This window comes from Artemia sp. Qi Xiang Cuo, chromosome 11, assembly GCF_049724085.1.
Source record: "Artemia sp. Qi Xiang Cuo chromosome 11, ASM4972408v1, whole genome shotgun sequence".
NCBI classification, from domain to species: Eukaryota; Metazoa; Arthropoda; class Branchiopoda; order Anostraca; family Artemiidae; genus Artemia; species Artemia sp. Qi Xiang Cuo.
Window position 1 is genome coordinate 67,589,254 of NC_142804.1, and position 576,716 is coordinate 68,165,969.

Below are 576,716 nucleotides of genomic sequence, written 5' to 3' on the forward strand. Positions count from 1 at the left end.
TTTGTGTTATACCTCATCTAGTTGACCTAAAAAATAAAACAATACCATTCGCAAAAAAAATCCATCTATGCTCTTTAATAGCTTGGATACACGTACACCCTTCTGATTTAGTTAAATCTTAAGAGCAGAAGTAGTACCAGAAGTAGCCTCAAGGTTTGAAGATAATATCCTCAGTCGTTCATAGGATCCTGCTGAGATGTCTTATTGGCAATAAGCATAATCACAGTGCTTTTTTATTTAATTTTAAGGCAACATTTAGTTTTTAAAGATTATGGGAAAATTGCACAGCTTTGGGGGTTTGACCTACACAATAGCCTTTGAGTTTAGTTACCAGACCGTTTAGCTATGCTAAACAAAATGGCTATCTTAAATTTTTGTTTGCAGTGTCTGGAAAATTATGAGTTAAAGAGGAGGGCTGATTGCCCTCTAATCACTTTTGATTCTTAAAAAGGGTACTTGAAATTTGAATTTCAATCAAATTAGCTCCTTTAAAATAGCAATGATATTACTAGCTATGATAGAGTTACGTTGCTTATGATATTGCTTATACGCCTTTTTAATACTTGCATGTCATATATTTTTATGTCATCATTTTACTTATGAATGGAAAGGCCATGCAGTCTAAAATATTATGTACATCACAGAGTTTATGTCTGGAGGTACCAAAATATTTTGATTTAATCTTCAGCAGTCTTATCTGGTTTAATGAAGTTTCTGCAAATGCATTTTTTGAATTGTGAGCAAAGACCCACTCAGGATTCCCACTAGAATAATGCCTTATTTTTTTATTAAAATAATAAATAATAAAATGGAGATCTTTATTACACAACTAATACATACCAAAAAAGCACAAAACCCAGTACTCTATATGATACATATGCATCGGGTTACCACACCTACCAACTACCAACATATTTAACACAGCTTTATAATTCTGCTCGAGAAAAAAAAAAGAAAATCAAAACTCATACTCATACAGGCAATGACGTCTCACCTAGCAACGGAAATCAGTCTTATCTAACTCAATTTTCAACAAAGACGGCAACCCATTCCACAGCGCTAGAAGAGCATGGCGACTGGAAAATACCAACCTTGTCGAGACCCTCAGTGGTCTCCTATACTGGCTTACCTTTTTAGTTCTATAGCTGTGAAAATCCGCAGCAGTGGAAAACATATTCCAAAAGCAAACCGGAACAATACGATCAATAATATCAAACATAAAAAAAACCTTATAAAACTTAATTAATCCAGAGAACGGCAGTATTTGGACGCGAGGATAAATGGATCTTACAGAAGTTTGGCCCTCAACCGCATATATCACTCTCATCGCTTGGTTTTGTAGTGACCGCAACTGCTTAAGATGGGTCGAAAATGTATTAGACCATATCGAACAATAATACAATAAATATGGATGGATTAGTGAGCGGCCGTAACACTTTTTGAAGAAACTGGTATTTCAGTTTTCTTAACAATCCTACATTTCTTACAATCTTCGAGGATATGCACTGAATCTGTTCTGAAAAACCCATTATTTCACCATTCAGAACACCTAAATATTTAACAGCTTTTCTTTGTGATATGAACGATTCACCAATATCAAGTTCTTTCCGCCACGGGTAATAGTTTGCAGATCTCCCAAAAAAATAAATGTAGACTTGTTGTAATGAATTTTGACATTGTTAAGTCTCATCCATCTCTCTATGCAGATCAGATCTTTCTTCATTAAAAACAAAAGTTGACTCTCAGTGAGTGCCATAACTGAATGGTTGGTGTCGTCAGCAAAAAATAAAAAAAACAAGTGATTTTCATATTTTCAAATTTGCAGTTTCTTCACTCAAATCCATCACCAACTCAGAGAGTGTGCAATGAAGATCATTTATATAAATCGCGTAGAGCAAGGGGCCAAGAGGGGAGCTTGGGCTACTCCGCAATTTAATGGAAAATCTCCCGACTCAGCCTCATTCACTCGTACATATAGTGATCGTCTCCACAAAACGAAGCAAGAATCTTCAGGGTGTTTCCTCTGATTCCAGAATTTTCCAGTTTCTTCAACGGATCACATGGTCTACGGAATCAAATGCCTTGAGGATATCCAAAAAATAGTTGCGGCTTTAAGCTTGTCATCAAGTGCATCATCTATTGTAGTTGCCAGAAACTGTATAGCCTGCTCTGTTGAAAAACCCTCTCCTAAATCCAAATTGGTTCTTGTAAAAAGAAATATTTTTCTCAGGAAATTCCTTTATTCGTATATTATCCTTTCAAAAACCCAAGATAAAATTGGTAGGAGTGAAATCGGTCTAAAGTTATTAATTGCACAAAATCTGGAAGAATCACAGGTAAGATAAGGGTTATTGCTTTTATTGATAGGAAATCTGCTCCCGCTGCTCCATTTCGCATGTCACTAACTATTTCATTCACCTCATTCATAGAAGTCGGCCAAAGGCGAAGACTGGTATCACTTGGCGGGGGTAGATTTTGCTCAAAAGTCCCATCACTGGGGTTGCTTTTTTTGGACGACTTCACTCTCTCACCTACTTCCGAAAAATGTTGGGACGAATCGCTTACCAAATCTGTTGCTTCGCGTTTTCTATTGTCTGCAGGCAGAACAACTTTTTTTTTCCTCCAATTACTGACCTTACGGCGTCCCAAGTTTTAGCAGGATTTCTTTGAATTTCTTGCAACTTATTTTTGAAATACTCAATTTTTGTTTTCCGCGGCAACTTATTTAATGCGACATTATAATTCTAATAAATTGATCGATCTATTTCACAGTCACTAAGAATACTGACCATATAGAGGCTGTGCTTTTTTGTCACAGATTTCAGAAGTGCTTTTTTCATCCAAGGTTTCCTAGGAGTGGTGGTTTTATGTTGCATAGAAGACACTTTTACACACGTCCTTTCGAGCAAAAAAAAATCTTTTCATATCATTTGCTCATTTTTTCACTGTAAGATTTACACTCATCTAGGAAACTCCAATCTATTTTCTCCAGTTCATTCTTAAACTTAGACAAACACCGTTGATTAAAATAAGTACGATCTTTGTTGGATCCAGAACCATGAGGACGGAGTCCTTTTACTTCACAAGTAACCATAGCCCCGAAGTGGTCGGATGTACCGTTTATCATCATTTGCGGTCGACAATACTTTACATATTGCTTTACATTCAGGAAAATTTTTTCAATTAATGTCGCACTATTACCAGTTACCCTCGTGGAAATATTAATTACAGGGAAAAGGCTATAACTAAACATCATGTTAATAATTTTTGAAGACAAATCCATATACCCTCCCCCCCTTGGTGTTTTGAATGATAAATTTCAGATTTATTTTGTAATATAGGTGATCCCCCACAAAGCCGTTCTTAAAAGTTAAGAAATATGCCAGCCGCGAATTATACAAAGCTGGATTATACAACTGTCCAGTTAAAACTGTAAGAAATATGTTACGTGCTTATAAATATGCGAGGATATCAAATTGTTATTCAATTCATGAAAATAGATTTACAAACTAAAGAAAATAGGAGAAGATATTGGATGTCTTAAAGCCCCTTGGGGAAAATTTGGTGCTATGAACCATTAGTCAGAAAAATAATCCACCAATGGCCTGGATTCCCTTTCCAAGTCTAGCTTATTCTTTTAAGCTTACGAATACATGGCTAAGTTCTGCAAGCCATGGATATCATTGAAATGCGGATCCAATTTAGCTAGCCAGCTTGTAATCTTCGCCTTTTAAATGCACAAAATTCATTTTATATTTCGAGCTTTGTGCAACAGTCCCGGGAACTCATTTTGAAGAAACAGTTCCGAAAACTTGTTTGAAAATACCAAAGATATAACAAATTCTCTTTACTGGCTAACCTTCATGACATTCAGGGAATTGTTTACTTTTTAAGAAGTTGTACATAAGAATAAAAGAAAGGATGAAGTTTTGCTGGTGTTTGAATATGTCATTGAATTTTAATCAGTTTTCTCTATAGAGAGGAGGTTTGTATTTGCCTCCAAGATACTATTTTTTTTCAATGAAGTTTAAATTTACCTTTTTTGCAAAGATTTTTTCATCTCAGTCCAATTTTAAAATTAACGATCAGATTATGGAGCTATAATTCAGGGTAATAAATTGCTTTTAATTGATTTAGGGAGTTAAAAAACCTTATTTAGGATTTAAACTAACGCTATTGTAAGGATTACAATAATCCATTTTTTGTATAAGGTTTTAGATAAGATTCTAAAAGATACTTTAGAATCATATCTGGAGTTAAACAGGGATGCGTGTTGTCACCACTGCTCTTTATAATAGCTATTGCCTATACCCTTCGCAACACAACAACAGATGGCATTGAATTATCATCCGGTGTAACAGTCAGCGATTTAGATTTTGCTGACGACATAACATTAGTTCAGGGTTGCAAACAACATTTGCAGTATTTCATTTACAGGGTCAGTGTGAAAGCCAGCCAGCTTGGTCTTAAAATAAATGCAGGGAAAACAAAAACCGTGGCAACATCCAATTCCCCCTACATATCACATGGGCTGGTGAGGAAATTGAACAAGTTATTGAATTTAAGTATTTGGGCAGCATAATAGAGAATACTGGATCTATCACAAAAGAAGTCATAACTAGAATAGGTCAAGCTAACGCAGCCTTCAATCAACTGAAAAGAATCTGGAAATCTAGGAATTATTCAAATCGCTTGAAGCTGCGCTTACTCAACAGTAACGTTTTACCAGTCCTCCTGTATGCCGCTGAGATTTGGCACTTAGACTTTCCACAAGAGAAGAAGATTCTTGCTTTTGAGAACAGTTGCCTCAGGAGGATTCTGAATATACATTGGTCGGAAAGAGTCTCAAACAATACCATTCGGCGAATCACCAATCAAACAACAATAAACAACACCATCAGATCCTGTAGATGGAGGTATCTCGGACACATTTGAAGGAGGGAAAGCCATCGAATCTCGAAGTCTGCTCTTGAGTGGCAGCCAGTTGGAAGCCGGAAGCGAGGGAGGCCTCGAAACACATTGAGGCAAACCTACAACGGTGAACTATGCCACCTGAATGCCTCTCTCCAACCAGATTGTGAAGATGTATACGCAGTGACTCATCTCAGACCCGATTGGCGAATATTCACTGATGCCCTAGGCATCCCTGGCGGCGCAGGAGGGTCTAAGATAAAGGGTAAGGAATTGTATGGATTAAATAGATCCAGGGTATTCAATAGTTTTCATTTTATAAAGGAAATTTTAGCTTCGTCTGAATTAAAGCAGGAATGTAATTTAGGGTGTTTTAATAACCTCAAGAGCACAGGAAATTGTAATTTCACCTGAATTTCACCTTTAATAGTAACGTCATTCAGGGCATTAAAAAACACCAGGGCATTAATCAGGTTGTTAGTCGTTTTTCTTTTGCAAAAGAAATTTCAATGTCACCTGAATTTTGCTTTGTACAATAGCGTCATTTAGGGTCAGGGCCATATCCAGGTTTTCTTTGTGTGTGTGGGGGGGGGGGTTAAGAAGGATTTTCTGGGGGTTTTATAAAACAATTCAAAAAATACATAGAAAATGTGTTTATATTCGTTTTTCTACGTTTTTACGAGTCGGACAAACATTTTAGGAGGGGGGGGGGTTAAAACCCCTAACCCCCTGCCTGAATACAGTCTTGTTTAAGGTATTAAGTAGTTCTAGGTTGTCAACTAGTTTGTTGATAATTTGCGTTTTATAAAGGAGAGGGTAGATTCATCCAAATTTTATAATAGCCTTTTATAATAGCGTCATCTAGGGTATTAAATAACCCCAAGGTATTAATAGTTCGTTACTAGTATTTCGTTTACAAAATAAAGCGTAGATTCAACTCAAGTTTGTCTGTATCATTAGGTCTTTCTCTGCTTAATCGGAGTTCAGAATTAGAATTCGGATAAAGGAATTCGCTTTTGCGTGAAGAATCCATCTCAATCCAACTCAACCGAGGGTAAATCTAGAGTTACGCCTTAAAACCAGAGAATTCACCAAAGGCAAGCCAGTAGAGAAACTTAATGCACAGAAGCAACCTCATGAGATCTTCTTTAGGGAGCCTAAAACAAAGTACATCTCTTTCAAGTTTGAAGAACTGAGTTGATTGAGTTCCAAGTTTAATGTTGATTATCCATCAACATTTCGTTGTAATTTTTAATGCTTCTTCGCTTGATTAACTATGGCAGAACTATAGGATTTATATATGATTTAGAACTATAGAATTGTCAAATTATCAAATTGGGTGTATCTATCAACGACATAGTTGATAGATACACCCAAAACCTTGATTAATAGACTTTCAAGATATTTAGGCCTTCTATCCCTAATCCCATTGTTAAAGTACCCAATACTAAACAAAAAGAAACAACAGTTGTGAAAATGCTCCTTTTCTAGTCATGGATAAAGGAATTCAAATTTGCAGGAAAAATCCATCGGGAGTATTAGATTTTTATTGACTTCTCTGTGATTGGCAAGTTAAACCGTCATTCCTAGATGTTTTTTTAAATACCGTTACGACGATTTTAAAACCCAACGACGATTTTAAGCATTTTTATCCGAAGTTTTTTCAAGAAAAGAAAAATTGAATCGAACCAAAAAATAAAGTAAAAAAATTGCTTTGTGTCCGTTCTTTTTGAAAATAATTTGATGCCCTGAAATACATTGTCTATTTTATTCCACAATTATATGGTTTCTTAATTTGTCGACCTCAATAAACTGTTCATGCAAATGTATCCTTCCAGATATCTGTAAGATATGGGTAGGGGAAAAACGAAGTATCCTGCCAGTTCTTATTTCTAGTTCCGTCACCTTTTAGATTTTCACCAAGGCTTGTTCTTGCTGCCGTTTTGTGTCATTTAGTAATTTTCAGGAAGGTTTACTCCTCTCAAATCGTTATCCATAGGCTGAGATCTAACTGATTTCAGATGTAGACTACTAGAGGTATAAAGTCAAAGCCGAATATGTGAGATTTAGGTGAAGACGCAGTCTAAAGACTGATCTCATGTCATACTTTTATTAAACCTATACGTAGCCAATTGGTTTAAAGCACCGATTAAAAAGACAGACTTATGTTCTGTTTTATAAACGACAAATAAGCAGCGGATTCTTAAATGCTCTAGTATCTATTAAGAAGCATCTCTAGTATCAGAATCACCGTGAGTTTGTGATTAAAAAGACAGACTTATGTTCTGTTTTATGAACGACAAATAAGCAGTGGATTCTTAAATGCTCTAGTATCTGTTAAGAATCACCTCTAGTATCAGGATCACCGTGAGTTTGTGATTTCTGCCATTTAAAATTTTTGCATTTATGTAGTCATTCATTTCTACTAGGGAAAAGGCTTTTTAAGGTCTTCATCTATAGGGTAAACTTTAAGTGACTTTGGATACACTAGAGGAGGTAAAATCATAGCTGAATATATTGAGAGGCAGTCTAGTGGTTGATCTCATGCCATAATTTTGTAGAATCTATACCAAACAGTATGCAGTCACATTGTTGAAATGATCATAGGCAGCGCGCTAGCGCTGCCTATGTAAAAAACGATGTGGGCACAATGTGATGTTTTTTGGTTCTCCATACCCGGGCACTTCGTATCGAAGGAGTTGCCGCAGGGACTTCTAAAAGGGCTCATTCGATTGGAAATTTGAGTGTCTAGTGCCCTTTTTAATAGTCAAACGTGATTGGAGGGTAACTACCACCCTCCCACCCCGCCCCCATAATTCCCCCAAACACATCCAATAAAAATTTTGATATGGCCATTTTGTTCAGCATAGTTGATTTCAAGATAGAAAATATGTTTTTGAGGAGGACACTCCCCCATAACCCTCAGGGCAAGGGTTTTAAGTTATGCCCTGGGGGCATATAAGGTTTTTATAGAAGGTGTTGTCGCATATACATCAAGAAAAGCTTACTAAATTAGAAATTAAAATAGTTAGTACCGCTTTTAATTATCAAAAATGTTTAAAGGACATATAGCCCCCCCACGTCCAGTAGTACCCCCAATACAGTTACTCAAAAGCGGGAGCGTGCAAGATTGTTCAGAGGAGTTGTAATTCCAATATAAAATATGTTTTGTGAAGGACACTCCCCCAAAACCCTCAGGGCAAGGGTTTTAAGTTATGCCCTGGGGCCATATAAGGTTTTTACAGAAGTCGTTGTCGTAGAAACTTCAAAACAGGCTCATTCGATTCGAAATTCAAAGGGCTAGTTTCCTTTTTAATAGTCGAAAGTGATTGGAGGGCAACTAGCCCCCCCCCACGCCCATCATTCCCCAAAACACATCCAATAAAAATTTTGAGATAGTCATTTTGTTCAGCGTAATTGATTTCCAGATAGAAAATATGTTTTTGAGGAGAACACTCCCTCACAACCCTCGGGGCAAGGGCTGTAAGCTATACCCTGGGGGCATATAAGGTTTTTATGGAAGGCGTTGTCATAGAAACTTTAAAAAAGGCTCATTCGATTGGAAATTCAAAGGGCTAGTGCCCATTTTAATAGTTGGAAGTGATTGGACGGTAACTAACCCCCTCCCACGCCCATCTTTTCCCCAAACACATCCAATAAAAGTTTTGAGTTAGCCCTTTTGTTCAGCGTAGTTTAAAGTTTTGGAAATTAGGTCTTTGAGGATTACAACCACCTCACAGCCTTTCCAGATAAAAAAATATCTTTTTGGGGAGGACACTTCCCCACAACCCTTGGGGCAAGGGTTTTAAGGTATGTCCTGGGGGCATATAATGTTTTTATAGAAGGTGTTGTCGTAGAAACTTCAAAACAGACTCATTCGATTGGAAATTCAAAGGGCGAGTGCCCTTTTTAATAGTCGAAAACGATTGGAGGGCAACTACCCCCCCCCACTCCCACCATTCCCCCAAACACATCCAATCAAAATTTTGAGATATCAATTTTGTTCAGCGTAGTTGATTTCCAGATAAAAAAATATCTTTTTGGGGAGGACACTTCCCCACAACCCTCTGGGCAAAGGTTTTAAGGTATGTCCTGGGGGCATATAATGTTTTTATAGAAGGTTTTATCTTATAAAATAAAAAACAGGCTCATTCTATTGGATATTAAAAGTGGTTGTTCCTTTTTTTATTTTCTAAATTTTTTTGTTGGCCACTAGCCCCCCCCCCCACGCCCATCATTCCCCCAAACACATCCAATCGAAATTTTGAGATAGTCATTTTGTTCAGCGTAGTTGATTTCCAGATAGAAAATATGTTTTTGACAAGGACACTCCCCCACAACCCTTGGGGCAAGGGTTTTAAGTTATGCCCTGGGGCAGTTAATGTTTTTTATAGAAGGCGTTGTCGTAGAAACTTCAAAAAAGGCTCATTCGATTGGAAATTCAAAGAGCTAGTGCCCGTTTTAATAGTCTAATGTGATTGGAGTGCACCTAGCCCCCCCCCCGGCCCCATCATTTCCCCAAACATATCCAATCAAAATTTTGAGATAGCCATTTTGTTCAGCGTAGGTGATTTCAAGATAGAAAATATGTTTTTGAGGAGGACACTCCCCTAAAACCCTTTGTAGGGGATTTTACAACCTTTTGTAGGGGATTTTACAACCCTTTGATTGGAGGGCAACTCCCCTAAAACCCTCCCCTAAAACCCTCGGGGCATGGGTTTTAAGTTATGCCCTGGGGGCATATAAGGGTTTTATAGAAGGCGTTGTCGTAGAAACTTCAAGAAAGGCTCATTCGATGCGAAATTCAAAGGGCTAGTGCCCTTTTTAATAGTTGAAAGTGATTGGAGGGCAACTAGCCCCCCCCCCCACGCCCTTCATTCCCCAAAACACATCCAATAAAAATTTTGAGATAGCCATTTTGTTCAGCGTAGTTGATTTCCAGATAGAAAATATTTTTTTGAGGAGGACACTCCCTCACAACCCTCGGGGCAAGGCCTGTAAACTATACCCTGGGGGCATATAAGGTTTTTATAGGAGGCGTTGTCATAGAAACTTCAAAAAAGGCTCATTCGATTGGAAATTCAAAGGGCTAGTGCCCTTTGTAATGGTTGGAAATGATTGGACGGTAACTAACCCCCTCCCACGCCCATCTTTTCCCCAAACACATCCAATAAAAGTTTTGAGTTAGCCCTTTTGTTCAACGTAGTTTAATGTTTTGGAAATTAGGTCTTTGAGGATTACAACCACCTCACAGCCCTCAGGACAAGGATTGTAAGGTATGCCCTGGGGGCATATAAAGTTTTCATAGAAAGTGTTGTCATAGAAACTTCAAAAAGGGCTCATTCGATTAGGAATTGAAATGGCTTGTGCCCTTTTTAATAGTCGAAAGTAATTGGAAGGCAGCTAACACCCCTTCCACTCCCACCATTTCTCCTAACACATCCAATTAAAATTTTGAAATAGCCATTTTGTCCCACGCAGTTAAAGTTCAGGAAATTATACCTTTGAGCACGACACTCTCCTCACGGTCTTCAGAGCAAGGGTAATAAGTTATGTCCTGGGGGTATATAAGTTTTTATTGAAATCTTTGTCCTAGAAACTTGAAAAAGGGCTCATTCGATTGGAAAATCAAACTTCTAGTGCCCTGTTTAATAGTCGGAGGTGATTTGAGGGCAACTAGCCCGTCTCTCTCGACCACCTTTTCCTCAAACACATCCAATCAAAATCTTTAGATAGCCATTTTGTTCAGTGTTGTGGATTTCTAGATATAAATTATTTTTTTGAGGAGGACATTCCCCCAAAGAAATTTCAAAAGGGACTCATTTGATTGGAAATTGAAATTATTCTTTTTAATAGTTGAAAGTGAGTGGAGAGTAATTAACCCTCCTCTCACACCCGCTATGTCCTCAAACACATTCAATCAAAGTTTAGAGATAACCATATTGATCAATGTAGTTGAAAGTTCTGGAACTTATATATTTAAGGATGACAAACTCCCCGAGTCCCCAGGGCAAAGGTTGTAAGTTATGCCCTGGGGGATATAAGGTTCTTAATGATAGAGTTGTCGTAAAAACTTCAAAAGGGAATCATTCAATTGAAAATTGAGAGGGCTAGTGCCTTTTTTAATAGTTGAAAGTAATTAGATGGTAACTAACCCCTCTCTCGCGCCCAGCATTCCCCCAAACACATTCAATCAAAAATTTCGGATAGCTATTTTGTTCAACGTAATAGAAAGTTTTGGAAATCAGGTATGTAAGAATGACAACCCTACCCCCATCCCTCAGGATCGGGGTTGCGAGCTATGCCCCAGGGCCATATAAGGTTTTTGTTGAAAGTATTGCCGTAGAAATTTTATAAGGGATCATTCGATTGGAAATTGAAAGGGCTAGTGCCTTTTGTAATAGTTGTAAGTGATTGGAGAAAGACTAACGCCCCTCTGACGCCCACCATTTTACCAGACCCATCCAATCAAAATTTTGAGATAGTTATTTTGTTTAACGTAGTTGAAAGTTCTAGAAATTAGGTCTTAGAGGATGACAACCACCCTCACAGCCCTGAGGGTAAGAGTGTTAATTTATGCCCTGGGCGCATATAAGGTGTTTATGTGTTGTCGTGTTGTTGTCGTAGTGTTGTCGTAGAAACTCAAAAACGGCTCATTCGATTGAAAAAGGCCTAGTGCCCTTTTTAATAGTCGAATGTGATTGGAAGGCATGGCATTCTTATGGTAAAGACCGATGAGGGTAAAATTTATTATTTTGTTGTTGTTGTTTTTGTTTAGACCAGGGCGCTTTGTATCGAAGGATTTGTTGTATGAACTTTAAAAAGAGCTTATCTCATTGAAAATATAAAGGGTTGATGCCTTTTTCACAGTCAAAAGGTACTGGAAGGAGACTAATCACCCAACCCACCCCCCCCAACCCTATGAAATTAATGTTTAAAACTAAAATTTTGCCAAAGATTAAATCCAAATGCACTGTGTTAATTGGGCTGCTTCTGCTATTAAAATTTAGCCAAATCAAAATAGCGTAAGTGTTTCCAAGCTATCAAAGAAAGTAAACAGATTTTCTTGCGAATGGTATCAATTTTTCTATTTCATGTCAACTAGACGAGTTATGAAACTAAATTGAACGCTTAAACTGACAATGCACATTCATTTTTTTTTTCAGTAAAGTGCAAATTATGTTCTGGCCTTGGGAAGGCATAGGGATTTTGAGCCCAAGCTATGTTAATTTCTGCTCGTTTTGAGTTTGACTCGGTTATTTATTGTAATTTCTGTTCGTTTTGAGTTTTATTTATTTATCGATGCTGATTTGTGGTATTTTCACGCTTGGTAGATTATTTGATTTTATTATTGATCATTTTTTGTTTAATGAAGTTCTTTACTTTTCTTTGAAAAACTTATTTTGTGGAGAAAGTTTTTTTAATTAATCGATTAAAAAGACTCACTTTTCTTTTGTTTTCTGCTCGGTAAAGAATCAGTTGAAACTAAGATGTCACAGCATCTGTTCAAAATGAAACAGAGTGAGAGACTGTAAATATTAACTATTTGTTTTTTTATACAAACTGAGACTTCAGTGTTAAAAATCAACTTTATCTAAAGCATTAAAAATCAATTTTATCTAAAGTGGACTTCCACCAATCGAAAGGATTAAAATAAGAAGAAATTGTTTAGAACACAACAAAATCAAAAGTAATTAATTGGAAATATTTTTTTCCAAAATTAGGAGTTTCAACTGAGTTCTATTAATTTGATGATAAGACATGACAGCATCAAACAGTCGCAAAGGACAAATAAAACGCTCCCATCTTCGTATCCTGTGGCACAAAAAACCATACATAAGAGGTGTTTGTTTACCACAAAAACACCACAACACAATAATATTTATATTGCACACGTGCCTGAGGCAGAATTGACCACAAAACTAGTTGAAAGTAGTAATCAAAACGCATATACACAAAAATTAATACAGAAGTTTCAATTTCCAAAAATTTCTTTCAAAATCATGCTTTTTGAAAAATTAAGTTCAAAATAAAGCCTGATATGTTCCAGACATTTGAGCGAGTGAGCTAGACACTGAAATCTACTATCGTTATTTTAAACAAGCAAACTACAGGCTACTCACCTCTGGAGTAATATCACGGTACTGGGAAAAGAAGAGACATTGAGGCTCCTCGCCTAGTCTCAAGTAGGACTACTTTTTTAGTTACATATAGAGGGGCTAAGCTCTAGAATAAGCTTAGCCCAAGTATTAAGGAATTAACTAGTCAATTCGGGGATTTATTCAACGTGTGGGGTTGCTTGGTAAGTACACCTTAGAAACAGATTGAGAGTGAAGGCATAAAAATTAATAATAATGTCCTGGCGAAAAGAGAAATTATTTATTTATTGAATTTTTTGTAATTATAATTAAATTTTTTTGCTTCGCAATCATGATATTATGTAGTTATATTCTGTATTAAGTATTTCTGTAATTTTTTTTTTTTGGTATATGGTTTCAGCTTCAAACTTCTTATACCGCATATTTGTTGTTATTTTTTTTCATTTTATTAGTAGAGCACCCTCGCAGGCTATCTTTTGGTGTGCCACTGATTTATTTTCTGTCATGTTTTTGAAAATAAATTAATATTATTATTGCTACTACTACTACTACTACTACTAGAAATAGAAGCAGGGTTACTGAGAATCGTAAGCAAACCATTGTTGTTAGCTAACACTTCAAGTTAAGCCCCGTTTCTACGGGTTAGCAGGATATTTTGTAGCTAACACATTGCTAGGTAACCCAATTGAACGGCGATGATAGCCTATACATCTTCCTGCTTTTTAATTTTCTCCTCTTTATATATGTTTTTCCGTGCACTGTTCTTTGACCGTGCTTAAGACATATCATATTACATAAATAATAATATAAAAAGTAAAATATGTTTAATAGCCCCTGCTTTCAATAAAAAAATAAGTTTCGTGTTGTTCATTCTATTCCCAGAGTTACTATAGATTGTAATGTCGAGTTCTATTATACAACCATTATTCGCCATTATTTTGTTTTTTTAATTTCAAATCACAAGAATGGCGAACGTTGTTTACCTGGCGTTAATTGGTAAAGAATTGTTGAGAGTCATCGAAAGCAGCTGATCTCAATATCACAGTTGATCGTCAAGTATATCTCATGAATTCTAAAAAGGATCGCAGTGTTTACTTTATGAAATAAGGCCCTTTTTTCGTTCATGTTGAGCAGATTTGATGGAAAAGGCTTCTGGAACCATGCGTCTTACATGCCTGGAAAAGTAAAGTGTTGAATCCAATCAGTCATGATCTATATCTCTTTAAGTAACGGTTAAGCTCAAAAGGTAAGATTTAGAGTATTGCAAAAATAATTTTCATATTTCTATTTATAATTATGTATTATAATTGATATTTTATTATAATACATAATTGTGATACATATTATATACGCAAATATTATGATATTGCTTACACAATTATTGAGTATGATTACAATCACACACAATATACAATTACTTTGTTATTACAATATTCACTTATAGTTATAATCATTATATTTTAACTGTCACATTATGTCTTTGGATATCGGATGCAGCAATTCAGAAGCTATGATGCTTTTTGGGAAAGCAAAGCCTTGTTTTGTTCTTGAAATATGTTCTTAGAATACGTTTTACTGTGTTTTTGTAAGTAAAAATAATTAGGAAATGAAGCTTATGATATCAAAACTGACTTGAATGTGATTCGAGGGCTAGAAAAAATCATTCTTGTTTAAGCAACTGATAAATATTAATATTAAGAAAAGAATAAAGTACCGCATTAATAAGGCACGTATTCTGCGCAAAAGAAGATGGATCCTTGGGCCTTATGAGCCTCCATTAGTCATAATTTGTCTCCCCCCTACCACCAAGAAAAATCTAGATTTCTCACGACAATTTTCTGTGTTTTTCGTAAAAAAGTGCTTTAAAGACCAAAACATGTAAATTCCTTTAATAAAACCTTTCTTGAAAATTTTTTCTAGTTTCATCCTTAAAACGACCATCAATCAGTAAAATAATTTCTTTTTCTTCGGCTTTTAGCCTCCTATAAAATACAGGCCTCGAAACATAAACCCTTTCGATTTGCCAGATCTTTTCAGCGCTAAACAGTACACTTAAAATACTTGTAACGTATATCAAGGCATAAAATAAAGCACAGCCACCGTCCCTAATAGACAACAGAGAGTCCATCAGAACAGATGCTTTAAAGAAGGGGGTGGATTCTATCAACTAGTTGTCTATGATTTAATTAATGTTATAATTAATTTAATTTTGTAATTTGAATATATTTAAGGATAGTTTCAGGTAATCGTTTGTTTAAGTGTATATCAAACAATAAGCAAAATGAAGATTTTTGATCGATATCACTTTCTTGGAGTATGATGAAAGATAGGTTAAGAGGGCTATGCCACGTTTCATGAGGCACAACGATTTTTAGCACAACGAAAAGCATGTCATGCGCTAAATTGTTATGAGACGGAGTAAAGTTATGTTAGTAATTGAGTAGTAATTGGAGTAATTGTTATCTTACTTCTTGAGACGGAGTAAAGAGTGAAGCTTTGAATACACTCGGGAGGAGAAGGGTATACATAGCTGTGTTGGCCTTAAACGGGTTATTATTAATGGTGTGCTCGCCAAACTGAGTCATGTCTCAGGCCTCAGGCGTTTCAGTCTTGCATTTGCTAGCAATATTAGTGGTAGATCAATATTTATGCCGACTGAACAGACACAGCATTGAGTTGAGGCTCCCCAATTTACAGCAACTCTGCTTTGCCGGGCCTTAAAAAGGAGGAATTGATAGCAGTTTAGGTTATTCTAATACTGGAACCGACTCTAAGGGTGGAATTTTAAGAGCATTTTTGTAAACGTCTTTCAAGGAATCCATGTAATTAATAAAATTTTTAGTTTTTTCTTTAGCGGTAAAATTTAGAAAAGATTTGTCAGAGTAATCTATTAACTAAACCTGATGCTAATGGACTGCCATTACTCTTGATGAAAGTTTAGTGTTTAAATTTTTCATTTTCCTTATTTATTTTCTTGTTTATGTTTGAAAGTCGATCTCTCTATTTTGCTGCGTGTTAATAGTGGCTGAATCCACTTTCTATTTTGACTGAAATATGTATTAATTATTAAATTTAGAGTTACTAATCAAAAGCTGCTAGTGTAAAATACTTTCATATTTTTTTCTTGTGATAAAAAGGAAAATACTCCCTGAATATGGAGTAAACATTTTTAAAAAATTAAGATTAATTATAGTGTATCTGATAGCCTATTATAAGGATGTCAGCCCTCTTTCTACGAATATAACAAATTTAATGTTTTTCGTTAAGGAGAATAATTACGGATGGGAATTTGGTATATTTTATTATTATGTTTATATAAATATTATATTAATATTTTTTATATATTGTATTCTTATATATTTTATCTTTATATTTTTATTGTTATATATAACATAAGCGAGAAATATATGTATATTAAGTATACATTTCTACATCAAAGTTAGTTTCCCAAATTATGTACTACTCTTGGAACTAGGACGTCAACCGACTCTACATGAGGTGTTCCTTAATTGTTTACCCAGGATTTAGCAGCTTAAAATATATTTGAAAAATTTCTGTGAGGGGGTCAAGGCTAGAGCTACCCCTAAAAATATCGTTGGAGACACAGTTCACACAAAAAGCATAATGAAATCCGTAAGTATTCGCTTCTGGCACTTTGGTATGCCCCAGCCGCCCTAAGACAAAAAAATATGTGAAAACACTGCATCCATGGACAATAAGAAATATATAGTCAGAATTACTGATTTATCGGACGCTCTTACTTTGTTTGATAGGTTTTCACAGGTTTTCATAAATGGGATCAAAACTCGAAAAGAAAAAAGAGATTTTTAGGCAGATGGAGGTGGTTTGTCCCATCAATCTTAACAGTGGAACCTCCATCTTTTATTTAATCCATCCTGTGTAAAAACATGACTAAATGAGCCTCCAGCCATACCCTGAATCTCACAGAAAATCCATTTTTTATATTCCAAATAAAAATAAATATTAAATCCATTGTCGTTCAGGCCACAAAGTTCTTATTTTTTCTTAAAAGGATGAACTCCTCCACATTAGAGCTTATTATAGAATTAGCTCTTTTGTCGGAGTCTATTGGCAAAGATTAGAGTTTGTTGTAGAATTAACTCTTTTGTCGGAGTCTATTGGCAGCAGCGAATTTCATTATCCACATTTTGTTTATAGTTTCATTTAAACTTCATCGGTAGCATAAACAGAGACATGATGTACTTATGTTTATAGACTAAATGAAATTGTGTTTGTATATCTTTCAGAAATTCATTAATACATTTAAGCAGAAATTTCAAACAATCTGTCAGCTTTATTAATTTCTTTCCGCTTTAATAGCTAAAGGTTATTTTTTTTTTCTCCGTCTTGATATTATAATTCTTATTTGCGTTTTTAGGAGCCAAGACTACTAAATTACTTTGGGGTAATTATTTTTTAATATTTCTTGCTATTTGGAATTCGACAGATTTTATTTCTAGTGAAAATGTCACCAATGCTCACATAATTAATAATTATGTTGAAAATAGGTGATTTTCACAACTGTTCATGCCAGTAAATATGCAAACACAAACACTAAAATAAAGACAACACACAGAAAAAAAAAAAAAATTTCAACTAAAATCATCTTAGCGGACTGTTTTGAAAAATTTGAGTTCCATGGCTTATTGGAGAAAAAGCCAAGACAGATAGCCTGAGTGAGAGACAAAGCTGGCAAAACCCTCTTTCAGAATTGTTTAAAAATGGTGTCATTTAACTTATCGATAGATAGTCTATCCTCCATCGTTCCTAGGGTGAAACTAAAGTAGAAAGGAATGGAATGAGGGCCATTCAAATAGTGTATCGGTTCTATGAGCCATTTGAAGGCAATTGGAAACTCCAAATAAAATGTTTGCTAAGATTTATGACTGAAAACGTCCACAGGACTAGCAGGCAATTAAGGAACTGAGATTTTTAATATTATATGAGCTTTGCCTACTGGGGAAGCCCTTTGGAATTGCAATGGGAATCAATGAGATTTTTGGGCTGACTCATGACGGATAATGCCCACTAGGCTTGTTAGCAAAAGGGGGGAGGGACTGAATCTGCTTGGACTCGCAAGTGAACAAGCGACCTGAGCCTAATAGGGCCAGGCCCCCTAGATTCTCAAGGGGGTTATGAAATTTAGATGGTAAAATCAACACGTAGATCCTGCTTCAGATAATAAGATTTCAAGAATGGAAAGTCCAACTCTGCTTCTGCTATGGAGATATCTTCTAGAGGTTCTTGACTTTTTTTTCACTTTTTTAGAATAAAATGTTTTCATTATTAAAGAAAATCTTTTTTTTATAATTAATTGAACTTTGTTGAAACTTAGTGCCATCGTTGTTTATATAGTCACATTTTAATAGAAATAAATCCTCTCACCTAGGATAATTATAGTCAAAATTTCTGAAATAAAAATCGTTGGTATTCATTTTTATGTATACAAAATAAGCACGAAAATCGTATGGAATAGAATGTTGAAGATCGGTTATTCATTTCAGCGTTAATTATAATATTTTATTATTTGTTATTGTTACTTTATCATTCTAAAACCACACTGTCTTTCCATCCGGCGCGAATTAATCACATTCAGATAAAACCGGGACTTTTCTCTCCGGACAGTGATAAATATCATACAATATAAAATGTTATTCCTTGGACTATTTTTTTTTTTTTTTAGTATTTTAGCTGATAAGGGCTAACTTACTTGATTCCTATGTGAATCTCCATGGTTTATTGTCAACTTTTTTTTTCTGTTTTCGTTTTTTATTGTTCTCAGAACAGCTTCCCAGAACAGCATTTCCCCTTTTTTCATACCCTGAAATTCTTGGTTTGTTATTATTCCTGGCTAGTTTGTTGCAATGTTTGAAATCGGTTGACCAATAAAATCAGTTCAATAAATATTTCAGTTATTAATTGAAAATGCAAGAAAACAGTGATAAACAGGGTGGATCGAAGGTCAAATAGTAATTCTGATATGAGATGAGATGGGTTTTATTTTCAAATAATAATTACATCATAATGTAACTGGCACTTGCCACATTTTTAAATAACATTATCAACCAAATGTAGAAAATGGTAAGAACGTGTGACGCTTTATTACGCCACTATTGTGGCTTGAGCAGCGTCACACAATCTTTCATCATAAAACAAACTCATTCACTCTTCCTAGTCTTTTTTTAGATTTAGATTAGACTTAAAATGAACAGAAACTACCACAAACTGGAGTCGGGCTAACGCCCCCAATGCCTTGTAAAGACCAGAACGTCAATTGCGATTTAATGGAAACAATACTTGTTTCGAGTTGTGGGTTTTAGAAGTGATAATATCAACAAAAAATGTAAGAAAATCATCATATTGACCAAGATTACTGCAAAAGATTTAATCAAATGCAGATTGTCAGTTTAATATATATTGATATTCTTTCCTGAAAGCCTGAGCAACTTTGTGTTTGTTAACGTTACAAACGAGACAATTTTTAAAAAGTACTTTGTTTAAAATTGTGATCGGGTGCTTTCGAGGGTAGGGTAGCAAAAAGGGGCGTGGAAGGGGCCTTCCAATCACTTGAATCTAAAAAAGGGCACTAGAACTTTTAATTCTCAATCCATTTCCAAAGTTTCTATTACCATTGGTTTGATGCAATCACCCATAAGAAATTAAACAAACAAATAGTAATGCATAGAGCCCACACCATTCTTTACTTGGACAGCGCTGTTGCACTACCTATGAGGTTCTAAGAGCGTTTGCGGAAGGCCTGTGGCAAATGTCAAAGCAACTAGAGCCGTGTTTTCAGGCTCAGCGGGTTTGAACACAGGTTGTTCTCGTCTAGTTTCAAGTTTCTAGTTTTTCGTCTAGTTTCGTCTATATTCAGCGGCTTTGAGTTTTCAACCCCGTGTTTGATGCACTAGACGCACTGATGCACAATGCTTGATGCACTAGACGAGAACAACCCGCGTTCGAAGACGGGTGGTTCACGGATCAGTGTGTTCGAACACGGGTTGTTCTCGTCTAGTGCATCAATCGTTGTTCATCAGTGCATCTAGTGTATCAAACACGGGGATGAAACTTTGAACCCACTGAAACTAGAGGAAACTAGACGGGAACAACCCGTGTTCGAACCCGCTAAGGCTGAAAACGCGGCTTAGGAAACTTTTAAATGTAGGATACTCTGTGGTTTGACACAGGAGGACGGGCATTCGAATTAATAGTGCCACTAAAAATTTAGCAATTGGCGACTTAACAAAAAAGTAGAAAACTTCATAGAAAATTAGATAACTAATGTAACTAATCTGTATTATTATAGAATTAAAACTAAAATATCTCTATAAGTTACATTTAATTAACATTTTTGGTTGTCAAGAATCATCTTAAGCCAAAATATAGTCTTCACAAAGTACGCTAGGGCTAGTTTAGGAAGCTAGTTCAAAATTTCGGGAGTTTAAAAAGGCCAGTGAAAGATCTAATTCCGAACTGGCAAACCATAACAAAAAAAATCGGTTTATGACATTCTTCTTAAAAGTTCACCTCTAGCTGTTAATGTTAGTTGTGCAAAATTACCAGGGGACCAGGTTAAATATAAGACCAGGGAGAACTGCAGCAGTGGAAGCTAACAAAAGGATTCTGGAGGCCTTCTGGTAACGGAATTTTCCTTCCTTAACACTCTCTTACATTTTGAAATGCATAAAAGGATACGTCATTGTCTTTCTTATATAATATTATATCTACCAAAAATCGGAATTCGAATTTATTTTTTACATTGAATGAACCAAATATTTTTTTTTAAACCATTTAGACGTTTTTGGAATCCTTGGAATTCTTCTCAGAGTCCTGATTCATAATTCTGAGAATCTAGAAACATCGAAATGACTTTTAATTGGATTTTTGGTTAGTTCAAAGTTAAGAAATGCGAAATTTAGTTTTTGGCAGATGTCGTTGCCAAGATTGACAACGAATTATGCAGCCATTTAGAGTCAAACAAAACACCAAATCCTAGTTGTTATCTGTGATTTTTCTTTTGGTAACTATCTCCAATCTCCCCTTTGATAATTCTCCCATACTCTTAGGCACATATGATCAGTAAGACCCTTCTGAAATTCTCAGCGGTTCTCATGCAGAAATGTTTTGAATTGGTATAATGTTCGATTAGAATTATAGTCTAGTTTCTTTTACGGAGGAATTTAACACCATTTTAGAAATATTCATCCAGATTGAGAGGACTTGGAATTGGAATATAGTGGCATGCTCTATGTTGTAGAGCATACAGCCAAGTTAAAGATACTACTAAAATGTTTGCATGTTCAACTTGCTCTGTGACCGCACAATGTTAAGATTTGGACCAAGCAACAACAAAAACGTTGTTAACAATAACATTTTCACAGAAGTCCTGTTCCTCCCACGTTTTAATTTTACGCTATTTTTTTTATATAATATTAAATTTTTACAGACCGTTTCTAGGGGGGGGTGTGGAGTTTGAACCCCTCACCCCTGAAATGTTTGTCTGACTCGTAAAAATGTAACAAAAATGGATATAACAAATTTTGGCACTTAGGCATTATAAATAACCCACCGCTATGCATGAAAGAAGTCAAGTTTGGTTAATGCCAATGAAATAAAATAAAATAGGATGAAAATATAATAGTTTAGGAACAAATTTGGGCTATATATTTGTACATTAGGGGAGGGGTGTAAAGCATAGCATATATTAAATACGTAACATAACCTAACCTAATTTAATGTTGGGGTTTAGGGGGGGTACCTCTCGCCCCCTAAGACCCCAAAAAACAACAGTTTAAATGTCGTAAACACATAAGAAATCACGCGTTGCAATCCATTTATCTAACAAATACCCGTTTGTCTCGTTTCCTGTCTGGTTTCCTTGTACAGTCTATAGCGGCGGATTATTTATAATGCACAAGTACCAAATTTTTTTTTTTTTTTTTTTTTTAGTTTTTTTTTGTGTAATCCCCTCCCCTTAGAAAAAATTATCGTGTAAAACCCCCCTTGAAAAAAAAATCATGGATACGGATCTGATCAAAATTAAATAAAAAAAACAAGTTTTTTTTTTAACTGAAAGTAAGGAACGACGTTAAAACTTAAAACGAACAGAAATTATTCCTTATATGAAAGGGGCTGTCCCCTCCTCAACGCCTCGCTCTTTACGCTAAAGTTTTTTATTGTTAAAAAAATATAGTTGTGAGAAAGTCAAACTTTAAAGGGTGAGGCGTTGAGGAGGGGACATCCCCTCTCATATAAGGAATAATTTCTGTTCGTTTTAAGTTTTAGCGTCGTTCTTTACTTTCAGTTAAAAAAAGCTTGTTTTTTTTATTTTATTTTTGAACGTTTTTGAATAAATGCAGGTTTTGATCTTGGCTCACCGTACATGAATAATTATAAAAAAAATTTGCATATTAATTTACTTTTATTTGGTTAAATGGCTTTCTCGAAACTTGTTTAATTTTATTTACGAACGTTTTTATTAGTAATAAATATACTTAAAAAACGAATTAACTTACGTAACGAACTTCTATATTCATATATTTTTAATACGTATATTAGGGGGTTCGCCTCCTAGTCAATACCTTGCTCTTTAAGCTAAAGCTTGAATTTTGTTCCAATTCTTTAAAAATGACCGCGTAATCACAAAGCCCGTTAATTAGAATAAATAGCTCTTCTGAAAGTACTAAACAATCCTTGGCTTAAAGAGCGAGGTATTGACTAGGGGGTGAACCCAATCATATATGTAATATTTTCTGTTCGTTTAAAGTTTGATATTGCTGATGTTGCAGTTGAAAAACTTGTTTTTTTTATTTTTAATTTCTGATCTTTTTTTAAATAATGCTGGGAAGTCCGGCGTCCCCTTCATAGCAATGTCCCTTCCCCCATGAAAAACTTCCTTCATGGAAATATATTCCCAAATAACCCCCGACACCCCCACTACCAGGAAAAATCTCCCCTGAAAACGTCTGTATACTTCCCAATAACCAATGCTATATGTTAACATTTGGTAAAGTTCATAACTTTAAGCCCTCCCCCCGGAACTTCGGGAGATTAAGTCATCCTAAAAGATATACCTATAATATTTTCGAATATGCTGAACAAAATGGCTATCTCAAAATTTTGATTGGGTGACTTCGGGAAAAAATGAGCGTGGGAGGGGGCCTAGTTACCCTTAATTTTTTTTTCACTCAAAAAGGGAACTATAACTTTTAATTTCCATTCCAATGAGCCCTCCCACGATATTCTAGGACCACTGGGTTGATACGATCACCCCTGGGGAAAAAAAGCAAATAAACACGCACCCGTGATCTTTCTTCTGGCAAAAAATACAATATTCCACATTTTTTTAATGGGAGATTGAAAACTCTACAGTAGGGATTTCTGATACGCTGAATCTGATGGTGCGATTTTCATTAAGGTTCTATAATTTTTAGGGGGTGTTTCCCTCTTTTTTCGAAAATCAGGCAAATTTTCTTGGGCAAGGAAATTTTGATGGGTAGGACTAAGTTTGATGAAACTTATATATTTGAAATCATCATTAAAATTTGATTCTTTTTATGTATCTGTTTGTAACAATAAACCGTTTTCTAGAGTTTCGGTTACCATTGAGCCGGGTCGCTCCTTACTTACAGTTCGTTACCACGAACTGTTTGATCATAGCTTAGTGGGCACTATTATCAATCACAAACAGCGAGCTTGTGGCATGTAAGAGAAGGAAGAGTTTCCTGAAATTCTCAACAGTTCCCGTCTTAAAAATGGCAAATAATAAGCTTAGTTGTATGCTCTGTGTTATTCGTCCGCAAAAAAACTATAATTTGTAGGAAGAAACAATAAAAATTACGCAAAAAACTATATTTTTTACAAAAGTCTCGTGTGAAAATTTTGCAGTATTTTTCAAAACTAACGAACAAATCAGAGCTTAGCGTATGCAATTTTGGTGTCAAAAGTAGAAATAGATCTGGGTTCTTGATGAAACGCTTAGGTGCTAGCGTGTAAAATGCATTCCATGTGAGAATTAGGGCGGCAGAATCCCTAAACCAATTAAGACTAGATTTTAAAAGTATCTTTCAAATGATAATTATTTTGTTGTTGTTTATTTCGGGAGGGGGGGGAGTCTTTCTTTTTTTTTTGGGGGGGGGGTTAATTTCTGTTTTTTGGGGGTGGAGTGAATTTTAAGGAGGAGTGGTTTACGTGTATCTATATTATTTTTGTATAGTTTTGATTTTGTTTTTATGCTTTCTCTCTTGTTATTATCTTTTAAATTTATTTTCCTTATGTGTTCAATCTCGAATACTATTTTTTTCTCTTGCTTTATGTAATTGTTTAGTGTAAAGTAAAGGCTAGAGTGCTAGTTACTACGCACCAGCAAGGCTCCAGTAGTTTTTCTCGAACGTAGTCAAATGTTTGGTATATTAGAATTTATTGTGATAAAAGTAAAAATAACACTAAAATTTATATCAACAAGGATTTATTTTTGCAGATGGACAGTATCCTAGACGCCGAGCAAGTTTATTATGAGAATTGCAGCAACTATTCTGCTGTACCTCAAATTATATGTACGGCAGATCCTTACTCTATGCTTAAGCCATGGAATGTCAATCCAGACTTCATTCAGATCATTGGTATCTACTCTGTAACGTTCATAATTGGTGTGCTTGGCAACCTTGTTGCCATAATCGGTATGGCAACTGATACCAAATCAAACTCTGCAACAACGTTATTTCTTCTGTCGCTGGCTGTAGTTGACCTAGCACTGTTAGCTCTGTGCATCCCTATGGAAACAGCAACCTATTTTGTGACACACTGGGATGAAAGTGGAACAATTTGCAGACTCTCGTATTATCTCCAATCAACAATTTTTGCAATTTCTGTCCTCAACTTATCTGCTGTCTCCATTGAAAGGTAATTTTAATTATGATGGTGATTTGAATTGTGGTAATAGGTAATATAAATAGGAACAAATCGTTATAGGAGTAAGGAATAGGAGTAAAAGGTAATGATAATAGGAGTTGTTATGATCGTTTGAGATGTTTCCACTTCATTGGCTTTGTTTAATCACATAAAGGTGCCTCTCCCCACCCATCGTCTAGGTCAGTATGACAAGAAGAAAATATTACTGATGAAGAACATGATTGACTTTCAACTTTGAATTTGCATAATGAAATCTCCTGAGAATAAGCGTTTAAGCATAGAGATGGAAATAGATTTAGAGGGCCGATTCAGGGCTTCAATAGGGGGGGGGGAGGCAGGATATTGGCCTGGATTTTTTCCCTCCTAGATTTTGAAAAAAAAAATTATGGGTATTTTCATTCAAAAACAATTTTTTCCCCTGCGAATAAGGGAGTAACCATAGACATAGAAAGAGAAATAGAGGGTAGATTCGCTGGTGTCCATCCGAGAGGGGTAGGGGTGTAGGGTGCAGTGTGGTACTGCAAGAGGAGCAGGAAGCAGGAGGAGCAGGGGAGTCTTGAAATCGCCCAACTAGATTACTCTCCAGTAGATTTTGGAAAATATTTTTTTTTATATTTTAGTTAAAACAAATAGCTTTTGGAATATTTTCATTGAAAAAAAATCAAAAAACCGTGAAATCACACCCGTAGATTTTGAAAAAGTACACTTTGTTCCTCCTACCTACATTTTAGTGAATTGACGCTCCGGTCAGATTTTCGCTAGTTTGCGTTTATCTATTCAATTCCTTCATTTCAAAAGTTACATATTGAAATGTGACTTGGCGCAGGTTTAATGGTCTGGCCGTCAAATTCTGCTGAAGCTGGCTTATGTTCTTTTTTCTATCTCTATAGATGAACTTCTGAGAAATATAACAAATTTGGGGCCATTGAACGACATGTGGTTTTTTAGATGCCAGTTTCACAAAGTATACTTGCGCTATTTTATCTCAATGTTCTTAATTATTCCTAATGTTCCTAATTTATACTCAAATTCATATGTAAATATTAAATAATGTTTATGTAATTTTTTACCAGGATGGTTGATAGAATAAAGTTGAGACAAAAAAAATGTGTTTTTTTGTCAATGTTCTCCATTTAGCTTATTCTAGTGGTTTAACTCATTAAAAAAAAAATTTGTCAATGTTCTCCATCAATAATTGTGGTTGCTGCTTACTACTATGTCATGGTATTAGATTATAGTACCGATTAAGTAGAATATGGTAAAATTGCTTTCCATTAAACTTTCTTTAATATTTTAAGAATATACAGTTGATCTAGGCAAAACGAAATTTCAGAGATATCAGGGTATGTTACTTGGCCTTTTTCCTGAAGGTTTCATAAATCTGGATCCACTGCTTTCTTTAAAGCACAAATTATATCAAAATCAAAACATACTACGTCTTTGAGCTCATATTGGGTCTATTTATATCTGGAAATGGAAAATTATTAAAAAAAATTTCTTTTGGTTGTTTCAAAATTATTAAGTTTTTAGGGCAGTATTAAATTTTCTCAGTGTTGCCATGATGAACTGTGAAAATAAATGAGCAAATTAAACTAAATAAATTTTACAACGATCTTCATCCATAAAATTCACACGTTAACCAGCTGCTAATCTCCAAAGACAACTATACTTTCAAAGGGTATCTGCGCCTTCTTAAGCTGTTTGGTGTCACATTTTTTAAAGAAACCTGTGCATTAAAACTAAAAACATTTTTTGTTCCTTGGACTCATCTTAGGTCTATTTATATCTGAAAATCACAATTTTGTAAGATTTATTGTACCATTGCATAGGATTTAGCTTTTTTTTTGCTGATTTTCACCCCTTTTTCTTTTCTTTAATTTGGCACCCACTAGAAGATTGTTTTCAATGAAAATTAAATTCCCACCTTTTCCTGTTTCTTAAGATGTATATTCTTTCGTAACTTTCCACTTTATCAGTTCAAACAGCCAGAATTCAGTAGTTTCAACAGACAACACCATATAGGTACACATAGTAAATGACTGTAAGGCTTCAATGTATTATATTTTTCTCCCAGAAGCACTCCATATGGAAGGGGTGGCCGTGTAAACTTTGGAGGGGGCTCATTCAATGGAAAATCAGAAGTTGTAGTCCATTTTTAAGAGTCAAATGGGATCAGTGGGCAGACAGCCCCCCTCTCTCCACGCCTCTTTTCCCCAAATGCGTTAAGTCAAAATTTTGAGACAGCCATTTTGTTCAAAATAGTCGTAAGGGAAATAACTTTCCAGGGTTAGCAAAAACTCCTACAGCCCTCGGGGCAAGGGCTGTAAGTTATGCAAGTTTCCCATTGTTACCATATAAGGTTTATTTACGGAAGGGGTGGTTTTATAAACATTGAACGGGGCTCATTCGATTAGAAATTAAAAATAAGAGGGCATTTTTTAAAAGTCAAAATCAATCTGAGGGCAACCAGTCCTCCACGCCTTTTTTTACCCAAATGTAGTCAATCAAAATATTGGAATTGCGATTTTGTTCAAAATGGTCCAAAGGACAAATAACTCCGCGGTGGACAATCATTTCCAGTTCCCTAGTTAAGGGCTGTAAGTAATAAAAGTTTCCCACTGCTAAAATATAAGGTTTTTTTACTGGAAAAGAGGACATGTTTGATGGGTCTCCAAAAAGGCTTAAGGAATTAAGGTAAAACTTTAAGAAAATGTTGAGAGGGATACCAAACACAATCAAAACACAAATATGCTTGCTGATTGTGAACAGGGTATATCAGCAATATCTAAGGAACAGCTGAGGGCATTAAATTAAAACTCTCAAGGTATGTTGAGGAGATGTTGAAGAAAGATTGGAGGATAGCAAGCCTTCCTCCTTTCCCTTTTTGGTACCCCCTTTGCTCAACACTGAACAAAATTTTGAAATTTGAATATGCATTCAGATGATTGCAGATTTAGCCTCAGGCTTCGCTTCATTAGGAAGAATATACACATGGAAGACAATAGTTAGAAGGTGCAGTACGGGGGCTGAAGGGAGAAAATCCCCTATTAGGATGAATACGATACTTTATTTAGGAAAACTAATCATTATTCCGAAAGTTAAATACGCTAAATGAGCTTTTTGTCTTGAAGTATTGTTCTGCAAAAGTTGAACTTTAAGGTAAAGAGTTAGGTTCAATTGAAGGTGTTTTATTCGATCGTCTTTTAAAAAAATTGAAGCAACTTCCTTTTGTTTAAAGCAAATGCGCATCAATAGCTCTTCCATTCTTGAGGTTTTATGAATACATACGTTTTATCGTATTACAATTGCCCTTTGCTGGTACATTTGTTCCTAAGACCTTGAGGACAAAAAGACAAAATTTAGTGTAAAGAGCGTGGAGTTGAGGAGGCGAGCAGCTGTTCATATGTGGAATTATTTCTGCTTATTGTAAGTTTTATTGTAGGTCTTTACTTTCTTTTGACAAAACTTTTTTTTTTTTGTTAATAGAAAGACGGACCATAATTTACATTTATTTACTGTGTACAAAGTTCCTAAAACCTTGAGGACAAAAAGACAACATTTAGTGTAAAGAGTGAGCAGCTTTTCATATATGGAAATATTTCTACTCACTGCAAGTTTTATTGTAGGTCTTTATTTTTATTTGACAATTTTTTTTATTAATAGAGAAACGGGCTATAGTTTATACTTATTTACTGTTTTTGTTGCAACACTTTCAGTTCAAATAAATTAGCAGCTATCAAACCGTATAGTAAAAAGGGGGGTGTCAAAAGTTACTATTATTTTATAAGAAGTATAAAAGATTTTAAAATATGCTAATTTCACGGAAAATCATAAAACTTATAGTGATATTTATAAATAATTAGAATTATAATAATAATTATATGGAAAGGCTATTTAGCTATTTACAAATGTCTGACGATAACAGAATACCAAGGTTAAGCAAGATCAGATTGAACAAACAAGAGAAAAAAATCCCAATTTAAAATTTTTGCCAATTTAAAAGTTTTTTGCCAAATTTTGTTATTATTTTGCAAAACAAGAAAAAACAAAGTGAGAAAAATAATCTCAGAAAACAAACAGGACTACAGCCAGTAGAGGGAAAAGACACACTAAAACGACGCGGATTGTTGTTTTGTTGTGCCGTTTGTTGTGTCGTTGCTTGTTGGTTTGTATTTGCCCGTTTTGTCTAGGTCCTTGTTGGCTTTTGAACAAACTAGCTAGAATTGCCATTATTATTAGGATACTGTGGTTGTTTAATAGAACAACTACACAATATAAAAGATGAAGGAAAAGAGCCTCAACGAAAAGTGGCAGCCTCAACGAAAGACAAACAAAAAAGCACTAATTTTTTGCAGAACACACTGTGTCAACTATCCTGTTATACTAAATCTATAACCACATTTCATAACCACATTGACAGACGGACAGCCTCTTTTGGTCATATGGGAATAACCAAGAACTTCCAGAATTCGAGAACGACTAAGGAACGACTAAGGTTATTTAACTCCTTAAAGCCTCTCTATAGAAAGCTAAACTGTAAAGTCAAATAAAATTAAGGTCCTGTGAATTGTATTTTGCCTGCGTAAACAAGGCGTCTTCAATGCTAAGAACAAAGATAAAATACAAAATAATCTAGAAAAACTAAAATTAAATCCGATCTAAAACTAAGAAATAAAAAAAAAACAATATCTATATGTATAATTGATACTACTATGATTGAACACCACAGATCTTAGTCAGAGTTAGTTCAATGAGAATGTTTCTCTTTATTTTTGTCATGGCTGGCCAATTCGGCTTTAGATCTTTTATAAATAAGTAAAGTTTTGTGGATTTATTCCGGTCGTTGTGCCACTTTCTAGACCATTGTCTAGGGCATTATTTAGATCTTTCATAAGGAAGTAAAGTTTCACGGATTTATTCCTGTCATTTTGCCACTTTCTAGGCCACTGTCTAGGGCCATCTTTAGATCTTTCATAAATAAGTAAGGTTTCACGGATTTATTCCTGTTATTTTGCCACTTTCTAGACCACTGTCTAGGGCATCCTTAGATCTTTCATAAATAAGTAAAGTTTCACTGATTTATTCCTGTCATTTTGCCACTTTCTAGACCACTGTCTAGGGCATCCTTTAGATCTTCCATAAATAATAAAAGTTTCACGGATTTATTCCTGTCATTTTGCCACTCTCTAGACCACTGCCTAGGGCATCCTTTAGATCTTTCATAAATAAGTAAAGTGTCACGAATTTATTCCTGTCATTTTGCGCACCTTCTAGACCACTGTCTAGGGCATCCTTTAGATCTTTCATAAATAAGTAAGGTTTCACTGAATTATTCCTGTCATTTTGCAACTTTCTAGGCCATTGTCTAGGGCATCCTTAGATCTTACATAAATAAGTAAAGTTTCACGGATCCATTCCTGTCATTTCGCCACTTTCTAGACCACTGTCTAGGGCTTCATTTAGATCTTTCATAAATAAGTAAAGTTTCACTTATTTATTCCTGTCATTTTACCACTTTCTAGACCACTGTCTAGGGCATCATTTAGATCTTTCATAACTAAGTAAAATTTCATGGATTTATTCCCGTCATTTTGCCACTTTCTAGACAACTGTCTAGGGCCATCTTTAGATCTTTCATAAATAAGTAAGGTTTCACGGATTTATTCCTGTTGTTTTGCCACTTTCTAGACCACTGTCTAGGGCATCCTTTGATAAGTAAAGTTTCACTGATTTAGTCCTGTCATTTTGCCACTTTCTAGACCACTGTCTAGGGCATCCTTTAGATCTTCCATAAATAATTAAAGTTTCACGGATTTATTCCTGTCATTTTGCCACTGTCTAGACCACTGTCTAGGGCATCCTTTAGATCTTTCATAAATAAGTAAAGTTTCACGGAATTATTCCTGCCATTTTGCCACTTTCTTTACCACTGTCTAGGGCACCCTTTAGACCTTTCATAAATAAGTAAAGTTTCACAGAATTATTCCGGCCATTATGCCACTTTCTAGGCCACTGTCTAGGGCATCCTTAGATCTTACATAAATAAGTAAAGTTTCACGAATCTATTCCTGTCATTTTGCCACTTTCTAGACCACTGTCTAGGGCATCGTTTAGATCTTTCATAAATAAGTAAAGTTTCACGGATTTATTCCTGTCATTTTGCCACTTTCTAGACAACTGTCTAGGGGCTTCTTTAGATCTTCCATAAATAAGTAAGGTTTTACGGATTTATTCCGGCTATTGTGCCACTTTCTAGACCACTGTTTAAGGCCTCTTTTAGATCTTCCATAAATAAGTAAAGTTTTGCGGATTTATTTCGGTTATTGTGGCACTTCCTAGGCCACTATTTAGGGCTTCCTTTAAATATTTCATAAATAAGTAAAGTTTCACCGATTTATTCCGATCATTGTGCCACTTTCTGGGCCACCGTCTAGGGCCTCTTTAAATCTTTCATAAAAATGAAATTTTGCAGATTTATTCCAGTCAATGCTCTACTTCCGAGTGCGCCATACCATGCTTCTAATCACTATTTAAGCTGGTTGACAGATTTTTCACTTTTTTTTGTCACAATATAACAAAATGTCAGTATAATTGCCGTAAGTCAATAGTAATAATTAATTACTTATTACTATTTGTGTTCAAAAACACCAGATAATAAAATAAATTGGTGGATTATTTGTATTGTAAGTTCGAAAAAGACAAAGATGTTGATACCTTTCGCTAATTTTTAAGAGGTAGGATTCTTGGTTATGTTATGAGCCATTTTTGGATGAACATAAAAAAAAAAATTAAAGTAAAATTTTTAATTGAAAAGAAACCTTGAGAAATAGACCTATTGCTTAAATGAAGCACAAAATTTTTTTTGAAAACTTTGCTTAATCCTTATTTTTAGGGTTCTAGAAATGTATAATATGGCTGAAATTGTTGCTGAAATAACAGGAATTGTATTTTTGAAAATAAGAGCCAGTGAAAAAAAGATCGAAAACTCGAAATTAAAATAAAACCTTTTCTTAGCAGAATTTAGATAAGTATAGACCTGTCATATGTGCAACCTTTGTGGTAAAGTAAGATTTGTGGTAGTATGTATAATGGGTTGTTAACCATGCCATGGGAGGGGTTATGGGTACGGTCCTAAAAGTGATTAAAACTAAGGTAGCGTTTCCTTTGTGTTGGCCTGACTAATTATCTGAGGCGGCCGACTGGAGAAATCGTGAAGCCTAAATAACGTTATATATACATATAGAGGGTTGGTATAATATAATAATTTTATTGACGCAACACACAACGATGCAGGGTCTGGCTGCATATATGCCACTAGGACTAGTTGTCCCGCAGAAAAAAAAACAAATAAAATAAGTCTTCTATCAACTACAAGACATTAAGACACTTACGATTTTCAAGCTATTCCCAAAATATGGACCAGAGGTCTGCCCGATATAAAAATAAATCAGTAAAAGTTACTCTATCCCATAAAATGTATCTTTTATACCATAGATCAACCACATCAATCCGGCCAATTGACGTACCTAGCAAAGGAAGCGGTTATTTCTCAATTTATTTTCCAGGCCTCACATCCAAGAATGTTTGCTTTTATCTAAATAAAAGGTGGTGCTTCAAAACTTTGCATTGTGTATTTTGCGTCGTAAATATTTTATTTCATATGAAATTATTTCTGCTTAATTGGACAGGTTACCATACCTTCTAAGCCCTGAAAATAAGAAAAGGAATGACATAGTAGATTGGTGATATCTACCCGGGGTGTATTTTAAGGCCCTGGATTCATTCATGAAAGTTTCATTCATCTAACTCAGATACTTTTTGAAATAGCAAGAACCCCCTCTACTAGAATTTTACCTTCGCATGATTTTAAATAACGAGGAAATATTTTCCCTTGAGAAAAACATTTCTAAATATGTATTCTCTCCCAAGCGCTCAAATGGCAAGCTGAAGATTTTATTCAATAGCGCCAAATCCGGCGCCTTATATTGCTTTCGAGGGAAAATAGACAATGGTCACTGCCCTCAGAAGGCAAGAGAGTGAGTATTTAACTAGAGGAGTGTAATTGGCTACGGGTCAGGGGGAGGGAGAACTGACCCCTCAGACCCCAATTTGTCAACCCCCCGACCTCCAGTCTCCCCCCACCCATCTGAAACTTTAGTGTCTGCAAAAATCTTGTCAAAACTAAGATAAGCCTGTATAGTTCAAGCAACCAAGTAAACGGGTCAGTTTTCTTTAGTATAGCTTTGCCTTTATGGTACTATATCTCTCATTTTTTTTTTCACTTTCAATTTCATTTGATTTTGTAAAATTGGCTACAACTCTGCCCCCCCCCCCCCCGCAGGATTTTGACGAGGCCCGAAGATCCACTTAAGGCATTGCAAGTGAATAGTCTCCATGCAAGCCACAGGATTAGTACCCCAGAACTTGCAGTCGAAATTAAGAGTTGGCCGTTGCTGCTTCGCATCAGTTTGCTAAAGTTAATATATGCTTCTTCCATTTATCGTTATTGATGACGTCAGTGCCGAGGTATTTGATTTCTGTTGAAGTGGAAAGTTTCAGATCTTTGTATAAAAAGTTTCGCTCCATAGCACGTGAACATCGAAGACGAATTTTATCTACTAAGACAAAATAAAAATCTTTAATGGTCTTAGCCAACCTTTGAATTCTTATGGTTAAAGACATAACTACTGTGGAACAAAAAGAATAAGAAAATGGTTCAAGGTTCAAAAGAATAGATATTTAGACATAAAACATACTATCAGAATTAACTAACAAGAGTAAAATTAAACAGCTAGAAGTTACGAAGTATATTCAGTAAGCCACCTAACGAAAGCTGGAACAAAACTACCCAAATAGCAAGAGTCTAATAAGGATTAGGATAAAGATAAAAAGGATTAAGTTCCTCAAGAACCACTGATGGTTAGTAGGACGTCAAATCGGTGTTTTCAGTTGCGGCAGTTGCCAACCTTGCGGCAGCTGGAATCGAACCCCATGCCCTGTATTGCCAAGAGAGCATCAATCCACTTTGCTATCACAGGGTTAGTTGGACTTCTACCTGAAAACTTTAACCCGCTTTTTGTTCAGATATTGACCCAGCTGGCTCTACTCAGTAGAAACATGCTACTAAATATTGAGTGATAAGGGAGTTTGCTTAAAAAATAGACAAGGGAGACGAAACTCGTTAAAGGGAGGAGTTTCTCCGTAATCAACACTTTTGGGAGCTTGAACACAATGAAGAAGGCTCTATATTAGAATGGCTCCAACAAATGCTAGCTCAACTGGTTTGTAGGTCCAAAACGTCATAATGTCCAACAAGTTTCAACATATTGGCGAATGTGTGATAAATTAATTTTACTCAAATGGTGCGAACTAATTCTATGTCAAGAAAAAATTAAAAAGGATGTATTTCAGGGAGTAGACGCCATCTGCAAATATAATCAGTGCCGCCATAATTAAGCCATGCAAGCAAAAATGCACCGAAGAAACCATTTTTCGAGCGAAATTACGTCGAGGATGCAATTCTTTGGAAATAATATTTTTCGATCATTTGCTGATTGGTCAAATTTCACCAATTGAATCAAGTTTTTTAGGGTTGTTTGCTGTTTTTACCCTTACAGCGGTCAACCATTACCTGTGTTGCAATAATTTAATACATAACCACCTCAAAACCTGACCATAGACATAAAAAATCCGGATCTGGCAGCACTTATATAAAGCCCTAGCTAAGATAAACAGGAACCACTGATCAGTAGTGCTTGAGAAAACTTGGGTTTTTACAAGGTCATAAGCGTGTAAGACGTTTGAGGAATAAAAGAAGGAATATACTTGATAAATTCAGTCAGAACCTGAGAAATTTAGCAATGCCCCTATTTTATAACGAATTTTTTGCATTTTTCACGATTTTAAATTACGTACCATCTACATTAAGGCCTCCACTGAATGAATTGGTGAAATCCATGAGTCGGTTAGCTTTGGTTTAACCTTATATCATGAGCATTATGTACACCCTGACGTATAATCTTGAAAAGTTTTTAAAAATTACAATTTGAAGCTACCATGATACGCAGCGCCAGTCTAAATATGTGCATACGATTTTCCTAGCCTTATTTCTCGGGAATATGAAATCAAGTCAAATGAGGGACGAATACATGAATATAGAAGCTGGAGTTTGTGTCTTTTGATTTTGTGTAGGATTATATTACATCAGGTTTTTCAGTATGAACTATAATGGTTTACTGATACATCTATAGAGGAAATTATTAAACTTAAAAATGTAACTGAATCTGCAGTTATAAGTGAATAAATATTAAAAAAGAGAAACAAGAAACAAAGCTCTAAAGGGAAATAAAATATGCTTAAGCTCATTAATTAAAATGTAAAGAAGAACTTATGACGCAAGTGAGATATTTGTTTCAGGAAAAGCGTTTTATTTTAAATGCCCATTAGACATTTATGTTGGTTTGGATATTCAAGCTTAAATAGTTCCGATTTTTTTTTTTTTGATTGTTAATAGGATAAAAAAAAATACACTTGAAGATGAAATTGTTTAAGCTTAAAACATAAAAAAATTCTTAGCTCCTACTCTTTCTGAAAAAACGAGGTTAACCTCCAGGTCTAGAAACCGTCTCCCTGGCTAAGGTAGAACTGGCTAACCGACTAACAACTATCCTTATATTGAGTATATTCATTCTTAGAAATTTCTAAGGAGGAAAAATAAGCACAGCTCACTCTAATTCCTTGAAGTAACCTAGGAAGTTCTGAAAATAGTATTCAATGTCCTTATTTTATTAATTATTATTAATCAAAGGAAGTAGTTCCTATCTATTTTAGCTTTCATTTCAATTACCCTTGTTTGATTAATTCTCTTAAAAATTTTAAGATTTTTATATAGCACATTTGTATTTGTAAGGTAACTGGCTGCTCAACATCTGCAGAACAGACTTTAAACAAACTTGTCAATGGCTTTGACAAACCTTTGTACATGAAAGAGGCGAACATAATCAATGCTGAACCTGCTGATAGTCATCTCAAGGCAGCAGTTTCAATGATCGGTGGTCTCCATTGCCGTATGAGCTTTCTTTGGGCTATTGGGTACTTGATGACAGAAACAGGAATAAAAGAAATGCTTGAATGTCTATATGTCGGTAACACCATCAAGCATATCCTTAGCGGTATGGCTGTTTCAAGAGCCATGAGAGCGCACAAGCTTATAGATTCAGCATTGCAAATCACTCTCATTCGCAAATCGTATGGTTTCAACTGCACAGCTGACATACGTGCGAGTCATCAATACTTTGCAGAAGCTTCGGCAATATGTATAGCTCTACTGAATGGGGAAGCAACACTTGAAGACGCATCCAACGCAGACGTACTGCGTCGAATCCAAACGTGAGTGATAGAGTTTCAAGACACGCTGAAGAACAACAGGACAGTGTTTTTTTTTTAATTTTATGATTATTTAATTTAAAGTTAATTAACCATAATTTATTAGGCTCTTAAATTTTTAAATTAAAACTAAGCCAACAACATGTGCTGTAATAAAATTTTGCGACAGCTCTTCTTCAAAAAATGACTAGGCTTTTTTCAACAATTTTAAATATTAAATTTCAATGTGAGTTGTATTTCTCCAAGTATTTGCCTAAAATTTATGATTATTCTTGTTAACAGCGGTAAAATTTAAAATTTATCGAATAGTCATTAGGTAATATTCCAGTAAATCTATTGAAAAAATCGACGATCTGGGACAAAATTGCAATATAAATGATTTTTACACCATTTTCTAGACATACCAAAAGTCCCTAAGAATCCCCACGGCGAAACAGGGTGAGAAAGGGGGGGAAAGGGAAAAATTCAGGGGAAAATGCCAAAATCTATGATAATGAGAATGGTATTCCTGATACTCTTGGGTCCAAGAAGATCGAATATGCGTTTGTTCATTGCTGTGTAATAAGTCGTTTCACCATTGCCCCACTTACAAGGGGAAAAGAGGGGGTAAATAAAGATCCAGTACAGCAGTCTGCAAGAATTGTTTTCTGGGGTTTCCGAGTGCCAGAAGAATGAATATGTTACTTTGATTGCTCTGTGGTTAGTTTTTCCCCCCGTTTCCCAGTCACTAGGGAAAAAGAGGGGGAAATCGAGATATCCTCTAAAGGGAAAAGATAGTCAGACGGCTCTACAGAATTTGGAGAGGAGACAAAGGTCTATCAGCTCTGTTTTAAGACCCTATAACACCGTTTTTGCGAGAGTTTAATATCGTATTCCCTGGTGCTTCTCTTTTCCAGTTCGCTGGAGATTCACTACCTACTGGTAGGTTCAATTGGTCAAGCAATAACGCACGCTTGCCGTCCCCAATCTTTTCCCGCTCCTTTACAAGTACACCTTAGAGTCCAGCTAAACCAGCAATTTGGTTCACGTTTTCTCAACGACCAGCTGAACAGGCTAGGTTTTTCTACTTCTTAATCTGAAGTGCTTCGATTCGAGCGTTCTGCTGCAGTAAGCCATGGTACAGAATTTCCAGGGATGAATTATAAGACTTCCATCTAGTTCATTGGCGACAATGTTGACCACAACATTTGCACTATCGACGCAAAAGGTACTTTCCATTGGATGGGCATGCTTGCTGCTGCCACACCAAGGCAAACCAAATTCCCAATCATAATCTCAAGAGAGGTTGTAAACCTTGAAGTACTCTATCAGGCTGGACAAGTGCCTTTCTTTATCTACAACAGAAGCCAACAGGAGAACAGTCTCGCGTACAAACCCATCCCGATCATCACCTTTGACGAGACGATCGATGGCATTGACCTACTATGGCATGCAAGCAGTATACATGACACAAAACGGGTCGGATGGAGTGGATTTATGCAAGCAATTTACCATGGGTCATACAAAGACTCTTCGTCGATTGTTTTTATGCCTATGATCTTTCTTGAGGATACACGACCTTACCTCTTACCTCCTCTAAAGCACGCCAGTACGGACTGGTACCAGTTGTTACTTTCGACAAACCTTTGTACATGAAAGAGGCGAACATAATCAATGCTAAACCTGCTGATAGTCATCTCAAGGCAGCAGTTTCAATGATCGGTGGTCTCCATTGCCGTATGAGCTTTCTTTGGGCTATTGGGTACTTGATGACGGAAACAGGAATAAAAGAAGTACTTGAATGTCTATATGTCGGTAACACCATCAAGCATATCCTTAGCGGTATGGCTGTTTCAAGAGCCATGAGAGCGCACAAGCTTATAGATTCAGCATTGCAAATCACTCTCATTCGCAAATCGTATGGTTTCAACTGCACAGCTGACATACGTGCGAGTCATCAATACTTTGCAGAAGCTTCGGCAATATGTATAGCTCTACTGAATGGGGATGCAACACTTGAAGACGCATCCAACGCAGACGTACTGCGTCAAATCCAAACGTGAGTGATAGAGTTTCAAGACACGCTGAAGAACAACAGGACAGTGTGTTTTTTTTAATTTTATGATTATTTAATTTAAAGTTAATTAACCATAATTTATTAGGCTCTTAAATTTTTAAATTAAAACTAAGCCAACAACATGTGCTATAATAAAACTTTGTGACAGCTCTTCTTCAAAAAATGACTAGGCTTTTTTCAACAATTTTAAATATTAAATTTCAATGTGAGTTGGATTTCTCCAAGTATTCGCCTAAAATTTATGATTCTTCTTGTTAACAGCAGTAAAATTTAAAATTTATCGAATAGTCATTAGTTAATAGTCCAGTAAATCTATTTAAAAAATCGACGATCTGGGACAAAATTGCAATATAAATGATTTTTACACCATTTTGTAGACATACCAAAAGTCCCTAAGAATCCCCACGGCGAAACAGGGTGAGAAAGGGGGGGAAAGGGAAAAATTCAGGGGAAAATGCCAAAATCTATGATAATGAGAATGGTATTCCTGATACTCTTGGGTCCAAGAAGATCGAATATGCGTTTGTTCATTGCTGTGTAATAAGTCGTTTCACCATTTTCCCACTTACAAGGGGAAAAGAGGGGGTAAATAAAGATCCAGTACAGCAGTCTGCAAGAATTGTTTTCTGGGGTTTCCGAGTGCCAGAAGAATGAATATGTTACTTTGATTGCTCTGTGGTTAGTTTTTCCCCCCGTTTCCCAGTCACTAGGGAAAAAGAGGGGGAAATCGAGATATCCTCTAAAGGGAAAAGATAGTCAGACGGCTCTACAGAATTTGGAGAGGAGACAAAGGTCTATCAGCTCTGTTTTAAGACCCTATAACACCATTTTTGCGAGAGTTTAATACCGTATTCCCTGGTGCTTCTCTTTTCCAGTTCGCTGGAGATTCACTACCTACTGGTAGGTTCAATTGGTCAAGCAATAACGCACGCTTGCCGTCCCCAATCTTTTCCCGCTCCTTTACAAGTACACCTTAGAGTCCAGCTAAACCAGCAATTTGGTTCACGTTTTCTCAACGACCAGCTGAACAGGCTAGGTTTTTCTACTTCTTAATCTGAAGTGCTTCGATTCGAGCGTTCTGCTGCAGTAAGCCATGGTACAGAATTTCCAGGGATGAATTATAAGACTTCCATCTAGTTCATTGGCGACAATGTTGACCACAACATTTGCACTATCGACGCAAAAGGTACTTTCCATTGGATGGGCATGCTTGCTGCTGCCACACCAAGGCAAACCAAATTCCCAATCATAATCTCAAGAGAGGTTGTAAACCTTGAAGTACTCTATCAGGCTGGACAAGTGCCTTTCTTTATCTACAACAGAAGCCAACAGGAGAACAGTCTCGCGTACAAACCCATCCCGATCATCACCTTCGATGACACGATCGATGGCATTGACCTACTATGGCATGCAAGCAGTATACATGACACAAAACGGGTCGGATGGAGTGGATTTATGCAAGCAATTTACCATGGGTCATACAAAGACTCTTCGTCGATTGTTTTTATGCCTATGATCTTTCTTGAGGATACACGACCTTACCTCTTACCTCCTCTAAAGCACGCCAGTACGGAATGGTACCAGTTGTTACTTTCGACAAACCTTTGTACATGAAAGAGGCGAACATAATCAATGCTAAACCTGCTGATAGTCATCTCAAGGCAGCAGTTTCAATGATCGGTGGTCTCCATTGCCGTATGAGCTTTCTTTGGGCTATTGGGTACTTGATGACGGAAACAGGAATAAAAGAAGTGCTTGAATGTCTATATGTCGGTAACACCATTAAGCATATCCTTAGCGGTATGGCTGTTTCAAGAGCCATGAGAGCGCACAAGCTTATAGATTCAGCATTGCAAATCACTCTCATTCGCAAATCGTATGGTTTCAACTGCACAGCTGACATACGTGCGAGTCATCAATACTTTGCAGAAGCTTCGGCAATATGTATAGCTCTACTGAATGGGGATGCAACACTTGAAGACGCATCCAACGCAGACGTACTGCGTCAAATCCAAACGTGAGTGATAGAGTTTCAAGACACGCTGAAGAACAACAGGACAGTGTGTTTTTTTTAATTTTATGATTATTTAATTTAAAGTTAATTAACCATAATTTATTAGGCTCTTAAATTTTTAAATTAAAACTAAGCCAACAACATGTGCTGTAATAAAACTTTGTGACAGCTCTTCTTCAAAAAATGACTAGGCTTTTTTCAACAATTTTAAATATTAAATTTCAATGTGAGTTGGATTTCTCCAAGTATTCGCATAAAATTTATGATTCTTCTTGTTAACAGCGGTCAAATTTAAAATTTATCGAATAGTCATTAGGTAATAGTCCAGTAAATATATTGAAAAAATCGACGATCTGGGACAAAATTGCAATATAAATGATTTTTACACCATTTTGTAGACATACCAAAAGTCCCTAAGAATCCCCACGGCGAAACAGGGTGAGAAAGGGGGGGAAAGGGAAAAATTCAGGGGAAAATGCCAAAATCTATGATAATGAGAATGGTATTCCTGATACTCTTGGGTCCAAGAAGATCGAATATGCGTTTGTTCATTGCTGTGTAATAAGTCGTTTCACCATTTTCCCACTTACAAGGGGAAAAGAGGGGGTAAATAAAGATCCAGTACAGCAGTCTGCAAGAATTGTTTTCTGGGGTTTCCGAGTGCCAGAAGAATGAATATGTTACTTTGATTGCTCTGTGGTTAGTTTTCCCCCCCGTTTTCCAGTCACTAGGGAAAAAGAGGGGGAAATCGAGATATCCTCTAAAGGGAAAAGATAGTCAGACGGCTCTACAGAATTTGGAGAGGAGACAAAGGTCTATCAGCTCTGTTTTAAGACCCTATAACACCGTTTTTGCGAGAGTTTAATATCGTATTCCCTGGTGCTTCTCTTTTCCAGTTCGCTGGAGATTCACTACCTACTGGAAGGTTCAATCGGTCAAGCAATAACGCACGCTTGCCGTCCCCAATCTTTGCCCGTTCCTTTACAAGTATACCTTAGAGTCCAGCTACACCAGCAATTTGGTTCACGTTTTCTCAACGACCAGCTGAACAGGCTAGGTTTTTCTACTTCTTAATCTGAAGTGCTTCGATTCGAGCGTTCTGCTGCAGTAACCCACGGTACAGAATTTCCAGGGATGTATTATAAAACTTCCATCTAGTTCATTGGCGACAATGTTGACCACAACATTTGCACTATCGATGGAAAAGGTACTTTCCATGGGATGGGCATGCTTGCTGCTGCCACACCAAGGCAAACCAAATTCCCAATCATAATCTCAAGAGAGGTTGTAAACCTTGAAGTACTCTATCAGGCTGGACAAGTGCCTTTCTTTATCTACAACAGAAGCCAACAGGAGAACAGTCTCGCGTACAAACCCATCCCGATCATCACCTTCGATGACACGATCGATGGCATTGACCTACTATGGCATGCAAGCTGTATACATGACACAAAACGGGTCGGATGGAGTGGATTTATGGAAGCAATTTACCATGGGTCATACAAAGACTCTTCGTCGATTGTTTTTATGCCTATGATCTTTCTTGTGTATACACGACCTTACATCTTACCTCCTATAAAGCACGCCAGTACGGAATGGTACCAGTTGTTACTTTCGACAAACCTTTGTACCTGAAAGAGGCGAACATAATCAATGCTGAACCTGCTGATAGTCATCTCAAGGCAGCAGTTTCAATGATTGGTGGTCTCCATTGCCGTATGAGCTTTCTTTGGGCTATTGGGTACTTGATGACGGAAACAGGAATAAAAGAAGTGCTTGAATGTCTATATGTCGGTAACACCATTAAGCATATCCTTAGCGGTATGGCTGTTTCATGAGCCATGAGAGCGCACAAGCTTATAGATTCAGCATTGCAAATCACTATCATTCGCAAATCGTATGGTTTCAACTGCACAGATGACATACGGGCGAGTCATCAATACTTTGCAGAAGCTTCGGCAATATGTATAGCTCTACTGAATGGGGAAGCAACACTTGAAGACGCATCCAACGCAGACGTACTGCGTCGAATCCAAACGTGAGTGATAGAGTTTCAAGACACGCTGAAGAACAACAGGACAGTGTGTTTTTTTTAATTTTATGATTATTTAATTTAAAGTTAATTAACCATAATTTATTAGGCTCTTAAATTTTTAAATTAAAACTAAGCCAACAACATGTGCTATAATAAAACTTTGTGACAGCTCTTCTTCAAAAAATGACTAGGCTTTTTTCAACAACTTTAAATATTAAATTTCAATGTGAGTTGGATTTCTCCAAGTATTTGCCTAAAATTTATGATTCTTCTTGTTAACAGCGGTCAAATTTAAAATATATCGAATAGTCATTAGGTAATATTCCAGTAAATCTATTGAAAAAATCGACGATCTGGGACAAAATTGCAATATAAATGATTTTTACACCATTTTCTAGACATACCAAAAGTCCCTAAGAATCCCCACGGCGAAACAGGGTGAGAAAGGGGGGGAAAGGGAAAAATTCAGGGGAAAACGCCAAAATCTATGATAATGAGAATGGTATTCCTGATACTCTTGGGTCCAAGAAGATCAAATATGCGTTTGTTTATTGCTCTGTAATAAGTCGTTTCACCATTTCCCCACTTACAAGGGGAAAAGAGGGGGTAAAAAAAGATCCAGTACAGCAGTCTGCAAGAATTGTTTTCTGGGGTTTCCGAGTGCCAGAAGAATGAATATGTTACTTTCTTTGCTCTGTGGTTAGTTTTTCCCCCCGTTTTCCAGTCACTAGGGAAAAAGAGGGGGAAATCGAGATATCCTCTAAAGGGAAAAGATAGTCAGACGGCTCTACAGAATTTGGAAGGGAGACAAAGGTCTATCAGCTCTGTTTTAAGACCCTATAACACCGTTTTTGCGAGAGTTTAATATCGTATTCCCTGGTGCTTCTCTTTTCCAGTTTGCTGGAGATTCACTACCTACTGGTAGGTTCAATCGGTCAAGCAATAACGCACGCTTGCCGTCCCCAATCTTTGCCCGCTCCTTTACAAGTATACCTTAGAGTCCAGCTACACCAGCAATTTGGTTCACGTTTTCTCAACGACCAGCTGAACAGGATAGGTTTTTCTACTTCTTAATCTCAAGTGCTTCGATTCGAGCGTTCTGCTGCAGTAACCCATGGTACAGAATTTCCAGGGATGAATTATAAAACTTCCATCTAGTTCATTGGCGACAATGTTGACCACAACATTTGCACTATCGACGGAAAAGGTACTTTCCATGGAATGGGCATGCTTACTGCTGCCACACCAAGGCAAACCAAATTTCCAATCATAATCTCAAGAGAGGTTGTAAACCTTGAAGTACTCTAAAATGCTGGACAAGTGCCTTTCTTTATCTACAACAGAAGCCAACAGGAGAACAGTCTCGCGTACAAACCCATCCCGATCATCACCTTCGATGACACGATCGATGGCATTGACCTACTATGGCATGCAAGCTGTATACATGACACGAAACGGGTCGGATGGAGTGGATTTATGCAAGCAATGGGTCATACAAAGACTCTTCGTCGATTGTTTTTATGCCTATGATCTTTCTTGTGTATACACGACCTTACATCTTACCTCCTATAAAGCAGGCCAGTACGGAATGGCACCAGTTGTTACTTTTGACAAACCTTTGTACATGAAAGAGGCGAACATAATCAATGCTGAACCTGCTGATAGTCATCTCAAGGCAGCAGTTTCAATGATCGGTGGTCTCCATTGCCGTATGAGCTTTCTTTGGGCTATTGGGTACTTGATGACGGAAACAGGAATAAAAGAAGTGCTTGAATGTCTATATGTCGGTAACACCATTAAGCATATCCTTAGCGGTATGACTGTTTCAAGAGCCATGCGAGCGCACAAGCTTATAGATTCAGCATTGCAGATCACTCTCATTCGCAACTCGTATGATTTCAACTGCACAGATGACATACGTGCGAGTCATCAATACTTTGCAGAAGCTTCGGAAATATGTACAGCTCTACTGAATTGGGAAGCAACACTTGAAGACGCATCCAACGCAGACGTATTGCCTCGAATCTAAACGTGAGTGATAGAGTTTCAAGACACGCTGAAGAACAACAGGACTGAAAAATTATGGCTTCAGTATTCAGAAACATTCGGAGTGCTTAAGAAGGCCATCAGGACAGAACTGACTGGAAACTGGCTTCAGTATTTTCAAGCACTCTCTGAGATGCTCCCTTACTTTGCAGCTACTGGCCGCAACATGTATACGAAATTAGTGACAATATTTCTTCAGCAATGGGAAGAGCTGAAAGAAAGTAACTAGAAGCTGTATAAATACGTCGCGGATAGGATGTTTGTCATTCGAAGAAGCGATAGATTTTGGGCTGGGCTCCCTCCCAACTTAGTAATCGAGCAAGTACTGATGAGGTCGCTGAAAACAAGAATTTGGACTCACGAGTGGAAATGGAAAGAGCGAGACGCAAAGGTTGATCTGGACAATGTCAATGCCAGTGCGAGCTGAAATGAGTGAGCTTATACACTCACTCACCGGCTTTGAGTACTTGTCATCTGACGAACACGTTTCCGCAAAACCAGCTCGGATAGAAAGAGATAGAAAGCACGTAAATGCTTTATTAGCTTTTTTGCGCAGTCCTGTCCGTGCGACAATTGCACTCAATTCCGAAATATATTGAATGGTATGACGGCAGCAAGGCATGTCAACGCGGATGCAGCAAAGATGATTAGAAAAGAAATTCTGAAGTCAATGGACGACGCCGATGCCCATCGCTACATCTTCAAGCGCAAAAACAAAGTGATTACGATGGCCTATCAAGGCAAAATTTCTGAAGTTGACGGTGAAGACATACAAAGTGACGCAAGGGTTCTGTTCCAACGTCTTGCAGAAACGGCAACTACAGCCGGAGGGGACATGGAAGGAACTCTCAGATTTGAACTCTCCAACTATCCTACTGCCCTTTCCGAATCTTCAATCCTGCCGTGACAGCCAGATAAAGCGGAGCTAGCAAAAGCTATTTGTAAATTAGCAAAGGCAGTACCTGTGAACGTCCTATCAAAAGAGCCGGAAAAATACGTTATCGATGGTGAATGGCAACTCCAGTATATTCCATGGAAAACAGGAAACACTTTCGAACAGATTTGTTACGTTCCATTCGTGACACAGAAGTATTCAAATGCTTTCGTCGTCTTTGATGGTTACACTTCAGGTCCGTCTACCAAAAATGTCACCTAAGTTCGACGAACAAAAGGTATCCAGTGTCTGACCGTCGATTTCACACTAAATATGAAGCTGCAAAGGAAGAAGGAGAACTTCTTGCGGAATCCCAACAATAAGCTTAACATTATTCGAGCTATTGGTAAGAAGCTTGTCCTAGCCGGACTCACTGTCCTTCATACAGAGAGAGATGTTGAAGTTCTGATTGCATTAACAGGTTTTAATGCGGCCAAGACAAGGGTAACCGCAGTAGTCGGAAACGACAATGATTTATTGATCCTTCTCCTCCATCACCTACCTCCGGAAGCCAGGGATCTCGACTTCAAAACCAGTACCAAGGCAAGAGCGCTGACAACTAAATACTGGCACATCAACTTTATCAAAAGATCACTTTAACAGGTTTATCACTCTATTCTTGTTGACCACGAATTTCTTGGTTGTGACACGACGTCCCATTTGTTTAGGATAGGAAATTAAGCTGTCCTGCCATTCCTGAAAAGGCTTGAAGAATTTAGGAATAACTGTGAAGTATTCCTTAATCCACGCTCTGCGAAGGAAGAAGTTCAGCAAGCCGGTAAAAGTATTTTGCTGTGTTTCTTCAAGGCTAGGAAAGGGGAGGGTCTCAGTCAAGCTAGGTACAGGGTTTTTCTTAAAAAGACTGAACCGTTCCTGAACCGAAAGACATCAACTTTTGGAACCCAGACAGACTTCCACCAACTCCATCGGCTGTGAAATTTTATTCTTGTAGAGTCTTCTATCAGGTAATGGAATGGCGTAATGCTGCGTTAGAAGTCGACTCGAAAGACTGGGGTTGGCGATTACGTGACGGACGCTTCACTCCGATCATGACACACATCGAACCTACGCCCCCTCATGTGCTAAATTTGATTCGTTACAGCTGCACGCATTCCAACTGTGACAGCTCAGGCTCTGGTTGCCAAAAAAATGGATTGCCTTGCACACTTTCTTGCAAAGACTGCCAAAGAATTGCGTGTTCCAATAAAGATGTTTTTGTTGATAACGATGAAAAAGACGATATTTATTACAAATCCTTGAGTTTATCCTTTTTAGTTCAATCCAAACCGTAATTATCTTTCGCTGCGATTACCGAAGTTACCTGATTTGTTTCAATTTTTACATTTAGTTTTGTCTTATGTTTCTATTATATAGTCGAAGTAAATCTGCATACTCCGAAGTCTCCCCTACGGTGAAAATACTGAAGAAAAGCAAGATACGAATCTAATACCATGTTTTTTTTAAAATCATCGAGTCAAAAAACCTTGGGGGCATTATTTTGACCAGCCATAATCTCGAGAATACTGATTTCCCCCTCCCCATTCCCCCACTAAAGGGGAAATCAAACCAAGTCCAGCGGTAAAACAATATAAATTTCTTTTTTCGAGTTCTCCATGCAGAAAAAGAGCAAACGTGAAATTCGAGCGCACAATAAATCTGGCCCTGAATTTTTCCAATTTCCCACCTCCCCCCTGTTTTTTTTACCCTGTTCCACCAAGGGGATTTTTGGTGACTTTTGATATGTTGTACAGAATTTTTGTCTCTAAAAGACGGCGTAAAAATCTTTTATATTGCAATTTTGCCCCACAGTTTCTTAGATTTACTGGACAATAATGGCCTATCGCCAAAAGTATTATTTTTGCCAACGTTCTGGAGAAAAGAACAATAACGTTAAGCGCAAAATATAACACTCAAGTGAAATTTGAAAGGATTTAAGCTGATTATTACTCTTACCATTGGTGTCTGACACAGTATTGTAGTGTTACTAGGCAAAGAGCCATGTGCCTTTAACATATTTTTATTTCTTTTTCCTTTTTTTACCACTTCATATAAAAGAAATAGCTGTAGAAACTTCCGAGGGAGTTCATTTGATCAGAAAAGCTTTAGTGCGCCCTTCAAAATATAAAGTGATAAAAGGGTAATTAGTCTGCCTCCTTACCCTTTTCCTACCTGGCCCTCTATAATCCCCCAAGAAACCCCACCGAAATACTTATTTTTCAAAATAGTCTAAATATCCAATAAGTGTGACTCCAGAGAAAACAAGAACCCCACTGTCGACGGGGCAAGGGCAGTAAAAAATTGCCTACTGTTTACACATAGGCTTTATAATGGGAAACGAGGGCTTGTTTAATCTTGGGTGTACGAATGGCTCGAAACTTTCAAGGATCATTTCCGGGTCAAAAATATCTAAAATGTTCTCTTGAGAAGGGAGGATAGAGGCGCAGAAGCGGGTCAAACAAAAGTTGTCAATGATCAGTTTGAAACTCTTTCCGCAAGTCTTTGAGCCAAGAGGAATATGATGTACCCAAACATTTTCAACTCTTTATTTGGGGTCCACTCAAGAAAAAACTAAGGGCGAAGCAGCCCGAAAACCTTTTTCTCAGTAGGCTCAAAACCTCTATTTTCAAGTTCTTGGGCTTAGCCAATACAGAAAGAACAATAGAAAAAAAATTGTTCCTCCAAAACAAGGCCTGAAAAAGGGCCAGGAAAAGAAAAAGAAAACTTTTATTCTCGACCTAACTCATAGGGAAGGAGTGGTTGTAGAAACTTCAAAGAAGATGATTCGATTGAAAATCTAGAATCCTAGTTCTCTCGTTGTTCACACATTAGTTTTAATAGAAAAACAATCATGTTCGGTCTTGGTTGTCCGAGCACCTAGAGTTCTTAGAAGTCATTTTCTAAGCCAAGATTCCCAGAGTTTCTCAAGGGTATGCTGATTTAAAAAAAAGGGTATGCTCTCATATGTTATTATTTACCTTAATATAATTATCTGTAATATTTGAAGAATAGCTTGAAAATTTAGGTAGTTTTGGGGGAAAAGGGAAGGGAGAATTTTGTATTGGGAAAGAGAGGGATTAAATACATGTTGTCTCTGGTCATCTTCATGTTTTTACGCATGAAACTGCTATGTGACTTAGAATCTAATCACGGTTAAGTAACGAGGTAATTCAAAAGAATCTAAGTACTGTCAGGTCATCAAATAGCATATACACTTTATATTGGTAGTGGTTGGGAGATCAAGTTGGAACTTTCAGGAAGCTTTATCAAGGGATTGACCTATGTGGACTCCAAATTTTTACTTGGGGAGAGGAGCAAAGAAGTTCTAAACACACTTTGTCTGAAATCAGCTGAAAACTAGGCTCTTTTGACCCTTTTGGGACTATAGTCAGTTGGGTCAATTGGAGGGAGAAATTTGCCCCTTCTGGATGGTTTTGCTCGGTCCAAAGGTTATGATAAATACCTTTTTGCCTTGGTTTTGTTTTGGTTTTGTTAACAAAATGAAATATCTGCAATATCTCAGGAATAACTTGGGAAGTCAAGTTAAAACTTAAGGGGGTGTTGAGGGTTGTGGGCGGGGATAGAGGTAAATATAAAAATGCTCTATATTTCCAGGCTATTTGTCAGAAACATTTTCCAGAATTGCGGTATTTCTGGAACGACTTGGGGGAACGGTACGGTAAACGATAACGATAAATGGGCATTATCAACGGTTATTTACCGGCCTGGAACGGTAAATGGGCATTGGGTTCCAAATTTTGTATTTTCGTCTGAAGACGGACTTACTGTATCTTTCTAAATAATTAAGACTTTTAACCTTAGGTTACTGGGTTAAGGTGACCCTTATGCACGGGAAAAACGAGAAAAAAAAATGTTTTTGCCTGGAAATAGGTCTAAAGTTATATTTCCAATCGACTAGAAGATTCGGGACGCATGAAAGAACGGACTTAAACTTCTTTTCTCCGATCAGCTTGAAAAACGTTCAAAAGTTTCTTGTGTGTTTGACCCGTAAGTAGGAACACCATAAGCAACATCTCAGGACCGGTTTAGGATGTTATTTTGAAACTTTCAAGGCATATTAAGCGGAAAGCTGACCTAGCCAACATGCACTATATGCATACTGCTACTACTACAACTACAATTGCTACTACTACTGCTACTACTACTACCGCTGCTTCGGCTACAAATACTAATGAGGCTAAGGGTACCAAGGGAAACTTTCAAAGAATTTTGAGAGGGATGTGAAATAAATCAAAACAGAATATTCGGATACAGGTTATCAAAAGGGCGCATCAGCTATATCCGATGAACAGTTTGGGATATTAAGTTGAAGCTTTCAGTACATGTTGAGGGGGATGTTGAACCAACCCAATGGTACTATATGCATACTACTACTACTACTTCTGCTGCTACTACGGCTTCTGCTAACACTAATTCTGCTACTATTACTACTACTACTAAGGCTATAAGTATTAAGATAAAAGTTTCAGAAAATATTTAGAGGGCTGTTGAACTCAATTGAAACACGATATGTGTATGCAGGCTCTCAGAAGGGTGAATCGGCAATATCTTAGAAACAGCCTAGAGTATTAAGATGGAACTTGCAAGGCATATTGAGGAGGAGGTTGAACTAATAAAAAAGGTGCTATGTGCATACTACTACTACTGCTACTAGTACTAAGGGTCTAATGGTGAAGCTTTCAGGGATTTTTGAGGATGGTATTGAACTGAATCCTGACACACTATGTGCATGCAGGTTGTTAAAATGGCGTATCATGAATATCCCAGGAACAGCTTTCGGGATAAAGTTGAAAATTTACGGGCATATTGATGGGGGCATTTAACTAAAGGAAAGGCCTTATGTGCATGTTACTACTGGTTATACTACTACTTCTAGTACTATTTTTCAGGGAACTGTGGGGGGATGTTGAATACTAACAGCATTTGGTGAGACTTTAGCTAATGTTAGGGGTATATCAAAATAAATCAAAATACACTAAGCTCATGTAGTCTATTAAAATGGCGTATCATCAATAGCTCAGGAATGGCTTAGAGCGTTAAGTTGAAACTATCAGGGCATGTTGAGGAGATGTTGAACCAAATAGGGACTATGTGAATACTACTATTGCTACTATTACTAATACTAATACTGCTATCACTAATACTACTCTCACTGCTACTAAGACTACTGCTTTTTCTAAGGCTAAGGGTATTAAGGTAAAAATTTCAGAGAATGGTGCGGGTGGTTTTGAATTAAACCAAAAAGGTGCATCAGGGATTTCTCAAGAGCGGCTTAGAGTATTGAGTAGAAACTTTTAGGTGATTTTGAGTGAGATGTGGAACTATATAAAAATATACTATGTACAAGCGGGTTACCAAAAAGTGTATCAGCAATATCTCAGCAATGCCTTAGGGCATTAAAAACCTTTCATTGCTACTAAAATTACTACCACTGCTGCTACTACTTCTACTACTATTACTACTGCTAGTATTGAATTAAATTAAGATAGTTTCGATACATCCAGGTTTTTTAAAATGACATAGGCGAGATATCTTAGGACTGGAGTACGGTATTAAGATGGAACTGTCAGGAAAAGCTGATGGAAATGTAAAACTAAATAAAAATACACCATGTGTGTGCAGGGTGTCAAAAGGGTGTACCAGAAATACCATAATGACTACTGAGGTTGTATATGGTAGTTGAAACTCTCAAGACTAGCCTACTACCATTCCCACTACTACTGCTATTACGACTATAGAACCAAATCAAAAGAGTTTAAATGCTCTCAGGCAGTGATAATATTTTACCATAAAATAAGTTTTTCAAAGAAAAGTAAAGAACTCCATTAAACAAAATGAGCCAAAATAAAATCAAATAATCTACCAAGTGTGAAACTACGACAAATCAGCATCGATAAATAAATGAAACCCAAAACGAACAAAAATTGCAATAAATAACTGAGTCAAACTCAAAACGAGCAGAAATGAACACAAGTTGGGCTAAAAACCCCTATGCTTTCCCAAGGCCAGAACATAATTTGCACTTTACTGAAAAAAATATAAATGTTTTTATTTTTATAACTTTAATAAATCAAATAATATTAACATTTCGATTACTAAATATCAGTAAATGTATATTAAACTGACAATGCATATTCAATTATATTTTTTTCAGTAAAGTGCAAATTATGTTCTGGCCTTGGGAAGGCATAGGGGTTTTGAGCCCAACTTATGTTAATTTCTGCTCGTTTTGAGTTTGACTCGGTTATTTATTGTAATTTCTGTTCATTTTGGGTTTAATTTATTTATCGATGCTGATTTGTGATACTTTCACCCTTGGTAGATTATTTTATATTATTTTTGCTCATTTTTTGTTAAATGGAGTTCTTTACTTTTCTTTGAAAAGCTTATTTTGTAGAATTTTTTTTTAAATTTATTTCTCTTCGTCTTATATTGACATAGTCTTTTCAGGGAAAAAGAAAATAATACTTTAAATCTTTTCGTTTTTTTAAGAATTAATAGTTTGGCCTGCTATTTGTAAACTGGAGAAAAATTTTCAGCAATTTTTAACAGCACACACCCTTTTAAAAATCTTGACACAAATAGTAATGTTTAATTTAGTTTCATACCTCCTCTAGTTGACCCGAAATAAAAACTTAATACCATTCGCAAAAAAATCTGTTTATTTTCTTTGATAGCTTGGATACACATACAATATTTTGGTTTGGTTCAATTTTAAGAGCACAAGTAGCCCCGAAAGTGTGAACATAATGTCCTCAGCCGTTCTTGAGTTACTGCTGAGATGCCTTATTGGGAATTATCATTAACACAGTGCATTTTGATTTAATCTTAAGGCAACATTTAGTTTTTAAACATTAAGGCAAATAGAAGGATGGGCGTGGGAGGGGGATTAGTTGCCCTCCAATAACTTTCGACTATTAAAAAGGACATCAGCCCTTTCTATTTTGATCGAATGAGCCCTTTTCGAAGTTCCTACGACAACTCCTTCGATACGAAGGGCCTGGTCTAAACAACAACAAGAACAAAAAAAAATAATAAATTATACCCACATCGATCTTCCTTCCTTCCATTCACTTTCCAATCACTTCCTCAAAAATGTTAATCCTTCCAATCACTTTCGACTATTAAAAAGGGCACTAGCCCTTTCAATTTCCAATGAAATTAGCCCTTTTGAAGTTTCTACGACAAAACTTTCTATAAAAGCCTTATATGCCCCCAGGGCACAACTTACAATCTTTGCCCTGAGGGTTGTGGAGGGGGGGAGGGTTGTCTTCCTCAAAGATCTAATTTACAGAACTTTCAACTACGTTAAACAAAATGGCTATCTCAAAATTTTGATTGGATGTGTTTGGGGAAATGGTAGGCTTGAGAGGGTCCTTAGTCGCTTTCCAATCACTTTCAACTATTAAAAAAAGCACTAGCCATTTCAATTGCCAATCAAATGAGCCCTTTTGAAGTTTCTATGACAACACTTTCAACAAAACCCTTATATGCCCCCAGGGCTAAACTTACAACCCTTGCCTTGCGGGCAGTGGGGGGGGGTGTCATCCTCAAAGACCTAATTTCCGGAATTTTCATCTACGTTGAACAAAATGGATATCTCAAAATTTCGACTGGATGTGTTTGGGGACATGGTGAGCATGATGGAGGGGTTAGTTGCCCACCAATCATTTCCGATTATTAAAAGGAGCGCTAGCCCTTTCAATTTCCAATCGAATCAACTCTTTTAGAAGTTTCTAAGACAAAGCTTTCTATTAAAACCTTTCATGTTCCAGGGCATAGCTTACAACCCTTGACCTGAGGGCTGTGAAGGCGTTGTCATCCTCAGAGACATAATTTCCGGACCTTTGAACTACGTTGAACAAAATGGCTATCTCAAAATTGATTAGAGTGTTTGGGGAAATGGTGAGCGTAAGAGGGGGGTTACTTACCATCCAATCACTTTCGACAATTAAAAAGGGCACTAGCCGTTTCAATTTCCTATCGAATGATTTTTTTGAAGTTTCTAGGACAACGCTTTCTCTGAAAAAACCTTATATGCCCCCAGAACCTAACTTATAACCCTTGCCCTGAGGGCTGTGGGGGAGTGTCATCCTTAAAAACATAATTCCCAGACTTCTTAACTACGTCGAACAAAATCTCAAAATTTTGATTGGTTGTGTTTGGGGAAATGGAGGGTGTCAGAAGGGTGTTAGTTATCCTCCAATCACTTTCGACTATTAAAAAGGACACAAGCCCTTCTAATTTCCAATCGAATGAGCTTTTTTTAAGTTTCTACAACTACACTACAACTACAACTAACAACTAGGTTTCTACAACTAATGTTCTATAAGAACCTTATATGCCCCCAGGGCATAACTTACAACTCTTGCCCCGAGGACTCTGAGGGGGTTATCATCCTCAAAGACCTAATTTCTAAAACTTTTAACTCCCTTGAAAAAAGGCTATCAAGAAATTTTTATTGGATGTGTTTGGATAAATGGTGGGCGTGGAAGGGGTGTTAGTTGACTTCCAATCACTTTCGACTAATAAAAAGGGCATTAGCCATTTCAATTTCTAATCAGATGAGCCCTTTTGTAGTTTCTACGACAACCCTTTCTATGAAAACCTTATTTGCCTTGAGGGCTCTTGGGGGGTTGTCACCCTCAAAAGACCTAGTTTCCAGAACTTTCAGCTACGTTGAACAAATTGGCAGTCTCAAAATTTTGATTGGATGTGTTTGGGGTAAAGGTGGGCCTGAGAGGGGGATTAGTTGCTCTCCAATCACTTTAGACTATTAAAAAGGGCACTAGCCCTTTTTTCCAATCGAAAGAGCCTTTTTTGAAGTTTCTGCGACAACGCTTCTATAAAAACCTTATATGCCCCCAGGGCATAACTTAAAACCCTTGCCCTGAGGGCTGTGGGGGAGTGTCCTCAAAAACATAATTTCAATCTGGAAATCAACTACGCTGAACAAAAGAGCTATCTCAACATTTTGATTGGATGTGTTTGGGGAAATTGTGGGCGTGGAAGGGTTGTTAGTTGCCTTCCAATCACTTTCGACTATGAAAAAGGGCACTAGATATTCCAATTTCCAATCGAACGAGCTCTTTTTAAAGTTTCTACGACAACTCCTTCGATACAAAGTGCCCTGGTATGGAAAAGAAAAATTAATACATTGTGCCAACATCGTTCTTTACTTAGGCACCGCGATTGCGCTGCCTATGAAAAAGGACAGTTTCGATTTCCAAACAAATGAGCACCTTTTTGAAATTTCTACAACAACTTTCTCTATAAACCTTATATGCGCCCAGGGTTGTATAATTTACAACCCTTGCACTGAGGGCTCTGATGCAGTTATCCTCCTAAAAGACCTAATTTCAAGAACTTTCAAGTAAATTGAACAAAATAGATATCTCAAAATTTTGATTGGATGAGTTTTGAACATTGATGGGCGTAAGAGGGGTTTATGTAATTCTCTATTTACTTCCCACTATTAAAAAATGCAACAACCCTTTGAATATCCAATTGACTGAGCCCTTTTGAAGTTTTTATGACAACGCTTTCAATACAAACTTTATATGCCCTCAGGGAATAACTTACAACCCTTTCCCTGAGGGCTCTGGGGGTGGGGTTGTCATCCTTAAAGACCTAATTTCCAAAACTTTCAACTACGTTGAATAAAATGGCTACCTAAAAATTTTGATTGGATTTGTTTGGGGAAAAGATGGGCGTGAGAGGGGGGATGGTATTAAGTACCAGAATGGTATTAAGTATTTATTTCGGGTCAACTAGAGGAGGTATGAAACTAAATTAAACATTACTATTTGTGTCAAGATTTTTAAAAGGGTGTGTGCTGTTAAAAATTGCTGAAAATTTTTCTCCAGTATACAAATAGCAGGCCAAACTATTAATTCTTAAAAAAACGAAAAGATTTAAAGTATTATTTTCTTTTTCCCTGAAAAGACTATGTCAATATAAGACGAAGAGAAATAAATTTAAAAAAAAATTCTACAAAATAAGTTTTTCAAAGAAAAGTAAAGAACTCCATCTAACAAAAAATGAGCAAAAATAATATAAAATAATCTACCAAGGGTGAAAGTATCACAAATCAGCATCGATAAATAAATTAAACCCAAAATGAACAGAAATTACAATAAGTAACCGAGTCAAACTCAAAACGAGCAGAAATTAACATAAGTTGGGCTCAAAACCCCTATGCCTTACCAAGGCCAGAACACAATTTGCACTTTACTGTAAAAAATACAAATGAAAGTGTATTGTCGGTTTAATACACATATACTGATGTTTAGTAATCGAAATGTTAATATTGCTTGATTTATTAAAGTTATAAAAATAAAAACATTTATATTTTTTTCAGTAAAGTGAAAATTATATTCTAGCCTTGGGAAGGCATAGGGATTTTTAGCCCAACTTGTGTTCATTTCTGCTAGTTTTGAGTTTGACTCAGTTATTTTTTGTAATTTTTGTTCGTTTTGGGTTTCATTTATTTATCGATGCTGATTTGTCGTAGTTTCACACTTGGTAGATTATTTGATTTTATTTTGGCTCATTTTGTTTAATGGAGTTCTTTACTTTTCTTTGAAAAACTTATTTTATGGTAAAATATTATCACTGCCTGAGAGCATTTAAACTATTTTGATTTGGTTCTATAGTCGTAATAGCAGTAGTAGTGGGAATGGTAGTAGGCTAGTCTTGAGAGTTTCAACTACCATATACAACCTCAGTAGTCATTATGGTATTTCTGGTACACCCTTTTGACACCCTGCACACACATGGTGTATTTTTATTTAGTTTTACATTTCCATCAGCTTTTCCTGACAGTTCCATCTTAATACCGTACTCCAGTCCTAAGATATCTCGCCTTTGTCATTTTAAAAAACCTGGATGTATCGAAACTATCTTAATTTAATTCAATACTAGCAGTAGTAATAGTAGTAGAAGTAGTAGCAGCAGTGGTAGTAATTTTAGTAGCAATGAAAGGTTTTTAATGCCCTAAGGCATTGCTGAGATATTGCTGATACACTTTTTGGTAACCCGCTTGTACATAGTATATTTTTATATAGTTCCACATCTCACTCAAAATCACCTAAAAGTTTCTACTCAATACTCTAGGCCGCTCTTGAGAAATCCCTGATGCACCTTTTTGGTTTAATTCAAAACCACCCGCACCATTCTCTGAAATTTTTACCTTAATACCCTTAGCCTTAGAAAAAGCAGTAGTCTTAGTAGCAGTGAGAGTAGTATTAGTGATAGCAGTATTAGTATTAGTAGTAGTAGCAATAGTAGTATTCACATAGTCCCTATTTGGTTCAACATCTCCTCAACATGCCCTGATAGTTTCAACTTAACGCTCTAAGCCATTCCTGAGCTATTGATGATACGCCATTTTAATAGACTACATGAGCTTAGTGTATTTTGATTTATTTTGATATACCCCTAACATTAGCTAAAGTCTCACCAAATGCTGTTAGTATTCAACATCCCCCCCACAGTTCCCTGAAAAATAGTACTAGAAGTAGTAGTATAACCAGTAGTAACATGCACATAAGGCCTTTCCTTTAGTTAAATGCCCCCATCAATATGCCCGTAAATTTTCAACTTTATCCCGAAAGCTGTTCCTGGGATATTCATGATACGCCATTTTAACAACCTGCATGCACATAGTGTGTCATGATTCAGTTCAATACCATCCTCAAAAATCCCTGAAAGCTTCACCATTAGACCCTTAGTACTAGTAGCAGTAGTAGTAGTATGCACATAGCACCTTTTTTATTAGTTCAACCTCCTCCTCAATATGCCTTGCAAGTTCCATCTTAATACTCTAGGCTGTTTCTAAGATATTGCCGATTCACCCTTCTGAGAGCCTGCATACACATATCGTGTTTCAATTGAGTTCAACAGCCCTCTAAATATTTCCTGAAACTTTTATCTTAATACTTATAGCCTTAGTAGTAGTAGTAATAGTAGCAGAATTAGTGTTAGCAGAAGCCGTAGTAGCAGCAGAAGTAGTAGTAGTAGTATGCATATAGTACCATTGGGTTGGTTCAACATCCCCCTCAACATGTACTGAAAGCTTCAACTTAATATCCCAAACTGTTCATCGGATATAGCTGATGCGCCCTTTTGATAACCTGTATCCGAATATTCTGTTTTGATTTATTTCAACATCCCTCTCAAAATTCTTTGAAAGTTTCCCTTGGTACCCTTAGCCTCATTAGTATTTGTAGCCAAATAAAAAACGCAGTTTACTGCAGTCCGTATTTGAATTTAACTTGTTATCACTAGACAAATTATGATCATTCTTTTTTTTCAGATTTTTATAACTGATTTTCGCATTTTAAACGTATATACCAACATATTCAAAATAAAGTATGTGGAAGAATTCAAAAATTGTCAGTCATTATTTTATTTTTGCAAAGCCTTTTGTGAAGAGGAGGGGGGATTTGGTCGGAGTTAGTACCTGGTTATCAGAATTTACAGAATTTACATGAATTAAGTTGCTAGAGGCGTTTAAATTGCTGAATTAACGGTAATAATGTGGCTCAACGCGAACGATGATGGTAAAAAATATTCTTAGAGAGAAAACTGTGGAATATAGAAGAATCTTCAGCTATTTTAAGTAAATTGAAAAAATGATGAAGAGAAACCTTATGAGAAATCAAATATACAAAAGTGGATAAACTAAGATACAGAAAGGTTTCACGCCAACATTTTCAAAATGAATGATAATGATTACGAATAGTTTAAAAGAAAGTTGTTATCTTGTTTAAAAACTGCTTGGGAATTGTGAATATACTAAAGAGAAAGCTATGTTGTGTGCGCATAAGTTCGAATTGCTGTTTCAGCATCATATTTACAATTAGTGGCTTCAGTAGCACCTGTGTTAAACACCATTTGTGAATTATGTAAACTGCTTACTTTCTTTTGTTTTACACTTCGAAATCAAACCGTTCCTGGTAACGAGATTTAAGTAAGGAGTGTTTTGTGCTAGCAGTACCAAATCCAAAAAACGGAATTTTGATGACTATATATTCATCAACGCTTTTTACGGTGATTTCAAACATATAAAATTCATCAAGTTCAAGGCTACCAGCCAAAAGTTACGTGTCTTAGAAAATTTGTTAATTTTCGAAAAGGGGGGACTGCCACCACAGTTTATATAATTATTCAGTATGATCTTTCCCTATCTCACCCATTATAAAAACCCGGACCAAGGTGCGAGTGCTCCAGAGAACGTTTTTGCAGATAGAAACATAGGCGGCATCAGGTCTTTTCACGGGTAGACAAGTCAGACTGTGATCTAATCGGAAACAAGTGGAAACCCGCTATTACGAATAATGCACTTTCTTGGAAACAATCGGAAACAGACTAACCCGCTAATGCAGAAAGAAGTGGGAGGAGCTTTTTGTTCGCACCGAGAACGAAGACCAGAAATGATCTGCGATAAGCTTACTGGATAATTATATGAACTGTGACTGCCACTAAAAAGGGGCGCGATCTCGATGAAAATTAAACCACCAAATTCAATATATCAGAGAACCCTATTACAGAGGTTTCAAGTCCTATTTTACCAAAATGGGAAATTTTGAGCTTCTTCCGAGAAGGATGACCAAAGACGTGTTGTACGAAAAAACGGTTAATATAGACATATATTTTAAAGCTTTAGTTAACTAAGTTAATTCGTTCGATACTTGTTAAAATCAAATACAGCGGTTTATTATTGCGTTGTTGTGGAGGAAGGCGGAGCTTTGTGTAGGGGGGGGGGGATTGTCCCTGAAGCAACAATAAGTGCGTATTTATGTCCGAATTTTATGTTTCTCCTTGAACCAATAAATAGATATAGAAGGAGACGTGTGGGGAGGGTTAGTATCTAATCTACACTTCTACTTCATTTCTAGGAATATTTTTGGACAAAGCCTTTAACATGGGTACTGCAGGATGATAGCTCCCCTCTCATTGCTAAATTTGTTTCTTTCTGACGTAAAATATTATATTCATATCCTTAAAAGCATGGAAGATGGAGAGATGGGGCGCTGAGCACTCATGAGCACTTCTAGGAAATTTCCTGTGGAAGGGCAAGTATGGCCTAGAGTTTTACTTTCGTCAAGAATATTATTAGAATATTTCTCATTTTAATATCTTTTGCTTGCAAAATGACATTGTCACCCTGTTGGTGTCCATGGGACATTCTTATAAAAAGGACTTGTTCAAACAAACCACCTTGAAAACCACGGAATATTTCAGACCACATTGAAAACCATGTATTGTTTGTGATATTTCAGACCTAATTTTTTTCCTAATAAATATTTAGAGGGCTACACATTTTCAGGGATGATAATCATTTTCAAAGCAATGCTATAAGAATATTAAACTTGACTGTAGGAAAATGCGGTTAAAGGATGAAGTAGCTACCTCCCTTACGTTTAAAAGAGGCTCCAAGAATTCGGATCAAAGAATTCGTATTATTAAAATGCAAGTAAAGAGTGACCCTTATCAATATAAACTGAAACTCTAAAGACCGACTTTTTAACAATAACGTGTGAAATAGCAAAATCTATGTGATCCCCGTCCTGCAATGGTATCCGGGATCATTGCTTTTCCTGAGGCCAAAATAATTTCAATGATTTATAGAACATGAAAATTGGAACTTGGAATGTTGCCACGTTAAAAAACGACCATCGTATCAACATTTTGACAGACAAATTCAGACGATTCGAACTGGACTTATTAGGAGTTTCAGGAACTCATATCCCAGGGGTAGGAAGCCTGAAATTAGGTGATATAGAAGTTGTTTACTCAGGCAGGAAGGGGATGGGGTACATAGACAGGTAGTAGGGCTCATGATGAATAAGGAAGCTGCTAAGTCTTTTTTTATGCTGGGAAGGTATTAATAATAGAATACTCATTACATTATGACTAAAAAGTTCAGGGTATCAGTTATAGTGGTATATGCCCCTGTAGAACTGACTGATGGAGATACTAGTGACTCAGATGAATTTTACTTACAGTTACAGGAGCAAATAGAGAGGGTCCCAGGCAGAAATATGATGTTTTTACTAGGAGATTTTAACGTTTTCATAGTTTCTTTTGATTAAGTTCAACATCCCAAATAACCGTCTCTGAAAGCTCCAACGTAACTCCCCTTGCTGTTTCTAGCATATTGCCCATACTCCCTTTTGACAACATGTATATACATAGTACTATTTGATTTATTTTTACATACTTCCTCCCCTCAACTTTCCCTGAAAATAAAACTTTATACCCTATCCTCTTTTGAGACATTCTATCAATGCTATTTTGACAACCGGAATGCACTTAAACCCTTTTGATTTAGCTAAATAGTCGTAGCGGTAGCAGTAGTAGTACCAGTACTAATAGTTATATCCCGGAGAGTTTCAACTTAATACCATCAGCCATTCCTGGGACATTGCCGATACGTACTTTTGACAACCGGCATACATGTAGTAGGCTACCTTTTGATTTAGTTTTCTCCCAACATAAACTTCCCCAGACTTTCATAGGCAGCGCAATCGCGCTGCCTAAGTAAAGACCGATGTTGGCACAAAGTATTATTATTATTTTTTTTTCCATACCAGGGAACTTCGTATCGAAAGAGTTGTCGTAGAAACTTCGAAAAGCACCCATTCGATTAGAAATTGGAGTGGCTAGTGCCCTTTTTAGTAGTCAAAAGTGATTAGAGGGCAACTAGACCCCCCCCACGCCCATCATTCCCCCAAAGACATCCAATCAAAATTTTGGGATAGCCATTTTGTTCAGCCTAATTGATTTCCAGATAGAAAATATATTTCTGAGGAGGACACTCCCCCACAACCCTCAGGGAAAGGGTTTCAAGTTATTCCCTGGGGGCATATAAGAACGATGTTGGCACAATGTATTATTTTTTTTCCTTTAGAGCAGGGCACTTCGCAACGAAGAAGTTATCGTAGGAACTTCGAAAAGGGCTCGTTCAATTGGAAATTGGAGTGGCTTGTGCCCTTTTTGATAGTCGAAAGTGATTGGAAGGCGACTAACACCTCTTCCACGCCCACCGTTTCCAGAAACAAATCCTATCAACATTTTGAGATAGCCATTTTGTTCAGCGCAGTTGATTTCCAAATAAAAATTATAATTTTGAAGAGGACACTCCCCAACAGCCCTCAGGGCAAGGGTTGTAAGTTATGCCCTGGGGGCATATAAGGTTTATATAGAAATTGTTGTCATAGAAACTTCAAAAAAGGCTCATTCGATTGGAAATTGAAAGGGCTAGTGCCCATTTTAACAGTCGAAAGTGTTTGGAGGGCAACTAACCACCCTCTCATGCCCACCTTTTTCCCAACCATATCCAATCAAAATTTTGAAATAGCCAGTTTGTTCAACGTAGTTTAAAGTACTAGAAATTAGGTCTTTGAGGATGACAACCCCCCCCACCAGTCGTCAGGGCAAGGGTTGTAAGTTATGCCCTGGGGGCATATAAGGTTTTTATAAAACGCGTTGTCGTAGAAACTTCAAAGAAGGCTCATTCAATTGGAAATTGAAATGGCTAATGTCCTTTTAATAGTCGAAGTGATTGGAAGGCAACTAACATCCCTTCTACGCCCACCATTTCCCCAAACACATCCAATAAAAATTTGAGATAGCGATTTTGTCCCACGCAGTTCAAAGTTCAGAAAATTATACCTTTGAGGGGGACACTCCCCCCACAGTCTTCAGGGCAAGGGTTATAAAATATGCCCTGGGGGTATATAAGGGTTTTTATTTAAATCTTTGTCGTAGAAACTTGAAAAAGGTCTCATTCGATTTGAAATTCAAAGGGCTGGGGCCTTTTGAAAGTAATCGCGCTGCCTATGAAAGTCTGGGGAAGTTTATGTTGGGGGGGGTCTAGTTGCCCTCTAATCACTTTTGACTACTAAAAAGGGCACTAGCCACTCCAATTTCTAATCGAATGGGTGCTTTTCGAAGTTTCTACGACAACTCTTTCGATACGAAGTTCCTTGGTCGATGGAAAAAAAATACTAATAATACATTGTGCCAACATCGTTCTTTACTTAGGCAGCGCTATTGCGCTGCCTATGAAAGTCTGGGGAAGTTTATGTTGGGAGAAAACTAAATCAAAAGGTAGCCTACTACATGTATGCCGGTTGTCAAAAGTACGTATCGGCAATGTCCCAGGAATGGCTGATGGTATTAAGTTGAAACTCTCCGGGATATAACTATTAGTACTGGTACTACTACTGCTACCGCTACGACTATTTAGCTAAATCAAAAGGGTTTAAGTGCATTCCGGTTGTCAAAATAGCATTGATAGAATGTCTCAAAAGAGGATAGGGTATAAAGTTTTATTTTCAGGGAAAGTTGAGGGGAGGAAGTATGTAAAAATAAATCAAATAGTACTATGTATATACATGTTGTCAAAAGGGAGTATGGGCAATATGCTAGAAACAGCAAGGGGAGTTACGTTGGAGCTTTCAGAGACGGTTATTTGGGATGTTGAACTTAATCAAAAGAAACTATGAAAACGTTAAAATCTCCTAGTAAAAACATCATATTTCTGCCTGGGACCCTCTCTATTTGCTCCTGTAACTGTAAGTAAAATTCATCTGAGTCACTAGTATCTCCATCAGTCAGTTCTACAGGGGCATATACCACTATAACTGATACCCTGAACTTTTTAGTCATAATGTAATGAGTATTCTATTATTAATACCTTCCCAGCATAAAAAAAGACTTAGCAGCTTCCTTATTCATCATGAGCCCTACTACCTGTCTATGTACCCCATCCCCTTCCTGCCTGAGTAAACAACTTCTATATCACCTAATTTCAGGCTTCCTACCCCTGGGATATGAGTTCCTGAAACTCCTAATAAGTCCAGTTCGAATCGTCTGAATTTGTCTGTCAAAATGTTGATACGATGGTCGTTTTTTAACGTGGCAACATTCCAAGTTCCAATTTTCATGTTCTATAAATCATTGAAATTATTTTGGCCTCAGGAAAAGCAATGATCCCGGATACCATTGCAGGACGGGGATCACATAGATTTTGCTATTTCACACGTTATTGTTAAAAAGTCGGTCTTTAGAGTTTCAGTTTATATTGATAAGGGTCACTCTTTACTTGCATTTTAATAATACGAATTCTTTGATCCGAATTCTTGGAGCCTCTTTTAAACGTAAGGGAGGTAGCTACTTCATCCTTTAACCGCATTTTCCTACAGTCAAGTTTAATATTCTTATAGCATTGCTTTGAAAATGATTATCATCCCTGAAAATGTGTAGCCCTCTAAATATTTATTAGGAAAAAAAATTAGGTCTGAAATATCACAAACAATACATGGTTTTCAATGTGGTCTGAAATATTCCGTGGTTTTCAAGGTGGTTTGTTTGAACAAGTCCTTTTTATAAGAATGTCCCATGGACACCAACAGGGTGACAATGTCATTTTGCAAGCAAAAGATATTAAAATGAGAAATATTCTAATAATATTCTTGACGAAAGTAAAACTCTAGGCCATACTTGCCCTTCCACAGGAAATTTCCTAGAAGTGCTCATGAGTGCTCAGCGCCCCATCTCTCCATCTTCCATGCTTTTAAGGATATGAATATAATATTTTACGTCAGAAAGAAACAAATTTAGCAATAAGAGGGGAGCTATCATCCTGCAGTACCCATGTTAAAGGCTTTGTCCAAAAATATTCCTAGAAATGAAGTAGAAGTGTAGATTAGATACTAACCCTCCCCACAAGTCTCCTTCTATATCTATTTATTGGTTCAAGGAGAAACATAAAATTCGGACATAAATACGCACTTATTGTTGCTTCAGGGACAATCCCCCCCCTACACAAAGCTCCGCCTTCCTCCACAACAACGCAATAATAAACCGCTGTATTTGATTTTAACAAGTATCGAACGAATTAACTTAGTTAACTAAAGCTTTAAAATATATGTCTATATTAACCGTTTTTTCGTACAACACGTCTTTGGTCATCCTTCTCGGAAGAAGCTCAAAATTTCCCATTTTGGTAAAATAGGACTTGAAACCTCTGTAATAGGGTTCTCTGATATATTGAATTTGGTGGTTTAATTTTCATCGAGATCGCGCCCCTTTTTAGTGGCAGTCACAGTTCATATAATTATCCAGTAAGCTTATCGCAGATCATTTCTGGTCTTCGTTCTCGGTGCGAACAAAAAGCTCCTCCCACTTCTTTCTGCATTAGCGGGTTAGTCTGTTTCCGATTGTTTCCAAGAAAGTGCATTATTCGTAATAGCGGGTTTCCACTTGTTTCCGATTAGATCACAGTCTGACTTGTCTACCCGTGAAAAGACCTGATGCCGCCTATGTTTCTATCTGCAAAAACGTTCTCTGGAGCACTCGCACCGTGGTCCGGGTTTTTATAATGGGTGAGATGGGAAAGATCATACTGGATAATTATATAAACTGTGGTGGCAGTTCCCCCCTTTTCGAAAATTAACAAATTTTCTAAGACACGTAACTTTTGGCTGGTAGCCTTGAACTTGATGAATTTTATATGTTTGAAATCACCGTAAAAAGCGTTGATGAATATATAGTCATCAAAATTCCGTTTTTGGATTTGGTACTGCTAGCACAAAACACTCCTTACTTAAATCTCGTTACCAGGAACGGTTTGATTTCGAAGTGTAAAACAAAAGAAAGTAAGCAGTTTACATAATTCACAAATGGTGTTTAACACAGGTGCTACTGAAGCCACTAATTGTAAATATGATGCTGAAACAGCAATTCGAACTTATGCGCACACAACATAGCTTTCTCTTTAGTATATTCACAATTCCCAAGCAGTTTTTAAACAAGATAACAACTTTCTTTTAAACTATTCGTAATCATTATCATTCATTTTGAAAATGTTGGCGTGAAACCTTTCTGTATCTTAGTTTATCCACTTTTGTATATTTGATTTCTCATAAGGTTTCTCTTCATCATTTTTTCAATTTACTTAAAATAGCTGAAGATTCTTCTATATTCCACAGTTTTCTCTCTAAGAATATTTTTTACCATCATCGTTCGCGTTGAGCCACATTATTACCGTTAATTCAGCAATTTAAACGCCTCTAGCAACTTAATTCATGTAAATTCTGTAAATTCTGATAACCAGGTACTAACTCCGACCAAATCCCCCCTCCTCTTCACAAAAGGCTTTGCAAAAATAAAATAATGACTGACAATTTTTGAATTCTTCCACATACTTTATTTTGAATATGTTGGTATATACGTTTAAAATGCGAAAATCAGTTATAAAAATCTGAAAAAAAAGAATGATCATAATTTGTCTAGTGATAAGTTAAATTCAAATACGGACTGCAGTAAACTGTGTTTTTTATTTCCAGCTCTTAGTAACAAGGTTATAGCAACAAAAACCATGAATAAAAGGTAACATCTTTGTATTATAGGTAATTCTCAATCATGCATTTAGTCCTCGTATACAGGGGCACTAATTGGGATTATCTTAGTTTTCCTGTTTTCATTATTTTTACTTAAACTTCCATAAACTTCGAATTTATGTCGAATTCGAATTCGCGGATCGAATTTAGATGCTCCTTTTTTCCTTCTGGAAATCAACCCCTTCCTGGTGGATCCTATTTTAGGCACACTTATTTTATTTTTATTGCCTATTTTTATCGTGCTGGCTTCTGTTTCTTCCTTATACAAATCGTTCTTGTTTAGTTTCATCGAAACGCAATTTTAATTTGAATTTTCTGTCTTCCTAGTGCCGCCACTACCTGGAATTTTTCTCGTAAATCTAATCAATTGTGGGTATTATGGCTTTTAATTCGGCATTTTAGTTCTATTGATAACCATCACCGGGTACTTTTTTTGTGGGGGAGGAGGCTGCGGAAATGTGAGTACCATATATTTGATTTCCCATAGGGTCATTATTTTTCCAATTTACTTATAATAATTGCAGATTCTTCTATATTCCAGAATTTAAGAGTTTTTTCTCTAAGAATATCTTTTACCATCTTCGTTCGCGTTGAACAATCCGTCATAAAGCGATTAACCACGAGTCACATTATTACCATTAATTCAGCAATTTAAACGTCTCTAGCAACTTAATTCTGCTACGGAAATGAACTCAAGCAATTTCCAAAGAAACTTAAGAGTGATTCTAAGCTTTTAAGTGAGCAAAAATAGTTTATAAGAAGTCAAACAATAAAAGCGAAATAAATTGTGAATGAAGAATTGAAACCTCAGTCAAATTTCAGTGCACAATAAAGTCCAATTTAAAACGAAAATAAATTATAACAAGCAAGCGGCAAGTATCCCCTCCCTGAAAACCCCCCAAAAGGGAAGAGTATCATTTCTACTTTACCAAAACTAAAATCAATATTTAAATTCCAAGTTATGTTTATTTAAATGATGCTAATACGGAAAAATTCTGAACGTTAGAATAGCTGTAATTTTCTTAGAACATATCTAACAGAAACGAAAAATTTCCAAGATTTTTCTTTTGGTTGTTTCAAATTATGTATCTTTCAAGTTAGTACCATATTCTCGTCAGTGTTGCAACATAGACCCGTGAAACGAATAAGCAAAACTAGTTATCTAATTTTTTCGCCAATAAGATAAAATGTAATCCGATTAGATGTTTTGAGAATAGCTGCGCTAAGGTTGTTCTTGTTGTCTGGCTTCTATAGGCTTATTTTTATTAGCTTCAAGCCAAAGAGAATGGGAGTTACCAAGGACAGTAAAAATTAGATCAGTTTATTCAAATTGATTAAGTAGAAACTTACACAACTGTATACATCTTAAAAACTAGGAAAAAAGGGAATTAATTTCTTACGAAAAAAAACTCTATAACTTTTATATTTAAACCTCTTTATATATTTGATTTCCCATAGGTACAACACGCGAATTCCAATCTGACCTGCAAACATAAGGGTGAAAATTTCTCCTTTCCCAAAAGAATTAAAGTGATGAGCTTTTATATTCCAACCTTCCATTCTGACATCTAATCTTTCGCATTGGTTTCGTGAAAACTTTGAAGCTCAATTTTTAATAGAAGGCCCCAATATGGTGTTGTGCACTTTTTGGTTTTTAGCAGGTTCCTAATTTTTGGCTTTACATTCCATTCCAGCTTTTTGCCCCTGGACCCATCGTTAGTCTATTTATGCCCAAAAACGCGATTTTTTTAACTTTTTCTTTTGATTGTTTCAAAACTTTGAAGCTATTAGAACAGTACCTATGTCGCTCACTATTATCTTCATAGCGCTTACCTTCCAGTCATTATTATTTTTTTTTTATTATCTTTATATCTAGTCGTAAACCTCTTAATTTACTTTTTGGCAGTAGTAAAAGTCAAATTTAAAAAAAGAAACGTGGATGAAAAGTCAGCAAAAAATAAGCTCAAAACGTGCAGTAGCAAACAGCTTAAGCAGATATAGCTTTCCTTTGAAGGTGTAGTTACCTTGGAATTTTTATTGACTAAAAACGTTGTCAAAGCAAGCTAATTAGTTTTGCTTATTTATTTACATTGTTATATGTTGCAACACTGACAAAAATGTGGTACTGGCCTAAAACAACATAATTTTGAAATTATTAAAAGTCGAAAGTGATTGGAGGGCAACAAACCCCCATCTCTTGCCCACCTTTTCCCCAAACACATTTAATCAAAATTTTGAGATAGCCATTTTGTTCAACGTGGTTGACAATTCTGGAAATTAGGTCATTGAGGATGACACCCCCCCCCCCACACACACACAGCCCTCTTGGAAAAAGTTGTAAGTTATGCCCTCGGGGCATAAGGTTTTTATAGAAAGAGTTGTCGCGGAAACTTCAAAAGGGCTCATTCGATTGGAAATTTAAATGGCTAGTGCCCTTTTTAATAGTCGAAAGTGATTGGAAGACAACCTAGCCCCGCCCCCCTTCCCACACACACCCTTTTTTCCCCAAGCCTATCCGATAAAAAGTTTAAAATAGCTATTTCTTTAAAAGTAATTCAAAGGTCGGATAAGAAAAACTCCTGTGTTAACGCAGCCTCCCATGGCCCGGAGGCAGGCGTTGTAGGTAATGCTCTGGGGGTATATATCGTTTTTATGGAAGGGATGCTTGTGTAAACTTCGGAGAGGGTTCATTTGATTGAAAAGTGAAAGTTATCGTTCACTTTTTAAGAGTCAAAAGAGGAGGGCAACTAGCCGTCCCCTCTCCACGCCCTAAATGCATCAGATACACATTTTTAGGTAGACATTTTGTTAAAAATAGTTCAAAGATTATATAACAAAAACTCCGGTGTCGGCACAGCCCCCCAAGACTCAAGGATAGGCGTTGTAAGTTCTGCCCTGGGGCATGTATGGTTTTTATGGAAGGGATGCTCTTATAAACTTCATAGAGGGCTCATTTGATTGGAAATTGCAAGTTGTAATCCACTTTTTAAGAGTCAAAATTGATCGGAGGGCAGCTAGCCTCCCCTCACACTCCATTTAATTTTTCCCAGTCGTATAAGCTCCAAATTGGGCTCATTTCAAAGGGGGCAAACGTTTTTTACTTTGATATTCTTACTTTGATACAAGTTTTGATACTTTGATGAAGATTTGATTTTTTTTTAAGTTTGATTTTGAAATAATCAATTAATTTTTGCTCGTTTTAAGTTTTAATGTTGCTCCTTACTTTCAGTTGAAAAAACTTGTTTTTTCATTTAATTTCTGATCGTTTTTATAATACCAGGAAATTACTGAAAGTTTTCTTTGACTATCGCCCTCCCCCCCTCCTCATGAAAAGTCTCCACTGGGAAGATTTTTCGGACGATTCTGACTGAAAGATGCTTCTTAGCACAGTTTGATTTGAAGAAGACTTTAATTTCTGGACCTTTTCTTATAATCATGCCTGAAATCCCTTCCTTCTTGGGAATATTTCCCAGAAATCCGGGATGCTTGCCCCCCAATCATTTGGTCACTTTAAAAGGGCACTAAAACTTTTAATTGCCATTTGAATGAGCCCTTTCTTGGTATTCTAGAACCATTAGCTCGATCCAATCACCCCTGAGAAAAACAAAATGTAAACAGACAAAAAAAAATAAAATAAACACGCATCCGTGATCGTTCTTCTGGCAAAATATGCAAAATTCCACATCTTTGCAGAAGTGAGCTTGAAACCTTTACAGTAGGGTTTTCTGGGATGGGGGTTATCTGGGATGCTCAGATTGTCATTAAGATCTCTTGACTTTTGGGTTGTTTTCCTTCTTTTTAGAAAATCAGTCAACATTCCTCAGCTTTTGATGGGTAACATTAAACTGAATTAATTTTATGTATTTTGAATTAACATAACAAAAGGATTCTTTTGTTGTACTAATTGTTATCAAAACTTGCAGTTTGAGTGTCCGCACCTTGTAGCTTAAAACCATCAAAAGTTACTATTTTTCCCAAAGAGTAAAATATTTTAAACATTTATTAAAATATTTATTTTCCCTGGAATATCCAAAAATATCCACTCTATCATTAAACTGCACTAAAACACAGTAGTTTAACAGTTCATCTTAATCAGAGCCTGTATTTTAAGGTGTATTACTGATGTCTTAGAATCTAATATTCTTGAAAGAAAAGATGATCCCGCTTAAAGCTTAAACACTTTAAGGGTTAGGCAAAGCTACTGAAAAGTCTCAAACTCAAAAGCCAATCTAGAAAACACTCAAAGTGTGCGGTTGCCGAAATCCTAGTTCAAAAGAGGCTGTAAAATGACCTCAAATCGAATAAATATGGCCGTTTTTGACGTAAAAAATACTATCTTGTCCTTTTATCTTGCCCTTTATTTTCACTATCCTACAAAATTATGATAAAGTGAGTTACGATTGTCGTTATAGGCAGGAAGGTAATAATGTAGACTAAAGGCCTGCTGAAATATCGACGCTTGTGTGCATGGTTTAGCAGTAGGAAATTATCAGGGATTACGAAGCTATCATAGCTAATAATTGCATTTGTGAATAACTTTAGTAAAAAAAGAAAAACAAACGACTAAAAAATAAAGAAAACTAAAATAACTTTTTTTCATCCCTTGTCACACAACACATGCTTGCTTATCACATGTCGCATAATACAAGATCTTAGATGAAACACATATCCCTGTATTTATTTCTTCCTATATAGGTTTGAAAACAAGGGTTCAGTGGGGAAGGCTGGCTCCTTTCTTTTCTACATAGGTTTGAAAACAAGGGTTCAGTGGGGAAGGCTGGCTCCTTTCTTTTCTACATAGGTTTGAAAACAAGGGTTCAGTGGGGAAGGCTGGCTCCTTTCTTTTCCGTATACGTTTTCAATACGTTTCTACAAGATTGAATATTTTCATAGCTTTTATTAATTGTTTCTATCAGAAAATGTTCACAAGAATCTGTTTATTTTTGTATTTTTGCATCACTGCCTAAACAAAATTTCTATCCAAGCCAGAGATTTTAATCCCAGCAATGGTTAATGAACATTGGGTACTTGTCGGTTATTGGAAACACATTCAAGAATTACGCTTAAGTTATAGCTCAGAAAACCGGTCTCATAAATACAAACAAATGACGGATGATACAATGTGTTGGACTTGGACAGAACGTATTGGACTTGAATCATTTGGGCGATATATTTGCAAATTAGGGAGGGGGAGGGGTTTAGGGTAGGTTTCCATAATTTTGATTCTAAAGTATTATCTTATCACCATGTTTTGTTATATATCATTAGATTAACCTAACTTCACTTCTTGTGTGCGTTTCCAATAAACTACAAGTACCGAACATCGCATTTTGCTCAAAGGATTGAGTTGATGAAATTAAACAATAAATAATACGGGGTTTAGAAACAATAGGACAACCAAAATTTTTAAATATATTTGTCTTTCCATCTCATTCCTCAACATGTGGCGATGCAGGTTTGTTTTGGTCAAACTAGCCTCTCCATCACTTGCCCTCCCTCCCTCCATTTCTCTCCCCACCCGTCAATCTATGTCATTAATTGAGCACACAGCACCGATCTGTAGATGCTTATATACTGATTTGCAAATAATATAATGAAAGCTCTGCTTACAAAAACATGTTTTGAGGTATATAGTTATATACCTCATAACTTATATACCTCATAGGTATATACCTCATAGTTATAGTTACCAGTCCTACTTTATCGATTGGTGGAATCTACAATATGGCTAGATGTCTCTTTTTTAGTTCATTCTCCTTCACAATAAACAATATTCACTCCAATAGCACATCTTCAAGCTAAAATTACCAAAAACTAGCTTTTTTCCCAATACATAGAGTATATTCTTTTCTTGGCAAGAAATCCCCTTTATATTGTGATCGGTATCTTGTTTTTCTAAGTTAGTTAAGCTTCTTTATTTGATAGACAGTTAATGACTTGGCTGGGGATCCTGTGTTCTTAATCACAAAGTCTTAGTTTCCGGTAAATGTCATATGTTGATTTCTCCAAGGGAAACAGGCTTTTGCTCTTTCATTGGTCTGCACTCCAGCTAATATAAGTTTTTCGATAGCTATTGACACGGTTTATGGGTTTTGACCGGACCAAATTCATTAAACAAATCGTATAGTTTTTGCCTGGATCTCGTTTCTCACAGTAAAGCATGCTTAATTTTAATGTTTTGGTTTTCGTTACCATTCATTTACTTTATTTTTGCTTCTCTCTTTCTTTCTCTCCAGTAAAAGAGTTTGAATATTTTTGGATTTTCAAAGTGCTTAAGAAAAGGGTATTGAAGAAAAACAGCAAAAAGCCGGAAAAGTACGCTGGGTATTTCTTTCACCTTGTGCCTTCCTCAGGGGCGATAGAGTCATATTCTTGAGCCCTCAAAGATGGAGTAAGGATTGTCTGCGATTTTCTCAATTTGTTTTGTCTTTTTAATGGTCTAAAAAAAATCGATCTATATTTGCATGTTTTTAATGTAAATTTTTTCTATTTTAACAATCCCTTCTCTTCTCCACTCCCTGAAATAGTAATCTTTTTCACTAAAATTCACAGTACCAGGGGACTGACCTTTGCTTGGTGAAAAGAAAGGCAGTTTTTTAATCACTTTCGAAAACCAGCTTTAATTTCATTGTATTTTATTCGCTCTAGAAAGTTAAACCATTGGTGTAATAATAATAATAATAATTTTTATTATAAGCCAAAAAACAGGCCATACAGAACATTATTCTTAATTACACTCCACAAGAAAAATAACATAAATATCAAGTTTCACTCATTGATGTCAACGCTTCATTTACATATTTACATAACTGCCTGATTGTCCTTTTTACAGTCGTTTTAAGGATCCCCGGGCACTCCCAGTTACCACCCGCAAAATAATTTTACCTTAATAGAGAAAGTTGCTGGCATTCGGTGAGAATATGGGCCACATCCTCAATACCTAGGTTACATCTGGGGCAAGAGTAATCCGCATTTGTATCTGGGGCCACCCTATTTCTTTAAAATACTCTTTTTACATTTTTCAGTGGCAGGCAATTCGCTCGGATCTGAAACCAAGTCCTCAATGTCTCCCCCAGTAATCATAGTTTAAAATAATATTCGAATCAAAATATCTATTTTACTTGGTAATAAAACTTCAATGTTTCAGATGTTTTAACTGCCTGGGTCCACATTTGGACTTCCTGGTCTTTTATTCTTTCTACAATCAGCGCAAAACACGACTCACCCTTATTTGAGGTTCCTGGCCCCTCATTTCAAATATATGATCATCCTAATCCATCTAAAACATTTTTTATTTGACACGGCCACAATGTTTTACGTTTCGACCGTAGCATCTCCACATAAGCTGCTTTTGCTAACCAATCTTCTGACAGACTTAGAACCTTTAGCCAATACCGGATCATCTGTGCTAATCTACTCATTCTCAGCGAAAATATACCTAGGTCACCTTTTATTGCCTGATTGTGGGTCGTTACGTGAAGACCAATCAATCTTTTAAAGTGTTGAAACTGAATTGATTCCGATTGTGCTGCCGGGTCATGCCCCCAAAGTTCAGCTCCGTAATGGATAGTAGGCAAAACCTTAGAATTAAAAACATATTTATGCATTTTTAGATCTTTTATACTTGAAAGCCTTGAATTACGTAAAATGGCAGCTGAAACTGCTTTCCCTCTCTTAATCATCTGTTTTGCATGCTCTTTCCATCCTCCATTTGCTGAAGGTGTTACCTCCCAAATATTCGAATTTTTTGTTCCCTTTTACTTTTTCTCGTTTATGATAAAATTATACTTTCTGATCATCATTATTCACACAAGCTCCTCTAAAAACCCCAATCTCGATCTTTTTAATGTTCAACACTAGGTTGTTTCTATCTAAATATTCTTCTAATATACTCAATAAGATTTGGAGCTCCTCTGGTGACTTGCCTATCAACACCGCATCATCAGCAAAAAGCAGCAGAGATAGCGTCAGGTTCCCTAGTGACACTGTAGGGGCCCTTACCTTTTTAAAATGGTCAACAATATCATTTATATACAACGTGAACAACCTAAGCGAAATACTACTACCCTGTTTTACTCCTTTTCTGATTTCAAACGGCGACGATAAACCCTTCCCTAAAACTTTAACTATACCAAATGTCTTTCTATACATATCAGCTAGTATCCTAGCGAAAAGTCTTGGTAAGCCTACCTTTAACAGTTCAGAGCACAGAAAAATCCTATCAATACTGTCGAAGGCCTTTTCTAGATCTAAAAATGCAACGTACAACCTATTCTTCCCTTTTGCATATTTCTCTACAAGCACCTGTAGGACTAAGACCCTATCAATAGCATTATATCCATCCCAAAATCCTGCCTGCTCCTCCTTCAAAATCCTATATTTTTCTAACCAATGAGCTAATCTAGCATCTAGTATTCTTTCTAATATTTTGCTAAGACTAGGTACTAAAGATATCGGTCGATAATTACTGTGATCCGCTGGGTGTCTCTTTTTGAATAGCGGCAAAATCAAGGATGTTTTCCACGGCGATGGCCATTCTCCGGAAGCCAGAACTGAGGTGAAGATAGCCAAGAAGATGGGCATAAATAAAAGTTGGAATTGTTTCAAGATCTTTGCTGGGACTCCATCGCTACCAGGTACTGATCCACCTTCCATGGCGCTTATGCATTCTTCGATTTCTTCTTCCGATACGGGTTTTATCAGATCATAATCGTGTTCTTTCAGTGGGAAACTGGTCTCATTCTCTGTATTCGATAATTCGTCGCTGAACCAGCAGTCAAACGAATAGTCTTCATGAACCGCGTCCTTGTAGTATGTAGGCCATATTTTCGGGTCAGGTACTTTTGGCTGAGCTATGGAGGCCCCTTTTCTTATCTTTCTCCAGAAAGACCGCATATCACTCTTTTCATAAAACTGGATCAGCTCCTCCTTACCTTTTTGAATAGCCAGTCTCTTCTTCTGTTTTAAAAGGCGTTTATACTCCCGGCGAACATTTTTAAACCTTCTTACTAGTCGAAGCCTATTTTCCTCTATTTCCTCTTCCCTCAAAATCTCCATTTCATTAATCAATTCTAATTCATTTTATTCTATATTCCTCATCAAAAAATTTTATATCCTTACAACCTCCTTTATTTCCTAGAACTGGGCCTGCTAATTCATGTAAAAGCTTTGTGAACTCTTCTATCAATCTATCATGGTTATTTATCTTCTCTAAATCACTTAGCCTTATAGCTTTACCATCCTCTGAAAACACTTCACTTAATTTAACATTTTCTTCTGTAGACCAGTCCCTAGGTATCTGACGTCTAATATTTTTATTATAAATACGACTTTCACTTGAAATATCCCTCCTTTGGGGAGCACTCCTTGGTCTAATTTCTAAAAATACCGGTAGATGGTCCGATCCTACTAGCTTAAGCACATCCACATTAAGGTAATTCGGATCCCAGCGAATATCCACCAAAACATTGGTGTATTGGACATTTGAGTATTTGTGACGTCATTCATATTAAAAATTTATTCCGAAATTAAGCTCATAAACGAATTTTCCAGAGGTCCAGACCTATCTAAATCGTTTTGTTTCACACCGGAAAACGAACAATTATATTATTAGGAACAGTCTTATTAAAGGAACAATAATTGTATATATGTATATTTGGTACCCTGGTATTAAATATTGACGAAGACCACACTGCCTTTCCATATCAAACAAACAGAACTTAAAATCCCTGGTATCAGCATCATTACTGTAATTTTTCTGCCGCAATACTTTGCATTTACTGCGAAGCAATCCAAAACTGACTTCACAGCAATCAAGTGGGAATGTCTATCTCTATAAGTTCGGAAAAACCTGACTGTCAACAAAAAAAATATTTTTTGAAACTCCTTCTGCTTGTACTCAAGGCTTTCAACCTTCAGGGGTCTCTAATTTCAGTCAGTAGATGATTTATGAAAAACCTTAAGGGAGATGGGACGGGGAAAACTAATTTTCCCAAGTTCGTGACTTATATAGACCGTTTTTTTACACCAAAAACTAGTATTATGCCAATTCTGAGGAAAACTTACTGTTCTGTTTTCCAAAAAAGAATTATATATATAGCCTACAACTATCGCTCGTTTAATATGTTAAGATTAACTTTATTGTCACCTACACTAATTTTTATTTAAATTTTTGTTTTATATTTGCGCGGCCCAACATAATTGATCACAAAAAGGTCTTCTACTACAAAAAAATAAGCCATAAAAAATACCCTTCCGAGTTTTTCAGGGTGTCCTCCCACCATATGGCAGCCCTTCCACCGTGGAAATACTTCAATAATATACGTAGAAACTAATTTTCTTAAAACCTTGTTCTCGATCAACCAAACAACATCAATCTTGGCCCTAACCTTCTCACAGCCTTTATCAACAATAAGAGAAGTAGAATAATTTGCCTTTACAACCTCCTTCAACACTCCATTCTAATCCTAATTTAGATTACCTACAGTTTACATTACTGAATTCTTTATAATACTGTTTTGGCTACTCAAATTTCAAGCAATAAACAAAAATGTAATTTAAAATTAGGTTTGTCCACAATTACAATTTGACCCAATGCACACTTAAATATCATTTCGAAAGTTTTGGCCCTGCCACAACAATGTTAGTAACACAGAAAATAAGTTTTTTCAAAAAGAATCCTTTACTTTTGAGAGGATGGAAATATTCGTCTCTTCAGAAACTAAGTTCCCTTGTCAGTTTAGACTTGTGGCTCAAAATTAGTTAACATTAGCTAATCCAGTTTTGAAAAGGCGGTATTATTTGTCTCAGCTGAAATAAGGAGCGCTGTTATAAAGTATATCCCAAATTATCCCAAAAGTAAGTCAATGAAAATGAATCTCACCTTTTAGGACGGTGGTTTCTCTTTTTCTCTTTTGCCTAAAGTTAAGTTATGAAATGATAATAAAATTTAATATTATCGGAAGCATAAACTCAATCTAGATATAATATTTAAAATTATATATATTTAAAATACATAAATGTATTTTTCATAGGCATTACAATAGAAACAAAATACATTTTAAATGTTTTCTCTTGTTTAATTTCAATAAATACAATATTAGTAAGACTTTCAGCAATGGATATTAGCATATTATATTAAGCTATCAATCTCCATTCATTTGTTTGTTTGTTCAGTAATCTTGGTTATGATGGTGCTATATTCTATTTTTCGATATTATGAGAAGTAGAAATACAGCGTAAAATAAGGATTGTTTTTGGTAAAGTGCAAATTATATTCTGGAATTTAGAAGAAACGAGGGCATAAGCCCTACTCCTTATAGCTTCTGCTCGTTTTGAGTTTAACTATAGTTAAACTCAATTTAACAATCAAAACTCAATTTTGAGTTTAACTATAGTTAAACTCAATTTAACAATCAAAACTCAATTTTGAGTTTAACTATAGTTAACTCAGTTTAACAATAGTTATCTATTGTACTTTTTGTCCGTTTTGGTTTTCCTTTATTTATTTATGGTAATTAATTGCAGTTTTACGCCTGGAAAATTATTTGACTTTATTTCTGCACAATTTCAGCTTGCATATCTGTGATGTTTCCCACTCCCAAATTAGATCGTAAATTCGTATTCAGGATTGTAAATATGTAGTTCCAATGACATTCGGATTGTAGAGTTCGTAATATAAATTGTGAAATCGATAACTCCGCTCAACTGAAAGATTTTCGATTTAGACTGTAGATGTTGCTGGGTGTTTGGGTCTTGATTTGTGGGTCCATATTTTTTCTGTTCCACAATTTGCGATTCAACGTTTTATAAACGCCTTTTTTCCATTGACAATTCTTAATCTTTTTTCAAGGATTTAATTGTTTACTGGAAAAAGACTCTGATTGACGCTGAAATACTCTTTATCTTCCTATAAAATTTCTAAAAAAAACCTTGATTGACTCTTTTTTGCAAAAAAGAGCCAAAAAAGGCACCAATAGTATAGATTTACCAGAGCAAAAACAGGAAGCTTTATTCATTTTCAGCAAGATTCGGCCGACTGGTGAACAGAATTTTCGACTATTATCTGGAACAGAAGCAAGTCGATTATTTGGCATTAGTCAAATGTTTTTTGTCATTGCCTAACGTTAAATTTGGCCGCAGAAGTGAAATTCGACTTTGGTCAGGATCTAGATAAAATTGCAGACTGGAAATCCCGACATTCGACTTAAATTGAGGGATTTTTAAACGAAAAGAAAATATCACAATTCAAATTGCAGAAATTTCCGTAATCAGATAATCTAAAGGATCAAATTTTGGAGCGAAATTTGAACAGCTTCAAAGGTTAAATGAATTCCAAGTTTATTTAGGATATTACACATACTGATATTTCTACTCAGAACTTCCCCCCCCCCAACATACACAAAAGATTAAACATCAGATGTTCTTCGGGTCTGTCATGGAAAATGACTTCAAACATTAAAGACGAAACTAGAAAAAAAGAAACTAGCTGTAGGCTATAATTTCTTTAAAAAATTTCTTTTTTCTAAAGCAGCACAAAATGCGCAAATGTAGTATGCTTTTGGATTTCTCTGAAAATCTAACAATCTAACAATCTGACAATCTGACAATCTCTTACAATCTGACAATCTAAAATCGAGAATATTCTATTGAAATACGCATCTGGATTTTTGAATCCAAGCGAAAATTTGATTGTCGGATTCTGAATCAAAATCCACTATTGGGATATGAAACAGAAGTTCAGTTTTATGAACGAATTCCCAATTTCAATCCAGATTGTTTAGCGATAAGGTCTTGAGTGATTAGTCTTTTAGAGTTTAGTCTGTTCGCGCACAGTACAAAAGCATCGCATCCAATAAAGCCTGCTGTCGCCGTTAAATTAGAGCCATTTCTATTTATACTTTTTCTAAGGAAAGTTCTTAGCAGCAATGAAAAATATTTTTCATTGTCATTTGTACAAAGCTTTAGACGAAAAAGTCGTATTCCACTTTGTATTTCCAGTAAAATTGCTCAGGAGATTGTTAGAGAGTTGAAACACAGTAAGTCTTATTTTTAGCATTGAAAATGAAAGAGTTTAAAGCTTTTCAAACCCTTTTCTTTTTTTCCATTTATTTTAATGTTTTAAATATCATAATAACTTATACAAAACATTCTTGTTCATTTAGTATTCTATTAGGGCATTAGGGCAAGTGAAGGATTATATTCGATCGGCAAGAAATATAGCAATAATTTATACAAAGAATTCTTGTTCATTTACTACTTTCTCTTAATTTTATAAATTTTGCTTCCTATCTTTTTTTTACTGCAATATTCTCACTTCAAGCTTTCTTTTTCAGAAATATGTGTCATATTTTAAATGCTAATTCCACATCCCAGATTTAAAGCTTAGGAGGCAGAAATTCTATTACTTAGAAACTTCATAGAATATTTGGTGAATCTATTACAAAATGATAAAAATATGTTGTTTATTTTATTTCTCATTGTATTGCTTCGAATTAGAAGATAACCGTAGCACATAAATTAAGCTCCTTGTTTCATATTCATTAAACTTTCATGAGGCATATACAGAGGGGAAGAGCTGTGGCACCCATTTACTTCCTTAATTTACTCCCAAAAGGTCATTTACTTCTAAGTGGTCAAAATCATTATGGTTTTCATCACATTGACCCTCGTGTGATGAGGGTCAGAGTCCTCAATATAACCTGACAATTCCCCTTTCTGATTTTACATCGTGCCTTCGTGGCCAGGAGATTCAGGTTTGGCTAACACTGGCTTACTGGTGAAGAGAAATCTATCAACCTGCGTTTCTACAACCAAATTAAAGTAGTGTATGATGTGGAGCTTTTTTTGAAATTAATTAAAAAAAAAACTTTCCGAAAAATAAGTTTTTCAAAGAAAAGTAAAGGTCATTTTAAACTTAAGCTCAGGAGATACAAATACCTGTTAAAATTCACAATCAAGAGGACCAGAAATTACTATTAAAGAATAAATGAAACCCAAAACGAACAGAAATTAAATGAACAATCATAGCAAAAAACATACAGCAAGTAATAATATAAATGAATAGATAGATCTTAAAGCGAGTAATGCTTGGATTGAATATGAAAATCAAACTTAAAACGAAAACAAATATTTTGCTATTAAAGTATAAATGAAACTTAAAACGAACAGAAATTAAATAAACAATCAATGCGAACAAACATACGATATATATTAATGTAAATGAATAAATAAATTTTAAAACGAGTGAAACTTAAATTTAATATGCAAATCAAGTTTGAATCGAATAAAAGTAACTACAAACAAGAGTTTGGATATCGTCTCACTGCAGAAGCCTAAAACCTACTGCGTCATTGGCGCTTTACTGAAAACAATTCTTTATAATATTTTCGCTTTTGTAACTTTAAGAAATCAAAAATTAATTAAGATTTTAGGGAATAATTATCAGCATATGTATATTAAATTGACAATGCACATTTTTTTCAGTGAACTCATTTGAATTTTTTTTTTTCGGTAAAGGAAAATAATAAAATTGTAATATACGAGTAATTCGTTTTCAGTGAAGCACCAATGACGCAGAAGGCTTTAGGTTTTTACAGTTAAAGAAGGGGGCAGTATCCAAATTTTGCTTGTGGTGAAACTATATTTGTCTTGACCAATCTTGAAAAAAACTAATGAATTTAACTAAATATTTGATGTATAATGATATTAATTGCTAAAAGCTCATCAGTTCAAAATTTTAATGTAATTTTAATATTTATTTTCAATATTAAGTACAAAAGAAAACATTTGTAATATAATTCGCTTTCAGTAAAGCTCCAATGACGCAGTAGGTTTTAGGCTTCTGCAGTGAGACGATACCCAAACTCTTGTTTGTAGTTATTTTTATTCGATTCAAACTTGATTTGCATATTCAATTTAAGTTTCACTCGTTTTAAGATTTATTTATTCATTTACATTAATATATATTGTATGTTTATTCACATTGATTGTTTATTTAATTTTTGTTCGTTTTAAGTTTCATTTAAACTTTAATAGGAAAATATTTGTTTTCGTTTTAAGCTTGATTTTCATATGCAATCTAAGCATTACTCGCTTTAAGATCTATTTATTCATTTATATTATTACTTGTTGTATGCTTTTTGCTATGATTGTTTATTTAATTTCTGTTCGTTTTGGGTTTCATTTATTCTTTAATAGTAATTTCTGGTTGTTTTGAATTTGAATTTTAACAGGTATTTGTATCTGCTGAGCTTAAGTTTAAAATAGCCTTTACCTTTCTTTGAAAAACTTATTTTTCGGAAATTTTTATTAAAATTAATTTTTGTTCGTTTTTGATTGCAAAAATTTTCAAGTTTCTATGGCATGGGGGGGGGGGTGCTTACTGCCCGATTATTTTTGACTTTAAAAAACGGATCTAGAACTTTCAATTTAAATTGAATTAGGCTTTTTTCAAAGTATATACGATTACCTCTTTGATAAAAACCTTATATATGAACAATAGACAGCTTGCATATTTTGAGGACAGCGATTGACAACAATGAATGGATTGAAAAATAGCTCCAATAAGGGGGTTTAGACCATTTCACTTGCTGACACAAAGGGATCACGACTGTTTGGAATTGACCTTAATAGGAATTTGTGTGCCAAAGCAATTTTGCATCTAATACAGAGTATGTATTTTAACCTTTTAATTGGATAATTATAATATATTTCCTATGTGTTCTTCCCATACAAAAATCCTTCCCGTAACTTATAAGCCCCCCTCAATAAATTACGCCCCAGGGCATTACTTACAGAGCCTACCCTTGGGTCCTGGTTGGCTGTTTCGACACCGGAGTTTTTTGTTATCAGAACTTCGAACTATTTTAACAAAATGTCTATTTCAAAGTCTTTATCTTATGCATTTGATGCATTTGATGCTAGTTGTCCATCAATCTCTTTTGACTCTTAAAAAGTTAACAAGAACTTCCAATTTTCAATCAAATGAGCCCTCTCTAAAGTCCATACGAGCATCCCTTCCATAAGAAATAATATGAAGGATTTGGAGAATCCTTAAATTATTACCATTGCCCTGAGGGCTTTGGGGGAGTTTTAATCCTCAAAACCTAATTTCCAGAACTTAAAACTACGTTTAATAAAATGGCTGTCTTAATATTTTGATTGGATGTGTTTGGGGAAAAGGTGGGCGTGAGTGGGGGGTTAGTTGCCCTCAAATCACTTTCGACTATTACAAAGGACACTAGACCTCGGAATTTCCAATTGAATGAGCCTTTTTTGAAGTTTCTATGACACCGCCTTCTATAAAAACCTTATATGCCCCCAGGGCATAACTTAAAACCCTTGCCCTGAGTGTTGTGGGGGATTGTCCTCCTCAAAAACATATTTTCTATCTGGAAATCAACTAAACTGAACAAAATGCATATCTCAAAATTTTGATTGGATGTGTTTGGGGGAGTGATGGGCGGGGGGGGGGGCTAGTTACCCTCCAATCACTTTTGACTATTAAAAAGACTATTAAATCACTTTTGACCTTTGAATTTCCAATTGAATGTGCCTGTTTTGAAGTTTCTACGACAACGCCTTCTATAAAAACCTTATATGCCCCCAGGGCATAACTTAAAACACTTGCCCTGAGGGTTGTGGGGGAGTGTCCTCCTCAAAATATATTTTCAATCTGGAAATCAGCTACGCTGAACAAAATGGCTATCTCAAAATTTTGATTGGATGTGTTTGGGGGAATGATGGGCGTAGGGGGGGGGGGGGTAGTTGCCCTCCAATCATTTTCGACTATTAAAAAGGGCACTAGCCCTTTAATTTCCAATCGAATGAGCCTGTTTTGAAGTTTCTACGACAACGCCTTCTATAAAAACCTTATATGCCCCCGGGGCATAACTTAAAACCCTTGCCCTGAGGGTTGTGGGGGAGTGTCCTCCTCAAAAATATATTTTATGTCTGGAAATCAACTACACTGAACAAAATGGCTGTCTCAAAAGTTTGATTGGAGGTGTTTGGGGGAATGATGGGCGGCGGGGGGGGGGGCTAGTTTCCCTCCAATCACGTTCGGATATTAAAAAGGGCACGAGCCCTTTAATTTCCAATCGAATGAGCCTGTTTTGAAGTTTCTAAGACCACACCTTCTATAAAAACCTTATATGCCCCCAGGGCATAACTTAAAACCCTTGCCCTGGGGGTTGTGGGGGAGTCTCCTCCTCAAAAACATATTTTCAATCAGGAAATCAACTACGCTGAACAAAAATGGCTATCTCAAAATTTTGATTGGATGTGTTTGGGGGAATGATGGGCGTAGGGGGGGGGGCTAGTTGCCCACCAGTCACTGTCCACAAATAAAAAGGGCACAATCCCTTTGAATTTCCAATCGAATGAGCCTGTTTTGAAGTTTCTACAACAACGCCTTCTATAAAAACCTTATATGCCCCAGGGCATAACTTAAAACCCTTGCCCTAAGAATTGTGGGGGAGAGTCTTCCTCAAAAACATATTTTCTATCTGGAAATCAAATACACTGAACAAAATGGCTATCTGAAAATTTTGATTGGATGTGTTTGGGAAAATGATAGGCGTTGGGGGGGGTGGTGGTGGTAGGGGGCTAGTTAAACTCCAATCACTTTCGACTATTAAAAAGGGCACTAGCTCTTTAATTTCCAATCGAATGAGCCTGTTTTGAAGTTTCTACGACAACGCCTTCTGTAAAAACCTATATGCCCCCAGGGCATAACTTAAAACCCTTGCCCTGAGGTTTTTGGGGGAGTATCCTCCTCAAAAATATATTTTCTATGTGAAAATCAACTACGCTGAAAAAAATGGCTATCTCAAAATTTCGATTGGATTTGTTTGGGGGATTGATGGGCATGGGGGGGCTAGTTGCTCTCCAATCATTTTTGAATATTGAGAAGGGCACTAACCCTTTAATTTCCAATTGAATGAGCCTGTTTTGAAGTTTCTACGACAACTCCTTCAATAAAAACCTTATATGCCCCCAGGGCATAACTTAAAACCCTTGCCCTGAGGGTTGTTGGGGAGTGTTCTCCTCAACAATATATTTCCTATCTGGAAATCAACTACGCTGAACAAAATGGCTATCTGAAAATTTTGATTGGATGTGTTTGGGGAAATGATGGGTGGCGGGGGGGGGCTAGTTGCCCTCCAATCACTTTCGACTATTAAAAAGGGCACTAGCCCTTTAATTTCCAATCGAATGAGCCTGTTTTGAAGTTTCTACGACCACTCCTTCTATAAAAACCTTATATGCCCCCAGGGCATAACTTAAAACCCTTGCCCTGGGGGTTGTGGGGGAGTGTCCTCCTCAAAAATATATTTTCAATCTGGAAATCAACTACGCTGAACAAAAATGGCTATCTCAAAATTTTGATTGGATGTGTTTGGGGGAATGATGGGCGTAGGGGGGGGGGCTAGTTGCCCTCCAATTACTTTTGACTATTAAAAAGGGCACTATCCCTTTGAATTTCCAATCAAATGAGCCTGTTTTGAAGTTTCTACAACAACGCCTTCTATAAAAAACTTATATGTCCCAGGGCATAACTTAAAATCCTTGCCCTGAGACTTGTGGGGGAGTGTCCTCCTCAAAAACATATTTTCTATCTGGAAATCAACTACGCTGAATAAAATGGCTATCTGAAAATTTTTATTGGAGGTGTTTGGGACAATGATCGGCGGGGCGTGGGGGGGCGTCGGGGGCTTGGTACACGATGATCACGTTAGTCTATTAAAAAGGACCCTAGACCTTCAACTTTCCATTGAATAAGAATGTTTTGCATTTCCTACGGCATCACCATCTACAAGAACTTGACATGCCCCCAGGGCAGAAATTTAAGCCGTTGCCTTTAAGGGTCTTTGGGAGTGTCTTCCTCAACAATATATTTCCTATCTGGAAATCAACAACGCTGAACAAAATGGCTATCTCAAAATTTTGATTGGATGTGTTTGGGGAAATGATGGGCGGCGGGGGGGGCTAGTTGCCCTCCAAACCCTTTCGACTATTAAAAAGGGCACTAGCTCTTTAATTTCAAATCGAATGAGCCTGTTTTGAAGTTTCTACAACAACGCCTTCTATAAAAACCTTATATGCCCCCAGGGCATAACTTAAAACCCTTGCCCTGAGGGTTGTGGGGGAGTATCCTCCTCAAAAATATATTTTCTTTCTGGAAATCAACGACGCTGAACAAAAAGGCTATCTCAAAATTTTGATTGGAGGTGTTTGGGGGAATGATGGGCGTCGGGGGGGAGGGTAGTTGCCCTCCAATCATTTTCGACGATTAAAAAGGGCACTAGCTCTTTAATTTCCAATCGAATGAGCCTGTTTTGAAGTTTCTACGACCACACCTTCTATAAAAACCTTATATGCCCCCGGGGCATAACTTAAAACCCTTGCCCTGAGGGTTGTGGGGGAGTGTCCTCCTCAAAAATATATTTTATATCTGGAAATCAACTACACTGAACAAAATGGCTATCTCAAAAGTTTGATTGGATGTGTTTGGGGAAATGATGGGCGGCGGGGGGGGGGGGGGGCGAAGGCCCCTCCAAACATTTTTGACTATTAAAAATGGTACTAGCCCTTTTATTTCCAATCGAATGAGCCTGTTTTGAAGTTTCTAAGACCACACCTTGTATAAAAACCTTATATGCCCCCAGGGCATAACTTAAAACCATTGCCCTGGGGGTTGTGGGGGAGTGTCCTCCTCAAAAATATATTTTCAATCTGGAAATCAACTACGCTGAACAAAAATGGCATATCTCAAAATTTTGATTGGATGTGTTTGGGGGAATGATGGGCGTAGGGGGGGAGGGTAGTTGCCCTCCAATCATTTTCGACGATTAAAAAGGGCACTAGCCCTTTAATTTCCAATCGAATGAGCCTGTTTTGAAGTTTCTACGACAACGCCTTCTATAAAAACCTTATATGCCCCCGGGGCATAACTTAAAACCCTTGCCCTGAGGGTTGTGGGGGAGTGTCCTTCTCAAAAATATATTTTCTATCTGGATATCAGCTACCCTGAACAAAATGGCTGTCTCAAAAGTTTGATTTGATGTGTGTGGGGAAATGATGGGCGGCGGGGGGGGGGGGGGGCTAGTTGCCCTACAATCACTTTCGACTATTAAAAAGGGTACGAGCCCTTTGATTTCCAATCGAATGAGCCTGTTTTGAAGTTTCTAAGACAACACCTTCTATAAAAACCTTATAGGCCCCCTGGGCATAACTTAAAACCCTTGCCCTGAGGGTTGTGGGGGAGTCTCCTCCTCAAAAATATATTTTCAATCTGTAAATCAACTACGCTGAACAAAAATGGCATATCTCAAAATGTTGAGGGGTTGGGTGGGAGAAACTGTGCGACGTAGGGGGGGGGGCGCGGTGCCCTCCCAGCACATTCGACTATGAAATAGGGAACTAGCCCATTGAATTTCCAATCGAATGAGCATGTTTTGACTTTTCTACGACAACGCCTTACGTAAAAGACTTATATGCCCCAAGGGCATAACTTAAAACCCTTGCCCTGAGGATTGTGGGGGAGTGTCCTCCTCAAAAACATATTTTCTATCTTGAAATCAACTACGCTGAACAAAATGGCTATCTGAAAATTTTGATTGGATGTGTTTGGGAAAATGATAGGCGTGGGGGTGGTGGTAGGGGGCTAGTTACACTCCACTCACTTTCGACTATTAAAAAGGGCACTAGCTCTTTAATGTCCAATCGAATGAGCCTGTTTTGAAGTTTCTACGACAACGCATTCTATAAAAACCTATAATATGCCCCCAGGGCATAACTTAAAACCCTTGCCCTGGGGGTTGTGGGGGAGTGTCCTCCTCAAAAATATATTTTCAATCTGGAAATCAACTACGCTGAACAAAAATGGCATATCTCAAAATTTTGATTGGATGTGTTTGGGAGAATGATGGGTATGGGGGGGGGGCTGGTTCCCCTCCAATCAATTTCGACTATTATAAAGGGCACTAGCCCTTTGAATTTGCAATCTAATGAGCCTTTTTTGACGTTCTTACAACAACGCCTTCTATAAAAACCTTATATGTCCCCAGGCCATAACTTACAACCATTGCCCTGAGGATAGTGGGGGAGTGTCCTCCTCAAAAAAATATTTTCAATATGGAAATCAACCACGCTGAACAAAATGGCTATCTCAAAATTTTGAGTGGATGTGTTTGGGAAAATGATAGGCGTGGGGGGGGGTGGTAGGGGGCTAGTTACACTCCAATCACTTTCGACTATTAAAAAGGGCACTAGCTCTTTAATTTCCAATCGAATGAGCCTGTTTTGAAGTTTCTACGACAACGCCTTCTGTAAAAACCTATATGCCCCCAGGGCATAACTTAAAACCCTTGCCCTGAGGGTTGTGGGGGAGTATCCTCCTCAAAAATATGTTTTCTATCTGAAAATCAACTACGCTGAACAAAATGGCTATCTCAAAATTTTGATTGGATGTGTTTGGGGTAATGATGGGCGTGGGGGGGCTAGTTGCTCTCCGATGATTTTTGACTATTAAAAAGGGCACTAGCCCTTTAATTTCCAATCGAATGAGCCTGTTTTGAAGTTTCTACGACAACGCCTTCTATAAAAACCTTATATGCCCCCAGGGCATAACTTAAAACCCTTACCCTGAGGGTTGTGGGGGAGTGTCCTCCTCAACAATATATTTCCTATCTGGAAATCAACTACGCTGAACAAAATGGCTATCTCAAAATTTTGATTGGATGTGTCTGGGGAAATGATGGACGTGGCGGGGGGGGCTAGTTGCCCTCCAATCCCTTTCGACTATTAAAAAGTGCACTAGCTTAAAAAGTCCAATGAGCCTGTTTTGACGTTTCTACGAGAACACCTTCTATAAAAACCTTATACGCCCCCAGGGCATAACTTAAAACCCTTGCTCTGAGGGCTGTGGGGGAGTGTCTTCCTCAAAAATATCTTTTCTATCTGGAAATCAACTATGCTGAACAAAAAAGACTATCTCAAAAATTTTGATTGGATGTGTTTTGGGGAATGATGTGCGTGGGGGGGGGCTATTTGCCCTCCAATTACTTTTGACTATTAAAAAGGGCACTATCCCTTTGAATTTCCAATCAAATGAGCCTGTTTTAAGTTTCTACGACAACACCTTCTATAAAAACCTTATATGTCCCAGGGCATAACTTATAACCCTTGCCCTGAGGATCGTGGGGGAGTGTCCTCCTCAAAAATATATTTTCTATCTGGAAATCAACTACGCTGAACAAAATGGCTATCTGAACATTTTGCTTGGAGGTGTTTGGAAAAATTATAGGCGTGGGGGGAGGGGTGGGAGGGGGCTCGTTACATGCCGATCCTTTTCGGCTATTAAAAAGGGCACGAGCCCTTTAGTTTACAATTAAAAGAGCTTGTTTTGAACTTTTTAGTACAACGACTATAATAAGACCCTTATATACACCCTTGGTAGAAATTAAAAACTTTTCCCTGAGGAGTGTTGGGGAGTTTTTTCCTCTAAAATACATTTTCTATTTGTAAATCCACTACGTTGAACAAAATGGCTATCTGAAAATTTTGATTGGATGTGTTTGGGGAAATGATGGGCGAAGGAGGGGGGGCTAGTTGCCCTCCAATCACTTTCGACTATTAAAAAGGGCACTAGCCCTTTAATTTCCAATCGAATGAGCCTGTTTTGAAGTTTCTACGACCACGCCTTCTATAAAAACCTTATATGCCCCCAGGGCATAACTTAAAACCCTTGCCCTGGGGGTTGTGGGGGAGTGTCCTCCTCAAAAATATATTTTCAATCTGGAAATCAACTACGCTGAACAAAAATGGCTATCTCAAAATTTTGATTGGATGTGTTTGGGGGAATGATGGGCGTAGGGGGGGGCTAGTTGCCCTCCAATTACTTTTGACTATTAAAAAGGGCACTATCCCTTTGAATTTCCAATCAAATGAGCCTGTTTTGAAGTTTATACAACCACGCCTTCCATAAAAACCTTATATGCCCCAGGGCATAACTTAAAACCCTTGCCCTGAGGATTGTGGGGGAGTGTCCTCCTCAAAAACATATTTTCTATCTGGAAATCAACTACGCTGAACAAAATGGCTATCTGAAAATTTTGATTGGATGTATTTGGAAAAATTATAGGCGTGGGGGGCGGGGTGGTAGGGGGCTAGTTACACTTCAATCACTTTCGACTATTAAAAAGGGCACTAGCTCTTTAATTTCCAATCGAATGAGCCTATTTTGAAGTTTCTACGACAATGCCGTCTGTAAAAACCTATATGCCCCCAGGGTATAACTTACAAACCTTGCCCTGAGTGTTTTGGGGGAGTGTACTACTCAAAAATATGTTTTCACTGTGAAAATCAACTACGCTGAACAAAATGGCAATCTCAAAATTTTGATTGGATTTGTTTGGGGGAATGATGGGCGTGGGGGGGGGGGGCTAGTTGCTCTCTGATGATTTTTACTATTAAAAAGGGCACTAACCCTTCAATTTCCAATCGAATGAGCCTGTTTTGAAGTTTCTACGACAACGCCTTCTATAAAAACCTTATATGCCCCCAGGGCATAACTTAAAACCCTTACCCAGAGGGTTGTGGGCGAGTTTTCTCCTCAAAAACATATTTTCTATCTGGAAATCAACTACGCTGAACAAAATGGCTATCTGAAAATTTTGTTTGGATATGTTTGGGGAATTGCTGGGCGGCGGGGGGGGGGCGAGCTGCCCTCCATTCCCTTTCGACTATTAAAAAGGGCACTAGCCCTTTAATCTCCAATCGAATGAGCCTGTTTTGAAGTTTCTGCGACAACACCTTTTATAAAGACCTTAAATGTCCCCCAGGGCATATCTTAAAACCCTTGCCCTGAGGGTTGTGGGGGAATGTCCTCCTCAAAAATATATTTTCATTCTGGAAATCAACTACCGTGAACAAAATTGGATTTCTCAAAATTTTGAGGGGATGTGTTTGAGAGACTGAGGGGCTTAGGGGGGGGGGCTAGTTGCCCTCCAATTACTTTTGACTATTAAAAAGGGTACTATCCCTTTGAATTTCCAATCAAATGAGCCTGTTTTGAAGTTTCTACGACAACACCTTCCATAGAAGCCTTATATGTCCCAGGCCATAACTTAAAACCCTTGCCCTGAGGATGGTGGAGGAGTGTCCTCCTTAAAAACATATTTTCTATCTGTAAATCAACTACGCTGAACAAAATGGCTATCTGAAAATTTTCATTGGATGTGTTTGGGAAAATGATAGGCGTGGGGGGCGGGGTGGTAGGGGGCTAGTTAAACTCTATTCATGTTCGACTATTAATTAGTGCACTATTCCTTTAAGTTCCAATCTTATGATCCTATTGAGACGGTTCTACGACACCGTCTTCTATCAAAAACATATATGCCCCAAGGGCATAACTTATCCCCCTTGCCCTGAGGGTTTTGGGGGAGTATCCTCCTCAAAAATACATTTCCTATTCGGAAATCAACTACGCTGAACAAAATGGCTATCTGAAAATTTTGATTGGAGGTGTTTGGGGAAATGATGGGCGGCGGGGGGGGGTCTAGTTGCCCTCCAATCACTTTCGACTATTAAAAAGGGCACTAGCCCTTTAATTTCCAATCGAATGAGCCTGTTTTGAAGTTTCTACGACCACGCCTAATATAAGAACCTTATATGCCCCCTGGGCATAACTTAAAACCCTTGCCCTGGGGGTTGTGGGGGAGTGTCCTCCTCAAAAATATATTTTCAATCTGGAAATCAACTACGCTGAACAAAAATGGCTATCTCAAAATTTTGATTGGATGTGTTTGAGGGAATGATGGGCTTAGGGGGGGGGGCTAGTTGCTCTCCAATTACTTTTGACTATTAAAAAGGGCACTATCCCTTTGAATTTCCAATCAATTAAGCCTTTTTTGAAGTTTCTACAACAACGCCTTCAATAAAAAACCTTATATGCTCCAGGGCATAACTTAACAGCCTTGCCCTGAGGTTTGTGGGGGAGTGTCCTCCTAAAAAACATATTTTTTATCTGGAAATCAACTCCGCTGAACAAAATGGCTATCTAAAATTTTGATTGGATGTGCTTGGGAAAATGATAGGCGTGGGGGGCGGGGTGGTAGGGGGCTAGTGACACTCCAATCACTTTCGACTCTTAAAAAGCGCACTAGCTCTTTAATTTCCAATCGAATGAGCCTGTTTTGAAGTTTCTACGACAACGCCTTCTGTAAAAACCTATATGCCCCCAGGGCATAACTTAAAACCCTTGCCCTGAGGGTTTTGGGGGAGTTCCTCCTCAAAAATATGTTTTCTATCTGAAAATCGACTACGCTGAACAAAATGGCTATCTCAAAATTTGATTGGATATGTTTGGGGGAATGATGGGCGTGGGGGGGGGCTAGTTGCTCTCCGATGATTTTTGACTATTAAAAAGGGCACTAACCCTTTAATTTCCAATCGAATGAGCCTGTTTTGAAGTTTCTACTACAACGCCTTCTATAAAGACCTTATATGTCCCCAGGGCATAACTTGAACCCCTTGCCCCGAGGGTTGTGGGGGAGTGTTCTCCTCAACAATATATTTCCTATTTGGAAATCAACTACGCTGAACAAAATGGCTATCTGAAAATTTTGATTGGATGTGTTTGGGGAAATAATGGGCGCGGGGGGGGGGGCTAGTTACACTCCAATCACTTTCGAATATTAAAAAGGGCACTAGCTCTTTAATTTCCAATCGAATGAGCCTGCTTTGAAGTCTCTACAACAACGCCTTCTATAAAAACCTTATATGCCCCCAAGGCATAAGTTAAAACCCTTGCTCTGAGTGTTGAGGGGGAGTGTCCTCCTCTAAAATATAATTCCTCTTTTGAAATTAACTACGCTGAACAAAATGGCTATCTCAAAATTTTAATTGGATGGTTTTGGGGTACTGAGGGGCGTAGGGGGGGGGTAGTTGCCCTCCAATCATTTTCGACTATTAAAAAGGGCACTAGCTCTTTAATTTCCAATCGAATGAGCCTGTTTTGAAGTTTCTACGACAACGCCTTCTATAAAAACCTTATATGCCCCCAGGGCATGACTTAAAACCCTTGCCCTGAGGGTTGTGGGGGAGTGTCCTCCTCAAAAATATATGTTCTATATGGAAATCAACTACGCTGAACAAAATGGCTATCTCAAAATTTTGATTGGATGTGTTTGGTGGAATGATGGGCGTGAGGGGAGGGGGGTTAGTTGCCCTCCAATCATTTTGATTATTAAAAAGGGCACTAGAACTCTCGATTTCTAATCGAATGAGCCCCCTCTGAAGCTTCTACGACGACCCCTTCCATATGAAGTGCCTCTGGGAAAAAAAATAATAAAACATTGGAGCCGTAACGCTACAGCGTTGCCTCTGACTGAACCTACTAGGAAGATTGTGGGCAAGTGTGCAGGTGTGGGCAAATTGTGTGCCACTATATAGGGGACACTGAGAGCCATCTTATAATTACCAAAGTCTTATAAATTCAAGAACACAAATGTTTTGAGGGAATGTATTTTGAAAACTGCTTCTAAAGACCTAACTGTTGCGGTTGAAAGTTTTGTAGAGAAAGGTGTGGATGCGCGGAAAACAGCATTTGTTTTGTCCATTTTCGTCTTTGTTGTTGGGCATACGACCACTGGCTTTTATCCCATCCCGCTCCTGCCCAAAATAATTTGTTACATATATGCCATCATGTAGAGTGTTGAAACTCCTGTTAGTATATGCAATCTGGAGTAATCCACTATGCTAAATGTATTAAGTAATAAATGGTGTAAGTAAAATCCGTTTATCAAACAATTGGTAGTAACAAACTGCAAGTAAAAAGTTGCTAAGAGCGGCACAAAAATCTGTAAAAACAACGATTGCGACGATGTTTATACCAAAATAATTTATTCTTTAGGTCGTTCCAAAATTTCAAATTCTTTAGGTTTAAAATTACTCATTCAAACAGAAATTGACAATTCTAGTGGACCATCATAAGTAGCAAGTAAGGTTGCGCAGCTGAAAATTTGTGTTTTGCCATTTTCTGCCGTAAGTAGCATCTCATTAGGCACTCCGAGCAAACAGATACCCCAATACTCCAAGCACAAAAATGTCATACTACTCCAAGCACACTCATATCCCATTACTCCCAGCTTAATGGAAGATATTAAGCCGAACCGGCCAGCCATGACAAAAAAACCATATGTACCTGGTGTGAGTGAGAAATTTTTCACGGATTTTGTGTAAATTTAACATTGATACATGTTTCCAATCGTTGAGGCCAATGGGTAGTTTCTTTAATTCTGGTAAGGATTTAACCCAGAGAAATTTAGTTAGTGGGGTGGATAATATTGTGTGTTCTTGTGGGAAGTTCTATATTGGTAGGACTCACCAACAATTTGTTGAAAGATTTATTGAACATTGAAATTCAATAGAAAAAACACTAAAATTAAGCAAGCCTCCGGAAACTTTTGTTTCAGCTTCAGCAGAACATATTTGGTTTCAACCAGATCACTTTGTAAAATTTGATGAGGCCTTAGCTATTTCAATTAGATAAGGGGTACACACAATGGGCGAGAGAAGCCATTGAAATTAAAAAACATATGTTTACTAACCTTTCAATAAATAGGGACACAGGTAGTTTAAATATTGACCCAATTTATGATAATCTTCTAAAGAGTGAATCAACTGTCAATGAGGGAGTTAAGATTTTGAATAATCACCAGGGGATTGTTTTACCTGCCAGACCAAAACAATTTGCTTCAATAATAGCCAATAAAAGGATTATTTCGCAACAGAATAATTAAAGTAACTTACAGTTTTTTTTATTTTTCCTCAGTTACTCTGGTGTTCTCACTGAAGTAACTGTATAATAGTATCTTTTCCCTACGTAGATCAGTCTGCGCCAATTGTATATTTTTTTTTGGTGGTGGTGGTTTTATTAATTTTTTAGTTTTAGCTTGTTTTTTTATCTTGTTCCTCTTCTGTCTCTTACGTGCTGAAGACGCCTTGTTTAGATACAGGCGAAATATCCGCGTTGTTTTGCATTTGTCGTTTCTTTTCTCTCCACTGGCCGCAGTCTCGTTTGTTGTTTTTTTTTCATTAAGATTATTCTCTTTCTTGGTTTTTTATTACTCCCAGCACGCACATATCCCATTAATCTGAGCAAGCACATATCCCATTACTCCGAGAACACAAATATCCCTAAACCGGTTTCCGAGAACTTCGAGAATTTCAAGAATGATGCGCTATCTGGTATTGCGTAATCATTCATGTTGTCGGTGAAATTACATAAGGAATAAAAGCTTGCCCATATAATGATTTCCGAGAATTTATGGGTATGTTCTCGAGAATTTCAAGAATGATGCGTTATCTAGTATTGTGTAATCATTTGTGTTGTCGGTGAATAATACAACGAATACAAGTGGGCCCATATTGCGTAATCATTCAAGTTGCGTAATCATCAGTCGTTCAAATAATATAACGAATAAAAGCGGGCCCATATCATGATTTTCGAGAATTTACGGGCATGTTCTCGACAATTTCAAGAATGATGCGCTGTCTGGTATTGTGTAAAAATTCGTGTTGTCGGTGAATAATACAACTAATACAAGCTATCCCATACTGCGTAATCATTCGTGTTGTCGGTGAAACAATACAATACGTTCTGTGACAGCCCTCACATCTGGTCCTTTGAGATAACAACTGAGCAAGCAACATTTTTCAGCTTCTAAGCAGTTTACTATTGATTTTAAAAAATTTATGTCTGACGTATGATTTAAACGTGCGACTCGTTATTTCCTATGGTAAAAAACGACACGTTCCTCGACTGAGCCAACAAGTCAATGATGATATCATTTTCTTAGAAATACATTCTAGGTAACCAATGCATTGTTTCTGGGATACTAACCAACTGATGTTAAGCGTCGTAATATCGTAACAAGTTAATTGCGAAATCAAATTCTCAATTGGATTTGGATTAATGGTAAATTCTATCAGTGATTTGTTTCCGGGTACCTTTTTTGGCATAACTCCATGAATTTGCATACCAGAGTGATTTGAGATACTTTCTAAACAGACATATTCTTTTGATAGTTAATGAAACTTGTTTCGATCTCCAAGAATTGTAATGACTACAACCGAGCAGGTATCCTTTACCTAATCTAATGGTCCTGAGCATACCTGTTTTCCATTATCGGGCTTGCGCATGAGTTTGGGTCCCAGAATTCCCCTCCAGGGCCTCAGTTCCCCTCTCGGACCCCATCTCCCCCTCCATGTCCCCAATGACCCTCCCACCAAAACACACCTGCACAAAAAGCACACTGAACATCGTCACTGGTGCCAACAAAAAACAATCCAGCTTTTGCAAGTTCTTTGGTATCGATGAAATTATTTGACCACTGTCCATTAAATGTCCTTTGTCTAACATCTTCTAGTTCAAGAGCACTACCTTCTTCTTGTAATAGTAAAGGTCAGGAGATAGACATTGGTGGTTGGAGATGAAAATTAATATAGTTTTAACAATAGCTTCTTGATCCCATGTATTGCTCACAAATGTCATAGCCTCTGGTTAGAGTTGGAGGTTGCACTGGAACTTTTCCCGCATCAACTCCTGGAAGAAAAGGACATGTTTCATATTGTCTTCTATATTTATCTTTAGGCAAATTGCCCTCCTCGAAGTTTCCAACTACACCTGTACAAAAAGCACACTGAACCCCCTGCATAAAAAGCAAACTGAACCTGATCACTGTTGCCAGCAATCAGAATCCAGCTTTTGCGAGTTCTTTTGTATTGATGAAATTCTTTGACTACATTCAATTAAATGTCCTTAGTCTAACACCCTCTCGTTTAAGAGCACTGTATTTTTCCTGGCCAAGATTCTTAGGATGATACATTTTACAACATGTTTATCAAGATTTATTCAACTATGTTACCGAGTCATTGAAAATGGTTTTTTATATCATTCCAGTGCACAATTAATATGATCGAGTATTTAAACACTGACTGAGTAGAACAAATCCAATAAAAGCACTTTTGAGTACAATAGACTCAACTAGTTGATAATATCTGAGTGTTTTAGCTGCTGACTGAATATCTAAAGTCTAATAAAAGATCGTTTGAGCATAACAAATTCAGCTAGTTGATAAATGCCGAGTGATTTAGTTACTCACTGAGTACCAAGTATTTAATAAAAGGATGTTTGAGTAAAACAAATTCAGCTTCTTGATAAAGTCTGTGTTTTTTAGTTGCAGGCTGAGTACCAAAAATTTAATAAAAGTAGTTTTATGTACAACAAACTCAGCTTGTTGATAAATCCCGTGTATTTTACTGGCATGCAGAGTACCAAAAAGTCGGTAAATGCAGAGTGTTTTGGCTGATGAATGAGTAACAAATATTTAATAAATGCACTTTTGAGTACACAAAATTTAGCTTATTGATAAGCTCCGTATGTTTTAGTTACAAGCTGAGTACCAACAATTTAATGAAAGCCCTTTTGAGTACAGCAAATTCAACTAGTTGGTGAATTCCGAGTATTTTAGTCCCTGACTGAATATAAAAATTTTTAGAAAGCCGTGTTGAGCACAACAAACTCAACTAGTTGATAAATTCCGTGTGTTTTCGTTGCTGACTGAATATAAAAAAATTAATAAAAGCACTTTTGTTTACGACAATCTCGACTAGTTGATGAATTCTGTGTGTTTTGCTTCCAGGCAGAATACCAAAAATTTAATGAAAGCACTTTTGAGTACAAAAAACTCAACTAGTTGATAAATTCCGATTATTTTAGTTCCTGGCTGAGTAGCAACAGATTTAATGAAAGCACGATTGAGCACAGCAAACCCAACTGGTTGGTAAACTCCGAATGTTTCAGTTGCTTAGGGAATATCAAAAATTTAATCACAGAGCGTTTGAGCACAACAAACTCAGGTTGTTGGTAAATTTCGAGTGTTTTAGTTGCTGATTGAGTACCAAGAATTTAATAAAAGCACTTTGAGTAGTACAGACTCAGCTAGTTGATAAATTCCCAATGTTTTAATTTCCAAATAGATACCAAAAACTTTAAGAAAAACACATTTGAGCACAGAAAACTCAGCTAGTTGGTACATTTCGAGTGTTTTAGTTGCTGTCTAAGTAACAGAAGTTTGATGAAAGCACTTTTGCGTACTAAATATTCAGCTAATTGATAAATGTCGTATGTGTTTTTTTTTTAATTTGGAATGAGAACTGAAAGTGGTATATGCTGGTAATTTTTTTTTATTAAAGGTGAACAGATTATTTGTGTGTGGTAGTTAATTTGTAATCAGCAGTCAATTTAAAATGAATAAAGCAAAAAAAACTTGTGAACTCTTGCTACTTTAAATCTTTTGGTTAGTTTCATTTCCATTCAGTCAATTGCTTTTACGTTAGGTACGTTTAGGTTAGGTTAGCGTTGCCGGCCAAGCAAAATTAACCTAAAGGAACCCAACTTAAAAGCAGTCAACTTAATGTAACCTAAACTAACCAAAACTTCTAAATTAGAAAGACTTGACAAGATCTTATTTCGCTTTATTCATTTTAAATTGACTATCACACTGCCGATTACAAACGAAGTAACACACAAAAATCATCTCTTCACCTTTAGAAAAGAGAAAAATTATTACCAGCACACATTTACCACTTTCATTTCTCATTCCAAAATAAAAAAAAAAAAAACGGAATTTATCAATTAGCTGAATTTTTTTACTCAAAAGTGCTTTCATTGAATTGTTGATAATTAGTCAGCAACTGAAAACTCGAAATTTACCATCTAGCTGAATTTCTTTTCGTCAAAAGTGCTTTTATTAAATTTTTGGGATCCAATCGGTAATTAAAACACTTGGAATTATCAACCAACTCAGTATGTGGTACTCGAATTTTTTTTTATCAAATTTCTGGTGCTCAATCAGCAACTAAAACAGTCGGAATTTACCAACTAGTGAGTTTCTTGTACTCGAACGTGCCTTCATTAAATCTTTGTATTCATTAAACAAATAAAACACTCTCAATTTATGAAACAGCTCAGTTTTTTGTACTCAAATGTCCTTTCATTAAATTCTTGGTACTCTGCCAGCAAATAAAACACACGAATTTATCAGCTAGCTGTGTTTCTTGTACACAAAATTGCTTTTATTAAATTTTTTATGTTCAGTCAGTGACTAATTCCCATAGAATTTATCAAGTAGCTGAGTGTGTTTTATTCAAAAGTGCTTTTATTTAATTTTCGATATTTAGTCAGCAACCAAAACACTCGAGTTTCACCAACTTGTTCCGTTTGCTGTACCGAAAAGTGTTTTCAGTAAATTTTTTGGAACTCCGCCACCAACTAAAAACACTCGGAATCTGTCGACTAGTTAAGTTTTTTGTATTCAAAAGTGCTTTCATTCAATTTTTGGTACTCAGCCTGCAGTTAAAGTATACGGAATTTATTAATTAGCTAAATTTCTTGTACTCAAAAGTGTTTTGATTAAATTTTGTTACTCATTTAGCAACCTAACCACTCTGAATTTACCAGCTAGATGGGTTTGTTGTACCCAAAAGTGTTTTTATTATTTTTTGGTAGTCAGTCAGTAGCTATAACACTCGGAATTTATCAAGTATCTGAATTTTTTATAACCAAACGCGCTTTTGTTAAATGTTTGATAATAAATTGGTAACTAAAACACTTGGAGTTTATCAACTAGTTGAGTTTCTTGTAATCAAAAGTGCTTTTATTAAATTTTTATATTCATTCTGCAACTAAAACAGTCGGAAATTGCCAACTAGTTGATTTCTTTGTACTCAAAAGTGCTTTATATTAAATATTTCATATTCAGTTAGCAAATAAAAACTCGGAATTTACCAACCAGTTGAGTTTGTTGCACTCAAAAGAGCTTTCATTAATTTTTTGGAACTGCGCCAGCAACTAAGCAGCTAAAACAAGCGGAGTTTTTTGTACTCAAAAGTGTTTTGCTTTCATTAAATTTTTGGTACTCTTCATGCCAGTAAAATACACGGAGTTTATCAACCAGCTGAGTTTGTTGTACAAAAAAGTGCATTCATTAAAGTTTTTGGTATTCAGCCAGGAACTAAAACACACGGAATATATCAACTAGCTGAGTTTATTGTGCTTAAAAGTGCTTTTATTAAATTTTTGGTACTTAGCCAGCAACTAAAACACATCTTTGGTAAACATGGTTCTTGTATTTTTTTTTATACGGCCGTCTCATTGGTACCCTAGTCTCGGTCATCGACCATAGTTTGTTTATTTTACGTTTTCTATCAATATTCATTGTGCACTGGAATGATATAAGAAACTATTTTTAATGAGTATGTATCATATAGTTACACATATCTGGATAAACAAGCTATGAAATCTATCTTCCTAAAAATCTTGGCCAGGAAAAATGCAGTGCTCTTAAACGAGAGGGTGTTGTGGTCAAAGAATTTCATTGATACTAAAGAACTCGCAAAAAGCTGGATTCTTTTTGCTGGCCACAGTGATGAGGTTCAGTGTGCTTTTTGTACAGGTGTAGTTGGAAACTGGGAAGAGAGTGATGTGCCTATTCATGAGAATAGAAGACTCTAAAAAATTTGTTTTTTTGTTTAAGGAATAGACGTTGGAAAAATTCCAGTGAAACCTTCTGATTAAACGGGAGGCTATGACATCTGTGAGCGATACATGGGATCAAGAAGCTATAGTCAAAATTATATTAATTTTCATCTGTAACCACCAAGGTATATTTCCTCACCTTTACTGTCACAAGAAGAAGGTAGTGCTCTTAACAGATAAAATAGTAGACTAAGGAGATTTAATGGAAGGTGATCAAAGAATTTAATTGATACCAAAGAACTTGCAAAAGCTAGATTCTCTTTTGTTGGTCGAAATGACCAGGCTCCGTGTGCTTTTTGTGCAGGTGAGGTTTGAAACCGGGTAGAGGGTGATTTGCCTATAGATGAAGATAGGAGACACCTTGAAACATGCCCTTTTGTTCAAGGAGTTTATATGGGGAACCTTCCAGTAATATCTCATGCTTTAACTGGAGGCTATGTTGCTTTTGAGCGATATATGGGATCAAGAAGCTGTAGTCAAAACTATATTAATTTTTTCTAGTAACCACCAAGGTATACCCCCTGACCTTTACTGTCACAAGAAGAAGGTAGTGCTCTTAAACGAGAAGATGTTAGACAAAGGACGTTTTATGGAAGGTGCTCAAAGGATTTCATTGATAACAGAGCACTTCCAAAAGTTTGAATCTTTTTTGTTGGCCACAGTGACCAGGTTGAGTGTCCTATTTGTGTAGGTGTGGTAGGAAACTGTGAAAAGGAAGATGTACCTATAAATGAAAATATGAAACTCTTCAAAACAGTGAAACATTCTGCTTCAGTGAAACCTTCTGCTTTAACTGGACGTTATGACATTGGTGAGCAATACATTTGACTGCGTTCCTTTTTGTAAAAAATATCTCCTCCTAAGAAAACTCTACGTCCCAAGAACATTCCAAAAAAAGAATCAAAAAACAACTTCACTACAAACATTAATTTTCCTAATAGAAAATATAACGACTGATATATTTATATCATCTTCGTTTCGTATTTTTAAATATTACAAGCGAATCTTTTTGTAATAAGTATATTTGATTGGATTTTTAGACATGGAAAAAAAGTTGAAAAAATTTCAGTTAAAAAATCGAAGTTAAAAAACTGGGTGGGGAAGGGGTATTTTTTTGGGGGGGGGGGGAGGGTGAGGGGGGTCATTGGGGTTCTGGAGTGAGACATGGGGACCTGGAGGGGAACTTGGGGACCTAAACTCATGTGCAAGCCCGGTAATGGAAAACCGGTGTTCTGAGGACCATTGCATAACAAAAGGGATACCTGCTCGGTTTTAGTTATTACAATTTTTGGAGATCGAAACAAGTTTCATTAACCATCAAAGAATATGTCTATCCAGCAAGCATCTCAAATTACTGTGGTAAGCAAATTCATGGAGTGATGCCAAAAAAGGTACTCGGAAACAAATCACTGATAGGATTTACCCTATATCCAACTCCAATTGAGAATCCAATTGTGCAATTAACTCATCACGATATTGTGACGCTTAATATCAGTTGGCTAGCATCCCCGAAACAATAAATTGAAACTTAGAATGGATTTCTAAGAACATAATATCATCAATGACTGGTTGGCTCAGCCGAGTAATTTGTCGTTCTTTTATCATAGGAAATAATGGATCTCACGTTCAATTTTTACATCACACATACACTTCATAAAATGAATTGCAAACTGCTTAAAAGCTAAAAAATGTTGTTGGCTCAGTTGTTATCTCAAAGGACCATATGTGAGGGCTGTCAAAGAACGTATTGCATGGTTTCACCGAAAACATAAATGATTACGTAATTCCAGATAACGTATCATTCTTGAAAATTCGGAAACATACCGAAAAATTCTTGGAAATCAGGAAATGGGCCCCCTTGCATTCGTTGCATTGTTTCACCGACAACATGAATGATCACTCAATACCAGATAGTGCATCATTCTTGAAATTCTCTAAAGTCTCGAAAAGCGGTGTCCGGTGTGCTCGGAGTAAGGGGATATGTTTGTGCTCGGGGTAATGGGATATATATGTACTTGGAGTAATGGGATATGTGTGTGTTCAGAGTGCCTAATGGGATACTACTGCCGTCAAACAAGGATTTTGGCTCTCTCAAACAGTTTGTAGCCATAAACTCGTAAAGAGCGTTCGTTATTGATAGAAACCAAAGCTTTGAAAGACTAAGATAGAATTACACTAAAGATTAGATTATAAAAAAGAACAAATTGGCATAAAATTCGAATACAGCTAACATTACATTCATATACATTCTACCAACAATTTTGGAAGATTTTGTTAAATTGATTAACTCTTGCTCTAAAGCTGGTATAATCCCTGATTGTTTTAAGACAGCAGACCCATTTCAGTTTCGCCCCTATTAAGTCGTATAATTGAAAAGTTAACTAATAATAGACCTTATGTAGATCTTGAGAAAATTAATATATTACACCCTAATCAGCTTGGTTTTAGGAAATAAATTAATACGGAACTGGCAATAACATATTTAGCTAGTTGTATATAAAGTTGTATATATCTTGATAAAGATCACCGAGTTGCAACAATTTTTTTTTAGATACCATTAAAGCTTTCGATATAGCGGATCATTCTATACTTGTTGAAAAATTACGAAGGTATGGAGTTAAAGGAAGATTTCTCAATTTGATAATTAGTTTTCTTTCTGGTCGTTTACAAAAAAAAAATATATGATTCAATTTCTCAACCATTGCTAATTAAATTCGGTGTGCCCCAAGGGTTTATTTATATTAGCAGAAAATGTTGGCATAATGTGTAAACTTAAAAACATTGTCTTCTGGAGGAAATAATCCGCATTTTATAATTTAGTTTAATTCACCCCTATATTTTTTATTGTAGTTCAATATAGTTGGGAACTTTCTCTGCAATCCTTCCTCTGGTCCGAGTTTTGCAAAATATTATTATCAAAATACTTTAAGCCCTTCTGAATCGTGTCGTGAGGCGTATGTTAGGTTGAAAATAGCTCTTCTTGACTTTTATACTGGTGATTTTCTGTATAATTGCGTCAGAGGTAAGTCCACTTCTTTTCTAAGTGTGTTCCCGTACATTTATGAAGTTCATTTCCATGGTACAAGGTCAATGAAAAAAATTTACGTCAATAATTTGGTTACGCCTATATCAGGGTTTTCTCTTATTCTTAGAGGGCTAAGCTATGGAATTCGTTAAATGAGAATATTAAATATAGTAATTTAATTGAATTTAAAAGGCTGTTGAAGAATGAATTATTTTCTAAATATGATTTAATGATTAATGTAATAGGATACGTAGTTGATAGATTAAATTGGTATTAAATCATCAAAGGTAGTGTTTTGTTTTTATTGAGGTGTGCTGAGTAAGGAGTTGAGTGTGGAGTGTTAAGCGAGTGGTAGCAGGGCTTTTGAGGTTGTAGTTGTGTTTTGTCTTTAAACCCCTTCTGAGGTTCATGTTAAGTTTATTTATTTATTTTGTTATCCCTCCTCCATATCATGCTTTGGGATTTGGAAGGGATGTGTTTATGTTAAGTTCTTTGTCAGTAATTACTATTAAATAAAATAAATTAATTAATTAGATTTGCTACTCAAAGGCCTTTAGCATGTGAAATTTGAATAATTTTGGAAAAACAAGTAAAATACCCCCAAGAAGGGTATTATGTTGGTGAAAAAATAAAGAATGGAATTAAGCATGCAAAAGAACCCAAAATCCACTGTTTTCACTTTTAGTTGAGAAGCTTGTCACCGAGTTTTATTGTAGATATCTTATTGTGAAACTGATTGCCTCTTTCTTAACAAACAAGTCGAAAGCAGTCAAATAACTGTATCATTATTGCAGTCCATTTCCTGTCCCTAATTGCGTACCCTGGGGTTCTCGCCTAGGTCCTCTCACACCATTTATCGGTCATGCAGAGCGGCCTTGCAGCTTTAAATAAATGGAAATATAGAAAAAGACAAAGGCAACTTGTTGTGTTTTGCTTAAAATATTGTACCCGTTTTCTATATTTTCATTTGTTCAAGTTTTTAAATAGAAAAGCAGTGTGGTCTAAGAAATTATTTGTATAACGGTTTCGATAAGGAATCGGCCTTGCAAAGCATTATCAACTTTAATAGCAGCCTTGCTAACAACAGCAGAAATCTCCTATAGAACCTAGTGAGCAACAGCTATGATAATCCTCAGCGACGTCGCACATTATCCCTCTAGTTTAGGCTTGAGAGTCAACTTTTCTAAATGCTAGATATTACCAGTATGTTTCATCAAGTCCTCTCCCCTTTTCCTCAAGTGATTAAGAAACAATTCTAAAAACGATGTTTTTCAAAGAAAAGTAAACAGCTACATTAAACCTAAGACGAATGGAAATAAAGTCTAATAGTAACTCAAGCGTAAAACGAATACAGATCGCTATAAATGAATAAATGAAACCCAAAATGAAGAGAAATTACAATAGATAATCAAGGCAAACTGAAAACGAACAAAAATTACCACAAACGGTAGTAGGGCTAACGCCCCTTACGCCTTCAAAAGACCAAAACGTCACTTACACAAAACTGAAAACAGTTTTTATTTTGAGCTTTATGTTTTTATTTGTCATACATCAACAAAAGAAAAACAAACATAAATTCCATAATAACTAAAATTACTAAAAATAACTAATGAATTGTAGATTGACAGTTTCATACACAATGATATTCATTCCTGAACTTTCAGCAATTTTGGTTTAATTAACGTTAAAAAGGAGAAAACACTTAAAATGTAATTTGATTTCTGTAATGATGTTCTGGTAGTTCACGTAATGACATTCACCTAGTGTATGAATTTACACCCTTCTAGCAAGTTCTCCCATATTTTCCCCTCCTTTGTCTAAACCGTAAGACAAACACGAAGGAACATAGCTTAGTTTATTCATCTTAAGAGAGAAATGCCAAAACCAAGTCCTTAAGCCATGTCTACTTTTGGCATTTTTTGAATAGTACCATTTCAATTTCCCATTCCTTGATATGGTACAAAAAGACGCCAATAAATCAGCCGGCATGGCAAAAATGGAAAGTAAAGACGGGTTGTTTCGTTTTCTGAGAGCTTTATCAAGCAATAAATTTGAAAAGGAAGCCACGGGGTTTACGAAGAAAAACAAAGAAGCTTCAAAAAACCGTCAGGAATGGTCAAATGAAGATATTTCAGACTAATTGAAATCTGAAAGGACAAATTTGATGACCTGCAGAGAATAGAACCCTGCAAAAGTGGGAGACAGGAAGAAATCTAAATTAGCTAAAATAGTTAGTGTAGACTTTTACCTGTCTCCAAGGCCGTATCCTGGGGGGGTGGGGTAGGGGTTTTGAACCCCCTCCCGAAATATTTCACAGGCTTGTAAAAACGTGACAAAGATGAATATAAACAAATTTTTGATGCGTTTTTTAAAGTTTTTTTTTGTGAATCCCCCAAAAAATCCTTTTATAAACCCTCCCCCTAAAAAGATCCTGGATACGACCCTGCCTGTCTCCCAGTTTTCCGTGCCTGTTTTTCAGAAAACGCCGAATGTAGACGCATTCCTAAGGAACAGGTTCATTCGGCTATCTTCTTCTGTTTGTGATGATCTTCTTAAGCGCATTTTACTTGGTTTTACTTGTAAACTTCTCCGGGTAGCTGAACCAAAACGAGGTACAATCAACATTTACAGTCTCAAAGTACACCAAAATAAAAGAATAGTGGTATGGTGGACACTTTTAAGCCGTTGGCGCTGCTAATTTAGGTAAGTATATAAAACTAAAAAAAAAAATTTGCTTTTTTCATTTGTATGTTCCTTTACTGACTAAATTAAATTATTTTCTTCTTTTTTAGGTTTATTGTAATAGTTTTCCCGATGAGATCCAGAAGTATTTGCACACTGAGCAACTGTCGAAAAGCTGTCGTGTGCGTTTGGGCCCTTTCGCCTCTACTAACCATTCCTGCCTATTTTGCAAAGGTATATATGATTTAAACGTTCAAGTTATACCAGTTATTTAAACTAAACAAGTAGTGCGATCCAGACGCTGAACGATTATTTATCCGAAGTAAAATTAGCCACAATAGAAATGCTCACCTTTAGATATGGAGGACAGTGTTGATAGAGCTGTTTGCTTAGGCCTCTGTCTGAGAAATGTAGAGCTAAACTTAGTTGATATTCCCTATTTTACATAGTTGTTTAAATTCTTAAATCCCAAGAAATTACAGTATGTCTCTTTGTGTTAATTTGTATCTTTTAAATCTTCAAAATGTTATTGATCTGAGCTTCCTTAAGACTCACAAAGACTCCGAGTCTGTATCTTCATTCTTGTTTTAATTTAAGGATGAAATTGGTACAATCTTGTTTATTTTGTCGTATATTAGAATGGAGTGATTGGAATCCATCACCATTCTCCATTCATTATCTCCTTCAGGTTCAATTCTTGAATAAAATTTCAACTAGTCATTATTTGGTTTTACATATTAAAGCTAAGTGGTTCAGTTTTAACTGTGGTTTAACTCCTCTTATTGCTGGAACGCTAGTTTATCAGAGGCAATGCTATGTGCTGCCTATAGTAAAGAGCCAATCACCTTCAATGTATTATTTTTCTCCCGGTCACTTCATATGAAAAGGATGACCGTGGATACCCAGATGGGAGCTCATATGATTGGAAGTTCTAGTGCCCTTTTTAAGAACTGAAAGTGATTGAAGGGTAACCAACCCCCCTCCTGTGCTTTCGTTTTGGTACTTGGTCCCCGAAAACCTCCAAAGACATATAATCAAAATTTTGAAGTAACCATTCGTTTCAAATAGTTGAAAACCCTAAGAAATATGTTTCCACGGAGAATATGACCCTCACAGCATGACCCATCGAGCAAAGGGCGTAAGGGCGAGCAAAGGGAGTCTTGATTGAGAGTTCAGAGGAGACACTTCTCCTGTGATTCCTGTAATTTCGCAACCTAACCTGTGTACAAAAACGTGATTAATTCATGTTTTTGATAAGACTTCTCTTGTGAATTATTTATAATCTGGATAACAGCAATTTTGCAACCTAACCTGTGAACAAAACGTGAACAATTCCTCTCTTGGATAAGACTTGTGGATACTTTGACTTAAGGTGACCCATTAATCTATTTAACTTTGTTAAAATAGTGAATATTTAAATTTTTGGCAACTGATTAGTAAACACTAAACCAGATTACAGGTACTTTTCTCGTTATTGTTGATTATTTTGAATTTATTGTGAAACAATTTCAAATTAGTGTTCAAATTTGTGAGTTTGAATATCTCAAATGTTTGGAAAAAAAGGAGCCTCCAAAACAACCTCCTCATAGGGATATGAGTAAGTCACCATTTCAACCATCTTCAAAAGCCCTTGCTAGAACCCTCCTAAAGCTGCGAATGTACCAGCGACCTCTCTGAAGAGTATTCATACCCTAAACATGGATACCACCCAATGTCCATCCCCCTCAACAACTGATACTGAAAAAGATGAAGAAGGCTTTAAGATAGTAAACTCGGCTAAGCGTAGAAGACAGAGAACAAAAATTCCACCAGATTCAGCAATAATACATCTAACCGATACCACGAACAACTCTTCAAGAAATCCAGCCGATTCCCCGGTAATTATTAAACTAGTTCCCCAATCTGATAATTGTTTGTTTAACAACCATGATCTACCAAAGTTGCGAGTATCCCTCTTCAAGACCATTCGTTGCAACTTTAATATGAATATAAACAGATCCGGATCCCTAGATATCCTTTTGAACGATCCCACATCAGTGAAAAAGGTAATGGAGCTAAATAGTGTTGAAAATGTTGTTGTCACAGCCCACCTGTGGTCTCCAAGCCCAATAAAAACAAAGATAGTGCTCTACAATATCCCTAAATCATTTCTAAACACGGACCTGATGGAAGCATTGATGAATGGAAAAGGTGAATGCATTCCAGTCTCTAGTGTTCATACCCTGGGTCGCAAAACCACTGAAACCTCAAACTTTAAAACTGTGTTGTTTGAGCTTCAAGGACAATTTAATATTGACAAAGTGTTCCTCTTTGGCCAACAAAAATCTTTCAAGCCTTACAAAGAAAAGCCATTACAGTGTACTAAATGTCTAAAGCTTGGTCACTCAGATAAATACTGTAGAGAGGATTCCAACATTTGTAAGATTTGCCTTGGCAAGGACCATAATGAGTCAAACTGTCAAGTTGACCCAATATATACTAATTGTAAGGGCAAACACCAGTCCCTAGATAAAGGAAGCTGTCCCAAATATAAACAAAGGGCAGGGATACTAAGAATAGCAAAAGAGCAACAACTTCCAATCCCTTTTGTAGCAATGCAAGTCCCAAGGACACCAAGAGTCCCCCGTCCCCCACCAGGCCTCAGGCAACCAACAGCCCCTGAACCACCAACAGGCCCCAGGCCACCAGCAGCCCCCAGGACACCAAGAGTTCCCAATGCTTCCCCGCGTGTTGAAAGTTTTCAGAATAGTCTCATCCGAGACAAAACTAATGCATGGTTCCCCTTGATAGCAAGTGCCCCCCCCAAAAAAACTGAAGAACCCCCTTTCGGAAAATCCTACGCAAGGAAAGACATCAAGACCGACAAAGCTACCTGGAATTACTCCCCACAGATTTCACACAGTTTCTCCAAATGCTTCGGAAGATGAATCAAACGTGTACTTTAAATTAGCCAGCTTTACAGTTACCTCTATGCTCATCTCCCAATTAGAGTTACCCAATCAGTTGAAATGCATTATTCTGAAGAATTTGGCAAAAACTCACTTTGGCGAGACCATAGTTTTCGAAGCAGAAATTCAAATTGAGAGTGTTTTAAGCCAACATAGGCTGATTGAGTCACAATCAGAACGCCTGACGACTATTTAATGTGTGACTTTTCGTTTTTAACTAATTTATCCCTTTGCAATAACAGTGTTTTTAATTATCCCGATATAGATGATAATCAGCATGCCAACCCTATAAGCAGCCCCCCTGGTACCTTAACAAATAATAGTTGTAAATACCTTGATATTTTCGACTTTTCTACCAATGTGAAGCCAAAACTAGTAAATAATAATTCCCTTAATGTTCTTTGTTTCAACATCAGAAGCATCCGGGATAAGTGGCTCAAGTTTAAAGATTTAATTTCAATTAATGGTGTCTGCCCTTTCGATGTAATAGGATTAACAGAGACATGGCTTTCCGATAATGATGACACTAGTGATTTTTTACTCCCTGGTTACCAAATAATCCATATGCCCAGGAGATTGACTAAGTGTTCTGGTGGTATCTCACTTTACATCCGTTCGAATGTAAATTTTACCAGGCTATCAGAGTGCGAATCTATTTTCTTTACACAACTAAATCTCAGATGTATTTATTCATTAATTGTAAACATAGTTATCGGCCAAAATTCCTATATACTCTCCTTATTTTATAAACCTCCTCCATTTCAGACCTCATGTTTTTGTAATCTGTTTGATGATTTTTCTAATTTTATTAACATACCCCATAAAAAGGGAATAGTTCTTTGGGACTTTAATTGCAACCTACTCAATGTTGGTAAAAATATTGAATCTGACACTTTTTTTGAATCGGTAGCCGCGAGTGGTCTTCTACCCACAATTTTTTTCCCCAGTAGAGTCGATCCTGTGAGATAAACTTAAACATTAATTTACAACATTTTTGTATCCACTTCCCTGGGAAATTACCTGTCCTCAAATATAGTATTTTTGGATCTGTCAGACCATTTTCCTATTTACTTGTCTCTACCTTCGCAACCACTACCTCTACGGTCTAGAATTAATATCCCAACACCTACTCGAAACTACAGTTCTGCAAATATAAACCATTTCATCGATTGCCTAAGAACCACTGACTGGTCCGATGTCTTAAATTGTCACGAGGTAAATTCTGCCACAAATGGTTTTGCGCAAAGGCTAAGTGAGATTATCCATTCAACTTTTCCTATTCGTAAACCTAACCGGAAAAATATCCCTATTTGCCCCTGGATGTCACATAGCCTCATTGTCTCCTCATATCGTAAAAACAAATTATATAAGTTAGCCTGTAAGACCAGTAGTGATATTGACCTATCTAATTATAAACATTATAAAAACTTATACACTAAACTCATCCGTGAAGAGAAGAAAAATTATTATTATACAAAAATTCTCAATTGCAAAGGAAATCTGAAAAAGATATGGTCCACCATTAATGATATACTTTCAAAAAATAGAAAATCAAAGTCTATACCTATTCGCCTTAAAGACACAAATGGTAGATTAATTGACCCTTTACAAGCACCTGATGCATTTAATAATTATTTTTTGAATGTTCCTCATACTGACTCCCGCTCCTCCTCACAGGCTGTATTCCCTTGCTTCAATTTTAGATCCATGTTTTTCTGCCCAACTGATAGCAATGAGGTACTTCAAATCATCGGTTCTCTCCCTAATAGTTTTACTCCTGACTGCCTTGGATTAAGTAATAAGCTCCTGAAGACCATATCTCTTTTTGTCTACGAGCCCATCAAGCATATTGCCAACCTATCTTTAACCCACGGAGTTTTCCCCGATTTACTAAAGTCAGCCATTGTTATTCCTGTTCTTAAAAAGGGCGATCCAACTGAGATAGGTAATTATCGTCCAATCTCAATTCTTCCTGTTATATCCAAAGTGCTCGAGAGAATCATCTTCAGACGTCTGTCTCCCTTTCTGTTTGACAGTCAGCATTCCGTATCCTTGATTTCTCCTCACCAATATGGCTTTAGGTCGAAAATCTCAACTTCCCATGCTCTAGTTGACGCCACACAGTTCATACGCTCACAACTCGACCTTAAAATAACTGTATTGGGCTTATTTTTGGATTTTTCTAAGGCCTTTGACATGGTCCATCATAGAATTTTAATAAGTAAATTAAATAGCTACGGTATTCGTGGTTTTCCCCTCTCTTGGTTTGATTCTTATCTATCTGGAAGGGTACAGAGTGTGAGCCTAGGTGGAGTATCCTCTCAGCCCTTACCTGTTTGGAGGGGTGTCCCGCAAGGCTCCGTTCTAGGCCCTATTTTATTTCTCCTGTATATCAATGATCTTGTTATAGACCTGGGCCCTTCAGTGTATCCTGTATTATTTGCTGATGACAGCAACTTCTTCATCACTGGCACCAATCTACCATTGTCAGTAACCTCTGCCCAAGTCCTTCTGAACAGAGTCCAGGAGTGGTGCCTTACGAATAACATGACCATTAATAGCAAAAAAAGTCAAATAGTGTTATTCAGAACCCCCTACAACAAAGATGTTATTCAACCTGCTCTTGGTCTCAGGTACTCCTCCGACATCATCCCACAAGTGGAGGTTGCCAAGTTTCTTGGTGTATTTATTGACTCATGCTTGTCATTCTCTAATCATATTTCTTACATAACAGCAATAATTTTGAGACAAGTAGCTATGATTAACCTAGTGAATTATTTTCTTCCTCCTGACATCCTAGTTACCCTCTATTATTCCTTTATTTTTCCTTACCTTTCTTATTGCGGATCAGTTTGGGGAAATACAAAACGGTCCTTCATTAAAAAACTCAAATTTGCCCAAAACCGCGCCATTAAAGCAGTTTTTCGGCTTCCCCGTCTATATCCAACTCGTGATTTGTATTCAGATTTTGGCATAGCTCGACTTGATCAAATCATACAAAAACTAAATTTATCGCTTGCTTACTCTGCTTTCCACAATAATCTTCCACCTCAACTCCTAACCTATTATAATATTAATAATTTGGAAGCCCATTGTCTCCGTTCATCCAATAGAGCCTTTAAAATTCCTAAATGCGTTTCTAGTGCTGCCCAGCAATCTCCCATTTACAAATCTATTATTCAATGGAACAAAATTCCCTCCAGTGTTGAACTAGCCACAGGTTTCTGCAAGTTGTATAAAAATGTAACAAAACTTGATTGTATAATTTAATATTTCCATTTTTAACAAATTTGCTCTAATTAGCCATGTTTTATTCTTCTATTTTTTTTTTATATTTCAGTGTTACTTTAATTTTTTTTTATCTTGGTCATTAACAAGTTATCTTCTAGGATCTTTATTGTTATTAATGTTTGTGTTATGTTTTTATTCGAATAAATTGAATTGAATTGAATTGAATTAAGTTATTAAAACTGACCATTCTTTACATATAGATATTATAATGGAAAAGGAGGGGCCAAATGGTTATAGGGGCTGGATGGTAAATGGTTAAAAATTTTCAGAAATTATACTCTTGGACAAAAAGATCGAAAATTTTGTTGTGGGAGGGGGAACTTTAGGGGGCTTTGAAATGGACAAAACATTTTTGTCTCTGATCAGGTTGAGATTGATTGCCCTAAGGCCTTGGGCAAAAAGAAAAAAAAGGTGCAAAAAATCTCCCGATGGCACAGTCCGCCGGAGAAAAGAGTCCAAAAATGGACAAAATTATTCTTTCTTTTCAATCGGTCCAAAGCTTATATCATTAAGCCCGTGGGCTCTGGGGCCCCAATGCAGACAGAAAACTAGAAAACAATTAGTTGAAAGTTCTACTATTTTTTTTTTCAGGGCCAAAAGGAGGGAAACACAACCTTCCTTTCTTGGCTTTTGTACTACCCGGCTCCCTAAACCCCATGATTTTGGATCAATATTTTGATATAGTCATTTTGTTCAGAAACATCGATAGATATAAAAAGTATAACTCCATTCAAATAATATCATGTTAGTAAATGGAAAGGTGGTCATGCTTGAACTCTGTTATCCGATTAGTTAGGAGCTCTTGGGGACAGTTCGCTAGGCCAAGATATTCCTAAGGGTACACTCTGAAAAAAGCATGCGTACCTGAGTAAATCAAAAACTACTATGTGCATACCAGTCTTAGAATTATTTGCTAAATTTCATCAATGGGCAAGGGGAATTCGGTTGAACATTTCAAGAGTATTTGAGAAGGGGTAAGTGGGCTTCAAATTTTAATCTGGGGGATGGGAAGAGGAAGATCTAAAGACGATGTGTATCCAAGTAATCGAAAAAGTATTTGTGCAATATTTCGGAAACTACTTGACGGATAAAGTTGAAATGTTCGGGTAGTGTTGGCGAAAGACAGTGAGAGACAGGGGCAGAGGGACTTAAAATTTAATATTTAGTGGACAGGGAAGGGGCTAAACAATTTTTTTTCTGATCCACTAAATTTATGGCACCTTAAGCTTCTAAAAGACTTTTAAATCTATGCACGTTTAAGTAGCCAGGAAAACCAAGAGATACTATATATTACCATGTTATCAAATGACGTGTGAGCTATATCTCGGAAAGGATTTGGGGAATCATATTGAAACTTTCAGGGAAAGCTGATGAGAGGTGGACAGGTGGACATTGAACTAAGGCTTTGGGAGAGGGTAGAACTAAATCAAAATATAGCATATGTATTCAGCTCATCAAAATACCATATCTGTAAAATATCGGGAACAGGAGAGCTATGGGGCCGAGTGGGCCTCAAGTTTTGACTCAAGGAAAGGGGTGAAGGAGGTGGCCTACAAATATTTTTTATCCGATCTACCTAAGCATTTTTGCACTCATAGGGGCTTATACTTCCTATAAGCCTTTAAGGGACCTATTAGCCATTCATGTTTTAAAGTAACGAGCGAAATTAAAAGCCACTATGTGTTTGCAGATGACTAAAACAGCTTCTGCAATATTCTGGGAACAGTTTGGTGCATTAATTTTAAGGTATCGGGGAGTATTTTGTTTGGGGGGGGGGAGACTCGAATTTTTACTTAGGTGTAAAAGAAGAGGGGAGGGATCTAAAGATTTCGTCTCTATTATATGTAATTTTTGACAATATAAACCCCTACTTGACTAGAATATATTCCGGTAAAGCTCCATTATAGACCAAATAAAACCATGTGTACCCAGGTTATCAAAATAGCATATATCTGCAATATCTTCAGAGATAAATTTGAAATTTTCAAAGGATGCTTGAGGTCCAAATTAACTTCGAATGTTAATCATAGGCAGCGCAATCGTGCTGCCTAAGTAAAGAACGATGTTGGCACGATGTATTATTTATTATTATTTTTTTTCCTTTAGACCAGGACACTTCGTATCGAAAGAGAGAAACTTCGAAAAGGGCTCTTTCGATTGGAAATTGAATTGGCTTGCGCCCTTTTTACTAGTCGAAAATGATTGGAAGGCAACTAACATCCCTTCCACGCCCACCATTTCCCCAAACACATCCAATCAAAATTTTGAGATAGACTTTTGTTCAGCGTAGTTGATTTTCAAATAGAAATAATGTTTTTGAGGAGGACACTCCCCCACAGCCCTCAGGGCAAGGGTTGTAAGCGATGTCCTGGAGGTATACAAGGTTCTTATAGAAAGCGTTGTCGTAGAAACTTCAAAAAAGGCTCATTCGATTGGAAATTCAAAGGGCTAGTAGTCTTTTTAATAGTCGAAAGCTATTGGAGGGCAACTAACCCCCCTCTCACGCCCACTTTTTCCCTAAACACATCCAATCAAAATTTTGAGACCGCCATTTTGTTCAACGTAGTTGAAAATTCCGGAAATTAGGTCTTTGAGGATGACAACCCCCCCAGCCCTCAGGGCAAGGGTTGTAAGTTATGCCCTGGGGGCATATAAGGTTCTTATAAATAGTGATGTTGTAGAAATTTCAAAAAGGGCTCATTCGATTGGAAATTTAAATGGCTTGTGCCCTTTTTAATAGTCGAAAGTGATTGGAAGATGACTAACACCCCTCTCACACCCACCATTTTCCCAACCACATCCAATCAAAATTTTCAGATAGCCATTTTGTTCAACGCAGTTAAAAAGTCTGGAAATTATGTTTTTGAGGATGAAACTCCCCCCACAGCCATCCGGGCAAGGGTTGTAAGTTGTGCCCTGGGAGCATATAAGGTTTTTTTTTTTATAGAAAGCGTTGTCGTAGAATATTCAAAAAGAAATTATTCGATCGGAAACTGAAACGGCTAGTGTCCTTTTTAATATTCGAAAGTTATTGGAGGGCAAGTAACCCCTTCTCACGCCCACCATTTCCCAAAACAATCCAATCAAAATTTTGAGACAACCATTTTGTTCAACGTAGTTGAAAGGTCAGCCAATTATGGATTTGAAGGTGAATGCCACCCCAGAGTCCTCGAGGAAGAGGTTATAATTTAATCCCTGGGGCAAAAAAGGTTTTTATAGAAAGTACTGTCGTAGAAATTCAAATAACGGCTCATTCGATTGAAAACTGAAAGGGCTAGTGCCCTTTTTAATAGTCGTAAGTGATTGGAAGGCTTAAAATTTTTTTAGTAAAGATCAACGTGGGTACAATGTATAATTATTTTTTTTTTTGTTTAGACCAGGGCACTTCGTATCGAAGGAGTTGTTTTAGGAACTTCGAAAAGGGCTCATTCGATTGAAAATAGAAAGGGTTATTGCCCTTTTTAATAGTCAAAATTGATTGGAGGGCAACGAAAGTAGAGGAGGTATGAAACTAAATTAAACACTACTATTTGTGTCCAGAACTACCAGAAATCAGCATCGATAAATAAATGAAACCCAAAACGAACAGAAATTACAATAAATAACCGAGTCAAACAAAACGAGCAGAAATTAACATGAGTAGAGCTAAAAACCCCTATGCCTTTCCAAGGCCAGAACATAATTTGCGCTTTACTGTAAACTGTCAGTTTACACATAGACTGATACTTAGTAATCAAAATGTTAATATTATTTGATTTATTAAAGTTATAAAAGTAAACACTTTTATATTTTTTCAGTAAAGTGCAACTTATGTTCTGGCCTCGAGAAGGCATAGGATTTTTGAGCCCTACTCATCTTAATTTCTGCTCGTTTTGAGTTTTGACTTGGTGAAACTTCTGTTCGTTTTTGGTTTCATTTATTTATCGATGCTGATTTTTGGTAGTTTCACGCTTGGTTTTTGGTTTAATTGAGTTCTTTACTTTTCTTTGAAAAACTTCTTTTGTGGAAAAAGTTTTTTTTTAATTAATTGGAGAAAGGAACAGGGGTAAATAGAAAGACATAATATATTCAGGTTTGAAAAAGACGCTATTAAAATTTTAATTGATGGCATGACTCCTCCAACAAATGACCCTGAAAAGGACCGAAAACTTTTTTCTGATCAGTTCAAAATTTATAGTACGAACCTATACCAAAATGAATGATGGTAATAAATTGAAAAAATAATTAAAAGGGAGCATTTCCAGAGTGATGGAGAAACAGATTCAAGATTGAAGTCTTTCTCGAATAAAAGTATGCTAAGGAGAATTTTTCAGGCTCAATCACCACAAGAAACTTTAAGAGGAAAGGGGATTTTCAGTGAGGATGGAACAGTCTGAAGGAAATTTGACGGGGGGCGTATAATAGTAGAGATGGGGGTCCGACTCGTGTCACGCACCCCTGCTGCCACCTACAACTTTTTTTGCACCCCATATAAGGGCATAGAGTCATTAGGGAGAACACGTGGTTAATGGGGTCAATGACCTCTTTTTCCAAGATCGATTTATTTGATGTTTCTATGTGTAATAACTCGGGGGACGAAGGTTGCACATGCGCATTGAATTCTAACGGGAACAATGTTATTGATCTAGGACTCGAGGGGGAAGTGAATTTCCGAGAAATTGATTGCGTAATCGAGGGGGAAGTGAATTTCCGAGAAATTGATTGCGTAATCGAAGGGGAATTTTATTGATACCGGATTCCGTGTGGTTTTTCTTTACTTGGTGGTCATTAAAAACGAAATTTTTGTGTTAAATAAGTAGTTTTTGTATCTTTTAAAAGAGCTTTACGGGGTTTGAGAGACTCAGTTGCCTGATTCCGTGTTGTTTTTCTTCACTTGGTGGTAATTAAAAACCAAATTTTTTCTGTTAAATAAGTAGTTTTTGAATCCTTTAAAATAGATTTAAGGGGAATGAGAGACTCAGTTTTAGCTTGTCACAGTTACATTTTCTTGATTTTTCAAAGTTCATTTTGAATTTCTTTCGTTGAAATGCAAGAGTTGGAATATTTCAGTAGTGTTTGGTTGTGGTTTACCTTGTCACAGTTACATTTTCTTGATTTTTCAAAGTTCATTTTGAATTTCTTTCGCTGAAATGCAAGAGTTGGAATATTTCAGTAGTGTTTGGTTGTGGTTTACCTTGTCACAGTTACATTTTCTTGATTTTTCAAAGTTCATTTTGAATTTCTTTCGTTGAAATGCAAGAGTTGGAATATTTCAGTAGTGTTTGGTTGTGGTTTACCTTGTCACAGTTACATTTTCTTGATTTTTCAAAGTTCATTTTGAATTTCTTTCGTTGAAATGCAAGAGTTGGAATATTTCAGTAGTGTTTGGTTGTGGTTTACCTTGTCACAGTTACATTTTCTTGATTTTTCAAAGTTCATTTTGAATTTCTTTCGTTGAAATGCAAGAGTTGGAATATTTCAGTAGTGTTTGGTTGTGGTTTACCTTGTCACAGTTACATTTTCTTGATTTTTCAAAGTTCATTTTGAATTTCTTTCGTTGAAATGCAAGAGTTGGAATATTTCAGTAGTGTTTGGTTGTGGTTTACCTTGTCACAGTTACATTTTCTTGATTTTTCAAAGTTCATTTTGAATTTCTTTCGTTGAAATGCAAGAGTTGGAATATTTCAGTAGTGTTTGGTTGTGGTTTACCTTGTCACAGTTACATTTTCTTGATTTTTCAAAGTTCATTTTGAATTTCTTTCGTTGAAATGCAAGAGTTGGAATATTTCAGTAGTGTTTGGTTGTGGTTTACCTTGTCACAGTTACATTTTCTTGATTTTTCAAAGTTCATTTTGAATTTCTTTCGTTGAAATGCAAGAGTTGGAATATTTCAGTAGTGTTTGGTTGTGGTTTACCTTGTCACAGTTACATTTTCTTGATTTTTCAAAGTTCATTTTGAATTTCTTTCGTTGAAATGCAAGAGTTGGAATATTTCAGTAGTGTTTGGTTGTGGTTTACCTTGTCACAGTTACATTTTCTTGATTTTTCAAAGTTCATTTTGAATTTCTTTCGTTGAAATGCAAGAGTTGGAATATTTCAGTAGTGTTTGGTTGTGGTTTACCTTGTCACAGTTACATTTTCTTGATTTTTCAAAGTTCATTTTGAATTTCTTTCGTTGAAATGCAAGAGTTGGAATATTTCAGTAGTGTTTGGTTGTGGTTTACCTTGTCACAGTTACATTTTCTTGATTTTTCAAAGTTCATTTTGAATTTCTTTCGTTGAAATGCAAGAGTTGGAATATTTCAGTAGTGTTTGGTTGTGGTTTACCTTGTCAAAGCTATAAATTCTCGATTTTTCAAATTTATTAGATATGGTTTGTCACGATTGAGGAATTGCTGGTCTATTACCGTAGCGTTTGGTTGTGGTTTAACACTTCACAGTCTTATTTTCTTGATTTTTTCATATTTTATTTGAATTTGTTTTATTTAATAGCAAGGGTTGTTTAAGTTTTGAATTGTTTGGCTATTTCTTCAATATAGTCAGCTTCTTTTTCTTTTTCGGTATCAGTTCATTTTTAATTTATGTTCTTGAAATGCAAGAGTTGGAATATTTCAGTAGTGTTTGGTTGTGGTTTACCTTGTCACAGTTACATTTTCTTGATTTTTCAAAGTTCATTTTGAATTTCTTTCGTTGAAATGCAAGAGTTGGAATATTTCAGTAGTGTTTGGTTGTGGTTTACCTTGTCACAGTTACATTTTCTTGATTTTTCAAAGTTCATTTTGAATTTCTTTCGTTGAAATGCAAGAGTTGGAATATTTCAGTAGTGTTTGGTTGTGGTTTACCTTGTCACAGTTACATTTTCTTGATTTTTCAAAGTTCATTTTGAATTTCTTTCGTTGAAATGCAAGAGTTGGAATATTTCAGTAGTGTTTGGTTGTGGTTTACCTTGTCACAGTTACATTTTCTTGATTTTTCAAAGTTCATTTTGAATTTCTTTCGTTGAAATGCAAGAGTTGGAATATTTCAGTAGTGTTTGGTTGTGGTTTACCTTGTCACAGTTACATTTTCTTGATTTTTCAAAGTTCATTTTGAATTTCTTTCGTTGAAATGCAAGAGTTGGAATATTTCAGTAGTGTTTGGTTGTGGTTTACCTTGTCACAGTTACATTTTCTTGATTTTTCAAAGTTCATTTTGAATTTCTTTCGTTGAAATGCAAGAGTTGGAATATTTCAGTAGTGTTTGGTTGTGGTTTACCTTGTCACAGTTACATTTTCTTGATTTTTCAAAGTTCATTTTGAATTTCTTTCGTTGAAATGCAAGAGTTGGAATATTTCAGTAGTGTTTGGTTGTGGTTTACCTTGTCACAGTTACATTTTCTTGATTTTTCAAAGTTCATTTTGAATTTCTTTCGTTGAAATGCAAGAGTTGGAATATTTCAGTAGTGTTTGGTTGTGGTTTACCTTGTCACAGTTACATTTTCTTGATTTTTCAAAGTTCATTTTGAATTTCTTTCGTTGAAATGCAAGAGTTGGAATATTTCAGTAGTGTTTGGTTGTGGTTTACCTTGTCACAGTTACATTTTCTTGATTTTTCAAAGTTCATTTTGAATTTCTTTCGTTGAAATGCAAGAGTTGGAATATTTCAGTAGTGTTTGGTTGTGGTTTACCTTGTCACAGTTACATTTTCTTGATTTTTCAAAGTTCATTTTGATTTTCTTTCGTTGAAATGCAAGAGTTGGAATATTTCAGTAGTGTTTGATTGTGGTTTACCTTGTCACAGTTACATTTTCTTGATTTTTCAAAGTTTATTTTGAATTTCTTTCATTGAAATGTAAGAGTTGGAATATTTCAGTAGTTTTTGGTTGTGGTTTACCTTATCAGAGTTACAATTTCTTGATTTTTCAAAGTTTATTTTGTATTTCTTTCGTTGAAATGCAAGAGTTGGAATATTTCAGTAGTGTTTGGTTGTGGTTTACCTTGTCACAGTTACATTTTCTTGATTTTTCAAAGTTCATTTTGAATTTCTTTCGTTGAAATGCAAGAGTTGGAATATTTCAGTAGTGTTTGGTTGTGGTTTACCTTGTCACAGTTACATTTTCTTGATTTTTCAAAGTTCATTTTGAATTTCTTCGTTGAAATGCAAGAGTTGGAATATTTCAGTAGTGTTTGGTTGTGGGTTACCTTGTCACAGTTACATTTTCTTGATTTTTCAAATTTCATTTGAATTGCTTTCGCTGAAAAGCAATAATTGGAATATTTCAGTAGTGTTTGGATGTGGGTTACCTTGTCAAAGTTACATTTTCTTGATTTTCAAAGTTCATTTTGAATTTCAGTAACTGAGAAGAAAGATTTGGAATATTTCAGTAGTGTTGGTTATGGTTTACCTTGTCAAAGTTACATTTTCTTGATTTTTCAATGTTCATTTTGAATTTTTTTCGTTGAAATGCAAGAGTTGGAATATTTCAGTAGTGTTTGGTTGTGGTTTACCTGTCACAGTTACATTTTCTTGATTTTTCAAAGTTCATTTTGAATTTCTTTCATTGAAATGCAAGAGTTGGAATATTTCAATAGTGTTTGATTGTGATTTACCTTATCATTGCTACATTTCTTGATTTTTCAAAGTTCATCTTGAATTTCTATCGTTGAAATGCAAGAGTTGGAATATTTCAGTAGTGTTTGCTTATGGTTTACCTTGTCACAGTTACATTTTCATAATTTTTCAAAGCTCATTTTGAATTTCTTTCGTTGAAATGCATCAGTTGGACTATTTCAGTAGTGTCTGCTCATGGTTTACATTGTCACAGTTACAGTTTCCTGATTTTTCAAAGCTCATTTCGAATATCTTTCGTTGAAATGCAAGAGTTGGAATATTTCAGTAGAGTTTGGTTGTGCTGAACCTTGTCACAGTTACATTTTCTTGATTTTTCAAAGTTCAATTTGAATTTCTTTCGTTGAAAAGCAAGAGTTAGAATATTTCAGTAGCGTTCGGTTGTGGTTTACCTTGTCACAGTTCCATTTAGTTGTTTTTTCAAAGTTCATTTTGAATTTCTTTCATTTGAAATGCAAGAGTTGGAATATTTCAGAAGTGTATTGGTTGTGGTTTATCTTGTCAGAGCTACATTTTCTTGATTTTTCAAAGTTCATTTTGAATTTCATTCGTTGAAATGCAAGAGTTGGAATATTTCAGTAGTGTTTGGCTGTGATTTACCTTGTCACAGTTACATTTTCTTGATTTTTCAAAGTTCAATTTGAATTTCTTTCGTTGAAATGCAAGAGTTGGAATATTTCAGTAGTGTTTGCTTGTGGTTTATCTGTCACAGTTACATTTTCTTGATTTTTCAAAGTTCATTTTGAATCATTCAAGAAACGTGATTAAACACGTTTTTAAACTACATGCTATTTGCATGCCTTTCCTTGGCACCTTTCCAAACGAGTGGGATTCCCTGCTGGTTCCTACACATTGCAAAAGTGAGCAGTACGAAAACTCCACATTTTCAACCAGACTGGTTTTTAGACAACACACCCACAGAGATGACACACACACATAGAGATGAGACACGCACATACACGACACACAAACAGAGTCATAGTGAGAGAGATATCCAAAAGTTGGGTTGATCTAGGTTCACTTAGAGTGGCGCGCCACTCTAAGTGAACCTAGGTCAACCCAACTTTTTGGATATCTCTCTCACTATGACTCTGTTTGTGTGTCGTGTCTGTGCGTGTCTCGTTTCTATGTGTGTGTGTCATCTCTGTGGGTGTGTTGTCTAAAAAACCAGTCTGGTTGCAAATGTGGAGTTTTCGTACTGCTCACTTTTTTGCAATGTGTAGGAACCAGCGGGGAATCCCCGCTCGTTTGGAAAGGTGCCAAGGAAAGGCATGTAAATAGCATGTAGTTTAAAACCGTGTTTAATCACGTTTTTTGAATGATTCGAACTGAAGTTTGAAATATAAAGAAGATGTAACTTTGACAAGGTGAACCACGAGCAAACTCTACTGAAATATTCCAGCTCTTGCTTTTCAACGATAGATATTCAAAATGAACCTTGAAAAATAGAGAAAGTTCAACTTTGCCAAGGTAAACCACAACCAAACACTGGTGAAATATTCCAACTCTTGCATTTCAACGAAAGAAATTCAAAATGAACTTTGAAAAATCAAGAAAATGTAACTGTGACAAGGTAAACCACAACCAAACACTACTGAAATATTCCAACTCTTGCATTTCAACGAAAGAAATTCAAAATGAACTTTGAAAAATCAAGAAAATGTAACTGTGACAAGGTAAACCACAACCAAACACTACTGAAATATTCCAACTCTTGCATTTCAACGAAAGAAATTCAAAATGAACTTTGAAAAATCAAGAAAATGTAACTGTGACAAGGTAAACCACAACCAAACACTACTGAAATATTCCAACTCTTGCATTTCAACGAAAGAAATTCAAAATGAACTTTGAAAAATCAAGAAAATGTAACTGTGACAAGGTAAACCACAACCAAACACTACTGAAATATTCCAACTCTTGCATTTCAACGAAAGAAATTCAAAATGAACTTTGAAAAATCAAGAAAATGTAACCGTGACAAGGTAAACCACAACCAAACACTACTGAGATATTCCAACTCTTGCATTTCAGCGAATGAAATTCAAAATTAACTTCGATATATATATAAAATTTACCATTGACAAGTTACATCCGCACCCCTCGCACCGGAAATAGTCCGCCTCTGCCATGTCCACGAACTTCATTCAAAATGAACTTTGAAAAATCAAGAAAATGTAACTGTGACAAGGTAAACCACAACCAAACACTACTGAAATATTCCAACTCTTGAATTTCAACGAAAGAAATTCAAAATGAACTTTGAAAAATCAAGAAATTGTAACTGTGACAAGGTAAACCACAACCAAACACTACTGAAATATTCCAACTCTTGCATTTCATCGAAAGAAATTCAAAATGAACTTTTAAAAATCAAGAAAATGTAATTGTGACAAGGTAAATCCAACCAAACACTTCTGTAATATTTCAACTCTTGCATTTCAACGAAAGAAATTCAAAATGAACATTTAAAAAATCAATTATATTAAAATGATAAAATTTAAAAATTAACCAAAAAATAAAGTACCTAAAAATCAATTGCTAAAAAACGTAATTAAATCAAATGTGCAATGAAAAATCATTAAAATCAAAGAGTGACAAGTTAGACCATGACCGGACCATTCTGAAATATTCCAGATCTTCCTATACAGCGAGTAACATACAAAATGAGAATGAACGTTAAATGAATTTATAACCTTAACACGGTAATCCACAAGCAAACACTACTGAAATATTCCAACTCTTGCATTTCAATGAAAGAAATTCAAAATGAACTTTGAAAAATCAAGAAAATGTAACTGTGACAAGGTAATCCACAAGCAAACACTACTGAAATATTCCAACTCTTGCATTTCAACGAAAGAAATTCAAAATGAACTTTGAAAAATCATGAAAAAGTAACCGTGACAATTTAAACCACAATCAAACACTGCTGAAATATTCCGCAACTTGCATTTAACCGACAGGAATACTAACGGACCTTTGAAAAATCAAGTCAATGTCCCTGTTACAAGGTCCTCACCACCCAAAAGATCAAGAAAACAAAAAACTAAAGATATTATAAGTAAGAATTTCAAATTAACATTGAAAAAAATCAATAGTATTAAACAGTGATTAGTTATAGATTGCTATAAAACCATTTAAATTGTCCGACACTTGCTAAAAAGTGTTTACCAAACAAAATGACGATTGAACAATCAAGAGAATGCATTCAATAACCATACGTAAGTTACAAGTAAAACGACGTGTTTTTCGATGAAATAAATAAAAATTAAGCGATGTCAAATCATCAAAAAGTAACTGTGACATGCTAAGGCACACTCAACCACAACTTAAAGTGTCAAAGTATTTAATGTATGCGAATGCAATTCAAAAATGAACATTGAAAAAATCAAGAAAATGCAACTTAGAAAAGTTCACCCATAGCACAACATAAGATAAATATTAAAAATCTAACATTTCAACTATAGAAATAAAAACAGAACTTTGAAAAATCATGAAAATGTAACTGTGACAAGGTAAACCACAACCAAACGCTACTGAAATATTCCAACTCTTGCATTTCAACGAAAGAAATTCAAAATGAACTTTGAAAAATCAAGAAAATGTAACTGTGACAAGGTAAACCACAACCACACGCTACTGAAATAATCAAACTATTACAATTAAACGAAAGAAATTCAAAATTAACTTTGAAATATGAAAAAACGTTAATGTGACAAGGTAAATCACAACCACACACTACTGAACTATTCCAACTGTTGCATTTCTATAATTTAAACACAAAATGAGATATGACAAATAAAGATTAAGTATCTTTGCCACGTTGACACACAACCAAACACTACAAGACAACCAAACACTACTGACATATTCCAACTCTTGCATTTCACCGAAAGAAATTCACAATGAACTTTGAAAAATCAAGAAAATGTAACTGTGACAAGGTCAAACTGAGTCTCTCAATCCCCGTACAGCTCTTTTAAAAGATACAAAAACTACTTATTTAACAAAAAAAATTTAGTTTTTAATGACCACCAAGTAAAGGAAAAACCACACGGAATCAGTCAACTGAGTCTCTCAAACCCCTTAAAGCTCTTTTAAAAGATACAAAAACTACTTATTTAACACAAAAATTTCGTTTTTAATGACCACCAAGTAAAGGAAAACCACACGGAATCCGGTATCAATAAAATTCCCCTTCGATTACGCAATCAATTTCTCGGAAATTCACTTCCCCCTCGATTACGCAATCAATTTCTCGGAAATTCACTTCCCCCTCGATTACGCAATCAATTTCTCGGAAATTCACTTCCCCCTCGATTACGCAAATCAATTTCTCGGAAATTCACTTCCCCCTCGAGTCCTAGATCAATAACATTGTTCCCGTTAGAATTCAATGCGCATGTCCAACCTTCGTCCCCCGAGTTATTACACATAGAAACATCAAATAAATCGACCTTGGAAAAAGAGGTCATTGACACCATTAACCACGTGTTCTCCCTAATGACTCTATGCCCATATATGGGGTGCAAAAAAAGTTGTAGGTGGCAGCAGGGGTGCGTGACACGAGTCGGACCCCCATCTCTACTATAATTTACGTTGGATTGAATTTCCACGGAGGAATTTTTCGTGAGGGACGTGGGTATATTTCATGAAGGATGAGCAAGGTTTACTGTCATTATTGGAAAAACGATCCGAAATTAAATAATATAAAATAAGTTTCTTTAACTGAAAGTAAGGAGCAACATTAAAACTTGAAACAAACAGACATTATTCCGTATACGAAGAGTTTCCTCCTCCTCAATACCTTGCTCTTTGCGCTGAAGCTGTTACCACCTTTGAAAACCTTCCTATTCTAATTAAACGGCTCCTGTGTTTCCGTCACCCTTCTAAAAAAAAAAATAGAACAAACAGTCAAATCTTAGCGTAAAGAGTAAGGTATTGAGGAGGGGGTAACCATAGGAAATAATTTCTGTTCATTTTGAGCTTTAATGTTGCTCCCCACTTTCAGTTAAAAAAAACTTATTTTATTTTGTTTAATTTCTGATCGTTTTTCAAAAAATGCCAGTAAATCTGAATCATCCTCCATGATATATCCCCTTCCTCATGAAAAATCCCTCCGTGTAAATTTAATCCAATGTAAAGTACATGCCCCCCGTCAAATCCCCTCCAGACAGTTCCATCCTCGCTGAAAATCCCCCTCCCCGTGAAATTCATTACGGACGATTCAGCCTGAAAAATTCTCCTTGGCCTACTTTCATTTGAAAAAGACTTTAACCTCTAATCAGTTTCTTGATCCCTCCGGAAATGCCCCCTTCCGTATAAATGTTTCCCGGAAATCCAAACACGTTGAAAATAGCCCCTTGGTAATTCTCCCGGAACATTTCCATATGCGAAATTGAGTTGGCAAAGAGAATATAAGACAATTGAAAATAACTTCACATAAGAATTCTGTCAAATCCCCTGTGTAGAATCTGTGTAAAATTTCACCTGGAAGATTTACCCCCAGAAATTTTCAACCCCAAGAAAGATTCTACCAATGGATACCTTGGTATCAATTGGTATACCCCGAGCACAAAATCCCCCACCTGAAAAGTGTCCGTATACTTCTCAACGACAAATACTATTCGTAAGCAATGGGCAAATTTCATAACTTACAGGCCGTTCCCCAAGGACTTCGGGGGTCATTTTACCCCTGAAGACATAGTTATTTGCGTTCCGTTTTCCGTTCAAATGCACCGTCTTTCAATCTTCTAGGACCATCATTTCAATAGGTTCACCCCTGGGGGAAAAAACAAACAAGCAAATAAACACGCATCCGTGATCTGTATTCTGGCAAAAATAGCAAAATCCCACATTTTTGTTTACAGGAGCTTGAAACTTCTACAGTAGTGTTCTCTGGTACACTGAATTTGATGGCGTGATTGTCATGGAGATCCCTTGAATTCTAAGGGGTGTCTTACCCCTGTTTCAAAAATCAGGCAAATTTTTACGTAAATTTTGATGGGTAACACTAAAATTCATGATTCTTAAATATTCAGAATCTGCATAATAAACTGATTCTTTTGATGTATGTATTGACATCAAGATTTCGTATTTTAGAGTTTCGGTTACTGTTGAGCCGAGTGACTCCCTTCTTAAAGTTCGTTACAAAGAATTGTTTGATCGGGGAATTCTTCTGTTTTTGGGGTTCTGTGGAAAGGCATTTTTCTCGGGTAATACTTCCAATGGAGAGCAAAGTCACTGGGAAGATTTTTCTATGGGAAATTTTACGTAGGGGGGGTGGGAGATTTCCTGGCATGATTTGAAAAACTGTAGGAAATTAAATAAAAAAAAGTTTCTCCAACTGAAAGAATGGGGCAACATTAAAACTCAAAGCGAACAGGAATTATTTTATGTATAAGGAGGGCTGCTCCTTCCTTGGCCCTTGTTCTTTACGCTAAAGTTTGACTTTTTGTGACAATTCTTTAAGAAAAACTGCACAACACAAGGACCGTTGAATGTGACTGAGAATTTTTCTTTAAGAACTTGAGAACTTTAGTGTAAAGAGCGAGGATCGAGGAAGAAACAGTCCCCATCATATACGGAATAATTTATTCTAAGTTTTAATTTTTCTCCTTATTTTTAGTTGAAAAACTTTTTTTTGAGGGCTGTAAGGGCAACTAACACCACTTCCACGCCCACCATTTCCCCAAACACCTCCAATCAATATTTTGAGATAACCATTTTGTTCAACGTAGTTGAAAGATCTGAAAATTATGTCTTTGAGGATAACACTCCCCCTCATCCCTCTTTTAAGACATAAAACTCCCCCCACATCCTCAAGGACATAATTTCCGGACCTTTTAACTACGTTGAACAAAATGGATATCTCAAAATGTTGATTGGATGTGTTTGGGGGAAGGGTGTGCCTTTGTGAAGTTAGTTGCTCTCCGATCACTTTTGACTATTAAAAGGGCACTAGCAGTTTCCATTTTCAATCGAATGATCCCTTTTAGAAGTTTTAGGACAACTCCTTTGATACAAAGTGCCCTGGTCTAAGACCAAAAAAGAAATAATACATTGTACCAACATCGTTCTTTACTTCGGCAGCGCTATTGCGCTACCTATGATATAGTCAATAAAGAGTAATGATGAATGAATTGGGATGACGGTTTCCTAAATAAACAGGCATTTACACATCTAACTCAAATATTTTTTGATTGCCTTACCTGCCTATGTTGGCCATGGCTATTCTATTCATTGTTGGGGTTTTTATAATACTTCATGTAGTTAGCCAGATACTGTTATTTCGGTTAAAATTTTTAAATTAAAGTTCAAATAGGGATAATTTCTTTTAATAGACAATGATAAATTTCACCAAATTATCACTGTTTGTTTTTGTTTGGTGGTTCTCATGTCCTAATGTCTATTGGTGTTTTTCACAAAACATATGTTGGTAACTTAAGTTCTTATGGCCAGGTTTTATCTTCTTTTCTTAAAAAAAATAAATATCCATTTTTTCGTGTTATAAATAGAATCTTAAAGAAAAAATGGAGAAAAGAAGAAAACTTGAGAGAGAGAGAGAGAGAGAGAGAGAGAGAGAGAGAGAGAGAGAGAGAGAGAGAGAGAGAGAGAGAGAGAGAAAGAGAAAGAAGAGAAAAAAGTATAGAAAAAAGAGAGAGAGAGAAAAAGAAAGGAAGAGAAAAAATTTGATAACAACAACTTAGCATTAAATCTTTAATCCTAAAATAACAAAAAATTGATGCCTGGTCAGTTCCTTGATCCTAATACAACCTTAAAATTGTATAACGAAATAACACTTTTGGTTCCTTATAATATTTTTTTTCGAATGAGTTCCTCTTCGTCTAAAAAATCTTAAAGGAAGAGACATTCTAATTTGAAAAGGAGGAGGAATCAGCCATGCATTAGTGGCTATGTAATCAACCAAAAATACTTTAAATTGATCGCATTGGAAAGTTGGGACTAGGCGAAGAAAAATGCGTTGTAAAAGAAGCGAATATGCTTTTAAGTTTTGCAACTTGTTTTGAAACAGTGTCGAAACTGTTTGGGCGTTTTTCTTCTTATATTCTAATATGTCTCTTTAATGGTATTTATTAATCTACCAAGCATACAACTACCACAAATCAGTTATTATTCTTTAGGCGAGTATTGTAAGTTATGCCCTAGGGGCCTATAAGTTTTTTTTTTAAAAAGGGCTCATTCGATTGGAAATTGATATTGTATTGTCTTTTTAATATTCGAAAGTAATCGGGGGGAGAATCACCCCCCCCCCCTCCACCCCACGGCCATCATTTCCCAAAACATTTTCGATCCACATCTTGATATGGCTATTTTGTTCAACGTAATTGAAAGGTTTGGAAATTATATCTTTTAGGATGATAACCCTCCCCCCCCCATATCCGCCAGGACAAGGGTTGTAAGTTATACCTCGGGGCACATTTTTACTTTACTGAAAAGGTTCTTTTAAATGTTTTCATTTTTAATATTCATTTTTAAGAAATCAAAATTAATTAAGATTTTAAGGAATAATTATCAGCATATGTACATTAAACTGACAATGCATAATTTTTTCAGTAAATTCATTTGAATTTGTTTCAGTAAAGTACAAATTATATTCTGGCTTTTAGAAAGCATACGGGCTTAGAACCCTATTCATATTAATTTCTGCTCATTTTGGGTTTGACTCTATTTGACTCTATTTGACTCTATTGGGTTTGACTCTATGTTATTTATTTTAATTTCTGTTTGTCTTTGTTTTTATTTATTTATTGATACTGATTTGTGGTAGTTGTATGCTTGGTAGATTAATAATAATATAATAATATAATATAATATATATTGAAAACCTGTCGTATACAATAAATGTACAATGACAGAGTATACAAAAATACGAAAAGAGGAAACAAAACGATAATAATAACAACAAAAGCAATAACTTCTTAAATAGTATACAAAATAGTACGAAAAATGGAAACTGAAAGATAGCATACTCAAAGATTACAACAGAAACAACAAATTCTTCTAAAATAGCAATAAAGACAAAAACTTTTTAAAGGATAAAAAAAAGAAAAAAAAAAAAAAAGAAAGAAATAAATAAAAAGGGAAACAAGAGGGAAAATTAAAAAAGAAAACTTGCCCACTCGTGATTTAGAATTGCTGGTTTTGTTTTTTGCCGGCTAATAAGTGTCTCAACAGCTAGATTTGGGTCCGCTAGGTTATAGCGCCTAATCAGAAAACTATTTTTTGTCCAAGGTTGCAATTTTAGTAGGTACTTTGCAAAATGGAAAAATATAGAGCGGATTTTAGACTTTTCACGGTTTGCCAATATTAGTGTTCGTAGTGCTAGCTACCGCTGGCACCACTTATTGGGGTATAAATACGGGTGTCGCCACTTATTGATGCAAAAATGGCGCAAAAAGGTTGCTATGCCACTTACTCGAAGGGGAGAACCCCTTGTTGGCCCAAATGTTAGTGAGATTCCCGCTCTTACCCCACCGGTTCTGCAAATATTAGGTTTGGTACTACCCTATTTACAGTATACCCTGTTTCAGGGTATGGTAACGCGATCGAGTGGTCAAATAGCCACTTTCTAAAGCCAAATGTACCCACCTTGGGTTACGGCTAGAAAATCTCTTAACTCTCTCCTTGGAGGTAACAAACCTCCCTGTCCATATAATAATGACAGTACCTCGTAGTTCTATTCCAACCCTGCCTGGGTTACGGAAACTAGTACACAGGTTGTAGAAAATACCTTACTTGTATTCTTCCAAAAGGATCACAAATAACAATAGAAATATCCTTCCCCAATCGGGGTCAAAACGCAGACTCTTTCCCCAAACGGGGTCAAAACATATAGACTCTTTCCCCAAACGGGGTCAGAACATAGACTAAAACATAATAATAATTTTTACAGCACTGTTCGTATGGGTGGACCTCCGCTTGGCCAAGCCAATCAGCTACCTCCCCATTCAAACCCAATTCATCCTCTTAGTTTTATCTTTCAATGACTCCCAAACCAGGAAGTAAAAATTAAACTTGGTTCACAGCTTACCTATTGCAAAACCACTATCGCTTACTAGCGGAATTTAATCTGTCTTTTGAAATTATACTATAAGCAAATGTAATTAAGAAAACAAAAACAGGTCATTTATCTGAAAGGAAAAGAAACAGGGGTGGAACCCCAACACCTCCCCCCCGTAAGATAAATGACCGCCCACGCGCGACCTTGGTCCACCCTTACAAACATAAACACTTAACTTCAACTTTACAAAATCCATTTGCCTTCTCTCTTCCACCGCTTGGCTCTGGATCGGTCGTCCTCGAAACGTCCCTACTGTAGGACCACCATGGTCTAAATCGCATAGCATCCGCACTAACTTTTGAAAGTTGAAATCTTCAAGATTTTTAGGTAATGATTGTGCGCAGCACAATTCAAAACAACAAATTTTCTCGCTCTCACGAATTTATATTTGAGAGGAGCAGAGAATCAGTTTCTGGCACATGTGATGATGCCAGCCATCGTAAAAAATTGGCTGCACTAGCCTCTTAATTTCCATCTTTGGAAACAACCCCACATCTCAATCAAAAAGTAAATTGCCCCTTGGCATAATTTCTAATAATCTAAGGCCGAAAATACAAAGGCCTGTGAAAACGATAAGGGTACTGAAAATGAAGTAAAATTTTTCGCGAACCATGAATTGCCTTTTTTCTGGGTTCCCTCCCCTGGGATAATTAACTGAAGAATATGCGTTGATGCTAATTGAAGATGAAATTTGGATACATCTCCCACTGAATACAATTTGCCGGAAATAATTGTCGGTTCCCATGAAGAATAACAACTATGAATAGGGTCACTGGACAAAGGTTTGGGTGAAGTATGAAGTGACTGAGAGAGATTATCCCCCAAGGACTCAAGATCAGAAAGGAAAAACCTCGGTAAAACGATCACAATTTGTCGACCAGATGCGCATTGAGGAAAAGGACTATTTTTCATGACGTCCCACATGAGAGCTTACCCCAGGGAGTCCTCCCCCTCATAAAGAAACAAACCCTCCTTTAAGCCGATCAGACCAATATCAGATTCCTTCCCAAATTTTTCCAATCCGACTCGAAATTCCATCTCTCCCAACTTTCCCCCAACTCGTTGTAGGTCATTCATCTCTATTTTGTAACCATCTTCTTTTATTCCCCAGGGGTCTTTGACCTCTTTTTCCCCCTTATTATTTATGTTTTCAAGGCACAGCCCATCCAACATTTTTTTATTTTTCGCCACTGCAGGCTGAATCTCCAAATGTTGTCTCTTTTCTACACTTCTCTTTTCATCTCTACTTTTCTCAATTCTATCATTCTCGCAAAATACTTAATCATCATGAAATCTGAATTGGACTCCAGTGTCCTCCTTCTTTGACTGCATAACTTCATTCTAGCTCGGTTTAATATTTATTTTCTCTCTTTTAGTCTTCTTTATTCTTACCGCCGAAACAAATAGTTCGTTATCAAATGGGAGCTGAATTCCGACATTTGGTTTTTCATATTGTACTAAAATTTCTTGATTTTTACGAGGAAAAGCGCGTACAATAAATTTCGTCTCCTTATTCTCTAGTACAATCAGCGCTTCATTTTGGCCTTTACTTGTTAGCGTCTCATATTCATTAAAAGTGTTTTCCAGTTTTCCATTTTCTGGAAATTTTCCCGAAAAATCATTCTCGCGCGTCTTATTTTCAATATTATGTTTTCTGTTTACTTCTGCATCCCATTTCTGTGGATTATCAATATTTCGAACATGCGTATCAAGTATTTCGCTTTTCCGACAGGGTGGCACAGCCACCCCATTTGTTTTATGGGCCTGTAAACCTCCCACCGTAGTTAACGGAGTATTATATTTTTCCGGGTTTCTAACCAATGCGGTTCTCTTATACGTTTGAAAATTTTTCCCTGCAATCATTTCCATTATGTATTTTCTTTCCTCTCTGTCTGCCTCCTCCTTTTTTTCTCTGGCTATCCTATCAGCCTCTTCCTTTTTTTCTCTGGCTATCCTATCAGCCTCTTCCCTTTTTTCTCTGGCTATCCTATCAGCCTCTTCCTTTTTTTCTCTGGCTATCCTATCAGCCTCTTCCTTTTTTTTCTTTGGCTACTCTATCTCTTTCTCTTTGTTCTCTATCTTCCTTCTCTTTTCGTACTTTGTTTAATCTTTCATTCTCTATGAAATTTAAAAGTTGTTGCGTCCTATCTATTTGAGTGCTTTTTCGTGAGCTCCTGCTGGACCTCGATTTAACACTGCTCCTTCTACTCGGACTACTGTGATTCCGTTTGTCATTATTTCTTCTTAATTAATTTTCTAAATATGTTAGTATACTATCAGTATCGTCTCTTTCTTTATAGGCTACTCTTTCTCTTTCGTCCTTTTTTCTCTTATCTCTTATTTCATCTTTCTCAGCCTGTATCTTTAACTTATATTATTGGTGATCTCTCTCAAAGGCCTCCATATTTGCTGCAATGTCAGGGTCACATTTTCTACAGTAGAGTGTAACTTCACTCTTGTCATATCTCTTTGTATAGTCAATGATACTATTCTCATTCATTCTATAGAATTCACATGTTTCAATTTGTTTATTTGAAGCAATTTCACAAACAGTGTCCTCAAGTGTCGAATCACATTCCGTCACAGCCAAAATAAAAATCAGTGGTCTTATAATCATAACACCCACTGTCTTCACAACGATGACGTAGAAACCATATTCATTTGTTGTTCCAACAGTTGAATCGTTGACCCGGTTCCTCCTCCCAGAACAATCTAAAACCACGACGATACCAATCTTGTAGCAATAAACTAAAATCACGGTTAGTATTCTTTCCAATCATACCTGGATATTTATTCTCCCACTCATTACATATATCGTAATGGTAGTGGGATCATAGGTGCCCTATAGGATGAGAGTCACACACCTTTTCACAATAGGAATTACAATCTCTAATTTTTACAGCATATCCTCTATACAATTTACACCAGTTGCATAATTTACTCTTTTCCTCATACTCATCAATCATTGTGCAATTCTCACATGATGACCAGCTGCCCAGTGTGTACATACATAGGGGACATGTATGGAACACTTTTTCATGTGTTGACACTCTGACTGCCACAATGAAACTGAGCTACCAACAACAAAAAATTGTCTCGGAGAGAGAGAGGAGTAAATCATCCTTGAGCACCATCTTTCTTATGAAAAAGTCCTAAATTTCTAAACTAGTGTTTAAAAGCATATCCACAAAAACATTTTGCCGTGTTTTGATCAATATATCAATAAATTGTGTAAATGCATTTGGATCACGACTTAGAAGTTACATACAATAGTTTAATGAGAGATACTCGCTTTTTATTATATCAACACGTATATACTGAGAAAACATCTTCTTTTGAACAGACAGGTCTAGAAAGTCAACAGGTAGAATAAAACGTTTGTCCATAAAAAATATCTTCCTCAAGATTTGCTTTTTTTAGAATCTATCCATTTTTTTTTTTTTTTAGTTCTAACACTCTCACAACCAACTTCAGACTAACCAGAATTTTTCTACTCTAAAAAAATATACGCTAGTCTACTATAGAAAGAAAAATACCTTTCATTTAGAAACAATTTAATTGAACATAATTACAATAATAATATTTACTGATGCATTTTGTTCTGTAATGCTGACCGAAGTTTATTTATATGGAGAATATTCACTTTTCCAGCAAAACATAGTTGCTCCTCCTGCTTAAACTTGCTTAATGATATCACGTATCTAGCATACATATTGTCCCATTCAAGGCATAGTCTACAGCCAGCGGTTATTTCCACAGCCACATTGGGTACTCGTATATCGTTGCTGCTGCTGTCGGCTCCATCTTAATCTCCAATAATGTAAATGCACCACTCATTTTTCTTTCTCTACTAATATCCTCTCAAATAAACTATTCTCTCTGAATTCAATTCTCTTACTAATATGAATTGTAAATAAAATAATTCCTTTTATTCAAATCCCAATCACCAATCAAGTTATTGCATATGGAGTAACCACCGCTCTCTTTGAAAAGGTGTATACGTCCCGTAGAAGTATTACCTATATGCATGGGGATACTCACTCTCTTTGAAAAGGTGTAGAGGTCCCGTAGAAGTATTACCTATATGCATGGGGATACTCACTCTCTTTGAAAAGGTGTAGAGGTCCCGTAGAAATGTTTACCTATACGTCCCATAGAAGTATAAGTTAGCACTCTACTCCTGTTACTACTGATATTAATACTGCTGCTACTACTGTTACTATCAATACCTATACACTATTACTGCTACTACTGCTCCTTCTACTACCACTACTACTGTGATACTAGTAGGATCAAGGCTACACGTATGAAGGTGAGAATTTGACAGAATATTGAGGGGGAATTTGAACTAAATCAAAGCATACTATGCGCATACAGATTGTCAAAATAATTAGTTTGGAATAATTGGTTTGGTTTGGCTTGGATGGGTTTGGCTTTGCCTATTTATTCATTTACATTTTGCTCTATCAAGTAATGTTGCTCTATCAAGGAATATTTACATAAGTTTTCAAGTAAAATTGAGGCAGATATTGAACTAAATCAAACCGAACTATGATCATGTAGATTGTGAATAGGGTGATAAAGCAATATCACAATAACGGCTTACATTATTAAGCTAGACCTTTCAGGGTAAGTTGTGACAGATTTTTAATTAGCCAGAAGACCCTGTGTGTACACTTTTCATAGTACTTCTACGGTTACTGTTACCAATGACACTTAAGGGCATTAAGTTGAAACTTTCAGGAGTAGTTTCAATTAAACGAAAAAACTTGACGCTTGCGAGTCTTAAAAGGGCATATAAGCAATATCATAGGCAGCGCTGCTCCATTATAGTAAGTAATATCATTGATATTTTAAAGGAGCTAATTTTGTTGGAAATTCAAAGTTCTAGTACCCTTTTTAAGAGTCAAAAGTGATTTTTTCCCTTTTTTCACTTTTGAAGGGCTGCAAGTTATGAAATATGCCCGTCGTTTGCATATTATTTTTCATAAGAAAGTGAAAAGATTCTTTTTTTTTGGGGGGGGGGGGGTCTACAGGGGAATATTTCCCAAGGAGTGAAGGGGTCGTGGGGAGAGGAGTTTCTTGCGTTAAAATTTGCACCACAAATTTTACACGGAGGAAATTGCCAGAATTCCTAATTGAAATTATTTTTATTGGTTTTACTTTCTCTTTGGTCACTCAATTTTACACGGGGAGATATTCGAGGGGAATTGTCAGAGAGAAATTTTCTGGGAGATGTACCCAAGGGGGTGGGGTATTTTTTCCACGGAAAAATCTCCTCCCCAAGAAATCCCCCAGAAAATTTTTCTCAGACAATTTCCGTGGAACATCTTAACATGTAAAATTGAATGACCAAACAGAAAGTCAAACAAGTCAAAATAATTTCAATTTGGAATACTGGCAATCTTCCCGTGTAAAATTTGCTGTGTAAATTATTCCCTTTCAAATTCCTCTCCCAATGAAAAATTCACTCCATGGAAAATACCCCATCCCCCTGCCGAACCCCCCCTCCCCCAAAAAATAAATTTTTCACTTTTCTTTGAAAAATAATATGTAGACGACACGTTAATTTTATAACTAACAGCCCTTCCCTAAGGGGATCTGGGAGGGGGGCATGTCATCCCCAAGGGTATAGTTATTGGACCTTTCAACTAGGCTGAATCGTCGAAAAAAAAATGACTATCTCGAAATTCTGACCAGGCGACTTTGAGGTAAAATGCGCATGGGAGGGGGACGGGGGGGGATAAATACCTTCAAGTTTTTTGGTCACTTAAAAAGGGCACTAGGCCTTTTAATTTCCGTTCGAACGAGCCCTCTCTCGATCTTCTAAGACCATTGGTTCGGTCAGATAACCCATGGGGAATAAATAAAACAAACAAAAAATAACAACAAATATATCTCATAATGGGATTTTAATTAAAATTCCTTGACTTTTTGAGGGTGTTTCTCCCATTTTTCAAAATCAGACAAATATTTTTAGGATCATGGCCTTTAATGAGTAAAATTAGACTTAATGAATTCTATATATTTGTAATTATCACAAAAAGTAATTTCTTTTGATACATTTGTTGTTATCGAAACTCTGCTTTTTAGAGTTTCAGTTACTATTGGGCCGAGTTGCTGCTTACTTACAGTTTGTTACCACGAACTGTTTGACAAGCATACAGCTTGTAAGTTGCACCGCTAAACGTCCTTAGAGATATCGAATATTTCCTTTTTTAGCGTTTTCAACGTATTTAGACGGATGGGCGTAAACGTAAAACGAATAGAAACTATTTGATATAATAGGGGACTGCAACCCCTCGGGGTTTCGTTCTTTAAACTAAAGTGATTTTTTCTGTCAGTACTTCAAGATCGGATGCTCTTGCACAAAGGTAGTGAAATAAAAGCTGAAAAACTTATTTTATCACACTGCTTTGAGAATGAACTAGTTTATTCTTTTTCATTTACTCTAAGTAATCAAATTTCACCTCAAATGTTTTGAAAGGCAATCGCTAAATAAAACACCTGGGACGTATGTTAAACTACAAAATGCTTTCAGTGAAGCACTAGTAAAAGTATGATATTTCTTATATTCATTCACATTTGCTCTAACATTGATCCTCATATTTATTCATTTATATTTGCTCTATATAATAATATTTTGAGTTCAAATGTATTGGAAGGCAGTCGGTAAACAAAATGTTGTTATATCACTTTATTTCTACTCGTTTTTGGTTTCAGTAAATCTTTGATTTTCTTTAAAACTTTTTTTTAACTTTATTCCAATTAATAACTATTCTTTTTTCATTGACATAGATATAATATGAATTAATTGTCGCAAAACCTTTTTCTTAGTTTTCTGCGGAACTTAGAAATTCTAGATTTCAATTTAAGTTCGAAGCAAAATATAAGTATCCAATCGAACCTTTTGATAAGCCATAATTTTGTAATAATTTTTTTGCTATGTTTCACTATAAAATAAATGATTAATGGAGAGAAGGATTTTTAATCATACAGGATGAAAATACATATATTTTTAGGGCTTTTATAGGACTAAAGCCATTCTGGCACCTATCCTATTGGCAACTTTAAGTATACACGTGTCTTAATACACCAGTTTATTGAACGAATCTTTTCGTGTTCTTTTTGTTGAAACTCTTAGTTTGTGGAGTTTAGATGTATTTCAAGGTTTGAACGTCACTAATCACTGCAACCAGATTTACTTTCGGTCTAAAAAATTATGAGTCCTGGCCAATTGAAAAAGTATTTCGCTCATTTTAGGGCGATTTTTCTTAAGGTTTTTTTATGCATAGGGTTTCTCTTCCCCTTAGCCTCTTGGAAAAATTTGATAGCTCTTTATCAACAAACATCTTTGAATGGAACCACCTCTGAATCTTTGAATCATCTTTAAACATCTTTGAATGACCCTTTCATTCCTTTCATTCCTGACCCTTTTTCATATTCTGACCCTTTCATTCCTCCTTCTAAACAAAATTGGGATCTCCATCTTCAATCCCAAAGCTATCTGAATATTTGGTTTCAATACTTAAAATCGTTACCAAGGTATTAAAGATATTTCATCTTGAACATATGACATATCTGGAACGCGTGTATCCCTATAAACGAAGATGCCAATAAAATCCAAGAGACCTCTTAAATTTAACTTAAGAACCGTGGATTTCAGATGAAATTACTCAACTAATAGATGGGAGAATTCCTGCGTAAAAAAAAAATTATTTAAAGTATTCATATGATACACACCTAAATTAATTTAAAATGCACAGAAACAAAATGAATTTCTTGCGAAGAACAAGAAGAAAAGAGTTGTACATTGTAACTCTCAAAGAAAATGAAGGGAGATATGAAAGGCACCAGTTATCTAATTAAATGTGTCTTTAAAGGTGGACCAGAATGACAGCATATTTGAAAATGCTTGTGAGAGTTTTCTAGTTAATAATAGCGAAATAATAAATAAACAGCAAATTTCTGATGAGTTTGCTCACGAAGAGTCGGATTGATGAGCCGTATTTGGTTCCAATTACGATGAGTTCGTATTTTGTTCCAATTATTTAAGAATGACCTCTGAATCACAAAGGCCGATTTAATTGGAATAAATAGCTCTTTTGAAATTACTAAAAAAAAACTTCAGCGTAAAGAGCGAGGTATTGATGAGGGGGCGAATCGCCTCATACACGTAATAATTTCTGTTCATTTTTAGTTTTAATGTTGATCCTTACTTTCAGTAGAAAAAAACTTGTTTTTTATTTAATTTCTGATCGTTTTTTAAATAATGCTGGGAAATACGGGGCCCCCTTCATAGCAAATTTTCTTCCACCATGAAAATTTTCTTCATAGAAAATTTCTCACAAGTAGCCCTCTAACCCCCCTCCCCACCCCCACCAGAAAAAAACTCCCCCTGAAAACGTCTGTATACTTCTCAATATATGTAATACTATATGTAACTAATACTATATTTAAACAACGGGCAAAGCTCATAGCTTGCAGCCCTTCCCCCGGGGACTGTGGGGAATTAAGTCATCCTCAAGGGCATAATTATTGAATGTTTCGACCAAGGCCGTATCCAGGGGGGGGGGGGGTTACCCGGTTTGAACCCCCCCCCCCGAAATTTTCGACCGACTCGAAAATAAGCCGAAAATTAGTAAAACCTAGGTAAAAATCAGTAAAATTAGTCGAAAACTGAGTAAAAAATTAGTAAACCCCCCCCCCCAAAAAAAAGCCAAAAATTAGTAAAACCCCCCCTGAACAAAAATCCTGGATACGGCCCTGGTTTCGACTATGCTGAACAAAAGGGCTATCTCAAAATTTTAATCTGGGGACACTGTGAAAATATTAGCGTGGGAGGGAGCCTAGTTGCCCTCCAATTTTTTGGTCATTTAAAAGGGCACTAGAACTTTTAATTTTCATTTGAATGAGCCCTCTCGCGAAATTCTAGGATCACTGGGTCGATACGATCACCCCTGGGAAAAAAACAAACACGCATCTGTGATTTTTCTTCTGGCAAAAAATACAAAATTCCACATTTTTGCAGATAGGATCTTAGAACCTCTAAAGTAGGGTTCTCGGATACGCTGAATATGATGGTGTGATTTTCATTAAGATTATATGTCTCTTAGGGGTGTTTTCCCCTATTTCAAAAAATAAGAGAAATTTTCTCAGGCTCGTAGCTTTTGATGGGTAGGACCAAACTTGATACCACTTATATATTTGAAATCAGCATAAAAACCTGATTTTTTTGTATCCGTCCCGTTTTATAGTTTTGGCTACTATTGAGGCTGGTCGCTCCTTACCTACAGTTCGTTATTACGAGCTGTTTGATGTCATTCATCACTTCGTTGATTTTGTAAATGGAGCGATCGACGTAAAGCTTTTTTTCCTATGACGCTCTTCAATGAACTGAGGAAGCCTTTTTAAACTATGTATTTTGATGTTCTTCTTAACAGCATATATGATTATGGATATTAGGGTCTCTAAACCAAGTACTTTCAATCCTGTCTAATAGGAAGGAGCATAAAGGTCTCTTATGGGAATACAAGCAGTAAAGCGCATCCGCTAGTTTGAGGTGTTCTCCAAGGTTCAGTCCATGGACAGATAAAGAAAGAAAAACGAGCAAAAATGGAGTTTTTATAGGCCAAATGAAGATACTGAAAGAACGAAGCGAATATTTCGAGAGGACAAACGCCTCTCTTCTTCAGCGCGAAACGAAACGATGTATCAATAAAAGCCAAAAATTAAAAAAATTAATTATCTTCTCCATGGACAGTTGTTTGTTTTTGATGTACGTTGGCACATTTTGATTCTACTTATCAGAAGCTGTAATGTATTTATTTGTTGATAATACCTCAATAATACTTACTGCAAAATCCCTCTTTAAGATCCGGGGAAAAGCGAATAGAAGAAGGACCAATTTGAAACTACTTGAATCAGTGAACCATTAAAAAACAATTTATATAATTTTCTTTCAGAATTGACCGAATTGTAAATAATATTTTAAACTTATGCATGGTGGTACGTGGTTTTAGCAAGTAATAAATCCAAGTATTTTGGTTTTAATTCAGAGAAGAATTTGAGTTTTAAGCGGCATTGTGAAATCCTGTTTTGTAAATTAGCTAAGGGTGTAGGAATATTGAGGAGACTAACATAATTTATTACAATTTCCTTGAAGATAATTTGCTATGCTTTAATTAATTCGTGTTTTCATGCACAATTTTTTTATTTTAATTACTTTGAGTCGGACTTTCGATTTGTATCAGCTATTAAAGGCCCTGCGTGTACATGTAGACCTTATGAATCACGTAGTATTGTCTAAATATATACCTCGGCTAAATATATACCAAATATATACCACAAATATACCCAGAGTAGTCTTGAATCTTTATTTGTTTTACCTGTTTAAAAGACACAAGATCTCCAGATTGGTATATTTGTGCACACAAGTGTCTGCAAAAGTGTCTACAAGATATCGCCGTCTTATTTTAGAAAGTCTTAAGTTAATAGTACGTTTTTATGGTTATAGGGCGCGAGAGGCAAATCTACGTTGTAAGTTTATTAAACCCTAGGAGTGAGGTTTGCAAATCCCGTAGAGGTAAATTCGTAGTGAGAAATGTAGGACAACGGACATGAAACAATCTTCAGGAGTTCGATTAGGGAGTCCGCTTTAAGTTATCTCTCCCTCGTATGTCAATTGGCTTTGTTAGTTGTTATTATTTTATTTTTTGTTTTATTTATCGTGATTTATTGCTATTAAGGTTGTTGATTTTTTTGGGGATGGGGGTTTTGTATGGTAAAATGTTGTTTTATTAAGTATTTATGGATTGATTATTTAGAGTGAGTGGATGATGGAAGGTGGAGATTGGGAAATAGGTTCATTTTTTTGTACGATACACTGTTGTGTTCTTCTTATCTGTGTATTTTTGCATAGTGGTTGAAATCGGTGGACTTGAAGTGATAAACTGAGTTGGCATAGTGCATTTGATTTACCTAGCGACTTTGCCGTGCATAAGTTTTAAGTTTCACTGGGAGTAATAACAATAAACCTTTAGAATCATTGTAAAAAAAAAAAAAATTCATGCCCCCCCCCACCTCTCTGCCCCTTCCTTTCAAGTCAAATTTGAAAACTAGTTCCCTCTAAAGCACTCACTACAAATTACTACAAATTTGGAATTAATCCCCTGAACGGTTCTTGGTATATTGAAGATAACATACTCAGGAGCGCATAACATCTTTTTATTTACTCCGGTCAAGTGTCATTTCAGGAGTATACCCATGGGAAACTATAGGAATTCTTGACCTAGCAAACTACCCAAAGATTTCCATGCTGATCGAATAACCAAGACCAAACGGATAACCTTTCCTAACAAAGATGCCCGTGAAGATTGGTTAAAATCCATATTTAAGGGTTCAATGCCCCCTGGGGGTTGCAGGGGTGATGTCAACCCTTGATACATACTTGCATATTTGGTTGATATTTCCACTATTGTGAAAAGAGAAGGCTGTTTAAACATTTTCGTGCGATACTTTTGAGGGTTGCTGGGGTTTTGGGGGGATAAGAAGGACACAGAAGATGGTTTCCCTTATAACTCTTCCGGCGCATAAAAGGACACTATAGCTTCCGATTTCCAATCAAATGAGTCTTGTACCGATTCATTAAGACCGTGCCTTCTATAAAAAGTGGTTGGGAAAAAATATTGCAGGAAGGGACATGACTCTTTACCAACACAGTACTAACTCGTTGTCTCTGTCAAGCAATCCAAGGGTGCCCAATTTTCCTTATTCGATTACTTACATACCAAATGTTCCGTATGACATCGGAATAAATTACCCAATTGTTTTCCAATGCCATTTCATTTATTGCTACTATTCCCCCTATTGCTATTTATTACTAAAACTCTACTGTTTCTGTTGCTTAGACTGGATTCAAATACAAGCTCATAATTCACTGCATAAGTTCGGAGTTCAAATCACTTGCCACTACCCCTCTTCCTTACTTCTTTCATAAAATAATGAATGTAATAATCCGTTATAAATTAGAAAGTGCAGTGTCCTGTCACGTACCCATTGTATTTCGGTATATAACAAAAAATAAATTGTTCTTGTCTTCATAAATAATAGCGTATCTAACAATGCCATTAGTGACACCAGTAACGCTGATTTTTGGAATTATCTTAAAGTAAAGATCATTATAAAGCAAATGTATTCCCATGGCGACAATAACAATTAGATTAATGTTGCGAGGATTGTCTTTAAATTAGAATCAAAGCTACTTTACTCTACAAGTAATGTCACTAAAATATTGCTCGTATCATAAATATTAGCATACCTAACAATACCATTGCTGACACCAGGAACAAGGCCGTCACAAAAACGTAACATAAATTTTCATAAATACATTTTTAATGCGTTTTTTGTAACCCCCCCCCACCAAACAAAATCCTAGATACGACCTTGACTAAGAATGCTGATTTTTGGAAATATGCCATATATTTTTCTTTAGTAGCAATAACCAGTAGGCCAGTGTTTCCCAAAGTGTATAGCCCTGGGGTAGTAGATGAGACTGGATGGAGCAAGTGCTGCTCCCGAATTTGGCGGATGATACGCACCTTCATCACACAAGGGATAGGTGTGATGTTTGGAAGGCAAGGGAAGGCAAAGTGTATACTCTACGATGAAGGAACAACCAATGATTCCTAACGAATGGAAACAGGATTTTAGTTTAGTTCACTTATCGATCGATAATATTATAATTTGATTCAAAGAAGACCGACCAGACTTTGATTTGAGGTGGATATTGAAAGTGAACTCGCATCTCAGATTAATACGAACTAGCAGAGAACTAAGTTGTAACGATCCGTAACATCAGCACTCACAGTTTCATCCCTCTCATTGATCCAAACAGATATTATTCATAACATAAATTTGATTTATCTTCTGTTATGACTAGCTTTAATGCAAATTTATTATTATTTTATGTGTGAATGGCTTTATCGACTTTGAAATGTACATGTAGGTACAAAAAAGAAAAAAACAAATACATCTTGGTTGCTATTAAAATATATCCATTTTTTACGAAGGGTAGTCGTCTCTGAAAATTTTAAAGAGTCACATAAGTGTAAAATGTTTGGGAAACACTGAATTAGACTGTCTAGAAACACTGAATTAGACTATGAGTGGACTGTCTGTTGAAATTAGAATCATTTTGTTTTTAGCTATTCTAATGTACAGGTAATGTCACCAAAATATTTCTTGTCTCCGTAAATTAAGTCTCGTCTTGATTGACATCATTTACCCTGCCAGCAGCAGGGCCAGATTTGATTGGACAGCCAATCGTAGCCTCAAAAACTAATAAAGGCTGTCCGATCATAGCCAGCAGTCCAAAAATGATCCACCTCCAAAAAATGACTAATGTCAATCAAGACGACGCTTAGCACTATATCTAATAATACCCTTACGAACACTAGGAATGATGATTTTCGGTAAAATCTTGTTGTGTTTGAAAGTTGATTCAAGGCTGTGTCCCTAGACTATTACCTTGTAAAGGGGTTAGAAATTTGGGGTTTAGGTATTACAGTCAGTAAAAGGTAGTGAATAAAGCACAAAATATCATCGATCCGCTCCATTATCAATTTTGCCTTGTTTTTTTTTCTTAAGAATTGGTTCTATATTGTTTTTTTTTAACCCTTAAGAATATCCTTGACCAATACAATACATATTTCTATTTACCTTCATCCGGTAAGGATGGCCAGTTGACGTCAAAATGATGTGCTCTTTGGTAGGGGTGGACCATCCTGTCGTGTTTTGTTGAACCTTTATTGGCCTATTTGACGTCATATTGGCAAATCATAGGCAACGCAATAGCGCTGCCTAAGTAAACAACGATGTTGGCACAATCCATTTTTAGTTGGTTTTAGACCAGGGCACGTCGTGTCGAAGGAGTTGTCGTAGAAACTTCGAAAAGGGATCATTCATTGGAAATTGGAAGGGCTTGTGCCCTTTTTAATGGCCGAAAGTGATTGGAAGGCTACTAACACCCCTGCCACGCCTCCCATTTCTCCAAACACATCCAATCAAAATTTTAAGATAGCCATTTTGTTTCACGTAGTTGAAAGATCTGGAAATTATGTCTTTGGAGAGAACACTTCCCCCACGGCCCTCAGGGCAAGGGTTGTAAGTTATGCTCTGGGGGCATGTAAGGTTTTTATAGAAAGCGTTGTCGTAAAAAATTCAAAAACGACTCATTTGATTGGAAATTGAAAGGGCAAGTGCCCTTTTTAATATTCGACAGTAATTGGAAGGCAACTAACCCCCCTCTCACGCCCATCATTTTCCAAAACACCTGCAATCAAAATTTTGAGATATCCATTATGTTCAACGTAGTTGAAAGTTCTGGAAATAAGGTCTTTGAGGATGATAACCCCCTCAGAGCCCTCAGGACAAGGGTTGTAAGTTTATGCCCTGGGGGAATATAAGGTTTTTACTGAAAGTTTTATCGTAGAAACTTCAAAAAGGGCTCATTTGATTACAAATTGAAAGGGCTAGTGCCCTTTTTAATAGTTGAAAATGAATGGAGAGCAACTAACCCCCCTCGCAAGCCCATCTATAGAAAGTGCTGTAGTAAAAACTTCAAAATGGGCTTATTCGATTGGAGATTGAAAGGGCTAGTGCCCCTTTTAATAGTCGAAAGTGATTGGAGGGCAACTAACCCCCCTCTCACACCCACCCTTTCCCCGAACACATTCAATCAAAATTTTGAGATAGTCATTCTGTTCAACGTAGTTGGAAGGTCCATAAATTATGTCTTTGAGGATGACAAACCCCCTACAACCCCCAGTGCAAAGGTTGTAATTTTAGCCCTGGGGGACAATAAGGTTTTTTTTATAGAAAGCGTTGTCATAGAAACTTCAAAAAGGGCTCTTTCAATTGGGAATTGAGAAGGCTACTGACCTTATTAATAGTCAAAAGTGATCTTAGGGTAAATGCTCCCCTCACGCCCATTATTTTCCCAAACACTTCCGATCAACATTTTGATATATCCGTTCTCTTGAACGTAGTTGAACGGTCTGGAAACTATGTCTTTGAGTATGACCCCCCCCCCCCACCCTACATCCATCAGGGCTAGGGTTGCATGTTATGCCCTGGGGGCATACTAGGTTTTTATAGAGAGCATTGTCGTAAAAACTTCAAAAAGGGTTCATTCGATTAGAAATTGAGAGGGCTATTGCCTTTTTTAGTAGTCGAAACTAATCAGAGGGAGAATCCCCCCCTCCAACGCCGATCGTATCCCCAGACATTTCCGATCAACATTTGATATAGCCATTTTTTCCAACGTAGTTGAACAGTCTGGAAATTGTGTCTTTGAGTATGACAACCCTTCCCCCAGAGCCCTCAGAACAAGGGTCGTAAGTTATGCCCTTGGGGCACATCATGTTTTAATAGAAAGTTTTGTCGTAGAAGCTTCAAAAAGGGCTTATTCAATTGGAAATTGAGACGACTAGTGCCTTTTTTTAGTCAAAAGTGGTCAGAGGGCAAATGCCCCCCACGCCCTCATATTCCTAAAAACTTCCAATCAAAATTTTGAGATAGCCATTTTGTTCTACGTATTTGAAAGGTCTGGAAGTTATGTCTTTGAGGATGATAAAGGCCACCAGCCTTCAGGGCAAGGGTTGTAAGTTATGCCCTGGGGACATGGAAGGTTTCTATAGAAAGTATGGTCATTTAAACTTCGGAGGTGGCTCATTGTATTGGTAATCAGACGCTCTAGTGCTCTTTTTAAGATTCAAAGTGATCGGAGGGCAGTCAACCCCCCCCCCCTATACACACACAACCACACCTCGTATTGTCTCGAAATGTATCTAATAGAAGTTTTGAGATAGCCATTCTATTCAAAATAGTCTAAATATCATATAACAAGGCTTTGGGGTTGGAACAAACCCCAGAGATTAGGGGCAAGGGTTGTAAGTTATATTCAACGGGTATTTAAGGATTTTATGGAAGGGATGGCTGTTTAACTTTTGAAGAGGCTCAGTCTTTTTCCCACAAAAAGACTATGTAAATATAAAGCGAACAGAAATTAATTAAAAAAACTTTTTCCACAAAATAAGTTTTTCAAAAAAAAGTAAGGAACATTAAACCCAAAAATGAACAAAAATAAAAATAAATAATCTACCAAGCATACAACTACCAGAAATCAGTATCAATAAATAAATAAAACCCAAAACAAACAAAAATTCAAAATAAACAGCAAAGTCAAAGTCAAAACGAGCAGAAATTAATACGAGTAGGATTCTAAACCCCTATGCTTTCTAAAAGCCAGAATATAATTTTTACTTTACTGAAACAAAATTCTTTTAAATATTTTCATTTTTATTACTTTAAGAAATAAAAAATTGATGAAGATTTTAAGGAATAAATATAAGCATATGTATATTAAACTGACAATGCATATTTTTTTTAGGAAATTCATTTGAATTTTTTCAGTGAAGTACAAATTATATTCTGGCTTTTAGAGAGCATAGGGGTTTAGAACCCTACTCATATTATTTCCTGCTCGTTTTGAGTTTGACTTTGTTGTTTATTTTAATTTCTGTTTTTTGGGGATTTATTTATTTGTTGATACTAATTTTTGGTAGTTGTGTGCTTGGTAGATTATTTGATTCTATTTTTGTTCATTTTTCGTGTAATGGAGTTCTTTACTTTTTTTTGAAAAACTTATTTTGTGGAAAAAGTTTTTTTAATTAATTTTACTTGAAAATAGCAAGGAAAGCCATAATTTAAATACTGCTAGAAAAGCGTCGTGAAACTCTTTTTACTGCCATTTCTAGACTTGTCGACAATCCTTTATAATCTTTCTCGGGTGATGATCTCTGGACGACGGCTTGTTCTAAGTTTACACTCTTCCTTGTACAGATAGAAGATTAGCTCCAAGTTTTACTCCCGAGGGAGGATAGATTCTTATTATTCTGGGTCCTAGAAGAATTTTATCGAACATTTACAGGAATTTAGAAAACATAAAAAATTATGAAAATACTAATGGATTGGAAGAAAGTTTTGTGATGAGTCGCTGCAAATGTAAAAGCTAAGAAGGAGATGAAGAACTTCTTTCCTATTGAACAATTTGGCTGGTTGAAAAAAGAAAATTTTCATGGTTGTATACTGTGATCTTTGGTGCAATTAGAGCTTAGAGGAGGTCTAGACAGAAAAGAATTTATCCTTCCTTAAAGGAAAAGACCATTTTGGTAGCTACTCTCTGGCTGTAGAGTTTTTTACTACTGAATTATGCCGGATGCACATTGCCTTAGGTAGCCTAAGTTAAGAAGCATAAACTTCGGGATCTTACTTGGGCATCTTCACATTGAAATTTAACCGTATACATTGAAACCCAAGTGCCATTTTTATTATTCCAAAAATAAAGTTAAGGATTTAGCTAAAGTTTTGAATTTCCATTTAAGAAAGTCAAGAAAAAAAAATTCACCGCTAGATTTGAAAAACGTATTTATTTATTTATTTTATTCAATAAAGGAGGAAGCCATAGGCTTGTCACATAGAATAGTATGTTGCCTACTTCTACCTATATTTATGTCAATTGATGCCCCTGTTTAGAAATTAATTTAAAAAACTTTTTCCACACAATAAGTTTTTGAAAGAAAACAAAAAAACTCCATTAAACAAAAAATGAGCAAAAATCAAATCAAATAATCTACCAAGCATGAAACTACCCCAAATCAGCATTGATAAATAAATGAAACCCAAAACGAACAGAAACTACAATAATTAACCGAGTGAAACTCGAAACGAGCAGAAATTAACACAAGTTGGTTACAAAACCCCTATGCCTTCCCAAGGCCAGAACAAAATTTGCACTTTACTCAAAAAACATAAATATTTTTACTTTTATAACTTAAATAAATCAAATAATATTAACATTTTGATTACTAAATATCATTATATCTATATTAAACTGACAATGCACATTCATTTGTATTTTTTCAGTAAAGTGCAAATTTTGTTCTGGCCTTGGGAAGGCAAAGGAATTTTGTGACCAACTTATGTTAATTTCTGCTCGATTTGAGTTTGACTCGGTTAATTATTCAGTGTCCCCGTTCTTTACTTAGGCAGCACTATCGTGCTGCCTATGATTTATACAACAACCTTCTATATAGCCTTATATGCCCCCAGGGCATAACTTACAACCCTTGCACTGGGGGCTCTGAGGGGGTTATCATCTTAAAAGACCTAATTTCCAGAACGTTCAACTACGTTGAACAAAATTGATATCTCAAAATTTCGATTGGATGTGCTTTGGAAAATGGTGGGCACGAGAGGGGCGTTAGTCGCTATCCAATCGTTTTCAACTATTAAAAAAGGCACTAGTCCTTTCAAATTCCAATTGAATGAGCCCTTTTGAAGTTTCTAAGACAACGCTTTAAATAAAAACTTTATATGCCCCAGGGCATAACTTACAACCCTTGCCTGAGGGCTGTGGGGGGAGGAGTTGTAATCCTTAAAGGCCTAATCTCCAAAACTTTCAACTACCTTGAATAAAATGTCTAAAAATCTTTATTGGATGTTTTTGGGGAAAAGGTGGGCGTGAGAGGGGGGTTAGTTGCCCTCAAATCACTTTTGACTATTTAAAAGGGTGCTATCCCTTTGAATTTCAAATCGAATGAGCCCTTTTTCAAGTTTCTATGACAAAGATTTCAATAAAAACCTTATATGCCCCCGGGGCATAACTTATAATCCTTGCCCCGATAGTTGTGTGGGAGTGTCCTCCTCAAAAATATATTTTCTATCTGGATATCAACTAGGCTGAACAAAATTGTTATCTCAAAATTTTTATTTGATGTGTTTGGGGGAATGATGGGCCGTGGGGGGGGGGGGGGGGCTAGTTGCCCTCCAATCACTTTCGACTATTAAAAAGGGCACTAGTCCTTGAATTTCCAATCGAATGAGCCTTTTTGAAGTTTCTACGACAACACCTTCTTTAAAAACCTTATATATTCCCAGGGCATAACTTAAAACCCTTGCTCTGAGGGCTATGAGGGAATATCCTCCTCAAAAACATATTTTCTATCTGGAAATCAACTATGCTTAAAAAATGACTATCTCGAAATTTTGATTGGATGTGTTTGGGGAAATGATGGGCGTGGGAGGAGGGGCTAGTTGCCCTTTAATCACTTTCGACTATTAAAAAGGGCACTAGCCTTTCGAATTTCCAATGGAAAGAGCCTATTTTGAAGTTTCTACGACAATGCCTTCTATAAAACCATATATGCCCCCAGGGCATAATTTAAAACCGTTGCCCTGAGGGTTGTGGGGGAGTGTCCTCCTCAAAACCATACTTTCTATCTGGAAAACTACAACGCTGAACAATATGGCTATCTCAAATTTTGATTGGATGTGTTTGGGGGAATGATGGACGTGGGGGAGGGGGGCTAGTTGCCCTCCAATAACTTTTGACTATTAAAAACGCCCCTAAAAATCTCAATTTCCAATTGAATGAGCCCTTTTTGAAGTTTCTACGACGATCCCTTCCATATGAAGTGCCCTGCTCTAAAGAAAAATTGATATTTAGTACATTGTGCCAACATCGTTCTTATATGCCCTCAGGGCATAACTTAAAACCCTTTCCCCGAGGGTTGGGTGGGATTGTCCTCCTCAAAAACATATGTTCTATTTTGAAATCAACTACGCTGAACAAAATGGCTATCTCAGAATTTTGATTGGATGTGTCTGGGGGACTGATGGGCATGGGGGCTAGTTGCCCTCCAATTACTTTCGACTATTAAAATGGGCACTAGCCCTTTGAATTTCCAATCGAATGAGCCTTTTTTTGAAGTTTATACGACAACGCATTCTATAAAAACCTTATATGCCCCCAGGACATAACATAAAGCCCTTGCCCTGAGGGTTGTGAGGGAGTGTCCTCCTCAAAAACATATTTTCTATCTGGAAATCAACTACGCTGAACAAAATGGCTATCTCAAATTTTTGATTGGATGTGTTTGGGGGATTTATGGGCGTGGGGGAGGGGGCTAGTTGCCCTCCAATTACTTTTGACTATTAAAAAGGGTACTAGCCCTTTGAATTTCCAATCGAATGAGTCTTTTTTGAAGTTTCTACGACAACGCCTTCTATAAAAACCTTATATGCCCTAAGGGCATAACTTAAAACCCTTGCCCCAAGATTTTTGGGGAAGTGTCCTCCTCAAAAAAATAATTTCTATATGTAAATCAACTATCCTGAAAAAAATTGCGATCTAAAAATTTTTATTGGATGTTTTTGGGGGAATGATGGGCGTGGGGGTGGGCTAGTTGCCCTCTAATCACTTTCGACTATTAAAATGGCACTATCCCTTTGAATTTCCAATCGAATGAGCCTGTTCTGAAGTTTATACGACAACGCCTTCTATAAAAACCTTATATGCCCCCAGGGCATAACTAACAACTCTTGCCCGAGAGTTGTGGGGGAGTGTACTCCTCAAAAAGATGTTTTCTATCTGGATATCAACTACGCTGAACAAAATGGCTATCTCAAAATTTTGATTCTAGGTGTTTGGGGGAATGATGGGCGTGGCTGGGGGCTAGTTGCCCTCCAATAACTTTCGACCATTAAAAAGGGCACTAGCCCTTTGTATTACCAATCGAATGAGCCTTTTTTGAAGTTCTAACGAGAACGACTTCTATAAAAACCTTATATGCCCTCAGGGCATCACTTAAAACCCTTGCCCCGAGATTTGTGGGGGAGTGTCCTCCTCAAAAACATATTTTCTATCTGGAAATCAACTACGCTGAACAAAATGGCTATCTCAAAATTTAGATTGGAGGTTTTGGGGGGAATGATGGGCGTGGCTGGGGACTAGTTGCCCTCCAATCACTTTCGACTATTAAAAAGGGCACTGGCCCTTTGAATTTCCAATCATTTGAGCCTTTTTTGAAGTTTCTACGACAACAACTTCTATAAAAACCTTATATGCCCTCAGGGCATAACTTAAAACCCTTGCCCCGAGATTTCTGGGGGAGTGTCCTCCTCAAAAAAATATTTTCTATCTGGATATCAACTACGCTGAACAAAAAGGATATCTCAAAATTTTGACTGGATGTGTTAGGGTGAAGGATGGACGTGGGTGGGGGCTAGTTGCACTCCAATCACTTTCGATATTAAAAGGGCACTAGCCCTTTGAATTTCCAATCGAATGGGGCTTTTTTGAAGTTTCTACAACAACGCCACCATAAAAATCTTTTATGTACCCAGGACATAACTTAAAACCCTTGCCCTGAGGGTTTTGGGGAGTGTCCTAGTCAAAAACATATTTTCTATCAGGAAATCAACTACACTGAACAAAATGGCTAGTTCAAAATTTTGATTGGATGTGTTTGGGGGAATGATGGGCGTGTGGGGGGGGGGGGTTAGTTGCCCTCCAATCAATTTCGACTATTAAAAAGGGCACTAGCCCTTTGAATTTTAATTCGAATGAGCCTTTTTTGAAGCTTCTACGACAACGCCTTTTATGAAAACCTTATATGCCCTCAGGGCATAACTTAAAACCCTTGCCCGGAGATTTATGGGAGATTGTCTTCCTCAAAAACATATTTTCTATCTGGAAATCAACTATGCTGAACAAAATGTCGATCTCAAAATTTTGATTTGATGGGTTTGGGGGAATTATGGGCGTGGGGGGCTAGTTGCCCTCCAATCACTTTCGACTATTAAAAAGGGCACTAGCCCTTTAAATTTTAAATTGAATGAGCCTTTTTTGAAGTTTCTACAACAATGCTTTCTATAAAAACCTTATATGCCCTCAGGGAACAACTTAAAACCCTTGCCCCGAGATTTGTGGGGGAGTGCCCTCCTCAAAAACATATTTGCTATCGGGAAATCAACTACGCTGAACAACATGACTATCTCAAAATTTTCATTGGTTGTTTTTGGGAGAATGATGGGCGTGGGTGGGGGCTAGTTTCCCTCCAACCACTTTCGACTATTAAAAAGGGCATTCGCCCTTTGAATTTCCAATCGAATGAGTCTTTTTTGAAGTTTCTACGACAACGCCTTCTATAAAAACCTTATATGCCCTCAGGGCATAACTTAAAACCCTTGCCCTGAGATTTGTGGGGAAGTGTCATCCTCAAAAAAATATTTTCTATTTGGAAATCAACAACGCTGAACAAAATGGCTATCTCAAAATTTTGATTAGATGTGTTTGGGGGAATGATGGGCGTGGAGGGGGGGGTCTAGTTGCCCTCCGATCAATTTTGACTATTAAAAAGGGCACTAGCCATTTGAATTTCCAATCGAATGAGCCTTTTTCGAAGTTTCTACGACAACGCCTCCTATAAAAACCTTATAGGCCCGTAGGGCATAACTTAAAACCCTTGCCGCGAGTGTTGTGGGGGAGTGTCCTCCTCAAAATCATATTTTCTGTGTGGAAATTAACTCCGCTGAACAAAATGGCTATCTCAAAATTTTGATTGGATTTGTTGGGAGGAATGAGGGCCGTTGGTGGAGGTTAGTTGCCCTCCAATTCATTTCTACTATTAAAAAGGCCACAGTCCTTTTGAATTTCAAATTGAATAAGACTTTTTTAAGTTTCTACGACAAGGCCTCCTATAAAAACCTGATAGGCCCTCAGCACAAAACTTAAAACCCTTGCCCCGAGATTGGTGGGGGACTGTCCTCCTCAAAAAAATATTTTCTATATTGAAATCAACGACGCTGAACAAAATGGCTATCTCAAAATTTTGATTGAATGTGTTTTGGGGACTGATGGGCGTCTGTGGGGGCTAGTTGCCCTCCAATCACTTTCGACTATTTAAAAGGCCACCAGCCCTTTGAATTTCCAATCGAATGAGCTTTTTTTGAAGTTTCTGCGACAATGCCTTCTATAAAAACCTTATATGCCCTCAGGGCATAACTTAAAACCCTTGCCCCGAGATTTGTGGGGAAGTGTCATCCTCAAAAAAATATTTTCTATTTGGAAATCAACTACGCTGAACAAAATGTTGATCTAAAAATTTTGATTGGATGTGTTTGGGGGAATAATGGGCGTGTTGGGCTAGTTGCCCTCCAATCACTTTCGACTATTAAAAAGGGCACGGGCCCTTTGAATTTCCAATAGAATAAGTCTTTTTTGAAGTTTCTACGACAACGTCATCTATTTTTACCTTATATACTCTCAGGGCATAACTTAAAACCCTTGCCCTGAGATTTGTAGGGGAGTGTCATCCTCAAAAAAATATTTTCTATTTGGAAATCAACTACGCTGAACAAAATGGCTATCTCAAAATTTTGAGGGGATGTGGTTTGGGAAATGCGAGGCGTGGAGGGGGGGGGCTAGATTCCCTACAATCACTTTCGAATATTAAAAAGGGCTCTATCCATTTGAATTTCCAATCGAATGAGCCTGTTTTGTAGTTTCTACGACAACTCCTTCTATAAAAACCTTATAGGCCCTTAGGGCATAACTTAAAACCCTTGCCGCGAGTGTTGTGGGGGAGTGTCCTCCTCAAAATCATATTTTCTGTGTGGAAATCAACTACGCTGAACAAAATGGCTATCTAAAAATTTTGATTGGATTTGTTTGGGGGAATGATGGGCGTGGGTGGAGGCTAGTTGCCCTCCAATCACTTTCGACTATTAAAAAAGCCACTAGTCCTTTGAATTTCCAATCGAATGAGCCTTTTTTGAAGTTTGTACGACAACGCCTCCTATAAAAACCTTATAGGCCCTCAGCACATAAATTAAAACCCTTGCCCCGAGATTTGTGGGGGAGTGTCCTCCTCAAAAACATATTTTCTATCTTGAAATCAACGACGCTGAACAAAATGGCTATCTCAAAATTTTGATTGAATGTGTTTTGGGGAATGATGGGCGTGGGTGGGGGCTAGTTGCCCTCCAATCACTTTCGACTATTTAAAAGGCCACCATTCTTTGAATTTCCAATCGAATGAGCCTTTTTTGAAGTTTCTGCGACACCGCCTTCTGTGAAAACCTTATATGCCCTCAGGGCATAACTTAAAACCCTTGCCCCGAGATTTGTGGGGGAGTGTCCTTCTCAAAAATATATTTTCTATTAGGAAATCAACTACGCTGAACAAAATGGTGATCTCAAAATTTTGATTGGATGTGTTTGGGGGAATAATGGGCGTGTTGGGCTAGTTGCCCTCCAATCACTTTCGACTATTAAAAAGGGCACGGGCTCTTTGAATTTCCAATCGAATGAGCCTTTTTTGAAGTTTCTACGACAACGCCATCTATTTTTACCTTATATACTCTCAGGGCATAACTTAAAACCCTTGCCCCGAGTGTTGTGGGGGAGTGTCCTCCTCAAATACATATTTTCTATTGGAAATCAACTACGCTAAACAAAATGACTATCTCAAAATTTTGATTGGATGTGTTTGGGGGAATGATGGGCGTTAGGGGGGGCTAGTTGCCCTCCAATCACTTTCGATTATTAAAAATGGCAGTTGCCCTTTGAATTTCAAATCAAATGAGCCTTTTTTGAAGTTTGTACGACAATGCCTTCTATAAAAACCTTATACGCCCTCAGGGCATAACTTAAAACCCTTGCCCCGAGGTTTGTGGGGGAGTGTCCTCCTCAAAAACATATTTTCTATCTTGAAATCAACTACGCTGAACAAAATGGCTATCTCAAAATTTTGATTGGATGTGTTTGGGGGAATGATGGGCGTGGACGGGGGTTAGTTGCCCTCCAATCACTTTCGACTATTAAAAAGGGCACTAGTCCTTTGAATTTACAATCGAATGAGCTTTTTTTGAAGTTTCTATGACAGCACCTTCTATAAAAACCTTCTATGCCCTCAGGGCATAACTTAAAACCCTTTCCCCGAGTGTTGTGGGGGAGTGTCCTCCTCAAAGACATATTTTCTATATGAAAATCAACTACGCTGAACAAAATGGCTATCTCAAAATTTTGATTGGATGTGTTTGGGGGAATGATGGGCGTTGGGGGGGGCTAGTTGCCCTCCATTCACTTTTGATTATAAAAAAGGGCACTAGCCCTTTGAATTTCCAATCGAATGAGTCTTTTTTGAAGTTTCTACGACAACGCCTTCTATAAAAACCTTATATGCCCTAAGGGCATAACTTAAAACCCTTGCCCCAAGATTTTTGGGGAAGTGTCCTCCTCAAAAACATATTTTCTATCTGGAAATCAACTACGCTGAACAAAATTGCGATCTCAAAATTTTGATTGGATGTGTTTGAGGGAATTATGGGCGTGGGGGGGGGGTAATTGCCCTCCAATCACTTTCGACTATTAAAATTGGCACTAGCCCTTTTTAATTTCCAATCGAATGAGCCTTTTTTGGAGTTTCTATGACAACGTCTTCGATAAAAACGTTATATGCCCCCAGGGCATGACTTAAAACCCCTGCCCTGAGGGTTGTGGGGGAGTGTCCTCCTCAAAAACATATTTTCTATCTGGATTTCAACTACGCTGAACAAAATGGCTATCTCAAAATTTTGATTCTAGGTGTTTGGGGGAATGATGGGCGTGGCTGGGGGCTAGTTGCCCTCCAATAACTTTCGACCATTAAAAAGGGCACTAGCCCTTTGTATTACCAATCGAATGAGCCTTTTTTGAAGTTCTAACGAGAACGACTTCTATAAAAACCTTATATGCCCTCAGGGCATCACTTAAAACCCTTGCCCCGAGATTTGTGGGGGAATGTCCTCCTCAAAAACATATTTTCTATCTGGAAATCAACTACGCTGAACAAAATGGCTATCTCAAAATTTAGATTGGAGGTTTTGGGGGGAATGATGGGCGTGGCTGGGGACTAGTTGCCCTCCAATCACTTTCGACTATTAAAAAGGGCACTGGCCCTTTGAATTTCCAATCATTTGAGCCTTTTTTGAAGTTTCTACGACAACGCCTTCTATAAAAATCTTATATGCCCTCAGGGCATAACTTAAAACCCTTGCCCCGAGATTTGTGGGGGAGTGTCCTCCTCAAAAATATATTTTCTATCTGGATATCAACTACGCTGAACAAAAAGGATATCTCAAAATTTTGACTGGATGTGTTAGGGTGAAGGATGGACGTGGGTGGGGGCTAGTTGCACTCCAATCACTTTCGATATTAAAAGGGCACTAGCCCTTTGAATTTCCAATCGAATGGGGCTTTTTTGAAGTTTCTACAACAACGCCACCATAAAAATCTTTTATGTCCCCAGGACATAACTTAAAACCCTTGCCCTGAGGGTTTTGGGGGAGTGTCCTAGTCAAAAACATATTTTCTATCAGGAAATCAACTACACTGAACAAAATGACTAGTTCAAAATTTTGATTGGATGTGTTTGGGGGAATGATGGGCGTGGGGGGGGGGTTTAGTTGCCCTCAAATAAATTTCGACAATTAAAAAGGGCACTAGCCCGTTGAATTTTAATTCGAATGAGCCTTTTTTGAAGCTTCTACGACAACACCTTTTATGAAAACCTTATATGCCCTCAGGGCATAACTTAAAACCCTTGCCCCGAGATTTGTAGGAGATTGTCTTCCTCAAAAACATATTTTCTATCTGGAAATCAACTATGCTGAACAAAATGGCGATCTCAAAATTTTGATTGGATGGGTTTGGGGGAATTATGGGCGTGGGGGGCTAGTTGCCCTCCAATCACTTTCGACTATTAAAAAGGGCACTAGCCCTTTAAATTTTAAATTGAATGAGCCTTTTTTGAAGTTTCTACAACAATGCTTTCTATAAAAACCTTATATGCTCAGGGAACAACTTAAAACCCTTGCCCCGAGATTTGTGGGGGAGTGCCCTCCTCAAAAACATATTTGCTATCGGGAAATCAACTCCGCTGAACAACATGACTATCTCAAAATTTTCATTGGTTGTTTTTGGGAGAATGATGGGCGTGGGGGGGGGGCTAGTTTCCCTCCAACCACTTTTGACAATTATAAAGGGCACTAGCCCTTTGAATTCCCAATCGAATGAGCCTTTTTTGAAGTTTCTACGACAACGCCTTCTATAAAAACCTTATATGCCCTCAGGGCATAACTTAAAACCCTTGCCCTGAGATTTGTGGGGGAGTGTCCTCCTCAAAAACATATTTTCTATCTGGAAATCTACAACGCTGAGCAAAATGGCGATCTAAAAATTTTGAGTGGATGTGTTTGGGGGAATGATGGGCGTGGAGGGGGGGGGCTAGTTGCCCTCCAAACACTTTCGAATATTAAAAAGGGCACTAGCCATTTGAATTTCCAATCGAATGAGCCTTTTTGAAGTTTCTACGACAACGCCTTCTATAAAAACCTTATAGGCCCGTAGGGCATAACTTAAAACCCTTGCCGCGAGTGTTGTGGGGGAGTGTCCTCCTCAAAATCATATTTTCTGTGTGGAAATTAACTATGCTGAACAAAATTGCTATCTCAAAATTTTGATTGGATGGCTTTGGGGGAATGATGGCCGTGGGGGGGGGGCTAGTTGCCCTCCAATCAATTTCGACTATTATAAAGCCCACTAGTCCTTTGAATTTCCAATCGAATGAGCCTTTTTTGAAGTTTCTACGACAATGCCTTCTATAAAAACCTTATATGCCCTCGGGGCATAACTTACAACCCTTGCCCCGAGATTTGTGGGGGACTGTCCTCCTCAAAAAAATATTTTCTATCTTGAAATCAAGGACGCTGAACAAAATGGCTATCTCAAAATTTTGATTGAATGTGTTTTGGGGAATGATGGGCGTATGTGGGGGCTAGTTGCCCTCCAATCACTTTCGACTATTTAAAAGGCCACCAGCCCTTTGAATTTCCAATCGAATGAGCCTTTTTTGAAGTTTCTACGACACTGCCTTCTATGAAAACCTTATATGCCCTCAGAGCATAACTTAAAACCCTTGCCCCGAGATTTGTGGGGGAGTGTCCTTCTCAAAAATATATTTTCTATTAGGAAATCAACTACGCTGAACAAAATGGCGATCTCAAAATTTTGATTGGATGTGTTTGAGGGAATAATGGGCGTGTTGGGCTAGTTGCCCTCCAATCACTTTCGACTATTAAAAAGGGCACGGGCCCTTTGAATTTCCAATCGAATAAGTCTTTTTTGAAGTTTCTACGACAACGCCATCTATTTTTACCTTATATGCCCTCAGGGCATAACTTAAAACCCTTGCCCCGAGATTTGTAGGGGAGTGTCCTCCTCAAAAACATATTTTCTATGTGGAAATCAACTACGCTGAACAAAATGGCGATCTAAAAATTTTGATTGGATGTGTTTGGGGGAGTGATGGGCGGGGAGGGGGGGGGCTAGTTGCCCTCCAATCACTTTCGACTATTATAAAGGGCACTAGCCCTTTGAATTTCCAATCGAATGAGCCTTTTTTGAAGTTTCTACGACAACGCCTCCTATAAAAACCTTATAGGCCCGTAGGGCATAACTTAAAACCCTTGCCGCGAGTGTTGTGGGGGAGTGTCCTCCTCAAAATCATATTTTCTGTGTGGAAATTAACTACGCTGAACAAAATGGCTATCTCAAAATTTTGATTGGATGTGTTTGGGGGAATGATGGGCGTGGGTGGAGGCTAGTTGCCCTCCAATCACTTTCGACTATTAAAAAGGCCACTAGTCCTTTGAATTTCCAATCGAATGAGCCTTTTTTGAAGTTTGTACGACAACGCCTCCTATAAAAACCTTATATGCCCTCAGCGCATAAATTAAAACCCTTGCCCCGAGATTTGTGGGGGAGTGTCCTCCTCAAAAATATATTTTCTATCTTGAAATCAACTACGCTGAACAAAATGGCTATCTCAAAATTTTGATTGAATGTGTTTTGGGGAATGATGGGCGTGGGTGGGGGCTAGTTGCCCTCCAATCACTTTCGACTATTTAAAAGGCCACCATTCTTTGAATTTCCAATCGAATGAGCCTTTTTTGAAGTTTCTACGACACTGCCTTCTATGAAAACCTTATATGCCCTCAGGGCATAACTTAAAACCCTTGCCCCGAGATTTGTGGGGGAGTGTCCTTCTCAAAAATATATTTTCTATTAGGAAATCAACTACGCTGAACAAAATGGTGATCTCAAAATTTTGATTGGATGTGTTTGGGGGAATAATGGGCGTGTTGGGCTAGTTGCCCTCCAATCACTTTCGACTATTAAAAAGGGCACGGGCTCTTTGAATTTCCAATCGAATGAGCCTTTTTTGAAGTTTCTACGACAACGCCATCTATTTTTACCTTATATACCCTCAGGACATAACTTAAAGCCCTTGCCCCGTGTGTTGTGGGGGAGTGTCCTCCTCAAAGATATATTTTCTATCTTGAAATCAACTACGCTGATCAAAATGGCTATCTCAAAATTTTGATTGGATGTGTTTGGGGGAATGATGGGCGTTAGGGGGGGCAAGTTGCCCTCCAATATCTTTCGACTATTAAAAAGGGCAGTAGCCCTTTGAATTTCCAATCAAATGAGCCTTTTTTGAAGTTTGTACGACAATGCCTTCTATAAAAACCTTATACGCCCTCAGGGCATAACTTAAAACCCTTGCCCCGAGATTTGTGGGGGAGTGTCCTCCTCAAAAACATATTTTCTATCTGGAAATCAACTTCGCTGCACAAAATGACTATCTCATAATTTTGATTGGCTGTATGTGGGGTAATGAAGGGCGTCGGGGGGGTAGTTGCCGTACAATCACTTTTGACTATTGAAAAGGGCACTAGCTCTTTGAATTTCCAATCGAATGAGCCTTTTTTTAAGTTTCTACGACAATGCCATCTATAAAAACCTTATATGCCCTCAGGGCATAATTTACAACCCTTTCCCCGAGTGTTGTGGGGGAGTGTCCTCCTCAAAAACGTATTTTCTATCTGAAAATCAACTACGCTGAACAAAATGGCTATCACAAAATATTGATTGGATATGTTTGGGGGATTAATTTGGCGTTGGTGGGGGCTAGTTGCCCTCCAATCACTTTCGATTAATAAAAGGGCACTAGCCCTTTGAATTTCCAATCTAATGAGCCTTTTTTGAATTTTCTACGACAATCTTTTCTATAAAAACCTTATATGCCCTCAGGGCATTACTTAAAACCCTTGCCCCGAGATTTGTGGGGGAGTCTCCTCCTCAAAAACATATTTTCTATCAAGAAATCAACTACGCTGAGCAAAATGGCTATCTCAAATTTTTGATTGTATGTTTTTGGGTAATTGATGGGCGTGGGGGGGGGGCTCGTTGCCCTCCAATCACTTTTGACTATTAAAAACGGCACTAGCCTTTCTAATTTCCAATCGAAAGAGCCTGTTTTGAAGTTTCTACGACAGCGCCTTCTATAAAAACCTTATATGCCTCCAGAACATAACTTAAGACCCTTGCCCTGAGGTTTGTGGGGGAGTGTCCTCCTCAAAAACATATTTTATATCTGGAAATCAACTACGCTGAACAAAATGGCTAAATCAAAATTTTGATTGGATATGTTTTGGGGAATGATGGACGTGGGTGGGGGCTAGTTGCCCTCCAATCACTTTCGACTATTAAAAAGGGCACTAGCCCTTTGAATTTCCAATCGAATGAGCCTTTTTTGAAGTTTCTACGACATCGCCTTCTATAAAAACCTTGTATGCCCTCAGGGCATAACTTAAAACCCTTTCCCCGAGTGTTGTGGGGGAGTGTCCTCCTCAAAGACATATTTTCTATATGGAAATCAACTACGCTGAACAAAATGGCTATCTCAAAATTTTGATTGGATGTGTTTGGGGGAATGATGGGCGTTGGTGGGGGCTAGTTGCCCTCCAATCACTTTCGACTATTAAAAAGGGCACTAGTCCTTTGAATTTCCAATCGAATGAGTCTTTTTTGAAGTTTGTACGACAACGCCTTCTATAAAAACCTTATATGCCCCCAGGACATAACTTAAAACCCTGACCCTGAGGGTTGTGGGGTAGTGTCCTCCTCAAAAACATATTTTCTATCTGGGACTCAACCACGCTGAACAAAATGGCAATCTCAAAATTTTGATTGGATGTGTTTGGGGGAATAATGGGCGTGGGGGGGGGGGGCTAGTTGCCCTCCATTCACTTTCGATTAATAAAAGGGCACTAGCCCTTTGAATTTCCAATCGAATGAGCCTTTTTTGAAGTTTCTACGACAATCTTTTCTACAATAACCTTATATGCCCTCAGGGCATAACTTAAAACCCTTGCCCCGAGATTTTTGGGGGAGTGTCCTCCTCAAAAACATATTTTCTATCAAGAAATCAACTACGCTGAGCAAAATTACTATCTCAAAATTTTGATTGCATGTTTTTGGGGAAATGATGGGCGTGGGGGGGGGGCTTGTTGCCCTCCAATCACTTTCGACTATTAAATAGGGCACTAGCCTTTCTAATTTCCAATCGAAATAGCCTGTTTTGAAGTTTCTACGACAACGCCTTCTATAAAAACCTTATATGCCCCCAGAACATAACTTAAGACCCTTGCCCTGAGGTTTGTGGGGGAGTGTCCTCCTCAAAAACATATTTTCTATCTGGAAATCAATTACGCTGAACAAAATGGCTATATCAAAATTTTGATTGGATGTGTTTTGGGGAATTATGGACGTGGGTGGGGGCTAGTTGCCCTCCATTCACTTTCGTCTATTAAAAAGGGCACTAGCCCTTTGAATTCCCAGTCGCATGAGCCTTTTTTGAAGTTTCTACGACAACGCCTTCTATGAAAACCTTATATGCCCTCAGGGCATAACTTAAAACCCTTGCCCCGAGAGTTGTGGGGGAGTGTCCTCCTCAAAAACATATTTTCTATCTTAAAATCAACTACGCTGAACAAAATGACTATCTCAAAATTTCGATTGGATGTGTCTGGGGAAATGATGGGCGTGGGGGGCTAGTTACCCTCCGATCACTTTCGACTATTAAAAAGGGCACTAGCCCTTTGAATTTCCAATCGAATGAGCCATTTTTGAAGTTTCTACGACAACGCCTCCTATGAAAACCTTATATGCCATCAGGGTATAACTTAAAACCCTTGCCCCGAGTGTTGTGGGGGAGTGTCCTCCTCAAAAACATATTTTCTATCTGAAAATCAACTACGCTGAATGAAATGGCTATCTCAAATTTTGACTGGATCTGTGTTGGGGGATGATAGGCGTGGGGGGGCGAGTTACCCTCCAATCACTTTAGACTATAAAAAGGGCACTAGCCCTTTGAATTTCCAATCGAATGTGTCTTTTTTTAAGTTTCTACGACAACGCATTCTATAAAAATCTTATATGCCCTCAGGGCATAACTCAAAACCCTTGCCCTGAGGGTTGTGGGGGAGTGTCCTCCTCAAAAAAATATTTTCTATCAGGAAATCAACTAAGCTGAGCAAAATGGCTATCTCAAAATTGTGATTGGATGTGTTCGGGGAAATGATGGGCGTGGGGGGGGGGGCTCGTTCCCCTCCAATCACTTTTGACTATTAAAAACGGCACTAGCCTTTCTAATTTCCAATCGAAAGAGCCTTTTTTGAAGTTTCTACGACAACGCCTTCTATAAAAACCTTCTATGCCCTCGGGGCATAACTTAAAACCCTTGCCCCGAGAGTTGTGGGGGAGTGTCCTCCTCAAAAACATATTTTCTATCTGGAAATCAACTACGCTGAACAAAATGGCTATCTCAAAATTTTGATTGGATGTGTTTGAGGGAATGATGGGAATGGGGGGGGGCTAGTTGCCCTCCAATCACTTTCGACTATTAAAAATGGCACTAGCCCTTTTAATTTCCAATCGAATGAGCCTTTTTGAAGTTTCTACGACAACACCTTCTATAAAAACCTTATATGCCCTCAGGGCATAACTTAAAACCCGTGCCCCGAGGGTTATGGGGGAGTGTCCTCCTCAATAACATATTTTCTATCTGGAAATCAACAACGCTGAACAAAATGGCTATCTCAAAATTTTGATTGGATGTGTTTGGGGGAATGATGGGCGTGGGGGGGCTAGTTGCCCTCCAATCACTTTCGACTATTAAAAAGTGCACTAGCCCTTTGATCGAATGAGCGTTTTTTTAAGTTTCTACGACCACGCCTTCTATGAAAACCTTATATGCCCTCGGGGCATAACTTAAAACCCTTGCCCCGAGGGTTGTGGGAGAGTGTCCTCGTCAAAACATATTTTCTATTTGGAAGTCAACTACGCTGAACAAAATGGTTATCTCAAAATTTTGATTGGATGTGTTTGGGGGAATGATGGGCGTGGGGGGGGCTAGTTGCCCTCCAATCGCTTTCGAATATTAAAGAGGGCACTAACCACTCCAATTTGCAAATGAATGAACCCTTTTCGAAGTTTCTACGACAACTCCTTCGATACGAAGTGCCTGTCGGAGAAATAAAACACACTGTGGCCACATCGTTCTCTACTTAGGTAGCTCTAGCCCGCTGCCTATGAAATGGTCTGTAATATTGACTCAAATGTTACAACTTTCAACTCTTACAAATGAAAAAAAAATCCAAACTACCAGTTAATGTTACAATCTGATAGTAATCACTGGCCCCTTAAAACACAGTTTTGTCCTTTAATAAAGCTAGGCTAGGTTCACCTACAGTCTATTAAACTTCAAGGGGACCTATAGAAGGTCAAATTTTTCCTAGTTTTGCTGTTTATTCTATCCTAAAACTTGGTAAAACTCTCCATAATTGACAAAACTTTACCGTAATTTGTTGCAGAATGAGGCTTCTTTTGTTTTTCTATAGCACCTACCTTGGACAATTGAAAATCCTTTGAAAAACTTTTATTATCTGACTATAGTTTTCCACTAGTAATAACAAAAAAAGAAATACAATAAGGTGCCAGAGAAAACTAAACCAGCAAGCAACAGATATTTCATCTTAATTATCAAACAATTCAGCTCAAACTTTAGACTTGTAAACAAATTTTTACCATTTAACTATTCTATAGACCCATTCCTAAAATTTTATTCACTGAAACAAAAAAATGAGACATTAAAAGGCCACAATTCTAGAATCACATAGTAGCCAGAGCAAAATTCTAGATGGCAGGCCCATCTCGGAAAGCGTCCTTGTAATTTTCGTTCTTTGATTTTGCATATAAGGCCTATTTCTAATAAAAAACCAACAATCATGTTTTCAATTCATGCCATTTTTCAGGTCTAGGCTATAATAAATTTTTCAAGTGATTATCACTAAGTTAAAAAACCAACAAAGAGAAAAATCTCTAAAAAAAAAAACAAACAAACGAGACTGTGGCCAGTGGAGAGAAAAGGAAAACAACAGAAACAAAACAACGCGGATATTTCGCCTGTATACAAACAAGGCGTCTTCAGCACTAAAGAAAAAAAAAAAAAAAAAACAAGATAAAACTAAAAACCAATAAAACCACCACCAAAAAAAAAAAAACAACAAAAATGTACAATCGGCGCAAACTAATCCACATAGGGAAAAGATGCTAAAATAGAGTTACTTCAGTGAGGACACCAGAGTAACTGAGGAAAAAAAAAAAACTGTAAATTACTTTAATTATTCAGTTGCGAAATAATCCTTTTGTTAGCTATTACTGAAGCAAATCGTTTTGGTCTAACAGGTAAAATAGTCCCCTGGTGATTATTTAAAATCTTTACTCCCTTATTGACAATTGATTCACTCTTTAGAAGGTTATCATAAATTGGGTCAATATTTAAATTACCCGTGTCCCTATTTATGGAAAGGTTAGCAAACATATGTTTTTTAATTTCTATGGCTTCCCTGGCCCATTGGGTGTACCCCTTATCATTAGAAATGATATCAAAAATTGTATCAAAAAGCTTCATTTCATTACCATATGTACCTGGTTTGGGGAAGAAACTTTCACGGGTTTTACGTAAATTTGGTATTGATACATGTTTCCAATCGCTGAGGCCAATGGGTAGTTTTTTAGTTCTGGTAAGGATTTAACTCGGGGAAATTTAGTAAGTGGGGTGTATAAAATTCCGTGTTCTTGTGGGAAGTTCTATATTGGTAGGACTCACCAACAATTTGTTGAAAGGTTTATTGAACACCGTAATTCAATAGAAAAAACCCTACAATTAAGCAAGCCTCCAGAAACTTTCGTTTCAGCTTTAGCAGAGCATATTTGGCTTCAACCAGACCATTTTGTAAAATTTGATGAAGCCTTGGCTATTTCTAATGATAAGGGGTACACCCAATGGGCCAGGGAAGCCATAGAAATTAAAAAACATATGTTTGCTAACCTTTCCATAAATAGGGACACGGGTAATTTGAATATTGACCCAATTTATGATAACCTTCTAAAGAGTGAATCAATTGTCAATAAGGGAGTAAAGATTTTAAATAATCACCAGGGGACTATTTTACCTGTTAGACCAAAACGATTTGCTTCAGTAATAGCTAACAAAAGGATTATTTCGCAACTGAATAATTAAATTAATTTAAATTTTTTTTTTTTTTCCACAGTTAATGGGGTGTCCTCAATGATTTAAATCTATTTTACAATCTTTTCCATCCGTGGATCTGTTTGGGCCTATTGTAAATTTTTTTTGTTTTTTTTTTTTTTTGGTGGTGGTTTTATTGGTTTTTAGTTTTATCTTGTTTTTTTTTTTTTTTTGTGTCTTTCGTGCTGAAGACGCCTTGTTTGTATACAGGCGAAATATCCGCGTTGTTTTGTTTCTGTTTTTTTCCTTTTCGCTCCACTGGCCACAGTCTCGTTTGTTTTTTGTTTTTTTTAGAGATTTTTCTCTTTGTTGGTTTTTTGTCATGGCTGGCCAGTTCAGCTTAAGATCTTTCATTTATCACTAAGTTGAAAAATATTTAATTTCCTAAGTAGCCTAGGTTACGTGAGCTAAGTGAAAATACAATTTATGTAAAATAAAATAAGCGAGTTTTTCATGGCAATCTGAACTGGACAAAAAACCAATGTGCGTCCGGCATTAAAGAGAAACTAATCAGGAAGTTTCTCTATCAAAGACCTACTCGTCTTGTAATTTATGCCTAGCCACTATAACAAACGAAAGTTAATTTGAGGCCACACTGAAGCGTTGCCTATAGTAAAGGCCATAAGGTTTCAATGTTTTTATTTTTTCTCAGAGGCGATTCATATGGAAGAGGTGCTCGTATAAAATTCAGAGGTGACTCACTCAATTGGAAATTGGAAGTTTTTTAAGTGTCAAAATCGATCGGAGGGCAACTACCCTTCCCACGCCCTCTTTTCCCAAAATGCATCCAATCAACATTTCGACATAATGATTTTATTCAAAATAATCCAAAGTTTAAACAACTATACCTCCAGGGTTGATGAAACTCCCCACAGCCCTCAGGACAAGGGCTTTAAGTTATGCAAGGTGCCCATTGTTAAGATGTAAGGTTTTTACATAAGGCGTGGTGGTATAAAATTTATAGGGAGCTCATTCGATTGAAAATTGGAAGCTTTAGTGCCCTTTTTAAGAGTTAAAGTGATTGGAGGGATACCAGCTCCTCCCTCCCATGTGCTTTTCCCGCAAATGCTTCCGATCACCATTTTTAGATAGCCATTTTGCTAAAAATAGTCCAAAGGTCAAGATAATCAAATAGTCGAAAATAAATATAGTTCCGAGTTTGATACCCCCCCCCCCAGCCGCCGGGGCAAGGGCTATAAGCTAGCTAGTTGCCCATGGTTAGCGTATAAGGTTCTTACGGAAGGGGTGGTCGTATAAACTTTGGAGGGGGCACATTCGATTGTGAATCGAAGGTTCTGAGTGCTTTTTTTAAGAGTTCAAAGTGATCAAGGGGTAACCAGACTCTCCCCCCTGTCACTCCACTTTTCCCCAAATGCATCCAATTAAGACTTTGAGATAGACATTTTGTTCAAAATAGTCCAAAAGTCAAATAACTATAACTCAGGGTTAAAAAATCTATATAAGTTTTTGTGGAAGGAGTGGTTGTATAAATCTTAGAGGGGGCTCATTTGATTGAAAATTGAAAGTTTTAGTTCTTTTTTTTAAGAGTCCAATCTGATCAAAGGGCAGTCAAATTTTTGAGATAGCCATTTTGTCCAAAACAGTTCCAAGGTCACATAGCTATGCCCAATAATTCTGGGGTTGACATGCTTCCCCCAGCCTCCGGCCAAGGGCTATAAGTTATGCAATTTACCCATTGTTAGCACATAAATATTCTGTTGGAAAAAAGACCTTGTTTAATCCTGGGTTTCCAAAAAGGCTTAGGGCCGGGGTTCCCAACCCTGAGCCCGCTAGCACCATGGCGCTCGTGAAACGATTCACATGTGCCCACCACTATTCAACCGGGACAGAATTTTTCTAAAGATCTGAATGGTTTTATTTATTTGTCATAGTTTTTAATTTTTTGGAATGCTTAGGTTTATTAAATGCTTTCGTGTGTTTGCGACATTGTATGTGTGAGGTGTTCCTTTGCTGACAGTTCTTGTCTCAACCTGTCTATCAACGAGCCAGACTACACTCTTCCCTAGTCCTTACACTATCCTGGAGCCGTGTTGTTTGCATTATGATTGCTGATCGATTCAGGTCGCGACAGGAGCTAGGACTCATCTTTATCTTCGTCTAAATAACGAAACACGAATTAGGACTTTTGATAATGCTTCTGAAAATTTTTAACTTGCTAAAAGTGAGGTGGTCAGGGCCGGAATTAAGTCTTTGGCACCCCTGGGCCTAAATTTTTTGGTGCCCCTATGCCCAAGCAATTTTTTCGGAGAGACACAAAGATTTACGGGGAATTCCCAGAAAATTCGGGGATAGTGGAAGCTCTGAACAGAAGGCAACTGATGAGTGATGAGCCCAAAGTAATGCAATAGAGAGGTGATAACGAGCTCTCAGCTGCCATTTTCGGAAGACATCTGATTGTTTATAAGCGGCCATGGAATTCCTGCGTCGGTTTAAAATCACTTTTCTGTGAATAAGCAGTGCAGCAGCAAAGTACACCAGACACTTCGACGATAAATCACACAAGTCCAGTTTTAATTAATAAAAAAATCGCTCAGTGTATTTTTGGTGCCTCTTGGCATTGTGCACCCTTAGGGCCGGGCCTAGTGGGCCTGTGCGTAAATCCTGGCCTGGGTGTGGGCATTCTATTATAGCGATAATCTCTTATGATTGAGGGGATAGTTATAGTCCTTGTTATAATACATTTATGCATATAATGTAGATTAGACGTATAGTATAGCATCGATATTACATTGTAGTTCAATTACTATTTATTTTTTATATCCTCAGGCCGAATATAAGTGGACCGAGTAAAAGACAACGAACCAACAATTTTAACACTGATTGGGAGGAATCATATTTTTTCGTTAATTTGAAAAATAAATGAGTTTGTTTGTTATGCGGTATTGTAGTGCCAAAAAACATAATGTTGAACGTTACTTTCAGACAATTTACGTTACGTTTGATGTGAATTATCCACTTAAATTTGAAGTAAGAAAGAAAATAAAATTTCAACTAAAATCAAGTCTAACTGCAAAACAAGATGTTTTCACTAGACATGTGGAAAATTCTAAAAAGGCCACCATTGCTTTTTTCGAAATCTTTCACATGTTCGCAAAAAAGAAAACACCTTTCATTGATACAGGGTTGTTTAAAGAACTGTTTTTTACTGATACCGATCGTTTGTTTGATAGATCTTTTAACAAATGTCAGATTGTCTCAGCAATGCAAGATTTACAGTTGTCAAATAACACCGTCACCAGATGATTACCTCCAATTTCAACCGACATACAAACTCAGCTAAAGACTGACTTGAAAATTCGTGCCTGGTTCTTGTTACAGTTTGACGAGTCGACAGATTTATCAGACACTACACCGTTAGCAGTTATGATGAGGATGGTATTTAGTAACTTCATAGTAAAAGATGATATGTTGAAATATTACCTATGAAAGGACAGACAAGGGATGAGGATATTTATACTACATTCAGAAGACATGCCAAGCCAATAAATATACCTTTGCACAAGCTGTCTGCAATAACCGCCGATGGTGCACCAGCAATGGTAGGTAAAAACAAAGGATTTTTATGCCTCTGCAAGAACGATGAATCATTTTCAAACTTTGTGTATTACCATTGTATTATCCACAAAGAACCTCAAGCATATAAATTGAATACTTTTGGTTTTTCAAAACATATTGATTTATCATATATTGATAAATGAGGAATAAAAGAAAATAAATTACAGGAATGTGAATTTATGGAAGGAGTTTGTCGTTTAAAAATAGGTGGTGCTCGTCACCCTACCGATATCTTAGAATGTGCCCCAGAGTACAAAAAAGCTGGGAACCCTGGCATAGGGTATAAACGTGAAACTTTAAAGAAATGCTGGGAGGGATACCGAAGAGAACCAAACACACTATGTGCTTGCTGGTTGTGAAAAGGAAATATCAGCAATATCTAAAGAACGACTGTGGGCATTAAGTTGAAAATTTCAGGGTGTGCTGAGGAGATGATGAAGAAATAATTAAGGGTAGCCAACCCCCTCCCTCTTATCGCTCTTATTGCGCCCTCTGATCAACACTGAACGAAGTTTTGGAATTTTCATTTTGTTAAAAATAGTCCAAAGGTCTATTAGCTATACTTCCAGGAATGCCATGTCCCCATAGCCCCAGGGCAAAGATTGTAAATTAGGCAATTTGTGAATTGTTTACACACAGGATTATCATAGGAAAAGGGGAAATATTTGATTTTGGGTGTATCCGAAAAGGCAAAGGCACTTAAGAAGAAACCTTGGAGAATCTTGAGAGGCGTTTTACACTGAGTCATAAGGCACTATGTGCATCCAGTTTATAGAAAAGGAGAACCTGCAATATTTTTTAAGCGGCTGAGTGTGTTGAGTCGAAACTTTTAGAACATGGTGGGAGGATGTTGAAAAGTGGTTGGAGGGCCGCCAGCTCCCTCCAATGCGTTTTTAGTTGCAATTCCTCCAAAATATCTTATCAAAGTTTTGAAAAGAGACAACTTATTCAAAATAGTCAAAAACTCAAATAACTATGTCTATTGTATGACATAATCCCCGAAGCTTTGGAGAAGGATTCTGAACACAACTAAAAACACTGTGGGCGGACTGATTGTCTGAAGGACGTACCATCAACATTTAAGGAACGACTAAAGGTATTAAGTTGAAAATTTCATGGATGTTGAAAGGGTATAGGAAGGTAACCAGTCCCCTTACCTTTTTCAGATGCTCCCTCCTCTCATCACTGATACAAATTTTGAAAACGCCATTTTGTTGAGAACATTCAAAAGGTCTAGTAACTATGTCTCTGGGGATGCAATGCTTGCACAGCCCTCATGGCAAGGATTGTAAGTTATGCAATTTGACATTCTTTACATGCAGGATTTATCATTAGGAAAAAGGAGAAATATTTCATTCTAGGTGTGTTCGAAAAGCCTAAGGATAGCAAGGTAAAACTTTGGAGAATGCTGTGGGCAGGGGTGTCCCGAGACTCATTTCATTGGGGGGAGTGATCCTCGTAAATTTTACCGAATTGCTACCTGATTTCTTCCGAATTTTCTGCATAAATCAAGAATTTTGCTAAATTTCAGTCAATTTTACCAAATTCCAAAACTGTTGGAGGGTTGGCAAGCCCCTCTCCCTGCTCAGGACGCCCCTGGTTGTGGGGCATGTTAAACTAAATCGAAGGATACTATGTAGATCCTGTTTATCAACACGGAGTATCTGCAATATCACTAGAACAGCTGAGGTAATTAAGTTTAAACTTTTAGAGAATGTTGGGAAGATGTCAAATGCTCGTCGGAGGACAACCAGTTTCCTTCGCATTCCCTTTTTAGCTCCCCTCCCTACAAAAATATCTGATAAACATTTTCGAACAGTCATCTCGCTCGAAATATGTCGATAAAGTCAATTGACTATAACTCCGAGGATGACTTAGCCCCCTAGAGTCCCTGGGGAAAGTGTTGCAAATTATATAAGTTGTCCATTGCTTACATACATAGTTGGTTACTTGCATCTGGCATCGAACGATCTTAAGTGACTTGAATTCTCAGGTACCATAGCTACTGGCCTGTCTGTTAATACGGAAAGAAATAAACCTGGCCAGAGAAAGTATCCCTATTGAATAGAAAAATTCATGTTGCACGAAAGGCAGACTCAATATTCGCCGGGCTAAAGCTTTTGTAGGAAACGCCGCCAAGAAAGTTCTGCCACTTCATTGGTTGAAATTCACTGTTGGAATCGCGGTTATCAAGATTTAAAAGAATGAGGCACGTTTCGTCTGGCTTCGTTGGTTTCACAAAAGGCACTCCTGGTGACCCACCGCTTAGCACATGAGCTTGGTAGTTTACTCGTTGGAAGATATACGCCGGAGGCACAGTGGCGCGTACTGCATAAGCAGACTATTGTCACGATGTCACCATGTTTGGCAGAGGTAGTGCGTGAAACTTCCTTTAACACCATCGGAGCTAAAATCTGAGATTTATGGCAGAACGGTTGGGACCCCTTCTCATCAACATTTCATATCCCGTCAGGTGTGTGCTGTCCTTTGAAAGACGGATCAACACTAATAAGTTTGTCAAAAAAAGTTTCCACAACTACGCAGTTAAAGCCGCTTTGTTGCGCTTGGTTTCTTTGACCAGTCTAGGGGAGTAACGACGGAGACAGTGGCGTCTAAATGAGGTCGTGACATTAGGCTAAATTCCTAGTAAAAATTATGGCTCATTCTTTTAGTATGTTCCAACTATCAGAAAGTCAGAACTTTTTTCCTGTGTGGAATGTATATGCACAAAAGAAACAGAACAAGGAATCATGGTTGGAGCTATAGCTGTAATCTTTTTTAAAGCGACCATAATTTCTTTTAGCTGAGTAGTAAATACTTATTGTCATCTATATGATTCAACCCTAAGTACCTACCTTTTAGAGACAGGGTTGGCTCGGACGGACATAAAATATTCAACTGGGGCCCAGTTCCCGAAGGATTTAATGTTGATCTTAATGGAGTATTGGTTGCTCCTAAATTGGAAATGAATTATCTTGGCCTCCCAATTGGTAACTCCCTTAAAGCAACTAAAAAGCTTTTCATTTACCATTTCCAGGGCTGGACGTCCAGTGCCTACGGTAGAATAGTTTTCAATAAACTTCATTTTAATCGCCAGCTACTAGCTAAATTTAAATTCATATGCACTCCCAAATTTTTTATACCTTGCACCTGTTTGGCGTGCTTTTTCCGCAACGGAATCAAAGCAACTCCGACAGATTTATTACCGGTATACTAAATATCTTCTCGGCCTCCCCTCCTGGGCAAGTAATTTCTGGGTCAATAGAATATATGGTTTAATTGACCCCAATGCTGCCATCGGCAGATCCATTGCAACTTACAATAGGGAAATAAATGGACATCCATGGTGTTCCCTTTTAAAATGTTAGGTCTTTCACGTTTACTGTTTTTGTGTTTGTTATATATACTGTATGATTCTTTTGTTTATTATTATGCTTGTGGGCTTGATCTATAAGTTTTATCTTTGTTTTGTTCGTGCTTGTCCATGTGCTTGTTTCATTGCCTTGTGCTGTCATTTTTTTTTGCTTGTTATGTATACTGTGTGATTGTTTGGTTTATCAATTCTATGGCTTTTGAGTTTTGTTTTATTTGTCATTATCCGTCTTTTTCTTTTACTTTTTCCTTTTCTTCTTATTTTTTTTTATACTCCGTTCGTTATTGTGTTTTCAACGGGTTATAAATAAATTCAATTCAGTTCAATTCGAAAACGTCCGAGCTGACCCCTAATTGATACATCCGGTCCAGCCCCACGATTCCTTTTGCGACACTAAAGTGATTAGATTGTTATTTTATATATAAGTGGAACCCTATCCTCTGCTCTAAAATCTTCCTGTATGAGCTACCTTTTCCTGAAAAAAGATTATATTGCAAATCCAGCAGCCTGGGTCAATCTATTAAATTTCGAACAGAGACCCTTGAAAAACACTACTCTAAAACCCTTTTTACTAAATAGGATGTAAATGGTTGCGTCTATCTAGATTCAGCCTAGCACGATAATATGGTAATAGGGAGTGCACCTACCTTGATTTTTTGAGAATTTTGACTAAGCCGCTAGGGATTCATACTTGATTGTCCAGGTCAACGCCATGTCAGGATCAACCACGACCTCCTCTAATTTTTTTCAAGGACTGTTCAAGATATATATAGTTTTTAATAAGACGTAAATGACTCAGTAGGCTTTAGACTATTACAGTTAGGAAAGGAAGCAGAGGCCAAACTCTTGTTTATGGTGATTTTTGTTCGTTTTAAGATTGATTCAGCAATTCAATTCAGATTTCACTCGTTTTAAGATTGATTTGTTAGTTTATATTAGTACCTGTTGTATGTTTTTTGCTATGATTGTTTATTTAGTTTCTATTGGTTTCGGGTTTCATTTTTTGTTTAATGGTAATTTCTGGTAGTTTTGAGTTTAAATTGTTATAGGACTTTATATATGCTGGTCTTATTTTTAATATGGCTTTTTTCTGTTCTTTGAAAAACTTCTTTTTCGGATTTTTTTAGTAAACAATATTAAATACCCATGTGGATTGTGACTGAATCTATTAGGTCCAACTTGCTGGTGAAAAAGTCTACAAAAAGAACGCCTTTCTCTTTAGCAAAGTGAATAGGCCTGCTTTAAAAAGAATATACTTTTGGGAAAAGTAGACCAAGATCATTACTGAATAACTGTGCCGTCCCCAAGTTGTTAAGTTGACCTAGGACTACATGGCCTACCGGCTATATCCACCCTTAGCATGCTTCTTTAAATCAGATCTATATAAGGTTTTTGCTTTTTTTTTACATTCTAACGTTTTGGTTCTTAACCTAGGCTTTTGAATACTGTTTGAATAAAAGTAAAGAATGAAAGATTTATGGAAGTAGATTTCCAGGTGGCATTGCTTATGATTTCTCTTGTCTTCTCGTCTACCATTTTAGTATTTGGTTTGGGTGTATAAAGGGCTGCCAACTAATGAGAATGAAGGGGCAAGTATTTTCTTAAATAAAGATTCAAAAAAGGTGTTGAACAAAATTTAGGGTGGGTGTAATTAGGGTGGAGAACGGTCATTAAAATTACCTTGTTCAAAATAGTCGAAAAGTCAAATAACTATTCTTACAGGGATGATAAAACCCTCCATGTTTTTTTTTCCAAAATAGACTATAATATTAAAAATATACAAAATCCTTTTCTAATTCACATATCAAATTCTTCTTCTTTTCTTTCTTTTATCCAGGATTAATTGGTCTATGCTAAAATATCTAGGATGTAACTCCTTTCCTGGTTTCTTCTTCTTTTTCGTTTTCTTGATGATATAGTCCAGGAAGGGAAAGGTTTGACCGGAAACAAATTGCAAGATAAATGATTCTTTGACTATCCGACTCAGAAAAATGTGCCGATTCCAAATATGCAAAGTATGCTCATCTAGCTGTTTCACAAATATGTTTTTTTTTAAGGTTGAGGTTGATTTTGAGGGGGCGAATTTCGTGTTTCCATATATAGGCGTACAACAACAAAATTGATGCCTAGATCTGTGTAATAGATCAAGGTGATTATGAAAACCACCTTTATTTGAACGGAAAACTACAAATTAGGTTTTTTGAGGCTGAGGTTGATTTTGAGGAGGTGGAATTCGTTTTTACATATAAAGGCGTAAAAGCAAAACCTTTGTCTAGAATAAGGTACTAGATCACGGTGATTACGAAAATCACCTTTATTTGAACGTAAAATTACAAATTAGTTTTTTTGAGGTTGAGGTTGATTTTGAGGATGTGAAATTCGTTTTTACATATAAAGGCGCAAAACAATAAAATCTATGTCTAGAATCGGAACGTTTTATTTGAACGTAAAATTAAAACTTAGGTTTTTTGAGGTTGATGTTGATTTTAAGGAGGTGAAATTCGTGCTTCCATGTAAAGACGCTCAACAACAAAATTGATGTCTACAATAGGGTATTAGATTACGGTGATTATGAAAATCATCTTTATTTGAACGGAAAACTACAAATTAGGTTTTTTGAGGCTGCGGTTGATTTTGAGGAGGTGGAATTTGTTTTTATATATAAAGGCGTAAAAAACAAAATCTATGTCTAGAATAAGGTACTAGATCACGGTAATTATGAAAAGCACCTTCATTTGATTGTAAAATTAAAACTTTCATTTAAATATTTCATCAGTATTAAACCACACTTAATCTTGAAGTAACTGCTCTTAAAATATAGAATGACAACTATCATCCAATTCGATGTTTTAACTAACAATTAAAATTGTCGACTTTTTCAGTTATATAATATACGAAGGTGATAAAAAATCGAAATATTAACATTCATAGATCTTCGTTATCTTCCATATCATCAACCCTGAGAAACTCAGTTGTAACACAGTTAGCACAACTTGCTCCCTTGCAAGGTCCACAGGCCCAGGTGCATTTCATGCCATTTCTTTTGCAAGTCCATCGCATATTTGAGCAGTCGGTTTTGCAGTTACAATGAAAAACTGCAAGGAGAGAGTTGGGGGCAGCTGGGCGTTCACCAAAAATAGGGCAATATAGTTCATTCTGAATAACCCAACCGAATTGACTAGGGTCGAGATTACATCCCGGGGTTTTCCATAATCTAACTTGCAAATTAACTCGAAATGAGTGGATGTCACAAGTTGAGTTTTTTTCCTAAGGAATTCGCTGAAGCAGTACCCCACCATCGAGAACTATATGCTTGTCACTGAAATCTTTGATGAAGTCTTCACTTTTTGGCTGCAGCTTTGCATCTAGACGCCACATCGCATCGGTGAGGGAAGGCTTAACGACCAATGGCGGAGGTCTGTTTCTTCAAAAAGTGACGGAGGCGGTGAACACAATTCATACTTAAAGCATGACTCTAAATTACCGTCGCCATTTCCGGCAATTGTCACCAGCCGCTGAAACATCAGCGGTAACTGACCGTCCATTAATAATTGGTGCAGCTTTATTAGCAAGCGTTAAGGCCACCGAATTTTTCTTGAATATGTACGTGTTGACGTTTTCCCCCGTAATGGTATCCATGATTTCTTGTCCGACAGATCTTAGTTTCCTTCTCCAGTTCCGCATCAACATTTTTTTGGCTTTAAGTAATACTCACAGAAAATGGCATAAGCTCTGGCTCTTAGAGTAATGACGTTCTGTCTGCCATTTATCGCTGCAAATACAACTCTTTCACTATATCTCTTTCGCATCTTCATGTTCATGTATTTTTTACCATATCCAGAATACTCTGAATCACCCATGAGTTCGTTCATCATGCTAACAATATCATTTAGTGTTAGTTGTGCATCATCATTAGCCTTGAAAACTTGACAGCTTTCTCGAACGCCTGGTTCTGATGCAAGTCCTATAGTCGACCAGAATTTCGTTTTTCGGACTGTGAAGGAATTCCGCTATACTTTTTGGGGATATTACGTCCGGTTAGACTACTATATTTTTTGGAAATGTTACGTTCCGTTAGAAAGTTTGAGTGGCGGGACTTGTGGTAAACTACATCAGCAGCATGCAGATCCGCAGTGGCAGTAAGAATTCTAGTTATCAATGCTCCTGACCAGGCATCCCTTCTCTTTCCACAAACCACTCTTAGTGTAGTTTCAAAGTCTTTCGTTCTAACCTTTAAACTATCTTCCTTCTTCTTCATTATGTCAAAGATAACTGGTGCAGAACAAAAGACACAATCGAATTTGAAGTTTTCAGATAAACTGGAAGATACTCGCCTCTGACTTTGTTTCACATGCGATAACGATGACAAGTGATGCTTAATAGATTTCCTGTTTGTGAAGCTAGACCTGCATGACTTACGGACAGGATCCCCAATAACTGCTGTGACATCTTCACCTTTCCTTTATCGACTAGCTTCATTCACCGAGTCTGCACCTTTCTCTCCCAAAACGACCTTTCCTGGCTCTTCCACTATTTCTTTTTTGCAACTGATACAATTCATATCGACAATTTAAAGTTTAAGAGTAGTTTGCTAAATATTTGTCGTTCAACCTAAAAAAAATATAGCTAAATCTAATCTGGTTTAATTTTTCTAAGATTAACGTGCTAGACTAATAAAATATTCAATGTATTTAAAAGGTCATAAGGAAAATTTTTTGGAATTCTCATTTTCTTTAAATTTATCATGCCAGGTTAAGAAACTGATGGAATATTTAAATGAAAATTTTAAATTCAAATAAAGGTGATTTTCATAATCACCATGATGTAGTACTCCATTCTAGACATCAATTAGTTTATTGTACACCTGTATAGTGAAACATGAACTTTCCCTCCTCAAAATCAACCTCAACCTCAAAAAACATTTTTTTTTTGTTTTACGTTAAAATAAATGTAATTTTCATAATCACCATGATCTACTACCCTGTTTTAGACATCAACTCTGTTATTATACGCCTTTATACGGGGAGACAATTTTTGCCTCCTCAAAATCAGCCCCGATCTCAAAAACCCGAATTTTTAGTTTTACGTTTAAATAAAGATGATTTTTATAATCCCGTGATCTAATATCCTAATCAAGAAATCAGTTTTGTTGTTGTAAGCCTTAACATGGAAGCACGAATATCACCTCCTTTAAATCAACCTCAACCTCGAAAAACCTAAGTTTTAACTTTACGTTCAAATAAAAGTAATTTTCATAATCACTATGATCTATTACCCTATTCTAGACATCAATTTTGTTGTTGTACGCCTATATATAGAAACACGAGATTCACCCCCTTCATACAATGTATAGAATCAAACTGGGTGTTTTTTTTCGTACTCCTGAAAATAAAATATGAAATCAATCTCGTTTCTTTATGTTTTTTTACTCTAATACACCCTGCTCATTTACAATCTAATTCATCACTATTTCACTATAATTTACTTTACTTTAATACCTATCTATCTTACCTTTTACTCGGCCTTCCATAGCTTTCTACCTTTCTAATTCCTCATATAAATAATTTTTCCTCTCCTAATTCATTTTATTTACCTTTTTCTTAAAAACAATTTTCTTTTACAATTTCTCCATCCATACGATTCCCCGTCCATTAATTTAGGATACAACAATTTCAAATTCACATTCTAGCTATCCACGGTGGCAAGAGGCTGCTCCCATTCATTAGGCCTATAACATATAACATTAAAATACAAACTTACAATATATATAAATACATTTTTGAACTTTAAAATTTTTGTTTCTAGTTTTTTCTCGCTTAGCTTACAAATAGTCCATTACTACTAATCATATTCATCTTTACTTTCGACTCTTCCGCGGGCACCAAATTATGCATCAAGAAAAACCTGTATTCTTTAACTTTTGACAGCGACAGGCAACTTTCTAGTAGTATGAAACTTCTGTCCACCTCTTCTTCACTATAATTACTATTTTCAAGGATCTTTAGTGGTGGAAGCTGTTTGTTTTATTCATAATATTCCTTAAGTCTTTCTTTGTCAATTTTCCACTTACCTCAAGCGACATTCCTAATTTTTCTATTTCATAAATTTCTTCGTATGCTTGATTATATTTTGGTGGATATTTGTTTTTCTTTTCTTTCCCATGTTTCATACCAAGCACTTGTTGGTGATTCTTTTTTCCTTATCATTTGTTCCAGTATTGTCCTAGTGAAAAGTTCTTTCATCTTATATTCCACATGTATGACCTGAAGGGCTCCATGATTTCTACATATGACATACGTATTGTTTTCAATTTAGGTGAAAATTTTTCATTCCATATGCACTGCTAAATTGCACTCACAATTTGCTTTACATGTGTCTTTCTGGGTTGCGAAACAAAGGACAGATATCATAAAAATGGGCAATCATAAGTATTCACATACTTGGCCTTCACGTGAACAGTCAGACCTCTTCCATATCCTTGTCTAAGGGCATTTTTTAATTTCTATATCGTATTTATCCAGTTTTAACTTAGCGTTCGGTTCCAACTTCTTTGAGAAAATATACCCAATGTTTTAACTTCTTCCTTTCTCGGGATTCCCTCACACACATCTTCTACTTCGACTCCGAATGATAGCCTTTCATACTTATTTCTATTGAGCTGTAGCTTGAAGATGTCAAAGTATTTATCTATGCATTGAACGGCCACTTTGAAATCTTCTTCAGTTTACGTGTACGTTGCCAGATCATCCACGAAACTCTTCACCTTCATCGCCAGATCTTCTATTATAATACCATAGTACTTTTCAATTAGCTGGTACCCACGCCATATATTGTATAGGGAAAATGCTAATAGAAACTAATCAAACGGGTTTCTGTCAATAGAGAATTGGATCGCAAACCGTGGTTTGCATTGCGTTTACAATATTTGAACTATTGATTTTGGGGGTTTAGGGGGAAAAAAGGTACCTAGGTTAGGTTGCTTATTTAATATATGCTATGCTTTGCCCCTACCCCCTAATGTATAGCCCATATATGTAGCCCAATATATAGCCCAAATATGTTTCTAAACTATTATATTTTCATCATGTTTTGTTTTATGTCATTAGCATTAACCAAACTTGACTTCGCACGTGGGATCTAGCTACCCACCCAATACCATACCATGTATTTCCTTTTCTAGATATTTTATAAACGGGTCAAAACGCAGTTCAAACAGTATAATACTCAGCGGAAATCCTTGGCGCACTCCAGTTTCTGCTTCAAGTTCTCCGGTAACATCTCTATTCACACAAATTACTTTTCTTATTTTGGGATCCGCATGGCGCATAAACATTGATATATGTTCTTCCATTTATCACGCAACTGATAATTCTTCCTTCTTCGTCAATTCGGACATTTTCTGGTTCAAACTGAGATTTAAATACCACTGCTACACTACCGCCGCCAGTGCCAATACAAGTGTTTGTTAAGTATTTCTGTTTGGTTCTACGCTTTTTAAATTATCAGTATCAGTTTCTTACACAAAAACTAATTCTATACTTTCTGTGATCAGAAAGTCTCTTAAACAAGCTGTTGTCTCTTTCTTTGCTTCAATCAATTTACATTTAATCTTATAAGTTTTTTAAATCCGATTCTATTCTCGCTTCATTTTCCTCTTTCTCACCGGTTCTCGCTTTTTTGTTATCTTTTTCTGAGCCCCTAGATGATGTTGACGCATTCATTTCTACTTTTACCATGTTCACCAATGTATTATCCATGTACTCGTTCACCGTCAGCACCGGTTTAATGTTATTCAGTATAGTTTCCATAATTCCGGTGCGTTTCAACGTTCCAGATTCTTTCTCTGTTTAATTGTTTTCTTAAACTGTCTGTGTTTATTTCTTTTAATCCCCCTTGTTGTGATTCTTCGTGTAGGTTGGCTACGAGGCCGAATATCAGTAGGGTAAGAGGTACCACATTGCGGCCTTTACGTTCCCTGGCAGCTTTCCAAGGCAGATACCAAACAGGTTTTTTCTGATAGATATTTTTTGAATAGTTTATTCAACTTAACACTACTGACATTTAAGGATCACTTTGCCATGAGATTTACGCAATTAATTAAACCTGTATTATAAAACCAGCGCGTCTTGTTTCGAGTTTTAACGGACAAGTTTTTGAAAAGCAAACAGTTTTTTTTTCTTGTTTAGCATTTGCAAAAAAGGGGTAATTAGTGAGTGGAAAATTTTTTAAGGCATTGACAATCGGAGATGTTTGATTAACCTTTGCAAAAAAAAGAGGTAATGGGATTTGTGAATTGGAGGAGATGCCATGGTTATGCACTGTATAATACACAAGTGATGTTTTGGAGCGTATTGTCAATTTAACGAGAAAATGACTGAAAAGTGTTTTGAGGGAGATGGGTTGCACGGAGGGTTGAGTTGCATGAGAGTTCAGTTAAAGGGGGTACAGTTACACGGGGGTTTCGGTTATACAGGGGTTCAGTTACAAGAGGGTTCAGTTACACGGGGGTTGAGTTAAATGGGGATTGAGTTCCACGAGAGTACGAGAAAATGACTGAAAAGTGTTTTGAGGGAGATGGGTTGCATGGAGGGTTGAGTTGCATGAGAGTTCAGTTAAAGGAGGTACAGTTACACGGGGGTTTCGGTTATACAGGGGTTCAGTTGCACGGGAGTTGAGTTAAATGGGGATTGAGTTCCACGAGAGTAGTGCTTTGTCGTGGCTTAGCTTGTCACAGTTTTAAAAGAGCTTTACGGGATTTGAGAGACTCAGTTGCCTAATTCCGTGTGGTTTTTCTTTCCTTGGTAGTCATTTAAAACGAAATTTTTGTGTTAAATAAGTAGTTTTTGTATCTTTTAAAAGAGCTTTTATGGGTTTGAGAGACTCGGTTGCATGAGTCCGTGGGGTTTTTCTTCCCTTGTGTGTAGTTAAAAACAAAATTTTTGTGTTATATAAGTAGTTTTTGTATCTTTTAAAAGAGCTTTACAGGGTTTGAGAGACTCAGTTTCCTAATTCCGTGTGGTTTTACTTTACTTGATGGTCATTAAAAATGAAATTTTTGTGATAAATCAGTAGTTCTTGTATCTTTTAAAAGAGCTTTAAGGAGTTTGAGAGACTCAGTTGTCTGATTCCGTGTGGTTTTTCTTCACTTAGTGGTCATTAAAAACGAAATTTTTGTGTTAAATAAGTAGTTTTTTTATCTTTTAAAAGAGCTTTAAGGGGTTTGAGAGACTCAGTTGCCTGATTCCATGTGGTAGTTATACAGGGGTTCAGTTACAAGGGGGTTCAGTTGCACGGGGGTTGAGTTAAATGGGGATTGAGTTCCACGAGAGTACGAGAAAATGACTGAAAAGTGTTTTGAGGGAGATGGGTTGCATGGAGGGTTGAGTTGCATGAGAGTTCAGTTAAAGGGGTACAGTTACACGGGGGTTTCGGTTATACAGGGGTTCAGTTACAAGGGGGTTCAGTTACACGGGGGTTGAGTTAAATGGGGATTGAGTTCCACGAGAGTAGTGCTTTGTCGTGGTTTAGCTTGTCACAGTTTTAAAAGAGCTTTACGGGGATTGAGAGACTCAGTTGCCTAATTCCGTGTGATTTTTCTTTACTTGATGGTCATTAAAAACAAAATTTTTGTGTTAAATAAGTAGTTTTTGTATCTTTTAAAATAGCTTTAAGGGGTTTGAGAGACTCAGTTGCCGGATTCCGTGTGGTTTTTCTTTACATGATGGTCATTAAAAACGAAATTTTTTGTGTTAACTAAGTAGTTTTTGTATCTTTTAAAAGAGATTTACAGGGTTTGAGAGACTCAGTTGCCTAATTCTGTGTGGTTTTCCTTTACTTAGTGGTCATTAAAAACGAAATTTTTGTGTTAAATCAGTAGTTTTTGTATCTTTTAAAAGAGCTTTAAGGGGTTTGAGAGACTCAGTTGCCTGATTCCGTGTGGTTTTTCTTTACTTGCTGGTCATTAAAAACGAAATTTTTGTGTTAAATAAGTAGTTTTTGTATCTTTTAAAAGAGCTTTAAGGGGTTTGAGAGACTCAGTTGCCTGATTCCATGTGGTGGTTATACAGGGGTTCAGTTACAAGGGGGTTCAGTTGCACGGGGGTTGAGTTAAATGGGGATGGAGTTCCACGAGAGTACGAGAAAATGACTGAAAAGTGTTTTGAGGGAGATGGGTTGCATGGAGGGTTGAGGTGCATGAGAGTTCAGTTAACGGGGGTCCAGTTGCACGGGGGTTTCGGTTAGACCGGGGTTCAGATACGAGGGGGAGACAGGTGCCTGGGGGTTGAGTTAAATGGGGATTGAGTTACACGAGAGTAGTGCTTTGTCGTAGTTTAGCTTGTCACAGTTTTAAAAGAGCTTTACGGGGATTGAGAGAGTCAGTTGCATGATTCCGTGTGATTTTTATTTACTTGATGGTCATTAAAAACGAAATTTTTGTGTTAAATAAGTAGTTTTTGTATCTTTTAAAAGAGCTTTAAGGGGATTGAGAGACTCAGTCGCCAGATTCCATGTGGTTTTTCTTTACTTGGAGGTCATTAAAAACAAAATTTTTTGTGTTAAATAAGTTGTTTTTTGTATCTTTTAAAAGAGCTATACAGGGTTTGAGAGACTCAGTTGCCTAATTCCGTGTGGTTTCCCTTTACTTGGGGGTCATTAAAAAAGAAATTTTTGTGATAAATCAGTAGTTTTTCTATCTTTTAAAAGAGCTTTAAGGGGTTTGAGAGACTCAGTTGCCTAATTCCTTGTGATTTTTCTTTACTTGGTGGTCATTAAAAATGAAATTTTTGTGTTAAATTAGTAGTTTTTGTATCTTTTAAAAGATCTTTACGATGATTTAGAGACTCACTGGCCGAACTCAGAGTGGTTTTCCTTTTCAGTGAGGAGAATAAAAAATAAAAAATCGTTTTTATACATTAGTTTTTTTATATTTTTAAATAGATTTAAAGGGTTTGAGAGACTCATTTGCCGGATTCCGATTGGTTTTTCTTTAAATGGTGGTCATTAAAAATGATATATTTGTTTTAATTTAGTTTTTTTTTGATCTTGTAAAAGAGCTGTACGGGGATTGAGAAACACATTTGTCTTATTCTATGTAGTTTTTTCTTTACTGGATTTTCATTAGTTGTATATTTTATAAGAGCTTTAGTGGGATTGAGTCAATCGTTCGACTCCTTCCGGGTTTTTTTCCTTTAATTTATGATCATTAAAAACAAAATTTTCGTGTTAAATAAGTAGTTTTTGTATCTTTTAAAAGAGCTTTACGGGGATTGAGAGACTCAGTTGCCGGATTCCGGGTGGTTTTTCTTTACTTGGTGGTCATTAAAAACGAAATTTTTGTGTTAAATAAGTATTTTTTGTATATTTTAAAAGAGCTTTACTGGGATTGAGAGACTCTGTTGCCTAATTCCTTGTGTTTTTTCTTTAATTGTTGTTCATTAAAAACGAATTTTTTGTGTTAAATAATTATTTTTTGTATCTTTTAAAAGAGCTTTACGGGGATTGAGAGACTCAGTTGCCGGATTCCGTGTGATTTTTCTTCTTTTCAGTAAAGACACTCGATATCCTAAAAGTATTTAATTCAAGTTTTTTAAAACTTCGAAATTTTTCAAATTTATTAATTTTTTTCTTTTTGCACATAGCTTAAAATGTCAAAATATGCGTACAGCTCTAACAATTACGCTCTTTGATTGGTCAGAGACACGATTTGACTTTCCCTCTGCTATTTTATGACCGGTTATTGACACTACCTAATCTATTGCATGTATTAAATCAGTTTTTTTTACGCAGTGGAACGATAAACACATAAGTCATATCTTTAAAAAAAGTGAAGATGGAGCATTTTAAGAAAGTGTGTTTACATAACAAGGTTATTGTAGCATTGAATGCTGACAAAGAGAAGTATTTAAACTTTGAAACAAGTACAGGTGGTAGCACTATTGGAAATGTATGCATGCATTGTCATGACAGTAGGGAATTAAATTTCTTTGGAATACCGAAAAAATTCAACTCTTATGTTGGTGGTTATGCGAGATTGAGATCTCCAGAGATGATTGCTCTCAAAGAGATTACCAACATAAAAATAATCATTGATGATAGAGGACAACTCCTTGCTACTGCTGCAGGTAACACATTACCTACTGATGCATCCAATCGTCACCTTTCGGGTATTAGCATTCAACGGAAGATCAATAAAAGAAAGGCCTACTCTTCTACCAATATCGTAGACCATATCTTGTCTACGTGCCGAAACTGTTACCTGTGTAAAAATAATGTGATAATAGACAGTGAAATTGCCAGAAAAATAAAAAGGGCATTGTCAGAAAATATCACGATGGAATATAAAGATGAATCGATGAAAAACAAAGCACCAGCAAACGTTACTGCCATTGCTCAAACAGTCATTGAACCAAATAATACCAAAGACGAAAAGCGTATTGAACCTGTTGATGAGACACCAGTAAAAATTGTGTATGACTCAAAATGGAATAATGATTATTCTACTGATTACGAACTAAGAGAAGACAATAGCTATAATACCAAGAGAGAACATGGTGAACTATTTTATGGAACAGATTCAAAATGTCCAAAGTTAATCATTGATATTAATATTGTATCATAATATATTTTTTGTATTAATATTCTACATAGCATTATTTCATTAAAAATATATTATGCATTACATTGTTTTGTGTTCATTATTTTTAGAGTAAGCTAGCATATCAAACGTTGAGAATGTCTAATAAAACGTCGGAGATGTAAGAAAAGGAATTTTCATACATCTATTGTCAGACACATGGGAACAAATTCTTTCTTGAATTCGCCTCCTGGATAAATAAAAAAAGACATTTCATTCAAGAAATTATGACGAAACTCTAAGTAAGCAACAAACTCTTTCTTGAAGTTACCTCGTGGATACACAATGCAGAAATTTCATTTAAGAAATTATCAAAAATTGTAAGTAAGTAGTAAATTCTTTCAAAAATATGTTAATACGTTTAAGCAATAAATATCTTTAAGCTTAACCCGTCTTTATTCTTTAGAATAGTTTTATTTATTCCATTAAATTATGAAGAAATTGTAAGTAAGTAACAATAGCTTTCTTGAATTCGCTTCCTGGACACAATACAGATATTTAATTCAAGAAATCATAATAAAATCGCAAATAAGTAATAAAGTCTTTATTGTTTTCACCTATTGGATACACAATACTGAAATTTCATTCAAGAAATTATGAAGGAATTGTAAATAGGTAACACACTCATGTTACCTCATGGATACACAATGCAGAAATTTCATTTAAGAAATTATCAAAAATTTTAAGTAAGAAGCAAATTCTTTCTTGAGTTTACCTCCTGGGTTAATAAAAAAGACAATTCATTAAAGAAATTAGGAAAAAATTGTAAGTAAGTAGCAAATTCTTTCTTGAATTCACCTGCTGGATAAACAAAAAAGACATTTCGTTCGAGAAATTATGACAAAATTCCAAGTAAGTAACAAACTCTTTATTGTTTTAACGACTTAGATACACGATATAGAAATTTAATTCAAGAAATTATGAAAAAATTCTCAGTTAGTAACAATTTCTTTCTTGAAGTCAACTCTTGGATACACAATACGGAAATTTCATTCAATAAATTGTGAAAATATTTGTAAGTAAGTAACAAACTCTTTTTGTTTTCACCTCTTGGATATACAGTACAGATACTTCATTCAAAAAATTAGGAAAAAACCGAAAGTAAGTAACTTTTTTTTTTCTCTTTATCAAAAACAATTTTTACTTAACTACACGATGTAGAAATTTAATTCAAGAAATTAGGAAAAAATACTCAGTAAGCAACAATTTCTTTCTTGAAGTCACCTCATGGATATTCAATATGGAAATTTCATTCAAGAATTTCATGACTTTGATACACGATGTAGAAATTTGATTCAAGAAATTATGAAAAAATTCTCAGTAAGTAACAATTTCTTTCTTGAAGTCATCTCTTGGATACACAATACAGAAATTTCATTCAAGAAATTATGAAAATATTTGTAAGTAAGTAACAAACTCTTTATTGATTTCACCTCTTGGATATACAGTACACATATTTCATTCAAGAAGTTTTGAAAAAATCGCAAGTAAGTAACTTTTTTTTGTCTTTATCACAAACAATTTTCACTTAGCTAAAGGATGTAGAAATTTAATTCAAGAAATTATTGAAAAATTCTCAGTAAGTAACAATTTCTTTCTTGAAGTCAACTCTTGGATACGCAATACGGAAATGTCATTCAAGAAATTATGAAAAAATTGTAACTAAGTAGCAAATTCTTTCTTGAATTTACCTGTTGGACAAACAAAAAAGACATTTCGTTCAAGAAATTATGACAAAATTCTAAGAAAGTAACAAACTCTTTATTGTTTTCACGAGTTAGATATACGACGTAGAAATTAAATTCAAGAAATTATGAAAAAATTCTCAGTCTAAGTAGTAAATTCTTTGTTGAATTCACCTGTTGGATAAACAAAAAAACATTTCGTTCAAGAAATTATGACAAAATTCTAAGTAAGTAAGTAAGAAACTTTATTGTTTTCACGAGTTAGATATACGACGTAGAAATTAAATTCAAGAAATTATGAAAAAATTCTCAGTCTAAGTAGCAAATTCTTTCTTGAAGTCACCTGTTGGATCAACAAAAAAACAAAAAAGACATTTCGTTCAAGAAATTATGACAAAATTCGAAGTAAGTAACAAACTTTATTGTTTTCACGAGTTAGATATACGATGTAGAAATTAAATTCATTAAATTATGAAAAAATTCTCAGTAAGTAACGATTTCTTTCTTGAAGTCAACTCTTGGATACACAAAACGGAAATTTCATTCAAGAAATTATGAAAACATTTTTATGTAATTAAAAAACACTTTATTAATTTCACCTCTTAGATAAACAGTACAGATACTTCATTCAATAAACTATGAAAAAATCGGAAGTAAGTAGCTTTTTTTTCTCTTTATCACAAACAATTTTCTCTTAGCTACGCTATTTAGAAATTTAATTCAAGAAATTATGAAAAAATTCTCAGTAAGTAACAACTTATTTCTTGAAGTCAACTCTTGGACACACACAATACAGAAATTTCATTCAAGAAATTATAAAAAAAATATTTGTAAGTAAGTAACAAGCCCTTTATTGATTTCACCTCTTGAATATACAGTACAGATACTTCATTCAAGAAACGTGATTAAACACGTTTTGAAACTACATGCTATTTGTATACCTTTCCTTGGCACCTGTCCAAACGAGCGGGGATTCCTCACTGGTTCCTACACAGTGCAAAAAAAAGTGAGCAGTACGAAAACTCCACGTTTTCAATCAGCCTGTTTTTTTAGGGACCAATAAGGAGAGATATGCAAAGTCGCCATAGCTTTATTTGATTTTTTAAGGTTCATTTAGACGACGTTACGTGCGCGCACGTAACCTCGTCTAAATGAACCTTAAAAAATGAAATAAAGCTATGTCGACTTTGCATATCTCTCCTGATTGGTCCTAAAAACTAAATGCTATTTGTATGCCTTTCCTTGGCACCTTTCCAAACGAGCGGGGATTCCCCACTGGTTCCTACACATTGCAAAAAAAAGTGAGCAGTACGAAAACTCCACGTTTTCAATCAGCCTGTTTTTTTAGGGACCAATAAGGAGAGATATGCAAAGTCGACATAGCTTTATTTCATTTTTTAAGGTTCATTTAGACGAGGTTACGTGCGCGCACGTAACCTCGTCTAAATTAACCTTAAAAAATGAAATAAAGCTATGTCGACTTTGCATATCTCTCCTGATTGGTCCCTAAAAAACTAGTCTGGTTGAAAACGTGGAGTTTTCGTACTGCTCACTTTTTTGCAATGTGTAGGAACCAGTGGGGAATCCCCGCTCGTTTGGAAAGGTGCCAAGGAAAGGCATACAAATAGCATTTAGTTTCAAAACGTGTTTAATCACCTTTCTTGAATGAAGTATCTGTACTGTATATTCAAGAGGTGAAATCAATAAAGAGCTTGTTACTTACTTACAAATATTTTTTATAATTTCTTGAATGAAATTTCCGTATTCTGTGTATCCAAGAGTTGACTTCAAGAAAGAAATTGTTACTTACTGAGAATTTTTTCATAATTTCTTGAATTAAATTTCTACATGGCGTAGCTAAGTGAAAATTGTTTGTGATAAAGAGAAAAAAAGCTACTTACTTGCGATTTTTTCATAATTTCTTGAATGAAGTATCTGCACTGTATATCTAAGAGGTGAAATTAATAAAGAGTTTGTTACTTACTTACAAATATTTTCATAATTTCTTGAATTAAATTTCCGTTTTGTGTATCCAAAAGTTGACTTCAAGAAAGAAATGGTTACTTAATGAGAATTTTTTCATAATTTCATGAATTTAATTTCTACATCGTATATCTAACTCGTGAAAACAATAAAGTTTGTTAATTACTTCGAATTTTGTCATAATTTCTTGAACGAAATGTCTTTTTTGTTTTTTTGTTTATCCAACAGGTGAATTCAAGAAAGTATTTGCTACTTAGACTGATAATTTTTTCATAATTTCTTGAATTTAATTTCTACGTCGTATATCTAACTCGTGAAAACAATAAAGTTTGTTACTTACTTAGAATTTTGTTATAATTTCTTTAATGAAATGTTTTTTTGTTTATCCAACAGGTGAATTCAAGAAAGAATTTGCTACATATAGTTAGAATTTTTCCATAATTTCTTGAATTTAATTTCTTCGTCTTATATCTAACCTGAGAAAACAATGAATAGTTTCTTACTTTCTTAGAATTTTGTCATAATTTCTTGAACGAAATGTCTTTTTTGTTTGTCCAACAGGTAAATTCAAGAAAGAATTTGCTACTTAGTTACAATTTTTTCATAATTTTTTGAATGAAATTTCCGTATTGCATATCCAAGAATTGACTTCAAGAAAGAAATTGTTACTTACTGAGAATTTTTCAATAATTTCTTGAATTAAATTTCTACATCATTTAGCTAAGTGAAAATTGTTTTTGATAAAGACAAAAAAAAGTTACTTACTTGCGATTTTTTCATAATTTCTTGAATGAAGTATCTGTACTGTATATCCAAGAGGTGAAATCAATAAAGAGTTTGTCACTTACTTAAGAATATTTTCATCATTTATTGAATTAACTTTCCTCATTGTGTATCAAAGAGATGAGTTCAAGAAAGACAATTCTACTCACGGAGACTATTTTAATTGTTTCTTGAATCAAGTTTCTGAATCGTGTATCTAAGTCATAAAATTCTTGACTGAAATTTCAATATTGAGTATCCATGAGCTGACTTCAAGAAAGAAATTGTTACTTGCTGAGACTTTTTTCCTAATTTGTGGAATTAAATTTCTACATCGTGTAGCTAAGTGAAAATTGTTTTTGATAAAGAGAAAAAAAAGTTACTTACTTGCGGTTTTTTCATAATTTCTTGAATTAAGTATCTGTACTGTATATCCAAGAGGTGAAAACAAAAAGACTTTTTTAATTAATTACAAATATTTTAATAATTTCTTTAATGAAATTTCCTTATTGTTTATACAATAATTGACTTAAAGAAAGAAATTGTTTTTTTTCATAATTTCTTAAATTAAATTTCCGTATTGTGTCTCCAAGAGTTGATTTCAATAAAGAAATTGTTACTTACTGAGAATTTTTTCATAATTTCTTTAATTAAATTTCTACATCGTGTATCTAAGTCATGAAAACAATAAAGAGTTTGTCACTTACATGGAAGTTTGTCATAATTTCTTGAACGAAATGTATTTTTTGTTTATCCAGCAGGTTAATTCAAGAAAGAATTTGCTACTTACTTAAATTTTTTCCTAATTTCTTTAATGAACGGTCTTTTTTATTTACCCAGGAGGCGAATTCAAGAAAGAATTTGCTACTTACTTAAAATCTTTGATAATTTCTTAAATGAAATTTCTGCATTGTGTATCCATGAGGTAACATGAGTGTGTTACCTATTTACAATTCCATCATAATTTCTTGAATGAAATTTCAGTATTTTGTGTCCAATAGGTGAAAACAATAAAGACTTTATTACTTACTTGCGATTTTATTATGATTTCTTGAATTAAATATATGTATTGTGTCCAGGAAGCGAATTCAAGAAAGCTATTGTTACTTACTTACAATTTCTTCATAATTTAATGAAGTGCATAAAACTATTCTAAAGAATAAACACGGGTTAAGCTTAAAGATATTTATTGCTTAAACGTATTAACATATTTTTGAAAGAATTTGCTACTTACTTACAATTTTTGATAATTTCTTAAATGAAATTTCTGCATTGCGTATCCAAGAGGTAACTTCAAGAAGGAGTTTGTTGCTTACTTAGAATTTCGTCATAATTTCTTGAATGAAATGTCTTTTTTTATTTATCCAAGAGGTGAATTCGAGAAAGAATTTATTCCCATGTGTCTGACAATAGATGTATGAAAATTCCTTTTCTTACATCTCCGACGTTTTATTTGACATTCTAAACGTTTGATATGCTAGCTTACTCTAATAATAGTGAACACATAACAATGTAATTCATAATATGTTATTAATGAAATAATGCTATGTAGAATATTAATACAAAAAATATATTATGATACATTATTAATATCAATGATTAACTTTGGACATTTTGAATCTGTTCCATAAAATAGTTCACCATGTTCTCTCTTGATATTGTAGCTATTGTCTTCTCTTAGTTCGTAATCAGTAGAATAATCATTATTCCATTTTGAGTCATACACAATTTTTACTGGTGTCTCATCAACAGGTTCAATATGCTTTTCGTCTTTGGTATTATTTGGTTCAATGACTGTTTGATCAATGGCAGTAACGTTTGCTGGTGCTTTGTTTTTTATCGATTCATCTTTATATTCCATCGTGATATTTTCTGACAATGCCCTTTTTATTTTTCTGACAATTTCACTGTCTATTATCACATTATTTTTACACTGGTAACAGTTTCGGCACGTAGACAGGATATGGTTTACGATATTAGTGGAAGAGTGGGCCTCTCTTTTATTGATCTACTGTTGAATGGTAATACCCGAAAGCTGACGATTGGATATATCAGTAGGTAATGTTTTAACTTAAACAGTAGCAAGGAGTTGTCCTCTATCATCAATGATTATTTTTATGTTGGCATTCTCTTTGAGTGCAATCATCTCTGTAGATCTCAATCTCGCATAACCACCAAGATAAGAGTTGAATTTTTTCGGTATTCCAAAGAAATCTAATTCCTTACTGTCATGACAATTCATGCATACATTTCCAATAGAGCTACCACCTATACTTGTTTCAAAGTTTAAATACTTCACTTTGTCGTCATTAAATGCTATAATAACCTTGTTATGTAAAAATAATTTATTAAAATGTTCAATCTTCACTTTTTTTTTTTATATATATTAATTTTTTTTTTATAGTTCCACTGCGTAAAAAAATACTGTTTTAATAAATGCACGAGAGTATGTCGTGTCAATAACCGGTCATAGAATACCAGTGGGAAAGTCACATCGTGTCTCTGACCAATCACAGAGCGCAATTGTTAGAACTGTAAGCATATTTTGACATTTTAAGTTATGTACAAAAAGAAAAAAATTAATAAAATTGAAAAATTTTGAAGTTTTAATAAAGTTTGAATTAGCTGCTTTTAGTCTATCGAGTTTCTTTACAGAAAATAAGAAAAAATCACACGGAATTAGGGAAACGAGTCTCTCAAACCCATTAAAGCTCTTTTAAAATATAAAACATCTAAGTATTTTAAAAAAAAATTTTGATGTTTTATAGAACTAAGTCAAGAAAACCAATCCAGAATTCGGCAACTGAGTCTCTCACTCCCCGTAAAGCTCATTTAAAAGATACAAAATATAATTCTATGTCAAAAAAATTTCGATTTTAACGATACAAACGTCATTGAAAAAAATCCGACAGTAGGCAAATGAGTCTCTCAATTCCTGTACTACTCCTTTAAAATATAAAACAAATTACAAAAAAGTGCAGAAAAAACTACACAGGATCAGGCAACTGAGTGTCTCAATCCCCTTACAGATCTATTAAAAGATACAAAAACTACTTATTTAACACAAAAATTTCATTTTTAATGACCACCAAGTTAAGAAAAACCACACGAAATCAGGCAATTGAGTCTCTCAAACCCCGTAAAGCTCTTTTAAAAGATACAAAAACTACTTATTTAACACAAAAATTTCATTTTTAATGACCACCAAGTAAAGAAAAACCACACGGAATCAGGCAACTGGGTCTCTCAAACCCCTTAAAGCTCTTTTAAAAGATACAAAAACTTCTTATTTAACACAAAAACTTCGTTTTTAATTACCACTAAGTAAAGAAAAACCACACGGAATCCGGCAACTGAGTGTCTCAAACCCCGTAAAGCTCTTTTAAAAGATACAAAAACTACTGATTTAACACAAAAATTTCGTTTTTAATGATCACCAAGTATAGAAAAACCACAAGGAATTAGGCAATTGAGTCTCTCAAACCCTGTAAAGATCTTTTAATAGATACAAAACTACTTATTTAACACAAAAATTTCGCTTTTAATTACCACCAAGTGAAGAAAAACCACAAGGAATCAGGCAACTGAGTATCTCAAACCCTTTAAAGCTCTTTTAAAAGATACAAAAACTACTTATTTAACACAAAAATTCCTTTTTAATGACCATCAAGTAAAGAAAAATCACACAGAATTAGGCAACTGAGTCTCTCAATCCCCGTAAAGCTCTTTTAAAACTGTGACAAGCTAAACCACGACAAAGCACTACTCTCGTGGAACTCAATCCCCATTTAACTCAGCCACCGTGCAACTGAATCCCCCTTGTAACTGAACCCCTGTATAACCGAAACCCCCGTGCAACTGTATCCCCTTTAACTGAACTCTCATACAACTCAACCCTCCATGCAACCCATCTCCCTCAAAACACTTTTCAGTCATTTTCTAGTACTCTCGTGGAACTCAATCCCCATTTAACTCAACCCCCTTGCAACTGAACCCCCTTGTAACTGAACCCCTGTAGAACCACCACATGGAATCAGGCAACTGAGTCTCTCAAACCCCTTAAAGCTCTTTTAAAAGATACAAAAACTACTGATTTAACAAAAAAATTTCGTTTTTAATGACCACCAATTAAAGAAAAACCACACAGAATCAGGCAACTGAGTCTCTCAAACCCCTTAAAGCTCTTTTAAAAGATACAAAACAACTGATTTTAACCAAAAATTTCGTTTTTAATGACCACCAAGTAAAGGAAAACCACACGGAATTAGGCAACTGAGTCTCTCAAACTCAGTAAAGCTCTTTTAAAATATATAAAAACTACTTATTTAACAAAAAAATTTCGTTTTTAATGACCTCCAAGTGAAGAAAAACCACACGGAATCAGGCGACTGAGTCTCTCAACCCCCTTAAAGCTCTTTTAAAAGATACAAAAACTACTTATTTAACACACAAATTTCGTTTTTAATGACCATCAAGTAAAGAAAAATCACACGGAATTATGCAACTGACTCTCTCAATCCCCGTAAAGCTCTTTTAAAACAGTGACAAGCTAAACCACGACAAAGCACTACTCTCGTGGAACTCAATCCCCATTTAACTCAATCCCCGTGCAACTGATCCCTCTTGTAACTGAACCCCTGTATAACCGAAACCCCCGTGTAACTGTACCCCCTTTAACTGAACTCTCATGCAACTCAAACCTCCATGCAACCCATCTCCCTCAAAACACTTTTCAGTCATTTTCTCGTTAAATTGACAATACGCTCCAAAACATCACTTGTGTATTATACAGTACATAATCATGGCATCTCCTCCAATTCACAAATCCCATTACCCCTTTTTTTTGCAAAGGTTAATCAAACATCTCCGATTGAAAATGCATTAAAAAATTTTCCACTCACTAATTACCCCTTTTTTGCAAATGCTAAACAAGAAAAAAAAACTGTTTGCTTTTCAAAAACTTGTCCGTTAAAACTCGAAACAAGACGCGCTGGTTTTATAATACAGGTTTAATTAATTGCGTAAATCTCTTGGCAAAGTGATCCTTAAATGTCAGTAGTGTTAAGTTGAATAAACTATTCAAAAAATATCTATCAGAAAAAACCTGTTTGGTATCTGCCTTGGAAAGCTGCCAGGGAACGTAAAGGCCGCAATATGGTACCTCTTACCCTACTAATATCTGTGTTCTCTTCTTCTTTTTCACTATCTTTGTCGGTATCCACTGTGTCAGCTGTCTTCTTTTTATGTTATTTCCTTATCTCTTTCTTTGTAGCCTCCTTGTTTTCTGTCTTAGTTTTCTGTTTCTTTTCTAGTTCTTCTCTGATTTTCTGCAATTCTTGCTCTACTCTTTGTTCAATTCTTCTTCCATCTTTGCTTAAGTATTTATCCATGTTTGAATCTTTTCAGTGTACTTTGTTTGTCAAGCATTAGGGGGCAAGAGTGGAGAGGGATGGCTCCCATTCATTAGGCCTAAAACATATAACATTATAATACATATTTGCAATACATATATAATTTTGAACTTTAAATATACTTTCACAAAATTGTAATTTCTATTCGGTTTTGATTTCATTTATTATTTAGTATTAGTTTTCGGTCATTTTTTAGTTTGAATTATTATAGGAATTCATTTCTGCTGATCTTTTGTTTAATATGGCTCTTTCTTTTCTTTAAAAAACCTCTTCTTTGGAAATCCCTATGTAATTAATTTAAAGAAAGCACATATAGTGCATTAACTAAAAAGCTTTTTAAAGCTTTTTAGTACCCAGAAATGCACCAAAAGTGAATTTTTTCCGACTGACAGTTAACTTTCAGTGTGATTAAACTGAACCTAGGAGACTTTGACGAAGACAACCAACTTAGGCAGAAAATTGATTAGTGCTTTTTAAAATTTTCCAAAAATTGTACCGATTTTTGGTGTGAAAAACCCATTTTTATCACTCGTCCACTTGAAAAATTTTGAACACGCAGACAGAGACAGGGCCAAAGGATCTACCATTAACAGGTATAAAAAAAAACATTCACAGAAAAAATAAATAAATCTAGTTTTAAGGGTTCATGATGCCCGATTTTCTTTTTTTTTGTGACAACAAAACAGAGTTTTTTTTATGAATAATATTGACAGGTACTTATTTCATGACTTTAAGAATAAACAATTACAACAAGATAGAACACTTAAAGATTCTAGCCTATGTTATAACCCATAATATTGCCTCATGTTTGTGGAATACTGAAACACTGTCTACTCGGATTAAGTCACACGAGAGTTCACTTAAATGGGGTTGAGTTGCATTTGGGTTGAGTCGCACGAGGGTTCAGTTACATGAGGTTTCAGTTGCAAGGGGGGATCCGTTACACGGGGATTCAGTTACACTTAGGTTCTTTTAAGTGAGGTTGATTTGCATGGGGGGTTCGGTTGTACAATATTTTAGTTAAATGGGGTTTGAGTTGCACTGGGGTTGAGTTGCACGAGGGTTCAGTTACACGAGGTTTGAGTTGCACGGGGGTTCCGTTACGCAGGGATTCATTTACACTTGGGCTTAGGTAAGTGAGGTTGATTTGCATGGAGGGTTCGGTTGTACGAGATTTCAGTTAAATGGAATTAATTTGCACGAGGCTCCAGTTGCACTTCATTGGCACGGAGGTTCATTTATCTGGGGGCTCAGTTGCACGAGGGTTCAGTTATACATGGATGCAGATGCACGAGGGTTCAGTTAAAGTTGTTCTGTTGCTTGGGGTGCACACCATCAAAAGGTGGTTTTATGTGTGACGCGGTAACGCGATAAATAATAATTATAAAAACGTTCTGCGAAATTAACCCTCTGAGATCGTATTTTAGTGAATTTGTATAAGCGTTAAAATGGCTTTGGAGACATTCATTAATAATTAGGTTTGTAAATTGTCGTCAAATATGAAAACTTATTAAGTACATTTACTAATTTATGTCTAGCCTTTGATCATTCTCATGGCTCAAGAGTGGCCTCCTTAGATACATTTAGGGTATTAAGATAGAATTAACTTAGAATGATAAGCGTACACCAAAGTAAAAGCTCTGAATTTTCATTTGAGTCAATTTGTATTATCGATTATTCATCTTTGAATACATTAACTAATAAAATAGTTTGGATAATTTTCACTAAATATGAGAGCTTGATATATAAATTTGTTAATTTATGTCTAATCTTTAATCAGTGTCATTTCTTAGGAAAAGCCTATTTGGAAACACGTAGCATAATATATAGAATTAATATTAATTAAAGTTAACTCCTTAGCAACGGACTTGTATAGAAAGGGAGAGGATGCCTGAATTTTTTAACATTGTAGGACAAATAACTCTGCTGTTTGTGTTTTGACAAGTTCATACACACTAAGGCCCGAGACACAAATTTGGTGTTTTTTACCAAGCGTTTTTTTTTTCTATTATTACTCTAGCGCTGGTTTATAAATATTCTACAGCCGCAACATCAGTCGATCAGAATAGATGTGATAGATCTTAAAAGATCACAAAAAGATCATAATAATCTAATAGATATATTTTATAGATTATAAATAAATCATAAATAGATCGTAAGCCATTTTTGTTTTCATTGAAAATAATTTAATTATTAAATGTACAGGCATAGGGGGGGGGAGTTAAACTAGAAACTCTTCCATACCAAGAAAAGAAATTCATTTATGACTTTCAATACATTTTTTTATGATATACCCTCTGCAAACACAATCTCTCATTAGCAGTCGTTAGCAACTGCTAATGAATAAAAAAAAATAAAAAAACACTGAGTGTAACCGCTTCCATCTAGTTCCACAAACCACCATCTTGGTGTCGGTGTCTAAACAAGCGACCGTTGTATTTCCATTTGTTTATTGCAGTGACAATGGACGAATGCATGGCTGCCGATGGCGTTTGTTTTTTTGTTTTTTGTTGTTTTTTTACCGCCCAATGTGTCCGTAGCAATACTATCCTTACACCTTTAAGAAACCCTCGGTAAAATTACGCCAAGGGTGTCTAGGGTCTAAGAAGCAATGTTTTAAGGAGTTTTTTAAAAACAGTGTGTAATTTTTTTTTTATTGCTGGGTGGTTCCACCAGGACGATCGCTCCTTACCTTATCTTAGTTCCTCCTGGGCCAGATGTGGCACATAGGCCACCTACGAAGCCTCATCAGACGTCCCGGAGGACGTCCTCCCACTGTGGTTGCAGCGACAGCTCAACGCTCCGCAGGTCTCGGTCGTACTGTCGTAGGAGGGTGTATTTCAATCGCCCTCGTTTTTGCCCATCCTCGTGTTGCCACTCATAGGCAGCATTTGGAAGACGGTCTCCTGACAATCTGAGGACATGATCAAGATAGGTCCATCTTCTCTGCTTCAAAAGATCAGTGACTGGGGGTTGACCTGTTCGTCTGCGGACCACTACGTTCGTGACCCTGTCCTGCCACAAAATGTTAAGGATTCTTCTGAGGCAGACATTTTCAAATGCTAGGATAGTTTTTCCAGCTGGAAATTCAGCTTCCAGCATTCACTTGCATAAAGGAGAATGTACATGACATTGCTATGCAATAAACGGATCTTTAGACACAAAGAGTATTTTTTGCTTCGCCATACTGGTTTCACTTTGTTGAATGCCGATGTTGCTTGTCCAATTCTCCTTTTTACCACGTTGACTATTCCGCCATCATATTCGATCGAACTTTCAATATATTTAAACTCAAGGACTTGATTGACAGTTTTTCCGTTGCATTTAAGGATCAAAAGTGAGTTGGATGTGGCCATGCTCTACGATTTACCAACGTTTACTCATAGTCCCACTTTCTCAGCCTTGTCCGCTATGGTGTTAAGTAGTAGCTGCAAACGTTGCTTCACCTCTTCTAGAAGTACTACGTCGTCTGCGAAGTCTAAGTCTGTGAGCTGCTGACCACTGAATTTTACACCAAAGCCTGATGTTTGCCGTTGCCATTTGTCCTAATAGGACAAAAAGGAACGGGGATAACACACATCCTAGTTTCAACCCAGAGAGAACCTTGAAGAATCGTGTCTCCCCAAGTTTCGTTCTAACACAACATTCACTCTCTTCATAGAGGGTCATTATTATATGGACTACTTTATTAGGTACTCCATAAAATTTCAAAATATTCCATAAAACATCATGAGACACCTTAATTAAGGTGTCTCCATCCTGGAGACACGACACCTTAATTTGCAGCCTCTTCGGCAAGAGCCGCTTTCTCTTCAATCTGGTTTCGCTTGTCTCTTCTTGCACTCTTTTCGACAGCTTTATCCTCTTCTTTATAGCGTAGCTGCAGACAGTCTTTATCTTCAGGCATTGACGCATTTAGGATATCTCTCTTCGTTTCCTTTCGCCGTTTAATGAATTTCCATATTTTGCCCAATATCCATTCCTCCTTCTTTCTTTTCTTATATCCAAGACTTGCCTTGGCGGCATCATGGTAGGTATTCCTGATTTTGAACTAGGTATCTTCGACACCATGATTGTCCGTTTCATCTGTTAGGTTCAAGTCCTCAAATCTGTTTTTCAGAGAAATACATAAATCCTTTAGTAAATCTCGGTTTTTCAGTTTTTTTGTGTCAAAATGCTTATGATTACTGGTCAATTTCTTCTTTTGAGCTTTAAACTTAATTTGTATTTCAGCAATCATCAATATATGATCAGAATTTACGTCAGCTCCCCAGAAACCACGTACGTCAAGTAATCTGCTTCTCCAACGTCTTGAAATTAGAAAGTGGTCAATTTGGTTTTTTTTCCGACCATCTGGGGAAACCCAGGAGTATTTGTGGATTGACTTATGCTCAAACAATATGCCACCTATGATCAAATCATTGCTCAGCGCGTAGTCAACAAGAAGTGCTTCGTTTCCGTTGATAACTCCTATACCATGTGGCCCATGGCTTCTGGGCAATATTGATGGTCTGCTCCAACTTTGGCATTGAGGTCATCCACAACGCAGAGATTATCATGTCTGGGTATATCTTTGGTGACCGCTTGTAACATTTCATAGAACTTATCTTTCTCATCTTCGTCGGCTATATTTGTGGGAACATAGCAGGCAATGATGGTCAGTTTGGTGTGGTGTGAGATATATCGGGCCAACAATAAACGTTCATTTATAGGTTTTCAGCTCACCATTGCCTTCGAAGAGCCAGGTGACATCAAAACTCTTATTACAGCACGGTGTATTGCAGGATCTCCATTAAAATCCAAAGTATATCCGTTGTTATGTTTCTCTAGTCCGCTTCCTTTCCATCTAACTTCACTTAGGACAGTTTATCCAGACAATATTATTTCATTTCTTTGAGAACTTGTTGGACTCTTGAAGTCTGGTTCATTGTTCTTACATTCCAAAATACTATTTTGGTTGTTCCTTTCGCAGTCAGAAATCGAGTCCAGGGGCATGCAGGGGTAATCATCAGGGAGGTTGAAGCATCTGAAGCTATTGTTGACGTACCAGTTGCAATTGGTTTTCCCCAGGGGTGGCCCCACTGGGTCCAGGTGGGGTCGCAAACCCTCAGCCCAACCCTCCTTCTTTTTCCAGGCTTGGGACTGGCTACTATGCACATATTCATATACATATTAGGTATATGTATACATAATTTGCGAATGTACACATTCATAAAAATCCCTTTAATATTCTTAAGAGCTAGACCTACTTAAATGTTCTCTAGTCTTCTTCACCTGGGCCTGTGCCTGGAGTAAGTTTTTTTCAGAATAATAAACAGATAGATAGATAAGTGTAGAGACAGTCAAAAACAGAGCATGAAAATTAAGTATACTCGGTGACAAATGTTCCTACCTATGTAAATTAAATGGGGGCTTGTAGAATTCAAATTACCTGAAAGTAGTAGGTTTATGCCATTTAATAGTTTTAAAAACTAAAACTACATACGTACAAACAGATAATGTTGCTGATTGTCATTACTACCAGAGCAAACGGAAATTTCGTTGGTTTTACAAGGAGTGAAGTCCTAAATCTATTTTGACTGCTCCACTGAACACTGTTAGGCACCGAACACGAAACGCTGAACGCTGTTCATGCAACCTTCTATATGACTATTAGCTCCCAACAGAAGGATCCTGTGATTAATTTCTGTTTTGAATACTACTACTACTACTTACTACTAACAACTCACTCAATAACCAAGCTACCTGGGGCCAACACAGCTTCACATGCTCCTCCTTCATCCCAATGACAGTAAGAGGTTTTTCAGCTCATAAAAGCACACCAAGACAAACATAGCTCGGAAGAATAATCCAACAGTCAGAATCGAGTGTAAATGCTGTGTCTTTCACTAGGCTTTTGTTTCTCCAAGGGATGCAACTCCTCAAGGTCACCCTGTAGAGCTGTTTGCAGTCACGGTTCTGGTTCTGCAGACCCATGAGAGGTTCATCCTGACGTCACTATGAGGCCGAGCAAGCAGGATTTTCCTTTTGGGAATAGGGACCGTGGAAGCAGCTTATGACGGAGCAGAGATCACAAGCCATCTTACAGCATCGGAAGACCTCCAACCCTTTATACCCCGCCTATTCTTTTTAATCCTATTAATCACTCGTCCCGAAGAAAAGTCGAAATGCCGGTCTTACCTTTTGTTAACAGGACGTTTCCAGCTACTGTTCTCAAAGTACCAAGGACGCCACCTTAAAAAATTTTTACCTCTGGACCTATCTTATGGCTTCATACCATTTCGTACCAGAAAATCGCGATTTTCAATACTTTTTCCTTATTCTGTTTCAGATATGTCTTTGAATATAACATGACCCCCAACTAATCTTGGGGAAAGGTCTTCAAGTTACGAAATTTGCCAATACGTATAGTATTTGCTATTGTGAAGTATACATTCATTTTTTGGTTGGGGGAGGAGGGAATTTTCTGTTCGGGGATTTTTCACGGGGAAAATTTTCCTTGGGGAGGGAAGTTTTTAGGGAGGTGAACGTTTCAGGGGAAATTTTACACAGATAGAATTTTCTTGAATTCCATATACGAAATTCTTTTTATTTGTTTTACTTTCTTTATGGCGACTCAATTTTACATGTGGAGATGTCAAGGGTAATTGTTCGGGGTAGATTATCACTGGGATTGAATTATCTAGAGGAAATTCTCACGGAGGGAATTTTTGCTTGGAGGGGAAGACGGGTTTCCCGGCATTACTTAGAAATGATTAGAGACTAAATAAAGTTTTTTAAACTGGAAGTAAGGAACAATATTAAAACTTAAAACGAACAGGAATTATTACGAATATGACGTGGGTTGCCCCCTTTTCAATACTTCACTCTTTAAGCTAAAGTTTGACTTTTTATCCAATTCCCGAACAACTCCTGAAACACAAGGATCGTTTAAATCGAGCAATAAGAAGCTTTTTTAAAGGACTTAAAAACTTTAGCGTGAAGAGGAAGTTACTGAGAAGGAGGCAGCCCCCCTCATATACGTAATAGTTTTTGCTCGGTTTAAGTTTTAATGTTGATCCCTAATTTCGGTTGAAAAAAAACTGTTTTTATTTACTATTAAAAGGTTCAGCTTCAAGTCTAAACTTTGTGAAGGCTTGTTTACCCTAATTTACTTTTGTAAATATTATTGTTTCCTAAGGTTTAAGTAAAGTTTTTTTCTTCTCCCTACTTACCCATGATTTCTTACAGAATTTTGAGATCTTGTTAAGTTTTTGCTCGAAGGAAAAGTATTTACTGTGAAAAATAGCACAATAGTCGAACAGAAAAAAAATTAGTAAAATTAAGTCAAGACATTAATGGCAATGAGCGGTAAGTAAAGAGAGAAACTTACCAATAGAAATCGAAATTCCAAAATTCAAAATTTTGGTAACAACTTACGCATTAAGAATCTGATTCTTATGCTTATTCAAAATACGTAGAATTCAGTCATTTTGAATTTACCCACCAAAAGTTATTAGCATAATACAACTGAATGCTCATGGATTCTGAGGGAGGATCTGATCAGTAAATTGAAAGGAGTATTCGCCTAGTCTCCACCAGCTTCTCTCAGCTCAATAAATCACTATGAAAGTATCGAAGCATAAGCCTCACTTCGAAAACTAGAGTATACGAGGTGATCGTCAAAAGTACTCTCCTATATGGATGCGAAAAATGGGTTGTCAAAGCTCAGAATAGTAGTAAATCTGGCTGCTGGATGTCTTTGATTACGACTGTTTTTCTCGTATTCTACATGTCCAGTGCCATGAACGAGTATCCAGCAAGGAGATCTGCGAGCACTGTAAACAACAGTGCCTGGTCTCGAAAACTGTAAAGAGGTGACGGCTCGTGTGGTTCTGCCACTGTCTACGCCGTGAAAACTACCGATGCATCTTGAGGTCCGCTATTAAAACATGACCGCTTGAAAATTGGAAATGTCGACCTGGAGACCACAAGAAAGATTGGTGGTCATTGATGAAAAACGACGCAAAGCCGCTTGGAGACTTCCACCTTTTCGTTCGGCTCTGGGACAGTGACTAGCTGTACAACGTCGAAGCCGTTGCACATAACCGTGCCTCACTGAAAACTTCTGTTGGAGAAATTATGGATGCCGGGTGAGGTGGAGCAGCGTCTAGTTCCCGTCAAAAGTAAAGTAAGTAAGTAACTGAATGGTTTTAGAAAGAGCGAAACATCCTCAAGAAGGACGTTATTCCTTGTTAAAATCACACCGTCACATCAAATATCTGCAAACTCCTAAGAGTGGAACTTTGAGATACTTCGTAACAATATGTGAAGTAGTGTTTTAAGCCACAACAATATGCAAAGTGACGCCTGAAAACACTGACAACACAGGTGAAAGACACCTGAAAACTTTCTTAAAATAATAGTTGAAAAAAAAATCCAAAAAAGAAGTTTTTGAAAGAAAAGTAAAGCAACATATTTTCAGACCAACGAAAACAAAATATCTGTAATAATTCAAACTCAAAACGACCAGAAATTACTATTAAAGATTAATTGAAATCCAAAACGAGCAGAAATTAAATAAATAACGATAGCGAAAAAATATACAACGGGTACTACTCTGACTGAAAAAATAAATCTTAAAACGAGTAAAACTGAAATTGAATATACAAACCTAACTTAAAACGAACAAAAATCACTACAAACACGAGATTGGCTACTGTACCCTTCCCTGGCTGTGAAGTCTAAGAACCTACAGCGCCATTTGTGTTTCATTGAAAACTATGTCTTGAACTATCCTTGAAAAGAACTAATAAAATCAAACGTAATATATATAATGATATTATTTGCTGAAAGCTCGGCAGTTCAAGATTTTATTTCATTGTAATTTTTATTTTTATTTTCAATGGTGTAATAAGTACAAAAGAAAAGATTTGTAATGAATTCGTTTTCAGTAAAGCCCACATTACGCATTAGGCTTTAGATTTTAAAGTTAGGGAAGGGGGCGGTAAAAAAAAACTCTTGTTTGTAGTGATTTGTGTTCGTTTTAAGTTTGATTTGGATATTCAATTTAAGTTCTACTTCTTTTAAGATTTGTTTACCCATTTATATTAGTGCCTGTTGTATGTTTGTTTGCTATATTTGTTTATTCAATTTTGTTCTTTTAATTCTCATTCTTTATTTTTTAGTAATTTCTGGTCATTTTGAGTTTGAATGATTATAGATAATTTATTTCTGATAATCTTATTTTCATGGTCTTAGTTAACGTGTCTTTAATCTGCTCTGTAAAACTCTTTCGAAATTTTTCAAATTATGCTCCTCTTTACTGCAAACTATCAAAGTTTTCCATGTTTTCAACATCAAAGTTTCATCAGAGTATCAAAACATCAAAGTGATGTTTTTTTTTCTTCAACATTAAATTCTTTTCAACATTAAGTTCAACAAACTCCGCTCAACATTACTTGAAAATGTCACAAACAGATGTGGTATCAGTTGCAAGCGGTCACAATTGAAGTCACGACCAGTCACATTTGCAGCGGCAATAGCAGCAGTCGTAGTAGTGGCCCTGAAAGTTTCAAGTTGAAATCTTTACCTCTTCCTAAAATTAATTAAAAAAAAACTTTCAGAAAAATAAGTTTTTCAAAGAAAAGTAAATGCCATTTTAAACTTAAGCTCAGCAGAAACTAATACCTTTTAAAATTCAAACTCAAAACGACTAGAAATTACTATTAAAGAATAAATGAAACCCAAAAAGGAACAGAAATTAAATAAACAAGCATAGGAAAAAACATACAACAAGTAATAATATAAATGAATAAATAGATCTTAAAGCGAGAAATGCATAGCTTGATTATGAAAATAAATCTTAATATGAACAAAAATATTTTGCTATTGAAGTATATTTGAAACTTCAAACGAACAGAAATTAAATAAACAATCAATGCAAACAAACATACAATTGATATTAATGTAAACGAATAAATAAATCTTAAAACGAGTGAAACTTAAATTGAATATGCAAATCAAGCTTGAAACAAACAAAAGTCACTACAAACAAGAGTTCGGGTATTGCCTCCTTCTCTCATTGTAAAAGTCTAAAACCTATTGCGTCATTGGCGCTTTACTGAAAACCAATTTTATTACAAATACTTTCTTTTGTAATTAATATTAAAAATAAGCATTAAAATTATAGTAAAATATTGAATTGATGAGCTTTCAGCAATTATTGAATTTCAAAAACTGAACTAGAACTTTTAATTTCCAGTAAAATTAGCACTCTTTGAAGTTTATAAGAGCATACCTTCCATAAGAACCATATATACCCCCAGGGTACAACTTACAACGCCTTTCCCGGACCCGGGGGGTTGTCTCGACACCGGAGTTTTTATTATATGATATTCGAACTATTTTTCACAAAATAGCTATCTTGAAATTTTTATTAGATGCATTTGGGAAAAAAGGGCGTGGGGGGGCTGGTTACCCTCCAATATCTCTTAATGCTTAAAAAGTGAAGTAGAACTTTCAATTTCCAATCAAATGAGCCCTATCTGAAGTTTATATGAGCATTCCTTCCATAAGGACCATATATGCCCCCAGGGCATAACTTATAGCCCTTGTGTCATGCTCAAAGATATAATTTCCAGAACTTTAAACTACGTTGAACAAAATGGCTATCTTAAAATTTTTATTGGATGTTTTTGGGGAAATGTTGGGCGTGGAAGGGGTGTTAGTTGCCTTCCAATCAATTTCAACTAATAAAAATGGCACTAGCCATTTAAATTTTAAATCGAATGAGCCCTTCTTGAAGTTTTTACAACAAAACTTCTATATTCATGTATTTTTAATACGTATATTAGAGGGTTCGCCCCCTAGTCAATACCTTGCTCTTTAAGCTAAAGTTCAAACTGTGTTCCAATTCTTTAAAAATGACCCCTTAATCACAAATGCCGTTAATTAGAATAAATAGCTCTTATGAAAGTACTAAATAATCATTGGCTTAAAGAGCGAGGTATTGACTAGGGGATGAACCCAATCATATACGTAATGTTTTCTGTTGTTTTAAGTTTTGATGTTGCTCCTTACTTTCAGTTAAAAAACTTGTTTTTTATTTATATTTATAATTTCTGATCTGATCTTTATTTAAATAATGCTGGGAAATCCAATGCCCCCTTCATAGCAATGTCCCTTCTCCCATGAAAACTTCCTTCATGGTAAGATCCTCCAAAATAACCCCCAACCCGCTTCCCCCCCCCCACTATCAGAAAAATTCCCCTCTGATAACGTCTGTATACTTCCCAATAACCAATACTATATGTTAACATTGGGTAAAGTTCATAACTTTCAGTCCTCCCCCCGGGGACGTCGGGGGATTAAGTTATCCTAAAAGACATAGTTATCTGATTTTCTACCATTCTGAACAAAATAGCTATCTCAAAGTTTTGATCGGGTGACTTTGGGAAATAAATGAGCATGGGGGGGGCCTACTTGCCCTCCATTTTTTTGGTCACTTAAAAAGGGCACTAGAGCTTTTAATTTCCGTTTGAATGAGCCCTCCCACAATATTCTAGGACCACTGGGTCGATACAATCACCCATGGGAAAAACAAACACAAAACAAATGCACGCATCCGTGATCTTTCTTCTGGCAAAAAAATACAAAATTCCACATTTTTGTAGATAGGAGCTTGAAACCTCCGCAATAGGGTTCTCTGATACGCTGAATATGATGGTGTGATTTTCATTAAGGTTCTATAGCTTTTATGGGATCTTCCTCCCTTTTTTCGAAAATCAGCCAAACTTTCTCAGGCGCGTAACTTTTGATAGGTAGGACTAAACTGATGAAACTTATATATTTGAAATCAGCATTAAAATCTGATTCTTTTGATGTATCTATTGGTATCAAAATTCCGTTTTCTACAGTTTTGGTTACCATTGAGCCGGGTCGCTCCTTACTTACAGTTCGTTACCACGAACTGTTTGAAACACATCCAATCAAAATTTTTAGATAGCCATTTTCTTCAACATATTTAAAAATTTTGAAATTAGGTCTTAGAGGATGATAACCCCCCTCAGGGCCCTTGGGGCAAGGGTTGTAAGTTATTTTCTGGGGGCATATAAGGTTTTTATAGATAGTGATGTTGTAGAAACCTAAAAGAGGGCTAATTCTATTGGAAATTAGAAGAGTTTGTGCCCTTTTTAATAGTCGAAAGTTATTGGAGAATGACTAACACCCCTCTCACAGCCACTATTTCTTCAAACACATCCAATCAAAATTTTGAGATAGCCATTTTGTTCGACATAGTTAAAAAGTCTGGATATTATGTTTTTGAGGATGAAACTCCCCCATCAGCCCTCAGGGCAAGGGTTGTAAGGTATGCCCTTGGGGCATATAAGGTTTTTGTATTATAGAAAGCGGTGTCGTAGAAACTTCAAAAAGGAATCATCCGATTGGAAATTGAAATGGATAGTTCCCTTTTTAATCGTCAATTGTAAATATCTTTTGTATTTGCCTCGTTGGTATAGAAACCGTAAGATTATTCGAATGTTTAATGCAACTGATATATTGACGTCATATAACAAGTTGGACTCCAAGTTAAAAGATGAGGCCTGCAAGCGGTTGGGTCCTTTTCATCCTCTTGTGCGATTGTTTTGATTTGTATTTTTTATATTGATATTGTTTTGCATGTGTTTTGTTTTTGTATGTCTTTACTTTTTATTTTCTTTCGTTACTCCACTTTTTTATAATTGTTAGTGGGTCAAAAATAAATTATTATTATTATTATTAATACACCTAAAAACAAAACCCTTCTTTTTCCCGATGATGAATCCTGCATCTAAAAAAGAGAATTTCATAATTTACAATGCTTACTCTGTGGGCTATGGGGGATATTGAATGCCCGGAGACATAGTTACTTGACCTTTTGACTGTTTTGAACAAAATCACTTTCCCCTGATTTTGACCAGTAATGAAGGGAGGTAGAATTTAAAACGGGCAACGGGCTGTTTACCCTCCGATAGCTCTTCAACAACTCCCTCAATATCCCCAGAAATTTTCACCTTAATACCTTCAGTCGGTCCTTAGATACTTACGATACGCCCTTCTGTCAGTCAATACGCAAACAGTGTGTTGTATTGTATTCCACTTTCTGCTGCAAAGCCGTGGGGGGTCATGTCATCTACATAGGCATAGTAATTTGAGCTTTTGACTATTTTGAACTAGATGTCTATTTCAAAATTTTGATCACACATTCTTGGAGGGAGGGCTACTAAAAGGGCATTTGAGGGTGGGGGGTTTTGGCTGCCCTCCAGCCACTTTTCAAAATCTTGAAAATTCAATACCTTGATACTCAATACCTTAAGCCATTCTTAAAATATTGCAGATCCTCCTTTTTTGTAAACTTAATGCTTTTAGTTTCTTTTCATTTAGTATAACATACCTCTTAACATTCTCCAAAGTCTCAACTTAATGCTCTTAGCTTTTTTGAATAAACCCAGAATCAAATATTTTCCCCTTTCCTAATGTTAAATCCTGCATATAAACAATGGGCAAATTGTATAACTTAGAATCCTTGCCTGTGGGCTGCGAGGGCTTGGAATCCCAGGAGTTTTTGACTAGTTTGAGCAAAATGACAATTACAAAATTTTAATCAATTTTTAGCAGACACTAAAAAGAGCAAGGAAGGGGGGGGCTGGTTTCCCTACAACCTCTTTTCAACATCTCCTCAATATACCTCTGTAATTTTCAACTGATTACCCTCAGTCGTTCTTTAATATTGCTGATATTTCTTTTTCACAACCAGCAAGCAAATAGAGTGTTTATACTGCGCTCGGCATCTCTCTCAAGATTTACTTAAAGTTTTACCCTAAGCCTTTTTGGAGACCAAGGATCAAACATGCCCTGTTTTACAATAAAAATCTTTATATGTTAATAATAGGCAAATTGTATAACTTATAGTGCTTGCCTGGAACTGGCGGGAAGCCGTGTCAACCTTGAAGACATTATTTGATCATTGAACTATTCTGAACAAAATCATCATCTCAAAATTTTGATCGGATGCACTTTGGAGGGAAAGGGCTTGGGGAAGGGGCTGCCATTGCCATTCAATCACTTTTGACACTTACAAGTGCACTAAAACTTTCAATTTCTTATTAAAGTTTTTACAACCACCCCTTCCATAAAAACTTATATGTTAACAATAAACAACTTGCATAACTTACAGTCCTTTCCCAGAGGGATGGGGGGGGGGTACAATTCTGGAATTATAGTTATTTAGCCTTCGGACTATTTTGAACAAATGCATATCCCAAAATTTTGCTTTCATTGCATTTGGTGAAAAAAGGCGGGGTTGGGGGAGGGGGTCTGTTTTCCCTTCCATCACTTTGTACTCTTACAAAAAAACTAGAACTTGCAAATTCTAATCAAACAAGCCCCCTCCACAGTTAAAACAATCACCTCTTCCATGAAAATCACAGATGGTAAGTTTTGGCAACTTGCATAACTTACAGCCAGCGCTGTATCCATGATTTTTTTCGGGGGGCGTTTTACAAAATAAAAAAACTCAAAAAACGTATACAAAATTGTTTATACCATTTTTGTTACGATTTTAGGAGTCAGACTCACATTTCGAGGGTAAGGGTCAAACCCCTTACCCTCGTCCCTGGATACAGCCTTGCTTACAGCCCTTACCCTGGGGTATGTGAGGGGTTTTGTCAACCCCGGAAGCATAGATATTTTCCTCTTGATTCTTTTGAAAAAAATGGCCCTATCAAAATTTCAATGGAAAGAAATTGGAGAAAATAGGGTGTGGGGTGCCCTCCGATCACTTTTGACTCTTAAAAAGAAACTAGAACTTTCAATTTCCAATAGAATGAGTACCCTCCGAATCCTAAACGGTCATCCCTTTTATAAAAACCTTATATATTAACAATGAGCAACTTGCACAACTTACAGCCCTTGCCCCAAGGGAGGGCGGAGGGCTGGTTGCCCTCCAATCACTTTTGACTCTTGTAAGAGGAACTAGAAATTTCGATTTTAAATCGAATGAGCCTCTTACATAGTTTATATGACCACCTTCTGCTTCTACAAACAACTCATCGCAGCACTAAACCACTTGATGCCAACAGAGCTACGCAGGGTCCTCCTTCATCCCGATCTATTCAAAGCCTCCCTCTTTACACCTCCCAGAAAGTTCCCATTTCCCATAAATCTTTCATTATGACATCCTCCCACCCCAGCCGCGGACGACCTGCTTTCCGTTTAGCCCTTGACTGTTGGCCGAAAAGGACAATCTTCGGCAATCTGTCATCCTTCCTCAACAGAACGTGCCAAAGCCCAAAGGAAAATCTCAATCATCCTCTCATTATAGCCCTAGAAAGTGGGATTGAACCGTACTTTTCGTACAGCCTACTGTTTGAAATACGGTTAGTCAGCCTGGTACCCAGAACATTTCGTAGGTAATTTCTCTGAAACACATCTAGCAAATCTTCATTCGCTTTCAGAGCGGCCATGCTGAGAGCCATATTTGACCACTGTCATCACTGTAGCTTCTAATATGTTTCCAGACTAATTTCAACTGTGAGAAAATACCGTGAACCTTGGCTATTATACTTTAAACTTCTTCACTGCTCCCACTTTCTTTACTAATAATACTACCGAGGTAAGTGAAGCTGTCTTCCTGATCAATCTTGTCGTTTCCCAACGTCACATTTTCGTCTTCACTAATTCCTATCCTTAGCGAATTGGTCTTCTTAACATCAATTTTTAAACCTATTCTAGTAACCCTGAACTCGCAAAACCTCTAAAACTTCATTCATTTTGCTCACACTTTCATCTAGGATGCTTGAATCATCAGCATAATCTAAGTCTATGAGAGTTTTTCCTCTCCGTTTGACTCTGTGTTCTCCTATTGCCTCTGCTCATTGAATCAAAGTCCATCAAAAGGATCCATATAAAAGGGCATAGAACATAACCCTGCTTAACTCCTGATTTAATAGGAAAGCAGCTGACAACCTCACTTACTACCTTGACCGCAGCAGCGTTATTCTCGTACATAACACTAATCACTTTAATTTATTTGTTTGGCATACCATACAAGGATAAAGTCTTCGATAAAGCTCATCTATCAATAGAATCTATCGCTTGGTCATAATCCATAAAACTGAGAACCAAAGGTGTTTGATTACTCAGGCAATTGCCAATTATTAACCTAAGAGTGAAATTTTGGGTCGAAACATCCTCTACCCTTTCTAAAACTGCACCGTTCTTCTCTTATCATTTTGTCTACAGCATATCTCAGTCTAAAAAGTATCATATTACCAAGGAATTTGTTACCTATAGAGACAAGGTTAATGCCTCGATAATTACCACACTCACTCTTGTTATCTTTCTTATGCAGGGGTTTAGAATAGAATGAATGAATAAATTTCTCTTAAAAAGAAACCCAAAACAAGGATAAAAAAATAAAATAAATAAACAGCAACGCGAAAAATTAAGGCAACAAGTCGATAAATTAAAGTTTTCAAGCATGGTCAATGAAATAGAAAGATTCAATAAAAAAATTAATATATGTCAAGAATCAATTTTCACAGTTAAAATAGTGAACATATATATTATAGCCTTTACTATATAAACTTATACAAAATATATTAGAATATTAAATATATAAATGGTTGGTACATTCAAAAGCACCCACAGGCAAATACCTGAAATAAACTGCATCAAACATTAAATATTTGTTAAGGTTACATTATTAAGATACTGTGTAAAATAAGGGACAAAGGATTTGCAATATCTCTCGTTACTAGAGGCTTGGTAAGTCATTAACTGACTTGTCCAGCATATAATTATTTTTTCACTCAGTACGACTGTCCTCGTATGAGGTTGGGGATTTCCGAGTCTTATAACTTTGTCCCAGATTCTATTCAAAATTTCTAGGCCCTTAGCAATGACTCAACATCAGCTCTGATTTTTTGTAGAACTTTCAGGCCCCATTCCACCTCTCAGCAAAATCAAAAAAAGAACCTACCTTTTGTCCAGTTTCGACCCACTTCTTTCGATTACTCAATAAAAACTGAAAGCGGAAGTGTAACATCCCCTGAGGGTGTTTTTTCTATTGTCCTGAAGCTGACGTTTAGTCCCGTAGAGGGCTGTCTCGGTTGCTCTTTTGCAAGTCCACGAAATCGAAGAGGTTTATAAGCTTGCCTCGTACGAGGACGCTTGGACAGAAAGGGTTAAATCAGTGACTATATAAGATTGAATAAACAAACCGTATACCAATTTGAAATAGGCGAAAACAAATATTTCCCGTTCCCCCCTGTTAGGCAAATTTCACCCCCCCCCTTAACCCCACCCCTCTCGTTGATGGTGGGAAACTCCAAGCACCTTTTCCATCACTTTGCTTCCATTTCTGTCTAATACCGAGTATACACACCGAATATCAAGCTAAAATTGGGAAAAAGAATTTTTTTGCTTTTCTCCCTTTTGGGTGACGTTTACCCCCTGTTCCCCCTTTTAAGGTGGCTGGATCGCTTATGCCCCAGTCTTATTCGAAAGATCACATCAAACTGCCCCTGTGGACCAACTTTCACACTTTTTTCCAAATTTGCACGAACCTTTGACTAAGCGATTAGACTACTAGGATACCATCTATCCTTATTTCCACCGACTTGGGAGTTAAAATCTCCTAACAAAAACACCATATTTCTACATTGGACCCTGTCTATTTGTTCCTATAACTGTAAGTGAAATTCGTCCCAGTCACTAGTATATCCGTCACTCGGCTCTACAGAGGCATATACTACTATAGTTGATACCCTGAACTTTTTAGTCATAAAATGAGCGATAAGTATTCTATTATTAATACCTCCCCAACCTAAAACAAGACGTAGGAGCTCCCTTTTTCATCGTGAGCTCTACTCCCTATCTATATACCCCCACCCTTCCTGTATGAGTAAATAAATTCTGTATCACCTAAATTCATACTTCCTACCTTTGGGATGAGTTTCGGCAAGTACTAAAAATTCCAATTCGAATCATCTGAATTCGTCAGTCAAAATGTCTATACGACAGTTATTTTAACCTCGTAACATTCCAAGTTGTAATTTCCATATTCTTTAAATCATTGAAAATGTTTTGGTCTCAGAAAAAGCACTAGTTAAGGATACCAGTGCAGTTCTGAGCCCATCTTAGTCACAACATGGTTTTCAGTATTTGGCGATGCTCTTCTGTCAGCAAGAGTCGAAATCCTGCACAGGCAATTTCCAGCCTATTACCTCCGACTCATTATATATTCATGTCTACAAATATTAGGCTACTAAGGGGAGGCAACCCAAAGTATATAAATTAGCTAGGAAGAGGTTTTTCAGCCCAAAAAACGCCCACAAAAACTGACTAAGCCCAGAAGAATTAACCATTAACCGGAATCCCGTGTGAATAATGTGTCGTTTATTAAGCTATAATTTCCTCGAGGGGCACCACTCCTCAAGTGGTAACAGGGTTGACCGCAAGGTCCCCAGCCTTCCAGGCACCCCGAAAAGGCTCGAGGCATCCTTTTTCAGAGGCCTTTGTACATAGATCTGGATCTTACGCCTTGCCACAGCTGTTCTCCTATAGGGATTCCTCCCACGATCGTGTTTTGCGCCACCATGGAACTTAACCCATTACTGGGAGAAGCTTTGTAACCCAAAGGACGTGTCCACACACCGTTGGTCCCTGCTGAGTGTACATTTGAGTTTGCCTTCTTCCTCCTCCACCTTTATTTATGACCCCGGGCGAGGATGCCCCAGTTCCTTTTATGGAGCCCAGGGACAAGGTCCCCCTTGGTCCGTGCCTCCTATAGAGGTATCCTACATATCTGTAGGCGTTCCGCTATCGCAATCTGGGGATAGCCTGAGTGGACTGGGGGAGGCCCCTACTGTGCATTCGACTCATAAATCTGTTATGTCAAGCCTAACTTCTAACTAGGGCTTTGGAGTTGGAAATTTAGTAAAATTTTGCTGTGGATTAAAACTTGACTTTACTTGCTTTTAAAGACTTCCGGTGCCAAATCCCCTTGGACTGTTGCCGCATCTGTCACCCATGGGTCAAAGTTACATAGCAACATACGCACGTAATTGTCCCGTATCAGGTTCGCAGATGTATTATGATTATTCTAAGCAATTATTTGTGAAGTCAACCTATAATTAGAGAACGTCTGAGACAAGTCATGTATGTATGAGTCATGGGTCATGGTCAAGGGTGTGTATGGGTCAAAGTTGCGGAGCAACACACGCACATATTTGTCCCGTATCACGTTCGTAGATCCATTATGATTGTTCCAAGCAATTATTTGTGAGGTCAACCTATAATTAGAGAACTTCTGAGACAAGTCATATGTGTACGAAGTAATCGTAAGACGCTGTATCCACATTTTTATTGTCTTTGCCTGTATTAAGACTGTGTATTATTTATTGCGGTTAATGAACATCCGTGAAACGGCTCACTGTATAAACTTAAAGGAAATGGAATAACCGAACTTAACTTTCCTTCAAGTACTCAGTTCTGGGCATGCCATCCTTAAGATGGCTGGGCAAAGCTGGGCGTCTTAGTGTCTGTCTTGTCGTGTCTTTTCGATTTGAAAATGGAGGACACAATACGAGAAAGCCCTATTGAAAAAGATGCATGTACTCGTTGAAACCAGCCATTGAGGCTGGTTTCAGATACTGGAGAGAGAGAAAGTCATGGATAAGGACTGAACCTGCCCATTAGCCCTATCCTGGATCTTCTAAAAATCCAAATTCTTCCTTAAAGTTATGACCCCCTCAGATAATCTTTGTGGCCAGAAATGTCAACGTGCCAGTTTCAAGAAAAAAAAATATATATATTTAGCCAATACGCCGAATCTGTGGCTCCAGGATTTTTAAAAGTAAATAATGGTGGCTGGAATTTAACTGACCTTCTTCTTTTTCGTTTTTGCTTGACACATTCGAAGGTTATAATGACGTTTTCTTACTTGTTGGCCATTTTTTCCTGACATTTTGGCTTAAATGTAAGTATGAACTGCAGAAACTTTGATTTTACTCTAGGCAAGAGTTTATTGTCCCTTTAGCGGTTGTCAGATTTGTTTCAATGTAAGCCCTACAAAAAAAGTAAGTCCACCATAGATCTTCACTAAGTCCAGGAAGGTACCATGTACTAAAAAGAAGTTAAATTCAGGGTTAAAAAGAAACATACACTCCATTTTGTAGTGAAACTTTACTTGATGGAATGGCAAATAGACAAGTTTTTTATGTTAAAAAGGGATTACTGGAGAACCATGTTGAACTTAAGATACATTTGAATAGTAGTAAAAAAATATTGGTGAATAAAAAAGTGATGTCATCCGAACATGACTACAAAATAGGTCATTTTGTTTAAAGAATACCAGATGATAAACTAATTTCACGCTCTGCAAAATGTTTGCAGAAAAAAATTGTGACGGATAAAAAGTGTGTCTAGAAGAAATTGTGAAGGATAAAGATACAAGTAACGCAAGACCATATCGTTACTACAGAAGGACTCGAACTTCAATCCCCCTCACCAGAGGAGAGTCCTGCAGCCGCTGTACTGTAGCAACTGGTAATAATGGATGTATTTTTATGTTTGGTATTATTATGTATTAAGATAAAGAAATGTAAATATTAAAAAGAACATAGGCAGTGTAATGGTGCTCCCCTTGTAAGGGCGAAGTGGACTTTGTGTATTGCGGTAAATATATTGCACACAGAAACAACGCCTGTGGATTTTTCTTGTTTGGCCTGGCAAAAGATAAACCACAGGAAATCAGACTTCAAAGTCAATTAAATGATGGGTAACATAAAAATTACGGAATTTTATATATTTGGATTCAACATAAAAAGCCAATTTTGTTTTGGCTATTTCACTCAGTTGGGTATCTCAAATATTGATCGGATGTATTTGCGGAAAAGAGGGTAGGAAGAGAGCTAGCTGCCCTTCGATCACTTTTGAATCTTAAAAAAGGAAACTAGAACATCGATTTCAAATCGAATGAGCCCCCTCCGTTGTGTCCAACTAAAAAACTTTAGCCACAGGCGGCTCATTTTGAAATGCTTGTTCTTTAGTCTAGATTATTTGAAAAAAAACTACGTTTTCTAAAGAGTTAAAGAGGCTGAGTCACAAGTTCGAACCTTAAAACGTACAGGGATTAGGAGGTGCAGTTGGGGGCTGCCGCCCCCAAACCCCCGCTTCCGTATATGAAAGGGGCTGTGCCCTCCTCAACGCCTCGCTCTTTAAGCTAAAGTATGACTTTCTCACAACTCTTTTTTTAAACAATAAAAACTTTAGCGTAAAGAGCGAGGCGTTGAGGAGGGCACAGCCCCTTTCATATACGGAAGCGGGAGTTTGGGGGCGGCAGCTCCCAACTGCACCTCCTAATCCCTGTACGTTTTAAGGTTCGAACTTGTGACTCAGCCTCTTTAACTCTTTATAAAACGTAGTTTTTTCAAATAATTTCTGCACGTTTTTGTACAGTTTATAACTTATTATTGCTTGACTAACTGTTAGCTGATCTTTTGAGGAGTTAAAGATGGGGGGCTGCCGCCTCCCAAACCCCCCGCTTTTGAAGATTCTTGTGTTAAGGCTTTTAATTCCTGAATACTCAAATCAAATGCACAGTAAGATTTTTATCAGCCGTCCCAGGCCCCATGTTATCAAAGCAGTGCAGACTTACCTGTAACCTGAAGGCCGACTGTGATATTCTTCTGGAGACGCCTGTTGAGCCGAAGGATTTAATAGATTGGATTTAAAAAAGAAACTGAGTTTCTTGTTTAAACTTTAAATTCAATATATAAAAAATTTCTCTGACGGAGAATCGAACTCGGATCTTTCGCCTGACAGTCAGGAATAGCGACAACTTTACCACAGAGACATTACATTTTGTTTATTCTGGGCGATGTGTTTTTGATGCAAGCAAATCCCCACAACACTTCATATTTTGTTTTTAGAAAATTGAGAAGGAGTGATCGGATTGAGCTGAAATTTTAAGGATAAGCTTCCAAGCCCCAGTAAAGCTTATCCTGTAGATTTAAGTCCGATCAGACGATGTTAAAGGGGGCTGTGGTGGGAAAAATTAACAGGGGCTCTTATAGGAAAACGAGGTTTTTCGTAAATGTAAATTCGGGGGATAATTTTTTCAGTATGAAAATATCAAAAGGCCCTAACAGGTCGAATTTCACTTCGAATGAGTACTCATTCACTCGGATTCATTGCCAAATGTGGCCGGTAGGCGTGGCTAATAAAAAAAAGAGAAATGAACATTAAGTGGCTCTATCTTTTTTTTGGACAACATCGAAGGGGTGATTGGATTCAGCTGAAATTTAGAGAATAAGCTCACGGGCCCTAGTAAAGCTTAACCTCCAAATTTTAGCCCACTTTTACCCATGAAGATAAAGTCGGAGGGGGGGGGGGTGAAATTTTGCGCGTTTCTTAGTTGAAGCTTGGGCTACAAAATGCGATCACCGCTGTCGCTCTGCGACCGCTAGGACCGGAAATCGCTTAACATTGTGGTGGGTCGCCTCTTTATAGAGGCACAACTGTGCCTCCTTGATAAAAAGCTTTCTTTCTACGAAAAAAAAGACAAAAAAGCATCCTTCGTTTCAGATGTTTCGATGGCTTTTTGTCTAATAATATATAAAGTGGGGATATGTATTTATGAACAAAAGGTACTCAAGTTTGTTTAATTGGACTGGGGTGCAGCCTTGCTGCTCTCATAGTTTTTTCTTCTTCTGTTTCAATTATAACAGAGATGAAAATTTCAACATTTGTAGTCGAAATGAAGAAAAACGTTCTTTTGAAATACGTAAAATGTCTGGAAATTAATTTTCCAGAAAAAATCGTGTTGTTTTTATTGCTTACAAAAAAACATAAATAAACCAAAGCAGAATTGTAATAGCTCCTGGATTTCGTGGGCATTATTTAATGTTAGAATTTATGTAGAACACAGATTTGTCTATTCAGAATTTTTAAATTAAAACTATGTTTATATTCTAAATTTCCACAAAAGCATTCAGGAAAACTGAAGCTAAAAAAAACGAATTCTAGTTTATTTTTTTGCTTGCTATGAAATTTTCAATTTTACAGAGCTTTCTGGAATTTCATATATATTTAACATTTAGACCTGGGACTAGACCTTATATCTTGGTTCAGGTTCGTACTTGTTTCAACACGTACAGACCCGAACCCACCCATTGGCGGGGAAGGCTATTTTTTCAACAATTTTTTTAGAATCTTGCCATCAGCAATCAAACAGTTCGTGGTAACGAACTGTAAGTAAAGAGCGACCCGGCTCAATGGTAAACAAAACTCTAGAAAACGGTATTTTGATACAAATAGATACATTAAAAGAATCAGACTTTAATGATCATTTCAAATATATAAGTTTCATCAAGTTTAATCCTACCCATCAAAAGTTACGCGCCTGAGAAAATTTGGCTGATTTTCGAAAAAAGGGGGAAAGACCCACTAAAAGTTATAGAACCTTAATGAAAATCACACCATCATATTCCGCGTATCAGAGAACCCTACAGTAGAGGTTTCAAGCTCCTATCTACAAAAACGTGGGAGGGCTCATTAGAATGGAAATTAAAAGTTCTAGTGCGCTTTTTAAGTGACCAAAAAAAGTGGAGGGCAACTAGGCCCCCTCCCACGCTCATTTTTGTCCCAAAGTCACCTGATCAAAATTTTGAGACAGCCATTTTGTTCAGCATGTTCAAAAATATTATAAGTATGTCTTTTAGGATGGCTTAATCCCCCGAAGTTCCCGGAGGGGGGGGGCTGAAAGTTATGAACTTTACCCAATGTTAACATATAGTATTGGTTATTGGGAAGTATATAGACGTTTTCAGTGGAGATTTCTCCTGGTACTGGGGGGGGTGGTTTGGGGATTATTTGGGAGGATCTTTCCATGAAGGAATTTTTCATGGGGGAAGGGACATTGCTATGAAGGGGACGCCGGACTTCCCAGCATTATTTAAAAAAAGATCAGAAATTAAATGTAAAAAAACAAGTTTTTCAACTGCAACAGCAGCAACATCAAAACTTTAAGCGAACAGAAAATATTACATATATGATTAGGTTCACCTCCTAGTCAATATCTCGCTCTTTAAGCCAAAGATTTTTTAGTACTTTCATAAGAGTTATTTATTCTAATTAACGGCCTTTGTGATTAAACGGTCATTTTTAAAGAATTGGAACAAAATTCGAACTTTCGCTTAAACATCAAGGTATTGACTGGGAGGCGAACCCCCTAATATACGTTTTAAAAATATATGAATATAGAAGTTCGTTACGTAAGTTAATTCGTAAGTTACGTATATTTATTACTAATAAAAACGTTCGTAAATAAAATTAAACAAGTTTCGAGAAAGCCATTTAACCAAATAACAGTAAATTAATTTGAAAATTGTGTTTTAATTATTTATGTACGGTGAGCCAAAATCAAAACCTGCATTTATTCAAAAACGTTCAAAAATTAAATAAAAAAAACAAGTTTTTTTTTTAACTGAAAGTAAGTAGCGACATTAAAACTTAAAACGAACAGAAATTATTCCTTATATGAAAGGAGATGTCTCCTCCTCAACGCCGCGCTCTTTACGCTAAAGTTTGACTTTCTCACAACTATATTTTTTTTTTTAAACAATGAAAAACTTTAGCGTAAAGAGCAAGGCGTTGAGGAGGGGACAGCCCCTTTCATATACAGAATAATTTCTGTTCGTTTTAAGTTTTAATGTCGGACTCGGACAGTTTCAACACTTTAAATAGTTTTACGGGGGAATGCTTGTGATTGTTCCTTTCCACTTTTAATGTGTATACACAGCAACATATGTATCTCCGAATAAAAATGGTTCTGGTTCATTTATTCTCGAATAATTTTTAATAAAAACTCCAATACCTGGTAAAGAAACAAATTTATGGAGCACGAGATTGAAAAGAGTATTATTAAATAATCGAATATAATTTTTAAGCACACTTGTCATTTACGACCCCCCAAAAAACAGCAAGAGAACAAAACAGAACCTTCATCAGCCATAAAGCCAAATATAGGCCCTGTGAAAAAAAATAAAAAATTTCAAATACATAAATTTAAATAACAGTTCAAATAAGATATAAGTAATAGTTCAAATAAGAAGCCAAGATTAAACCCCCTACGAACTTCTCATCTGACCGAACTTAGCGCTAGCGTCACCTAAGTTTTGCTTACCTTGACAATATTATTCTTTACTTCAGCTTAGCTAGTGTTAATCACTAGCTACGCTGAAGTATAGAACAATATTGTCAAAGTAAAAAGCCTAGTTAGTACTTTTTAATATAAGCATCGATTTCGGATAGTTAGCTCAGCAATAATCAAACAGATAAGCACTTTCATAAAGGGGCTTTCATTTACCAACGTGCCAAAGGAAAAACCTTCAGAGCTGCTAGTAAGATGGTTATTTTTCTACATACTTTGAACATCTCCAATAAGCCTTTATGCTTAACTCTGTCAAAGGCCTTTGACTTAGTAGCCTTAGACAGTGGCCTTATATCATTTTTGTCATGCGATAGCTCGATTCTACCCACATTTTGTAATATGTCCATAACGGATGCACTACTAGGTGACTATTAGGTCCTGACGATCTTAGGGTATTTATCTTTGGGTATTTATTAACTTAGGGTGACTATTAGGTACTGACGATCTGAGGATATTCATTAACTTTCCGCAAAACTACAAGTTCCAACTAAGGTCAAACAGAAAAACTGATCTGAAGCTAAACCTGAAAGAAAAGTCATGACTACAAACATTTTAAAGAGTATAGTTTGAAAATTAATTTTAAGAAGACTAAGTTACTAAGGCTGGGAAAAGGCGAAGATGAAAAGGGGATGTTGGGTAACAACATACTGATCAGGTGGGCAGCTTTACGTACCTTGGTAGTATTATTAGTAAAGACGTTAGGTGCAGGTGAAGATGTTATAAGCAGAATAGACAAGGCTCAGGGTGTTTTTTCACAGTTTGGAAGAATAATAGTTTGGAAAAATAGGAAGATATGTCTGCAAACCGAGATTAGACTATTAGAAGCTACAGTGACGACAGTGGTCAAATATGGCTCTGAAGCAAGGGCGCTCCGAAAAGCGGACGAAGATTTGCTGGGATGTTTTTCAGAGAAATTGTCTACGGATTGTTCTGGGTACCCGGCCGATCGAAGGAATTTCAAACAGTAGGCTGTATGAAAAATGCGGTTTTATCCCGCTTTCTATGGCTATAATGAGAAAAAGGTTAAGGTGACTATGGCACGTTCTACGGATGAAGGATGACAGATTGCCAAAGATTGTCCTTTTCGGCCAACCGTCTAGGGCTAAACGGAAAGCAGGTCGTCCTTGCCTTGGGTGGGAGGACGTCATAAAGGAAGATTTAAAGGAAATGGGAACTTCCTGGGATGGTGTACAAAAGAGAGGCTTTGAATAGATTGGGATGGAGGAAGCGTGTGCGTAGCTGTGTTGGCCTCAGGCGGCTTGGCACTGTGGTGAGTTGTTAGTAGTAGAAGTAGTGTTAGTAGTCTCCTAGATAACATATTACCGTTGGACTTACCTAGTTTTCCGCAACGCAGCATTAAGGATAGGCCAAAAATATGTTAATTTTAAAAAAAGGTTTTCTGATGAAAATAAATATCAAAGATGAAACTTAAACGAATAAAAATTAATGCTTCGCAGTTTATGTAACATTTATTTGGGTAACTGGTTCAAGTAGACCCATTCGTGGTATTTCACTATATTTCTAGAACTCTGAAAAACTAGCGCGTCACTAAACAACTAAGCTTGTTTATATTTTTTAGAGAGTTAATTTGGTATAGGAAATCTATTTCATAGCCTCTAGAAGACTATTGAGAGACTTTTTCATTAGTCCCCTTAAGAAATTGTCTGCTCATAATCCTCTTTTTTTGTGTCGGTTCTGTGTTTTCACTACAGCAATAGCTATTTAGAATTCTACATATATAGGAAAATATCACTAGCCATTGTAGTTTACAGTTTTTCGGAGTTGAACCTAGGTTACAACAACCACAACGTCATGTCCTAACCACTAGATTGTAATGGCCTGTTTCAAAGTGTAATTTTTTTTGCTGTTCCCAATTGGCCGTTTATTACGTGCTAGGTATTGATTCCACCAAGGTAGTACATGAAGTTCTATCACAACTCGATGTACCTTTTTATACTCTTTTCAAATGTAAATATGCTGATACGTTATAAATGTGTTATAAAAATGTAGGGGTAGGAAAAAACTAATTTATTATTTGGAGGAGGGGGAATTTTGTTGTTTCTTTTCTATTTTTCAGTCAAAATACCAAAAACGGGGTATTTTGAAATGAAAATACGTACTAAAGTCATTTTCAAAATCTAGGAGGGGGCGAAACAAAGAGAGCACATACGAGAAACAGGTATTCTAGTCCTTATTCAATTTAATTACTAGTCTGAAACTTTACCTGCACGAATCAATGGTTTTGATATAATAGACCAATCAAAATGACGAACCTGAACAAATAAGCACTGACTGACAAAGCTGGTTTTCCACTTGTCTCTATTAGGCACTTCCTACTTCGGTTAATCAGTACAAGGCCTAGGTCTCCGTTTTCGCCAAAGAAGACGACGGAACAGGGACATAATCTTCTAACAGGGTTGCAAATCCACCCTCTTTTCCCCCCTATCGTTCAGGGAATAAAATTTGTAAGTTGGCTTCTTCAGTCAGGATTTTGCAATAGCTAAACAGGCGAAGAGACAATATTTTTAATGGTTTGTTTTCAATTTTAGGGTGTATACACAGCAACGTATATATCTCCAGATAGAAGTGTTTCTCTTCCTATCCATTCATGCGTCACCCAGAATCGAGACTTCGTTTATATCTACCAGTTAACTCTTTTGTTTGTTACTCCAGCTTTCATAATGATCGTTTGCTATGCTTATGTGATAAAGGCTCTGTGGATTTCAACGAGAACTATTAATCAGCTGACTAATACAAACAGTCCGTAAGTTTATGTTAAGTTTTTGTTTTGTTTTCTTACAAACCATGCGTTTTGTTGGAATTTTAGTCTTGATTCCTGTAAATGTTTCTGTAACTGGCATGTGTTGATTTAATTAAAACAGAAGAAAATTGTGTTAACAATTGTTTTTTACTCCAAGGGAAATGATCACTCGCGCAAGTTTTTACTCCTTAAAGGTGAACGAATAAAAGAGTTATCCTATCCATTTTAGTCATAATACTGTCCTTCCTTTTAACTGAATCTTCATACCGCTTAGGCCCCCCACCTACCAAAACTCACACAACTCTCCACTGATCCATTTCTTGAGCGACATAATTCCCTTATCTTCTGGAATAGAGTTTTTACCACTATACCTCCGACCGCAGTCTTATATCCATGTTTCAAGCAATACTCCCACACCCTCCACATACGCAACTCTACCAGAACTCTGATTCTACGTAGCTCTAGTTAAAATAATATCATACAACAATGCTTTCTACCCACATTATAATCCTCCCAGTGGGCCGAATAACTTCGCTTTGAGTTGCAGCCGAGGGAGGGTCCTATCTCGCAGATAGGACCCTCCCTTTGCTTCAGCAGCAGCTCAGACCTTTGGTTCTCATCTCTTCTTTACAACACAGACATATCGTCCATCACTATTTCAGTCTTGGTCTTTGACTTGAAGGCTGATAATTAAAATTGTACTTTTTTTAAATTTGATATTTGGACAGTAAAAGCCGACTTTTTTTAAGTATATTACATTATGATTTTAATGTAGTAAACAACTTTACTTCCTAGTTACTAAATTTACAATAAACTGAACCCCTAAATTTAAAATTTAGAATAAATGGAAAAATACGAGACTGCTTACGGCCTTATATGCAAAAGTCACTTTATTTCTCCAATGAAATTTGTTTTGCCAAACGAATAGGTGTTATAGTCCTTTTGTAGCAAGGGTGTACCCAGATTTTTGTTCGGGGGGACGGGAGATACAATAAAAACCTTAAAAACACGTCAAAAATTTGTTTACATGCATTTGTTATGTTTTTCCTAGCCAGACAAAGATTGTGAGGAGGGGTTCAAACGCCGTCCCCCCTCCCCGGGATAAGGCTTTTTATAACAGCGTTTATGTTTAATATGTTTAATAACAGCTTCTAGTTTGGTCTTCTTTTTTTCTGCCTTTCGGTGTTTTTATGTAAGCGTTCGTTGTAATGCACCACGACATTCTAAGGACCGCATACTGAATCGAAATAAATTTCAAAAACAATATAAATCTGGTATATTTAGTGTTAGATAAGAATTAAATTTGTATAGAGATATACAAGCTGGCCACAAGCGCTGCAGATTCACTAAGCACAGCTGAGGTAAGACTATAATAATATATATATATATATATATATATATATATATATATATATATATATATATATATATATATATATATTTATATATATATATATATATATATATATATATATATATATATATATATATATATATATATATATATATATATATATATATATATATATATATATATATATATATATATATATATATATATATATATATATATATATATATATATATATATATATATATATATAATAAAACGAAACTATAGTAAAAAAAAGAGAAAAACGAGGATTATACAAGCCAGTGAAAAATATGGACTCAAATGCAAATATTTCGGTCAACACCTCCGCTTGACCACCCTCAGTGCAAGATAATAACATTTAAATTACTAATAAAAATCGAAGGATACTATAAAAAAAATTTCAAACTTTAAAATAAAGCACAACTAAAATTTGAAGACCCTCTCCATGTAACAGTGAAAGGGTAACTGAATGAAAAAATACAGTACTGAATGGGAATTCAATTTTTTAATTTATACAGAGTATTTTTAAAAACTAAACGCTTTCCAGGGAAAACATCATCACAGATTAGGTTAGGTTGCAAAATGTGATTTTTTTATTTATGTAAAAACGATCACATTTAATTAGTTCATTATAAATGGGGCTTAAATAGGTTTCTCCCGTGTGTCTATTGAGAGCTAACTTTCGGTGAATGTGCTTTTTTTTTATCTCAACTGCCCCTGAAAACTTGGATGAGACATTTAACAGGGGCAATAATGGAGGTGTTATCGAATAAAACGAAATGGTGCGGGTTGTCATACACATGCTGAGCCAAGGCGGAATCAAAAGTCTCAGGCCTTTGGCATAGCTCCATAGCTTTGTCGATTGAGGACCTCACATAGAAACAGCCGCAAGAACATGGAACCCTATAAACACCACTGCCCAAAATAGGGCTAGTTTTATATTTACCGTTGTTAAAATAGTTCTGGATTTTATTAGAATTTCTGAAGGTGACCTTTAAGTTATGTTTTTTAAGAATTCTTTGCAATTTGTCACCTAATTTGGGAAAACAGGGCAAAACAGTAAAAACTTTCTTATCACCCACAAAAGGGATGATATCCGTTGGAGGTTGTGGAGATGATGAATCCTTTTCTGCCTTTTTTGTCTTTTTTCTACGATGGATTCTAGTAACTTGATGGGAGAATCATTGCAAAACAAAATGTCCTTCAGATAATTTAATTCTGGGATTATATGAGCCTTTGAACAAATTCTTATGACACGATAAACTAAAAATATAACTAATCCTCTTTTTACACAAGGAGGGCGGTTGGAACAGAAATGCAAATACCTATCATTATGAGTAGGTTTTCTGTAAATTCAATATTCAAAGCTGAGAGATTTGTTGAAGATTAAGACGTACAAAAAAGGCAGTTTATGATCCAGTTCAAAGGTGAATTGAAGGTTGGAATCGAAACTATTAAAATGAGATAAAAAAGCGTTAAGTTCTATCTCTCCGTGATTCCACACAGAGATAACATCATCGACAAACCAGCCCCAGAACCGGTGTTTCAGAGGAAAAGTATTCAAAGCGGAGGTTTCAATAAATTCCACGTAAAAAGTGGCCAAAAAAGGTGAATGGCTCGTACCCATTGGGAGGCCATTTGTTTGGATGATAAATTGAATGCTGTACCGAAAATATAAGGAATATCTATTGCAAAGGCGAACAAGTCGCATAATGGTTTCAATATATCTAGTATCCAGATAGTATCCAGTGTGGAGGCGTGTATATTTGGCTCAGGAGGTATTGTGGAAAACCCAGATTTACTTCGAGGGGAGGTTGTTAAGAATCTTCTTGACTTCACTCCTTATTCCTCTAATTCAAAAACTCAGGAAACACAAATTCTGTGAAATTTAACAAAAGACCCAGACATCATTATCACCAGGGCTGACAAAGGGAATAAAATTGTTATCGTTGATAAAATCTCATATAACGAAAAAGTTACGGATATTTTGTCTGACACTCACATTTATAAACCTATAGAGTCAGACCCCACCGACAAGTTCACCCGTGAAGTACGAAAAGAGCGGGGAATTTTACAAAAAGAAATACTCGTTACTCCACAAATGTACAAAATGTTTTACCCTAAAGGGTGCTCTGCTCCTAAATTAATTGGTCTACCAAAAATTCACAAAGATGGAGTTCCTCTGCGCCTTTTGTAGCCTTTTATAGTTCGCCAGCTTCCAGACTGGGAAAATGATTATCCACAATTTTTCGTCCTCTTATGTCGACGCAAGCTTCTTACATTAAAAATTCAGGACACCTTGTTGAAAAATTAAAAAACCTTGATATACAAAAAAAACACAATTTTGGCCAGTTTTGATGCCATTTCGATACATACATCATGTGATATAAAAAAATGTGAATTTGCTCTTCAAAAGAAACTAGAAGATAATATTGACCGGATGGATTACAAAACATTAGATATTGAAACCATTATACGACTTGTTCGCCTTTGCAATAGATATTCCTTATATTTTCGGTACAACAATCAATTTTTCACCCAAACAAATGGCCTCCCAATGGCCTTACACCTTTTTTGGCCACTTTTTACATGAAATTTATTGAAACCTCCGCTTTGAATACTTTTCCTCTGAAACACCGGTTCTGAGGCCGGTTTGTCGATGATGTTATCTCTGTGTGAAATCACAGAGAGATAATTAGGGAGGCCCTTTCGACTCCTTACGAACACATGTGGTGCTATCTATACTCGAGTCTAACCCTGACAGGTTATAATCTATTCATGGATTATTGATCGACTCTAACGGGTCAATGCAACCTCTTTCAAGGTCAATTTATTTGTTGTTTCTAAGTGTATTGACTCCGGGACGAAGTTTGCGCATGCGCACTGAATTCTAACGGGGCAATGTATTAATCCACTAGAGGGGAAGTATTTTTCTGAGAAATTGATTACATAATCGGCGGGAATTATTGATTCTAACGGAAACAAGATCACGTGCCTCTTTCTAAGTCAATCAGGAAAGTTAGGTAAGGTTTCCCATTACATCACAATTTTCCCTTGAGATTTGTATATAACGGACATGCGTTGAGGTTAAATTATCATGTAGTGTCAGGCCACCATGGATAGAGGATCAAATATTATTGACAAGGAAACTTTAGCTGCAATGATTAATAATGTGAGTTCTGTTTAGTAAATTTTCTTAGGTTATTTCCAAATAAAATCATTTTACATAGTCCCCCTCTAGTAAATTCAAATTCAGGGTATACACCCCCACACACAAAAAAATCTCCACTATGTGATGTTTATAGTTGATAGAAAGCTTAAAATACACTCTTTTTTACCATGTAAACCCCCCCCCCCGTTAACGATTTTAATTATTTCATTGGAAATAATTCTGTTTTTTGATAAATTCTTGGTTTCTATAATTCGACCTAAAAGTGACAGCCAACTTCTGTCAACCCTTAGCTACTAATATACTGATTCCATTTAAGCCGCTAACCTTAAATATTTCCGCAAAGATTTAAATAGGGGTAATTGTCACATCTTGTCAACGGTCATCCGGTATCTACGAAACCAGGGAATTATGCATTATATTGGTTTCACGATAAAGATTCTTTTTTGATCAAATTGGCGACAGTAAATCCTTTGAATTGCAATCCTTTGACTTGCAAGGGGGGATGGGTGTTAGTTATAATAAATATTTTAATATGGAAAATGTAATAGCTTTCATTTTGAGTACTCAGTCTTTATATGGGGGGGGGAGGGGGTTAAGAAAAAGATACATACCTACCATGAGAAGATTTATTGAAGCGCAGGCCCTTTTAAATTATATAAACCTGTAGATAATAATCCAATTTTAAAAATAGGGTGATTTAGACACTTTGAAAATAAGCAATTTTCTTTTATAGATTGCATTGGTTCCATATTCTCCATCTCCACCCTGCTCGTCAGTTGGAGAAGAAGATGCGCCTGTGGAGTTCATTTGCAACAATTCACCATGGAATAGTAATAGTTAATGAAATACTTGACAATATCGATGATTTTTTAACTAATTATTTTAATGTAGATAGTAGCAAAGTTGAGCAGGGGGACTTGCCTTTGCTAAGTTCAAACACTTTGCAGCTTTTAGACGATTTTACCCGGGAACTAACAGGGAACATTCCCCCCTCAGATTACATGAACACACTTCAAACAAATGAAATAGATTTATACAGCCCTATTGTTGAACAATGTGGGTGAGGGGGTGGTGATAATATACAAGAGGGAGAGGAGGAGGGTGACAATACCAAATTTACGAGACTACCTGACTTTCAGCTCTCAAATTCAATTTTAAATACGATAGTCGTTTACACTGCAACTTTTGGGGATCCTTTTAATTCGCTTATGGGGGGGGGGATTTTTTTTATTTGACCCTATAAAAATTGTCCGTATATATGTAGATAGAATTCGTGCACTGTTAGAAAACCAGATTCAGTTGTGGGGGGGGGGGGTAGGGATTCAATTAAGGTTTCAATTGTTTTAAAGGTGTTTTATTTAAATGAAGGTAAAAGCGAGGTTTATGATCATTATGTACATACCGAGATGCTAGTGGTCTATCCGCATTTAGAAAATTACGAAACAGTTTTTATGGATTGGTAGGCCACATTATTATGCTTCTCGAAAATTGTAACAAGAATGGGAGTGGATCTGTGGTTATTTTTATTGAAAATTTAAGCGTAAATATTTGTAAATTTAAAAAAAGATTTTATTTTAAGAGGTGGGGCAGGAGGGTCGGGGGAGAGGTCTATAGTTTTAAAATATAATCCTGATTTATAGGGTTGCAAGGGCGTTCAACGTATCTGTTTTAAAGCAGGTCAAAAATGTTTCATATATGCTTTCCTCATGTCAGCATTCGAACCTCTAGCACGTGACGCTACAAAGACAAGGAAGGTGGGTTCCAATTTTTCCACTGTATATTTCACTTGTTTAGAGGAAAAATACCCAGTAACGCTAAGATCCATTGATATTTTTGAAAGGGCCAATGCCCATTTAAATATCGGCGTTACTGGGGTTCAGTATGAAACTGAATTTGAGGATGGAGTTCGTTCTAATAAGAAGGGGGTGTTATTCCCAGTAAGGGGCCGATCAATTGAATTGATGAAGCACTAGGTTTGGTTGTTGTACACACCACCTAGTGAACCCAATGCAATTGGCCATTTCAATCAAATTACAGACATCAGTAGACTTTTGGGGGAGGGTAAGAAAATTGGGAGACGTTTCTACTGTCCAACATGCCTGTCTCGATTTCTTAGTGATTTAAAACTACGGAACCATATGAAGCATTGTAGACGGCATGGCTATCAGTCAGTGGAAACGGTTTCAGGTGATAGGGCCATTTTACGTTTTAAAAGCGTCCCAAATACATTCCTACAAATCAATAAAATCTCTTTGGATTGTGAAGCAAAGCTAGTGGAAGTGAACGATTCTCGATTTCCGAATCGAATCAAAGAACATCTAGCCATAGCGGTTTCCTTTGCCCACGCGCAAAGAGACAGTTTTAACACTATGCAGTTGTTAGAAATAGTTGAAACGTTGGATGAGGGTGGGTGCATGGTCAAGGCACTGACCAAATTAATTTGAACCGCTAATGGAACTATTTATTGTTTGTAAAATACCCATTACCCAATGTTATTGTCTGCAGAGGATCGTCTCGCGATTAAAAATAAAAAAAAATATGCTGGGTTTGTAAGGGGGAGTTTGAAGAGAGGGCTAAGGGCAAAGGGATTAGGGGGAAAAGATGGGGGAAGGGGAAAGTCGGAGACCACAATCATTTGTGGCCGGAAATATCATCAGGGGGTAGTAATTTTAGAGGGGTAGCACATCAATCTTGCAATGTGAAAGTAAGCCAGCAATTTTTTATACCAGTTTTCTTTCACAACGCAAATTATGATTTAAAATTTATTTTACCGGCTTGGCAGGTATGTACAGGGAGGGAGGGGGAGTATATAGTCCATGGGTAAACAATTCATTTACCTATAATATTATCCCCAAATCAGCATAGAAGCTAGTGCTTCTCGAGTTGAAATGGTAGGTAGTGAATAACGGGCATACGTGCCTGAATAAAATCAGGTTTTTAGATTCATTTAGTATTTTCCCCAATGCATTGAGTCAATTGATTCAAGTGCAGAAAAGCGACAATTTTCATGGTTTTCCTTTGCTTAAACAACACTTTCCAGACAGTGAAATGTATGACCTGTAAAGGTGTATAGGCATACGACTATTACTGTTCTGGCACTCGCTTAAGCGAGGAAAAACTACCTCCAATTGAAGCTTTCTATAATTCACTCACCAACAGTGAATGCACTGCCGAGGAATACGAATTTCCCAAGAGGGTCTGGGCTAATGGTAATTGTAAAAATGGGTGGTATTATTTAGACTGTACTTGACCAGTGACGTTTTAACTCTGTTAGATATTGTCTGTAAAAACACAGACCAAATCTATTCAGAGTTTGGACTAGATATAGGGTATTAATTTTCCACGCCACATTTGGTGATGGACTTGATTTAAAAATTAGTAGAGAAGAAATAGGGTTGATCACTGATTTTTGTAGAAAGATCGATGAGGGTATGGGTATGTTTTTTATGGAGATCCCGTTTTGACAGCAGATCCAAGCGGGCAAGACACTGGTGTAAAGTCAAATGCAGTTTTCCTTGACATGAACTCATTGTATCCCTCGGCAATGTCTCACTACTCTTTGCCGTATTGAAACTATAAATGGTTTGAGAATCCTTGTGAGATCCCCAACATTCACACCGTTGAGGACAATGGGCCACAAGGATGGTTCTTTGAAATTAACGGACTCATTCCATTGGCGCTTCATGATTCTCTCAGAGATTTTGTTTTCCCCTGTATCAATTGACTAGTGACCAAGGACTCACTGAGCCCATACAATCGTTCATTGGTTGAGGATATGGGGATGGACTGGACCCTCTTCAAGCAGAAGCTGATAGCAGATCTGGACCCTAAACATAATGTTGTTGTTCATCATGTGCTTTTGTGCTGGATGGTGAACAATGGTTTTAAGACCACCAAAATCCATAGGCTCCTGCAGTTCAGTCAAAAACCTTATTTGAAGACGTTTATCGACACCTTTGTCGATAAATACTCTCGGGCAAAAAGTAAAGTAGAAAAGGAAATGTACAAGCTCATTTTAAATTCACCGTTGGGCAAAATGTGTGAAAGCGTAGAGAACAGATCCCGTTGTGACGTCGTGACTGATCTTCACGAATGTGCAAGAATTATTGCAGAACCCAATTTTATGTCGTTCACGAGCATAGAGGCAAGCATGGTTCTTCTACACAGAAAGAAAAGAAATGTGGTACTGAACAAGAAAATAGCAGGAGGTAGTTCAGGAATTGAAATTTCCAAAAAGCTCATGTTGTAGTTTTTTACAATTTGTGCAAGGTACAATGGCCAAGGGAAGGAGGAGGTTCGAGTTTATTATGGGGATACAGATTCTCTGCTGTTAAAAGTAAAAACCGGGGACTTATTGAGAGATTTAGAAAATGGGGGACACATCAGCTCGCGGGTGGATTTCACTAACTGGAATGCATTCCTCTACCCCGAGTTGGTGAAACGTCAGGCTCCCAATCAGCTACTCATGTTAAAATCAGAGACGGGGAGTGATTTGATATCCAATGGGATGTTCCCGGGTTCTAAATTTTATTGCGTAGAAACTCACAACAAAGATGTAAAACAGGAGTGTAAAGGGGTGCCTGCACATTTTGTAAAGAACAATTTCAACATGAGTGTCTATAGAAACTGTGTAGAGAGTAGTCTAGTGCCGAGAGCACAAGTGCTAGCAATTCGCTCTCTATAGCATAAAAATGATACTGTTAGAGTTGAAAAGAATCTAATGTCATGTATATCCGACAAAGTCTTTGTCCTAGAGAATGGTGTAAATCTACTCCCCCACGGCCACTATAGAATTTCAGACAAGGTTGAATGTGTACACTATCGCAACCAACTTGGTCTGGACAAATTAAATTAACCAAACATAAACCTAACCTAACCTGATAAATTAACTTAAATACTCTAACGTAACTTAACCTTTCATGAATTAACTTAAATGTTCAAACCTAACCTAACCTTTCATGAATTAACTTAAATGCTCAAACCTAACCAAATGCTGCAGCAGCGGCGGCGACTATTGTATACAGTTTTTCCACAGTGACCACGGAGAGGGGGGGCCCGCCCATGGCCGGCCTTCGATCCGCGGCTCCGGGGGTGGGGGTTCCCGCCCGCTGCTGGCCTTCGGCCCGCGCCCCCGGGCGGGGGGGGGGGGGCTGGAGGATCCCCCCTCCGCGGCCGGCCTTCAGTCCGCAATCCCCGGGGGTTGGAGGGTATATTTTAAATTTATAGTGTTCAACTGTGCTATTTTAAGTTGTTTTTATGTTAATATATTGTTGTACAAATAGTTTTATTGTACAAAAAAAATGTATGTGTGTACAAATAGTGTTGTTCTTGCTGGACAAAAAGTGTTTTTTATGACAATAAATGTCGTTGTACAAATAGTGTTGTTCTTGATCAACAAAACAGTGTTTTTTGATAATAAATATTGTTGTTGTTGTTAATAAATATTGATGTTCTTGTTAATAAATGTTGTTGTTCTTGTTGAACAGAAAAGTGTTTTTATGTTAATAAATGATTGAAATATTGTTTTTGTTGTTCTTGTTAACGTAGATAGATCTATGGGAAAATATATTGTTATTTTTTCAAAGGACAAGTATAGTTTACAGTTAATTGTAGTCTGACTGATGTCAACAGCAGCAGCAACAGCAGTATGTATCAATTTAAAACACCATTCAGGACGTTTCTGTGTGGTCCATCAATGTCGGGGAAAACGACACTTTTAGCTAAAATAATTCAGAGTTATAATAAAATGTTTTTGAAAAAAACAAAGAAAATTTATTATTGCTATAGTATTTGGCAAGAATCCTGCGGTCATATAAAAGCTATTTTCACATCCATACCAATACAATTCATACGGGGACTTGATGTTTTCAATAGTATTGAACCAAACTCATGGCTGATTATTGATGATTTGGCTGAATCCATTGAACAGTTATCACAGGAAATGCTACAACTTTTTACTATTCGCTCTCATCATGAAAACACTTCCATAACCCTAGCTCTACACAACCTCTTTCGTTAGAGCAAATGTATGAGAACCCTTGCTTTGAATTGCATCATCTATATTATCTACCGGGTTATTTGTGACTCTAGTTCGCTAATAACTCTCAATAGACAAATATATCCAGGCGCTCCCAAATTTCTGCTGTCAGCGTACACTCAGGCATCAAATAAGCCCTACGGCTACATTTTGCTAGATTTTAATCAGAGCACACCCGAGGATCTACGTGTAGTCACAGATATTTTTGACAAAGAAATTACTGTATATTTTCCGGTGAACAGTAGAAAAAGTTATTAGTTGCCATCATGACACTGAAGAGACTACACGAATAACAGCATTTATTTTCCGTTTTAGGCACTTAAAACCTCCACTCAGGAAGGCCATATTCAAACACGGTGTTTACAATGATTTCATTAATCTAATATCTGAACTTTGTTTAAATTTAACTGAGGGCAATGTAAACTTGCCAGAAGGGCTTAGACAACAAACAAAGCAACATCGTTCCACTGTACGTGCCTTGGCTTGCAAACAAAAAAGAAAATTTTTTTAAAGAAAACGTCTCCTTCAAGCGGGTTGGTAGCTTTTTTACTCTGTTACTGCCAATAATTGCAGGACTTGTAAACAGTTTTCTCTACAGAATAGCTAAACCCTATAAATTGACACCATTTGAGCTTGTCCTCTTGCCCATGGAACATTTTGAAGACACTCTAAGTAAATTCATTAATGATGAAAATATTGCCGATGATAAAAAGCTAGTTTTACTTCAAGATGCATTGCGACGTGTGGACAAACATAGACCTTATCGTGAGAGACCCACCGTCATCGTCAAAGATCCCCCTAAACAGGAAACATTTCCTCAAGATTCTGCACAATCAAAGGAGAAGGAATTGAATTCAATAGTGACAATAATTGGAAACCTATTGCCAGTGACTTACCGAGAATAGAGTAAAAGAGTATTAACATATCTCATGTTGGAAACTGATGTTCAAGTTCAAGTTGATAGCACAGAGAAACGAATTATAATTCAGGGAAAAAGTTATAATCTTGTTTATTTAATTTGTGATATGATTACAAATTGTAAACGACTTTTATCATTTGATAATAATCTATATACCTTTCTAAATACATCAAACTTCCCCAAAAGTCTTATTGGCAATAAGAAAATTCTAAAGAAACTAAGAGAATATAGTCCTCCAACAACGCCAACACCACCATTTAAAAAAGATGATTCAATATTGGAAAATACTAGTGGCAGCAGCAGCAGCAGCAATGATTTTATGACACCAGTGGCTAGTCAAAAGCGAAGACGGATTGATTCACCCTCCAGTGTGCAAAAGGGGAGGACATTACGCTACGTGTTTGCATTCAAAATGGTTTAAGTTCTGAAGCATGTCTATGAAAATATTGGTGAAGCGGGATGTCTAGGTTCCCCCACAACGCTTTATAAAGTTGCCTCTAACATAGATGGCAGCATATTAAAAAAGCAAAAGAGTATCTATCAAATGAACCAAGTTCAAACCTGCATGGGAATCATAGGCTTTGTGGCAAACAATTTCGACAAACTAAGGTCTTTTTCCCTCTGCTTATAATACAAAGCGATCTTTTAACTTTAGATACGATTCAACGACGTCACAATGCACCCTACAAACATATTCTAGTGGCAATCAGTGTCTTTAGTCGCTATGCATATGCCGTTTCACTGCAATCAAAGAGAGGTGTTGAAGTTTCTAATGTTTTAGAAAGTATTCTTGAACAGGATTGCTATAAAAAAATTCAATAGGATCGCGGCAGCGAATTTGTTAATCCTCATGTGCAAAAGGTTCTATTGAAATATAATACAACACTTTATCATAGCAGCAACCCGATAAAGCCTGCATTGGCTGAACGATTGATAAGAACGATTCGTCCATTAATTGCACGATATTGTACACTGAAAAATACTGCTGCTTTTATTCACGATTTAGATAAAATCATGCAAGTATACAACCATCGACCACATCGATCTCTGTCCAACTCAGACTCTTGGAAAGCTCATTACAGTGAAAATAGATATGATGCTTTTCTAAAGCAAAATTCTAGTGTTAGTTTCAATGTGAAGAAAAAGAAGAAATTTAATATCGCTGACATTGTTCTAATTAATAGAACCACCAATATTTTGCAAAAGGGGAATTATTTATGGAGCACTGAACTTTTTAAAAAGTTCAAAATCCTAGATACTACACCCACGACATATCGACTGCGAGACACCAAAGATTATGAGATTCTCGGTATTTTTTATGAATACGAACTACAAAAAGCTAGAAACACTAGTAAAGTTTATCCAATTGAAAAGATATTAAAGAGTCATACTCGCAGGGGCAAGAGACAGTTGCTTGTTCGCTGGCTAGGATACAGCTCTGATTTTGATGCTTGGGTCAGTGTTGAAGACGTTAACAATGCCCAATGATTTCTATGTGACTTTCATGTCCAATGTTTCTGATCCTCTCTACAATGACTTGAATAGAACAAGTGATTATTGGACGAAACTCTCTCCAACCATCAAATTCGACGATGGAAAGTATGAAGTGGCTCTTGTCGTCTGTATTCTCAAAAATAGATATGACATATTGAGAAAGCATCGCGAATATGATATAAAAATGAGACCCTATGATTGGCCGCCACCCTCAGGTGATCAAGAACATATTCAAAAGATCAATTGGATGAATTATCAATATATTTACTTACCCTAGGAAGAACTCACCTGTATGAATGATTTATGTCGTTCTATGAATAAAAGAATTTCCGCTCGTAAAAAAGAGGCCTTTCATTTAAACTATTCAAAGGAAGAGGGCAAGATATATACTTTTTCCCCTATTCCTAGTGAAAATGTTTTCCTTGATGACTATTTTAGGAAGAGTCTTGCATTTAAACTCAATATTTCGAGAGTGCCAGAAATAAAAATTTTATTTTTGCTGTCTACCAGCCTGCTTTCGCTACGGACACTAGTATACTTCTCTACGCTTCATTTGTGGAAACATCCCGGGTTGGCAATAGCAATATTCCCCTCCTACGAGTTCTTGAACGAAAAACCAATCAAGAAAATATTCACCACTACAATATAAAGCATCTTCAGGATATCCCCGTAAACACTTCCTATTTGGAACTCTGTCAGTTAACACTAAGAACTGAATTAGGTGATCCCCTAGCAATATTAAAAGGTTTGGCTGTGATTACATGTCATTTTCGACCCATCATTCAACAACAACAAGATGTCTAATAGAAAAGTAGTATTCATTTGTCCTATATTGACTGCTATGTTAATACTCTTTGCCCAAGACAGCAGGGCAATGGAATGGACTATTACAAAGGTCGCTCGTCAATGTCTGGCTATGGTCTTGGCAGTTGGTTTGCTAAGCTGTTTCGCTCTGCACTACCTCTGGCTAGAAAATATATTGTACCGGCTGCGACGGATTTTGCATCCTCTAAACTATACGATTGGGGCTCTGGCAAGGATTTAAAAAATATGGATTCGGAAAATCTTAGGTCTAGTGCGCGAACCCTTTGCGAGAGATTAAAAGAAAATGGAAAAAGTTTAAAAAGGTCGAGAAACAGTGCATCACTCATCAGTCTCTGCTCAGGACAGAAACGTAAGACATCACCCCTGTCAAAGAAAACAAGGAAAAAGTCGACACGCACTGTAAACAGTAGAAGAAGCCTCAGGAAGAGAATTGATTGATCGAAACTAGATTTCTTTTCCTAAGATGTCATACCTACCGCATAAGGACTCTCAACCTTCAATCACCTCCTCATTGAATCTAATCAATGCAGAGAATGTTGATGTGAGTGTAAAACATGGCTACTATGAACAATTTTATCCACAACAACCCCTCTCCGATAATATCCACTTTCGAATTTATTCCAATGAAGACTACTTTATGGACATGTCTTCAACATTTATAGATTTATGAATGAGAGTCCGGTAATCCGATAAAACATTGCCAATTCTTGCCAATGGAATATTCTATGAAAATTGTATATTACGTAATTTATTTCGTCAAATTAGTGTCTACATCAATGGGACGCTGGTGAGCACAAACAACAATCTCTCAAATTATACAAGCTATAGGCAATTCGTGTTGAAGACACCCTAGTCATACAATGAATCGAGAGGCACCTCCAATGGATATGAATTTATTACTAATACTGATAGTACAGATGCACTTAAAAATGTTACAACTAGTGAATTACATCTAGTTGGAAAATATATCATAAAATATTTAATATACCCCAATGGCTACCACCCAATATTAAAGTGGATATAAAATTGACGCTTGCTCCTTTCAATTTCATTTTACGAAAAGAACTTGCTGCCAATCCTGATGTAACTGTCTCCCTCACCTCTGCGATACTACGTGTACGCAAAAAACAGGTTATGAGTTCTGTTGCTTTGGCAGTGGAAAAACTGAGAGCTAGTGGAAATGATATTAAACTACTTGTTCCTCATACAATCACCAATCAACGTAATATTGCCACAGGCTCACGTACCTTATATGAGTTGACCATGCAAACCCTAGATCATGATTCAAATATAGTACGTACGGGGAGTGTGCGTTTAGAGTGTACATTTGCCTACCCATTAGCTGAAAGTATTTCACTAATCTCAATAAATCAATATGAAACCTATTGGGAAATCACTCCCGAAGGCAGTGATCTATTAGACTTGGCACCATGAACACCAGTCAAATAATCAATATATTTAATATGGACCCCTACATGTCCAAATACAGATCCTATTGTCTGCCCTCAGACTTTCTTGGAAAAATTCAACGTGCCAACAATACCCTAATTATTGTTAATAGCAGTCCATCGACTGTGCAGACAGGTCATTGGTTCTGCATCTTTCAAACTATGAAGAATATAGAATTTTTTGATCCTCTTGGTCTACCCTATACATTCTATACTCCAAACATCAGCAACTATATTGAGAGCAGTGGGAAAACTATTATTAAAAATCGGAAGAGAGGGCAGGATCTGACGACTAAAAGCTGTGGCTTCCATGCACTACTATATTTTGTGTTCCGATGTCGTGGCTATACTTACAAGCAGTTTCTCAACATTTATGTAGACAATTCACGTCTGAACAACTTTATGGTGGAAAATATCCTCTCTGACCTGTATAATATTGATTTTAGTGCCCTACGAGTAAAGTGCTTGAAAAATGTATGTGAATTTGTTTATTAATAAATGAAAAATGTATATACAACAATGTCTTTAATCTTCACTTTAGATTTCTTCTTCTTCGGTGTATAGGCAACTGTTGTGAACCACTAATGCCGGTAAATCATTTGGATTCACTGTATATTGATCTTGATTGGCTGCTAAGTCAGGGTCACATTTTCTACAGTATAATGTAACTTCACTCTTGTCATATCTCTTTGTATAGTCAATGATACTATTTGCATTCATATTGTGAAATTCACGAGTTTCAATCTGTCTATTTGAAGCAATATCACATACAGTGTTTTCAAATGATGAATCAAAGTCGGTAACTGCCAAATAAAAATCACTAGGTTTATAGTCATAATAGGCAGAGTCGTCACAACGATGACGTAGAAACCAAATTGTCTTGTTACCCCAACAATTGAGTCGTAGACCAGATTCTTCCTCCCAAAATAATTTAAATCCACGACGATACCAATCTCGTAGAAATAAACTAAAATCACGTTTGGGTTCTTTTCAATCATACCGGGGTAAGTATTCTCCCACTGATCACATTTGTCAGAGAGACAATTGGAGCACGGAATTCCTCTAGGGTGAGAGTCACAAATCACTTCAAGACATGAATTACATCCTTTAATTTGTACTCCATATCCTCTATGTAATTTACAAGGATTACATAATTTGCACTTTTCATTATAGTCATCAATAATTGTGCAATTCTCACATGATATCCAACTACCAATAGTGTACATGCATAGTGGATATGTATAGAACATTTTTGGTTTCCGATGTAAACTCTCCCACAGCTAAACCGAAACTGATCCTCGTTCGATAAATTCAGAAGGAGGAATGGTGAGAGGAGTAACTCTTTGACGTTACCTCTTTCGAAGCGGGAGCCATCTGCACTGAATCTATGGCAATGTTTTCAAAAGTATATTTATGATAAAATTCTGCTTTATTCCAAATAACTTATCGAAAAATTGAGTTAACGAATTTGAGTCATATCGTAAAAGCTTAATAGACTAGTCCAATGGGGGATAATCAGTTTTCATTATATTGTCAAGTGTTCCCCGTGAGAATATCTTCCGTTGAAGGGATAACCCGAAAAAATCATCATCCAAAATCAAATGTTTTTCCATAATTACAAGATTCGATCTAATTCTCTCTTTCTCAAATATATTCATTCTTCAATCCTATCACTCTGACTGCTGACTCTAGACTGACCGTGATTCGTTAGCCTAACATTCTAAAAAAAAGAAAGGAAACATTTTCGATTTCGAAACAATTTTATTTTATAATTACAACAATAATACTACACATGTACAATTAGCGATACAGCTTATTGTCTTCAATATGCTTCACTAATGCACTTAAAGCACTTTGAAGTCTATTCACATGCGCTATATCAACTTTTGCAGCGAAGCATAATTGGTCCTCCATTTTAAATTTGCTCGAGGATGTCACATATCTTGCATATACTTCATCCCATTCCAGAAAAAGCCGTGATCCTCTCGTGATTTCCACCGCAATTTTTGGGGCTCTTGTATCATTGCCACCAACTCCACTATCAACTTCTAATAGTGTAAACATTCCACTCATCATTATTATAAATTTATCCTAATGAGTAAAGTCAAACTGTTCTCACTCCTTGAATTCTACACACACTAATAAAAACTGTAGCAAAATTCCTTTCCTTATATTCTCTGCAATCCTGTCCCGCTAATATTTCCGACTCCCTGATTGGCTTAGAAAGAGACACGTGATCTTGTTCCCGTTAGAATCAATGATTCCCCGCCGATTATGTAATCAATTTCTCAGAAAACTAGTTCCCCTCTAGTAGATTAATACAATGCCCCGTTAGAATTCAATGCGCATGCGCAAACTTCGCCCCGCAGTCATTACCCCTAGAAACAACAAATAAATCGACCTTGAAAGAGGTGTCATTGACCTGTTAGAATCGATCAATAATCCATGAATAAATTATAACCTGTCAGCATTAGACTCGATTATAGATGGCAGCACATGTGTTCGTACAGGAGTCGACAGGGCCTCCCTACTGAGATAGAACTTAAATCTTTTTTATCTCATCTTAATAGTTTCGATTCCAACCTTCAGTTCACCTCGGAACTGGAAGATAATCATAAACTGCCTTTTTTAGACGTCTTAATTTTCAAGAAATCTCTCAGCCTTGAATATTCGATTTATAGAAAACCTACACATAATGATAGGTATTTGCATTTCTCTTCCCCCCCCCCCCCCTCCTTGTGTAAAAAGAGGATTAGTTAAATCTTTAGTTGATCGTGCCATAAGAATTTGTTCAAAGGCTCATATAATCCCAGAATTAAATTATCTCAAGGACATTTTGTTTTGCAATGGATATCCCATTAAGTTACTGGAATTTATCATAGAAAAAAGACGAAAATAGGCAGAAAAAGATTCATCATCTCCACAACCTCCAACGGATATAGTCCCTTTAGTGGGTGATAAGAAAGTTTTTACTGTTTTGCCCTATTTTCCCAAATTAGGTGAAAAATTGCAAATAATTCTTAAAAAACATAACTTAAATGTTACTTTCAAAAATTCTAATAAAATCCAGAACTATTTTAACAGCGGTAAAGATAAAACCAGCCTATTCTGGGCAGTGGTGTTTATAGGGTTCCATGTTCTTGCGGCTGTTTCTATGTTGGAAGAACCCACCAGCAATTGGGGGAGAGATTGTTGAAACACAGGTCCTCAATCGACAAAGCTATGGAGCTACGCCAAAGGCCTGAGACTTTTGATTCCGCCTTGGCTCAGTATGCGTATGACAACCCGCACCATTTCGTTTTATTTGATAACACCTCCATTATTGCCCCTGTTAAAGGTCTCATCCAAGTTTTCATGGAGGCAGTTGAGATAAAAAAGCACATTCACCGAAAGGTGTTGCTCTCAATAAAGACACGGGAGAAATCTATTTAAGCCCCATTTATAATGAACTTATTAATTCTGATCGTTTTTACTTAAATAAAAAAAAATCACATTTTGCAAACTAACCTAATCTGTGATGATGTTTTACCTGGAAAGCGTTTAGCTTTTAAAAATGCTCTGTATAAATTAAAAAATTTAATTCCCATTCAGTACTGTATTTTTTTTATTCAGTTACCCTTTCACTGTTACATGGAAAGGGTCGTCAAACTTTCGTTGTGCTTTGTTTTAAGGTTTGAAATTTTTTTTTTATAGTATCCTTGGATTTTATTAGTAATTTTAATGTTATTATCTTGCACTGAGGACGGTCAAGCGGAGGTCTTGACCGAAATATTTGCATTTTAGTCAATATTTTTAACTGGCTTGTATAATCCTCGTTTTTCTCTTTTTTACTATTGTTTCGTTTCATCATGAATAGCCAGTGTGGTTATTTACATATATATATATATATATATATATATATATATATATATATATATATATATATATATATATATATATATATATATATATATATATATATATATATATATATATATATATATATATATATATATATATATATATATATATATATATATATATATATATATATATATATATATATATATATATATATATATATATATATATATATATATATATATATATAGTGTGTGTGTGTGTGTGTGTGTGTGTGTGTGTGTGTGTATATATATATATATATATATATATATATATATATATATATATATATATATATATATATATATATATATATACCATTAGTCGAACTTTGTCCTAAGGAGCACAGTAAAGGCAATGGGAGATAAACCTTTCCTAGACTTATATTATACTGATGATTTAAGCGTCCTAGATGAAAATGTTAGAAAAATGCATGCACTTTAAGAGTTTTTGTGAGTTTAGGGTGCAAGAATAGGTTTGAAAATTAATATCAAGAATCAGTTGCTAAGACTAGGAATAACTGAACGTGAAGAGGTGATGTTGCAGAACGAGAAAATCGATTAAGCGGGCAGCTTCACCTACCTAGGTAGTAAAATTAGTAAAGACGGTGGGCGCGGCGAAGATGTTAAAAGTAGAATAGCTAAGGCCCAGGGTTTTTTTTTCAATGTTGAAAAAAGTGTGGAAGAATTGGAATATAAGTCTTCGAACCAAGATTAGAATATTGGAAGCCATAGGGATGACAATGGTCAAGTATGGTTCTGAAGCTAGGCCACTCCAAAAAACGATGGAGGATTTGCTAGATGTTTTCAAGAGAAATTACCTACGGATTATTTTGAGTAACCAACTGATTGACCGTATCTCAAATAGTAAGCTGTACGAAAATTGTGGTTCAATCTCGCTTTCTAGGGCTATAATGAGAGAAAAGATGATTTTGTTAGGACATGTTCTGTAGACGAAGGATGTATTGCCAAAGATTGTCCTTGTCAGCCAACCGTCTAGGGCCAAACGAAAAGCAGGTCGTCCCCGAATGGGGTGGGAGGATGCCATAAGAAAAGATTTAAGGGAGGCCTTGAGAAGTCTTAAAGTTATCTGAAAAATTTTCTAGAGATGGTGCAAAGAGGGAGACTTTGAGTAGATTGGGATTGAGGACGAGCCTGCGTAGCTGTGTTGGCCTCAGGTGGCTTGGTGCTGCATTGACCTGCTAGAAGTAGTAGTAGTAGTGGTAGTATATACGTATATAATGTAGTTACAAACAAGTCTCTGACTTTAGTTAAGTAGTTAAAGATAATTGCTTGAAGAGTTTGTTCCTGACAAAAGAGATGAGCCCGAGATTTACCGGTGAATAGCCAAAGCTAATAACTCCAAACAAATGGACACACCTGGCAATGTTTCTAAAGTTTGTATTGTAGACTTTACCGTATAATGCAAATCGAATAAACAGAAATAATAGTTCGAAGTTAGTCTAGGCGTGTCTTTAGGTCCTGGGTCGGAAGCTACGGTAATTAAATGGGGGGGGGCCGAGTTCAACTCCCATGCCAACTCCAATTTTTCCAAGCTACATATTAAATCTTTTTTCTTTGAAAAAGATACAGACAAGCAAAACACTAAGAAAAAAAATCAAATATAAAGATTATAACCCTAAATAAGAAACAGACATCAAATATAAATAAATCTACCGCAACTACTTGAAATATGACTTTTTCAGGTCAAAGATATGCTGCCTTAAGAACATATGTTGCTATAAGAGGAAAGAAAACAACCCTATGGAAAATGCTTTATCAAAAGAAGACTTGCATGCCACAAACAACCAAGGTATTGTTTGAATTTTACTTTAGCTCTATATCAGGATTTAAAAACAAAAAAAAAGTATTTTCAATTTAAAGTAAGAAGCAACATTAAAATACAAAACGAACAGAAACTATTCCGTATGAAGAGGGCTGTCCCCTCCTCAATTAGCCTTTTGATGCCTCCCCCCCCTCCGTTTTTATACTTTTTTAGTACTTTTATAAAAGCTTCTTATTCTAATTAAACGGTCTTTGTGCTTTAGAAGTCGTTTTTAAAGAAGTGGAACAAAAATTTAAAATTTAGCTTAAAGACAGAGATATTGAGTAAGAGGCAGCCCCCTTCAGATACTGAATCTGGTTTGATTTTTGTAAGGCTACTTGACTCTTTGGGGGTGTTTCCCCCATTTTCAATGATCAGGCAAATATTCTCAGGCTGTTAATTTTTGATGGGTAAAATTAATCTTATGAATTTTATGTATTTGGAATCAGCATAAACATTCCATTCTCTGCATGTATCTAATGTTGTCAATTTTTTTTAATTCGGTTACTATTGGGCCGATTCGATCCTTACTTACAGTTAGTTATCACAAACTGTGTGAAAAGGAGCAGCAACTAAACATATTTGTGGACATGTTAACGAATATCTAGCAGCACAACACATTAGATCTAACAGATCTAACAGCACAATTTACTTTCTGTAAATTTCGCTCTGACAACAACATTCTCAACAGTACCCCCACACTTCTTATACACAGCGTCATTTTGGAAAATATTTACACAAACGGATAAAAGTAAACACTGATTTGTATATTTTACATTTACAATATATTTAGTTCATTTAGCCACATGGGCCCGAAGCTGGGCATTAATACTCGAATATAAAATAGCCCGCCCAGAAATAGCTTTTCAGAAACTTATTTTTTGAAACACTATTGTAAAATCAGTTTTCATATTTGTCATCCTCTTCTTCGAAAATCATGTCTGACATAGAATATAAATGATTGTTGTTCAGTCTTACTACTACTACTACTATCAACTCACCGCAGCACCAAGCGGTCTGAGGCCAACACAGCTATGCACGCTCCTCCTCAATCCCAATCTATTCAAACTCTCCCTTTTTACACCCGCCAAGGAATTTCCCATTTGCTTTAATTTTTTTTTCATGACGCCCTCCCATCCCAGATGCGGATGAGCTGCTTTCTATTTAGCCCTAGACGGTTGGCCGTTGAGAACAATCTCCGGCAATCTGTCATCTTTCATCCACACAACTTGCCTTAGCCACCTCAACCATTCTTTCATTATAGCCCTAGAGAGCGGTATTGAACCACATTTTTTGTATAGCCTATTGTTTGAAACACGGTAAGTCAGCCGGGTACCCAGAACAATCCTTAAAGAATTTCTCTGGAAAACATCTAGAAAATCTTCATACGCTTTTCGGAGCGCCCGTGCTTCAGAGCAATATTTGACCACTGTCATTACTGTAGCTTCTAATATTCTAATCTTGGTTTGCAGACTTATCTTCCTAATCTTCCAAACTTTTTTTAACTGTGAAAAAACACCCTGAGCCTTGTCTATTCTACTTTTGACATCTTCACTTCTATCACCGTCTTTACTAATAATACTACCAAGGGAAGTGAAGCTGCCGACCCGATCAGTCTTTTTATTACCTCACGTTACCTTTTATTTTTCAGTTGTCCCTAATCTAAGCGATTAAGTTTTATTAACCTTAATTTCCCGAATTGAGATAGCACATTGAACACATTTAACATTTAAGAGGTCATTCAATTTGGTCACACTTTCTTCTAGGATGCTTAAGTTACAAGCTTAATCTAAGCCAAGGGGAGTTTTTTCTGCCCATTCGATTCTGTGGTCTCCCATTGCCTTTCCTGTGCACCTTAAAACAAAGTCCATCAAAATGATCCATATAAAGGGGGATAGAACACAACCCTGCTTAACTCCTGATTTAGTAAAATAACCAGCTGCTAATCTCATTTCCTACCTTAACCGCAGCAGTGTTACTCTCGTACATAGCACTAATCACTTTAATGTATTTGTCTGGTATACCATAAAACGATAAAACCTTTACTAAAGCTCTTCTATCAACAGAATCGAACGCTTGCTTATAATCTATAAAACTGAGGACCAAAGGTGTTTGAAAACGCAGGCACTTCTCAATTATTAATCTTAGAGTGAAAACTTGGTCGACACATCCTCTACTTTTTCTAAGACCGCACTGTTCTTCTCTTAAAGCTTTGTCTACGGCATCTCTCAGTCTAAAAAGTATTATATTACTAAGTAATTTACTACCTACGGAGACCAGAGTAATGCCTCGATAATTACCACACTCATTTTAATTACCTTTCTTATAAAGTGGCTTAACTAAGGTTTTCCTAAAATCACTAGGTACTTTGCCTTTTTCAAAAATCCTATTCATAATCTTCAGTAGCTTATTTCTAACCTCAGAGCCACCATATTTGAGAAATTCATTTACCACCCTATCAGCACCTGGAGCCTTATTATTTTTTTAGTCCTTTTAGTACTGTCGCTAATTCCACCTCACAAAACAAATCTTCCTTCTTATCCAATGTATCACAAACTTTTCATTTTTCTCTATATCTCTTCCTTCAACTCTATCTCGGTTAAGCAAAATCTCAAAATGTTCGGCCAATCTCTCTTTAGTTTTTTTTCTTATCGCTAATTGGGCTCCCGTTCCTATCTTTAACCGGGACTATTCCACATTGACTACTCCCTCTCAATTTATTAAAATGCCAGTACAATATTTTACTATTATGCCGTCTAGCTGCATCTTCCAGAACCTCGGTAATTTTATCAATGACTTCCACTTCACACCTCCTTAGTTCATATTTTAATGCTTTTTCCACTTTCTTTACATTCCTTTTGTTTTCATATGAACTATCATTAAGATAATTCTTGTACAAGTCCTTTCTCCTTTCTATATAACATAAGGCTTTTTCACTAATATTCTTAGCTGTAGTTCTAGCTTTCTTCCCTAAGACACCTTCAGCAACTTCACAAATTATTTTTCTAAAATTACTCCAACCATCTTCCACATTATCAAATTTTAAACTCTCAAATTTAGTATTCAACTGTTCCTGGAAAGTATATCTCAAATTCTTATCCTGGAGTCTACCAACATCATAACTTCCCGGGAGGTAGTTACCCTTGCGATATTTCAGCTTTAAATTAACCCTTGACACTACTATATGGTGATCTTTACTTTTAACATCAATAAAGGCACTCCTATAAACCCTAGTATCTTGTATTAATCCTGCCAGTCTTCGGTTTACAATAACATAATCAATAAGTTTTTCTGTTTCATCATCACGTGAATACCATGTTAATTTATGAGCCATTTTATAACCAAACACCGTATTGGTTATAACTAGATTGCTATACCTACAAAATTGCAAAAGTCTGTATCCATTTCTGTTTTCTTTTCCTACACCAAATTTACCCAGGCTAGGATACTATCTATCCCTTTTTCCACCAATCTGGGCGTTAAAATCTCCTAGTAAAAACGTCATATTTCTACCTGGGACCCTTTCTATTTGCTCCTGTAACTGTAAGTAAAATTCATCTGAGTCACTAGTGTCTCCATCAGTCGGTTCTACAGGGGCATATACTACTATAACTGATACCCTGAACTTTTTAGTCATAAAATGAGCAATTAGTATTCTATTATTAATACCTTCCCAGCCTAAACAAGACTTAGCAGCTTCTTTATTCATCATGAGCCCTACTCCCTGTCTATGTACCCCATCCTCTCTGCCTGAGTAAACAAATTCTATATCACCTAATTTCATACTTCTTATCCCTGGGATATGAGTTTCTGAAACACCTAATGAGTCCAGTTCGAATCGTCTGAATTCGTCAGTCAAAATGTCGATACGGCAGTCATTATTTAACGTCGAAATATTCCAAGTTCAAATTTTCATGGTCTTTAAATCATTGAAATTATTTTCGCCTCAGGAAAAGCAATGATCCCAGATACCTGTGCAGAACGTGGATCACATATCTTCTCAAGTCTACACCGAAGTGCTAAAACCAGAACCGGACAGCAAGAAGTCTCTGGGACCTCCATGAATGGGGGCTTTGTGCAATCCTGGGTATATCTTGGTCACAACATGGTTTTCAGCACTTCGCAATGTTCTGCGATCAGCAAGGGTCGAAATCCTGCACAGACAATCTCAAGCCTATTACCTCCGACTCACTATATATTCATGCCTACAAATGTTAAGCTACTACGAGGAGGCAGCCCATAGTATATAATTTAGCTAGGAAGAGGTTTTTCAAGCTGGAGACCCCTTTCAAGACAGACCAAGCCCAGAAGAATTATCCATTGATCAGAATCCCGTGCAAATGCTGTGTCCTTTACTAGACTATGATTTCCTCGAGGGGCGCCACTCCTCAAGTAGGAATAGAGTTTACCACAAGGTCCCCAGTCTTGCAGGTACTCCGAAATGGGTCGAGGCAGCCCTTTGCAGAGGCCGTTGTCCATGCACCTGGATCTTACGCCCTGCCGCAGTTGTCCTCCTATAGAGGATCTTCCCGCGATGGTGTTCTGCATCAACATGCAATTTAACCCATTACTGGGAGAAGGTTTGTAACTCCTGGGACTTGTGGACAAACCAGTGGGCCCTTTTGAGGGGCCTTCTTTCTCCTCCGCCTGTATTTATGTCCCCAGGCGAGGGTGCCCCTCGCCTGGGGCGCCCTCGCCCCAGGGGGCGATTTCTATCATGGACTCCCAGGGGCATGGTCCCCCCTTGGTCCGTGCCTCCTGTGGAGGTACCCTACATATCTGTAGGGCGTTCCCCTATCGCCACCTGGGGACACTCTGAATGGCCTGGGAGAGGCCAACTAATATGTAACCTAATTTATTGATTCACTTCAACATTAGCTTGTAAAACTAATGTAAAATTAATGTCTAGCCTAATTTATTTATTCACTTCAAAATTAGCTTGTAAAACTAATTTAAAGTTAATGCCTAGCCTAATTTATATTGATTTACTTCAACATTAGCTTGCAAAACTAATGTAAAACTAATATCTAGCCTAATTTATTGACCTTTATAAACAAAGATTGTTAAAGGTCAGGATCTCATGAGGGAAAAGATATGGAGGTAGATTCTTCAAAATACCTTCCTAGGGCATACTTTAATCTGTAGATCTATCCCTGAAAGTTTCATTTTCCTAGCCTAACCCCTTTCCAAGATAGCAAAAAGTATCTGGCCTATCTAGAATTTTACTAGGCTAGCCTACCCTATTGACATTAAAAAAGCGATTTTTAATGAATCTGAGAGAGTAGCCTATTTTTGAAAGCTAAGAAATTTGTCTAAGATAATTATAGCCTGCTGCTTCCAGATATTGATTACAAGTTTTTTTGATTTTTTTGGCCGATTGCCAAACCCACAAACCTAGTTGCCGAGGTACCTGAACCTTACGATCTACTCAATAGTTGAATCTCCACACTTTAAGTCCAGGGGAATCAGTTGTTGTCACACTCTTTGTCTTCACACTCTTTGTCTTCTCTGTGTTATGCGGGATTCCCACGGCGTCAATAAAGTTAATAAAGCTGTCCACAAAGTTAATAAACCGTTTTCTTCGCATTGTTTTGTTGACTTTATTACTCTCGGAAAAAAGTTGAACTGAATTTAACTTTTTCAAGAAAGTCCGCAAAGTTCAACCAATAGCAGAAGACGTGTGGAAAATTTCAATATACAACATACAAATTAGTGTCTACATATATAATAGCGCATACTTATTGAAATATTTTGCTTGGTAAAAGAATAAGGGTTACACAAAGAATGTTTTCATTTAATATTAAACGGAAAAAATAAATCGAAGGATGGTTTTCTCAGCTCCATATCTGACTATTTTAGTTACTTTTCATGAAAAATTGCTGTAAAGTCAATAAGGTGAAATCCTTGTGCGAGTCGGACAAACTTTAGGGTTCGCACTTTGAAGAAAAACTTTATTAATTTTATTGACGCGGTGGGAGCCCCGCATTAATCTTGAGGCAAAGTCGGCCAGCATTTTCAGGAATAAGGCAATATCATCAGCAAAATCCAGATCGGCTAGCTGTTTGCATTCTACAATTTGGATGCCGAACCCTGCAAAATCAAAGAGTATTTAGTCGACAGCGAGGCCCAAGGAACAGAGAAAGAATACAGAACTGTTTTACGCCGGATATGATAGGGAAATAACTAGTATATCCTTCTTGACTCTCCCCCGGAAAATACCCCCCAAGAACATATCCTCCGCTGAAATTTCTCCCCCCGGAAAATACTCCCCTCCACAGAAAATACCCCCCATGCGGAAAATACCCCCCGTGGAAAGCACACCTCCCGAAAAATCCCCCCGTGGAAAATACCACCCCAGAAAATACCCTCCCAGAAAATACCCCTGTGGGAAAAGACCCCCCCCCGCGGAAAATACCCCCCTCCCCCGTGGAAAATAAGGCTTTCCAAATCTGGGAATTTTATTTGAGTTTTTTTTTCCGTAAAGGGAAGGAATTTTGGTACTTGTGTATTATACGCCACTCACTCAAGTTTACACTATGTAAAACTCGAAAAAAAAAACAGTTTTTTCGTTAGTTTCTTTCAGCTTAACACGAGACAAGACAGAGACAAGTGATAGAATAGATAGGAAATATTTCAATTGGACTATATATTTGCACATAAGGGGGGGGGGGGTAAAGTATTTGGAGAGTTTGAAGTCAGAAAACAATTGTTGTTTTATAACATACAGAATAATTGTACCTAACAGATTTTGCATACAGACTCACTATAATTTACCCCCCCCCCCCCTGATATGCAAATACATAGCCCAAATTTGCTTCTAAAGTAACGAAAAAACCGGTTTATTCTTGAGTTTTACACATAGTAAACTTGAGTGAGTGGCGTATAACACACAAGTACCGGATTTTTTCACGGAGGGAGGGCTGGATTTCCCGGTATTATTTGAAAACGATCAGAAGTTAAATTGAAAAAAACAAGTTTTTTCAACTGAAAGTAAGGAACAGCATCAAACCTTAAAACGAACAGAAATTATTAAGTATATGAAAGGAGTTGACCCTTCCACAAAACCTTGCTTTTTGCGCAAAAGCTTTGACTTTTTGTCCTAATTCGTTAAGAACGATTCCTGAAATACAGTAGTAATATAGCTATAATATATTTGAGGTGAACAACCCAGTGAACATTGTATAAAGTAATCAGAACCAGTTATAGTCGGGCCGAAAGTTGTATGCAATACGGATGGCACATCGTATGAAGCAATCAGATTCCGGTTATATTTTGACCCAATTGGTAAACAATATGAAACGTACATCGTATAAAACGACCAGAACCAGTCATATTCGCACCATAATGATATACAAAACAGATCTTACAATTATGCAAATGAGATACCATTTTATACCTGTAATTATGTAGGTCAATGGCCTAATTATGGTGTTCGTCCAATATAGCATAAATTATGATGTACGTTCAGTAAAGCTTAGCATTAAATGTTCTGAAGGGTATTAACTCAGGATATCCAGATAGATCTCTGTTTATCGGTTTATTAAAAATACCCTCATGAAAAATAATTACCCATGGAAGTAGACTTACTTCCAAACTTGGAAGTAGACTTCTGTTTATCGATATATTAAAAATATCCTCATGAAAAATAATCATCCATGGAAAAAAATATCCATGAAAAAAAATATCTTTGGAAAAATGATTCATTTGAAAAATATACCCTAAACAACTTGGAAGTAGAGCTCTGTTTACCAATATATTAAAATATCCTCATGAAAAATAATCACCCATAGAAAAATATATCCATGAAAATAAAACACCTTAGAAAAATGATTCATTTGAAAAATATACCCAAAACAACATGGAAGTAGAACTCTGTTTATCGATATACTGAAATTATCCTCATAAAGAATAATTACGCATGGAAAAAAATATCCATGAAAAATATATATATCTTCGGGAGATTAATTTAAGAAATATAAAAAAAAACTTGAAATTAGACCTCTGTTTATCGATATATTAAACATACCCTCATGAAAAATAATTACCCATGGAAAAATGATTCATTTGAAAAATATACCCAAAATAACTTAGAGGTAGACCTCCGTTTATCGGTACATAAAATATAATTACCAATGGACAAATACATCCATCAAAATAAAAATACCTTGAAAAATTATTCATTTGAAAAATATATCCAAAACAACAGTAGTGTCTTAATAATGAGTATCAATTACACAAGGAATTACACAAGCCTGAGGCATGAATATACAGTGTAGTTTAACCGGTACATTGACTTACCAAGGACAGTCACCTATTACTATGAACGATACACGAGTTACCAGACTGGTTTCTGAGGAAACTCCCATATTTTGGGGGCCAATCAGAGAGAGATGATACAGAGGGTACTCCATATATGGTAAATTGATTAGAGGCATGAATATGCAGCACAGTTTAACCGCTACATTGAGTTACCATGGTCATTCAACTACTATAATGACTGATATATGCCTTAGAAGACAGGTTTCTGACTCGATAAAGTGAGCAAACACGTTATATTTGGAACTAGATATTCAGGGAAAAGATTGTGTAATGCAACCAGACGGGTTTCTGAGTCAATGCTCATCTTCTGGTTCATTCATAGATGTATAGGGGGTTACACAAGAATCTGTGCGTAGTTAACAACTAATGTCTTTGAAAAAGTTAATTACTTGTAGGTTCAAAAGACAAATTAAACTTTCGTTGGTTAAGAATGTGTCACGGGTAATTAAACAGTGAGGAATGGAATGCTATAGTTAGAATTGTTTTAAGTTGAAAATTGAACCATTTGCGTAAAAATAACTCTATTTGCGAATTTTTTACGAAAAGGTATTTGCGAAAAGGTATTCCGTTGTCTTCTGTATAATACACAAGTACCATTCGAACAGTATTGTCATTATAAAATATGCTATAACATTCTAGTATACTAAAAAGTTGATACTAATAGAGATGTAGATGTCAAGAAAAGAATTTTAATAAAGAAATTCAGAAAAATCCTTAGAAATCCTTGGAAATCAAGTAGTGAGACGATTATGAGCATGAACCATCAAGGATTGTAAGCACCAATGACCCTAACCACCAAGGACCTCAACCTCCAACGGTCTCCGTACCCCCAACCTCCAAAGGGCCCGCTCCCCCAACTTTTTGGCCCCCTTCCCCCTCATTTTTATACTTTTTTTGAAGTTTTTTTTTTTAACTTTTTTTTTGTTTTTTTACATGGTATTTTTTTCAACCCTTTTTTTACATCTCTTGGAATGACATGGAACATACATAAAATATAAAAAAATCACATTTAATATTCTCAAAATTCAAAATGAGAATGATATAGAAATGTTAGTCGTGACTTTTACTATTAGAAAAATAATATTTGAAGTAGCACTTTTTTTAACTAAATTTCTTTTTGGACTTCGAAATTATTCAACTCTTTGTACGTATCTTAAAATGACAGGAAATATGCTTACGGCTATACCAATCGTACTCGATATGGATATACGAGATTGAGATCTCCTGGTTAGAGCTTAATATATTCAGTCTTTGAGTATAAAATACAGGTTCAAATTAAAATTTTTTATAGTTTGAAAAGCTGAACTTCAAGGATGTATAGTGTTTTCAATTGTGAATTGTTTGGCTTGAAGAAGTCATCATGTGGAGTGATTTTTTTATGTGTGTTTTTATTGCTGACTACAGATCGTAGAAAAGTCTATAGTTATCACTGGCATATCAACTACAATATGTATGCTTACAATATAGACATGTGGCGCAATACATTATGCGTTATAGGCAAACTAGGTTTATATGATAGAGTGATACCCCCATTCTATGATGGAGGGAAGGATCTATCCATGGTACAAGAGGAAGTTAGAGAAATATGTAGTTGTTCTGATGTAATAGCACTATACACGAAATGGAATGTACCCACCGATAAACTTTTAATCGAAAAAATGCAAATCTGATATACCAATATTCAACTTGGAAGATTTTAATTGTGAGGTATTTCCGAGTAGAATACACAACCCAGAGGACCAGGTTCAATTTTTTAGGAGATGGGTGTCGATAAATATTCCTTCTCGGAATATGTGTATAAGGTATCCCAGGAAGAAGAAGAACAACAAAATCTGTGAAATAGATTGAGATCACACCAAGTGGATGGTGAACGATGATGAATTTTTATAACACCCATCACCCCCGATGACTATCCAACGGTCTTTTTAAAGACCACCAAATCTATAAACACTTCGTAACCATGGTCATATGAATCTTTTCTGTGCCTTGACAGAAAACAAAACATCGCATCGTACTAGTCTGAAATAGTTTTCTTTTGTACCATGTGAAAAAATTCACAAAGGGTTTGATGCAATGAGCGGCTAATCAGATCAACGCTCAGTATTATTTACCAAAACTCCAAAAACTGAATGCTGAAAACTAATTAGGCACGAAAGGTAGTTTAGTTTTAATTCTGTTTCCAAATGTGTATTATTTACTAGGTTTTAGACTATTTGTTAAAGTTACAAACAAAACCCAATCCTCATAAATTAAAGAAAAAGGGGAAACATCCCACTAGGGACTGACTTTCGTATTTTGAGTTGAAGTAGCCTTTTTAAGCATTAGAAGATATCCTGCAGCGACAAAGTGTCGTTTACAACTGGTTTGTGCAGCAAAACAAACATTTTGGCCTAAATACAACAAAAAAGCTATCAAGCATAAAGGCTACGAGAAAGGCAATCAACTTAAAATTATCGAAAAACTTTGTACACAATTTTTTATATTCTGAAGGCAGGTTGCCACGCGACATTTTTAATATTAGAGCATACAAGAAGTAAGTTAAAAGTGAAATACTATTATAGGCAATGGTTCGGAAGCTTCATTTGGATTTGATTTTGATGTTGGATGTCATTTTTATAGAAACTGCAATAGTTTCACGGAAAATATCTTTCAACGTATTTTTCAGCGTATTTTAAGTTTAAATGAAGAGTATCAAATGCTAATTCATTTTGATTTCGCTGTTGGATAAAAATTCACTCATTTTTATAGAAACTGCAATAGTTTCGCGAGAATCATCTTTTAGGGTGTTTTGAGTTTAAATGAAAATTATTAAATTGAAATTCGTTTTGATTTTGATGTTGGATAAAAATTCGTTCATTTTTATAGAAACTGCAATAGTTTCGCGGGAATCATCCTTTAGGGTGTATTGAGTCTAAATGAAAATTATTAAATTCAAATTCATTTTGATTTTGATGTTGGATAAAAATTCCTTTATTCCTATATTTGAAATAATTTCATGGGACGCATCTTACAGGGTTTTTTAAGTTTAAAAGAAGACTAGTAAATGCAATTTCATTTTGATTTTGATGCTGGATAAAAATTCATTAATTTTTATAGAAGCTGCAATAGTTTCACGAGAACCATCTTTTAGCGTATTTTAAGTTTATATGTAAAGTATTAAATACAAATTCATTTTGATTTTGAAATTTGTTCATTTTTATAGAAACTGCAATAGTTTCACAGGAAGCCTCTTTCAGCATGTTTTAATTTTAAATGCAAAGCATTAAATGGAAACTCATTTTGATTTCGATGCTGGGTAAAAATTTATTCATTTTTATAGAAACTGCAATAGTTTCACGGGAACTATTTTTCAGCGTGTTTTAAGTTTAAATGAAAAGTATTCAATAAAAATTAAATTTGATTTTGATATTGGATAAACATTCAGTCATTTTTATAGAAACTACAACAGTTTCACGGACAATATCTTTCAGCGTATTTTAATTTTAAATGAAAAGTGTTAAATGCAAATTCATTTTGGTTTTTATGTTGGATAAAAATTCGTTCATTTTTATAGAAACTGTAATAGTTTCACGGGAAGCATCTTTCAGCGTGTTTAAAGTTAAAAAAAAGCATTCATTGAAAATTAAATTTGATTTTGATGTTGGATTAAAATCCATCCATTCTTATAGAAACTGCAATAGTTTCACGGAAAATATCTTTCAGCGTATTTTAAGTTTAAATGAAGAGTATCAAATGCTAATTCATTTTGATTTCGCAGTTGGATAAAAATTTGTTCATTTTTATAGAAACTGATATAGTTTCACGGGAAGTATCTTTTAAGGTGTATTGAGTTTAAATGAAAATTATTAAATTCAAATTCGTTTTGATTTTGATGTTGGATAAAAATTCCTTTATTCTTATAGAATTTGGAATAGTTTCATGGGATGCATCATTCAGGGTTTTTTAAGTTTAAACGAAAAGTAGTAAATGCAATTTCATTTTGATTTTGATGCTGGATAAAAATTCATTCATTTTTATAGAAACTGCAATAGTTCTACTAGAACAATCTTTTAGTGTATTTTAAGTTTATATGCAAAGTATTAAATGCAAACTCATTTTGATTTTGAAATTGGTTCATTTTTATAGAAACCGGAATAGTTTCACGGGAAACATCTTTCAGCGTGTTTTAAGTTTAAAAGAAATGCATTAAATGGAAACTCATTTCAATTTTGATGTTGGTTAAAATTCACTCATTTTTATAGAAACTGCAAAACTTTCACGGGGAGTATCTTTCAGCGTATTTTAAGTTTAAATGAAAAGTATTCAATGAAAATTAAATTTGATTTTGATGTTGGATAAAAATCCATTCATTCTTATAGAAACTGCAATAATTTCACGGAAAATATATAGATTCAGACATACAAACCGACAAAGACAGGCACTGAGCCAAGCAAACACCCGCTCAGACTACATCATTTGTCGGGTATATCGGTTAAAATTGACAAAATCTAAGTATCAGATTGATTAAATTCTATATCAACATCCCTTTCTCAAATACATGGGATAAAATTGACAAAATGTAAGTGTCAGAGTGAATAATTCTTTTTTATCAACATCTTAAACTTATACGAATTGGATACATCAGATAACAGTCATAAAATCCAAGTTCTATTCATTTTGACTTCATGCGTCGTTACGTTGAATTTAGGTTAGACCGGTTATAGATGGAAGCACACCCGCTCAGACTACATCATTTGTCGAGTATATTGGTTAAAATTGACAAAATATAAGTATCAGACTGATTAAATTCTATAACAAAATCCCTTTCTCGAATACATGGTATAAAATTGACAAAATCTAAGTGTCAGAGTGAATAATTTGTTTTTTATATCAACATGAATTAAATTTCTGTATTATGAATCCAAACGGGGAATTCAAGAAATAGTTTGTTACTTACTTGGAATTTTGACATAATTTCCTAAATGAAATTTCTATATTGTGTATTCAGGAGGGGAATTCAAGAAAGAATTTGCTACTTACTTACAATTTTTTCATAATTTCTTGAATGAAATTTCTGCATTGTGTATCCAAGAGGTGACTTCAAGAAAGAGTTTGCCACTTACTTACAATTTTTTAATAATTTCTTTAATGAAATTTCCGTATTGTATATCCAAGAGGTGAAAACAATAAAGAGTTTGCTACTTACTTGCGATTTTTTCATAGTTTCTTGAATGAAATATCTGTATTGTGTATTCAAGAGGTGACTTCAAGAAAGCTTTTTTTTTTAATTACTTGAATGAAATGTCATTTTTTTTGTTTATCCAGGAGCAAATTCAAGAAAGAATTTGTTACTTGCTTACAATTTTTTCATAATTTCTAAAATGAAGTTTCGATAAAGAATGTTAATAAGAAATTTGTTCACTTTGATACTTAAATTAAGCATACTCTAGAAATAATGAACACATAACAAAGTAATACGTAATGTATTTTTAATGAAATAATGTCATGTAGAATTTTAATACAAAAAATATATTATGATACATTATTAATATCGATGATCAACTTTGGAGATTTTGAATCTGTTCCATAAAATAGTTCATATGTTCTCTCTTGATATTGTAGCTATTGTCTTCTCTTAGATCGTAATCAGTAGAATAATCATTATTCCATTTTAATTCATGCACAATTTTTAGAAGCTGAAAGATACTCCCCGTGAAAGTATTGCAGTTTCTATAAAAATGAGTGAATTTTTATCCAACATGAAAATCAAAATGAGTTTCCATTTAATGCTTTTCTTTTAAATTTAAAACACGCTGAAAGATGCTTCCCGTGAAACTATTGCATTTTCTATAAGAATGAACCAATTTCATAATCAAAATGAATTTGCATTTAATACTTTGCATATAAACTTAAAATATGCTAAAAGATGGTTCTAGTGAAACTATTGCAGTTTCTATAAAAATGAATGAATTTTTATCCAGCATCAAAATCAATATGAAATTGAATTTACTACTTTTCGTTTAAACTTAAAAAACCCTAAATGATGCGTCCCATGAAACTATTGCAAATTCTATAAGAATAAAAGAATTTTTATCCAACATCAAAATCAAAACGAATTTGAATTTAATAATTTTCATTTAAACTCAATACACCTTAAAAGATACTTCCCGTGAAACTATTGCAGTTTCTATAAAAATGAACGAATTTTTATCCAACAGCGAAATCAAAATGAATTAGCATTTGATACTCTTCATTTAAACTTAAAATACGCTGAAAGATATTTTCCGTGAAACTATTGCAGTTTCTATAAGAATGGATGGATTGTTATCCAACATCAAAATCAAATTTAATTTTCAATGAATGCTTTTTTTAAATTAAAACACGCTGAAGGATGCTTCCCGTGAAACTATTACAGTTTCTATAAAAATGAACGAATTTTTATCCAACATAAAAACCAAAATGAATTTGCATTTAACACTTTTCATTTAAAATTAAAATACGCTGAAAGATGTTTTCAGTGAAACTATTGCAGTTTCTAAGAAAATGACTGAATTTTTATCCAACATCAGAATCAAATTTAATTTTCATTGAATACTTTTCATTTAAACTTAAAACATGTTGAAAGATAGTTCCCGTGAAACTATTACAGTTTCTATAAAAATGACTAAATTATTCCCCAACATCAAAATCAAAATGAGTTTCCATTTAATGCTTTTCTTTTAAACTTAAATCACGCTGAAAGATACTTCCTGTGAAACTATTGCAGCTTCTATCAAAATGAGCAAATTTCAAAATCAAATGAATTTGCATTTAATACTTTGCAAATAAACTTAAAATACGCTGAAAGATTTTTTCCGTGAAAGTAATGCAGTTTCTATAAAAATGAATGAATTTTTATCCGACTTCAAAATCAAATTTAATTTTCAATGAATGTTTTTTTTAAACTTAAAACACGCTGAAAGATGCTTCCGTTTAAACTTAAAAAACCCCAACAGCGAAATCAAAATGAATTAGTATTTGATACTCTTCATTTAAACTTAAAATACGCTGAAAGATGTTTTCCGTGAAACTATTACAGTTTCTATAAAAATGAACGAATTTTTATCCAACATAAAAACCAAAATGAATTTGCATTTAACACTTTTCATTTAAAATTAAAATACGCTGAAAGATGTTTTCAGTGAAACTATTGCAGTTTCTAAAAAAAATGACTGAATTTTTATCCAACATCAGAATCAAATTTAATTTTCATTGAATACTTTTCATTTAAACTTAAAACATGTTGAAAGATAGTTCCCGTGAAACTATTGCAGTTTCTATAAAAATGACAAAATTTTTCCCCAACATCAAAACCAAAATGAGTTTCCATTTAATGCTTTTCTTTTAAACTTAAATCACGCTGAAAGATACCTCCTGTGAAACTATTGCAGCTTCTGTAAAAATGAGCGAATTTCAAAATCAAAATGAATTTGCATTTAATACTTTGCAAATAAACTTAAAATACGCTAAAAGATGTTTTCCGTGAAAGTAATGCAGTTTCTTTAAAAATGAATGAATTTTTATCCAACATCAAAATCAATTTTAATTTTCAATGAATGTTTTTTTAAACTTAAAACACGCTGAAAGATGCTTCCCGTGAAACTATTACAGTTTCTATAAAAATGAACGAATTTTTATCCAACATAAAAACCAAAATGAATTTGCATTTAACACTTTTCATTTAAAATGAAAATACGCTGAAAGATGTTTTCCGTGAAAGTAATGCAGTTTCTATGAAAATGACTGAATTTTTATCCAGCATCAGAATCAAATTTAATTTTCAATGAATGCTTTTTTTAAACTTAAAAACACGCTGACAGATACTACCCGTGAAACTATTACAGTTTCTATAATAAGGAACAAATTTTTATTGAACATAAAAACCAAAATGAATTTGCATTTAACACTTTTCATTTAAAATTAAAATACGCTAAAAGATATTTTCCGTGAAACTATTGCAGTTTCTAAGAAAATGTCTGAATTTTTATCCAACATCAGAATCAAATTTAATTTTCAATGAATGCTTTTTTTAAACTTAAAACATGCTGAAAGATGCTTCCCGTGAAACTATTACAGTTTCTATAAAAATGAACAAATTTTTATCCAACATAAAAACCAAAATGAATTTGCATTTAACACTTTTCATTTAAAATTAAAATACGCTGAAAGATTTTTTCCGTGAAAGTAATGCAGTTTCTATAAAAATGAATGAATTTTTATCCAACATCAAAATCAAATTTAATTTTCAATGAATGTTTTTTTTAAACTTAAAACACGCTGAAAGATGCTTCCGTTTAAACTTAAAAAACCCCAGCAGCGAAATTAAAATTAATTAGTATTTGATACTCTTCATTTAAACTTATAATACGCTGAAAGATGTTTTCCGTGAAAGTATTGCAGTGTCTATAAGAATGGATGGATTTTTATCCAACATTAAAATCAAATTTTATTTTCAATGAATGCTTTCTTTTAAACTTAAAACACGCTGAAGATGCTTCCCGTGAAACTATTACAGTTTTTATAAAAATGAATGAATTTTATCCAACATAAAAACCAAAATGAATTTGCATTTAACACTTTTCATTTAAAATTAAAATACGCTGAAAGATGTTTTCCGTGAAACTACTGCAGTTTCTTTAAAAATGACTGAATTTTTATCCAACATTCAAATCAAATCCAAATAAAGCTTCCGAACCATTGCCTATAATAGTATTTCACTTTTAACTTATTGCTTTTATGCTCAAATATAAAAAATGTCACGTAGCAACCTTCCTTCAGAATATAAGAGATTGTGTACAAACTTTTTCGATAATTTAAAGTTGATTGCCTTTCTCGTAGCCTTTATGCTTGGTAGCTTTTTTGTTGTATTTAGGCCAAAATGTTTGTTTTTCTGCACAAACCAGTTGTAAACGACACTTTGTCGCTGCAAGATATCTTCTAATGCTTAAAAAGGCTACTTCAACTGATGATATGAAAGTCAGTCCCTAGTGGGGTGTTTCCCCTTTTTCTTAAATTTATGAGGATTGGCTTTTGTTTATAACTTTAACAAATAGTCTAAAACCTAGTAAACTATACATATTTGGATACAGAAGTAAAACTAAACTACCTTTCGTGCCTAATTAGTTTTCAGCATGCAGTTTTTGGAGTTTTGGTAACTAATACCTAGCTTTGATCAGATTAGCCGCTCATTGCATCAAACTCTTTGTGAATTTTCTCACATGGTACAAAAAAAAACTATTTCAGACTAGTATGAAGCGATGTTTTGTTTTCTGTCAAGGCACAGAAAAGATTCATACGACCATGGTTACGAAGTGTTTATAGATTTGGTGGTCTTTAAAAGACCGTTGGATAGTCATGGGGGATGATGGGTGTTATAAAAATTCATCATTGTTCATCATCTACTTAGTTCGATCTCAAACTACATCACAGATATTGTGGTTCTTCTTCTTCCTGGGATATCTTACATACACTTTCTGAGCAGGAATAATAATAAGCACCCATCTTATAAACCATTGAATTTCGTTCTCCGGGCTGTATCTATTATTGGGAAATACCTCACAATTAAAATCTTCCAAGTTGAATATTGGTATATCAGATTTGCATTTGTCAATTAAATGTTTATCAGTGGGTACATTCCCTTTCGTGTACAGTGCTATTACACCAAAACAACTACATATTCTTCTAACTTCCTCTTGTACCATGGATAGATCCTTCCATCCATCATAGAATGGGGGTATCACTCTATCATATAAACATAGTTTGTTTATAACGCATGATGTATTGCGTCACATGTCTCTATTAAAAGCATACATATTGTAGTTGATATGCCAGTGATAACAAGAGACTTCTCTACGATCTGTAGTCAGCAATAAAAACGTACATTCAAAAATCACCCCACATGATGACTTCTTCAAGCCAATGAATTCACAATTGAAAACACCATACATCCTTAAAGTTAGCTTTTCAAACTATACAAAATTGTAATTTCAACCTGTATTTTATACTCAAAGGCTGAATCTATTAAGCTCTAACCCGGAGATCTCAATCTTGCATATCCATATCGAGTACGAATGGTATAGCCGTAAGCAAATTTCCTGTCATTTTAAGATACGTAAAAAAAAGTTGAATAATTTTGAAGTCCCCCCCCCAAAAAAAAAAATTCAATTGAAAAAAAGTGCTACTACAAACATTATTTTTCTAATAGTAAAAGTCACGACTAACATTTCTATATCATTCTCATTTTGAATTTTGAGAATATTAAATGTGATTTTTTTATGTTTTAAGTATGTTCCATGTCATTCCAAGAGATGAAAAAAAAGGGTTGAAAAATATATCATGTAGAAAAACTTAAAAAAATTTTAAAAAAACTTCAAAAAAAGTATAAAAATGTTGGGGGAGGGGGCCAAAAAGTTGGTGGAGGGGGCCCCTTGGAGGTTGGGGGTATGGAGACCTTTGGAGGTTGACGTTCTTGGTGGTTAGGGTCATTGGTGATAACGATCCTTGAAGATTCATACTCATAACGGTGTCACTATTTTATTTGCAACGACTTGTAAGGATTTTTCTGAATTTCTTTATTAAAATTCTTTTCTTGACATCTACATCTCTATTAGTATCAACTTTTTAGTATACTAGAATGTTAGAGCATATTTTATAATGACAATACTGTTCGAATGGTACTTGTGTATTATACAGAAGACAACGGAATACCTTTTCGCAAATACCTTTTCGCCAAAAATTCGCAAATAGAGTTATTTTTACGCAAATGGTTCAATTTTCAACTTAAAACAATTCTATCTATAGAATTCCATTCCTTATTGTTTAATTACCCGTGAAACATTCTTAACAAACGAAAGTTTAATTTGTCTATTGAACCTAAAAGTAATTACCTTTTTCAAAGACATTAGTTGTTAACTACACACAGATTCTTGTGTAGCCCCCTATACATCTATGAATGAACCAGAAGATGAGCATTGACTCAGAAACCCGTCTGGTTGCATTACACAATCTTGTCCCTGAATATCTAGTTCCAATTATAACGTGTCTGCTCACTCTCTCGACTCAGAAACCTGTCTGCTAAGGCGTAAACCAGTCATGATAATAGTTGAATGACCATGGTAAAACAATGTCCCGGTAAAACTGCACTGTATATTCATGCCTCTAATCAAGTTACCATATATGGAGTACCATCTGTATCCGCTCTCTCTGATTGGCCCACGAAAATGGGTGTTGCCTCAGAAACCAGTCTGGTAACTCGTGCATCTTTCATAGTAATAGGTGACTGTCCTTGGTAAGTCAATGTACCAGTTAAACTACACTGTATATTCATGCCTCAGGCTTGTGTAATTCCTTGTGTAATTGATACTCATTATTAAGACACTACTAACAACTTGGAAGTAGACCTCTGTTTATCGATACATTAAAAATATCCTCATGATAAATAATTAGCCATGGAAAAATATATCCATGAAAAAAAATATACCTTGGCAATATACAATTTTTGCTAATTACGGCGAAAATGTCAGTAAGTGAAAATCATTAAATTGCCATCGAGCAAAAAAATATTCATGAGCTGTAAATAATATAAATCTTTCTCCAAAATTTCGTCCCCTGAATCTAAATATATCAATTATTTTCTGTCGCAAATGTCGATTGTTAACGCCTGATAAAAAAGATAACCTAAGATTGAATGAAAAAAAAATCACATATTTAAATTAGATCCCTTTTAGGTGGATGGGATGAACTTGGACAAAATTTTCTTGACATTTTAAATAAAGTAGGCTAGTTGAGCTAAGTTCATGAAACTTTCAAAGATTTGCAGGAACTAATATTTCAGCAATGTCTAGAAAGTTTCTTTCACCTGACTAAGCAACTTTTTATTTATATAGAATAAAGCCTGTAAAGTCACTGTTTAAATAAGGGACAGATATTGTACATACAGGGACTCAAAGATTCATTTTTCTCTTTTGCTGATTATAAAAACTCGCCAGATATTTTCTATCCAGGGATAGTATACTCTCGGGATATCTATTCACAAAGAGGGTACGTATTCATGGAAAATTTACGGGGTTATCCCGACTATGTCATCCATAGAGAAGTTTATACCCCGACTATGTCATTCATTCATTGAATACTCTCGAACTTAAATACTGCTTTACCAGATATAATAATTAAGCAAAAAAGCAGGTTTCATCACACTATTGTTTCTAGTGTTAAAAATAATAGTTAATTCACTTGCGCATTTAAACTTATTTTTTGCGTAATTAACATAACTAACAATTAACCTTGTTTATGTTGAACTAAATTCAGCAGACCCTATTCATCTCCTCCAAAACCTTAAGAATTATCAAAGTAGGAAGCCTTTTAGTATCAAACAGTTCGTGGTAATGAACTGTAAGCAAGGAGCGACCCGGCTCAATGGTAACCGAAACTCTAAAAATAGGAATTTTGATACCAATAGATACATCAAAAGAATCAGATTTTGATTCTGATTTCAAATATATAAGTTTCATCAATTTTAATCTTACTCATCAAAAGTTACGCGCCTGAGAAAATTTGGCTTATTTCCGAAAAAAGGGGGAAAGACCCCCTAAAAGCAATAGAACCTTAATGAAAATCACACCATCATATTCAGCGTATCAGAGAACCCTACTGTAGAGGTTTCAAGCTCCTATCTACAAAAGTGTGGAATTTTCCATTTTTTGCCAGAAGAAAGATCACGGATGCGTGTTTATTTGTTTGTTTGTTTTTTTTTCTTTTTCCCAGGGGTGATCGAATCGACCCAGTGGTCCTAGAATATCGTAGGAGGGCTTATTGGAACGAAAATTAAAAGTTCTAGTGCCCTTTACAAGTGACCAAAAAAATGGAGGGCAACTAGGCCCCCTCCCACGCTCATTTTTTTCCCGAAGTCACCCGATCAAAATTTTGAGATAACCATTTTGTTGAACATGGTCAAAAATATTATAACTATGTCTTTTAGGATGACCTAATCCCCCACAGTTCCCAGGGGAAGGACTGCAAGTCATGAACCTTGCCCATTGCATACACATTGTATTGGTTATTGGGAAGTATACAGACATTTTCAGGAAGGATTTTTTCTGGTGAGGGGGAGGGCTGGAGGAGAGGGTTACTCGGTAGAATCTTTCCGTGGAAGATGTTTTTTGGGGTAAGGGATATTTCTATGAAGGGGGCGCCGGATTTCCAAGCATTATTTAAAAAACGATCAGAAATTAAATTAAAAAAAACAAGTTTTTTCAACTCAAGGTAAGAAGCAACATTAGAACTTAAAACGAAAAGAAATTATTACGTATATGAGGGGGTTCTCCCCCAAGTCAATACCTCGCTCTTTACGCTACAGTTTTCTTTCGTGCTTTCAAAAGAGCTATCTATTATAATTAAACGGCCTTTGTGATTCAGGGTTTTGTGAATTAAATTTTTTTTTAACTTTTAACGTAAAGAACGTGGTATTGACTAAGGAGAGAACCCCCTCATATACGTAATAACATATACGTAATAAAAAAAAAAAAAAAAAAAACAAACGATACGGCTCAATAGTAATCGAAACTTTTAAAAACGAAATTTTGATGTCAATAAATGTATCAAAAGAATGGGCTTAAAATGCTGATTCCAAATATATAAATTTTACTAAGTTTTATTATTTCTCATCAAAGGCTACGAGATTGAGAAAATTTACCTGATTTTTTAAAGAGGGAGTAAACATCCCCTACCAGCGAAAGAATTTTAATAAAAATCCAACCTTCAGGTTCAGCGTATCACAAAACAATATTACATAGGTTTCAATCTCCTATCTCCAAATATATGCAACTTTGTATTTTTTACCAGAAGAAAAATATACGAATATAGAGGTTCGTTACGTAAGTTAATTTGTAAATTACGTCAGAAACAAATTTAGAGACAGCCATTTAGCAAAAGAGAAGTAAAATTTTTATGTAAATTTTGTTTACTTATTCAATGACGGTGATCCAAAATAAAAGCTGCATTAACTAAAAAACGATCAGAAATTAAATAAAAAAACAAGTTTTTTAAACTGAAAGTAAGGAGCGACATTAAAGCTTAAAACCAACAGAAATTATTCCGTATTTGAAAGGGGCTGTCCCCTCCTCAACGCCTCGCTCATTACGTTAAAGTTTTTTATTGTTTCAAAAAATAAAGTTGTGAGACAGAGTCAAATTTTAGCATAAAGAGCAAGGCGTTGAGGAGGGGACAGCCCCTTTCATATACGGAATAATTTCTGTTCGTTTTAAGTTTTAATGTCGCTCCTTACTTTCAGTTTAAAAAACTTGTTTTTTTTTATTTAATTTGTTTACGAAACAATTGGAGCTTAGATATTTTCGAAGACCACGCTGCCTTTCGATGACGTACAAATAACAGGTCAAATAGGGATAAATTCTTTTATTAGACAGTAAAAACAACGATAAAAATTCTGGATATTTAGATCACATATTCAGCGACCGTCATCAGCAGATAAACTGATGACGCCATCTCTTGATGACAGTCGCTATATATATGATCGAAATATCCAGAATTTTTATCATCGTTTTTCACTGTCTAATAAAATGATTTATCCCTATTTAAACTGTTATTTGTACGTCATCGAAAGGATATATATATATATATATATATATATATATATATATATATATATATATATATATATATATATATATATATATATATATATATATATATATATATATAGCCCACCAAATGTGACACCAAGCCCATCAAATGTGACAAGACCAATCCGAGCAGCTAAGCTAAAGCTATTGAAAAAATGTCTGAAGTAATGATAAACTAAAATGAAGAATACAGAAATATACAGTCAGAATGCTTGTATCAGCGACAATTACAACGAGCCAAAACAAAAATGAAGAACAAAGAAACATCCGCTTCGAAGATACGTGAGAGCAGGAATCAAAACGAGTCAAAACAAAAGTGAAAACACCTAGAGGACAAATGAAGAACCTAGGCCATTAAATACCACAAGACCCATCCGGGTAGCTAAGGTAAAAGGTATTGAAAAAATGTCTAAGGTAATGATAAACGAAAATTAATCACAAAGAAATATAAATTCAGGACACTTGCGTCGGTGACAACTACAACTAGTCGAAAACAAAAGAGAAGGACAAAGGAACATGCGGTTTGAAGATAAGTGAAAGCAAGAATTATAACGAATCAAAAACAAAGGTGAAGAACAAAGATATATGCGGTTTCAAGACATACGACAAAAAAGAGGAGTAGAACAAATTAAAAATTTAAGCCAAGAACAAAGAAAAGTGTGGCTAAAAAATATGACACAGCGATAGCGAGAAAATGAGTACCTGATCATGTCAAAAATGGAGTGAAGAAAAAAGAATTGTCCTGTTAGAAGACAATCGACAGCAAAAATCAGAAGGAGTCAAAAATGAAAGTGAAGAAAAAAGATATATTACGTTAGAAAAAAATCGCCATCACAATCTTCGACGCCAACAAAGTGGGGTGCAAAATCCATGAAAAACCTACAAAATAACATAAACTACGCAACTGTTGATTAAAAGTCATTTGGATCCTTCAACGTTATACGTATTCACTGGGGAAGCCTCCATTTTCCCGAGGAAAAAGTAGCAAACAAACTTGACTCATTTGGAGGTTTCTACTTTCAACGACGATCAATAACAACAAGCTTGCCACAGGCCGAGTGCTGGGGCCTGGTCTTTAAATCGGCTGCATAGCTTTTTTTCTTAATTGGCATATTAACATTTCTGGCCATTAAAACAACCTAAAAAGGTAACAACTGGAAGGAAGAATCTTAATTTTTCCCACGGTGGTTGTATGGAACCTATGGTTGTATGGAACCTATGGAAACCTATGACAAAATTTTTTGGTTGGGTGCAGCTTCTGTCCCAATCAGTATCCATCTTCTGTTTTCATCTTAAAAGAAAGAGATTGTGTCCAAGATTTGTCAGGAATTTTGGTAGACTTTTATCTTTTGTCTTTAGACAAAAAATCCAACAATAAAAAAAAATAATTGTCCGAAGCTACCCCACGGTGTGGGGTGGGTTCGGATATGGTGTGGGGTTACTTCGAACAGCAGTAATATGGGTTCGGCAACCTCACAGATTAAAGAAAAAACACGCCATTTACTGAATATTTGAATATGTATAAAAGTAAAACAAGTAAAATGAAAGTTGAAGAAAAAAAATCAAGTAATTTGAACCAAAGCTCACAGGAGCTCTATCTCACGTTGTAGCTGCTGAGATCACATTGAAAAGTGAGTCCTTCTTTGTCCGTTCAGTCCCTCCAGTGGCAGTTGGTGATGGAAGAGAATGAACAATGTCGTTTGAAGAGACGAAGGCTTTGTCCTCAATATCCGGAAAAATGAACCGTGCTCCATTTCTGCGAAGGAACAAGACTTCTAGATCGCTTCTAGTTTTTCCTTTTATCTGGCCAACGTAGAAGATATCCGACTTCTTCGATTTGCCCAATTTGAATTTTACCAGAACATAGCTATCCGTTTGAGCTTGGTCAATATCAAAAGGCTCAAGGTCCTCTTCTACGTCCCCACAGTGAAGAGACTCGTCGCTTGAGGAGTCGCTTGGGGCAGCAGGTTCAGAAAGAGTCTCCGCCTCATCGGTTCCGTCGTCTTCGTTAAGCTTGCGGACCCCGCTGTTCTTACGTTTCTTTGTAGATGGCGTCGGCTTGGCCTTCTTTTTCTTTTTAGCTACTATCTCTTCTTTCTCAGGGGTGTCAGTGAGAATACGGGTCCTCTCTCTGTTGCGATTCCCACGTCCTGGAACAGTTACAGCCCCCACTCGGGGAAAAGGTCTTACTTCTTCGGGCGACCTTATGAAAGAAGAAATTGGTGGTCCAGCTTCGGAGTTGGCTTGCGACGAGGGGCTCCGCGAACTGGTTGTTTGGTCTAGCGGCCTATCCGTCACAAAGGATGGGGCGAAAGCTCCCGCTGGGAATACATTGCGATGGAATGGAAAGATTCCAGCTGCTCGAAACGCAGAGACTATGTTGGATGCACTGAATTTCTCCAGGAAAGGAACCCTGCTGAGTGAGGCTACTTCATAAATTGAAATGCGCTGTCCGGGATGCAACTGCAGCCATTCATTGAAGCGCTCTTTCAGTGCACCCTTGAAAGGAGAAAGCACTCCTACGTCAAGTGTCTGAAGCTTGTGGGAGCAGTGGGGTGGGAATTTCAACAGTGTCACGTGATTTTGCTTACAGTGTTCGATCACACGTACATCCAGATGGCTATCATGGTTGTCCATGACCAGTAGGATGGGAGTCTCTTCATCTGGCTTGGTTATTTTCGTGAAGTGTCGCATAGCCTCCAAGAACAAGTTGCCATTGACCCAACCACTAGGTTGCGCCCAAGGCAACCAGGGGGGCCTTCGTTTGTCATTCTAGGTATAAAATTCTCTCGCGGAAAAATGAAGACCGGTGGAATAGTCGCTCCAGACACACTGGCAAAACATACAGCAGTCACGTTTTGACCTCTTTCTGCAGACACAGTCTGACCAACCTGTTTTTGTCCAGTTGGTGCTAGGACTTTCGGTGGTGGAAGCACGGTGACTATACCTGTCTCGTCAACATTCCAGATGCGATCAGCCGTCAGTTTGGCTCCAAACCTTCCATAGACATCAAGTAGCTTGTCAAAAAACGTCTGAACGACAGTTTTGTTGAAGCCAGAGGCTCTCGCCTGACTTCCGGCTTCTGGCTTCCTCACCGAGATGTCTGAATTCCGCTTCAGAAACGCAAGAAGCCAGTCCTTTGACGCTGCTTCATTGAAACACCAGTTTTCTGGTACAGAAATGTTATTCGCACTGGCGTAAGAGTAAGCAAATTTTCGTGATTCAGTTGTTGTCAGTCCATGGTTCATTATCGAACAAGTGCGAAAGTAGTCGGCTAGTTTTCGCTCGTGTTCGCTTTCAAAAACTTGCCTGTTATGTTTTGGTCTTGTCGGGAAGTTTATCTGTATTGGCCCAGGCTTTTTGTTGGCACTTTTATTCGCTTCTCCTGTCTGCGGCCGTGAGCGCCTTACATAGTTCAGTAGCGCCGACTTCTTTATGCCGAAGTTTTCTGCAATTTGTCTCAATGTTCCTTCCTTTTTCAGATAAGCCCCAATTGCTTTCTTCATGTTTTCTAGGTTAACGGGAGGGTCTTGTTACTTCCTTTTGTATGATCGAGGCATTCTGAAAGACACTGTTTTTAGTAACAAGTAATAAAATGCATATTAACAGGTACACGATGCGAAAAAAAGAGGAAAAGTTGGAAATACTGACCACAAAAAGTGTCTGGGGTGGGTTCGGACAATGTCCGAATCCACCCCACTACCGTTGTCCGAAGCAACCTCACCCGCGATAAAAAGTCTGAAACCTCACTGTCGCTGTAACTACTATAGGTACCACCAAAAACTAAAATTAAAACAACTTTGCAATGCCCTATTTAAACGCTGCAACTGTCAGCAAAATTCGATTACTAGTAATAACGGCCAAATAAAATTACACACAAAGAAAGATGAAGGATCCCACACCAACCTTATTTAGGTTTTTCTCAAATATTTCAAAAACGATTGCACGTGTGATAACCAAACTACATACTTAAGTAGGGTACTAGATGGCACGTCTATGGTTTTTTTTAGGTGAATTTTAGAGGGCGTTGTAGGAAGAGAAGCTCTTGTCCAGACTCACCCCGTGTCCGAACTAACCCCCACTCTCCTCTATATATATATATATATATATATATATATATATATATATATATATATATATATATATATATATATATATATATATATATATATATATATATATATATATATATATATATATATATATATATATATATATATATATATATATATATATATATATATATATATATATATATATATATATATATATATATATATATATATATATATATATATATATATATATATATATATATATATATTATATATATATATATATATATATATATATATATATATATATATATATATATATATATATATATATATATATATATATATATATATATATATATATATATATATATATATATATAGAAAAGAAGAAAAAGAAACAAAGTGAAGAAGAACTATAAGGAGGTAAACAACGTGAGGATTTAAAAAAAATCCAAATGAACTTTCAATTTTATTTCAGAATGTCAAATAAGGGAGATTCAACAGCGAAGCAACAAAAGCAGCGTGGTGAAAAATCCAAAAAATGTGCGTGTTTCCACCATTAGGACACCAAACTGCCGCTATAATCCTCAAATCCGCTCAAATGATGTAACTAAAGCCAGAAAACAGGTAAATTAAGCAGTTTTTCTTTTGCGCATGTATCTCATAAATTTGCTGAGAAATTTTCAACATAGTAAATTCTGCGAAGGCACTTTGTACATAAAAAAGGAACTAAAAAGCTGTAAAAATTATAAATAAAAAAGTTAAAAATAAAGCCAGGAAAACATAAAAATTTATATTCACGGTGGATAATTCTGTAAGCATTCTTACTTGACTTAGTCTGTTTAAGTGTCAAATTCTCACGGCTAAAATTCCAAACCTGACAACAGATATGGTATACATCAAATACAAGAAACTATGAGTGTTGATTGCTTGATAAAGAGGTGGGCGTGGTCTTGGCATGAAATTTTACAAGCAAAAGCGTTAGTAAAAGTTTGGAGCCTAACAGCGTTGCCAACGCGGTACAATTGTACCATTTTTGGTACGATTAGAGGTCCTAGCACAGTGCAGTACATTTGGAAATTTTTGGTAAAATCAGATTTCCCGATACATTTAGATTTTACTTGCTCCTTTTTGACTCAAATATTTGTTCCGTGTTTTAGTTTACTGAAATTTCCTTATTGTTATGGGAAATTTTTAACCTGCTGTTCCGATGATACAAATTACTTTCTTGCCGTACAATTTTAATCGGAAAACTGGTACAGTTTACTTCAAATCGTTGGCAACACTGGAGCCTGAGTTGTTCAGATGAATATGAATAGATTGAATTTACTGTCTTAAAAGTTTCATCATACTCGAAAAATATGTTTTCAGCAAAACGCATTCATCTCCAAATGCACTAAAATTAAAAAGAAGCTGATCTTTTGCTAGTACAAAGACAAATGGTGAATTTTAGGGTACTAGAAATGAAAGTGTGGAGTAGTCAAGATATGTTTCTTACTCTCCCTCAGTATTATATAAAATGTTAGGAATACCATATTCAAAGACGATTGTCTATGCAATGGCAGCACCACAGTTTCATTTTTAGTGCTTAAATAAATTTCCCGGATAGAATATGAATTTTTTTATTTCTTGGTGTATTTAGAGATAAAATATTTTTGAGTTGTTTTTTTGTGATATTTTCGTTACGAAAAGTTAGTAGCCAGGATTTTTTTTTTTATTTCAGGCTTCACGGCTCCATCGTAAGTGATGATTTGCCACTAGTCCTGGTAGTTACCTCATTTTCTAACACTGAGGTACTTGTTATACCTACTCTTGAACGCGTCAAGGGAAAGATTTTTTGGGATTACCTCTGCCGACAATATATTCCATGTGGCAACCGATGGCCGGGCGAAACTTGTTTTCAGATATTCTTGGCGGGGAGTACCCTGCTCAAGGATATGGGGACTGTGGAGAAAATGTAGTCTTTATTCAGAGCTTAAAGTCATTCAGTCAACATAAATACAAAGAAAAAATATATTTAATATATATATATATATATATATATATATATATATATATATATATATATATATATATATATATATATATATATATATATATATATATATATATATATATATATATATATATATATATATATATATATATATATATATATATATATATATATATATATATATATATATATATATATATATATATATATATATATATATATATATATATATATATATATATATATATATATATATATATATATATATATATATATATATATATATATATATATATATATATATTATATATATATATTTATATTTATATATATTATATATATATATATATATATATATATATATATATATATATATATATACATATATATATCAGATTTTTTTTTCTGTCCTGTTGTTTCCAGATCTTGACAGATTATTCCGTCTTAACGAATTTTCTTAGCAGTTTGGTCAGAAAACACATTCAATATCAACCTCGCATAGCGTTAATGGAGCACGTATTTCATCAGAAATTTTCAGAATTTTTTTTTCTTCGAAGATTTTTTAAAAACCATCAGTTTTTCGACTAATCCGACTTTTTTAGATTTTCCTGAATGTAAATCGTATCCTCCGAAATTTCTCCAAAAATTGACATTGTAAAATAAACGAATGCTACATACAAATATGAATTGTTAATTTTCATGAAGTTAATTTTTGTGGAGATTCTTGAGAATCCAATTTCTTTTCTGGGAAACTTGGGAAAATCTTGGATAATTAGAGAAAAGTGGAAGCACTGAAAACCATACATGTAAAATGAGCATAAAGTTATAATCATGTCATTTGTTATAGCCAAGACAGTTAGGAATGCTGTTTTACGGTTGATAAGAAGTGAAGGCTGTCAGATTTGCACCTTATGTAGCCGTTGGTCAGATTTCATGAATCTTTTACAAAAATTCTCAATTTAAACTTGAAAATTATGTAAACCTACAAGAAGAAATAGAAAATGAAGATATTGTTTTAAATCTATAAACATAGAAATTTAAACTTCTTTGTGATAACTTTTTACATATGCGCGAAAAAAATGAATTTAGAATTACGAAAAAGCATTACCAAAAAATCAGGAAAACAACAATTTACCGAGAAGTTAAAATGGAAATTTAACAAATCAAAAAAAAAATATAAGGTTAAGCAATTCAAAATAAAATCCGAAATTGTAAAACAAAAAAGCAACGTGGAAATTTACTTGTTTTATTCTTCAGTTTTTTTTTCGTATGATTCTCGTGCTCAAAATTCACCGAAGTGTTTTTCTAACAATATTTTTTTTCCTGTAAAAATTTACAAACAGTTTCTTGCACATTTCCGGAATGACATTTATTACTGCTACAACTACTGGTACTAACAGCTCACTGCAGCACCAAGGCGCCATAGGTCACCCTTCATAACCAGAACGTGTTCTAGCCGTATCAATCTTTCCCTTATTGCAATCCTATAAACCGAGATTAAACCATAATTTTTGTACAGCTTACTGTTTGAGATACGGTAGCTTATTGGAAAAAATAATTACTCTATTTTTATTAGAACGGCGAAAAAACGCCTCAAATCTACATTAATATTGTTCAAAACTCTCTGAAGCCTATACCAGTGCCCAAGGCAAATTTCAAATTGTGTAAAACTAAGATTTTTTCTGTTTATTTTTTAAAAAGAGGCAACTGCGAATTATTTCTTTTACTTTGTTCTTATTGTTATTTGACTTTGCTTTTTTCCTCCTTTTTTCAGGTTCTAGATAAAAAAGTCAGTTTGATTTTGCTCAGCAAAATTTCATCTTTTATTTCAGATTTTATGATATTGTTCTATGTTTTATCGGATCAGATTTTATGTGATTTTTTTTTTAAGTCAAGTTTTTTGATGTGCTATTGTCCAAGATGAGGAGAAACTGTCAGTTTTTTTTTTCACACCATCAAGCATCACTAGCAGATAAATCCTGACAGGTCTGTTCAGAGAAGTCTTGTCAGATTTATCTGCAGGTTTTGTAGCCATGTTTAAATTTACATTGCTTTATATCAGACTAAAGAATATACACAAAGACATTTAACAATCCAATCAAATAGTATTTTTCAGTTAGATTTCGAATACATACCAGCCTGCAAGTTGATAGGGATCTCTCTTCCTTACAATGAGTCTGAAGGAGGTTTGTAAAATTATTGCTTTAGATTTAAATTTTTAGGTTTCGAAGCTCCGTTCCACCCTTCTTTCAAAGAAAGCACTCATAGCCTATTACAGTGGTATCTCAGACTTACTTACACACTGTACCCCTTTTTACCCAAAAAAGATGTTAGGTACCGCTTCTTAGTTACCGGTACTAAGTAAACTATAGCTAAAATATAAATAAAATTGCCAGTTCTAGGGTTCGAGGGTTGTTTTTTTTTTTTTTTTTTGGCCAGTCGCGTACCACAGTTTGAGAACCAATGGCTTATTGTACAGAAATTGAATTTTGAGCACCCTGTATATGCCACTTTTCTTATTTTTTCCTCTGCGTCTCCTTCCCTTATCACTGATTTGTTGTGATTATTCTACATCTACATTCATCTGGTCAGTCAAAGGATCTGTTTTTAGGCACTAATTTTCTAATTTTCCTTAGGGGATATTTTGGATTGACTCTAGGTGAAAAATTCCTCATGTCTCGCCGCATGATTAGCCCATTGCTTTTGGACGTTCATAAGCGTAATCCCTTCAAAAAGGCAAGATACCGAAAAATTACAAAACATTCTGGCAATCTTAAAGTTAATTTCTTAAGAAGCTAAATTGATGAAGTTCGGACTAAAATTTACTGATGCAGATTCTTTATACACAAAAATATAAGCAGATTTAAATTTCTGCGTGTCAATAACGATCGTTCATTAATTTAAAAGCATTTGAAAAATTTTCCCCCTGACAATTTTCTCTTCGAAAATTTCCCGAGATAAGGGCGGGGAAGGGGGGAGTTGAGTATTGATGATTGATGGAGAACGGATTTGTTATTATTTTTACTTTATATTTATATTTATCTATTGTTATTTTTGTTTGAGTTATTTTCATTTTTGTTATTTTTATTTACTTATTATTATATATATATAGGCTATATATACTATCTTTATAAACTAGAAATAACTGTATATGTATTTGTGTATTTTTCTCGAAAACGGCTTCATATTTTTTTCAGAAAAATTGGTATCTTGGGATAGTCTCGCATAAAAAAACGATCTAGATAGGTCAGAAGTCTGAGAAAATTCGTTAAGAGCCTTAATTTTAGTTTCTGCAAATGACGTCATGTACTATGCTGGCACATCATACAAACATTTCTTATGACATCATATAGGCATTTTCTCATATGATGTGATACATAGCATAAATAAGATTGTTGAGTTCCCAACGCATCAGTTATTTATATAATATAATGTCTGTTGGAAGGCCCAAAGAACGAAAATTTGCACTTACATTTATTATAAATGAAGATTCTCTGGAACCAACCCCTGAACTGTCAAACGTGATAAGATGTGAAAATCAACAACCTCGACCATCAATTGCCACAACACCAATACGGACAGCTAATCCAAACGCCATTGCTAAATTGTCTGAAGTAATCAAAGTTCAAAAACATGTCAAAAATGAAAATGAAGAGCAAAGACACGGGCGGCTAGAAGATATGCGAAAGCGAAAAGTCAAAAACGAAATTGAAGAGCAAAGACACACGTGGTTAGAAGATATGTGACATCGAACATGTGAGCAAGTCAATGAAAATCAACCTGGACAGCGAGAATCAAATTGTGTCAAAATTGAAAATGATAGCGATGATGATTGTGTTTGGGATTTTGACATGGATAAGGCCATCAATGCCTACCATATCTTTTTAAAAAAAACAAAGTTTCGGCAATATGTATTTCATAATGACAAAAGACAAGGGAGGGAAAACGAACCAAACAAATTGAAAACGATAGCGTTGATGATTGGGTTTTGAATTTTTACAGGGATAAGGTATTCAATGCCTACCATACCTTTGAAAATCAAAAACCTGGACTAGATAAATCCTTGGAAGAAAAGAAGTTTTTATCCCACCACCTGAACGATAAAAAGAAACAAATGTTCGGCAATATGTCTTTCATAGTGAAAAAGAAAAGCCGAGGTAAACGAAGAAGTCTTTGTCCCACCACGTGAACAATTAAAAGAAACAAAGGTGGTCATCAATGCCCACCATACGTTTGAAAATCAAAAACCTGGCCTAGATAAATCGTTGGAAGTAACAGAAGTTTTTGTCCACAACCCAAACAATTAAAAGGAGCAAAGGTTCGGTGATATATCTTTCATAATGACAAAAGACAAGCCGAGGCAAAAGTTAAGGTCCAATAAAAAAAAGTAATTTTACAAAGGCACCACTTCTAATTTATGGTCCATTTGGACGTCATGACATCAAGAAAAGGCTCAAATTGTGTGCGTTTAGAAGACAAGCGACGGTGACAATCCATATATAGAAGCATACCGCGTGCCGGGGTCCAGCGGCTGCCGAGTGTCCAGTGGAGCGACTACTACTACTACTAACAACACCGCAGCAACAAGCCGCCTCCCCACTGGGGTGGGAGACGTCCTCCCATCCCAGACGGGGACGACCTACTTTCCGTTTAGCCCTAGATGGTTGGCCGAAAAGAACAATCTTCGGCAATCTGTCATCCTTCATCCGCACAACGTTCCCTAGCCACCTCAACCTTTCTTTCAATATAGCCCTAGAGAGCGGTATTGTACCACCTTTTTCGTAGAGCCTATGGTTTGAAATACGGTCAGTCAGCCGTGAGCCTAGAACAATCCGTAGGCGATTCCTCTTGAAAACATCTAGCAAATCATCGTTCGCTTTTCGGAGCGCCCATGCTTCAAAGTCATATCTGACTACTCTCATCACAGCAACCTCTAATATTCTAATCTTGGTTAGTAGACCTATCTTCCTATTCTTCCAGAATTTTTTTAACTGTGAAAAAACACCCTGAGTCTTGGTTATTCTACATTTAACATCTTCACTGCTCTCATCAGCTTTACTAATAATACTACCAAGGTAAGTGAAGCTGCCCACCTGATCAATCTTTTCATTAACAACGTCACCTTTTCCTCTTCACTTATTCCTAGCCTAAGTAACCTAGTCTTCCTAATATTAATTTTTAAGCCTATTCTAACAACCTATACTCGCAAAACCTCTAAAAATTCATTTATTTTGCTCACACTTTAATCTAGGATGCTTAAATCATCAGCATAATCTAAGTCCAGGAGACTTTTTCCGCCCCATTTGATTCCGTAGTCTCCCATTGCCTTTCCTGTGCTCCTTAAAACAAAGTCCATCAAAATAATCCATATAAAGGGGGATAGAACACAGCCCTGTTTAACTCCTGATTTAATACAAAACCAGCTCTTAACCTCATTTCCTACCTTAACCGCAGCAGTGTTATTCTCGCACATAGCACTAATCTCTTTAATGCATTTGTCTGGTATACCATACAAGGATAAAACCTTTACTAAAGCTCTTCTATCAACAGAATCAAACTCTTGCTTATAATCAATAAAACTGAGTACCAAAGGTGTTTGACAACTCAAACATTTGTCAATCATTAGACTAAGAGTGAAATTTTGTTCGAAACATCCTCTACCTTTTCTAAAACCGCACTGTTATTCTCTTAAAACTTTGTCCGCGGCACCTCACGGTCTAAAAAGTGTCATATTACTATGTAATTTACTACCTACAGAGACCAGACTAATGCCTCGATAATTACAACATTCACTTTTTTAACCTTTCTTATAAAGTGGCTAAATTAAGGCTTTCCTAAACTCGTAAGGTACTCCCCTTTTTCAAAAATCATATTCATAATCTTCAATAACTTATTTCTGACCTCAGAGCCACCATATTTAAGAAACTAATTTACCACCCTATCAGCACCTGGAGCCTTATTATTCTTTAATCCTTTTAGTACTGTTGCTAATTCCTCCTCACAAACTTTTTCATTTTCCTCTATATTTTTTCCTGCAACTCTATCTCGGTTAAGCAAGTTCTCAAAATGTTCGGCCCATCTCTCTTTAGTTTTTTTCTTATCGCTAATGGCGACCCCATTACTATCTTTAACTGGGAAAAGTCCGGATTGACTACTCCCTCTCAATTTGTTAACATGCCAGTACAATATTTTACTATTATGCCGTCTAGCTGCATCTTCCATATCCTCGTCAATCTTATCCAAGGCCTCCAATTCACACCTCCTTAGTTCATATTTTAATGCTTTCTCCACTTTCTTTACATTTCTTTTGTTTTCATACGATCTATCACTCAGATAATTCTTGTACAAGTCCCTTCTCTTTTCTATTAAACATAAAGCCTTTTCACCAATATTCTTAGCTGCAGTTCTAGCTTTCTTCCTAATACACCTTCAGCAACTTCACAAGTTATTTTTCTAAAATTATTCCAAACATCTTCCACATTATCAAATTTTAAACTCTCAAGTTTAGTATTCAACTGTTCCTGGAAACTTTCTCTCAAATTCTTATCCTGGAGTCTACCAACATCATAACTTCCCGGGAGGTAGTTACCCTTCCGATATTTCAGCTTTAAATTAACCCTTGACACTACTAGATGGTGATCTTTACTTTTAATATCAATAACGGCACTCCTATATACCCTAGTATCTTGTATTGATCCTGCGAGTCTTCGGTTTATTATAACATAATCAATAAGGTTTGTTGTCTGACTATAACGTGAATACCATGTTAACTTATGAGCCATTTTATGACCAAACACTGTATTGGTTATAACTAGATTGTTGTTCCTACAAAATTGCAAAAGTCTGTATCCATTACTGTTTTATTTTCCTACACCAAATTTAAGTAGGCTGGGATACCATCTATCCCTATTTCTACCAGCCTGGGCATTAAAATCTCCCAGTAATAACATCATATTTCTACCTGGGACCTTGTCTATTTACTTCTGTAATTGCAAGTAAAATTTATTTGAATCCCCATTATCTCCTTCAGTTACCTCTATGGGTACACATACTATTGAAATTTATACCCTGAACCTTTTATTCATTCAATACGCAGTAGGTCTTATTTTATTTGGAACTTAGCAGTACGAGCAAGCATTAGCAGCTCCTTCAGTTACGATCAGCTCTACCCTTTGTTTATTTGTCCCATCCTTCTTGCCTGAGTAAATAAATTGTATATCACCTTGATCTAGGTTTTCTATCCGTGGGATGTGAGTTTCTGAAACTCTAAATAAATCCAGTTCAAATCGTCTGAATTCGTCAGTCAAAATGTCAATACAATATTCATTTTTTAATGTTGTAACATTCCAAGTTTCAATTTTCATGTTCTTTAAATCATTGAAATTATTTTGGCCTCAGGAAAAGCAATGATCCCAGATACCAGTGCACGACGGGGATCATATATATATATATATATATATATATATATATATATATATATATATATATATATATATATATATATATATATATATATATATATATATATATATATATATATATATATATATATATATATATATATATATATATATATATATATATATATATATATATATATATATATATATATATATATATATATATATATATATATATATATATATATAACATGTTTTTTAAGTGAAAACACTTCTGTGTCATCATACCTGTGTATGAAGGGTTGTGAGTATTGCACTTCAGTTGACCAACTAAATATGATGTATGGCACAAAACATGCTTTTTTAAGTGAAAACACTTCTGTGTCATCATACCTGTGTATGAAGGGTTGTGAATATTGCACTTCAGTTGACCAACTAAATATGATATATGGCACAAAACATGCTTTTTTAATTGAAAAAACTTATGTGTCATCAAACCTTTGTATGAAGGGGATGTCAATTCAGTTGACTAACTAAATATTATGTATGGCACAAAAACATTCTTTTTTAAGTGAAAACACTTCTGTCATCATAACTGTGTATGAAGGGTTGTGAGTATTGCACTTCAGTTGACCAACTAAATATGATGTATGGCACAAAAACATACTTTCTTTTTTAAGTGAAAACACTTCTGTGTCAATCATACCGATGTATGAAGGGTTGTGAGTATTCCACTTCAGTTGACCAACTAAATATGATGTATGGCACAAAAACATGCTTTTTTAAGTGAAAACGGTTCTGTGTCAATCATACCCATTTATGAAGGGTTGCGAGTATTCCACCAGTTAACCAACTAAATATGATGTATGGCACAAAAATTTACTTTTCTACGTGAGATTATGTCTATGTGAACCATAACCGTGGACCGAGGGAATTTAGAATTCCACTTCCTTCAAGCTGGTCCGAAAGCTTCTCAGGGAAGTTCCAGAAATGTTGCCACATATGTGGACGCTTGTTGCGTTTTCAACCCCCCCCCCCCCCCACCTCCTCTGGAAAAATTCTCTGGTGACTTCTTTCCTAAGCCTCAGATATATGAGCATTTAAGAATAATGAACAAACGAATAATGTTTAATACATGTGAATATGAAACAATATACCATGACAGTAATATTTTTTGTGTAATATGTTAACTGTTGATGTTAAATCTATAATGACTAATAAAGTACTTACAATATTGCATTTTTATGATATATCGTCCACTGCGTTAGGTTTGCAGAAAAAAAGAGAATTAGGAAAATAAGTGAATGGGAAAAGAGTGGAGGGAAAGGCACTACCCTCGGGGTAGCTGTAAAGTCAGACTAATGAGTTTTTTGTTGGGATGAACTTTGAAGAACTTTTTATTTGGGTGTTTGGAAAAATCTTCACACGTTTTCTAGAATTAAAATGAGAACAAGGTTGAGATGGCTAGGACACGTTCTACTGATGAATGATGACAGATTGCCAAAGATAGTCCTTGTCGGCCAACCGTCTAGGGACAAAAGAATAGTAAATCGACCCCAAATTGGGCTGGAGGATGTCGTAAGAAACGATTTAAGAGAAATGGGAACTTCTTGGCAGGATGTAGAGAGGCAGGCTTTGAATAGATAGGGATGAAGGAGGAGCAAACGTAGCTGTATTGGCCTCAGACGGCTTGGTGCTACGGTAAAGTATAAAGTAGTAGTAATAGTTTACACGTTTTTCGAAAGAGACGCGAAAATAGCCTTTTCAAATAATTTTCAGCTAAATCATTTTAAATCAAAATCTGCTCAAAATCAAATTTCTAGAAACTGTCTGGTCTGGCAAACAAACTTTTAACGGTATTAGTTTGAAGAGTATACTGGAAATCTTTCGGAAATTATGAAGTGGGCTGGAAAAAAAAATTCCTGGGAGGAAATACGGAACCACAATCGCTGCGAATGTGAAAAAAAAACGCACTAAATCCCTATAATCCATGAAATCATTCAATCACTGAAAATATTGCCTGGTCTGGCAATTTTTAATTTTTATTTTTTAGCAGCATTGGTGATAATGTTAAAGGAAGCAAAATTATCTAGTGGCCAGCAAAAACATAAAAAATACCTGAACAGAAGTACGGATCCAGAGCTAATGTCTTTATGAGAAAAGTTACTAAAGCGCATTTAGAACTTGAAACCCAAACCCTTGTTTTAGACGACTTTGTAGAAACTGCATTGTATATATATATATATATATATATATATATATATATATATATATATATATATATATATATATATATATATATATATATATATATATATATATATATATATATATATATATATATATATATATATATATATATATATATATATATATATATATATATATATATATATATATATATATATATATATATATATATATATATATATATATATATATATATATATATATATATATATATATATATATATATATATATATATATATATATATATATATATATATATATATATATATATATATATATATATATATATATATATATATATATATATATATATATATATATATATATATATATATATATATATATATATATATATATATATATATATATATATATATATATATATATATATATATATATATATATATATATATATATATATATATATATATATATATATATATATATATATATATATATATATATATATATATATATATATATATACATTATATACTAAAACTGCTCTCGACATTGACGTTATTCATAACGGATGCAAAATAGATTTTGACACGTGTAACAGCAATTGAGTTTTTACGTCTTGATTACATCCTTTAATCAAAAATTACTTTTGACATCTCCGACTGAGAATTTCTCTGCTCTTTCCATATTCGATCCTTTTCACCTAAATTCTAAGTCATATTCACAAAAGTTTGACGTCTTTTCCCCGAGTATTTGAAACTAAAATTGGAAACGACGAGGGAGTGGGGCTATCCATGCAATTCGTGCGAAGGAGCTCCCCTGTAGAAACAGTGGTATGAAAATGTAGTTTTTCGTGTTTTTACCCCCCTTTCCCCCTCCCCCCCCCCAAAAAAAAAAATTAATCTGAACGATTTTTTGAACAAACTAAAAGATAGGTTGACAGTGGAGTGACACATAATAGAAGTAAAATGACTAGTGATTAATGTAACTGTGTTTTTATTTTCAGGTCATAAAAATGCTGATATTAGTTGTGGCACTATTTCTTCTTTGCTGGGGTCCCAAGTTCATCGTTGACACCGTGAAACACCAAGAAAGCTTTGCTGCGTTCACAGCTCTCTTCTACAAGATCAATTATATATCTTATCTTCTCCCATTTATTCATTCTTGCGTCAATCCAGTGATTTATTCCTTCATGTCGAAGAACTTCCGGGAGTCTATGAAACGCAGGTGGCAATGCCTGATGGATCGTTTACGAGGAAGGAAAAGAAGAAACAGTTTAGATTATCCTAGTGGAGAACTTTTAACTCGTTCATCTTATAATAGAACGAGCGTAACACCTATTATGAGCAGTGTTAGAAAGTTCCAGGGAACACACTATGATGGAGAATCTACAATTGTTTGACTATTCAGAAGCTTCGGTGTATTATTTTCTATGGCATTTATTGATTATCATTTCAACATTAATTTAGTTTTGTAAGGCTCAAAAAAAGATAAGAAAATTTATTCTTGGTAAAATTCTAGTTTATGGGCATTTTGAGCCTTAGTGATCTCCTGGGAAGACAATAGCACCTATGACTCTTTTTCCCTCTAGAGGAAACTGACCTTTAACAATCTTTGTCATATACAAATGAAACTATGCAAAAGAGATCTTTTACTCAAACAAGGCGCAACATTTGTGCCTCATACCTTTACTCAACCCAATTTATATATAGATCTGTAAAAGATATCTTAAATTTACGAAAAAAAAAACTTGATACAGCTTAAAACTCTACTAGAATAAAATCAGTTCCATTTTCAAAGACGAAAGCCAATAAAAATATTGAAAACTCAAAATTAAGATAAAACATTTTTGTCAAAATTCAGACAGAACCTATCACGTATGCAATCTTCTAAGTCCTAAAAACAAGAAAAGGGTAGACATAGTAGCTCAGCAGTACCTTACCATGACGTATTTTTGGATCTAGATTCATTCCTGAAAGTTTCACTCACCTAACCGAACAACTTTCCAAAATAAGAAGAAGCCCCTTAACTAGAATTTTACCGTAATCTTACCAGGGCCGTATCTAGGGGGGGGGGGGGGTTACCCTGTTTTCTCCCACCCCCCATTTTTTTCCGGCTCGTAAAAAATTACCAAAAATACATGCAAACAAATTTCATCATGTTTTGTAGTTTTTTCTGTAAAATCAGTCTCCTAATTCTAAATCAAAGTCCCCTAATTCTAAATTTCTGTAGACACGGCCCTAATTCTAGAATAAAATCAAGAGCCCTGAGCATAACGCCTTCATTATGAGCAGCGTTGGGAGGTTTTAGGCAGTGTACTTAGAAGAAAAATCTACCTTTTTTTTGAACTAATTTAGATTTGAATTTTTATTTGTCAAAGTATTTATTGATTTTCAGTTTGAGATAAACTTTCCTGTTGCAACACGCACAAAAACTTTTTAAATGTGTTCCTACATTTTTCCAAAATTGCGATCTCAACATCATTAGACAAGAACATGACACGTATTATGAGCATTGTTAGAAAGCTTAAGGAAGTTGCAATTTGAGAAAAATTTGAAAGAGGGACGCCAATTGAGAGATGGGGGGGGGGTGTTCAGGGGGTAATTCCCCATTATATCTTGAAAAATACATATTTTGTACTTTCATATTTAACAAATCGATTAAATACCCCTCCCCAAATATTTACCAAAATACCCTTTCTGTAAATTTTTTAGTAGAACAAAAGTCCTTGCCTGCCTTCCCCTTTTTACATTTTGGTGAGTTGGCACCACTGATCCGATAACTGTTTGACTAGTCAAAAGATTTAAAATTTAACTATGCGTGACAATCATTAATCCTTATTTGCAAATTTGTTATATTTTATCGAGAAAAAAATAAAAATGTAAAGTGAAGTGCTACATTAAGCAAGATTGGGAGAAATAATTGACGTTTGTGAATTGACGAAACACTAAATCGTCTCGACAGAATTGTCTAAGGAACCGAAAGTTTATCAGACGCATGCGTCCTCATTTTTTCTACATACAAAATGGGGCCAATGAGATCCAAGAAGCAGAGAAAAGTTATTACACCAATCATCAATTCAAGCTTTTTCTATGCTAAGAAAGCAAAATAAATAGTGAGCAGAATAGATGTTAGTGTCTAAGACGATTCTTTCAAATATGTGAGAAGCAGTCTCTGGCATTTGAAATTTATACTCATTGCTTTGTTTTATATACTGAACTATACAATATTGTTATATATATTGACATGCTACAATTTTTAGGCTGATTATAGCATATGGTGCAAAAACATGCTTTTTTTATAAGTGAAAACACTTTTGTGTTAATCATAGCCTCGCAGGAAGAGTTGTGGGAATTCTACTTCAGTTGACCAAGTAAATATGATGCATGGAACAAAAACATGTTTTTTAAGTGAAAACACTTCTGTGTCATCATACCTGTGTATGAAGGGTTGTGAGTATTGCACTTCAGTTGACCAACTAAATATGATGTATGGCACAAAACATGCTTTTTTAAGTGAAAACACTTCTGTGTCATCATACCTGTGTATGAAGGGTTGTGAATATTGCACTTCAGTTGACCAACTAAATATGATATATGGCACAAAACATGCTTTTTTAATTAAAAAAACTTATGTGTCATCATACCTGTGTATGAAGGGTTGTGAGGATTGCAATTCAGTTGACTAACTAAATATGATGTATGGCACAAAAACATGCTTTTTTAAGTGAAAACACTTCTGTCATCATACCTGTGTATGAAGGGTTGTGAGTATTGCACTTCAGTTGACCAACTAAATATGATGTATGGCACAAAAACATGCTTTTTTTTAAGTGAAAACACTTCTGTGTCAATCATACCGATGTATGAAGGGTTGTGAGTATTCCACTTCAGTTGACCAACTAAATATGATGTATGGCACAAAAACATGCTTTTTTAAGTGAAAACGGTTCTGTGTCAATCATACCCATTTATGAAGGGTTGCGAGTATTCCACCAGTTAACCAACTAAATATGATGTATGGCACAAAAATTTACTTTTCTACGTGAGATTATGTCTATGTGAACCATAACCGTGGACCGAGGGAATTTAGAATTCCACTTCCTTGAAGCTGGTCCGAAAGCTTCTCAGGGAAGTTCCAGAAATGTTGCCACATATGTGGACGCTCTTTGCGTTTTCACCCCCCCCCCCACCTCCTCTAGAAAAATTCTCTGGTGACTTCTTTCCTAAGCCTCAGATATATGAGCATTTAAGAATAATGAGCAAACGAATAATGTTTAATACATGTGAATATGAAACAATATACCATGACAGTAATATTTTTTGTGTAATATGTTAACCGTTGATGTTAAATCTATAATGACTAATAAAGTACTTACAATATTGCATTTTATGATATATCGTCCACTGCGTTAGGTTTGCAGAAAAAAAGAGAAGTAGGAAAATAAGTGAATGGGAAAAGAGTGGAGGAAAAAGCACTACCCTCGGGGTAGCTGTAAAGTCAGACTAATGGGTTTTTTGTTGGGATGAACTTTGAAGAACTTTTTATTTGGGTGTTGGGAAAAATCTTCACACGTTTTCTAGAATTAAAATGAGAACAAGGTTGAGATGGCTAGGACACGTTCTACTGATGAATGATGACAGATTGCCAAAGATAGTCCTTGTCGGCCAACCGTCTAGGGACAAAAGAATAGTAAATCGACCCCAAATTGGGCTGGAGGATGTCGTAAGAAACGATTTAAGAGAAATGGGAACTTCTTGGCAGGATGTAGAGAGGCAGGCTTTGAATAGATAGGGATGAAGGAGGAGCAAACGTAGCTGTATTGGCCTCAGACGGCTTGGTGCTACGGTAAAGTATGAGTAGTAGTAATAGTTTACACGTTTTTCGAAAGAGACGCGAAAATAGCCTTTTCAAATAATTTTCAGCTAAATCATTTTAAATCAAAATCTGCTCAAAATCAAATTTCTAGAAACTGTCTGATCTGGCAAACAAACTTTTAACAGTATTAGTTTGAAGAGTAAACTGGAAATCTTTCGGAAATTGTGAAGTGGGCTGGAAAAAAAAATTCGCGGGAGGAAATACAGAACCACAATCGCTGCGAATGTGAAAAAAAACGCACTAAATCCCTATAATCCATGAAATCATTCAATCACTGAAAATATTGCCTGGTCTGGCAATTTTTAATTTTTATTTTTTAGCAGCATTGGTGATAATGTTAAAGGAAGCAAAATTATCTAGTGTCCAGCAAAAACATAAAAAATACCTGGACAGAAGTACGGATCCAGAGCTAATGTCTTTATGAGAAAAGTTACTAAAGCGCATTTAGAACTTGAAACCCAAACCCTTGTTTTAGACGACTTTGTAGAAACTGCATTGTCTGACTGAACCATTTTTCAGCATTAATTGAAAATTATCAAGTGACCTGTTAAAATATAAAGAACACGTGGGCAGAAATACGGACCCACAATAGCTGCAGTTGTAACAAAGAAGCCTCATTTTTTTTTTTTACAGCAAGGGTTTTAATCAATCCAAGGTACTAGTAAAACAGCCACTCACTTTACTGAAGCTCCATGGCATTCCCTTTTCTTCATTAATATTTTCAATTAAATTATTAATGTAAAGTAAAAAAAAGGGTGGCTTTTTCCTAGCTAAGAAAATTGCTAGATAGATGAATGAGACTTACGGGCTTAGATTTACAACCCAAATTATGGTTCGGCAACATTTGTCAGGTTCCCACATCCAACCCTTCCCACCTAAGTAAGAACTTGGCATATACTCGAAAATTTTTGACTAAGGTGAATGGAAGTCCCATGAGCCCAAATTAGGGCCAGGGAACGCATTATCTAGCTCCTACAATTATCTACTCCCTACCTCTAAAGACACTATGTTCCTATAATCCTATGAGAATGTCTTAACTTGAAAAAAAAAACGAATCTGACTTGGAATCTGGATCAAATTTCGGTAGCCCCTTCACGAAAACCTGCCGACAAAGAGAGGTAGATTATTAAGCCAAACTGAAAAAAAAAAGAATTATATGAAATATGAACTTGTCGACTAATCACTGCTGAAGATTCCAAGTCTTACATGTAAGAAGGAAGCAGATAAGAGCTTGAAAACATCCTCCTTTGCCCTAATTTGAGCTGAAAATCAGTTCATAAAAGTTTTACTTATGCGACCATAGATCTCTGTAAGCTGGAAAAATTTGCTAATTCCAGCTTAGCAGTTAGTTAGCACGTAACTAACTTAAATTAATTCAGTTTTCTTAATAGAACAAGTCCAATTGATCCCATTTCCTCTCATATTTTCTGAATCTACCGAATGCTTCCAGGTCAGATTTGATAAGACTCGTCCATATTTTATTCTGTTCCCCCGTCCTGCTTCTTCCTCCATCTGAGTAGGAACCATGCTGGGCGGATTTGTAGAACCACCGGAGCCATCTTTGTTTGACCAAGGTACTACCGTCAAGTTCAATTCAGTCCGTCTTCCGCAAGCTTGATTACCAAGTTGGATCCCTAAGATTTTTCTCAGACAATTGTGATCAGATATAGTTAGGGTTTGGATGTCACTTTCTTTCACATCCCATTGATAAATGGCTCAGATTGTGCTAGAGCAGAGGGGTTTCTCAAATAGCATTTTTAAAGTAGCCTTTTCTGATGATTCCTATGAAAAACAGAGTGGATACCGTTTGTATTTTTTACTCTAAAGTTTGACCTCAAAGGTTGGTACATCTATTCCAAATATTACTTTGAAGGAGTAAATATATACGATTTAACTAATTGTAACATATATTTAACCTATATATCTGTATATGAGGAGTTTATTTTTGATGAGGGAAATTATAGTGTAATTCGTAGAAAAAGACAAACATTTTAATGAATTTCAGCTACTCAACGCTGTTCGGATTAATTTTTCTCTTGAATTTTGCAAAACATTAATGAGAACAAAAAGGGCGTGGTCGATCAATTCGTGGTCGGCCACGAATTGGGTTGGAGAATGTCGAAAGGAAGGATTTAAGGAAATTGCAACTCCCTTTTCCTGCAGTGATTTGTTAGCAGTATTAGTAGTAAGAGTAGAGATTGCAACAAAAATTGCACAAACAGAAATAACAACGGCTTAATAAGTGACGCCTAAAACGAACAAAAAATAAACCGAAATATTTATTTAATTTTTATTCATTTCAGATCTCATTTATTCATATGAAGTAGGTTTGATCATTTAAGCTTAAATTGTTACGCAGCTTTGTTTCTGCTAATCTTTGATTTAATTTTGCTCTTTACTTTTCTTTGGAAACCTTGAAAATTTTACAGAATAAGTGGGAAGTTAGGGGAAAATTCGTAAACGAACTCTCCATCTTTCCATATTCAAGACATGCATAGTTTCATTAAGTCCCATTTCGATACACTGGATATCAAAATGCCACTACTTAGTTTGATTTTAAATGAAACGAACCCAAGTGAATAGCTTCACTTACCTAGGAAGTACTATTTGTAAAGAAGGCAAACGCAGTGAAAACACACAAAGTAGAATAGCCAAGCATATTTATGTCTTGTTCAAAACATGAAATAAAGCTTGATTTCATTTGAGAGGAGAGAGAAGCCTACGAATCCCCCCCCCAGGGAGAATTCCTTGTATTTTTTTTCCTATGTACAATATGATAACAGTCCCACTAAACCACGAATAATGTATGATTTTATTTGAGAGGGTGGGAGAGCTTTAGATTTATCTCAGGGAAATATTCTTCCTATTTGCCCCTATGTGCAATACAATAAACGTATAGCCAAGAGACCAACTCGGCTTTTATTTATTTCAACCTTGGAAAGCTTTATGCCGTGATGAGCTCTTAGTTGCAATAATAGGCAGCGCAATCGCGCTGCCTAAGTAAAGAACGATGTCGGCACAATGTACTTTTTTTTTTTTTTTTTTTTTTTTTTTTTTTGCCATACCAGGGCACTTGCTTTCGAAGTGTTTTTGCCATACCAGGGCACAACTACAATTTTTGAAGATATATCTTCAAATAATTATCCGTTGATTTTGAATTGAATTTATCAAGTATTTTGGGCAATAGGTTGCATCAAGACTGGGCTGGGTAATTGTAGACAGAGAAAAGCCAAGACAGATAGTCCAAGTAATTGAGAGGCAAATGTTTAAATGGCTGGGGCATATTTTTTTTTTTTTTTTTTTATTTTTTTTTTTTTTTTGCCATACCAGGGCACTTGCTATCGAAAGAGTTGTCGTAGAAACTTGGAAAAGTGCTCATTGGATTGTAAATTGGAACGGCTAGTGCTCTTTTTAATAGTCGAAAGTGATTGGAAGGCAGCTAACACCCCTTCCACGCCCACCATTTCCCGAAACACATCCAATCAAAATTTTGAGATAGCCATTTTTTTCAGTGTAGTTGATTTCCAGATAGAAAATGTTTATGACGAGGACACTCCCCCACAGCCCTCAGGGGAAGGGTTGTAAGTTATGCACTGGGGGCATATAAAGTTTTTATAGAAAGCGTTGTCGTAGAAATTTCAAAAAAGGCTCGTTCAATTGGAAATTCAAAGGGCTAGTGCCCTTTTTAATAGTTGAAAGTGATTGGATGGCAAGTGACCACCCTCATACACCCACCTTTTCCCCAAACACATCCAATAAAAATTTTAAGATAACCATTTTGTTCAACGCAGTTGAAAGTTCTGGAAATTAGGTCTATGGAATGACACCCCCCCCCCCCACAGCCCTCAGGGCAAGGGTTGTAAGTTATGCCCTGGGGGCATATAAGGTTTTTATAGAACGCGTTGTCGTACAAACTTCAAAAAGGGCTCATTTGATTGGAAATTCGAATGCCTAGTGCACTTTTTAATAGTCGAAAGTGATTGGTGGGCAACTAAACCCCCCCCCCCTCTCATGCCCACCATTTCCCCAAACAAATTAAATCAAAATTTGAGATAGCCATTCTGTTCAACGTAGCTGAAAAAACCAGAAATTATGTCTTTGAGGGTGACAAACCCCTTACAACCCCCAGGGCAAAGGTTGTAAGTTAAGCCCTGGGGGCATATAAAGTTTTTATAGAAAGCGTTGTCGTAGAAATTTCAAAAAAGGCTCATTCGATTGGAAATTCAAAGGGCTAGTGCCCTTTTTAATAGTAGAAAGTGATTTGAGGGCAACTAACCCCCCTCTCACGCCCAACTTTTCCAAAACACGTCCAATCAAAATTTTGAGATAGCCATTTTGTTTAAAGTAGTTGAAAGTTCTGGAAATTAGGTCTGTGGAATGAAACCCCCCCCCAGAGCCCTCAGGGCAAGGGTTGTAAGTTATGCCCTGGGGGCATATAAGGTTTTTATAGAACGTGGTGTCGTAGAAACTTCAAAAAGGGTTCATTCGATTAGAAATCGAAATGGCTAGTGCACTTTTTAATAGTCGAAAGTGATTGGAAGGCAACTAACACCCCTTCCACACTTACCCTTTCCCCAAACACATCCAATCAATATTTTGAGATAGCCATTTTGTTCCACACAGTTTAAAATTCAGGAAATTATGCCTTATCTTTGTCGTAGAAACTTGAAAAAGGGCTCATTCTATTGGAAATTCAAAGGGCTATTGCCCTTTTTAATAGTCGAAAGTGATTGGAAGGCAACTAACACCCCTTCCACGCCCACCATTTCCCGAAACACATCCAATCAAATTTTGAGATAGCCATTTTGTTCAGCGAGGTTGATTTCCAGACAGAAAATGTGTTTTTGAGAAGGACACTCCCCCAGAGCCCTCAGAGTAATGGTTGTAAGTTTTGCCCTAGGGACATGTAAAGTTTTTATAGAACGCGTTGACGTAAAAACTTCAAAAAAGACTCATTCGACTGGAAATTCAAATGGCTAGTGCCCTTTTTAATTGTTAAAAGTAATTGGAAGAGTTGACATTTAAAAAAATATAAATGTTTTTACTTTTATAACTTTAATAAATCAAATAATACTAACATTGTGATTACTAAATATCCGTATATGTATATTAAACTGACAATGCATATTCATTTGTATTTTTTCAGTAAAGTGCAAATTATGTTCTGGCCTTGGGAAGGCAGAGGGGTTTTAAGACCAACTTATGTTAATTTCTGCTCGTTTTGAGTTAGACTTGGTTATTTATTGTAATTCTGTTCGTTTTGGGTTTCATTTATTAATCGATGCTAATTTGTGGTAGTTTTCACGCTTTGTAGATTATTTGATTTTATTTTTGCTCATTTTTTGTTTAATTGAGTTCTTTACTTTTCTTTGAAAAACTTATTTTGTGGAAAAAGTTTTTTAATTAAGTTCTGTTCGTTTTATATTGACATAGTCTTTTCAGGGAAAATAATACTTTAAAACTTTTCGTTTTTTTAAGTATTTATAGTTTGGCCAGCTATTTGTATGCTGGAGAAATATTTTCAGCAATTTTTAACAACACACACCCTTTTAAAAATCTGGACACAAATAGTAGTGTTTAATTTAGTTTCATACCTCCTCTAGTTGACCTGAAATGGAAAACTTAATACCATTCGCAAAAAAAGCCTGTTTACTTTCTTTGATAGCTTGGAAACACTTACGCTATTTTGATTTGGTTAAATTTTGAGAGCAGAAGTAACCCCGAAAGTTTGAACATAATACCCTCAGTCCTTCTTGGGATACTGCTGAGATGCCTAACTGGGAATACGCATTACATAGTGCATTTTGATTTAATCTTAAGGCAACATTTAGTTTTTAAACATAAAGGCAAACGGGAGGGTGGGCGTGGGAGGGGGATTAGGTTTCCTCCAATCACTTTCGACTATTATAAAGGGCATCAACCCTTTCTATTTTCAATCGAATGAGCCCTTGTCGAAGTTCCTACAACTCTTTCGATAGGAAGTGCCCTGGTCTAAACAACAACAAAAAAATGATACATTGTATCCATATCGATCTTTAGTATAAAAATGTAAAGCCTTCCAATAACTCTAAGCTATTACACAGAGCTCTAAACCTTTCGGTTACCAATCAAATGATCGCCTTTTGCGTTTCAATGACGAAACTTTCTATAAATATCCTATATGCCCCAAGGGCATAAATTACAACCCTTACCCTAAGGGCTGTGAGGGTGGTTGTCATCCTTTAAGACCTAATTTCCAGAACCTTCAACTACGTTAAACAAAATGGCTATCTCAAAATATTGATTGGATGTCTCTGGGAAAATAGTGGGCGTGAGAGGGGCGTTAGTTGCTCTCCAATCACTTTCAACTATTAAAAAGGCACTAGACCTTTCAATTTTCAATCAAATGAGCCCTTTTGAACTTTCTAAGACAAAGCTTTCAAGAAACCTTCAACGCCCCCAGGGCATAACTTACAACCCTTACCCTGAGAGCTGGGGGGGGGGTTGTCATCCTCAAAAACCTAATTTCCTGAACTTTCTGCAGCGTTGAACAAAATGGCTATCTGCAAATTTTGATTCGATGTGTTTGGGGGGATGGGGGGCGTGAGAGGGGGATTAGTTACCCTCCAATCACTTTCAACTATTAAAAAGGGCACTAGCTCTCTCAATTTCAAACTGAATGAGCCCCTTTGAAAGTTTTTACGACAACTCTATCTATAAAAACCTTATATGCCCTCAGGGCACAACTTACAACCTTTGCCCTGGGGGCATAAACCTTACATGGCCCCAGGGCATAACTTACAACTTTTGCACTCAGGGCTCTGATGAAATTATCATCCTAAAAGACCTAATTTCCAGAATTTTCGACGACGTTGAACAAAATGAATATCTCAAAATTTTGACTGGCTGTGTTTGGAGACATGATGGGCGTGGAAGGGGTGTTAGTTTCATTCCAATCACTTTCGACTATTAAAAAGTGCAATAGCCCTTTGAATTTCCAATAGAATGAGCCCTTTTTCAAGTTTCTACGACAAAGATAAGGCATAATTTCCTGAATTTTAAACTGTGTGGAACAAAATGGCTATCTCAAAATATTGATTGGATGTGTTTGGGGGAAAAGTAAGTGTTGAAGGGGTGTTAGTTGCCTTCCAATCACTTTCGACTATTAAAAAGTGCACTAGCCATTTCAATTTCTAATCGAATGAACCCCTTTTGAAGTTTCTACGACAACGCGTTCTCTTTTGACTATTAAAACGGCACTAGCCATTTCAATTCCAATTGAATGAGCTCTTTTTGAAGTTTCTGCAACATCGCTTTCTATAAAAACCTTATATGCCTCCAGGGCCTGACTTACGTCCCTTGCCCTGAGGGTTGTGGGGGTGGAGGGGTTTTCATCCTTAAAGACCTAATTTCCAAAACTTTTAACTACGTTGAATAAAATGGCTATCTAAAAATTTTTATTGGATGTATTTGGGGAAAGGGTGGGCGTTAGAGGGGGGTTAGTTGCCCTCAAATCAATTTCGACTATTAAAAAGTGCACTACACCTTTGAATCTTCAATCAAATGAGCCCCTTTTCAAGTTTCTACGAAAAAAGATTTCAATTAAAACTTATATGCCCCCTTGCCCTTATAACCCTATAACCCTTATAACCTATAACCCTTATAACCCTTGCCCTGCAGAGTGTGGGAGGAGTGTTCTTCTCGAAGATGTAATTTCCTGAATTTTAAACTGCGTGGAACACAAAGGCTATCTCAAAATTTTGATTGGATGAGTTTGGGGAAATGGTGTTAGTTGGCTTCCAATCACTTTCGACTATTAAAAACGGCACTAGCCATTTCAATTTCCGATCGAATGAGCCCTTTTTGAAGTTTCTACGACAACGCGTTCTATAAAAACCTTAACGTTCTATAAAAACCCAAGGCATAACTTACAACCCTTGCCCTGAGGGCTGTATTTTGATTGGATGTGTTTGGGGAAAAGGTGGGCGTGAGAAGGGGGTTAGTTGCCCTCCAATCACTCTCGACTATGAAAAAGGGCACTATCCCTTTGAATTTCAAATTCAATGAGCCTTTTTTGAAGTTTCTACGGCAACGCTTTCTATAAAAACCTAGTATACCCCTAGGGCATAACTTACAACCCGTGCCCTAAGGGCTGTGGGGGAGTGTCCTCCTCAAAAACATAATTTCTATCTGGAAATCAAATACGCTGAACAAAATGGCTATCTCAAAATTTTACTGGATGTGTTTCGAGAAATGGAAGGCGTGGACGGAGTGTTAGTTGAATTCCATTCACTTTGACTATTAAAAAGGGCACAAGCCACTCCGATTTCCAATTGAATGAGCCCTTTTTGAAGTTTCTACGACAACGTAGATGCCCTAGGGTATAACTTAAAACCCTTACCCTGAGGGTTGTGGGGGAGTGACTTCCTCAATAACATATATTCTATCTGGAATTCAACTAGGCTGAACAAAATGGCTATCACAAAACTTTGATTGGATGTGTTTGGGGAAACAATGGGCGTGAAAGGGGTGTTAGTTGTCTTCCAATCCCTTTCAACTATTAAAAAGGGCACAAGCCACTCCAATTTCCAATTGAATGATCCCTTTTCGAAGTTTCTACGACAACTTATTTGATACAAAGTGCCCTGGTCTAAAGGAAAAAAATAATAAATAATACATTGTGCCAACATCGTTCCTATATGCCCCAGGGCATAACTTACAACCCTTATCCCGAGGTTTGTGGGGGAGTGACCTCAAAAACATATTTTCTATCTGGAAATCAGCTACGCTGAACAAAATGGCTATCTCAAAATTGTGACTGGATGTGTTTGGAGGAATGATGGGCGTGAGGGGGGGGGAGGGGCTAGTTGCCCTCCAATCACTTTCGACTATTAAAAAGGGCACTAGCCACTCCAATTTCCAATCGACTGAGCTCTTTCCAATGCTTTTACGACAATTCCTTCAATACGAAGTGTCCTTGTCTAAGACCAAGAAAAAAAAAAACAATACATTGTGCCAACATCGTTCTTTACTTGAGCAGCGCTATTGCGCTGCCTATGATTTCTGTTCGTTTTGGGTTTTATTTATTGATGCTAATTTGTGGTAGTTTCAGGCTTGGTAGATTATTTGATTTTATTTTTGCTCATTTTTTGTTTAATGGAGTTCTTTACTTTTCTTTGAAAAACTTATTTTGTGGAAAACGTTCTTTTAATTAATTAAATATAAAAACAAGTTTTTTCAACTGAAAGTAAGGAGCAATATTAAAACTTCAAACGAAAAGAAATTATTCCGTATGTGAGGAGGGTCACCCCCTCGTCAATATCTCGCTCTTTACGCTAAAGTTCGAATTTTATCCCAATTATTTAAGAATAACTTCTGAATCACAAAAACCGTTTAATTAGAATATAAATCACTTTTAAAAGTACTAAAAAAACTTTAGCGTAAAGAGCGAGTTATTGACGAGTGGGCGACCCCCTCATATACGTAATAATTTCTGTTCGTTTTAAGTTTTAATGCTGCTCCTTACTTTCAGTAGAAAAACTTAGTTTTTTTAATTTCTGATCGTTATTTTTTTTTAAATAATGCTGGGAAATCCAGCTCCCACCCCATAGAAAATTCCCTTCCCCCACGAAAAATTCCTCAATGGAAATATTCTCCCACGTACACCCACCCCCCGCCAGCTCCACCAGAAACATCCCCCTGGGCATGGGTCAGGTCTTGATCTCGGTCATTCTGATGATACACTACGGGGGCAATTAAAAACTCTTTTACTAACCCTTTGATCACTTTTTTTTTAATTTAGTTATGGTCATCCTGCTGACTCATTTTCTTGGTCGAGTTTCCCCGTGGCTTCACTTTAGCATTTTTTTTCATTTTTTGGTGAATTGTTATGGTAAGTTCTCCATTTGGCTGCTCGCTTGGGGGGATGTAATATATTATTTTGTTTTTATTTGTTATTGGTTGCCCGGTAATACTAGCTAGACTCTTAGCCGGGCATATGCTTATTGTAATTGTATTTAGTTTGTAAATAAAAGTTATTTTGTTTTTATTTGTTATTGGTTGCCCGGTAATACTAGCTAGACTCTTAGCCGGGCATATGCTTATTGTAATTGTATTTAGTTTGTAAATAAAAGAACCTGAACCTGAAAGCGTCTTTATACTTTCCAATAACCAATACTATGTGTAAACAATGGGCTTCATAACTTGCAGCCCTTCCCCCGGGGACTGTGGGGGTTAATTCATCCTCAAAGACAATGTTGCTAGATTTTTCGACTACACTGAAAAAAATGTATATCTCAAAATTTTGATTGGGAGACTTTGGGGAAAAAAAGAGCGTGGAAGGGGGGTAACTACCCTCCAATATTTTTGGCCACTCAAAAAGGGCACTAGGACTTTTGATTTCCGATCAAATGAGCGCCCTCCCGATCCGCTACGATCACTGGTTCGATATGATCACCCCTGAAAAAAAAATAAATAAACACGTATCCATGATCTTTCTTCTGGCAAAAAAATGCAAAATTTCACATTTTTGTAAATAGGAGCATGAAATCTCTATAGTAGGATTCTCTGGTATGCTGAATCGGAAGGTATGATTTTTATTAAAACCATTTGATGTTTTGGGTGTTTGTTTCCTCCCTTTTCCAAAAATTGGCAAATTTTCTCAGGCTCGTAACTTTTGATTAGTACCATTAAATTTGAGGAATTTTACATATTTTGAATAAGCATCAAAATTCAATTCTTTTGATGCATCTATTGTTATTAAGACTCTGCTTCTTAGAGTTTCAGTTACTATTGAGCTGCATCGCTGCTTACTTTCAGTTCATTACCACGAACTGTTTGATTAGTAGACAGAAAAAATACAGAAACTTACAATTTGCACCAGCACCACATCCTCCAGTATAAATCACTTTTTACAGGCTCACTTTTCACTCAGTGTCTTTAATTTTGTACACGGAACTTAATACAACTCATTAGGCCATATCACTGGTTTTATTGCAGAACTTAACGTTAAATGATAAAGACACTATCAACAAACAAAAACACAAAAATCCGAAACCAAGATCCCAAGAACGTTTATTCAAGGATAGTTATTAAACATCTTAGAAAAAATCAGATTTTCTAAGAGAGTTTTCCCAGTTAAAATTGATGGAATATCAACTTTTTGCATATTTGAAACATTCAACTTTTGAAACTCTTGTTTTCTAAATTATTTCTCAAAAATTCCAAAACTTATGAGACAAATCCAAGGCTAATAATAAACATCACGTAACAAACAATATTTTTTAAGGGAAGGGTTGGTAAAAGTAAAGTAAATGCAACATTTTCCCCCTAGAACATGCAAAGAATAAATTAGGTCTTATTTGAAACATTCACTTGCCAAGAATCAAACATTTCTCTGCCCATGGTTGAGAACTGTTCAATTAGAAGACTTTATGATCCTTTCTATTCTCTTTTGTTTTTCTACATTACGCTTAAAAGTAACGAAATACTGACTTTTAACAGAGGGTACATTTGAAACATTCAACCTCTGCAACACTCGTTCTGAAAATTATTTCCCAAGAGTTCTAAGACTCATGATAAAAATCTTGTATAACGACATAATGTTCGCAGATAGGGTTAGATAAAAGCAATATTTTTCTCAAGAATTCGCAACATTTAATTTAGGCCTTATTTGAAATATTCATTTGCTGAGATATTCATTCTGTTTCTCTACACATGGTTGAAAACTGTTCAATTCTAAGGCTTTATGACTCTATCTTTTCTTATATGGTTTTTGGTTATCACGCTTAAAAGTAACGAAATGTCAACTTCTGATAGAGCGCACAACGATAGCATTCAAAATCTGAAAACCTTGTTCTGCAAACTATTCCCCAAGAGTTCCAAATGGTAATTCAAGGCTCACACTAAAATCTTGCATAAGGACATGATTTTTGGAGAGAACTTTTGAAGAAAGCAATATAACTGCAATATTTTCTTAGAATTTGTAAGAAATAATTTAGGCCTCCTTTGAAACATTCATTTGCTGAGATTCATGCCGTTTCTCTGCACATGGTTGGGAGCTGTTCAATTCTAAGGCTTTATGACCCTTTCTTTTTTTATATGGTTTCCGGCTTGATTTTTTTTTTGCTTCTACAACAGTCACTTTCAACTTGAGGAGACGATTCTCAAGCTCCCTTTTTGATAGTCCAAGCGTTGCCGTAAAGCACAATTTGCACACTTTAACAATATTACCATCCTTATCTTTCAGATGATATTTATAAGAAAATCCTCGCAATCTTTCTGGGTTTCCATCCCTTTTTCTCTTTCTTGCAGGGGCACTTTTAGTAATAAAAGCCTGTAAAAATTCAATTTGATCACTAGTATTCCCAAATTGCCAGTAAGATTGAAATGTCGCCATCCTGGCCACATCATCCAAGTGTCGGCTGCACAGATTTTTGCATGGAGTTAAGGGTAATAATTTTCGGGCTTCATGTTTAACATTATTTCGGTCAGTAAATGCTTGCCCCAAGCTTTTTAACCGTTTTCTTTCTTCCCTGCTCATTTCAGTTTTTCTCTTTCTTCCTTTTTTGATAGGTGGAAGGGCTTCATCACTTTCAACAATATTGCCAAACCTCAATGGTATGGGTAAGCCATCAGCATTTGCAAATATTAATGGTATTGACAAACTACTGTCCATAAGAAATTGTTCAGCCATATTAAAGAGTGCATCACTTGTCTTTGTATGAAGTACTGGCTTTTGCAAACAAACAGCATTGCTAGTCAAAGTATCGTCAGCTACGCCACAGATAGAAACAGGTGAAATACTAGAACAATTACTATGGTCTTCAGTTAAATCTTGTGATTCCCTTAATACCTTTTCATTGTCAATAATGCTTGTAATTAGCGTTATATCAGGTTCACAAACTACCTTCCTCTGTATAGCCTCTTCCGATGTTTCATGGGCCCTAAAAAAGTAGAAATATAAAGGACAGAGAATTAAATAAGCATTCTTAAATTTTAGATAATGAGGCAAACCTACCTAAACACAAATAAATTTGCTAACCTGGAGACAGTAATGTGATGCTATACAATAGGTAATGGGTTCTCTTTTTCTAATACCTGAAGTCTAGAACCAAGAAAGTATAATTCATTATAGAGATTGTTTACAGGCATTAGCTTTCATTAAAAGCTTATGAATTGTAAGTAGGTGTTTCCTGTTTTTAAAACTGGCAGATCCAGCTGAAAATTCAGATTTTAATTTTGGGAGGGGAGAAGTGACATGTAAAGGGATTTAAAATTGTATATATAGGGAGGGGGTAAAATATTTTTCTCTGGTTCTCACAAAAGATTGTTTCACTGTTTTAAAACTATTATCCAAAATGGTAACACTTGTTTTTACTAGAAACCCCATAGCCTTTAATCCAGTGCTAGCTGCTACTTTGAATACAGCTTTAGTCTACTGTGTTTAGAACGTTTTTTTTAATTCGCAGTGCGAAGTTATTTTAGGTATCCGATTTGCCGCTAGTCTTTTACATAAAATATTTTAAAAGGCTGTTTTGTCTTATTTTGAAGGAGTCAACAGAGAAACTTTTTGGAAAAACACCCCCAGGAAGGAGGCTCGAAATTGAAGTGAAATGTCAAACTAAGCTGCTGTTCAATTACTCTGTTGTCAGCATGTCAACTTTAAGACAATTGGACAGAGATGTGTGCCTTTGGGTCTGTCTTGTTGGTTGGGCAATAAGGGCACAGTACAAGAAATCTATAAAGAAGGAGGTAAATTTATGAACTTATAGAAAACAGACATTGGCGCTACATCCAACCTTTCTCTAACAGACTGGAAAGAGTCAAGCATAATGAGTGAACCTGTACTGTGGATCTTCTGAAGTGGTGGCAACACTCTTATCAGAGCACCAGCATACAACAGGAATCTATATTCAGCAATAGGCCTGGTGCAAGACCTGTAAAATGGGACGATTGAGCTGGATGGTAGACGGTTTTTTTGCAGTGAAGAGTAATCCCCATCTATCTTGCATAGGAGGTTAACACCCAAACGGGGTGAAATTACCTTTCTTTATAGCTCCAATTGTGAAGAAGAAGCTGGGGAGTAAGTGAGGCACTTTCGATCTAGAGATCAGCAACTCCTCTGTATTTGATGTATTGAATTTAACCATCCGTGCATCAAACCACTTTTCAATTTTCAAAAAATCTGTCTGCAGGGAGGCTTGGATCTTCGAGTTTGGGGACGGCCACCTGTGTTGTTATATTGTTAGAAAAATGTGTTAGTGAGTGCTTGCAAGGTTTTCCACCATATTATCTATGAAGATACCGAAAAGCAAAGATCCAGAGAGTCCGCTATGGGCATACCTGCTTGTACCGGAAATTCACCTCCAGTAAGTAGTCAGAGGTTCAATCTTACTAGAGGTTCTAGAGGTTACTAGAGGTTCAATCCACTCCTGGTCATGGGCCACCACTAGGCAATCAACTATTGAACTTTCCTGCAAACTGAAAATTACTATTGCCTAAATGGTCATTTGAATCCAGGTATGCATATAGTGCAGGATTAGAAATACTTCTGCAAACTTACCCAGTGCAGGGAAGAAGGCTAATAAGCCTATTAACTAATTGACTGAATCTAAACAAAGACTTAGAGACGTATGTTATTTCTTTCTGAAGATTAATTTTAAAAAACTTTCCAAAATAGAAGTTTTTTAAAGAAAAGTAAAGGCCATTCTAAACTTAAGATTAGGAGAATAGAAACCTACAATAGCTCAAACTCAAAACGACCAGAAATTACGATTTAAGAGTAAATGAAACCCAAAACAAACAGAAAGTATGGTAAATGATCAATCATAGCATAAAAACATACAACAAGTACTAATATAAATGAATAAATAAATATTAAAAAAAGTAAAGCATAAATTTAATATCCAAACCAAGCATAAAATGAACAAAAATATTTTGCTTTTGAAGTATAAATGAAACTCAAAATGAACAGAAATTAAATAAACAAACATATCAAATAAATATACAATAGGAACTAATACAAATGAATAAATAAATCTTAAAACGAGCGCAAATCAAGCTTGAAACAAACAAACATCATTACAATCAAGAGTTTGGGTTTTTGCCGCCTTCTCTCACTGTAAAAGTCTAAAACCTACTGCATCATTGGCGCTTTACTGAAAAATATGTGTGTCATGAACAGCCTTGAAAACAAATAAAATCAGAATGAATATTTGATATATAATAATCTTAATTGTTAAAAGATCATCTGTTCAAGATTTATTTCACTGTAATAAAATTCGTTTTCAGTGAAACGCCAATGATACAGTAGGCTTTAGACTTTTACAGTTAAGGGAGGGGACAGTATCCAAACTCTTGATTGTAGTGAAACTATATTTTTCTTGAATAGTATTGGAGAGAACTAATAAAATTGAACTGAATATTTAATACGGTCTATAACATATTAATTTCTGAAAGCTGGCCAGTTCAAAATTTAATTTTATTGTAATTTTTATGTTTATTTTCAATGTTGTAATAAGTACAAAAGAAATATTTGTAATATAATTTATTTTCAGTAAAGCACCAATGACGCACCAAAAATCAGTTTCATCAAAACAAAAGAGCTCTTAATTTCAAAGGCATGGAACGTGAAAGATCACCCTGCTTTCATTTTCAAAGCAGAGGCAATAAAAGTTAACACACTATGCCTTCTTGGAGTTCATTTCTTGTTGGATCTCACATGGCATGAACACCTCAGCAGAGTGAGATCCTCCTGCTCAGGAAACTAGGAGTCATCCTAAGATGCAAAAGCCTCCTCCCTGATGAGTCCATTTTGGCACTATTCATGTCATGTATTTGACGTGGCTTCAATGTTGGTGTTTAATAACAACAAAGACCACACTGCCTCTCCATCACAAACATCAAAAACAACAAGAACAATAGGGAAATCTTTTCACAAGACAGTGAAGAAGCAATTCAAATCAGACTTAATATTAATAATAATATTTCCTTAAATAGGGACTTGGGGGAATATTTACTAAATGCTCTATACATAAATTTACTTAAAAATGACCTTATAAAAATATTTTAAAAAACAAGTAGACATTAATACAGAACCGGTCAAAAAAAGACCTCTGAGGTTAGCTGCCAAAAAGACAGGATTAGCAATAAGAACTTTTTTCAATCAGTTTTCTTTCATTTCAATGAATTGCCTTGTTTTACCTCATTTCATTTATCAGTCCAGGTTGAACTTTGCTGGAGTAAGGATGCCAGGACTGTTTTGAATTTAGTTTTATTGGTTGCATATTCCCATGAGTTTTCCTTCTTCTATATATTTTTGTCTTGCTGAGGATGGCCCTTGGACATAGGGCCAAAACATTCATTCAAATTAACTTCACTGTCTTGTAAAAAGATTTCCCTATTCTTCTTCTTGTTTTTGATATTAATGTTGGTGCTCTACAAATACATGCTTTGCCCTCCATCTGAGGAGGTATCAAGACCTGTTCCAGACAGAATAAAGGCTTTGCAATCAACTCGTCCAAGTGTAGCTTGACAGGAATACCTTGTGCAGGACACATCCCGCCAAGAATACTTGAAGAATAGTTTTGCTCAATGACCTGTCCCCATTTGGAATGGCCTCCCAGTAGGTGCTATCACGGAAAATCCTTCGCTTGAGGTGATCAAGAGAAGGCACAACAAACAGCTTAAAAGTAATTAGCGCAGTCCTTCTTGACTACTACTTGACTGAATGATATACTAATTATTGTTCTTAGACTGCTGATCAGAGCAGAATGTTGAAAGAACATCTTTTTCATTCAAAAGAATGCTATAAGATGTAAGATCTTAGTGCTGAGATTTCACTTTTAAGCATTCTTTGTCAAAAGATGTAAGATCTTAGCACAAAGATAAGTAAAAGAATGACCCTACTGTTATTATATTGCTGATCAGAACAGAATGATGAAAGATGTTTGCAAAAGAATGCTATAAGGTGTAAGATCTTAGTGCTAAGATTTCACTTTTAAGCATTCTTTGTCAAAAGATATAAGATCTTAGCACAAAGATGAGTAAAAGAACAGCCCTATAGTCTTAGACTATGTAGAAAAAAGTAACATAATAAATGATGAAAAATGATTCCAAAACAGACAAAAATGGGGACAAACAAGGTAAACAAACAAGGTTCATCAGTACTTACTGCACATTATAAAGTAGGAATTCAATCTATTTTTGGGTCAGTTTCTTTATATAGCCTAGGACTCCATGAAATCATTAGGGGGGGCTGGGGATGAATTGTCAAAATGCAAATCAAGTCATGGGAATAAGAATAAAATTAGCAATCTAAAAGTGTGCCACTTTTTGTATTAGCATGTCTTCTCAGTGGCAGATCCAGAGGAGGGACAAGGGGGGTGCATGCCCTCACCTAACATAGTCTAAAGTAGTGTTTTGCTAGGGAGAAGTTATTAATCAACTAGTTGGAAAATGAAAGTATTCCTGAGGTAACAATTGTTGTCAAATAATTGGAATTTAAGTGGTGCTTGGGAGAGGTTATTAATCAACTAGTTCGTAAAATTATGTTTTGTCAGGGAGATTATTCAACTTGTTGGAAAAGGAATGTTTTGCTAGAACAAAATTTAGTGTCTAACTAGTTTAAAAGTTTAATTTTTTCTGGGGAGAAGTTATTAGTCAACTATTCAACTAGTTGGAAAATTAAGTTTTGCTGGGGAGAAGTTATTAGTCAACTAGCCTAGTTGGAAAATGAAAGTTTTGCTGGGGCAACATTTATTGTCAACTAGTGGGCAAATATAGATTTCTTCTATAAGGATGGGCCAAATTTTCCAACTAGATGACTAAAATGGGTAAAGTTCTACCAAATCATATTATTGACTTATGCATAAAGTGAATATACCACTTGATGCCTTTTTTTATGCTAATACAAATATAGTAATCATTTCTAGCGGAAATGAATTTCAGCCTCCCTATATATGCCAATTCAGTGTATATATTTCTACAACCTAACCTAACCCTGAATTGGCATATATAGAGGGGGGGCTGAAATTCATTTCTGATGAAAATGATTATTATATTTGTAATCAGCATAAAAAAAAGGCATTGAATGGTGTATTCACTTTATTCCTAACTCAATAATATGATTTGTTAGAACTTTACCAAAATATATACCCTGAATTGGCATATATAGGGGGGGGCTAAAATTCATTTCTGATAGAAATGATTAGCCTAGGGTAAGACACCCAGTAGTCGGCCACCTGCCTATTCTTGGACAGAATCTTTTATACTATTTTAACGACCAATTTACAATGACCCGTTTGTATGTCCGAGTTTAGGCAGAATTGTCACTTGTTAGTAAATTCAAAAATAGGAGGTGCTATACAAGTGAAACTATTTAAATTAGTAACCTTCTTGTTCAGAAATTCTTCAGAAATTTTTTGATACAAAAATTAAGTTTCTAGGTGGTATAATACTGTAATTAGAGTAGTTTAAATGTCAAAAAGTTTTCAAAGTGATTAAAGTGTCCGACTACTGGGTGTCTTACCCTATATTGATAATCAGCATAAAAAAGGCATCCAGTGGTATATTCACTTTATGCATAAGTCAATAATATAATTTGGTAGAACTTTACCCTAAAATGATTTTAATTATAAGGAGAATGGATAGTACCATTCTATATAAGCTTATAAAGTAATGTTTTCCAATAGGCCTAGTCAAAGGGTGGAGTCCCTAATTTTCCTAACCTAACCCCTTTCCAAAATAGTCAAAAGTAGCTAAAGTAAAATATTACCCTGACTTATAATTAATGCTATCTTCTAAGCCCTAGAATATGAGAAGGGTAGCCTAGATAGCCTACAATAGCTTGGCAATGCCTTCCCAGGTAAAATTTTTAGTCCTGGATTTATTCTTCAAATTTTTATTCACATAACTTATCTGCTATTCAAAAGATAGCAAGAAGCCCTTAAACTAAAAATTTATCATTCCATTGCTCAGAAAAGTGCCTGCTTAATCTGTAAATATTATATAAAATCATCAGTTTTGATTTTGTCAAAAGCTGAAGCTAAATTAGCCTAATTGAAGTTCCATTTCAAGAACTGTGATTCATGCTCACATTTTTTAATATAGGCCTAAATAACTATTCATCTATTGGTTAATGAAACCCCCAAACATTTCGCTCATTTCTTAAGTTTCAAAATATTTGCTTCAGATTTAATAAAAATATTGCCATCTGTTATTAATCGGGGATATCGCTTGAAGAAGATTAGTTCTTAGATTAGACCCAGACGCAGTGTTGGGTTGGTACTTGAATACATGTACTTAAGTACAGTTCCAAGTACTTAAAGACATTTTTTGAAGAGTACTTTAAGTACATACTTAAATACATTTTTCGTGTAGCCTACTCAAGTACCAAGTACATTTTTGTCTTGAACTTCTCTCAAGTCGTCTAGAAATTTGAACAAAATTCAAAATGTTGGGATTATTATAAATGAAGAACATGTATAATAAATATGAATGTAATATTATTTTAAATATTATTATTTTTGATATAAATAAAAACCTAATATTGTTTATTTATAATAAATAATAATTTAAAAATTTTATCTTCCAGAGCATTTGAAATGTCGCAGTCATACACTGAACCCGGTTGCACGAAAAGATAGTGAGCGAGCATTTGTTAATGTTTCATTTCAAGGACTTTATCAATCTACCATATTAAATGCCAAAGGTTATGGAATGCGACAAATCATAGCACAAAAGCTACCGACAAGTTTTTGGAGATTACTGGAAGGCGCACAGTCGTACCAAATGCCACACGCTGGATTTCTTTCTATGATGCAGTAAACCGTGTTGTAGACATATCTGATGCGGAAAAGTTATCCAGTGTATGGGATGAACTGAAACTTCCAAAGTTACAACAGGTGGAGAGGGGCTTACTTAAGAAATATGTGCTTATTAATCCATTGTGCCAAGCCTTAAATTTTTGGCAAGGCGAAAAAAATTGCCATCTTGGTGCTGTTTTGCAAGTACTTTATGGTTTGGAAACTAAACTAAAAGGAGTTCAGAATATCCGTATCCTCAAGCATGCTTTGTCATTAGTAGAGGCCATTTTAGGTGGTTTGCATGAACACTTATCGCATGTTTTCTCAATCAAAAGAGAAAGCCTTCACTGAACTACTTATAGCTACTTACTCTCACCTGAGTTTCAAATTACGATGGTTGACTCCCGCCTTGCAAGGGCAAAAAACCGAGATACTTATTTAGAATTCAGGAAATACATGAAAATGTATTGCGAACATCAGATCAGATACGATAATAACCGGTCAGTCTTCAATTTATAGTGATTGAACAAAGGGTTTTTCCCTCCGGGAACTATATTTAAACTTCAGTTTTTTGGGGTTTAGGGAGAATAAAAGGTACCTAAGTTAGGTTAGGTTACGTATTTAATATATGCTATGCTTTACCCACCCACCCCCCTAAAGTAAAAATATATAGCCCAAATTTGTTTCTGAAGTATTATATTTTTATCCTATTTTGTTTTATGTTATTAGCATTAACGAAACTTCACTTATCGCCTGTTTTCTGGATTCTAAATAAATACCAAAACCGAATAATAGACATAGTCAACATAAAAATGAAAAAAAGGGCCATGCTTGTCTCTAGTGATCAGCTGGCTGAAAGTACTAAGAACTCTGATACGAATAAGACCAATGATTCATTGTCGTTTATGGAAGATGATGATACTGTCAGTGATCAAGAAGTAAATATAGACACTAGTCTCAAAACTAAATTCTTCAAATTTCTTCAAGACAAGAGGAGAACCCTCGAGTCTCTGAAAGACAATACGAAAGTACGAAAATTGTTAAAGAAATCTAATACCCCTGTTCCAGCATCTGCACCTGTTGAACGCCTATTTTCCACTGCAGGAGATGTATGGACTGTAAAAAGAAACCGCTTAGAAGATGCTAAGTTTAAGAAGCTTTTGCTACTAAAAGTAAACAAAGATGTCATGATTCCTTATTCAAATAAGGACTTTTTTTCAGACATCTTTTTTAGAAGTAGTGGGATATTAAACTGTGCTACTGATCAAAGTGCTATGGAAACTTTTTAGACGAAGTTTTCATGATTTAAATTAAGTCATCATTGACAGAATCCGGACCAATGAAGACCAGTCATCTGTTGACGGATCTGTCAATCTGTCAAAAAATGACCGGTCTTCATTGTTCCAGTTTCCAAAATCTGGCGCCAGAATCTGTCAATGAAGACTGCACTTTGGTTTTTTAAGTAAATGGGATGCATTGCTTACATTGGTGTGATAAGAAATGTTACCTCACTACATCTGAATACAAAACAGCCACGTAAAGCTAATATTTTGTTCATTTTGACTTCCATATCTTTCTTGACGTGTTGACACCATCAATTAAGCATTTTGATTGGTGGTATGTGCGATAAAATAGAACCAAGCTTCATTTTCCTTATTCCTCTTATCACACCAATGTGAACAGTGCTTAATGCGGCGTCCAGACGGGCGACATGAGCAAAAAAAATTGTGAAAAAGGTAGGAAAGCTTATTTGACGTAACAAATGGATATACCATGCTTGTTATGTCACCCAATTCAGTTATGATTCATTGCTCAACCAGTTAAGACAGGAAAAAAAAGGACTGAAGGACTGGTGGTTCCTTTTTTTTTCAGTAAATCAATTTTAGCTATTACTAAGTAAAGATGTCCAAGAAAGCAAAAAAAAATAAAAAGAGTCGTCCAGATATTAATGCCCCGCAGGGCATAAATTGTAATATATGTCCCCACGACAGAACTTACAACGCCTGCCCTCGTGCCCTAGGGTGTTGTGCCGACAACGGAGTTTTTTTATTCTGACCTTTGAACTTTTTTTTAACAAAATGGCTATCTCAAAATTTTTATCGGATGCATTTGGGGGAAAGGGGCGTGGAGGTGGGGGCTAGTTGCCTTGCAATCTCTTTTGACTCTCAAAAACTGAACTAGAACTTTGAATTTCCAATCAAATGACCCGTCTCTGAAGTTTGTACGAGCACCCCTTGCATAAGAACCATATTATACCCCAAGGGCATAAATTAAAGCGCCTACCCCAAGCACGGATACAAGGGGGAGGCGATTAGGACCCGAACAGTTTAGAGTTGTGGTGAAGGTACCGGCTTGTCATCTATTATAAGAGTCAAGGTTGTATCTTTCTTTATGCCAAATGGCTTTGTATCCTACTGTAGAGATTTAAGAATCATGTGTCGCCTCAAACCAATCGGGAGTCGGAAATTTTGCTCCTCAGTTTCTTCCACCAAGTCTATGTCAATAGTTAAGTGAGTATATTTCACATCTCGACCTTGACTTGAGACCTGGTTATACTTATTTTTCATACATGTGGAACCCGTTGCAGGGCCCCATAAGGCCAACTATCCTTTCTGGCGTACCTCAACTAGGTCCCCCCCTCCACGCCCTAAATACATCAGATAAAATTTCGAGACGGATATTTTGTTAAAAATAGTTCAAAGTTCAGATAACAAAAACTCCGGTGTCGACACAGCCCCCCAGGGCTTGGGGATAGGTGCTGTCAGTGTTGCCAAAACTTTTAGGGACAAAAGTGTCCAAATTAGCCAAAAAAGGAACTTTTAGTGTCCCTCTAGATAATTAGCCAAAATACAGGGTTGCCACTATGAATTTTCAAAACCTGTGAAAAAAGCGCTGAAAAACCTGTGAAATTCGTCCTTCTTAGTTCTGCTACCTTGCAATCTGTTACCTGCATGAGATATGCAGGTATTTCCAGCTTTGACATTATCACTATCTATAAATTAAGTTTAGTGCTAGTTCAATTTGAAGAGATGGCAGAAAAAAATCGTCATGAGAATGTCAACAGAGCGAAATGTTATATCGATTATCGATATCGCTACTTATATTAGTCGAAAAAAAAACAAGCCACCATAGAGATTCATTTTGACTTTGGAATTTCCATATATTATGCGAAAAAGACGTGAGTCTTTGATCTTGGGTAGCTATTAAGTATCTTTGTGTGCGACAAGGTCCGAACGGCTGTGGAAACGAAATTTCTATTTTGACCTACATGGTTTTAAAGTTAAATAAAAGACGTCGATCACCTTAACCACTCAGCCAACTGGTTGTTCAAGTGGTTAAAATCGTTTAACAACTCCTCTATCTTGCCGTTTTCTGAACATTTAGAAGCAGGGTTGCCATCGTCAGTAGGATTTTACTAGATCTAGTAAAATAAAAAAAATCTAGTAAATTTAGAGGTAAATTTAAAACAAGGGCTGTAAATTAAGCTAGTTGCTCATTGCTAACACATAAGGTTTTTGTAGAAAAAATTTTGTATGAATTTTTTTTTTGGGGGGGGGGGGCTCATTCGATTGGAAATCAAAACTTCCAGTGCACTTTTTCATAGTTGAAAGTGATCGGAGGGCTTCCGCCCCACCCTATTGTTCCCCCAAATACATCCGATCTAAATTTTGGGACGGCCATTTTATTTAAAACAGTTTAAAGGTTAAATAACTATACCATAGTTAAATAACTATGGTTCACAGCCCTATTGTGTTTTAATCAATGTAAGTACAGTGGTTGATTTGCACGAGAGTTCAGAAGCACGAGGGTTCAGTTGCACGGGGGTTCAGTTACATGGGGGTTCAGTTACACGGGGGTTTAGTTAAATGGGGTTGAGTTGCCCGGGGGTTGAGGTGCACGAGGGCTCAGTTAAGGGGGGTTAAATTAAATGAGGGTTCAGTAGCACGAGGTTTCAGTTGCACGGCGGTTGAGTTGCACAGGGGTTCGTTTATACGGGGGTTCAGTTACACGGGGGTTCAGTTACAGGGATTCAGTTGCTTGGGGTTCAGTTACACGGGGTTTCAGTTACACGCACACCCTTCCAAGGACATGCGTAACGAACATTGACCATCCCCGTCTTATGCGGCATTGTTAGCGCCACAAAATGGTTTTTCAGCGCCTGATTTCTCGGCCGCTCTCTATAACAACGTAAGTGGGCTTACCTTTAATAAAATATGTCCTAATGGCACCGTAAATGATGGTGCACTAGGGTACAAGTGTATCCCCTTGGCCCCTCCCCCAAAACTACACTACTGACCGTTAGTTTCTACAATCTTTGACTTAACGAGCATAGTCATCGAAAAAGTATCTTAAACTAGTTTCCAAGTATTAGAAAAAGACAAACGATCATTTTCATGATAGTTTCTACACAGTTAGAATAAATAAGGATATCTTCCATAAACAATCATTGACCGTCGTAAATAATTTGTAAGATCACTCTGGCTAAGCAGGACCAAAAGATAAAAAAATTATAAAGAAGAAAAAATGAGGATATTACCAGCCAGTGAAAAAGAAGAAGAATAATATGTACATATTTCAGTTAAGACCTCCACTCAATTGTCCTCAGTGCACAAAAGTGAATAAAGAGTAATAAATCATAGGCAGCGAAACGGCTTTGCCTAAGTAAAGAGGGATGTGGACACAATTTATCATTTATTTTTTTGGTTTGTTTGTCTTAGACCAGGGCACTTCGTACAGAAGGAGTTGTCGTAGAAACTTCGAAAAGGGCTTATTTGACTGAAAATTTAAAAGGCTAGTGCCATTTTTAATAGTCGAAAGTAATTGGGGGGGGCAACTAACCCACCTCCCATGCCCACCATTTCCTGAAGCACACCCAATTAAATTTTTAAGATAGCCATTTTGTTCGACGTAGTTGAAATGTCCGGAGATTATGTCTTTGAGGATGACAACCCCCCACACCCCTCAGGGCAAGGGTTTTAAGTTATGCCCTGGGGGCACATAAGGTATATATAAAAGGCGTGATCGTATAAACTTCGGAAGGGACTCATTGGATTGGAAGTCAAAAGTTCTAGTGCCCTTTTTAATATTCAGAGTTATTGGAGGGTGGATACCCCCTCTAAACCATGTATTTTCCAGAAATGCATCTGATAGAAATTTTGGGATGGCCATTTGTTGTCGTAGAAAGTTTGATAAAGGCCCATTCGATTGGAAATTGAAAGGAATAGTGCACTTTTTAATAGTCAAAAGTGACTGGAGGGTAACAAGCCCCCCACCCCACGCCATAAATTACCAAAACACATCTAATCACAATTTTGAGATAGCCATTTTTTCAGATTAGTTGAAAGGTCTGGAAATTGTTGGCCGGCGTTTATCCCCCCACCCCGCGGAAAATAGCCCCCAGGAAACCCTCCCCCATGCATAAAATGCCGCCCCTGGAAAATACACCCCCCCCCCTGAAAAATAAGGCTTTCCAAATTTGAGAATTTTATTTTTTTAATGTCCGTAGGGGGAAGGAATTTTTGTACTTGTGTATTATGCGCCACTCACTCAAGTTTATGCTGTGTAAAATTCGAGAACAAACCGATTTTTTCGTTAGTTTCATCGTTACTTTAGAAATAAATTTGAGCTATAGATTTGCAGATTAGGGGGGGGGGGGTATAGAGGGTCTGCATGCAAAATGTGTTAGGTACAATTATTCTTCATATTAGATAGATATGTAGATAAGTGTATTTAAAAGCCAAATATACGGCCATGAACACAGTAAAATAGCATAAATGAAAGGCAAAAATACATAAACTTTGATCAGCGATCATCATAAAACACTTAAATGAAATACTAAATTAACTTAATAATAGTATTTAATACTTGGAAAAACAGTCATTGAAAAAAAAAAAAAAAAACACTTAACACTTGGAAAAAACACTTAAATGAAACATTAAATTTAATTTACACTGGAATTTTTTTTTTTTTAGTTTACAAAATTTCCATATACCTCGCTATTCTTCTGTAATTGTTTACTGGCCATATACAGAGGCGCCATTTCAGCCAAACCTTAGGGTGGGCAAGCAATCGACATGGGCCCGAAAGCAGGCTTTCATAAAAAAAATTGCCGCGAGCTTTATCCGAAAAAAAAAAACTGCATTCTATGGGATTTACCATGAAAATTAAGAAAATAGTCTCAACTTCTGTGCCTTTCCTTCTTTCCGTCTTATCCCTTATGTTCAGAAAAGGCCAGATTTCTTAAGAAAGTAGAAATAGTAGTTACAATGTTAAAAAAACAGCCGTTTGAGAATCTTCCACTTTTCCGAACCTATAACTTGACGAAAGCCGAACCTCTGTAGAAAATCACGCTTTGACTAAAGTATATTCTGTAGCTCAATTCTTCAGCTCACTGCTTACAGTAAATACTTTAGTCCAAGTCGGAGTCACGCTCCGGCTATAAAGATGCAAAACTTTGTTTGATCACTCATGTTAAAAAAATCGAAAAATACAACACAATTTTGAAACCGATCAGTAAATACTAAAGGCAACAAGGGGAACCGTCGTGGTTTCATCTTCGCAAAGTCGTCAACAAGTTGGTCGAAATCCAAGTTTTTAACTAAATCCTGCTCTGCAAAGATCAAAAGCAGGTGACTAAGACGATCGTCTCCTGTGGTCGAGCACAGGTAGTTCTTCACTATTTCCAGCCCAGAAAACAAGCGTTCATTGCTGGCTGTCGTGACAGGTCGTGTGGCAGCAATATGAAGAACTTTGATAATTTCTGAATAGGCCACTTGAAGTGTCTCAATATTATCGATGACGTCCATGAAGTTCTTGGGCTTTGCCTCCTCCTCGAGTAAAAACCGCTTGGCAATACCAGCTTGGGCCTCAAGAAGAATCTGGTCAATGTCCATTTCAGAATAAAGTTCAGAGAATTGCTTGAGGAGCCTGCATCCATGAACTTGGTAGAGCTGGGGTCCAGAGCTTCGAGTGTGCTGAGCACTGGAAGGTTATCTGTAAACCGTCTGTCGAATTCCACAATCAGACGATCTACAGTCTCCAGGTATTCTTTTTTCAGTTCTTCCGCTAGAGTTGGAGCTCTATTGTCGGATTCAACAAAGTTCTTTCCTGACGTCGAAGTGTTCATGATTTCTTTCATGTGTTTGGTAGTCTTTTGGGTTCTTCTAGGTCGTCCCTTCTGACCCACAGAGGAGGATCCGGTCGCGGATCTATTCACGTCAGGTACTTTAATTTCAAAACCTTCAGCAAACTCTTTTGCCTTCTCCAAAAGCGATGCAAATGAAGTGTCAGAACGCAGTTCAGCTATTCCCTTCCTTGTTGCTTGAATCAAGGTGCGGGGCCTAGATATTACCAGATCAACTGCCTGAAGCTGCTCAGAAAGGGAGTTTGTCGTCCTCAGAATTGCTTCCATATAGAGCAACTGGAATATAACTCTGAAAGATTCCATTTTTCTCTGGAGCCCAGCCGCTTCTGCTCGAGCTTCACTATCAGCTCCCTCGCTGACTGTAGACAGTACAGCCAGAACACATTCATATCGGAGTCTTATCTTCGATATTGATCGATACCAGTATGACCATCTTGTTGCAGCACTCCTTTCTAATTCCAGGACTGGCAGTTGAGTAGCCCTTTGGGACTTGATAAAAAGCTGATGTCTGGTGTTGCTGATGGAAATGAACGTGTACAGATTTTGGACTAACGAAAAAAAATGAGCCAAAAGTTCCAACACCTTCAAAGCAGTTTGCAACGACCAGATTTAGTTTATGCGCATGGCAATGAATTTATATTGCTGTGGCGCTTTCCCTCTCAGTCACATTTGAACACCAAAGAAAGGCCCGTTCGTCACGATTGCTCTGTCGCAGCACTGAGCAGCACAACAGCTCCAGTCGGGACAAAGTTTCGTCACTGTGTCGTGAAGGAAGTTGGCTAAAATTTCAGCATCCAGGCTTTTCATATGGTAGCATCCTATTGGTCTTTCTCGTACTTTTCCCTCGTCGAAGTACCTCAGAAGAATGGCGAGCTGTTCTTTCTTCGAATTATCTTTTGTCTCGTCGACAAGAACAGCAAAGTATTTGGCACACTTAACTTCTTGCACTATTGTAGACCAAGCCTAGATCCGATAACTGAAATTAGATCGTTCTGGTATTAGTGGGACGTATAGTGGCAGTATCGTCTTTGTAGCTTGTTGAAAATCGTGGGAGAATACTCGGCGAGAAGATTGCAAGTTTCGACGAAATGTCCTTTGTTTGCCGAAGATTCAGTCTCATCGTGGCCGCGAAAGGCTGTACCCAGTCGCCCCAGTAGGGTCGTTACTTTCAGTAAAGCCTTTACGTGTTCCCTGTTTTCAGTCATCTCCTTATTCCTGTCCGTTGACAAAACAGATGCGATGGGTTGCATCTCCTTGGCTGGTATAGCTTTGAACTTCGTCCACGAAACTGTACTTTCCCTATGGTGGTCACTTTTCGCATACTCTTCTAGCAAGGTTGAGATGCTCTTCCATCTTCTAACGCCGGTCTCGATGAAAGGCCTCGCCCCGTATCTCTGTTCGCGATGGGTTGACGTGCCGCCAAAGTGTCTGCAGCATAAACAAAAAACCTAGTTTCCCTTGACTGAGTACTAAAGCCAAGGATGCTTTCCATAATACGAAACATTAAATGACCGTCATAGCTTGCCATTTGCTGAAACCTCCGCAGGGTACCGTATCAGCTGTGGTTGACATGGATGGATGTGGGAGGATGAAGAAATATCAGTAGGACAACTTGAACGATGGTGCTCTTCATCTCGAGTTGTATCTCGTCCAGATTGTGCCTCTTGAGCAGTGACAGGCGCAGTGTCTCTTTGAGTCGTCTCGTTTTCTACTAGCTCAGTCTGACCGACCACCACGTCCTTCGACGAACCCAACGCGACGGGAATGGATTATTTGGGTGCTGGGTCAGGCACCTGAAAGATATACTAAAATGTCAAAAGCTTCTGTTGTACTTTGAAGAACTATTAAACTAATTTTCAATATTTAAACCTTTGCTTTGTTTTAGTATGTTAAGTCCAAAGTGCGTAGTAGTATCCGCTTTCGGCACAGCAGTTCAGGAAAAATAGTGCTAGAACTCCTCGATGGTTTTACAGTTTATTAAAGTATATTGAACTTCGGAAAAAAAACAAGAAATTTCAGCAAAGCCACAGAAGGTGTTTTTCAGATGATGGTACATGCGTTGATCTTTATCTACCCGTAAAGAAAATAATAGAAAATTTTGGCTTAATGCAAACCCAAATCGCAAAAGGCCTTTGCAGTAGTCCTTGAATGAATGATTCGGGTGTCATGACAGATCGCAAATAAGCTAAAGGCGCGTTCGATTTGCTGTAGTTTCAGTTACGTCCTTCTCCGTTGTGGGCTTATTTGAATTTTTTATGCTACATTCTCCAATTTATCCTGAAGAACTACTGATAATGTGACCGCCAAAAAGGTTCATAATTTTGGACCAAATGGCGAAACGTGGAGCGTGACTACAGCAAATCGAATGCGGCTTCATATCACCAGTCGGCATTTTAGCAAATCGAATGCTATAAGCACTGCCAAACTGTGTGGTTCCATCAATAAAAAAAAAGAAAAGAAAAAAGAAACGACAATCTTTGGCTTATGCCCCTCAACCCATGTAGCATTGATATCCATAAAATTAACAGAACTGAAAAACAGTGAGTTTCCATCAATAAAAAAAAAGAAAGAAAAGAAAAAAAACGACAATCTTTGGCTTATGCCCCTCAACCCATGTAGCATTGTTATCCATAAAATTAACAGTGCTTTGCAGAAGAAAAAAGAACAAAACAAAACAACATAGAGGTAATCTTAATCAAACAGTTCGTGGTAACAAACTGTGAGTAAGGAGCGACCCAGCTCAATAGTAACCGAAACTCTAAAAAAAAAGGAATTTTGATACCAATAGATACTTCAAAAGAATCAGATTTCAATGCTGATTTCAAATATACAACTTTCATCAAGTTTAGTGCTACCCATCGCGCCTGAGAAAATTTTGCTGATTTAAAAAAAAAGGGGGAAATACCCCCTAAAAGTTATAGAACCTTAATGAAAATCACACCATCATATTCAGCGTATCAGAGAACCATACTGTAGAGGTTTCAAGCTCCTATCTACAAAAATGTGGAATTTTGCATTTTTTGCCAGAAGAAAGATCACGAATGCATGTTTATTTTTTTTATTATATTTTTTTTCCCCAGGGGTGATCGTATCGACCCAGTGGTCCTAGAATATCGTGGGAGGGCTCATTGGAACGGAAATTAAAAGTTCTAGTGCCCTTTTCAAGTGACCGAAAAAAATGGAGGGCAACTAGGCCCCCTCCCATGCTCATTTTTTTCCCAAAGTCATCTGATAAAAATTTTGAGATAGCAATTTTGTTCAGCATGGTCGAAAGTATGATAACTATGTCTTTTAGGATGACTTAATCCCCCGAAGTCCCCGGGGGGAGGGCTAAAAGTTATGAACTTTACCCAATGTTAACATATAGTATTGGTTATTGGGAAATATACAGACGTTTTCTGGCGGGTTTTTTTCTGGTTGTGGGGGGGGGGCGGGGGGTATGTGGGAGGATCTGTCTAGGAAGGAAGTTTTTATGGGGGAAGGGAAATTGCCATGAAGGGGTGCCGGACTTGCCAGCATTATTTATTGGTTATTGGGAAGTATACAGACATTTTCAGGAAGGATTTTTTTCTGGAGGGTGGGGCTGGAGGAAGGGGTTACTCAGGAGAATCATTCCATGGAGGATGTTTATTTGGGGTAAGGGAAATTTCTATGAAGGGGGCGCCGGATTTCTAAGCATTATTTAAAAACGATCAGAAATTAAATAAAAAAAAAACAGTTTTTTCAACTGAAAGTAAGGAGCAACATTAGAACTTAAAACGAACAGAAATTATAACGTATATGAGGGGGGTCTCCCCCAAGTCAATACCTCGCTCTTTACGCTACAGTTTTTTTAGTGCTATCAAAAGAGCTATCTATTCTAATTAAACGGCCTTTGTGATTCAGGGGTTTGTGAATAAATTTTTTTTTTTAACTTTTAACGTAAAGAGCGTGGTATTGACTCAGGGGAGAACCCCCTCATATACGTAATAACATGTACGTAATAAAAAAAAACAATAAAAAAAACAAGCGATACGGCTCAATAGTAATCGAAACTTTTAAAAACGGAATTTTGATGTCAATAAATGTATCAAAAGAATGGGTTTATAATGCTGATTCTAAATATATAAATTTTATTAAGTTTAGTATTACTCATCAAAGGCTACGAGCCTGAGAAAATTTACCCGATTTTTTAAAGAGGGGGAAACATCCCCTACAAGTGAAAGAATTTTAATGAAAATCACACCGTCAGATTCAGCGTATCAGAAAACCCTATTACATAGGTTTCAAGCTCATATCTGCAAAAATCTGCAACTTTGTATTTTTTGCCAGAAGAAAAATATACGAATATAGAAGTTAGTTACGTAAGTTAATTTGTAAATTACGTCATAACAAAATTTAGAGACATCCATTTAGCAAAATAAAAGTAAAATTTTTATGCAAATTTTGTTTACTTATTCTATGACGGTGAGCCAAAATAAAAGCTGCATTAACTAAAAAACGATCAGAAATTAAATAAAAAAAACAAGTTTTTTAAACTGAAAGTAAGGAGCGACATTAAAACTTAAAACGAACAGAAATTATTCCGTATATAAAAGGGGCTGTCCCCTCCTCAATGCCTCGCTCTTTACGCTAAAGTTTGACTCTATCTCACAACTTTATTTTTTAAAACAATAAAAAACTTTAGCGAAAAGAGCGAAGCGTTGAGGAGAGGACAGCCCCTATTATATACGGAATAAATTTTGTTCGTTTTAAGTTTTAATGTCGCTCCTTAGTTTCAGTTTAAAAATCTTGTTTTTTTTATTTAATTTATTGGAAACCAGGTCTACTGCAAATCCAGTATTATTTTGTATATATTATTTTTCAGTAAAAGTCTAGTTAATTTTAAAGATAACTATACTGCATTGGTTGAGGGGCTATAATTTTTCTTTTATTAAAGAAGAATTAAATGACAGAAAAAAGGAAAGATCTAAGAAGAAAACTAGAAAGTAAAAGAGGCTACCTAACTTCTGAATTAGCTTTTTTACAACAGTAAAAAAGAATTAGCTTTTTTTAGCGCCATAGGGAGTTCTCAAAGGGACCAAGCTGGTCAACTGATAATTCCTTTGAGGTGATTTTCGGCGTTTTCCTAGCAGGTATGCTGGAACATTTTGAGGGACTGTCCTTTCCTGAACTTTAAGAAGAAAATTTACTCCGATTAATAGAAAAAATAAAAAATAGGCTTTCCGATGACATATGTTTCATTAAAACTGAACATCTCTATCTCCGGGACAAACCGCGAGAAGTTTATGGTTTTTCTAAGATTTCCGGGAAAGTAGGTGTCAGCTTTTAGTTTTATGGCGTTTATTAGAATTTCTTATAACAGCTCCACAAGTCAAGGCAAGACCGCCCAATCCTTTGTAAATAATTAGGCCAGAAAAACTAAAAAAGTCTATAATTGGCGAGATAGGGTGAACATATGAGGTATAGCATCCTTTTAGCACCATATAAACTACCCAGCGCGGTTCAGAATAGTAACTTGGGTACACCAGATTGCGAAAAAAAAGAAACGACTTAATTAATTACAAATACTGTAGGTTACTTACTCGCTGAGCCGGTTCACTTGGCTTTTGCTTCTTAATTCATCTGTTCAGAGAAATTCGTTTTTCTGCCTCTTTTTCCTTCTTCAATGCTGCCAATTTACCTTGTCGAGCCCCTGACAAACTCAAGAATTCTCAATTGATCTTCAGCTGCTGATATTAGATAGTAAACTGGCGAACTGGGCGAATAATACATGGGTTATATACGGATGGTCTTACGGTTTTAAACAAATTCATTCATTTAAACTGATCTTTATAATTTCCCGAATTTCCTTTTTGCCGCTCGCGACAAAGATTCCGCTCCCGACAAAGATGCCACTTCTAAAAACAATTGCACCCTTCCATTCTATAAGACATTATAGGATTACAATTCAACGGAATCAAAACCAAAATACTTGGCCGGCACGAAAACTTAAGCCTCCAAAAATAAGTAGATAAGTAGATTTAATATTTGAAAGTAGAAAAGTCCAAAAATAAGAATTCTACTGCCAAAATAAGTGGAAGTGAAAACACTGCTCATGATAGCACGTAAGAAAGATGTTGAATCAATAAAATCAGAAACTGATCTGTCACTTCAACCCTTGCATGACCCAGTTACACTATTAATCTCACTATTGTCAAAGTTAATCTACATATAAGTGTAGCAGTTTCAAAAGTTTGACTAATTGCTAATTATAATTTTGTTCCTGTATATTTTGTAAAAGAAAAAAAAAGGCCTTTTTGGGAGGAAGCTTGGGCCCCCCAGAAAAATTTGGGTGGGCAATATCCCACCCCTGCCCCCCCCCCCCCAAATGGCGCCCCTGGCCATATACCTAGAAAGAATTGTTTTCTGACCTCAAACTGTCCAAATACTTTACCCCCCCCCCTTATGTGCAAATATATAGCCAAAATTATATATGTCCCGTATATTATGTCAGTTGTCTTTGTCTTGTCTGGCGCTAAAAAAAAAAAAAAAAAAAAAAAAAAAAAAAAAAAAAAAAAAAAAAAAAACTAGGAAACCGGTTTGTTCTCGAGTTTTACACAGCGTGAACTTCAGTGAGTGGCGCGTAATACACAAGTATCAAATCCTTGATTTCCACGGGGGGGTATTTTCCAGGGGGGTAATTTCCGCGAGAGGGTATTTTCCGGGTGGATATTTTCCGCGGGGCGGGGATATTTTCTGGGGGTAATCGCCTGGGGAGGGGGGCGGGTAAACGCCTAGAAACCTGGAAATTATGTCTTTGAGGATAACAACTAACCACGGCCTTCAGCGCAAGGGGTTGTAAGTTTTGCCCCGAGGGCATATAATGTTTTTACGGAAAGGGTGGTCGTAAAAACTCCGGAATGGGCTCATTGGATTGGATATCAGATGTTCCAGTTCCCTTTTTATGAGTCAAAGTGATCGAAGGGCAGCCCCCCCCCACGTTGTATTTTTTACAAATGCATCCGATAAAAATTTTGAGACAGTCATTTGTTCAAAAATAGTCCTTTATATAAGAAGGCCTTTGGGGGTAAGGGTTGTAAGTTATGCCCCAGGGGCATATAGGGTTTTTACAGAAGGGGTGGTCGTGTGAACTTTGGAAGATGCTCATTTGATTGGAAATGCATAGTTCTAGTTCCCTTTTAACATAATGGAGAGCAAATACTCCCCCCCCCCCTCTTCCCTGTCATTCTCTTTTCCCGAAACACATTCAATTGAAATTCTGAGACAGCCATTTTGTTACCAATAGTCCAAAAAACCCTATAAAAATCCTATGTCTTTAGGGTGGACACAATCCCCTAGTGCCTATGGGCAAGGGTTGTAACTTATGCCCTGGGGCAAATAAGGTGCTTATGGAACGGGTAGTCACATAAGCTTTGGATCAGATGGAGCTCATTTGATTGGAAGTCCGAAATTTTAGTGCCCTTTTTAAGAGTCAAAAGTGAATAAAGGGCAATCATCCCCCCCCTCAAGCCTATCATTCCCCAAAAAATATCCGATCGAAATTTTAAGAGATCTATTTTGTTCAGCCTTGTTGAAAGGTCCAGTAGTAATGAATTTGGGGATGTCAACCTACCCACAGTCCTCAGGACAAGGGCTGTAAGCAAGGCAATTCGTTCATTGTTTACACGTAGTATATGTTATTGAGAAGGGCATGCATGTTTAAGCTTTATTTTCCAAGAAGACGAACGGCATTCAAATGAGCCTTTTAGAGAATGTTGAGGGAAGTGTTGCGCTACATCAAAACACGTAATGTTTATAAGGATTGTCAAAATGGTGTAACACAGGAATAACAAGGGTGTAACACAGCAATAACTGAGTATATTAATTTGGAAAATTCAGGAATTGATAAGGGGTATGATAAAAAGGCAAGATTTACATACTACCAATACTACTACAACTACCACTGCTACTACTGCCAGACTACTCCATCTGCAGTATTGAGGGGAAATTCGAACTAAATCGAAAGACGGTATGTGCACGCAACTTGTCAAAATAGCGTATCTCAAGAATTGAGTTGGGTATTAAGTTGGAACTTTCAGAGAATGCTTAAAGGGGAAGATCATCTCACAAAAAGCCAATATGTGTACAGTATTAGTAATGCTACTGTTACTGCTACATTTGCTACTACTACTACAACTTCTACTTCTATTGCAACTAATTCTAGGGTTAAGAGCATTGAGATGAAAATTTCAAGAAGTATATGAACATACAGATTATCAAAAGGACATATCAACAATGTCATAGTAACGGGTATTTGTAGTAAGTTGAAACTTCGAGGACTTGATGAGAGGGATGTTCTACTGACCAAAAGGCAATATGTCAATACTATTACTAGTAATATCAACACTACTACTGTGACTACTATTACAACTATGCCTAAGGGTATGAAGATGAAATTTTCAAGGAATCTTGAGGGGGAAGGTGAACTGAAAAGCAGCACACCGTCTGTATGCAGGTTGTCAAAAGGGTGAGCCACATCTTAGAGGTAGTTTAGCGTGTGAAGTTGCTGCTAACTGGGCTTTTTGTGGGGGATGCTGAAATAACCAAAAGAAGGTATTTGCATACTAATGCTACTGCTTCTACTCATACTACTGTTACTATTATTACTAGTTCTATTACTACTGCTGCCACTAAGGTTTAGGCTACTACAATTAATTCTACTGCTAATACTACTACTACTGCTATTAAAGCTAAGGATACGAAGGTGAAAAATATAGGATCTATAGAAACTAAATGGAACTAATTCGAAACACACTATGCCCACAGAGGCATACTAGAGAAACCCCGCGAGTTCCAGCGCACAGCATATATTGCATTTGTTGACTTTAAAGCAGCTTTCGACTCACTAGACCGTGAGTCCCTTTAGCTGATACTAAAACGAACAGGACCCCTGATAAATATTGCCACCTGTTCAAGGCGCTGTAAACTGGTTCAAAAAGCTCCGTCTTCGTTAATGGTCGCCGAAGCCTTTTACTCCAAATAGATACTGGTGTTAATCAAGGTTACGTTGCTACTCCTAAACTTTTTAATGCAGTAATTGATTATGTCGTTGGTTAAACAATGAATTGGCTCCAATTCGGACTGAAATATGACGATAGAGTCCTAGCCGATTGCGACTTTGCAGATAATATTGCCCTGATATGCACTTCTGCTGTTGAACTCGAGACAGCTCTCAATACACTGTCGGAAGAAGCCCTGAAAGTGGGACTACATATTAGCTGGCAGAAAACAAAAATAATGATCATCAGCCCGGCAGGAAATTCCGCCAACTCACCATCATTCAATGTTTTAGGGCACACTATCAAAATTGTTAGGTCTTTTACTTACCTTAGATCTGTCGTCTGGGATAACGGCTCAATTGAAATAGAAGTCCAGTCGCGCATCGCGAAAGCTGCGTCTATTATGGCTCGATTATGCCGTTCCTTGTGGTCAAAGCCCAATATTAGCCGAAAAACAAAAATACGGATCTACAACACGACCGTAACGCAAGTCCTTCTCTACGCTGCTGAAACTTGGCCGGCAGCTGCTTCTGTTCGTGATGTCATAGATGTGGCCCAAACAAACTTCCTAAGACGAATCGAAGGGATCAAGTGTTACGACTTCGTCTCAAACACCCGATTGCTGACACTAACGGCTCAGACCCTCAACTCTCGTCAGCTCACCGTAAGAACTCTACGGTGGTTTGGCCACTAAATACGCATGCCAGAAGAAGCACCCGCCAGCATACTTCTCAATTTGATCCCCTGAGCATGGCAGGAAGTGCCCCCGTGGAAGACTCCGGTTTAGATGGAGGGACAGCCTTACTCAGTACCTCTCCCTGATCGGTACTGATCTCCAAGATGCATTCATGCTTGCGCAGGACCGTTCGGAATGGAGGCAAAGAGTCTCATCTCTCTCTACGCTGGACCACCAGCAGGAGCCTTAAGTAAGTCAAGTGTGCAATAACATGAAAGAATAAACATATTTTGTTATCTGGTGTCTTGAAACAAAAATTGGCTTTTGCAACACAACCTAAGCACTTAGGAAAGCAGCCTGTGACATTCAATAGTGTAATCTGACAATTATTTATTGTTAAAAAAGTTCGATTTGACAAAACTCAAATTAGAGGCAACAGATTAAACAACTAGGTCCTTTCAAAAGGATTACCAACACCCATGCCGGAGACGGCGATAACGGCATTGGATCTCATCTTCAAGGGCGTGTCCAGGATTTTTGTTCGGGGGCGGGGGGATTTTCTTCGGAGGTTTTACAAAAGAAAAACTTCTAAAAAAAATTGTATATCCATTTTTTTATATTTTTACAAGCCGGACAAAAACATCGGGGGAGGGGGTGAACCTGGAAACCTTCCCTCCTGAATACGGCCTTGATCATCTCATGCAACATTGCCAGTTCCTAAAATTTTTCGACATTGCCAGGCTAATCATCTAGCAGTGTCTTTACCGATCTCCAAATTTCAAAATAGGTAAAGAACTAGCGGCACATAGACTTTATTCAATCGGCGGGCACCGCTAATTCTGTTATAAGAAAATATAAGAAAGTTGAAGAAAATGCTTAGTAGTTTAAGAATTATTAATATTATTATTAAATTACTAGTGTGAATTAATTATTATGAGGTTTATTAAATTATTAGTATTAATTATCATAATTAGTAGTATTAAAATTCTTTATAGACTAATTAATGATGTAAGCAACAGCTTCTGACAAGGCATTGACAGCATTTAAAATATTTTCGCGTGAAAGAAGGCAATTAAGAGAAAGTCGAATGCTAGGAGGTGGTAAGTTCTTCTCCAAATTTTCCAAGTAGCTTGGGCAAACAAAACACACGGCTTTTTCTAATGCCTGCAAAAAAAACCCAAAAAAACATCAACTTCAGAAAACCTGAGAATTTGAAGCATTTTTTATAGTACTAAACAAAACACCAGCCACTATATTGTGCCATAAGAGGATAATTCTACACTAAATATAATTTCATTTGCATGCTCTCTGCATGCATACGTGTCATATGTGTTTCTTTTTGTCATTAAGTAATAAACAGTTTTTTTTTTCAATTAAAGTAAAAAGTAATGTTAAAACTTAAAACGAACAGAAATTGTTCCGTACACGAGGGGGGCTGCCCTTTTCTCAACCCTCACCCATTCCGATGAAGTCTTAAAGTCCTTTAAAAAGTAAATTTTTGTCAAAATCAACGGCCCCTGTGTTTAAGCAGTCCTTGTTAAAGAATAGTGAGAAAAGTCAAGCTTTAGCGTAAATAACGAAGGTAGAGGAAGGAGTAGTCCCCCTCATATTCGGAATAAATTTCTGTTCGTTTCAAGTTTTGGTGTTGCTCCTTACTCTCACTTGAGAAAACTTGTTTTCTTTTTTTAAATTAATTTCTGACCGTTTTTCAGATCTTGGCAGGAAATCCACTTCCCTTCCTACGTATAAAATGTCCCCTGGAAAATTCTTCCCGGAAGCTTTCGTCCCCACGGAAATTTTCCCGGCGGAGAATCCGCCAAGAAGAAAATACCCACCAAACAAATTCGTATATTTTCCAATAACAAATACTATATGTGAATAATGGGCACATTACGTTACTTACAGCCCTCTCCACAGAGACTATAGGTGATCATGTTATCACCAACGGCATGGTTATTGGATTTTTCAACTATACTGAATCAAGTGGCTATTTCCAAAATTCAATCGGGCGACTTTGGGGAGAAAAGAGACGTGAGAGGGGGGCTAGTTGCCTTCCCCTCTTTTTGGTCACTTGAAAAGGGCACTAGAACTTTTGATTTCCGATGAAATGAGCCCGCTATCAATCTTCTAGGATGAATACAATCACCCCTGTGAAAAATCTTCTGGCAAAAAATGCAAAATTCTACATTTTTATATATAGGAGCTTGAGACATCTTCAGTGGGGTTCTCTGATATGCTGAATCTGATAATGTCATTTTCAGTAAGATCTATTGACTTTTGGGGGTGTTTCCCTCCTTTTCGAAAATCGGGCAGATTTTTTTCAGACTTGTAGCTTTTGATGGGTAACATTAAACTAAATGAACTTTATATATTTGGAATCAGCATAATAAGCCAATTCTTTTATCGTATCTATTGTTATCATAATCCTGTTTGAAAACAACAATGAAAACAGATCTAGAAAAGAAAACCGAAGAACATCTTGATTTCTCTTTCATGACCATTAAAGCATATAAAAAGACAAAATATTTCCAAAATCTAGAATAGCAATGAAATAACAAAATATTCAAAAACATGAGCCAAAAAAAGTCAAGAATCAACTTATTAAAAGGAGAAAAAAGGCACAATTAAATTTGAAGTCCAATAAAGGGCAGTTAAGAATCTTTAATTCGTTTTTTCACTCAAAAAGGGGAATAAATTTCTGAATTTACGGTCAAATGAGCCCCCAGCGAATTTTTTTTTATGATCATTTGTTTTACGTGGTAAAAAATGCATGGGCGATGTATAACTACTTTTTAGATTTCTAGGCTATTGTAAGGCTATAAAAAAGAAAGACTTGTTACAACATTACCTTTTCAGTAATTTTCCTCAGTATTTCTTTATCTGTACTCCTCGGTCCAAGAGATTCTTTCAAATAAAGATGTTTAACAGGAGATTCTGGATCACCAGATAACATCAGCTTTGGAATGGCTTCTCTGAAAGCCATATCAGCAAAACGGCACACCTCTTTCAAATTTAGGAGTACTGAAGTATCTTCCTCAATTATTCGCACAGCTTCCATTGTTCCTACAGCGATTGGTGGAGGTAGAGATGCAGAGAAACAATAGCCTGAAATATATCATAAAATGGCTATTAGACTATAATTAGGATTTATTAGATATATATGACAAAATGCATAAACGACATTCAAATTACTCTAGGATGCTAAAATACGATAGAGGGCAAGTAAAAAATTATCCTCACTTTCAATCAGGGACATACAAAGAAGGGTGGGAGGGGGGTTTGACCCCAACCTCTCAGATTCCTAGATATTCTTAAATTTTTAGGTACTTCTCATTAAAATTAGAAAAAAACATATTGGTCCCCTTTTCGAATTTTTATTATTATTATTCCCCCCTCCAGGAAAAGCGAAAGCCGACGAAAATTTTAGCATAACCACAGAGAAACAGAGAATTTACTTGTAAGGAAAATCTTGAGATAAAAAAAACGTTTCATTCATTTTACTGGCTTTGAATTTCACACAGGAACCAATCAGGTTTCACAAGATGTGATTTTGGGTTTTCTTTTTTGGCACATGCTTAAGAAATAATGTGATTGGCCGAAAAAATTCGCCATAGACGATAGCCCATGAAATTAATGCACGGGTGAAATGATAGGAGGTCTACAGGAAGTTATAATGAAAATTGTACGGGAGGAAAGAACAAACACAAGACGACCTTGCACCAGTAAAAAAAATTACTGAGACCAACAAGAGAAGAGAGGAAGAGAGAGAGAAAGATTAATATATAAATATTAATAAATGCACAAATAATCGCAGCTCATGCTGTACAACAAAACATATCATTATATACCATTATACAAAAATGTAAAACAAAAGGGCTCAATAGAGTTCTACTACTACTACTAACCAACTACTAACAACTCACCGCAGCACCAAGCCGCCTGAGGCCAACACAGCTACGCACGATCCTCCTCCACCCCAATCTATTCAAAGCCTCCCTTTTTACACCCGCCCACGAAGTTCCCATTTCCTTTGAATCTTTCTTTATGACGTCCTCTCACGCCAAACGAGGACGACCTGCTTTCCCTTTAGCCCAAGATGGTTGGCCGAAAAGAACGATCTTCGGCAATCTGTCATCCTTCATCCGCATAACGTGCCCTAACCACCTCAACCTCTCTTTCATTATAGCCCTAGAGAGCGGTATTGAACCAAATTTTTCGTATAGCCTATTGTTTGAAATACGGTCAGTCAGCCGGGTACCTAGAACAATCCTTAAGCAATTTCTCTGGAAAACATCTAGCAAGTCTTCATCCACTTTTCGAAACGTCCATGCTTCAGAGCCATATTTGACCACTGTCATCACTGTAGCTTCTAATATTCTAATCTTGGTTTGCAGACTTATCTTCCTATTCTTCCAGACTTTTTTTAACTGTGAACAAGCACCCTGAGCCTTGGCTATTCTATTTTTAACATCTTCACTGCTCCCGCCATCATTACTAATAATACTACAAAGGTAAGTGAACCTGCCCACCTGATCATTCTTTCCATTACCCAACGTCACCTTTTCATCTTCACTTATTCCTAGTCTTAGTGACTTAGTCATCTTAACATTAATTTTCAAACCTATTTTAGCACCCTGAACTCGCAAGACCTCTAAAACTTCATTCAGTTTGCTCACACTTTCATCTAGAATGCTTAAATCATCAACATAATCTAAGTCCAGGAGACTTTTTCCTCCCCATTTGATTCCGTGGTCTCCCATTGCCTTTCCTGTGCTCCTTAAAACAAAGTCCATCAAAATAATCCATATAAAGGGGGATAGAACACATCCCTGCTTAACTCCTGCTTTAACACAAAGCGAGCTGAAAAACACCTATCATTACATCACAGTAACAGTGTTATTCTTGTTTATATTGCAAATCAGTATAAAGCATTTGTCTTATATACTATGAAAGGATAAAACGTTTAAAGAAGTCATTCTATGAGCAGAGTCAAACGTCTGCTCATAATCTATAAAACTGAGGACCAAATGTGTTTGAAAACTCAGGCACTTCTCAATTATTCGCGTAAGAGTGAAAATTTGGTCGACACATCCTCTACCTTTTCTAAAACCGCACTGCTCTTCTCTTAAAACTTTGTCTACGGCATCTTTCAGTCTAAAAAGTATCATATTACTAAGTAATTTAATACCTACCGAGACCAGACTAATGCCTCGATAATTACCACACTCACTTTTATCACCTTTCTTATAAAGTGACTTAATTAAGGTTTCCCTAACATCTTTAGGTACTTCCCCTTTTTCAAAAATCATATTCATAATCTTCAATAACTTATTTCTGACCTCAGAGCCACCATATTTAAGAAACTCATTTACCACCCTATCAGCACCTGGAGCCTTATTATTCTTTAATCCTTTTAGTACTGTTGCTAATTCCTCCTCGCAAAGCAAATCTTCCTTCACATCCAAAGTATCACGAACTTTATCATTTTCATCTATATTTTTTTCCTGCAACTGTCTCACGGTTAAGTAAATTCTCAAAATGTTCGGCCCATCTTTCTTTAGTTTTTTTCCTTATCGCTAATTGCTACCCCATTCCTATCTTTAACTGAGACAAGTCCGGATTGACTCCTCCCTCTCAATTTTTTAACGCACCAGTACAATATTTTACTATTATGCCGTCGGGCTTCATCTTCCAGATCCTTGGTAATTTTATCCATGGCCTCCACTTCACACCTCCTTAGTTCATATTTTAAAGTGTTCTCCACTTTCTTTACATTTGTTTTGTTTTCATACGATCTATCACTAAGATAATTCTTGTAGAAGTCCTTTCTCCTTTCTATTAAACATAAAGCTTTTTCACCAATATTCTTAGTTGCAGTTCTAGCTTTCTTCCCTATTACACCTTCAGCAACTTCACAAATTATTTTTCTAAAATTATTCCAACCATCTTCCATATTATCAAATTTTAAACTCTCAAGTTTAGTATTCAACTGTTCCTGGAAAGTTTCTCTCGAGATCTCATCCTGGAGTCTACCAACATCATAACTTCTCGGGAGGTAGTTACCCTTCCGAAATTTCAGCTTTAAATTAACCCTAGATACTACTAGATGGTGATCTTTACTTTTAACATCAATAACAGCTCTCCTATATACCCTAGTATCCTGTATTGATCCTGCCAGTCTTCAGTTTACTGTAACATAATCAAATAGGTTTGCTGTCTTACCATCACGTGAATACCATGTTAACTTACGAGCCAATTAATGATCAAACACCGTGTTTGTTATAAGTAGATAGGTATATCTACGAAATGGCAAAAGTCTGTATCCATTACTGTTTTCTTTTCCTACACCAAATTTACCTAGGCTGGGATACCATCTATCCCTATTTCTACCAACCTGGGCGTTAAATTCTCCCAGTAATAACATCATATTTCTACCTTGTTACCTTGTCTATTTGCTCCTGTAACTGTAATTAAAATTTATCTGAGTCCCTAGTATCTCCGTCAGACGGTTCTACAGGGGCGTATACTACTATAACTGATACCCTGAACTTTCTAGTCATAAAATGAGCAATTAGTATTCTATTATTAATACCTTCCAAGCCTAAACAAGACTTAGAAGCTTCCTTATTCATCATGAGCCCTTCTCCCTGTCTATGTACCCCATCCTTCCTGTCTGAGTAAATAAATCCTATATCACCTAATTTAATGTTTCCTACTCCTGGGATATGAGTTTCTGAAACTCCTAATAAGTCCAGTTTGAATCGCCTGAATTCTTCAGGCAAAATGTCGATACGATAGTCATTTTTTAATGTCATAACATTCCAAGTTCCAATTTTCACGTTCTTTAAATCATTGAAATTTATTTTCGCCTCAGGAAAAGCAAAGATCCCGGATACCAGTGCAGGACGGGGATCACATATCTTCTCAAGTCTACACCGAAGTGCTTAAGCCGGCTTAGAACCAGACAACAAGAAGTCCCTGGGACCTCCATGAATGGAGGTTTTTTACAATCCTGGGCCTATCTTGGTCACAACATCGTTTTCAGCACTTGGCGATGCTCTTCTATCAACAAGATTCAATATCCTGCACAGACAGTCTCAGGCCTATTACCTCCGACTCGTTATATGTTCATACCTACAAATATTATGCTACTACGGGGAGGCAGCCCATAATAGATAAATCAGCTAGGAATAGGTTTTTCAACCCGAAGACGCCCGTCAAGACAGACCAAGCCCAGAAGAATTATCCATTAATCAGAATCCCTTGCGAATGCTGCGTCATTCACTTGGCTATAATTTACTCTAGGGACGCCACTCCTCAAGTGGGAATAGAGTTGACCGCAAGGTCCCTAGTCTTGCAGGTACCCCGAAAAGGTCGAGGTAACCCTTTGCAGAGGCCGTTGTCTATAGATCTGGATCTTACGCCCTGCCACAGTTGTCCTCCTATAGAGGATCCTCCCGCGATGGTGTTCTGCATCACCATGCAATTTAACCCATTACTGGGAGAAGGTTTGCAACTCATGGGACTTGTGGACAAACCAGTGGGTCCTTTTGAGTGTACATTTGAGGGGCCTTCTTCCTCCTCCGCCTGTATTTATGACCCCAGGCATGTATTTATGACCATGGAAAGCCACGACTTTTAGCTACGATATTTAATATCTGTCTACTAACATGACAAAGCAAGGATTGTCAACGATGAGCCTAATCCCACTGCTCTTAAGCCTCTTCTAAATTTCAGGTTAATTTATCTTCTCTACCACCAATTTAATACAGGAACACGAGCTAGTCGATAAACAGACAAACAGGATGCAAAAGATGGTGCACCCATATCCTGAGGGGTGGTAACATGCTTCTGTCTAATTCTGTTCACTGAGACATTTTATCCCCAAAAGCCTAGCGAACAGCCCTTAAGAGACAGGAGCTAAATCTTGTGGCTCTGCGTGCTCGAATAAATCGCTACCAGAACTCGCTCGAACTACTTTTAATATCGTTGTATAACAGTGTATTTACGGACACATAATAATTGCTGTAGGTATAACAGTGTATGACATTGGCGTTGTATTGAACAAATATATGCATTTTGAACAGTGAAAATATCGACGACAAATAAAAAAAAAAAAAAAATCACCAAAATAACCAAGGTGACCGGAAAGAACTATTAAAAACAACCTGAATATTTGACAACCTGAACAACCTCAACAACCTGAATTCCTAGAAACTCAGCAATTCCAAATTGTATGTTACTGTTCTTTTTTTTTTCAATGTTGTAAGCATAAAAAAATGTTTACATTATATTTTGTTTTCAATAAAGCAAAACTGACGAAATAGGCTTTAGAACTTTTACGGTTAGAGGGGAGGGGACAGCACCCAAACTCCTGTTTCTAGTACTTTTTTTTGTTTTAAGTTTGACACCAATACTCAATTCAATTGTACTCGTTTTAATATTTATCTGCTCATATATATCAGTATCTGTTATCTTTATTGATATGACCATTTATTTTAATTTTTGCTCGTTTTGGGTTTCTTTTATTCTTTACTAGCAATTTCCAGTAATTTTAAGTTTTAATTATTACAGGAATTTATTTCTGCTAGTCTTAGGTTTAATATTGATCTTTACTTTTCTTCGAACAATATCTTTTTTGGATTTTTTTTTATTATTTTCCGTCCGTTTTGATTGCTAAAGTTTATTATTGGTCAACATAATAAATATTTCTCCAGTTTCCATGTCTTCAGCTTAAGAAATAAAATATTCAATTCTAATTTATTTGTTCTAATTAGTGTTTTTTTTACTATTTCAACATTCCCTGAAAGTTTCAACCTAAATGCAATTTGCTGTTCCCGAGATATTGCATACATCTTTTTGACAACTAGAATGTAGAAATTGTCTTTTGATTGAGCTGAACATCCCCCTTAACATTCTCTAAAAGTTCCAACTTATTACCCTTGACTGTTCCTGAGATATTATATCTATTGCAGACCTCATATTTAACAAACTGAACATGCATAGTACATTTTGATTTAGTTCAACATCCTCTGAAAGTTTCATCTAAATATCATTAGCCAATCCTGAGAGGTTGCACGTACGGCCTGTTGACAACCTTGGATGTACGTAGTTGTATTTTCATTAAGTTCAATAACCCCATCACATTTTCCAAAAGTTTCAACCTAATACCCTTAGTTATTCCTGAAATATTGTAGACATCCAATTTTCACAATTATATTACCGATGATGTCTTTTGATTTAGTCCAAAATACCAATCGACATTTCATGAAAGTTTCAACATAATAATATTCGCCATTCCCGAGTTATTGCAGCTACGCCAATTAACAACTGGGATGCATATAGTGTGTTCAAGTTCAACATCACCCTCAACATTCTCTGAATAATTCGACTTGATACCCTTTCTTAACTATTCTTGAAGTATTGAAGATATGCCGTTTTGACAAACTGAATGCATGTAATATTTTGATTTTGTTTAAAATCCGCCTTTGCATTTCATGAGATTTTCAACTTAATACCCATAGCTGTTCTTGAGATACGCCAATAATACAGATACGCCAATGTACACCCTTTTGACAACTTGGATGCACCTAGTGTCATAATTTAGTACAACATCCCTCAATACTCCCTGAAATTTTCAGCCAAAAAATCCTTACCCATTCTTGACTAATAATAGTAGTCACAATCGCAAGCAGTTGCAGTTGCAGTCACGAGTTATCGCGTTCGTAGTCGCAGTCAAGTTTGTAAGTAGTTACAGCAGCAGTAAGTTGCATTCAAATTTGCAGTCGCATTCAGAAGTTGTTAATGTCGCAAGTAGTCGGAGTCACAAGTATTCGAAGTCTTAAGTAGTAGCAGTTACAATTAGTCATAGTCACAAGTTGTCAAGATCGCAATCAGAAGTATCCTTAGTCACGGTCACAGTCACAAGTAGTCCCATTCGCTAGTATTTGCAGTCACAAGTAGTTAAAGTTTAAAAGAGTCAAAGTAACAAGAAGTTGCAGTAGCCGTCGCAAGAAGTCGCAGCCACAAGTGATTACAGTCCAGGTCGCAAGCAGTCCCACTTGCAAGTAATCACAAGTAGTGATAGTCGCTGTCACAAGTAGTTGCAGTTGCAGTCAAAGTAGTAGTGACAATAATGGTCCTGAAAGTTTCAAGTTAAGACCCTTAGCCGCTGCTAAGATATTGCAATTAAGTACTTTTAATAACCTGGATGCACATAGTGTTTTTTCATTCGGTTTAACATCCATCTCAACATTCCCTGAAGTTTCATCTTAATAACCTCAGTCTTTTCTGACATACCCAGGAACAAATATTCCCCATCTTTCCCAATGATAAATCCTGTTTGTAAAGAATGGGCACATTATTCAATTTACAATTATTTCCTCAGGGGCTCTGGGGGGCATTATATACCCAGATACATCCTAGTTATTAGATTTTTTTACTATTTTGAACAAAGTCGCTATTTCATAATTTTGATCAGTGTTGAAGGGAGGGGGATAAAAAGGGCAAGGGGTCCTTTGCCATCCAAGCACTGTTCAACATGCCCTGAAATTTTCAAATTAATACCGTCAGCCGTTCTTGGGATATTGCTGATGCACCTTTGGACAATACGCATGCATATAGCATTCTTTAATTTTGTTCAACATCCCTCTCAGTATCATCGGAAAGTAGTCACAAGTAGATGTAGCAGCAGTCGCAATTAGTCCTATTTACAGTTGCAAATTATCGCAGTCCCAAGTTGTCACAGTATTAGTTGCAACCAGTCACATTTGCAGCCGAAGTAGTAATAATAGCAGTAGTAGTGGCCCTTAACCGTTCCTAAGATATTGCAGATTCTACCTATTACTAGCCTGGATGCACATTGTGCCTTTTGGTTTAGTTCAGCATCCCCCTCAACATTTACTGAAGCTTTACTTTGAAACTCTTAGCTTTTTCTGAAACACCCACGATCAAACATTTCCCTTTTCGAAAATGGGCAATTTACATAATTTAGAACCCTTGTCCTGAGGACTGTGAGGGCTTGGTATCCCCGGATGCATAGTTTTTAGACCTTCTGCTTGTTTTGAACCAAATATTGATTTTTTTTCAAAATTTTTATTAGTGCTGTGTAGGGGGCATCTAAATAAGGTAAGTTGGGGTGGAGCTTGTTGCCCTTCGACCCCTTTTGAGCATCCCCCTGAACATTCCCTAAAAGTTTCAGCTTAATACTCTAAGCCATCCCTGAGATATTGGTGATACGCCCTTTTGACAACCAGTATGCATATAATGCATATTAGTCGTCCTCAAATTTCCCCAAAGTTTCCAAAATTAGTCAGAAAGTTTGTATTTCATGAATGAGCCCTCGCCTCCATAGGTTGAAAACGATCACCCAGTGACGTCATTCATAAGAAAAATGTTTTCCAAAAATAAGGCTGTAAAAAATTTCCTAAAGGTCGTGACCGATTTAGATCGTTTTTTTTCTTTTCAGGCCATAAAATGTAAAGCGTGCCAATTTTCAAAAAAAATTACTGAGCCGATATCGCGAAAAATATTAATACACAATTATTGCTCACTTAAAGAGAGTAGATAGATATATACTTTTTTAGGCATTTACTTTTTTTATATACTCACCTAATCCACAGAGTCTTTGATGGTCTATGACATACGATGTACCCGCACAAAATCCTCCAATTGACGCAAGAGCGTATTCCGTGTTCGCAGCTATCATATCTACATGATCAATCTATAAAATATCAATATAAAAAATTAAAGTGATACTAGATTTTATGACGTGATACTAAGACATTACGATTTAGAAAGTATCCATAGGTCTCTTAAAAAAGGAAAAGAAAGAGAAAAAAAAGGAAAGGGAAAGCAATTGAAAAAGAAAAAGTGAAAAAGAGAACAAACGATTTTACTTCTGTAAAGGGACAATGTGGAGTGACATCTATTCCTATAAAAGGACAAGTGAGATTTTATAACGTGATGCTATTGCATTATCAAACAGATCCTGTATTCGTACACGAAGGCATTCGTAGATCTCTAAGGAAAGGGAGAAGAAAAGGAAAGAAAAAGTTTTACTTCTATGAAAGGACAATTTGGAGTGAGATTCTATACATGCGACACCGAGCATATGGGCGAGAATTAATAGGAATATGGAAAGCTTTGGAGCGGGCCATCTTCACCTTTAACTCCACAATCGAACTAATCGTTACCAAAGAGTTCTTTGAACTCGAATCCTTCAGCTTCAGAAAGGTAACAGAGCTCCTCACTGTGCTGTGGCAACTTGTAATATTAGTGATATATATTTAATTAACTTTAACAAAAAATTTCAATACAAAAATCAATATGACGGTTGACGCGGGGTGAAACAAGTAAAAAAAAATACATACATATAACGTAACTTAAATTCACTATAATAAGAAAGAAAGAAAAAAAGAGAGAAAAGAAAATAAAATAAATAAAGAATAATAATAATACTACAGGGACAGCAACTAAATACCATATTCATGTTGTGGGATCGCACTCACAAACCAACAAGCAATTACAACTTAATTTAAATTAAGTCGAATCAAGTCACCTCCAAAACAAACAAAACTAGAATTCATACTTACTTAATAATTTTTCTTCCAATTTTCCTTTAAAACCACTAAAATTTTCTATTTTCTTCCTATCATTATCCAAATTTATTCCACAAATTGATACTAATTGCAATAAACGGAAAAATCGATCTGGGAGACAATATAAGTAGGGCATAATAGTCATTTTTACCCCTAGTATTTTGGTTATGTATATTCAGTCGGCTGTAAAACGAACCGTTAAGACAATCCGGCAGTTGGTTCACATTATACTTATACATTAATACCAATATATAAAATATATAAAAATGATGAAGACCCGCCGCTGGCAATATCCTGAGATCCCTATAGACTTCTTGAACTGATTCTCTTTCTGATTTTCCTGATAATACACCAATAGACTTGTTTTGGATAATTCGCACAGGATTAACAATTGAAGAAAATGTACCCATGTATACAGAAGAACAGTAGAAAATATAGGGATGGATTAACGAAAAATAGAGAAGCCTAAGTATACTAGTTGGAAACATATATTTAAGTTTACGAATCATCCCCAAATTACGCGATAGAATCCGTGATAAATATAAATGTATTATTCAATTTGTGGTGTCTAAGTCGTGACAATAATGGTTGAAAAATTATTAAATACAATTGCGGAGCAATTAACTTACTCGTCTCTTCTGTTCTTTCTAAGAATAGATATTACAAAAAAAATTATAGTAAGGGCCAAACTGTAGTCAATAGTAACTGAAGTAACAGGTAAAAGGTACCAAAATCCTTAAAAGCTGTGGTACAGTTTGCAGGGTTTATACACATATACACCGACGGTTTCATCCTAGAGGATGGGACCGCTGGAGATGCCATAGCAATCGCTTACTATTCCAAATAAGAAAAAGCCATAGGGTTTTTCCTGTTTGTAATTTTCTTGGAAAACTAGGGTTATATTATCAAACAGTTCGTGGTAATTAACAATATTTGTCCGGCTCAACAGTAATCGAAACTCTACACAGAATTTTGATACCAATAGATACATAAAAAGAATTGGATTTCTATGATGATTTCAAATATATAAGTTTCATCAAGTTTAGTTTTACCCATCAAAAGTTAAAAGCCTGAGAAAATTTGCCTTATTTTCGAAAATTATATATAGTACTGAACACTGCATATAGCGATAAAAGGCTTGTCTGTACTTTAAGTCAAAATAGTTCAATTGAAAAGTGTCAAAGATTGCTACTGCAATCACTTTACCAAAAGAATACACACATTTTTGTAGAAAAATCAAACTATTGAATACCCTGTCACAGTACGGTGGATGAAAGCGTGCCTCTTGATCAGAAGATTACGGGTTCAATCCCGGCTGGCCAAGGGATAACTGCGGTGTCAAGGGATGGCTCCTTAACAAAATATACTCCAAGGCCAATACTTCCCCACAAATTTCTGTCTCAAAAATGTCGTTTGTATCGACCCTGAAGCATATAATAGTCAAACAATGCGGTAATGCAACAGCAAATCTACTGCTAAGTTTGATGGGTTGGAAGCTCCCGTCTGTATATAATACTAAATAATTACGGTAGTAGTCTTTAAGGATTTGTTGAAATTTTGAATCTCTCCAAATTCTTACGTCCGATTTCTCTTAAATATTGTATGTTTTTATGGTCAATGACCATTTGGTCATGGCCTTTCCTAGGATGATACATTTCTCAGGCTCTTCTTTCTCTATTGATGACAGCGACACGTTACCATTTTCGGATGTTTGTTCAGAAATATATTGGAGTTGGTCGATTCTGATGCATAGTTTTCCAACTATTTTTTGTGATCTCTCTGTTTTTATATCAACGATGATATCACCCTCTTTTAATTCTTCTTTTTTATTTTAATGCCTCCTTGTTCAACTTGCTTGCCTCTGTTTATCAGTTTTCCGATTTTCTCTTTCAGTCGAAACTTTACCTCAAGCAATTAACTATCGTTTGCTTTGAAATTAACAGAATAATTCCAGAAGAGGTTGAGGCCGCTCTCGACTTTTTCGGTGGAGTAATTCTTACCATTTGCTGATATTTTGAGGTAAAGTGTTGGGGGCTGTTTTTTTTTCAAAAACCCTCTCTTCTAAAATGCAGTATAATGCTTTCAAATGAAACATGATTCCAACCAAAATTATTCTATCTAAAAGACATGGAGAATCCCAATTTATGTATCGAAAATGACGTCATAATTCTTGCCTGCAATGACGTTTACATATAAGAATTCTAGTTTGAATTGAAAGATTCAAATTATTGCTCAGATACCATAAATATTTTTGCAGTTTACATAATTCTAGTAATTCCCCATTCTAGTAACCCTCAATGTCCTCCAAAGGCAAGAAAATCAGCAGCAAGCAACAAAATGGTTGAATTTTAAAGAGGACCTATGGCCAAATTGGAGAAATGAGGTAGAGGTCCTTGGAAGAAATGAGTGAGGTCCTTGGAAGAAATGAGTGAGGTCCTTGGAAGAGTATATTAATTAGTGAGCCACTAAGCAGTTTATTTTTTATTGTTCCTGTTATCTTAAAGACCTATTATAAACAGGCAAATTTCCGTAAAAATTAATATGATATGATATGATTAATTAACAATGAAAGACCTATTGGGCCACGGTTAATTCGCGATATACTTCAAAAATAATAAATGGAAAACCTTCCAATAATGCATATTATTACACCCTGTTGCAAATTTTCTAAGTTTGTTAGAAACCATAGTTAGGAGCTGAAGATTGACATTTATTTCCTGACAGGTTTTCTTGGCTTATTGCGCAAACGAAACCGCTCAGGGAGAAACTGGCCCCTTTCCCCCTAATTCCACACTGAGGTGGAAGAGGTCAGATATTTGGCTGGAGGTGCAATTTTCAAAATGGTAGGCTACTGGAAGGTGCTTCTAATTTTGTGAAAAATCCTAAAATCAACCTTTGTTTTAAGACAAGCATTATGTCATTTTCTGATGACGACTTGGATATTCCAATACATCTCTCTGGGTACCCTACGGAGGGAAAAGAAGCAAAGAAAGTATTAGATGCAACTTCTGAAGAGCGTCTCTAAGGGCTAAGGGAGTCTCTGCCATGACATTTATATATTATCTTAAAAGGAAGCACACAATTGATATGCACAAAGATAAAGTATACGCGGCTAGTGCAGAAAATAACAAACCCAAACCAACTAAAAAATATATCTAGTCAGACTGCTTCCATTGAGAGAGCTCCAGATAGTAAAGCAAGTGACACATAGGGCAATGGATTAGTGAAATCTGGAATAAGAAGAGCAGATATACGTTTTTTGATTTCCATTCGATTAAAACAAGCTGGTCTGCGGATGCTCTGCTGCAAAACCATGTTTAAGGACAATTTGCCACTTTTCCCTCTTGATAACCCAGATTTGAAACCGCTTATAAAAAAACACGACAGGATGCTTGAAAGCACCATTTGGGAGAACCGTCTATCGTCACATAAGTTTTGCTGCCAGAAAAAAGAAGTTTAGAAGGCTGCTTTAAGGTCTGCCACTCAGACTAGCTTGACTTTTCACTGCTGATCTGCAAAACGATCTGACTTTATAGGTGTCACTGCCTATTACCCCAGGAAGATGAAAAATATGCAGAGGTTGCACCACTATCTTTCACATTTCAAGAGGCATAAGCATTCTCATACAACTACTAACATCCTTTCAGCAATCCAAGTTGCAATCAGTAAGTTTTCAATGACAGATAAGATGTTTATGAACTTCAGGTTCCCTGAAATTCAGGTTTTTAACATTGTCTTCATTCATCTGTTGCGCACGTTCTTGGATTTTTGTCCACTCGAAGCATCCCTGAAAAAGAATGCTTGGAATCCTTTGATGAAGTCGAAGATGTCGATCCAACTGTTGAAAACTATTCAGACAGTCTTTCTGTTCCTTGTTCTGAAAACTCCGGAAATGAAGATACGCTTGCTGAAGAATCTGAATAAACTGATGCAATGTCTAAAGAAGAGGGCGGTGAAAGTAATGAAGAAAAAGAGTGGGATGCTGGGAGTATGTCAAAAAATGAGGCTGCAAAACAGGCTATCCGATCCGAAGACACGTTACACTTGCTCAAACATTGATAGTCGAGGTTATCACTACCCCTTTTTCTTTGGGAATGGACCATGAAAACGTGCCTAAATAGTCAAAGGCATGCCCACTCGTATTCTTAAAAAGAAAAGTTTGATGTAGTAACACTTTCTATAATGAACCAAGTGTATGGGTTGGAGAAAGCATTTTCTGCTGCAAAGCGAAAATTTTCGAAATAAGTTATCAAAAAGTGCAATTGTTTTTTATATTGCATCCGTTTGAAAACCTATTAAGAGTAGAGAATGTTTAAAGAAAGTATTGTGTGGCAAATGGTCTAAGTTTCTTTGAAATTCAGAATTTGAGAAATTTCATTTTACATGTTTACTTAAGAATGAATTCGGTGGAGGGCCTAGAACATTATTTTCTAGCGCAAAGCGCCGTAAAAACATGCAAAGTACACTTAAACCATGAATTTTCCTTTTGATTTGTCTCTCACACAAATTGGTTAGGAAATAATTAATCTTAAAAAGATGTTTTAAGCTGCGAGGCAACGACAATTTTTGACTTGGTGGTAAGAAGTGTCATTTTCCCGTGCATTTTTCTTCTTTCATACATTGTTTCAGATGACTTCCAAACATCAGGACGGGGGAAGGGGAAAGCATGGTCTGCAGGGGAAGACTGTCCCCCGCCAAAGTAACTATGGGCTTTGCTTAAACACTAATGACTTTGAGCTGATTGCGCAATTTGACGACGAAAATTATTTTATTTTCAAAACGTCTCAAATAATTAGTATGCATTACCGGAAAATTCGAGGAGATTCTGTATAAACAAAAATGCGCATTTTTGGAAAAAGGAACGGGAAAATGGAAGAAAATAGCCATAAAAAAGGATGGTGATGTTGTATGCATAGACATTTTCCCCCCCCCTTTATTGAAAAACTGTTTTTTTTGGCGGAAAATGCTGCAGTAATACTGATAATAAACCAAAACTTATCATTTACAAATTTTTTCTTCTTTAAGCTTTAGGTGTTCGAAAAACAGCTGTTTAAACAGCTGTTTTCTGTTTTTACCAAAAAACAGAACAGAAACAGAAACATGTCTTCTGTTTTTTTGTTGACCTGTTCTGTTTCTGTTCTCTTTCATTCAAGCCCTTTTTATTTTTTCTTCAGAAAGACAGAACAGTGCCCATGCTTACTTCTGACCCATAGTGGAGCAGTTGAGATCATACCAAAAGATGATAAAATAGCTGCAAAGATTATAGATCTGAAGGGATTAAAGGCAAACGGTATGGAATTAGCTTCTGAAAAGAGAGCTAAGTCAGATCACCAAGGCTCCCTCATTAATGGAAGAGGACTATGCTTCCTTCCAAGAGCACTTGGAAGTACAATTGAGATGCTAGAGGAAATAAAAAGCCAACCAAATGTTGAAGATGTTAAAGTTCTCAATGAAAAAAAACTCTGATATGATGTATATGATTTTAATTTACTTTAAAAATGAGATTAGCTTCCCTGAAAAAATGTCACTTTGGGGAGCCCTTATTTATGTTAAACAATATATCCCTAACCCAAGGCAATGTTTTAAATGCCAAAAATTTGGCCATGTTGCTGCAAATTGCTGGGGAATAGAAACCTGCCTGATTTGCTCAGAATAAGATAACTTCAAAAATTGCCCTGAAGATATAAGGCAGCTCCCAAGAAAAGATGCTCAAATTGTCTAAAGGAACATGCAGCAAACAACAAAGAATGTACCCTTTACAAAGAAAATTCTAATAAGTTACGCACAAATATCACTTTATCATATAGCCAAGTGACTGCCAGTGGGATAGTGGAGAAATTTGCTCCAAATAACATTGTCATGTGTGAGGGGCAAACCCATACCGACTCATACAACCAACAGGCAGCAGAAATAAAAAGATTATCTAAATCAGTTGACAAGCTAACAAAGCTGGTCACATCTTTATGTTCAATAATTATGCACAAGAAACATAGTGACCCTGAAAGTAGAGACTTACTAAAAAACATGATGCAACAACTAAGAGGGAAAGAAGAGTCAGAATCAGAACAGTCAGAATCAGAATGAGAAGCTGACCAAGAAGAACCTAAAAGAAGTGTCAGAAAAACAAGGGCAGACCATGAAGATTTTGTGCCTAGACCAAGGAAAAACAAGAAACAGATCACACAAAACAGAAACTAAATGAAGATTCTACAACTAAATACAAAAGGATTAGGATATATAAAAGTACATGAGCTTAGACATTTAATTATAAGGACCAACCCTGATACTGTAGCCCTGCAAGAAACTTTTCTAACCCCGGATAAGTTAAGTCCAAAATTTAAAGGCTATAATGTTGCAAGATGGGACAGACAGGAGGACCATGGAGATTGGCTTATTACACTTATAAAAGAAAACATTGCTTATATCATTGAACCAGAGATTAAAGGTAGAAAAGAAGTTGGGGCAATTAAGGTTAAAACTACAGATAATGATTGGATGCATCTTATTAACTATTATAATAACGCAACAGATGGCTTTGATGTAACCCAATTTAAAAAGTACCTTGTTAATAATACTTGTAAAGTTTTTATTGCTGGAGATTTTAATCTGCATAACCAAATGTGAACCTCAGATTCAAGATCACATGTCCTAATAAATATTATAACCAACCCTGCTTTCAATATATGCCTATTAACCCCAAAGGACCTAGGAACTAGATTAAGCAGCAGAAATGGAAATACTTCAACCATAGACCTAACCCTAGCTTCCCCAAGCCTATGTACATCCTTTGACCTGCAAATACCAGATATTTTCTCTTCAGACCACTTCCCCATTCTAGTAACTCTCAATGTCCTCCAAAGGCAAGAAAATCAGCAGCAAGCAACAAAATGGTTGAATTTAAAGAGGACCTATGGCCAAATTGGAGAAATGAGGTAGAAGTCTTTGGAAGAAATGAGTGAGGTCCTTGGAAGAAATGAGCGAGGTCCTTGGAGAAATGAGGTAGAGGTCCTTGGAAGAAATGAGTGAGGTGCTTGGAAGATGCAGTTGACATTGCATGTATGAATGTTAACCAACTTGCAACACTTACTGAGGATATTATGCTAAGTGGTGGAGAACAAATATCTGGATATAAGAAACAGAAGAAAAATAATAATAACTCTCTCCCAGGATGGAATGCTAAATGCCAAAGGGCACATATGGAAAAGAAAAAATCTAGGAACAGGTTCCAGAGAAACCCTTCACTGACAAACAGAATAGAAATAAATAAGACACAAGCACTTTTTAGAAAAACTCTCCAAAATGAGACTAAATTAGGATGGGCCACCCTTGTGGAAGATAAATTCATAAAAGGTACTTCCACTAAGGACCTTTGGAGACATTTTCATATATATGCAGGGAAAAAGAAGGGTTTGACAATCCCTCCAATTCTGATTCATAATGGAAGTCTCTTGATTAATAACAAAGATAAATTGGACCTATTCCTGAATCATCTTTTGCCAGATGACCCAAATTGCCACCTCCCTAATGTAAATTCTCAGAATATGCCTCTAAGAACCAAAGGACAATATGATGTTTGTTCTATTTTACCAGTAGAAATAGAAAGCAAGATAAAAACGCTAAAATCAGGGGCAACAGGCCCAGACAGGATCCACAATCTAATGTTAAAATATATGTCTCAGAAACTACTGATTGCTGTAACAGCATTATTCAATAAATCACTCGAAACTGGAAGAATACCCGATCAGTGGAAAAGGGCTTCAATAATTCCAATTCTAAAACCAGGGAAAGACCCTAAAAATGTGACATTCTATAGACCTATCTCACTTACATCTTGCCTATGCAAGCTAATGGAACATGTTTTGAAGGCCAAGATCCTCCCAAATCTCCTCAGTCATCTTCAACCTGAAACTTTTGGGTTCTTACCTCAAAGGAGTACAGTGGATGCCCTTTTTAGGATGGAACATAAAAAAAAATGGGCTTCAAACATGGTAAGGACACATTAGTAACCTTTTTAGACATGAAAGGAGCTTTTGACAGAGTTGATATTGGTAAGCTGATTTCAAAGCTAGCTAACTTTAATATCTCAAAGAATATTGTTTGCTGGATTAGGAATTACCTTATACATAAGAAAATATAAATTAATATAGGAAATTTTAAGTCTGATGTTCGGACTAGACCTAATTTAAGCCTCCTACAAGGCAGTGTGCTTAGCCCCCTGCTGTTCCTAGTTTATTGTAGTGATATAAATTTTGATAATGTATTAGGATGTAAGTTGTATATTTATGCAGATGACATTGCACTTGCTTCAACTTCAAGTTATCAAATTACCTCAAAATCCTGTATTCAGAAAGGCCTTGACTACCTGGAAATGTGGGCAAGTGATAATAACATGGATTTCTCCCCAGCAAAATCTACCCTAATGCTCTTTAGTAAGAAGAAGGATATTGCCCCACCTAGGGTATCAATCTGTTCAATAATTATACCCTATGTTGAGAGGTTTTATTACCTTGGCCTGGTGCTGGACAGGAAATTATCTTGGAACCACCATATAAATTACTTTGTTGGATCCCTCAAAAATAGGACAAACCTTATAAATGTAATATGTATAAATAAAAGGAGTGCTCCTTTTTAGATTGCTAGTCAACTGGTGAAAGCAGTTATCATAAGAAAACTTGACTATGGCTGTTCACTCTACAAGGAGGCAAAAAGACCTTTGCTAGCAAAATTGGATTCAGCCCTGCACAATGTACTAAGGAGGATTCTTGGCTGTCTGAAGTCTACACCTATCCCTGCAATATAGCTAGAATTAACTTGCCCAGAAACAAGGAAAATGAAGCTGGAAGCACAATGCTTTTTGAAGAAAATGATAAAACCACAGGATCTTATGAAAGAGGAAATCATTGACTCTCATAATTTGGACATCCGTTTCACACCAAGAACAGAGCCCCCATTTTACTGATAAAAAACATAATCCAATGTGGCCTCCCCCTGCCAGAGGCGGAAAATTTTGAAGATATTAGTAGTCAGGGATCTAAGGGCTTAAGTAGATTAATTAGGGTTATGCCGCCCATAGGTGAAAAACTCGATGAGCATAGATTAGAAATCAGAAACCTTTGGTTTAGATGGGCCAAAGAATGGACAGGACATACACAAATTTTTACTGATGGGTCTAAGACTGATACTGACTCAGGGTGTGCTTTTACCATACTAAAACTAAATGTTGCTTGTAGTTTTAGAATAAGGGAAAATTGTCAATTTTTTCAATTGAGTTAGCTGCAATAATGAAGACCATTGATTATATTAAAAATGCTTTGCCTGTAGGTCCTCATCTAATCTGTTCTGATTCTCAGTGTTAAATTATTTATGTACTGGTCATTTCCCTACCCTAAAAAGTGCCCTGTACATAGAGACTATTGTGCAGGAGCTTGAGTTGCTAGGTTACAATATTAAGATGACTTGGATTCCAGCCCATGTTGGCATACCTGGGAATGAGCAAGCAGATACCTTAGCTAAGTCAGGTGTAGCCTCTGGCTGTAGGATTCATTGCTGCTATACTGTTGAACAGGGCCTAAATGTTTTTAAAATGTGCTTAGCTAAAATGGATAGTGATAAAATTACCCACCAGTCCCTAAACCCCATTTTAAATCTATATGATTTCAAACCCCCACATTTAGATTTGATGCTACAATTTTCAGGCAGCGAACGGGTCATGCCCGTTCTAGAAATGTAATATTCAGATGGGCGTACGTAGATTCCCCACTTTGTGATGTTTGTGGTGTATACGATGATCTACACTACATTTCAATGTATTGTAAACAATCTGAGAGACAACGTGTATTGATGAAGGATGACTGCATTAAGTATTTTAAAGCATTTTCACTAAGATTTATTTTAGTATCTACTGATGCTCCTTGTTGGGCCAAAAAACAGTCTGTGCAACTACTGGGAAATGCTGTAAAGATAACTAATTTGAATAATATAATTTTACCCTTTGTATTTAATAATTTGTAATAGATTTTTTGGTGTGAATTCAAGCTGTAATTACAATAGCTGCGTTCGTTTTCGCCGTTCGTCGTTCTTAGTTCTAAGACGTTTTACTCTTAAATTGCGTTTTATTTCGCCTTTCTAAGAACGTCGTTTTAACTGAAAAAACGGCTTATAAGAGCTTTCCTTAGCCAGATAAAATTTCAAAGCCATAGATAAAATTTCAATCAACCAACACAACAAAAATAGAAAATATACTTGTGAATGTGACAAGCAATACAAACAAATACAAACAAACAAGCAATAGAGTTACTAGAAGAAAGTGACTTTGACAATGAGCTCCTACTGGAAGCTTTGTCAGAAGATGTTTTTATATTAGGAAGCTCACAGATAGGTTTGGCACTTGCTAATGCTGACTTAGAGATAGGAAAAGTAATTTTAAGCTTAAGACGTTTGAACAATTGAACATATTCCTAATGATATTGAAGCCTGGGGTTAGCTGGAATTTCTTAGTATTAGTTGTAATCTAAGATATCTAAGAATTCCTCCCAAAATGTTTCCAAATGATTTCTAAGGAAATTTTTGAAAGTTTGGAAAGCAATTTATGCCAAAAATGCTTCTAGAACTTATGTGCCACATATACAAAAAACAAATCACTACCATTTTTTTAGATGAAAGATCCCATCAACAAAATCTACAAGATTAAATAAATCAATAAACTCTTTTTCTGTCATGGTTCTTGATTTTAAAACTTGACGCTCAAAAGTAAAACAAAAACTCTGAAACGGAGTATGAGGCTCAGTTCGGCGTTCTAAGAACGACGTATTAAGAACGAAGAACGGCATTTAAAAGAACGGCTTATAAGCGAAACATTTCAAAGAACGGCGAAAACGAACGGCTTAATTCTAAAATCGAGGATTGGATTTACATAGAACGACGAAAACGAACGCAGCTAATGCTGACTGATTTTCAGTTTATCTGCTGATAAGAATGGGACAGTGACAGTCTCCCTACAAATCCTAAGCCAAGAACCTGCCCTGGTCATCTTCAAAGATTGCCCTCTATTAAGCCAACCTTTCAAAGTGATTGTGAGTGTTTGAAAACATTGTTTATGTCACGTGTGCAGTGGGCAACAGCCCAGAAGCCCTATCAACAACAACAACAACAACATAAATAAACATGCCTCCGAGATCTTTCTTCTGGCAAAAAATACATGATTCAACATGTTTGCAGATAGGAGCTTGAAACCTCTACAGTAAGGTTTTCTGATATTCTGAATCTGATGGTGTGATTTTCATTAAGATTCTATGACTTTTAAATGGTGTTTTCCCCTCTTTTGAAAATAAGACAAATTTTCCTAGACTCCTAACTTTTGATAGGCAAGATTAAACTTGATGAAACTTACATATTTGAAATCAGCATAAAACTCCTATTCTTTTTATGCACCTATTGATATTAAAATTCTGTTTTTTAAAGTTTCGGTTACTATTGAGACGAGTCGCTCTGACTAGACAGTTCGTTACCACGAACTGTTTGACCATTGAACAACTCTCTACGATGTTCCAGTGCCAAGCTATAAAAAAAAATAAAAAAAGAAAAAGATGCCGTTAATGCAAAATATCGTCAAATATAGATACCGTTTATCAGGCAGCTAACTCAGTCCAATATATGCAATGGAACCGGCGCATAATTTTCTATACTAGGTTTCAGCATTATCCGATGATCGAGCCTTTGTGTATTTGTGGATGGTTTAAAACTCCGAACAGGCGATTTGAGCTCCTCATCTTAAAAACGTCTCTAAAGTATGACGTGAATACCAAAGTAATTTTCGTTTTTATTCATAAACCAGTAGCCTTTGTAAGTGACAAGAGAGATAATTCAATAGCTAAGTGACATTTTCTGTCATACTTCTGCCATTTTGGGGCACAAATATCAAATTTTGCCTAAGAGGGTGAAAATACCTGTAAATACAAATTCTAAGGTTGGCAGTCGATTTGTCATGGTCTGAACCCCAAACAGGAGGCTTTGAGCACCCCAACTGAAAAATGGCTATGAAGTCTGACGTGAATGTTGCAGCCAGTTGTTTACTTATGAATCGTTAGACATATGACATGTGTAATGGCTCATTCGAAAGCTACTGCCTCTCTCTACATGCCTTCTATAAGTTTGTATTGATAACTCCAACATTAGGTTCTAAATTGCACATTTTGGACTAGCAAAGTGCCAGATGAGGCTTTTTTGAGACATTATAATTTTCATGGTTGAATCTTTTATTGGAGATTTACAATCATCCCTCTCGTATACACCCCTCCCATCCCATTATAAGAAAAACAAAAAACGTGCTTTGAAAAAAGTATTGCCTAACAAAATGAAAAATGTCATATATGTAAGGAATCCTTTATTTGCAAACTCTCAAAGATACCAGTGAGTGTGTTAAAAATGAAAATGAAGAGCAAAGACACACACGGTTAGAAGACATGCGACATCAAGTATGTGAGCGAGTCACAAATGAAAATGAAGAGCAAATACACACGCGATTAGAAGAACCATGGCGGTCTGTCAAAAATGAAAATGAAGAGCAAAGACACACGCGGTTAGAAGACATGCGACACCGAGCATACGAGTAAGTCAAAAATAAAAATGAAGAGCAAAAGCATAAACGTTTAGAAAACATGCGACACAGAGCATGTGAGCGAGAATTAATAGGAATATGGAAATCTTTGGAGCTGGCCGTCTTTACCTTTAACTCCACAATCGAACTAATCGTTACCACAGAGTGCTTTGAACTCAAATTTTTCAGATTCAGCAAGGAAGCAGAGCTCCTCACTGTGGCAACTTGTAATATAAATGTATAAATGTATTATTCAGTTTGTGGTGTCTAAGGCGTGACAATAATGGTTGAAGAATTATTCCATACAACTGCGGAGCAATTAAGTTTCTCGTCTCTTCTGTTCTTTCTAAGACTAGATCATTATAAAAAAATTATAGTCAGGGCCAAACTGTAGTCAATAGTAACTGAAGTGACAGGTAAAAGATGCCAAGATTCTTAAAAGCTATGGTACAGTTTGCAGGATTTATACAACTATACACCGACGGTTCCGTCCTGGAGGATGCCACCGCTGGAGATGCCATAGCAATCGCTGGCTTTTCCAAGATAAAAGTTTTAGAAATTGAATGCTTTGAAAGTTTTGAAGCCGAATTAATAGGAATATGGAAAGTTTTGGAGCTAGTCATCTTTACCTTTAACTCCACAGTCGAACTAATTGTTACCACAGAGTGCTTTGAACTCAAATCCTTCAGCTTCAGCAAGGAAGGAGAGCTCCTCACTGCGCTGTGGTAACTTTTAATATAACTGTATTATTCAGTGTGTGGTGTATAAGGCGTAATTGCGGAGCAATTAACTTTCTTGGCTCTTCTGTTCTTTCTAAGAATGTACATAAATTATAAAAAGGGATTATTTAAGTGCATTGGTATCATAGCTGTAGAGACAGCTGAAACTGAGTAAAAAACATATCATGGGGGATATTGGACTTAGTTAGCTGCCTGATTCTCTGAGTTTCGTCTCTTACTAATCCAAATAAGAAAAGCCATAGGGTTTTTCCTGTTTGTAATTTTCTCCGAAAATTAGGGTTATATTATCAAACAGTTCGTGGTAACGAACTGTAAGTAAGAGGCAGCCCAGCTCAATAGTAATCGAAACACTAAAAAACGGTATTTTGATACCAATAGATGCATCAAAAGAATTTGATTTTCATGTTGATTTTAAATATAAATTTCATCAGGTTTAGTCTTAACAATCAAAAGTTACGAGCCTGAGAAAATTTGCCTTATTTTCGAAAATTACATATAGAACTAAACACTGGTACATTAGCAAATAGTGATGAAAGGCTTGTCTGTACTTTAAGTCAAGATAATTCAATTGAAAGGTGTCAAAGATTGCTATTGCAATCACTTTATCAAAATAATATACACAGTTTTGTAGAAAAATCAATTTGTTGAACACCCTGTCACAGTACGGTGGATGAAAGCGTGCCTCTTGTTCAGAGGATTACGGGCTCAATCCCGGCTGGGGCAAGGGATAAATGCCGAGACAAGTAATGGCTCCTTAACAAAATGTACTGCAGAGCCAATACTACCTCGCACATTGCTGTCTCAAAAATGTCGTTTGTATCGACCCTGAAGCATATAATAGTCAAAAAATGCGGTAATACAACAGCAAATCCACCACTACCACCGACAGGTTGGAAGCTCCTGTCTGTATACAATACTAAATAATTACGGTAGTAGTCTTCAAAGAAAAATTTCATTAGGCTGAAATTTTGAACGGAGTCTCTCCGAATCCTTACGTTCAATTTTTCTTAAATATTGTACGTTTTTATGGTCAATGACCATTTGACCATGGTCATTTCTAGGATTATACATTTCCTCAGGCTCTTCTTCCTCTATTGACGACAGCGACAGGTTAACATTTTCGGGCGTTTGTTCAGAAATATACGGGAGTTGGTCGGTTCTGATGCATAGTTTTCCAACTATTTTTTGTGATCTCTCTGTTTTTATGTCAATGATGAATTCACCCTTTTTTAATTCTTTTTGTTTTTTTATTTTAATGCCTCCTTGGCCAACTCGCTTACCTCTGTTTATCAGTTTTCCGAATTTCTCTTTCAGTCAAAACTTTACCTCAAGCAATTAACTATCGTTTGCTTTGAAATTTCCAGAATAATTCCAGAAGGGTTGAGCCCGCTCTCCACTTTTTCGGTGGAGTAATTCTTACCATTTGCTGATATTTTGAGGTAAAGTGTTGGGGGCTGTTTTTTTTTTTCAAAAACCCTCTCTTCTAAAATGCAGTATAATGCTTTCAAATGAAACATGATTCCAACCAAAATTATTCTATCTAAAAGACATGGAGAATCCCAATTTATGTATCGAAAATGACGTCAAAATTGATGCCTGCAATGACGTTTACATATAAGAATTCTAGTTTGAATGGAAAGATTCAAATTATTGCCTAGCTGATTAAAATCACCATAAAAATTCGATTCTTTTGATGTATCTATTGACATTAAAATTCCGTTTTTAAAGTTTCGGTTACTATTGAGACGAGTCACTCTTACTATACAGTTCGTTACCACGAATTGTTTGGCCATTGAACGACTCTCTACGATGTTCCAGTGCTAAGCTATCTGTGGAAAAGAAAAAAAAGATGCAGTTTATGCAAAATATCGTCAAATATAGATTCCGTTTGTCAGGCAGCTAACGTTTGTCAGGCAATAAAACTAATTTAAAAATTGTCAGGTATTTTTATAGTTTAAATTAAAAGATTGAAATTATTGCTCAGATACCATAAATATTTTTTGCAGTTTATAACTTTAACGATGCTGAACTGAAAACTAAAATAAAATAAAACTGATTTTATAATTTTTACGTCACGTCACTCATTACGTCATATATGGTTATTAGTACAAAATCGGTTTTAGATATTACGTCACGTCACTTGTTACGTCATATATCATAAAGAAATAAAAACGAGAAAAAATGGGTTTTTTAATGGCAAAATGAAAATAATGAAAAAACACAAAAAAGCGAAATATTTCGAGAGGACAAACGCCTCTCTTCTTCAGCGCGAAACGAAATAATGTATCCAAGGAAAGTGCCGAATAAAAAAACAACAAAAAACAAACGCGGAAAATAAATGTGAAAACAACCAAAAACCAAAGAAAAAACCAAAAACTTAAAAAGATGAATAAAATTCAATAAAAGCCAAAAATTATAAGAATTTAAAACCAAATACCTAACAACCATAAAAGCGAGTCATTTGCCAATATCCGCGATTTGCACAAAATCAAAATTATGGTTGTTAGGTATTTGGTTTTAATTCTTATAATTTTTGGCTTTTAATGAATTTTATTAATCTTTTAAGTTTTTTTTTTTTTTTTTTTTTTTTGGTTCTTTTCACACTGACTTTCCGCGCTTGTTTTTTGTTTTTTTTTTCTTTGGCACTTTCCTTGAATACATTATTTTGTTTCGCGCTGAAGAAGAGAGGCGTTTGTCCTCTCGAATATTTCGCTTTGTTGTGTTTTTTCAGTATTTTCATTTGGCCTTTAAAAAACCCCATTATTAGTAGACAATCGGTTCTTTTGATTTTCTCAGACTCGTAAATTTTGATGAGTAAGACTGAACTTAACGAAACTTATATATTTAAAATCAGCATAAAAATCCAATTATTTTTATGTATCTATTGGTATCAAAATTTCGTTTCAAAATAAAGTTTCGGTTACTATTGAGACGAGTCGCTCTTACTATACACTTCTCTACCACGAACTGTTTGATATTTATTCTATTCTTTTCAACTATCTCATATGTTTTTATCAATTTATTAAATGCATACCATTTTAACAAATGATCAGTTGAATTTTTTTTTGTAATTTAATCGGTGTAATATAGGACCTTAGAAGATAGATGATGGAAAATAATGTTGACATTAAAACGGAAAAGCCATAAAATATATAGAAACAAAGAAAACTAAATGGAATAAAAGCTGAGAATTTTTTGATTTTTTTTAATTGCATCATTCATAATTGCACTGCGTTGGAAAAACAAGGTTACATAATATTTTTTTAGTTTTAGAAGTCACAAGATAAATGCAATAATTAGACCAAAAACGCCAGTTCTGTCATCCGGTATATCCTGATAACTGTGCTGAATAAAGGTTTGTTTTTTGTAAAACGCTTCATTCCACTTCATTCCCCATTTTTACGTCCTTGTTGCAGCGATAGTTGCAACGTGTAAAGAACGAACCATGGCCCAACGTAACCAAAAATTAAACAACCTGATGCGTTTAAAAAAAAATTAAACAACAAAAATGCGTTGTAAAACAAACTGGCTATTGAGAAAATTGCCATTTGTAACTATTATCTTGAATTGTAACTATTATCTTGATCAGTCATAATAGTAAAATGTTATTCGGAAAAAACAGTTTATGAGAATTTCAAAAAAAAAGAAACCCTGTGAAAATGGCGTCGGGTCGAAACAAAATACACAATTGGAATCGCCATTGTAAAAAATCGCTCCGTATTAAACTTATAAAGCGTTAATCAAAGGACGCTGTCCAAAAAAAAATTGCATAATTCAGGAAAAAAGTGCAAAATAATTTTTTTCAGTCATGATCGTTCTCAATCATGGTTGCAGTGATAGCTGCAACTATTAAAGGGTTTACCATGGTCAAAAGTAACCTAAAATTAAAAAGCGCGCATACAAAAAAAACTGGCTAGTGAGAAAAAATACCCACTTGTAGCTGATTCAGGAATAGTAGCTATTATATCGACTAGTCTTAACAGTAAAACAAATTCATGGGGATTTCAAAAAAGTATATTTTTTTTTTAATGATGTTAATTTTAGTTAATTGAAGATGAATAGGGGATTTTTTTTGTTTTATTAAGGAATGATCTCTTCCCCGTCTAAACAATTTAAGAAATGATAAGAAATTGCCACATGTTCTAATCGTTCCTTAGCTTGGTTGCAAAGAATCATTTCATAATGAAACAAAAACAGTTGGTTAGATTCAGTTTTAGTCAACTAAAGTCAACAAAATTCCACGGTAAAACGTAGGAAAAGAGGAATCAAGTGGAGTGAAGATTATTTTATAAAAGTCAAAATGCAGTATATATTATTCAGAACAGTTGTCATGACTTAACGGATCATAGATAGATAGTTAGGTAGATTTACCGAGAAAAAAATCAATTAAATAAACATAACCATTACTAGAAGATCAAATGACCAGTAAGCAGCGGCTCAATTAATTAATTAAACCACACCATTTCCAATATAAAAATATTACTTCTGCTACTACTACTACTACTACTACTAACAACTTACTGCACCATCAAGCAACCTGAGGCCAACACAGCTACGCACGCTTCTCCTTCGTCCCAATCTATTCAAACACTTCCTTTTTACATCCTCCCAGGAAGTTCCAGTTTACCTTAGATCTTTCCTTATGGCCTCCTCTCACCCCATTCGGGGACTAACCTACTTTTCGTTTGGTCCTAGATGGCTGCCTGACAAGGACGATCTTCGGCAATCTGTCATCCTTCATTTGCAGAACGTGTCCAAGCCATCTCAACTTTTCTCTCATTATAGCCCTAGAAAGCGGGATTGGGCCATATATTTCGTACAGATTACTATATGAAATAAAGTGAGTCAGACGGATAACCAAAACAATCCGTAGACAATTTCTCTGAAAAACATCTAACAAATCGTCCTCCGTCTTTTGGAGCGCACAAGCTTCAAAACAATATCTGACCAAAGTCATCTCCGTAGCTTCCAATATTCTAATCTTGATTCTTAGACTAATCTTCCCATTCTTCCAAACTTTTTTCAACTGTAAAAAGCACTCCAGGCCTTGGCTGCTCTACTTTTAACATCTTCATTGCACCCACCATCCTCACTATTAATTCTACTTAGGTAAGTGAAACTGTCCACTTGATCGATCTTCTCGTTATCCAGTATTGCCTCTTCACCTTCGCTCCTTCCCATTCTTAGCGATTTAATCTCCTTAACAGTAACTTTAAAACCTATTTTTGCACCCTGAGTTCCAAAATCGCCAAAAATTTATTCATTTTGCTAACGTTTTCATCTAGGTTGCCCAAATCATCAGCATACTCTAATTCTGGGAGAGTTTAAAGTCTCCTGGACTTGGATTATGCTGATGATTTAAGCATCCTAGATGAAAGTGTGAGCAAAATGAATGAAGTCTTAGAGGTTTTGCGAGTTCAGGGTGCTAGAATTGGTTTGAAAATTAATGTTAAGAAGACTAAGTCACTAAGGCTAGGAATAAGTGAAGATGAAAAGGTGACCTTTGCTAATGAAAAGATTGATCAAGTTGGCAGCTCCATCTATCTTGGTAGTATTATTAGTAAAGATGGTGAGAGCAGTGAAGATTCTAAAAATAGAACAGCCAATGCTCAGGGTGTTTTTTTACAGTTAAAAAAAAGTTTGGAAGAATTGGAAGATAAGTCTGCAAACCAAGGGTTAGAATATTAGAAGCTACAGTGATGACGGTGGTCAAATATGGCTCTGGAGCATGGACGGTCCGAAAAGCAGATCAAGATTTGCTAGATGTTTTCCAGAGAAATTGCTTAAGGATTGTTCTGGGTACCCGGCTGACTGACCGTATTTCAAACAATAGGCTATACGAAAAATGTGGTTCAATACCGCTCTGTTGGGCTATAATGAAAGAAAGGTTGAGGTGGTTAGGGCACGTTGTGCGGATGAAGGATGACAGGTTGCCGAAGATTGTTCTTTTCGTCCAACCATCTAGGGCTAAACGGAAAGCAGGTCGTCCCCGTCTGGGGTGGGAGGACGTCATAAAGAAAGATTTAAAGGAAATGGGAACTTCGTGGGAGGATGTAAAGAGGGAGGCTTTGAATAGATTGGGATGGAGGAGGATTGTGCGTAGCTGTGTTGGCCTCAGGCGGCTTGGTGCTGCGGTGAGTTGTTAGTAGTAGTAGTAGTAGTATTTGATTCCGTGTCCTCAAATTGCCTCCACTGTGCTCCTTAAGACAAACCCATCAAAATGACCCATATAAATGGGGATAGAACGCATCCCTGCTTAAACCCTGATTTAATACGAAACCAGCTATTAGCCTCATTTTCTACCTTAACTGCAGCAATGTTATTCTCGCAAACAGCATTAATCACTTTAATGTATTTCTCTGGTATACCATTCAAGGATAGGACCTTTGCTAAAGCACTTCTTTCCGCTGAATCAAATACTTGCTCGTAATCTGTAAAACTGAGAACTAAAAGTTGCGATGACTCGGGCACTTCTCAATTATTAATTTAAGAGTGAAAAATTTTTAAGAGTGCATCCTCTCTCCTTCTTAAAACCAAACTGTTCTTTTCTTAAAACTTTATCTACATCATCTCTAAGTCTAAAAAGTATCATACTATTGAATAACAGAAACCACGCTAATGTCTCTATAATTACCACATTCACTCTTATCACCTTTCTTATTCAGTGGTTTAACTAGGGTTTTCCTAAAATCGCTAGGTACTTCCCCTTTTTCAAAAACCATATTCATAATCGTCAGTAATTTATCTGTAATTTCAAAACCACCACATTTGAAAAAGTCATTTGCCACACTATCAGCACCTGGGGCCTTATTATTTTTTAATCTCTTTAGTACTGTCACTAATTTATCATCACAAAATATATCTTCCTTTACTTCCAGTGTTACCAACTTTTTCATTTTCCTCTATATCTTTTCCTGGAATTTTATCACGGTTTAGCAAATTATCAAAATGCACAGCCCATCTCTCTTTAACTCTTTCCTTACCATTATTTGTGGTCCCATACCTTTTACTGGGAAAAGTCCAAATTGACTAATCTCTCTCTCTCAATTTATTAACACGCCTGTAGAGTATTTTACTATAATGCAGCCATGTGGCTGCATATTCCAGGTCTTCAGCAATGTTATCCATGGCCTCCACTTCGAATCTCATTAGTTCTTATGTCAATGCTCTCTCCAGTTAATGTTTCATTCATAATCGTGATATTTGTCACATCATCATGATGTGATCATTTATTTTAAGGTTTCAGTTACTATGGGCTATAGTTTTTTATTTAATATAATTTCAAAGATTATTGATTAAATTGATGGCTCAAAAAATTATTTTTTTTGATTATAGAAGGCACTATATGTAGCAATTTTCTTTTAAATGAGGCATTAGAATGAAAAGTATTAGAAAATATATTAAAATGAAAAGTATTAAAATCAGTCCTAATCGTTATGTTTGTCACATCATCATGTATGTGATCACTTATTTTAAAGTTTCAGTTACTATGGGCTATAGTTCTTTATTTAATAAAATTTCATAAGATTTTTGAAAATTGATTATTCAAAAAATTATTTTTTGTTGATTATAGGAGGCACTATGTGTAGCAATTTCCTTTCAAATGAGCTATTAAACATCTCTCATATTTTTTTGAAATATAATTAAAAACAGGAATTGGCCGCGTTAATCTTTTATTAGATTGCAGCTATCGCTGCAACCACGATCTTGTATACGAAAATGCAATTTTTCGTAAAAAAATGATTTTATATTAAAAATTGTTTCTTACTTACAAAAGGCATTAGATGTAGCAATTTCCTTTATAACATGTCATTAAACATCTCTCCGTGATGTTTTGGTAACCCAGTAGCCCTGGTAGAAAAAAGGGAGACACATCAGCGCTACCCATGACAAAAAGTGATTTTCCTTGTTCCTCAAGGTGGAAAACTGTAATTCTCCTATAAAAGGTTTCGACCATGCTGATTCCAATGGTGCATTTTTTACTTAAATACCTCATTTTAGATGGTTTAGGGCTTTTCATTGAAATCATCATAATTTTTGTTTTCATTATAAACTTCTAAGATTAACCGAAATAATAATTACCATTCCTGAATTAGATTCAGATGGCGATTTTTTCTCATTTGGAAGTTTTTTTTTTCAAAACGCGTTTTTCAACTTTTGAATAGATCGTCTTTTAATAGGTGTCAGCTACAGCTGCAACCATGATTTCATAAAAAAATTATTATTCAAAAAATTATGTTTTGTTTATTATAGAAGGCACTATATGTAGCAATTTCCTTTTTAAATGAGCCATTAAACACATCTCACACTTTTTCAAAGATAATTAAAAACAAGAATTGGCTACGTTCGTATTTTACTAGGTTGTAGTGAGCTAAATAATTTGAAAACCATTGCTTTTTTTTTTAACTGAGGCACAAGCAATTGCGCATCTTCGAATATCTTATCTTTGATGGGGATAGGGAATAAGTCAAACTGAACCGAGCTTCATATTTGTTTCAAAGCTGTTCTTATTCGCTTTTCCCTCATATTTGCAGACATATTTTGAAAATAGACTGATTGTTCAAGTTCAGCAACAATGTTGAACGGAGTATAACATTTTGGTGAAATAGAAAACAAATTTAAGAGAAGTATATTTGACAAGTAAAAATAAATGTCAAAACATTCCAATAGAAAAAACAAACTAGAAAAAAATTAATGTTTGCTATATATTACTAAAGAAAATTACTCAACTTTGTCAAATGTTGTTAAGTGCTCTATTCCTTCTGAGCTCAGAAAAAGAGTTGAGCAGTTAGAGAAACTTACTCAGAAGAAAATGTTGCTGAGACATTATCTCAAAGAAAGTGTAAATAGGAAACAGCTTAACTGTTGAAGCCATACGATTTAAAACAACTATTACTTCTGTTGGATAATCTTGTTCCTTATTCAGTTTTTCGTTCTTTAGCTAAGATATATGCAATCGGTAAATTTCTGATTAAGACCAGAACACATACATTTACTACCACCACTCACAACTTACTGAAGCACCCAGCCACTGTAGGCCGACACACCTCCTCCGTCCCATTCTATTCAGTATTACTTTGCACCCCTTCTACGAAGTTCTAGCTTCATCCAAATATTTCCTTAAGACCCTTTACTACCCTATTTGGCGACTATGTACTTTTCGTTAGGCCCCTGGTGGATGGCCGTAAAGAGAAATTGTTGGCAACCTACCAACCTTCATCCATAAAACATCACCCAGCTATTTCAACCTTTCTTTCATTGTAGCCATAGAAAGTAGGATGGAACAAAAATTGTTGTACGGCTTATTGTTTGATGTACGGTTATTGTTGTACAGTCAGTCAAACGAGTATCTAAGACTATTTTTAGACAATTCCCTTGGAACAAATTTAATAAATATTCCTCAGCATTTCGAAGCCCGCGTTTCAGAGTCATGCTTCACCAATATCAATACCGTGGCTTCCAATATTCTAATCTTATTTAGTAGACTATTTTTCAAGACCTCGCACCTCAGCTATTCTACCTTTAACATTTTCAGTGCTTCCAGCGTCTTTGCTAATAATGCTGTCCAGGCAAACGAAGGTATGAATTTGCTCGATTTTCTTGTTACCAAGCATCACCTCTTCACCCTCGTTTATCGCAAGTCTAAGCGACTCGGTCTTCTTAAAGTTAATTTTCCAACCTGTTCTTGCACACTGAACTCTCGAACCCTCCAAAACTCGTTCATTTTCCTAGTATCTTTATTTAGGACACTCAAGTCCCCTATATAATCCAAGTCTAGCAGAGTTCTACCTTCCCTAAGAGGTAAATATAAAGTGGTTTTAAACTTCTGGTATCCTTCTGGTCTGGTATAAGAGATAGCGATTGCTGAACCGTCGGTTCAGCAAACGGTTCTGAAACAATTTATAAGACCACCTTGCCGTTCCATTTACAATTAAAACGAAATTAAAACATAGAAAGACGGATACAAAATTCAATAAAACAGTAGAAAAATTACAAAAAGGCCTTTTTTTATAATAGTAATAATAAATGTCAAAATATTTTGGCTTTACATTCAGATGCCTTTATAATAGGAAACCAAAAAGAAAAGCGAAAAAAACAAACAACAAAAGCAAACAAAATAAACTAAACTAAATTAAACTATACTTGCTTGACTAATAGATATGTCAAACAACCAACTAAGGCATGTTTTGCTGCTTCGTTGCCTTGTTGGATTGTGATACAAAGTTGGATATAATCCAATTTACAGACTGACAACCTAATTTATCATGCTTTGTGTTTTTTGCCTTTTCTTTAAAGATGTTGTTTAATGTAGTACAGTTTGTTTTCTTGTTTTTGTTGTTGTTTTCTTTTCCTTTTCGTTCCTTTTTTTTCCTTTTATAAAGGCATCAGTAAATAAAACAAAAATATTCGGACTTTTATTATTCTTAGTGAAAAAAAGTTAACAGATTTAGATTAATATACAACATTGATATTGCTATCAAGAAAATGCATGATAATTTTCGTGATCTCGCTAAACATTTTTGATTCCCCACCCTCACCCCTTGGGGATGCGGGAAGGTGCTGTGGACTCCAAATTGACGACCGAAATAATCAAATATAAACCATATAAAAGAGTGTTCGTTCTTTCGGAATGGTTTTTGCAAGAGGGTAGCTAGTTGCAAATTTGCTCATGAAAATAAAGTGACTCCGATAAACAAAAATACAGTTCGACCTTGCCCTGAACAGCCCAAGTCAAAAGGGGCGTGTAAATTTTTCGAAAAAGGAGCATGTAAATTTGGTATTCACTGCCGATTCCTACATCCATGTTATAGTTTCCTTGCCAAGTCATATAGTAGTATTGAATGTGTCCTTGATCATATAAAGATGTGCCCTCGTTTTAGATGCTTAGATGAAAATTGTGGACTAGCGCATTTTAACCGTACTGACCCAAGCTCATCAAAAACGCCCACCTTGGACGCCGCAAACAGCAGAAAATTCAAAACAAACCCTCCTGGGGTCTAAAAAAGAAGGGACACCCTTGGGTTCAAACGCAGGTCACCTTCCTGGGGAATCAAGCAACCCTTTTCAGTACACCACCCCTCCTATGACACATCTCAGGAGCCTCTTAGGGGCCCTCCTGCCTCCTCATCCAATAGCAATAAATTCTGCTAATTCTACTAAATATTTTTTAGACCATCACTCAAACACAAGAAAGCCCACGAGCCATCCAGTCCTTCCTAATTGAGTTCCTATCCAAAGAATACCCCCGTCTCCATATCTACGTGCTTACCCCCTTCCTTCTTTATCAAAGATAAATCCACTCACACCTCCGGCCGCTTTCCAACAATTTACTACCTATCCATCTATCATTACCCACCACCTTGCGTACCCACACAACGTGGACTCTTTGTACCATTACTCCGCAAAAATAGCCTTCTCTCCCCTGATTCCTCCAGTTGACCCCAAACTCAGCTACTACTTACTTACTTCAGCTTACAGTCTTTGCTAGAACCTGCTCATTCAAATACAAACGTGTTTTAAAAAGATGTATTTGATCCTCCTGTCCCTTATTCTCACTATCCAACTTTAACCCCATCAAGAATTCCACTAGAACCCCTGACCCTATCTGTGATATAAAAAAAAGTAAAGTGTAAAAACGGTACTTTGGCTAGTCGCTTTCGATCCTTTAAACACTTTTTGAGCAACGCTGAAATCCATGAAATTTAAAAACTTAATTAATAATAAACCTATTATAAAATATATAGATTATATCCAATAGCTATTACTGAAGACCAAGCTTAAAATTTTCAGATGTTAAAGATTAACAATTTTTCTCAATTTGTTAAACTCAGACCAGAAAGCCACCCTCTGGGTAAGAAAGGGGCGGAACTCTGTTCTTTGTCCATAATGACTTGTACCCAAGTGAAATCTCTATTCCGTGTCTTGCTCCCTTTGATGAGATTATGTGGGTGTGTGCTCAACCTTAAGTCTTGCCGTATCCTTTCAATTTAATTGTCCTGTATTCTATTTATTACTCCCCTAATCAGATATCCGCTGAAAAAATAAATTTTACCGAAAAATTACATGCAAGTGCTGACTTTGTACTATCAAAATACCCAAATGCAGGAATTTTCCTAATGGGTGACGGAAATGATATAAAATTTGATTTACCATGTAATGCTATTAATTTAAAACAGGTCATTAAAGTCCATTCTACCAAAGGCATTACTACTCTAGATTTAAATTGCACTAATCTTTCGAAGTCTTACAAAACTGACTCCATTCTCACCCCTCCAAGGGGTAGTTTCCACTTTAGCCTTTTCCTATCTCCGCTGGCTAAAGTTAAACAGTCGTTTTCTATAACTGAAACCGCTTATAGACCTCTCACTGACTCAGGACTTTTCAATTTTGGCTCCTGGATTACTACTGAAAATTGGTCCACTTTGCATCAAACAAATGACGTAGACTACATGGCTTTGTCCCTCCAAAATTTATTGAGGAGTAATTATGAGTCCCACTTCCCTGAGAAAAAATTTAAAACGTGTTCTACAGATAAGCCCTATGTTACTGAGTCTTTTAAAAAAATTATAAGGAAAAAAATCAATTTTTTCAATGCATGTTTTATTAATAAGGCTAATAGTCTTAAGAAGCTCATAAAAAAAAGTAGCTTCTAATTATTTGAATAGTGAATTCAAAGATCTATGTTCTAACAAGCCCAAGCAATGGTACAGAAAAATTAAAGAAATATGCGGAAAAAGTCCTTCCGAGGTTGATTTTCAACTCCCTGAACCCCCTAATAAGACTGCCAATGATTTAAACTTGTACCTTGCTTCCATCGTGCAAAGTCTTCCCCCTTTCACTGGCACAAGTCCAACTATTCTTCCAAATACTTCCTTCCCCTTTATTTCTCCCTCTGATGTTATAAATAAAATTCTAAAGCTTAGAAAATCAAGTATTTGTCCCCTGGACATCCCAGTTGACATAATTAAAGCCTTTTCAGACAAAACTGCTGACCCTTTATCAAATATTTTCAACCACATCACAAAATTTGGTTAATTTCCATGTTGCTCGATAAAAGGTCTTATAACATCTGTCCTAAAAAAATGCACACATATAACTCTTACCAATATTTACCTCATTACACTCAATTCAGTTTTCTCCAAACTTTATGGAAGTTTCCTCTGTGATTGGATTTGGGATATAATTTGTCCGCGTCCGGCAGTTTGGTAACTTAAGGAAAACTTCCACCACCCATTACCTTGTGCACTTAATGCATACCATCGTAAGTAACCTTGATAAACCAAATGTTTGGCTGAACCTTGCCCTAGTTGATTTCCAAAAAGTTTTTGATCTGGTTGACCACAGAATCTTAATTCGTTCACTACTGGTTAACTTTGAACTTGATCCTTTGTTAGTAAATATTGTTATATCGTTTCTTTCGAATAGATCTCAAGTTGTTAAATACAAAAATATTTTCTCTAACCCCCTCCCTATATATTGTGGAATTCCTCAAGGAACCTTATTGGACTTGACTTACTTAACTTATGTCTCCTGCCGGGCGCTGCTCGGCGTAGAGAGTGACGTCTGCCTCCTTCATCCACTTCGGTCCATGGCAAGCGTTTGCACATCGCTCAACCTGATATTTGACATCGTCAGGAACTCGGACAGGCTGTCAGACCATCGTTTTTTCGGTCGGCCGCGAGGTCGCTTCCAACCGGCTTTGACAGGGTCGAAGTCATGGATTGTTTTCGCAGGTATGTGTGGAGGCATTCGAAGTAGGTGTCCAAACCATCGTAGTATTCGCTTGGCTGCTTGGGTCGAAAACCGAGACTGCTTGGTGAGCTGCAGCAGCTTCTCATTGCTGACGAAGTCGAACCATCGTAGATCTTTATCCTCCTCATGCTCCTCGACTGAAAGACAATTGCCTTGAGGGTTGCGGCTGAAGCTTTCCACGTCTCAGCTCCATAGAGCAGCCGACGAGGGCGTTGAAAATCCGCAGCTTCGTTGTGCAACTGATGTTCGGTTTTCGCCAGAGGTGACGGTTCAGTCTGCCCATGGCAGAAGACGCTTTGGATATTCTCGCTTGTAGTTCAGAAAGAAACGAGCCATCTGAAGAAATTATGGAGCCCAGGTAGGTGAACCTTTGGACAACTTCGATTCTAGTGGTGCTATCCAGGCTAACTGAAGGATTGGCAGCAGGGGAGGATGGGTCTATGGCCATAATTTTCGTTTTAGTCCAGTTTATCTGCAGTCCTACTTTTGCAGCCTCTTCTCGTAGGATTCGAAGCCCTTCCAACAACTGCTCCATGGAGTCCGCCAGAATGGCCAAGTCATCGGCAAAATCAGCATCTGTAATGACACGATCTCCAAACTTGAGTCCAAAGCTGAGACGTGAAGTAGTCCTTGTCATAACGTAGTCTATGATGACATTGAAGAGCTCTTGGGCAACTGCACATCCTTGGCGCACTCCTGTCGTGATTTGGAAGAACGGGCTGCGGCAGCCGTTCAATTGAACACAGCTATCCGTCACATGGTTTAGAGCTTTTAAGAGTCTGCAGTATTTCTCAGGGAGGCCTGTCGATTCTAGAATCCGCCAAAGAGCTTCTCGGTCCACTGAGTCAAACGCAGCACGGAAGTCGACGAAGGTAAAAAAAAGCTTTTTGTCAGAACTCCGTGGCTTTTTCTATGATTTGTCAGATCGTAAAAATCTGTTCGATTGGTTGAACGGTCCGACATAAAACCAGCTTGCTCCGGTCGCCGGATTTTACGAATGATATTTCGACATCGATCTAGCAGGACCATTGAGAAAAGTTTTCCCGGGACAGACAGTAGGGTTATTCCACGGTAGATCGAGCAGTCGCTTCTAGAAACTATCCTCTTCCATAAAGGGATAATGACACCCTTCCACCCATTTTCGGAAAAAATCTTGGGTTACCAGATTGTAGAGAACAAGGTATGAAGAAACAGGAGCATAACAGGACCTGCATATTTTAGCATGTCCGAACTCAGGCCACAGATACCGGCAGCTTTATTGTTCTTGAGCCTTTTTACTGCATTTCCAATTTCTGAGGGAAAAACCTTATTGGGACCACTTTTATTTCTAGTCATGATTAACGATATTGTTAGGGATTTCCCCAAAGGTGGAAATACGTGGATGACTTGTCGATCCTTGACGTTTGTCACAGGAATACTAAAAGTGACCCCCTCGAAATCCTCACCCACATTTGGGATGAAGCTAAGAACCTAAATATGAAAGTACATTCCACCAAATCAAATATAATGACGATAATTCTTTTGAAATCCACTCCTGCTTTTCTTGACCCTATCCCACCCGAAATGCTTGTGAAATAGGTTAAACTCCTTGGTATCACAATTTCAAATAATCTTAAATGGGACATGCATGTTTCTAATATTGTTAAACAAGCAAACGTTTCATTATCGATGTTAAAAATTTTAAACAAATTTAATTGCCCTAAGATGCAGTCCCTCCATGTTTATTTATCATTTATCAGGCCGCTATTAGAATATGCATCTCCAGTCTAGCATGCACATCTTTCAAGCAAACTTAGTGAAAAAATCGACTCGGTCCAAAACCGTTTGCTCAAGATCATCTACAAAAAGAACAAAAGACCGTACTCCGTCTTCATTAAATCCTCAGGTATTGCTACGTTATAAGAAAGGAGAATAAAAATTTGTTTGCTCTTTGTTAAGTCTACAAAAGAAAAATCTTCTGCTGAGGACACTTTTTCGTATGTACATAATCACATTAGTCCCCATCTCCCCCGCTGAGCGTCCTTGATAATCCCAATGTATTCTCCTATTCAGGCCATTACTGAGGGGTACCGAAAATTTTTTTTTGCTTTACTATGGCACACCTAAATAATCCCTGAACTATGGTCTGTACCAAATTTAACTCCTCCGTCCCTTATTTTAGTTATTGTGTATGTTAACAATAATCAAGTGTCATTTTTTCTCTCTTTATCTTTGTCACTTTTATTTTTTCTTTTATTCACAATTATTCATGTTAAATTTCTCTTCTTACCTCTAACCTTAAATTTGTTTTTCAGTTTATTTGTATTTATTTCTTTCATTGTAAATATTCCTTTCGACAGATTGTTTGTATTGGTTTTAGGTGGTTTTTTTATATTTTGTGTATTTGACCTTGAACACGATTTCACCAATGTTTTTATTCTTGACTGTGGTTTCCTGTTATCCCCCACTCCTTCTTCCTATATTTTTCTGTTTATAGCACATTCATTTGTTATAATCTTATCAAACACTTTTATGCTTGATTGGTGTTTCTTTTCTTGTTACATTATTTGTTTCTGATTTTGCTTTGTCTATTTCTTTTTGACATATGAAGCGAATTCAGCTCTATTAGAGCTTGTGATAGCCTTTGGAAAATAAATATTATCTTATCTTATCCTAACCAGTAGAAGTAAAACGAATAAAACATTTGATATAGATTATAATAAAATTTGAAAATGAAAGTAATTTAAAAAAAAGTTAATGTTAAATTGTGAATTATTTTGTTTAGAATAAAATGAAACCCATAAAGCTTCTTGTCAAAGACTCGAGGATACCTGAATGACAGTGACTATTTGCATCCTATTTGGATATATTGCACCAGATATCCCCTGTTGGATAACACAAAGGACCAGTAATAGATATTGTGTGGTGTCCACATAATAACAACATTATTGCAAACGCATCAGAAGATTGTCTTGTCAAAATTTGGCAAATTCCTGATTTTGTAAATTTTTTCACTGTCAAATTGAAATATTATACCCATTTTTGTATATTTTCATTACGTTTTAATTGTAAACAGAAAGGTAGTGGGGTCTAATAAACTATATACCTAACAACAATACAAGGTTTTATTGTTTTTAATTCAATAATAAAAGGTTTTATTAAAAGGTATTTGGTTTTAATTCTTACAATATTTTTGGCTTTTATTAATTTTTATACATCTTTTATTTTTTTTTTTAATTTTTTTTTTTTTTTACATTAACATTGACTTTCCGCGTTTTATTTGTCGGTTTGTTCTTAGGCACTCGCATTGATTATATTTTTTCGTTTCACGCTGAAGAAGAGAGGCGTTTGTCCCCTCGAAGTATTCGCTCTGTTGTGTTTTTTCAGCATTTTCATTTGGCCTTTAAAAACCCCATTTTTGCTCGTTTTTCTTTCTTTATCTGTAGTCTTTCCTGCTGCCACAAGATGGAAAATTATAACTCAACGAATCTAAAATTGCTGTCTGGTGCAACAAACCGAAAATTCTTAAACAGGGTGGCGGGATGCTACGATCTTTCAAATATTAATCAGTTTCTTCAGAAAATAAATTCAGGAAATAAGCAATCTTTCCGAAGATTCAGCAATTTTGAATTGTTGACGCAATCAAATGTTTTATGCACATCTACAGAGCAAGCGTAAACAAACACAGAAAACAACCAATAGCATTCAATATCAGCAAGTAGAACAAAATGGCAATCTCTGAAAAGCGTTTCGTTAAAGTGAGCTGATTGGTGCTTGTTCGAAGATTAAATTCCAGTCGAACGTTATTGGCTGTAAATTATTCGCACAATCAGAATAATACTTTCCATCCCAAAGTATAATTTATTCATTAATAAATTGTATACATACTTTCTTATAAATCACCTAGTATGTGTGTTGTCAAGATGGTTTTCTATACTTCTCAAATTATTGACTTGTTTTGCTTTTCAATTTTCGTTGGTTTTTATCTTCTTCTTTTTTTTTTTACCACGAAATGCGAATTCGACTTGATCTCCATCACTATTGGCTCTTAAAAGGGATCCAGAACTTCCAATTTCAACCAAATGAGCCACTTCTAAAGCTTATACAGTCATCCCTTTCATAAAAACCTTAAATGCCGCAGGGGCATAACTTACAACCCTTGTCCTCAGGCTCTGGTGGTTTGTATCAACCTCAAAAGCCTTGTTGTATGATATTTGGACTATTTTGAATAAAAGGACTGTCACAAAATATCTATTGGTTACATCACAGGAAAACACGACGTGTTTGTGTGTGTGTGGGGGGGGGGGGGTAGCTGCTCTCTGATCACTTTGACTATTAAAACGACACTAGACGTTATGATTACCAATCTAATGAGTCCCCTCCAAAGGATATACGACCACCCTTTTCATAAGAACGTTATATGTCCCAAGGGCATAACTTACAACCCTTTCTCTCAGAGCTGTAGGGGGGTGGGGGTGGGGGTGTATTCCTCACTGAAACCAATCTAATGAGCCACCCTCCGAAGTTTATATGACCCCACTGAACAATGCGTTGAACAAAATGGCTATCTCAAAATTTTGATTGGAAGTGTTTGGGGAAATGAGGGGCGTAGAAGGGGTCATTTGCTCTCTGATCACTTTCAACTAATAAAAAGGCACTAGTCCTCTGAATTTCCAATTGAATGAGCCCTTGCTGAAGCTTCTACGAGAACACTTTCTATAAAAACCTTATATGCCCCAAGGGCATAACTTTCAACCCTTGTCCTGAGGGCTACGAGGGGGGGGGGATTGCGATACTCAAAGACATAATTTCCAGACCTTTCAACTACGTTGAACAAACTGGCCATATCAAAATGTTAATTCGAAGTGTTTGGGGAAATGATGGGCGTGAGGGGAGGGGGGATTCTCCCTCCCTTTACTTTTGAATATTAAAAAGGGCAATAGCCCTCTCAATTTCCAATCAAATGAGCCCTTCTTGAAATTTTTATGACAACGCTTTCTGTGAAAACCTTTTATGCCCCCAGGGCCTAACTTACAAACTTAGCCCTGAGGGCTGTGGGGGGAGGGGGGGTGTCATACTCAAAGACATAAATTCCAGACCCTTCGAGTAAGTTCAACAAATGGCTATATCAAAATGTTGATCGGAAGTCTTTGGGGAAATGATGGGCGTGGAGGGGGGGGGGCGTTCGCCCTCCAATCACTTTTGACTATTGATAAGGGCCCTAGCCCTCTATACCCAATTGAATGAACCCTTTTTGAAGTTTCTACGACAATGTTTTCTATAAAAAAAACAAAAACTTATATGCCCCCAGGCCATAACTTACAACCTTTGCCCTGGGGGCTGCGGGGAGTTTGTCATCCTCAAAGACCTACTTTCCAGAATTTTCAACTACGTTGAACGAAATGGCTATTTCAAAATTTTGATTGGATTTGTTTTGGGAAACGGTGGGCGTGAGAGGGGGGTTAGTTGCCCTCCAAAAACTTTCGACTATTAAAAAGGGCACTAGCCGTCTGAATTTCCCATCCAATGAGCCCTTTTTGAAGTTTATACGACAACACTTTCTATAAAAAACCTTATGTGCTCCAAGGGCATAACTTACAACCCTTGGGAGTGGGTGGGTTGTCATCCTCAAAGACATAATTTCAAGACCTTTCAACTACACAGACCTGAATAAAATGGCCATATCAAAATGTTGATCGGAAGTGTTTGGGGAAGTGATGGGCATTGGGGGGTGTGGGGTTGATTATCCCTTCGGTTACTTTCGACTATTAAAAAGGCAATAGCCCTCTCAATTTCCAACCGAATGAGCCCTTTTTGAAGGTTTTACGCCAACGCATTCTATAACAACCTTATATGCTCCCAGGGTATAACTTACAAGCTTAGCCCGGAGGGCTGTGGGGGGGGGGGATGCTGTCATCCTCAAAGACATAATTTCTGGACCTTTCAACTACGTTGAACAAAATGGCTATTTCAAAATTTTGATAGCATGCATTTGGGGAAATGACGGGCGTGAGAGGAGGGCCGGTTGCCCTCCAATCACTTTCGACTATTAAAAAGGGCACTAGCCCTTTCAATTTCCAATCGAAAGAGCCCTTTTCGAACTTTCTACGACAACCCTTTCTATAAAAAAAAACTTATATGCCCCCAGGGCATAACTTACAACCCTTGCCCTGAGGGCTGTGGGGGGTTGTCACCCTCAAAGATCTACTTTCCAGAACTTTCAACTACGTTGAACAAAATGGCTATCAAAATTTTGATTGGATGTGTTTGGGGAAACGGTGGGCGTGAGAGGGGGGTTAGTTGCCCTCCAATAACTTCCGACTATTAAAAAGGGCATAAGCCCTTTCCATTTCCAATCGAATGAACCCTTTTCGAAGTTTCTACGACAAATCCTTCGATACGAAGTGCCCTGGTCTAAAACCAAAAAAAAAAAAAAAAAAAATATAATAAATAATACAGTGTGCCGACGTCGTTCTTTAGCGCTATTGCGCTGCCTATGATTTACTCTATCTTACCAAAATTTTCAAATTTGAAAGCCTACATCAGTGACATTAGCAGACAAGATAAATGTTAATTTATGAAAACACTTACCGGTATTCCAAAATGTTCTGTAACTCCTTTTCCAGTCGATCCAAGAACACCAAAAGAAACACTTTCTTCCAAAAACAGCCGAATTTTGTATTTACTTTTCAGCTCAATCAGTTCTGCTAGTTTACAAATATCACCCGTGTTTAAATATATTCCTTCAACTACAATAAATTTTCTCACAGCTTTCTTCTTTAGCTTCTGTAAAAAGAAAAAAAATATATATAATATCAGCTGGGTTTTTTATATGCTATCGCGTGCGACTTAATATTACAGTGATTAATTATTATAATAAATTAATATTATAACAATAGAAAACCAACAGGTTTTACCCCCAAAGCGTGACTTCGAGCCCCCCCTCCGTGCCATTTCCAATTATTTCGTCGTCAAAAGTCATTGCAGTTGTGCCTTCGTCTGACTGTACGTTTACCGAACATGTTGATAAGCTTAAAATCCGTCAACACGTCATTCCAAATTCTTAATACAATTAGAAAAAAAACAAGTTTTTTCTACTGAAAGTAAAGAGCAACATTAAAACTTCAAACGAACAGAAATTACTCCGTACATGAAGGAGACTGTCCCCTCATCATTACCCCTCTCTTCACGCTAAAATTGTTTAAAACTTTTGAAGAAGGTTCTGATTCTAATTACACGGTTCTTGCGTTTCAGGAATCATTCTTAAAGAATTTAGACAAAAGGCCGAACTTTAGCGTAAAGAGCAGGATATAGAGGAGGGGACAGTCCACCTCATACAAGGATTAATTACTGTTCGTTTTAGGTTTTAATGTTGCTCCTTACTTCCAGTAGAAAAAACCTGTTTTTTTTAAATAACTTCTGGCCGTTTTCAAATAATCCCAGGAAATCCGCCCCTCCCTTCCGTGGAAAATCCCCCCAAGAAGATTTCCACCATAGAAAGTTCCTCCCACGTAAAATTCTTCCGCCGAAAAATTACCCCCGGACAATTCCATCCTCACTGCCAATTTGGGTGTTAATATGTAGTGTTAGTTTTTTTCCCAGTTAACGGGCCTTTGGGCCCTTTGGAATTTTTTGGATTGTTGAGTTTTTTTTATATTTATTGAATAAAAGAACTTGAACTTGTTCGGAGAATATACTGTTGAATATACTAAATCAATATAATTCTAGGTTAAGACCAGATTATGACTAGCTTATGACCAAAAAATGCAAGGCCAATCATAATGTATAAAAGCAATCATAGTAGCATATGCTTTTGCAGAACCGACTGACGGAGATATTGTGGCTAGGATGATTTTAATTGCAGCTGTAGGAACAAATAGACAGCGTTCCAGGTAAAATATGGCATTTTTATTAGGGAACTTTTATGCCCAGGTTGGTTGAAATAGAGATGGGTGGTATCCTGGCCTAGATAAATTTGGCGGACATGTCTTTTGTTTTTACTACTTGTGTTGACAAGTCGGAGCTATGAAACTATGAAATATAGTTTTTTTTTCACAATTTCATTGGCGGATTTACCTTCTTGTTAGTCTCTAAAATGCTAAATAGAAATGCGGTGTTATAAAAATACTTCTTGAATGATTTAATTGAAACAAGTTATGCTTTACAGCTCGGGTGATCTCTCTTCAAGGGATAATTTTATAAATACTTATGCTTTTCTGCTAAGTAAACAATATAAAAGGTTCATATCATTCAAAAAAAATCTAGCAAGGGAGTGATTTTATTTTCGCAAGAGGTGCCAAAACTGTCTATCTTACTTAATTAAGACTGCAACTCGAATACAGTGCGCTTATTTGGAGTCCGTTCATCCAGAAAACCAGCAGCTTATACGACGAAACTAAGCTATTCAGAAGAGAGCAGTAGCAGTCATCACTGGAGTTCGAAAAGTAGATTATTTCCAAATACTGAAAAATCTCAGGCTGCAATAATTACGAGATAGACTTATTACGAGATAGATAATTCAGTGAATAGATAATAGTAGATAGATAATGCGAGATAGAATAATTACGAGATAGATAATGCATTGACTAGATAATACGAATAGATAAAAATAGATAGATAATACGAGATAGGATAATTACGAGATATATAATGCAGTGAATGCCCATACTAGGTCAAAGCTGAAAACAGACCCCATGAAACTGAATACAAATCATTATCGAACCTCGTTCGTCCCTTATTTTGTGGAAGTGTTCAAGAAGTCGTAACAATTTATTATATGTATATGTATTCATTTATTTATTATATGATTTATTATATTATTATATAATATAACAATATAATATACATAACAATATGTATATTCATATGTATATTTGAATTGGATGTATATTTCGTTTTGTCATATGTATATATCGTTCCTTTTTCCTTTTATGCATGTATCGTTCCGATTTATTATATGTATATATCGATTTATTATATATATACATCGTTCCTTTTCTTTCAATACTGCGTAAATTAGCCTTTTACTGAAGTGTATGTCTAGATAAACCTAAGTTTAATTCTTATCCTCGTAATTTCCTATATTATGCATGAAATCGTCCTAGTACGAATTGGACGATTCGCCTATATTGTTTTTTTACGAATTGACTCTACACTGAAATAAACTCCCACCTATCTGCCTTTCCTTCCAGAAAAAAGCCAAGATCTGCCTGACGCAAGATTCTAGGCCATTTCTTGCAATGTAAATTATAGAAAAATTAAGATCTTCACGGTTGCTCAGTGGTAATCAAACAACCCAAGTTTTTGCAAGAAAAGTTAAGAGCAAATTCAAAACTTGAAACGAGCTAAAATTGGCTTATACAAGCTAATGTCATTCGGCCGCTGTCAGTACTTTATCCTTTCCAAAATCATTAGAAAAATAGTATGATTAGTAGCTGGACTAGTATGATTAGTGTGATTAAAAATATGATTAGTACATGACTAGTATCAGCACAATAAAAGTAATACTAGTATGATTAAAGATAGTATGACTAGCAGCTTTGGGTGATTAAGCAGCTAGACATAACAATTAGCCAGTTTGGGTTAGGTCAGGTTTACGCAAAAAGCAGCAACAATCCTTCTTCCTAATGCTAGACAACGGTCGTAAGACAAGGTAATTCGTAAGTCTTATGTATTTACGTAACTTACCAAGTTAACAGCCTTTTGAGTTTCCTTCAGGTGAATACCTATGAAAATTTGGATAAAAAATTTAAATATTATGAAGGTGCATTCGCCTTGCGGCTGAGACGGTAGCCACGTCTCAGCCGTTTCCTACGATATAAAAAAGACTTGATCATAGAATTTTTATTCGATATGTTCAGCTGCACCATCCCATTGATAAAAGGTAACATTGTCAAATTTTTAAATAAAATTGGTATCGGGATGGCTTGGGGAGTCGAAATTAATTGGGCAATTTTATTCTTTAACAGAGTCTGGTATTAATTTTTAATTGATTAATTTGGCTTTTTAGAATTTCTAGTACTTTTTTTATTTAGAAAAGTTGAATTTTAAACTTGGTTTAAATGTAAACTGGACCAAGACCCAAATACTGCCTGTGGAAAAGACACCATGCAGCCCCCTGACAACTATAGAAGTAGGCATGTGGCCAAGACGTTGAGGCAGTCAAGCAGTTCACCTATCTTGGTTCAATTGTTTGCTCAAACGGAAATCTAGATACAGAGATGTGGTAAGGGTGGCAAAGGCGAACGCCGTTTTCGGCCGCCTATTGAGAACAATATTCCACAAACCCCAGATCAGCCGTCTCACGAAAACTTGTATCTATTCTGCCTCGGTAGCAAGTGTTGTGTTGTACTCGTCAGAGACTTGGCCTTTGACTCAGTCGCAGATGATGAAGGTTGATGCTGTCCAGACAAAACACCTGTGCACAATTGAAGACGTTAGGTGGCACGACAGGGTACGGAACATGGATGTCCTCCGGTCCTTTAAATTACCACCCCTGTCCAAGGACCTTGAGTCCCGCTCGCTGCGATGGTACGGTCATTTACTTCATCTACCCACTGAAACACCTGCTCGACTTATATTTGACTTCGATCCAACTGCAAACGGCTGGAAACGCCCCAGAGGTAGACCACGTATGAAATGGGCGGATATCATCCGCGACCGATTCACAGCGTGGGGAATTGACCTCAGCGAAACGACTATCCTCGCCCAAAACAGGCACTCTGGAGACGACTAACGGCGCTGACGTCTGGTTCCCTCTACCCTGGCGACGCTGCCGAGCAAGAGCTTTAAGTCAAGTTAGTCAAGTTATTACTTGCAGCTGATTTTCAAAAGAACTTATTTACTTCGTCACTGAGCCCTTTAAATATACAGAAGAAGCTTCGGCAAAACCCAACCCACAAATTTTATATCCGTAAAACTCAGCCCAGTTGAAATATTTCTTTCTCCTGTCCAAAAGATCGTGTTTACGACAAATAAAAGCGTCATGTGCATGTGTTACTGTGAATGTCCGAAACCTGTTTAATGTCGACATTAACCGGTGAATATCTGGAATTTCCTTTTTCTTTAGTGCGATTCGATCAGTTTTTCAAATCAGTTTTTCCGGTCTTATGCAAGCTTTGATGGTAAAAGTTAAAGTTAGGTTAGGTTGGGTTAGGTTATAAATCTCAGATATGGGTTAAAAACCTAACCCAACCTAGCTTGTCACCATCAAACCTTGCATAAAACTGAAAAAGTTGACTGGCAGCACTAACTAAATCCAAGGAGAAAAATACTATTTTCGAATATTCACCGGTGGATGTCGACATTCACCAATTTCGGACATTCGGTAACATATACACTGGTAAAAAGTACTATTAGTTCTGCTATACTATGTACTTTACAACAGTACTATGTACTAGTATTATAATATATATATATATATATATATATATATATATATATATATATATATATATATATATATATATATATATATATATATATTAAAAATATCGTGCTATTATTATGTTTTTGAAGGAATCTTTATTAATTCTTTCCTAACGTATTAACTGGATTCACGCGCTCCAAAACATCTTATGCAAGCGAACATTGATTCACTTCAGTTTCGGATCAAAGATAAAATTTCGTTTCTCTGGCCGGAAAAATTTTCTTTAAAATGAACGAAAGCTTCCGGTCAATAAATTAGTAAAAATAAATTCTTTTTTAGATGGGCACTCAAACGAGATTTTTTTTTTTTTTTTTTTTTTTAATTTAGACTTCATTTTAAATGAGACACATCAAGCGGAATGGACATATCAGGATTACTTAGTCATTTTAATTGACAAAATCTAAAGGTGAAGGTTGGGTAACGAGAAGATCGATCACGTGGATAGGTTAACTTATCTCGTTGGTACTATTCGTAGAGACGGTGGGTGCAGTGAAGTTGGTAAAATTAGACTAGACAAGGCTCGGTGAATTTTTTCACAGTTGAAAAAAGTTTGAAAGAACAGAAAGATGAGTCTCCAAACCAAGACTAGAATATTGGAAGCCATAGTGTTTACAGTGGTCAAGTATGGTTCTGAAGCGTGGGTGCTCCGAAAAATTGTTTTGGGCATCTGTCTTACTGACCGTATTTCAAACAATAAGCTGGGCGAAAAATATGGTTCAGTCCCGCTTTCTAGGGCTATAACGAGAGGAAGGTTGAGAGGACTAGGACACATTCTGCGGATGAAGGATGACAAATTGCCAAAGATAGTCCTAGTCAGCAAACCACCTAAAGTCAAACGAAAAGCAGTCCATCTCCGAATGGGATAAAAGGATATCGTAAGGAAAGATTTAAAGGGAATTGGAACTTCTTTGGAGGGTGTAAAGAGGGAGTCTTGGAAGAGATTGGCGTGGAGGAGGAGCATGCGTAGTTGTGTTGTCCTCAGGCAGGTTGGTGCTGCGATGTTGTTAGCAGTAGTGGTATTATTTTCTGTCATAATTTTGGCTGAGATAAACGACATACTTTTGAAATGAGTGTGGTTGTTCAGTCACAACAAGAAAAGTCATGGGCTAACGCCGCCCATGGGTTGGAGGTTCAATATGACAGAGCTAAAGACTAAAGAAAAAAATTATATGTAAAACCTGTGACTCCTTCTCAATCTGCTTCTGAATCACTCGCTCTAAGTCTTCCATGTCATTGTGGTTGAAGTAGTAAACGTCACTTCTAGATGCTTCAACACTTTTCTGCACAGGAAAAGACACACCAGAATCTCTAAAGAAAATAATATATTGAATTCAGAACCATACGCAGTATTTTAACGAGTGGGGAGGGAGTGGAGATACTGGTTGGGAGTCCAACCAAAAAAAGATCTTTTGAACATCTTTCGTTCTACCTAATCCTATCTCAAACTATGTAACGCAACTCGCCCCCTCGAGGGGTCATGATCCTACAAATTTAAATAATTTTTAATAAAGAATATTCTATTTATCAATTAACAGATTTTATCAGCTGTAAATCCAAAATGAAAACAAAACTTCAAAAGACAAATAACCATCCATCAATCAATAAATGATGAAGCCTCTACTAATATAACAGATAAGTTGAATCACTATTATTTATTCAGAGGGTTGCGTGGTGATTGACTTTATTTTCTTTTTTGGGGGGGGGGGAGGGTATAGATTAAAAGGTTAAGAAACGATGCTTTGAACATCGCATATCTTAAATTTTAGAAGAATTTGCATAATTAGATTGGAACAAGCCAGGCAAGATCCCTGGTTACAGCCTTGATTGCAATATTGATTAAGACGTTTAGTTTTTTTTCAATTAACTAGCACAAATACTGATCACCTGAATACACACCTATCACCATACAAAACATTGAAAATATATCAAAACTTAAAAAAGAAAACATTAGATAAGATGACACCATGGGTATAACAAGAGTTAAAAAAAACTCAATTGTCAAATTGATAAAAAAAATTCATTAGTTATCAAACAGCTTGTGGTAACGAACTGTAAGTAAGGAGCGACCCGGATAAATAGTAACCGAAACTCTAAAAAATAGAATTTTGATAGCAACAGCCGGTTTATATAAAAAAAACCGGCTAATTATGCTGATTTTAAATATATAAGTTTCATTAAATTTAGTCTTACCGATTAAAGGCTACGAGCCTGAGAAAATTTGCCAGATTTTCGAAAAAAGGAGGAAATACCCCCTGAAAGTATTAGAATCTTAATGAAAATCAAACCATCAGATTCAGCCTATCAGAAAACCGGACTGCAGTGGTTTCAAGGTCCTATCTGCAAAAATGTGGAATTTGTATTTTTTGCCAGAAGAAAGATCACGGATGCGTGTTTATTTGTTTTTTTTTCCAGGGGTGATCGTATCGACCCATTTAAAGCCTTTTTAAGTGGCCAAAAATAGCAGGGCGCTGGGTCGTATCGACCCAGCACCCTTTTTAAGCGACCAAAAAGATTGGAGGGCAATCTGGCCTCCTCCCCACCCCTTTTTTTCCAGAAGTCATCCGATCAAAATTTTGAGATAGACATTTTGCTCGTCATAGTTGAAAGGCCCACTAACAATACCTTTGGATTTAACATGACCCCCCCTCCACCGCCCCAGGGGAAAGGTCTTTAAGTCATATAATTTGCCTATTTTTTACACATAGTATTTGTTATTGTGAAGTATGAATACATTTTCGGGTGGAGGGGGCGAGGTTTTTGCTGAGGATTTTTCCATGGGGGAACTTTTTATGGGGAGGGAATATTCCAGGGGGTGACCTTGTCAGGGGAAATTATAAACTGGGAGAATTTGTCAGAATTTCTATACAAGATTCTTTTTAAATGTCTTGCTTTCTCTTTTCCGTCTCAATTTTACGCGTAGGTTGTCCGGGGTAATTGGGTAATTACCTTTAAAATAATTAAGGGTAATTGTCCGGGGTTACATTTGTACCGGGATTGAATTGTTTAGAGGATATTTCCGTGGGGAGGGGTATTTCTACGTGGAGGTGGGGCTAGATTTTTTGGCATTACTTAAAAACGATCAGAAATTAAATTTAAAAAACACAAGTTTTTTCAACTGAAAGTAAGGAGCAACATTAAAACTCAAAATGAACAGAAATTATTACGTGTATGAAGGGGATTGCCCCCTCCTCAATTCCTCGCTCTTTACGCTAAAGTTTGAATTTTATCCCACTTCTTTAAGAACGACTCCTGAAACACAAGGGTCGTTTAATTAGAACAATAACAAGCTTTTTTAAAAGTGCTCAAAAACTTTAGCGTAAAGAGCAAGGTGTTCAGGAGCAGGCAATCCCCTTCATACACGTAATAATTTCTGTTCGTTTTAAGTTTTAAGGTTGCTCCTTACTTTCAGTTGAAAAAACTTGTTTTTTTTTAAATTTAATAAAACGTCAAATATAATGCCAAGTATACAAAACATAAGGATAATGCATGTAACATAAAACAAGTTCAAAAACCTTGATAGAAACATACAAAGGAATAAACATGGGAAGCTGTAAACACAACAAACAAAGAGAAAACGAGTGGGATGTATTTTCGGTCTTTTCAATTATGTAGTAGACGAATATAAGCGGCGTGTTTGGGATTAAAACTGGAGCAGGATGAGACGCAGGTGCACGCCAAAATTTGCAGGAAAAATTTCTTGGGGGAAAAACATTTGTGGTGCGAGGATATAGCACTACTTTCTTAAGAAACAGAAACAAAACCTGATGTTTCTGCACTTAAGTCTGTATAACTTCGCTTTTTTAGTAGAAGGGAGTATGGAACTTTACCCCCATTATATATGATTCGCAGCCCAATCTCGTAAAGAATTGAGTTGCAACTCCAAGGCTAGTAATAAAATTAGACAGTCATTGAGTATAAAGGCAAATGAAGGGTCATTTCATCAGTATATTGAACCAGCTAGTGAAATAAGTAAGTAGGTGCAGAGGACGAATGAAAAGGAAGTGTCAACATTTCTAAAGTTCTGGATTTCTGGAATGAAGAATAACTCAGCAGGATCAGATTTTTTATCCTGCATGTCTTGAAAGAAATTTTCCCAGTTATTAAGGATCAACTTGTTGAACATATTGATGGATGTTTTAAAGATGGAGTTTTCCCTCAGCCGTTTAAAAGTGCAAAAATAGTGCCAATTTTGAAGACCGAGAAGATCCTAGAAGATCCTATGGACCGATTCTACTGCTTTCCTATTATAGCTAGAATAATGAAGAAGATTTTATGCAGAAGGATTGAGACATTCCTAGAGAAGAAAGGTTTTTTCTTTAAGAACCAATTTGGTTTCAGAGAGAAACATTCTACAGAGCATGCAGTGCAATTTCTAACAGCGTTGGTTAATGACAGCCTTGACAAACATCTTAAAGTTATAACAGTATTTAGGACATTTTAAAGGCATTTGATTCTGTCGAGAATGAAATTCTATTTTGTAAATTGGATAATGCTGGCACGAGAGGAAGAGCTTTGAATCTGTTGAGGTCTTATCTAGGTGAAATGAAATTACATTTGGATGATGGAAATCAAGCTACACAAGAATATGATGTTGAGTCTGGAGTCCCATAGGGATCTCCCCTTGGTCCACTATTATTTGCCATTTATATTAATGATCTTTTTTCCCTCTTAAGATTTCATTGAGTTAATCAATTTTATTCTTGATAGTAAACCCTACATTCTATTTCTATAGCATAAACGAAAAATGACTTCACGAAAATCCTCACTATCAAGATAATGGTTTCTTGGAATGAAACGCGTTGTGGAGGGTGAAGAGGGAAGAAAAGCGCCCACGCTCCACCCATTTAGAAAAAGAGATCAAAATCAGCTTGTAGGTAGCGTTTGCATTTAAAGGGCTAATGATTGAGGAATCATCACCATAAAGGTTTATTTTATTTCAGACTACATGTGGACCATCATAAATCCAGAAATTAAGCAATGTTGGCCAGAGCAGAGTACCTTGTGGAACTCCACTTATGACTGTAGCAGTTTCAGAAAAAGAGACTGGAATCTGTCACCATGAACCTTGACCACTTGTTTCCTATTTTTCAAAAGGCCTTTACCTGGCTGGTTGTGACTGAATCATTACCAATAGTATTTAATTTATTTTCAGTCTTCTGTGACACACTTTATCAAAAGCCTTGGAAAAGTTGAAACACAAGATCTACAATCACTCCTTTAACAACAAGTTCAATTACATGTTCGCAAGCGTCCAGGAAGTCTGTTTCTGTCAATTTCTTTTGTCTAAAGCCATGCTGATTTGGGATGAGTAGCTCATTAGATTCAAGGTCCTTAATTACAGCTGAATTCACAAGACTTTCCAACACTTTACCCAGGGCTGATGTTATACCGATTGGTCTATAGTCCTTGGCCACATCCTTATTACCCCCTTCGGGAATATGTGTAATATGTGCAAGTCTTCAGTCATCTACATCTGGTACCACTGAGTTGTCTAGTGAACTTAGGAATAGTTAGTAGGAGTTAATAGCTAATAGCTTAGAGCAGTGTTCTCAAACTGTGGTACGCCTACCCCTTGGGGGTATGCAAAAGTTTTTAGGGGGTACGCGGCCGGCCATCAACAAAATAAAAAAACTCTTTAACTCTAGGACTTAAAATTTTATTTATATTTTTGCTACAGTTTACTTACTACCGATAACTGTGAAGGGTACCTAAAATGTTTTGTGGGTAAAAAGGGGTACACTGTCTAAATAAGTTTGAGAACCACTGCCTTAGAGAAAGGAGAGCATCGTGTTCAGAAGGAAGAAGTGTTTCGAATATCAATTAAGCAAGACACTTGTGCATAATGCAAAAATTACTGACAACACATTTGCAAAACATACTCTTTGAAAACAACGTACACTTCTTTTGTAAAAGGTGCAAAAATACAACCGTTTAAACAGGAATCTTCAAACAAGTCAAACTGAATATTTTGTTTTTCTCATTAATTTTTTATATATTTGGAAGGAATGGATTAAAAACCGGTGTTGAAGATGTGTTTACACGTTAGACATATATATCCAAATTGTTTTTTGTATCTATATTGAAGTAAAAAAAAAAGAATTCGTGGAGGCTTGAACAGTACAGTTTGTGTCAGAGTGAAAAAAGAAAAACTGTCTGGAAAATCTATTTTCTGGATTTTCTGGAATCTAATTTCTAATATCTGGAAAATACCTTTGGACACCATCAAGCAAAGAGCGAACTACAGCCCATATAAACAGAAAATTTCAAAATGTGCTTTGAATAAAACTGTCTAGTGACAAAAACCTTTCGTTTTACGACAATTCACGAATGATAATTATTACATAGGTTTATCTTAATGCTCGTGTATAGGCATAGAAACGACTGCGCCACTGCGTGGTAGTGTGACCGTTGAAGCCGGGAAGTAAAATAAATAGGCCACCGATGGTTTTAACCAGAAGCTTATATGACAATTCGATATTAAGATGGTTCGAATGATTTTTGGTTTCGAACAGAATGACCCATAATCAAAACAAATTGAGATTCAAATTAAAATCAAATAAAGGGAGCATTCACCATAACACTACTTTGAATCCACAGGAGTAGCACTGGCTATAATAGAATACCCACAGAAAGAGTCACAATGGAACACTTCTACAACTCTAAGAAATTGTAAAGCTTTACTTCAGCGGCTGGGGATTGGTGTAAAATGCTAGTGTGATATAGAAAATACTCGCCAGGTAATTGGGATACTTCTTCAGCCCTGAGAAAATTGAGAGCTTTACTTCACCGGCTGAGAACTGGTGTAAGATGCTGGTGTAATATAATAAATACCTACCAGATAATTGGGCTACTTCTTCAGCCTTGAGAAAATTGAAAGCTTTACTTCAGTGGCTGGGGACTGGTGTAAAATGCTGGTGGCTGCTATTGTAAAATACTGCGAAGGCATACTTGTCCACAGAGGGAATTGAAGAGAGAACTTATCATCCTCAATTTCGACACTCAAAATCTCACCTTGCGGGGGAGATATGTAACTTCCTTCAGTGTACATTTTACTTAACTTTGGGCAAAAAATAAAGATACGAGATTTATACAATAAAAAATATACAAAAGTAAAAAAAAATAACAAAAGTAAGGTCAATTATTCAATATGGTTAAAATTAAATAAAATGAACTTACACAAATATGACATCACCACGTTTCGAATACGCAGGAATGGCACTGGCTATAGCTGAATACCCATAAGAATAGTGAATTACTTCTTCAACCCCAAGAAATTCAGCCAACTTTTTTTCAAGGTCCAAATGTGCCTCTAAAAAAGTACATTAAAAAAAACTGTGTTGAAAGAAGCACATTCCTAATACCAGACTAGAGTATGCAGAAAGAAAAATAGAAAATGAAAAAGATATCCTCGTTCAGCTGTAGAACTTCAAAGGGCATTTTATTAAATGGGTAAATTTCACTGGAAAGCCAATACTATTATAAATAATTAGTTGTTTCTAGCAAAATAGATTTTTTTCATCCACGATATTACAATTCAATTTTTATGTAGTAAAGTTTAATCAATTTTAAATTAATTTCAATTTTAAATTAACTTAAGAACTGCTTAATCTAATGTAGCCTATAGGCATAGAAACGACTGCGCCACTGCGTGGTAGTGTGACCGTTGAAGCCGGGAAGTAAAATAAATAGGCCATCGATAGTTTTAACCAGAAGCTTATCTGACCATTCGATATTAAAATGGTTCGAATGGTTTTTGGTTTCGACCAGAATGACCCATAATCAAAACAAAATGAGTCAAATTAAAATTAAATCAAGGGAGCATTCACCATAACATTGCTTTGAATCCAGGGGAGTAGCACTGGCTATAATAGAATACCCACAGGAACAGTCACAGTGGAACACTTCTACAACTCTAAGAAATTGTAAAGCTTTGCTTCAGCAGCTGGGGACTCGTGTAAAATGCTGGTGTGATATAGAAAATACTCGCCGGGTAATTGGGCTACTTCTTCAGTCTTCAGAAAACTGAAAGCTTTACTTCAACGGCTGAAAACTGGTGTAAGATGCTGGTGTGATACAAAATCTAATGTTTTAAACATTAAAACTTAATCTAATGTTTTAAACAGTTTTTGTGCATTAAAGTGCGACATAAATAAATAAAGTATCACATTATGCATTAACGTGTCACATAAGAAAATGGTATGAAAGCAGCATATTTTGGGAACATAGGAATATTGAAATTTCGTGTTTATAGGCCTAATTAAGGCTTAACGACTTTTGCCCAAATGTGATTTTAAAGAAAATCAGAACTAAAAAAGCTGCATAGGCAACAGACGTTGCGATAAAATATACAAAAAAAAAATTAATCAAGATGCATTGAGAGAAGCTCGTGTAAGAAAATATAAAAAAAAATTATCCAAATAGCTATTTCCACTTAGCAGCAGTAACTCAAAAGGAATTAGGTCAAACGACATAAACTTTTATAGGAGTACCTGTGTATGTCTCGGTTGGCTTGGTTCTGCGGTGAGTTGTTAGTAGTAGTTGTAGTAATCAGAAAAAAGGAAGGGGAAGGGAGATACGGTAGTGACAAAACTACTGAAGTAGCGTTGGGTGCAGTTGTTCAAAAGGAGTGTTGTTGCACAACGCGAATTTTACGGGAGAAAAGTGGATCTCAGATTATTTGATCGTTATTGATCGCTGAAAGTTACACCGTTAGTTGACCGTCATAAGGTTTTCGTAGGCGTTAAAGATATGAAACCAAAACATATTTGATATCAGAAGTTCATTTTCTCAGCTAGTTTTGTGAATGAGAAAAAATAATATAAAATGTTTTAGAAAAGCAAAGGCTTCTAAATATTATAAGAACAAAATAAAATACGGACAATAAATTGGACAAACCAATAGAACTATTTAGTTTAAATGGGAGAAGGAGGTCATAACTAAAATTTTGAAAACATAGGAGCAGCCTCTTAGTATGACCAATTCTTTGTTTCTAACAGAATTGAGGTTCTTTTTTCATCAATTTAATTCAGTTTTTCTGTATTAAAGTTTGACAAGTTTAGATTATAAATAATTTAAAATTTCTCTGGAATCAAAATTTTCCTTAGCATCCAAATTAGAGCAATCCAATTTTGACATGTTTTATTTTTAACGTTTCGAGTTTAAACATACTCTAGTTTTAATTAAGAATTAACATAAAAAACTTAAACTAAAATTTCAAGGTTTTAAGCAATTTTGATATATTAAGGCCGAAATGTTGTATTTACATGCATTTATTTAGAAAAATCGTAAAATCTACAACATTTACACATACACACACTTCTAAGTAGCATACTTGTAATTAAAACAATTTACGGGCTACTGGTAGGCCTACCTCAAAACAAGGTTTAGAGTCCAACTTATATTTTGATAAAATTCAAAAAAAAGCATAAATTATTACTAGATATTTTCTATATTTACAATTCCGACTATAAAAACGCAGCAAATAATTTTTTATTCCCCGTTAGTAGATATTATCAGTGAACCACCTACCCCCCCCCCCAACAAAAGAAGCTCTTGGAATCGTAGAGTTTCGCTTCGGAATCACAGTTACAGCAAAAGCTGCAGCCTAAAAACAAATTAATGAATATTTTAAAAAGAGACTGAAAGGCCTAAAAATTGCATCGGATCGAAAAAATAGTATACTATCGGAGCCCGTTGTCGATTATCCCTTCCTTCCTTTTCCTTTATCCTTCTTTTCTTTTCCTTTATCCTTCTTTATCTTTCTTGCTCTTTTTTTTTCGTCGCCTCTAGCTGGGCACTGGAATATCATAGAGATGTTTAGTGAGTCATGTAGAAGCTAGTTTTTATATCTACATGAATTTTTGATTTTTTTTTTTTAATTTGAGTTCATAGTACCGTCATAAAGTGCCATATGGCACACGAAAATAGCGTTTCGGGTGCAGTTTCTAGAGTAGAAAAGCTGGGAAGCATAAACAAGGTAACTTCATCATCTACGTGGTCGAAAATACTGACCTGAGGTTTACAGTCCCCCCTCTTGTATACCCCCTCCCCCTACCATCCCCTTTAAAAAAGGGTGAAATGATTAGCTGATAATGACATGGCTGGTGAACAAGCAATCATTTTACGTTTTTTTTCCAAATGTCTTCGTCACTTTTCTGACAATGCACTCCCCCCCACTAATGCTCCCAAGTATAACCCTAATAATATACTTTTCCGTTAATTGATTCTAGTTACACATCATGGGTTCTTTGATAAAACAAGTTTCTGCAGTCTCGAATCGATGAAATATAGTTTCTCCTGTAACTGATTGCGATAATGGATGAAAATATAATATGAAATGATTTTAACAGTGGTTAATTATCTAAGGAAAAATGATAATCTGAATAATAGAAAGATGCTACACATTATTCAATAAGAATTTTATTGTTATAGTGTTTTCTTTTAGTTTTGTATACATCCACGGACTATATCTGGGGCCATCAGGGGGTGGGAGTTTCGTTCTTAAAAAAGCAGCCATGATATTTGGAAAGAGCGCAAAATAAAGAATCTAGTGATGCCATTTTTATTTATTTAGGACGCTTCCTACAGAAAAAAAGCAATTTTAAAAGAAAAACAGTTTTTCTGATGCAAGTAAACAGCGAAGTTGAAACTTATAACTACTTCGCAGTTAATACAGCATATATAAAAAAAACTGTGTCAAATAAACTTGCTCGTTATATATCCCTATATCTTTTTAAATTCTGAAAAACTTGTGCTTTACTGAAAACACAAAGGACACCCATCAAAACAGGACTAGAAGCAAAAAAAATCCTCAAGTGGCCTGTATGAAAATAAAAGAATAATTCATAAAGCTCTCATAAGTCTTTTGGTAGCCATGAATCAAGTCTTTTGGATAGCCATGAATAAATTTGACTACATGATTTTAACTCTTGAAGAAACTCAAGAAAACTTATTGTTCAATAAACGCTAGTTTTTCAGAATTCTACAAATATAGAGAACTGTTACGAGCTATTTTATTTGCAACAGTTTTTGAAGAATATGTTGCACAATCTGCGAAGCAGTAATTTTTTCTTTTTTTTTAAGTTTCAAATTCGTTCTTCACCTTCATCAGGAAAACTTCGTTTTTTATTAAATTAATATAAAGAAACGCTTACCATTTAGATTATAGATTGCATGCCAATAGATCGTGCTGATACATTACTTTATTCTCTTTTTCTTTTGTCGCAAACCAAAACTCAGAGCTGAACTGTGATGGCAAATAGAACCAAAATAATAAATACCAGTAGTCTCACAGAAACTTCCTGGCCCACAAGTCCCCCTCCCCTTCCCCATTCTTCCTCGTACGTTCTCTTTTACTTATTCATATCAACCAATGCTAATGATAGAGGCGGTAAATAGACCAAAATAATAAATAATAGTTCTACAGATACCACAACACTCCTCCCCCTCCTTCTTTTTTCCAAACGTTGCGTCCTTATATATTCATGTTGCTCAAAGCTAATAGAAGAGGCGACGCACTACACGAAACTAAAATTTACAGCAGTTCCACGGCAACGTCTTGGACCTTAGGGCCCACTTCCTTCTTTTTTTTCGTAAATATACCTATTTTTATTTATATTGCTCAAAGCTGCTGTGAGAGCTAGTGAATAAAATCAAAATAATGAGTTCCTGTAGCTCCATGTAACCTTTCTGACTCCGGGCCCATCCCCCCTTTCTCCCACGCGCGTTTGCCTTTTGGTTTAATCTACTCGACGTTACTGTAAGAGGAGGTAAAAAATAGTAATAATAATAATAATAATAATAATAATAATAAATAATAACAATAATAATATACAATAATAATATATAATAATAATATAATAATAATAATATAATAATAATAATAAATAATATATCCATAATAAATGATAATAAATAATAAAAATAATAAAAATAAATAAATACCAGTTGTTCCATAGAAGCCTCTTGGACCACAAGACCCAACACCATACTGTTTAATTCCTTGTATAATTTCTCCATCGACCTTTTTACTTTCTGAGAGTCCAAGATAATTGTGTGATGCAAGATTAAGACACTGTTTAGAATTAACTATGATCTCTTTCCCAATTCGGCCATCTACAACTGGTGTATTGATAACGTTTAGATCGGGTACGAAATCTTGGGGGACAATTGGCTCAGGTGTCCATTCATCAATAAGAGCTTCTTTTTCACTTTCTGTTAAGGCCTTTTCTTCTGATGGGTTTGAATTTTTCTTTAATAGTAGCCAAAGCACCCAAATAAATAGAACTCCTTCAATAAAGAGGTGATAGGTAGGAACCTAAAAATAGGATATTCATTCACTTAATTTTGAAGAACTTGGGTAGTTATACAAAATTTAAAAATTGTTTTGGACGCCTATACCTACAACAATTTTGAATGCAACTCCTTTCTTCAGAAATTTTACTGTTAAACCTAAAAATGGTTTGTAGATTCCGAATAAGGAAAATGAGCCCAAGCCAGCTAATGAAGAAAAGGGTATTACTACTCAAGCCTCGAAGGAGGATATTCAAATGAAGCCAAGTATTAAACTTGACATTGCTCCTCCGATTGACAATAGCAGGAGCGATGGTGTAAGTAGTAAAAATTATGAAGATATACCACCCGTTGACAGAAACAATTAGTGGCGTAGATTGTAGTAATGTAAATCCGTTGCCAGTAGATGTTTAAAACTAAGCGATGATGAAACAATAAAAACAAAATATATGGAGCGTCTCAAGAACATTTCGAAAGAAGAATTAGTAGCTCAGCCCAGAATCAGCCAAAAAAAGTGTAGAATTGAAGGCCCTTCCAGGTCCTGAAGTAACCAATGCCATTAAAAAAGAACAATAACTGTTTGCCAATCTTATAAACTTAGCTGAAGAAGCCAAAGCTACTCAACTTCAAACTTCTAAAGAGCTCAGGAAGAGGGTAGTTGACCATATAAAGGAACTATTCCAAGGTGTTATTTGTTAATGGAGAAACGACGAAATGCTTAGTGATCTTAATTCTCTAAAGAAGAGAATATACGATGCAGTTGTTAAAAAGGAGAAGCACGTGCTGTCATATCAGCTGCTGCAGCTGAAGCTTCCAAAAAAAACTTGACTTACTTTTGACTTAGGGCTCCTGCCACGTTGTGGGCGGCGTAGAGAGCGTTGTAACTCTACTCCTCCAGGCTGACCGGTTTGGTGCTTAGATCGGGGCCTCGTCAACAGCAATGCTGGCCATCTCCAGGAAATTATTGAGACTATCCTTCCATCTGGTCCGGCGCCTGCCTCTCGGACGGGACTAGCCATGAGGTTTTGGGTCGAAATCATAGATTATTCTTGCTGGGGTTGTAGTCGGCATACGTAGGAGGATGTCCAAATCACCTGAAAGTGCGCTGTACTATCTGGACGGAGAACGGCACTTGGGAGGTGAGCGTAAGTAACCTTGCGTTGCTAAAAAAATATCCCACCGAAGTCCTTCAATCCGACGGAGCTGTTTCTTCTGGCAGACGTCTATCGTATTGAGGGTTGTCAACTTAAGGGGCCGTGTTTCTGCTGCATAGAGCAGGACCGAGCTTACCGATGCGTTATAGATCCGCATCTTCGTGCGCCTAGAGGTGCATTTATATGCACTATAAAAGTGCATTTCCTCCTACATGTATTGCCTGCTTCCAATGACTCAAAGGCCCTCGATGCTGCACTATTAACAGTTAAAGCCATATGCATGGTGTCTGCTACCATGTTCATTAGTGTTGATTCAGATACCGACAAAATTTTGACTCCTTGTTCATCTTCTAAGAAAGAATTACCAGCTATTGAGTGGATCACAAGTATAATACCGATAATACGTGGATTATGCAAGGGTGGTGCCGATTTTACTGTGGCCACTGGCATTGTCAACGGTAGCTGTGTAAATCGAGCTGTTGACTTTGCTAACCATTTTTCCAAATGAGGTTGAAATAGATGCAATTTCCTAATTTTTGTGTTGCCCGAAAATAAACGACTTCAAATCTTCTAAATGTGCATCTCTCCATTAAGAGGGCCAAACTTCAAATAAAAACAATTCAACAGAAATACACATTAACCATCAAGATTTAATTCAAGTAGCTGTCACATACCTTGAATGTAAGTTAATTGAATTAAACTATTAAAAGAGGCACTTTGAAATGGGTTTTGATTATTTTAGCTGATGCAATATAAAAAAAGAGACAGGTCCTTGAAATCAACGTGAAAATCAAACCAGATGCAAAGAATCAAGAATCTCATGTTCAAGATCGATCAAACCGTCCTTTTTCTTTTTTCTTCCTGCTCAGAAGCGGCAATTAAGAGTAAAGACAGCTAGGCATGAAATACCACAAATGAGCAGCCAATGACACAAAAAGTATTACGATCATTACCAGGCATAGTTAATTAAAAGTATATTTTCAAAATTTTTAGTCATTTTAAGGTTTAACCATCATAACCAGTGATAAAAAAAAATCATATTAAACTGCTATCATAGCCTAGGCCAAACTAAGACCTTCCAGGGCCTTGGGCTAGTGAAATTTTGGGACCTCTCTAGATAAATCATATTTTTCCGAAATGATGAAGTAAAAATTTAATGGACTCCATATCTAGGACCTAATGTAAGGGAACAAAAAATCAAGTTTTCACCCAACGGTGTGTAAACTCTACCTTTTATTGACTTTATTTTATCCCTGCGTTTTTATTTCCTTCAGAAATATTTTATTTTTTTAGCTCTATTCAAAAACTACCACTAAGTGCAGGACAAAAGCTTAGAAAATTGTGCTTTTAAAGCTGCAAAACTTATATTTACTGCCTTTTATTCAGCTTAAATTGTTTTCCCTTGCCCAAACGTCCCCTCACTCCCGTTTTCTCAGTGTAGACCCAATTACGATCAGAATAAAGAACATCAAGAGTCAGAGGTCTACATATAATGTGTATTTTTACAAAAGAGAAAACTCATACCGTACTTTGTTTCTACTGTCTATTGATTGTCTATACTTTGTTTCTATTGATTTTACTTTGTTTCTACCGAATTAAAAATTGTTGCTATTTTTTCTGTCTGAATTTGCCACATAAGATTTGTTATGTCTAACTTCGCCACATAATACTGTACAGGAAACAAACCTAAGCAAGTTCTGAGGTTTGATGAAAGACCATTGTTTTAGGGTATATGAGAAGGCGGGGTCATGATTTCTCTAGCTTTTTTATTTATTAAATAAATTAAATTGTTTTATTTTTTTGGTTTGATAGATTTATGATGAGAGGTACCAATTGGTTTTTTATTTGATTTTTTAGTCGGTCCTTGTTTTAATTTTGGTGTTTTGTTGTCATTACCTTTCATAAGTTAATTTATATATAGGCCAATAGTGTGATTATTTACCTAAACAAGCTTTGCTTCAGGTTTTTTTATATTTATTGTTAATGAATAAACCCTTTTTTTCTTCAAAATAAAAAAAAAACACTACCATAATAAGAATACAGAACTTAAATATTAAAACAGAAGTGTATTGAATTAATGAGTTAGTTTCATAAGAAAAAAAATGTTAAATAGCAAAAAAACATTTCCCCACTATAGAAATTTGACAAAAATACCTGTTGAAACAAAAAGAATATGTTCATTTTGTAGCACCTGACTGCAGATCACTTACAGATTTTGCTTCTTGAAGGGGTCTGAAAAAATATACTTCAATAAATCAAATTCCAAAAATTAAATAAAAAAAAATAAACTAAAATAAAAAAAAGCAAAGTCCAATCTGAGGACTGACTTGAAGCAAAAAGAAACTAAGCCTTAAATTGGCTTATTGATATTGTAATAGCAACACGTTGTCAACACGTTAAATATTACAGGACTCAAGATTGTAACCTGTCTCAATCCTTGAATCAGGCATATAGGCCTACTTAGAACACACTTATTGAGCTTAAATCTTACGTAACTGTAACTATACCAGTAAGATAGTTGGGCAACAACATGGGGCATTGCACAAAAAAAATTAAAGGGTCAAAAATACTTTCAAATGAACGACTGGATCAAAATCTGCCAAAATATCTACACTGACTAAATATCTACAAAATATATCTGAAGCCTTAGCTTTATAAAGAATAAACTTTGAAAGGTGGTGAGCAAAACGCACAATTCAAATGTTTACAGAAACCAAATTGTATATAGTCTCAAACACATTAACTTATTAATTCAGGAAGAATCAAGCTTTCTAGAATCTTCCTCGGGACTCTAGAAACTGTAATAGTGTGATAACAGCAGCACAAATTAGCATTTGTTCTTTTTTTCAGGATATTCATAATTACCCCTGAAACAAAAAGGTAAGGCACTTGACCTGTGTCAACACTCATCAGATATAGAAGTGTGAGATGTTCAATCAATAAAAAACTGGCATTTTGGAGATGATGAGCTGTTATGCTGTCAATACCAGGGCTTTACAATATTTTAGAACCCAAATCATGCATGTGACATCAATTTTCAAAACAATAAACATGTTATGTTTGCGCAACAGTCAGTCTACTCTTTTAACTAAGTGTAACTTTTGGTGCTAAGAATGATGAAGCAATAGTGGAGGCCCAAGCTAAAAACAAAAGAGCTTTAGAAGTAAAGGATCTGATTTCAAATAATAATGTACAACTAGGTGATCCCTTGTATAAAGGGGAGATTTCCTAGGCTTGACTAGTATGTCCTTGCTCTATTTCTAATGATGCACCTTGCATTTGATTTCAATGAGGGCATTGAATACTGGAGATATGCTATATTATTTGCCAGCAAATCAGCAGTTCTGATCTACATTTTTCCCTTTTGCCTGAGAATATGCTCTTTAAGCAATGTTCTTGCTAAATAAAATAATCACTATAGTCGCAATCAAACAGTTTGTGGCAACAAACTGTAAGTAAGGAGTAATGTTGCTCAATAGTAACCGAAACTCTAAGAAACAGAGTCCTGATATCAATAGATACATCAAAAGAATCGAATTTTGACGCTTATTCAAATATGTAAAATTCATCAAATTTGATGGCACCCATCAAAAGTTACGAGCCTGAGAAAATTTGACAATCTTTAGAAAAAGGGGGGGCGAAAACATCAAGCAATCTTAATGAAAATCACACCATTAGAATCAGCATACCAGGGAACCGTACTATAGAGTTTTCAAGCTACTATGGACAAAAATGTGGAATTTTCCCTTTTTTGCCATAAGAAAGATCACAGATGCGTGTTTATTTGTTTGTTTTTTCCCAGGGGTGATCGCGTTGAACCATCGTAGAAGATCGGGAGAGGGCTCATTTGATCGGAAATCAAATGTTATAATGCCCTTTTTAAGTGACCAAAAAATATTAGAGGGCAGCTAGCCCCTCTCCCACGCTCATTTTCCCCCAAAGTCAGCCAATAAAAATTTTTAGATAGCCATTTTTTCAGCATAGACGAAAAGTGTAATAACTATGTCTATGAGGATGATTTAACCCTCCACAGTCCCCGGGGGAACGGCTGCAAGTTATGAACTTTGCCCATTATATTGTATAGTATTGGTTATTGGGAAGAATATAGACATTTTCAAGGGGTATTTTTCCGGTGTAGGGGGAAAAGGTTACGTGGGAGGATGTTTCAATGGAAAAATTGTTCATGGGAGAAGGGAATTTTCCGTAAAGGGTGAGCCGGATTTCCCAGCATTATTTACAAAAAAGATCAGAAATCATAGGCAGCGCGATTGCACTGCCTAAATAAAGAACGACGTTGGTACAATGTATTTTTTTTTCTTGGTTTTAGACCAGGGCACTTTGTATCGAAGGAGTTGTCGTAGAAACTTCGGAAAGGGCTCATTCGATTGGAAATTGGAGTGGCTTGTGCCGTTTTCAATAGTCGAAATTGATTAAAGGGCAACTAGCCCCCCCCCCCCACGCCCATCATTCCTCCAAACACATCCAATCAAAATTTTGAGATAGCCATTTTGTTCCGCGTAGTTGATTTCCAGATAGAAAAATATGTTTTTCAGGAGGACACTCCCCCACAACCCTCAGGGCAAGGGTTTTAAGTTATGCCCTGGGGGCATATAAGGTTTTAATACTGAACTGAAAAACTTTACTTTACTGAAAAAAATACAAATGAATGTGCATTGTCAGTTTAATATACATACTGATATTTAGTAATCAAAATGTTAATATTATTTAATTTATTAAAGTTATAAAGTAAAAACATATATATTTTTTCAGTAAAGTGCAAATTTTGTTCTGGCCTTAGGGAGGTATAGGGGTTTTGAGCCCAACTTATGTAATTTCTGCTCGTTTAGAGTTTGACTCGGTTATTTATTGTAATTTCTGTTTGTTTTAGGTTTCATTTATTTATCGATGCTGATTTGTGGTAGTTTCACGCATGGTAGATGATTTTATTTTATTTTTGCTCATTTTTTGTTTAATAGAGTTCTTTACTTTTCTTTAAAAAACTTACTTTGTGGAAAAAGTTTTTTAATTAATCAAATTAAAAAAAAAAAGTATTTTTTGCAGCTGAAAGTAAGGAGCAACATTAAAACTTAAGACACACAGAAATTATTACGTATATGAGGGGGGTCATCCCCTCCTTAATACATCGCTCTTTACGCTAAAGTTTTTTTAGAACTTCTAAAAGAGCTTATCATTCTAATTAAATGGTCTTTAGTACTCCAGTAGGTTACCAGTAAGTTTTACTGGTCTGTTATTTCAATTTGATGCAACAATGTTTGCCATGTTGCCTACAAATAGCAGGCCTATATTCATCAGTGATGTTGCAATTGCATTCAAGCCCATTCTGCTTTATATCCCAATCAGATCAAACAATAGATCTGGAATTTTCCATAGAGGGGGAGTATTGAATAACTAGAACAAAAATTACTTAGGTTATTATAAGGTTATTATTAGTTTAAAAAAAAGCAAAATAAATCTGCAAATTTTGTTTTAATTATTCATGTATGGTGAGCAATCTTCGGAACCTGCTTTAATTCAATAACGTTCAGAAATTAAAAGAAAAAAAAACAAGTTTTGTTAAACTGAAAGTAAGGAGCGACATTAGAACTTAAAACAAACAGAAATTACTCCGTATATGAAAGGGGCTGTCCCTCCTCAACGCCCCGCAGTATGAGCTGTATAAACTTCGGAGGTGGCTCATTCAATTGAAAATCACAAGTTCTAGTGGCCTTTTTAGATTCAAAAGTGATCAGGGGCCAACTACTCCACATGCCTTCTTTCCCGGAATGGTTCCGATTAAAACTATGAGATAGCCATTTTATTCTAAATAGTCCAAACGTCAAATAACTACTCCCTTCAGGGTTGACCAACCCCCAGCCCCCAAGGCAAGGACTGTAATTTATGCCAACTATCCATCGTTAAAATATAAGGTTTTTATGAAAAGAGTATAACTCAGGGGTTGACAAATCCCCCACAGCCCCCAGGGTAGGCGCAATAACTTATGCAAGTTTCCCATTGTTAACTTTTAAGGTTTTTGTGGAAGGGGTGGTTGTATTAACTTTGGAGAGGGCTCATTCAATTGGATTTTCATTCACTCATTCACTCAGGATTTTCTATCATAAATGAGACAAATTACAAATTCCATTATGTGAAATCACAAAAAGCCTACTTACTTATCATCATTCATAAGAAACCATTACTCCACTTGGCCCCCTCTAGATGAATAAGTACACAGCCTATTATATATATGCCTATAATACTGAATAAATTTTATAACACTAAATGATTATAATGCTGGATTTATCTGTATCTAATCTTTCCGGAATTACAATTATCAACCAGGCATTGCAACTGTTATGAATTGCGAAATATAGTGGTAATAATCATGGGCGTAGGGAGGGGGCGGAGGGGGGGGGGGCAGCTGCCCCTCCCCCTAGACCTTCAAATTTACATTAAATATGGCTGAAAAAGCAGATGGTTTGGAAAAAGCAGTTGATAAAACCCCATCACACTATCGACTGCCCCCCCCCTAGACAATATGCTGCCTACGCCCATGGTAATAATATAGTGAATAGTACAGAATGGTTATAATGCTGAATTTATCTGCATATAATATTTAGGCATTACAATTATCAACCAGCATTGCAACTGTTATGAATTGTGAAATATAGTAGTAATAGTATAGGGGAAAACATATTTATCTGTCAGTGTAGGAGGGTAACAATGCACTTTCAGGAATAAGATAAATAATTATTTATTGTTGATTTAAAGTGTTTTTTTATGGTTTTTTAGTGGTTCTCTATAACGGTCCCTAGTCCTTAAGCATTACCCAAAGTGATAAAACTAAATAAAAAAAAAAGTTCAAAAAAAAAGAGTAGAACCATTAGATTCCCCATTTTATGCTTTTTCCAGATACCACGGTTGCTTTTTTGAAAATGCACCAAACCCCCTGGTGGTCCCATATTTCTAATAATATATTTCATTGGTGTTTTTCATCTCTTGATGCATCCCATTAAGTGGCTTGTCTAGGCTTGGAGATTCCAGTGCGTATCCTCACTCTCTAGAATCTATCTTTGTCTGTGATTGAGTGCATTATTTACTGAAATAATATTTGAAATGATTTTAAAATGTGGATAGCAATGAAACAAAGCATGATAATCTAATAAATTTAAAGTAAGAACCTGGGAAAATCAGGGGGGGGGGGGGGTATTGTCACAAAAGCAACCAGATATTTGGAAAGAGAATAAAACAAGGAATCTAACAGTACTACTTTTATTTTGTTAGCATGTTTCCTTAAGGATACATGCTGACTGATACCCTAAATTAATATTAGGTTTTGAATAGAGTAGGCTACTATTAAGCTAGATTAAGAATACATATTTACAACATTCCATAACTGTGTAAGGACAAGGTTGTAAGGACTACATAATCATTTTTATGATCATAAAAATGATCAGCATCTCAGGGACTAAAATTAACAGCTTAAGGGACCAGTTGAAACTTAGAATGAATATTGATCAGGGAGATGGAAGAGTATATTTTAAATTTGGCTTGGGGTGACTAATGGGAGCTTATCAAGGACAGTATGGTTTTTGAAACAAAAGTAGTTCAATTAATTCTTAGTGCAAAATATTCCTTTTTTTCTGAGCTTATCTATTTTAACATTTCAGGACATGAAGTTGCTTCAATTAAAATTTCAGAATGGAGGGAACCTCAATCAGGAATTAAACGTGGTCAGGAATGACCACAAAGATCATTTTTATGATCTTTCTAAATATAGAAGTTATTTCACTTACAAATCCAATTTATAGCCCCTTAATAGACCCTAAAGTGACACCTAATTCCGTATTTTTGGCATAAGAAATTGGTTAAGAAAAGGAGTTAAAAACATACCAAACAAATATAAATCAAGTCTTTTCATGCTGCATGTACAACAGGCATTGATTAACAACAATCAAGTTCAATAAGCTTAACAATTAATATATTTTAGTACTGCCATTTTGGATATTATATGATAATATTTTGCTTTCTTTGTGAACAGGTTTTCTGACTGGTGAAAACCATTAAACCTATATCTGATTGTAAAAAAAAAATCAGATCTGTTATATATTAGGATATTTAAAAATTATTAATTAATATAGACAACAATGAAGGTTAGCATGATAATGTGGTTAACAAAAACATGCTGCATGTTATAAAAAAAGTATTTTGTTGTGTAGGGTAAGACACCCGGTAGTTCAACAGCTAATCAGCCCTTCAACAATTAAATCACTGTAAAATTTGTATTAAAACCACTAGAAAGAGGATTTTTGTATCATTCAATTTGTCAAAATCTTCTTAAATAAGTAAACAATCAGACAGGATACTTTAACCATATACAACACTCACTACTTCAAATAGGCCTACATTAATAGATAATAGTAGGGCATAATCATGGTCAAACATTTAAAGCTTGAGCTGAATCATAGAAATGCTGTCTAATCTTGGACATAGGATTTTAGTCAAAACAATATTTTTTAATCGAGACAGAGTCAATGAAACAGAGTGTACTTAATTGGATTTGAATGAGCTAGGCTGTATGAATAACTTTTGTCTAAAAACAAATGTTGTAAAACCAGAAGTTCTCTATGATTGTGGTCAGCTAATCCAAATTAGTTCACCCTATGTACAAAATGTCCAAGATTAGTAGCCTGTTGTGTATGTATAGACAAATGAATTTCAGAGAGGAAAGAAAATAATAAAATGAAAAATAAAATTAAAAAAAAGGTGAAAAAACGAGGATTTTATTAGCCAGTGGCCAACCATGAAGACAAAGAAAAAAGCAAATATTTTGACAAGGACCTCTGCCAAGTCGTCCTCAGTGCTAAAAAAAAAAGAAAGAAAAAAAAAACAATGAAAATTGAACCTTTCAAAGTTTGCTTGACAACAACAGAACAAAAACTAAATAAGAAACAGGTTGGAATCAATGAAAAAGAAATTTACCAAGATGATTGAGCAATAATCCTATGTTTTGCTATAGCTTTAGCTGGTCTACAAATTCAGTCTTCATTTGATGTGCAAACAGGTTCTCTCAGGTTAGATCGGGCGAAAATATTTATTGAGTCCTTCAAAATTAAGCTTTTATAAATTGGGCTTAATGAAATATCTCCAGTATCTCTATTTATTGCTAAATTTTGGTTTATGTATTTTTATCTCAATTACCTCTTTAAAAGATTGTGGTAGGCCATTTACAGAAAATATTAAGGTTGCCTCATCAAAAACAACCAGATGTGTCGGATTTTCCAATATATGCAGGGCCAATGCCGAATCAAAGTCGTCATTTTTATTTTCAAATCTCAGGGACTTATCTATTGAAATTTTGTGTTCATGCAAATGTTCACCTAGTTGTTGATGGGTCCTACCAATGTAAAATTTCCCACATGAACATGGGATTCTGTAGACACCACTACCTAATACAGAGTCAGTTTTATCTTTTCCTGAGTTGAAAAAATGATGTATGGAGGATGTATGAGGATGTATGGTAAAGTAATGAAAGTTTTTTTCTCAATTGCTGGGGTAACTGAATCATGGGGGACAGGCTCCCTATCTTCTTGTTTCATCTTTTTCAATTGTCCATCTATGATATTTTCAATAAGTTTTATTGGGTAACTATTGCAGAATAAAATATCTTTGATACAGTTTAATTCAGAACTTATACAATTATGAGAACCAATTTTTAAAACTCTGTCGACTAAAGAAATTATTACCCCTATTTTCACAGAAGAAGGGTGAAATGAAGAGAAATGTAGATATCGATCATTATGGGTCGGCCTTCTGTATATAGAAAATTCAAAGCTAGGAGCAGTTTTTATAATCAAAACATCCAAGAAAGGCAGCTTACCTGAATCTTCGAGCCTTTGTGAACTGGAGATTCGAATCAAAAGAGTTCAAATGTGCCAAAAAATCTCTTAGAGAGTCTTGTCCATGTTCCCAAACAGAAAAGATATCATCAACGAAACGAAACCAGATAGTGTTTTAAGAGGAAACTATTCAAAGCAGACTGTTCTATGAAATCCATGTAAAAATTTGCCAAATAAGGAGATAAAACAGTGCTGATGAATAGGCCCATGATTTGAAGGAATTTTTTTTTTTGAACTTAAAATACAAGGAGAACTCGTTGCAAAGATGAGCATGGTCATTATTGTATCAATTTCCAAAGTTTGGTAATCTGACCAAGCTGAATTTTCCTCTAATTTTCTTAGTAAGGCCTGCTCACATTTACGGACATCGCATGAAGTGTACATAAGAACTGCATGAAAACTAGATAAGATATTTTTTTCTGTTGTACTTTGATTTTTCAACCTCTCAACAAGATTTATGGAATTTTTATATAGGATTTCTGTGTGGTTAAAAGAGGCTTAAAAATGGTGGCTATTGCCTGAAACTTTTTGATCTGGGTATCTGTCCAAGATTAGGTACTGTCCAGATACTTACTCTAACTATTTCTTTTTTAGTCTTTTACAAAACTAAGCTAATTATATGATTATAAGGGAAGGGGAATCAATGTGCAACTGAAGTGATTATTATATTTTGAAAGACAATGACAAAAGGCATTGAGTAGTGTGTTCAGCTTGTCCCTATCTCAGTTATGGAATCTAGTATATATTTCCTAAATTAAGAGACAAGTTATTGCTTTAAAGGTCCCTTCAAGAAATATAACTAGATTCTGTAAGGATAGTGACTAGTATGTATGGGAAGAGCAATAAAAGGTACATCAAGTGGTGTGTTTGCCTTTTAGATTAGAAAAAAGTTTGGAAGGATAGGAAGATAAGTCTCCAACCAAGATTAGAATATTAGAAGCTACAGTGATGACAGTGGTCAAATATAGCTCTGAAGCATGGGCGCTCAGAAAAGCAGATAAAGATTTGCTAGATGTTTTCCAGAGAAATTACTTAAGGTAGTGTTGGTCAATAATTTGATCAAACAATATATCGAAATATCGATATTTGATAATCGATATATCGATTTCGATATTTCTGATCAGTTTTTATTCAGATTAACTCTTGGCTTTGCCAAAGTTTAAAAAAAAATTGGGTACTTACCTGTTAGCCACTACACACTCGAGAATCTGAATCTATAAAATCATACAACAACTGGTTTATTGCTGTTTGTATAAGGAGACAATTAGCTTCAACTCAGTGGAAAACTACAGTGTAGCTATGTTTTAATAAATATTTAGTTGGTATTTTGGTTTATTTAGGTTACTTATTGCATGCAGCCCCGCTATACTTAACCCCCACCCCACCACCCCAATAGTGTGCAAATATACAGCCCAAATTATATATATCCTATCTATTTCCCAAGCATAGGCCTAGCAGTTGTTTCTACCCCATACCTGTAGATCCAAATTCTCGAGTGTGTACTGGCTGATAGAAAAGTACCAAAAATTATAATAAAAGGGTATTTTGCACAATTTTTTTAAACTTTGAATAATTGAAAATCAGTCAATAAAAACAAACTTCGATTACAAGAGTGAATGTCATAGGAATCTAGATTTGAAATTACTCGGACTCAGGATAAAGAAAGATGACCTACTGGCTACGTTTGGCTATTCAAACTCAGCAACATGTCAATGTTTTTTTCCCTGAGCATTTGTTCTACCTTTCCGTGATTAAATAAAAAAAAAAGAAAACATGTTTTTTCAACTGAAAGTAAGGTTCAGCATTACAACTTAAAAAGAACAGAAATTATTCAGTATATGAGAGGGATGCCCTTCATATACGTTTTTTCTAGTATTTTAAAAACAAACTTCTTATTCTAATTAAGTAGCCCTTGTGTTTCAGGAGTTGTTTTTAAATAATTGGAACTCTTTAAAGGAGGGGGTAACTCCCCTCACATACGGTAGGATTTCTTTTTGTTTTAAGTTTCAATATTTCTCCCTAGTTTCCATTGAAATCTCTTAAGCCTATTTTCATTTGAAAAAAAAAGACTTGTCTTTCATTTAATTTTTGATCTTTTTCAAATCATGCCGAAAAGCCCCTTCAACAGGAAATTTTTCATTGAAATTCCATCCTCTGAATGGAAAGTTTCTTCCATGGAAAATCCTCTGATGAAGAATTTCTCCCGCAAAAAATTTCCACATAGAGAATATCTCCAGCAGAAAATTCCTCCACAAAGAATTACTCCCACTGAAAACTTTCCCATGGACAATTTCCCCCGTGAGAACTCCCTCCCTCTCACAAAAAAATCTCCCAGGCAATTTTAACCTCTCTGAAAATTTACCCTGGACAATATCCCCAGAACATCTCTAGATGTTAAATTGAATTGGCAAAGAGAAAGTAAAATAAATTTGATATAGAAGTTCTGGCAAATTCTCCCATGTAATATTTCTCCTTGTAAGTTCATCTTCGGAAACTTCCCGCCCATGGAAAATTCTCCCGTGGAGAATCCCCTTGCGGAAAATTTCCCTCCCTAAAAACGTTTGTTTACTTCCAAATAACAGAAACTATATGTAAACAACAAACAAAATTCATAACTTATCGCCCTTCCCCGAGTACCATGGGGGGATCATGACAATTTCATCAGAACATCTCTACATCAAAAATTTAATCGGCAGAGAAACATTATGACAAATTTTGTAAAGGAGTTATGACAAATTCTCCAGTGTAAATTGGGATCTCAAAGGAGTTATGACAAATTCTCCAGTGTAAAATTCCCTTTTGATAGTTCATCCCCAGAAACTTCCCTGCCCATGGGAAATTCTACCTGTGGAAAATACCCCCCACAGAAAATACCCCCTCCCCTAAAAAGGCCTGTTTACTTACAAATAAAAAATACTATATGTAAACAATAGGCAAATTCATAGCTTAAAGCCCTTTCCTCAGGTTGTGGGGAGTCAGGTTATCACTGGAGGAACATTTTTTTGATCTTTCAACTATGGTGAACTAAATGAATATCTCAAAATTGGGATCTGGTGTTTTCAGGGAAAAAAGGGCGTGGGAGGGGGGCTAGTGGCTCTCCAATATCTCGGGTCACTTTAAAAGGGAACTAGAACTGTTATTTTCTTTCGAACGAGCACTTTCCCAACATTCATGGGCCTTTGATTTGATGCGATCACACTGGCAAAAAAAAGAGGAATAAATAAACATGCATCCGTGATTTTTATTCTGACAAAAAATACAAAATTCTACATTTATGCAGACAGGAGGTTAAAATCTTTACAGTAGGGTTCCATGATATGCTGAATCTGATGGTTTGGTTTTCTTTAAGATTCTTTGACTTTTTGGGGGGTTTCTCCCCTTTCCCAAGAATCATGGAAATTTCTCAGGCTTGTATCTTTTGATAGGAACATTAAACTGAATGAATCCTATATACTTGGAATCAGCATAAAAAGTCAATTCTCTTTTATATGAGCAAGGCCTATCAGCTTAGAAGGCATTAATACAGCCAAGACCTTTTGGAAGTTCTCAGCAACATTTGGAAGTCCTCCTGACTAAACGTATTTTGAGTTTGAGAACAGGCTATACCAACTTATGGATACAGGTAAGTAAGCTGTGTATCAGCATGTATGAGTCAATGGATTAAATACATCATTGTTCTTCTTCTCGCCTTCTCATTCTTCTTCTTCTTCTCATTGTTCTTTTTCTGCAGGATGTTTACCTGTAGCAGAAAAGGCCGAAAATAGTCAAATATGTTCAAATATTGTTTTCAATATTGATATTTTTGTTTCAATATTTGATATCAATATTTGCTCTGATATATTGATATATCAATATCGATATTGAATATTGCCCAACACTAGCTTAAGGATTGTTCTGGATACCTGGCTGACTGACTGTATTTCAAATAATATGCTATACAAAAAATGTGGTTCAATACTGCTTCTAAGGCTATAATGAAAGAAAGTTTGAGGTGGATAGGGCACATTGTGCAGATAAAGGATGACAGATTACCAAAGAGTGTCCTTTTTGGCCAACCATCTAGGGCTAAATGGAAAGCAGGTTGTCCTTGTCTGAGGTGGGAGGATGTCATAAAGAAAGATTTAAAGGAAATGGGAACTTTGTGGGCAGATGTAAAAAGGGAGGCTAAAATTAGATTGGGATGGAGGAGGAGCATGCATAGCTGTGTTGGCCTTGGGTGGCTTGGTGCTGCAGTGAGTTGGTAGTAGTAGTAGTAGTAAAACAGTAAACTGAATTATATCTACAATAGAGAAGCCTCCTGACAAGTAAGTCTCAAGATTTTGATGTATTGCTTTCTTGAATTCTCATATGGGCAAAAACCCAAGTTATTTTGAGGAAATTGACACCCTCCCCCCCCCCCTCACTAAGAGTAGGCCTATCTACATAAAAAATTTGGGTAAGTCTACAAATGGTGGAAAGGTAGGACCATTTCACTGCATAAGGGTACATGTTAAGAAAAGAATTCTTACTTCATAATATGCAAAGTTAACATATTTTTCAGCAGGAGAACCTCTATCATCACTTCTTTTAGTGTTGTAAATTTTTTGTTAACAAAATTGTGAAAAATAAACATAGATTTGACTGCATTTATCTGTTTTCATACAGTCAATATATGAAAGTCAAACACCATCACTGCCATCTACCCAAAAGATATTAATATACAAATGTAAAAATTAGGGTCAGTTAAGTCAGATTAGATTACCTAGATGGCTCTTGGGTGATTTTCATACATAATTTTCAAGACTTGGTAAATAGACATGAATATTGAAAAATGTGATTGAAAAACTGGAAATAGCCTACAGTGAAAGAAATGAAGATAAAGGTTCTCCTGCTGGAAAATATATTAACTAGGATTATTTTGCATACTATGAAGTAAGAATTGTTTTCTTAACATGTCTCGTCATGTAGTGGAATTGTCATACATTTACACACTACAATTATCAACTCAATGAAAGCTAACAATAGAGACAATAATACCTTGATTCTACCTAGCACTTCAGTAAAAGTTGTTGGATTAGCAGCGCTTCTTGGCTAAGGTCCCTGCAATGTGTTTTTACAGCAAAGTTCGATCACTGGGTTCCGTATTACTAAGTTAAGGTCAAACTGACTGTGTCACTACAGGACCACTCAGTTTTTCGCATTTTCAAAAATTCAAAATATCCGCTCTTTTGTGCTGCTATCTAGAAATGCTATTCAGAATTAACTCTGTGATGATTGCGTAGCAAGGAATTAGTTAAGCATGAAACCATGTCACAAGACTCCATGGGCGCCCATAAGCTGAATTCCAGGGGGGGGGGGCAAAATTTGTCTAATTGGCACTTTTAATGCTATATAATAGAAATCTCAGAACAAAAATATAAAAATAAGGCAGCATCATTCAGCCAGGGGGGGGGGCAAGAGCCCCCCTGCCCCCCCCCCCATATGGGCGCCCATGCTAGACTCCAACTTTTGATACAATAGCGTATAAAAATCAGTAATGATTTAGATTCTCCATGGGTAGGATTTAAATGAGTGCCCGGTACTGGTGCATTATATATAACGCACGAAAGAAGTCAAGCTTGGTTAATGCTAATGAAATACAATAAAACAGGATGAAAGTATAATAGTTTAGAAACAAATTTGGGCTATATATTTTACATTCAGGGGGGGGGGATAAAACATAGAATATATTTAATACGTAACCAAATCTAACCTAGGTACCTCCCCCCCTAAACCCCAAAAAACTACAGTTTAAATATTGTAAACGCGATAAGAAATCATGCTTTGCAATCCAGTATCTCTTGCAAATACCCGTTTGACGGGTTTCCATTTGTATTTCCTTTTACAGTCTATAGCGCTGTGTTATATGTAATGCACCAGTACCGGTTGCCCATTTTTAAATAAATATTTCTTGTTTCTCTCAAACTGTAAGTATAGGGCATATTCTCACCTCAAAGATAAGACGCGTAACTTGCCCCATTTTCAATACAGCTTATTATAACAGATTACAATTTGTTTTTACACTGATGGCCAAGGGAAACCGTTCAATTTCAAAGATAACGGTCTTTATTAGCTTCCAATGGACATGACGAAAACCAACCACAATCAATTAAATTAAGGTATGCTGAATGCAAATGGTTTTAGACGGAAAATTATCTTCATTGGCCTTTAGTGCTGAAAATCAACTGAAATTAATTACATTTAGCTGCATTAAGCACAAGGATGGTATTTATTGTAGGAGCACAATTGAAAATTACTTTTCTGTGACAAAACAACCTCAGACTTTAAAGGAAGCTTAGATTTCGGATGCTGAGGATTTAGGTGAATTTTGAAGAGAAAATTTAGAAATACTTCTTGTAAAAATATGTTGTAATTTGGCTCGTTGTAAAGTATTAATAGTGGACAGACCCGACAGATATTAAAGATTCCTTGTCAAATTTTGGGGTTGAGGTTACAATCTCTACATGGTGCTACTTAAGTTAAAAGGCCTTGTTAATACTTGTCTTCAGATACGGGGCGTAAACTCTTGACCATCCTGCCCAATGTTTGACTATGAGGTGGGATATTTTGTGGAATACAATGCCAATATTGGACGGACTGGATTTAAGTTATGTTACATAAAGTGGAAGCGGGTATTTATGGATCAGATAAGAAGTTGAGGGAAAGGATACAGAAGGCAGAACATGGTTGTGTGCGTGCCCACCAGACAACATAGGAGTCCAAGCCTTTTCTAGCCTTATCATTTGGAAAAAAAATTTGAACGCTACGAATAAGTGATGGCTGGCAAACCAGAGGGGAGGCTCCACAAAAAACCAACGCCTGAATTTGTCCTGGTGGTGCTCAGTAAGGAACTCCGTGCTATAAATTGAACGGGGGAAAATACTTAAGGTAAGCAGAACATCGCAAGTCAATGAATAATGTTGAACTCATAAGCCCTCCGTCCTCGAAGGCCATTAGCGTGGATTTTGATTTACTGTTTAATTATAGTACATCTAGGTCAACGCCTGCGGAAGAACTAACCTCCTTGGGTATGGGGTTAAAGAGACCCAAGAGTAGTAAGGGTATCCAAAAACATGTCCGGGAGCAATTCCTCTGGGCATATGAAGTGTTGCGAGAAAATACTCCTCTTGTTAATAACAATTCCAGGATCAAGTACCACTTGCCACTTACGGCTGGTGAAGACTTGTTGAGTTTCTTCTATTTTTGAAGGATGATTGTTGCCCTGGTTGGTCTGAAGGTTATGGGTATGGCTCCCAGACGAGGGGGAAGACAATGATGGACAACTTGACACTGCCAAGTAAATATCGTCCATAAAAGGGATAAAAGGTTATAGGTAGCACATATCTTAAAACACCCCACAAGAGAGGGAACCGAGAGCTCAAATGACTGGGCTTGCCGATGGGGAAATATCCCTAAAAATCAAAGCAGCGAAAACAAAGAAGAGAAAGCTCAGGCTGCCCGAAGTAAAAAAAAAACACTTTGAAGTGGCTGCTAAAGTAATCCTAATTATGGTGACACGCAGTCTTGGTGAATGCTTGAAAGGTGAGTGTACATAGAGCTGGGTTGGGATATCTGGCTCAGAAGCCAGTAGATACTCCTCCTACAACAAATTCTCTGTGGGGGACTCCTTATCCAATATGCTGGAAATTCTATTAGGCCTAAGTGTGGCCTGCACTGAGTTCATTAGACGGGAGAAGATAAATATAACTAGGTATTAGGTCAAAGGAGATCTGGGGGCCATTGACATACAACTGGAGGAATGAGGTGAGAAGCGGAACTTTTGAATCTCTCCTAGGATGAGAGGATGCTTGGCAAATCGTTGTACAAGAAAGAAACACGTCAAAACGGATAGAATTCTGGCGAATCAATTGGAATCATTCCCAAGTGGCTTCATATAATATTATGGGGCTGATCGCATGAATCTAGTCATTTATAATGTTTTGTAGGAGCCTTAGGAATTTTGAGAAGCAAGTTTTGGGAGGACCAAAGGAGAGGAACTCCATGAGGTGAAACACATCCTAGAGCGTGTTTTAATTATTCCAAGAAATTATGCACTTTTAAATCAAGTCATTACTCTTCTATTGATGTTGTAACTATAAAGGTTGGGAATATAACCGGTTTTGAATGTGTTGTGTTAAGCTCGGCCAGTGTACCTCACGATGAAATAGGACCGCATATTGAAAGAAACGGATCTAGTGGAATTCTGTAGACATGAAAAAAAAAATCCCCATAATATTATCATGCGATACCAATGCGCATCACACGTTATAGGGAAGGTCTGACATAAATGTCTTTTTGGCTGAGGATAACCTCACCTGGTGCAATCAAGACTCAATGCCCAAAATTATAAATAAAGCATTAGTTTAAGAAAATTTTCTTTCCAGTATGATAGATGGGTTTTGACAATGATGTGTGAGTGATTTCCCCTCATTTTTCGACCATCGAACAATAAGGTTCAGTATCGTTGTATTTTAACAGAAAGAAAAGCTTGATCGATAATAATAAGAAAAAGTTTGTTCATTTATAATCAAAAGCTAACCAAAAACTTTAAAAATCTCCTTTCTTACCCACGTGAAAAGCAGAGAAGTTGGACTGGGAGGCAAAAAGACTTACAGAAAGCATAAACATTGCTTTCAGTCTGGTGACCCCTGACATCAATGGAGGGAGGGAAGCAATTAAATGGCTGGCAGAATTTGAAAAAGTAAAAAAATAAAAATGACTCGAAGGCTACTGAGAATTGGCTTCTGGGCGAATGATGTGGGAGACAGGGATGAATATTTTTAAAGACTGAAACTCCTAAAGTAAAAATAAGGAAAGTAATAGAGCCTCATCGAAAACTGTCTGTGAGAAAAAAGACAGCATTAAGCTGCTAAAAAAGATAGCATTAAGCTGCTAAAGGCTCTGTGCAAGGACATACAGTATTCATTCAGAGTTCGTGGTGAAAAGACCTGTTTTGGGTTCAAACATATTGCAAAGGATTGTATCAATGCAGACGAAAAAACAGCTTTCTCCTGGATTATAAACAAACCTGGGTGGCAAGTTTATTTCTTATGAACTTAATTTAATATCATTCAGCACTCGTCGCCTGACCATTACGTGTGATCGGTCTGTGTTGGTCTAAATTATTGCTTTAAATTGAATTTATAATGAGATGAGCGTTTCTGAGCTTGTGTATTCACCGCTGCTGAACTTTGTTCAGGACAATTTAAGTGGTGCTGACGAACCCGTTGTTTTACAGAAAGGAATAGACCTTTTTAAAGATTTGTAAACTGTTAAGTCGGAGAAAGCGAAGCTATGGAGTTGTGTGAATGAAGATGATCCCCCTGTCAGAAGGGACGCAAATACAATTCACAGTCACCTGCAAGATATTATAGACTTTATGAACAAATGTGATGCCGATGGAGAACAGCTCCCCTGTTTCGTCATCAAAAGGCCAACAGAATTTCCTGTTATCTCTGGAACAGTATTTACACAGGTTACAGCCAAGCTTACGAGCCTTGAGCAAGCGATTTCGCTAGTTTCTGCCAAGATGGATTCGTACAATCCGAACTTTCCTCAATAACCTGTGATTAGCCAACCTGCTGCGTGTGATACGCATACTAAAATTTTGCTCTCCGATCCCCACCTGAGCATGGTGACCCGCTAAAGTGAAAATCAGTAATACACTCAATTTCTGATCATCAGTTGGTGACCAGTGTGCGAGCGAGTAAAAAGCGGTGGACGGTGAATATTGATAAATATGCAGCTGAAGATTTTTGCAAATCAGCAAAGGAAGATCTACCTGGTTCTAGTGCGAAAGTTTTATCTAAAAAACAGTCGTGTTATTCGAGAAGTCCCGTCTGATTTTGACCTTGAAATGTTACGGAACCAGTTTGGTATACTCGGGTCAAGTCGATTTGGAACAAGCAAATCGGTTAAGCCTGAATTTGCAGACGCGATTACCAAAGGATCATTTCTGCGAAACGGTTTGAAGATTGGGTATAGTCCAGGACTTTTAGGGTTTGACCCGGACAAAATTGCAATATAAAAGAAAATGGTACCAAAATGATCAAAAAAAATTCTGTACAACATATTAAAAGTCCCCAAAAATCATAGTGAGGCGAGTACCCGAAAAAAATGGGAAAAGGGGGAAATGCGGGGGAAATTGGGAAAAAGGCCGAAAATGCCCAGAAAATAGTTCAAAATGAGTTTTCTGGGGCTTTCCCATACGCTGATCACGAAACTGACATCTAAAATTCAGTATAGAATCAAAGTACTACGTAAAACGGGGGGAACAGGGGGAAGAGGGGAAAAAATTTAGAAATACCGGGTAGGGGTAGAAAGCACTTTGAAATATGTTTTCTGGGGTCTTTCTATCTGCTGATCCCGAAACTGACATCTTAAATGAAATAAAGAACATGAGCCCCACCATAACGGGGGAAAGAGGGGAAGAACAGGGATAATTGAAGTCAGGGGTAGAAATCAGTTTGAAATGTGTTTTCCTGGGTTTTCCTTTCTGCTGATCACAAAACTGACACCTAAAATGAAAGGAAGAAAACGAGAACCATGAAAAACTAACAAAACTGGAGGAAATAACGGAAAAGGGGAAGGGAGACCTGACTCCTGAGCCAGCTGCTAATGGCTAGCAAGTAGGCCTATGGACAAAATAACTCGCTTAAGTATCAAACTTTTACTTTCTTGAATCACAGACATTTCTTACAACCATTTGAATTAATAAACATAAAGAAAACAACCGCTTGTCAGTGATCACAGTATAAAACTTCCGATATTATAGGTAAAATTTGTACTTTCGAAGGCAATATCGTTGAATAAAAAACTAAAAAAAGAACTTCAGTAACTATAGGTAAAATCTGCACTTTTTAAGGCAGTAGAGTTGACTTGAAAAACACAGCATTGATGTCACTAGTCGAGCTCCTCGTCTTGGACAATCTCGTTGTCCCTGTTCAAACAGTCGATACCCTGACATTCTCCACACGCCAACGTACACGCTAATCCATTTTTCTTGCAGCTGCATCGCGAGTTCTCGCAGCCTGTCTTACAGTTGCATCTCACGACACTCAAAAGAGTCTGAGGTGCAGGCAACAAATCGGTCATCACAGGTGAGTATTTATGGTCTCTGAGGACCCAACCCCAGTCATCCGGGTCGAGGTCAGCTGGTTCCCCTTTCCAACGGGATACCTGGAGGTGCACTCGCTGGGAGTGAAATGAAACTGCAGCTTCGGTTGGCGGAAGCCTTTCAGGCTTAACAAACGCCGTAGTATTTGACGAAGAAACTTTTTCCAAGAAAATTCGATGTCGCAGCTTAGTGAGATCTTCGTTTGGTCGTGCTTTATACAAGCTGAGGAGAAGATATTCACCCGCTTTCACAATTTCATCTTTAGACGATGATTCATCCAGAAACACTTTCGATTTTTTTTCTGAACACTTTGCTCTTCTTCAAAAGAGGTAGCACAGCTTGCTTTCCAAGTCCAAAAACTCGTGAGGTCGTGTCACACCTCAAGAGTGCGTGCCCTACCAGAAGTAGCCTGGATACTTCTCCCATTTTTTTTTTAACTTCGTTGAGGCACCAGAACCGTGTTATCGCTTCTTTTGCGTTCGTTGACGATTCGAAGTAAAGTGTTTTTGCATTAGGCGGGAGGTGATACAAGAGTAGAATCAGATGGTCAGTGTCGTTGCCAATAAATATTGTTTCAGAGTTTTCTGCTTTCGTTACGGCAGTGTTCAAGATTAGATAGTCAGCATCGTCCTTCGCATGGACGGCTTCAAATCCTTTGACTCTGAGTTTTTCCCCGATGTAGCTTATAATTCGCTGTTTATTCTGAGAGTTGCTCAAAAACTCTTCCTTCTTTTTCTGGAGCTTCATCCCTAAACTGAAATCGATCACTTGATGCTGGCTTCCCTTACACCGTCGGTTGTGGGTAGCATGCGAAGTGTTTCTGGATGAATCATCGTCTAAAGATGAAATTGTGAAAGCGGGTGAATATCTTCTCCTCAGCTTGTATAAAGCACGACCAAACGAAGATCTCACTAAGCTGCAACATCGAATTTTCTTGGAAAAAGTTTCTTCGTCAAATACTACGGCGTTTTTTAAGCCTGAAAGGCTTCTGCCAACCAAAGCTGCAGCTTCATTCCACTCCCAGCGAGTGCACCTCCGGGTATCCCGTTGGAAAGGGGAACCAGCTGACATTGACCCGGATGACTGGGGTTGGGTCCTCAGAGACAATAAATACTCACCTGTGATGACCGATTTGTTGCCCGCACCTGAGACTCTTTTGAGTGTCGTGAGATGCAACTGTAAGACAGGCTGCGAGAACTCGCGATGCAGCTGCAAGAAAAATGGATTAGCGTGTACGTTCGCGTGCGTAGAATGTCAGGGTATCAACTGTTTGAACAGGGACAACGAGATTGTCGAAGACGAGGAGCTCGACTAGTGGCATCAATATTGTGTTTTTCAAGTCAACTCTACTGCCTTAAAAAGTGCAGATTTTACCTATAGTTACTGAAGTTCTTTTTTTAGTTTTTTATTCAACGATATTGCCTTCGAAAGTACAAATTTTACCTATAATAGCTGAAGTTTTATACTGTGATCACTGCCAAGCGGTTGTTTTCTTTATGTTTAGTAATTCAAATGGTTGTAAGAAATGTTTGTTATTCAAGAAAGTAAAAGTTTGATACTTAAGCGAGTTATTTTGTCCATAGGCCTACTTATTAGCCATTAGCAGCTGGCTCAGGAGTCAGGCTTCCCTTCCCCTTTTCCGTTATTTCCTCCAGTTTCCTCCAGTTTTGTTCGGTTTTCATGGTTCTCGTTTTCTTTCCTTCATTTTAGGTGTCAGTTTCGTGATCAGCAGATAAGAAAACCCCAGAAAATACATTTCAAACTGATTTCTACCCCTGACTTCAATTGTCCCATTTCTTCCCCTCTTTCCCCCTTTTCCCCCGTTATGGTGGAGCTCATGTTCTTTATTTCATTTTAGATGTCAGTTTCGGGATCAGCAGATAGAAAGACCCCAGGAAACATATTTCAAAGTGCTTTCTATCCCTAACCTGTATTTCTATATTTTTTCCCCTATTCCCCCTTTTCCCACAGTTGTCCGTTGTACTTTTATTTTATACTGAATTTTAGATGTCAGTTTCATGATCAGCGTAAGGAAAAGCCCCAGACAACTCACTTTGAACTATTTTCTGGGCATGCTCAGCATTGTTTTCAATTTTACCCGCATTGCCCCCTTTTCCCCTGTATTTCGGGTACTCGCCCCACTCGGATTTATGGGGCCTCTTAGTATGTTGTACAGAATTTTTTTTGATCATTTTGGTACCATTTTCGTTTATATTGCAATTTTGTCCGGGTTCGACACTTTTTTGAGCTAAATGTCCTGGACTAGTATGAAAACTTCCGTGTTTACGAGTTCAAACAATTGCCAAAGTGTTGTTTCAAGTGTCGTTTTCCTGGGCATTTGGAAAGTGCATCTACTAGTAGCATTTCTAAGTGCGCTCGTTGTGCTGGACCGTATTTATCTACGAACAGCGATCGTTGTACGGGATCTCCGAAATGTGCCAATTGTGGAGGCTCTCATCCTTCTTACAGCCTACGATGCTCTGTGGTTAAGAAGATCACTGATAAGGTCTATTCTCAGAAATGAATCCGGACATAAGTATAGTCTCATTTAATATTGATGGAACGACAGGCAAGGACTTTTTCATTGATGATCTGTATGTTAATTACGACGTTGTTCGCCTCCAAAAACATTTACTGACTGCGTTTAGCAAAAATTTCCTTAGACGAAACAGTGATCACGTTGTTGTTGTGCGTCCAGCTAAAATAACGCGTGGCCGCTCTTCTGGCGGTTTAGCTTGTGATTTTAAGAGAAATATTTCTGGTGCGAGTGCTTTGCTTTTCCAATCAGATGACACTTTTCTAGCTGAGCGTCTTGGTAATATCGTATTAATTAATGTGTATCCGTCATATAACGATCGTTCCATTCGTTCACTTCAGAAGTTCCCTTGTGCTTGTAATGGATTTAAAACTTTAATTGAAAAGATATCGGATCATGGGTTGCATTTTGTTATTACTGGTGATTTTAATACCGATCTGGTTTCTGATAATGTAAGGAATGATCAGCTTCTTGATTCTCTCTCCGCTTATAAAATTGTTCGGAGGTCCCATGATTATACGTAAATTCACATCAGACATAGATCACATTATTTGTTCTGCAGCTCTTGTCTGCTCGCCAGTTACGGTTCATTTTGACGAGCGAGATTTTGATCACCTTCCGCTAAATTTTTGTTTATCTAAGCCTGCACTTTGTTCTGGGAATGTATCTAAGAGTCGTGGCGTACGTTCTAAATGGTGTTATAAGCCTGAGTGGAATAATACGAATTTTTCTGTTTATCTTACAACATTGGCTTCACTTCTAAGTACAATTTATGTTCCGTATCAGCTTCTGCAGTGTAGCCAGAATTTTATTTATGCTAAATATGAAATAGACCGATATCATCATGCTATCCTCTCCGGTATGAAAGAAGCTGAAACAAATTTCTGTTCCAGTAAAAGAAAATCTGAATGAATACTCAAAAGCCTCTTTGGTCACTTGAACCTAACCTTAACGCCTGTAAAAATAAAGCTAAATTTTGGCTAAAAGTTTGGACAGAATGTGGTTGGCCTAGGTCTGGTAATGTTTTTATTATTAAACAGAAAACTAAATTAGAATTCAATAAGTATCTAAAAAGTGTCCGATATCATGGGCTTGATTTTCCAACGTCACCTAAAGAATGGAGGAAAGTAATTAATTCAAGTAAAACAGACGATTCTGATATGAGTAGTGATGCTATTCAACCAGGTTCTTGGCATACATATTATTCGAAGATATTCTCCGTTTTGAATTATTCTGTTCATAGAAAATTTGGCGAAGAGTTTGTTAAAATTGTCCCTAGATTTCTAAGTCAGCGCTTTGTTCTGCCTATGTTCTGCCTGCGTTGTGATGTTACAAATGCTTTGAATTATCTTAAGTCGAAATCTACTGATGCTGATGTTATCTCTAAATAACATCTAACTCCCCAATGTGCTGAACTTGTATCACATCTTGCACTTTTGTTTCCAATGTGCTTGGCGTCTTTTGTCGTCCCGGAAAGCTTTTTGTGTTGCAGCGTGACTTCAATTTTAAAAAGAGAAAAACCGCCAACAGATTGCTCTTCTTACCGTCCAATTTCTGTTTCTTGCAATATTAGTAAGGTCTTCGGGTATATTCTTTAACCTAGTCTAACTCAAAATGTTTCTTTCTTTGGTGAAAATCAACTTGGTTTCAGACCTGGCGTGGGTGCCAACATGCTCATCGTGTCCTTTCTTCTTTTCTACTTTCTAATTCTTCTAAGGGTAAAGGCGAATATCTTTGTACACTTGATCTTTCAAAAGTTTTGATTTTGTTGTTCATAACCAGCTTTTCTTTCTTTGGCTTCTTCTGGTGTTAGTTTTTTGGTTATTTATCTTCTACGGTTTTGGGATTCTCCGCTGAAATCTTCTCCAGAAACAACTATTAAAGTGCTTCGAGGAGTAAGGCAGGGAGGTGTTTTATCACCAACCCTCTTCAAAATTTGTATTTCTACTGTTCTGGAAAAGATCTCAGGCACTTGTCTTTATAGTTCTACTGATATTTCATTCATTGCCTATGCTGATGACATTCTGTTGATTAGTCATACTAAATCTGCCCTTTCTGCGATGGTTTCTTTAGTTTCTCAGTCTTTCCTAAATATTGGTCTATCCCTGAATATTGTCAAATGTGAATTCGTATCTTATAATCTGTCTTCATCTACTCCTCTGGTATGTAACGAATTTTCTGTCTCTTCCTTTTGGTGGCTTGGTATTACTGCTTCTAATTCTCTAGCTCTTTTCTGTAAACAGATTGTTGCCGATGCAGTAAGAAAAATTCAGCTCAGTTATTCAAAAATTGTAGCGAACCGTGGAAAATATAGCAGCAGACCTCTTGGGCGCTTATTCCCGACTTTTGCTGATCTTTCCGTACTTTATTTTTCGGGTGTTCATTTCTGTTCTTAAGCTAAAGGATTTGAAAAATATTACAGTTACATATTTTGAATTTTACAAATGTCTTCTTTCTCTGTCGCCATGGACTAGAAATCGGTATCTAGTTACAAATTTCTATGTTACGGATGTAACTCAAAAGTTCGGTGACCTAAACAAAAATCTTTCTGAAGATGCATTTTGTAATATTGGCCCTGATTAAGGTCTTTTACAGTTTTTTTTCTTAGTAGAAATTAATTGCTAGTGTTTGTTGATGTTCTTTTTTAATTTAATTTTTTTATTATTATGCTTATACTCCAGTTGTACTACTTGTTCTCCTGTAGTTATGGATAATAAACGATTGAATTGAATATGGACCCACTTGAATAGAGTCTCGGAGCCAGAGGGAGCACACTCACAGTGGAACCAGTAGAAACATTGAACCGCATGCTTGATATAAATGTAAATTATCCCCAAAAAATATTAGCCCTAAGTCAGTTTGTATATGAACCCAAATTTAGAGGATAGTATGGTAACATAGATTCAAGGGACGACTGGGTCAAGAAAACTGTGTATTATTTTCAACCTTTCATAGCTCCTGGTGCTAATAGGGTACATCCTGTCATGCTCCAGAAGGACTGGGAAAATTTATATTATATTGAATTTTCTAAGAGGAGCCTTAGGTTAGGCAATATTCCCAAGATATGGCTACAAGTAAGAGGTCCTTTATGCCTAAGCCTGGGAAGATATTATTTACATTCCATATTCAACAAGCTGATCAAGCTAACATCCTTTCAAATGAAAGCGATGGAACAATTTATAAGTTGGTACCTGATTAGTAATACAGGGCAAAGAGTATGGGTAATCTACAAGAGTGGAAACTTGCGCTAGAATTTTTGTGTTTTGTAACAAGTATTTTGTATGTGTTGACAAAAAAACCCTAAGCGCCATCTAGTGTTTGAAGACGCTTGATATTTTTTCAGTGTAACAACAAGAATAATTAATTCGATTTGTGAAGTGGGTAAAATTACTGATCTCAGTTCCTGACAGAAAAACATTTACAGTTTGCAAAAATGCCAATTGTCGCCAAACGCTAGATAGCGTTAAATCTTTCGTTGTCGACACTAGCCTCAGTTCCCACTCTTTTAAGTTACCTTACTCTTTGATCCAGGGATGAAAAACTTGATTCTTAAAAACCAAATGGGTTTTATAGTCTGATGTTCCTGAAACAGTTTTACATAAACTGATATAGCGTACAGAACGAGCTCTTGGAACTAAAATCTATGCTTTAGGCATATTTCTGTGACGAGACTCCCTTTGAATCTATAGAAAAATAAATGGAAGAAAGAAAAACAGATAAATAAATACAAAAACAGTATTCCATATGCTGAGGATCCAGTAATTGGTTGTGGAAGTAAATTGAGTAAAAACGTGAAGGACTGCTCCAAAGAGTTGCCCTCTGGAAGGAGTAAGTTCTATATGTGAAACATGTCACGAATAGTCTGTTGAGTTCATTGGAATAGCATTCTGGGTATATTTAGTCTTATGTGATGATCTAGTATCTCCCTTAAGAGGTCTAATCCGTGGATTGACGACAGTTTTTGACTACAAAAGACCTTGCGTCAGGTTGTATAGAAATCAGGGTCTTGTATTGCCAAGCAGAGGTCAATCCACAGTGCCACCACAGGCGTGGTAACTCAGCTAAAAGGAAAATACTTGAACTCTGTGGAATTGGGACAAAATATGGAGCATTAAATTCAGGTACGGTCGCAAAAACACATGAGTTATGATTTGATCCTGAAAAAAATGATGTAAAAAAATTCACAAAAAGAGGAAATGGGAAGTTTTAAACTTGAAAAATTATTTGACTTTATTTCTGCTCATCTTTTCTTTCACGAAGCTCTTTACTTTTCTTTGAAAAAATTCTTTGGCGGAAAGTTTTTTCAAATTAATTTCGGGTCGTTTTTAATTAACAAATTGTTTTTCATTGGTTAAAAAACAGGAATTTCTTTAATCTTTTCGGTTTTTATCTATAAAATCTATATTTTTGCTTACTATTTATATGTTGGACAAAATTTTTCATATTTGTTTTGTTAATATGCGCCCTCTTGACAATCTGAATATTTTGACAATCAAAGTAGTATATTTTGATTTAGTTTTACATCTCCTCAACTTTTTCAGAAAAAACAAAACTTAATACCCTATTCTGTTCCTAAGACATCGTATCTATGCTATTTCGACAACCACAATGCACTTCCACCCTTTTGATTTTATTTCAACAGTAAGAGCGTAAGTAGTGATAGTAGTAGCTCTGAAAGTTTTAACTGAATGTGCTAAGTCGCTCTTGAGATATTGTTAAGGCGTCTCATTGATAACCAGCAATCACATGGTTCCTTTTGATTTTGTTTTAAATAAAAATAAACTTTCCCTAAAAGTTTCTACTTAATACCCTATTCTTGTTTTAATATATCCCACCTGGATATCTTGACAACCTGGATGTAATTAAGCTATTTTGATTTAGTTCGATATTAGGAGTAATAGAAACAATAGTTAAAGTAGAAGTAGTAGTCGTAGTAGCATTGGTAGTCCGGGAAGTTTGAGCTTTATACCCCAAGGTGTTGCTGGGATATAGCTAATACATCCCTTTGATAAACCACGTGCACGTGGTGTTTTGATTCAGTACAACACCACACTTACCATTCCCTGAAAGCTTTAAAAATACCCTTAGCATTAGCAATAGTAGTTGTCATACTAGTAGTGGTAATAGTAAGAGCACTGAGGCTAGTATTAGTGATAACAGTAGTAGTATTAGTGGTAGTAGCAGTAACAGTATTCACATTGTGCCTTTTTGGTCTAGTTAAACATTACCTTCTCATGCCCTGATAGTTTCAACTTAATACTTTAAGCCGTTTCTGAAACGTTGCTGATAAGGCCTTTTGATAACTTGCATGCACATAGTGTATTTTGATTTAGCCTAAAATTCCCCTAAACAGTCCCTGAAAGCTCCACATTAACATCATTAGCCTATACCATTAGCAAAATCCACATCAATACCAATATCCTGCCTATATATCCCATCCTTCCTACCTGAATACAATGACGTAATTTCGTCAAAATCCTGGGTGGGTGGGGGTTGCAAAGTCGGAGCCAATTTCTCCAAATCAAGTGAAAATGACAACGAAAAAAGAACCATATAGTACCATAAAGGCAAAAATATACTAAAAAGAGCTGACCCGTTTTTCTGGAGGTTTGAATTATGCAGGCTTATCTTGGCATTGGCAATATTTTTGAAGAAACTAAATTTCAGCTGAGGGGGGGGGGGCAAACTGGGGTCTGGATTAGAATTTTCCAGCAATAAGCCCCTGGGACCTCCAGTTTAATGGAAGTTTTGCGTAAGCATGGGTTTGCCTTGGCTTCTATGTGGATTTCAACACTTGGCGATGTACTTCTATCAACAAGATTCAACGCCCTGAACAAGCAATCTCAAGTCTATTACCTTCGGCTAATTATATATTCACGCCTACAAACATCCTGTTACAAAGGGATAGCTCATAATAAAATAACATGACAAGGAAAAGGTTAAGAATACCACCAAAATGAACTAAGCCCACATTACTCAAAATCCAGTTCACAGCTGTGTCGTTTACTAAGCAACTATTTCATCAAGGGGGACCACCCCTAAGCGCCACCCTGAAATGCTGTCCAGAATAATACAACACTTGCTGCATTCTTTAATGTCAATCATACTTATTATTCCTTAAGTATAGATTTGAGTACAACATAATCAATGGTTTTGGTGTCCTGGGTTGTTAATATAAAATAGGCGGGACCAAATTTCTTAGGATTTTGTGATGTAGGATAGAATGTATAATATCAATACAGAATAAATCTATAAAACAAAACAAAAAATTCACACATAGAGGTATTCAATCAAATTGTGGAATAATAAGATACACAAATAAATGGCAATAAAAATACAAAAAAGGAACTGGCATTTGACTAATTGGTGACGTGAGGAACAACTAAAGCCGATGATAGATTAATTGATTTCGTCAGCTACAGCTTCTGATAAAACATTGGCAGCATTCATAATATCTTCGTGTGAAAGAAGGCAATTAAGAGCAAGTCGAATGCTAGGAGGCGGTAAGTTCTTCTCCGAATTTTCTAAGTAGCTTGGGCAAACAAAGCACACTCCTCTTTCTAAGGCCTGCAAAAAAAAAAAAAAAAAAAAAAAAAAATATCAAATGAGCAAAACAGACAAGGGGTTATTTTAAACTTCCTGAAAAATAAAGCTGTAATACTTAATAAAACTCAAAAATGAAAATTATCCACGTCAATAAAATCTCGCTATTTGAATACATGGTTTCAAGAATATTTATTTGTATAAAATGAACAGTTTGTGCGTAGATTTTCCGCTTTCTACTTTTGGGGTTTGGGTCGGTAAATCCTACATCATACCATTCTCCCAAACATTTTTTTTTAAGATTTATGGAGAACATTTTATTTATTATTTAATTTAAATCATTACTGAATAAGAACTTTAACAATAAAAATCTCCCCCCCCCCCAAGGCTAGAACCAGACAAGAAGAAAAGAAATGCATGTTAATCAGACCGAAACAACAATAAAAGAGTGAGAAAGACAAAGAAAGAAAGAAAGAGACAGATAGATAGGGAGAGAGAGAGAGAGAGAGAGAGAGAGAGAGAGAGAGAGAGAGAGAGAGAGAGAGAGAGAGAGAGAGAGAGAGAGAGAGAGAGAGAGAGAGAGAGAGAGAGAGAGAGAGAGAGAGAGAGAGAGAGAGAGAGAGAGAGAGAGAGAGAGAGAAAGAGAGGGAGGGAGGTAGAGAGAGAGAGAGAGAGAGGGGGGGGGCAGGGAGAGAGAGAGAGAGAAAGAGAGAGAGAGAGAGAGGGGGGGGACAGGGAGAGAGAGAGAGAGAAAGAGAGAGAGAGAGAGAGAGAGAGAACGATAAAAATCAGTTCTTACAATCGAAGCTAATGGAATTTGAATGTTATTCGGATTACTAAAATGACCAAAATATAAGTTTCTATGCCGTTCAGTCAATTTTAACCTTTTGAGAATGCGTCAAGTGTGCGCGCAGTACACTCCAAAATCACTGTCAGTGGAGCAGAAACAACAGCGACTTGGTATCTCAAGGTCACTTCAAGTACTGAAACAAAGGTCCAACAGTGTCAGTGAAAAAGACCGACAAAATCAGTCGAATGTGAAGACAATGTAGTTTTTTTTTTATTCTATTGAAATGGTGTACTATGAATTTGCCTCTAGGCAGCAAATAGACAAGCAAGAATACTAAAATACAGCAATTCAGCATTTGCATGAAAAATTTCAGAGGAAAAGTCTTCCCTCTGGAAATAGAAAAATCGGGTCCTTCATCACGACTTTATTGTCAGTTCTCGTTCAAGAAATTTTTAGCCCCATTCAACATTCGCGTGCTTCCGACACACCCCTTTCCCCTCATGGCTTCTATCTGTTTCCTAAGTTTAAATTATCACTGAAAGAGAAGAGATTTGACTCAATCACCGGCATCCAAGTACATACAGAAAGTTCTTCACACCCTTACGGAAGAAAATTTTCGAGAATGCTTCCAGACATGGAAAGACCGTTGGAATCAGTGTGCTCATTCAGCAACAGCTAAACCACTGAACCAGTTGCACATTTACCCAATGAGCTCATTTTACATTTAAGTGATTAGTGCCATGTACGAGAAAACATTGCTGCGGTTAAGGTAGGAAATGAGGTTAGCAGCTGATTTTGTATTAAATTAGGAGTTAAGCAGGGTTGTGTTCTATCCCCCTTTATGTGGATAATTTTGACGGACTTTGTCTTAAGGAGCACAGGAAAGGCAATGGGAGACCACGAAATCAAATGACGAGGAAAAACTCCCCTGGACTTAGATTATGCTGATGATTTAAGTATCCTAGATGAAAGTATGAGCAAAATGAATAAATTTTTAGAGGTTTTGCGAGTTCAGGGTGCTAGAATAGGTTTGAAAATTAATGTTAAGAAGGCTAAGTCGCTAAGGCTAGCAACAAGTGAAGATGGAAAGATGACGTTGGGTAACGAAAAGATTGATAAGGTGGGCAGCTTCACTTACCTTGGTAGTATTATTAGTAAAGACGATGGGAGCAGTGAAGATGTTAAAAAGTAGAATAGCCATGGCCCAGGGTGTTTTTTCAGAGTTAAAAAAATGTTTGGAAGAATAGGAAAATAAGTCTGCAAACCAAGATTAGAATACTGGAAGGTACAGTGATAACTCTGAAGCATGGGCGCTCCGAAAATTGGATGAAGATTTACTAGACGTTTTCCAGAGAAACTGCGTATGAATTGTTCTGGGTACCCTGATGACTGACCGTATTTCGAACTGTAGGCTGTACGAAAAATATGCTTCAATCCCGCCTTCTAGGGCTATAATGAAAGAAAGGTTGAGATGGCTAGGGCACGTTCTGCGGATGAAGGATGATAAATGTCAAGGATTGTCCTTTTCCACCAACCGTTTAGGGAAAAACGGAAAGCAGGTCGTCCTCGTCTGGGGTGGAAGGATGTCATAAAGAAAAATTTAAAGGGAATGGGAACTTCCTGGGAGGGTGTAAAAAGGGAGGCTTTGAATAGATTGGGTTTGAGGAGGAGCGTGGGTAGCTCTGTTGGCCTCAGTCGACTGGGTACTGCGGTGAGTTGTTAGTAGTAGTAGTAGAAGATTCATCGCAATAGCCTATAAGTACTGCCATTTTGAATTATGAGCTCATTCTTAAAACTTTTCCCAAAAACCTCGTGTGAAAGACCCATTTCAAAGCTTCTAAATTTTGTACTTCATTAAGCCCAGGCTTTGGAACAAAGTCTTTGTAACATTTTATAGCCAATTTCCTATCAATCATCGGATCTCCTGATCAAAAAAAGGTTAACTGAGAATCCATTTGAAAGGATTTTAATATCAATAAACATAATTTTTTTTTAATGACAAACTTCCACAGAAGAAAACAGTGAATTTTGACGTGGAAAATTTCTTTGTATTAGAGTTCTTCCAAGGCATTAGAAGCAGCAAAGATAAAATTTCTTTTTGGAATTTTTAATCCGCTAAAAAAAAGGCCCTTTAAAATATGCCTATATGGACGCGCCTTCGTTAGCAAGGGGCGGACTAACAGCATATGGAGCTAGGAGCTCAGACTTAACCTTATTGAAACGGTTAGACAAAGTCCACGGGAGGATTTTCTTTTGGAAACAACTCCTGAAAAAAAAAATCCTGGATAAGACCCTATAGGTGCAGCATTGAAGAATTCTGTTTTTGGCTGTGTTTATTGACCCTGAAGTGCAAACCTCGGCTCGTCTTGGTTTGTGACAGCTATTCCTTGAAAAAATCTTATCTTTACCGAATTTTCCGAACACACTATCTTAGCAAACTGCTAGAAAACCTGCCTAGTATGCAAGAATTCTCAGGTTCGAGTTTCACTAATGAGACATTATCACAACGAATTACATAAAAACATGTCTCAATATCGATATTGTTACATGTCTTATTGCATATTTTATCATATTCTTAACTATGTGACGCTTCTTGAATGTTAAAGCGTGGATCCAAATGTAGACTTCCTTTTGCAAAATCTTTTCTTCAAAATTGTTTTAAGATATACAGAAATCCAAAATCATAGTAAACACAAATTTTTCGTGAAGATCCTTAGAATGCTACAGAAGATAAATAACGCTATATTAAGCAAACATAACGCTGTTTTACATAGCATTGTTAAAAAATAACACGGTTTTAAGCAAACATGGCATTTCATTTCTTTATGGATGGCAAAACAAACAAAATACAACCCTTTAAAAATTTTGGCAAATAAAAAAACAACTAAAAAACTTCATACGTGACTTGGATCATTAACAATTAGCATTAAAGATGTGGAAACCACTTTAGAAAAGTTTAATTGGGAGCATCATGCAGCCTACATGCCAACCACGAGAACTCTTTCTTGGCCCCTTAACTTAACTTCAACCCCATATTTATAGTCTAGTTAATATATGGTCGTTGACAGTAAAAAAAAGTTACACTACTGCGGCATTCCACTACCCTCGAATGTATCCAAAAGACAATTGGGTTTTCCAACATTTCCGCAAAAATTGACGTTAACAAGACTATTTGTATTTCATGTACACGTCCGCGTATTTACGAACGGTAACTTTCAGGGAGATTTTAGAGAATCTAACCTTCTCTTGAAGAAATTCCATTTGAAGAAATTTGAGAAAAGATTTCATATACCTTAGAATACTACGGGGAAAAATAACACTGCTTTAAGCAAACATCGCACTTCATTTCTTTATGGATTGCGAAACAGAAAAAATACAACCATTCAAAAAATTTTGACAAAAAATTATCAAAAACTACAAGAAAACTAAAAAAAAAACGCCTACATAAATTGGAGCTGAATCGTTAATAGTTAGTTTTAAAGATGCGATAGCCATCAGTTTTAAAGATGCGAAATCCATCTTAGAAAATTATAATCAAATGTAGTCTATATAATATATAAGTTATAATATATAATATATAATAAATTATATATAATTATATAAAAAATGTAGCCTATGTACCACCCATGAGAAATCTATTTCACTCTCGGTTCCTTAAGCTAGCTTCAGCTACACTTCTAATTTAGTTAGTATAGGCTCGTTGATCGTTAAAAGCAAAAAAAAAAAACCAAAAAAAAAAAAAAAAAAAAAAAAATTAGAAAAAGATCTAGCTACAGCGGCTTCCGCTGTGCCCGAATTTATCCGAGTTAAAATTGGGTCCTCTAACATCTCCCCAAAAATTAACGTTGACAAGAGTTAATGATTCGTATTTCATGTGAACGTTCGTGCATTTACGAAAGGTAATTTTCATGGAGATTTTGGAGAACTCAACTTTCATTTGAGGAAATTCAGGGAAACCCTGCAAGCTCAGGAATATTAACGGACTAATGGCCAATCTTTGCAGCAAATTTTCATAATTAGAGCAAATCACCAAATAATAAGAAAAACTAATGGAAAGATTTTTTGTTTCAAAAATCTGAGCTTTCAGGTTAAGGAACATTAAAGCTAACTTTTGCCTTTCAGACTTCTTATTTTGAGCTTCTTTGTCTTATTCATTTCACTTTTTATTTATTTCATTTCATTTTTTATTCTTATTCATTTATCTTCTCATCTTGTTAGAAGAACAACATAAACCTTACCTTTCCCACAATTCTCCTCAGCGTTTCTTTATCTGAAGTTCGGGAACCCATGGATTTTTTCAAATAAAGATGTTTAACAGGTGATTCTGGATGACCTGATAGCATCAGCTTTGGAATGGCTTCTCTAAATACCTTATCAGCTAGACGACAAACTTCTTTCAATTTGAGAAGCCTTGAAGTATCTTCCTCTAGAATTCGAACAGCCTCAGTTGCCCCAGTAGCTAATGGAGGAGGAAGAGAGGCAGAAAAACAATAGCCTAGAATATATAAGGAGATTAGACCATATTAGGTTGGCTCCATGTATTACACTTGACTCCACAGGCCCTCCAGAACCTGACATTTAAACATACAGTGCCCACACTCATGTTAAAGCTTGTACAATAATTTGGCTGTAATTTACATAAATAAATAGAAGTAAACCATAAGTTATAAGAGAGAGAGGGGGGGGGGATTACCTTTAGGATGTGTCTATTGCACTAAAACAAGTTATAAATAACAAAAAAAAAAAATCCCTGATGGTGCTAAGCCATTTGGCCATTTTGGTTGCAATGCTAAGGTAAGCCATTTGGTTGCAATAGCTAGTTAGGTATTTTACCCTTAACGTCACGTCGGGCGAATTCACAGGCGTAATTAAAATTCGTCCATACATTATAGGAGTGAGATGGGGGTTAGCCCCTTAGGGATTGGTTTAGTTGCCTTGAAATAGAATCAGCAGTTTTCAATAAAATATGTTCTAAATTAAAGGAAACGTCCCTGAAGGCACTCAGCCAGTGTGTTATGTTTGCCATGTTTTGCATCATACAATGTTTTGCCATCATTATCACTTGGGTGGAACTTACAATCTCAATTAACATCAATTGATAAGTTATACGAGGGAGAGGAGGGTTGGCCCCCTAGGGGTTGCTTCTGGTGCCTTGAAAAAGGTTCAGCCGTTTTCCCTAAAACAGATTATAAATCAAAGGGGACTTTCTTGAAGACGCTAAATAATTAAATTGCAATGGCTGTGTAACTATTTTACCATTTCTTCACGAACAGTAAAATTAACCCACAAATTCCTGCAGGGAAGAGCCACGAGGAAGATTAAAATAAAAATTCATTTTTATCCATCAGAGAATCCCCCCTCTCCTTCTTCATGGCAAGTCCATTGTAAAATACCAGATTTAAAAGAAAGCTTGAGCAGAGCAACACAAAATGTTTGCTTAGATCACGCCGGCCTGAATATGCTTTCCTTTTTTGTCTTTTGTTAAGCTTCCGACTATGAAGTGGCCTGCCATTTACAAGATCCCTCAGTACGACTTACTGCTCGAGCAGGTTGAGAGCCAGCAAGCTATGCGTTGCGAGAAGTGCAACTGGGTGATTAGCCCTTTACTTAAAAAACACTACTGACAAAAGGACACTTCATCAGAGGGAGGGGGCTGAGGGATTAGCAGTCCCCCTGCAGTATTAAGTAATTTCCATTGTTAAGTAATTTCTAATTATTCTAAATTTTAGTACCTCTTTAACAATACACAAGATATTTGTTTTTTTAAATGTCCACAAATGAGTGGGAAATTGTATACCTACAGCATAAACTACAAAAGGAGAAATCCCTGTCAAATTCGACTAAACACGAGTATAAGAGTGTTTTACAGAAAACTAAAGCAAAGAATACTCGCGGGCGGTCAATGAAATTTTAAGAACTCAAGTTTCTTTGACGGGTGGGTAAAGGTAAAGAAAACGGCGTACCGGGGGTGCTGATCTTCGTTTCATGGCCCTTCAGCCAGAAAGTGCAATGGGGAGTGGGGGGCCAGTCACCCTTTGCTTTTGCACGCCCCTCCTCTTTACCTTCCCAGGATTTCTCGAGGTACCCATATTGCTTGCAAAATTGCAAAATCGTATTGCTTGCAAAAGCTTTTGCCAGTGATTATTGAATTTTGGACTGAAAGTGGAATTACGATTTTAGGATTCGTTCGTTAAATGCTGTTTTTATAGCCGAGCGAAATTTAGGCTGGGTTGTGCCATGCAAGTCTGGCCGGTTACGGAAGCACCCGTGGGGCACAGCCCTGACGTAAAGATAAATCTTTTTCATTTTTGATCTTCATTTCTGATTTAAAATGGAAGATAATATTAATGCATTATTAACGCAAATTCAAGCAATTAATTTGAAGTTGGATATTATTGACCCGATGTCAAGGCAGGCCAATTCAATGACGTCGGATGTGGCTGAGTTGGGAAATAAATTTGAAAATGTTGCGTCGTTAGTCCAGAATATTCAAAGGGAATCGCAGTCGGTTCGCAGAGATGTGTCAAATGTATGGGAAGAAGTTGGATTAGCACTGAGAAAAATTCAGTATTTAGAAACTGACATGAAGCGAGGAAACATAGAGCTTTATAACTTTTCACCGCAGCATAGGGGGCGCTCACTTCTGGAAGATGTTGTCAGTGCTTTGAATGCGGGAATTCCGAATTTAAATCTCCGTCCTTTTGATGTGCGTGACGCTTTCAGACTTAAAAGTTCAATGAGCGTCCGTCCCGTAGTGATGAAATTTGCAAGTGTTGCCGGGCGTGACTATGTATTAAAATCAGGTTTTCTTTTGCGAAGGTTGGGATTATCAATTAGTCCTGATTACACGTAACGTGAGTTGATTGCCAGAAAAAACCTAAAAGAGACTTTAAAAGATACAAAGACTGAGGGTTTTATTGATGTTAAATTACGAGGACTTAAGTTGTTCATCGGTAACCAGGTTTTCATGTATAATTACACAAGCGGCCTTGTTGAAGAACAAAAACGTAACACCGCTCATGAAAGTATAAACCCTCCTAGTAGAAACCAAGCTGAACCCCTCCCCCCAGAATAATTCACACTCGGTGCCACCGCCCGATACGGGCATTGTCGGTCGGGAAATCTATAGCAGCATGCCCCCTGAAGACGACGGTAGCTTGGCATATCCGTCTAATGCTAGGACTAGATCTGAATCTTCAGCAACGGTTGTATCTTTTAGTTCCGTGACCTCTGGAATGGGGAACGAAGATCGTAATTTGGTGATGTCTTTAACAGAAACCCCAGCTCCAGGGGGATCGCAAGCTATCCCAGCACTAAAGCAGCGTAATCCCGCGAAAAGCTCGAATGCGGAAATTATTAGTCCTGATAACATCGAACCAATAAGGGTAAACCGCCCAAGACCCGCAGAGTATAGTGTCAGAGTAACCTCGGGTGATGATGACGCTAAGAGGGCTATAGTACCAAAAAAACTTTTCCGCCCAAGACAGCAAGAACCGACAATGGGAAATGAGGCGGTATAGGGAAATTTGGGACATGGTGAAAATTCTCTATTAAATGTGTCACAATGGAACATACAAGGGTTCACGCAAAATAAGTTTAAGGACCTGGTTGAAGCTTGTAATCCTCAAGTTATTTCTCTTGTAGAAACATGGTCTGGAGAAAATATTATAGTTAAGCATTATAGTTGCTTTAGTGCAAATCGTAAAATGTCGAGAAATGGTCGTTATTATGGAGGTGTATTGTTGTTTGTTTCAGATGTTTTTTTGTCATCTAATGATGTGATCCGGCTAAAAAGTGAGTCTTGTAACTTAGTTTGGGTAAGAATTTCACGGGGGAAAAGAAGTCATGTGTTTTGTTCTGTGTATATCCCTGCAGAAAGTAGTTCTTTTTCAGATGAGGATACATGGGAGATATTTCAAAAAGAGTTGCATATTTTTTTGACAAAGTTTCCTGCCGATGGCTTTATTCTTTTAGGAGATTTCAATGCATACACTGGGGAGTTGCAAGAGCCATGGTCTTGCCAATTTGAGGACCATACCCACTCGGAATCTCCTTGTGATGGAATGGGTGATGAAGAAATGGATGAGATCCCTCCAAGGACTAGTAAGGACCATCGCCGAAAAAATAGGTGGGGAAGTAAACTTTTGGAAATTTGTGGTAAGGAAAATTTAATTATAGTAAACGGGAGGATCGGGGAGGATAAAGAGCGGGAGAGTTTACTTGCTTTTTTGGGAAGTATCCAAGTGTAGTAGATTATATAGTTATAAATAAGTCTCTTTGGCCGGATTGTGCTTGTTTAGGGGTGGTCCCGGTTTTGGGTTCTGATCACCTGCCGATTAGGTTGTCTTTGAATGTGTTAAAAAAGAGGGCATTAAAAAGGTCATTGGGGGGTTTCAGGAGCAAGGTATTAGAAGAAGGATTAGAAGTCAGAGATCCATTGAGGCTAGAATCACAGGAAGAAGAGAAGGTTAAGGTTAAGCTGTTAGGAGATGAATTTGAGGCAGGACTAGAGAAGGGAGAAATATTGGAAAATGTAGGAAAAATAGAAGAGTCATTAAAGGTATTAATTGATAGTTTGTATGAAGTAGGTGTTACTACAGCTCAGAAACAACCACGGAAGTTAAATGGTTTTTTTGATGGTGAATGCGTAGAGAAAAAATCAGAGTTGGTGCAAACATTGGAGCTACTGAGACAATGTTCATATGAGGAGAGGGAATATCTTAATAATATGTATAAAAGCCGAAGAAAAGAGTATAAGAAACTGTTAAAGTGAAGAAGTATAAATTTCAAGAGGAGGAAGCAGAGAGAATGAAAAGGGAATTTAGGAATAGTAACAAGAATGAGTTTTGGAAAATAATAAAAAAATCAGTTACAAACGCTTCTGACAAGACGAGTATCCCACCGGCGGAAAGTTGGCCAGAATTCATCGAAAGCAAGATGACAGAAAGAGAGGAAACGGATAGCCTGAGTCGGTGGGTGGTTGGCGAAAACCTTGCGGAATTCCCTCTAAAGGAAAAAGATTACAAACTACTGCAGCCTTTCACAGGCGATGAAATATGGAATTCGCTAAAGAAGATGATAAGGACCTCAGCAACAGGAGTTGATGGCATCCCAACAAGGCTCTGGAAGTGGTCTAGGGTATATTTGTTGCCTTTGTTATCAACGTTATTTTCAAGTGTCCTTAGCAAGTTGGTTTGGCCTCAATAGTGGAATATTTCAATAGTGTTACCACTTTTTAAAAAGGGAGACCGAGCATTGCATAAGAATTATAGAGGGATTCATTTAGGAAATAGCCTTAGTAAATTATTTTGTGAAGTGTTAGTGGCTAGATTAGATAGTTGGCTTAAAGAATCAAATAAGTTAATAGAAATTCAGGCAGGGTTTCGAGGGGAATATAGTGGAGTAGATCAGATATTTATTTTGTATGGGTTTGTTAGGAAATATATGAGTAAAAGGGATGTTAGGCTATACGCAGTTTTTTTCGACCTGCGAGGTGCATTCAATGAAGTTTCACGAGATTTGTTAGTAGTAGGACTTATAAAGTTAGGGCTGCCGAGACGTTTTGTAGGATTGGTTGTTAAAATGTATTTGGTTGTTAGAATGGTATTTAAGGTAGGAAAGTTTTACTCTCAGGCAATTGTCAGTAGGTTAGGGGTTAAACAAGGTTGTACAATTTCACCTAGGTTGTTTTCCCTGTATCTTAATGATATAGAAGATTATATGGTAGGGCAGGGAGCCCCAACTCTAAATCTGTCTGCAATGCAGGTGTTCGCTCTGTTATTTGCGGATGATATAGTATTGGTGGCTAAAGATGGGCCTGACCTTCAAAAACTGCTAGGAATGGTGTCCTCATACCTAGATGAGAAGCATTTGGTCCTAAATGTCACAAAGTCAGTAGTTATGGTATTTCGACAACATGGGAATATAGAGGAAAGGTTTAGTGTAGGAGAAGAAGTGCTTAAACTAGTTGAAGATTTTGTTTATTTAGGATGCAAGTTTACTTCAAATGGTAGGTGGAAAGGGCAAATTGATTATGTAGCTAGTAAAGGTCTTAGGGCTAAATGGCTAGTTTTAAAGAGTAGTGTTTTGAAAGTAGGCCTGACAGACCTTAGGCTTCAGAAAAGGATATTCCAGACTAAGCTAGCTTCCGTAATGTCTTTTGCAGCAGAGGTGTGGGGTATGGAGAAGGCTGATAAGGTAGACCGGTTACAGTTGATGTATTTTAAGCGGTTAATGGGGGTTAGTGATAAGTTTAATCATGTAGTATTAAAAGGTGATTTAGGTTTGTTATCATTAAGGGTGGGAAGGTTAGTGCGGATAGTAAATTATTGGGAAAGGATTATAAATCTGCCTAGTAGGAGGCTAGTAAAGAATGAATATGAGGAAATGCTAGTAGATGGCAGGAAAAGTTCTTGGCCAAACCGGGTTAAAGAGACTATTGATAGATGTGGTTTTAGTGAGTATTGGAATGAGGGGAAGGGGCTAGGTGTGGAAGTGGGGCTAGTTGCGAAAAAAGTAAAGGATAGACTAATAGAGCAGGAAATTCAAAGGTGGCAGAATCAGAAATCATCCTCGGCGTCCCTGGGGCTGTATGGGCTGGCAAAGGAGGTTTGGGGGGAGGAAGTTTACTTTAAAGTGGGGATGAGTAGTGAGGATTTAAGATGGGTAATTTCGGTTCGTGGTAATTTTTTGGGTATTGGAGAAAGGAGGAAATATATTGGGAATTATAGGATTAAAAATGGTCCTTACCAGTGTCCTATGTCTAGAGAGGAGGAAGATCTCATCCATTTTATGGGTACATGCCAGGAGTTAAGAAATTTGAGGAGGGAAGTGTTTTCAACAGATTTTGGAGGGGTGGATTGGCTTGAAAAAATTTTAAAAAGTAGAAATTTTAATGATTTTAGAAGGTTGGGTAAATTTGCAAGAGTGGGTATGGCACATAGAGAAACTTTTTTGATGAATTGTGAGTAATTTATTGTGTGTTTTTTTTTGTATTTATTTTTGTTTTGTTATTTTGCCATGGCCCGAAAAGGCTTTTGTTGCAATAAATATCTATCTATCTATCTATAGAGGTGGGTCGACTATAACTGAGCTTGCAGAATCGCGCCACTGATCCCCATTCCAAACCAAATAACCAGCAACACAAGAAATCGAACTCCTCTCGTCACGGACAAAAGATTCTAAGTCTAGCGTGCTAACAGCTCGGCTAGGATGGCAAGCTTTGTCATAGTACTGAATAATTAATTTGCATTAGCAAAAAAAAACCTCACCTAACCCAGAGAGTCTCTGATGGTCAATGACATAGGAAGTACCAGCACAAAATCCTCCAATTGACGCCAGAGCATATTCCGTGTTTGCAGCTATCATATCCACGTGATCAATCTACGAGAGCATTATTTTTATTATTAAAATTGGAAAATTAGGAGGGGTTATGTCAAGATTCGAAATGAGCTTCATAAATATAGAATACTTAAACAATGTCTAAAAAAAAAATACAAAGAAGAAGTATTTTGGCCATGAAATACAATTTTAATTTTTAGGAGCCAAATTAAATACACCCACTTAATATAACCTGATTGTGTCGGAAAATACCAGCCAGCCAATAGCAAATCAGGAAGCTATGACGTGATACTTAAAGGTGCTATAGATACCCAGAGAGCGGAGATCAGATCAGTCCAAGGGGTTTTGGATGTTCACAAGAGAGGATGCGTCCTTTACTTTGCGCATAGGCAAGCGACTTTATCTCATTGAAAATCGCATGCAGCCAATAGGGTTCATTAAAATGTTGTTAATTTCATACGCAATTGGGTAAGTATATTGTATTTTGTCTAACAGGTATGGGATAGAGCTCGAACTTCTAGGAAAAGACTGCTTTTTTTGGGAGGGGGGGGGGGCTTAGTCTTGAGAGAAGAAGGCAAAGTATATATATTTTCTCGTGAAACTGTATAAGCTATGGCTCTTTCTTCATTTTTTTTTCTGTTGTCCGACAGCATTATTTTTATTATTAAAATTGGAAAATTAGGAGGGGTTATGTCAAGATTCGAAATGAGCTTCATAAATATAGAATACTTAAACAATGTCTGAAAAAAAAAAATACAAAGAAGAAGTATTTTGGCCATGGAATACAATTTAAATTTTTAGGAGCCAAATTAAATACACCCACTTAATATAACCTGATTGTGTCGGAAAATACCAGCCAGCCAATAGCAAATCAGGAAGCTATGACGTGATACTTAAAGGTGCTATAGATACCCAGAGAGCGGAGATCAGATCAGTCCAAGGGGTTTTGGATGTTCACAAGAGAGGATGCGTCCTTTATTTTGCGCATAGGCAAGCGACTGGATCTCATTGAAAATCGCATGCAGCCAATAGGGTTCATTAAAATGTTGTTAATTTCATACGCAATTGGGTAAGTATATTGTATTTTGTCTAACAGGTCTGGGATAGAGCTTGAACTTCTAGGAAAAGACTTCTTTTTTCGGGGGGGGGGGGCTCAGTCTTGAAAGAAGACGGCAAAGTATATTTTCCCAGTTCTCGTGAAACTGTAAAAGCTATGGTTTTTTCTCCGTTATTTTTTTTTCTGCTGTCCAAGAGACTCATTGGTTAGATCATAATGTACTTATACTACGCTACCTTAATGCCAATTAAAACAAACTTTATGAATTCACTGATGAATGAGCAAGCACGTAAATACAGAAAATTGTCCATAAAAAATCCATATGTAAGATATTCTGCGGTAACAAAAGCATTTTGACAATTGAATACTACTTTCATTTTTAGAACAACACAGTTAGAACAGCACATTTAGTTACGACTTAGAACAACAAGTTATATGTAAACAGCGTTGGAAGCATAATATGCAACAGACATAGTTGGAAACTGATCTTATTAACTTACTTTTAGCCTTTTTTAAAACGAAACACAAATTATGTGCAAACAGTGTTGGAAGCAAAGTATTATAATATATAGGGTTGGAAGTTGTCATAATATGTTGTTGGAAGTTCTTCTTATGAGGAATATATAGAAATAACTAGAGAGAAATAGAAATAACTATATATAGAAAATAGAAAACTACATATAGAAATAACTAATAGATGAGATGAGACATAACTAATAAATAATCGAAGGTTTAGTATACATCTTAGTCGCATAGCCTATGGAATTTGGTATTTACATTAAAAATGAACAATAGTTCAGCTAGTTAAAACACAAATTATCTTTATATAGGGTAAAAAGCAACACATTATAATATATAGGTTTGAAAGTTGTCATAATATTGTATATAATTACAAGTTATCTGTCAACTGTGTCGGAAGCACAGTGTTGTAATAGACGCGATTGACGCCTCTTGTTCGATGAAAAAAAATTCAGACATATTGAATATTTGTGATTATAATTGAGAGGGGAAAAGCATGTGAGTACATGGGGGTAAAAAAAACTTTACCATCACTTTTATGGTGGTAAAAGTGGAATATTTTGGATAATAGAATTTTTCCCGATCCCCTCTGTTTTTTAGTAGCTAGCGCTCTAGCTTGAAATCCTGAGGTAAGGGGTTCGAGTCCTGGTGTTGCTGGTATTTTATTTGGAAAGGGGTCAATGGTGTGACTCTATAAGCTCAGCCAGAGTCGACCCAGCTCTAAATGGGTACCTGGGGAAATATGGGGAAAAAATACGGGAGGCGTCGGATGATTTGCCCAGATCACGCACTGCACTGCCGGCCAAAGGCATTGAGACAGGAGATCGGTACCTGCGCAACGAACACTTGGTCAGCATGCTCCATAAAATGTTCACAAGTACTTCCCTAGAACTAAATTGCTTCCCTATGGGTAATACGGATAAAACGACGTTCGATTTTGAATTCGATTTCGAGTTCAACGTTCGATTTTTGAGTTCGATTTCAACATTCAGGGATTTTGCTCCGGGTCAAGAGAGTCAAACATTTTGCGGCGGGATGGAGAGAGCATGCCTTAGGGTTAGGATAGGGTTGGAAGTTGTCATAATTGATGTAACATACAAGGATGAAAACTTTTCTTATTAACTTATGTTTGCACTTCTTTTTTGTTCTTGAGGGTTGGAAGTTCTCACAATATAGTGTTGGGAGTTCTCACAATATAGTGTTGGAAGCTGTTTTATTAACTTATTTTTCACAGCTCTTAAAACCAACAAATATAACTGTTTGTTTACAGTGAAAATAAAATAGAGAATAACCAATAAATTAATTAGCAAAATAACCAAAGCTCATATATCGTCAGTCGGGTATCAAAAGGACGTATCTCCATTATTGCAAATTTTCAGAAGTGCAAAAAAAACCACAACTTTTTTATTTCCCTCCAATAACCGTAAAACAAAAACGGATCGATATGTAATTCAGTACATATCAATCAGTTTTTGTTTTACGGTTATCAGAGGGGAAATAGAAAAGTTGTGAGGTTTTTTTTTGCTCTTCTGAAAATTTACAATTATGAAGGAACGTCCTTTTGATACTCGACTGACGATATTCATTTCAATCATGAAGAAAATAGAATTTGACAATTTGTTAAACCATGTTGAGAAAAAACCTCAGAACTTTTTTATTTCCCCTCCGATAACCTTGAAACAAAAACAGATCGATATGAAAATCAATAAATATAAATCAGTTTTTGTTTTACAGTTATCGGAATGGGAATAGAAAAGCTGTCAGGTTTTTTTTGCTCATCTGAAAATTTACAATTATGGAGATACGTCCTTTTGATACCTGACTGACGATATGCATTTCTATCATGAAGAAAATAGAATTTGACAATTTCTGAAACCACATTGGCCTGCCATAATAAAAACAAAGAAAAAGCGATTTATAGATTTATCTATAAGATAAATTGATTTGAACTTAGATCAAAATGATTTGTTCAATTTTTAAGGGAAGTTAAAAAAAATCCCGTTGTAAAAAATAAAGAAAAAGATCAAAAATAGAGTTATTTTTTTACCAGCTTTTGTTGGCCTTAAAAAAACCCCATTTTTGATCGTTTTTCTTTGTTTTTTACAAGGGATTTTTCTAACTTCCCTTAAAAATTAGTTAAAAGAGATGATAAAACTTACCGGTATTCCAAAATGTTCTGTAACTCCTTTTCCGTTCGATCCAAGAACACCAAAAGAAACACTTTCTTCTAAAAACAGCCGAATTTTGTATTTACTTTTCAGCTCAATCAGCTCCGGTAGTTTACAAATATCACCCGTGTTTAAATATATTCCTTCAACTACAATAAACTTTCTTACAGCCTTTTTCTTTGGTTTCTGCAAAAAGATGTCCGTGGGATCATTTGAAACAGATTTACGGCAATTTAAATCACACCTATGTAAATATCATAGCCAAAAATTACACAGTGGGTTCAATGTTAAATTGGAACAAGCTTTTTTTTTCTAGCACTACAGGACACCAAGGGCGTATCCAGGATTTTTGTTCGGGGGGTTATTTTTCTCGAAGGGGGTTTTACAAATAAAGTTAAAAAAACACATCAAAATTTGTTTATAGGCATTCCTCTTACGTTTTTACAAGCCTAAAAACAGGGGGGAGGTTCAAACCCAATAGCCCCCCAACCTCCCTGGATACGACCTTGGAGGACACTGAATTGTTTTATTGAAATAATTAGCACCGTTTCTAATTTATGAATGTGCCAAGATATCTCAGAAGTTATAGAACTTGACCCTAAAACATTTGATTTCTTTTTATTGGAAAAATTAATCAAATCCGTCTGGCCTGGTCTTTGTTAAAAGGTTTTCATCTTCTCCTTGAAAGGATATCCACCTTATAAAAGATTGGTTTTACTTTGGTTCACTGTTTTCCATGGTTATTGCTAAAAGTAGAGGATTTTATTTTGAAAAGACAGATTTTATTTAATTTTATTAAATTGATTAATTTCCCTGAATTTCCTTACAAGCTTTTTTTGGTTTCTGCAAAAATATAAAACTGTTGGATGATTTGAAACAGTTTTACAGCAATTTGCTTTATGCGCCATTAACGTTACAATTAAAGACTACACACCAAGTACAGCATTAAAAATTGGAATAAACCCATTTCTAACATTTTCCAAGCACCAATAGCCCATTACAGTGGACACTGAATATTTTTAGTGCAATTATTGGCAACGTTTTTAATTCATGAAACTACCAAGATATTTCAGAAGTTACAAAAGTTGACTCCCAAACATTTAATTTTTTTCATTTTTTTTTTATTGGAAATTGGAAAAATATTTTCATTGGAATAATTAGTCAAGTCTATCTGACCTAGATTTTCTTAATCGTTCTCATCTTCTACCGGGAAAGTATTTGCAGGTTATGAATAATTGGTTCTACAATTGTTCGCTCGTTTTACACAGTTATAGCTAAAAGCAAGAGATTCAGTTATAAAATGGTATTTAATGTCATTTAATTAATTAATGGATTTTCTACAGCTAAATTTCATTTTTATTTAAATCAATTTGAGGTTTTTAATCAAAAAGTAAAAGATTAAATTTTATTTACTTAGTGCTGAGGGTCTATAGCTAAAAGACATTTGTCTGGAATTAGTTCACTTTAAGAATGAATGTGAAACACAAATAAGTTTTGAAATTAAAGTCAAGCAGGCAATGTTATAGTAGCATAGTAGCGATTTCATATTACAATTTAAGAGTTTACGGTAAATACCCAAAGCCATAGAGCTTATGCATAGTGCTTTAACACTGAAATCAATCCTGTCTGTCTTATTGAGTTATCCAGAAGCTCCATGGTAAAAGCGTTCCCATTTCATTCTTCTACTTTTAGAAAAGAAGAGGAAGAATTTTTTTTTATTGTGGATACTCTCTAGATAAACTGATGCAGATGAGGTGATTGCAGAGCTTTTCATTTTATTATTTAAAGAAATAGTTTTATACCTAACAATAAATACTATGTTTTATGTATACTGCGATTATAAAACTAATAAAAATACTATGTTTTATGTATACTGCGAGCTAGGGTCGTTCACCGCCATACCTGGGGTCCAGATTTTCACACCTCTTAAAATGTGAGGGATATTTAGAAACAATGGCAGGAAAAAAATATGACTATTTATTCCCCCCCCTCCCCAGAAAAAGAAACAACTTTTTCCAGAGTTTATTTTTTCTGATCAGTTTGGCTATACGTTGCTTGTCAGCACCATAATTTATTATTTGCTAATACCAGTGGCAATATTTCTCAATAAAACGGTCCACCCACCCCATGGAATGATTTTCAAGAAACTGAACTGCCACACTTTATAGGTGGCAAAAGGGAGAGCAGAGGAGATGTACCAATCGCGAATAATAGTGGACTACGACTGGCTTGTGACGCAATCCACTGTTAGTGGATTATAGACAATCCATGCCAGAAACACATTTTGCGCGCAGTGTCGTCATGGAATTTGGCACCGTGTTCGATTGGTTCGTAATTTTGAAAGGGAGGGTCCGCTGACTCACTTTGACTCTATAATCACACAGATTATAAATCCTTGCGGGATTCTGGTTGTGTGACACCTTAATACCAGACGAGCCCATTCCTATAGACAAGGGATTGCAGTCGTTTAGACGGAATAAAAAAAAACTTTTATTTATTGACAATTAGGTTTTGACAAAGCTCGCCAGTTTGGCTTTAGATCTTTCATAAGTTACTTTTCACCAGTATAATTTACTACTTTGTTATTACTAATGGCAGACTAAAGCGATTCGATAGAAAACGATGACGCCCAAAAAATCGATGACGGACAACAAAACGTTGACGGCCAAAAAATCGATGACGGCCAACAAAACGACGAGGGCCAAAAATTCAAGAATCTCAGATACATGTAGTCGTAGATATATGATATAGCCTATCTTCATAGGCTACTAAGATAAGGGCCAGAAGTAGAAACTGGAGAACCAATTTATTTAATATTAAAAAGAAAAACGATACCAAGTAACATACTTAAAAACAAAGCATGCTTGTGAGTGTTGATGATATAAACAAAGGATCTGTCAAATTTATTGGAAGGATTTATACAGAGACATATCCATGAGTTAATTTTGAGAAGGAGGGGTAAATTTGATAAAGGAGTGGGCGAAATCCCTTCTTCTAAATAGAAAATCCTTTAGTAGAAATATAGAAAAGTCTGAACTTCGACTCAGTTTGGTGATTCCACCCGTGGTATAATTATAATAATACTTACCAAATTCATTGGGTGTGACCAAAGAGAATGGATTATTTACAAGAGTGAAAACTGGCACTAATAAAGACAAAAAAATCGCCAATGTCACATAACGTTGTCGTTTCTTGCCATTCTTTCAGTATGTAATAAGACCAAATTAGTGTAGTTTATGTAATTGGCCAAATTAGTAGAAATTATCAGATCGTAATTTCTGCAAAAACAAAATCACGAAGCTTGAAAAAAAGCCAAGAAACGCTAGATGGCAATGGTAATTGTTTATTAACACTAGCACCAGTTTCTACTGTTGTAAGTTCGCCATACTCTTGGAGATGTGACGATGACAAAATTCCAAACTAATAAATACAAAAAATATGTATATAAAAGTTATATAAAACTATTGAAAACAACCATAAAAAGCACGAAAAATTCTCAATAAAAAGCTCTTAATAGTCCCCGACACAGGTCCTGAACTGAAACAACTCCTTGGCCTTTTTTTAGTTGATGCCGTAGAGTGAACTTGGGTAAATTTGACACAGGGGTAACTCCGAAACCCCCGTCTTATTTGGCTCAGTGATGACAGATGTCTTTGGTTCCGCTGCCATCTTCTTCCTTTAGCTTTAGGTACTTGACAACAGCGTTCTATATTTCTAACATTTTCAATTCCTCTTGTAATAAAGCAATTTCAAAATTCTGAGGAGGGCATTTTTGTTGGTCAAAAGGTAGGTAGCAAATTTTAAGTGAAAGTACAGAAAAATGGAGAGACGATAAAATGATTCTAAATAGCTGATAAGTTAATAGGATAGTTTAAGTATTTACTGTTATTTATTAGTATTTTATTCTCAAACCAGTCGGGAGATACAAGGGATGTCGGACTTACCCTAGAAAAAGCTCCGATTTGGGTTAAATGGGTAAATCTGACATGACGGACTTACCCCGTAAGGGGTAAATTCCAACAAGTGGGGTCGGGCTTACCCCGTGTGTACAAGTGGCTAAGTTTCGGCAATTCCAGCCTAGATTCCAGTGTATTTGTTAACAATTTACTATGTTAACAATACGTGCTATACATAATTTATAACATACTAATTGATCAGACAAAGAAGCAAAGAGATTTCCCTGACATACCTGCTGTTACTCTCTGAAAACCTCTGAAGCTGCCCAACTATGTTGAGCAGAGTATGGCAATTTCGTTGAAGGTCATGCAAAAGTGTGGCATCAGGCTTACTAAACAACAGTTTCTTGACGAAGTGAAAAAATATATAAGTGAGAACAAAATCAGTGCTCATTTCACAAAGAATCAGCCAGGTGAAGACTGTTGGTTTGGGTTTAAGAACAGAAACAACATCTCACTAAAGGAACCTGAACAACTTCAAAACCCTGAGGGCTGTGCGATAAGCAGACCCTTTCATCATTCTAGGATTTTATGACCTGCAACAAAACCAGCAGAAGAGCTTGACATCTTAGACAAACCAGAATTTTGGTAAAACTTGGACGAAACTTCGTTTTGTCGCGATTCTGATAGCCTTAAAATCGCTGGTGCAAAAGGATCACCAGCAAAGCCGCGAACTGGTGGCTATGGGCGTGATAACACACCAGTTCCGGCATGTATTAGTGCATCAGATGAGAAACTCCTACTGTTGGTAATCTTCTTGGGGAAAAATAATTGGAGTTCATGGCTACCCGTTAAAGACCATTCAAATACGTATTATTCAGCTACTAAGAAAGGATGGAAGACAGCAGACATCTTCTATAGTTGGTTTAAAGATGTTTTCCTGCCTCAGGTGAAAGAAAAAACCCCTTCTTATTCTTGATGGCCATGGCTCCCATTTATTCTTGGCACTTGTGGAGCTCGCTTCAGAAAAGAATGTTACTATCCTCTAGTTGCCAGCCCATGCATCCCATGTTCTGCAGCCCCTTGACAGGGCTATTTTCAAAGGGCCGGAATTCTCCACTGAGCAGAAGCTTGTGCACTGGCGATGAGCAGAACCAGGTAACGTCTTACCAAAAGAAGGGCTCGCGAAAATTCCATATCAGATCTGACAGACTTACCTTACCCCTTCAGTGATTAAAAAAAACATTTTAAACGATAGAAATTCACGATTCTGCTTTTCTGAAATTCACGATTATCAACTGCAACATGATTGACAAGGCAAAGTCTGATCCAGCCAAGTTACAACGATATGTTGAGACAAAGACATCAGAGACTTGGAATTTAACAAGAGCGACAACCACAGTGAATACTGCAACTAATCAGTTCAGTGTTAGTCCAAAAAAGATTCATGCGCATCAGAAATCATTTGAAGAATTGCTCTTGGACTCAACCCAGTGCCCTCCTCTTGATGCCTCAGCACCCAGGACATCCGGTAGGCAGAGAACTGCTCTGGAAGCCGAAGTATTCACATCTGTAGATGCTTTGAGATGGCTTGAACAAATATAAAGAGAAAAAAGAAAAGCTCGAGAAGAAAATAAAAGAAAATATGCTCAAGCCAAAACTGAAAAAGATAAATGATCTTTCCAGTGAAGACTGACATCTCACTGGGTTCCAAAGCTTGACCTGATGGACATCTGTTCCGCCGTTGGCAGTAAGAATGAAGAAGAGGAGGAAAAGGCTAAATGAGTATTATACTGTAGCATACGATAGCAAACAATATCAATAAGGCTTGTATATTGGAAGGGTGCTTGTTTTTCCTGACGAAAATCTTGTTGGCATAAAAATTTTTCGCTGTCCGAGCCTAGCCAACTATTCATATGACTGGTCCCAAAAAGATGAAATTAAATAAGTTGAAGAGTACATCTTTGCCAGACCATTGAAGCTTTCTGAAGCTGGTCCTTTCACTCTACCATTGTTCCGAATTCGGCACGTCATCAGTCGGTACAAGAAGCACACTGGGGCCTGCAAGTGATCAAAAGTTTGCTTTCTCGACTCCCTCTGCCACTAATTGAAACTAATTTTTTTTTATAAAATCCCTTTTTTCAACTAAAAATAAAAAAAAGTTTTCTTCTCTGATACCAAATGAAATTACAATTTTTCCCTATTATTTGAAGTGTGGTGTTACCTTTTTGTATTTACAAAAATTTGAAAAGATATACAATTTTTCATGTCTACCCAATGTAGAATAGATATTTGTTTGTACCCACATGATAGATGAGAAGAATTAATCAGAAGAGAACACATCCGATGTATTTACTTGTGAAAGCAAGTAAATACACCTACATCAAAATTGTCAGTTGGGGAATTGTCCGGGGTATACACAAGCGATAAATCTACTTGTGAAAGCTGATACATGATACCTATTACTCTAGAAATAAAATGAAGCACCTTTGACTCCTGTTGTATCTGCTCTTGGATCAGGCGCTCTAAATCTGCCATGTCATTGTGTTTAAAGAAGCAGACATCACTTCTAGACGCCTCGACACTTTTCTGCACAGGAAAAGATACTGCATCATCCCTAAAAAAATATAGATCAAGCAATAATTCACATTTGATATTGCAATATTATTAAACAAGCAATAATTATATATATATTTATTTATCTGTAAATGTTTTCTCGAAGGTGGTGCTATTTTTTCTCTCTCTGAAAATTGTCATGCTACCATTTTCCGATGTGAAAAAACGATCTAGATAGGTCTTTGGGAAACCCCCTCCTCCCCCTACCCGGCGAATTTGGTAAATCCCCCCGTGCACTCTTAATATTTTTCATAATCGTCTACTGACTGAAATTAGAGACCTATCGTCGCCTGAAAGCGGTTTTTGCCGAAAATAACAATTTTTGGAGAAACTAAGTTACAAACGCCATCTTGTGTAAAAAAAAATCTCCTTTCGAAGGGTCTAATTGACATTGCTGTAAGATGTCTCTAACTGCCTGTATTTTGCAGTCTCCTTTGCCGAATCGCGTATTTTTCGATTTCTTTAAAGTGGTTTTGCCCAATCGCATTCGGGATTATAGCATGGTCTGTTTTGTCAAGAGTTGCTGATTTGCCGAACGCGACCATGGAGAAGAAGAGGACGATCTTTCTTATCTTGATGAACAAGATATAATTATGAGACCCAAGAGATTGAAACTGTCGATTTCCCCAGATATTTTTGAAACAGACAGGTAAGAATTAGATATTTTGAGACAGAAGTATGTATAGCAGCATTAATTGGAGTTTGCTTCCACAGTTCTAAAGGAGGTGCTAATGAAGGTTCATGGGCAGAAAACAGTCGAGAACACTAATCTGTTTCCTACTTGGGGAGCTAGTCCTGATTCAGCTGGCAAACATCTTCCTGAATAGGATGTTCATGTCAATATTGCATTCATGTGTCTTCCTAACTCTGATGAACACCCCAGATAGGCACTGTGATCCTAAATGTATTAAACCTTGGCAGGGGTTAATGATTTCTTTTTTATACTGGTTTACCACAGAAAACTGTTATTTCAAGTGGGTCCCTAGAAATAATATTTAATAGAAAATAGAACTTAATTTTTTATAATTGTTTTAGTTAAAGAAAACTTTGGGGAGCCACTTGCAATAACAATTTCCTGTGGTAAACCAGTATAAAAAAGAAGTCACAAACCCCTATCATGGTTTAATGCATTTTGAATCCCAGTGCCTATCTGGGGTGTTCATCAGAGTTAGGAAGACACATGAATGCAATATTGACATGAACATCCCATTTAGGAAGAGGTTTGCCAGCTGAATCAGGACTAGCTCCCCAAATAGGAAACAAATTACTGTTCTAGGCCAGCACAAAAAGCTGGGTCAAATATTTCAATCAAGGAAACATACGAGGTGATTGTTCCTTGACCTTTCTGTGTCTAGGCTAATGAAAGGGTGCGGAACTAGTTTGTGTCACTAAAATCATTCTTAGAAAATGTTCCAGTAACATGGGTGAACATAAAGCTTTCTTTTTTAGCCCCGAAGATTTGTCTTCAGATGAAGATTCTGACCCGACGTATTTCCCGCAAGTGGAAAGTGATCCAGAATCTCCACCCAGTAAGGGATCTTCATTAGAAGTCAAAAGTACTACACTCTGCGAAGATGCTGGCCAGTCCAGCTCTCCTACTACTTGGACAAGTAATAGAACAGAAAGTGAACCAGAGGCTACCAGAGAAATCAGTGAAACAGCTTCTGCTAGCATGTCTCCAACCACAGAAGGAAATGATGGCACAGAAACGAGAAATATTGCATCCAAAAAAGTCAGAAAGAGGTTAAATAACAAGGAAAAGTGGGTGAAAAATCAGATAAAGAATGCAGTAAACTCTGGAAATTTTTATCTGAACCTTGTTACCAAAAAAGTACATGGAAAGGAGAAGGAAGTGAAACCCTTTAATTGCCCTCATTCGTGTCCTTTCAGATGTTTTGAACATTTCTCGGAGACTGATCGTCAAATTGTGTTTCAAAACTTTTGGGCATTGTCAAAAGATTCCAAAAGGATGTACTATTTGAAAACAACAAAACCTTTACCTAAAAAAAGGAACAAAAAAAGAGAAACTCGGCGGAAGCATACATTCCACTATTACCTTTCAGTTCATAAGAGAACTGTGGAGGTCTGCAAAGGATTTTATTTTGCTACCCTAGACATCGATGATAAGCGGATACATTATGGCCATAAGTTATCAAGTGGTGGAGTACCTCCTGTTAGTGTACCACAGAATCCTGTGAATAAAAGTAAAGAAGAGGATCTCGCTTACATAAGAAAGCAAATTGAAAGCTTCCCAATCATTGAATCTCATTATTGTCGTGCCAAAACCAATAGAAAGTTCCTCTATCCTTCCCTCAATATACGCCAAATGAATTCATTGTATGAAAATAATTGTGCAGAAGATGGTAATTTGGCATTAAAGAAACACATGCACAGAAGTTTACAATTATAAATTTAATCTTGAGTTTCATGTGCCTAAAACTGACAAATGCGATGTTTGTGAAGAAAAAAAAGTTGCTGAAAAAAATAGTACTGAAGTATCTGAGGAGCTCAAAACCTCTCATGAAAAACATTTGAAAGGAAAAATAGAAAGCAAAGAAGAAAGAGATAAGGACAGGGCTTCGGATGACCCTGTATTGTGTTTTGATATTGAAAATGTTTTTCTTTGCCAAAGGGGATGTTTCATCCTATTTTTACAAAAGGAAGATCACTTGCTTTAACTTAACTTCTATTCTTAACTTTCGCAGACAGACATGATAGCTAATCAAAAAACTTTATTGTTGTTTGTGGTCAGAATACCTTGTTGGAAGAAGTGGATATGATACTGCCTGTGGTCTTCGTGCTATCGTTGGTAATGTGTTTACTACCTATCCTGCCATAAGAAAGTTTGTTTCATAGTCAGATTTAAATGTGACTCAAAATTTTAATCAAGTAATTAGCAGCATGATGGAAGACACCCTGAAGAAAAATTCATCTGTCCAAAGTATAACAATGAAGCATTCTGAGCCTGGCCACTCCATTATTCAGGAGGTGGATGCTGTTCACAGAATCATTAAGAGGTCTTTGATGCACAAGGAAGTCTTTTCGCCACTAGACTTGACAAAAAAGCTTTTGATTCTTCGGCCCCGTGACCCGTTTGTCATTATTCAAATTACCAAACAGAAGTTTTTTTATTACGCCAAAACTTCCAAATGCTAAGTATAGCTTAGTGCCATTTTCAAAGGTGAAGTTACTACAGTTTAAGCAAGCACTATGCAAAAGGGTGTTCTACAAAACTTCGTTTGCGGATACTACTCCTTCTGTAGCGCTGACTACACCAGAGGCTAGCCCAAGGAGACCATGGTCCAATGCGTTAGCAGTGATTGCTGTGGAAAGGCTGCTATCTCCTGTACTTTCAAGCACAGCAGTTGATTTGCCAACAAGAAAAATAAAAGACTTCGAATCGCTTTACCGTTTCATGCCAACACTAGATGTGATACATGTGAAAAGTCTTATTAGAAGTTCTAACAGAGCTGAGGTACCTAGTACTTCAGCTGAAATCACAGCGTGTCCCGAAGCAGCCTCTGCCGTTAATGCTCCGAAGGTTAAAACCAGAAATTCCAAGTAGCTTGTTGCTAAGTGAGACCTCCCATTGATCTTTTGTTACATTTTATTGTAAAACACCCAGTTAATTGTCGAAATTAAAATTTGTCTATCAGATGAAATATGTTTTGCCGAAAGTTGCATTTCCAATTCACGCTGAGCTGATTCCGTTTTGCCATATCTTACCTATGTTCAGGAATTTTAAGGCTGTTTTGCCGAAGCTGATATTCATTCTGTTTTATATCGGGAAGGGCTCCCTTCAGACCAATAAAAACAAGCACAACAATATAAGCAATTGTTATTCTTAATTTCTAAAAAAAAATCAACGCTCTAGCTATAGTCGATTCTGAGATACAAATGTAAAAATTTTCAAACTCGTTTTTCTCTCGTTTTTGGAAAAACAGATTCAGCAAAACCGCTTTCAGGCGACGCTATGAAGGTTGAAAGCATTGAGCGTAAGCAAGAGTTTAAAAACACAATATATTTGTTGACACATGAGTTTGTTCCGAGCTTCTACGGAAAGGTTTTCCTGTTTGATAGCTATGAAGCGAGTCCCGGATTCTTAATTGCTTCGCATGAAAAGCTAAGCATTGTGATAGAAAAATTACAATAGCAATTTACATACCAGGAGACTGAGCTTCGCTCAGTGATTGGTGTTCGTTTAATGAGATTTATTCTAATAAGACGATCGCAAGTTTTTCGGAAAAAACAAAAACGATATAGATTGGTCACGAATTTTGGAAAATTTGTTTCTTTCTAAAAGAATTAATTTTGCAAAAACTTTTCTCATATGAATGACGTCACAAATACTCAGACAGCCAAGGCCAATACCCTAACGGTGTTACTTTCTGCAGGAAATAAAATAAAATTAAGGATGTTTTGCAAAAGGAATTACAAAAATGTTTTTCTTTTCACCGAGCGAAGGTCGGTCTACTGTTACCAGTATTTGACCTGCAAGAACATGCCTATGATATCAAAAAGGTCGCTGTTTCCATATTTCGAGTTTAATAAGTTTCACCACTTTAAAATACATTTTCAAATCTCTGAGCTATTTTGAAAAATACTTTTTTTTATCAATTATTTTGTTCGACTTGGCCTACCAGTTAATTGTTTTATGATAACCTACATGTTATTTTTAACAATTATTTTCTTATGTGTCGTATTTACTCAGATAACAAAGTGGATAATAAGAATTAGCTTACAAATAAACATGGAAACAACTTTCAAATACCAATAATATTTTAAAAACAATACTCTGTACTCTTTCTTGTTTATTTATACTCTTTTGCAATTAGATGAATTTACCCAAATAGAGAAGTAAATAATTAGGGTTAGTTTACAAAAAAAAAATATTAAATAATTTTGAAATACTTGTAAAATTTTTACAATTAAATAAAAATAAATAGATAACGAAGTGAACAATTAGGGTTACTTTACAAAACAATACTTAATAATTTTGGATTACCAGTGAATTTTTAGAATAGTATAAGTGTTGTTTTGTTTATTTATATTTTTATGCAATTAAACCTATTTACTTAGATAACCAAGTGAATAATCAGGGTTAATGTGTAAAACAGTATTAAATTAAAAATCATAGTCTAGAGTTAGCTAAATATATCTTTAGATGAGTAAACACACGCTGGAGTGAGAAAAAAAATGATCATAAGCTGAATAGACACAGGCACCGAATACTTGCGGTAGAGACTTTTTTCGTCAATCTAATGTAGCAAAGTGTTTTATTGTGTGAAAATTTGCTTTTCCGCACATGATCTCTTTCAGTAGTAAAAGAGGTTAAGGTAAAGAATAGGGCATTGGACTTCACAGACACTACCGGCGGTGCTGATCTCCGTTTCAAAGCCCTTCAGCCAGGAAGCGCAATAGGGAGCTGGGGGCCAGCCATCCCGTGCTTTCGCACACCCTTCCTGTTTACCTTCCCCAGATTTCTCCAGGTGTCCATTTAGAGCTGGCTCGACTCTCCCTAAGCTAACAAAACATTCCCAACCAGCAATGCAAAAGAAGAAGGGTAAGACTCGAGGGATACACCCAATAAAAATGGAAAATAATGAATAACTAATAACTATCCAATAATTTTATCTTATTTTTCAAAACACCAAATGATACTTCAAAATCGAAAGAACAAACATATAGCTTCCACGAAGCAATCTTACTGTTTCTCAGAAGAAAAAAAAACAAAAAAAAAACGGGACAGATGTCGTAATGGTCATGATAATGCTTCAGAGGTCATATTTGGTAAAACCAGGTATTTCCTGTGTTTTATATTTTTCCCAGTTTTGAATTACCTTTATGAATAGATTTAATCTTTTTGTTGAGCAAATATATCTAAGTGTTGCACGATAATTTTGTCAATTATGACTTAATTGGCACGACACACATCTCTATTTTTACCCAAATAAAATTAAACACAAAAAAGTAGACATTTTTGTTCCCTACATTACAGAAATTTTAAAATATAACCCCTTTCCCTTTTTTAATATACAAGTTTTTATGTTGGCCACCTGCGCTGTAAAGTTTATTCTATTCCACGTTGGCACACATTTTTTATATGGTACATTCTATTTTTGTTTTACAGCTAATTTGATTTCGTGTTTTAAATTTTTATTTTGTCCATTTTTTGCATCATATCGTTTCATCTGCGTATCATGTTTTTTTTGCCCTTAATTTGTCATTGTCCTAAATTTTAAGATTTTTAAACATGAAGTAAATTCGGCTCTCTTAAGAGAGTGTGACAGTTTTTTGGAAATAGATATTTCGATCTTTAAATAACCTTTTCCAATCTTGCACTTAGTTTTGTAATGCACCTTCAGCGCAGTCTAGAAAACGCTCACAGTACATGTCTAGTGCGCTTATAAACGACAAAGTGACGTATACGTTACAAAAGTCATCCCATGGACAAGTGGCGTTTCCTACCATTTCGTGGCACCGAACAACAAGGAGGCACCTCCTTGGTCCCAAGGAGGACCAAGTCGCTATTGATGGAAAATTCTGAGATAGGATATTGATTCGAATGTGTCAAAAATTATATGTTGAGCTTTATGTATTTGCATAATCTCCATTATTTATAATTATTAATAATCTCCATTATTATGCATAATTTGCATTATTTACATACATCTCCATTTGCAGGAGAAGCAATGCCCCGCGGTGGCGCATTTGTCCTTGAAAAGTCACGCAGTCCATATAAGACCATTGGGTAATACACACATTTCCTTTGACGGTTTCTCTAGGTTAATTTGAGGCTGTCTCAAATTCCTTTTTATGCACAAAGATGAAGCTTTAGGGAGATGAAGCAAACGTTAGGTTCATACCTGCACATAGAAAGAGGAAATCTCCCTGAGTTATTAGCCCCCTCCCCCTTTCCAAAGGTCGAGCATGTGTGAATCTGCAGGTACTTTTGTCTTCATTTTTTCGAGAGATTCTTTTTCAAGTTCGTGGTTTTATCGATTTATTGATTAAATACAAAAGAGATACTGTAGTTTTTAATTAAAATATATATAAAAAAAATTTTATAAGAACAACTAAACGGACAAAGGTTGTGCAAAAAAGTGACTATTAGCCACGAACTGTCAATACCTATATCTTTCATCTGTATATTTACGAATCGTTGTGAAATTTTCACATACTATGCGGATAATCTTTTAAACAGGAAGTAAACAAACTAGAACTGATAACACCCACAATGAATCAGGACAAAACAAACAGATAGGTGAATTAAAAGCAAACGGATTATTAACTTACACAAATATGACATCACCACGTTTCGAATACGCAGGAATAGCACTGGCTATAGCTGAATAACCATACGAATAAAGAATTACTTCTTCTACTTCAAGAAACTGGGATAGCTTCTTCTCAAGATCCAGATGCGCCTCTTAAAGAGTTATAATATATAACGTAAAATAAATACTGCACTCAGCAATTTTAAACTAAAGTCAACAATTTTACATTAAGTAAGTAGATTAGCAGGGGCATATTGAATTCGCAAGGCGACCACTTTGGTAAAGCCATCAATAATAAAATTGGCAAGTGTCAGTAATACCCAGCCAATCAATAGTGCAAAGAAAAATCACGTGATGTTATGCAAAAGGTAACGGTTTCTCCACAGTACTCTTACAATCAGAGTCACTGGTTTTAGATCCTCACAAAAGATCATGTGTCTTCCTTTCTTGATTTTTCATGCCTGAAGCTTAAAGCTCGCATACTTCATTATAGCGATTGCATAGGTTACAGTGTAAACATACCCTGTTTAGTCTCTTGGATGGGAAATCAAACTGAAACTTCCAGGATTTTTTCTTTGGTGGGAGCGGGGGTGTTAGGGACTTGGAATTTTGCGTTCAGGGAAGGGGTAAACTTTTTTGTCCCCAATCCTCACAACAGAATAAATGCTACGTTTTTTTTTTTTTTTTTTTTTTTTTTTTTTTTTTTTTTTTGTATGAATGTTGTTTGACAGGCTCTTTAGCTAGTATACAATAATTATATTTTTGGTTAGGATGATGATTATCATTATTATTTTTTTTTTTTTTGCGCGAAAAGACAATTGCAACGAACACAGGTGTACCATAACTTCGAGTTTTACTGGGAAAGGTGTTGTAAGATTTTTTTTTCAAAGTTGCGGGTCAAAAGCTCAAAAGGGGCATATTTAAACCAGTGTCTCATCTTTCCTTAGGGAAGGCGGCCCTTAAAATGAATCATAGGAAGGATCCCCACGCCTCTTTTGCAGATCTGGTAATAAAAAATTCACTTGTGTCGTTTTGAGAAGAAACAGTTCATCAATTCTTCAATAAGTTAGCATTAACCCTTTCAATATACACAGTTGTAATCAAAACGGGGACTTACGTCCCGTACTACACCACCGTAATAAAGCACGGAGAATTGAAAAAACAAAATTCAATTCTGCTAACTTCCATTTGCTTTCTATAAAAAGAATAAAAACTAAGTGAACTAATGTCATAGTTCCCACAGCGAACATGGTTCCCCAGCAACAAAAAGAATTTACAATAAAGAAAACGTGAGAATGGATTAGACAAAGGCTTTTAATTTTAGAACTTCCTTGGGTGAAAAAAAGTTGATTTTAAAATAATAAAAAATATGGCACGTGCGTGAAGTTAATTGCATGACGGAAAACCGTGAAACCCGTGCGTGCATGACGCACGTGCACGTGCGTCATGGCACGGGCTTGAAGTTAATTGATGATTAAAAAGGAATGAATTTACTGAAATAATATGAGTCACTTTAACCATCCAGCTCGATCATCATTCTGTTTAAGTCATGCATCAGGCATTTTACCAGACATGGATGACCGCTTTTTTGCAGGGGCTCCTAAAACTCTACTGGCCCTGCTCCAGAAGATACAAACTAGGGCCTCGAGGGCGAACTCTACCATCGATCACGTAACTTTACAGCCTTACTTAAGTTACTCAGTTAACTCTACATCCACTTAGTGCGAGATCTGATGTGGTGCCAATGGTCATTTTCTATAAGTACATCCAACAAGCTATATCGCTCGATATGATGAACTATCTCTACTTGTACTGCCGTTTGCCAAGCCAAACATGCAGAAACCAAAGTACGGTCGGACTACATAGAAGAGGAGAGACCCTACGCCAAGTAATTGAAGAACGGCTTTGCAAAACGCTACATCTCCAATTAGAATGGTCTCCCGAGGGATTTTATCCTTGAAATCCCGTCTGTTGATTCCTTTAACGGGAACTTCAATAGACACAGCTCAAGAGGGAAAATACATAGGTGAACGGAAAACCTAAGCAGCGCAGATCAGGCCCTAAGTTATTAGTAGCCAAGCACCATGAATTGTAATAAAAAAAACATGCTCTTGGTCAGTTATTCTCAGTTCCAAACTCAAAGCTTCACATTCTTGGAAAGCAGAGAATTTCAGAAGATGTCGCTAAGCCCTTTCCTATTAGCACTAATCAAATTTAAGTTATGATTGCTTGGCTATAAATGGCAAAACTTATGTTTGCCTTCTATTTTTTCTACCACTTACCCGACAACCAAACATTCAGTGACGAAGAAGGGAGGGTACTGGTTTACAACGAAAACCGTAATGCTTTAGCTGTTTAGCGAAAGATAACGGAACAAAAAGTTTAGATTTCAACTCAACTCCCCGTTAAACACGACTATGCTCAACCCAAGTTTCAAAAATAAGGGGAGGGAGAGAAAGAGAAATTTTTTCTCCCATTGGGCATACATTTGGAATATAAGATAGAAGATCTCTTTCTACATATCCTAAACATAAACTTTTATAAGCCCCCTCATTTTACCATGGTTACGATAATGACCTAGACCCCATCCCGCTGATTCGTTTTGAGTGTCAATGATAAAAGCCCTTAGTAAGATGTTTTTTTTGAAATTCTAAATTTAAGATGCATCAAAGCGTAACAAAGAGAACCTCAAACTTCGATGACGAAAAACAGACGCTAGCGGGAAAAGGACCGTACTTAATAGGAGGTACAAAATAAATAAATACCAGTAGTTCCATAGAAAGCTCTTGGACCACATGAACCCACACCATACTGCTTAATTCCTTGAATAGCTTTATCATCAACGTCTTTACTTTCTGAGAGTCCAAGATAATTGTGTGATGCAAGGTTAAGACACTTTTTAGAATTGACTATGATCTCTTTCCCAATCCGGCCATCTATGACTGGTGTATTAACAACATGAGGATCGGGTACAAAATCTTGTGGGACGAATGGTTCTGGTGTCCATTCATCAATAAGGGCTTCTTTTTCGCTTTCTGTTAAGGCCTTTTCTTCTGATTGATTCGAGCTTTTCTTTAACAGCAACCACAGAACCCAGATAAATAGAGCCCCCTCAATGAGGAGGTGATAAGTGGGAACCTAAAAACAAAAAAATGACTCAGGTATTTCAGTACAATAGAATCTTGCTGCTCAGGACCCTCACTCGTCAAGATCTACAGACAAACGGGACCAGTAACCAGACTGCGGGAAGGCTTAGAACTCCTTTTTGAACTATCGATCCGAATTCATAACGTTACTTGTTGAAGAAATTTTCATCAACAGAACACTAGATGCAATCCGAACCCAATAAAAACTTCTTATACAGAGTAAATATCCCTATAATCTCTGAACATGGTATTACGTCCTTTTTCAATTTAGTGAAACAGTTTTACAAAAACATTACTTTTAGCTGTTCAGAGGTCAATTTGGCTAAGTCTATAAAGAAAAACCAGAGGAAATTTGTATAGTTATTAAAACAAGAGTAAAAAACAACAAAAGAACATAGATGAATAATTTGGTTACTTTTTTTTCAGATTTAAAAGTGGTCTCTTCACTTTATTTAAAAGTGTTCTCTTCACATACTAACTATGCATGTTGGACTAAAAAAAATCAGCAAAACACTATAATACTTTAGCTTATAGAGCAAAGGGGTAACTTTCATTTGAAAGAATTTTTTTTTAATTGAACCATTGCAAGAAACCATTCATGTTGTGCATATCATATGTATTGGTTTAAAATTCAGTATTATTAAACACACATACATAAAATTATGTGCAAGGAAATTTAAGAAAACGAAAATATATTCAAACTAAATGGGAATGAGAAAGTATGCAACAAATCGTAATTATCCCAATATTCAAAGCGGAGTCCCGAAGTCTACACTTCCCCCGAGTAACTACCTAACCCCAGTATCTGTGATTTTCTGTTGATTTTTATAGTGCAAGGTTAGTTTGATACTTTCTGCAAAACCAAAAAATGCACATAAAAAACTGGGCTGTTAACAGGAATCTTGAGAATCACTAAGCTATTCCATTTTATAGTTTAGGTGTTACGAAATTAACTATGAGATTACGCTTCGAGCTACATGCAAAAAGGTTACAAGATTGGATGGGATTTTCAGTCAGTTCGGTTTATGAACTAAAGAGCTATTTATGAAATGAAGAGGAATTGATATTATATTTTTTTGCACCCAAGCGAATCAGGATGGATATTCTCGATTCTATCGCTAGCGAGTCATCTGCAAATTGTTCATCTGCCCCTGTGGACATACAAGATACCAAAACAGTCTGAACCCTATACGTCTATTTCACTCAATGCTTATAAGGACTTGACACAATACATCTGCAAAGTCTTCTTTGTCGGTTCCGAACGACATTGGTCGCTTTTTAAATAAATCGTCAACACTTGATGCAACGTCTAGACTTCGTCTGCTACTGTGTCCTTGGACTCTAGATATCTCATACACTTTTCCAGAATCTGGGAAAAAGAAAGTCAAAATTTCAGTTGAATTGGCTGACCTGTTTCAGCTGGCTGTTCTATTATCCTACTGAGGACGCTGCTTTTTGCAGATCTATTTTCTTTTTCTCATCCGAAACTGCTGGCAAAGGTTTTGCTGGCAAAAATTGTACTGTAACCGCTGACAACTTTATTTGTGTTTTGGAGAAAAGGCAGGATAGTATCATTCATCAATTAGACGCAGCAAGGAAAGTGCAGGATGAGTGAAATCGTCAAAAACTAAGGCTAATTGCTGAAACTGCAATATTTTGCAGGAGGCAATAGCTTGCCCTTCAGAATACGAAGGATTCAGGCTTCATTTCAATCACAGAGCCGGAACCTCATAATGATGGTAACTTCCAAGCTCATCTGTAACTGAGGGCAAGACATGATGACAAAAGTCTAGCGAAACATCTTGGTCCAGCAGCCATAAATATTTCTCTAACGATTCAGAATGATATTATTGCCACGTGTGAAGAATTTCTTCAGAAATCCATTGTCAAAAAAATTAACGCAAGCCCTTGCTTTCCATCTTGCTGACGAAATGACGGATATTTTCAATATATAACAGCTATCTGTTTACGTCTGCTGCACCTTCACTGAAGACCTTCATGCGGATTTTAGTGGTTTTGTGTCGATTACTAATTCAACTGGACACAGTCTTGCTTCGTCAATGCTTCAATTTCTTGAAAGCCTTAGGCTTTATCTGGAAAAGATGGTTGGCATTGTCTATGATGAGCAGCAGGAACCTTATCACATGTCTGCAACTTATATGGTGCTTTGCCACTCAGAACAAAGAAAATGTTTAAAGCGGGCAAAATGGTATTTAGGCACGTTTCTCAACTGCCTGGTTGACTGCCATCATTGTTGTTACATGCCTGGTGGCTCTTTATCTACTCACGAATTGCAATGCATCTTATATATGATCTGGTTCTATTCAAGTATATATATATATATATATATATATATATATATATATATATATATATATATATATATATATATATATATATATATATATGTATATATATGTATATATATATATATATATATATATATATATATATATATATATATATATATATATATATATATATATATATCCACAACAAATATACCAAAGAATTTGTACCTGACATGTTCTAAGGCGTGATACTTGGCAAGCGTCTTGGAAAGTTGTTTGAGTTTACACCTAATATGAAAAATAAGCAAAGATGGAAGAACAGTATTGCATTGAGCAAACAAAAAATTATGTTATAGACCTAGATTCAATAAACATAAAAATAAAATACCCTACCTGTTCAAATAACAAGAGTAAATTCATGTTTGAAGCAATCTATCTCAGTGAATATGGCTTACAGACTTCACTTCCAGAAGTTTCTGAAAAATTAGAGATAATAAATTGAACTTCCGAATTATACCTTTGTGTAAATACTAGAACTGTGGATAGATACGGGGTCCAAAAGGGCAGCTTGGGGGAGGGGGACTCCCCCAATTTCTAAGGCATCGGCACACAGTGATGATGCCTTGGAATTTTGGGCATCCTTCACATCTTAATTTAGTCTAAGTGTGCGCATTTGTGGACACACTGGATGATTTTGTTGAAACATTCTTTATACCCCCCTCCCTAAATTATTTGATAAGTTTGAGGTCAGAAAACAATTCTTACCTCATAATATGCAGAATAATTGTGCCTACTATATCCCCCCCTAATGTGCAAATATATAGTCCAAATTTGTTTCTAAAGTAACGAAGAAACCAGTTTGTTCTCGAGTTTTACACATCGTAATCTTGAATCAGTGGCGTATAGCACACAAGTATCGGATTTTTTTATAAAGAGCGAAGTCTTGAGGATGAGGCAACCCCTTTCATATATGTAATAATTTCAGTTCGTTTTAAGCTTTGATGTTGCTCCTCACTTTCAGTTGAAGAACTTGTTTGTTTTTATTTAAATACTTAGAGATGGCATTTGTTAATGGGAATCATAAGTTTTTTAAAGAAAAGTATAGAGCCTCATTAAAACAAAAATGAGCAGAAATAAAGTCAAATAATCTTCAAAGTAAAAACTATTGAATATAATAGAAAAAAATTAAAAAGATATAAGAATTTTTTGTTTGAAAAAGAGTAGCCCTGTCAATAAAAAATTAACCGAAACTTACATAAACAACTGTATCTACAAAACAAGTTTGTCAAAGAATAGTAAAAGCCTCGTTAAGCCAATAATTAGTATACCTAATTCCAGAAAATTTTCAAAGCGCAAAACGACCATAAATCATAGTAAGTAAGTGAATTGAACCCAAAAAGAACAGAAATTACAATAAATAACCTATTCAAACTCAAAATAGTAACAATTAGCATGAGTAGGGCTGACAACCCCCACACCTCCTCAAGACCAGAACATAATTTGCACTTTTCTCAAAACAAAATACATTTTAAATGTTATCACTTTTTTTTACTTTAACAAATAAAGAAGCATTAAGACTATAAGTAATAGATGTCAAAATATGTATATCAAACTGACAATACACGGTTATTTTTTATTTTATTTTTTTTTTAAGTAAAGTACAAATTATTTTCTGGTCTGAAAAAGACATGGGTGTTGTCAGCCACACTCGTTTTAATTTTTGCTCGTTAAGTTTGACTAGGCTCCCTATTGTAATTTCTGTTAGTCTTGGGTTTTATTTATTTGTTAATGGTGATTTGTGGTAGTTTTACTCTTAGAAGATAAGAAAAACAAACTCGTAGAATTTGACAACACTTTCGTCCGTAAAAACTTAAAAAATCTAGAATTTGTTGGTTCCCAAAGCCAACTATCCTTTCAAAGGATTAAATAAAAAAAAACAAGTTTTTTTTTATCTGAAAGTAAGGAGCGACATTAAAGCTTAAACCGAACAGAAATTGTCCCGTATATGAAAGGGGCTCTCCCCTCCTCAACGCCTCGCTCTTACGCTAAAGTTTTTTATTGTTTGAAAAATAGAGTTGTGAGAAAGAGTAACTTTAGCGTAAAAGCGAGGCGTTGAGGAGGGGACAGCCCTTTCATATACGTAATAATTTCTGTTGGTTTTAAGTTTTAATGTCGCTCCTTACTTTCAGTTAAAAAAACTTATTTTTTTATTTAATTTCTGAAAGTTTTTGAATTAAGGCAGGGTTTAATATTGGCTGATCTTACACTAATACTTAGAACGAAGTTTGTATATTGATTTTACCTTTTCTGGTTTAATGGCTTTCTCGAAAGCTGTTTGATTTTATTTACGAACGTTTTTATTAGTAATAAACATACGTAACTTACGAATTAACTTACGTAACGAACTTCTATATAAATATATTTTTAATACGTATATTAGGGGGCTCGCCCCCTAGTCAATGCCTCGCTCTTAAGCTAAAGTTCGAATTTTGATCCAATTCTTTAAAAATGACCCCTTCATCACAAAGGCCGTTATTTAGAATAAATAGCTCTTATGAAAGTACTAAAAATTCTTTGGCTTAAAGAGCGAGGTATTGACTAGGGGGTGAACCCAATCATACCCGTAATATTTTCTGTTCGTTTTAAGTTTTGATGTTACTCTTTATTTTCAGTTGGAAAACTTGTTTTTTTTATATTTAATTTCTTATCTTTTTTTAAAATAATGCTGGGAAATCCGACGCCCCCTCCATAGCAATGTCCCTACCCCCATGTAAACTTCCTTCATGGAAAGATCTTCCCACATAACCCCTGACTCACCCATCCACGCGTAAAAGTAAGTCGCAAAATGAAAGCAAGACACATACAAAGAATTTCGTATTGGAATTCTGGCAAATTCCCCCAGTGTAAAATTTCCCGTGAAAAGTTTCCTCCCTGGAAAATTTCCTTCCCATAGAAAAGTTACCTTGTGGAATAAAACCCCAGCAGAAAATTCACTCCCCCCCCTCAAAAAAAAATGCATGCATAGTTCCCAATAACAAATACTATACGTATACAATTGGAAAATTTAAAACTTTAAGACCTTTCCATAAGGGCTCTAGGGGGACTTTGTTATCTTCAAAGGTATATTTTTTGGGTTTTTCAACTATGCTGAACAGAATGGCTGTCTCAAAATTTTGATGAGACGAAATTGGGAAAAAAGGGGCGTGGGAGGGGGCCAAGTTGCCCTCCAGCATTTTTGGTCACTGAAAAGGGCACTATAACTTTTAATTTCTGTTCGAATGAGCTACCTCTTGATGTTCCAGGACCACTGGGTCGGTAAGATTACCCCTGAAAAAAAAAAACAAAAAAAAAAAACACGCATACGTGATCTTTATTCTGGCAAAAAATACAAAGTTGCAGATTTTTGCAGATATGAGCTATGTAATAGGGTTTTCTGATACGATGAATCTGACGGTGTGATTTTCATTAAAATTCCGTGGCTTGTAGGGGATTTTTCCCCCCTCTTTTAAAAATCAGGTAAATCTTCTCAAGCTCGTAGCCTTTGATGAGTAATACCAAACTTAATAAAAATTTATATATTTAGAATCAGCATTATAAGCCCATTCTTCTGATACATTTATTGACATCAAAATTCCGTTTTTAAAAGTTTCGATTACAATTGAGCCGAATCGCTTGTTTTTTTTATTGTTTTTTTTTTATTACGTATATGTTATTACGTATATGAGGGGGGTTCTCCCCTTAGTCAATCCCACGCTCTTTACGCTAAAGTTAAAATTTTGTTTAAATAACAAACCCCTGAATGACAAAGGCCCTTTAATTAGAATAGATAGCTCTTTTGAAAGCACTAAAAAAAAAAACTGTAGCGTAAAGAACAAGGTATTGACTTGGGGCGAACCCCCTCATATACGTAATAATTTCTGTTCGTTTTAAGTTCTTATGTTGCTTCTTACTTTCAGTTGAAAAAACTAGTTTTTTTTAAATTTAATTTCTGATCGTTTTTTAAATAATGCTGGGAAATCCGGCGCCCCCTTCATAGAAATGTTCTTTACCCCAAGAAAACATCCTCCACGGAAAGATTCTCCCGAGTAACCCCCTCCTCCAGCCCGCCCCCCACACCAGAAAAAAAACCGTCCTGAGAGTGTCTGTATACTTCCCAATAACCAATACAATATGTAAACAGTGGGCAAAGTTCATAACTTGCAGCCCTTCCCCTGGGAACTGTGGGGGATTAAGACATCCCCAAAGACATATTTATTAGATTTTCGACTATTCTGAACAAAATGGCTATCTCAAATTTTAACTGGGTGACTTTGTGAAAAAATGAGCGTAGGAAGGGGCCAAGTTGCTCTCCAATTTTTATGGTCACTTAAAAAGGGCACTAGAACTTCTAATTTCCATTCAAATGAGCCCTCTTACGATATTCTAGGACTACTGGATCGATACGATCACCCCTGGGGAAAAAAAAAAAACACGCATCCGTGATCTTTCTTCTGACAAAAAATACAAAATTCCACATTTTTGCAGATAGGAGCTTAAAACTTCTACAGTATGGTTCTCTGATACGCTGAATCCGATGGTGTGATTTTCATTAAGGGGGGGGGGTGGTTCATTAGGGGGTGTTTCCCCCTTTTTTCGAAAATAAGTCAAATTTTCTCAGGGACAGAACTTTTAATGGGTGAGACTAAACTTGACGAAGCTTATATATTTGAAATCAGCATAAAAATCTGATTCTTCTGAGGTATCTATTGGTATCAAAATTCCGTCTTTTAGAGTTTCGGTTACTATTGAGCCGGGTCGCTCCTTACCACGAACTGTTTGATAGCCAAACCTTCTTAAACTTTTTGGTGCCATATGTTTTAGCTTATTTTGATGAATATCCACCTATATTTTTTTCTTCAATTTTTTTTTTAATTTGGCACCTGCTACTGCCAAAAATTTCAAAAGTTCATATGGACGTCTTTTTCAACACAAATGGATTTGTGTTTTTTTTTTAAGTTTTTAAAACTTTTCTGGTGTGTAAATTCCTCTTTTTCGCACTTTTCAACGAAACTAAAAAAAAACAACAAATAAAGGTTTCAGATTTAGAAACATTAATTTTCACAGGGGGGGGGGGGTATTTTCCACTAGGGTATTTTCTGCGGGGGTTACTGTCTGTGGGGGGTATTTTTTGTGAGGGGGAAGGGACATTTTACGGGGGGGGGGGGTTTCGGCGTTGGGGTTTTTTTCCGAGGGGTCAAACACCCTCCTCCCCATTAAGTAGATTCATTTCTGTTATTTTACTGTGTTCATGGCCGTATTTTTGGCTTTAAAAATAAACTTATTTATCTATCTATCTAATATGCAGAATAATTATACTATAAACACATTTCGCATGCAGACCCGCTATACTTTACCCCCCCCCCCTCTAATGTGCAAATCTATAGCCCAAATTTATTTATAAAGTAACGAAGAAACTAACAAAAAAACTGGTGTGTTCTCGAATTTTACACAGCGTAAACTTGAGTGAGTGGCGCATAATACACAACTATCAAAATTCCTTCCCCCTACTGAAATTAAAAAAAATAAAACTCAAATAAAATTTTCAAATTTGAAAAACTTTATTTTCCAGGGGGGGGGTATTTTCCGGGGGAGGGTAATCGCGGGGGGGTAAACGCCTAGAACTGCCAATAAAAGCAATCAGTTGCTTGTTATCTGAATTGGGGAATCCCAGTCACATTTCTATGGTTTGCTGTTCCATTCTGTATCCAATTGTGATTTGAATGATACTGCAGATGGAAGGTTTACTTTATCTTCACTGAGTCCATTCCAACCATAAATGCCTCTGAAGTAAAACAGTTTTTACCAATCCTGGCATTCAGTCTGTTTATAAAGCTGTTTCGCATGTCCTCTTGTTTGCTGGATCCAAAATATTTGGTCTAAAAAGACTACTACTTGGCTGGCTACAATATTTGTGGCTCAAAATCATGGCACTGCAGTGGCGTTGAAATACTAGAGCTAATATTTTCAATTTCTCTAGCCTTTTTCTGAGTGGAAGGTTCCTGGAGACCAGTTATACACCTCATTGCACGTCTCTGAACTCTCTCGATCAATGTTGTATCCTACTTGTATGAGAGAGAGGTAAGACAAGCACCAAAGTCCAAGATAGGTCCAACAATGGCTTCTTAGAGCCTTATAAAGACTTTCTGTGAATGGCTTAAAATAGTATGTTTAAGAAGACCAAGAAAAGAATTAGCCATTGATACGACACACCAAGTGTGAAAGAAGTTCCAAAGCTGCCAGTAGTGGATTCCCAAAAGCTGCCAATACTTTAGCAGCACTTGCTTTGATCAAAAACTATTTTTACATGTAAAATTTGCAGAAAAGTAGCAAATGTAACTTAGTATAACTTGCAGTTAGAAGTATCAATAGTTTTCTGAATCACAATTAACCATATAGTCTAATTCAGTGGCAAGCCATATACTAGCCATAAATATCATACCTCATAATTTTCTATGTACCATTTTATCAAAAGCACTGTATCATATTTGCTCTAATACTGCTAAAGGAGTATAGTATTCTAAGTCTGAAGTATACTGTATATAGCTTACTGCTGTTACTTTATGGATGGAGTCGTACACTCCAATACTATTGGTATTATAAAGATATGCATATTCAACTCCATACTTGATACTCATCAATCACTATACTACAACTATAAAAAGCATCATTTGATTTTCTGGGAGACATATTGATTGGCAGCCTGGCAGTCACATGCATTATGAAGCTGTGATATTAGTTTTGCCCTAATCTAATCCCCAAAATAAACAGAGAATTGCTGCTACATTGTAGTGTGAGTAGTATCGTATCAATTACTTTCAAAAATACATGAAAAAATACATTGAATTGCGCAAGAAAAACCCATGCTTGAGACACTATTTACACGTGAACATTCTGAATCCATTTTTGAAGTCTGTGGAAACAGTTTGACGTGTTCGGTGAGATTAACTTCCATGGCGTTTGATAGACATTTGCAAAAAAAGGGGGTAATTAGTGATTGGATAATTTTTTAACGTGAAATCTCTGAATAAAATATTTTTGGAGCATGTACTTGACAATGGATAAAAGGGTTAAGGTGATTAGCAATTACGAGCAATGCAAGAGTTGGAATATTTCAGTAGTGTTTCGTTGTGCTTTACCTTGTCACAGTTACATTCTTTTAATTTTTTAAAGTTCATTTTGAATTTCTTTCGTGAAATGCAAGAATTGGAATATTTCAGTAGTGTCTTGTCATGATTTACCTTGTCACAGCTACATTCTCATGATTTTTCAATGTTCATTTTGGATTTCTTTCATTGAAATACAAGAGTTGGAATATTTTAGTAGTGACTTGTTGTGCTTTACCTTGTCACAGTTACATTCTCTTGATTTTTTGAAGTTCATTTTGAATTTCTGTCGTGAAATGCAAGAGTTGGAATATTTCAGTAGTGTTTTGTTATGCTTTACCTTGTCACAGTTACATTCTGTTGATTTTCATAGTTCATTTTGGATTTCTTTCATTGAAATGCAAGAGTTGGAATATTTCAGTAGTGACTTGTTGTGCTTTACCTTGTCAAAGTTACATTCTCATGATTTTTCGAAGTTCATTTTGAATTTCTGTCGTGAAATGCAAGAGTTGGAATATTGCAAGAGTTACATTCTGTTGATTTTCATAGTTCATTTTGAATTTCTTTCATTGAAATGCAAGAGTTGGAATATTTCAGTAGTGTTTTGTTGTGCTTTACCTTATCACAGTTACAATCTCTTAATTTTTCAAAGTTCATTTTGAATTTCTTTCGTGAAATGCAAGAATTGGAATATTTCAGTAGTGTCTTGTCGTGGTTTACCTTGTCACAGCTACATTCTCATGATTTTTCAAAGTTCATTTTGAATTTCTGTCGTGAAATGCAAGAGTTGGAATATTTCAGTAGTGACTTGTTGTGCTTTACCTTGTCACAGTTACATTCTCTTGATTTTTCGAAGTTCATTTTGAATTTCTGTCGTGAAATGCAAGAAAATTGGGGTCTTAGTCCACCAGCCTGAATGGTGGAAATCCACTAGCTCAGTATTGGGGTCTTAGTCCACCAGCCTGAATGGTGGAAATCCACTAGCTCAGTATTGGGGTCCCAGTCCACCAGCCTGAAAGGTGGAAATTCACTAGCTCAGAATTGGGGACTTAGTCCACCAGCCTGAATGGGGGAAATCCACTAGGTCAGCATTGGGGTCTTAGTCCACCAGCCTGAATGGTGGAAATCCACAGCTTTACCTTGTCACAGTTACATTCTCTTGATTTTTCGAAGTTCATTTTGAATTTCTGTCGTGAAATGCAAGAGTTGGAATATTTCAGTAGTGTTTTGTTGTGGAGTACCTTGTCACACTTACATTCTGTTGATTTTAATAGTTCATTTTGAATTTCTTTCCTTGACATGCAAGAGTTGGAATATTTCAGTAGTGTTTTGTTGTGCTTTACCTTGTCACAGTTACATTCTCTTAATATTTCAAAGTTCATTTTGAATTTCTTTAGTGAAATGCAAGAATTGGAATATTTCAGTAGTTTCTTGTCGTGTTTTAACTTGTCACAGCTACATTCTCATGATTTTTCAAAGTTCATTTTGAATTTCTGTCGTGAAATGCAAGAGTTGGAAAATTGGGGTCTTAGTCCACCAACCTGAATGGTGTAAATCCACTAGCTCAGTATTGGGGTCTCAGTCCACCAGCCTGAATTGTTGAAATCCACTAGCTCATAATTAGGGTCTTAGTCCACCAGCCTGAATGGTGGAAATCCACTAGCTCAATATTGGGGTCTTAGTCTACCAGCCTGAATTGAGGAAATCCACTAGCTCAATATTGGGGTTTCAGTCTACCAGCCTGAATGGTGGAACTCTACTAGCTCAGTATTGGAGTCACAGTCCACCATCCTGAACGGTGGAAATTCACTAGCTCAGAATTGGGGTCTGAGTCCACCAGCCTGAATGGTGGAAATGCACTAGCTCAGTATTGGGGTCTTAGTCCACCAGCCTGAATGGTGGAAATCCACTAGCGCACTATTGGGGTCTCAGTCCACCAGCCTGAATGGTGGAAATTCACTAGCTCAGAATTAGGGTCTTAGTCCACCAGCCTGAAGGGTGGAAATTCACTAGCTCAGAATTGGGGTCTTAGTCCACCAGCCTGAATGGTTGAAATTAACTAGCTCAAAATTGGGGTCTTAGTCAGTGTTCAGATTGGAGCGTTGGGGTCCGACTATCTGGGCTTTATTTGTCAAGGCAGGTGCCCACCTCACCTGCCCAGAGTCTCATGCAAGTGATCCTAAATTTGAAAAAGTGGAAATTGGCTCAGATTTTCTAAACTGAGCTGAGACAATGAATAGATACTATTGGGAAAGTGATTGGAGACGGTGAGCATCCGTGAACAAGTGCTAAATTGAGAGAGGCATTTGAGACATTATTTGGGGGCGTCCACCCACCCAGAGTCTCCAGCATGTGACCCAAAAATTTAAAAAACACACAGAGCCGACAGACACAAAGAGATGAATCACTCACAGAGAGGACAAACACACAGAAACGACACATAGAGACGACACATGCACAGAGACTATACACATACACAGAGTCAACGCACACAGAGAGACGAGACACACACACAGAAATGACAAACACACATAGAGACGACACACACAAAGAGACGTCACACACACACACAGTTACGAAACACACATAGAGACTACACACACATAGAGACAACACACACACACACACAGAGACAACATCCACACAGAGACGACACACACAGAGACGACACACTCAAAGTGACGACTTACACAGAGAGACGACACACACACAGAGACGACACACATAGAGAGACGACACACTCAAAGTGACGACTTACACATAGAGACGACACACACACAGAGACGACAAACACACAGAGACGACACACATAGAGAGACGACACGCACACAGAGACGACAAACACACAGACAACACACACACAGATACGAAACACACAAAGAGACGACACACGCACAGAGAGGACAAACACACAGAAACGACACACACAGAGATGACACACACAGAGACAATACAGACATAGAGATGACAGACACATAGATACGAAACACCCACAGCGACGACACATGCACAGAGACGACATACACACACAGAGTCCACTCACACACAGAGAGGACAAACACACAGAGACGACAGACACAAAGAGACGAACCACACACAGAGAGGACAAACACACAGAAACGAGACATAGAGACGACACATGCACAGAGACGATACGCACACACACAGATACAAAACACACACACAGATACGAAACACACACATAGAGACGACACACACACACAGAAAGATGACACACACAGAGAGACACCACAGACATAGAGATGACAGACACACAGATACGAAACACCAACAGAGACGAGACATTCACAGAGACGACACACACACACACACACACAGAGTCAATTCACACACACAGAGAGGACAAACACACATAGACGACAGACACAAAGAGACGACTCACAAACAGAGAGGACACACACACAGAAACGACACATAGAGACGATACACACACACAGAGTCAACACAGACAGACAGAGAGACGAGTGACACACACGGAAATGACAAACACAAATAGAGACGACACACACAAAGAGACGTCACACACACACAGATACGAAACACACCTAGAGACGACACACACATAGAGACAACACACACACACAGAGACAACATCCACACAGAGACGACACACACACACAGAGACGACGCACACAGAGACGACACACTCAAAGTAACGAATTACACATAGAGACGATACACACACAGCGACGACAAGCACACAGAAACGACACACACACACACACACACACACACACACACAGACGACACACACATAGAGACAACAAACAAACAGAGAAGACACAAAAACAGAGACGACACACTCACACACACGACACACTCGTCCTCTCTGTGTGTGATTCGTCTTTTTGTGTCTCTTATCTCTGTGTGTGTGTGCTCTCTGTGTGCGAGTGGTCTCTGTGTGTGTTTGTCGTCTCTGTACATGTCTCGTCTCTTTGTATGTTTTGTCTATGTGTGTTTGAAATCTCTATGTCTTTGTTATTTCTATTTGTGTGTCGTCTCTGTGTGTGTCGTTTCTGTGTGTTTGTCCTCTCTGTGCGTGTGTCGTCTCTTTGTGTGTTTCGTATCTGTGTGTGTGTTGTCTCTATGTGTTTATCGTCTCTGTGTGCGTGTCTTCTCTCTATGTTTGTCGTCTCTGTGTGTGTGTCGTCTCTATGTGTAAGTCGTCACTTTGAGTGTGTCGTCTCTCTATGTGTGTCGTCTGTGTGTGTTTGTCGTCTCTGTGTGTGTGTGTCGTCTCTATGTGTAAGTCGTCACTTTGAGTGTGTCGTCTGTGTGTGTGTGTGTCGTCTCTGTGTGGATGTTGTCTCTGTGTGTGTGTGTGTTGTCTCTATGTGTGTGTCGTCTCTATGTGTGTGTCATGTCTATGTGTTTTTAGTATCTGTGTGTGTGTGACGTCTCTTTGTGTGTGTCGTCTCTATGTGTGTTTGTCATTTCTGTGTGTGTCTCGTCTCTCTGTGTGCGTTGACTCTGTGCATGTGTCGTCTCTATGTGTCGTTTCTGTGTGTTTGTCCTCTCTGTGTGTGATTCGTCTCTTTGTGTCTGTCGTCTCTGTGTGTTTATTAAATTTTTGGGTCACCTGTTGGAGACTCTGGGCGGGTGGACGCCCCCAAATATTGTCCCAAATTCATCTCTCAATTTAGCACTTGTTCACGGATGCTCAGCGTCTCCAATCACTTTCCCAATAGTATATATTCATTGTCTCAGCTCAGTTTAGAAAATCTGAGCAAATTTCCACTTTTTCAAATTTAGGGTCACTTGCCTGAGACTCTGGGCAGTTGAGGTGGGCACCTGCCTTGACAAATAAAGCCCAGATAGTCGGACCCCAACGCTCCAACCTGAACACTGACTAAGACCCCAATTCTGAGCTAGTGAATTTCAACCATTCAGGCTGGTGGCCTGAGACCCCAATTCTGAGCTAGTGGACTTCCACCATTCAGGCTGGTGGAATAAGACCCCAATACTGAGCTAGTGAATTTCAACCATTCAGGCTGGTGGACAAAGACCCCAATTCTGAGCTAGTGAATTTCCACCATTCAGGCTGGTGGACTAAGACCCTAATTCTGAGCTAGTGAATTTCCACCATTCAGGCTGGTGGACTGAGACCCCAATAGTAAGCTAGTGGATTTCCACTATTCAGGCTGGTGGACTAAGACCCCAATACTGAGCTAGTGGATTTCCACCATTCAGGCTGGTGGACTAAGACCCCAATTCTGAGCTAGTGAATTTCCACCTATCAGGATGGTGGACTGGGACCCCAATACTGAGCTAGTAGATTTCCACCATTCAGGCTGGTGGACTAAGACCCCAATAGTGAGCTAGTGGATTTCCACCATTCAGGCTGGTGGACTAAGACCCCAATAGTGAGCTAGTGGATTTCCACCATTCAGGCAGGTGGACTAAGACCCCAATGCTGAGCTAGTGAATTTCCACCATTCAGGCTGGTGGACTAAGACCCCAATACTGAGCTAGTGGATTTCCACCATTCAGGCTGGTGGACTAAGACCCCAATTTTCCAACTCTTGCATTTCACGACAGAAATTCAAAATGAACTTCGAAAAATCAAGAGAATGTATTGAGCTATATTGAGCTAGTGTATTTCCACCATTCAGGCTGGTGGACTAAGACCCCAATTCTGAGCTAGTGAATTTCCACCGTTCAGGCTGGTGGACTGGGACCCCAATACTGAGTTAGTGGATTTCCACCATTCAGGCTGGTGGACTAAGACCCCAATACTGAGCTAGTGGATTTCCACCATTCAGGCTGGTGGACTAAGACCCCAATTTTCCAACTCTTGCATTTTACGACAGAAATTCAAAATTAACTTCGAAAAATCAAGAGAATGTAGCTATGACAGGGTAAATCACAACAAGTCACTACTTAAACATTCCAACTCTTGCATTTCACGACAGAAATTCAAAATGAACTTTGAAAAATCATGAGAATTTAGCTGTGACAAGGTAAACCACGACAAGACACTACTGAAATATTCCAATTCTTGCATTTCACGAAAGAAATTCAAAATGAAATTTGAAAAATTAAGAGAATGTAACTGTGACAAGGTAAAGCACAACCAAACACTACTGAAATATTCCAACTCTTGCATTTCACGACAGAAATTCAAAATGAACTTCAAAAAATCATGAGAATGTAACTGTGACAAGGTAAAGCACAACAAGTCACTACTGAAATATTCCAACTCTTGCATTTCAATGAAAAAAATCCAAAATGAACAATGAAAATCAACAGAATGTAACTGTGACAAGGTAAAGCATAACAAAACACTACTGAAATATTCCAACTCTTGCATTTCGCGACAGATATTCAAAATGAACTTATAAAAATCAAGATAATGTAACTCAGACAAGTTAAAGAACAACTGTTCAATGCCGAGATATCCCAACTCTTGCATTTCAATGAAAGAAATCCACAATGAACATTGAAAATTCTTTAGAATTTAGCTATGACACGTTAAACCACGAAAAAACACACCTGAAATATTCCAATTCTTTCATTTCACGAAAGAAACTCAAAATGAAATTTGAAAAATTAAAAGAATGTAACTGTGACAAGGTAAAGCACAACAAAACACTACTAAAATATTCCAACTCTTGCATTTCAATGAAAGAAATTCAAAATGAACTATGAAAATCAACAGAATGTAACTGTGACAAGTTAAAGCACAACAAAACACTACTTAAATATTCCAACTCTTGCATTTCACGACAGAAATTCAAAATGAACTTCGAAAAATCATGAGAATGTAACTGTGACAAGGTAAAGCACAACAAGTCACTAATTAAATATTCCAACTCTTTCATTTCAATAAAAGAAATCCAAAATGAACTATGAAAATCAACAGAATGTAACTGTGACAAGGTAAAGCATAACAAAACACTACTGAAATATTCCAACTCTTGCATTTCACGAAAGAAATTCAAAATGAACTTCAAAAAATCAAGAGAATGTAACTGTGACAAGGTAAAGCACAACAAGTCACTACTGAAATATTCCAACTCTTGCATTTCAATGAAAGAAATCCAAAATGAACATTGAAAAATCATGAGAATGTATCTGTGACAAGGTAAACCACGACAAGACACTACTGAAATATTCCAATTCTTGCATTTCACGACAGAAATTCAAAATGAACTTCGAAAAATCAAGAGAATGTAACTGTGACAAGGTAAAGCACAACAAGTCACTACTGAAATATTCCAACTCTTGCATTTCAACGAAAGAAATACAAAATGAACATTGAAAAATCATGAGAATGTAGCTGTGACAAGGTAAAAAACGACAAGACACTACTGAAATTTTCCAATTCTTGCATTTCACGAAAGAAATTCAAAATGAACTTTGAAAAATTAAGAGAATGTAAGTGTGACAAGGTAAAGCTAAACAAAACACTACTGAAATATTCCAACTCTTGCATTTCAATGAAAGAAATTCAAAATTAACTATGAAAATCAAGAGAATGTAAGTGTGACAAGGTACAGCACAACGAAACACTACTGAAATATTCCAACTATTGCATTTCACGACAGAAATTCAAAATGAACTTCGAAAAATCAAGAGAATGTAACTGTGACAAGGTAAAGCTGTGGATTTCCACCATTCAGGCTGGTGGACTAAAACCCCAATACTGAGCTAGTGGATTTCCACCATTCAGGCTGGTGGACTAAGACCCCAATACTGACCTAGTGGATTTCCACCATTCAGGCTGGTGGACTAAGACCCCAATTCTGAGCTAGTGAATTTCCACCGTTCAGGCTGGTGGACTAGGACCCCAATACTGAGCTAGTGGATTTCCACCATTCAGGCTGGTGGACTAAGACCCCAATACTGAGCTAGTGGATTTCCACCATTCAGGCAGGTGGACTAAGACCCCAATTTTCCAACTCTTGCATTTCACGAAGGAAATTCAAAATGAACTTCGAAAAATCAAGAGAATGTAACTGTGACAAGGTAAAGCACAACAAGTCACTACTGAAATATTCCAACTCTTGCATTTCACGACAGAAATTCAAAATGAACTTTGAAAAATCATGAGAATGTAGCTGTGACAAGGTAAACCACGACAAGACACTACTGAAATATTCTAATCCTTGCATTTCACGAAAGAAATTCAAAATGAACTTTGAAAAATTAAGAGAATGTAACTATGACAAGGTAAAGCACAACAAAACACTACTGAAATATTCCAACTCTTGCATTTCACGACAGAAATTCAAAATGAACTTCAAAAAATCATGAGAATGTAATTGTGACAAGGTAAAGCACAACAAGTCACTACTGAAATATTCCAACTCTTGCATTTCAATTAAAGAAATCAAAAATGAACTATGAAAATCAACAGAATGTAACTGTGACAAGGTAAAGCACAACAAAACACTACTGAAATATTCCAACTCTTGCATTTCGTGACAGAAATTCAAAATGAACTTCAAACAATCAAGAGAATGTAACTGTGACAAGGTAAAGCACAACAAGTCACTACTGAAATATTCCAACTCTTGCATTTCAATGAAAGAAATCCAAAATGAACATTGAAAAATAATGAGAATGTAGATGTGACAAGGTAAACCACGACAAGACACTACTGAAATATTCCAATTCTTGCATTTCACGAAAGAAATTCAAAATGAAATTTGAAAAATCAATAGAATGTAACTGTGACAAGGTAAAGCACAACAAAACACTACTAAAATATTCCAACTCTTTCATTTCACTGAAAGAAATTAAAATTGAACTTTTAAAATCAACAGAATCTAACTGTGACAAGGTAAATCACAACAAAACACTACTGAAATATTCCAACTCTTGCATTTCAAGACAGAAATTCAAAATGAACTTCGAAAAATCATGAGAATGTAACTGTGACAAGGTAAAGCACAACAAGTCACTACTGAAATATTCCAACTCTTGCATTTAAATGAAAGAAATCCAAAATGAACTATGAAATTCAACAGAATGTAACTGTGACAAGGTAAAGCATAACAAAACACTATTGAAATATTCCAACTCTTGCATTTCACGACAGAAATTCAAAATGAACTTCAAAAAATCAAGAGAATGTAACTGTGACAAGGTAAAGCACAACAAGTCACTACTGAAATATTCCAACTCTTGCATTTCAATGAAATTAATCAAAAATGAACATTGAAAAATCATGAGAATGTAGCTGTGACAAGGTAAACCACGACAAGACACTACTGAAATACTCCAATTCTTGCATTTCACGAAAGAAATTCAAAATGAACTTTGAAAAATTAAAAGAATGTAACTGTGACAAGGTAAAGCACAACAAAACACTACTGAAATATTCCAACTCTTGCATTTCACGACAGAAATTCAAAATGAACTTCGAAAAATCAAGAGAATGTAACTGTGACAAGGTAAAGCACAACAAGTCACTACTGAAATATTCCAACTCTTGCATTTCAACGAAAGAAATCCAAAATGAACTTTGAAAAATCATGAGAATGTAGCTGTGACAAGTTAACCCACGACAAGAGACTACTGAAATTTTCCAATTCTTGCATTTCGCGAAAGAAATTCAAAATGAACTTTGAAAAATTAAGAGAATGTAACTGCGACAAGGTAAAGCACAACAAAACACTACTGAAATATTCCAACTCTTGCATTTCAATTAAAGAAATTCAAAATGAACTATGAAAATCAACAGAATTTAACTGTGACAAGGTAAAAGCACAACAAAACACTACTGAAATATTCCAACTCTTGCATTTCACGACAGAAATTCAAAATGAACTTCGAAAAATCAAGAGAATGTAACTGTGACAAGGTAAAGCTGTGGATTTCCACCATTCAGGCTGGTGGACTAAGACCCCAATACTGAGCTAGTGGATTTCCACCATTCAGGCTGGTGGACTAAGACCCCAATACTGACCTAGTGGATTTCCACCATTCAGGCTGGTGGACTAAGACCCCAATTCTGAGCTAGTGAATTTCCACCGTTCAGGCTGGTGGACTGGGACCCCAATACTGAGCTAGTGGATTTCCACCATTCAGGCTGGTGGACTAAGACCCCAATACTGAGCTAGTGGATTTCCACCATTCAGGCTGGTGGACTAAGACCCCAATTTTCCAACTCTTGCATTTCACGACAGAAATTCAAAATGAACTTCGAAAAATCAAGAGAATGTAACTGTGACAAGGTAAAGCACAACAGGTCACTACTGAAATATTCCAACTCTTGCATTTCACGACAGAAATTCAAAATGAACTTTGAAAAATCATGAGAATGTAGCTGTGACAAGGTAAACCACGACAAGACACTACTGAAATATTCTAATCCTTGCATTTCACGACAGAAATTCAAAATGAAATTAGAAAAATAAAGAGAATGTAACTGTGACAAGGTAAAGCACAACAAAACACTACTGAAATATTCCAACTCTTGCATTTCACGACAGAAATTCAAAATGAACTTCGAAAAATCAAGAGAATGTAACTGTGACAAGGTAAAGCACAACAAGTCACTACTGAAATATTCCAACTCTTCATTTCAATGAAAGAAATCCAAAATGAACTATTAAATTCAACAGAATGTAACTGTGACAAGGTAAAGCATAACAAAACACTATTGAAATATTCCCACTCTTGCATTTCACGACAGAAATTCAAAATGAACTTCAAAAAATCAAGAGAATGTAACTGTGACAAGGTAAAGCACAACAAGTCACTACTGAAATATTCCAAACTCTTGCATTTCAATGAAAGAAATCCAAAATGAACATTGAAAAATCATGAGAATGTAGCTGTGACAAGGTAAACCACGACAAGACACTACTGAAATATTCCAATTCTTGCATTTCACGAAAGAAATTCAAAATGAAATTTGAAAAATTAAGAGAATGTAACTGTGACAAGGTAAAGCACAACAAAACACTACTAAAATATTCCAACTCTTGCATTTCAATGAAAGAAATTCAAAATGAACTATGAAAATCAACAGAATGTAACTGTGACAAGTTAAAGCACAACAAAACACTACTGAAATATTCCAACTCTTGCATTTCACGACAGAAATTCAAAATGAACTTCGAAAAATCAAGAGAATGTAACTGTGACAAGGTAAAGCACAACAAGTCACTACTTAAATATTCCAAATCTTGCATTTCAATGAAAGAAATCCAAAATGAACTATGAAAATCAACAGAATGTAACTGTGACAAGGTAAAGCATAACAAAACACTACTGAAGTATTCTAACTCTTGCATTTCACGACAGAAATTCAAAATGAACTTCAAAAAATCAAGAGAATGTAACTGTGGCAAGGTAAAACACAACAAGTCACTACTGAAATATTCCAACTCTTGCATTTCAATGAAAGAAATCCAAAATGAACTTTGAAAAATTATGAGAATGTAGCTGTGACAAGGTAAACCACGACAAGACACTACTGAAATATTCCAATTCTTGCTTTTCACGATAGAAATTCAAAATGAACTTTGAAAAATTAAAAGAATGTAACTGTGACAAGGTAAAGCACAACAAAACACTACTGAAATATTCCAACTCTTGCATTTCAATGAAAGAAATTCAAAATGAGCTATGAAAATCAATAGAATGTAACTGTGACAAGGTAAAGCACAACAAAACACTACTGAAATATTTCAACTCTTGCATTTCACGACAGAAATTCAAAATGAACTTCGAAAAATCAAGAGAATGTAACTGTGACAAGGTAAAGCACAACAAGTCACTACTAAAATATTCCAACTCTTGCATTTCAACGAAAGAAATCCAAAATGGACTTTGAAAAATAATGAGAATGTAGCTATGATAAGGTAAACCACGACAAGACACAACTGAAATATTCCAATTCTTGCACTTCGCGAAAGAAATTCAAAATGAACTTTGAAAAATTAAGAGAATGTAACTGTGACAAGGTAAAGCACAACAAAACACTACTGAAATATTCCAACTCTTGCACTTCAATGAAAGAAATTCAAAATAAACTATTAAAATCAATAGAATGTAACTGTGACAAGGTAAAGCACAACAAAACACTACTGAAATATTCCAACTCTTGCATTTCAATGAAGGAAATTCAAAATGAACTTCCTGAGTATTTTTGGTTTTCCCTTCCAAAATTGACCCTCCCCCTCCCCTGCCCTCAGAAATGGGGGAACGAAGGGGCTCTGAGCCTTCCCCTTGAGGCAGATCCCGTTTATTTTCGATTATGATTATTTTTGGATTTCCCTCCAAAATTGACTCCCCCACTCCCCTGCCCTCAGAAATTGGTGAACGAAGGGCCTCTGAGCCTTGCCCTTGAGGCAGATCCCATTTATTTTCGATTCTGAGCATTTTTGGTTTTCCCTCCACAATTGACCCTCCCCCACCCCCCTCCTCTGCCCTCAGAAATGGGGGAACGAAGGGCCTCTGATCCTTCCCCATGAGGCAGATCCCCGTTATTTTCGATTCTGAGTATTTTTGGTTTTCCCTCCAAAATTGACTCCCCCTCTACCCTGCCCTCAGACATGGAGGACCGAGGGGCCTCTGAGCCTTGCCTTTGAGGCAGATCCCATTTATTTTCGATTCTGAGTATTTTTGGCTTTCCCTCCAAAATTGACCCTCCCCCCTTCCCTGCCCTCAGAAATGGAGGAAGGAGGGGTCTCTGAGCCTTGCCCTTGAAGCAGATCCCATTTATTTTCAATTCTGAGCATTTTTGGTTTTCCCTCCAAAATTGACCCTCCCCCTCCCCTGCCCTCAGAAATGGGGGAACGAAGGGCCTCTGAGCCTTCCCCTTGAGGCAGATCCCGTTTATTTTCCATTCTGAGTATTTTTGGTTTTCCCTCCAAAATTGACCCTTCACGTTAAAAAATTATCCAATCACTAATTACCCCTTTTTGCAAATGTCAATCAATGAATTCCGATTGTAAAAGCATGTTTAATCATGTTACCTAACCCACAGTACAGTAATTTGATATGCATAGCCTACTGCCAGGAACCAGTGGGGGGATCCTTGCTCGTAATTGCTAATCACCTTAACCCTTTTATCCTTCGTCAAGTACATGCTCCAAAAATATTTTATTCAGAGATTTCACGTTAAAAAATTATCCAATCACTAATTAACCCTTTTTTTTGCATATGTCTATCAAACGCCATGGACGTTAATCTCACCGAACACGTCAAACTGTTTCCACAGACTTCAAAAATGGATTCAAAATGTTCACGTGTAAATAGTGTCTCAGGCATGGCTTTTTCTTGCGCAATTCAATGTATTTTTTCATGTATTTTTGAAAGTAATTGATACGATACTACTAGTGTGGCTGCTTTAGGCTACTAATCTTCCATGTTCCATCTTTCTTATTACCTGCTTTAACTGTACACCTTGATAGCTACCAGTCCTTTTAAGATTCTTTCAACTGAGGAATAAATAGTTTTGAGAGAATTTGGCTATTTGTGCTTTTAGAGAATTTGAGAATTTGAAGAATTTGAGCTTTTAGTTTGAACAAGTTTTAGAAAGCAGCAGTGTCAGAAGAGATACATCTCTTCTTGCAGAAGAGAAGAAATACATATATATCGTGAGGAGAGGATATTTTAGAAGAGATACGTCACCTGGTAAAAAAAAAGAATATCAAAAACCAAAACAACTCTTTTGTTTTGTAGTTGCTTTTTTTAGAGTTTGGTTCCTCTTGGGTCGAGTAACTTACAGTCCATAACAGCGAAGTGTTTGATCAATCTTTAATCATTTTAGAATAACTTTTCAATCTAAATCTTTTATATTTTCAGACCTTTGAAAATTAAACAAGATAGCAAAAGAAAACAAAATTTAAACTCATGGTCCAGCTGTCTAAAATAACCCTCTTTTTATCAATGCTCAATATTGCACTGAAATTAAATGTGGTCAAATGAAATTCTTTACCACGAGTCACAAGAGAATATTGGATGAAATGGTACAGTCTTATAAACATTATACTTTTACTAGCATCTGTGTCTGGTTTTGATGTGTAGTAAATAATTGAGACAAAAAGTCTGGAAAGTAGTGAAAAATTACGCTAAGTCAAGTAAAAGTGATAGTTACTAGGGGTGGATCGTCATTAGTGATAAATCACTAGGGGTGGATGGCAACCCTGAACAAAAGGGTATTTTTGGGGAACCGATTTTTTTCGAGAAGACAGGTTTTTTGGGAAATACCCAAAAATTCGGGAATAGCCAAAGCACTGGTATTTTCAGACGAACCAGCCAACAAATTTTACTAGGCCATGAAAACTGCCAAGTAGCATTGCTACTATGCTACCCCACTTTTTGCACAGTGGCCACACACTGCCAATGTTCATGGAATTTTAAGTGTTTGTTAGAATGAAATCCTAGGTCTGTTCTAGCCAAACTGGTTTTCAGCAATACGTACATTGGAGTCTGACTTGGTGTCAAACATGGTGTAGTGTGTAACAGGGACTATTTTTCACCAAAAATCGATGACACTGTACTTAGATATGTTAAATTCCAGCAGCCAATCAGCAGCCCATGTTTGAATATTGGATAAGCTAAGTTTGTTAGCAGGCCTGAATTGGCAGCATAAAAATTAATCCTGTTTTCTGTCTTTTTATCATGTCATTTACGTTAATGGGAAATAGAGTAGGGCCCAGTATTATACCCTGTGGCATTTCGCAGTCATTTCGCAGTCATTCAAAGTCATTTCGCAGTATAATTGCTGTATGCGGTATGATCAGAAAAAAGTGCGGAATTTCTCTTGAAATTGCGGTATTATACCGCAAAATGCGGTAAAAGTGGCAACACAGGTTCCACAGTAAAATGGATTGATAAGCAGGAGTCTTCTGAGCTGATGCTGATGATCCTTTAGGTACAGTAGACCTACAAGAAGAACTATGAAAAGTAGAACAATACCTACCTGAGCCCATCTATGAAAGAAACTGCTATAGAGATGGTGGAAGTATACCTTGAAAAGCGGAATACACTAATTAAAGATTACTTTATCTACAATGCAATCCAGCAGAGCTGTTCCAGTATCACCATATAGATCAGAGAAGGGTATATCTAAAGGAGACGAAAAGTAGCCCTCACCACCTTATTTTGGGCTCTTTGACATGAGTCCAGAAGAGATTTGTTAGTAATACCCCAGACAGAGCAACAATATAAAAGGTAAGGGGAAATAAAAGCATAATAAAGAGAAAGCATAACATCTGGGGGAAGAAATGAGTTAACCTGGTGCAACATCAAACACTGATAAAGAATGAGGGAACAGGTGTACTTAATATGGGGTTTAAAGAAAGTAAACTAACAAGAAAGACACTAAGAAATTTCACCACAATAGCTTGCAGTATAACATTTTCCCCATAAGTCAGGATGACTGTCTCCTGTACATCACACATGTGACAACGGGTCTTGAAACGTAAAAAAGCACCCTTCTGGCTTTAGGGGCCATACCATTTGACAAGCACAGTCTGCATGTAACTGAACCACAAGCAACTGACCCCCATGCAACTGAACCACCATGCAACTGAACCCCTGTATAACCAAAATCCCATGCAACTGAAACACCATGCAACTGAACCCCTGTATAACCAAAATCCCATGCAACTGAACCATTGGGTAACTGAACCACCAGGCAACTGAACCCCATTTAACTAAACCCTCGTGCAACTAAACCCCATGTGACTCAACCTCATTTAACTGAACCCCTGTGTAACTGATCCCCCATACAACTGAGCCACTGTACAACAGAACCACCATGCAACTGAACCGCCACGCAACTGAACCACCATGCAACTGAACCCTTGTGTAACTGAACCATTGTGCAGCTGAACCACTTAACTCAGCTTTCAATATTCTAAAAATATGAGACAATATCATTGGGTAAAACACAAGGGCGCCGGCAGAAAATTTTCCAGAGGGAGGGGCCAAACGCCAAAATATCACTGGTGGTCGGGTGACAGGGACTATATTTAAGAAATTTTTTCTGTAGGAATAGGTTTATTTTTAAATATTTTTAGGAAAAAACTCTCAAATAAAAAGAGCAATTAAATTGCATGCAAAATGAAACAAAATACAGTAAATTTTAAATGACAAGGATTCCTGGCAAAAAGATCAATTTATTTAATCAATAATATATTTAGAGGCTGTTTTCACGAGGACTTGAGTTGAACTCAAGTTCAACTTCCACGTGGATTTATGTTTTTGCGCTGGAATTGCTTGCTGGATGTATGTTTTTGCATAAATCCTCCTTAAATCCATCTAAAGTTGAACTCGAAGTTGAGCTCAAATCCATTGTTTGTTCAACTCTGTGTTAATAGCAGAGTAGAATGTCAACCTGGTAAGTTGAAACCCCATCTCTAAGTTGAGAAAAAGATGGATTTTATCTATCTTTTGTTGTTTTCACAAGGAATTTAGTTGAACTCGAGTTCAACCCAAGTCCTTGTGAAAACAGCCTCTTAATTATTATGCATTTAATCTAAAAGGAAAATCAAACTCAAACCAAAATTACAGAGAGATTTATTGCTTCTATAGATTATAACAGATCAGTGGTGGATCCAGGGGAGGAGGGGGCGCGTACCCCCCTGGCGTAGTCTAAAGTAGTGTAATTTACTTAATTAACTCAAGTTTGCATGAATTAAACTTGCTCCTAATGGAAGTTTATTGGATCAACCTATTTTGCACCCCCCCCCCTGAAATTTTTTTTTGGATCAGCCTATTTTGCAATTCCCCCCCCCCCTAAAAAAAATCCTGGATCCACCCCTGTAACAGATGTAGACTTGTCTTTATGCAATTTCCTACGCCCTAGAATATTTTACAGAAGGAGTAGAGATGCTAAAAATCATCCTGCCTACATAGATACCATGTTTTGATTTTATAACAGCCATGTAAAATGTACCTCTTTCAAACAGTTCGTGGTAACAAACTGTATAGTAATTTCATGACAGGATAATTTTTCCTCCCTCCAATTCTTCAATCTTTTATATATTCAGAGATTAAAAAAAATAAAATAGCAAAAAAATAAAAAAATAAAACTTACTATCCAGCCATCAAATTAACCCTATTCTTTCCTATTCAACTAAATAAAATGAACAGGTTAAAAAAAATTTCGTCACAATAGAATCTTATCAAAGAGTTTTTAAAGACTTATCAAAGAAAGAGAAGTAAAAAGTGACTTGGACCAATATTCACCAAAAACTAAAATGGAATTCTCATGACAATTGCTACACTGGCAGTATTGGCTTTTTATTCTGCTTCTAAATATATAAAATTCTTTCAGTTTATTGTTGCCCACCCAAATCAAAAATCTAAGAAAACTTGCCTAATTTTTGAAAAAAGGTGAAACACCACCAAAAAAGCAAGCAATCTTATTTAAAATCCCTTTGTTAGAAACATCATATCACAGAACCCCACCACTGAGGTTTCAAGCTCCTATTTTCAAAATGTGGAATTCTTGCTTTTTTCAGAAAAAACATTGTCAATGCATGTTTTTTTTTTATTTTTTCAAGGGGGTGATTGTATCAAACCAAAGGTCCAAGATAATGGGAAGGGAGCTCATTCAAACGTGAATTTAAAGCCCTTTTTTAAGTGACCATACAGATTGGCTAAGGGAAAGTCTTGTTTTCTTGGAATTTTAGGGAATCAAACTACAACTTTACCCCAAAGAGGATAAATTTACAATCAATTTAAAATTCTGAGAAGCTAATTGATTTAAAAGTATCAATAACCATATTTTAGACTTCCTAGTTGCAAAAGAAGTTATGCCACATGGTGGCAGTACTGAATTCAACCAAGTTGATTTGCTTTATTTGTAATGAAAATTGGCTATGTTTGGTGATCTGTAATTGCGTATGAGCTGTAATGTGAGGGGGGTGAGTCATTGTTTAGGTGGGGGTAGGGTAGATTCCTAAAAAATTACATTCTAATGGACAAACTGCTTCCTCTTTATGAGGCTTCAGATAAATGTTGAAAGAGGAAGGGGGAGAGTGGGAATTAATTAAATTATTTCTTTATTCAGCTAATGTTACATTCCCATATATACCAGCACAGAGATTGAAAATGCAAGGCAGGTCATCAGCAGCCCACCAGGAAATTTCTTTGGGATGGTAAATACTGCTAGGAACTTAGTTTTAAGCAATTTTAGATGGTGTTGTTTTCTGTTTCTATTTATACAAAGTAATTTAAAGTACCTTACTTTAGTTAAAAAACCTTTTCTATTTGTTTAATTACATATCATGAAACTGTGAAGTTTTATGAATACAATACTTTTGAATATTTCAATGAACTCTGTTTGGAAATTTGAATTGGAGAGGAATCACCTTTTTTATGCAAAGGTAAAACATTAGGAACTTTAAATAAATTAGTAAAAACACCAGAAGAAAGAGAAAGGTTAGCTATGTGTGTTATGGGGTTACAGACAAACTGACCATTTTTTTAAGGACATTATTACTCAAATCAAAACCATTAACCCAACAGCTACTTGGAAGTTAAGAAATAATACTGTGGAAGTTAACAAATAAAAGCAGTGATCAGATCTCTAGGCATCAATGAACATTTGGGTCTTGAATTTCCCATCCTCTTTCTAAGAGGAAAATACTTACCCAACAAAGCTCCATACAGCACAAAAATAAACTCATTGCACATTCTTTGTCATTAGTTGCAAGAACACTAAACCATTTGATACTCTGAAGACTAGGTATTAAATCATAAATTTCATTATCTGTTTAAGTTCTAAAAACAGACTCACCTTGTTTATCCACAGCAATCTCAGTTTTATTCTATTAAGGAGCAGTATATACAAATTACTTTTTGTGCCTTATTCTGTTACAGAGCAGAACAAATAAAGTCACACAGATGACTTGTATGCTTCATTTTATGAAGTAGCCAAATTAACTAAGTTATCTATATGACTTTTCATACTTCATTCTATTAAACAACAGTATCAATATTGTCATACAGATGAATTTTTTTCTATCCTATTATAGAGCAGAATGAATAAAGTCATTCAGACAATTTTCTATACCTTTTTCTATTATGAAGCATCATGAATGAAGTCATAGAGATTACATTTTATACCCACTCTGACTTTGATGCACTCATATATCAAACAGATAAGTTTTTGATCTAACATATATTAAATTCTTCTTTCTTCAGCTTTGTCTCATCATATAGAATGAAATTATACTAAAGTCTGATTATGTAGAAGTCTCATTGTACAAGTCTAACAGATTATTTTTTATACTTCATCCTATCAAGGAGGAGTATCAATAAGGCATACAGATAACTTTTTATACACTATTCTATGTTAGCCCATAATAGAACAGGAAGAAAAGATTATCTTTATGACTTGTTTCATGCAGCTCTTCAATAGAATGAGGATAAAATCATCTGCACGCCTTCCTTTGTGCTATCAAACACTTTGGAAAAAAAAGTATCTGTATGACTTTTTCTTATAGCCTACTACCTAATGACAAAACATAATATTAGCTAGTACAAAGTGTATACATTACTTGATATTTTTTTATATTAATTAATTTTGAATAATTGATTTAAAAAAAATAAAATGCTTTTAACTACTTTTTTTTTAATTTTCTGGTTAATTCACTAAGAAGACAGCTAAGCAATAGTCATATCTTTAGCATCAGAATTTTACCCTGAATCCAAAATATTTATTTACACTGGAAATGAACTTTATCCCACCCCACTCTCTTAATGTACAAATATGTGTATTTGCAGAAATATGTATAATATGTGTATTTTAATGTACAGAAATGTATATTTGCTTTGTCTGTACCATTAAGTGTATGTTTTTTGTTTTCTTTTTTCTGCTATTTTTTCCAGCAATTTCTGTGTTTATGATGGGTATAAAATAAATTCAATTCAATAGCCTAACCTGAGTTGTCTGAACTCTCTGCAAGGCACTCTTTTCTTTGAATTCATTTAACAGTCTGTCAAAATAATGTAAAACTTGTTGTATGTATACAATTCAGGGTACATATTTGTATATTAGTGGGGGGGAGGGGGTAACTCATTTCTGACACAAAGGAATGTTATGTTTGGATTCAGGATGATGATTTTAAAGATGTCTATTTCTTAGCTATCTTATTAGTGAGTTAATTAGAAAATTTAGCCATACCTACTTTTTAAACCCATTTCAAGTGGTGGTTACGTTTTTGTGTGCTGACAAAAAAGTTATCTTTTGGGGCCCCTTTAAGGGCTCAAAATGGAATTTCCCTCAAGGATGAATAATTACAATTGAAAAAAGCATAAAAGAAGGGATTACATGATGGGTTCACTTTTTTCCTAGCTAAATCATATGAAGAAAGAAAAATTTACCAGGAGGGCAATCTTTATATTAAAACCCCTTCCCACGTCTTACAGACTCTTTAGAACCTTATAAGTAGGGAAGGAAAGAAAATTCAAAATCCCTTCCAGGAGCCTAGCCTAACTTGAACAGGCTAGGCTAGAGATAACCTATATTGATGAAAGTTTGGTAAGTTTCCAGTCTCCAACATAACTTAGCTAGGATGAAAGTGGATACATCACTTGATGTATTTTCTTATGCTCTTTTATATTTCAATTATCATTTCTTATGGAAATTCCATTTTGAGCCTTTAATGAGGCCCCAAGATGTAAAATTTTCCATAGCAACCAAAAGTTGAAAAATATGCTTTAAAAAAAAAAAAAGGCTAGGCCTAGTGGGAAATAATTGCCAATTGTGGGTGATTAAGGAATGGTAATCATTATTTTCCTTAGTCTTAATAGTAGCCTAAAATGTTATTTAGAAAACAAAATTTGTAGGAATTTCTAAAAAGAGCCTGAAAGCCCCTAGAAATTGACCTCATAGCAAAACTGATGGTACAATTCTACTTTAGCTACTTTTGGCTATTTTGGAAAGGGGTTAGTTTAGGAAAATGAAACTTTCACTTAGTGTTAACAGTAAAATATGGTAAAATTCTACTATTGCTACTTTGGCTATCTTGGAAAGGGGTTAGGTTAGGATAATGAAACTTTCAAGGAAAGGTCTACAGACTAAAGTGTGGGTAAAGTTCTACAAAATCATATTATTGAGTTAGGAATAAAGTGAATACACCATTCAATGCCTTTTTTTATGCTGATTACAAATATAATGAGCATTTCTACCAGAAATTAATGTCTGCCCCCCCCCCTATATAGGCTATACCTAAACTTACCTAACCTAACCCTGAATTGGCCTATATAGGGGGGGGGGCTGAAATTCATTTCCGATAGAAATGCTTATTATATTTGTAATCAGCATAAAAAAAGGCATCAAATGGTGTATTCACTTTAGTCCTAACTCAATAATATGATTTCATAGAACTTTACCAAAGTGTGTCCCAGGAAGGTATATTGAACTACCTACCTCTACTCTTTCTCTCTCTAGATGGTCCTGGAATTTTGCCTACATGACAGGTCTATATACCTATTGAAATTTTGACAAAACAACATTTTACCTTAATTTTCAGTTATCAGTTTCTTTTTCTCTAGCTTTAGTTCTGAAAATGCAATTTCTGTTATTTGAGTAAAATTTTAAGCCACATCAATGGTTTTTTTTTCAAAATTTAGGAAATGTATTTGCATAGGCTATCTTTAAAACCTTATAAATTTAGTTTGAGCAAAGTTGTGAAGCTGAAAACAATTTTGTTGCACTTCATTTAAACAGAAGATCTATTTTGCAGGGTTTCACTTTTATAACACACAGATTTTCAAAGGTCAGAACCCTCTAGAGAAAGAAGGAATGGAGGTAAGTACTTCAAAATACCTTCCAGGAACATACTTTATCATGTAGACCCATCCCTGAAAGCTTCATTTTCCTAACCTAACCCCTTTCCAAGATAGCAAAAAGTAGCTAAGTAGAATTGTACCCAAGTTTTTAAGCTGTGGGTTCCTATGGGCTGTCCAAACCCAATCAATGTTTTTCTGTCTCTTCTTCCTTAATTTAGCAGTGATAAAAATCTAAATGTAGGGATAAATAACAAGGCCGGTTTTTTGTTTTGTACTAATAGCCCATTTATACGCATTGAGATATGCTCAAAATCAGTTGGTACCATGGGAAAACTGATCGGTTGTTCTGATAGTACTGATTTTCTTCTTCTATTTAACAGCAGGCGGGCTTTTCAGTATAACTATTTAGCCCTTTTCCTTTTGCTTCACTCTGTGGGCTACAGAGCTACTGGCTTGATTGCCTCATATTTATTAGATATATTCAGATATCTTTCAGCAGATCTTTCGACTCTAGGAGTTCAAATATAAGATGATAGATGTCGATTTCTATACTCTGTGTGCAGGTATAGTTGGCTAGGCTCTTGGCTGATAGTGGGATTTTGTGGTGTTTGAAGTATTTTAACAGTTTAGAAAGCAAGGTATGTTGTACAGACGTCAGCATATTACATTGAAATAGGCAATGGTCAATTGTTTCATTATTCATATTACAATACCTGCAAAGAGGGGACAGGGGAATTGAACCACTTGAATTAGAAAGCTTATATGAGAACGCAAGGAAATTTAGTCCATTTTTTCCAGAACGAATTCTGTGAGATATTTTAGAAAGATACATATGGGGAAACGGGAAAAGGGTAGGATTAATCTTATTAAAATTAATATCTGATAGCCTCCATTGGTAAATATCTCTAATTGGAATTGGTCTCCCACTTGGCTGGTTAATATGTATAGCATTTTTTGCTATTTCATCAACCTGATGATTACCACTTATGCCAGAGTGGCTAGGAATGTACTGAAAGTAAGTCTTTATGCCACTTGAAGCAAGATTATCAATAATACTGAGACAATGATAAGTGTCAATGTCCAACTTATATTGAGGAGCTGAGGCCAGCAACTCAAGGCTTGATAAAGAGTCGGAATAAATGATAATATTATTCGATTTTTCAATCAAAGATTGGTTTTGCTTAAGGTGTTCTAATGCCATGATTATGGCATTTAACTCAGCAGACATTATAGATAAATTATTAAATAATCTCTCGCCCATTGCAATTTTCAGGTGAGGAAGGAAAACACCACTTGCACCCTTCTCATTCCTTTTTGACCCATCAACAAATATTTGGAAGTGATTTTTATAGGTAATTGTATTAAGTTCTGCAAATTTTTTCTGAACAAAAGCAATGGGGGTTAAATCTTTATTCCATTTTGAAAATTCAGTATTTATTATGGGAAATGACCACTTCCATGGAGGGGATTGGGGGAAAGTAGGTGCAATAGACTTTGCTGGTACAGGGAACTTCTTTTGAATATTGGCATACTCATCTGCAATACCTCTATACATGGCTGGATTTCTTAACCAATTATGTAATGTGTGTGAGCTATTTGATTCAATTTTTGTAAGATGTTTTATCAAGAGTAAGCTACGTCTCTCCCTTATTGTTGTTAATCCACTCTCCATAAGCAGAAACTTGGTGCTTGTGGGTTTCCTAAGACCAAATATGAGACGTATTATATCATTTTGTGTTGTTTCAATTTTTTGCATCTGGGTCTTTGCACATGCACCATAGACAATGAGCCCATAGTCAATATGGGGTCTTATATGTGATTTATAAAACTGGAGTAAGGTTTTCTCCTTACAACCCCAGGGTGTGGAAAGAAGTCTTTTTAGTATATTTGCTTTTCTATAACATTTTTTTATTGTGTTTGAAATGTGGAGGTGGAAATTAAGTTTTTGGTCAAGCATGAGACCTAGGTAATTAATATTATTATCTTCTGGAATAGTTGTTTTATTTAGAGTTAGTTTTGCATTAACATGGTTTCGCTTCCTGTGAAATTGGATTATTTTTGACTTGGTGGGTGCAATGGGTAAATCTGAATGTTGAGAGAATTTTTCAAACTGGAAAAGTGACTTTTGCAGATTTGACTGTGCTATCTGAAAGGTGTTGCCAGATGACCATAGCACCAGATCATCAGCATATTGTAGATTCGTGTGGGGTAGGTTCATGTCCCAGAGATATAGGGCAAATAGGAGGCAACTGAGGACTGCTCCCTGAGGTAGGCCTTTGGATATTGTCTTTTGGGGTGAAGAGGCTGAACCAACACAAACAATGAAACTTCGCACTTCTATGAAGGATTTAATTAAGGATACTAGCTTGCGAGGTACTCCAAGGTTTGCAAGTTTATTTAAAAGGATTTGGTGGTTCACATTGTCATATGCTCCTTCAAAATCAAGGAAAGCTGCCACTAGGATATTATTTTTTGAGAAAGATTCATTTATTGCATTTGTTAGCAAAATGAAAGCATCTGTTGAGGAGTGGTATTTCCTGAATCCAGTTTGAGTGTGTGGGATCATGTTATTTTTCTCAACAAACCAGAGGAGTCTGTGATAAATCATTTTCTCCATTATTTTCCCCATCACAGGTGTAATCATTATGGGCCTATAAGACTCAGGGTTATCTTTTGGTTTATTTTTCTTTAGGATTGGTAGGAGGGACGAACATTTCCATATATTGGGGAACCTAGAGGATGCCCAAGCGTGATTATAACAATTTAGCAGTTCTTGTTTGTATGAAGGTGTGAGATTCTTTATCCATGTGGGGTGTATATTGTCATAGCTGCTGCTAGTTTTGGACCTAATATGATGTATTGCATTATTCAATTCCTGGATTGAAAATGGATTAGTTATGTACTCGGATCCTGGGCGTGGTTGGTAACTAGGGTTCATAGGAATTGTGGACAGATTGCTTTGATTGTTTGATGTTAGCTTATTAACAAAAAGAGTTGCAAATAGGTTAGCCTTTTCAATATCATTGTCATAATGGGTATTATTATGTATAAGCTCATACAGGAGTGGGTTGGGAGAAGTCTTTTTCCCACATATGTGGCTTAGGACTTTATGTATAATTGGCTCATGCGTTTCTCTGGAGAGATTATTTGCAAAATTATTCCAGTATTTATATTTAGCATCTATTATAGTCCTTTTTAGACTAGATTCTGCTTGTAATTTTTTTAAATATGTAGTAGGTGTTGGTTTTTTTATGAATTCTGTCCTAGCTGCCTTTTTTATCTTCCATTTATTTAGGCACTCATTTGTCCACCATGCTTTAGGAATTTGTTTAGGGAATGTTTTCTTAGGTGTTGTCCTGGGGATAGCATGATTAGCTGTATTTATTAGTAAAGATGTCAAGGTTTCAGCATGTGTGTCAACTGTTGTGTTAGAAATGCATGAACTTTGGGTGAAACTTGTAATTTCATCATTTAGCTTATTTTGGAAAATAGACCAATTTGCTTTAGTATTGATATATTTGGAAGTATGAGAAGAAGTTTCAGCAGGTTCATTTAGGGAGCAAACTATAGCAAAGTGGTCTGTACACAGACTATCAATTTTATTTATGTAAATTTTGTTCAAAAAATTTAAAGACACAATTTGTAGGTCAATTGTGGAGAATTTGGCACTTTTGGGGTTAAAATATGTAGCCTAATTAGGTTTGGAGGGGTAGCAACTTACAGCTAATTCATTATTATTTGAAATATATGCTCAATAAATTTACCAGCTTTATTTGCTGGTTTATTCCCCCACAAAAGGCTGTGGGCATTGAAATCACCACAAATAATGATGTTTTTTAACATATTAGAATTATTTATATAATTAAAGAAATCCTTGGCATCTGAAGTTTGGCCATTGGGGTTATAAAAGCTTATTATGTAGGTTTTTAAATTATTCAGCCAAATACTTATACCAATTACATCAACATCATTTTCAAAATCTGGAAAATTGATGCCACAAAATTTTTTATTATTATTAACTAATAAAGCTACACCACCTCCTTCTCTCTCTGAAGATCTATCCTTTCTCAGGATAGTGTATCCCAGAGACTTAATTTGTTGATTTTGGGTTAAATGAGTTTCCTGGAGGCAAGCAATATTAATGGAATTATTATTCATAAATGATATTAGTTCATTTAGCTTATTTTCTGTGAGTGATCTTACATTCCATTGGAGTATTGATAAATGTTGTGTTGTTGATTTATTCTTCATATGACTGTGTATCAATGTTCAGCTTTGTTAAAAGTAAAGCAAGATCTTTTTTTGCTTGAATGAGCATATCATCTGGGATGTAGATTTTTGCCAATTCTGCAATAATTTTTGTTTTCTGTAGTTGATGTATGTTCATGGCCTGAACTGCATTACAGTTTAGAATGAATAAGCATATATTTGGGGATTGCATTTTTGGTAGTGCATCCTGTTGGTAGTACTGATCGGTTGGGAAGGTGGGATTTTTTTCTAGTTTTCCTATAATATCAATCAGGTTTTCCTGTGGTAATCTGATCTGATAGATTTGAGTCAGGGTTGCCACCCTGACCTGGTAGAATTTACTAAATCGGAGAGGAAAAATTTACTAGATCGCATCTGTTTTTACTGAATACTCAAAAAAAATTTTTGCACAGGAGGATAATCAGTACGATTTTCACAATCTTTTTTCCTTTTTTCTTCTTTTTTTTCTCTTTTCCTCTTTTCTTTCGTTTTCATAGTATGATTGAAAATTCCGGAAACCTATAAGTTCAAAAATCCTTTTTTTGGTTTATTTGGATGTACTACTTGATCGGCTTCATATTCCAGATACGATGTATGCTAGACGTCAAACAATAGTCTAGAATCTTGGATTCTGGAAATTCTGCTGGTGAAGCCCGGCTTTAAATTTATCAATGTCCTTTCTGGTCATAGAATTCAGATATATTGAAAAAGTAAAAAACAATCAACGAAGACAAACAGCTACAACTCATCACGAAGCAATTCAGGCGATGAAGTGCTAAGAGTCTGAGGTGTGTTTGAAAGTGACGGCTTTTGAAATTTGTCCCCGAGTTTCCGTTTTTAGGCTTGAAATCTAAACCCTTACATTTTACATTTTTAGGAGGAAATTTGCCAGTTTTTAAACACTAATTAGGCTGTTCTTTAAATTCGGGATAAGCTGCTTTCAAAGATGTCTGGCAGATTTTAAAGCAATTAATTTATGATTTTTTTTAACTTATTTTTTCTGGATTCTTTCTCGTTCGTATTCTAGGGAATCAAAAACCAATTTAATCTATGTCACTACAAAGCGGAAACGATGTAATCGACTACTGGTTTAGTTGTAAAATCATATAAGTTAAAAAGTACACCTCAAATTGGACTAGCGCTGCCAAGAAAAAGAAAACTTATATAACATGGAATAATTAGTTTAAAAATACTATTTTGTCAATAGTCTTCAGGTCAAATCATACAAATTTAATAGTAAAAAGAAAAACATGTAGTCATAATTAAAAAAGTCGCACTCAAAAGACGTTAATCGTCCTCGTTCTCATCCAAATTTAAAGCATCGACTAGTGTCGAATTCTGACTGACGGAATCCACCTGTTTTCATTTCTTGATAGCCCAAGACAAATCGATGGGGATCACCCTGTCATGGACACCACTTGACGACCTTAGGTCAAGTTGTTTTTCTTTCATTAGGGCGGAAACAGTTGAGATATTTAGCTTATTTCGGTTTTCTTTTTTTATGACGACAAAATCGAAAACTATCTCTCTGCTCAAGAACTTGAATGGGGCAAGCTGCAGAGAGTCAGAAAGAACTTTGGCAAGTATTGAAACAGTTCAATCCCAGCAGCGTCTTTAAAAATGGACAAAGCTTTCTAAAATTTGCACGGATTTTTGAGGTCCAACTGTGAAACGTGACGGAAAATCATTTTCCTCCGTGATCGTTTTCCTCCGTTTTATTAACGTAAACTCAAGTTTGCGTTAATTAAACTTGCTCATAACGCAAGTTTATCGGATCAACCTCTTTTGCCCCCCCCCTAAAATATTTTTTTTCGGATCAACCTATTTTGCGCCCCCCCCCCTAAAAAAATCCTGGATCCACCCCTGTGCAGACTGAAACCATATGTCAGCTCATTCAGAAGAGAAGAAGCACTCAAGTTCACGGCATTCACCTAACACAGTGGTCAGCAGCCATTTTAGTTAAGAGACTCAAATGTAAACAATGGGACGATGATTTAATATATGACAACAATAAATGTTTACTAATGTATCAAACCTATATTATAGCTTTAGACCTTGAATCAATTACGAGTGCCCCACCCGCAATTGCCCCTACCCACAAATATTACTATTTACGTTAGTTCTTCCCTAAAATGAAAGGATGATAAACTTTCTATCTACAAGTAAAATGAATCATTTTCTGCAATTCTGAAAAAAAGATAACTTTCACTGCTTTCAAAGTTTGGTAACTACAATTTTTTGGCATATTATGGAGTGATAACTGTTTCTTATATATATATATATATATATATATATATATATATATATATATATATATATATATATATATATATATATATATATATATATATATATATATATATATATATATATATATATATATATATATATATATATATATATATATATATATATATATATATATATATATATATATATATATATATATAGCAAAAATTGTAAATTGTCATATATTTACGATAATTTTTTTCCCTGAATTCATTGAAAATTAAAAACAGTTTTGTTTACTATAAATCATTTATCAATTTGTATCCGTGGAGATGACTTGCTCCTGTCTCAGCTTTTGTTCTGTTATCAGCAATCACTTGTCCTTGGTAGGTTGTTGGCCCCTGTGGATGGTGGTACAATTCTCTCCTATTGATCTTTCTTATGAAGGTACACACTTTTCCAAATGGATCCCTGAAGCTGAGATTTGCGACAAATTGCTTCAAAGATTCTGCTTTAGCTTCATTTATTGTTTTTCTAAATTCTGCCTGGGCCAATATTTTTTTTCTATAATTTTCAATTGTCAGAATCTTGTTGTAATTGTTTGCAGCTTGGTTTAGTTTCTTCTTACTTAAGCTACACTGTTCACCACACTGGTTTATTCCTAGTCTTGTTGCCCAATGTCTTAATTGGGATTGTCTTCTTAGCCACTTCCATCAGCAGATCCTGTAATCTTTCAATTTTCTTCTCTGTAGTCGTAACTGATGCCAGTTCTTCTTAAAGATTTATCCTTGTAAGTTCTTCCTGGAAGTAATCCCAGTTAACTTTCTTCAATTTAAAGGTAGGGCGTGTTGGTGGGGTTTGACTTCTTAGTGTAGATTCTTTATACTCAATTATCACTGGCTTATGATCACTGGTTAAGGTTGGTTCAGGAATTAAACTTATATTTAGTTGATTGATTATTGCTACTACAGAGAATGTCAGGTCAATGGTAGAGTATACTCCTGTAATTGGGTTTCTTCTAGTTTGAAGTCCAAGTGGGGTCACTAGGCCAATTTCATCATTCTTATCCACAGCACTTAGGATACCTATACCACTACGATTATGAGATCCACATAAACACCAGGTATCTGAATGGGCGTTAAAGTCACCAGTAATAATAAAAGGCTCTTTGGCTTTAATCACTTTTTTCACTTTATTGAAAATGTCCTCTGTTTGTGGCTCATTTCCATTGGGGTTATATATATATTAACAATAACTATTGTATCCCTGTTACCCAGGAATACTCGGCAAGCTACCATCTCAATTTTAGAACTTGTGATGTCTTCAATATCTAGTTTTTGAAACATTAATGACTTTTTAATGCAAATTAATATTCCTCCTCTTGACTGTTCTGCTCTATCTTTTTCCGTTGCTATTGATAAAATGAGGAAGCGTTTTTAAAAGTTGAAAGTAGATGCCAATAACACTCCGATTTATTGGCGGTAGTGTTCAGACTTTGAACATCTTTCCCCATGTCCTTCGTTTTTGGTATGCAAATTCATATGTTCGACTTCGGTTAGGAAAGATCTTTTTTGGTAATATTCCCATTCGGTCTGGACTTAGGCAGTGAGGGGCTCTGCCACCATACCTTTTTAATGCTTGTTTATACCCTGTGCTTTCTCGTATTTTTCCGTCGTGTTTTGCGGGTCTAACTAATTTATCTTATATTGCTTACGCAGATGATTTATTACTTATTAGCCGTTCAAAATTCACCCTAGCTAAGTCTACCCAGTTTGTTTCTAAGTTTTTGGAAAAAATTGGCCTCGTGCTTAATGCTGAAAAATCTGAGTATTTAGTTTTCAATGCTGAAAACCCAAGTAGTGATTTGAGTTGTAGTTCTTTTTCAGTTAAGCTGGCTCCTGCGTTGCGTTGGCTCGGGATTAGTATCTGCTCTTCTATTTCAGCTATCCGTGCTAGTGCAGTTGCAGATATTAAGAATAAGTTTAAAGCAGGTTATGCTAAAATTGTCCCAAATCGCGGCCGACATTCTCGTAAGGCATTGGCTAAACTCTATTCCATATATTGCGACCATTCCATTCTTTTTCTATCAGGTTTGCGCCTATTTTTTAATGCTAGTGATATGCAGGATATTAGAATTTTGTATTTCCGTTATTGTGAATATCTTTTGTATTTGCCTCGTTGGTATAGAAACCGTAAGATTATTCGAATGTTTAATGCAACTGATATATTGACGTCATATAATACGTTAGACTCCAAGTTAAAAGATCAGGCCTGCAAGCGGTTGGGTCCTTTTCATCCTCTTGTGTGATTGTTCTGATTTGCATTTGTAGTTCTTTATATTGATATTGTTTTGCATGTGTTTTGTTTTGTATGTCTTTACCTTTTATTTTCTTTTGTTACTCCACTTTTTTATAATGTTAGTGGGTCAAAAATAAATTATTATTATTATTGGTTTCCTCATGCATCTGAATGGACCATAAGATCTTACTTCTTTCGACAGAAAACGATTTTAAGGAAAATCTTAGGACTTTGATCTTTTAAACCTAATTATCAAAAAACTAAATGTTACTGAATAAAATTAGTCCTTATTGAAAAATTGCTTGGATTACGATACGTGCTTGTACAAGAACAAAGCTTAAATTTATCAAACTTTAGAGCACAACAAATTACAGTTTTCTTAAAGAATAACAAAAAGCTTGAAGGAATTTGACAATCATAGACAGCGCAATAGTGCTGCCCAAGTAATGAGCAAAGTGAGCACAATTCATTATTTATTTCTGACCAAGGCACTTCCTAAAGAAGGAGTTATCATAGAAACTTCAAAAGATGCTCATTCGATTAGAAATTGAAAATTCTGGTGCCCTTTTTATAAGTCAAAAGTAATTGGAGGGGAATCAGCTCCCAACTCCCTTCGTTTCCCAAAACATATCCAACCAAAATTTTGAGATATCCATTTTGTTCAGCATATTTGAAAGATCCAGTAATTATGTTATTGGGGATGCCAAACCTCAATAGCACATAATAAGTGGATCTTTGAATAATACTGAACTAAACAATTATCTCAAAATTTTTATTTTGAGATATCCTTAGCTTACCAGGGCTGTGAATATTAAAATGAACGTCTGAGAAAAATGTCGACGGGCAAGTTAAACTAAATCAAAACATGCTAAGTGAATACAGATTGTTCAAAGGGCATATCAGCAATATCTTGTGAACGGCTTACTGTTTTAAGCTGAAACCTCCAGGGCATCATGAGGGGGATGCTTAACTTATCAAAATGCAACATGTGCATACTACCATTGCTGTTAAGACTGCTGCTACTACTGTTACTACTACTGCTACTAATAACATAAATCAAAACTTATCACTTATAAAATCACAACATAAATCATCACCACATAAATCAAAACCTATCACTTAGAAACGTAAGTCGCTAAAGAACCATTGTTTTGATGTGTATATTTTGAATGGATTATTCCACGCCACTTAAGTTATGTTTTTCAGGAGGGTTTAGTTGCAGCTGAATATGATTATAATTATTATAATTTTGTTGGGTGTTGTTTGGAGGTTCGTTGGTTCTCGGGTTCGGTAAGTTGAGCTCTAATTATTTTTTTTTTTGTTTTTTTTTTCTATTTCTTTTTTTTTTTCTTTTTTCTTTTTTTTTCTTTTTTGGTTTCTTGGTTTTTTGATTTATTAGGTGGGTTTTCTCCCGCACAAGCATTGCTTCAGGGAATCGATGATGTATATATATTTTTTTTTTTTAAATAAACCCATTGTTACTTACTTACTTAACATTCCAAGTTCAAGTGACTTTGCAGTCATTCTTGAGCACTGCTTTCGAGTAAAGTACCCAGCAATACTAAATGAAATCTAACTTGGTACTGAAGTTGCAGGCACGGCGAGATTCATACAAGCAATTTCACTTAACTCCGGGTAAGTATAGAAACAGTCAGTCCAAAATTCTAGCGGATCGAAATTATTTTTTCCTGATTTACGTCTCTCACTTAAGTACACTGGACCGTTGCGCGGGCAGTGCTTATATTGTTAGTATTTTGATTTGAAGAGTTCAAACGAAGCCCAGTCGTGCCGAGAAACTTAGCAAACAAGCTGTCTTCTTGATGTGGAGTCGGTGATGCATTTTTGCTAATCTTTGTCTTGATAGGAGTTACGTCAATTGGGAAAGATGCAGAGTTCAATTGAATTTGAAGGGGCTCTTCTGTATTTCTCTTCTCGGAAATATACTGTTGAAGAAGTGAGGAGACGGAGTGGCGAGCTGAATCTCTGGCTATATCATTCATTTTTCGTAGATTGCAGGGTAAAAAAAACAAACAGCTCTTGTGAAGAGTAGCATATCAAACCTAGGACTGTTAAAAAAATATCTCCTGGGTTGGACAGCTAATAATTCCTTCAGGCCATTGACTGACTCAGGAATGGCATTATTATATGGCGTTTCACTAAATAACCGAAGTCCTTTAATCATCAGCACAACTTTGCTTGCCGAAATATAATTCTACACACTAATTACCACAGTTGTTGTTTAAACGGACGAAGAACCTCAATGACAGCTTCCACAATGGACCACTCATTGTGGTTAAATTCGAGCTCTCTGATTTTAGGGTCACGAAGGCTTCGCTTGAAGAAATTGCGCAGTGGTTCTTTACGGGTACAATACTTTTCTATCATAGTAAGGGTGCTGTTCCCTCGAACATTCATGTCCTTTGTGATGGATGGACTAAGATTATATGTCTCTATATATACATGGCAAGTTTCCGAATCTAATAAAAGTCGGAAGAATGTGACATGATTATATTAGCAACCAAAACACGGAAAATGAAGAAAAACGGGTATAAGAAAAACAGAAACGGCAAAAACGATAATAAAAAATACGGAACAGAAACAAAAACGGTAATAAAAAAAAGGCTAGTTGTTTTCTGTTTTTTCCGTTTTCAAAAAAAAAAAAAAAACAGAACAGAAAACGGAGAAAACGGTGGAAGAAAAACAGAAACAGAAATGGCAATGAAAACAGTGCCGACCCCCTACGGCTGGCTGCTGCTACTGCTCCTGCTACTGCTCCTACTACTATTATGATACTAGACTATTAAGGCTACGTGTATGAAAGTCAAAATTTGACAGACTATTGAGGGGGAGCTTGAACTAACCCAAAACACACTATGTGCTTGCAGATTGTCAAAAAGGCGTATCTCAAGAATGGATTTGGGTATTAAGTTGGAACTTTCAGCGAATAAATGCCTATCTACTGCTGTCACTGTTAATACTATTGCTGCCACTAAACTAATCCAGCTACTACTTCAACTGCAACTACCTGTAAGGCTAAGAGTGTTAAGAGGAAAAGGGAATCCAAAGGTCACATCAGCAATAGTTTTGGAACGACTAACCGTATCAAAATGAAACATCTGGGTATCATCAGGAGAATGTTAAACTGATCAAAAGGCAACACGTTTGTTATATTACTATTATTAATACTGCCGCTACTATGGTTACTACTACTACTACTAATACTGCACTACTACTGCTACTACTTCTCCTACCACCACCGCTACAGTTAAGGTAATAGTAACTAAGGCTAGGAGTATGAAGGTAAAAATATGAGAGAATATTGAGGGAAAGTTTGAAATAAAACCAAAGACACTGCGTGCATGCAGATTGTGAAAAGGGTGTATCTCAAAAATGGATTTGAGTATTAAGCTGGAACTTTCAGAGAATGCTTGAAAGGGAAGATCAATTGACCAAAAGGCAGTATGTGCACGCTACACGCTACTACTGTGCTACTACCACTGTTAAATTTGATGCTATACCTACTACTACTACTACTACTCCAACTACTACATCCACTGATGGCCACTGAAACTTCTTGTAAGACTAATAGCATTAAGATCAAAATTTCAGTGAGCACGTGAACATGATGGTTAACAAAAGGATATAATGGCAATATGATAGCATAAATAGCAACGAAGACGAAAAAAAATTCCCTGTTGTTTTACTTATTGTTTAATATCATAGCAGCAGCTAATTCTAATAAGTTAAAACTTTCTGGACTTGATGAGGGGAATATTCAACTGACCAAAAGGCAATATGTTAATACTACGTTTGCTACTAGTACTAGCGCTATACATTTAATAATGCTACTGAAACTAGTACTACTAATACTAATACTACCACTACAACTATTAATACTACATCTAGTACTATTATTACTAATAAAACTACTGTGACTACTATTATAACTATACCTAAGGGTATGAAAATTGAATTTTCAAGGAATATTGAGGGAAAAAGGTGAACTGAATCACAACATGCCGCCTGTATGCAGGTTTTAAAAAGGGCGCATCATAAATACCTTAGAAACAGTTTGGTGTTTGAAGTTGAAACCTACAGGGCTTGTTGTGGGCAATGTTTAATTAAAAAGAAGACAATATTTGCATCCTAATGCTACTGCTTCTGCTTATACTACTGCTATTACTACAGCAATTGCTATTACTACTGTTACTGTTACTACTACTGCTACTACTACTATTGCTAGTAAAGCTATAGCTACTGCTATTATTTCTACTGCTACTACTGCTACTACTATTAGTACTGGTACTACTCCTACTAATTGTACTAAAGCTAAGGGTATTAAAGCGTAAAATTTGGGGAAAATTGAAACTGTATTGAACTACGTCAAAACAAACCACCCTCAAGCAGGTTGTTAAAAAGGACGAATAAGAAATGCTTCAGGAGTGGTTTATGGTATTCGTAATATCGCCTCACGGCTTTTAAAGAAGCCCATACCCACTAATCCTTTCTTACAATGGTTTAATATCGCAAGAAGAACGTTTAACGGCGCATCCCTGTTTCCGTGACCCGGTGACGCAATTTTGTTTCCAGATAGCAGAATTCCCACCCTCTGACGTCACGACACGCCCTCACGTCTTTAAACGGTCAGATAGAAGATTAACATGGGATGTCAAGTGGTCCCGGAATACAAGCGGTCAGCTGGCAAGATTCCAAGTGCATCCCTGGCAAGATTTTCGCCTTTAAAAAGTCAAATAGGAAAATTAACATGGGATTTCTGTGACACTCCCTCGGGATTTTAAAGGGCCTGATAGGGGAGCTTCTAATCCCTCACACCTATGCAATACGGTCCTTGTTTCTAGCGATCAGTCGGTAAGATTCCCACGACACACCCCTATGGACTCCAATGGACGACACAGGACACAGCCTGTTTCAAACGGTAAGGTCTAATATGGGTAACACAATTTTATGTAGCCTAGTGTCAGGACCAATGGGGAACCCCCGCTTGTAACTTAACGATGGCGCACACCTTATATGAGGTCACTTAATGACAGCGCAACCATCACTGTCATATAGTACCTTTTTGGCATTTTTTCTTCTCGCGAAACGTTCCAAGCGTTTTTTCTTTTTTTAACTTAATGTTGGTGCACACTAGTAAGGTCAGCACACAACTTACGCAATGACGGCACACTTATATGTAATAACGGCACGCATCTCTGTCACATAATACCTTTTTAGGCATTTTACTTTCCGCCCGAAACGTTCAAAGTATTTCTTTTTTTATTCTTTAGTTCTTTGTCCTCGCTGAGACTTGAAAGGTCAATTCCATTCTAGTGGGAAAGCGTTCCAAGCAACACGACTAAACTGCCATTGCCAATATTCTGATTAGGGAAATACTTTAAAGAAATAACACATTCCCATGACATCATAAGACGCACCTCGGTCTATTCTATGACACTCCCAGGTGTCCCCTAGCAAGCACCATTGTTTTTCCCTCGAGAAATAGAAGCCCCTTATAGCTATCTATTGATTTCCCTGTTAAACGCTCAGGTGTTTCCCTAGGAGCGTGCCATTTTTAAACACAGAGAGGGAATACTTATTTTTGGACAAAATTGCTCTAAATGTATTTCTAGCAATAAAGACAGAAGGGGGACGTAAATTATTTAAACACATTAGTCGTGCTAAACAATAAATCTTAAAACCAGACTTTGTAAATAAAAGTTTTATGATTTTCAAACAAATTTACAACAATATTAAAACAATGAAAAAAGCAGTTAAAAAACACGACAAACAAAAAATAAAAGGTGGAAAAAGCCTTATCGTAACATATACCAAAACGAACTGTGTATTATAGAAAGTCTGGGATCCTAGCATGCAATACCAGGGGAGATGGCTGACATTAGTTGCAAATTTATGCCCTATTAAAAACTTCTTAACGAAAATGCCCTCGTTTCTTTGCGACAAGACTATGAATATTTCACACAATAGTGACAAAACGCCCCACCCTCCCCCTAGCAATCATTTCCAGAGAGCGGAGTTGATATTAGAGCTAAATTTAAGCCATATTAAGAGCTTTAGCAACAATGCATCGTTTCTTTGACTGGGATGTTAGATTTCAATCTCCCTCTCCCTAAAAAATCTTTTAGCACCTCCCACCTTATATTTAAGCTCTATTGTGTGGTATTCCAAGGCAATGCGTGCCACCCTTGCAAAACATGTATGGGATACGGCACCCTCTGGCACTCTCATTAATCCAAAGGCATTTACAGATATTTTCATAACAAAAATATGCTTTAAATCCATTGATTTATGTTTTAGCAATCCACCCTCAACAAGATGCCCCTAAGACAATTCACGTCACACTACCGAACTATTACTGCTCTGTGGCACCCTCTGACATCACTCAATCGCCTCAAGACATTTTTCAGATATTTTTTGTTAAAAACTGCTTCAATCCGGTGTTTCAAGTTTTGCAAGCCAAGCCATTCATGATGATCCACAAAACACTCCACACCGCCATACCATTACGCGCCTGCCCCTCTGTTATCTATGTGGAAGCACCCACTCATTCCTATTTTAGGACATTACGCACCTGCCCCTTCGTCATCCACGTGGAAGCACCCACTACACCCCCCTCTGGGACATTTAGCTCACGAATCTAAACTAAACACTGTTTTTTTATTTTTGAACAGCGGGAACTCAACATTTCATTGCTAGAAAGTCTTACTCCAAGCAATTCACGCCACAGTGCCACACTATTACTGCTCTGTGGCATCCTCTGACACCCACTTCATCATTTCTAAGACATTTTTCAGACATTTCTTGTTAAAAATTATGCTTCAATCTGATGATTCAAGTTTTTTTTCAAGCCAAGCCTATCATAATGCTCCACAAAACACTTCACATCATCACAGCTTTACACGCCTGTTCTTTCAGCATCCACTTGGAATCACCCACTCATCACCCCTTTAGGACGTTTTCAACTTTCCCCACCGAAAATAAGCTCATGAATTTAAATTAAACACTGTTTTTATTTTGAACAGCGGGAACTCGACATTTCATTGCTAGAACGCAATACTCCAAGCAATTCAGAATACAGTGCCACACCTGTTACTGCTCTGCGACACTCTCTGACACCCCCTTCATCATTCCTAAGACATTTTCAGACATTTCTTGTGAAAAATTATGCTTCAATCTGGCAATTCAAGTTTTTCAAAGCCAAGCCTATCTTAATGCTCCACAAAACCTTCCACGCCATCACAGATTTACGTGCCTTCCCCTATGAGCGTGGCATCCCTGACTCATCATCCTGAGTACATTTTGAACCCTTTTTCTCTGAAAATAAGCTCGTAAATCTAAATTAAACATTGCTTTTTGATTGAACAGCAGTAACTCGGCATTTAATTGCTAGAGTACAATATTCCAGGCAAATCACATCTCAATGCCACACTATTACTGCTCGGTGGCACCCCTCTGATATCGCCCGATCGCCCCAAGAAATTTTTTCAGATATTGTTGTTAAAATATTATAATTAAAACGGGTGATTCAAGTTTTTTGCGAGCCTGGAGTTTCATAATAACCACCAAAACACTCCATACCTGCGTGATATTAAACGTCTGCTCCCTACCATCCACGTGACATTGAACAGTGGAACTCGCCATTTCACCACCGGAATGTGATATTCTAAGCAATTCAAGCTACACTACCACACTCTTACTGCCCTGCAACACCTTGCAACACCCGTCATCAACATTTTAAGCTTCTTCTAGCGCTTGAACACCTTCGATGAATTTCTTGTTAATTAATTAAAAAAAAACTTTCCAAAAAATAAGTTTTTCAAAGAAAAGTAAAGCCGATTTTAAACTTTAGCTCAGCAGATACCAATATCTTTTGAAATTCAAACTCAGAACGACCAGAAATTACTATTAAAGAATAAATGAAACCCAAAACGAACAGAAATTTAATAAACAATCATAGAAAAAACATAGAACAAGTAATAATATAAATGAATAAATAAATCTTAAAGCGAGTAATGCTTAGATTGAATATGAAAATCTAGCTTAAAACAAAAAAAATATTTTCGTCTTGAAGTATAAATGAAAGTTAAAACGAACAGAAATTAAATAAACAATCAATGCAAACAAATATACAATAGATATTAATGTAAATTAATAAATAAATCTTAAAACGAGTGAAACTTAAATTGAATATGCAAATCAAGCTTGAAACGAACAAAAATCACTACAAACAAGAGTTTGCGTATCTCCTCCTTCTCTCACTGTAAAAGTCTAAAATCTACTGCGTCGTTGGCGCTTTACTGAAAACCAACTTTATTACAAATTTTTCTTTTGTACTTAATATTGAAAATAAACACTAAAATTATAGTAAAATTTTGAGCTGATGAGCTTTCAGCAATTAATATCATTATACATAAAATATTCAGTTTAATTTATTAGCTGTTTTTAAAGTTGTTAAAGACGAATATAGTTTCCCTAAAAACAAGTGCTTGGATGCTGCCTCCTTTCCTAACTGTAAATAAAACCAAAAGCCTACTGCGTCATTGTCGCTTAACTGAAAACGGATTATATTACATTATTTTTTTTTCTAGTTCTCACAGCATTGAAAATAAAAATACAATTACAATGAAATAAATTCTTGAACTGATGGATCTTTCAACAATTAATATCATTATACATCAAATATTCAATTTCATGTTAGTTTGATTATTTGATTAGTTTTATTAGTTTTATCAATTTGATTAGTGATATTAGTGAACTTGGTTCTTGTTAATTGGTGATTATAGGATTTGTATTATAGCCCTTAACAGTGAAAAAAATAAGATATGAGATTTTTAGTTCCAAATAGCTCATGTCTGACACGAAAGAAACTCCTGAAAAAGACATAGTTGCCTCATCTTTCTTGCCTTCAATAAGAAACTTAACTAGACCCCCCCCCCCTGACTCCTATGTCTAAATAAACCACACATCTTAAGGGGATACAAGCCCTAAACATCCTTCAAGCCAAAAGTACCGGTGAAACCCCTGGCAAAAAAAGAAAATAAAGATGCAATTATATCACCCCCTGAAGAATCCCAACCCGATATTATATCACTCCCTGATGATTTCCAACCAATTGAATCGCTACCTAGCTGTTTAGATCAGCCATACTATTACATTGTGACCATCAAGAAAACCAATGGTCAACCCTTTACTAGAGATCGTTAATGGATATTAGGAAGCCTATATTTTTAGAAACCTATATTAGAGTTAATGGATATTAGAAAGCCTATATTTTTACTAGCTAACTCGACTTTTGAAGTAGTTTGTTTGAAAGACGGCCTGATAGATCTTTATTTTACCTCTCACAAGGCGGCGAATTCAGTCCTTTCAAGGTCTAAGGAATTAATCGTTGAGGGTTCCAACATCTATGCAACTTCAAAAGAAGTAGAAAAGTCGTATAAATACGTGGTTTATGGTGTTGACACCGGTATTCCAATAGAGAAATTTACAGCTGAACTAATTGATTTTTCGGGTCATCCCGTCCAGCCAACATCAGCCACAAGACTCAGCTTGAAAAATGATGGTAATCTTATAACCAGTCGCTCAGTGCTTATTGTATGCAAAAAAGAGTTACAAAGAGAAGTTTTTTTTACGGCATGGCTCTTTGCCATAAGTCCTATAAACCAAAGCCCCTACAATGCATAATTTGCCTAGCTCATGGCCATCGCAAAAATAATTGTAAATAGTCACTCCAATCATGTCGAAAATGTGGTAAACCTAGCCACGTTACAGAAAATTGCATCGAGAAAGACACCTACTTTAAAAATTTTAATAATAAGGGACACATGGCACTTGAGAAGCAACTTTGTCCAGCCTATCACAAGAGAGCCGAGATTCCTCCGAACCTCTGTGAGATTGAACTTGCCCTACTCCGTCGTAGCTGCTACAATCCCTAGACAACTAACTCCAAGTCAAGCCTTAAATAGCCAAACTGAATGTTCAAAGGACGAGAGGAAACAGGTCCCAACCCCAATAGATAAAGGTTGCTCATTTACCCAATGGTCCACTCAATTTCCTCCACTTGAGGCCAAATCGCAGCCTTCCTCTTCTCAACATTCAGTTTTATCACATCCACAAGTTATTCGTTATTATAATCAAGAATGGCAAAGGTTAGCCACATACCTTGCAGTTTCCCATCTTATCGAGGTTGGCAGTGAACCAGTTCAACTGAAAAATATCCTTAAAAAAAGGCCATTACTACGCTCCTAGGAGAAGAAATCTGGCAAAAAGCTACAATCCAACTTTTATCCTACAAAGAAGGCATGGAATGCCATTCTAATTCAACATTTCCTACGATCCCAACCGTTACCAAGTCCCCCAGAAATTTGAAAGAATCACCAGCACCTGAAACGATGGTAGAAGCACCAAGCCATAGCAAAACAAAACAAAAAAAAAACAAGAAAAAGCCGACCAACACAGTAACACAGAAATTGACGACCCCTCACGAAGTATCTTCGGGCGAGGATGATGTTCAAAGCAAAACCCAAGCAAAAAGATACCCAACAAGAATGCCTGATGACTAATTAATGTGTGACTTGTCGTTTTTAACTAATTTATCCCTTTCTAATAACATTGCTTTTAATTATTACGATATAGAAAGTAATCAACATGCCAACCCTATAAGCAGCCCCGATGGTACTTTAACTCATGCTAGTTGTAAATACCTTGATATTCTCGATGTTGCTACCAATGTGAAGCCAAAACTAGTAAATAATAATTCCCTTAATGTTCTTTGTTTCAACATCAGAAGTATCCAGGATAAGTGGCTCAAGTTTAAAGATTTAATTTCATTCAATGGTGTCTACCCTTTTGACGTAATAGGATTAACAGAGACATGGCTTTAAGATAATGATGACACTAGTGATTTTTTACTCCATGGTTACCAAATAATCCATATGCCCAGGAGATTGACAAAGTGTTCTTGGGGTATCTTACTTTACATCCGTTCGAATATAAATTTTACCAGGCTATTAGAGTGCGAATCTGTTTTCTTTACACAAATAAATCTCAGATGTATTTATTCAATAATTGTTAGCATAGTTATCCGCCAAAATTCCTATATACTCTCCTTGTTTTATAAACCTCCTCATTTCCGACCTCATGTTTTTGTAATCTGTTTGATAATTTCTCTAATTTTGTTAATTTACCCCATAAAAAGACAATAGTTCTTGGGGACTTTAGTTGTAACCTACTCAATGTTGGTAAAAATATTGTATCTGACACTTTTTTTGAATCGGTGACCGCGAGTGGTCTTCTACCCACAATTTTTTTCCCCAGTAGAGTCGATCCCGTGAGATCAACTTCAACATTAATTGATAACATTTTTGTATCCACTTCCCTGGGAAATGACCTGTCCTCAAATATAATATTTTCGGATCTGCCAGAGCATTTTCCTATTTAGCATTTTCCTGCCAGAACCTTTGCAACCACTACCTCTACGCTCTAGAATTAATATCCCAACACCTACTAGAAACTACAGCTCTGTAAATATAACCCATTTTATGGATTTCCTAAGAGCCACTGACTGGTCCGATGTTTCATTGTCAAGAGGTAAATTCTGCCATAAACGGTTTTGCGCAAAGGCTAAGTGAGATCATGCATTCAACTTTTCCTATTCGTAAACAGAACCAAAAGACTATCCCTATATGCCCCTGGATAACATATAGCCTCATAGTCTCCTCATATCGCAAAAACAAACTATATATGATACCCCGTAAAACCAGTAGTGATATTGACCTATCAAATTATAAAAATTATAAAACTCATGCACTAAACTCATCCATGAAGCGAAGAAAAATTATTATTATACAAAAATTCTCAATTGCAAAGGAAACATGAAAAAGATTTGGTCCACCATTAATGATATATTCTCAAAAAATAGAAAATCAAAGTCTATACCTATTCGCCTTAAAGACACAAATGGAAGATTAATTGACCCTTTACATGCACCTGACGCATTTAATAATTATTTTTCTAATGTTACTCATGCTGACTCCCGCTGTTCCTTACAGGCTGTATTCCCTTGCTTCAATTCCAGATCTATGTTTTTCTGCCCAACTGATAGCAATGAGGTACTTCAAATCATCGGTTCTCTCCCTATTAGTTTTACACCTGACTGTCTTGGATTAAGTAATAAGCTCCTGAAGACCATATCTCCTTTTGTTTACGAGACCATCAAGCATATTGCCAACCTATCTTTAACCAACGGAGTTTTCCCTGATTTACTAAAGTCAGCCATTGTTATTCCAGTTCATAAAAAGGGTGATCCAACTGAGATAGGTAATTATCGTCCAATTTCAATTCTTCCTGTTCCAAATTGCTCGAGAGAATCATCTTCAGACGTCTATCTCCTTTTTTATTTGGCAGCGAACATTCCATTTCCTTGATTTATTCTCACCAATATGGCTTTAGGCCAAAATTTTCAACTTCTCATGCTCTAATTGACGTCTCACAGTTCATACGCTCATGACTGGATCTTAAAAAAACAATATTGGGCTTATTTTTGGATTTCTCTAAGGCCTTTGACACGGTCGATCATAGTATTTTAATAAGTAAATTAAATAGTTATGGTTTTCGTGGTGTTCCCCTCTCTTGGTTTGATTCTTATCTATCTGGAAGGGTACAGAGCATGATCTTAGGTGGAGTATCCTCTCAGCCCTCACCTGTTCGGAGGGGTGTCCCGCAAGACTCCGTTCTAGGCCCTATTTTATTTCTCCTATATATCAATGATCTTGTTATGGACCTGGGCCCTTCCGTGTATCCTGTACTATTTGCTGATGATAGCAACTTCTTCATCACTGGCACCAATTGCCATCGGCAATAACATCTGCCAAAGTCCTTCTGAACAGAGTCCAGGCGAGGTGCCTTACGAATAACATGACCATTAATAGCAAAAAAAGTCAAATAGTATTATTCAGAACCCCCTACAACAAAGACGTAATTCAAACTGCTCTTGGTCTCAAGTACTCCTCCGGCATCCTCCCACAAGCGGAGGTTGCCAAGTTTCTTGGTATATTTATTGAGTCATGCTTGTCATTCTCTAATCATATCTCTTACATCACAGCAATAATTTTGAGACAAGTAGCTATGATTAACCGTGTGAATTATTTTCTTCCTCCTGACATCCTAGTTACCCTTTATTATTCCTTTATTTTTCCTTACTTTTCTTATTGCGGATCAGTTTGGGGAAATACAAACCGGTCCTTCACTAAAAAACTCAAATCTGCCCAAAACCGTGCCATAAAAGCAGTTTTTCGGCTCCCCCGTCTATTTGCAGTGATTTGTATTCAGATTTTGGCATAGCTCCACTTGATCAAATCATACAAAAACTAAACTTATCGCTTGCTTAATCTGCTTTCCACAATAATCTTTATCCTCAACTACTAACCTATTACAATATTAATAATTGGGAAGCCCACTGTCTCCGTTCATCGATCAAAGCCTTTATAATTCCTAAATGTATTTCTAGTGCTGCCCAGCAATCTCCCATTTACAAGTTAATTACTCAATGAAACAAAATGCCCTCCAGTGTTGACCTAGCCACAAGTTTCTGCAAGCTGTACAAAAATGTAACAAAACTTGATAATATCATTTAACCTTTCCATTTTTAACCAATTTGCTTTATTTACCCATGTTTTATTCTTCTATCTTTTTTTTTTTCAGGGTTACTTTAATTTTTTCTTTTTTTGGTCCTTAACAAGTTCTCTTCTAGGATCTTTATTGTTATTGATGTATATGTTATGTTTTTATTCGGATAAATTGAATTGAATTGAATTGTTGTTTATACTTTCCAAGACTGTTCAAGACGCATATAGTTTTCAGTAAAGCGCCAATGACGCAGTAGGTTTTAGACTTTTACATTGAGAGAAGGAGGTCATACCCAAACTCATTATTTGTGGCGATTTTTGTTCGTTTCAAGCTTGATTTGCATATTCATTTTAAGGTTCACTCGTTTAAAGATTTATTTATTAATTTACATTAATATCTATTGTATGTTTGCTTACATTGATTGTTTATTTAATTTCTGTTCGTTTTAAGTTTCATTTATACTTCAATAGGAAAATATTTTCTTTTTCGTTTTAAGCTTGATATTCATATTCAATCTAAGCATAACTCGCTTTGAGATCTATTTATTCATTTATATTATTACTTGTTGTATGTTTTTGCTATGATTGTTTATTTAATTTATTTTCCTTTTTTTTTTCATTTATTATTTACCAGAAATTTATGGTTTTTTTCAGTTTGAATTTCAAAAGGTATTTGTATATGCTTTGATAAATTTTGAAATGACTTTTGCTTTTTTTTGATATAGTTATTTCTGGGAAAGTTTTTTTTTTTATTAATTTTGTGTTCGTTTTTGATTGCAAAAAATTTCAAGTTTAAAAAAAAATCCTTATTTCAAAATTAAACTTAAAAAACATAATCAAATATTCATGGAAGTATCAAAACTGATATCAAAGTAACAATCTCAAAGTGAAAAAATGGGTTTGTGTCAACCTCGGAGTTTTTATTATCTGATGTTTGAACTATTTTTAACAAAATTGCTATCTAAAAATTTTTATCGGATCGGTTTGGGGGAAAAGGACGTGGGGGACTAGATTAAGCTTCGGTCTCTTTTGACTCTTTAAAAGTGAACAAGAACTTTCTATTTTCAATCAAATGAGCCCTCTCTGAAGTTTATACGAGCATCCCTTCTATAAGAACCATACATATCCCCAAGTATAACTTAAAACGCCTATCCCTGGGCCCTGGGGGGTTGTGTCGACCCTGGAGTTTTAATATCTGATGCTTGAACTATTTTTAATAAAATAGTCACCTGAAATTTTTATCGGATGGGTGTATCCGACACGCCCAAAGGCGCGGAGGGTGAGAGGGGCTAGTTGACCTCTGATTTTTTTCACTTTGAACTACTACTTTAAATTTCCATTCAAGTGAACCGTCTTTGAATTTTATACAATCATACCTTCCATAAGAACCATATTTGCCCCCAGAGCAATGCTTACAAAGCCCGCCCCGGTCCTGGGGGGGGGGGTTGTGTCGACACAGGAATTTTTCTTATCTGACCTTTGAACTATTTTAACGAAATGACCTTACGTAAAGGTGTTTTTGTCATATGATCTTTAAACTATTTCTAACAAAGTGGCTACCTCAAATCTTTTATCAGATGTATTTGGAGAAAAAGGGCTTCGGGGGCCAGTTGCCCTCTGATCACTTTTGACTCTTAAAAAGCGCACCAGAACTCTCGATTTCCAATCGAATAAGCCCCCTTCGAAGTTTATACGACGACTCCTTCTACATGAAGTGCCTCTGGAAAAAAATGGAGAGGGGGGGGAGGCTAGCTGCCCTCCAATCACTTTTGACTCTTAAAAAGTAAATTACAACTTTCAATTTCTAATCAAATGAGCCCTCTAGGAATTTTATATGAGCATCCCTTCCATAACCACCATATATGCCCCCAAGGCATAACTTACAAAGCCTACCCCTGGGCCCCGGGGGGCTGTGTCAACCCCGGAGTTTTTTGTTATCAGAACTTTGAACTATTTTTAACAAAATGTCTATCTCAAAATTTTTATCTGATGCATTTAAGGCGTGGAGGAGGGGGGGGGGAGGCTAGTTGCCCTCCGATCTCTTTTGACTCTTAAAACGTGAACACGAACTTCCAATTTCAAATAAAATGAGCCCTCTCTGAAGTTTATACCAGCATTCCTTCCATAAGAACTATATATGCCCCTAGAGCATTACTCATAACGCCTGCCTCCGGGCCCTGGCGGGTTCCGTCGACACAGGATTTTTTCTTATCTGACCTTTGAGCTATTTTTAATGAAATGGTTATTATAAAATTTTATCAGATGGGCTTGGGGAAAATAGGGTAGGTGGGGGGGGGGGCAAGTTGCCCTCGGATATCTTTTGACTCTTAAAAATTTAACTAGAACTTTTGATTTCCAATCAAACGAGTTCCAATCCCTCTGAAGTTTATACGAGCATCCCCTTCATAAGAACCATATACGCCCCCAGGACAATACCTACAACGCCTATCCCCGGGCTCTGGGGGGGGGGGCGATTTTGTTATCTAATTTTGAACCATTTCTAAAACGTTGGCTATCTCAAAATTTGTACTGGATGGGTTTTGGGAAAAAGAGCGTGGAGGGGGGGCCTAGTTTAAGTCTCTTGACTCTTAAAAAGTGAACTAGAATTTTCAATTTTCAATCAAATGAAGCCTCTATGAAGTTTATACGAGCATCCCTTTCATAGGAACCATACATGCCCTTAGGGCGTAACTTAGAAAGCCTTCCCCTGTGCCCTGGGGTTTCTATTGACACCGGATTTTTTTTTATCCGACCTTTGAACTATTTTTAACAAGATGTCTATCTCAAAGTTTTCATCAGATGGGTTGGGGGCAAGCTGCCCTCGGATCTCTTTTGAGTATTAAAAAGTGAGCTCGAACTTTAAATATCGAATCAAATGAGCCCTCTCTGAAGTTTATACGAGTGTCCCTTTCATACGAACAATATATGCCCCAGGGCATAACTTACAGCGCCTGCCCCCGGGCCATGGGGGGTTGTGACGACACCAGATTTTTTGTTAACTGACTTTTGAGAAATTTTTATCTTAATGCCTATCTTAAAATTTTTATTGGATGCATTTGGGGAAAAAGGGGCGTGGGGGTGGGCTAGTTGCCCTCCAATCTCTTTTGACTCTAAAAAACTTAACTAGAACTTTCAATTTCCAATCAAATGAGCCATATCTGAATTTTTACCAGTATCCCTTCAATGAGAACCATATATTCCCCCATGGTGTAACTTGCACACCTGCCCCTTGGCCCTGGGGGGCTGTGTTGACCCCTGAGTTTTCGTTATATGGTCTTTGAACTATTTAGAAAAAGAGATATCTAGAAGTTCTTATTGGATGGGTTTGAGGGAAAAAGGGCGTGAAGGGGGGGGGGGGGGGGGCTACGGGCCCTCCAATCTCTTTTAACTCTGGAAAAGTGAACTAGAATTTTCAATTCCAATCAAATGATCCCTCTTTGAAGTTAATACGAGAATCCCTTCCATAAGACCCAAATATGCCCCCAGGACATAACTTACAACGGCTGCCCTCAGGCCCTGGTGGGTTGTGTCAACACCGGAAGTTTTGTCGTATGATCTTTGAACTATTTTTAACAAAATAGTTATCTTAAAATTTTTATTGGATGCATTTGGGAAAAAAATATTTTTTTTGGGGGTTGAAGGGGGGGAAGCTTGCTACCCTCCAATATCTTTTGACGTTTAAAAAGTGAACTAGAACTTTCAATCCCCAATCAAATGAGCCCTCTCTGAAGTTTATACGAGCATTCCTTCCTTAAAAACCATATATGCCCCCAGGGCATAATTTATAACCTTTGCCTCTGAAGACGTTGGGGAATGTCCTGCTCAAACATATAATTTCCGGAATTTTCAACTACGTTGAACAAAATGGCTATCTTAAAATTTTGATTGGATTTGTTTTGGGAAATGGTGGGTGTGGGAGTGGTGTCAGTTGCCTTAGAATCACTTTCGACTATTAAAAAGGGAATGACTTACTTGACTTAAGTCCCATCCGTCCTCGAAGGTCGTTTTGGGGCCTCTTCACTCACTATGTTATTGATGTGGCATCTGTATGAGCATCTATCTTCAGTCAGGCGTAGAAGTTGCGGCAGGTTGAGTGTAGAGAAGTTGTCTTTCCATCTCTTAGGGAGCCGACCTCTGGGGCGAGAACCATGCACGCGACCGTCAAAGACTATTTTTGGCAGACGAGAATTTTCCATATGCTGGATGTGGCCTAGCCACCTAAGTTGTTGCAGTTTTATTTCATCAAGTATAGTGTGTTTGATCTTGAGGCTTTCAAACAACCTAATATTAGAGATCCTGTCCAGGTACGTAATGCCAGCAATACGGCGGAGTGACTTTGTTTCAAATGCGGCTAGGTGACGTTGGTCATCTGTTTTGAGGGTCCATGATTCACAGGCGTACATGGATATGGGGATAAGTCTTGTTTTCAGCAGTGTCGACAAATTCTTGTTCCTCCAGATCGGCATCAAGGCTTTAAAGCTAGAGTTTGTAAGCGCCAGGCGCCTCTTAATATATTTCGAGTGGTTGTTATCGGACGTTATAAGGCTACCAAGATAGGTGAAATCTTCGACCCATTCTTTGTTGTCACCACCGAGCTGGAGGCTTAAGGTTTCTTGGTTTTCCGACTTTCGCGAGCAGAGCATGGCTTTCGTCTTTGAGGAATTGATGGTCATTCCAAAGGAGCTGGTGGTTGATTGGATGTTGTCGGCCTGGGACTGAAGATCCCCAAGGTTCTCAGCTACTTGATCTATGTCGTCTGCATAAGCTAATTTATCAGTCGATATTCCCCCAATGTGGACACCTGACGAGTTGTCAAGGAGTGAGATGACAGCGGTAAGGAACAGGTTAAACAGTTCCGGTGAAAGCAAGCAACCCTGCAGCACACCAGTCGATGTTTCAAAGCTGTCGGAAAGGCCTTCTCCCGTCATGACGCGGCTTCTGGATTTTGAGTACATATCTCTGATCAATGATATTAAGTTCTGTGGTATAGCAAAATGGAGAAGAATTTGCCATAGACCTTCTCTCCATATGAGGTCGAAAGCCTGCTTAAAGTCAATGAAAAGGTGAAAAATACTACGTCCGAGTTCAAGATATATTTCCATAATCTGACGTACCGTAAATATCTGATCAATCGTTGACCTGTTTGGGCGGAAACCGGCCTGATATTCTGGAATCACAGTTGAAGATATAGCTCTTATACGCTCCAGCATTACTCTAGTGAGTATTTTAGCGGCGTGGCTCGTAAGGCTTATAGGCCTGTAGTTATCACAGATTGCTTTTGAGCCTTTCTTATGGATTGGAACTATCATGGCTTCACACCATGCGGAGGGGAAGTGACCTTCTTCCCAAGCAGCAGTAGCAATTTTTAGGTATAGGTCAACAAGGTGATCGCAATTTACTTTTAGTAATTCCGGTTGGATTCCATCTGGGCCTGCAGCTGTATTTGTCCTTAAACCCTTGATAGCCAATTCTATCTCAGATCGAAGTGGGAGTGGGCTTGGGTCTGCGGCGAATGCGGGGAAGCTGTTAGGCACCGATGGGTCTGGGAGGATCGTTGAGTTTAATTTGCTCTCAAAGTGTTCTTTCCATCTGGTTCGGATCCCGTCTGTAGTTTGGATCTGGTTACCATCTTCATCGAGGACGGTAGCCTACAGGCTTTCAGTCCCTTTCTTTTGGTTACTTCCCTCACTCGCTTGTACATGAAGTGAGAGTCACCTTTCTTGAATGCCTTTTCGTATTGCTCACATTGTTCCCTTATATAGGAGCGGTGAGCACGGCGAGTGGCTTTCTCTACCACACGTTTCAATCGTTTGTACATATCCCGACTTTCTCTATCTAGTTTGATAGTGTGGTTGCGTTTTTCCTCACATAATGAGATTATCTCATCCGTGATCCAAGGTTTTTGGTCCGCCTTTTGGAGTCCCAGGGTCGACTGGGCGACATCGCATATAACCTGCGAGCTACTCTTCACAAGATTATCGATGTCATCTTTTGATACTGTTAGCGGGGATGTAGAGAGGAGTTCAGAAATTCTTTCGGAAAAAGTAGCGGTGTAATTTTGTCGAGTAGTTTGGTCTTTTAAGAGGTCTACTCTGAATCTGAGAGGCTTTCTGGAGAGTTTCGCGGCCGCTTTTAGGTGCATTTTAAAGGAAGTCATAACAAGCGAGTGGTCGCTATCGAAGTCGCCGCCAGCCAAAGTGACTGTGTTTGTGATGGAAGATTTCCAGCGTCTAGATACGAGGATATAATCTATTATATTCTGAGTTCTTCCATCTGGGGATGTCCAGGTTGTTTTACGTCGGGCTCTGTGTTTGAAGAATGTGCTAGTGATAACAAGATCACTATCTCGGCAAAATTCCATTAGGCGCTCACCTCTCTTGTTCAGCTGGCCATGGCCAAATTTGCCCATCATGTCCTCGTTGCCAGATGGGTCGTCACCGACAATGGCGTTGAAGTCCCCGATGACAAAGACTCTATCTTTTTTTGGTACGGAGTCCACTAGACACTGAAGTTGGAGATAAAATTTTTCGGATTCTTCATCATCTCTGATAGAGTCGGGTTCTTATGCTTGGTTGATTTTAAAATTCGCAGGTGAGCCTTTCAGGGGGATCATTATCAGACGGTCTGAGACGGGTGTTGTTGCGCTTAGTGATCTCCCTCCTAGCCTTACTGAAGAGAAAGAATCCCACTCCCAGTCAGTGTTTCCCATCAATACGTCCTGATATTACAAGAGTGGCTTCATCAAGTTTTTCTTCACCAGTGACTGGGAGGTGGGTTTGGATAGGCCGACTACGTCCCAATTGTAACGGTTTATCTCTCTCAGGAGGAGTTCCCTTTTTCCTTGTTTTGCAAGCGTTCTGATATTAAGGGTACCAATTGATAAAGTCGATTTAGGTGATATAATGGCCTCCAGGGATGGAGTTGTCAAAGTTGAGGTATTAGCGCGATTAGCGGTCGTCGTATCGTCGGCTGCCCCGGACGCGGTAGATCTAAACGCATGGCTTTCGACTATGAAAAAGGGCACTAGCCCTTTGAATTTCCAATCGAATGAGCCTTTTTTGAAGTTTCTACGACAACGCCTTCTATAAAAACCTTATATGCCCCCGGGTATAACTTAAAACCCTTGCTTTGAGGTTTGTGGGGAATGTCCTCCTCAAAAACATATTTTCTATCTGGAAATCATTTACACTGAACAAAATGGCTATCTCAAAATTTTGATTGGATGTGTTTGGGGGAATGATGGGCGTGGGGGGGGGGGGCTAGCGGCCCTCCAATAACTTTTGACTATTAAAAGGGCACTAGCCCTTTGAATTGCCAATCGAATGAGCCTTTTTTGAAGTTTCTACGACAACGGCTTCTATAAAAATCTTATATTCCCCCAGGGCGTAACTTAAAACACTTGCCCTGAAGGTTGTGGGGGAGTGTCCTACTCAAAAACATAATTTCTATCTGGAAATCAACTACGCTGAACAAAATGTCTATCTCAAAATCCTGATTGGATGTGTTTGGGGAAATGATGGGTGTGGGAGGAGGCTATTTTCCCTCCAATCACTTTTGACTATTAAACAGGGCACTATCCCTTTGAATTTCCAATCAAATGAGCCTGTTTTGAAGTTTCTACGACAACGCCTTCTATAAAAACCTTACATGGCCCAGGGCATAACTTAAAACCCTTCCTCTGAGGGTATTGGGGGAGTGTCCTCCTCAAAAATATATTTTCTATCTGGAAATCAACTACGCTGAACAAAATGGCTGTCTCAAAATTTTGGTTGGACGTGTTTGGGGGAATGATGGGCATGGGAGGGGGGGGCTAGTTGCCCTCCAATCATTTTTTACTATTAAAAAGGGCACTAGAACTCTTGATTTCCAATCAAATGAGCCCCCTTTGAAGCTTCTACGACGACCCTTTCCATATGAAGTGCCTCTGGGAACTATTTTTTTTTTATTATTTATTATTATTATTATTTATTATTATTTTTTTATTATTAAAATAATAAATTATAAAACATTGGAGCCGTATGGCCTTTACCATTGCTTCAATATACTGAAACTTATGCTTTCAATACATTGATTTGAGTTTTCGCAAGCCCAGACTTTAATAATAACCTCCAAAATACACCCCCATCACGAGATTACATACCTGTTATCCATTTCATTACCAGAACGTGACACTCCGAGCAATTCTCGGCAGTGTGTCACACCATTACTACTTTGTGGCAACCCTCTGACATCACATCACTATTCCTAAGACATTTTTCAAACATTCCTTGTTAAAATTATGCGTTCAACCCATTGATCCAAGTTTTTCAAGAGGCGAGCCCACCATGATAACCGTCAAAACACTCGCAAACCACCATGCCATTACACGCCAGCCATCCATATGACGAACCCCCTAATCACCCCTAGGATATTTTCAACCTTTTCACTCCAAAAAAAGCCTATGAATCTAAATTAACCACTATATTTTTTTTGAACAACGGGACTTGTTTTCCTTAGATGTAACTAATTATTTTTTAATTCGAAAAAAGGTTTCACTCAATTCTATCCAATTTGTCATGAAAATAACAGTTTTTTTGTTTTCATAATAGTAACAATTGTTTTTTTTATTAGCAGCAAGTTTTCCATCAAATATAACAAATTTCTCTTATAGTTAACAATTTCTTTTAATGCTAACAAGTTTTCTGTTAGAACTAGCAAGTTTTTTATTAACTCTAACAAGTTCTTTCTTAGAAATAACAACTTTTTTCTTAATACTAACACAGTTTTACTTAATACTATCAAATTTTTCTTGGAAGTAACAGGTTTTTCTTAATAGTAATTTTTTTTTCTAATAGCACGAAGTTTTCCGTCAAAGATACTAAATTTTTCTTAGAAGTAACAATTTTCTGTTCGTGATAAAAAGTTTTCCGTAGGAGTAGCAAGTTTTTCTTGACACTAACAAATTTTTGCGTAGAAGATAGAAAAGTTTCTACTTCGATTCTGAAAATCTTCCGGAGTTGATAACGTACCCTAAAAATAGTGAAAACAAGACAAAGTGAAGCAATAAAATATTTTTATTGAAATAATTGTGTGTTGAATATCATCATAAAAATTAACACCATAAATCTACACATAGATACTTCATCATGTTTTCTCATGAGATGTCAAACATTTCCTTTTTTTGGAAGGGGATGGGGGTGGGGTATACAGAACTTTTAAAAAACTAGTCATACATTTTATTGTCGATAAAAACGGCTTCATGAACTGCATCTGTTGGAAAACCCATGATGGTAATAGTAACGTTTGGCTGATGCTTTGTTTTTCATCATTCATCTATAATCTCCTTGGTGATATTACCTGTCAATGCCCTTTTTATTTTACTTGCAGTTTCATTTTCTATTACGACATCATTTTTGCATAGGAATAGAAATAGGAAAATTAATAGCAATATAAAATGTATCCATTGAGGGCGTTCAAACGCTAGAAGACGCTTAAAATGTTGATGACGGGTGTCGCGAGGTTTTTTCTGGACAGTAAGAGTGTGGTAGTGTGGCTTGAATTGCTTGGAGTATCACATTATGGTAGTGAAATGACGAGTTCCACTGTATAATGTCACGTAGATTGTAGGGGGCAGGCGTGTAATATCACGAAGGTGTGGAGTGTTTTTGTGGTTACTATGAAACTCCAGGCAAGTGAAAAAATTGAATCACTCGTTTGAAGTACAAGTTTTTAACAAGAAATATCTGAAAAAATGTATTGGGGCGATCAGGCGATGCCAGAGGGGTGCCAGAAAGCAGTAATAGTGTGGCATTGAGGCGTGAAATGCTTGGAGTATCATAATCTAGGAATGGAATGCCGAGTTCCTGCTGTTAAAGTAACAAACAGTGTTTAATTCAGATTCATGAATTTATTTTCGGACAGAAAGGGTTGACAATGTCCTATGGAGGATGAATGGAGGATGCCACCCAGTGGCTGGAGGGGCAGGAACGTAAAGATGTGATGGCATGGATTGTTCTGTGGAGTATTATGATAGGCTTGGCTTGCAAAAGTGAATCACCAAGTTGAAGCACAATTTTTAACAAGAAATGTCTGAAAATGTCTTGGGAATGATGAAGAGGGTGTCAGAAGGTTTCGCAGGGTAGTAACAGTGTTGCACTGTAACGTGAATTGCTTGGAGTATCACGCTCTAGCAATGAAATGTCGAGTTAACGCTGTTCACAAATAAAAAACAGTGTTTAATTTAGATTAATGAGCTTATTTTCGGTCGGGGAAGTGGAGAATGTTCTAGAGGGGTGATGAGTAGGCGATTCCACGTGGGTGGCGGAGGGACAGGCGTGTAAAGCTGTGATGGTGTGGAGTGTCTTGTGGAGCATGATGAATAGTTTGGCTTGCAAAATACTTGGATCACCGGATTGAAGCATAATTTTTAACAAGAAATATCTGAAAAATGTCTTGGGGGCGATTGAACGATGTTAGAGGTTGCCACAGAGCAGTAATAGTTCGGTGGTGTGGCGTGAATTGCCACGGGGTGTCATGTTGAGGGTGGATTGTTAAAACATAAATAAATGGATTTAGAAGCATACTTTTATTATGAAAATATCTTTAAATGCCTTTGGAATAATGAGAGTGTCTAAGGGTGCCATATGCTATCCGGAGATTGCCAGGGTGGCATGCATTGTCTTGGACTACCACACTCTAGAGCTTAAAGACAAGGTGGGAGGTGTTAAAAAAAATTTCGGGAGAGGGGGACGGAAATCTAACATCCCAATCAAAGAAACGATGCAATTTCGTTAAATACTCTTAATATAACTTATATTTAGCTCTGATATCAAGTCCGCCCTCTGGAAATGATTGCTATGGGAAGGGTGGGGCGTTTTGTCACGATGGTGTGAAATATACATAGTCTTGGCTCAAAAAAACGATGGCATTTTCGTTAAAAAGTTCTTTATAGGGCTTAAATTTGCATCTAATAGGGCTTAAATTTAATTTTGCATTAAATCAACCATATCCCCTGGTATTGCATAGTAGGATCCTTGACTTTCTATAATACACAGTTCTTTTTTTGCATAGATTGCAATAAAGCTTTTTCCACCTTTTATTTTTGTTTGTCGTGTTTTTTAACTGCTTTTTTCATATTTTACTATTGTTGTAAATTTGTTTGAAAATCATAAAACTTTTATTTACAAAGTATGTGTTTTGAAGATTTATTGTTTAGCACGACTAATGTGTTTACATAATTTAAGCACCCCTCCCGTCTTTATTGCTAGAAATACATTTAGAGCAATTTTGTCTAATATAAATATTCCCTCTGTGCATTTAAAAATGGTGGTGCCAGGGGAACACCTGAGTGTCTTACAGACAAATCAATAGATAGCTATAAGGGGCTTCTATTTTTATAGGGAAAAACAATGGCGCTTGCTAGGGAACACCTGGGAGTGTCATGGAATAGACAGAGGTGAGTCTGTTGACATCATGGGAATGTTATATTTCTTGAAAGTATTTCTCTAATTCTGAATATTGGCAATGGCAGTTTAGTCGTGTCGCTTGGAGTGCTTTTTTATTGGAAGAGAATTGACCTTTCAAGTCCCAGTGAGGACAAGAACTAAAGAAAAAAAGAAATGCTTTGAACATTTCGGGGGGAAAAATGCCGAAAAAAGGCATTATATGACAGTGATGCGTGCTGTCATTACATAAAAGTGTGTCGTCATTGCGTAAGTTGTGCGCTGACCTCATATAACGTGTGCACCGCCATTAAGTTAAAAGAAAGAAAAAAAAACGCTTTGAACTTTTTGCGCGAAGAAAAATGCCAAAAGGTATTATGGGATAGAGATGGTTGCGCTGTCATTACCTGACCTCATATAAAGTGTGCACTGTCGTTAAGTTACGGGTGAAAGTCCCCCATGGTTCCTAGGGTTCATAAAATTGTGTCATCCATTTTAGGCCTGACGGTTTAAAATGGGGTGTTTCGTGTGACGTCATTGCAGTCCAGAGCGGTGTGTCGTGGGAATCTTACCAGCCGACTGCTAGAAACAAAGATTGTATTGCACAGGTGCGAGGGATTAGAAGCTCCCCTATCTGGCCCTTTAAAATACCGAGGGCATGTCACAGAAATCCCATGTTAATTTTCCTATCTGACTGGTTAAAGGCGAGGGTTTGTTTTGACGTCAGAGGGTGGGAATCTTGCCAGGGATGCGCTTGGAATCTTGCCAGCTGACTCCTTTTATTCCGGGACCGCTTAAAATCCCATGTTAATCTGCTATATCACCGTTTAAAGCCGCGAGGGCGTGTCGTGACGTCAGAGGGTGGGAATCTGGCCAGCTGGAAACACAATTGCGTCACCTGGTCACGGAAACAGGGATCCACCGTTGAACCTTCTTCTTGCGCCATTAAACCATTGGAAGAAAGGAGTAGTGGGTATGGGTCCTTTTAAAAGCCGTGAGGCGACACTACTGGCATTAAGTTGAAACTTTCAGCGCATGTTGAAGGGAATAATGAATAAAACCAAATGTACTATGGGCTTATTGCTACTACTGCTACTACTACTACTGCTACTGCTCAAACTAAGGGTATTAAGGTGAAGCTTTCGAAGAATATTTAGGTAGATATTGAACTAAAGCAAAACGAACTATGAGCATATAGATTGTCGAAAGGGTGGCACATCTTTCAGGATAAATTGTGGCGGATTTTGAACTAGCCAGAAAGCACTGTGTGTATACTTTAATATGATTACTGTAACTAGTGATGCTAAGAGTAGTAAGGTGAAACTTTTAGGGAAAGCTTAGGGGGAGTTTCAAGTAAACAAAAAAAACTATATGCAGGCAGATTTTCAAAAGGGCATATTAGCAATATCATAGGTGGTGCAGTGATATCAGAGATAGCAATATAACTGAAACTTTTAAAGGGGCTAATTCGATTGGAAATTGAAAGTTCTAGTTCCCGGTTTAAGAGTCAAAAGTTGTTGGAGGGCAAGCAAGCTTCCTTTCATGCCCATAATTTTCAAAACAAATACAATCAAAATTTTGAGATAACCATTTGGTTCAGCATAGTTGAACAGTCCAGTAAATATGTCTCCTGGGATATTGGTAATGTCAAACCCCCACTTATGCAATTTGCCCATTATGCTTTGAAACTAAATGTTGCTTTAAAACAACTCAAAAGGTACTGCCAATAAGTTGCCAATAGACTGGTTGCCAATAAGACATCTCCACAATCCCAAGAATGAATGAGGGCATTAAGTTCAAACTTTCAGGGCTAGTACTATTACTACTTCTGTTTTTATAATTTAGCTAAACCAAAAGAGTGTACGTGTGTACAGGTTGTCAAAGAGCATTCATAACAATTTTCGGGAGCGGTATTAAGTTTTATTTTTTAGGCCAACTTGAGGAAGTATAAAACTAAATAGAACAGTACTATTTGTGTCCAGATTTTCACAGGGATGTATTAGGTTAAACTTTGTTGAAAACATTTCTCCAACATACAAATAGCAAGCCAAACTATCGATTCTTATAGAAAAAACCAAAAATATATAAATCTATTATTTTCTTTTTCCACGAAAAAGACTATGTCAATAAAAAACGAACATAAATTAATTAAAAAAACTTTTTCAACAAAACAAGTTTTTTTTTTTTAAGAGATGTAAATAGTTCCATGAAACCAAAAATGAGCAGATATAATGTCAAATAATTTTCTAGGCCTAAAACTACCACAAACCACCATCCATAAATAAACGAACCCAAAATGAACAGAATTACAATGAATAAGCGAGATAAACTCTGAACGAGCAGAAATTAATCTGAGTAGGGCTGACAACCCCTTTACCTTCTTAAAATCAGAACGTAATTTGCACTTACTGAAAAAAATAAACAAATGATTGAAATTTTAACAGTTTAAATGTTAAATTTTGGAATGACATATATAAATATATATATATATGTTTATATATATATATATATATATATATATATATATATATATATATATATATATATATATATATATATATATATATATATATATATATATATATATATATATATATATATATATATATATATATATATATATATTATCTACTACTACTACTACTAACAACTCATCGCAGCACCAAGCCGCCTAAGGCCAACACAGCTACGCACGCTCCTCCTCCACCCCAATCTATTCAAAGCCTCCCTTTTTACACCCGCCCACGAAGTTCCCATTTCCTTTAAATCTTTCTTTATGACGTCCTCCCAACCCAGACGGGGACGACCTGCTTTCCGTTTAGCCCTAGATGGTTGGCCGAAAAGAACAATCTTCGGCAATCTGTCATCCTTCATCCGAACAATATGCCCTAACCACCTCAATCTTTCTTTCATTATAGACCTAGAAAGCGGTATTGAACCACATTTTTCGTATAGCCTATTGTTTGAAATACGGTCAGTCAGCCGGGTACCCAGAACAATCCTTAAGCAATTTCTCTGGAAAACATCTAGCAAATCTTCATCCGCTTTTCGGAGCGTCCATGCTTCAGAGCCATATTTGACCACTGTCATCACTGTAGCTTCTAAGATTCTAATCTTGGTTTGCAGACTTATCTTCCTATTCTTCCATACTTCTTTTAACTGTGAAAAAACACCCTGAGCCTAGGCTATTCTATTTTTAACATCTTCACTGCTCCCACCATCTTTACTAATAATACTACCGAGGTAAGTGAAGCTGCCCAACTGATCAATCTTTTCATTACCCAACGTCACCTTTTCATCTTCACTTATTCCTAGCCATAGTGACTTAGTCTTCCTAACATTAATTTTCAAACCAATACGAGCACCCTGAACTCGCAAAGCCTCTAAAACTTCATTCATTTTGCTCAAACTATCATCTAGGATGCTTAAATCATCAGCATAATCCAAGTCCAGGAGATTTTTTCCTCCCCATTTGATTCCGTGGTCTCCCATTGCCTTTCCTGTGATCCTTAAAAAAAAGTCCATCAAAATAATTCATATAAAGAGGGATAGAACACAACCCTACTTAACTCCTGATTTAACACAAAACCGGCTACTAACCACATTTCCTACCTTAACCACAACAATGTTATTCTCGTATATAGCACTAATCACTTTAATATATTTATCTGGTATACCATACAAGAATAAAACCTTTACTAAAACTCTTCTATAAACAGAATCGAACGCTTGCACATAATCTATAAGACTTAGAAACAAAGGTGTTGGACAACTGAGGCACTTCTCAATTATTAGCCTAAGAGGGAAAATTTGGTCAACACATCCTCTACCTTTTCTAAAACAGCACTATTCTTCTCTTAAAACTTTGTCTACGGCATCTCTCAGTCTAAAAAGTATCATTTTACTAAGTAATTTGCTACCTACAGAGACCAGACTAATCGCTTGATAATTACCACACTCACTTTTATCACCTTTCTTATAAAGTGGCTTAATTAAGGTTTTCCTAAAATCGTTAGGTACTTCCCCTTTTTCAAAAATCATATTCATAATCTCCAATAACTTATTTCTAGACTCAGAGCCACCATATTTAAGAAACATATTTACTACCCTATCAGCACCTGGAGCCTTATTATTCTTTAATCCTTTTAGTACTGTTTCTAATTCCTCCTCACAAAACAAATCTTCCTTCACATCCAAGGTATCACAAACTTTTTCATTTTCCTCTATATTTTTTCCTGCAACTCTATCTCGGTTAAGCAAATTCTCAAAATGTTCGGCCCATCTTGCTTTAGCTTTTGTCTTATCGCTAATTGCCACCCCATTCCTATCTTTAACTGGGACAAGTCCGGATTGACTACTACCTCTCAATTTGTTAACGTGCCAGTACAATACTTTACTATTATGCCGTATAGCTGCATCTTCTAAATCCTCGGCAATTTTATCCATGGCCTCCACTTCACACCTCCTTAGTTCATATTTCAATGCTTTCTCCACTTTCTTTACATTTCTTTTGTTTTCATATGATCTATCACTGAGATAATTCTTGTACAATTCCTTTCTCCTTTCTATGAAACATAAAGATTTTTCACTAATATTCTTAGCTGCAGTTCTAGCTTTCTTCCCTAATACACCTTCAGCAACTTCACAAATTATTTTCCTAAAATTATTCCAACCATCCTCCACATTATCAATTTTTAAACTCTCAAGTTTAGTATTCAGCTGTTCCTGGAAAGTTTCTCTCAAATTCTCATCCTGCAGTCTACTAACATCATAACTTCCTGGGAGGTAATTACCCTTCCGATATTTCAGCTTTAAATTAACCTTTGACACTACTAGATGGTGATCTTTACTTTTAACATCAATAACAGCACTCCTGTATACCCTAGTATCTTGTATTGATCCAACCAGTCTTCGATTTACTATAACATAATCAATAAGGTTTGCTGTCTTACCATCACGTGAATACCATGTTAGCTTATGAGCCATTTTATGACCAAACACCGTATTGGTTATAACTAGATTGTTATAACTACAAAATTGCAAAAGTCTGTATCCATTACTGTTTTCTTTTCCTACACCAAATTTACCTAAGCTGGGATACCATCTATCCTTATTTCTACCAACCTGGGCGTTAAAATCTCCCAGCAATAACATCATATTTCTACGTGGGACCTTGTCTATTTGATCCTGTAACTGTAAGTAGAATTCATCTGAGTCACTAGTATCTCCATCAGTCGGTTCTACAGGGGCGTATACTACTATAACTGATACCTTGAACTTACTAGTCATAAAATGAGCAATTAGTATTCTATTATTAATAACTTCCAAGCCTAAAAAATACTTAGAAGCTTCATAATTAATAATGAGCCCTACTACCTGTCTATGTAACCCATCATTCCTACCTGAGTAAACAAATTCTATATCAACTAATTTCATGCTTCCTACCCCTTAGATATGAGTTTCTGAAATTCATAAAAGATCCAGTTCGAATCGTCTGAATTCGTCAGTCAAAACGTCGACATTATAGCCATTTTTTAACGTCGTAACATTCCAAGTTCCAATTTTCATGTTCTTTAAATCATTGAAATTTGTTTCGCCTCAGGAAAAGCAATGATCCTGGATACCAGTGCAGGACGGAGATCACATATCTTCTCAAGTCTACACCGAAGTGCTTAAGCCGGCTTAGAACCGTACAGCAAGAAGTCCCTGGGACCTCCATGAATGGAGGCTTTGTGCAATCCTGGGCCCATCTTGCTCACAACATGGTTTTCAGCGCTTGGCGATGCTCTTCTATCAACAAGAGTCGAAATCCTGCACAGACAATCTCAAGCCTATTACCTCCGACTCATTATATATTCATGCCTACAAATATTATGCTACTACGGGGAGGCAACCCGTAATAGATAAATCAGCTAGGAAGAGGTTTTTCAGCCCAAAGACACCCATCAAAACATACCAAGCCCAGAAGAATTGTCCATTAGTCAGAATCCCGTGCGAATGCTGTGTTGTTTACTAGGCTATAATTTCCTTGAGGGGCGCCATTCCTCAAGTGGGAATAGAGTTGACCGCAAGGTCTCCTGTCTTGCAGGTACCCCAAAAGGGTTTAGGCAACCCTTTGCAGAGGCCGTTGTCCATAGATCTGGATCTTACGTCCTGCCAAAGTTGTCCTCCTATAGAGGATCCTCCCGCGATGGTGTTCTGCATCACCATGCAATTTAACCCATTGCTGGGAGAAGGTTTGAAACTCATGGAACTTGTGGACAAACAAGTGGGCCCTTTTGAGTGTACCTTTGAGGGGACTTCTTCCACCTCCGCCTGTATTTATGACCCCGGGCAAGGGTACTCCAGATTCTATTATGGACCCCCAGGGACAAGGTTCCCCCTTAGTCCATGCCTCCTATGGAGGTACACTCCATATCTGTAGAGTGTTCCCCTATCGCCACCTGGGGAAATGCTGAATGGCCTGGGGGAGGCCAGATAAACGAATCACTTTTGTTTTGCAAAGGCAATAACTCAGTGACATATTTAACCTACTACTTATAAATATACATAACTCACTGACTAGGCCTATATAAGTTATATACAGAAATATATAACTCAGTGAGACATTAAACCTACTACTTATAAATATGTGTAACTCACAGACTAGGCCTATATATGTTATATACAGAAATATATAACTGAGTGACATATTTAGCCTACTACTTATAAATATGTGTAACTGACTGACTAGGCATATAAGTTATATACATAAATATATAACTCAGTGACATTGAGCTTGAGAATTAAACTGAGAACCAAGCTAAGATAAGTTCTGCGCAATAAATTTTTCTTTCAACCAAATTTTTCTTATATATATATATATATATATATATATATATATATATATATATATATATATATATATATATATATATATATATATATATATATATATATATATATATATATATATATATATATATATATATACTCAGGTTAATTTCTGCTCGTTTTGAGTTTGATACGGTTATTTATTGTAGTTTCTGTTCGTTTGGGGTTGCATTTAATAATTGATGGTGATTTCCGGTAGTTTTACGCTTGGAAAATCGTTTGAATTTATTTCTGCTCATTTTGGTTTAATGAAGCTCTTTACTTTTCTTTGAAAAACTTGTTTTGTCGAAAACGTTTCTAAAATTGATCAAACAGTTCGTGGTAACGAACTGTGAGTAAGGAGCGACCCGGGTCACTATTAACCGACACTCTAGAAAACGGTATTTTGATAAAAAAATTTGTATCAAAAGAATCAGATTTTAAAGTTGATTTAAAATAACGAAATTTCATTGAGTTTCATTGTAACCAGCACAAGTTAGGCGCTGAGAAAATTTGGATAATTTTCGAAAAAAGGGGGTATGACCCCTAAAAGCTTTAGAACCTTAATAAAAATCACACCGTCTTATTCCGCGTATCAGAGAACCCTACTGTAGAGGTTTCAAGCTCCCATCTACAAAAATGTGGAATTTTGCATTTTTTGCCAGAAGAAAGACCACGGGTGTGTGATTATTTGTTTGTTTTTTGTTTTTTTTTTCCCCAGGGGTGATCGTATCGACCCAGTTGTCCTAGAATATCGTGGGAGGGCTCATTGGAATGGAAATTGAAAGTTCTAGTGCCCTTTTTAAGTGACCAAAAAAATGGAGGGCAACTAGGCCCCCTCCCACGCTCATTGTTTTCCCCAAAGTCACCTGATCAAAACTTTGAGATAGCCATTTTGTTCAGCATGTTCGAAAATATAATTAGTATGTCTTTTAGGGTGACTTAATCCCCCGAAATTCCCGGAGGGAGGGCTGAAAGTTATGAACTTTACCCAATGTTAACATATAGTATTGGTTATTTGGAAGTATACAGACGTTTTCAGGGGAGATTTTTCATGGTAGTGGGGGGGGGGTCGGGCGTTATGTGGGAGGATCTTTCCATGAAGGAAGTTTTCATGGGGGAAGGGACATTGCTATGAAGGGGATGCCGGACTTCCCAGCCTTATTTATTGGTTATTGGGAAGTAAACAGACATTTTCAGGAAGGATTTTTTTTCTGGAGGGGGGGGCTAGAGGAGGGGGTTACTCTGGAGAATAATTCCCGGGAGGATGATTCTTTGGGGTAAGGGACGTTTCTATGAAGGGGGCGCCGGATTTCCAAGCATTATTTAAAAAACGATCAGAAATTAAATAAAAAAAACATGTTTTTTCAACTGAAAGTAAGAAGCAACATTAGAGCTTAAAACGAACAGAAATTATAACGCATGTGAGGGGTTCTCCCCCAAGTCAATACCTCACTCTTTACGCTACAGTTTTTTTAGTGCTTTCAAAAGAGCTATCTATTCTAATTAAACGGCCTTTGTGATTCAAGGGTTTGTTAATCAATTTTTTTTTTTAACTTTTAACGTAAAGAGCGTGGTATTGACTAAGGGGAGAACCCCCTAATATACGTAATAACATATATGTAATAAAAAAAACAATAAAAAAACAAGCGATACGGCTCACTAGTAATCAAAACTTTTAAACACGGAATTTTAATGTCAATAAATGTATCAAAAGAATGTGTTTATAATGCTGATTCTAAATATATAAATTTTATTAAGTTTAGTATTACTCATCAAAGGCTACGAGCCTGAGAAAATTTACCCGATTTTTTAAAGAGGGGGGAAACATCCCCTGCAAGTGAAGTAATTTTAATGAAAATCACACCGTCAGATTCAGCGTATCAGAAAACCCTATTACATAGGTTTCAAGCTCATATCTGCAAAAATCTGCCACTTTGTATTTTTTGCCAGAAGAAAAAAATACGAATATAGAAGTTAGTTACGTAAGTTAATTTGTAAAGACATCCATTTAGCAAAAGAAAAGTAAAAAATTTTATGCAAATTTTGTTTACTTATTCAATGACGGTTAGCCAAAATAAAAGCTGCATTAACTAAAAAACGATCAGAAATTAAATAAAAAAAACAATTTTTTAAACTGAAAGTAAGGAGCGACATTAAAACTTAAAACGAACAGAACTTAGTCCGTATATGAAAGGGGCTGTCCCCTCCTCAACGCATCGCTCTTTACGCTAAAGTTTGACTCTGTCTCACAACTTTATTATTTTTAAACAATAAAAACTGTAGTGCAAAGAGCGAGGCGTTGAGGAGGGGACAGTCCCTTTCATATACGGAATAATTTCTGTTCGTTTTAAGTTTTAATGTCGCTCCTTACTTTCAGTTTAAAAAACTTGTTTTTTTTTATTTAATTTATGGAAAAGGCTATTCAAGCCAATTGTCCTCAAGAAAACTAAGTATTATCCGGAGCTTTCTTAAAAAAAAGATGGCAATGCTGAGTATGATTGAAAGCAAGCGCTTAAAAAAGTATTTATGATTAGGTTGACAGGATGAGTGTCTCGAAACGGTAACAATATCCAAGATTTAAACAACGGGTTTTTTTAGTCCGTAATTCTTAAGTTCCAGTAGTTGCGCAAGGTGTTCAAGTCAGCTACTTTAATGAACCGAATTAAAAATTGCTTTTACGTGACGAAGCTGACCTGCAACTTAAAAGAAAAAATAGTTTAATTCAAATGAAGTGAGAGCACCCAATTTAAATAAAATAACTTAATAAAGCTGTTTTTTTTCTAAAAATGTACACTTTTGTCCTTGGAAATTAAAAATTGGCTCGTCAAACTGTTGTGACTTGAAAAGCAACGGAAATCTTTATTTATTGTAGGGTCCAGATACAGGAATCAGTCTAGGACCTAGTCTGAAAACATTCTGAATTTTAAGTTCTTATTACTTGAACTTCAACCTTGTTGAAGTATTGTGTAAAAAAAAAATATCCAACAGCTTAGTTGTAAAAAATTGTTTCTTAAAGCAGCGTTCACAAGCGTGTCTAGCTAGAATCCCATGTCTAGACACGTGTCTAGCCAGAATCCAATGTCTAGGCAACGACCGTTCACAAGTAAAATTCGGCACTTAGCTAGACACGCTAGACAAGGCGCTTGGCTAGACATTGAGTTCTAGACTCTGGAACTCAATGCCTAGGATTTTCGATTACAGCCAATCAGAATGTTTTAAGATCCACTATTTTCATCATTTTTGTTTACATTTGTAAACTGAAATTTAGTTTTTGTTTTCTCATTAATTGTTTTTTTCATTTTATGCAAATATGCAACACCAGACATAATAATGAAGCACACTAAGGCAATTGTTTCTCATCCATTAGCTTGTGACAGTAAAATTAGGGATTATAATATTTGAAAGTTTTGCCCGCATAAGCTCTGTTGATTGGCTAGAAATGACACTTTTAAACTAAATTTGTAGTTTTAGCTAAGCACCGAATTTTACATGTGAACGGTCGTTGCCTAGACATTGGAATCTGGCTAGATACGTTTCTAGACATGGGATTCTTGCTAGACACGCTTGTGAACGCCGCTTAAGCGGGTACATAATGAAGCTATAGGTTAAACACTTATTGACATGTTCAAATTTAACTAAGATACGTCTTTCCCGTATTCAGGAACTATCTTACATCGGCTTATCTTAGGGACACGCTTGTGAACGCCGCTTAAGCGGGTACATAATGAAGCTAAAGGTTAAACACTTATTGACATGTTCAAATTTAACTAAGATACGTCTTTCGCGTATTCAGCGATTATCTTACATCGGCTCTTTCAGATCTCAATCTTTGGAGTACCATCGGTGCTATTAACGAAAAAAGTATACAGGTCCGCCGATCGTTAAGCTAGAATTTTTTAAATCGAGTCACAGAAATATAGAAACGCAGACAGTTAAAGTGCCCTAAGCGTATATATGTTACCTTCTATGTTCAAAATTGGTGAATGTCGACATTCACCGCTGAATGTCCGAAATACCTTTTTTTCCTCCTTGGATTTAGTCAGTGTTGCCAGTTAAGTTTTTCAGTTTAACGTAAGGTTTGATGATGATAGGTTAGGTTTGGTTAGCTTAGATTTTTAGCCCATTTCTAATATTTTTAACCAAATTTAACCTAATCTAGCCTAACCTAAACTAACATAATCTAACTTTAGCTTTTACCACCAAAGGTTGCATAAGACTGAAATAGCTTATTGATAAAGCTAATTGAATCCAAGAAGAGAAAAGGGAAATTTGGACATTTACTGGTGAATCACGACATTAACCAGATTTCAGACATCCACGGTAACATACAGATTGATGTTAAAAATCGAATACTTATGGTCACGTGTCAATTTAATCCTGTCGCGTGCAGGGGCAGGATTTTTTTAGGGGGGGGGGCAGAGTAGGTTGATCAGATAAAAAAAATTAGGGGGGGGGGAATAGGTTGATCCGATAAACTTGCGTTAGGAGCAAGTTTAATTAACGCAAGTTTGGGTTAATTATGTAAATTACACTACTTTAGACTACGCTAGGGGAGCACAAGCCCCCCTTGCCCCCCTAGATCCGCCACTGGTCGCTTGAAATTGAGGTGTTTTAATTAGTTAGGGCTTAATTGATAATCATTTCCGTCATTTGTTAAAGGTGTTGATTGCTCGGGCCTTACCACCAGTGCTAAGAATAGAAGGAAGCTTACAGGTTTACTGTCACTATGGCTAGATTTTCCGGTATAGATTTTCAAGTATATTGTTACGCTGAGAGTTCTTTAGATTGATATGGCCCAGTGATCATCTATGGTTTCAAAGTGAAAGTAAAATATCTAAGTTGTCTTTCGTTTAAATTCCCAAATACTGATCTAAATGAATTTTATTAAGGTAGCAGATGAGCATGCAGGATGAGTATGATGAAAACCCTAATTCCTCATGAGTAGTATTTAACTCAGTCTAACTGACATTTTTTTTTTTGTAAAATAGTTTGATAATTACTTTTTTAAGATATCAATGGTGAAACTGGTCCCGAGGAGAAAATAAAATAAGTGCCATTAAGAGCTATTATATAATTTCCGTTTTCTAAATTGGCTTCGAAAAGACCTAGAAAAAAATTCCAAAATGCAACTATTTTTCCTTTGACAGGAATTCAACAACCAATCATTCCCCTAAAGACTTCATTTAAGGTTGTGTCAGTAGCTCATTCTAACTAAAGATGTGACTAAGACAGTTTCTTCTTCTTTTCCTAAAATGGTTACAACCAAAAAGCTCTGACAGCTCAACTAAATCACAAATTTAACGCTATGACAATCTAACAGTTCGTAAAATGCATTATGAACTCGGAATATAAAGCTAACAAGGAAATACAACACAAGCAATCTATATGTAGCAATTGAACATATCAGCAAGTATAATGTCAAAAATCACCTTCATCAGTCGTGCTTGATTTGAGCAGGTGCCGACAAGCTACATTTTTTACTCTATATTACACCTATTATTATATTGTTGTAAAATCACAGAAAAAAAAACTTACATATTCAAAATAAAAGAACAAAAATAAAGTTTGGACAGATGAAGGTAAATCGAGTTAAAAAAAAAGCTACATTTTAATTTGTCTACGTACCAGATTGTAAGACTTTCCAAGACACTAGGGAGCTCTGCCAAGAAACTGGACTGAAGAATCATCCCTTTGGATCCAGCACGTTTTGAAGTGTCAATTAGCTGTGATGCTAATTACAGCTAATAGGATGTGAATGGGCTATAGGGCTGAAGGGAGGAGCGGGTTGAAGGGGTAGGGAGGGATGGAGTTGTATTTGGATGGTGGTTGTTACCCTGGGGGTGTTTGAGAGAATGTGATTCTCTTTTTTTTCTTTTTTTCCTTTTATATTATTATTTTCATTGATCTAGTTAAAACAAATTTACCCTTTACAAAAGCACCAAAAATATACCTGTTTCTTTTATTACTCTGAAGGAGTTTTTAACACTCCCGACTGAGAAAATCTTTGTTATGGAATAAATTTAGAGCATAGTTGAAACATGTGCGACGCTGGAAAATCCTTACTACCTTTTGAACTTACAGTGCCACAGTGCTTCAAAGAAATCATGTTACATCCATCACTGCCTCTGCCCACGCAATTTAACTAATCTAGCCTAAGAGATTGAAGAACATCCAACAAAAGTTTTATAAGCACCGTCGCCTTTCATGATCGGTTCAAAGATTTCAATGCTGTCCGAGTAACATGTCCCGACAAGCTGTAAAAAAACACGAAATCTTCATTTCTTATGCAGTCACAACAAAAAGAGATGCTTAGTAGTGACTTGTATGGCGAATTTGTTGTTTCATGGACAGCTGTACTCCAGAACTAGGCTAAATGAACTCATCCAAGAATATCTCAAAATTTACCTCGTTCATCACGAATCTTTTACTGCAAATAATTCTCCATCATCCCTATGGTTATGAAGAATTATGTTTTGTTAACAAAAGAAAACAACTGACTCGGCAATAGGCTTTAATCTCACTCTGTTTTTCTCCACTTGCTGGGTAAGTTTTTCACCCCAACGATTAAAATATTGGGTCCAGTTGGACAGTCTAAGAATCACGAAGGTGCAATATGCATACCTTTCGACTAAAAAATTGGTAAAAGATGTAACGCCAATGAACCTAGTTCGTCTCTTAAATCATAGACATTGGATATCCCTGCGTGATTTTGGGTTAAAAAAGTACAACATAGATGCATTTTGAAGGCATGGGAAGTGTGTGTGCAGGGGGGATGGTCACATACCCACTTTTTGGTTTTATAACAAATTAGGTCTAAGCTTGTTTTTGAGCAGATTCACTTTCTTACATTGTTTTGTTGTGTATCCTGAAAAAGAATTTGTCAGCTCCTCAAGGGCTCCACAATGGTAGAGTTTTTAAGAGCCCATTTTTTTTTTTTTATAAAAACTGATTCAGTAGACAATCATCACCTCTTTAAGGAGTATTTATCAGCGTCAAAAAGAGAACTGTATGTCTCTTGGTTCAAAAATTGATTTTTTTTTTACCATGAGCTGACTTTCCGATGTTACTGCTAAGAAAGGGGCAAAGAGAGTCTTCCAAATTCCTTACCAATCAAAACAGTTTAGATTCAGGAGACCCGTGTGATAAGGTTACCCTATCTCAGTCCCAAAGACCGAAACTCAAACCACAAACTCAACCAAAATCACGAACAGGAGTGGTTTGTAAATATAGATGGCTTACCTTTTGAACCCTCGTTTTGAGGAAGGATCAAACCTCTGTTTGAAGGATGGCTTTGACAGAACTACCTTCCAGGGAGAGAGGTACAGATGTGCGCAAAGCTTTCATTTTTCAAGTACCCCTACAAGTTTCCTCCTTCAAGCAATTAGAAGCAACTGTGTGACTCTGCTTGAATCAACTTCTGTTATTTCGCTCTTTAAATTTCTAAGGACTGGTTTAGCGTATCTAATTGACGTTTTTCTTTTTTGCTCTTCGCCGATACTTTTTCTCCGACTTTATTTAAAGTGTTGTTGTCCTATCCAAATTTCTTCGTAAACAGAAATGAAAGAAGTACCAATATTTTGCTCACGAACTTGACCTCTGAACGTCTTTGCTGGCTCAAAGCTATCAAAAATAACCTAAGTACTCCAACCAGCTGCACTCTACAGAATCCAGTTCTTTAAGAAAGTAAAATATGGTTGCCATGGTAAAAGAATAAAATAAAAGACTTGTAACAAGGGTAAGTCTTTTTAAATTAAGAACAATAAGGTTTAGATTAGAAAAAAATTAATTAGAAAGAGCCTAAAGAGATTCACTTTTCTAATAAAACAAAAGGCTTTGAAATAGAATTCAATTCATAAAAATTGTTGAAAACGATCAAAGGATTTCCTTTAAAATATAAAGTTCAAGCACGTTCTGTACAACTCAGTTGATTTTCTACTATGGAGCTTTTTCTCTTCCAGAAAATCTTTCTTCTTCTAGTTGAAATAGCAATGAGCTCAATAAATTTCACTTGCATCGCCTTAGTCCCTTTTGCGATAATAGCAGCAAGAAAATATGACATTGTGGAGAGTACATTGTTAGCAATCGAGTTTATTGGCTCTTTAAACGTCGTGAGTACACGAATTCTGTACATGGCGTTTATGTTTCAACGTTTAGAGCCATTCTTTTGTGTGTGGACGGCTGTAGCTGATATTATTAACATAGTTGTACGGAATACAGCCCTCGGGTCGCTGCTTTTGCATAAATTTTTCAAGTACAGACTTCCTGGCTTCTATCGTTCACTGACATTTAGTAAGAAGTTATTGGTAACGATCGGACCGGGATTTTTATGTTCACTCCCCACTGTGATTGCCCTCCCAGCTTTAAAACGAAATATTGTTGTTGCTGTTTGTTTAAGAGAAACTGACAGGTTTTTTGATAATGTAAGAGGTTTACCTCCAATTTATTTAGTATTTTTAGTGCCAAACTTAGTTTTTCTGTTTTTAGGAACAGTAGCTCAGAGTCATGAATACAGTGAAGCGTTTGATAGCAACCACTCGCTAAGACTAGTTAAGGCGGAAATATATAGTTTGATTGTTTTCGAGATTTGTATTCATACACGTATCCCTTATTTATACCTAGATCCAGTTTTTCTGGCATCTCCATGGGGTTTTGCTGTTTTCATTTTTGTAACGCAGTTTATATTATTCTTTTTTGAGACATTCCCTCCCCTTTCTTACTTTGTGACTAATAAAAAGCTATTCAAAGAAACTAAAGGTCGAGCAATCTTATTTTGGAAAAAAGTGGGAAATTGGTTCAATCCTGTGAAGCCAAGAGTAAATGCTGAAACGGTTACGAAGGTGCAACCATTTAGTGACAGCACCTAAAAAAAAAAAAAAAAAAAAAAAAAAAAAAAAATTACTTTGTACCATATTCAAACAGAGGAGTCAGAGTTGATATATATCAGGTCCGCGAAACAAAACGTCAAGGTATATCTTTTTTTTGCAACTTTAATTTCCCTCTACCCTCTCCTACTTTGTGACAAACGAAAAGCTATTCAAAGAATCTAGAGATTGACAAATACCATTTCGCAAAAAAAGTTGAAAATATATGCATTATGATCAAGTCCACAGTAAAAGCCAAAAACGTTACGAAGCTGCTAACGTTTAGTGACAGTACTCAAAAGAAAGATTCAATTTTTTAGTTCATGCCATAGGTAAATAGAGAAGCCAGTATTAAATTGAATTAATTTGAGTCCAAGAAAAAAAGATGATATTCAAACTGCAGGCTCTCGGAGTTACATGACTGAAATCGAACCCTTTCCTCTCTATTATAATTTGTACGTTTTGAAAACGGCTGCAGAACCAATTTCCCAGGACAAGTATCATCGTTTTAGTGCAAAACCTGAGAACAGTAAACAAAATAAAGACAGATTGATTTGGCTCAAAGTCGCTATTGTTATGTTATATCAGTGAATGTGTTCACTTTTAAATGGCGCATACCTATGGAGACATAATTTTGCCCAAAGGTGTCAACTTCGTTATTTTTGATCTGTCAAAATATAGATAAATTCCGCATCTAATAGTAGTTGCGGTATCAAAACAACCTCGGTATCTCCATAAGGATTTGGGGTTTCTTATACTTAATTTGTACATTACATCTTTCTTTTATGCACTAATACCTTCCCTTTCTTACTTTGTGACAAAAAAGATATTCAAACGAGCTAGAGAATATCTCAGATATATCGAACATAAGCATATCAAATATCGGAATATGAAAGAATATCAAATATCAGAATATCAAAGATATTCAAACAAGCTAAACAAGGTAGACAAATCTAATTTTGAAAAAACAATGTTGCAAATTGGCATAATTTGATAAGGCCTACAGTAAATGCCGAATCGTTACGATCGTTTACTGACAATATTTGAAATAATGATTCCCTCTTATATAGAAACAGGGATCCAGTTTTGAATTGGATTAAGTCCGCTCGGAGTTACGCTCCTGAAACTGAACCCTTTCCTTTCTATTATAATTTGCACAACGCTAAAACGACTGCAAACCGATTCCCTAGGACAAGTATCATCATTTTCCAACAAAACTTGAGAGCAGAAAACACAATAAAGAAGTATTATATTGGTTTGAAGTGCTAAAAAAAGACTTATGTATCTTCGGAGATTGGGAACTTGCTAAATTATCTCGTCAAATAGAATGAGTGCATGAATTAGAGTGCGTTTTTGTTGTTATTTTTATTTTTGTTGCTATATTTGATGTGTTCACGCCATGGCCATGCCAATGGAGCCATGCGCATAAATTGCGCATGCCCATGGAGATAGAATTTTCACCCAATTATGTCAACTTCATTATTTTGATTTGTCAAGATATACACTTTCGAGGGAACAGAACAGCTTTAAAATTTACAAAGACCGGAAACTGCGAATACTTGACGGTTTTAATATGTTGTAAAATTTCACAGGTAGAATCCTCAGCTAAGTAGACCATAAAAACCAAAGCACAAGTACAAAGGAAAAAATTACAGTTGGAGGATAGGGTTGTAGTGAGATAAAAGTCTTGCAATCAAAACAAGGGGTTTTAATAACTGAAGGATGAAACAGTCTGGGAGTGCAAAATTAAGTATTTGATGACCTATATATCTTTACTGAATGCATATGTATTATGTAATATTGGCTAGCTTGTTGTACTTTTTATTTAAAATAAACATGTTATAAGCCATTTGATTTATCTTTATACGGTTCTTTCAATCATAGCTATAGAGTTAGAATCAGCTGGAATGTGTAATCAATTGATTTGATTGAGGTTGTCGTCGACCCAGTGAGGTTGTCGTCATTAGCTAGAAATAGAACAGCCTATGGTAGTTGTCGCAACTTCAGATAATCATAACAAGCTTATTAGATGTTTCCAAGGAGTGGAATACCCATTCTTAAGATAAAAAAAAGGACAGCATAAATTCCCTTTGAAGATTCTTTGCCCCCTTCTCCTACCCATAGGATGTGGCAAGAATAGTGGGCTTACTTATGCTTGACTTACCCTTTAAGATCCATCCATATTAAAAACAAAACTTATTGACTTAGGACCAAAAGTACAGAAAGAACCGTCTTTATTTGGGATAATGCAGCGATACATTGATTCAGTCCTTTTGGCTACTGAGACAAATTAGCTGACCTAATCAACAAGAATAATTTGATGGACTCAATCCTTTTTTAAGGATTACAATTATGAGCTATAAACGTTTTGGTTTCTGAAAAGCTAATAAATATTGCATAACTGAGGATGAAATTATATCACAGTTTTGCATCATTCCAGCATTTTGACACCTAGCAGAGCAATACTACTACTACTACTACTAACAAATCCCCGCAGCACCAGGCCACCTCAGGCCAATACAGCTACGCACACTCCTCCACCATCCTAATCCATAAAAACCTTCCTCTTTATATCCTCCCAGGAAGTTCCCATTTTCCTTAAATCTTTATTTATGACATCCTTCCACCCTAACTGCGGACGATCTGCTTTCCTTTTAGCACTTGAAGTTTGGCCATAAAGGATAGCCTTTGGCAATGTGTCATCCTCCATCTGCAGAACGTGCCCAAGCCATCTCAACCTTATTCGCATTATAGCCAAAGAGAGCGGGATAGAACCGCACTTTTCATACAGCCTACTGTTTGAAATTAATTAAAAAAAACTTTCCTAAAAATAATTTTTTCAAATAAAAGTAAAGGCCATTTTAAACTTAAGCTCAGAAGATACAAATACATTTTAAAATTCCAACTCAACACGACCAGAAATTACTATTAAAGAATAAATGAAACCCAAAACGAACAGAAATTAAATAAACAATCATAGCAAAAACATACTACTACTACTAAACACTCACCGCAGCACCAAGCCGCCTGAGGCCAATACAGCTAAGCACGCTCCTCCTCCACCCCAATCTTTTAAAATCCGCCATTTTTACACCTGCCCACGATGTTCCCATTTCCTTTAAATCTTTCTTTATGAAGTCGTCCCACCCCAGACGAGGACGACCTGTTTTCCGTTTATCCCTAGAAGGTTGGCCGAAAAGAACAATCTTCGGCAATCTATCATCCTTCATCCACACAACGTGCCCTAGCCACCTCAACCTTTCTTTCATTATAACCCTAGAGAGCGGTATTGAACCACATTTTTCGTATGTAGCCTACTGTTTTAAATACGGTCAGTCAGACGGGAACCCAAAACAATCCTTAGGCAATTTCTCTGGAAAACATCTAGTAAATCCTCCTCTGTTTTTCGGAGTGCCCATGCTTCTGAGCCCTACTTGACCACCGTCATCAGTGTAGCTTCTAATATTCCAATCTTGGTTTGCATACTTATCATCCCATTCTTCCAAACCTTTTTGTAACTGTGAAAAAAGACCCTGAGCCTTGGCTATTCTACTTTTAACATCTTCACTGCTCCCACCGTCTTTACTAATAATACCACCAAGGTAAGTGAAGCTGCCCACCTGATCAATCTTTTCATTACCCAGCGTCACCTTTTCATCTTCACTTAAGTAGGGTGGGGAGTGCCAGCGCGACGAATACAAGATTCAGCCAATTAGAGGGTTAGAATTCGACGAATAAAAAAACCCATCATGTTTCTGGCCAATCAGGGACTTAGAATACTGACGGGAGTGACGCAATATGTTCACTGAATACGAGCATGACAATGTTATTGATCCCTGTACGTACAAGATCACGTGTCTCTTTCTAGGCCAATCATGGGAGTTGGAAATAATATCTGGACAAGTTTGGACATCTATTTCTAGCTTAGCGGATATACGTAATTTCTCTGACATCAAAATCCCGCATAATGAGATTTTGTTTATAAAGAACATGGTTTAAGGTTAATGTAACAGTCCATTTCAAGACATTATGGAGCGAACATCGAATACCATGGATTTAGAAATTTTAGCTACACAAATTGATAATGTGAGTTCTGTTTAGTAAATTTTCTTTGGTTTTTCGAAAAACATTTATTACCGAAAATGAATTTCAGTCCCCCTCCCCTCCAATATATTCAAATTCAGGGTATACCACCCCCTTCCCCCCAAAAAAATCTTTATACATTGCTTTGTTTCAAAATATACTCTTTTTTCAACTACGTAAACAATCCCCCCTCCTCTCACCATTCGTCACCAATTAATTCTTTCAATTGAAGTTATTCTTTTCCTCAAAAAGTGCCTTTTTCCCATCATGTGTTTAAAACCATCAAAATAGAATCGGCTCTCTTTGCAGTGTAAACAAAACCGTGTGTGATTAAGGCTGTAATCTCCAGCAACAGAGGAGCTTCGAAAACGAACACCCACAGGAGGGTTTATCGTTAATTAAGCTTTTGAGGTTTCAGTTCTTTGCGTAATTCTATATTGTCTGAAAGAGAGGAACGAATTGTCTGCAAAATTAATACTTAATATAGATATTTTAGGACATGAAAATTATGAAAAAGTGAGGGGGGATGCTAAAAACCCTTTAGAGTGCACATTTTGAGGTACATCTTGAAATGTCTCGTGGGAAACGATACCCATTATTTTTCTTTTCTAGCTTTACTAGTGTCTATTATTAAATTCTATACCTTTCTTTCGATACAGTTTCTTTTATATTCTCAGAGGGGAGCGTGAAAACTAAGATTATTAACTGTGATAAACAAGGCCAGATATATATGTCTTAGGGGGGGAGGGTAAAGCATACCATCTATTAAATAGATACAACCTGGAAATTGGTTTTCTAACATCGATATCGAAGAGGGGGAGGGGTTAATAGGGGATGAGTTTGATTTTTCACTACAATTTGTATGGTTTTTCTCTACATGAAAAACTAAAATTTAATTTACTTTTAAGGAAAATTTTGATCAATGTCCCCCACCCAACAAGAGGGCTAGAGTCATTGATGCTACTACCGTGCAGCGGTTGGAGATTATTGGTTCTTCCTTGCCCCCAAAACCATAAAGGAGAAATTCAGCCCCATCTATGCTCCGCACACTAGACGGTGAAGCCACCACGTCGTCAAGACTTTCAGTTATTCATTACATTGCCTCTTCTACGCCCTCTATACAAGGCGAGAATGCCATTGCCGGCAATGCAAAGCCCTCTGTCACCTCCATGCAAGAAAGTGAACTTGCCCAGGCTTCAAGACCTGTACACCATGCCAGTGAAGTTGATGACCCTTTTACGTCCAACATGCAATGCCATGATACGCCTCCTTCAGCCCTTCACATGCAAGCTGCAGATCTTAATGTAAGTTTAAATTTATAGATATTTTCTCTAAGGAATTTTCTCCCAAGCCAATTTGAAGGACAGAGATTGTACCTTTTATCATTTACACATATGGATGTCAAGTTGTGTTATAAAAGGCTTCGAAATAATTCCAGAATAATACAGGTTTTGATTTGCGTAATATTTGTTGTCAACTTTCAATTACAGCTTGCCAAGATTTTGGGGCAATCAATAAGAGATGCGAGGCTTAACGATCCCCATTTTATCATATGTTTCAGAAAATCGTCAAAATAACAGACTTGCATTAATGGATGTAATTCTAGGATCAAAGTAGATTGGTTTATACACATTGAAAATTAGGTATTTTCTGGAGATGACCTGAAGGAGTTAGACTAACCCTTTCAAACCAAGTAAAGAGCCCGGTTCTTTTCCCAAGCAGATCAGAAGTATTAATATGAAATTTTTGGGGGTTGTTTGAACAAAATCAAAACCTACTATGATTGTAATCGATTGTAAATATGTTATATCACTAATGCATATGGGGTGGCTATTAAATTGGAACTTTCAGGATATATAGGGTAGTTAGAGTGGGGAACAGTGAATCAACCAAATGTCACTATACGCGCACAGATGGCGTTATTGCTACAATACGTGTGTTTTATGGTTGTTTTAATGCTTATGTTTTAAATGATATGAAGATATACCTTGCTATTGATCCAATTTTTGACCTTCTAAAAAAAATAGGGTGTTTTATGCACTTTGAAATTAAGTGGCTGTTTTTTTATAGGTTACATCGGTTCCATAAGCACTACCTTCCCTCCCATATGAAGAAACAAGTCACATTGATGAAATGATCCAAATTGAATTGCCAATGGAGTTTCGTGATATTCAGGTACGGGAATGCTATGAAGATAGTGAGAATTTAAATGATACATATGCCACTTTTACCAATGACACGGAATGTGCAGACAGTTTATTGAATAAGTATTTGATTGTTGATAATAGTATAGTTGAACATGACAATACAGTTACTTCAGAGGGTGATTTATTGTGCTTAAGTCCGAATACAATGCAAATTTTAAATATTTTTTCCAGAGAGTTACATGAAAACCCTTCCCCCTTAGATTTAATAAACATCATCGCAGTTCAACCAAGTATAATTGAAGAACAAAATAAATTTGCTTGGGCAGATTCTCACAGCCCTAACACACTAGAGGCTATGCTAAGTGAACTCGGAGATTTTTACCCACACACCAGCCCTATTGTTGAACAAAGTAAGGGAGAGGGTTTATATGATGATATACAAGGGGGAGGGGGTTTATCTAATGATGATATACAAGGGGGAGGGGGTAATGATACACAATTCTCGTCGCTACCGGAATTTCAACAAACAAATTCGATACTGAATACAATAGACGTTTTTACTGCAACCTTCGGTGAACAATTTATTACACTTATGGGGGGAAATTTTGTAACTGACCCCAGTTATATTATTCTTGAATATGTAGAAAAAATTCGTGCGCTATAAAAAAACCGGATTCAGTTGTGGGGGGGTCGGGACAGTATCAAAGCCTCAATTTTTTTAAAAATATTTTATCCAAATGAGAGTCATGGTGAGGTGTATGACCATTATGTACACATCAAGATGTTGGTAGTGTATCCTCATTTGGTTACGAGACTGTATTTATGCAATGGGTTGACAATATTGTTACTCATCTCGAAAATTAATATGAGAATGGGAGTGCTTCCGTAGTTTTATTTATTGAAAATTTAAGTGTAAATTTATGTAAATTTAAAAAAGATTTTATTTTAAGAGGGGGACATGGGGAGAGTGCTATAGTTCTAAAATATAATCCCGATTTAGAAAGATGTCAGGGCGTTCAACGAATCTGTTTCGAAACAGGCCAAAAATGTTTCATGTACGCTTTCCTCATAACAACTTTCCAACCTCTACGAGATGAAGCTTCAAAAAAAATAAGACTATTGGGCCGTGCATGGAAAGGAGGGGTCTGATTTTTCCCAGTAGATTTCACTTGTTTAGCGGAAAAATTTCCTGTAACACTCAGGGCAGGTAATGTTTTTAAAGAGCCAACGCCTATCTAAATATCGGTGTTACAGTGCTGCAATAAGAAACGGAATTTCAAGAGGGTTTGCGCTCTCATAAAAAGTTAGTAATATTCCCTGTAAGGGGCCCACCGATTGAATCTGTGAAACAATGGGTTTGGTTGTTGTACACACCGCCTAGAGAGCCCAATTCAATTGGCCATTTCAATCCCATTACTGATATTAATAGAGTTCCGAGAGGGGGTAAGGATCTAGGGGTACGATACTATTGCCCATTGAGTTTGTCTCAATTTCGGACTGAATTAAAACTACAAAATCACACGTAACATTGTAAAAGACACGGCTATCAAACGGTGGAGACACTTTCGGGTAACCGTGCAATTTTACGATTTAAAAATTTTCAGAATACTCTAATGCAAAGCAATAAAATAAGTTTCGATTGTGAGGCCAAGCTGGTGGATGTGAATGGCCCACAATTTCTGAATTGTATCAAAGAACATCAAGCCATTGCAGTTTCCTATGCCCACGCACAAAGAGAAAGCTCTAACACTATGCAAATCTTAGAAATAGTCGAAACATTGGATGAGAATGATTTCATGATCAAAGCATTAACTAAATTAATTGTCACTGCAAATGGGGCAATATCCCGTTTGAGAAATACAGAATATCGGATGATATTATCAGCAGAGGATCGCCTGGCCATTAAAAATAAGAAAATATGTTGGGTGTGTAAGGGGGGAATTTGAAGACAGACTAAGGGGAAAGGGACTAGTGGAAAAAGACTAGGGGGAAGGGAAAAGTCAGGGATCATGATCACTTGGGGCAGGAAATATCTTCAAGGGGTAGTAATTTTCGTGGTGTGGCACACCAATCGTGCAATGTGAATGTAAGCCAGCAGCTTTTTATACCGTTTTTCATTCATAATTCAAATTATGATTTGAAATTTATTTTACCGGCATTGGCACGTATGCAAAGAGAGGGAGGTGGAGCAGATAGTCCATACCCACTACCCGATGCTATTATGAGCAGAGAATCGCCTGGCCATTAAAAATAAGAAAATATGTTGGGTATGTAAGGGGTAATTTGAAGAGGGGCTAGGGGGAAAGGGACTAGGGGGAAAAAGACTAAGGGGGAGGGGGAAAGTCAGGGACCATGATCACTTGTGGCAGGAAATATCTTCAGGGGGTAGTACTTTTCGTGGTGTGGTACACCAATCGTGCAATGTGAATGTAAGCCAGAAGTTTTTTTTATACCGGTTTTCATTCAAAATTCAAATTACGATTTGAAATTTATTTTACCGGTTTTGGCACGTATGCACAGAGAGGGAGAGGGAGCAGATAGTCCATGGGTAAATAACTCATTTACCTTGAATATTATCCCCAAATCTGCTGAGAAGCTCTTGCTTTTAGAGTTTAAATGGCAGGTAGTGGATAATGGGCATACGTGCTGGAATAAAATCCGTTTTTTAGATTCGTATAGTTTTTTCCCCAAGGCTCTCAGTCAACTCATTCAAGTGCAGAAAAGTGACAATTTCGATAGTTTCCCTCTGCTTAAACAGCGCTTTCCAGACAGTGAAATGTATGCCATACTGACTTGTAAAGGAACATATGCATATGACTATTATTGCTCTGGTGCACGGTTAAGGGAGGAGAAACTCCCTCCCGTTGATACATTCTTTAATTTACTTACCGATAGTGAATGCACCGACAAGGACTATCAATTTGCTAAGAGGGTATGGGCTAACGGTAATTGTAAAAATGGCTGGGATTATTGTAGAATGTACTTGGCCAGTGATGTGTTAACTCTTTTAGACATTGTCTTCAAAAACACAGATCAAATTTATTAAGAGTTTGGGCTAGACATTGGCTATTATTTTTCAACACCGCATCTCGTCATGGACTTAATTCTAAAAATTAGTAGGGAGGAAATAGGTTTTATCACCGATGTAGACAACACATATTTGTAGAAAGATCTATGAGGGAGGATATACTTTACATGGGGATTGTGTCGAACAACGGATTACATTGGGCAGAACTCTGCTGATGGTGTAAAGTCCAATGCTGTTTTTCTTGACATGAACTTATTTTACCCCTCAGTGATGTCTCACTATAGTTTACCTTGTGGCAATTACAAATGGCTTGAAAATTCTCTTGACATCCCCGCCATTCACATTGTCGCGGTAAATGGTCCACAAGGATGGTTTTGAAACTGACGGACAGATACCATTGGAACTTCATGACACTGTAAAAGATTTTGTTTTTCCGGGCGTTAATAGACCTGTGACTAAGGAGTCTTTGAGGCCGTACAATCGTTGTTTGGTCAAGAATATGGGCATGCATTAGACCCCCTCCAAGCAGAAACTAATTGCAGATTTAGAACCGAAATAGAATATTGTTGTTCACCACGCCCTATTGTGATGGATGGTGAGCAATGGTTTCAGGGTCACAAAAAAAATAGGGCCCTTCAATTTGATTAGAAACCCTGTTTGAAGACGTTTGTCGACAACTTTGTCAATAAACGTTGACAGGCAAAAGTAAAGTCGAAAAAGAAATATACGAACTCATTATAAACTCAGCTTTGGAAAAATGTGTGAAAGGATACGAAACAGATCACGTTGTGACGTTGTAAAACGTCCCAAAGAATGTGCACGAATTATCGTATATCCTTATTTTACAACATTCACAAGCATAGAGCCGAATATGGTTCTGCTACATAGAAAAAAGAGAAATTTTGTTCTGAATAAGAATATTGCGGGGAGGGGGGAGTTCATTACTTCACATTTCCAAGAAACTCATGTTGTCGTTCTTATAAAATGTGTGCAAGGTACAATGGCCAAGGGAGGGGGAGGTTCAAGTTTACTATAGGGACACAGATTCTCTATTGTTAAAAGTTAAAACCGGGGACTTATTAAATGATTTGGAAAAAGGGGTGCACATTGCCCCGCGGATGGATTTCACTAATGGGAATGAGACTATCTAGCCCTAGGTGGTGAAACTCCAGGCCTCCAATCAACTATTATTGTTAAAATCGGGGAGAGGGAGTGATTTAATATACAATGGGGTGTTCCCAGGTCTGAAAGTTCACTGTGTGGAAACACACGGCAAAGATGTAAAACAGGCATGCTAAGGGGTGCCTACACACTTTGTAAAAAATAATTTAAACTTGAGTGTCTACAGAAACTGTGTGGACAGTTGTCTAGTTCAAAGAGCACAAGTGCAGGCAATTCGCTCTCTACAGTATAGGAACTATACTGTTAAAGTGGAAAAAAATGTCATGTCTTGCATATCCGATAAGGTCTATGTGTCCGAGAAGGGTGTAAGAGTACTCCCCCACGGTCGCTATAAAATTTAAGATCGAGTTGAATGTGTGGACTATCGAAACCAACTCGGTCTGGATAAGTTAACTTAAATTCAAAAAAAGTACTCGGTGGGTGGGGGACAACAATTTCTCAATTGTCATTGTCATCGTCATCATTTAACTACAGCAGCTGCTATTGTATACAGATTTTGTTTTTCCGATTTCCACCCCCCACGCGGCCCCGGAGGTGGGGGTCCTGCCCGTGGCTGGCCTTCATCCCCCGGCCACCAGCACTTTTGTCAATAAATGAAAAATATTGTTCTTGTTGTACAAATAGTGTTGATGTTAATAAAGCTCTTCTTGTTGTACAAAAAGTGTTGTTAATAAATGAAAAATATTGTTATTCTTGTTGTTGCTATTATTGTACAAAAAGTGTTGTTAATAAATAAAAAATATTGCTATTGTTCTTGCTGTATTTTAAGTTTTTTTGTCAATAAGTGAAAAATATTGTTCTTTTTGCTATTGTTCTTGCTGTACAAAAAAGTGTTGATGTTAATAATGGAAAAAAATAGGTTTTTGTTGTTCTTGTTGAACAACGTACTAGGTAGATCTAAGGGAAAATTATTATTATTATTATTCATTAATTAAATAAGTATGGTTTACAGTTAGTTGTTGTCCAACTGTTGTCAACAGCAGTATGTATCAATTTAAAACACCATTCAGGTCGTTTCTCTGTGTCCCTTCAATGTCGGGGAAAGCGACACTCTTAGCTAAAATTATTAAAAATAGTAAAAAAACGTTTTTGGAAAAACCAAATAAAAAATTTACTATTGCTATAGTATTTGGCAAGGGTCCTACGATCAAATAAAAGCTATTGCCGCTGCCACGTCCATGCCAATACAGTTCATACGGGAACTTGACGTTTTCAATAATGTTGAGTCAAACTCATGGCTAATAATTGATGATTTAGCTGAATCGATTGAACAGTTCTCACAAGAAATGCTACAACTGTTTACCGTTCGCTCTCATCATGAACACATTTCCATGACCCTAGTTCTTCACAAACTGTTTCATCAGAGCAAGTGTATGAGAACCCTTGCTTTGAATTGCACCGTCTATATTATTTACCGAGTGGTTCGTGATTATAGTTCTCTAATAACTCTCAATAAACAAATATATCCCAGTGCTCCCAAATTTCTACTTTCAGCGTACAGTCAGGCAACAAATAAGCCCTACGGGTGCATTTTACTATATCTTAATCAGAATACATCCGAGGATATACGTGTAGTCACAGATATTTTCGACAAAGAAATTACTGTATATCTTCCGGTGAACAGTAGAAAAGGCTATTAGTTGCCATCATGATATTGAAGAAACTAAACGAAAACAGACATTTATTTTATGTTCTAGGCACTTCAAAACCCTCACTCAAGAAGGCCATATTCAAACATGGTGTCGACAAAGAATTTTTTAAGCTAATATGTGAACTTTGTTTAAATTTAACTGAGTGCAATTTATACTTGCCAGAAGGTGTTAGACAACAGACAAAGCAAAATCGTTCCACTGTACGTGCCTTGGCTTGCAAAAACAAAGGAAAAAAAAATTAAAAGAAAACATCTCCTTCAAGTGGGCGGTAGTTTTTGTACACTTTTACTGCCAATAGTCGCAGGACTTGTAAACAGTTATCTCTAGATGGCTAAACCCTATACATTGACTCCAATAAAACTTGTCCTCTCACCCGTGGAAAACTTTAAGACAATCTAAGGAAATTCATTAACGATGAAAATACGGCCGATGATAAAAAGTTAGTTTTACTTCAAGATGCATCGCGTCGTGTGGACAAACATAGACCTTATCGTGAGAGATCCACCACCATCACAGATCCCCCCTAATAGGAAACATCTCCTCATAACTCTGCAGCAGCAGCACAATCAAAGAAGAAAGAATTGAATTCCATAGTGACATCAATTGGAAACCTATTGCCAGTGACCTATCGAGAACAGAGTAAAAGAGTATTAACATATCTCATGTTGGAAGGTTGTGATGGTGATGTTTATCAAGTTTAAGTTGATAAAATCGGGAAACAAGTTATAATTAAGAGAAAAAGTTATTATATATATTATTTGACTTGTAATATGGTTAGAATTCGTATTGGAATTTCGTTATTTAACAATGATCTATGCATCTTTCTAAATACACCAAACGTCCCCAAAAGTCAAATTGGTAGTAAGAAAACTCTAAAGAAATTAATAGAATATAGTAGAGGTATTAGTCCTCTAACAATACCAACAACAATAACAACATTACCCTTTAAAAAAAGAAGAAGACGAAGAAGATTTTAAATCAATCTTGGAAAATACTAGCACTCCTAGCAGAATCAATGATTTGATAACACTAACGATGATGACGGCTAGACAAAAGTGAAGACGTATTGATATCAACTCATCGTCACCAGCACCACCCTCCAGTGTGCAAAAGGGGAGTGCAAAAGGGGATTAATAAGAACGATTCGTCTTTTAATTTCGAGATATTGCACGCTGAAAAATACTGCTGCTTTTATTCATGATTTAGATAAAATCAGGCAAATATATAACCAACGACCACATCGAGTCCTGTCCAATAATGCCCCTCAGGAAGTTCATTGCAGTGAAAATACATTTGACGCTTTTCTAAAGCAATATTCCAGTGAAGAAACAGTAACGAAAAAAATTGTGAAGAAGAAATTCAATGTTGGCGATACTGTTCAAATTAATAGAACCACCAATATTTTTGAAAAAGGGGAATTATTTATGGAGCACTGAAGTTTTTAAAGTGTCCAAAATCCTAGACACTGAACCCACGACATATCGGCTGCGAGACACCAAAGATGATGAGATCCTCGGCAGTTTTTATGAATATGAACTACGAAAAATTAGAAACAGTAGTGAAATTTATCAAATTGAAAAGATGTTAAAGAGTCGTACTCGCAGGGGAAAGAGACAGTTGCTTGATCGTTGGCTAGGATACAACTCTGATTTTGATTTTAAGGTTGCAGTTGGAGACATTAACAATGCCCAATGATTTCTATGTGATATTCATGTCCAATGTCTCCGATCCTCTCTACAATGATTTGAATAGAACAAGTGATTTTTGGACGAAACTCTCCCACTATCAAATTCGATGGTGCATATGAAGTGACTCTTGTCGACTGTATTTTCAAAAATACCTATGATATCCTGCAAAGAGATCGCAGATATGATAAAGAAATTAGACCCTATGATTGGGCACCACCAGCCAATAGCGAACAACATAAAATTCAAAAGATGAATTATATGGATTATCCATATTTTGAATTACCCTACGAAGAACTCACCTGTATGAATGATTTATGTCATTCTATCAATAAAAGAATTTCTGCTCGTAAAAAAGGAGCCTTTCATTTCAACTATTCAAAGGAAGAGGGGAATATCTACATTAGTTCACTCATTGCCGATGAAAAGGTTATTCTCAATGATAATCTAAAAGATATTCTTGGTTTTAAACTCAATATAATCAATGGTAAAATTGCTGAAAACACTAACTTTATTTTTGCTGACTACCCGCCTGCCTTCTCCACGGACACTTGTATATTTCTCCATGCTTCATTTGTTGAAACATCCAGAGTTGGCAATATAAATGTCCCCCTCTTACGAGTTCTTGAACGAAAAACCAATCAAGATCATATTCATCATTACAGTATAAAGCTTCTTCACTATATCCCCGTAAACACTTCCTATTTGGAACTCTGCCAGTTAACACTAAGAACTGAATTAGGTAAGCCACTAGCAATATCAAAAGGTCTGGCTGTGATTACATGCCATTTTCGACCTGTCGTTGTCGGTGTTAAAAAAAACAAGATGTCTAATAGAAAAGTGGTATTCATTTGTCCTGATATTGACTGCTATGTTAATACTCTTTGCCCAAGACAACTGGGCAATGGAATGGACTATTGCAAAGGTCGCTCATCAGTGTATGGCTATGGTCTTGGCAGTTGGTTTGCTAAGCTGTTTCACTCTGCAGTACCTCTGGCTAGAAAATATATTGTACCGGCTGCGATAGATTTTGCATTTTCTACACTATACGATTGGGGCTCTGGCAAGGATTTTAAAGAAAGTGCTTCAGAAAATATTAGGTCCAGTGCGCGAACCCTTGGCGAAAAATTGAAATCCCAACAAAATGGAAAAGGTTCAAAAAGGCCGAGAAACAGTGCACCACTCATCAGTCTCTACTCAGGTCAGAAACGAAAGACATCACCCCTGTCAAAGAAAAGAAGGAAAAAGACGAAACGTACAGTAAACAGAAGACGAAGAAGCACCAGGAAGATAATTGTTAGATCGAAACTGGATTTCTTTTGATAAACTGAACAATGACATATCTACCGCATAAGAATTCCCGACCTTCAATCACTTCATCTTTAAATCTATTCAATGCATAAGATGTTGATGTGAGTGTAAAACATGGATGTTATGAACAATTTTATCCACAACAACGGCTCACCGATAATACCCACTTTCAAATTTATTCCAATGAGGACTACTCTATGGACATGTCTTCGACATTTATAGATTTACAAATAAAAGTCCGAATATCCGACAATACATTGCCAGTTCGTGCTGATGGAATATTTAATGAAAATTATATATCAAATAATTTATTTCGTCAAATCAGGGTCTGAATAAATTATAATTTAGTGAGCATACGCAACAATTTTTCGAGTTATAAAAATTATATGCAGTTTATGCTAGATGACACCCAAGTCATGTAAGGAATTGAGAGCCCCCATCAATGGTTATGAATATATTACTGATACTAATAGTAAAGATGCACTTAAAAATGCTACAACTAGTGAATTACATCTAGTTCAAAAATATAACATGAAATTTTTATTACACCCCAATGGCTACCACCCAATATTAAAGTGGATATAAAATTGACGCTTGCTCCATCCAATTTCCTTATACGAAAAGAACTTCTTGCCAATCCTGATATAACTCTCTCCCTCATCTCGGCAATACTACATGTACGAAATTCGTTGGATACGTATTCCAACGAATACGTATTCGTTGGATTCTAGCCCTCTGATTGGCTGAATCTTGTATTCGTCGCGCTGGCACTCCCCTCCCTACTCACTTTTTCCTACCCTTAGTGACTTAGTCTTCTTAACATTAATTTTCAACCCTACTCTAGCACCCTGAACTCGCAAAACCTCTAAAACTTCATTCATTTTGCTCACACTTTCATCTAGGATGCTTAAATCATCAGCATAATCTAAGTCCAGGAGACTTTTTCCTCCCCATTTGATTCCGTGGTCTCCCATCAAGTAATAATATAAATGGACAAATAGATCTTAAAGCGAGTAATGCTTGGATTAAATATGAAAATCAAGCTTAAAACAAAAAAACATTTTCCTATTGAAGTATAAACGAAACTTAAAACGAAGAGAAATTAAATAAACAATCAATGCAAACAAACATACATTAATGTAAATTAATAAATAAATCTTAATACGAGTGAAACTTAAATTGAATACGTAAATAAAGCTTCAAACGAACAAAAATCACTACAAACAAGAGTTTGGGTATGACCTCCTTCTCTCACTGTAAAAGTCTAAAACCTACTGCGTCATTGGCGCTTTGCTGAAAACCAATTTTATGGCAAATACTTTCTTTTGTACTTAATATTGAAAATAAACATTAAAATGATAGTAACATTTTGAACTGATGAGCTTTCAGCAATTAATATCATTATACATCAAATATTCAGTTTAATTTATTAGCTTTTATTAAAGTTGTTGAAGACGAATATAGTTTCACTACAAACAAGTGTTTGAATACTGCCTCCTTTCCTAACCGTAAACAAGAACCAAAAGCCTACTGCGTCACTGGCGCTTAAGTGAAAACGAATTATATTACAAATATTTTCTTTTCCAGTTCTTACAGCATTGAAAACAAAACTGCAATTACAGTAAAATAATTCTTGAATTGATGGATCTTTCAACAATTAATATCATTTTAAATAAAATGTTAATTTTGAGGTTGTTTATACTATCCAAGACTGTTAAAGACACATATAGTTTTCAGTAAAGCGCCAATGACGCAGTAGGTTTTAGAACTTTACAGTGAGAGAAGGAGGTCATACCCAAACTCTTGTTTGTAGTGATTTTTGTTCGTTTACAGCTTGATTTACATATACAATTTAAGATTCACTCGTTTTAAGATCTATTTATTCATTCACATTAATATCTATTGTATGTTTGTTTGCATTGATAGTTTATTTAGTTTTTGTTCATTTTAAGTTTCCATTATACATCAATTGGAAATAACTTTTCATCGTTTTAAGCTTGATTTTGAGATTAAATATCAAAATTAATCGCTTTAAGATCTATTTATTCATTCATACTGTTACTTGCTGTATGTTTTTGCTGTGAGTGTTTATTTAATTTCTGTTCGTTTTGGGTTTCATTTATTCTTTAATAGTAATTTTTAGTCGTTTTGACTTTGAACTTTAAAAGGTATTTGTATCAACTTAGCTTAAGTTTAAAATGGCCTTTACTTTTCTTTGAAAAACTTATTTTTCGGAAAGTTTTTTTTAATTAATTTTTGTTTGTTTTTGATTTTAAAAAATTCAAGTTTTTAAAAATTCCTTATTTCAAAATCAAACTTAAAAAAAATCAAATATTCATCAAAGTATCAAAACTGGTACCAAAGTAACAATATCAAAGTGAAAAAATGGGTTTGTGTCAACCTCGGAGTTTTAATTACCTGATGTTTGAACTGTTTTTAACAAAATTGCTATCTCAAAATTTTTATTGGATGGGTTTGGGGTAAAAGGGTGTGGGGCGACTATTTTAGCTTCGGTCTCTTTTGAATCTTTAAAAGTGAACTATAACTTTCTATTTTCAATCAAATGAGCCCTCTCTGAAGTTTATACGAGTATCCCTTCTATAAGAACCATATTTATCCCGGAGTACCACTTACAACACCTGTTCCTAGGCCCTGGGGGCTTGTGTCGACCCTGGAGTTTTAATATCTGATAGTTGAACTATTTTTAACAAAATGGTCACCTCAAATTTCTATTGGATGGGTTTATCCATCCGATACACCCAAAGGCATGGAGGGCGGGAGGGGCTAGTTGTCCTCCGATCTTTTTCACTCTGATAAAATGAACTACAACTATTAATTTCCATTCAAAAGAACCCTCTCTGAAGTTTATACGAGCATACCTTTCATAAGAACCACATATGGCACCAGGAAATATCGTACAATGCCTTCACCCCAGGCCCTGGGGGGATATGTCGACACCGGAGTTTTTGTTAACCGACCTTTGAACTATTTTGAAAAAATAGCTCTCTTAAAGTTCTTATCGGATGGGTTTGAGGAAAATAGAGCGTTGAGAGGGGGGGGCTAGTTGCCCCCGATCTCTTTTGACTCATAAAAAGTGAACGAGAAATTTCAATTTCCAATGATATGAGCCCTCCGAAGTTTATACGAGCATACCTTCCATAAGAACCATATATGCCCCAAGAGTAATACTTACAACGCCTGCCCCGGGCCTTGGGGGGGGGGTGTCGACACAGGTGTTTTTGTTATCTGAACTTTTAATTATTTTTAACAAAATGGCCATACGTAAAGAAGTTTTTGTTATATGATCTTTTGTTTTTGTAAATGGCTACCTCAGTTTTTTATTAGATCTATTTGGGGAAAATGGGCTTGGGGGGCCAGTTGCCCTCCGATATCTTTTGACTCTTAAAAAGAGCACGAGAACTCTCGATTTCAAACCGAATGAGCCCCCTTTAAAGTTTATACGACGACCCCCTTCTATATTTAATGCCTCAGGGAAAAAACAAATAGAGTATGGGGGGAGGCTAGCTGTCCTCCAATCACTTGACTCTTAAAAAGTGAAGTACAACTTTCAATTTCCGATAAAATGAACCCTCTAGGAAGTTTATACGAGCATTCCTTCCAAAACAATCATATATGCCCCCAGGGCATAACTTACAAGCCTATTCCCGGGCCCTGGGGGGCTGTGTCGACACCGGACTTTTTTTGTTATCAGAAGTTCGAACTATTTTTAACAAAATGTCTATCTCAAAACTTTTATCTGAGTCATTTAGGGTGTGGAGGAGGGGTGGGGCTAGTTGCCCTTCGATCTCTTTTGACTCTTAAAAAGTGAACAAGAATTTTCAATTTTCAATCAAATGAGCCCTCTCAAAAAAAAAATTATCAGATGGGCTTGGGGTAAAACGGTGTGTGGGGGGGAGGGCTAGTTGCCCTCCGATATGTTTTGACTCATAAAAATTGTACTAGAGCTTTCAATTTCCAAACAAATGAACCCCCTCTGAAGTTTATACGAGCATCCCTTTCATAAGAACCATATACGCCCCCAGAACAGCTCGAACTTTCAATACCCAATCATATGAGCCCTCTCTGAAGTTTATACGAGCATCCCTTTCATACGAGCCATATATGCCCCAGGGCATTACTTACAACGCCTGCCCCCGGTCCCTGGGGGGTTGTGGAGACACCTGAATTTTTATTATCTGACTTTTGAGCAATTTTTAACTTAATGGCTATCTCATAATTTTTACTGGATGCATTTGGGGAAAAAGGGGCTTGGGGGGATAATTGCCCTCCAATCTCTTTTGACTCTAAAAAAAAACTGAATTGAACTTTCAATTTCAAACTAAATGAGCCATCTCTGAAATTTTTAGGAGCATTCCTTCAATAAAAACCATATATTCCCCCAGGGTATAGCCTACAAAACCTGCCCTTGGGCCCTGGGGGGCTGTGTCGACACCGGAATTTTTGTTATATGATCTTTGAACTATTTTTAACAAAATAGCTCTCTTAAAATTTTTATTGGATGCATTTGGGAAAAAAGGGTTAAGAGGGGAAGCTTGTTACCCTCTAATATCTTTTGACGCTTAAAAAGTGAACTAGAACTTTCAATTTCCAATCAAATAAGCCCTCTATGAGGTTTATACGAGAATCCTTTTCATGAGAGCCATACATGCTTTTAGTGCATAACTTAGAACGCTTTTCCCTGGGCCCTGGGGGGTTGTATTGACACCGCATTTTTTCTTATCCGATCTTTGAACTATTTTTAACAAAATGTCTATCTCAAAATTTTCATCTGATGGTTTGTAAAAAGAAGGCGTGGGGGGGCTAGCTGCCCTCGGATCTCTTTAGACTATTAAAAAGTAAGCTCGAAATTTCAAATTCCGATCAAGTGAACCATCTCTGAAGTTTATACGAGCATCCTTTTCATACGAACCATATTTGCCCCAGGGCATAATTTACAACCCCTGCCACCTGGCCCTGGGGGGTTGTGACGACACCTGAGCTTTGTTATCTGATGTTTGAGCAATTTTTAACTTAATGGCTATTTCAAAATTTTTATTGGATAATTTAGGGAAAAAGGGACGTGGGGGGGGGCTAGTTGCCCTCCAATCTCTTTTGACTCTAAAAAAATGAACTAGAACTTTCAATTTCCAATCAAATGAGCCATCTTTGAAGTTTTTACGAGCATTCCTTCCATAAGAACCATATATTTCCCCAGGGCATAACTTACAACGCCTGCCCTCGGGCCCTGGGGGCTGTGTCGACCCGGAGTTTTCGTTAAATGGTCTTTCAACTATTTAAAAAAAACATCTCAAAGTTCTTATCGGATAGACTTGAGGAAAAAAGGACGTGGCGGGGGGGGGGACTAGCTACCCTCCCATATCTTTTGACTCTTAAAAAGTGAACGAGAACTTTCAATTTCCAATTAAATGAGCCCTCTTTGAAGTTAATACGAGCATACCTTCCATAAGACCCATATATTTCCCCAGGGCATAACTTAAAACGCCTGTCCCCGGGCCCTGAGGGGTTGTGTCGACACCGAAATTTTTGTTATATGATCTTTGAACTATTTTTAATAAAACAGCTATCTAAAATTTTTATCGGATGTGTTTGGGAAAGAAGGGTTTGGGGGGGGGGGGGAGCTGTTTACCCTCCAAAATCTTTTGACACTTAAAAAGTGAACTAGAACTTTCAATTGTGAATCAAATGAGCCCTCTCTGAAGTTTATACGAGCATTCCTTCCATAAGAGCCATACATGCCCCCAGGGCATAACTTATAACCCTTGCCCCTGAAAACTGTGGAGGGAGTGTCCTGCTCAAACACATAATTTCCACCACTTTCAACTACGTTGAATTGGCTATATAAAAATTTTGATTGGATGTGTTTGGGAAAATGGTGGGCGTAGAAGGGTGCCGGTTGCCTTAGAATCACTTTCGACTATTAAAAAGGGAACTAGTCATTTAAAACCTTATATGTCCACAGGGCATAACTTACAACCCTTGCCCAGAGGGCTGTGGGGTGGGGGGGGTTGCTGTCATCCTCAAAGACCTAATTTTCAGAGCTTAAAACTACGTTGAATAAAATGGCTATCTCAAAATTTTGATTGGATGTGTTTGGGGAAAAGGTTGGAGTGAGAGGGTGGTTAGGTGCCCTTCAATCACTTTCGACTATTAAAAAGAGCACTAGCCCTTTGAATTTCCAATCAAATGAACCTTTTTGGAAGTTTCTACGACAACGCCTTCTATAAAACCTTATATGCCCCCAGGGCATAACTTACAACCCTTGCCCTGAAGGGTGTGGGGGAGTGTCCTCCTCAAAAACATAATTTATATTTGGAAATCAACTACGCTGAACAAAATAGCTATCTAAAAATTTTGATTGGATGTGTTTCGGGAAATAGTGGGCGTGGAAGGGGTGTTAGTTGGCCTCCAATCACTTTCGATTAATCAAAAGGGCACAAGCCACTCCAATTTCCAATTGAATGAGCCCTTTTCGAAGTTTAAGTAGTATGTACATATTGAATTCTACGAGACATATAGCAAATACTTCTACGAGACATATTCACCTTTTCAAAGAGAGCGAGTATCCCCTCGCAATGTCGTCTGGATTCTACGAGACATATAGCAATTTTAACGTTATTTGCCGAGACGTATAGGAATTTGAACGTTATTCTATAGAAACTCTTCACCTTTTCAAAGAGAGTGAGTATCCTCTCACATGGCCTTATACTTCTACGAGACATATAGGTAAACATTTCTACAGGGCATATACACCTTTTCAAAGAGAGTGAGTATAACTTGATTGGTGATTGGGATTTGAATAAAAGGAATAGTTTTCTTTACAATTCATATTAGTAAGAGAATTGAATTCAAATAGAATAGTTTATTTGAGTGGATATTAGTAGAGACAAATGAGCAATGCATTTACATTATTGGAGATTAATGATGGAGCCGACAACAGTAGCAATGAGACACGAGTATCCAATGTGGCTGTGGAAATATCTGCTGGTTGTAGACTATGTCTTGAATGGGATACTATGTATGCTAGATATGTGATATCATTAAGCAAATTTAAGCAGGAGGATCAGCTATGTTTTGCTGGAAAAGTGAATATTCTCCATATAAATAAACTTCGGTCAGCATTAGATGTCCTATCGAAATATATTGATGAGAACAAAATGCATCAGTGATTATTATTGTAATTATGTTCAATAAAAATTTTTCTAAATCAATGGTATTTTTTTCTTTCTATAGTAGACTAGCTTATATTTTTTAGAGTAGAAAAAATTCTGGTTAGTCTGAAGTTGGTTGTGAGAGAGTTAGGACTCTAAAAAATGGATAGATTCGAGAAAGAGCGAATCAAGAGGAATCTAGTTCTTATGGAAAAATGTTTGATTCTAGATGATGATTTTCTAAAGCTCTCTATTCAAAGAAAGATTTTTTCTCGAGGAATGCTTGTCGATATAATGAAAATTGGTTTTCCATCATTAGACTACTGTATGAAGCTTCTACGTCGTGGTCCCAATGCATTTACACAATTTATTGATATATTGATCACGACACGGCAATATGATATTGTGGATATGCTTTTAAACATTAGTTTAGAAATTTAGGACCTTTTTCATGAGAAAGATGGTGCTCAAGGATGAGTTACTCCTCTCTCTTTCTCTCTCTATCTCAGACAATTTCTGTTGTTGCTATCTCAGTTTCATTGTGGCTGTGAGAGTGTCAACACATAACAAAATTTTCCATACATGTCCGTTATGTATGTACACACTGGGTAGCTGGTCATCATGTGAGAATTGCAAAATGATTGATGAGTATGATGAAAAGTGTAGATTATGCAACCCGTGTAAATTTCATAGAGGATATGCTGTACAAATTAAAGGTTGTAATTCGTGTCTTGAAGAGGTGTGTGACTCTCATCCTAGAGGGCACCTATGCTCCAATTGTGACTATGATAAATGTAAGCAGTGCGAGAGTACATATCCCGGTATGATTGGAAAGAATCCTAACCGTGATTTTAGTTTATTGCTACGAGATTAGTATCGTCGTGGTTTTAGATTGTTCTGGGAGGAGGAACCGGGTCAACGATCCAACTGTTGGAACAACAAAAGAATATGGTTTCTACGTCATTGTTGTAGAGACAAGGGGTGTTATGATTATAAGCCCACTGATTTTTATTTGGCTTTGACGGAATGTGATTCGATTCTTGGGGACACTGTTTGTGAAATTCCTTCAAATAAGCAATTTGAAACATGTGAATTTTAAATGCTGAACAAGAGAATCATAATTAACCGTGTAATGAAGTATGAAAAGAGTGAATTCAAACTCCACTATAGAAAATTTGAGTCCAACATTGCAGTACAGCATAATCATTACACTGCGACTTCAGATAATGTGCCTATGCTAGTTGTTGTCGAAAAATACCTAGTAGTGGATGAAATCTAAAGAGTAGAAAAGTCGTTTTATCATGTATATAAATTTTTTTTTATTAATAAACAATTTCACATACATTTTTAGAACATTTTATTCTTAGGGCAGTAAAATCAATATTAAATACACTTGTAAGTATATTCTCCACTAGAAAGTCGTTCAATGGAGGTAAGTCAACGTAGATGTCGAGAAACTGCTTGGAGGTATACCCATGGCATGTGAACATAAAAAAGAATAGTGTAATACAGCAACAAGTCATAGACACTAAATCCTGAACACGTTGCTAATTTTTTACAATAGTTTTCCCAGTGAGTTCAATACAGTCGCTGAGGTATGGAGTGTAAAACTCATACGGTATGCTCAAAGGGTAACACAAAACAATGTCATTCGAAGTTTAAAAGATGCATAGCCAATGACCAGTCTTCAATGTCGATGGACTGCTATTAACAATGATCAGGGTATTGTTAACACTTGGAATTTTTTCAATGAAGACAGAAGTTATGCAATAGGACTTGTACTGGGATATGTATGGACCCATACTAAATACATTGATTATTTTGTTTGTGTTCATGGTGCTAGGTATAGTAGAACACTTCCATCGGGTGTGATTTCCCAATAGGTTTCAAAATGACTCAGTGATATTAGCGTGATACTCTCAGTCAGAGCAACGGCAAATGTACACTCTAAACCTACATTTCCTGTTCGTACTATACTCATATCCTGTGTACCTGGCAAGTCCAAAATATTAACCCCATGATTTTTTGAAAACATTGAATCGGTTATTCCATTTTTAAATAGTTGTGAATCATGATCTAGGGATTGCATGGTCAACTTCTAGAGAGTTCTATAGGATTTTTGTCAAATGATAAAGTGTACAGTGGAATACCATTCACTTTGCACACAAGGCTTGATAGACCGAAAAAATTAAAATCATGGGGGGATTCAGTCCAGGATCCAACGGCACTGCCACTCTTTACAGAGGCCAAAACCAATTTTGATGGGATTTCTCCATTGATAAATGATGAATCGCTATAGCTATGAGAGCCGGTGGCAATCTGACGTTGATTGGTGATCGTATGGGGGACAAGAAGTTTAGTGTTGTTACCATTGGCTCTTAGCTTTTCCACTGCCAATGCAACAGAGCTCATAACCTGTTGTTTTCGGACGTGGAGAATTGCCGATGTGATAATGACATTTGCATCGGGTGCTGCAGGAAGTGTTTTTCTCAAAATGAAATTTGATTGGGCCATCTGTAACTTTATGTCAATCTTGACATTGGGGTGTAGCCATTGTGATATATTGAATATCTTATTATTTAATTTTCCAACAAGATGATACTCCTGGGTCACTGCAGTAGTCAACTCACCGTAAATATCAACACCTGATCGATATTCATAGCCCAGTGATTGTCCTCTCAACTCTTTATATGCCTTTGGCGTCATCATTATAAATTTTATTTAGCTTGCATTGTTGCATAAATTTTGCTAGTGCTCATCAATGTTTCATTAATAAATACATTAGTTTTTATTAATACGTTGTGTAGAATACAGTTCTCGTAGGAGAGACCATCGCCGACATTTGGAATTGTATTATCTAACTTTTTCTTCACCACAACATTTAAATCAAATAAATGTTGATGACAAATCAATGCAATAGTCTTCATTGGAAAATATTTGAAAGTGTATATTTTCCGAGAGGGGTTGTTGGGGGTGAAATTGTTCATAGTACCCATACTTGACACTGACAACAACATTTTCAGCATTGAATAGATTCAATGAGGAACTAATTGATGGATATAATTCCTTGTGGGGGAGATAAGTCATCTTAAGAGAAGAAATCCTTCTTTGATCTAACAATTTTTTTCTTCTTCTTCTTCTTCTTCTGCTTATTGGTCTTCCTTGTTTTATTTCTCAAAGTCTTTGTTGATATCCTTCGCTTCCCGCCTGGGCGGAGGCTGATGAGTGAATGACGCGAACGCATCCTTTTCAATCCCTCCACATTTTGTCGAGATTTTAGTTGCTCACTAAGGTCTCATGCTGAAAATCTAATATTTTCCTTAACACTCTCCTGGAAATTCTTGCCCGACCCCCAGTCCTGTAGTGTGGAGGCAGGAAAATTTGATGCAGCAGGTACAAGATATTTTCTGGCAAGGGGTAGTGCAGAACGAAACAGCCTAGAAAACCAGCTACCAAGAACATAGCCAGACATTGTAGTACGCCCCTTGTGGTAGTCCAACCCATTGTAGTAGTCCAATCCATTGGGGACTCAAAGCACCACCATAACAATCGATATCAAGACAGACAAATGGAATTCTCCTATTGTTCATATTAGGTGATTGTGCTGTCGTTGACAATGGGTCGAAAATGACATGTAATCACTGCTAAGCCTTTTGTTATTGCTAGAGGATCACCCAATTCACTTCTTAGCGTTAACTGACAGAGTTCCAAATACGAAATGTTTACGGGAGCATACTGAAGATGCTTTATATTATAGGGATGAACAAGTTCATGAGACGTTTTTTGTTCATGAACACATAGGAGGTGGACATTTGAATTACCGACTCTCGATGTCTCCACAAAGGATGCATAAAGAAATATGCAAGAGTCCGAGTCAAAACCAGGTGGATAATCAGCAAAAATAACTTGATTCATCCTGTAACCGGTTCCAGCATTTCTTCCATTGATCGTATTCTGTTTAAAGCCAAGAACGTCTCTCAGATTATCATTGAGAACAATTATTTCGGTGTCAACAGGTGAGGTAATGTAAATCCTATCGTATTCCAATGAATAATTAAAATGGAATATACCATTCCTACGATATGAGATTTTTCTATTGATTGTACGACAAATCTGTCATATTATCGTATTCAATATATTTCTATTTAGCATGTGGATATTTGCTAGATTTAAGTGCTTCAACCCATTCATAGTCAACATAGTTCAACCCCTTCATAGTCCAATCGAGTGGTATAACTTTTATATCATACACACGATCCTTTCTCAGGATGTCATGGGTATTTTTGAGAATACAGTCGACAAGAGCCACTTCATATGCACCGTCAAATTTGATGGCGGGGGAGAGTTTTTTCCAAAAATGACTTGTCGTATTCAAGTCGTTGTAGAGCGGATCGGAAATTTTGGACATGAAATTTACATAGAAATCATTGGGCATTGTCAATATCTTCAACACCGATCCAAGAATCAAAATTAGAGTTTTATCCTAGCCACCGATCAAGTAACTGGTTCTTACCCCTGCGAGTACGTGTCTTTAATGTCTTTTCAATTTGATAGATTTCACTATTATTTTTTTTAACTTTTTGCAGTTCATAGTCATAAAAGCCGCCGAGAATCTCTTCATCTTTGGTATCACGCAGGCGATAAGTTATGGGTTTGGTGTCTAGGATTTTTGCCACTTTAAAAAGTTCAGTGGACCACAAGTAATTCCCCTTTTTAAAAACATTAGTTATTCTATTAATTCGAACAGTATCACCAATATTGAATTTATTTTTCTTCTTGACAGTCGTATCATTGGAATACTGTTTAAGAAAGGTGTCTATTGTATCATGATCAGAATGATGAACTTCCGTTGATGTAGAGTTGGATAATGATTGATGAGGTCGTTGATTATAAATCAACATGATTTTATTTAGATCATGAATAAAAGCCGATGTATTTTTCAATGTAAAATATCTTGAAATTAAAAGTCGAATAGTTCTTATCAATCGTTCGGCCAATGCGGCCTTTATAGGACTGTGACTATGATAGAGCAGTGTACTATATTTCTATAGTACTTTTGCAACATGGGGATTAACAAATTCACTACCGCGATCAGTTTGAATTTTTTTATATGAATCCTGTTCGAGAATACTTTCAATGGCCTGAGCAACTTCAACACTTCTCTTTGATCGCAATGGAATTGCATATGCATAGCGACTAAAAACACTGATTGCAAGTAGAATGTACTTGTACGGTGTATTGTGACGTCTTTGAATCTCATCTAGAGTCAGGATACCTGTTTACACTATGTGCAATTGGAAGAAGAGATCGGGTTTTAGCTATTGATTACCGCGAAGTCCACGATTCCAATGATGAATTTAACTGCGTTCATTTTGTACATAGGCACGTAAGATTTTACTGCGAAAATACGTGACCTTGAAAAGAGTTGCGGGGAACCTTACACTCCCCACCTCACCAATATTTTCATAAACACCTTTCAGAACTTCAACCATTTTGAACGTAAACACGTTGTGTAATATCCACTACCCTTTTGTATACTGGATGGTGATGGTGACATGAAACGTTTTCGCTTTTTCCTCGCCACCATTGTCAAGTTTTTTCCACTAGGTGTGCTAGTATTTTCCAAGATTGATTTAAAATCTTCTTCTTCTTCTTCTTCTTCATGTTCATATTTTAATGGTGTCAATGTTGTTGATGATGATGATGCATGTTCATTTAATTTTTTTAGAATTTGTTTATTGCTAATTAGACTTTTGGGGATTTTTAATGTATTTTGAAAATAGTACAGATGAGTGTCAAGTAATACTAGTCATTTACGATTTGTAACAAAATCATATACTAAATCAATTAGGTTAAATTTCTTTCTTCCAATTATAATCCTTTTCCCTTTACTCTCACCTTGAATGTGATCTTGATCACTTTCTATAAGATAGACTAGGAGTCGTGTACTTTTTTCAAGCATTTTTTGTCGGCTTTGTTTTCCAAATTTCAATAAAAATTAATCCAATTTCTCCTTCTTTAATTTTGTTCCAGCAGCAGCAGCAGACTCTTGAGGAGATGATTCTTTTTTGTGATCATTACCAGCAGTGGGCTTCGAACGATAGGACCTGTGTTTGGCGACTCGGCGAAGTGCATCTTGAAGTAAAAGCAGTTTTTTATCATCCTCAATATTCTCGTTGTCAATGAATTTACTCATATTGTCCTTAAAGTGTTCCACGGGTGAGCTAACAAGTTCTAACGGATTCAATTTATACCGTTTTGTAATGTACATAAAATTGTTTAAAAGTACTGCAATTATTGTCAGTATAATTGTGAAAAAGCTACCGCCAGCCTGAAGAAGACGTTTCCTTTTAAAATTCTTTCCTTTTTTTTTAGAGGCCAATGTACGTACAACGGAACGATGTTGCTTTACCTGTTGCTTAGCTACTTCTGGAAATTCAACATTACCCTCGGTCATATTTAAACAAAGTTCAGATATTAGATTAATGAAATGGCTGACAATACCATGTTTGAGCATGGCTTTTCTAAGTTGAGGTTTTGAAGTGCTTAGAAATGAAAACCAATGTCTATTTTCATGTAGCTTCTTCAGTGTCATGATAGCAACTAATAGGTCTTTTTAGTGTTCACGGGGAGATATACTGTAATTTCATTGTCGAAAATATCTGTGACTACACACAGATCCTCGGGTGTATTTTGATTAAGATTCAATAGGATATAGCCGTGGGGCTTATTAGTTGCCTGATTGTATGCCGAGAGCAGAAATTTAGGTGCGCCTGTATATATTTTTTCACTAAGTTATTAGCTAGCTAAAATAACGAACAACTCTGTAGATGAAATAGTAGGCGCAGTTTAAAGTAGGTGTTCGTATACATTTGCTGTGATGAAATAGATTATGCAGAACCAGAGTAACGGGAATCTGTTCATGATGAGAGCGAACTGTGAACAGTTGCAGCATTTCCGGGGACCATTCTTCAATAGATTCAGTCAGATCGTAAATAATTAGCCATGTGTTTGGGTCAATTGTGTTGACATCATGAAGTCTCTGCAAGAATTGTATCGGTAACGATCCCATGGTGGCAGTACTTTCTGGGACCATATTACGTTATTCTTCTAGAACGTTATTGGAATAGTTTATTTTTTCGGCTTTACCACAAGCATTTTATCGAAATTTTTAATTATTTTAGTTAAGAGTGTTGTTTTGCCCGACATTGACGTTCCACACAGAAGCGATCTGAATGGTGTTTTAAATTGATGCGTGTTCCCTTCAACAATTAACCTGGACAACTAATCTTAGAGAATAGCTGTCTAATGACTAAATAATTTCCCTACTACTACTCTGTTCAAGAATAATAATAATAATAAGAAGAAGACGAATAAAGAATCATATTTTCTTTTATTATATGCATAAAAAAGTAACAATACTTAAAAATACTACATTGAAAAAAAAAGCACATTAAACATGAAAAAATACACTTTTTTTTTAATTTATTTATAATAAAAAAAATATAACATTTACATAGACACAGAGAGAGAAAAAAATTTAAATAAATACTTTTTTTTTATTTATAGAAAAAATACAACATTAGAATAAAGCACTTGAAATAATATCACTTTTTTTTTCTTTTTTTTTTTTGAATGAAACATGTATATTTACAAAAAAAAATCTGATAACTCTGATAAATCTGATAAATCTGATAAAAAAAAGGAAGATAACTTTGATAGTGGCGGTGCACCCCCGTTGGCGGCCGCCCCCCCCCGGGCCGCGAGGCCCCTCCCCCCAAAGGCCGCGAAGCCCCCCCAAAGGTTTTTAGGAAAAAATTTACAGGACTTTATTCAAACCGAGACTTTCCCTATGGATAACACATTCGGCCCGGTCTGAAGTTAAATAGTGACCAAGGGGAGGGTGGTCAAACCGTCTTGACAAACATAGACCTTGTCGGAGATGGTACTCATGGAAATTTTTTCTACATTTAGAGTAAGGTTTCTGTAGTTGAGAGAACGAATTGCCAGCAATTTGAATCGTTGAAACGTATTTTGAACGATGCGATTCTCGTAGACATCCTTGTTGAAACGCTTAACTACATAGCACGTTGGCACTCCGTAGCACCATTTCTTTATTTTCTTGCCATGCGTTTGCATCAAGTACACCTTCGGACCTAAGAAAACACAACTGGAAATCATGTAACTTCACGGTTCAGATTTAAAAAAAAGCTGATTTGGTGCCCGACGTTTCACTAGCTCTGGGTAAAGACCACCCCAATTGGTGTAGTCCATCCGTGAGCTGATAATTTCACCGTGCGCCAAATCACCAATTAGATTTGTGGTTTTTACTTTTAACAGTAGAGAATCCGTGTCCCCGTAGCAGACCTCTACTTGCCCCTTTTCCGGCCACTGTACCCTAGCCACATTGTAGTAGAATTCAAACATGAGCTTTATAGAGATCTCCAAGATCGCACTGCCTGCAGCAATATTTTTATTCAAGACAATGCGTCTTTTTTCCCTATTCAATAGTACCATGTCCGGGCCAATGATTGTGAAGGAAGTGTAATTTGGATCGGCAGTAATTCGAGCACATTGTTTGGGATCGGTCACGACGTCACAACGATTCCTATTGCGAACACTCTCACACATTTTGCCAAAAACCGAATTCAAAATGAGTTTATAAATCTTTTTCGGCTTTCGTCTGCGCTGCAGAACGTTTGTTGACAAAAGTGTCAACAAATGTTTTCAGATATGTGTTTTGACTAAACTGGAGTGCTCTATGAACCCTTGTGACGTTGAAATCGTTGTTGCACATTCATTTTAAAGTCTCCTGATGTACAACTCTGTTTTTTTTCAGCAGAAGGTCAGCAATAAGTTTTGGTTTTGAAGGTGACCAATGCAATCCGTCGAACTCGACTAAACGCCTATTGCGAGGACTCAAAGAGTCCTTAGTCACAGGTCTATTGATGCACGGGAAAACAAAATCCTTTACTGAATCGTGAAGTTCGACTGGTATCTCCCTATAATTTTCAAAAAACCATCCAACCGGTCCATTCTCCTCAACACTGTCAATGTTGGGGAAATGGGGAGCTTGAGGGTCATTGAGCTAGTCACCGCAAGGTAGCGCATAATGGGACATGGCCGAGGGGTAGAGAGAATTCATATCAAGGAAAACTGCATCCAATTTGGTCCCTATCTTCTCTCCTGTTGGATCAGATCCCTGGATACACTATCTATCAAAAACCAATCCAACCTTCATTGACTTTTTTATAAATAGGTACTGACCGATACACGTGAGAAGCCCAATTTTTTCCCCACTAATTTTTAGGATGAGGTCCATCACTAGATGAGGAGATGAAAAATAATAAGCCAAATCAAGATTAAGTTCCTCATAGATTTTGTTTGTATTTTTACACATAATGTCTAACAGAGTTAACACGTCACTCGACAAATACAGCTTGCAGTAGTCAAACCCATTTTTACACCCTCCCTCTGCCCAAACTTTTTTAGCAAAACTGTATTTATCGGGGGTGCAACTACGATCATGAAGACTTTCGTAAAACGATTCAATCGAAGGAATAGTTTCCTCGGCGAATCTCGACATGGAACAGTAATAATAATAAGGATATATGCCCTTGACCGTCAAGAAATCATATAAATCATTTGGAAATTGTTGCTTGAGATGGGGGAAAGCACTTGCAACCGTTATCGTTTTTCTGCACTTGAATTAATTCGCTCAATGATTTGGGAAAAAACTGTAGGAATCTAAAAAGCAAATTTTATTCGTTTACTCAACGTCGTCTTCAGCAAATTTCCACATAAATTCCAAAACAAGCAGCTTTTCCGATGAATTAGGAATGATTTTGTAGGTAAATCTGTCTATCACCCATGCATCATCTACTGTTCCATTTCTTTGAAGATGCGGCAATGCTGGTAGCACAGACTTTAGATCATAGTTAGAGTTATGTATAGAAACCGGAAGAAAAAGTTGCTGTTTAACTTTTAAATTACATGAATTGTGAGCCCACTCCCGAAAGTTCCGTTTTCCCATTGAATTTGGATCAATAAGGTGATTGTGATCCTGAACCGCGTCTTTTGGGGCAAGAACACCTCTACAAACCCAGCAAATCGTCCCCATTTTTAGTGCCAGTTACTCTTTATCTGACAATTTCATTGGGTAGTTAGTGTTACATAATCTTGAAATTGCGCTATTTGCTGTTTTACTTAAAGAGAACAATAACTTTTCCATGCTGCCCCCTCAGACACAGCCAAAAAAACTCTTCCAATTGCATTTGATTGTTGGAATTGTAACGAGAGTGTACGTTGGAACATGCAACTAGTATATATTCCTTGACTATATTTGGCTTTGATGGGTCTGATACCTCAACCAGTCTTTTTTCACAATCTAAAGATATTTTATCAACTTGTAGAAGGGAATTTTGGAAATTTTTTAATTTTAAAGTATCTTTGCCTTCTGCCGGCATTTCAATTCTTTGATTCCCATGAATTTTGCAATGGTTCATGTGATCCGAAAATGTTAGCTCAGATCTAAATGAGGAAAGGTACATGGAGCAATATAAACATTCTCCTTTGTTCTTGCTTTGGGATAGGAGTCGACTTATTGCTGTAACGGGAAAAAAAAAAACCTAGAAATTTACATCTTTTGGAGGCTTCTAAATAACACAATCCCAATTTTTAGCATTTTCCACCACCGGTGTTCTAACCGAATACTAAATCCTTTTTTAATTTGTTTTTTTCCCCATTTTCAAACACAGTGTCATACCGGAGAACGGCCCCCCACCCCCCCATAGTTTAATTTTCTTCTTCAAGTATGATTATTTCTTTCAAGGACACCGGATACTTCCCCACTAAACAGTCAAAATTTACCGAAGAGAAATTTTTTCCGCCGTTACGAGTAAGGCTATCGAGATTTTTTATTTATGACTCATATTTTAATGTTTTATGGGCTGCTGCTAAAAATGCATATTTAAAGCATTGCAGCCCTGTGTCAAATTTGAAACCCTGAACGCCTTTTGTAGCCGACAAATCTGGGTGGCATTTTATTTTGTTACCCCGCCCTCCCCTTAAACTAAAGTTTTTTTTTAAATCTACTGAGATTCAGATCCCTGTTTTCAATGTATAAAATTGTGGACCCACTTCCCCTCTCGTTGAACGTGTCCAAAGTTGATATTAGTTTATTTACCCATTTGAAAAGTTATCCTCAAATTCATTTAGACCTGGGTAAAAAGTCTGGTTGCCAGTTTAAAAATTAAAATGAAAAATATCCCTGGTTGTCCCCTTTTGTAAATAAACTTTTTGATTCACCGTTGCTTTAACTCCCCCCTGACCCCCCCCCCCCCATTTCCGAAACTGAATCTCAGCTTGTGCTTGAATTGTGTCAATTTAGCTAGGGAAAACATTTACAGGGTCTGTTAAAATAATGCCTCCGTTAATTGCGTTTTCCTCGGGGGGGTTAAAATCAACACTATATGTTTGTATGTGACTTAGAGCAGACTCTAACAAATAAAATTCACGTAATTCCGAGGACATAGCACTATTTTCATGTCCTGCGCCTATTTGTACAGGACTCAATTCACTAATAGTAAAGTTGTCATCAAAAATGTCCCCGGAAGTATTAGGCTCAACAATTTGCATTGTTGTATCATTAAGCGAAATGGTGGGGGGTGACATAGAATTGTCAATACCCCCCGTCTGTTCAACTGCAATGGTTGGAGATGACATGAGGTCCCCTAGTACATATTCCAAGGTGTTTGGGGACAATTGATCAAGCCAGCCTGTATTGTCCCGTGACGTAATTTTTTTACGAGGACCCGGTTCAGTTGCACTAGTAACATCGCCTTAATGTTCATGCATAAATCTATCTGCCAAATCTGTATCCTCTGTCATATGAATATCACAAGTTAAATCGTCTAGGCTAGCTATGTCCCCCAAAAAAACATCGTTAAGGAAATACCCTTCCCATTCCATATTATCTACAAATAATGTAGGTTCGTCTCTGAACTCCATTGGTGGTGACAGTATTGGTCCTGTAAATTCAGTTGTTTCATCATCCAACGGCAGTGCTATTTCATTAATCTGTAGAAAAAAGGTTTTATTTTCTATGTGAAATAAGCATTATTTCATAAAGTTGAAAAAACATGTTCATTTTAGTTGTATGTTTACCTGAATGAGGGCTGGATGATCCTTTTTAGGGTCCCGGGGAGGACCTTTTGGAATCGGGAGCTTCCTTTGGGATAGGTATTTTGGAGCCCTTTCAAGTTGGGTTAGAGGACTTCACATCATTATTCAAATAGAACTTGTGTATTATAACGACACTAGAGTTTCAGCCTAAAATCCTTTTCGAAAACATATTCTAAAATCATCTTTTAAAATGTCTCTAACTGTTTTACTGAAATGTCCAAAACGGTTTCGTTCCAAATAATGTTTTTGATAACACTGCGTTGTCATATTTTAAATTATTAAGAATCCTTTTTCCTGTGTAAATATCTCTTTATCTAAGATAAAAACATCCGGTTATTTTAAACTTTGTAACGAGCGATTAGCATTCTAATTATACCTGTCGGATTAATATTCAACCTTCCCGACGGCTTATTTTGATAAAGGATTAAATACGCACAAAGCTAAGTGCAAAACACATCCCAGTTTAAGAACGGTTGTTCAATTGTCAACTGTGAAATAGTGATTTGTTTATATAGAGTTTGTTTAAAGAAATAATGGATTGTTGCATTAGAAAACATCTTGCTTAAAAGAGAAAATTACAGGAAAAGTTTTATAAATCTGTAGAAAAGTATGATAAGCTATTTGCTACTTATGTGTTATAAGTACTCTTTTATATACTGCTAATTTGGTTAATGCTAATGAAATAAAATGAAATAGGATTATTATAGAATAGTTTAGAAACAAATTTAAGTTTTACTCATCAAAAGTTACGCGCTTGAGAAAATTTGCCTTATTTTTGAAAATACGGAAAAAAAATTTATATACATTTACAAATTCTGACTGCACTTGTACATCTGAAGTCCCTGGCAAAGCATGAAGAGGAGTGTCCTCCCGATCTTGATCATTTGAGACTGAAGCATTATATGAAAGCATCTATTCCCTCTTAAATTTCCTGCCAGGATGCATAGAGGTTTGTGTAGAGCTGGCAGTTTGCTTGATTACTCTTGTTTCGGCATTGTCATGGGCTTCATTCAATTTTGCACGTTTTTGCTGCGATGATTGATCAACGGCATTCTAAAATATAAAAATCATTTTCAGTTTTCAAACTATTTTCAGCCTTCAATATCAAACCCCAAAAGTTGGAAAAATGACGCAATTTGATTAGCTAGCTCAATTCTTACTTATTCAGAATATTAACGGAGGGCGTTAGGCCTTCAATTCCATAGTATCAAACACGAAAAGTTGACAATTATATATTTTTTTATGCAAAGTTTTTAAAACTTATATATCTAAATTACGAATATCACAGTACTAAACCTCCAAAATTTGAAATAAAAATGACAAAATTTAATTAGCTAGCTCAATTCTTACTTATTCAGAATATTAACGGAGGGCATTGGACCTTCAATTCCATAGTATCAAACACAAAAAGTTGACAATTATATATTTTTTTCTTATATGCAAAGCTTTTAAAACTTATATACCTAAATTACGAAATACTTAAAATCACAGAAAAAAGGAAGAAAAAGACTCTTGGACATAGCCTAAACTAAAAATTATTGAGTATATAGAGGGTTCGTCCTCTAGCCTATATCTCACCCTGTAAGCTTAAGCTTTTTTTTTTTTTTTTTTTTTTTTTTAGCATTTTCAAAAGAGATATCTATTCTACCCCTCTTTTTTGAATATTTACTAAAATTGAAATACATGGACTGTTTAATATTTAAAAGAATGAAGCTTTTTAAAAGAGCTAACAGCACGGTGAAAAAAAGCGTAAGTAAGGAAATTCTTCCTTAACTTAATGACGAGACAAAAAAACAATAGATTTCTTTTTATTATAATAATTAGAAAATTTTACTCGCCAGAAGTTGCTTAGAATATTCCATATCTATGTAAATAATTGAAAAAATATTCATGCTGCTAGAATGAATGAACTATTCAAACTGTAGAAAATTCTAATCTGAAACTTGAATATATACAAAAAAAAATAATTGATATATATTGGCAGCTAAACAAGACGCACCGGTTTTCTGACACGCATAGCTCTGAATCTCTTTGAAAAGGTGAAGAGCTTCTATAGAATAACGTTGAAATTCCTATATGTCTCGGCAAATAACGTTGAAATTGCTATATGTCTCGTAGAATCCAGACGACATTGCGAGGGGATACTCGCTCTCTTTGAAAACGTGAATATGTCTCGTAGAAGTATTTGCTATATGTCTCGTAGAATTCAATATGTACATACTACTAGTTTCTACGACAACTTCTTCGATACGAAGTGCCCTGTTCGAAAGGAAAAAAAAACAATAAATGATAAATTGTGCCAACATGGTTCTTATATGCCCCCCGAGCACAACTTAAAACTCTTGCCCCGAGGGTTGTGGGGGAGTGTCCTCCTCAAAAGCATATTTTTTATCCGGAAATCAACTGCTCTGAACAAAATAATTATCTCAAAATTTTGATTGGATGTGTTAGGGGGCATGATAGGCGTGGGGGGGGGGGGGGTTAGTTGCCCTCCGATAGCTTTCGACTATTAAAAAGGGCACTAGAACTCTCGATTTCCAATCAAATGAGCCCCCTTTTAAGTTTTTACGACGACACCTTCCATATGAAGTGCCTCTGGGGAAAAAAAATAATAGTAATAAATAGATAAATAAATAATAAAACATTGGAGCCGTATGGCCTTTACTATAGGCAACGCTATAGCGTTGCCTCTGATACGGTCAGTCAGCAAGGTACCCATACCAATCCGTGGAAAACATCTAGCAAATCTTCTTCCACTTTTTGGAGCGCCCATGCTTCAGAACCATATTTGACCACTGACATCACTGTTGCTTCCCATACTCTATTCTTGGTTTGTAGGCTTATCTTCCTATTCTTCCAAACTTTTTTTTTACTGTAAGAAAACAAACTGAGCCTTGGCTTTTGCGTTTTTATCATCTTCTCTGCTCCCACCGTCTTTACTAACAATACTACAAAGGTAAGTGAAGCTGTCCACCCGATTAATCTTTTCGTTACCCAACGTGATCTTTTTATCTTTACTCATTCTTAGCCTTAGCGACTTAGTCTTCTTAACATTAATTTTCAAATCTATTCTAGAACACTGAACTGGCAGAACCTCTAAAAGTTCATTCTTTTTAGGGATTGCAAACGTTTTACATTTTCCGCTATATCTTTTCCTTCAACTCTATCTCCGTTTAGTATATTCTGAAAATATTCTGCCCATCTCTCTTTAACTCTGTCCTTATTACTATTTGTGGCCCCGTTCCTATCTTTAACTGCGACTAGTCCGGATTGACTACTCAATTTCAATTTACTAACATGCCAGTACAATATTTTACTATTATGCCGTTTAGCCGTATCTTCCAGATCCTCGGTAATTTTATCCAAAAGCCTCCACTTCCCACCTTCTTAGTTCATATTTTAATGCTTACTCCACTTTCTTTACATTCCTCTTGTTTTCAAATGATATATCACTCAGATAATTTTTGTAAAAGCCCTTTCTACTCTCTATTAAAGATAAAGCTTTTTCATTAATATTCCTTGCCGCGTTCCTAATTTTCTCCCCTAAGACACCATCAGCAACTTCACAAATTGTTTTCATAAAAATTACGCAATCCATCTTGTACACTGTCAAATTTTAACCTGGCCTTCGGCTCGTCCGTTTGTCACTTACTTCAGCCGTCAGTGGTTCGACCAATGTCCTCCTCATTTCTGGTCAGTCTACGGCATCCAGCGAAGGACAAACAACGACCTCGAATCATGGCACATGCGGTTTAACCGAAGAGTCGGTCGCTACCACCCGAACTTGTGGCAGTTTATCTCTTTCCTGAAGGAAGAACAAGCAGTCGTCGATTCTGCAAGGACACAGCTACTCCAGGGTCATGTCATCCATCGGACGAACAAGAAGTATGCAAGGCTGAACGAACGACTCGAAAAGCTGTCGACGGAGTACAGGGCTGGAACTCGAACAGCAGACGAGCTTCTCTTGGGTGTCGCACATAACATTTCGCCGGATGTGTGATATTAGCAGTTTTTGTTTGTATTTTTACCAATATATTAATTTGAATTATCCGTTTTTGGCACGATTTTTGGGTGATTTCGTTCCATTTCTAAACGATCGTTGTGAAATAACTCTAAAAAAAGAGCCGAATATTTCGACTTGACGAGCAAGCCTTCTTCAGCGGCAATCAGTTCTTACCCTATGAACGTGCGTAAAATCTTCACTTATATTCTTCACAAGCTTAACAAACGTTTAGCTTCTTAACTCTCAGTACAGAGTTATTTCACAACCATTGACCCAATAAAATCCTCAGTTTTGTTCGTTGTCTTCGTGGCAATAAATATTTGTACAGGTCAATGTGGCAGCAAACCACGCTTCATCCACCGCAAAATCACAATTTTGGGTTTGGCGCTCAAATGGTACTCCGTGGCGCTCAAATGGGAACAAAATTCCGTGGCGCTCAAATGGAACAAAATTCCGTGGCGCTCAAATGGGAAAGCGCTCAAATGGGAACACCCCAATTTTAAGATCTCCAGTTTAGCACCTAACTATTCCTGGAAAGTTTCTCTCAAATTGTCATCATGGATTTCAATCCAAATTTCAGCTTTAAATTAACCCTAGACACTACTAGATGGTATTTTTAACATAATTTTTAATTTTAACATAAATAACATAAATAATTTAACTTTATTTTTAACATAAATAACAACACTCCTACACACCCTAATCTTGTATTGATCCAGCCAGTCTTCGGGTTGCAATAAAAGTTTACAGCCTTTACAGAGACCCTTGCAATAAGCCACAAAAAAAAAACAACAAAAAAAAAAACAGACCATGTACAGCCACCGTTGAGGGGAAAATCTTCAAGCACGGATCTACTTTGTCTTAATATGCATAGTACACCTGCCCAATTCATCTTTTGTTTCAAAAGACTTTTTAATTCCGCAACTTGCTGTGAACTTCTGTAACAAAAGTTTTTTTTATTACCTTAGTTTTCAAATCTTTACTCTTTACTCCATCCCACGAAGGTCAAACCTCCTTTAAATCCTCAATAAGGACATCTTCATCTCTTTTTCAGGGATTAATCAAAAAAATTTTTGCACAAAATAAGTTTTTCAAAAAAAAATAAAGATTTCCATTAAACCAAAAATGAAAAAAAAATAGAATCAAACAATCTACCATGCATAAAACTACCACAAATAAGTATCAATAAATAAATGAAACCCAAAACAAACAGAAATTATAATAAGTCAAAATCAAAACACAGAAATTAATCTGAGTAGGGTTCTAAACCCTATGCTTTCTATAAGCTAGAATATAATTTGTAATTTACTGAAAAAATTCAAATGAATTTACTGAAAAAAATGTGCATCGTCAATTTATTATACACAGGCTGATATTTATTCCTTAAAATCTCAATTAATTTTTTATTTCTTAAAGCTTTAAAAGTGAAAATATTTAAAAGAATTTTTTTTCAGTAAAGTACAAATTATATTTTGGCTTTTAGAAAGCATAGAGTTTAGAGCCCTACTCAGATTAATTTCTGCTCGTTTTGAGCTTGACTTATTTTAATTTCTGTTTGTTTTGGGTTTCATTTATATATTGATATTGATTTGTGGTAGTTGTAAGCTTGGTAGGTTCTTTGATTCTACTTTTTTTTCATTGTTGGTTTAATGGAGTTCTTTGATTTTTTTTGAAAAACTTTTTTTTTGCAAAAATTTTTTTTGATTCATTTCTGTCCGTTTTATATAGACATAGTCTTTTTCAGGGAGAAATACTGAGCCTCTTCTGAAAATAAACAACAATCCTTTCCATAAGAACCTTAAATACCCCCTGTGCATAACTTACAACACTTGCCCCTAATCTCTGGGATTTGTTTCAACCCCCGAAAGCCTTATTATGTTATATTTAGACTATTTTGAATAGAATGGCTATCTCAAAATTTCTATTAGACGCATTTCGGGCCAATACAAGTTGTGTTTGGGGTGAAAGGGGTAGCTGTCCTCTGATCACTTTGACTCTTAAAAAGAGCACTAGAGCGTCTAATTACCAATCCAATGAGCCCCCTCCGAAGTTTATATGACCACACTTTCTATAAAAAAAAACTACATGTTCTCACGGCATAACTTACAACACTTGCCCTTAGGCAAGGGGATTTTGTGGGGATTTGGGGGGATTTGTTATCCTCAAAGACATAATTTCCAGACATTTCTGATGGGCTGAACAAAATGGCTCTATCAAAATTAGCCCTCTGATCCCGTTCAGCTAATAAAAAAGGCACAAGTCTCTCAATTTCCAATCGAATGAGCCCTTTTTGAAGCAACTACGACAAAACTTTCTATAAAAACATTATATGCCCCGAGGGCATAACTTACGACCCTTGTCCTTAGGGCTATGGGGGGAGGGTTTTAATCCTCAAAGACATAATTTCCAGACCTTTCAACTACGTTGAACAAAATGGCCATATCAAAATGTGGATCAGAAATGTTTGGAGAAATGATGGGGCGGGGGGGAGGGGCATTCACCCACCGATCACTTTTGACTATTAAAAAGGGCACTAACCCTTTGAATTTCCAATCAAATGAACTCTTTTTGAAGTTTCTACGACAAATATTTCAATAAAAACCTTATATTCCCCCAGGGCATAACCTAAAACCTCAGACCTGATGGTTTTGGGGGGAGTGTCATCCTCAAAGACCTAATTTCCAGAACTTTCAACTACGTAATTTCCAGAACTTTCAACTACGTTGAACAAAATGGCTATCTGAAAACTTTTATTGGATGTGTTTGGGGAAATGATGGGCGTGAGAGGTAGTTTAGTTGCCCTCGGATCACTTTCGACTATTGAAAAAAGCCCTAGTCGTCTAAATTTTCCATTAAATGAGCCCCTTTTGAAATTTCTACGACAACTGTATCTATAAAAACCATATATGCCCCCAGGGCATAACTTACCTTTTCCCCGGGGGGCTCTGGGGGGTTTGTCATCCTCAAATACATAATTTCCGAAACTTTAACTACGTTGAACAAAATGGCTATCTCAAAACTTTTATTGAACGTGTTTGGGGAAACGATGGGCATGGGAGGGGGGTTAGTTGCTCTGTTTATATATTCTATCTTTAAAAACCTTATATGCCCCCAGGACATAATTTATCTTTTCCCCTGGGGGCTCTGGGGGGTTTATCATCCACAAATACATAATCTCCAAAACTCTCAACTACGTTGAACAAAATGGCTATCTCAAAACTTTTATTGGATGTGTTTGGGAAATGATGGGCGTGAGAGGTAGTTTAGTTGCCCTCGGATCACTTTCGACTATTAAAAAAAGCCCTAGTCGTCTCAATTTTCCATTAAATGAGCCCCTTTTGAAATTTCTACGACAACTCTATCTATAAAAACCATATATGCCCCCAGGGCATAACTTATCTTTTCCCCTGGGGGCTCTGGGGGGTTTGTCATCCTCAAATACATAATTTCCGAAACTTTAACTACGTTGAACAAAATGGCTATCTCAAAACTTTTATTGAACGTGTTTGGGGAAACGATGGGCATGGGAGGGGGGTTAGTTGCTCTGTTTATATATTCTATCTTTAAAAACCTTATATGCCCCCAGGACATAATTTATCTTTTCCCCTGGGGGCTCTGGGGGTTTATCATCCACAAATACATAATGTCCAAAACTCTCAACTACGTTGAACAAAATGGCTATCTCAAAACTTTTATTGAATGTGTTGAGTTGCTCACCCTTCAGTTTCGACTATTAAAAAGGGCACTGGCCCTTTCAATTTCCAATCAAATGAGCCCTTTTTGAAGTTTCTACGACGAAACTTTCTACAAAAACTTTATATGTCCCCAGGGCATAACTTACAACCCTTGCCCTGAGGGTTGTGTCGGGGGGGAGGGTTGTCATCCTCAAAAACTTAATTTCCAGGACATTCAACTACGTTGAACAAAATGAATGTCTCAAAATTTTGACTGGATGGGTGTGGAGTAATGGTGGGCAAAGAGAGGGAGGTTAGTTGCCCTTCAATCGGTTTCGACTATTAAAAAGGGCACTAGCCTTTTAATTTCCAATTGAATGAGCCCTTTTTGAAGTTTTTCTGACAACTCTTTCTATAAAAACGAATAACTTACAACCCTGGCTCTGAGGACTGTGCGGGGGGGGGGGGGTCATCTTCAAAGACCTAGTTTCTAGAACTTTCAACTACGTTGAAAAAATGTCTATCTCAAAATGTTGATTGTATGTGTTTGGGGAAATGGCGGGCGTGAGAGGGGGGTTAGTTACCCTTCAATCACATTCAACTAAGTAAAGAACTTAGTTGAACCTAAGTAAAGAACGGTGTTGGCACAATCTATTATTTATTTTCTTGTTTTGGCCAGGGTACTTCGTATCGAAGTAGTCGTCGTAGAAACTTCGAAAAGGGCTCATTCGATTAAAAATTTGAGTGGCTAGTGCCCTTTTTAATAGTCGAAAGTGATTGTAAGGCAACTAACACCCGTTCCACGCCCACCATTTTTCCAAACACATCCAATCAAAATTTTGAAATAGCCATTTCGTTCAGCGTAGTTGATTTCCAGATAGAAAGTATGTTTTTGAGGAGGACACTCCCCCACAGCCCTCAAGGCAAGGGTTGTAAGTTATACCCTGAGGGCATATAAGACTTAACAGAAAGTGTTGTCCTAAAAACATCAAAAAAGGTTCATTCGATTGGAAATTCAAAGTACTAGTGCCCTTTTTAATAGTAGGAAGTGAGTGGAGAGCAACTAACCCCCCTCTCACGCCCAACTTTTCCCCAAACACATCCAATCAAACTTTTGAGATATCCATTTTTTTCAGCGCAGTTGAAAGTTCTGAAAATTAGGTCTTTGAGGATGACACCCCCCACAGCCTTCAGGACAAGGGTTATAAGCTATGCCCTTGGGGCATATAAGGTTTTCATAGAAAGCGTTATCGTAGAAACTTCAAAAGGGGCTAATTAGATTGGAAATTGAAATGACTAGAGCCCTTTTTAATATTCAAAAGTTATTGGAAGGCAACTAACACTCCTCCCACGCCCACCATTTATCCAAACCCATCCAATCAAAATTTGAGATAGCCATTTTGTTAAACGTAGTTGAAAATTCTGGAAATTAGGTCTTTGAGGATAATTTTGAGATAGCCATTTTGTTCAACGTAGTTGAAAGTTCTGAGAATTAGGTCTTTGAGGATGACAACCCCCACAGCCCTCAGGACAAGGGTTATAAGTTATGCCCTGTGGGCATATAAGGTTTTCATAGAAAGTGTTGTCGTAGAAACTTCAAAAGGGGCTAATTAGATTGGAAATTGAAATGACTAGAGCCCTTTTTAATATTCAAAAGTTATTGGAAGGCAACTAACACTCCTCCCACGCCCACCATTTATCCAAACCCATCCAATCAAAATTTGAGGTAGCCATTTTGTTAAACGTAGTTGAAAATTCTGGAAATTAGGTCTTTGAGGATAAAAACCCCCCACAGAACCCTCAAAGCAAGGGTTTTAACTTAAACCCTGGGGGCATATAAGGTTTTTATTGAGAGTTTTGTCGTAGAAACCTGAAAATGGGCACATTCGATTGGAAATTCAAAGGGCTAGTGCCCTTTTTAATAGTCTAAAGTGATCGGTGGGCAACTAACCATTATCTGATGCCCACCTTTTCCCCAAACACATAAAATCAAAAATTTTAGATAGCCATTTCGTTCAACGTCGTTGAAAGTTGTGGGTTCCCCATAGCCCTCAGAGCAAGGGTTTTAAGTTATGCCCTGGGGGCGTATAAGGTTTTCATAGAAAGTGTTGTCGCATAAACTTCAAAGGGACTCATTGGATTGGAAATTAAAATGGCTACTACCATTTTTAGTAGTCGAAATTGATTGGAAGGCAACTAAAACCCCTTCCACGCCACCATTTATCCAAACACGTACAATCAAAATTTTGAGATAGCCATTTTTTTCAATGTAGCTGAAAGTTATGCAAACTAGGTCTTTGAGGATGATAACCCCCTCAGAGCCCTCAGGGCAATGGTTATAAGTTTTACCCTGGGGGCATATAAGGTTTTTATTGAAAGATTTGTCACAGAAACTTGAAAAAGGGCGCATTCGATTGGAAATTTCAATTGCTAGT

At 36.3% G+C, this 576,716-nt stretch overlaps 5 protein-coding genes across 10 annotated transcripts; 2 read left to right on the forward strand and 3 right to left on the reverse strand.

Moving 5' to 3' along the window:
* The first annotated feature begins 14,176 nt into the window (after positions 1–14,176).
* Positions 14,177–288,359, forward strand: LOC148947268 (cholecystokinin receptor-like). Of its 2 annotated transcripts, XM_089096965.1 has the most exons (8): positions 14,177–14,256; positions 24,511–24,932; positions 105,268–105,391; positions 222,661–222,875; positions 243,730–243,836; positions 271,358–271,506; positions 283,494–283,907; positions 285,588–288,359. In XM_089096965.1, the coding sequence occupies exons 2-7, from the start codon at positions 24,511–24,513 to the stop codon at positions 283,887–283,889; spliced, it is 1,413 nt and encodes a 470-aa protein (XP_088953091.1). In that variant the 5' UTR covers positions 14,177–14,256; the 3' UTR covers positions 283,890–283,907; positions 285,588–288,359. The 2 variants fall into 2 exon arrangements, with proteins under 2 accessions (XP_088953091.1, XP_088953090.1); XM_089096964.1 differs by having other exon boundaries at positions 283,494–288,359.
* Positions 249,669–306,522, reverse strand: LOC148947269 (uncharacterized). Of its 2 annotated transcripts, XR_016142431.1 has the most exons (3): positions 306,441–306,522; positions 298,215–300,288; positions 249,669–249,938 (listed from the first exon to the last, which is right to left on the reverse strand). XR_016142431.1 is itself a non-coding variant. In XM_089096967.1 (2 exons), coding segments are annotated over exons 1-2 (951 nt in total). In that variant the 5' UTR covers positions 306,443–306,522; the 3' UTR covers positions 297,822–299,339. The 2 variants fall into 2 exon arrangements, 1 of the variants encoding a protein (XP_088953093.1); XM_089096967.1 differs by lacking the exon at positions 249,669–249,938 and having other exon boundaries at positions 297,822–300,288.
* A 17,029-nt stretch (positions 306,523–323,551) lies between these two features.
* Positions 323,552–324,007, forward strand: LOC148947270 (uncharacterized). The gene has a single exon (XM_089096551.1). The coding sequence runs from the start codon at positions 323,552–323,554 to the stop codon at positions 324,005–324,007; it is 456 nt and encodes a 151-aa protein (XP_088952677.1).
* Positions 324,008–324,364: 357 nt separating this feature from the next.
* On the reverse strand, positions 324,365–403,580 carry LOC148947271 (serine palmitoyltransferase 1-like). Of its 3 annotated transcripts, none has more exons than XM_089096971.1 (9): positions 403,455–403,580; positions 390,682–390,759; positions 387,026–387,398; positions 382,259–382,391; positions 376,261–376,390; positions 370,246–370,440; positions 335,600–335,711; positions 326,838–327,094; positions 324,365–325,153 (listed from the first exon to the last, which is right to left on the reverse strand). In XM_089096971.1, the coding sequence occupies exons 2-9, from the start codon at positions 390,706–390,708 to the stop codon at positions 324,986–324,988; spliced, it is 1,395 nt and encodes a 464-aa protein (XP_088953097.1). In that variant the 5' UTR covers positions 390,709–390,759; positions 403,455–403,580; the 3' UTR covers positions 324,365–324,985. The 3 variants fall into 3 exon arrangements, with proteins under 3 accessions (XP_088953097.1, XP_088953096.1, XP_088953098.1); XM_089096970.1 differs by having other exon boundaries at positions 403,440–403,580; XM_089096972.1 differs by lacking the exon at positions 403,455–403,580 and adding an exon at positions 402,932–403,044.
* A 14,725-nt stretch (positions 403,581–418,305) lies between these two features.
* On the reverse strand, positions 418,306–482,956 carry LOC148947272 (serine palmitoyltransferase 1-like). 2 transcript variants are annotated; one of them, XM_089096969.1, is made up of 9 exons: positions 482,934–482,956; positions 454,130–454,212; positions 451,065–451,437; positions 448,319–448,451; positions 440,894–441,023; positions 434,502–434,696; positions 430,697–430,808; positions 423,665–423,921; positions 418,306–418,660 (listed from the first exon to the last, which is right to left on the reverse strand). In XM_089096969.1, exons 2-9 carry the CDS (start codon positions 454,154–454,156, stop codon positions 418,493–418,495), a joined length of 1,395 nt encoding a protein of 464 aa, XP_088953095.1. In that variant the 5' UTR covers positions 454,157–454,212; positions 482,934–482,956; the 3' UTR covers positions 418,306–418,492. The 2 variants fall into 2 exon arrangements, with proteins under 2 accessions (XP_088953095.1, XP_088953094.1); XM_089096968.1 differs by lacking the exon at positions 482,934–482,956 and adding an exon at positions 482,751–482,833.
* Between the last annotated feature and the right edge of the window lie 93,760 nt (positions 482,957–576,716).

Excerpts from the sequence above, each read along its gene's own strand:
- LOC148947270 (XM_089096551.1), top strand. The coding sequence starts at position 323,552 with ATGATCATCAGCCCGGCAGGAAATTCCGCCAACTCACCATCATTCAAT.
- LOC148947271 (XM_089096971.1), bottom strand. The coding sequence starts at position 390,708 with ATGAACATATTCTTTTTGTTTCAACAG. Across the intron at positions 387,399-390,681 it reads TATTCTTTTTGTTTCAACAG|GTTCCTACCTATCACCTCTT; the intron begins GTATTTTTGTCA and ends TCCTATTTTTAG. Across the intron at positions 325,154-326,837 it reads TGAGGAAAATTACTGAAAAG|GCATTAGAAAAAGCCGTGTG; the intron begins GTAATGTTGTAA and ends TTTTTTTTGCAG.
- LOC148947268 (XM_089096964.1), top strand. The coding sequence starts at position 24,511 with ATGGACAGTATCCTAGACGCCGAGCAAGTTTATTATGAGAATTGCAGC. Across the intron at positions 105,392-222,660 it reads TTCCTGCCTATTTTGCAAAG|GGTGTATACACAGCAACGTA; the intron begins GTATATATGATT and ends TTTCAATTTTAG. Across the intron at positions 243,837-271,357 it reads GCATGCCACAAACAACCAAG|AATGTCAAATAAGGGAGATT; the intron begins GTATTGTTTGAA and ends ATTTTATTTCAG.
- LOC148947272 (XM_089096969.1), bottom strand. The coding sequence starts at position 454,156 with ATGAATTTACTCTTGTTATTTGAACAG. Across the intron at positions 448,452-451,064 it reads AGCTTTCTATGGAACTACTG|AGGCGCATCTGGATCTTGAG; the intron begins GTATTTATTTAT and ends TAACTCTTTAAG. Across the intron at positions 418,661-423,664 it reads TGAGGAGAATTGTGGGAAAG|GCCTTAGAAAGAGGAGTGTG; the intron begins GTAAGGTTTATG and ends TTTTTTTTGCAG.